General features: G+C 38.3%; 4 protein-coding genes, 1 long non-coding RNA gene and 2 pseudogenes across 42 annotated transcripts; 4 read left to right on the top strand and 3 right to left on the bottom strand.

The window, feature by feature from the left end:
• Window positions 1-14,991: 14,991 nt before the first annotated feature.
• INIP (SOSS complex subunit C) lies at window positions 14,992-32,844 on the top strand. 2 transcript variants are annotated; one of them, XR_012506517.1, is made up of 5 exons: window positions 14,992-15,148; window positions 16,199-16,281; window positions 26,386-26,488; window positions 29,290-29,380; window positions 30,542-32,844. It is a non-coding gene; the product is annotated as an SOSS complex subunit C (long non-coding RNA). The 2 variants fall into 2 exon arrangements; XR_012506516.1 differs by having other exon boundaries at window positions 14,995-15,227.
• A 9,990-nt stretch (window positions 32,845-42,834) lies between these two features.
• KIAA1958 (KIAA1958 ortholog) lies at window positions 42,835-163,394 on the bottom strand. 4 transcript variants are annotated; one of them, XM_074362009.1, is made up of 5 exons: window positions 163,257-163,394; window positions 108,196-109,384; window positions 80,641-80,724; window positions 61,787-61,959; window positions 42,835-52,753 (listed from the first exon to the last, which is right to left on the bottom strand). In XM_074362009.1, the coding sequence occupies exons 2-5, from the start codon at window positions 109,358-109,360 to the stop codon at window positions 51,947-51,949; spliced, it is 2,229 nt and encodes a 742-aa protein (XP_074218110.1). In that variant the 5' UTR covers window positions 109,361-109,384; window positions 163,257-163,394; the 3' UTR covers window positions 42,835-51,946. The 4 variants fall into 4 exon arrangements, with proteins under 4 accessions (XP_074218110.1, XP_074218109.1, XP_074218108.1 ...); XM_074362008.1 differs by lacking the exon at window positions 80,641-80,724; XM_074362007.1 differs by lacking the exon at window positions 42,835-52,753 and having other exon boundaries at window positions 61,823-61,959; window positions 79,675-80,724.
• A 4,978-nt stretch (window positions 163,395-168,372) lies between these two features.
• On the bottom strand, window positions 168,373-257,043 carry HSDL2 (hydroxysteroid dehydrogenase like 2). 3 transcript variants are annotated; one of them, XM_074362017.1, is made up of 11 exons: window positions 257,021-257,043; window positions 224,555-224,718; window positions 223,138-223,236; window positions 218,438-218,552; window positions 213,804-213,907; window positions 212,732-212,830; window positions 194,705-194,899; window positions 182,503-182,571; window positions 181,374-181,523; window positions 178,381-178,509; window positions 168,373-171,286 (listed from the first exon to the last, which is right to left on the bottom strand). In XM_074362017.1, the coding sequence occupies exons 1-11, from the start codon at window positions 257,026-257,028 to the stop codon at window positions 171,174-171,176; spliced, it is 1,245 nt and encodes a 414-aa protein (XP_074218118.1). In that variant the 5' UTR covers window positions 257,029-257,043; the 3' UTR covers window positions 168,373-171,173. The 3 variants fall into 3 exon arrangements, with proteins under 3 accessions (XP_074218118.1, XP_074218117.1, XP_074218119.1); XM_074362016.1 differs by lacking the exon at window positions 257,021-257,043 and adding an exon at window positions 233,977-234,132; XM_074362018.1 differs by lacking the exons at window positions 168,373-171,286; window positions 257,021-257,043 and adding exons at window positions 171,849-172,133; window positions 233,977-234,133.
• A 2,815-nt stretch (window positions 257,044-259,858) lies between these two features.
• PTBP3 (polypyrimidine tract binding protein 3) lies at window positions 259,859-348,920 on the top strand. Of its 6 annotated transcripts, none has more exons than XM_074362011.1 (15): window positions 259,859-260,055; window positions 262,994-263,027; window positions 288,859-288,934; window positions 302,599-302,768; window positions 305,832-305,978; window positions 313,980-314,144; window positions 322,058-322,168; window positions 323,634-323,808; window positions 334,445-334,522; window positions 336,976-337,121; window positions 337,349-337,382; window positions 339,938-340,030; window positions 340,708-340,924; window positions 343,633-343,710; window positions 343,861-348,920. In XM_074362011.1, exons 1-15 carry the CDS (start codon window positions 260,048-260,050, stop codon window positions 343,991-343,993), a joined length of 1,665 nt encoding a protein of 554 aa, XP_074218112.1. In that variant the 5' UTR covers window positions 259,859-260,047; the 3' UTR covers window positions 343,994-348,920. The 6 variants fall into 6 exon arrangements, with proteins under 6 accessions (XP_074218112.1, XP_074218111.1, XP_074218116.1 ...); XM_074362010.1 differs by having other exon boundaries at window positions 288,859-288,943; XM_074362015.1 differs by lacking the exon at window positions 262,994-263,027.
• On the bottom strand, window positions 268,476-269,628 carry LOC105080951 (hypoxanthine-guanine phosphoribosyltransferase pseudogene; annotated as a pseudogene).
• Window positions 348,921-361,451: 12,531 nt separating the features above from the next.
• LOC123612845 (large ribosomal subunit protein uL13-like) lies at window positions 361,452-363,926 on the top strand (annotated as a pseudogene).
• A 9,176-nt stretch (window positions 363,927-373,102) lies between these two features.
• SUSD1 (sushi domain containing 1) lies at window positions 373,103-515,453 on the top strand. 27 transcript variants are annotated; one of them, XR_012506503.1, is made up of 20 exons: window positions 373,106-373,348; window positions 383,709-383,816; window positions 386,429-386,584; window positions 396,499-396,651; window positions 397,280-397,459; window positions 411,453-411,632; window positions 421,351-421,448; window positions 422,072-422,258; window positions 429,823-429,932; window positions 433,807-433,996; window positions 451,019-451,110; window positions 452,042-452,228; window positions 459,496-459,592; window positions 462,760-463,018; window positions 469,029-469,068; window positions 478,871-478,964; window positions 506,705-506,789; window positions 508,600-508,740; window positions 512,300-512,491; window positions 512,666-515,453. XR_012506503.1 is itself a non-coding variant. In XM_074361995.1 (17 exons), the coding sequence occupies exons 1-16, from the start codon at window positions 373,243-373,245 to the stop codon at window positions 479,026-479,028; spliced, it is 2,301 nt and encodes a 766-aa protein (XP_074218096.1). In that variant the 5' UTR covers window positions 373,105-373,242; the 3' UTR covers window positions 479,029-479,046; window positions 479,274-479,411. The 27 variants fall into 27 exon arrangements, 13 of the variants coding, with proteins under 13 accessions (XP_074218105.1, XP_074218104.1, XP_074218102.1 ...); XR_012506502.1 differs by having other exon boundaries at window positions 508,411-508,740; XR_012506505.1 differs by lacking the exon at window positions 508,600-508,740.
• Window positions 515,454-526,574: the final 11,121 nt, after the last annotated feature.

Below are 526,574 nucleotides of genomic sequence, written 5' to 3'. Positions count from 1 at the left end.
CATCAAAACTAAAGAAAGTGAACGTCTACGGAAAATGTTTGGGGATATAGTTTCCACCATTCAAATTTAGCCCAGGACTGCCTATTCATACTCACCATTTCCTGTTGGATTTCAACGTTCCTTGTGGTGGGGAATTGTCACTGAAATAGTGCAAGTGTCCCAGACTATGTGGCTATGCTTCTAAGAGTTTTCAAAACAACATGGTGGTGAGGGGGAAACGTGAAGTTTCTGTATCAGAGTAAAAGGTTGTAGTGTTTATTGGAATTTATGGACGGAAGCTTGGGTTTCTAGGGCTTAGCTCTGAGGAAGAAAGCACTGGATGAATGTGCATGGGGTAGGGGGAGATATCAAGAACACAGAATGCCACCAATGCCACCAGAACCCAAGAAGACAGCATTGGGACACACAACCCCTGCCACCACCAGTCCAGGAATCTTAGGCACTTAGGGACCTTTCTGCAGACGGAGACCTGGGCTCCAGAATTCAGTTAGTGTGCACAGCCAGAACCCTGTAAACCTCATAGCAAGTCTACCAGAGCTTTTCATGAGCACCCAGACCCCAGAAACAGAGCAGAGTCACAACGAAGCATTCTCTCTTTCTCTCCCCTGGTACAGCATGTGCTCAGGCCTTATTCATGTTTGTGTTAGCTGCTTATCCTCTTCTGGGTTTTAGTACAATCATAGCTTTATTTTACATGGCATCCCAAACCCTGCCTCAAAATAACACCACCACTTCTGAAGTGGACGGCTGATGAGGACAAAGGAGGTTTTCAAAGAGCATTCAGAGTGACATGTAGAAAGCCACAGAGGGCTGTCTCAAACAAGAGGGGCAACTGAGAAGGCACTATCGCCAACAGAGGCAAAATTGTGTGGACAGTTTAATTCAGCCAATGATGTCCCAGGAAAAAGCAAAAGCCAGCAGGTCCACTTGAGGCCAGGATCTGAAGAGTTTCGCAAACAAGAAATTCGAACTTGCCCCAGAACTAGCAGAGAGGCTTGTGGGTAAATGATAGGATCGTTTTAGCTTTCCACATGGAAGGGTCTAGCCCAAAAGCATGGAGACCCTCTGCAGTGGGTACACAATACAGATCATGGAGTCAGTGCCTAAGAACCACCTTGAGTTTGTTACAATGCAAATTTCTAGACCCATCTAAGACATCTCAATTCAGAGATGGGGTCTGGAATATTTTTTTAAACAACACCCTAGCTAATGCTCATGCTGATTCTGGTCTACAGGCTATACTTTAAAAAAACACTGTTCTCATAGCTCTACCCATTTCTCCAAACTGTAAACTGACTTTCCAAACTTCCTTTTGTCAATAGCATCTTTAAGTTCTTACTCTGAAAACATTTCCTGTTTGCTGAAAAGTTGCTTAGAAAGGCAAAATTTATCTTATAAAATCCCATTGCTGGGTCCTTTTGTCCTAAATTTTTATGGTTATTTTTATTGAGCATTTACCAGGGGCTTAAAATTTGGGAGAAGAGCTCAGGTGAACTAAATGGTCTGTTGACAGATTCATTTCATAGCTCTGCCTGTAAAGTGCCTGACAATGGAGTTGATGTTTTCCAGAGCCCCCTAGATTTCTTTGGCTGACCCTGCTGGCCCCTAGGAGCTGGACCTCATCTGGCCACAGAAATGTAATTCACTGCCAGCACAGAGGGCTCCCTGTTACCTGGCTTTCTTCACAAGCCGGCTCTGGAGTGTGTGGGTGTGGGTGTGTGCATACTCCCTTGTGGTGGCTACCCATTTGAGAGGTTGGGCTGGAGAAGGTACTGAGCTGACAAGTACTGGAAGCTGTGGCATTGAGTCGTCTTAGTGAACCTTTGGATAGGATGGAAAACCTATTTATTGGCTGTGTGCCCCATGATAGTGTTTGGGTCCATCACTAGGAAGGATCCTTAAAAGGCATCTAGAAGATGAACATTCAGACATCAAATGACCCAACAGTTCCACTCCAAGAACACAACAGAAATGCATATGTATATTCATCAAAAGACAGATTCAAGAATCTCCACAGCAGCAGAGTTGTGTAATAACCCAAACTAGGCACAACTCACATGACTGTCAACAGCAGCAGAGTCACACAACGGAATGGTATACAGCGAAGGGAATGGAGAAACAACATGGTGAATGCATTTCACAAACATAATATTGAATGAAAGAAGACAGATACAAAAGGATGTCTACTGTCTGAGTCATTTGTGTAAAGTTCAAAAACAGGCAAAACTCATGTATAGAGCTAAAAGTCAGAATAGTGTTACCTTTGTAGGGGTTTCTGGGGTACTGATAATATTCTGTTTCTTCATCTGGAGGGTTCTTTGTAAAACTTTTTTACATTTATAACTTGTGAGCCTTTATGTGACACTTCATAAAGAAAGGCATCTAGTCTGTGTGCAACCCTCAGTTTGTAAGGAAGGAAGCTGAGACCCGGAGGTATTAACTTGCCCCTGCTGTGCTCCCTCCCACTTGGACGCACACTGATGCAATGTGGGTTCAGGGAATGCTAGTTTAGGTAAAGCCAAAAGGTAAAGGAGTGAGGAAACAAGCAAGAGGGAGAGAAAGATGTGCAAACAGCTGTTAGATGCCTTCCAGTCATTTGCCCCTTATGATTGCTTGTTGTCCCGTCTTTCTCCCTCGCCGTCCCTTCTCATGCAGCCTTGGGAGGCCCTGATGCCTGGAGCTGCCCTAGCCATCTTGTGGCCACAAGTGGAGACAGTCCCAACACCCGGAGGATAGCTGAGCACAGAAATGGGAAGCACCCGTGTCTTTGATGGCATCACTGAGCCACTGCACCTAACTCGACACTTCTTAAATAAAAAATATACATCCCTGTGGTCTCAGGCAGTTTAACTGGGACCCCTGTAACGTGCAGCTGAACTCACCTGTAGGGATTCAGAAGATGAGGACTACAAGCAGGTAGTAGAAATCTAAGAAGAGAGCGCCCCTCTGTGGGAAGCAGTGTTCACAGCAGCGGCGTCATCCTTCAATAACGGCGCGTTCTCAAAAGGGGCAGAGTGAAAGCTGGTTCTTGCAGTGGGGTGAGGGGAGCCAAAAGGTCTTAGATATTACAGTGGCTGTGGCCCTGCAAAGCTCAGCCTTACCCAACAAAATCTCATTCCTTAATATCTAACTTTTGTTATTAGGAAAAATTCAAACCAAATGAACCTTTCTCCCTTAGGGGCAGTGATAATGGGGGAAAAAAAGTGGAGAAACACGACTCTCTAAAGATGTAGGAAAAACCCTAAAACAGAAGAGGAACAGAGGTCCTGCTTTCCTGAGGCAGGGCTCCTGAGCATTCCCAAAGCCCCTGAATTTCACTGGCTCTTCCCAGATCCTTGGCACTGGGGTAGCTCCAGTCAGGCCTGCTCTGCCCAGCCCCTCCTGTGCTTTAGGACTGGGGTGTTAAATGATTATGCAGGCCCACAGACTCGTCCTCATTTAAACTTTTAAATTTAGAACACTTTTAGATGTTTAGAAAGTTTGCAAACACAGTACAGAGAATTCTCACATAGTCCCCATCCGAAGTCTCCTATTGTTAACATCTTCTATCATCATAGTGCATTCGTCACACCTAAGGAGCCAACATTGGTACATGACTTTTAACTGCATACTTTATTGGATTTCAGTAGTTTTCCCCTGATATTCTTTTTTTGTCACAGAACCCCACCCAGGATCCCCATATTACATTTATAGTCATACCTCTTGGCCTCTTCCAGTCTGTGGCAGTTTCTCAGACTTTCCTTATTTATGATGACCTTGTCAGGGTTGAAAAGTATTAATCAGGCGTTTTGTAGGATGCCCTCAATTTGGGTTTGTCTGGTGTTTTTCTTATGGTTAGACTGGGGTTGTGGGTTTAGGGGAGGAAGAGCACAGAGGTGAAGTGCCCTTCCCCTCTATTCAAACCAAGGCTACATAGTATCAACATGACTTAACACTGATGATGTTAACTTTGATCACCTGGTCCAGGTAGTGTTTGCCCAGTTTCTTCACTGTTGTTAGCTCCCAAAGGTTTACCTCCCCAGCCAAGTCTGTTGAAAGAGAAACTTCTCTCATCAGGTACAGTAATTTCTTTCTGATATCTAGTCAAGAAGAGGGGGGGGGGTGTCTACTCAATTAACAGCTAGGAAAGGATTAGAAATTAGCACATTCCAGATAACTTAAAGATATAAATGTCAGAATAAAAATATTTAAATGACCTTGTAGAAAATGGAGACCGTAAGCCACACTGGAAACTGGAAACCTAAAGCTATAAAAGAGAAGACAGAGATATTTGACTATAGGAAAATTAAAGAAATTTGATATTAAAAATATACACATCAAAAGAAAATTGTGATGGGGAGTTGGGGGTGACAGCTAAAGGGTGCAGGATTTCTTCTGGGGGTCACGAAGTATTTTAAAGTTGATTGTGAAGATGGTTGCACAACTCTGACTAGAGTAAAAACCATTAAATTATACACTTTAAGTGAGTGAATTGATGGATATGTTAATTAGTTGATTGTGATAATTATTTCACAATGTATATGAATATCAAAGCATTGCACTGTATACCTTAAATATACAATTTTTAATCTGTCAACTATACCTCAATAAAGCTGGGAAAATATCTTTTTAAGAAATAAATAAATAAATGTGTGAATTGTATAGTATGTGAATTAGATCTCAATAAAACTGTTACCAAAAGAGACAAAAGATAATCTGGAGAAAATTATTCGGAACACAAATGACACTCTCGGTGTTAATAAATTCTTAATACATCCTCCTACAAATTAACAACACAAACAATCAATCAAAAAATGGACAAAAGGATGTGGTAGTCAATTCAAAGAAGAGGAAATATAAATGGCCAATGTAATGTAAAAAAAATGTTCAGCCTCACTAGAGATCTATGAAATGTTAACAAAAGCAAAAAGAATCAATCTTTGCTCATGCTATTGGCAAGCACTGCAAAACCAATCAATTATAATTAGGTGAAGATTATATTTTAAAAGGTCTGAAATTTAAACAATTTAGGGAAGCTTTTTAAAGACAAAGAATTCAAAATTTCAAATACAAAATTTTGTACAAAGATGAATATTTATTATGAATGAGAATGTAAGTCACCACAATTGTAAGTTTTATGACGCTGATAAATATCACAAGCATCATAACCTTTTAAAAATTATTTATTAACTGCCTGACATACCTCTACAATACTATTTTCCATAGTCTTTGGATGCAAATTCTTTAAGACCTATAATATTTTGTAATATTATTTTCTATAGACAGATTAGAAAGCTAATGAAGACTTTCTTCTGGAATGATTGGTTGCAATTTGCTTTTTTATTATTGATAGTTTAGAAAAGTTTCTTCCAGCTTCACATTTGTTGTTGGTAATGCACTAAGCTCCAATCTGACATGCTGGCACACATAAAATATGTGGCTTACCACCAGGCATATTTGTTGTTTGTAGTACTGTTACAGATTTTTGGCCTATAAACATGGGAATTCTTATTCTGTTTTAGGTGAGCTCAAAAAAAAAAAAAAAAGGCTGTAATGGTGAGTTTACTGCATTATCAAGGATATTTCTGATAGGAGAGAACTTTTGGTTTTGGCCAGTCATCACTGAGCACTGAATCACTGGCTTACAATTATACAACTTGGATGATGGGTAGAATTTTCTACAGACCAGCTTCTGGTCTCATACATTTCAAAGTTTGTTTCTCCTCTAGTGCCAGGCATCAGCCAAGTTCATTTCACGACATGACCTTTGGCCCTGTGTCTTCACAGGAGTATGCCCGGAAACTACTGGGACCAAGATGTCTAGCAATAACCCCACTATGCACAGAAGTGACACTGAATCTCATAAATACATCCTGCTAAACTCAAATAGATGCACCCCAACTTAACTTTCAAATAATGCCTGCAGCCACTCCAAAGCCAGCCAACCTGAGGAGAAGTATGAATGGAGCAGAAAGACACAATTGTCTTAATTAGTTGCCAATGAAATGACATCCTTTTTCAAATATTACAAAAATACATGACCCTGTGGGAAAATTGCTAAGACGTCTCCTTGGGCCTTGGGAGGTGGAAGGCTGGGCAGAAAGGGACACATGTTCAAGCAAAGGATCCTGAAACTGAAACTTTATCAGCTTCACAGGCAATCTGTCTCTGTATCCGCTGCTATTGAGGACATAGGGAGAGGGACACTCTCAAATAGGGTGGGCAGAAACAAGTGGTGCTGTCAAAATAAAAGCTCTAGTACCTAAGGATATAGGTACAAAGATGTTTATTGCAACATTATTTTAGAGACAAGGAAAGTAGAAACAACCTACACTTTTTATATCACTAGGGAAAAGGTTGAACAAACTGTCATACATCCACACTATATTATGCAGCAAAAAAAAAAAAAAAGAATTAGAGCTTTATGTGTTGGGAGGTCTATGATACGGTAAATTTAAAAAGGTATGTGGTAAAGTAATATGTATAGAGGGGTCACTATATATGAACGTAGATGTATATACATGTATGAAAGTATCTGTGTATATATTTATAGAGAGTAGGAAAATGCATGCTAGGTTATGCACCAGCCTGTTGGGAGGTTTTCGTCTTGGGGTGAGGGGACAGCAGGGCAGGGGCAGGCCAGATTAACATTATCTTTCTACAACTTCATACTATTTTCTTTCACACATTACAACGAGCATTTATTTCTTCTGTAATTTAAAAATTGTAGTAAGGAAAAATTTTGAAGTCAAAACATACGAAACACCTGAGTTATATATTTGCAATGTCTCCTACCTCTTTTCCAAGACTAAGCAACGTTGTCTATTATCAGCCAACTTTGGCTTGCCTTTCTGCACTCCTAAAGTGAACAGTTACAAGAAGAGTTTTAAGAAATCTCCATGATACCCGCAATTAACAGTCCTTTAAAAAAAACAAAACTTTATCATGTCTCACTTTCTATTTCAAATTATGTTTATATGCTAACAACAGAAACAAAGACAATTTTCAGGCACAATCCTAGACTTCTTTCTACCTGATGGCTATGGCCCAGCCATCTCCTTTTTGTCCTACCTTCACTTTTAACAGATGTGTCTTGAAACATATGTTACAACCAAGGTTGAATTCATGTCATATAATTTGAGGCACACTACAGAAGCATTTCCAATTTTAGAAAAAAAATTCAGTTTTACTTCTTCTCTGAATTTTTTTTTTACACTTCAGAATTATGTGTCTCTTTGCTGTTAACTATATATATAATGTGTATTTTTAACTGGAGCTTATACCTTCTCAGCATTTTCATTTTGGTGATGATCTTAAAAGTTTTTTTTCAATATTCTGAATACATCCTAAATATAAAATATAACAAAGCATATTCTGAGTTGTCTGGATGACCACTATTTAACTGAGTAATGAAATAGATATTTGTTCCCCACATTTACATTTGTTTAAGATCAAGAATCTACCAAAAATTCAACTTCAGTTTCCTCCTGTTAATGACAAATGAAAGCAGCAGGCTTACCACGTGGAAACCTGTGCCCAGTCGGGCCGTCTGAGCATTGGTGGGGCCTGGGGCCAGAGTACAGATGTCAGCTCACAGGTCATATGTCTAAATACTTAAAAGTTAGGCATCAAGCTAAGAAATATGTGTACGGCTATGGCTTTGAAATGACTGAACGTTGGCTAAATATCAAAGAAAATATTATTTTTCATGTCTGGGTGGTCTGTTGACATTTGATATGAGTAATAAAATAAATACATAAACAGTTCATGAAAGTTATTTTTCTTGCCTTTATAGCAGGAAAACAATTGTTTATATTATAAGATTATGAGATTTTTTTCATGTAAATGGTGTGCCAAAGATTCAACTGAGGTGTATTAAAAATTTTAAGAGTTTATTTGAGCAAGAATCAATTTGAATCAGGCAGCGCCAAGCCGGAAGCAGTTAGAAATGCTCCATGGACAGGAGCTGGGGAGACTTCTGCAGAGAAAAGGCGGAAGCAAAGTAAAGAAATTATCGTTTATAGCTTAAAACCTACGTGGCTGTTAGGGATTGGCTGGTCAATTTCATAACCTTGAGGCATTTACAAGCTTAAATTTTGGTTTGCTGACATGGGTTACCACAGATTTACAGTCCCCTCAGTCTAATGGCCTTGTTTAATCCAACAACAGTAATGTCGAATTGGACAAAGTTTCTTAAGTGATTGTAGTTCTTACATAGTTTTTCCATTAATCTTAATATGGAGAAAACGTGTTCTCTGGTAAGTAATCAACAACTGAGATTGCCAAATTCTTAAAGTAATATTTAGAGTCAGAAATGGATCACAAATGTTACGTGTCATATTAAAACATTGAAATGAGGATGCATATGATAAATTATTATCACAGAATAATAAAATATATTTTAATTTTATCATCAGTTATCACTTATATTACAACGTTTACCACCTCTTGAAGCAATATCTAGTCATACGGTAAGAAGTCAGTATTATGCTTCACTCATGGTCCCTATAAACTGACATATATACAAACATGAGAGGAATATCTGTTGTTTAACACTGTAGAAATGTTCCCTAGCCACCAGTCCAACTGTGCTAATTCACGAGCAACTCCAGAATCACAAGTGAGAACAAGAAGAAAAGCAAGAAAATGAACATTCAGCACTAAAGAGAAATAACTGCTGATTGTGCAAGAATTTGTTGAAGTTGTCTGATCTGAGAGGAAGTATTAAGAAGTTACTCGTTTGTTTTTTCTCTTACTGAAGTACTTCTGCCGCTCAACTATTCGTTGCACTAAAAAGCAGTGTCCATGTTTGACCTTGTGAGATAATAGAAAAAAATATATATATATTGGTCTCTGCTTTCCACTCCCTACCTCCTTCCTGGCACAGAGCTCCTGAAACCCTTGTGAATTCCTAAGTGATAAGAACATAGGAGCATCTTTTGTTCTAATATTGGCCTTTGACCCTGGTTTCTGAAACAGGGTTCCTAAATCCATTGGAACTTCCTGAGTGATAAGAATATCTTTTGTTCTAGTGAGGTGATTCTGGGTGAACTCCCAGATGACTCCTGGATGGCGGCTAATCACCACCAAAACAACCGAGTCAGGATCAGAAGCTTGGAATTTTTGGCCCCATTCCCCAGTCTCCAGAGAGGGGAGAGGGGCTGGAGATGGTTAATGATCCATCATGCCTACATGATGAAGCCTCCATAAAAACCCCAAAGTATGGGGTTTGGAGAGCTTCCAGGTTGGGGAACCCCCCACATTGAGGGTGACACAACCCAATCTACAGTGACAGAAGCTCCAGCACTCAGCTCCAGCACTCAGGACCCTCCCAGACCTCGCCTTATGTATCCCCTCATCTGGCTGTTCATGTGTATCCTTTACCATGTGCTTTAGTAAACTGGTAAACATGCCACATTAGTGCAACAAGAAAGACAAGCATGTTATTAATTCAAAGCTACAGTCACGTATTTAGGTATTAGATGGTAGATTGTGAAAGAAAAAGTCAAAATGGAGTTGGTATTGCTAAGAGACCTCTCTAAAACGTAGCCAGGAGGCCACTGCATGAGGAAGTATAATTTATGCACATCTCAGCCCAGATGGAATCTGACCTTTTGACCACTTATTGTCTGCCTTAACACAGTCATCCAGAACATCTGCCCAATGTTCCAGAAATTTGAAATACTTATCAGACCATTACCCTAAAGCAACTTGTGACAGCCATCCCTTAAGGATAAGGATTTCCTTCCTTGTGTCAGAGTGGAGCCTCATGGCTTTTGCCTTTACAATCTGACACTTTCTCTTCCCCAGAATACTCTTTTGGCTTTACCCTAATCTGTATCTCCTGAATTGCAATTCTTAAGACTCCAAACAGACTCTTCTTATTTGCACCCTTCTGTGTGTGTGTGTGTTTGTGTGTGTGTGTGTGTGTGTGTGTTTTGATTGATGTTATTGAGTAGGAACCTTCCTTTAAAACAACAGGAAAATACCATAAGAGATTATATTCATAGCTCTTTTAACTGGATAATGTTGGTGCAAAATTTTCCTGTCTGATTTGTCTAGTATCAATCACATTGCCCAATATGGTACTCTGCATGTAGAAAGTACTCTAGGAAAAGCTCAGATGGTTACCAAAAAAGGCAAATTGCAAAAGGCTATATATATATATCATATATATGTATATATATCCTATATATATATCCTTAGTTTCCTGCAGCAACTGAGATATATATATATCTCATGGATAGATAGAATGAATATCAACATTTTTATAAAGTTTTAAAACAATTTAATATATTTTAGGGATACAATGTAGCAAAAGTTTAAAGGTAAATATCGGGGCAATGACAACTAAATTCAGGAAAGTAGCTTACCTCAGAGGTGGAGTGAGAGGAACATCAAGGGGAAGGGTATCTAGGAGGATACAAATATACTTGAAATGTTTTGTTTTTCAGGCCAGGTAGTAAGTTCCACAGTGTCTAATATATTATTACATATATATATATATTTAAATCTGCAGTATTTCTCTCTTTTTTTGGTGGAGGGCAGGTAATTAGGTTTCTTTCTATCTTTTTTTTTTTTTTTTTTTTTTAATGAAGGTACTGGGGATTGAACTCAAGACTTCCTGCATGCTAAGCACACACTCTACCATTGAGCCATATCCTTCCCCTCTGCAATATTTATTTAAATGCAACCCAGACAAAAAAGCCTTTCTGGCATTTGTTTCTCAAGTACTCTTAAGTGTGCTCTGAGTGGGCTGCGAAAAGTATTGTGTTAATTTCCTGCAGCAGCTGTAACAAATGACCACGGACTTGGTAACTTTACACAACAGAAATTTATCCTCTCCCAGTTTTGGAGATCAGAAGTCCAAAATCAGTTTGTACTGAAATCAAGGCATCGGCAGGGCCAGGCTCCCTCCACAGGAGGGGAGAATGTTCCCTGTTTCTTCCAGCTCCTGGGAGCTGCCTTGGTTTGTGGCTGCATCACTCCAGTCTCTGCTTCTGTGACCACATTGTCTTCTCTTCTGCCTCTGTCCAATCTCCCTCTGCCTCTCATTTGTGGCAGGACATTTGTGATTGCATTTAGGGCCCACCTGGATAATCTCCCTGCCTCAAGACCCTTAATTCAATCACATCTGCAAAGACCCTTTCCCACATAAGGTAACATTTACAGGTTCCCGGATTCAAGATCAGGTCCTGACCACAAATGCCTTTGTCTCCAGTCACAATAGGAATGCAGTCTTTTCCTAAAGTCAGGGTTGAATAAAATTGGCCCAAGAGTAGTAAATAAAAGGTACTGATTAATTTAAAAGGAACTTTAAGAATGCTAGGGGATTTGGAGCAGCATAGGGCTGGTATTTTATCATTAGTGATCTCAAATAAGAGCCTTTCAACAAATTTATTAAATTTATAGATGGTACCAAATCTGGGGAGTGGTTAACAGTGCTAGTGCAATAGTTTAAGAAGAACAAACACCTTGAACTTTGACAAAACAGTAATGCAGACGAGGAAACTGACGAACAGAGAAGCAACTTATTGAAGTGTTCGCCCCATAAGGGGCAGAGCCAGTATTTGAGCCCAGAAAGTCCGGTTCTAGAGGCTGCCCTCTTAACCAGTGGGCATTTCTGCCCCTTTTTGTAATTAAAAGTCTCCTAGACTAAGTTCACTTCATTTTCTCTTCCAGGATCTGAAGTAAGAACACATTTTGTTTGAGTAATGTTGTTGTAGCAGCTGGCTTCTAAGATGGTCCCTGCTTTGGACTAAATGTTTGCGTCTTCCCCACCCCGACCCCAGTCCTAATCCAATGTGACTGTATTTGAAGGTGGGACCTTTGGGAGGTGATCAGGTCATGAAAGCAGAGTCCTTATAACTGGGATTAGTGCCCTTATAAATGAGACCCTGGAGAGATCCCTCACTCCTACTGCCATGTGAGGTTGTTACAAAAGGACAGTTGTCCATGAGGAAGTGGGCCTTCACCAGAGCCCAACCACGCTGGCACCTTGATTTGGGACTTTCCAATCTGCAGAACTGTGAGAAATAAGTTTCTGTTGTCTATAAGCCTTCTAGTCTATGGTATTCTATTACAGTAGCCTGAATGGATAAGATAGTCCCCAGCAATCCCACCTCCTGTATTCACAGCCTTGTAGTTTCCTCCCACACTGTACCAAGGCTGGGCTGTGTGACCAGCAGTATTGGCAGAACAAATGGTCGGAAAATCCTAAGCCAGAACCACCCATCTATGCTGCCTTGATTCTAGCCCCTCAGGAACTGTCTTTGTTATTTTAAATTGCCAAGTTTTGGGACAATTTGTTACAAGCAATAGATAACTAATACAGGAATTGTCTCAAATTCCTACACATTTGATTTTAAAGGCTGCCTAGCATCATGCATTTCCCATAAATATTTAATCACAAAATAGCAGAAGAGGCTTAGGGTAGCTCCAGCTGGAATGTGGGGACTATTCTCAGCTCTCTACTCTGATCCTGAAGGTCTGTAATAATCATAATGCCTCAGGAGGAAGCACTTCTCAGACTGCTACCTGGCATTTCCTTGTCAGTTAACAGAGCCACAGGACTGTAACAGACATTTCTTTTGTCTTAGACTTTCCCCTAGTAGATATGCAGGGTCTCCATATTTATCAGCTGACTTATTGACCAAGTACCAAGATACCCAGTAAAACACAGATCTTTCTTAGTTAACCCCATCACCACCATTCATCTCCAGAACTCTTTTCATCTTATAAAACTGAGACTCTATACCCATTAAACAATAACTCTCCATTGTCCCCTTCCCCTCAAGCCCCTGGCAACCACCATTCTACCTTCTGTCTCTGTGATTTTGACTGCTCTAAATTCTTCATATAAATGGAATCACACAGCATTTGTCCTTCTGTTAACTGACTTATTTCACTTAGCATAATGTCCTCAAGGTTCATGCATACTGTAGCATATGTCAGAATTTCTTTCTTTTTAAAGGGTGAATAAAATTTCATTGTGTACATATGCTTCATTTTGCTTATCCATTCATCTGTTTGTGGATACTAGAGTTGCTTCCATGTCTTAGCTATTGTGAATAGTGTTGCTATGAACACTAGTGTTCATATATATCTTTGAAGTCCTACTTTCAGTTCTTCTGTGTATAAAACCAAAACATCCTAATTATTTTGAGTAACCATTATAGTGTTTTCTACTAGTGGGTTGTATCATTTTACATCTCCACCAACAGTGCACAAGGGTTCCAATTTCTCTGGAACACTTGTTATTTTACTTTCTGGGTTTTTTAATTTTTTTAATGGTAGTTATCTAATGGGTGTGAAGAGGTCATTCATTTATTTTTATTTCCTTTTTATAGATGATAGAATTGAAGCACCAAAAGGTTGAACAAGGGCTCACAATTATTAAGTGTCAGAGCTGGGATCTGAACCCAAGTAAATCAACCTACTCTTAACCTGTATGTTAAAATTCTTACGAGACTGAAGTCCCAAAAACTCTCAAAGAGAAGACAAAGGAGTTCAAGGACTAACATCCACTGAATAAAGGGCAAAATAATCAGCAGCAAGTTAAATTTGTCTTTCTTCTGATAATGTTCTCTGAATTCTGGGGAGGCTGAGTTTACTACAAAATTCCAAAATACTGTTCTAGGGGTAGAACTCTATTTTTTTTTCACCTTATATAAGCTTGTTCACAATGTCCATTTGGGACTTAGACTCAAGCTTTCTTATGCCCTAGTTTCAGTGTTGTCTAGTCAGGCAACCTGAATCCAAAAAATTCTCCTGAGGTTCTGTCAGCCATATACATCCCAGTCATCATTTCAGCCAGGCCAGAACTCAGAAAGTTCTTTTAACTTAAACGGGTCCGGGCCAACTACCAAAATGCTCACTTTATATTGAGATTAATGTAGTCAGCAGACGACTGAGCTTTCTGAGCTGGTCTCGGAGGAATTCCTTCCTCCGGAACAGATATAATGTGAGATTTAAGAACCTGGGCCTTTGCATCTGACAGACCTTCAGTCACTGAAATTCAGTTGAAGACATAAAGTAACTGAACATCTTTGAATCTAATATACAAATCATAAAGAAATACATAAGTAAATCACAAATAAACATATAAGTAAATATAAACCATATATGAATAAGGGAATGACAGGACCAGAGCTGATGAAGAGGAAGCAATGAGCATGTACAAGGCACTTAGTAAATGCTTCTTAGTGTTATTATTTCAGTAATGGATCTATGTGCAACAAAATTGTGTATCATAAACATATATTATTGAGCAAACACCGATTATTAAAAACATATGTTCAAATTCTAGAAAAGATGCATGACTTTCAGATGGTTAGTGACCACAGAACAGGTGACACACAACAAGGTTACTGTTCAATAAGACATATATATCTATTGTGCTAGAATCAGGCTATCAGGTGATCCCTCTAAGAGAGACTTCGTGTTCTTAGATATGGCATACCCGTTTCTTAAGTACAGATTATTGCACGATAGTAAAAATGTCTACAAGTTTAGTGCTTTTTTCCTGCATAATTATGTAAACTATAAAAGAAAAATATCTCTGGGATTTGTGTATCTAGACGCCCAACCTGCGATAGCTGTTAAGGCTCGCTCTCCGAGTCCCAGCGGCAGCTCTGCCTCAGTCCCAACCGAAGTGGATTCACAGCGTCGCAGGACTGGCCGGGTTGGTGGCTTTTCTCCTGCCAGCAGCTTGGATGAAAGGGCCTTTCGCGGTGCTAGGGACCCAGCTGGTCTCTGCCCAACCCCTGTCTCGCTGAGCCAGGAGGCTACGTCACTGCGCCCCGCCCCACTCGGGCCCCACCCCACTCGGTCCCCGCCCCACTCGGGCCCCACCCCTCTCGGTCCCCGCCCCCGATGGTGCGGCCTGCATGTTCCAGGAGCCTTTTCGGCTGCCAATCTTCGGAAGGGAAGTGGAGTCTGCATGAAGTGGCAGTTAAAGTACAAATCGCCGTGAGTAGCGGCCGCTGGGTCCCGGTGGGAGGCGGAACTTCCGCTCCCTCTGGTGTATGTCATCAAAAGGCGGAAGCTCAGCGGGGGCGGGAAGGTTGTAGAACAGCACGTTGAGCTCGATTTGCCGGTCTTTGAGTGGTCGCACCCCCGTGAAGAAAGAACCTGACGGCAAGGCGGCCTCAGGCTATCTAGCCTCCGGGTAAGTAGGGCCGCCTGGCGGCGCCGGGGGATTGATGGTCTGTGGCTCTGGAGCTGACCTGCTGCCGCCGTCCCCACAGGTCAGTGGCCTCCCCTTGCCTCCCAGCATTTCTCACTCCCCCTCCTCTCCTTGGTCTCGGCCGCAGCCCCTGCCCGGCCTTCCCCCGACGCACGCCTCAGAGACCCTTCTGAGACGCAGGTCCAGCCCTGTCACATCCCTGCTTGATGTTCCCCGTCACAAGATGGCCCTCTTGTCCCTCCGGTCCATCCCGGCTTCGTTCGCCCTGTCCTTCAGCCGCAGGAGACACCTAACTTTATTTCTTTCAAAATCGACATCTGTTTGCCAGCTCTTGCGCTTTCCTGAGCACCCCTGAAGGCATCCCTTACCACGCCAGGAGAATCAGTTCCTCTCTGCTTCAAGAACACTGTTAACGCCCTGTAAATAGCGCGTTTGTTATACTTTGTTAGTATGGTTGCTTGAATGAGATGCTATTTTCCCACCGGATTATATGTTTCTTGAGGGCAGGAGTAGGGTATTGATCATTTGTAATCTCCCCAAGGCCCAATACAAAAGCACGAAGTTTGGAAACTAACAGCTCAAAGTATTCGCACTAGCTTTGAGACCTTGGGCACGATCTCCTTAAGTGGTGATAAATAAAATAACTGTCAATCATGTTACACAGCATATGATGCAGAGTATGTACTCCATAAATATTCGGCTTGCTTTCCTTTTTAGCTTTCAGTATACACAGTAGTTTGGGGTATGTTTTTTAAATGAATCGAGAAGCACAGTAAATGAGTGCTTTTTCTTCCTAGCCCTGTGATCATATTGATGCTATCAATTAGCTGATACATTTGGTAGTATTTGGTAAACACAACCTAATGATGTAATTAAAGACAGTAATGCTAAATGGTGGTATCAACATCTCCAAGAATAAAAGTTAACCTTCATACTCTAATTAAATAACTTGAGGCCCTTGATTTGTCTGTTGTGCCTTTCAGATGTATGTTTCTGAAGAGATGAAGATATGTGTGTACTCATTTTTTACAGGTGATTGTAAAGTGCTGATCAACTGCCACTGAACAAAGTTGAAACAGAAAATAGGAAGATGGCAGCAAACCCTTCAGGACAAGGTAAATGTGTGCTGGAATTTCTTTTATTATTAGGAACTTTCCCCCAATATAGTAAAGTATTTTGATAGAAAATTTAACATAGGGCAGTTACTGTAGCCAGAATAAAAGAATAGCAAAGTAAAACCCCATATCTGAAGCAAGTCCAACATCACCTCAGATACAGAACATCCTTAATGGCTATTAATCCTGTGTTTAAGTCTGTGTTAAGATTATTCGCATTGTAAACCTTAGATCTTCTTCTGATATCTGTGTTCTCTTGCTCTTTTACTTGAGTTCAGAATCACTTTTAAGGAAGTTATATTGTCACCAGGCAATATCCATGCCTTTATCTTCCTTTGCTCTAGAAACTTTAATACACATTTCACCTGTGTTAAGAGCTCTCGAAAGCAGATCAAGTTAGATACATCCTAAATAAGGAGTTTTTATTTAAAGATAAAGTTCTTAAAAACCAAAATTTTATCTCTGAAAAGTATTAAATTCTACTTTGTAAGTCGTTTCCTGCTTAAAAACTTGAAGCAAGCTTCTATTTCCTCTCCATATCAAGTCTAAACTCCTATTTGACTCTTCATATTTTTAAATTAATCTTAGGTTTGTTTTATCATAAACTTCATATTAACGGAATCACTTGTGTGTGTCCACCTTCTTACACTCACTGTTCTGTCTCAGAGCCATCCCTGTTGAACCATGCATCAGTAGTTCATTCTTTTTTATTGCAGACTAGTATTCCATTGTATGAATTTGTTACAATTTATTTATTCATTCTCCCTTTTGGAGGCTTTGGGGTTGTATCAGTTTTGGACATTGTGAGTAAAGCTGCTTTGAATATTTACTTGTAAGTCTTTTTGCAAATATGTGGGTAAATATCTAGCAATGGGGCAGCTGGGTGTACAGTTAAGTTTATGGAAAACTGCTAAATTTCTTCCCAAGTGGCATATTTTACATTCACTCCAGCAATGTGTGAGAATTCTGGTTGCCCCATGTTAAAGCATTGTTGGTCTTTTCAATTTTGGCCATTTTAGAGGGTGTAAAATGACATCTCATTGTACTATTAACTTGTATTTACCTAATGACAAATGCTGAGCACTTTTTTACGTGCTTATTGGCCATTGCAAATCTTCCTTTGTGAAGTGTTTGTTCAAGACTTTTGTTCATTTTTTTTTTAATTGGGTTAAATTAATTGGGTTATTTTTATTGTTTTGTGTGTGAGTGTGTTGAGTCTGGATACAGGTCTTTTGTCACTGCTCATTGCATCATCCAGATCATCTTGGAGTTGGTTTCTGTTGACTGCATTTTTTTTTTTTTTTTTGAGTACGGGTCACATTTTCCTTTTTCTTACTAAGTGATCTGTTATTGAATACTTGGTGTTATGATTAATCCGTTGTAGAGAATCTGGTTTCTGTTATATGCCTCTGAAATGTGATTTTTGTTCTAGCACATGGCTTGACTCAACTTACACTCCAAACTTTTGTCTCCCTTCTGTTGGGCAGCAGCTGAAATCTCTGCTCATTCTTTTCAGCTTCCGGCTGCTGCTTTCCTGCCTGGCTCCCTGGGGTCTCCCCCACGTTATGTGTAGTTCAGCAGAAAGCGAAAACTTTGGGTGGATTCTGTAGACGTGTTTGGGGCTTTACTTCTTCCGCCTTTCCCTCTCAAGTCTCTCCCCTAATTTCCTGGTTACTCTGCCAGCCCTGAACTCTGTCCTGTGATACCTCAAGCCAGTAAGAGGAGGCTGTGCAAGCTGTAGACTGAGGAGTGCAAAAGGCCACCAGTTCCCAGATACCACCAGCTGCAGTTTCTGCCTGATTTGGGTCAGTGTCTAAGGCCTTCAAATAATGAATGTTTAAATATTTTGTCCAGAATTCATTATCATATTTATGGCAGGATTAGTCTAACCAGACTATTCTGCTAGTACTGGAAGTTGGAAGCTCACTGAATCTGTTTTGGTATATTAGCTGCATTTAGGACAAACTAAAGGTTACCGGAGTTTTATAGAAGGTATAGTATTGGAGTTTTATAGAAGGTATAGTATTGTAAAAAGCTAGCTGTGGTGATAGCTTTACTAGCTGGAACCTGCTAATACTATTCTGTTCTCTCAAATAAGCATGTGTGATTCATGTGCTCTGTGGGTTAATCACAGGTCGACATTCCCCCGTGGTCTTTGACCTCTTTTTTTCACCAAGTTACAAGGATTCGAATGAAAAGTAATTTAATTTGAGACAAAATGAAACTAAGAGAAATCCATTTTGGAAAGAAAATATGCTGCTAAAAACCACACAATGCAGTCCAAATGGAAATAAATTTTAAATTATCCCCCTGTTTTAATAGCACAAATATTTGAGATTTACAATTTGCTGGTTACTCTTTTTTTTCCTTAATAGTTGCAGTAAAGCACCATCAATTTTAGTGTTGCCTTTGATTGATCCATAGTCATATCCACTATGAAACATCCTCTAATCTAAACTGAAGTGAATTTAGATTAGCCCTTTGGCTTTTGTTGCTGTTTTTGTCAGTGTTTTGTTGGTGTCCTGGAGCTGCGGCTATCAGGCACCAGCAGAGGGAGCCCATATCATGTTCTGTACACTCCTAGACTCTCCATGAAATTTTAAAATTCTTACTTATTTGGATCTATTGCATTTTACTCCCTATATTAAATTATTTCTGTACTGTTTATGTGTATAAAAATGTAGGAGTTCACATTACTACTATCGCGTGATAGACTGCTGGATCTGAAAGAGGGCTCGGAGAACACAATGGATTCTCTCCCCTACACCGGAGACATTAATAAATTACAACGCACAGATCAAGATCTTTTTAAAGTCATTGTTCTTTCAGTTATCATTGTAAGATAATTATGGCACTTGGCATTCAGTCTCCACAATAAATAATTCCTATACACATAAACAGTACAGAAACAAGAAACCTCAAAGGACAGAAAAAGTGGCAGTAGCTTAAAAGGAATAAGACCCTGGGGTCTGAGTGAGAGAGAACTTGAACACAGGGAGATGGCCTGAGCACACATTAAGGCTTATTCCTTTCCTTGATCTGTATTTTCGGTAAATTCCAAAAGGCGGCTAAGAGTTGAATAGGAAGTGTTTGCCATTAACTAGATATCCAGACGACTAGTTACTGGTACTAATTAATTCATGTTAATAATGTTGTTACATTTTTTTATTCTGCTAAGACTTAGCCAACAGGCAGTCTCCCCTGGATATAGGAATTTGAGCTCTAACCACTGAATATATTTTATATCTCATTTTGGAGTGTGATAGGCAGAATAATATTCTCGTCACCCACCTCCAAAAAATGCCCACACTATAATCCCTGGAACCTTTGCCTGTTACCTTACATGGCAAAGATAACTTTGCACATGTGATTAAGGTTAAGGGCCTTGAGATGGGAAGATTATCCACGTGGGCCCATTTTAATCACATGATTCCTTAAAAGCAGAGAACTTTTTCCTGGCTGTGGTCAGTGAGAGAAATGACCACAGAAGGGTCAGAGAGATGGAACGTTGCTGGCTTCGAAGTTGGACAAAGGGGACCACAAGCCAGTGAACTCAGGCAGCTTCTAGAAGATGGAAAAAGCAAGGAAACAGATCCTCTCCTAGAACCTCCAGAAAGGAACGCAACCCTTGATTTTAGCCCAGTGAGACTACTGACTTATAGAACTGTAGGATAATATGTTTGTGTTGTTTTTAAGCCACTGAGTTTGTGGTACTTCGTTACAGCAGCAGTAGAAAAATGGAAATAATATACCATTTAACTATCTGAGACAGAAACCTAGGAACCATCCTTGACACCTTCCTCATTCTTTACTGCGTATTTATCCTATCACTGTCCTGCTGACTTAACTTCCTAAACGGCTCTAGGGTCTGTTCATCTCTCCATTTCTCTGGCCTCTAACAACTTCTGTCATCTCTAGCTTGCTCTACTGTCATAGTCTCGTTTTCTCTTGTCTATTCTGTTATCAGCCTTACAGCTACAGTGATCTGTCTAAAGCAGGAAGTTATTTTGTCCCCTACCCCTAATTAACCTAATTAATCTAAAATTTCAGCTCAAGCATTACTTCCTTTGGGAGACTTCTGACACCGCTCCCCCTACTTCCAGTCTAGATCAGATTGATTCAACATTGATTCCTACAATAATTGTTAAAAATGCTTATAGAATTTTATTTCTTTATTTCAGACTATATTCGTCTTAGATTTTAACTGTATATTCATGTCATTATTTGATAATCTCCATCTTCACTGGACTGTTTAAGAGCCATGAGAGCTAGAATCAAGTCAAGTTGTAGCTCATCATTATATTCTTAGAAGCTACATTAGTGCCTGGATGTCATGGATACACAATGAATATATGTTGAATCAGTAACTAACATGTTAAATTAATACTGTCAGTAGTATTTCCTCTAATACTAAACAGCTGTCTTTTAAGTATATGATAGTTTGATTTACTGTATAGTTGTGAAGAGTATGTAGCTTGAAGGATGACCACTTGAAAGGATTTGAAAATTTTAAAATGTCTTCTTAAAAATCATTATTACAGAAGTAATATAACAACTGTCATTGGAAAGTAGATTATCCATAACCCCAAAGATATTTTTTATTTTTTAGTTTTAGATTTTTCTCAATAAAAAGAATTCCAGTTAGTCCTTGTTTAAGTATGATAGAACTATTCACATAAAGTGAATGTCAGCTGTTAGGTTTTAAATGCAATTTGATGTAATGCTAGTTACGCCAGAATATTTTTAGTGACACAGAAATGTGTGGGAGTAAATGGTTCTATAAATGAATGTGGAAATGAGAATATATATGATTGTGAATGAGACACAGTTCTAAACGTGGAACTTTTAGAGTGTGCTGCTTTATTCTAAGACAATTTTATTAGGAAAAATGTTAGTTATAAAGGAATATTAAATAATTCCTATTGTATATGAGATAATATATTTGATAATATATTTTAACACCCTCATGCTTCTAAGAATGTAAAAGATACATGTAACTAAGATACATGTAAAATAATGTAAAAGTAAAATGTTAAATTATGGCAAGAGACAGTTTGTATTTAGAAAGAAAAACACAGTTCATGTAGTGATTATAATAAAACAATGAAGTTTTATATATTGATGCCCTAGAGTAAGTTTGTATAAATCCTGAAGGTGAGAGAATCTTACTCTAGAAAATTAAACTTCAGATAACCAGATAGACTACCTAGTTTGTGCCTTAAGTTTCAAATTTGAAATAAGCTATCGTTATTACCTAAGTGCTATCTGTTGACTTATATATATTTATAATATAGTATTTTGTGCAAAACTGACATGTAAATTAATACAAGGTTATTTTTGGAAGCTCAAGAAGGGAGCACATTAGACAAGATCAGAAAGTAAAAATCTAATGGACCTGACCGTACCCTTTCCCTGTAAAGTAGTTTCTGTGGCTCTCGGCTGCCTGTATGTAGACATTAAGCTCCAGAATGTTATGCAGGAGATAACCTTGCCTGGACACTCAGGCTTCCGGGTGGGAGCATGAGGCATTAAGTGAGATGCAGAGAGAGGCATCCCATCTTTACCAGGGGAGGAAGGCTGTGAGCCATCCCTGTCTAATGACTTCTTGTTTAACTATTTTAACAAGTTCTTAAATGTCTGAAGGGATTTTGTGCATGGAGAAAAATACTCATCACTGTTCATAATTAATACTCAGGTTTTTAAACCCACTTACAAACTAAGTTCTAAAATGAATTTCTTTAACATTTAGAATTGATTACAAGCTTATTTAGTTATTCTCTTTAATAACAGTTTAAATTACAATTAATATGACTTCTATAATACTTCACTTTATATAGTGATTGCAAAACTTACTACACGTAAGCCTATTTTAAAACATTAACCTATGGGTTTAATTAACTCTTACTCTGTCGGTAGTACTTTTTTTTTTTTTAACTCTTCCTGGAATTATAATAATCTTTCCAGATTCTTATTTCTGTACCTTTCCAGGATTATAGTAATTTTTCTATACCTTCTTAGGGTTATGATAGTCTTACCACTACCAAATCAAAACAAAATTTCAGATTAGTCAGGGTTTAGATTTGTTGATGGATTTGATTCCTAGGTAAAGCATAAGATTTGGTTATGCCTTTAAAGAAGATTTAAAAGCTATGTTGGTGTGCACTGGGTTACTTCTGTAAAACTTTACCTGCTAAGTTAATGGGATTTTTTTTTTTAACTTGTACCTTTCTTATAGATTTTTAGTTTCTTGCAACCCACAGTTACTCCCTGAATGAAATACTTTTTTTTTTTTTTAATGTGATTAGTGTGTTATAACCCACTGTTCTGTTGTCATTTATGAACTGTTGTTTTCTGGTAGCATTCCTGCCCGGAATTATGGACATTTCATCTCCCAAGAGATGAGGGATCAGGTCTATACCGTTAGCTCTTTAGGGTATTTCGCTGATTCACCCACTCAGAACTCAGTCTCTACTTGGCCATTGTGTGTGGCCATGGGTGCTCACCGACCACTGGGTCCCCTTTCAGATGTCGTACATGTGTCAGGACTGGCACTGATCTCACCCTCCTGTTCTTGGTACGTAGCGTGCTTTTTCTGGAATTATTTGGCTTATTCACAGTTCCCTTTCTCCTATAACTAAATAAAAAAGTACACAGCTATATTTTATAAACAGACATATACTTACTAGGACAAACAGAACACCTAAATGTTAACACTAACCTGATTATTAACATAAAAACTATACTTTCACCCTTCTTTACAATATTTTTATGTACCTTAAGTTTCTTTTTTGTATCTTATTATGAATTCATGGCTTATCACAGATTGAGTTTGTTCCATTTTGTTATAATTATTCTCTTTTTAATGTTCCAGTTGTGACAGCTTGGCTAACCTCAAGCTGCTATCTTTGTTTTTTTTAGCACTATCTTGGACCTTGAAAAACAATCTTGCTTTCTGACAAGATATTCCAAGCCCACCTTGATTTTTTTTTTTCCTGCACTAAGACATGGAACTAATACTCTCCCTAGAACTCTGATCTTTTTAGTGGAGGATAGTATCTGAGACCAAAATTGGTTCCACATGGAGTTGATAATCACAAAGGTACAGTTGCTTGTCACTGTAGTGACAGAACAGTGAAATGTGTTCTTTTAAGGGCAGATGTTAATGACAGTAGCCCAGTTTTATCTTAATATTACTGAATCTTTTAAAATCTTACCATTTTCTTCATTATAAGGTTTCACTGACCACTAACACTGTTTGTTGCATTGATGTGTATCTTCCTTTGGTGAAGCTTCCTTTGCTGGAAATGCCTCCACTCACCCCTTTTGACTATTTGGCAAACTTAGTAAAATGAGGGGAAGGAGAGGATAATTTTCATTTAAACTTCAACACAGCTCTGAAATGTTAAACAGAGCCAGAACGATTGAATAGATTTCTGTATCTTGAAACATTTTTATCAAACTCAAAGTTTTCTTCCTTTTAAAAAAAATTATATAGTGCTTAGTCCAACCACCCTAACACACACCAGCTTGGTGTTTTAGTTGCAAATCATTTGCTGAATTACAGTTACATCATATTCTTTAATGTTTATACGTTTTTATTACTTTAAAAATTACCCTTTGACAGGGAAATATACACAAAATGTTATGATAACTCACAGAGAAAAAAATGTGACAATGAGTGTGTATATGTCCATGAACGACCGAAAATTGTGCTGAACACTGGAATTTGACACAACATTGTAAAATGATTATAAATCAATAAAAAACGTTAAAAAAATTACCCTTTGAATTTAGTGTTTCAATAGTAAGTTTTTTTTAAATGCTGATTTTACTTTTTAAAAATTATAGTCAGTTACAGTGTGTCAATTTCTGGCATACAGCAGAATGTCCCTGTTTTTTATATTTTTATACACACACACACACACACACACACACACATACATATATTCCATTTTACTTGTAATGTGAACTTTTTGTATCTCTTATTTCCTCTTTCCAGTGCCACCTCACTCCCTTGTGCTTTGGAAACAATATTTTCATGAGATTATAATTTTTAATATTACCAATCAGATCATAGACATTTAAAAATAATTTGTGCAAGCTTACATACATTGAAAATGTATATAATATTAATACTGAAATATACAGTTGCATATCAAATGCTGGGGGGTTGGGTGGGGAATACTTTCTCTCTGCCCTCATTTCCCTACCCCTGCCAGATAGTTGTTGTTTCTGATTCTCTAAATCATTGGACCTGACATTTTCTATTACGTTGCTAGTGGTGTTTCTTAATAGTATTTTGTCAAAGTTTCGATTATTTTTACATATGGCACCCTTTACCATAGCATTAGCATTCACAGGCTTAAATATTGTACATTCTTGGAAATTCTGTATGAAATCCTTTCTTAGGTAGTAGACTTCTCCTGCGACACTCCTGTCTATAAGGTTGTGTGGAGCAGGTAATGCTACATGGCTTGTAAAGGCAGAGCTTCTTCCCCAGAAGGAGGTTTTAGGATTAGAATAGTTGAAGAATCACCTGGAAGGCTTGCAAAACAATCTTCTCACAAGTACCATAATGTATTCTTGTGAATTATCTGATCCAGAAAGAAGGAATCTCCTATTACTAGAATTTGATGACAGCTTGATGGCATAAGCATGAGTGTGCAGAGAAGGAAAATGGAGATGACAAATTCCTAAAATGGGTGTGGGGAGACACGTTTTGCCCAGAATCCTGGCCACAGTCAGTATACTGAGGCCAGATTTCCGAGCAGGCTTAGATGAAAATGCTCTAAGACCCACTGCTTCTAGTTGAGCCCAGTCTGAGTGTGAATACTCCTTGTTTCTTGTACATCCTGCACTGCTCCTGACCAATCTCTGCCCCTCTCCCCAGGAGAGGAGGAAATATGCATCCTACCACCCAATTCTCCCTTATAATCAATATAAAATGCTTAGAATCCCTCACATGAGTACCCTTAAGACTGCTTAGGTCTGCTCTGCTTGAAGAATGCTCCCTCCTTCCTGCTACCTTCATTATCTTCAGCACAGTGATGCTGGCCCAGTGACTAGTTCCTGGCCTTTTTTTTTTTTTTTTTTTTTTTTTGCCCCCATAGTTCTTTCCTAATCCTTTAACTTTTGCATTTGTTTTCTTCTAAATTAGGGATCAGAAACTAAAATGCCTGCAGGTATAAACAAATCTGATAAGGTTTTAACAGGCTAGAGAGTGCCCAGCTAAAGGGAACAACTGTTTCTTTGTTCTTAATTGTTGCCATGGGGACATCCAGACCCCTGTTGCCAGATCTTGAGATGTTTCAGGAGAAGCAAGTAATCTGAGAATTTTGTATACATGCTCTCAGTGTTTACATGTTGGCATTTAATTCACATTTTAAATATATAGTTGGATGCTGCTCCTGGGTCAGGACTTTGAACCTCTGCTTGAGATCTTTTTTTAAGATTGGAGCTCAAAATCAAACCTAGAATTCAGTATTTGGTAAGGGACGTATGTGTTTGTTACCTGTCTGTTATGCTCCATTTCTCTCTCAGAATTATTTTCTAGTCAGTTGCAATTCTTTGACTTGTTCCTTAAAGACGGTGTGTCATTTCTGAATGAAAGCAGTTTAAAAAAAAAAAAGGAATATTGTTTTGATCTGAGTATATTTAATGCTCCCTACCCCTCACTCCCACCACCTTCTTCCCCCATGAGAGAGGCATTCACAAAGAGGCCTAAAACGGAGAACTAAGAAACTCTCCGAGATTGCCTGGGCAGGATAGAGATTGGCCCCTGCAGCATTTGAGGCTACAGAGATTTTGTTAAAAGCCAAATGCTGTTACCCATACTTTGGTGATTAAAATTCTTTAGAACTAAGCCTTAGAAGTCCTCAGTCAGTATTATACTTTGCATTTATCTGTGTATCATGCTGTTAAAGTTGCTGGAAACTAGGCAGTAGAGAAACAGTAACAATCTAGGGAAACTACTTGCTAGTGACTTCATTATCATGTTAGAGAACAGAATTTTGCTTTCTGGGTTTCTAGGTAGCTTAGGTTTATAAAATAGCTCTAAAATGTTTTATTTCTCTATCTCATCCCCCACCCCCTCTCTTTTTTTAGGTTTTCAGAACAAAAATAGAGTTGCAATCTTGGCAGAGCTGGACAAAGAGAAAAGAAAATTACTAATGCAGAACCAATCTTCAACAAATCATCCTGGAGCTAGGTATTAAAGGATAATGTGGTTTTTATATTCAGTGATATAAAAAATATCTTGGACAAAATAACTGAAATTGGTTGGCAATGGTTTGTTTTTTTTAACATTGGAATTTACATGTTATGTTTTATTTCCTAGTTGGATTTGAAAAAATTAGATTATTTAATTGATTAGATTTTAAATATTTAAATTCTAATCAGAATATTTAATTTTCCCTACAGCCTACTTTCCAAAAAAAGAAAAGAATTATCTATGGTTTTTGTTACTGAAATTATTGTTAATGTCCTACTTTTTAAGCATTCTACAAAACAGGTAAAATTTGGGTAGCTTAAAGATCTTTGTGTTCAGTTTCTGCCATCTTAAGTCTCTTCCCTGACATCCATTATCCTGTTCAGCCACCATCCTGACTTTCCCCTCTTTTTCAGCCAGACCTCTTAATGGAGTTGTCCATATATACTCATCTCTGCTTTCTTACTCATTTACTCCTTGACCCACTATACTCTGGTTTCCAGGCCTCCCCACCACAAAGAATAGGTTCAAGCCTTGGTTACTTGCAGCCTCCTTATGGCTAAATCTGGTGGACCAACGCCCTTTTCTTAGCATTACTTGACATTACTGATTGTCCCCTCCTTTTTTTAAAAAAAAAAATATATATATATATAGAAATATAGTTGCTGCACAATATTATGTTAGTTTCAAGTGTACTACATAGTGATTTGACATGTGCATACATTATGAAATTATCTCCACAATGTCTAGAAACCATCTGTCCCCATGCAAAGTTATTACAGTATTACTGATCATATTCCTATGCTGTATATTACATTCCTGTGGCTTATTTATTTTCTAGCTGAAAGTTTGTGCCTCTTAATCCCCTTTACCTATTTCTCCCATCCTTGCCTGCTTCCCCTCTGGCATCCACCCATTTGTTCTGTCTATGAGTCTGTTTTCATTTTGTTTTGTTTGTTTTGGTTTTTAGATTCCACCTATAAGTGAGGTCATATGGTGTTTATTGTTGCAAATGGCAAGATTTCTTTTTTGATGGCTGAGTAATACTCCATTGTATACAGTCCCTCCTTAAAAGGCTTTCTTTCTTTGGCTTCCATTCACTCAACGTCAGTTTCTTTTTCCGACATTTCTCCACTGCCTGTCTCTTAAATGTTGATGTTCCTCAGAGTTCTGTTCTACACCCAGTTTCTGAGTCTGCATCTTTTCCCTGAACAGTTGCATCCACTTTCACAACCTGTTATTTATGTGCTGATAACTTTTATACGTTTGCATCTCTAGCCTAGTCCTCTCTCAGGCACTAAACTGCCTCCTAGACATCTCCATTTGGATGCCCTAAAGGCACTGTAAACTTAGTGTATCCCACACTAAACTTATCTTCCTTCTCTAACTACTTAATATTCTTGGGTTGCTTGTCCCCATGAGTGGTACAGATCTACTAGTAATCAGTCAGAAATGTGAACTTTAATTGTTTATTATTCCCTTTCACTTGCATCTCTAAGCATTTATCATTCTCTTATGTTTATATTTTGAATGTGTCTCAAACTTGTCCATTTTTTGTCGTTGCTATGATGCTGCCCTGGTCCTGGCCACTCATTTTTTTGCCTCAATTACTACTTCCTCACTGAATTTTCCTGTAGTCTCAAATTGTTTCAAATACATTTATCAGTTGCGTCAGTTAGGACGTCTTCATCTGCAACTAACAGAAAACCAGACAGTTGGCCTAAACGTTAGGATACATGTTAACCAGAGCGTGAAGATAAGGCACTTGCAGAGGGGCTTACTGCAGTGAAACAACAGTGTCAGCAGTGACCCCGCTTCCTTTTGTCTTTCCTTTCTGCCTCTCTCCAGGGCTCAGCACCTCCCTACTGGATAAAATAGGACTGCAGTAGCCTAGGCATCGCCTCTACACTGAGCCACTTGCAGAAGTAAAAGCCAAAAAGGTTCCTGTCCTATGTCCTTTTGAGGAAAATGGTCTCAAAACCTCCTAGCAGACCTGTGAAGTCTAGTTGCCCAGAATTGTGAACCCTTCTCTTGCCTAAATAGGAAACCAGCAAGGAGAATGGTATTGTCTTCTGCTAATCAACGTTCACCCCAGGGGGAGAGCCTGGCTTACCCTGAAGCCTGGGGCCATCGATAACTAAGTTTGGGTTCCGCTAGCAAGGAAGAAGGGAGAGGGACAGTTGTTAGGGAGGTGACAGCACTGGCTGCCATAGTGGCGGTCTTTCAGAACCGTGGTGTGATATTCCTGATCGTGTCCCTCTTCTGCTTGTGACACTCTTTGGAAGTCTCCCTCTACTGTTAGGATAAGGTCTGCGTTTCTTAATGTATTTCATACTTCACAAGGCTCTACATGTCCTAGTACCTGCCTTCCTCCCTCGCCTCGTTTTTTGCCAGCCCACTTCTCTCCTCCCCAACCCTGACCTCCAGTCCTCCTGAACTCTTAATTTCTTCAAACACATCAAGCTCTTCTGCCCCAGGCCTTCTCACATACTCTTCCTTCTGCTTAAAACATTCATCTCTTTAGTTTTTGTCATAAATGTAACTTGATAATAGACCAGAGTACCTCAAATCTGTTTGAAAGTAGGGGACCATAAATCATCAATAAAAAGGAGATAATTTGAAGCCTTAGTAAATAACATAGGCTATCTTCATATAAATTAATATTGACAGTGGGAAAAGGAAAAAAGACTTATTCTGGAAGGCCTTTTTTTTTTTAATCTCTATAAAGAATATATGATGAAAAATGTGATTCAGAAGAAGGGAGTCTCTAAACAGTCAAGTAACCGAGATTCCCATTTTAGCATCGCACTCTCAAGACCCTCTCTTAACAAGGACTTCCGGGACCACGCTGAGCAGCAGCATATTGCAGCCCAACAGAAGGCAGCTTTGCAGGTGAGCAAAGTGTAACTGACATTCTTGTCTCATGGGAGGTTTCCTGGGGCTTGGAAACCAGCATAGTTCTTACTTTGTATTTCAGTGGGAGCAGTATCAATAAAAATGTTCCACACATAATTGCAGTGGTTTGCTGACATTCGGTCATGCCCAAAGGATTTGAAGGACCAATACAGCAGTAATGAAAGTATCTTTTATGGTGCTGACGCAGTCATGATTGATTCTGTGCTGTACTTGGCAAGGGATTGCTTGTGTACAGAACAGTTTAGGATATTTGGATGGACAGAATGATCTTGAATGCTGAACTGGCTAGTTTAATGGTACTTCTGTATTTTTTCAAATTTATCATGCCATTATGTCTTTTGATAGTCTTACCAGTTCTTTATTGTTGTTTGGATTCTTTTTTTAATGGTCAGCATGACTGTTGTGCAGGAAGTGTTTAAAGACAACTCTTACCATAAGAATGTGATAATCCATCAGTTTAAAAAAATTGTTCTTATAGTGATAAACACTTTTAGTATTACATTGATCTTGGATATTTAACTAAGATTCCCAGAGACCTCGGACAAGACATCATTACCTATGCTTTTAAACCTCAGAATCTCAGAGTTGGAAGGCACATTAAAGATCATCTCACTTTAGACAACCTATAAATAGTCCTCCTTTGTTTAGTGACAAAGGGAAGTCACTGGTGGTTTTCTGTTATTTATATTCCAACATTCTCTACAAAATGTTGGTGTCTTAATCACCAGTAATCAGCTGCCTTTCCCCTTCTTCCAACTCCCGCCCTCTTTCTCAAGCTCCTGCTTTGTTGATCAAGAGCAGAGTACTTTGGGACCTTTGTTGCTAGCTTTCCTCCCCACTCCAGGGAACAAAGTAATTCATGTCTTTGACTCAGTTATTGACTGAAGAGAGTCACAGAGGAGAGAGTGGGGATGATAAATTAGTACCTGATACAACTTGCTAATATGGATTCTTTATTATTGTCCATCTCCTGTGTATTTCAACAAAATTAACAGCATTAAGAACTGATTTTTAAAACAAAATTTGGCCTCAAGCACTCAGAAAGTATAAGTAATGTTAATGCTTTGATTGGAGAATTGTGACTCTGAAAGCTTAATTGCCTTTTTTTTCCTTCTTTTTTTTTTAACTCTTTCCCAGCATGCACACGCACATTCATCTGGATACTTCATAACTCAAGACTCTGCGTTTGGGAATCTTATTCTTCCTGTTTTACCTCGCCTTGACCCAGAATGAAGAAAATATTTGTAACAAAAGTGACTCTGTAATTTCAGACGCCAAAGCTCCCACCGTTCAGTGCTATGCAGACTGTGACTTTCAGAATCTTAGTGGACTTTTATATGTTTTGTTTCTTGAGAAGAAAGACATGTGTAAGTGAAAGCGAAAAAGGAGGGTAACCGGGACAATGAGAGCTTTGGAAGCTGTATTATCTGAGGAACTGATCACGCTACCCATGACTGTAACTTTTGTGTAATGCAGTTTGATTTTTAACTCTGAATCAGACTCTGAATTGGACGTGGTCACATAAACTCACCCCCAGCCCCCAACTAGTTGGCCTGAGTATATCATGTCTACAGTAGACTTTCAAGAACCATTTGAAGTACTCAACTATAAAGAAATGAGGGTGCTTTTTTTAAAAATGTGAATCAATAGGCTTAAATAAGTTACATTCACATTTGCTGTTTATAGAATTGATAATCAGTGTACCTTTTTTTGTACCTTTTGAATTTATAGTCAGTGTATCATCCCGAAATATCCTTTAACTCAAAACTAGTTCCCCTATTCTCAATTTTAAAAGAAAACCCAAGATAAGACTAAATTACCAACTAGCCTTAAACATCTTTTATAAACCTATGCCACTATAAATTATGTGACTGAATGCTATTAAAAGCAGTAAGAAATATAGTTTTAAAATTTGTACACGCGCTTAGTTTTATGACATAAATGGTGTCATACTGCAGTTCTAATGCCCATTTTTACTCTAAAAACATGCAAGTTGAGCCCCCTTTTAGTTACTTGAAGGAAGGAGTTAGGTTAAGCAGGTTTCTCAACATGATACAGCTTTAACAGAATCCAGGGTGCTTGTTTAAATATGCAGTCCCCACAATTAACCCTAATCCTGTGGAATTAGTGTCTCTAATTCAAAATAAAGTCTGAAAACCATGGGTTAGAGAATTCAGTTTTCATGATATATAAATTCATAGATTTGTAGGTCCCTGAAACTTAGAGGTCAGTTAGCTAACACTGACTTTTTTTTTTTTACTTTTAATAGGATTGAAATTATGTTCTATACTATATCAGAGATGTAGTATGTTTTTTATAACTGACCTCATCCTGGCCTTGAGTCCCCATCTCTGGTGGTAGGATGAAATTTAAACTTGAAATTCCAGTTTGGGTCAATGATTAGAAAAAGTTCATCTTCCTTTCAAGAGTTTCTTCTCCCTCCTAACCTAGATATTTGTACCAACCACGAAGCCCCTAAACTACATGAAGCAGGAGTGGACAATTCCAGATATGGCTGCTCCATTTAGGTTCTTTCTGTTGAGAATTTGAACTGGCTTTCTTCATTTGGGTGAGCTGGCAGCTGTCCCCCGTTGTCAGGGTCACCATTACAGCCAAGGTGCCCTTTCTCCTCCTGCTAGGAGCACCAGGGGAGCCTTTGCCTCCGCCCTGTCTCAGGTCCATCCAGCTCTCCTTGGCCCCCCTTGTAGTGGTCCCTGTTTTCTGTAATTAATTTGATCAACTTACTGTTCTGTGAGATCCTTGAGCTACTGGCATCATTCTAAATCTGTCTACTGATGCTAGGGAGATACAATTTTTGGATTGTATCGTTTTTATACTATTGAAGCCTCTACCAAACGTATGACTTTTATAACCTCGGGAAAGAGATCTTTTTTCCAATGGTATCTTTTTCTGCTCTCTTTGTCTTTTAAATTGATGTTGCCTCAGTCCTACAGTCCCGGCTAGTAAGCACTTCCTCCACCCCTCTCCTTTGAATCACTTACAAATTCAATTCAATTCATATGTATTTATTAATATGTCCTCTGTAAAGCACTGTGCTTTGCGGCAGGGCGGGGGGTGGGGTGGGGTGGGGTGGGGGTGGTGAGTGAGACCTGCTCTTAAAGAGGTCACGGTGGAGAAGAGCCAGGAAGTAGGGACTAAGGCGTTGTGAGGACGGCAGAGGCTAGTGGAAAGCAGCAGTGGACTCAGAGCCCTGAGGTGAAGTTCCCTCGGACTGGGGGTGTGTTTGGCTAACCCACTTACACTCTTTACATGTCCCCCTGTCTTATCTGTAAAACGGGAATGGTACACACTCCGCCTACTGCGTCAGTTGTCTACACCAGTATTTTTCAAAGTGCAGGCCTCAATACGTTACCAGATTGAGAGGCCAACTGAATGGGGTGTGACCTGCTTTTTTTTTTTTTTTTTTTTTTTTAATAAAATAGAGAACATTAGAGTATATGGCATGTAGTAACAGGATGTTTTGTTTCATGAGTCTTCTTTTACTGTTTGTTTGTGTGTTTTACTTATTTTGTTTATCGCATGTTCCAACAGCAGGTAAGAACTCCGAAGGCGAAGGTTTTTCTTTCTCTTCTTCCCCACCTTCCTTCCTGTGTACTACTGTATTCTGCTTAGAATAGTATTTGGCATATAGTAGATAGTCAGTACTTCTTACTGAAGGAACGAGTGAATGAATGAATATGACTTGGATCATGATGTAAAGGGTATTTTTTGTTTCTACTATGAATCATGGCAAAAAAAGTTTTGAAAGCCACTGCTTTCAATACAGATGATAGTGCTTTGTATGACTCGAATAAAAACTGAAATGACTCAATAACTTCAAAGGCAGATTTTTTTTCCCTGAACAATCTATAAGCTGTCTCAGTGTCTTGAGTTCTTTGCTTCCCTTTGACAACAGAAGCTCAGCCTTTGTGTGCATTAAAGACCCACTGAGGCCAGGGTTTTGGCAAATATGGTTACACTTAGAAGAGAAGATGGATGGGGAAGATGTCAGTTTGTTAGCACAGTTCAGCCCCATGAATGCTGTCGGGTTCCCATCAGCCAGCACGAGTCCCATTTCAACAGCATTAAGCTCAACCAGTATTCACTGAGTGCTTTTCTTCCTCACCTCTGTGTGCACAGTGACCAGTACACAGTAGACACCCACAGCTTTTTTTAATGAGCAAACAAAGCATGAACCCGGATGGAGGAGGAGAACTTCACTGTCCTCAAGAATCTAAGAGTCTAGAGCAGGCGACACTCATAGCTAATACTGATAGCACACCAGCAGCTAGTCCTGGGTGCGACCTCGGGAGGAGGGAACAAGCACATGAGCATGGAAGGACCAGGGAAGGCTACATCAGAGAACAAGCATTTGACTTTGGCTTTCCAGATGAGAGATTTCAGCCAGGAAAGATAGGAGAGCAACATGCAGAGCAAGGGAAAAATCTGCACAAAGGCAGGGAGGAGAGCGGATGCAGGGGCCGTTGTGAAGCAGCCAAAAGTCCGATTTGGTTGGACTTGTATGGACAGATTTGGATACAATTGTATATGGCAATAATGAGAACTGAGGCCAAACATAGACTGGACTCATATTCTAGACAATCTGGAATTTCAGGATGAGGCAGATACCTTGTGCCTGATATAAAGCTGGGAACTACTGAACGTTTTTGAGCACAGTCAGGTAGGCCCTAATCAGCACTTGGGAAAGAAGAACTTGCAAGGCACCAGAAGAATTACTGCTTTTAATTTCTATTGAGAATTCAGACAGGAGTGTTCTGTTTACATCCGCACCTTGGCTCCAGCCCTGTCTTCCTCTGCCGGCTCCTCCACATAGTTCTTGGATCCTTAACCCAAATTTCTGTTTCCTCACCTCCCACCCTTAACTGCTTTTCTTCTCTCCCACAGCTTTCTTCTATATCTCTACCTCCAGGAACCTTTTAAGAAAGAAAAAGCAAAGCATCCTTGCACAGAATTCATTTAATCTTCACAACAGCTCAGTGGATTAGTGGATATTCTTAGTAACCTACTCAGCATTAATTCTTCCTTCCTCCTTCCCAACAGTACTCAGATTTTAACTGGGCATGACCGTTCCCCAGTACAGCCAATGTGCAGACTGTCTCAGCAATGGGTTAGTAATCCATTATCATTAGATCTAGTAATGCCATTTCTGAGCATATACCCAAAGGAACTGAAAGCAGGAATTTGCGAACAGGTATATGTACACCCATGTTCAGAGCAGCCTTATTCACAACAGCCAGAAGGTGGAATCAACCCAAATGTCCATCAGTGGGTGAACGGATAGACAAACTATGGTTATCTTGTCCCCACCCTTAAGCCATTCCCCAAACCTGGAATCAGATTTCCCTCTTCCTCCCAAGTTCTGCGTCCAGTTCTGCAGCCACAAACTCTGAGATTCCACATTGTCAGTTATCTCTTTTCATTCCAATCCTCCACAGAATCATGCTTTTTGCCTATAAATGTGCACCTTTTTAAAAACAGCCCAATGATCTGATATTTTGTTCAAGACTGAACTAGCTGTCCCTTCACCGCTAGACTGCATTTGTTCCTACGGCACCTCCCACTACCACGTGGAGCCACCTTCCCTGCATCTGTGACCCTATGATACACTCTGCCTTCCTGCTGTCATAGGTGAATGGTTCACATTTCTTCTGAAGGTCGGTTTCTACATTTGTCTTCCATTGATCTACATTGTATTATTTACCACCCCATTCCTCTGCTCCCTTGTATAATTCTCCCAAAGAGTTGTCTATGCCAACTGTCTTCAATTTCTCTTCCCTTATTGTCTCTGGAACTCACCCTAATCAAGTTTCTATTTCCGCACATTCACTGAAATTATTCTTGCAAAACCACTAGTCATCTCCACTTAGCCAAATCCAGTTGTCAGTCTTCATCCCTGGTCCTGAACTCTCAGCAGCATTTTCCACAACATAGGCTCCCTCTTTTTTGAAATGCTATCTGCATCTGACTTCAGCCACACTGCATGTTCCTGGTGTTCCTCCTACTTTACTGGTTGTTTCTTAGTCTCATTTGCTGGCTTTTCCTTCTAAACACAAAATGTTGGAAAACCCTAGAGGTCAGCCTTTCTATCTCTTTTCTATCTACAGTCACTCCCTGGGTAATTTTCATCCAGTACTATGGCTTTAAGTACAGCCTTCTGATTAAATCACTTAAAGCATCAGCCCTGATCTGTCTTTGTGGTAGTTAGTCTCCAAAGATGGCTGCCATCAAATCCTCCCACTTCTCTATAGGCACATGCCACTGTTCTCATCAAAAAGTGGAGTCTGTTTCCCCTCCACTCGTATATGTGCTGGCCCTGTGACATGTTTTGACAAATAAGATATGGCAGAAGTGGTTCTGTGTCAGTCTGGACCTAGCCTTTATGAAGCCTGATAGCTTCTGTGCTTGTGCTTCCTGGAGAAACCAGACACTACGTAAGAAGTCTGACTCCCCGTGACCACGTGCCGCAAGGAAGCCCAAGCTAGCCACCCGGAGGAGCCATATGCTGGAGCACTGAGGTGCCAGGCATGAGACTGAAGCCACCTTGGACCTTCCCGCCCAGCCCACGACAGAATGCAGCCAAGTGAGTGATCCCAACAGCTGCCATGCAGAGCAGAACTGCCCAGCTGATCCAGTCAACCCACAGACTTGTAAGAAATAAACTGTTGCTGTTTTAAACCCCTAAGTTTTGGGCTAGTTTATTATGCAGTGAAAGATAACCGAAATACTCTTGATCACCAAACTTCCTTACCTACTGTCAATCTGACATCTCCTCTTGGAAGTCTAAGAGGCAGCCAACCTTAACGGGTCCAAAATCGGGCTCTTCACACCTCCCCTTCCCAGCATCCTCCCGCCTGGCCATTCCCCGCTCTCACTAAATGGCCATTTACACAGCCATAAACAGAGGAGTCATCCTGCGCTCCTTCCTCATGCTCCTCTTTCAATCTTGGCAGCTCTCGCTTCAATTCCAGAATCCCATGAATTCTTACTACTTCCACTGCTGTCATCTTGTCCCAAGCCACCGTCATCAAATACCTCTTCTACTGCAATAGCCTTCTGATTGGCCTTCCTCCTTCCCGTTTGTCCCCTTCCCTTCACTTCACCCCACAGTTGAGAATTTCAACACAGCAGCCAGAGTGACAGTTTAAAAATGTAAGGCACCTGAGAAGATACTCAGCATCACTAATCACTAGAGAAATGCAAGCAAGAAACCACAATAAGACCACTTTACAACCATTAGGATGGCTGTTGTCAAAAAAAAGCCAGAAAACATGTGCCGGTGAGAATGTGGAGAAACTGGAACCCTTGTGCACTGTTGGTGGGAATGAAAATGGTACAGCTGCTGTGGAAAACAGTATGGCAGTTCCCCCCAAAATTCAACATTTTTGATCTAGTAATCCATTATCATTTGATCTAGTAATGCCATTTCTGAGCATATAGCCAAAGGAACTGAAAGCAGGAATTTGCGAACAGGTATGTGTACACCCGTGTTCAGAGCAGCATTATTCACAACAGCCAGAAGGTGGAATCAACCCAAATGCCCATCAATGGGTGAATGGATAAACAAAATATGGTATATACATATATATGGAATATAATTCAGCCTTAAAAAGGAAAGAAATTCTGACACATGCTACCACACAGATAAACATGGAAGCCATTATGCTAAGTGAAGTAAGTCAGGCACAAAAGGATAAATACTGTATGATTCCACTTACATGAGGTACCTAGAGTAATCAAATTCACGGAGACAGAAAGTGGAATGGTGGTTACCAGGGGTTAGGAAAAGAGAAATGAGTTACTGTTTAATGGGTACTGAGTTACACTGTGGGATGATGAAAAAGGTCTGGAAATGGAGAATCGTGATGGTTGCACAACAATGTGAATGTACTTAATGCCACTGAACTATAATATTTTAAAATGGTTAAAATGGTAATTTTTTGGTATATTTTACCATAATAATTTTTTATTATAAATAAGATCATGTCTTTTCTCAATGAGTTTCCATCTCACTAAGAGTAAAAGCCAAAATCTTTACAATGGATTACAAATACACCAATATGGTCAAATTACTCTATTTGCTGGAGCAAAGAATTTAGCTGAAAACAGACAATGTGAAGTTTGTTTCCCCCTTGAATCTTAATGTACCCTTTCTCTTTCCCCCTTAGAGTTATTAAGCTTTTTCTTCTGAGGGGCTGTTGATCTACTGAAAATGGGGCAGTGACCAAAATGACGACTGGAATTTGAGCCAAAGTATCTGTGCTTCCATCCTGTGCTAGAACTAACAGGTCTGAATCATGATGACTGTCAGTCCCTGGTCCAGAGTGACATTCTTATCCTTTGCAGCTTTTGTCAGGCCAACCAGCCTGGTCCATCAAACTGAGAATGGTATGACCGGAGATGCTCAGCCCTTCTGCTCTACTGGAAGGTGGTGATGTTTCCTTAGCCCCTGACGTCTGCCTTAATGTCAGGCAGCTTTGAAGAGATAGGGAACCCCCAGCCTTGGCATTGCTATCCCTCTGCCTGGGACGGTTCTCCCCTTTACAAGCAGCTTGCTCCCTCCAAGGTCTCAAGTCTTTACTTACATGTCATCTTTTCAATGATGCCTTTGACAACTCTATTCAAAATTACATCTCCCTCCCCCAGAATAACCTTGCTTAATTTTTCTCTGACACTTAGTACCTTCTAAGATATCATGTAACTTACCTTCTTATTTTGTTTACTCTGCCTCCTCCCAGTAGAATAAAAGTGCCGTTAGTGCAGATACTTCTTCCCTGTGTGTGTGTGTGTGTGTGTGTGTGTGTGTGTGTGTTTCACTGATCTTTATCCCCAGTGCTTAGCACAGTGCCTGGCACATTATAACAAGTGTTCAAACATTTTAATAAATAAATGAAGTAAGTTTGACTGTCCAAAGGGAAAACTGGCATCTCGGTCCTCAGCAGTAGACCCTCTCCTCAAGTGAAAGGTATACATAGACAAACACATGCACGAAACTACTCCTGTAAGTTTAGGGGGTTCTGAGACCCCCTGAAACACAGCCATGGGTGCCAGGTTAAAACCCTTTGATCAAAAGGAATTTAGCTGTCCCTCTCTGGATGCTTCTCCAGTGCCATCTGTTGGAAATCTTCTCCATGCCGCAGATGTTATTACTGTTGGGAGTCTCCCAGGAGATTCCGAGCCTTGCAATATTGTAGCAAATACGGTGAAGCTGGCAGCCATAATTCTGTTAAGAAAACAGGAGTGTGTGCCAGCCCCTCATTCTTCATTACTGAAGCTATTAATTCAAATTCTCTTAGGAAAACATCCAACAGTGAAAAGACAGGCTCTGAGCAGCCACAAGATAAAGCACAGCCTCCGTCCCGGGAGGCATAGACCTTCGTTAGAGAACTGGGTTCTTCTCCCGGGTTAGCCACTTCATGAGGCAAATGCTCACGAATCGGATGCAGAGCTGCTCCTTTGAATACACTTAACTTCTTGGGGATGGGAGATACCCTGCAGGGTGACAGTGACAGGCTTGTAGGTTCTATTCAACATTGCTAAGTCCAGAGGCTGCAGAATCCAAGAGGACTGGCTGCTCCTTAGAGGAGGAGCTCACGTGTCCAGCGTGCCAGATGAGAACTGAAGACTTAGTAAGACTTCCACAAAAGAAAGGTGATGGCAGAGGAGCAGGTAGAAGGAGAGGACATCCCAGGTGGGCGGGTGGGGGGAGCAGGCACAATGGCAGAGAGGAGGGAATGGGGTTACAGCACGAGCCAGCATCCATGTGGAGGAAAGGCTACAGAGAGCCACTGTCAGGGAAATGACAGAGTAAGATCTGGGCTTAGTGAGATTTTCCCAGGAAGCAGTGGAGGATAGACTAGTGGAGGCAAGAAGACCACTCAGGTTACTTTTACCTGAGGCAAATGGTACGGGCTGACCCAGCTGGTGTCAGCAAGAATGGGAAGGGAAGAGATCAAGGGTTATTAAGGCAGGTAGAGTTATCCACTGATGGAAACGTAATGGAGGATGAGAGAGGAATGGAGGGAGAGGGAGGAGGGAGGTCCTGGGATAACTGTCAGGTTTCTGGCTTGGGCAGCAGGGTGGATACAGGTGAAATTTCCTTAGGAAGATATACGGGTGGGACAGGGGTTGAGGAGCCTTTCCCGACGGGGTGTTCCACAAGAGACGGAAGCACTGCTGCCTGAAGGCCTCCACTGCCCGGAAGGAATGCGCGTCTCCGCCCTGATCTAGAATGGTACTAGTTCTCCTCGGCAGAACTGAGGGGAAAGGCACTGGAGTCATGTTCTGCATTCTGCGGTTCAGATGAAGAACCCCCGTTGAGAAAGGTTTTGCTAATGTAGATCTGCTTCTACTAATAAGGCCATGGGAGTGGACGAAATCGCCCTGAGAAAGTGGATACAATGGAGTCAGTATAAACGAGAGTCAAGGGATGAGGCACCTGAGAAAGAATCTAGAGACGAAGCGAAAAATATCAGGAGACAGTGACACCTTAAGTCCTTACGGAAACCAAGGAGAAGGTAAGTTCAGGAAGGAGAGGGTGGCCAAGCTGCTGCCCCCAGTGGTTACTGTGCCACTGGCGATGCTGGAGATGATTCTTGGGGTGAGCATGGGCAAACATTTTTAATTTCAGTAGTTATGGATTTTTATCTCTAGGCACTGCAAGTAATCCAGCGTCTGTATAGTAACGTGAATAACCGCAGCTAACAGTTATTTTTTGGCGGTTGCTATGCACCAGCTATTGTTTCAAGTGCTTTATATGTATTAATATTCTTACTTAATCCCCACCACAACCTTACAAAGTACATATTACTGTTATCTCCTTTTTAAAGATGAAGAAATTGAGGCACAGAGAGGTCGAATAACTTGCCCACAGTCATAGAACTAGTAAGGATTTGAACCTGAGGGCTTTGACTCCAGGAACCCTGCTTTTTAAAGAAGTATTTTTTCTTTTTTTTCTGCTTGAAAATAAATTCAAGTTAAGGAGGAGGGTATAGCTTAGGGGTGGAGTGTGTGCCTAGCATGCACAAGGTCCTGGGTTCAATCCCCAGTACCTCCATATAAATAAATAAAAGCCTAATTACCACCCCCCTAAACAGGAAAAAAAAAAGATAAATTCAAGTTAAAAATATGAACCAATTTAAAGAAAACAGCAAATAAATAATAGAACAAGTGGCCTCTGCTGCCACAACATTGTGAAGGAGGTACATGAACGACTGACACTTGGGAAGTGGTGCCCTGGCCGGGTACTTATACTGAGGAGAAATGTACGATTGTGAACTATGCAGAGTCCACACGTCCTGAGAATACAGGACAAAAGGAAGCATCCAGATCACACTGCTCCCTGCCTGGGGGGAGGTCAAATCGCATCCCCTCAATTCTGAGCCATTATCCTAGAACAGACCACAACAAACCACAGGAAGTACAATACTAACTGTCAGCTGTCAAAAATGTTATTTGTTGGGGTTCGATTCTTTAATAATGTCCTGGAAGATTCACTGGGTTCTTTCAATCTGACCAAACTCTTACATATTATTGCCATACTTAAGTGTATTAGAAATGTGCTAAATTACTTCCTTGATTGCATTGTGAACACTTCAACAGCTGAGTACCTTGTAAATACTCCAGCAGGAATTTTTATTTCTCATCCTTATTTCTTTGGGGTCCCCTGAGAAATACAAGAATATTGTTTATTGCTGAAATATATCTTGTTTAATGTCTTTCACGTCTGTCCCTGGTGTCCTACCGGCAAATGGTAGTGAAAATGCTCCTTAGCAGAGGAAGAAAGAAAAGAGGGAAACTGAAAGAAGCAATGGAAAAGGAAATGCACTGGAGAAGTAAGATGGTCTGCACAACTTCTGGGGCTCCGGGTCCTAATCTGGGAGAGGGCGTGAAAAAGGAGACGGAACAGACTGAAACAAGCCAAAATGTACCAGTCATGAGCGACGTCCTCAGGACCTGGGAAATAATGTCACCTGAGTGAGAGCGGGCAGGCATCTACCCTACACACCGCATCCCTTACTGGTCCTCCCCTGCAGGTTCTCTCATTCTTTCAGGGTTTCGGTAGCACGTGGTTTCCAGAGCAATGCCATGAGGAGTGTCTGTCCTCAAGGCCTAGAAAGCCACATGCCACCCTGGGCTCACGGTACTTTCAGCAGGATGGAGCGCATCTCAGCCTGTGTGTCACAACGAACACTGCTGGAATCAACAAGATTTCCACAGACCTACTCTCTGCATTAAAGGGACAGACAAAATGTGCTCCCATCCGATAGATACAAACAAGGCCATATTAATAGTTAATAATTCAAATTTCACCGGTTCTTGTGATTACTGCTACAACCCAGCATTCTCACTTGAAAATCAACTTGGCTAACCTAGAGGGTCTTTCCTGTATTTGTCAGCATCATTACTCTCATCTCTCCTCAGGTCCTTTCTTTCATCTTGAAGATCCTGTGAGTCTACAAGATTGGTGAGAAGGGTTGTGGACTCTCTAGTACAAGAGCTTTTTGTGTGTTTATTTTAAACTCTGCCTTATAGAAAATTCCAAACATTTACAAAGAAACAGAGGAGAGTCTAATGAACTGTCATGTACCCACTGAGCTGCTTTAGCAATTACCCACCCAAGGACAGTTTATATACCACCTCCACTTTCTCTACCTCTCTGGATTATTTTGAAGCAAATCCTTAGATATTTCAGCATACATCTCAAAAAGACAACTCTTAAAAAAAAAATCTAGTGAAGGAGTTTTACAACCTGGGTTCACATATGTCATGTTGCATTGCACATATGCATCTTCTTGAGACAATGACCTATACCTCTCATCAAATTTTTTAACTGTTCAGGAGCCTAAAAATTTTAAAAATCATTGCTCTGAGCAAAACAATGAGAAGAGATTAAATTTGCCTTAAGGTCAGTAATTGTGAATGAAATCTTTCATCCTTTCACCATTATCACCATTATATTCATTCTTAAATATTTTTCAGAAATTTGTTTAAGAATGATTGTAGCTGCTGTATAGTAAATTTCAACTTTAAAAGGTTTTAGGATTAAATGCACTCTCCAAAAGCCATGAGTACTGATTTAAAGCACTAATTTAAAAACATCAGAGGCGTATAGACAATGGTCAATATACAATCACCATGAGGGCTTTCCAAACAGGCTCTCAGTCTGCCCACTGAGGGAATCCAAGTCAGAGAACGAGAGGACGGGTCAGTCAGAACTATTCCACCCAGAGCACTAGCTCAGAAGCATAGAATACAGGTACAGAACTGCTCAAAATGTCCTAACGTTTTGCAAAGTAGAAAGGAAAACATTAGTTCCAGGAATGTGATACTAAAATAAAAAACATTCAGAAACCATATATACCACTGATGAAGTTAAAATAATTAAGTTATTTTAATAAAACAGACATAAAATATACATTAACATTTTCTTTATTTTCGAAAATCTGGGTTAAACAGTCAAGCTGCATGTACATAAACCAAACCAAACAACGATAACAACAACTTTAAAAAATAACCCCCAAACTTGCAAACTGTTAAGGCTCTACCAGACTATCAACCAGAGGGCTGGCCCAGATGAACAAGAAATTGACACCCTATGACAGAAAAGAGAGGCTGTATGTGCTTTCCCACTCGTGTGATCCCATGTGCACATGCATGTGTGTACACGTGCAGGCATCACTGGGAGAAGAAAGAAAAAGTTGAAAATGGTACAATAAAATAATTCAAGTTACTGACCATTTCCTATATCATTCAGAATGATGTTTCCAGTGTTAGGAAATTGTGGATATCCTCCTCTACAAAAAAAAAAAAAAAGAAAAAATCCGGAACGGTGAAAACATCAGGACACAGTTTTATCACTTGGAACATATAGCCACACAGAAAATATTAAAATTTTAAATGAAAGCACTGTGTTTCTTCTCCAAGTAGTTAAAGCGAACAGACTCTTGTTAGTCACAGCCACGCAAGAGAAGACCCTGGGAAAAGTTATCCTTGGAACTTATCCAGAAGGGACTGCCTCCATCTGGAAGAGGTTTGCTGTGCTTGAGAAGGGAGAACGAAGCAACTCATTCACTATTCTATTGCTAAATTTAAAGCAAATGTGTTGGTGTTGTTGAAAATTTAATTTCCAGCTTAAATTGCCAAGACCACTTGGGGTCCAGATAAAACCTTTACACTCCCAGGAAGGAACTGGGCAAGGCCAAGGACACGCAACATTCCTGTGTGTTTTCAAGTCTGTCCAGTGCAAGCAAATGAAAACCCAAACAAAACAACCCAGCTTTAATTCCAACACCGACACTGTAGACTCCAGAAGTAATTAAATCAGTGCTTTTTTGTTTTGTTTGTTTGTTTTTACTGCTTTTAGTCCCTTAGTATCTGAATTTAAACACAGTTCCACCAAACTTCAAGTACAGCTAAGGAAAGCACCTCACTGCTCCCAGCCAGCTTCCTGCTGTTGAAACTGAATTTTTCTTGCATGTTTAGCCTAAACAAGTTTCATTCCTCCTGATCTCTTGTTAAAGCACTGATGTATCTTCTGTAATTTTCTAATTTTGCACCTGTTGTCAATTCTGAGTTTGGGGAGGGTGGAGAAGCACGTGGGATGGCTCGACAAACTCTAGTCTGGGCCATCAGACCCCAAAACAAACGTGGGGACCCCCTACCTTTTCTCACTTTGAAGCATAGGACCCTTTCAGGATAGAATGTTTTAGGTAGTAGGGAAAACAGAGGAATTCAAATTTTACTTGTGAAAAAGGTATCTGGACTGTTTTTACTACAGTCATCATGCATTGCTTTAGTAATAAAAATGAAGAAATACAACACTGTGAGATGGCAATTGTTTTTAGGTACATTTTCTCATATAACCAATAATCAATCATTTCAAGGGACTCTGGGGTATCACATCATTTTGCACTAGAAGAAAGACAGGTATGATTTTAAAGAGATAATATGGCCAGAAGTCACATACCCGCAAACGCACAGTGACCACCTCAGTCCGTCCTCCGCCAAGCCCGCACCCTTGCCTAGACTGCGCCCTGCTTACGGTTTCATGTTCTGCTTTGGCCTAATTTCTAGGTTTGGCCTGAGAATGTTTTCTCTCCCTTCTCTGTTTTGTTTGCATTGCTGAGTGGTAGTTCCTGTCGTGACTCCGCATTTACTTAAGCGAGGACTTTGGGCATTTATGATATTAAGCAAAAAAAAAAAAAAAAAAAAAAATCAACCCAGCTTTGTAGGTTGCAGTATAATTTATAAGAATAGTATATAGATGATTTATTTCCTGAAGGCTTGTCATAACTAAATACATTTTCTGTCTCTTTACATATAAAACGTGTATCAAATCCGAAAACCACAGCTCTTCTCCTCAGAATTCCCTATTGTCTCCTGGCATTTGGTGCTGTAGCGTAGAAGTCTGGAGCCAGAATGCTCTTTTGTTTTCTGATAGGAAACTGGTTGAGGTCTGACTGGATGCTGGCGGGAGTTTTCAGCCTCTATCTTGGTAGTTTAACATTCTGCCCGGAAGTGATTCCGTGCAGGTCTCTTTCACTTTTCTTTTTCTTTTTTTGCCTGGAAGGCAGTGAGATCTTTCAATCTAATACACAGATTTTCATTCTGTTCAGGAAAGATTTCATTTTTATAATCTAATAATCCTTTTCTCAATATAGTCTTTTCATCAGGAAAGCAGATGTCTGTAATGTTAGCTAATGTTCTGTTTTCTGAATCCATCGTCTTTCCCCATTATTTTCACCTTGTTTCTTTTGAAAGAACATTAGGAAGAAAGTCCCAAGTTGGTCCTTCACATTGGGTTTTTCTTAAGCATCAGTATTGTTCTTTCTTGTTTCCAATGTGGATTTTAATCTGCTATTGTGTTTTCAACTCCCTTGAAAGCCTACCTTCTTTTTCATCTTATTCTATTGTCTTTTTTCTCCTAACCTGCTCTCATTTTAAGGTAACTTACTGTTGTTGCATAGAAGCAATTCTTCTGTTCCTTCAGTTAGGACAAAGAGAACTCTCAAATTTTCTTGTTTCTTGCAGTAGACCACTTTCATTTGCAAGTGTCCTGGAAGCTGTTTGTTTTCCCTGGTTCAGTCATACTTTATTAAATGCCCCATTTTGTTTTCTCTGTACTCATCCTTAAAACGTGGTCCTTTCTTCTCAAACCCAGTATTGGCCTTTGGCTGTGCTATCTGTCCACTGGAGTGTTTGTCGAATCTGTTTTGGATGCACAGGTTGATGGCAAGGAGACGTGCATATTTCCAAGTCCAATTTCTAGTTTAATACTTTTCTGTAAGTAGCTTCCTTTCCCTTCCCATTGCCTGGTTTTCTGAATCTCTGAACCAAAACCACACACGAAAAAACTCACAATATTTGCATGTTCTGCTACCTGGTTATTTATCATCCCTGCCCTCTCCTAAAGGATGTTTTTCTTAGAATGCACTAAGCCTCCAATAGATCCTCTCTGCTTTCTGCTCACACTGGAGCCCTAGGATTTGGAGTCAGACTGGATGGAAGAGGTGGGTGGGACAGAGAACCTGTTCACTTCATGGTGTGGCATCTAGTTAAGGGAAAGGATCGGCCAGTGATTTCTCTGGCTCCAGAGTGCTGAGGAAGGAGACAGACATGGTTAAGGAGAACAAGTATTAAGTATCTTTCTGATTTTTTATTTCACAGAAACTGTTCCATGACGTGAAGCCAGAGAAAAGAGTGAGCTACAATGTGAAAGGTTTTGCCCCGGTCCACCTCCAAATACCTCAACCACTATATCGATTCCTTCTAGATTCTAGAGTTCAGACTTGGCCTTCTGGGTTTTACGAATGCTTTTCTGAAAGGGCAGGAGCTCGCCTGGGGTTTCTGCTAGCCAGATGTTGTTCTGCCAGATGCAGCTCCATTAATTAATTTGTAAAAATCCAAATCTTCCTGTTATGGTATGGAGGAAAGATTCTGGACTAATTTTGTAGTCCTGAATCTACAAGGTCTTGCTGACCTTGGATGGGCCCTTTAGTACCTCTAGGCTTCAGTTTTCTTATTGGTGAAACAGGGGAATTTGCCTAGGTTATTTCAGAGTTTCCTATAACCTCCTATTTTTTAAGTCCCAAGACAGAAAAACATGCCCTGATGAAGGAAAGAATAGAAAGCAAATGACTAAATAAGTATATTTTGCTATGAGGGTGCATTAGTCTAAAGATTATAAAAATCGTCTGACACCAAAATTAAAAAGTGAAAGTAAAAACCCTGAGCGTGTGATCGTGACACAGGTTAGGAGTCCTTTACGTTTTAAGGAATGATAATAATGTCGAAACAGGTGCCGTTTGTAAACGACTTGACTTTTATTAGAACAGACTGGCATGGCCATCTGCCCTTTTACGTAGACAACAGATAATACAAGTTATTTATTGGCTAAACATAGAAGGTTCTCAGTAGGCAGAAAATGTTATATTCATTCATAGAAAACCATCAGGCTTTCCAGGAACTACTGAATTATATCAATATATTGAATTAATAAGACAGTGCATATAAGGTGTGACACAGTACAGCATGAAAAATAAAATATTTCCCAAACAAATAGAAACTGTGTTTAATTTTTAAAAAACTCTGTGATCAATGGATCTCTGTGGGCCTGAAGAAGGCAATTTAGTCTAATGGACTGAGGCCTGGATTTGGAATCAGAAGACCTGGGTTCAAACTTAAGTCCTCCAACTTATTAGCTCTGTGAGACTTGGGGAAATTTATTCAACGTCTCTTAGCCTTGGTTTCTCCATAAGTAAAACAGGAATAATTAGACCCACATTGCAAAGCTGTTGTGAGAATTAAATGAGACTATGAGGCAGCTGTGAGAAAGCACTTACCACAGTTAGTGTTAGTCAAATCTGAATCTTCGTGAAAGTTAAATGTAAATTAACCAAATCAGTCATACTGACCATAAAATGTTTAGGAGCCCATTCTCATCTCAGTGACGGAGAGGGTTCTATCTAATTCCTATTAATAGTAATGGAAGCAACGTGCATCTACGTATAATTCAGTGACTTTTTTCAGTCTTAATAAATATTTCCTAAAATACTAAATTCCATATGGGCTGCATCAGATAAATAATAAAGCACTATAATTGAGCATGAAAATCTGATTCTGATCAACAATTCAACATGGGATTTCCTGGGCTGTAAAGATCCATAAGTACTCAAAAATCACAATAATAATAGGCGAACTTTGCCAGAAGGATGTATAGCCTTCCTCAAAGGAGTCTGGGAAATCCTGTGATGTCAGGATACATGGATACAGAACACCTTGGACTTTCCAGAGATAAGCTAGTTTTTCACCCCAAATGGTCTCCTCTTTTCTCAGAAAGGGAGTTTGGCCTTAAGTCACCAATCTCTCCCTCCACTCATGTCTTTGCTAAGGTGATAATTTATATGGGAAACACAACAAAGATTTGGAGCTCATTAGAGAAAATGAGATAACTCTTCTCTGAGGTCTTCATTGTGAGCATTTCTTGATGCCTAAAGGTAACTTGGTTACTAGATCAAAAACCGTTAGCAATCCAGATTTCAATAAAAGTAACAAAGTGATGCACGTCTGATAAGTGTAATATTTAAACATTCTGTTTACTTTAAGTGGTAACAATGTGGTCATTGTTAACCTAATTGGAGAAAAACAATCAACATTCTTCTGTCTATAGAGATAGCAAAATAATTTAAGGAGTCATGAAACTTGAAAATTCAAGAAAACTGTTATTCCTAAAGAAAGCATTCCAACATAGCAAGAAATGCTAATTTGGGAAGTTCAGTACATGATCTTGAGGAATTAGGAATTCTGCCTCCCAGTTTTGCCACTTCCTGATTATATGGCCTTGAGGACTTGCAGAAATGTAACACTGTTCACTTTGGAGACATCCGTTCCAATGATCTCACTTTAGAGCTGAGGAAAGTGAGACAAGCATTTGCCAAGTGAGTAGCGAAGATGTTCCCAGTCTGGTAACCCTGCTTCTATAGCCAGAGGCTTCCACTTCCACAGGTGGATGATTTTGTCCAGATTCTCCCAACAGCTGTGTACGAACACGCTGAGAGGCGGGGTATGGCACTTGACACTTTTAGTAAGGTTGAATTAAAACAAAAAATCAAACTAACAGAATTCCACACTTCTACGAACACCATTTATCAGTCAGGGCAGATCACTACAGCGTATAATCCAAGGAAGGCTGGGAAATGGCATATGACCAAGGAGACCATTTCTTTCACAACTTTGGTAAGGTTTTCCCATAATACTCCCCTTTGCAAACACTCTAAACAATGGAGAAGCTTTCTCAGAAAGCCTCTTAGGGCTTCCCTCTCCTTTCATTGTTTTTGCATATATCTGAGGTATCAGGGCTTGGATATGCTGGAGGTAGAATTTATGGGTATAAATGTGACCAGATTATCAGGTTTGGTTTCCTCTTCAAGTTAACAGTTTTCAAGGAGAATCTCCATAATGGAAGAAATAGGTGGTGTAACGCAAATTCGTTGAATAATAGTATTACTTTAACCGAAGGTTATAACTGAAATAGCTAAGATTTATTGCATAATTACTATGTGCCTAGTGCTGCGCTAAACCCTTTACATTTCACTGACTCGCACCCTTCAAGCTGACACCCCTATCATCTCTGCAGGAATAAACTTCCAAGGGAGACCTGCTACTTTCTGGGGAGGAGGTACCAAGCAAGCAGGGCTCCCCTCAGAGCAGATGCAGAGGATGCTGTGGGCAGGAGCTCGCCCAAAGGACTCCCCAGGTCCTCCCGTAACCCCCGCAGCACCACCACTCCTGACTCAGAGCCCAACTTGCAAATTCCTGATATTCATTCCCACTTTCAAGTTAAAAACAAGAAAATAAAAAAAACTAAAGGTAAGTGGAAAAAACACTCTTAACCTCCCTCTTTCTCCTCTTGGGGTTCTCCTTTCTCCTGGCTTAGGCCCAGAGAAGAACATCCTGGTGTCTTCGTAGGGTGTGGTGGAGAGCCTCAGCTGATGGCCAACCAGGATGAGCTACCCTGGTCTCCATCAGATCCTCCGAGCACGGACATGGCCATGTGGAGGGACAGGAGCTTTGCCATGTTAGCAGGTTTACTAGGTGTTACCACATGTGCACTTAGAGTGTGTGTGCGTGCATCTACACCCACACACACACCTACACACAAATACGTAACAGACACAGTACCTAGGACAATGGATGGCAGAGAGCAGCACTTGATAAATGTGTTTTCTTTCTCACTCCCATTCCCCAAGGAGGCGTGTAACGAACGGCATTTAGGAGGCTGAGATACAATTCTCTCCTTCCATCAGGTATCACTGGAGATTCTACCTCCTGACTTTAAATTATCATCATTCACTTCAGAACTCTGAGGACTGAAAGTATATCAAACAGGTAATAAGCGACAAGTCTGAGGCAAAGATGGGTATTCAGCTGATGAAAAGCCACTATCAACAGAAAGCTTACAGCCTCTGGATCAGTTATTGCTACTTCTGGAAATGTTAAAATCTGAAAAGATCCCAGTCATACCTAACAGCAATTTCTTCTTGAACCTATTTAAAATAAAAATGGAGGCTGTAGTAACTAGGCTGCAGGCACTGGCAAGCAGTTCACACAGGTTCTATTTCTGTTTAAGTGCAGAAATGACCAGAAAAATGACCATTTGCTTTCGACAAACACAATCTCCTTTGGGTGTTCAGCAATCAAAAGGGAACTGTATCCAGTGTTTTGTGTCTCTTTTTAATCAAAACCCTAAAATCACTATAGGAAACCATAACAGAACAGTATGCAGTATCAAGTCATAACATTGATTATTGAACATTACCTGTTACTTATATACAGATGGAGAAACAACAAAGTTAATCTATATTCAAGAAAGATTAACTAGAAAACAATTATAAATGTGCAGTAACTAAAAAGGGAACAACATTAAACCTTAAGGCAGCATTGGTTGAGTCTTCTCTGGTAAAGGAAGTATTACATATTTCAATGACTAGTGGATAATTTTTAAAAACAATTACTTCAAATGAATACAAAAACAATGCTTTGAGAAAGAAATAGAACTGATTTTAGGACTCTGGCAAAATGAATGTCTATTGGGATTTTAATTGTGGATTAGAAGGCATACACAGGAACAAAATGGTACAAAGTTGTAACAGTCTTTCCTCAAATACAAAATAAAGATCCCTAGAAATTATTATTATTAATTAGCATTCTTTGGGCTCCTTTTTTCACTTATCGAGAGTAGTTAATAGAAGATTCTGTTAATGTGTCAATAACATGGGGTCAGGCTGACTCTCACCTGCGTGAAATGATTTCTAAACTGCATTAAGAACCTATCACCATACTCTGAGTTTTTACAACCATGTCCTTAATGCTGGGTTTGCTTACCTGGTAGGTTGCCCACATCACTGTGTCCCAAGCATTGGTGCCAACCTAAAGTGATGATATCTCTTGTGGCTGAAAAAGTCGTACTTTGACATAAACATTTCAAAACTCTTTAATAAATACATTTTGAGATGTTTGCTTTGCAGCTTGTTTTGTTGAATTTTCCTGGTGAAGCCTGAAAATTACCTTCAGTTGTTTTACAGATCCAGTGTTATATACTGATGGAATAACTGTATGACACAAAGAACAGATTTAAAAAATTCTAAAAAATGTTCAAATGAAAACAGCTTTCACGTGACACTAAGAAAGAAAACGTAGGCACTTCTGCTTCGGGAGGTTTTTACATTTTGATCACAGGCTGCTTTTCCAAGCCGCTTTCTTTCACTACTGGAAATTCCCCCATGGTACAAGCCATCCAGTTCACTGGAAACCTTTTCTCACAAACACTGTTTGGTGCATTAATCTTTTTTCATAAAACTGTCTCCACTGATGCAGAGATTAAGTTCCTCCCAGTGCTGAGAGCCGTCGGAGCAGCCCCCGCCTTCCTACCAGCATGACTGAGTGTAGCTCCAGGACCTTCCATCAGGCAAGGCTGCCTGATTTGCAGGACCAAGTTATCCATCAACAAAACAGAAAGAGGAGTGCCAAGTGCAATTTTTCTCCTGGAAACAATTAACATGTCTGCCTCTCTCATCCTAGTTTCTTACTGTAAGTGTAATTCCACAAAGCGTTTATAGTCTTCATAACATTCTAAAGCTACTAGGCTACTGGGATTTTTTTTTTAATGACTACTTTAAACAGTTTTTTTTTTCCTTTTTTTTTTTTTTTGAGAAAATCTGTGCTAAAAAGGCACTAGATAAAATGAACTTCACTCTTGTGTATGTAGCAATGTATACATTGTATTAGATTCTATAATTTAGCAAAGGTGACACACATTTGGATAGAACATCCTAAATATTCAGACTCCTCTACTTTCAGTTAAAAAACAAACCCAAAGTCAAAGGAATAGCAGGTCACACTGACAGGGGCCAGCCTGACCATGAAGTCACGGTCATCCCCGCCACCTCTGAGCTTGGGCCTTGGCTGTGGAGGGAGCTCCTCCTGTGAGGGTGAGCAGGGCAGCGGCCGGGACCCAGGGAAGACTCACTGGCAGCAGCTGTGGGAGCCAAGCCTCCTGGACACCTGAGTAAATGAGACGAAGGTGAAGTTCTCACAGTTGTCCAGCTTGACCTTCTTGGCTAAGTTGGGGACAATCCCCCGAAGGGACCGCAGTCCCATCCTCTGCTCCTCATACCACACGCTGCCCATGTCCGTGGCCTCCTTCCTGGCTGTAAGGTAGAAAGGGGACTTGGCCTCCATTTGGGTGGGTGGCCGGTGGATGTACATGTACTTGTAGAGGAGGCAGTACGGGCACTGTTTGTGTCCCCTGGAGTGCTCGTGGTAGATCTTCCCATGACACACTCTGGTGGAGCCACTCCGACTCTCCCTCTTGACATTGTCTGTCCGGGCAAAATAGGGCTGGTTTTGTGGGTCTTTGAGCAGCTCGATGTCACCATACATCAAATCTGCATGCTCCTGCAGCGTCCGCATATTCAGGTACTGGCTGTTGTACTTAACCACAGTGGACAGCAGAGTGATAGGACTGTCATCCCCCAGACACCCTGCCTGCCACATCTCCTCCTCGTCTGAAAGGGAGAAGTAGACGATATTGCGAGAACGGGCCCCTGACATCCCTGCCTTACTCAGCACCCACAGCTTCTCCTTAAGTTTCTTGGTGGAAGAGCTGAAGGTGCTGCTGGTGATGGAAAAGCCCACACCTGCATTCTTCAGGATACGGTCCAGGCCTCTGCGGATGGCGTGGAGCGATGTGGCCAGGAAGTCTGAGCCGTCACTCTTCTTAACGGTGACATAAAAGTTCTCAAGCAGCTCGTTCAACTTCACTGCCGGGATCTCAAATGAGACAAACACTGAGGTTACACATTTGAGGACACTCAAGTAGCCAGACCCCTCCTTCCTTCTCCTGATCCTCACTATGGGCTGTACAGTGGACAGCCCTCTAGAGGGCTGGCTCCTTAGCATGGTACCAAGCCAGAAGATCTAGGTTCCACACTTGGCTCCACTTAGTCTTTTTAAACCTCAGTGTTTCAAGCAACAAAATGAGACATAACGATCATATCTTCTCAAAGAATTACTGTAATGCTTAAATAAAGTAGTGAATATGAAAGGGTTTGTAAATAGTAATGAATACACACACAGCATATATATATATATATATAATTATTATTTTTATTACTGGTCTTTATAACTTTCACTATTCCTCTTTAGAAAGCCCTTTCTTCTCTTTTCTAGCAAATCATTTCCTTCTCTCCCTTTCAAAAAAATTCAACCATCCTCTCTGAAGAATTCCTGAACTAAACTTATCAAACTCTGAATCATTCCAACATTTATTTCCTTGCTCTCTGCATGTACTGTTTGGCACTGCTGGCATGAAACATGGTGCTGGAAGGGAAAGACAATTGACATATCCATTTTCCACAGCAAGTTTATGCTCCTTGATTTTTCACTTGAATTTATCTGAATAGGTCTTGAAATATCTCTGGCTTAATGATCCACAGGTTGTCCATATGAAAAGATATGAACAACTTACTGAAATACTGACAATTAAGAGAGCTCTCCTTATTTGGCTATGTTAGGAGAAGAAGAAAGTATGGCTGGTAAGAAAGCTTTATTGCAAAAGGCAGCTATGGAGATAAAATCAGACCTTGCTTATAGTCAGATTAGGCTGAATACACATTCTAGGACAAAAGAAAGTCTCAATAAAAAATGTTTTAAAAGTAGAAACTGTACAGGTAACATTCATTCTTCTAATCGCCCTTGGGTCAAAGAGAAAATAAAAACTGAACTAGAGATTAAAAATATTACACATCAAAATGTGGGAGAAGTTGCTAAATACACTCCAATAATATCATAGTCTTGAATGACTTTGATAGAAAGCTTTATTGAAAACAAGCAAAAATTATTCAACCCAAAAGGCCAGAAAAAGTAAACCAAATTCAAAAATAGTAGAGTGAATCAAAAATAAAATGTGAATGAATGAACTGGAAAATATATAAATTGGGATAGATAAAAAATGAAAATACGTAATCTTTGAAAAGACCTACAAAGTTGACAAACTCCTTGTATATCTGACAGAGAGAAAGAAAGAAGAGGAAAGGAAATATACATATAAGCAATATTAGGAATGAGAAAGACTACAACCATAGAAAATGAACAGAGAATATGAAAGAATATCATAAACTTTATGCATATTAATCAGAAAATCTAAATAACCTGAACAATTTCCTAGCAAAATATAAATTATCAAGGTTGGTTCAGTAAGAAGTAAGAGATCTGAATAGCCCCAAACAAGAAAAGAGAATGAAATGATTGTCAAAGATGTGTATCACTCATAAAGAGATGGCTTTATGGAGTCATTTCAGTTTTTCTTTTGTATTTAAACAGTTTGGGAGCATAGGAAAAAAGAAGCATTCTACAGATATTATACCGAAAAACAAAGTATATCAATATAAATGTAAATGTCCCTAAGTAGAATACCGGTAATTTTCGGTTTGCACAGCACCATGTTAAACAAAATGTGTACACATTAGAACAATGCAAGCGAGGACATGGCTCTGATATGCACAAGTAGCAGTTAACATGGTACCAGCAAAACAAGGGCTGCCTATATTAGCACATCAAATTCAGGACGGCAGGAAAGCAATGTACACCAAGACCAGTAAGGATTATTGCAGAGTGTAAGGAGATTCAATCTTAATAAAATACTTTAATATAACTGACTTATTCATATATTAAGGAGAAATAAAGTGCACTTGATAATTACTAAAAAATTATTTGAAAGAATGTGATATCTATCTTAAATTTTAAAACATTCAAATTTAACTTAGATTGGAAGAAAAAAAATCCTCTTACTGTGATGAAGAGTAATTTACAGACATGAACTATAAAAATTATACCCAAGATGAAAACATTAGAATCTTTTTTATGAAGTCAGGAATAGGATGAGAATGCTGAATATTATTGCTATTATATAATACTGCTCTGGAGATTCTGGCCAACCAAGTAAGACAAGAAAAATAAATTATACACACATACACACGTATGTATATGTGTACACAGGAAAAGAAAATGACAAAATATAATTGTTTTCTGATAATCAGATTGTTGGTGTAAGTCCAAGAGATTCAGCTGAAAAGCCATCAGGAAGAGTAGAGTAACTGCATAATAAAATATAAAAAACAATAGCTTTCGTACATACCAGTAAAAGACCAGTTAAAATAACTTCTCAATAACACCCCAGTAACACCCAAACTCAGCTGGCTTCAGATTTTTATGTTGTGAATTGCAACTCCCTACTTGCAGATCTCTTTGTATTAGTTATGGCTACAGGAGATGGACCAAACTTGAGCAAAGCAAAGGGGGATGTCAGAATTAGCAGAGTTCAAGGCCACCAGGACTCTCATCTCTGCTTCTCTATACAGAGCAGCTTTCTTTGTGTAGCTTAAAACATAGGCACCTAGCACTCCCCTAGGATTATATCTTACAGCTTCAGGTATCGGCAAGAGTCCAACTGTCATTTTCAGTAGAAAAAAATATATAAAGGAAGGATTTTGACTGGTCCACTCCTGATCCAAACAACTGACCCAAAAGTGGGCCACTGTATTAACATAATGGCTTCTGCAGTAACCATGGGGATTGTAGGAGAGGAATGGTTCCTAAATAAGTGGTGCTGAGCAGAAAATCGTATTCCCTTAGTATTTAAAAACAAAACAAAACAAAACAAAACAAAACAAAACAAAACAGCTAACTTCTGATAGCTTCCTGTTGTACTTAGGACAAATTCCAAACTGTTTATCTTGTATGCAAGTCTTCACAATCTGCCTCCCCCTTGGCAAAGACAACCACAACAATCTTTCCCTTATTCCTATATCCCTCTGCTCCGCCCCTCAAGAAGTAGAATCTATATTCCCACCCTTGGAATCTGTACTGGCCATGGATTAATTTGGCCAATAGGATGGAGTAGAAATAACAATATGTGAATTCCAAACCTAGGCTTCAAGGGATTCTGCTTTCACACTATAGGTTCTTACAGGTTCTGCTTCCGTCATCATAGTACATGATGTTGCCATGTAAGAAGGCCAGTTAGACCTCAGGAACATGTGACTCAGAGACTAGCTGCCTCCCATCTAATATACAGATGACCACACTCGCATGAGTATCCCAAGTGAGACCGGTAGAAGAACCACTCAGCTAAGAAAAATCCATATAATCATGAGCAAATAAAATGAATGTTGTATTAAGCCACTAGGTTTTTGGATGATTTGTTATGCAGCAACAGGTAACTGATACACCCTATTTCTCTATGCTAACTCTGTTCTCTTTATACTCTGCTTTCCAGCCTCACTGAAATTTGTGTCATCCATAGAAACCACAAGTCTCTTCCATGCTTCCAAGTCTTTGCATATGCTACTTCCTCTACCTGGAATGTTTTTTCTTCTGATCTTACCTATTTGGAAAACCTCTATTCATTATTTCAGATCGAGCTCCAATTCTGCTGTCTACACAGAGGCTTCTCACCTTCCCTAAGCAAATCACTCTCTCACGTGGGATCCCACAGCACTTAATTTAAATTTTATTATGGCCCTCTCCATATTGCACAGCCTTTTATCTGTCTCTCAAAGTGGACTGAAAGCTTCCTGAAGGCAAGAACTACATCTCATACATGACTGGGTCTTCATGTTGAAGACCCAACCAGAAGGCTTCAAATGTATTTTTGATATTCAATGACCTGATAAACGTGGATTAAAGCAATGAATTAACCTTGGAGTTAGGAGAACCAAGCTGTCTTAGGGTGCAGAACATTTCTCTTGATTTATAGCACAAGTTTCAAAGAAAAAAATCACAGCAAAGCAATCCCTGGAGAAATGTTAAGCACAAAATTTATACTGTTTGCACAAAAGAAACTGTTCATTCTGGCCCATGTTGGCTGCCATCTTAGTTTTCTCAGACTGAATTTTAGTTGGTGATTATTCTTCCAGGGAGGGTCTTCAATTTGTTATGAAGACATTACAAGAAACTATTTTTCCTTCATGAGCCACTGTGAATAAATTTACCACGTTAAATTCACCAGGGATTACAAGCTTGGCTTCTGTGATGTGAAAATGATCAAAGATAAGTAAGACTTTACATATGGGGTCGATGACTCCAGATGGGAAAGAAAGTATAAGAAAAAGACTAATTTTGCTTGGCAAATCCCAAAGTTCTGGATCTACTTAGTAATCTTTGAAACTTGAAAGAGTTGTAAGACAAGTAAAACCAAGAATTACTTTTGGAGAATGCCTCAAACTCCCCTTTGTGATAATCTTGTTTAGGGGATGAAGAAAGTGGAGAAAATGTTTGTGAACTACAAGTACTCTATTAGGAAAACAAACTGAATCTTGAAGTAACCATTGCTGACAATAAAAATGACTTCATTTTTGTAGTTACCAAATTTTTCTTTATTGAGAAAGATAGGTATTGAACTCCAAGATGCTCCATTTTTTGAATGAGGCTAAGAAATATATAAATCAATGAGACAGAAACCTTGAGGGAGATGCATCAGGGAGGATTAGGTCACGCTTGTGAAGAAAAAAAATACTAAGGGGAACAAATAGTAGATCACACAGAGTGATCAGAGTGTAAGACTGGCAGTGTACACTCTGCTTATTTAGATGACATTTTGAGGTCTGATTTGACTTCTTCTTTCCTCTTTGGGAAAAACTAAACTTGAGGTTTGACCTAGAGGTGGAATTGCTGGGTGATAGAGTAACTCTATGTTTAACTTTTGGGGAATGGCTAGACTTTCCAAAGCAGCTGCATCACTTTACATTCCCACCAGAGTGTATGAGGGTTTTAGTTTCTCCACATCTTCATCAACACTTGTTATTGTCTGTTTTTTTTTTTTAATTATTATTCTAGTCTTTCTACCGAATGTAAAGTAGAATCTCAGGTGGTTTTGATTTGCATTTCCCTGATGTCTAATGAAGCTGAGCATCTTTTCCCATGCTTATCTTCTTCGTAATAACTGTTTAATGTCCTTGTCTGCTAATTCTAAAACCTGTGTCAGTTCTGGGTTGGTTTTGATTGATTTGTTCTTTAAGTGATACACTTTCTTGCTTCTTTGCTTGTGTGATAATTTTTGTTTAGTTGCCAGACATTGCAAGTTTTATTCTTGGGTTCTGGATATTCTTATACTCCTAAATAATCTTAAGGTTTCTTCTGGACATAGTGCAGTTACTTGAAAACTGTTTGATCCTTTGGGTCTTGTGCTTTTTTAAAAAACTGAGATATGATTAACATATACTATTACATTAGTTAACAGGTTTGTGACATAATGATTTGATATCTGTATATATTGCAAAATGATCACCACAGTAAGTCTAGTCAACATCCATCACCACACACAATTAAAAAACTTCTTGTCTTATAATAACTTTTAAGATTTACTCTCTTAGCAGCTTTCAAATATACAGTACAGTATTATTAACTATAGTCACTAAGCTATACATTACACCCCCAGGCCTTTGACCACCTTCGCCCATTTCAACACCCTTCACCCCCAACCTCAAGCAACCATGAACCTGTTCTCTGTATCTATAAGGTTTTTTACGATTTTTTTTTTAGATTCTACATATAAGTGACTTTGTATGATATTTGTCTTTCTCTGTCTGACGTATTTCACTAAGCATGATACCCTCTAGATCCATCCATGTTGTTGTAAATGGCAAACTGTCCTTTTTTATGGCTGAATAATATTCGTGTGTGTGTGTGTACTACGCATTCTTTATCTGTTCATCCATCTATGGACACTTAGGTTGTTTCTATGTCTCAGATATTGTAAATAGTGCTGCAGTGATCAAAGGGGTATGTATATCTTTTCAACTTAGTGCTTTCATTTCTTTTACATAAAGGATATTGTACAGTATTTCTATTTTTAATTTTTTGAGGAACCTCCATACTTTTTCCATAGTGGATGCACCAATTTTCAGTCCTACCAACAGTACATAAGGGTTCCCCTTTCTGCTCATCCTCACCAACACTTGTTATCTCTTATCTTTTGATAACAGCCATTCTGACAGGTGTGAGGTGATAGCTCATTGGTTTTAATTTCCATTTCCCTGATGACTAGTGATATCCAGTACCTTTTCATGTACCTGGGTCTTGCTTTTAAGGTTTGTTGGGTGGGATTAGAGCAAAGCTCAGTCTATGGCTAATTGTTCTCCACACCTGATGCAAGACCTTTCTGAATACTCTACCCTATGAATCCTGAGGTTTTTCCAGTCTGACTGGTGGGAAGAGGTACTACTTCCAGTTCTGTGTGAGTGCCAGGTACTATTACCTCTAATTTTTTCAGGTTTTTTGGGGGCAGGGGCGTGGGGAGCAGCCTCAGATAGTTTCCTTACATGCAGATGTTGAGCAGTACTCAGCTGAATATTTCAGGGGGACTATCTTCGGTGCTCTCAGGCTCTTTCTGTGTAGCTCTTTACTTTCAAATATTCTGCTATGACAATTCTAGCCACCTGGGTCTCTCTAGACTCAGCTCCATTTCCTCAACTCAGCAAGCCTCCTGGGCTCTGCCTGCATGCTCCCCTGCTGCACTACAGCCCAGTGGACTCTCTCAAGGCAGTGAGCTGGGCATGTGTAAGGCTCACTGTGCTTCCCATCTCTCAAAGATCACTGTCCTTCTTTGCGTGTTATACAGTACCTTGCAAAACATTATTTATATCATTTGTCTGTATTTTGGTTGTTTCCAGCAGGAGGGTAAACCTGGCCCTCCAAATTGTCTAGAAATGAAAGACTTGACTGATTTTTCTCCTAGGTATGGTTTGTGTGTTCCCACTTCTTCCTATATATAGTAATATTTGATTGGATGCTGGATATTGTAAATTTTACATTATTAAATTCTGGATTTGTCATACCTTTTCAATGAATGGTGTTAAGTTCTTTCTAGTATTCTCATGTCCTCAGCCTCCCTGAGCTCTGATTTCTGTCTCCCCTCAACTCAGCAAGATTGCCAGGCTCAGTTTAGGTTCCCTACCCTTCACTGCAGTTGAGAAACTGCCTCCAGGTAGAACACCTGAGAGATGGTAGCACTCATCTTAGGGATCAAGTCCTGTGCTGCCTGTTCTGTAGAAGAGTGGTTTCATATATTGTGCCCAGTTTTCTAGTTGTTACAGCAGGAGGGTAATTCTTGGGCCCTCCTTTTTCTCATGGTCACAAATGGAAATTTCTATTTATTCTCAAATCTGCTGGGTCATTTTGATTAGTGTGCTGTTGCTTGTTCATTTTTATTCTTCTCATTCTTTCAATGAATGTTTCATACATACTTAGTCTATAATCTACTACCTAAAGTCCCTGGTGTCTAAATCTATTCCTTGTTGTTTCTATTCAGCCTCATTCATGGCGATTTATTTCCTTAAGTGGTTTGTTAATTTTTTTTTTTTTTAATGAGCACATATTTCATTGATCTTAGTCTGTGAAAAACCTGGGTACCTACATTTTGGATGTTTCCCTTCAAAGATTATTAGCACATGACTCTGCAAGGAGCCAGGGTATGCTACTGACCTAGAACTTCTTTAGATCCTTTCAGGGTACTCTCCTCAATCAAGGATTCTTCAGTTTAGCTCCCTTGTCTCTTCCCTTCCCTAATGATATTATCAACATAAGTCCTCAGGGAGAGCCCTGTCTTTCATACGTGCTTACTGCTCACATTGCTCCAGTTTCAGCGGTCATTTTTGGCCCTGTGGATGGCTCCCTTTCTTTCTGTACATACAGTAGATAGGCCCCTCACGGCATCTAGTGCACCATGTTGCCAGAAGTAGAAACCTATTTCATCTTCTGTTAGTGCCCTAGACACATCACCCAAACTTGGAGATGTCACCTGCCCTTGGTGACCATTATGACTTTTATTTGCAATAAGTTTAAATCTATACTTCCAGCTTTAACATTTCCCCTATGTTTGAAATCCCACATTCCCAAATGCTTATCCAACATATCTATCTGGTAGACATCTCTATGATGGAGACTCAATATATCCAAGTCTAAATACAGTATTTTTCTGTTCTGTCTCTACCTGTCCAAGAATTTTTTCTTCTGTTCACAAACCTCCAACATTTCAAGTTGCAAGAAATTTTAAGGGCTCACTTTACAACTGGGGAAATTAAGGACCAAGAAGAGTAAATAAATTTTTGCTCATTACCTCCAGTTAATTTCTCTAAAATACCACTTTTCTTATGTTCCTTCCTGTTCAAAAAAGCTCAGTGTTTCCCTTTCCTCCAAACCTTAAGATACTTGCAGATCTTACCGTCAGAGTGTTCTCCCTATTATGATAGTCCCTTCTCTGTGGCCCCTGCAATAATCCTTCAAATAAAGTCTCTCCTTACAAACAAAAACAAGACAAAATGAAACTTCAATGGTTTCACAATGTTCACAAGAGTTTAGCTTGGCATTGAAGGGTTATCAAGATCTAGTCCACTGTTCTCATATATGAAGCTTCTGCTGCAGGCAAATGAGTCTACTCTAAATTTTACTCTTTCTTATATGACTCAGCCTAGAAGACTCTTGGTTTCAACCAATTTTGTTGAAATTCTGCCTCAAAATAAGGTTTTAAAATCAATTCCTTCACTAGTCTCACCAAACTGAAATTAATTTATCCATTTGAATTTTTTGGCATTTCTGATCTGTAAATTTATAGAACACTTATCAAATTCTGTCTTGTACTGAAGATATTCTTTCTTTCTTTCTTTCTTTTTTATTTTTTGGTCCTTCAAAGTTTTCTCAGGCAGAAAGCACCTGTTCTGTGTTCCCCACAGTGCTTAGCACATTGCCTGGCACACGGAAGCTCAGTGAAGTTGGCTGGAAGAAAAAGTAAACTTAAGAGTTTCTTACCTTGGTGATGTCTGTGTGATCTTTGAGCCCATTGGTCATGCACCAATATCGCCACACATTCAGGGCATACCTAGTGGCTTTAGTAGTATTTGGGCTTACTGCACTGGTACACAGATCATTCAAGTCATCATTCATATTAAACACAGGAAATTTGTTGAGCTTAGTAGAATAGGCTAGAAACAAAAACAATAAAAGGCATTAAAATAACTTGCCATTCCTTTTTTAGAGAATTACATCTTTGGATCATGTTAAATAACAGGAAACTCCTAACAGACACTTTAAGAAAATGAAATTTCTATCATGTATACACATATTAGAATAAATACAGTAGGGAACAATATTTCTAGCTTGAAATCAATGCAGTAACCTTACATTTAATCCCAACAATTTTCCCATATATACCAAGTGATGTCCTAATGCAGGCATTCCAATAACATAAGGAAAAAAAAATGCAAAAAAAGAATGTTCTATCTAAAATATTCACTGGAAAAAAAGTAACATTTCTATCAAAAACAAAAACAAAAAGATAGAAAAAAAGGAAGACAAGTTATACATCCTTTCTCTTTACCCTTAGCACACGAAGAGCTGTTATTTCCCTGTAATATATAGTCTCAAGTGTCTTGTGTGTCATCCTAGGCAGCTTTGAATTAAATGGTATTAGCATATTTCTTTAATTCTTTCCACAGGTTAATAAAGAGAGAGAGATTTCAACCCTTACTCCCCAACCTATCAGCTAGCTGAGAGTCAGAATGAGAGGTCAAGTGAGATTATATCAGGGCAAAACGAGGGGATTCTCCAGAGAGGCTCACGTTGTTTCAGAGGAGAGCAAACAGATTTTAAATTGCAACTGCCAAATTACTTCAGACGAAGACTGCCCTTCTTCAATGTGTCCACCTTAAGTACTGGTTGCCAAAGAGATAACCAAGTCCACAACCATTAGCTGGCCTTTCTTCATACTCTGTGATCTACTAAAACCAGGCTTTAACTATTCAAACTGTTGTCTTTGGATAGGAAATAAAATCAAGGTAAACCACCTCAAAATAAAAACAATGCCAACCTGTACTTGATCTAATGGTTCTGACCCTCTCTGGAATGTTTCAGTATTCAAACAAGGCACAAAAAGGCTGAGAAACAGCAAAGTGGAAAGCTAACACAATTACCAAGGTGATCTGCAGATTGGTTTCATCTACCTGATTTCACCTGTCTCTGCTCCCACTGGGAAACACTAAACCCCCAGCCTCCTGCTGTTCCCCAGCATCTGCCTGTACCCAGGGCACCCATACCACACTTGCCCTGTACTTAACCGGAAAATCTCCTGTGGTCTTTGTGCCAAATACTTTTTTTTTTCAATTCCAGTTCTAATTCCATTGCAAACTCACATCTACATGATCCTTCCCCACACTAACCCAGCTCTTTTATTCTCTCTTTCAGTATGTGTCCCACATTTATTATTCCTTAGAACTAATGATCTAATTGCACCCAGAAGACCTCTCCATTGGTTTGTATGCTCCTTAAGACTGTGTCTTCACCCTTTGTCTACTTCGAACTGCTGAACACAATCTGCTTTAATAAATCCTTATAGCAAGAGAGAAATAAACAATGCTAGAAATGCTTTCTAAAGCAACAGAGTCATGTAGGCAAATATCTCTCACTAACCTCCTAAACTGAGATAAGTCGTATTATTTCTGGGACTTGCTTGATATGAATGAGAGGATTCTAGTATAAAATTTACTATTATTGCATCTGGCACTAATTGAATGCTTATTATATATGCTGAGCGTTCTATAAATTATCTGTAATCTCTAAGCAAACCTACTGTTATACCTCTTTTACAGGTAAGCAAACTGAACCTCATACATTTAGTAACTTTATACATCACTCATCCAATATTTGCCAAGGTACTCTCTCTGTACCAAGCACTGTGCTGTTGCAAGTCATGGAGCTGGCAAGTGCGAGAGCCAAGGTTTGCACCTGGGTCCTGCTGACTCTATGGGCCCTGGCCACTACAGCAAAGGAGTCAGGTACTCGAGGGATCAAGTACTTAGTAAGGAATACAACTTGTGCCTCTGAAAAATATCCTGCCCCCACCCCCAAATTTACTCAGATTAACCTTCAGTGAGAACTAAGTCTGCTTTATTTAAACAATCACTATAGTTTCACTATAGTTTTTTTTTCTCCTTGTTTGTAGGAAAATCATATAAGATCATTTGGAGGTGATGTTGTATGAGGTTGCAACTTAATTTCAAAATGGTTTAAAAAATATTCTCTGCAATGCACTTGCAATTTTTTTTGAGTCTGAGATTGTTTCAAATAATTTTAAATTATTAAAATACAATAATGAATTAAGAATTCAATAGCTAGGGTAACAAGCAAATGTAATATGCATAACATCACAGGGAAGATCTGTGAAATGAAAAAAGTCAATAGAAAGTATACAAATTGAAGCAGAAAGAGACAAGAATACAAAAAACACAGAAAAGAGCATAACAGATATATGAAACACAGTTATAAGGTCTAATATTTTTAAGTAGAACCTCAAAAAGAGAAGAGAGAATGGGGGAGAAGCAATATTTAAAGGATACTGGACAAGAATTTTCTAAAATAAAATACATCAATCTACAGATTCAAGAAGCTTTATGAACTAAGCAAAAATAAATAAAGGAAAAATGAAACCTAGGCACATCCTGGTGGGAATACTGAAAACCAAAGACAAGAAGAAAATTATTAAAAGAAACTGGAGGAAAAGGACACATTATCTTCAACAGAGCAACAATAGACTGATTTTTTTCAACCGAATTGATGGAAGACAGAAGACAGATGATATTATTGTGCTGAAAGAAAATTACTACAACTCTGAAATTTATACTAAGCAAAGCAGCCTTCAAAAATAAACATAAAGTACAGAGGTAGTCATACAAAATAATGAATGTGTTTGTTATCAGCAGTCAAATATTAAGTGATAATAGAGTTTTTCTTTATTAGGGAATGGAAATTACCTTGGGCAAAGGAAATGATCCAGGATGGAAGCATGTTAATATAGAAAAAACAAAGAATACTGGAAAGAGTGAATCTGTAGGTGAATCTAAATGAACATATAGCTGTTTAAAACAATACTAATGATGTCTTGTGGGGTTTTAAATATACGTAAAACTAACGTTCATTACATTAGCACAAAAGAGTTATGTAACTGAAGCTAGTGTTGAAAAGCCCTTGTGTTATCCAGAAAATGATGAAAATTCTAGTTTAAACTTTAACAATGCAATGATGCCTTTTTTAAACTCCATGGTAACCACTAAAAGAATAATAAAAGAATGTATAACATAAATTGATAGGAGAAAATGGAATAGAAAGACTTGCTTAATCAAAAACAAGGCACAAAGCATAGATGGGACAAAGAAAAATGTAAAATGATAGATTTAAACCTAAATGTATCAGTTATTATAGAATTAACATTCCAAAGATAAATCTGTCAAGGCAACCTACTGAATAGGAGAAAATATTTGCAAATTATATATCTAATAATGGGTTAACATCCAAAATGAAGAACTTATACAACTCAATGACAAAAAAACCAACCAATCTAATTAAAAAATGGGCAGAGGATCTGAATAGACATTTTTCCAAAGAAGACATACAGATGGCCAACAGGCACATGAAAAGATGCTCAATATCACTAATGTAAATCAAAACCACAATGAGACATCACATTATGCCTGTTAGAATGGTGACTGTCAAAAAGACAAGAAATAACAAGTGTTGGCGAGGATGTGGAGGAAAGGGAACCATTGTGCAATGTTGGTGAGAATGCAAGTTGGTACAGCCACTACGGAAGAGTCTGGAGGTTCCTCAAAAAATTAAAAATACATCTACAGTATGATCTAGCAATTCTACTGGTGGGTATCTACTCAAAGAAAACAAAATGACTAATTTGAAAAGATATATACCCCTATGTTCAGTGCAGCGTTATTTACAATAGCCAAGATATGGAAACAACGTAAGTGTCCATCGATGGATGAATGGATAAAGATGGTGTGTGTGTGTGTGTGTGTGTGTGTGTGTGTGTATAATACTAAGCCATAAAAAAGAGAAATATTGCCATTTGTGACAACATGGATGGACCTTGAGTATTATGCTAAGTGAAAAAAGTCTAAGAAAAATAAATACTGTACAATCTCACTTATATGTGGAATTTAAAAAGCAAAACAAACAAACAAAACAAAACAAAATGTAGGCTCACAGATACAGAATAGACTGGTGGTTGCCAGAAGGGAGGGAGGTGGGGGTGGTGCATGAAATGCATGAAGAGAATCAAGAAGTACAAAATTTCTGTTATAAAGTAAATAAGTCCTGGGGATGTAAATTATAGCACAGGGAATGTAGTCAATAATGTATTAACTTGGTATGAAGACAGATGATTGTGGTGATCATTTTGCAATGTATACAAATGTTGGATCACTGTATTGTACACCTGAAACTAATGTAAATATTGTATATCAACTATACCTCAATTAAAAAATGTTGTCAGTCTGGATAAAGAAACAAAACTCAGCTATATATGTTCCTTACACATAGCAATAAATAGAGTGTAAAAATTGAAAGGAAAAGGATGAAAAAAAGGTATGCCATTTGTCCAATAAAGAAAGGAAAGCTGGTATAGCTATACAATATTAGACAAGACAGATTTTAAGGCAAGAAGCATTCATTACTGGAAATACAGAGGGATGTTTTAAAATTCAACAGAAAAATACAACAATCCTAGATTTGTATGGACCTAATAACATAGCCTCAAAATATAAAAAGCAAAAATTAAAAGAATTTTAAAAAGAAACAGGCAAATCTACAACTAAGGTTTTAATACATCTTTTTCCGTAACTGACAGAACAAGCAGACAAAAAATTACATAGATTTGAACACTGCAAATACCAAACTGGACCTAACTGATATACAAAGAACAAACTTAACAACCGCAGAATACATTCTTTACAAAGGTACATGGTACTTTTTTAAAAAACTGAAATACAGTTGACATACAATATGATGTTAGTTTCAAGTGTACTACACAGTGATTTGACATTTGCATATATTATGAAATGATCACTACAATAAGTCTAATAATCATCTGTCTCCACACAAAGTAATTATTATAATGTTGACCATACTTCTTATGCTGTATATTACATCCCTGTGGCTTCTTTATTTTACAGCTGGAGGTTTGTACCTCTTAATCTCCCTCACCTATTTCACTCCACCCACCGACATCCTCCCCTCTGGAAACTACCCACTTGTTTTCTGTATCTATAAGACTGTTTTTGTTTTCTTTTGTTTGCTTTGTTTTTTAGATTCCACATATAAGTGAAATTATACTGTATTTGTCTTTTTCTGACTTATTTCACTTAGCATAGTACTCTCTAGATCCATCAATTTTGTAGTAAATGGCAATATTTCACAAGCCACTTTTACCAAAATAAAAATGCTAGGCCACAAAGCAAGTCTCAACATTTCAAAGGATTAAGTCATTCAGAATATCAGTAGAATTAAAATAGAAATCAATTACAAAAAGATAACTTTTGATAATTACACAATAGTATACTTCTCAGTGGAATAAAAAATAAATAAACCCTTGGTGGAAGAAAAAAATCAATGGGAATAAGAAAATATTTCAAACTGAGTACTAATGAGAATACCCACATGTCAACATTGTGGCATGCAGTTACTTCAGTGTCTATAGAGAAAATGATAGCATTAAATTCAGAAGAAAGGTTGAATATCAACTACACCGTGAAATTATAAAAAGAACAAGTATACCCCAAAAAATAAAAAGAAGGAAGCAGCACACATAAGAACAGAAATCAATGAAATAGGAAACACACTTACAATAAAAAAGTAACATCAAGAGATGGATTTGAAAGACTAACAAAATTAATAAACTATGAAGAAAAAAAGAAGAGAGGAGGCACAAATTATTACACCAGCAATGAAAAGGGAGTTAACACTACAGATCCTACAGACATTAAGGACAGTAAAAAGGTAACATGAACAGCTTGATGCCAATAAACCTGAAATTTTAGATAAAATGGACAAATGTCTAGAAAAGCCACAACTTACCAAAACCAAACAAGAAATACAAAATTTAAATAGTCTTACACCCATTAAAGAAATTTAATCAATAATTTAAAATATCACACATACAAAGAAAACCTTCAGGTTCAGACGGATTCACCAGGAAGTACTTTTAATATCTAAGGAGCAAATGCAGTTGGCCGTTGAACACGGAAGGAGTTAGGGGTCCTGACCCCCGTGCAGTTGAACCTGAGTATAACAATAAACAGACCTGGAGAAAATAGTTATAGCACATAAAGTGACAGAGTTCATACGAAAAGTTTCTCCAAATAAAGTGGAAAAGATAACTCACTAGAAAACAGACCCAGAATATGACAGGCAATTATTCATAAACATACAAACAGCAAAAAGCATTAACAGTAATCAGACATTATCATCAAAACAAGATGTACTTCATTTATTAGACTGGCAAAAATACAAAAAGGTCCATATCTAAAGAATGTCTAAGGGATGGGGGAACTTGTGCAAGTATAGAAAAAATTTTGGAAAAATACACATTACACTTGTTAATAATTACTTCTGTGGGATTTTTAGGTTTTACAATATTAATATATTATTCTTGCAAATTATAAAAATCACTAGGACTTTGGAAATGTAGATGGAGGAAAAATAAATTAAATGTTCTTTTTATCTGACCTAGGAATTCTCTTTTAGAAATTTATCCTAAGGATTTAATCAGAGGTATGTATGTACACAAAAATGTATGCTCAAGGCAAATTTATAAAAGTGAAAAACTGGAAACAAACCCAATCCAATAAAGCACTGTAAAATAGATTTTGGTACTACTGTGCAATGAAAATTAATGTAGCCAAATAATAATCACACTTTTAAAGGCTAAGTATCTTTTACAAATGTAAAAAATAGTAAATATAGTTTACAAGTTTTGAAGTACATTTATGAATAAAAAATCCAAAATAAAATATGAAAATATTAAAAGTTGTTACTTATGGGTAGTAGGATTCCTTTTTTTTATTATATTTATTAGTATTTGCCAAATATTCATAATGAATATTTATTGCCTTAACATTTAAAAACATAAATTTTAATAAAGAAAACGCTTTTTTAAAAACAATAGTTTGGTCTGAAAATGCCACCAAATTCAATATATTTTTTTAAACATTATCTTTCCAGATGATATATCACCAACGTTAAATATTTTATACATACTAGCCACTATTAGTCACTTAAAATCTTCTTAGGAAAGAGTATTATGAATACATAAATTAAAAATAAATACAGCTTTTTAAAAAAGAAAACATCTTCTGACTTGTACGCTAAATATTCCTCAGCTTGAATTCTAATATTCTTTCCCCTCCTCAGTGGTTAGAAACGCTTAACAAGGAATGCTTTGCTCAATATGCACTGACTATATCCTGGGGCTAATGCAGTGATCAGGACAATTTTTTCCCCCAAAAAACATGGTTAACTTGTCTTTTAAACTGTTTGTTTTAGCTACAGAAATCATCTGGCTTTGCAGAAAACCATTTATTAAATGAAGGAAGGCTGGTCATATCCAAATACAGTCAAAATACCGTGACTAAAACATGCTTTCATTATAGAGACATCACTAATGCTCATTAGTTGACTTTATTGGATTGTTTTTTTATTTCCGTTAAGTTTTAGGCTGTACCAACAAATACGGAAAACAAAAGAAAATCACACTACATTAGAGGCAAACATTGTCACGCAACAGGATAAGCCCTGGGACATAAAACTAGAATTTTATTTAGAGCACAGGTACACAGACAAATATAAAGCAAAAACAAGTGAGCTGATACAGATGAAAACATCTTGGTGTAAAAGATCAGTGGAGCAGCAAAATAAAAATGAAACCAACAGTGTATTCTTAATAACAAACATCCTATCATATTATTACAAATATCAACCGGCACAGGACTGGTTAACCAAGAATATCATAGTCACACATTTTAAATATTAACAGAAATTTCCTTCCATTTCAATTCACCTTTCTCCTCTTTCTTTCATACATTGTAACTGTCGCAGCTTAAAAAGAATTTTAAAACATGACTCGAGTGAGTAGGCACACATACTTTTTTAAATGTAAATCAGTTAAAAGGTAAGTGGCCAGAAAATGTATTTAAAATAACAACCTATCAAAGAAGGGGAAAGTAAATCCATTTTTTAACGAATAGTATTATACTGCTTCATAAAATTTCTTAAAGTATTAATTGTGTGTTTGTATTTCTAAACAGATGCCTAGTGTCAAATTATACTGACTAAACTGGTAAATCTACCTTTTTATTCCCAATTAACTTCTAAGTGGTAGAGTAAAAGCAATTTTAAAAGCATTCTTATAGAAAATATGGAAGAACTTATTTAAGTTGTACACAGCATTCATTCTACCAAATCACCAAAGTTCATCATTTTAACAGATAACTGAGTCACTATATATGATTTTGTTGAGTCCAAAATGCTTCTCACCAGTTTTCAGGCCTATGGGGTTACAGTTACATTTTCGGATTACAACGAAAAAGGTACAAACTATGGGGCTAATCTGGCAAATCTATGTCTAACTTCAGCAGTGAAAAATGTTTAAAGTCATGGTGGAAACAAACTGTAGAAATTAGAACCCTAACAAGTACATATGCATTATTTGATTAAAAAGTTGCCCTAGGCATAAAGGCGCCAGAACAGACATACAAAATGTACAGAAGGCCCAAAGAGGGTAATAAACCCAAGAACAGGATTGAAATATATGTGCCCACTGCAATCTAATAGAAACTGTTAATCACCAGGATGCAGCACGCCATAATCTTTGGTGTTCAAAATGCAAAAGGAATTCTAAGTACAAAGTCCTTGCCTGAAAATTCTCAATGCAGGAATCAAGAAATAACTTAGTGTCACTCTGGAAGACACTGGACAAGGGCAGAACTTCTTCAGAACATGTATAACTGAATTTCCTTTTATTGCTTTGTCACCTCCAAAGCCAATTCTGGAGGAAAGGCTCACGGTTAAAATATGCCTTTCTTTTCCTTTAAGCAAAGAAGTGGCAGGGGCCTTGATGAATTCATTTTAACATTCTTAGAGTCAAATCAGCAATTTCATAAGCAATGGTTCCAAATACAGCACTGGCTGTCGCCATGATCTGACAGTCACAGAGAAAGCCTCTGTGTAACTCAGGAGACTACCCCTTTACTACAAGAATCTCATAATTATAAACCCATTGAACAGACAGAATGAAACCCTGCATAGGTGAGGAGTTTTGGAATATTGGCGTGAAAAGGCTCTTAAGGAAATAGCCTTCTTTTCTCAACATTTTGACAGTTTCCCTTCCATTTTTAAGAGTACAAAGTATAATGAAATTTCCCCCATGCTGAATTTTAACAAAGTATAGTAGAATTAATCCACTGAAATAATGTTCTCTCTACTGTCAGAGTTTGTCTGGAATTGCTGGGGCAGGCTGGAAATACCAGGAAGCAAAGTAAAGACAGGTGGGCATGAAAAAATTCTGATGGTCATATGGCAACCAAATATGTTAAATAAGTCTATGCAAATACTGAATATTAAAGTTCATATCTGGGAACTCTGAGGTTTCTATGGTCCCTTATAAATAAAATGAACATAACTAAATATTCTTATTAAATGCAATTCAAACAATAAGCCATGATAACCAAAAACAGTAATGTTATGCACCTCATAGTACTGCTATTACATTGTTCAACATAAAGATACCCAGATGGAAGGGCAATTATGCTGCTACACTGTCATTCTATTGAATTTCTCAAATATCAGGGAAAAAAAAGATTTAAGGTGGGACGTACTAGAAAAGTTCAGAATTCTTGCTTTCCCTTTCAAGAGGTGGGGAAAGTACAGAAGAAAAGCTGACCTGGAATTATACATATGAAGCAAGATTTTGAGGTTGGCATCACTTGACGACTACACATTTCCTTCTGTAGAGGCCACTAAGTGCTGGCTTGAAATATTAAACAGCTAAGTACATACTTTCACAAGTCACACATACACATGGTTGACCGGCACAGCCTCCTAGCACAGTTTTTCAGTTACACTACAATAAGTGATAGCAGCAATGGTTAACAATTTCACATAAATACCACAAACACACATGTGGAAGAGCACCTACAACAACATGCATAATCTCAACAACGACAGCACTGACTATACACAATGCATAGAAATTGTAATGGTTTTTGGCAAGATTTTTTTTTTGTAACAAATACTTTATAAAACAAAAGTTCTTTTGTTATAAATGCTATTTAAAAAGTTGTAATATAATGGATTGTAGATATAAAAGTTCAGATAGATAAAGTTAATCTGAGTGGATTAATACTAAAATGGACCTGCTACTTCATCCGGTATAAATAATCAATCATAAATTAATTTCTAGTGGAAGTAATACTAAGGTATTTGATATATAAAATTTAAGAATCACAGAAAGTAAACAGGCATAAAAATCACTTAAATACAGTATGCACAATTACTGTCAGGATTCTATATTGCTGATTCTTCCTACTTCTACTTACTACAAATAAATAAATTATGCCAAAGCATTTTCAAAACTCTTTGAAATGAATGTATAATGGTAAAACTTTCTAATTCCAGTGTAATACAAAGAATATTAGAGGTCTAGTAAAATTCAACACTCCATTCAAAAGACAATACCATTGTACCTTCTTTTTTTTAACACCCTAGAATTTCATCTTTCTTCTTCAACTATGACCTGGTAAATATAATTTGTAAAATAAAAAATTTGTGAGATTTAAAAAGTATTTATGCCTGAATTCCTTTTTAGAAGATTAAGCAGGATGAAAATTTACAAATAGTTTGTATTTCTGTATCCTCCTGCTATAGGTTTCTTCATTAGTTCCCATTTTCTTTCTCCTTCCTATCTCTAAATAAATTCACTTGAGAAACATCCTAATTATGTTGATAGGAATTTAATCCTTTTGATTGAGGATATGTCCCAAATCTTCAAGATGATTTTTTAAACTTTCCACAGGCTAAATAAAGGTATTGTAGACTGCATTCAAAACTAATAATACAGATGTTTTGTAGCTGGATATTCAAAAGAATACCACATTAAACAAAAAGTTACTTTTTAGCTCATAATCTATAACTGGAATTCATCTACTTGAAAACTGTAGTTTGTCCTTCCTCTATAAATGACAGCTAAATATAAATGTACCCCATTTATACAGGGTACATGAGATGTTCATTAGAATAAAAGGTAATCACATTTTGAGATTATCCCATCAAATTTCAAAAGAAGTTGTTAAAATCAAGACATACCACTACACAATGAAAAGTGAAAATTCACATGCAAAGATAGCCTATTTGGAATCTGGTAGCTTGAATCTATTCCTTAATAGAAACCTGACTGAGAGCTTAAAAAACTATTATAATTTTGAAAACAAGAAAAGGATACATCTTCTAATTCAGTGGAAACGTAGGGTTGCTTTTTCTCCCCGAACCCTATCTATGGACTAGAAGTCAGAGTGCCTAGGTCCTAGTTCTGGCCCTTATTCTAATAAGTTGTGTACACCTGGGCATTCATCTAATCTCTCTGGGGCTGTTTTTCTCTTCTATAAAAGAGGGGTAGATTAGATGTTTCGAACTCTATTATCCAGCCCAGCACACCTGAAGGATGTGTAATAGAGGTAGTAGCTCATTCAATCTAGTGTCTTACAGCACAAAGGTAGGGACATAAGGAATATGAGAACTCCTGGGAATCTGTGTTTCCGGGTATGTTCCCTTTGCAATCTCCATCTCCTTGCCTTCCTTGTCTCCTCCCCAGAAGACACTGTGACCCCTATTCTTCACAGCACTCAGAGTCACTGGGCTAGATGATCTCTTAGGTCCTTTCCAGGTCCAGCCTCAATGATTGTAATTCATTCAACAAAGATGGTTACTTGAATAATCTGACCTAATTCATATTCTGATCAAATTAGCACTCGCACCTAATTAATTCTGAGTCTAATTCAGCAAAGTCATGGTTTACATAAAAACTCAATTTACATGTATTAAAATGCTACGTTTTAAAAAATAATGCAATCTTTAGTACCAAATTAGGTCTTTCCTTCAGCTTTGGTAGGCCCAATTAGTCAATTTACAAATAGGATGGAGCATGAGAAATTTTGATTATCCTTCTTGTCCCTACTAAGCAGAGTGAAATCAGAGTTGGTGGCAGTTTACCAACATCATCCCCTCTTTTCTGTTTATATCATTAGAAATACACCAACCACCAAAGGATGACATATGCAGTGAATTTCTTTCTTCCAGTTATGTTCTATGGCAAGGAGCTCTTAAAATCATCCTATTTTTTTAAATCACTTTGCCTTATGAAAAGCTATGCATTCATATCATATCAGCCAGACCAAACGGAGAGAAGCCATCTCTGAATATCATGCATTAATGGAAAAACAAAACCCCAAAACAATTGAGGATGCCCTTGTCAAAGATGTGTTTCTTAATAAATAACTATCTACAACATATCATATGGTTGATTCGTGGAGATACATCTTGTATAAAGGAATTCCAGTTGAGGAAAATCTTTTAAACCGATTGATAGAGAACTTGTTAATTGCTTAGTATTTCATGAATGAACCTTTAAAAAAAATATCTTAACTGCAATAAATTATACCCTCTCCCAGATTTTTCCCCCTAGGCTTAGAAATTTATTTCCTTTATCATATGGTAGAGAGTTTTTATTTACAGATGTTAAGTATTACAGCTTTATTGTGGCTAGAGAAATAAGGATCAAAATACTCCTTCTCTGTAGATAAAGAAAACCAATCAGAAGAGGGTTGATTAAAACCAGAAGTGTTTGTCTCATATATAAAACTGTGGAGACAAACTAGAAAAAATCTAAATGGTATTAGTTGACCTCTAATTCTGAGAATCATAAGGATAGCATCGCCCCCCAAAAGCCTTCTGTTAAAAATAACCTCGACTGATTAAAAAACAGAAACAAAACAACAAGATACTCCATTATGTAGTTAATTTGCCGGCATCAATTTGAGGGGAAGACCAAACGCCCTGTCAGATTGGAATGAAAATTCAGTATCTGATGGATGACAATATTGGCTGCTGGGCTTAAGAGAGGTGTTCCCTCTACCTAGTAGCTCCCCCTTGTCTGTCTGAACTATAAGGAACTCTCTTGAATAGGATTTTTGGTTTATTTGGGGTAAAAACCAATGACAATCACTTTAAAAAATATATAATTATTTGTGCACATTCACACTGACCTCCATGACAAAACTGAGTTCTTTAAAGAATGACATAAACTTCTGCTCTCTACTCATGGCTAAGGGGAAACAAACTTTGCTGAATGTTCCATGTCAAAATAACTAGATAGGGAGCCTACATACTTTTATGCTAACAAACAGGTCAGGTGATGGCACTGCTCTCAGTGGATTCAGAGTTGAATGAATCCTGTTGATGATTTTATTACACTGAGGATTTCATTTATAATCACTTCAGAGGGTCTACAGAAGCAAAGAAAGAAAAATCACTTTGTGAACAGGCAGCTACAGCAGAAAAGGCCAGTGCTTGATGGTATGTGGATCTAGTTGAAGCTCCTGACGCTCTTATGTTGTATGTTATGCCCTTATGTTAACTGTGCTGCGGGCAAGCTATCCAACTTCTCTAGATCTCACTTATAAAAGAGAAATAATGATGCTTACCCTCATAGGACTATTGCAAGAATTAAGTGAAACAACTTACAGAAGCACTTAACACTATGGTACACTGTAAGTATTTAACAAACAACATTCTGATGATAATCTGCACATTATGATGCATGCATGCATGCATCTATGTGAACACAACGGATGCTGCAGAAATGGCTTTGCCTTATCACTGACTTTAAAACAGCTCTAAGGAAGATCCTCCACAAAATACTCAAAGCAGTATTATGTATTCTACAGTAAACCAACATATTCAGTGGAAGGACAAACGATATGAGTACAAAGTTTGGGAAACTATGCAAACTAGTACTGGCAGAGTTTTTTGCTGGGCTCTCAAAAATGACAAGAAATTTATAGTACCTTTTATAAATCTTATGAAAGCAGGAACTATTTTATAGATCTTTGTACCCCTCCTAGTGTCTAGATACAAGGCGTTCAAATATTTGTTGATATGACTACATTTTCATCTCAGTGAAGTCACTTGATTTCAGGACATCTAGAAGCTAAGCCATATGACTTAGACAAATTAATTCAATGAAAGTTTCAGTTAATCCTGATCTAACTGAAAAATCAAGGAGAACTGAGCTATGCTAGAAAAATTTCAGACTATTCTTATGTAGGTCAGGAAGTGATTTAACATGGGGACAACTTAATATAGGTAAAAATAACTACAATATAAGTATTCTAAGTAGCTGATGTATTATGAATCATATTCAGACCAGCCCTACTAACCATGATTAACAAATGGACTCTTAAGAATAATCTCTGTTGGATAAACATCCTGAATATCTCTAACCTTTTCAAACGTTATGGTTTATAAAAAATTGCTACCATCTACGATGTTCAATCATTAGTCACTCACATGAATATAGAAGAAAAATTTAATTATGCAGCTACATCATCCATATACGGACAGATGGATTTGGCGTTTTTGTTGTAGACAGTGCAAAACTCCCAGAGTCATGTGAGGGGCACTAGAGAATTTCCTACACAACATACCTTAAAGTGTAAACTCTGCAAACATGGTTTTATTAATTTTGTATGAACCACAGGATTGCCTGGAAAGGCAGCACATTCACCTGTAATGAACACCTATTGGACTGCGGATTTTTTGCTAAAGCACATATACAATTTTGGCATCTACCACTGCCACAGTATGGGCGTAATTTTTAAGCTAAAATGACAAATAATAAAAATGGCATCTGGCAGTAGTATATTCTCAGTATTGTTCATACAAAAACACAAAATTTAGAGGTAGTTGCTGATAATTTTTCGTAATTTAATTAACCCAAAGAGACACTATGATTCAGCTAAAATTCTACCAAGCCATTCTTCAGAAAAGTTTTCTAAATCTAAATGTCACAATATTTCTATTTGGTTGAGTTATCAAAGCAAAATATAAATAAATAAAAGATAATTCACATTCTTAGTTTGTGTTCTTCTAAATGAAAATGCAACAGGATTAAACAGGAGAGAGATTTTCATTTTAGTACCTCAATATACACAAACAGGGATTCGATATTTCCTAGCTCTACTTTCTCAGTCCATACTGACTGTCCTTCTTCCCCAAGACAAACTTATTTTGCTGTCCAAAGCAAATGAAGACTCTTAATGTATGTCAATGCAAAAACAAAATGCACAATCACATTTTAAATGTCTTACAGAAATTCTTTTTTTTTTTTTTTTAAGAGGTAACATGTAAAAACAACCTTCTCTTTAAAAAAAAGAGCACTTTCACAGTAGGCTGTCATGTGCACTTCTGAGCCTGGCAAAGAATAAGGAGAACAGGAAAGTTTCGTAAAGAGAATTGGGAGAATGAGGCCCTGTGGTTCGAAACGAACAACAGAGGGGCGGCTAGGTGACACTGTGTGATGAAAGATTACTCTACATCCCTTTGGATCAGACAGACTCGAGAGATGGGAAGACACTTATGTCCCCATCTCTGGCTCAAATCACAGGAAACTAATTTATGAGTTGGAACTAAGTAAGAAAGGCAAATAGAAAAAACTCTGGAGTCAGGTGACAGACAGTACCATTTCCTTAGCTATAATCTGATTTGTCTTGAGCGCAACATAAGACAGAGATGACTAACCTTTTCAAAGCTGTTGAGAGGATTAAAGATCACATATACAGAAGTAACTATGTATGTACTGAAATGTCTGAAGAAATATTTACCAAAATATTAACAGTGGTTATTTTTGGCTGGCAGATTTATGAGTATTTGTTTTCTTTATGTTTATCTGGATTTTCTAACTTTCATAAATTAGTATTACTTATATAAGTGATACACGTAAGTCACTTAGCACATATAGTGCTGGCACACATACTGATTCACAAATGGTGGCTATCATCAATACAAAAAAATAAAGTGAGATATCTTCCGCTCTTTCTTCTTGTTTCTGGATGCCTCTCTATGAAAAGAAAGTCATGAAATGAAGTAGACTGCAGAATACCAAGGGCATGGCAGACTTCCCACTCCTGAGCCAAAAAGGAAAGGTCACAGCTTAGAGGAATGGGTCTTTATGTGTTTATGACTTGGTGTTGGGAAGAGCTGCCTAGACATGGGAAAGCTCAGCTAATGTGATGATTTAGCAAAGCAAATCAAAATGAAATTTGTCCTGGTCGTACAATAAATTAAAACATAAAATACCACCTGCCTTCCTAGCTAATGTGAATTATGACAATGACTTGAAGAACAAATGATTCCCCTGATCCAACAAAACAATTAAGATTTGGATTTTCTTTTTATGTGTTAATGACTATACAGACTATGAACTGAGCTCCACTTTATGTGGTCCTAGCGTCTAAATTTACTTTATTATTGATATATCTCAACAAATAATTCACCACAGGCTGGAAGATAAAGACCTTGGAAAAAATCACCCAAAGAGTTGTTCAACCAAAACTATTATTATTATAATTTGCAAGATTATTGCACATAAATGCATTTATATTTACTGTAGAATAAATTTTACACATTTTCAAGAATGCTTTGAATTCAGCTAAATTTGGTAACAAAATGTTATTACCTAAAATTAGTGTCAATATTCCTTTTATCTCAACAGAGTCAAGTAATTCCCTAGGGAAAAGAGACTGAAGTTCAAGGCTTATAAATAAATAATTCAAGGGATTTGAGTTTTGAAGAGTATGAGTTTTTTGTTTCTTGACTAGTGCTTCTAGACTCTTAGTCAGACTTTTTCATTTTTTACCTTCTCTTTAAGTTTGATATACAGTCTAATGCTTGGGAACATTTTCAAAGCTTTGGTAGTTTTAAATTTCTTGTAAATCTGATAAGCAAATTTCATTTACATTGATTTCTTAGGAAACCAAAAAAAAAAAATTCTATCCAGGTTCAAGTACAAGAGTATAAAAAGAGCTAGTAACAGTCTTTTTTGCCACAATTCTGGACTTTGCATATTATTTTAAAATTATGTATCTTACAAAGAGACTGGCACCTTTATTCCCTTCTCCTACCTCCCTTTGCCCCTAAAATGAAAGATGTTAACCAAACATCTAGACTTTCATACAGTAAAAAATGAGGCACAGGAGCTAAAATCTAATTATGCTTAAAAAAGAAAAAGTATGTAAACGGTTTGTCCAGCTTACATCAATATTTTCGTATTTTGGATCTGACAATTTTGTGAAGATAGTAAAGTTAGTGTTGTCTCCTCCTAGTTAATACAGAATTTTAAAAAATTTTTAAAAAAAGCCATTTTCTAAGTACACTAAAAACAAGAGGTGGGGTGGGACAGAAAAGCAGGAGTTGAGGACACAAGTGTCTAGGATGACTCTCAGTTTCCTTTTTGACAGTTTTTGAGAAAAACGGAATTTCTTCTCTATTTTGCGTTGCCTGAGAACCACTATGGTTTTGTAAAGTCTGTAACAGTAATTACATTTAATCACCCACGAGTACATTTGTTTTAAGCCTATAAATACTATGTTAGTAATACTAAACTATCTCCATTGGCTTATTTGTAAAAAGAAAAATATATATTTATATTTTTATAAAGTTAACATTGAGGGCAGAGGAAAGGGAACGAGAGGCAGTGTATCATCACAGTTTCTCTGGACACAATACCCAGACTGGGGTCTCGCTCAAGCCACCTGGTCAAGCAGTGTCCGAGGAAGAGTCATAGGAGGCAGAGACGATGAAATTGCCGCTGTTGGAGTGCCCGGCCACGGACTGGGCGGCCTGCTGGCTCAGATTGTTACAGATAAGCACCAGCTGGTTGCTCTGGGCCTCGGACAAGGTGCTGCAGCTCTGATACACACTGAAGTTGGTTTTCCTGCCGGGGATGTTCCCCTTCTCACACATGGTCTTCACCATCTTGGCCAGCTTGTTCTTGCCGAGGGCCTGGCAGTTGTACCAGTGCAGAGCTGCCAAGTTCACGACTGGCTTGATGGACAAGTAGAAAGGGGCATCCTCGTAGCGCATGGCGGGGGGCCGCCGCTGGGCATACTCCTTATAGTCCTGCACGGGGCAGGTCTGTGGCGCGTGCTGCGTGGCATACACACGGGAGTCTGTCCCCCCTCTCTTGGTTTTCGCATTTAGGTCACCAGTGTCTTGACCCATCCACTCCAAGTACTCCAGCCCTGTTTCTGTTACCCGGAGCCGAATATCACCCCACTTCAAGGTAGATCCGTGGAAGCCTGTGCAGTGCCCAAAAGCTTTTGTGTTGTTGAGCCAGACAAGGTTGAGCAGACCCTCGGGGTTATAGCGGCTTAGCAGCCCCCTTTTCCGCAGAATGAGCTCATCAGCAAAGGTGAGCTTCATGGATTTGTGTGGCTTATTGCCTTTTCCTTTGCAGCGGAGTTCAATTTGCTTCTGTTTCAGGGCCTCTTGGGAGCGTTTGAATTCCTTATCCCTGGTAATACTGTAGCCATACCTGTGTTCCTTTAGGTAGCGCTCAAGTCCACATTGGTAATTGGCCAAGCTGTTGGGTTCATACTCGGATCCATCCTTCTGCCTGGCATCCACAAAGAAAGAGGCCAGGTAGGCATCCAACTCCTTGCAAGGGATGACATAAATCTCTCTTGTTTCAGAAGGATACTTGGAGATGAGGAACTCCCGGAAATTGCGGAGCGCGGTCTGCGTGCTCCGGATGGTTTTCTCATTCTGCTCCCTGCTGAGCTCAGCTGCTCTTTCATCCTGGTCTGCAACAAATTGGGGAGGGGAAGGATAGAGAGGGTGTTGATGAGTTCAGACAATGCACTTTCTACTCTGAAATAAAGTTTCCTTCTATAATAAAAAGGGAAAGAAGGAATCAATTTTACAGAGATCACTAATAAATGTTATTTACATACCTGCTGCATTATAATAGCCAACTTCAGTTTCACAAATGATGTACTAGACAAGAGTATGTCCACTACAATCAAAATGAGCTTCTCATGTCATGGGCACATAGTTTAGTACACGAAGGTTTGTGGAAAGAGTGAGATTAGAGGTAGCCTTTGTTTTAGGAAAAAAGTGAGACAGAAATGTGCTATTTATCCTAATGCAGTATGCAAGAGCCCCATTAGAATGACACACTCATTTTTAACCACTTCATTTGTGAAACCAGAGATTGTACTGGTTCCATTTTATTGGATTAAATGAAAAATATTCTAATTTCTTATTTAGCACATCTCTAGAGATCTCTATTTAAAAGTTACTAAACAGATCATTTACAGCAGTTAATTTGATGCCTTCTGCAGCAATTCAGGTAAACACAGTTTATAAATATTCTTATGTAATTGCAGGGTGGTTTATAATATAAGAAGTGATAAGAATACATAGTGTTTTGAAAAATGAAGACATACTCAGATACAGAGAACAAATGGGTGGATGCCAGAAGGGAAAGGGGTGAGGGGTAGGGAAAATAAGTGAAGGGGATTAACAGGTACAATCCTCCAGTTACTAAGTCACGGATGTAATAAACAGCATAAAGGACTATGGTCAATAATATTGTGATAACTTTGTACGAGGACAAATGGTTGCTAGACTTATCATGGTGATCACTTCGTAATGTATGCAAATGTCAAATTACATAACATACCTGAAACTAACATAATACTGTATGTCAACTACATTTCAATACAAAAAATGTTGGTGTTTTGAGAAAGTAATTAGGATGATACTTCATGTCTATAAAGACAGTACAATGAAATTTGAACCCAGCTATTATTATAATCAAGGTGTGAGGACAGCAGTATGTCGCTTGGGCAGTTTCGGTTTATTAATTTATTATTTATATTCAGTCATCAAAGCCTGGAGGTGCATCTTTTTTCATTATGGGTCATCCATGATTAAGTAATGCTGCTCTGGAGTAGCGGTTCTCACACTTCAGTGAGCTTCAGAATCACTCAGGATGCTCATTCAAAATAAGATTCCTAACTGCAGGCCCAAGAATTTGCATTTTTAACTAGCCCCTCTATGCTTGGAGGAGGTTTGAAGAGAATATACTTTAAGAAACAAAGTTCTAGTGGTTATGGCTTATGAAGGTAGCCCTCTCTGTTTTACTTGATTTTTAAAAGAACAATGATTAAATTTAATGCTATCATTTAAATGGTTTCCTCTCAGTAACATGTCATTTAAATTTGGGATCTTAACATTAACAATAAAAACATTTTGTCAAGAATCACCACAATTATGTCAGACATGGTCTGGGCAGAACTCAAGAGAAAATCTAAAAATGAAATTACACAATAGAAAAAATCAGGCTATTCTGATTGCTGAGAGGCAAACATCAAGATTAATTTAAAACGACATAAAAATGTAATTTCTCATTCTAAATTATTTTGTTTATCCCAATTATCTTTTTTAGGAAAACTTTAATTTGTAAGGCTGCTTGCACAGTGGGAAGTCTTTGAAATAACCACATAGAATAAGATAAATAAAATTTCTAATAAGCTGAATCTTATCCACAAAACATACATTTTGTATTACTATACACATTTATGAATATCTATGTTATTTCAAAGTGACAGTTTTAAGGTAAAATTGCCAAAATCCTCATAATTTTGTAAAATGAAATGAACTAAAACTCACTAAACTAGCTAATCAGATATTTTTATAGGCACATTTCTGAGATCAAATTTCTAAAATTCAAATACACAACAGTATCTTCTATGCTTCATTAGACTTAACTTTTGGCTATGCCATTTTCTTCCAGTTGAAATTGTTCTTATATCAACAATAAAGATGTGTATCTTTCCATTGAAAGGTGGAGGCCACAGGTTACAGGTAACCTTTTAGCACGCTGGCTTCCCTGACTGTTTACATGTAAAGAAAGCCAAAGGGGCCAGCACGTGTTTATTTTGGCTACTTGTCCAAATATCTGTCACAGTGGTCTTCAAACTTTAAGCAAAGACTTTCTAAGAAATAAACATTCACAGGTTAACTTAAGGGAAAAAATTTCCAGTTCCTCAACTTTCACATGGAATTGTTTCTAAAACTCGTTTTTCTCAGATGAAGACTGGGTTTCTCATCCCAAAGCTACCATGTTACATATTCTGGGATATTAAAGACTTTGAGCAAACACAATTTTTAAAATTTATAAATTGATGATTAAATCTATAATCTTGTCCGTGTTCTTGTTCTTCTGTGTCTTACAAACGTTCTGATATAGGTGAAATTTCCCATTGGAAGCAGGGTATTTGGTCCTGAATTAGGGTGTTTTGAATTTAGGATTTTTGAAAGGGTTTTAGATTGGTGAAGTTGATTTCTTTTTGTTGGAACTGGAATATTCTGCAGGACTACCAAAATGTTCAAGATAAAGTAGAAGTTTAAATTTTTATTCAATTCTTTCAGATTCAGTATGCTTTGTTCATAAGATGCCTACTAACAACTATTATCAAATCACATGAAATATTGATTCTAGTTACAGTCAATCCTATCTTCATTTTATAAAATATACAGTATTTTCTACTTCCTTTTACAAAAATAAACTGACTGAAACATGCTGAAAATCTTTGGGCATCAATTTAAAAATAAGTGAGTGGTACATCCTTTTTTTTCAGTTTTTTTTTAGGGATTATGTGAGTAAATAGTTGAAGTCTGCTGGACTCAAGCAGCATTAGTCAGCATACTCTAAGTGGTGAAGAAGATTATAGAAGGGCCTGGAGTGCTGGCGTGGCTGTCATTCATCTGTGAGTTTCCTAAGTGAAGCAGCCAGCTCTCCTGCATCTCCTCAATCCGCATCATGAGCATGGTGCGAACACATGCACAGCTGACGGACACACGAGTACTGCTTTCACATCCTCAGCCCAGCCTTATTTCCAAACCTTTCTCTCCTTTCTACTTGGTCTCGATCTTAGTTAAGAATTTGTGATAATATAAGAAATATCTATTTGGTCTTTGTCTAGGTTCCTGGCACAGAGCTCCTAAAACCCTTAGAATTTCCTGTGATGAGAGTAATAAAGGTGACTTTTGTTATATGCTAATGAGGTGAATCCAGGAAAGCACCTGGGGATAGGGGCTGGTTGTCAGTGGACCCAACCTGGTGCTTACAGGGTTGAAAGTTTCAGTCCTACCTCCCTCCTCCACCTCTGGGGAGGGAAGAGTGGCTGGAAATTGATGTAATCCAGCATGTTTATATAATGGAGCCTCCATAAAAACCCAAAGGGACAGGGTTCTGAGAGCTTCCTGGCTGGTGAACATGTGGAGATTTGGGGAGAGTACTGCACTCAGAGAGGGCAATGGAAGCTCCACCACGCTCTGTCCCGTACCTTGCCCTCTGCATCTCTTCCACCTGGCTATTCTTGGGTTATATGCTTTCATAGTAAACTGGTAATCCAGTTAAGTAAAATGTTTCTCTGAGCTCTGTGAGCTGCACTAGCAAATTAATCTAAAACAAGGAGGAGTTCTTTGTAACCTTCCATCTATGATGGGTCAGTCAGAAGCAGAGGTGACAACCAGCACTTGTGATTGGCCTCTGAAGTGGCTGGAATAGGACAGTCCTGCTGGACTGAATCCTTAACCTGTGGAATCTGATGCTATCTCTAGGTAGACAGTATCAGGACTGAGTTGAATTTAGGACACCCAGCTGGTATCAGAGAATTTCTTGGTGGTATGCAACCAACCCCACCACTGCCCAACAACAGAATTGGGTGTATAACTGTAGAACCATTCCATCTGCAGGAAAATAAAATTTAAAAAGAGTGTCACATTATCATGTTCTTTTCTAATAGCCTGGAATGCACCACAAGAAGAGGCTGGAAGGGTAGAGAAATTCTCATTCATTTTGCATGAATGGGGGAAGTAAATGGATTTAAAGTCAAGTAATAGTAATACATTTTTTAGCTAATTACAAAATCAAATAAAACCAGGGAATATTGATAATAAAATATAGAACTATTATAACTTTCTTGCATTTACCTCTAGTTTTAGAAAATTTTCTGATCCATTTCCTTTTAAAAACTTTTTGTTAGGTATAACATGTGTGCAAAAGTACATCAGTCATTAAGTGCATGCAATTAATTTTCACAAACTGAATCCCATGCTCAGATCAAGACAAAGAGTATTACTGGCACCTCAGAAACCTTCCTCATGGCCCCTTCTTCTGGTTATTCCTTCCCACCAAGGATAACAGCTATTCTGACTTGAAACAGCATAGGTTTCTCTGGACTATTGTTATAACTCATATGAATGAAATCTTAAGAGGATAAACTCTTTTGTGTCTGGCTTCTTTTCCTCAACATTATGTTGGAAGTTTCATCCATATTATTATGTAGTTGTAGATAATTTATCCCCATTGCTGTGTAACATTCCATTGTGTGAATATATCACAACTTATTTTTCCATTTTTTGCACATTTACGTAGTTTTCAGGTTTGAGTTATTTCCCATAAAACTGTTACGAACATTCTAGCAGGTATCTTTCGGTGGCCATGTGGATGCATTTCTGTTGGGTGTACACTTAGAATCAGAATTGCTGGGTCATAGGAAATCACACGTTTAGCTGTAATAAAGACTAACAAGTTTCCAAAGTGGTTGTACCAATTTGCTTTCTCCATCACGACTGTGAGAGTTCAGGTTGCTCCATATCTTCAGCAACACTAAGCAACATTAGTCTTTTTTCATTTTAGCCATTCTGGTGGGTACGTAATGCTACTGCATTGGGGTGTTACATTTCATTTCTCTCATGACTAATGAAGCTCATCATGGGTTGACTGGCCATTTGGACATTCTCTTTTGTGTAGAGTCTGTTAAAGTCATTTTCTAACAGATTGTCTGCTCTTTACTATTCGTAGGAGGTTTTAACATATTCTGCATATAAGTCTTTGTCAGATAAATACACTGCAAATATCTTCTCCAAGTTCGGGGCTTGTCCTTTCACTTTCTTAATGGTTGGTGTCTTTTAATGAACAAGATAATGGATAATGTAGTCCAATTATCAACTTTTCCCTTTATGATTCATGCTTTTTGCATCCTGTTTAAGAAATTTTGCTCACTCCAAGGTCATGAAAGATCTATTTCTTCCAAAAGCTTTAGTGTTTTATTAGTCTTCACATTTCAATCTGTCACCTACTAGAACATCCATCTAGTAGGCATTAAGAGTAATTTTTTTGTATAGAGTTTGGTCCTTTTGATTTAAGTAATAAAATTTGAATAAGCAATATAGCATACATTACAGTTATCTAAAAATACAAAAAAAGTCTAGAGTAAAAGTAATTCACCCTCCCATCCCACCTCCTTGTCACCACATTTCTCTCTACATGGCAACCCATGTTACCAATTTATTGGGTATAATTCTGGGGACTTTCTATGCATACACACACATTCTTTTTCTTTCAAAAAAGGAATATACTATGCACCCTATTCTGCACTCTGCTTTTTACCATTAACAGTGTATTAGAGATAGCTCCAGATCATTACATACACAGTTGCCTCAATCTTTCTAATAGCCGTGAAGTATTTTATATGGATACATCTAATTCCCTGCTGATGGACATTAGCATTATTTCCATCCTGTTGCTACTGTAAACACTGTACTGGGTATTCTTGTATACGTGACATTTCCTACACATGAGCCAGTATATACACAGAATAAACTTGCAGAAGTGCTATACTGCTACTGCCTTGTATATATGTTGTGCCAATTTAACTTCCATGACAAGATACAAGAGAGCTGCTTTCATTGTATCTTCCCAGAATATAATGTATTATCAAGTTTATTTTGCTTATTTAATTGGTAGATTTACACTATGCTTTTATTTTCATTTTTTATGATAAACGATATTTCACATTTTTCAAATACTTACTAGTCTCCTTTATTTTTCTCATTTTCTTCCTGTGAATTCTTTTTTTCCACTGTCCATTTTTTAAAAGATTGATTTATAGGAGCTCTAGATATATTCTGCCTTATTATTAGTATATTTAACACTTTGTGACATATATAAAGATGTGTATACATGTATGTGTATGTACCTTTAGTTTTTAGTTTGCCTTTTGTATTTGTGACTCTGCTACATTTATGGGACTGAATTTATCTGTTTTTTAAAATGTTTTTTATATTTTGTGCTACACTTAGAAATGTTTTCCCCACTATGAAACCATAAAACAATTCTTTTATGTCTTCTGCTAAAGCATTCTTAATTTCATTTTTAATATTTAAATATTTAATCATTTGAATTAACTTTGGTATAAATACTAAGGTAGGCACCAACATATTTTTCTTAGACAGCCACCCAGTGGTGACTGTGGTTGTAGAGAAGTCAATGGTCAGCACAATCTTTCTCCCTCACAGGTCTCCTGATTGCATTTGAGTTGGGGGGGGGGGTCATCTGGACAGCTAAATGATTATTTCTTTATCTGTGAAGGGCTATAACTTTACCAGGCTATATTTCAGTGTTGATCACTGTGCATCCATCTTTTTTCTGGTACACAGTGTGCCCTTTCAAGCCATAAATTCCAGTGTTTCTCCAGTGCTTTGTCATGACTTCCCACAAATATGGCAAGCGTGTACGTGTTTCTTTTCTTTGGTCCTGCTTCCTCTGCTGCTCTCTAGTGTCAAACAGGATACGGGGAAGCTCTGACCACCAACCCAAGCTCCCTATCCCAGTTCTTCAAAAGTGTTCATTTCACCACTCAGCATGTCCCACCTCAGTGGAAAACTGACATCTCACAGCTCCATCTGAGATCTACAGTCGCATGTCTCTTTGTGTTGTATCTAAATCCCTGTTTCATCACTTTCTTTATATACTGTGGTTCTAGCAGAAGATCTCTAGTTTTATCTGAGAAAATGTTTGTTTCTGTTTCTTTTTTGTTTTGAAGTGACTTCGAAAAGAAGTCGGAATTCTGACCCAGCTCTTTGTATTTGAACGAGACTGCTGCAACTTCTCGTCTCTAACTTGGAGCCTTGCACTTAATAGTGACACCATAAATGTTCACTGAATGCTCTCTGATCACACAAAATCTACTCTATGAAGAAGAGGTACATTCCTAAAGATTCTGGCATTCGTCGAAAACTCAGCAGTCAAACTTCATTAAATTTTGTTTGAATACATGTGGTAAGAAATAGAACTTGCATTCTAAATAGCGACAAAAATTGTTTCCAACACAAATAAAATTAAGATGAAGATCACTTTCAATTCTCTTAAGAGAAGTATGCATATGGTTAAGCAGGCAAACCGAATAAGTCATTGTTATTAATGAAAAAAATGCACTGAAATGAGCAAAACGGTTTATTATATTAAGAAAATTGTGGTTAATAACAAATTTTAAAAATTGGATGTCGGTAAAATCCCAGAGCCCTAGAAAACTTCATGGAGACAACAAGGTGGCAGCCCAAAATACGCAAAACTTTCTCTAAGCAGATCAGGTATTTAAAAACTAGAAATGAAGTCCTACAGATGGTGAACGAGCACGCCTCAGAATCATGTTTCCTACGGTTCCCATGAACCTGATGCACCTAACAGCCTAATCAATACATGTAACTCGACTTAAAATGTAATGTAGGCCACGTCCCACAAACCAGCTCTCGTCCACCCAGTCAATGCCTCCACCGCCTACCCATCTGCCCAAGCCTGAAATCTGAGTACCGTCCTTCATACCTGCTCTCTCTGCCTTCTGCATCTGATCTGTCAAGTCCTGAGTGCCCACCTCATTCACCCATTAGAGCACACTTAGTGAGTAACTAAAACATGTTTGAAATTAAGTAAACTGAGTCTAAAGGGATGAGTACAATGTAAACAGTCCCTGCTTTTGTGGAATTTATCATAGAGCGAGGGAAACAGACAGTAACACACATAAATCTTAGACAAACTGACCCAAATGCTATGAAGAAAAATAACAGAGTACCGTGAGGAAGAATAAGTGATGGATGTTCCAGGGAGGACCCTCTAAAAAGCCCTTTTAGTTGAGACCTAAAAATGAGAAGCCAGTCATACAAACTACAGGAGGAAGAGTAGAGGGAACAGCGCATGAGAAGTTCCTACAATGGAAACTTGAGTTTGGGAATCTGAAAGACGTCAGTGGGCCTGGCTTGAAGTGATTAAAAGGGAGAGTGGTATGAAGAGAGATTTGAAAACCCACAAGTCAGACCCTGCTGGGCCTCATCTAGTAAGTGATTATTCATGACTACATACTTTATCCTAAGAAAACCAGTTGTTCTTCAGAAAACTACATGGTCAGATGTATATTGCTTTATTATGATATAAATCTATCTTCTCCCATGCTAAGAAAATCTTCAGTCAACTCTGCTTAATGTAAGTAGGGCTGAGTTCACATCTGGATGATCTGCTGGAAAACATCCCCAGACATAAAATGATCTATAATCTGAACCCCCTTGATGGAAGCAGGTCAGAGTTAGAGGGAACAAGGGACTATCCAAGTCAACCACTCTCTCACCATCTCACTTCCCAACCAACCCCCCAAAAAGAAAAAAGGTATAAAGTTTTAAAGGAGATAGTTTTTCTATACTTATTTGTATAGTCTCTATGCCCCATTTATTAAGTATTTTTCATGTATTTATCGTCTGTGAATCCTGAGTACCCAGCATATGTCCCAGCACACCACAGCTACCAAATGAAGACTGGGCATGAAATCTGCCCAAATATTTACTGTTAAAAGAATTTTAAATCCATAGATCCTCCACATATATTCTGAACGACTGAACACCTCAAGCTTTGACCCGAGTATAATAAAAAAAGTGTGAGTTTCTGGACATGCATGGCTTTCAAAACTGCACTTTAAAAAGGTCTGCTTTCCCCCCAGACCTTCAGTTTATATTATTTCTTTTCTACCCATACCATACCTTGTTGGGCTATATTTTAGGGGAGTTTGCTGCTATTGCATTACTAGTATGGTTTTGGTTCTAAGTAGGGAGGGTGGATAAACTCTGTACGGAGAAGGTATGCATGACATTGGCTCTTTGAATAATAGATGGTCACTTCTTGCCTGCACAAGCCACAAGACTCACAATATTTATTACTAAAACTTACTCTAAGTTTCTCAAAAGAAGCCATCCCATAAACCTAGTGTAGTGAAATAGATCTTAGACAAATGTAGCCAACAAGCTGAAAAGTTTTAGGTTACTGAGTTCCTGGATGGGGCCCCAGGAAGAGCCTCAGCACTGACCCAGGGACTCTTGCCAAGAGCCTGAGAGAAGTTTTTACACAGGCAGCTTTTCTGTACGTATTTACATAGTCTCCACACCCCATTAATCCAATTATTCCCTCCCTTGTTAGGAGATGGCATGGAGAAACACATAATTAGTGCAGCATCTTGTGTTCTCATTTCATCTGAGGAGATTTATGTTAGATTTAAATTCAGACCCACTTGCTTCTATTGCTCTGGCACTCAATTTAACCAAAAAATAAACTCAGCTATCACATTCCTTTTATGATTTTATTAAAGTAATACATCTGAAGCCATAAGAAACATTTCCTGGTGTTTAACTCCTTTATTATTTTCATTTAAGAAGAGTATTTTATCTTTTCTTGATGGAGAAGTGATGTTCAAATTCTCTTTGTAAACCAGTGTGAATGGTTTAAGTCCATGAGCTTATTAAGTAAGAATGTACTTTAAATTTAAAAAGTGAAAAATAAAAAGCTGGTGAGTAGATTTATATTTATGAGGTTGCAGCTAGACTGAATATTTAATCCACATTTTTTTGTGAGTACCCACTGTGCCCCCTTTGCATTTCAAGACTTGTGGGGTGTAGTCAAAGGCAAGTCCCTGATGGTTACAGAGACGACATCACAGCTAGAAGAGAAGACTAACACAGATAAAACTAATTAAGACAACCATGCACGGCTGTGTAACTAGGCAGTGGGTTTGTGGCATGGGCTCCAGGTCCTATAGGGATTCAGAAAGAAAAGAGAGAGAAAGAGAAGTCAAAAAGAGTGTGAGCTGTGTTAGAGCTCTACTCCATGGGGGATTGGGGACTTGGTTGGGTATGAAAGGAAAGGTACCATTCGGTTAAGCAGAACAGGAGGTTAGGGCATTCCAGCTCTTGAGCAACTGCGTGAGCAAAGGGAAAAGGACGGGAAGGCTCGTGCTCATAAGGACTGTGAAACACCCTCCAATTCTGGTTTGGGGAGGAAGAAGGGTTGGGGTGGGCAATAAGCCGGGCCAGAGGGATGGCCGTGTGGAGGGTCTCATGTAGGAATTATAAAGATAGACACCAGGAGAGGAGACTGAATATGCTAAGTGCAAAGAACCTCCAAATGTCAAACATTTGAAGAAGTTACTTAGGAATAAATAAATCCACACCCCATTTCTCCATCTGACATTCTTAACTCTCCTTAGCCTGTTACTTTCTTCCATACACCTATTACTATCTGACATACTATATATTTACTTGATAATTTGTCTAGCATCTGTCTCTGCCCAGGTGGGCTGTGAGCGCCATAAGGACCAGTACTTCACTGCTTTATTCCCAGGGTCTGAAAAAGCACTTGAGTAGTAGCATTCAATAAACATTTGTCGACTAAATTAACACCAAATTAACACAATCTACTTTAGACCAACCACACTCACTGCATTTAGAAAGGACTAAAAATAAAAATCAGTGACATAAAATTAAATTTTAGGACTCACAATCAGAATCTCATAGCCACCTTATCCCTAGTAAGGCTCTTCAGAGGCAGCTGTGGTCAGGGCAGGTGATGTGAATGTCTATATTAATGAAATGACTTATAAGGCCACTGGAAGTTTTTCCCAGGGCTAATCCCTTAGCAAATAAGGACCTATCAGCTGTCACACAAATTGCTATAAGACAGTATCTTTTATCTTAATATCAGGATAAGGAAAAAACAAATAATACTCTAACAGAAGTCCACACTAGAATCAATAAAACCAGAAAATCAAGCTCTCCCCAATCCTGACCTCCACGTTAAAAAGAGATTATACTGACATTATGGTGCTATTAGGTGCTTACTTCTTCCACGCATGCATTCATTTGAAATTAATTTTCTTACGACTCTTTCCATGTTCAAGGAAAATGATCTCAGTATTTATAAGAAAATACTCCCTGGTTGGTAACCTTAGGAAATAGGCCTAGTTCAATTTCATTAGTCAGGGGTTATGATACTCATTTGCCAACATGCATGTTTCATTTTTTTGAACATAGCAATAGCTTCTAAACTTTGCAAATTTATTGAAAAAAATAGTGAGGTATATTTGCTTTAAAGGTGGAAAACAAATTGAGATAACTTTGTAACTACCATGAAATGTATTAAAAAGTTCAGTGTCTTATTTCTCTTTTAAATACCCAACTCGTACATTTTAATGTTTTTGCCTAAAACTTCAAAATGCAGGCTATTTTCTAGGACTGTTAACATCACTAATTGAAGCCAGACTTGTATGCTATTATAGCTTTCTAACCAGCAAATTATTTTTATGCTCAGTTAATCTTTTCCAACAGTGGGAGTAAACACTTTCTTACATACACATTCAGGAGCACGAAAATTTAGCACAGCAGTACCAGTTAGTCCAGTATGATTTTTGATAGTATTTTTCACTGAAGCAGAAATCGCTTAAATAAATGTTAGTCATCTGCTCATTTCGCCTGGCTGTATGTCATGTGATTCTAGAACCTCTGAAGAATTCTCTCCTTGATAAAAATTTACAAATAAAAGTAGAGCACAAAAAAATGCCAGTTTTTACTAAATAAATAAAGTGCAGGCAAAAACTGTCTCTTTCTCACCCATATTCACTGTTGTCTCCATATATCAATTACATCAGGCCAAAGTGTTCGTTGTGTTTGTTGGAAGGTGGGTGAGACGTTGCATGTGTAAAGGAGACTAGGCACTGACCTTGCAGATCCTCATGACAAGGAACTAAGTAATGGCTAACAGGGTGCAGTAGTCTCTATTTTAAACACGTTCTCAGATGATTTTAAGACAAACGGTTCTAATAGTCCATACTTTGAAAAACAGAGCTCTATCTCTTTTACCTAGAAGGCCTAGAAAATGACTCTTTTTCCTTCAAATAAGCTTGAACCCAAGCCTCAGTTACAGCAGCTGCCACACTGCTGGGATGGCAGATTTTTTCATCTGAATGTTTTTATTTCCCAGGCAGAACGGTTGCTTCGTAAATAATAAATGTTTAAGTTGCTTCTGCTTTAGCAAAAAATACTATGATAAAACATACTGGACTAACCGATATTGTTATTCAACAAAATAATAAGTAAGTTAAAGAATTATTTCCCTCTGAAACGCAATGGATTGAAACCTTTGCTTTCAAGATGACTCTATTAAGTTCAAATACTGTTTCCCAAATTGCCCAAAGCATTTTTTAAATCTGATCTCGCCTGGTCCCTTTTCAGGGTACTTGACAAAGATAGTGTAGCAAACAGCTCCAGCTTTGCCAGTACGGATGCCCAGGTCCAGTTCCCATCTCTGCTGCTTAACTGTCTATGAATCTGTGTAAGTTTTTAAACTTATGCCTTGGTTTCTTCAACTGTAAAATGGGTATAATGACTGTTCCTATTTCTTAAGAGCTGTACGAGAATTGAATAAGGTAGTAAAGTAAATCACTTAGCTCATTGTTGGGCATATGAATCATCAAAATTCAACTCTTTATACATATTGCTTCTTAGAAACATGTTCCAATCCACTAAATCAAAGTCTTCCTACCTCATATGAGTCTTACTCTACTGATGTTTTAATTTGTAGCAAATATTGACTACTTCTTCCAAGCTGGACCTATAAAGGCAACCAATGTTGGGCATTTATGCAAAACTGAACATACCCTGTCATGGACATATGGACACAACTGGAGTTAATGTCTATATCTAAATAACCCTTAGGAGACCTTCCATTCCCCATGACCTAGAATCTTGTGATTTGACAAGCTTATTGTGCCACCATAGGAAGAGACATTATGTGACTCTATGAATTCAGTACAGTGCTAAACAAAGGAATAATCATGGAATTCTCTCTATATGAATGCTTTTTTTAATTAAATGAAGCTAATGAGGGTTTCTGTCAAAGCTCCTTCCACTCAAAAGGAGGTAGCATTCCTGGTGCAAGCTAGTAAGCCTTGAGGGCAGCCCTGCTAGCAAGGAACGGCTCAAGGCTAGCCACATTTGCTTAGAAGGGAGTAGATTCAAACAGGCATCACATATAGAGGAGATGCAACATTCAGCAACAAGTAAGAAGACACAAAAGGAAAAAGGGAAGCCAGAAGACAAGAATGAATAAAAAACTAGATGAAGCTTCTCAAATCTCAAACTTCATTTCAAGTAACAGAAAAGAAATTAAGCATTCCAAAGGCAAAAGAAGAGTAGAACAAGAGAATAAATACTGTACTGTATTAATCACAACAAGGAGCACTTTCGTCTTGGCCAAAATATATTCTTAAATCAACTTCAGAATGTGGCTGCATTTTCAAGCTTAGCAGCATGAAACCCACATGACTGTAATTAATGTAATAAATCATGCTGTGGAATTTTCTACAGAATCTGACAGTGCTCACTGATATACTGCTTATTAGAGACTAGAGATTTCTCCTCCAGCTTTTTATTATGCTGCCAGAGACACTGAATCAAGAGTACCTTGTGATATGTCTGAAATATCTGCTGCTGGTATAATACGTAAAATATACAGGGAGCTGCTGCTCTCAGACTTTGATACAGGACACATCATATACTATTTCCAAAAGGAACTTGTTTTTTCATTCGCACTTTTCTGGACTGAAGGCAGGAGGCGAAGATACATGGATTTATTATAGATGCGACATTTACATTTTCCACGGTTCCAGTCATGAAGTCACAGCTTTACAGAACATGGTTCCCCTTTTCAGTTTATTCCGTGATGACTCATATACAGTACACAGCGTAGAATACTGTTAAATAGGCATTATTTCATCAACCTATACATGTTCTTTCACTGCTTTCAACATCTGACTCTTAAGTAAAATTTTACTGAATACTGAATCATTTTCAAAAGTACAAATTAGTCCTTGCACAGTTCAGGAATTCAGCCATGACTATATTTCACCTCAGTGAGTTTACACACCCTTCAATATGCTCAGTATGTATGTATGTGTGTGTGTGTGTGTGTGTGTGTGTATAAAACTTCTAATTAAGAAATATCAAGTTTAAAACCAGATGGTTTAAAGGGTAACTAGTCACACGAGGAAAAGATTACTTTGTGCACACTTCCCCTAATAAAAATAATTTTATTCATTTTATCATAAAAGTAACACATTTAATATACAACCTTTCCCCAGAAAATAAAGGTATAAAGAAGAGAGCAAAACTGCCCATAAATCCATCCTCCAAAGATAGCCACTGGATACACGTTGGTATATATCTTTCCAACTTAAAATTTTAATTAAAAATATTACTCTTTAATTACCAAGAGTCCAGTCCACTTCGTCTTAACCGTACATTTCACTTTTCTTAGGTGATTTAATTTTTCTGGAAATATTGCTTTGTTTTATGTTCAAGAGGAAACCTGTTAACATAGTAATGTCTGGATAAGTTACTATTCTTGACATACTCCTTTTGATCATCTGAAATGATATATTTCAAGACTTGAATAAGAGTTTGGATTGGATTTATTATCCACTGATGACACAGAAATTCCTTTCTTAGCTATCAGGAATCCCCTATGTCCACTCTTGCCTCCTTTCAAACTGTTCTCCACACAGCACCCTAAATAAGTTTCCTTAAAAGAAAGCAAAGGAAATGAAAGTTATCTCTTATTTTTCTTTATAGAAATTTCAGTATTTGCATAATGCTTCAACCTTCAACAAAATATATGTGGTACTTTGACATGGTAGACATTGTTTTAGGCATGTCTGTATACGTCTCCTCAACTGTTAAACACTTTAATTTTCATTCCCTCCTTGTGGAGACAATTAGACAGTAAAAGCAGATGGAGACTGGGACTAGAAAAGGAAGAGTAAAAGTGGAATTTTTGGCCAAGTTTTGGAGGAATGAAAAAGCCGAGGCAAAGATGGTCCAGGTCCTAAAAGAGGCCTTTCAAGTGCTAAGAGGGCAGGTGCTGAAATGTGCAACAGAAGCATCACCATAGCAAGTGAGCCTCGTGTTTATTAACAGCATGAACTTGGGAACCAGACTGCCTAGGTCAGCATCTTAGCTCTCCTAACCTCTTACTGTGTAACCTTGGGCAAGTTGAACCTTTCTTTGACTTACTTTATTCATCTGCAAAATGGAGCTAATTACAGTCCTAACTTTACAGAGTTGTGAGAACTGTGTTACCATAACTAATTAGTGAGATAATAAGCACTCTATAAGTACTGGCTATTATAATTGCTATTTTTTATGCAGTAATAAGAGAACTAACAGCATATGACTCTGCTTACTGAAGAGGATTTTGGAAGTAAAATTATCATCCCTGCTTGTTAATAGTTCATCAGTATGTCAGTCAGAACGGAGTATTTGAAAAACACTTTTCATGAGTTTGCTAAAATTTTTTGGTTTCAATGACTGAAAACAAACTCAAGCACAATACATGAGGTAACTTGATGAATTTAAGAGATGAAATGCTATAATACAATAGAAATAGTTGTAACAAACTGCTCATTAGAAATCATTTCTTCCTTTAAATTTACATTCAAGGAGGGGAGGGTATAGCTCAGTGGTAGAGCACATGCTTAGCATGCACAAGGTCTTGGGTTCAATCCCCAGTACCTCCATTAAAAAATAATAATAAATTCACATTCAATTTATAGGACTGCATACTTTAATTAGTAAAGATCAAAATGTGAAGGCATCTTTTTCTAAAAATGCATAATACAGTAAAAAACACAAAGGAATTATTCATCAACTTGAAACAAAAGATGTATGGCACATAAAGCAAAGGAAAACAGATAACATATAAAAATGGAAATGTACAAAACTCTAATAAATTACCTCCTTCTTTCCTAAGTTAGGCTATTAATATTCATTAAATTCCATCCAAGAAGTAATAACCTAATGGAGAGAAGGATGGTAACTTCTCTAATTGGGTCAGTGGATAATAACAAAATATATTTTTGAAAAGTTCATTATAAAATAAAAATTAAAGTATTTTTCTGTATGGATTGGCTTTCTATTACATGTTTATAAGTATAGGCAAAACAGGAAAATAAAGTTTTTTTCTTAGCAATGAGATGGTTACTGTCCATTACATAAAATAATTTAGCAGCAGTTAATTTTAACAGTATGAAGGTGTTAAAAAGCTAGTGACCTGTAACATAAATCTTAATACACTCTAGAGACTAAAAATATTATATAAAATATAATTTCAGGTATTATTTTTAAGGAACATATACTTACAGTCATTAACCCAAACCCTGGAGTCAAATTAACAGAAATAGCACATTCTAGGATTACAAAGATTCTTTATTTTTCTTGCTGAATGGAGTTAGGGGTGAAAAATCAAGTAACACTTGAGTTATTTAAAAAAATTTCTCAGGGGAGTGGTATCAGCAAGGTGGCCAAGTAAGACACCCCTCACTTGCATCCCCCCCAACAATGATCCGGCACCCATTCACGTACAAAAGTGCCTTTGCAGGACCAGATCAGAGACTGTGAAACCCTGATGCAGCTGAAGACTGAGGACAGCTGTTCTGAGAAGGCAGGCCTGCACCTAGGTGGCCGACTCACTGACCATGGTGCTGGATACAGATTCAGAAACACCTCCGTTCTCTAGGGACTCAGCTACAGCCCCACCAGGCTTTGGTTCTGTCACTAGCGCTATACACCAAGGGACCCAGGAATCACGCCCACCCACGCATCAGGAAGTGGGCACACAGACTTTGGTTCAGGCTGTGGACCCGGAAGTGCCTTGGCTGTGGTGGGGAGCCCCAGAAGTAAGCCCACCAAATTCAGTCAGGCAGGAGATTCTAAAAGGCCCTGTAACTGAGCTCCAGCCTGTCCTAGCCAGTCACAAATGGGCTGACACAGGGACCTCTCAGGAGACAATCCTGTCTATACCCCTGAAAATTCAGAAAGGGCCCTATATTTGGCTCTAGCCCCCTCACACCTTGGGGGCCCAAAAACACAGCGGGATACATTCCTGTCCATATACCTGAGATCCTAAAAGGGCCCTCTACTTAGACCAAATTTTGCTAAGGAAATTGAACCCAACATGTTGGGAGAACGGAAGCCTCTAATGTGGGTGCTGGTGTCTGAGACTTGTCTCTGGGAGACTGCTCATCAGTCACCAATTCTCCACATCCTCTCTGTAAAAGGAATCTTGCTTATCAATACCTACTTCTCACTCAGGAAAAGACCTAGGGGAAGCAAACCTATTTGCAGAACTGCAAAAGAAGCCAACACCAGATTCTTGTCCTATGTTCTCAAATGTGGACAACAATTATATTAGGCATCAGAAGAAAAGCAGCAGCATAAAAGAGAAGGATGAAGAAAAAGGAACAGAAAAACTGAAGGAAAAGATAATTCAAAGACAGAAATTTTTTAAATGCTTCAAATTAAAATTCTGAAAGAAATCTGATAAGATTACTGTAACTATAATCCTTGCAGAAGGAACGAGTACTAAAGGAAAACTTCTAAAAACCATGTTAGAGGAAAGGAATTTTCAGCAATTTAAAGACTCAAAATTACTTCCCACCTATCCATTCTTGGGAATTTATTTGATGAACTCCAGGAAAATAAGAAGAAAGTAAAGGGAAAACAAGAAATCTAGGGAACCGTGGATACATCCCAGGGGAAACCTTAGAGTGGGAGGGTTTCCTGAGGCTTAGGTTAAAGCAACTAGTCCAAATTGCAACAGGAAGACTGAAGGCCTAAAACTGTACTCTTGGAGGGACCACACAGATATGATAAGAACACACTGCTCTCTTGTCAAGAAATGCTACTCAAAATTTTAGGAAAATACACACACATTCAAAACCCCCAAACTAGAATAACACCATATTTCACTGATAGTGAGATGCACTTCTTCACATTTTAACATCTCTGAAATTTATCTCACAATTCATGGGGATTATAGTTTTAACTGGTAGCATGTTTTTTCTTTCTCTGTGGGACATAAAATAATGGTATATGTTACAATCAATGATATTTCAGATGCAATGAAACACAATAATAATAATAATAATGCTGAGACATACTTATTGAGGACTTACTCTCTGTACCAGGAATTGTTCCAAACCTTTTACATGGATTAAGTCATTTATCTACACAACCCTTGGGAACCCTCTCCTTTCCTTGTCCCAGAGGTCATGAAATTCATCAGGATGGAAGGAAATTCAATCTTAGAACACTAATAGCTATGCACAATATTTTCACTGTTCAAAAATTATATATGGTGTTACTGGTTTTGAACGTTCACAGTCAATCTACAGAAAGAGCAGGAAAGGCTTAGTTATGGCCAGAGAGGAAAAGGAAAATACCGACAACCCTGTGAAGTGAAGAAGATGGTAAGAAGGGAGGGGAAAACAGTAGAAGGCAGGGTAAGGACACTACTGTCTTCACCCTGAGGTTGAGAAAGCATATTTATTTCCTCTTTCATTATCTTTAATTTTTCTGTTGGTTACTTGTATATTTTAACAGCATAACAATCAAATATTGGGAGGGTCATGAAAATAAGTTAAATCCTCATCATTCATAACAAGGAACCTGCAGATATTTTCTGAAGTTCATAAATCAAGAGAAAAACCAAGAAACAGTATAAACAGTTTGTTCAGAATTCTGGAAGGAATGAAAATAGAAAGGCTCAAAAGAAGTTTCCTTTGAAGAGTGGGATTATGAGGTGATGAGAGCTGAGGTGAAACTGTTATTGTTCAGCAAAATTGATTGCCACATACATGTATAACCTTGATAAAAATAAAAAGCAATGAAAAAGGCAGTAAAATTACTGTTTTTATCTGAGAAAGCAATCCTATAGTTTCAAGGCGGTATTGAAGAATCAGCCTGATATGTGTATCACAACTGAAGTCAATAAACCAACTAAGATGCATCAATCATTAAGTCAGATTTACAGTTCTGATCACTGTTCTCATCTAAAATACAGCTTAAAATCACCTTGCAGCCACAGAAGCATAATTCATCATTTTTCTATGTTATATAAATTCTTCTTCTGGGTCTAATACACCCTTGAGAACACAAGCCATTAGTTACATAATGAGATCTAGATTGAAATAGAAGTTACTGCCGAGCCTAAACTACAGTGCATCACCTGTACTTGACCCATCCCTGCTGTGACCCAAGATGGTCAGGCAGCTGGATGTGTGAGGAGTGGGAGTGTGCTGCTTCTCTGAGGAAGACAGAAACAGGGATGACATCTGAAGTGAGGATTGCAGTACTCTGACACTGACTTGTCTGCCCAGAGGTTGTACATTATTTCACCTCCTCAGACCAAAAGGAATGAATATATAGGCTAGAAAATCAAGGTCAATGACTCTTCAATTCTGAACTGGCTCCTGGCTTCCCATAAGTCTTTGCCAAATCCAAATTCAATGAAAGAAAATTATCATTTTCTTCTTGCTGAGGATTACAGCAACTTGTTATTCTGCTGTATTTAGATACATTTTGCATATCTGGAAGTCTCAATTATATGTAAATAAACTTTAAATACAATAAAAAAAGTTTACTTCATTGGAATAATAGGAAAATGCCTTTATTTTAAAGAAATAAAAAGTCAGCTGGGAAGATTTGCTTGTGAAATATTGAGACAAATGGTATTTAAAAGGGAAGAGCAAGCACTGGGAAAAAGCTCATAAAACTGGTAACTTCCCAGAAAATTTTGCATTTGTACAAAACGCAATTAGCTTGATTTTCTATTTTTGCCTTTCAGAATACTAATAAACAATTATTTTTAATTCTTAAAGATAGATCACTAGTTGTCTGCAAAAATAAGCAATATTACAATTTTAATTTAACTAGGCTCATGTTATTTTTAGGTATGTAGAAATTGTCTCAAATAAATTATGATGTGGAACAGGATGCCTGCAGCCTTTTCACTTTTAATTTCCAGCGAAGAAAGACCTGCCTTTCATTTATCATAGTTCATTTTACCGCTTTTAGCCATATATCATCCTAGTCTCCATAAATATGTTATCTAAAGGCAGCCAATTTAGTCTTACAAAGTCTCTCACAGTTTAATAGCATCTTAGTTCAGGAAATATTTTAAACAGTTTTTTTAAAAAACTGAGGATGTTTTGAGAGGTCAAGAGTTGAGGTGTCTCTCTCCCACTAGAGCGTAGGCAGTATGAGAACAAGAGCCATGTTTGTGCCTTGTTCATTACTGTGTCTGCAGTACCCAACCCGAACTTGGCAATTTGAAGGCTCCCACTGGATTATCTGTTGAATAAATGGTCATGGCATGCTTCAGAACTCTTAACTGCTATTTTACCCTACACACAGAGAATTATGACTTTATTGTAGATATTTGGGTCCTGAAGACCTTCTGGTGTTGCCTAACTCAGGGCTGTGCCTTTGGACAGAGAATACAAGCACGGCAATAGAGATCCTAAGAGGCCAAACACTCAGAAGTTACCAAGGTCTGTACTTGCTAATTCCCAAAACATCTTCCTCTGTCTTCTTCTCTCTAATGCCTTTATTGCTGCCTCATTTGAGCACTTACTGCCATCTCCCATCTGGATTATTGCAATTATTTTTCCTGTAAAACAGTTCCACTTCCCCACTGCTATCAGTGTGATCTTCTAAGATAATGAACTGTGGCCCTTTGCTCCCTGCATACATTTTGACATCACATGCAAAGACTTTCACTCCCCACATGGACATATTTCAGCAGAAACTCCCTTAGGGAAGGGAGAGAAGGATTAGTGTGAGGAGAAGCTGTCTCTACCCCTCACCATCGTATGGGTTGTTTATACAGTTTGCAGAGCAAGAGAGCACACACTATAGGGCATACTGTATCTATCAATGGTCACTCATCAAGGGGATATCGTTTATTTTAACTCAAAATATAAACCTAGTGACAAAAAGAAAAGTATCTTATTTTTCATGCAAGTTTGAGGCCTCTCCAATGGGGAAGTACAGATGCACAAAGGATGGAATTCTCTCACACAGGAAGAGTGTTCAAAGTCACTGGGCGGCCAGAGGGAATAACAATGTGTCCTCTAATGTGGATCCTTCATTTCCTACATCACTGCTTCTCAAGCTTCAGTGTGCAAGCAAATCACCTGGAGAGCTTGCTAAAATGAAAATGCTGATTCTGTGCATCTGGGGTGAGGTCTGAGATTCTACAATTCTAATAAGCTCCTAAGTGATACTGGTCTATGGATGACATTTTAGTAGATGAATACATGTAGCTGCATAAAATCAGAATTTACTTGACTACTCAAAGAGTACCGAGCACAATCTAATAATGGCAGCAATGATGATGATAATGAAAATATTAATAACGGTAGAAACTATTTATTGAATGTTTATCATATGTCATGTACTCTCTTGAGTGCTTCCCCTAATAATTTGCATTTGGTCCTCAAACAATCCTGTGAGACAGACATCAGTATCACTTTACAAATAAGGAAACTGAGTCTCAGAGAAATGAAGTTACTTAGCTAAGGTCACAAGGCCAGCAGGAGGCAGGACTGGGAATCAACTTCGGCACGTCTGATTCCAGACTCCCCAGTGGCCAGGCTCTACCGTCTCAATGCCCAATGCTGCCTGCCATATCAACCTTCAGATGAGCACCCATTTATGATAAGGAGGGAAACGATGGTACAAAATGAGACTAAATTTTTACTTTGCCTGTCTTATCTTTCAGAATTTACATCTCAGGTCTTCCTGCAGGAAGGTACAGGAAAGGGTGTGGCTAAAAAAACAAATTTAGTCTTGATCCATCTTGTAAGAAGAGGCATATATTTCTTGTGGAAAAGGGAAATACATAAAATAATACAGGCATATATTTGTATATATACATATGCATATATAAACACACAAGCATATGCTTGTTCATACATATTTCTATCTCTTACACTAGAACATTGTTCTTGCATATCCTGTCTTTGAATGACATATAAACAACTCTTACCTGCCCACATAAAGAAAACTAAATGCTCAAAAACCCAACAACAACAACAAACCCACTCAACACAAACAGCAGTAGGTATCTCGGGTGTGCTACCCCTTTCAAGATTAGAAGCCAGAATGTCCTTGGAAGGATACTCCCACCTGGCCCCCACACTCAGCTGCGCGGTCTGTGTAGGACTGGTCTCAATGCTGTTTGTATGGTGAGAGCTTGATGCTTCAAAGACTGATTCGGGGCTTAGTGGGAAGGCTCGGACACAGGCTCTACCTACTGCTAGACCTGAATCTCAGCAACACTTGGCAACCACCTTGGGGACCATGCAAGGATCAAGTTATCTGCAGGTGAAGTTAACACAGAGAAAGCTAAGGTGAGAAATGGCAAGAAAGAAACTATAGACATCATTTGAATCCTGGATAAAAGCTTAAATGAAGATTTGTCTTTGGACTATAAAGAAATTAATTCTCTTTTAAAATTTAACTCAGATTTCTGACAAGAAACACCACTGTTTACGTGTGCCAACACAGATCAAATAACTAGAATATATAACTTAATTTTTATAAGCTCATCAAACTCAATTTTACATGTGTAGGTTTCAAAAAAGGTATCCTATTAAATGCTTTAGACTGCATCCCTCTTTTTCTCTGAATGCATTTTATTTTGTATAAAATATAATCAATTAGTAAAAACTTAGAAGAAAAAAGATACTGAAAAAGATACAGAAACAGAACTGAAAATCCAGAAATAGACCCAGTTACACACAAAAATGTGGTACATATATCAAAGTCAATGGAGAATGAGAATCAGTCAAAAAATGATTCTGGAATACTTGACTATCTGCAAAAATAATAAAGTGAGGTTCCCCCCTCAAATATAGTCTGATTGTAGAGTTAAAGGTAAAAAAAGAAAGAAGCCAGAAGGGGAGAAGAGAAGATAACCAAAAAGGAATCAGAGGAGAATATAGATAAATATTCACCTGATTCAAGACAGAGAAAGGAATTCCTAAGCAAAATACCAAAAGCAGAAAAGATGACAACTAACTACACAGATAGACAGGCAGAGGTTGAATGAACAGCCTTCATAAAAACTAAGAAAACGCATTCCTCAAAAAATCCCATCAACAAAATTAATTATACCAAAATTATTTCAATGTCAAAGTGGGAAATGTATTCCCAATATAGGTGGATATGTATTTCCAATATACATGACAAACTATTGAGTTAATATTTCAAATATATAAACAGCACATGAGTCTATTAGAAAAAGATGTATATTTTCAAGAGAAAAATATATATTACAAAATCTGGTAAGCAAAAGTTGATTGCTTGCTACAATAAAACTTCTAGGAAGAGAGCTGATTAATAAAACAGGTCCTTGCACAAAATCATAAAGGAAGCTTGTGTGTATGTGTATATATTTAAGAAATATACACATAAAAATCCAAATCACGATGCAATAAAAATTTAAATTTATAACAAATGCCCCAGATTTACGTAAAAACCTCTAAAATTAATGGAATTGAAACCACTGGGAGATAGTCAATAATTCTTCTATTAATATATACCCTCTTAACTCATTACTGTTTGCTAAGATTTACGTTGAGCAGTATGATAGGGTTGATGTGAAAATTAATCATTTTATCCATACCTTGTTAACATTTTATAACTTTTGAGTTTAGTTCTGAACAGAAATAAGAATGATTTCCTACTAGGGAGACAGAATTTAAATCGCACCAGTAAAACTAAACAAAATGGAACAATTTCTCTTTGTTTCTGGTTGACTCAGCAGTCATTTGTCAAATTATTTATTTTAAAAATGTTATTCAAAGACATGTAGTATTTCTACAATGATTTGATAAAGACTTAAGGTTACACAACATCCATTTTAAAAGCACCCAATTTTAGGGGGAAATGTATAGCTTAAGTGGTAGAGGACATGCTCAGCACACAACAGGTCCCAGGTTCAATCCCTAGTACCTCCCCCAAGCGGAAATCAGTGAAGAAACCTAATTATCTCCCCCTCAGAAAACAAACAAGTCAAAGTACTCAATTTTGCAAATATGCTTTAAACTATTAACTGCTTAAGGTTCATCTGTACATATGCATTCCTGTACATTTGAACATGCTGGATTCTCAATTTAAAAAAAAACCTATCTTTAAAATTAAGATAATCTACTATAAATAAATAAGCACAAATAAATAAAAATAAATAAAGCCTAGTTTGGGCTTTCTGGAACAAAGTTAAATTATAAGTTAACTGTGTATCACTTACAAAAGAAAACTCTCAATCAGATTTTTATTTGTCCCACTGATGCTTCCAGTCCAAATAGTGTTTCTCTAAAGCTAATAATATCTTACAATATAATGTCCTTCCATAGAACAATGAATCAAACCATCAGGATCATTCCTTAGGAAATTCCCATAACCAGTTAGTTCTTCGTACTGTTTTTCTTGAAGTTCCAACTTCAAGCCAAACCAATCCTCCTTGAGAGAGTAAGGCCAAATCACAGTTCATGACTGTATTTGTGATATGTTATCCTCAGCCATGCTGTTTTTTACATCTATCTTACGAAGCACAATTTCACTGACAGACGACAAAATCCTTAGAGAATATAATCTACACAACAATAAATAGATAAAAGTGATTTCTTTTTCACACAGGCTAGATTTCTTTTCCAAAATAATTTTTTAGAGTAAGATTTTCATATTTGGTTTAATAAAGAGCCTCAATGCCTCATTTACTACACATATACTAGTGGATAAACATCCACTAGGCAGATGCAAGAAAATCCAAGGATAGGCAAGGAAAGATATACAATACAAAGCGCAGTCTTACTAAGCTATACACTGGACCACTTTGCAAATTACATTTCTGAATTCTACCCTCAAATATAAATTAAGTGAGAATACAACAAACTCTGTCAGGCTAAGTCTTCTACGTTACCAAAAAAGGGGGAAGTATACAAATAAATAAACTAGATTTACAACTATTTAAGTGAAAAGGTACTACGTACATCCTATATGTATCAAAAGTCAGATTTCTCAGTACAAAGACTTTCACCAGCCTAACAAAGATAACACCGTGTCTAATGATGTGAAGATTAGCCAAAGACCATGTTGTGGTTAAGTGACTGTAGTAAAACTAGAAAGGAAGGAAGGGAAAGAGAGACAGTCCAGGGAATAAGATAAAATATTTACAAATCATATATTTAATAAAAGACATACAACCAGAATATATAAAGGACTCATAACTCACCATCAAAAGACAACATAATTAGAAAATGGGCAAAGGATCTGAATGGACTTTACTCAAAAGAAGACATACAAATGGCCAATAAGCACATTTAAAAAAAAATAGTCATTAGGGTGATGAAAATCAAAACTATGACAAGATACAACTTCACACACCCAACAGGGTAATTTTTTTTTTTTTTTTTTTACAGAAAATAACAAGTGTCAGTCAGCATGTGGGGAAATAGGAATCTTCTTAAATTGCTGGTGAAGTTGTAAAATGGTAAAACTACTTTGGAAAACAGTTTGGCAGCTCCTCAGAAAGTTAAACATAGAGTTACCATATGACCCAGCACTTCCACTTCTAGGTAGTTGCCCAAGTGAAATGAAAATATACATCCATACAAAAACTTGTACACAATTGTTATTAGCAGCATTATTTACCATAGCCCAAAAATGTTAACAACCTAAACGTCCATCAACTCATGAAAGGAAAAACAAACTATGGTATATGCATACAGTGAAATAATATTTGGCAATAAAAAGGAAAAAAAATGCTGATAGATGCTACAACATAGATTAACCTTAAAAAATTATGCTAAGTTCAAGAAAGCCATCACAAAAGGCCATATTACTATGATTCAATTTACATGAAATATGCAGAATATGCAAATCCATAGAGACAGAAAGTAGATTAGTGGTTGACAGGGGCTGGGAGGAGGTAAAGAGTGATTGCTAACAGGTATGGGGTTTCTTTCTGGGGTGATGAAAATGTTTTGAAATAAGACAGTCATGATGATTACATAACTCTGTGAATATACCAAAAAACAGTGAATTGCATACTTTATATGAACTAATTTTATGGTACATGAATTATAGCTCAATAAAGCTGGCATTTCAAGAAGAAAGAAAAACAAACTGAAAAGCATAATTTTGAATCAGGATATGAGTATCTTCATTGTATAGTTTATTAATAATACCATGACTGTCAGGAAAATCATAAATTGAAGATTTCCTTTGGGAATCTTAAGGCTGACACTAAAATTGGGAAAGCATGTTTGCAAAAGCAACTTAATTTCAAGAAATTCCAGGGTAAAAGCACAGGTTCCTCAGGCTTCTAGGAAGCTTTTCCCAAAATACAAGTTTATGAGAGGGATTAAAATGAAACCAAAATGTGCCACAAATTTCTGCTTTCTGTATAATACTCTGCATGTCTGGTTAGGCCTTCCAAGTTTCTACTTCTGGCCTATTAGATGTGAATCATGAACCCAAAAGTATGACACTCAAATCTCTTTATATAATAATAGCCCAGATTAAATAAATACTGAATGTTAGAATTACAGAACATTAGAATGTTAGAATTACAAATGGGGCCTCATGTAATTATTTCCATCTCCTCTAAATCCATTACAGTTAGGTCCGTGTATTCCAGAAATGCAAGTTACCTGATTCTTTTACATTTTGAGAGAAAAGATAAAATACTTCTTTCAGATATATTTGTTGCTTTTTACAAAAAAACTTGTTTTAAACTGCCACACCAGCTAAAATGAAGTGCTAAATTGGTTCAAATAAATAATACTGAAAAAGCATGACATCTATTGTCATTATATACCTAACCCAGCATCATTTCAGCTTCAAAACGGCAACCAAATACCCTGATACTGATAGGAGAGTGTTAATTTTTTTTTCAGAAATAATTTTACTATATGAAAATTCAGCTTAAAGATCAGATACAAACCTTAAACCTAGCCATTCAATATCAACAGCACAATGCTACAGCTGTCTTAGCCCTGAGGTACATCAACTGGACAGATGGCCTTAATTCAGGTAAATTTCCTTTACAGTATCACCTAGATGTAATATATTTCATTATTTCCATCTTTCTGAGAATAATAAAGGCCAGAATTCTAGCAAATTGAGCCAACAGTTCTATGAGTGCTGACGGCGCAGAATCCTCTGATGTATGTGAATGAGGGACTCTGTCACCTCATGTGCCATACCTGGTATGCACTGTGCTGTGGCCTCAGTGGTTATGGTTGGAGCGACTGGGGGCTGCTGCTGACTGGAGCTCACTTCTGGCTCTGTGTTAACTGAGGGAGAAAGGGCTACCTCACAGGAGGAGACCTGGCTGGGCAGATGGGACAGGAACTCTTCAGAAGCAACTTGCTCATCCTGTCCAGGTAGCTGCAGGGCAGACAAAGGGATGCTGATCTGTTTGTTAGGATGGGATGTGCTCACAGGCAACTGCATGGCCACCTGCTGGCTGGTGCCATGGGCACCAGTGGGTCCTCTGTTGGGTGAAGCCAGAGATACCCTGGCAGTCTTCTGGACGACTGGTCTGGACATCACACAGGGGGACACACCATGCGGGTCCAGCTCTGTGCTGATGACAGATGTTACATGGGGAATCAGCTTAGCAGAGCCTATACAGGAGGGACCTGCATGAGTCTGAGGCTTGGGTTTTGCCATCTGTGTCAACGACAGGGCTGGTCCATCTACCCCTCCGGTCAGCTCTGCATTTGCCACAATATAATAATCTTCAGGAATCTCTTGTTTGATTTTCTTAATGATGACATCATTGCTGCATTCGTCAATCATCTGAGACTGGGAGCTTGAATGGAGAGAAGATGGGACTATTCCAGGCCTTTTTCGAGCAATGCTTTGGGGCCTCTGGGTTTGGGGCTCAAAGTCACTATCCTCATCTGTAACAGAAGATTCACAAACCATGTCAAACAGGGTATTTTCATCTTCATATTCTTCAACAGCTTCATCCAGCTCAGATGGTTCACTGCAATAAGAGAAGTCACAAGAGTCTCTGGTCCGATTACAGTCTAGCTTCGTTTTCACTGGTCTCCCAGGGTACCTTTCAACAGGGCTAGTTTGTGTCTCAGAGGGCACTCCAATTATACTGGGACTATCAGAGTTAAAACTTCTGTTATCCTGGAAACAGACCCTTTCTTGGGAGCCAGCTCTGCAAGTAGCTGTCAGTGGCCAGTGATAAGCATGGCCGGCACTGCAGCCCCACATTGCTGTCAGGTTCCCATGGGAACCTTCTGAAAGCAAATGTTTCAGGTTTGGAATGAGGCTGCAAATGGTCCCATGGCTGTGGGCCCAGCTGACCAATTTGGATAGATTCTCAGATGAGGTATGAAGGCAATCCTCCATGTTACAGGATCAGCAGTGTCTTTCCTAAAGGGAAATAATCAAAATAAGAAGCCATTATTACCCAAGATACTTCCATATCTCAATCACTTCTACTTCCTTGAACTATGATCATGTGGCATAAAAAAGAAATGTACTTAAAAACTGTATCTAGTTAATATCACTGCATATGGGCAGGGATTAGAAGAGAATACAGGAAAAAAAGTAAAGACAGTTTATATTTTATGACTATGGGATTTGAGAAAATTTTTGTTTACTTCCTTTATTGTTATAATAGTGTCTACATAAGAAAAAAAAAAAGAGGTGAGATTTCTTTATAGTACATTTTACTTCCAAAGTCACAAAGAGAGAGGTTCAGTCAGCCCCGTAACAATCAAATGTGCATATTATTTGTTTTAACCAAGAGGATGAACTTCCAACTTCACCCTCTGCCATCATAAACTTCATTACTAGAGGCTGAGCCAACAAAGGTTTAAATCCATTCTAGGATGGACATTAAAGAAAGGAAGTCAATCCATTGTTGGGCATCAGAAAACAAATGACACTCCTGGGAGTCTAAGGAGAGAATGAGGGGCTAAATTTGGGAAGTAGGGAAGAAAAGTCTTTAAAAGGAAGAACAGATCAGGAGGAGAGCCACTTAGCGGCTCCCCACACAGGCAGGCTGAAGATCAGAAGCAAGGATGGGTAGACTAGGAGCCAGTACTTTAACCAAATCGTACGAACAGGCTTCCTACCTCCTTGCTGTCTAAAATTCCCAAAATATTGCCTTTTATCTCACATTTTAGAGGTTAAACATGTATTTGGTGTATTTTACCATCTAAGGTTCCTATACATCAAAGGATAACCAACTACCAAATAGGAACGAATCATTCTTTATTGGGCAGAGGTCAAAAACAATCACTTGTTATGGGTTCTTGATTGGGACAATGTGAGGACAACATGATGGGCAGAAAAAGTGAAAAAGGATATGCAGTCCATGTATGATTAAAAAGGTCCAGTAAGGCTCTGCCAAAAGGGAGATCCTGGAAAGAACTGGGGAGGGATGAATAAGGATCCTGACATGTGATTTAGTCTTCCCTGCTCATCTGCAGCTGTGAGTGACAAAAGGTGCCTTGCTTGTCTCCATGGCACCGCGTCAGCAGAGTTAGGTAAACTCAAATCCTTTAACATGTTATGAGGCCTCTGCGATGTGGCCATGACCATAGTCAACCTCCCAAGCCTCATTTTCTACTGGTGTGGCCTCTTCCCATATTTCTTGGGGTCTCCTCCTCTGTAAACAGTTCCTTACCCCTACTAGGTCTCTAAATAAACTCACTCTTTGGCTTGATAGGGAGCCTTCCCCTTTTTTTCACCTGGAAAACCCCTTCAAGACTGACCTCAGATCACCTAATGTTGAAGACTTCCCAGATACTCTTTCAGCCTCAGAGATTTTTGATTCCCTTCCTGTACCTCCATCATCTCAAGGAACTTTGCCTTGCTGTACTGTTAACACTGACATTCTTATCTATCTCTCAGACCTCACTGAGGATTACCTGAGGATAGAGACTATAATTTTTCATCCATCAATGAGGACCTACTTGGGGATACAGAAATTAATAAGACATGGTTTTACTCTTGAGATCTTATAATCTACCACTGGTGCTGAATAAATGAATGAAGAGTGAATGAATGAATATATATATATATGTATTAGCAGCACTATCAACACTAAGGCCCTCAGATAAAAAACATGAAAATTCCTCCTATGACTTTTATTGTAATCGTTCAAGGGATTAGAGGATTTTCTCCTCAATAGTGTAACCAAAACACAGCTGTCTTGTGTATGTAGGAGAGTAATACATGAGTAACCAGATTTTATGAAGCAGCACAATAAATCAAAAGAACAGTGACTGGTGTGGGAGTCAGGAACTTCAAACTTTTGTCCTGGAACTGATGTGTGTGGCCTCAGACAAGTCACTAATCATCTTTAAGCCTAAAATGACAGAGCTATATGATCTTTATGTTTCCTGACTTCATACTCTAGAAATTCAGGGACTTATTTCATTTATATTCCTTTCATATGATTTTAAAGTAGAAATGCAGATAAAAGAGAACTTTTTTTTTTTTAATGTTTTGGTTTCTAAGCTTTCTTAACATATCTGTTTAATTGGTGTGGCATAGGCTGCTTTTTGCCTACCGACGGTCCATTCTTTCTTATTCATTACAGAGTCCCAATCTGTTGGGGCAGCAACACACTCACCCAAAACATCTCTCTTAGCTTCCTTTGAAATGGGAAATCTCATATGACACAGTTCTGGCAAATAATATGTAAATGGAAATCACTGCACAGGGCTTCTGCAAAAGCCCTTTGAAACTCAGACTTGTCAGTTTTTGCCTTTTTCCTTTTGTCCTTCTTTTCTTCCTGCCTGGAACAAGAACATGATGGCTGGACCTTCAGAGGCCATCTTGGGAGCATGAAATCAGGACATAAGGATAGCCAGAGGAGCCTGGTGACATCGTGGAGCCAGTGTATCAGCCCTGAACTGCCCAGGATTCCTTGTTACATAAGGGAAAGATAAACCCCTGATCTTGCTTAAGCCACTGTTGTTAGAGTATTTGATTTCATATAGCTGAACTCAACTACTAACTGGTACACAAAAAATAATACATTCATCTCTGGTTTTTGAACTCTTGGAGTAGAATCCTTCATTTTTTCTGCACTATACTCCAGTACAATTATTTCTCTGATTAGATTCTACAAATAAATTTTTGGGAGGTCTATAATTCTGTCATAATGCTTATAACTGTTCTCATTTTTATCATCATAAAAATGCAATTAATATAAACATATTATGAATCATCTAAATCTTATACCTAAGTATTGCCTTGTAACTTTAGTGCCCCTTTGCTTTTGTATCTATACTCACATTAGTGCCCATAATCATCTAAAGTGTTATCACTCAACTTCCAATTTGTCAGGAAACCTGTTCATGCTGTTTTCTTTTTAACAGATATGAATATAAAACTACTCTTTTGCATTGATAATATTCAAATGAAAGGCATTGTGATCTGATATCATGAAAATGGCATATGTGATGGTGTAGCAATATACCTCTTTGTCATAGCCTAATGAGAAAATTAAAAGGAGTTGAAACAAATGATATACACTCATAGAAAGGAGATCATATACGCTATGGCACAATATTTGAATGAAGACACTGTAGCAGTTCAAATTGTAAAAACATGGCAGAATTAAAAAAAAACCCACAAAACTGTGTAAGCCTGCAGAACTCAAAAGTACTTATTGTCCAGGCAAAAAAGCTACTATACAGTAGTAAAATACTACCTTTGCTGAAGACCCCAGAGCCACAAAAAATTTTTAATTAAAATAAATAAAGGACAAAATGGATAAAATTTTAAATTTTATTAAAAGCTTATCCACTTAATTCTATAATAATCACCATCCTTTAAGAATCAACAGTTAGTAATCACTTTTATTATACTCTGAAATTCACTAGCAATCTCAGGAAGAGGCTCTTAAACTTTTCCTGAATACATAAAAATGAAAACATTTTTTCCAGTGTTACTATTAATCTGTTTCAACCAGACAACCAATGTTAACTAGTAGTTATGAGAGTGTAATTAGCTGATATTTAAAGTACTTAAATGGACTGAGTCCAAGCTGATAAGGAAGAGCTATCAATATACTGCAATACATTCTAATTTTAATGCAAAACAGAATCAACGACAAGACAATCAAGGTATTTTCAAACTGGTGGAGTAAGTACAGCTAACCCTTGAATGATGCGGGTTTGAACTGCACAGGTCCACTTATATGCTGGTATTTTTCAACAGTAAATACTACAGTACTACACAGTCAGTGGTTGGTTGAATCTATGGATGCGGAGGAACCATGGATACACAGGGCCTATGATAAATCATACACAGATTAACCCCCTCGTTGTTCAAGAGTCAATGTAATTTCTAGAATTTACTGATTTCCTTCAGCAGTCTGATGATTAGCTCTATGCTAAAAAATAATGCTTCTTATGCATTTCCAAGAACAGGAAAATAACTTCAGATAGTATCTTCCCACATCTGATATGGGCAATGACTGGATTAGACAACCAGCTTTACAAAGTTACTGTGGGACGCTTCATTAAAAATTGTGAGTCATGCCCAGCAGAGTTTAGGTTAAGTATGAGATCTGATTTTCCTAAATTGGTAAACAAAGCTATAAAGTTGTTTTATAATATAACAATATAATTATTATATATTACACATAAAGCTATAATAATATACTATAACTATGTTAACTTAGTCAAGCAGACATTTTATATGTTAATATTTATACTGTTAAAAGTCAAAATCAGAAACACATTAAACACAGAATCAGACTTTCTACCATTAAATGTAACATTGATCATTAGGTTTCAGAACAAGAATATAAAACTTATTACAGCTAATATTCACTGAACAATTATTGTTTGCCAGGCACTATTGCAGAACTCGATATACCAATAATCCTAATTATATCAACAATCCTAAAAAGTTAGGTAAATTATTATCCTCATTTTACTTGGACAAAGTAATGATGGACCCAGAATTGGGACTTCAGTCTTATTTCAGAGCCTGTGCTCTTAACATCCTACAGAGCCACCAGCAGTATACTAATAGAAAGACACTGTCTCAAGTCTGGCTCCCTATCACATTAATGTTGTTAATTTGAACTTACATTAGTTTAACAGTTTTACTTTAGTTGAATCTGTACGTCTGCTTTGGTCTACAGCTATTTTAGAACTACAATCCGCACAAATTTTATGTATAAAACACACTGAAATAATATTATGATAAAAATAACTTAACCCAGCACTGGGTATAAAGAAGGTCCATTAAAATATTTTTCTTTCAGAAGTTTGAGAAAAATCTTCTTTTTAGAAAAAAAAGGGGGGGATATAAAAAATTGTTACTTTTCGAAAATCTGACAAAGCGAGCTACCAGCTGAATACCCTGAATATCTAGTTGGCTTTCACCTGACTTCAGTTCCAACAATCTGCCCCACAGTTCTTACAGTTTCTCTCTTTTTGACGTTCTGAACTTTTCAAAGGACTTGTTGTTGCTGTTGGGTTTTTTGGTGGTGGGAGGAAGCGGGGGGTAATTAGATTTATTTATTTATTTACTTTTACAGTGGTACTGGGGATTGAACCCAGGACCTCGTGCATGCTAGTGCTGCTAAGCACAGCACTCTACTACTAAGCTATACCCTCCCTCTCGTTGCTGTCATTTTAATATCACTAAATCTCAAATGCTGATGGATGACAAAATGACACAAGAAGAAATAAAATATCTGAGTAGCCAAATATCTATAAATGAATTAAACTAAAGAACACTTCCTCAAAAGAAAGGTCTCACTGGTAAATTCTATCATACATTCAAGGAAGAAATAATACTGAAATTATGCAAATATTTTCAAAAACTAGGAGGAAGCGGGAACACTACCCAACTTATTTGAGGATGTAAGCATAACCCTAATACCAAAATCTGAAAGACAGTACAAAGAAAATTACAGATCAATGTTCCTTATTTGATGCAGAAATCTTTCAGAAAACATTAGCAAAAGGAATCCAACAATACATAAAGTCGGTAATACATCATGACCAAGTAAGACTTATCCCAGGAATGCAAGGTTGGCTGTACATTCAAAAAGCTCAATCAATATAATTCAGTATATTGAGTCCATAGGGGGTAAAAATATATGATCACTTCAACAGATGCAGAAAAGTGTTTGATAAAATTTAATAACCATTAATGACAAAAACAGAACTCTTAGCAAACTAATAATAGTAGGAGCTTCTTCAAACTGGTAAAGGACATTAATAAAAAATCCACAATTAACATCATACTTAATGTAAAAGACTGAATTGTTTCCCCCCAAGATCAAATAAGGCAAAAATGCCCCCTTGCATTACTTTTATTCAACATTGTGCTAGGTGTCACAGCCAGTGAAATAATACAATAAAAGGAAAAAAAGGTAGAAAAATTAGAAGAGAAGAAGCAAAACTCTTTCTATTTGTAGATGACATCATTGTTTATGTAGAAAACTCCAGAGAATTCACAAAACAACTATGAGAACTCATAAATAAATTTAGCAAAGTAATAGGATACAAGATTCATATTTTAAAAATCATTTTCTACACACTAGCAACAAAATATTAGGGATTAAAAACTTAAAGATTATACTTACAGTAGTGCCAAATATATTAAATACCTAGGAATAAATCCAAGACTTCTATACTGAAAACTATAAAACACTGCTGAGAGAAATTAAACATGACCTAAATAAATAGAGACATATACCATATTTGTAGACTGGGAAGATTCAATATTGTTAGGTTGGTATTATTCCCAAATTGATCTATATATTCAATGCAATTCAATGCAAATCAAAATTCTAGCCGGCTTTTTTAGTAGAAATTGACAAGTTGATTCTAAAATTTATAAGGAAATAAAGAGGACCTAGAATAACTAAAGCAAAGTTTTACAATAAGAATAAAGTTGGGGGACTCACTTATCTGATTTCAAGACTTAACACACAATTTCAAGATCATGGGGTACTGACAAAATAACAGATGCATACATCAATGTGACAGAATTAATGTCCGAAAACAGACCCACAAATATTTGGTCAATTGATTTTCAACAAAAGTGTAAAGGTATTTCAATAGGAAAGAAAAATCTTACCAACAGATTGGATCAACTGGATATCCATTTAAAAAAAAAAATCAACCTTTAGTTCCACTACACATAAAAATTAACTCAAAATGGGTCATGGACTTAAATCTAAAACCTAAAACTAGAAAACTCTGAGAAGAAATCATAGGAGAATATCTGACAAAGGGGCATCTAGGTTAAGAGTGATGATCTGTTCAATTTCCTTTAAAAAGCAAAGGACTCAGGAATCACTGATTTTGATGGCATAATGAATGGTCTGTACAACTTATATATAAAAACCTCCCAACCTGTAGACAAGTGTGCCTTTCTATGAGGATATATGCCCTATCTGACTTTGCAAAACCACTTAAGATAATTTGAAAAGTGGAAATCATTTCAGTTGACTTTCAAAGTCATTTCAGTCAGGTTTCCTGGGTGAGAGTACAAAATATGTGCCTTCAGAGAGATTCACTGGTTCACTTACTCCCCTGTGTCAAATGTATAATGTCACCTGTCATTCATTCTTTCAACAAATACGTATTAAGCACTGTGAAGCATTGGGCTGAATCCTAGAGACAGAAGGGTGACAAAGACAGTCTGTGTCATCACAGAGCTTAGTCTAGGAGGAAAGAGAAACGATAAAACAAACAATTCAATCAAGCATAGTAAGTGCCATTAAGAGAGACAGAACAAGGTGCTGGAATATAAGGCATGGACATCTAACCTAGACCAAGATGGTCATTTAGTTCATTTAGGGATTTACTCAAGTCTGGTCAGGGTGGTGGGGAGAGGGGAAGGGGAAGTTTACCTTGCCAACTGATGGCTAACTTTCCTGTGTCTCAGTAGTGGCATTTATCCTCCTATGTTTCTATTTCTTTGATCATTTATATAAGAATTCAAGAAGAGAGGGAGTTAAACGTATGACCATAAACTGAGACTGCATAGGCACTGTTTTGACAAGTGTTAATGTGCAGATTACCAAGAGATAAGAGTAAATCAAAATAAGGATTATGGGAGGAGGAAGCCCAGGTCACTCAGGTGCAGCATATCAGCAATATTCTCCACTAACTGGTGTAGATTAAAGCTTCTTAGTCTCCCAAAAGGGCCTCAATGGTAGAAGTTATGGATAAGTCTGATTAGGTGAAGGTCACATCAAACTTTCTAGAAACTCAACTACCCTGCTTTAAGACCAATCTTATATACAAAAGAAAAAAAAAATGTTCTGCCCATAGACTATTGTGCATATGTGCGAGGGGCCACCTCACGTGAGCTGGGATAGTGCAGGGGTTAAGAGCAGGGACTCCATTGCCAGATGCCTGAGTTTAAATCCTAGCTCTGCCATTTGCTAACTATGAACCTTGGGCAAGTTACTTTACTTCTTTGTACCTTAGTTTCCTGATTTGTAAAATGACGATAAGAATAACACCAACCTCATACTGTTGTTTTGAGGATTAAATTTTTCATACTATAAAACACTTAGAACAATCAACTGATAATTGTTCACCTGAACTTAACGCTTCCCCCGATTTCAGCTGTCTACAGTATAACTACAGAGAGCATGCAATACAGCATGGCACACTCATGGAAGAATGAGACCCAAAGAACATACAATTCAGTATGGCATACTCAGTCAAGCATGACGTCCTCACTTAACTTTCACAGATGCCTCAGATTAACACAGACCTATCAAAGTACACTCCTAAAGTTACAGCAGCATTATAGAACAAGGCTCAGGTACCATGACATCCCTGGGAGTCATGCAAATAGACCTTTAGACTACATATAGGACCTATTCTGCAGCCACCTCAAAACTGCAGTCCTAGAGTTTCTAAGTGAAATCTCCTGGACTTCTCTTCATCCAACCAATATTGAATGACACTGAGCCACTAGGCACTAGGAATACTGTCATGAGCAAGACACCCATACTCTGTGACTACATGAAGCTCACCGTGGCAGGGTGGGAGGGGACAAGCAACTAATCACATAAGAAATACTTTTAAATTGATAAAATGATAAGAATTTTGCAAAGGTACATAGTGAGTGCAAACAGAGAATGAAACCGGAGTGATTTGTTCTATTCTAGGGGATCAGAGAAAGCTTTCCTGAGAAAGTGGTATTCAAACTAAGAGCTGAAGGATTAGTAGGAATTCATAGATGAAGGAGGGAGGGGGCAGAAGGAAAGAAGAGACTACCAGGTAGAAGCACAAACACAAGCAAAGGGCCTAGGAAAGGTTCTGAAATTCCCCCATTATACACTCACCCTTAGCAAACACCCCTGCAACATCCTAGCACCCCACACAGAGGGTCAGGATAACAGATGCAGCGACGTAGAGTATTTCTTACCCTACCCATTCCACCATAGCTCATCCACTCCCTCCTAACAAATGTTGTTTACCATCTCTCTGAGAGACTCATCTAGTTTAAGGCCTAACTTGAAATATGTATTTACGTCCTGCAAGCTAGTTACGCCTTTACTAAGAAAGCAAAGCACTGTAAAAAATAATTTTAAATAAAATTTCTAGTGTCATGGAAAATAAACACCTTAATCTTATTCAATAGTTTGATACTGGTATTATATGAAAAATGCTTTAAAAAAATAATGTATCTAAAATACTCATTAAATATCAAAAATTCTTGGTAACTCCCAATTATTCATGCTTTTAATTTCTACAGTTTACACACAGTATTGGTTTTTGTCATTTGCTATTCACAAAGGATTAAAATTAACTACAATGGCATTCCATTCACTCAAATTGTTCCCTATGTGTTGACTAGCAGTACTATTCAATCACATTTTAAAGTGATTTTCCCGTCAATGAGCATGATTTGACATGATCCATGCTTTACAGCCCACTCAAAGAAGTATAGTAAATAGGAAAACTGAAATTCTATCTCAGGATGAGTGATGTTAACATTTTTAGCTGCCTTTACGTTGACACAGCCTCATTCTCCTGATGGAATTTTCCAGGCCTTAAGGATTAGCAGTGTCTAATAACGAAGAACCTGTCCCAGATGCTGAAAATACAGCCCCACCTCAGTAAGTGAACTAGGCAGGCTGATACCAGATTTGAGACAACAATGTGAAAATACACGTGCCAGTCCACTGTCACTGGAACTGCTCTGACTAAGGTCGCTAACAACCTCCATAGAAACAACTTCGACTGGCACTCCTTGGCTCTCTTCTTCTGGCTTCTCCGCAGTTTGCAGAGCTGTTTTCTGCCGTACTTGGAACCTCTGTATCCTTGGATTCCACACTAGTGCCCTGCTATTGTCTCAGTTTCCTTTGCTGGGGTTCATCATACTTTTACTTTTTTTTTTTAAACTTTTAACTAGAGTTTATCAGCGGTCCTAGCATTCTTCTCATAGTATTACTATCTTACTAGATGTTGCTCTCATCCACCCCTATGGATCTGATTATCAGGTATAGACCCTGACAACTAATATTCAAATTAACATTTCAGTAAGTGGCATTACCATCTCCTAGCTACTGAAGTCCAAATCCTACAGTCACCTTGACTCCAATATGTCCTTCACATCTCTATGCAGAGGAACCTACAGAATTGGTTCAATTCTAAGACCTCATCTCTGGTCACTGGTTTTCAAAATCACTAGGTTTTATAAATCTTGTTTATATTATTGCTGTACTTCTAAAGCTTGTAATAAAAGATGAAACATTCAGACAAAGATGTTGTGAGCCAAGCATGTTCTTGTTCTGCAATCCTTCTCTAAGCATGAATGCAGACTGTTGGAGAGTAGAAACTTTGACCAGCACCGTGTCCTCAACACCTCTAACAAGCCTGATACACAGAAGGCATCTGATAAATATTACACAAATAACAAAATGATTACCTATGGAATGAACAAACTCAGCTGAGTTCTCATGAATTATTTAACTTGAAATATGCTACCCACCTGTTCTACCTGTCAGCTCAACCTTAGCGTTAGCGTCTCCCCTGCCCCACTACCTCCTGCCCAACCTGACAAGAACAGATGCCTCTCCTGCCCATTTGCGTCCAGGACTTCAAGAAGCAGAGCAGCAGTTTTAGAGAAGGGGGCGGTCAACAATCCACATGGAATATTCACTGGCTACAAATCCCTTGATAAGCATACATCATCTTTAACTGTAATTATACATTACTGAAAACTGACCCAGAATGCCTGCTACACTCTTTTGCCTAACTCACTAAAGTAGTTAAGTGAAGAGGGCTGAATAATATGCAACGTACAATAGAATCAGAGAGTAAAACTACAGGCCTGTGAATGAAGTAAGAGTATGTGAATACGTGAGTATGTATTAGGTGGTCAATTTTCAAAACCATCCTGCTTCACTCCAAGGAACTCAGTCAGGAGCTACTGGCTTTGAAGGTAGCAGATGTTGCCCTGGATACAAAGAATGACAGGGAGAGACCAACAGCTGGATCTTCCTTGGAAGTACAGGGGCAGAAACCGACAGGGAACTTGAGTCTACTCAAGGGAGATATGAGATGTCACAGAATATTCTGTACTTCACTAGGCTCCCAAATGATACATAGTGAAGTCAGAGACTGAACACCATGATCTCCCACTCTGTGTGGTGCAGTGCCTCAGTCTTATTTGTCCCTTAACTGTCTCACATGTCCAGCCTCTGCTCAAGGGATCTCAGGAACCTCTACGGTGACTAAAACTATAAATGAGTTCACTCACTCTTAATGAGACATTCCTCCAAAATGCTGTCTGGAGGTGATCTCCAGGGTAGATGCTCTGTGCCCAAGAGATGGTATCAGTAACCACAGCTACCACCTACAAACCAGGCCTTGCTGCTCCAACTTTTGGGAGACTCTTTCGTTCCTCTGGGGGAAATTCATCTACTAATTTTTGCAGGGGGTAGAGGGCAGGGAGAAGATTTTTCCTTGGCTTGTGTTAGGTGCTCAGCACTAATAAGCTTTCTGAATAGTTGGTCTGATCGCATCTTTCTTCCCTTCTTCTAGATTTTTGTGGGTTTTCTGCTGTTCTGCTAAAGTCCTCTTTTCTTGTTTTCCAGGGTTCCCACAGATTTTAATATAGCTGGCACTTCACCTGGCTTTAAGAGATGACTTCAGCTCAGTTGACTGCGAGTCAGTGGACAACTGGAGAGCCATTCCAACAGTGATTCCCAAATCAGGCTGTGCACTGAAGTCACCTAAGGTTCTTGTTAGAAAAAATAGGACCTACTTTTTAGCTCAGGTTTAAAGATTCTGATTCTGATTCACCAACCAAGAGGCTGGGCTTGGGCGTCTGTTTTTATCTAGTGTTTAGTGACTACTTTGTAGCCAAAAGAAGAATCTTCATTTGAGAACCATGGTTCTATACCTGATTTTAATGATGGATAAACTATAATTAACCAAGCCTTTACTTTTACTTTGATTCTAATTATTCATTAATGTAAGTACTACAATGAACATATGAACATCTTTCTATATCAACCTTTTAATAAATCTCTATGTCATTCTGATAAATGCCTAGACATAGAACCAAAAGCAGAGACTTGATTCTTTTGGTCAAATTTCCTTTAAGGTAGGGGTCTACCACAGACAATTTCCAACTGAAGTACACGATGACATCTACTTCCTTACCCCTTGGCCTATGTATGTTGTATTTTTTAAATCTTTGCTTATTTTAGAGGTAAGATGACAGTTTATTGCTGAGTTACTTTATAATTATAAAAAATATTCATCAACAAGTATTTCCTGAACACTCACCAGGCCTCATGAGCAATGTGAGCAAAACCAAACACGGGTCTTTTTCTTGCTTATGTGGAAAATACCACTAATCCAATAATCAAACAAATAAACCTAGTAAATGGTAATTATTATCATCACTGTGATAAGTGGTGCCATTAGATCTTATAAAGCAGAGATGTGACCTATTTAGAAATGTCAGAGAAAGCTCCCCTGAGAACTGAAGTTAACAATAAAGATAATGACAGTAACACACACTGACATAGCATTACTTTGAGCCAGGCTCTATTCTAAGCACATCAGATATATTAATGCATTGACCTTTATGAGGAGGTATATTATTATCTCTATTTTATAGATTAGAAAACTGAGTCAGACAGTTTAAGAAAATTGTCCAATGTCATATACCTAAGAGTCAGGACTCAAATATTCGGCCCAAGTCAGTGCTACTAACCACTGTATTATACTACCTCTTGAGAGATGTTCTGGAACCCTGTGTGCACACCAGGCTCAGTGTGTTCCCAACCCCTTGTCCCATCAGAAAGGGATGATGTGCTGCAGGGGTCCCAAGGAATAGCACGCAAGCTCTATGCTGACTTGGAGCTTCTGATGGTTGCCAAGGAATATTAAAGATGGACAGCTCCTCCCTCCTGCTTACAGAGCTGCAGCCATTGCTCCATAAACTCCAGGTGCTAGAGAAGGAAGGAGGAGGATTTTCCTTGTTTTAGAATTAGTAATCCCAAATTCACCCATGTTGATGATTTCTCGGTAATTATCTCTGCTTTATAACATATTTGAACATTAAGCACCACTTTTTCCTGAGAATGTTGGGGGGGAAATCCATTAATTTCTGATTTTTAGATTTCTCAAGCTAAGAATGGTTGCTGCTTCTTGTGATGACCTTGCCTGACACAGGCCTGGTGCCCACAGGCTGGTAATCTATTTTTATACTTGTATGTATGTTAGGCCTGTAAAGGATGGATTACTTTGAACATGGTGTAAGCAGACAACGCATTAGAAACAAGGGAATTATAAAGTTCTAAAACCAAAGATCCTTAGTCCTCTGTCAGTTTGCCAAACTTCTGAAAGTTTAAAGTCTGACAACTTAAAGAAGCACATTCCAGGGATTTCTGTGAGGAGCATTCACTCATTTTGGGCCTTGAATGGGTAAGTGAGCTAAATTCTCTAACAAAGTATTGAGCGCTCACTTACCACTCCCACAAATAAAGTACGGGAGTCCTTGTTATCCAGATGCTCATTAACCATGACCCTATGATCATGAGATTGTGGAGAGAAGCAAAAGCTGTCACATGCAAAAATATTCACCAATGAGCTAACCAGTGTCCACTCAAAATCCCCTTTTAAATACTAGAGTCTACTTCTGGGAACCTGTTTCTGTCACCCTCTCATTTTTGGAGGCTCTAAATTCCTGACCACGTAAAAGCAGGATGAATGGAAACTGAAACCAAAAGCTTTTCCAAAAATGCAGGATTAGAACAAGTTGCTGAAAAATGCAAGAGAACTGCTTTAATCATACGAAAAGCCATTTTAACAAATAAATGTCTGGCAGACCTAGACCAGTTAGCAAATGTGGGGAATTCTCAAAGATGATACAATAGATATTTCAAAAAATAATGAACTAAATCTCCAAGAACTAAGAGAGACCTTTAGGAAAACTGAGGAAACAGAAGAATATGTTTGACCTGACTCAGTGAAATGAAACTGGTGAAGGATACTGTATTATGCTCTTATATAATTTTGTCAGAAATCTATGCCCCACAAATGAGCACTCTAGCCACCTCTTGTTCATTCTAAGGATTAGCACAGAATTTCAGTTATATATATTTTATTAAATACAAGATTTAAAAAAACTATTAATAATTTTCAGTTTATTTTTTCAAGTTGAAACCTATGCAGTATCAGCATTAAAAAGGAATGATATTCTAATACATGCTACAACATGGGTGAACCTTGAAGACATACTATGCTAAGTGAAATAAGCCAGACACAAAAGGACAAATACTATATAATTCCGCTTACATGAGCTATCTGAAAAAAGCAAATTTAAAGGAAAAGAAAGTTGGATAGTAAGTGATAACCTGAGGCTGGCAGAGACTGGAATGGGGAGTAACTGTTTAACAGGCACATTAAATTTTCAAATTTTGGATGATGAGAAAATTCTGGAGATGAATAGGGGTAAAAATGTACAATGTGAAAATACTCAATACCACTGAACCATACACTTAAAAATGGTTAAAATGGTAAATTTTGTTATGTATGTTATATCACAATTTTTAAAAAATACTCATAGTAAAGCAGGAATAAAACATAATTTCCTTAACCTTAAAAAAAAAAGCACATGAAGTAAAGAGTTAATGCAGCAGGCTAGGTTGCTCAAAACATTCAATAAAAGGAGGATTTACCCTTGACCAGCTCTCGGGAGATAACCTCTAAATTCATGGAATACCTTGCCTAATAAGAGTGCTTTGTATGTGTGAAACCTTGGGCCACACAGTCTGACCCTACTGGCAGGGGCTGAAGACAAAGCAGCTAAGGTCAGTTACATGAGCATTGCATGCTTATGTGATGGACTCATTAAAAACCCTGGACACCAAGGCTTAGGGAGCTTCCCTGGTTGGCAAATGTGTGGAATGTTTTGCAGGGAGAATTAAATGTGTCTTCATGTGGCTCCACCGGAAGGGCACACCTGGAATCTTATGCATGGTTTCTCTTGGACTTCACTCACTTGCCTTTTCCCTTTGCTATACTAATATATAATCTGTATTCTTTCACTGTAACTGTGAGTATAATAGCTTTCTGAGTTCTGTGAGTCCTTCTAGCAAATCACCCCTGGGAGTGGTCTTGAGGATCTCCAATACAAAGCCCCAATCAAGTCCTCTCTCTAGCTACTATAAAATTTTTTGTCCCTACTTTAATTTAAGCAGGTTCCCATTAAATGCCCTTTCGGTGCCAGTTATCCTTAGCAAACAAGGACCTCCTTCAAATAGCTTTACCAATGATCCTCAGTACATGGGTAACCAAAAGCTCAGATTTGATAGAATGGTTGTTCTCAGTCACAGTGCTCTACCGTGGGGGTCTACTGATAAACTGAGATTTGTTACTAGTTGTAAAGCACCAGAGTGTATAAACTGTTAACCTGTCAGTGGATTTACATTAGCATATTTAAGGTTTTGCTTACAGTAAAATCACTCTCCACCAGAGGCTCCAAAGAACTAAAGAGGAGATGACCCAATTTTCTCAGCATGGCTTTTTGAGGCCTCTGGATCTGGACGTTGACAGCGAAGCTTACCAAACCTAGTTCCTTCCCATTCAAAAGCTGAGCTCCAACCATGTTAAACTCATTCCAGTTCTCCAAACTATGGTTATCTTAACTTCAAATCTTTACAAATACTGTTTTGTTTGTTTGTTTTGTCTTTTGCCTGGCTAAACACCTTCCTATTCAATCTTTGCAACTTAATTTAGAACAAAGTTTTTTCACCCCTTGGCATTACTGACATTTTGGGCAAGATAATTCTTTGCTGTGGAGACCGTCCCAGGCATAGGATATTCTGCAGCATCCCTGGCCTCCACCCGCTAGAAGCCAGTAGCACACTATCCCCCTCAAGTTGTGACAACCAAAAACATCTCTAGACATTGTCAAATGCTTCCCTCTACCCCACCTCTATTTGAGAACCACTGATTTAGAGTCATTTCTTCAACCTTCCTCCCACAAAGGCTCGTTAGGTACTACTTCATTTGCTCCACTGACTCTGTTACCCTACTTAAATGTCCACCTCTATCAGAGTGTTAACTCCATGAGCATGGTTTAATTAATCATTATACTCTCAGCTCCTAGCCCAGTGTCAGGCACATCATGAGGCCTCAACCAATACTTGCAGACTAACTAAATGAATAGGATTAGAATATGCAGAACGTGGGAATTACAGGGAGGAAACAATGTTGAGTAAAGGCAAGAAGGTGGGAAGTTCAGGGTGTACAGAGAACAGAAAACTTTCACCCTATGCTTGAGAATGGAGCAGATTAAGGAAAGTAGCAGCAAGAGTTAAGAAAAATAGATTGACCATCACTGGGACATTATGCAGTACACCACAAACTGATGCACTGTAACTGACTACACTTCAATAAATTAGAAAAAAAGAAAAATAGATTGAAATAGCATGGAAAGTTACAAAGGTCAAGCTAAACAGACTGAACCTTACTGGGAAGGAGAAGTCAGGGGACTGAAACAGATAACATTTGCTACAGTCCCTTCCATGTAAACCACTCATGAGTCTATAAAACATCAAGCGTGTGTTTATATATCACCCTAGCAAAAATGAGGTAGCACATCCTCTGGTGTTTCTTTGATTAACTGCTGTCCTATACAGCAGTCTTCTGCATGTTGAAAGCCAGTGTGTGGAAATGGATAAGCTGCAGAGTTTGGCATGGACTTAGGAAGATCAATCATTTTCACTAACTTTGACTCTCCAGCGTGGTAGATCACAAACACCCAACTTTCAGTGTGCTGAACTGGGACTCAACAGCCATGGGCTGTGGGTTTCTTCACGAATCTTGATTCACTTATTTATTTATTCAACACCAATAACTGAACATCTATTCTTTTCCAAGCACTGGGCTCAGTGCCAGAGATACAGTATTAAATAAGATAGATGTGATCCCTACTCCCACTGAGTTTAAAGTCTAACTAGAAATGCCTACAATTAAGCAATCACAAAACAGTCTAGTCTGTATAGCGAGGAAGTGATCAGAACTTCAGGTTCTTCATCAGTAAAATAAAGGAGCTGAACAGTGGTCTCTCAGATCTGACATTCACTTCAAGTCTAACAATACGGAAAAATCTAAAAACACTTCAGGTTGCTAAACATTTTCCTCCATTTTATGGTAAAGAAGGCCACAGATATGAAAAGGGTTAAGAAACTAATACACTGAGACTGTGAGAAGGAGGAATTTAGTAACAAAGACTGGGTACACAGAAGAAAAGAAGACATCTTTCATTAAGACAATGGAGATGAAGACGAGGATATACATCTGCCTCCTTTAACCAATTAATGGGCACGACAGCAACACAAACATCATAAGGAAAATATAAACGTTATAGGAAAATCTACATTTCAACGACTTGATAACTCAGCTAAAATCTCTTATAAATATGATAAATATTATGACAATCATCCATAACAAGTATTTCCATGACAGATACTTCATATATTCATTGAAATATAAAGATTAAGCCTCTTCTATATACAATAAATTGTACTAGATGCTATTATAGCATAGAAAGTATAAATCAGACATGAGTACTGACCTTAAAAAGCTCACAGCTTAGTGGTAAAGTTAATGAAAGAGTTCAGCATTTTACAGAGTTCTTTATATAAACCTCAGAAACTTCCTATCACATGCAAAACTTCATATAAACAAGGTGATCACAAAATCTGGCCCACTCAGCATCTATTTATATTTAATGGTTAATTTTTTGCTCAGATGTGTATGTGAAGTAGATGGTTATTTCTGAGTACCCACAGAATGTTAAAAGATTTATCCTATCCTGTTACCACTGTGTACGTGTATCTGTGTGTTTTTTAATGAAATGTTGACTTCACAAAAAAAAAAAAAAAAAAAGAATGTTAAGAGATTTAAATTATATTTGGGCTTGTTTTTCCAAAAGATGTGCCTATAATGTGTTTTTGTGTAAGTGGGTTGAAAATTTGGGGTTACTAGCAGGAAGCCTCTGGATGAGCAATGTTCAAGCTGTCCACAGCCTCAATCTGCTTAAGATGGACAGAAGTTGTGAAGAATGCTTGATATATAAAATCTCAGGCAAACTGTGCGAAGTCTCAGAATTCCTTTCTGAACTACCAAAATACAAACACGAAGTAAGAAACTCACAAAGCCATGTGATTTCCCAGCTTCCCTCCAAGTTGAGCTAAGGAGTTTGGTCCTTTTACCTTTACATGGTAAAATAGGAGCTGGACCAAACTCCTCAGCTCTAAAATACTACCAAGTCATCAAAATAGTAAACTTTAGAGTATCATTCGCTACAAGTTTGAAAAGATACTAAATTATCCTACAGCAAAAGAAAGAGATGTGCCTCCCAGATACACCCTAGGTTATATCTGCAGTCTAATCCAAGCAGCACCCACTTGTTAATGTTACTGTGAATGTTAAATGAGAGGTATGGTAAGCACCTAACACAATATCTGGCACTTCAATAAGAAGAAAAGACCCAGATCCCTTAGAGGTCTGAAAAACCCATTCTGAACTGAGCCTATTCCAACCTTTCCATTCCGTATCTAAACTAAGATCCATTAATAAATATTATGACAGTCCTTTTAGTTGTATTCATATTTAATTATTTTGTATATTGTTTCTAAAGCCTCCTTTTAACCAGCATATTTATCTCAAGGCAGAGCAGATGTGTTGATTAATATCTATTAGGTATTTAATACACAATAACTGATACTCCTTTCATCCAAAATGACTTCGAGAAATAAGTGCATTTGTCCACAAAAAGCACAGGAATATTAATAGGAGTAATATTTGTGCGTTTTACTACATGTAAGATATACCTCAATTTTTAAAAAGGACCAAAGGTGCAGGGGCAGTAAATGGAGTTTGTTTTCAAACACAGGAAGTCCAACCCTGAAAACCACTCTTTATTATTAAACTACACAGTCTCATGAATGTGAACCCAAGGGGAATGAACAGAACTTGAAACAACATCTGGCTGCACTCACTGCCTGACATAGTAGTCTCATTTACTTGAGTATTTTGCTCCTGGGATACCATGCAGTAGCCTGAAGCCCTCTCTCTTCTAACAGGTACCATCATTTCTTTAGTGTCATTTATCAGTCCACTCTGGTACTCAGACAGCCCAAGCTGTTTTCAATATCCCCTCTTTCTTGTTTTGGTTTTCCCAGAGTAGATGCTGTAGTAAATAATCTCATGTGGAGAAAGACACTCTAAATTAATTTGCCAAAAACTATTCACTAGGAGCCAACTCATAAAAAGATCAGTTCACTGAATGTACCTAATTTATACTTTCACTTTTTGAAGATTCCAGTGAAATTTCAGTATTTGCTTCATAGCAGCATTTTAAGAACTATTTAATTTATAAAAAACAAAGAGCTGTAGAGTGGTTTGGTTTCTTCATGAATATATTCAATAAATGTGAATATATTCTTTATACTTATTATATTCATGAATATATCTTCCTCATAAATATATTCATGAATATATTCTTCTTTGCCCTATTGGGAAAACGTTTTAATGCAGGTTAAAATTAATGAATACCAATATATTCATGAATGTTTTCATAAGTTTATATTCATATTCATGAGCTATGTTCTTGACCATATTGAGGCATTTCTGAACCCAGTTTAAAATTTAATGAATATCAATATACTCATTAAGACTATATTCATATTCATGGCCTGTACTCTTGACCATAATGGGAAATTTTGAGCTCAGTTTAAAGTTTAATGAATATCAATAGATTTGTTAAGAATATAGCCATAAGAATATAATCAACATTCACTGTGTATACTCAAAAAGAGTATATTCACAAGGCAAGCAACCTACCCGATAATTTTAACCGCTAACAAAATGAACATTCCTTAAAACAGTGCTAAGACTAACTACTACACATAAAATAGATAAACAAGTTTATACTGTATAGCAGAAGGAACTATATTCAATATCTTCTAGTAACTTATAGTTAAAAACAATATGAAAACAAATATATGTATGTTCCTATATGACTGAAGTATTGTGCTGTACATGAGAAATTGACACATTGTAAACTGACTATACTTCAATAAAAATACTTAAAAAAAAAAACAAACAGTACTAAGAAGAATATACTTGTTTTTATTGGTGAATTGGCTCCTTCTAGAAGAGTTTTTACCTCCAAGCACACATCAGCCCTAGGATTTACCCAGTGAAATCTGTTTGGCCATGCACAAGTGGTGTCCCAGTATTTCTCAGATCTCTCTCTGTTTTTCTTCTTTCACTCTAACACACTGACTTGGAATATATACATGACTAATAGGTGGTTTTGCTGTGTTTTTTTGGGTTTTTTTGCCTGAAAGTAAGAACTTCTAGCAGTCCCACCAGCTGATTATTACCCTCTATCTTCAGGTATCACTTCTGTTCTACTTTTTAGAATTGTTTTTCTTTTTCTTTTTATTAATAGACTTTATTTCTTAAGAACAGTTTCAGGTTCACAGCAGAATTAAGCAGAAAATACAGAGAGTTCGCACACAGCCCTCCCCACCCACACACATATATTCCCATACCCTCAACATCCCTCATCAGTGTGGCATATTTGGTCCAGAATTGCTTTTCATCAGATATTTCTTTTCATTTAATCTCTGATTTGATTGCTCTGTTTCACTTAACTATTTAAATATTAGAAGAAAATATCTTACTCCAATAAATATCAAAAAACATAAAACTTTAAAACTGGAACAAGATTACCATCAAAACTCAGAAAATAGCCTACTCATCATTATCATTCAAACTGTTCTAAAGTGTGCCAGCCTATGCAATGAGGCAAGGTGATAGACAAAAATATGGAGAAGAATAAAAAAACCCACCATTATTTCCAGATAAAATATCTGTCTACCTAGAAAATGAATTTTTAAAATGGAATTAGTAAACAGAAAATATGAAATTCCAAATAGCTTAGGAATTTAATTTAAATAAAAACCAAAAGGATTAGATATAACTTTTCATAATTTTGGAATGTTTAAGGCATTTTTCATTTTACTTAAGTATGATTTTGAAATTTTAACACATAATAATTTCAATAATGTTATCACAGAAACCATTCTGGTGGCAGTTTTCCTAACTTTTTATTATTATCAAACACAGATAAAAGTCGACAGACTGGTAAAATGATCACCCATATAACCCCCACACAGTACCAACTATTGTTAATATAATAAAACATTATAATATAAATTTTAAATACTTTGGCTTTTTCTAATAACTGATCATAGTAAAATATTCAGATAATACAGCAAAAGCTACAATATGGATGGACTTTAAAAACATTATCCTAAGTGAAATAATCCAGTCATAAGGAACTACATTTCCCATTTATATGAAATGGGTAGAATAAGCAAATCTATAGAGACAGAACTTAGATTACTGTTTGCTTTCAAGTGGTTGTGGGTTTAGGGGGAAATTGGAAGTAAATGCTAATGGATACCCGGTTTCTTTTAGGGTGATGAAAATGTTCTCAAATTGACTGTGGGTGAGCAGATTGCAAAATTCTGTAAATACACTAAAAATCATTGAATTATACAGCTTAAATAGGTATATTTATGATATGTGAAGTATATCTTAAAATTATAAAAAATAAGAAATTAATTAGAGATATCAGTTGACTTTTTTAAGGCATTCCCCTTTACGCTTGAGTAAGCAAGATGCAGAAAAATGCATACGATTTCATTTCTGTAAAACAATGATAAAACTGCATATATAAATACATATGTAATTATATGAGCATGGAATAAATATGGAAGGATACACAGAAGGCTGTCAATATGGGTTACCCAGATAGAGGGTACATATGTGCAGAGGGTGACAAGAAGGGAAGGGAACAGCAGCCAAGCAATATAGAGACTATTCAGACAAACTGCACTTAACAAGAAACTCATGATGTGTCACATCTGCAACTTGCTTTCAAATGGTTCAGTAAAAATGCGTGTATGTGCACACATACACAATTTCATATATGCATACATGTATACACACAAAGATGGATAAAGCAAATATTACCAAATGTTAACAATCTTTTTAAATTATATGATATATAGTTACTTCTCAATTTTGAAATAACTGTGAACAGCTAAGTTTTGTTACAATGATTTGAAGGGCTACTTTGAGGGTAATTATTAAGAAAAGAGGCATCACAGTTTTGCAGTATTTCTTTATTTTTTTAATTGAAGTACAGCTAATTCACAATGTTGTGTTAGTTTCTGGTGTATAGCATAGTGATTTGGTTATAGATATATATATCATTTTTTCATATTCTTTTTCATTATAGGTTATTACAAGTTATTGAATATAGTTCCCTATGCTATACAGTAGGATCCTGTTTATCTATTCTGTATATAGTAAGTCTGTATCTGCTAATTCCAAACTCCCAATTTATCCCTCCCTTCCCTTCCCCTTTAGTAACTGTAAGTTTGTTTTCTATGTCATAAGTCTGTTTGTTTTGTAAATAAGTTTATTTGTGTTATATTCTTAGATTCCACATATAAGTGATATCATGATATTTGTCTTCTCTGTCTAACTTACTTCACTTAGTATGATAATCTCTAGGTCCATCCATGTTGCTGCAAATGGTATTATTTCATTCTTTGCTATGGCTGAGTAGTATTCCATTGTATAAATATACCACAACTTCTTTATCCAGTCATCTGTTGATGGACATTTAGGTTGCTTCCATATCTTGACTACTGTAAGTAATGCTACTATGAACACTGGGGTGCAAGTATATTTTCAAATTGGAGTTTTCCCCTGATATATGCCCAGGAATGGGACTGCTAGATCATATGGTAAGTATATTTTTAGTTTTTTAAGGAATGTCCATACCATACTCCACAGTGGCTGCATCAAAGGACATTCCCATCAACAGTGTAGGAGGGTTCCTTTTCCTCCATACCCTCTCCAGCATTTATCGTTTGTAGACTTTTTAAAACATTTAAATTTTTTTTTCTTTTTTTTTAAGGGGAGAGAAGCAATTAGGTTTGTTTGTTTATTAACGGAGGTACTGGGGATCGAACTCAGGACGTCGTGTATACTAAGCACACACTCTACCACCGATACCCTACCCCCACCCATTTGTAGACTTTTAAATGATGGCCATTCTGACTGGTGTGAGGTGATACCGCAGTGTAGTTTTGATTACCATTTCTCTGATAATTAGCGATATTAAACATCTTTCCATGTGCCTATTGGCCATCTGAATGTCTTCATTGGATACAAGTCTGTTTAGGTCTTCTGCCCATTTTTTGATTGGGTTGTTTGTTTTTTGTTATTAAGTTGTATGAGCTGTCTGTATATTCTGGAAGTTAAGCCCTTGTCAGTTGCATCATTTGCAAATATTACAGTTCTTAATTATCATTTTAACAAACTGAGAAATCCCACTATGAAGAATTCATGTGCCTTCTAGTAAAAGGTACACTCTCCTATCAAGACACAAGGTTAAGCTTATACCACACAGTGGCACATTGGCCAACTGGAGGAACTAATCCCACTGACACCATGAGATGAGAAGACCACTAGAATGCAGACACTGATTTTGATGTTATAATCCAAATTCTAGAGCTGGGCTACCAAATGCTGTGAAAATGCCACCACTGTTTTATATACACATTGGAATCTTCTATTAAAACAGACTACCCTCCAGGATGTAACGGGGGAAATGATCACTCCAGTCCCTATTCTCTTGCATATCAAGTTATTTCCCACGGACAGACAAGGGTCATACTAGAAAAAAAGAAGTTTTCCTCTGGCTTAAGGCCAAAATAATGTTCCTTTGAATGTATCTCAAAACATTAAGTCGAAAGAAAAGTATGGTTTACTTTATTAAAAAAAAAAAAAGCTTTACAAAAAGAGAAGATTTTAAATGCATCTGCTTTTAATTGTGGCACCTCTGGAAATTTTTTAAAGACTGGAAAATACCTTTTGTAAACTACAACCTTTTATCTGTGACCCATCCTGAGGACACCCAGAGACTTCACCCTGCAAAAGCTACTCTGCAACCTCTAAGCTTCAGTTCACCTTGCCTTCACTACTAGAAGCTAAAACAATCAGAAACAGCTTAGATACCGTAGGTATTTTTAATCCAGAGAGGCTCCCCAAGGTATCTACGGAAGCCATCCATCTCCTACGAGAAGAAAGTGAGGCTGTCCTTCAAAATGTGGTCCCTCTGTTAGCAGCTATGGTGGCAGCAGCAGCAAAGCCCAGGCCTCACTTTGTGGCTCTCAGTGTCCAATTCTGCTCCAGCCGAGCAGACATTATTGGAGTTATGGTTTCAATACATCAACACCGAGTGTTAACCTTTATACTTTGATCCATTTATGCACATACCTGAAGTAAAAAATCCACCTAATAAAGATTCTTAAAAGTAAAATAGAATATATTTTAAAATTTGCAAACTGTGAAGTATTATTATTATAAAAATAAGAACTAACTCACAAGATTACCAGTGGAAAAAACCAACCTGAGTTATGGAATATTTTTTTAAAGGCCTTTTAAGTTTCAGGATCCAGAATGGAACAAATTATCACCCAGCTGAAATCCTTACAGAACATGCTTTTTCCTAAATTTAAAAAGTCCCCTTGGAGGGAGGGTATAGCTCAGTGGTAGAGTGCATGCCTAGCATGCATGAGGTTAAAAATAAATAAATACATAATAAATAAAAATATACCTAATTCCCCCAACCCCCAAGTCCCTCATTTCCTCATTAAACAAGTAATCCATGCCAATTCTTTCTTAAACTGGAAAGTAACAGAAAAGCTGTATCATACTACCTAACGTGTATTAACTGTTAACATTTTGGTATTTTCCTTCTAGTCTTTTATTTGTATTTGGGGGTCAGTTAGATTCCTTTCAAACAAAGTTGTAAGCAAACTAAATATTACTGTTTACATTTTGTTATCTTAAGCATTTCCCTTGTTGTTGTAAAATCACATGCCATTGGTTATTCCATCAGCTGTAACTCAAGAATAAGCTGAACATATAATACATAATGGAATTACTGACAGTTTCATAACATTCTCTGAAATATTTAGTTAGAGATAAACATATGAAGAATTCCAGACTTCTGAAAGCTAAACTTAATTTCTGGCAAGTATGACTGGTAATTATAACCAAAAGCCAAATATTATGGAGTCCTTTTTTTAGACTAAGCAATCTTACCACTCAGCATATATAATCACTGAAACACTTCCAGCATAATGATGTCTGCTCAGCTACTGGCAACCATAAATGTTCCTGAAAGCCAGAGAAATGCAAAAATTCTCTCATATGATTTACAGAGCAAAAGTTATATCTGAACAAACTGAAAGTATAAAATTGGTCATAAACATAATATATTCTGAGAAAATGCAGTCATATATTTTCACCTAAGAAAAGCAGCTATATAAATCATCACAAAAAATAAAACCAATCAATATTTTAAAAGTTTTATCTACCTAGTAAGTCTTGAGTTCTTGTAAGCACATCAAATTATTTTCAAACTCTATATGAAATCATTGAGGGAAAATTATTTAAATTTTCAAAAAAAGATACTTGAGTACTCTTATAGTACCAAAAAGTATGGAAGTGCTCAAAAAACAAACCAATGGGAGTATGCCAAAGGAACATAGGAACCAACTCAAAGAGCTCCAAACAGCCAAAGGTAGAACAATTTGAGCAATAAAATAAATAAACTAAAGTATAAAATAAGTATTCATGAGTCCATTTTGATATAAACAAATGGTTGCCTAAATAAATAAATGGGAACTTTCCACTTATTTATTACATATTATCCATACAGACAAGTCTACTGTATAGAATTCTAAATAGTTTATGTAAATACTGCCTCCTCAAGAAGGTGGAGAATAACATCCCACCCCTTAAATGTGGAATCCACACAGTGATTTCTTTCCAAAAAATAAAGTACGGAGGTGCAGTAGGGGGAAGTACTTTACTCTAAAAACCTGACAAACACTACCTCAGCCAAGTGACCAAGGCATCAGCAGTGATAATTCATGTTGATTGCACAAATCGTTAACACAATGTCCTAAGAATGGCACATCACCACTGCAGTCTTCCCTGCCAAGAACCCATAATCCCCATGTAATCATGGGAAAAATACCAGACAAACCCAAACTGAGGAACATTCTCCACTCTACAGAATGCGTCATTACCCCTGAGAACTGTCAAGGTCATCAAAAACAAAGAAAGTCTAAAAAAACTGCCACACGTCAGAGAAGCCTAAAAGGGCATGATGACTAAATGTAATGAGGTTATGAATGGGATCCTGGACAGAAAAAGGACATTAGGAAAAAGCTAAGGATTCTGAATAAAGAATGGACTTTAGTTAACAGTAATGCATGCATATTGGTTCATTAATTGTAACAAATGTACTCTACTTATGTAAGATGTTAGTAATAAGAGAAACTGGGTATGGGGCATATGGTAACTCCTTATATTAGCTTTACCTCTTTTCTGTAAATCAAAAACGATTCAGAATTAAAAGTGCATATTTACATAGGCAGTTGACCCCAGAACAACACGGGGGCTAATCCTCATATAATTTATAGTCAGCCCTCCATATCTGCAGTTCCTCTCATATCCACAGTTCCTCCACATCCACAGATCCAACCAACTGCATGCGGTGTAGCACTACCGTGTTCACTACTGAAAAATATCTGAGTATAAGTGGACCCGTGTAGTTCAGACATGTGTTGTTCATACAAACATGTAAGTTCCAAAACAGCAGGGACTTTTGTTTTGTTCACTACTCTATGTTCCATTGTTAGAACAACTCTAGGCACTCAGTAAACACTTCTGGAATGAATAAATGACACTAGTTTTATTTCTATCACTTCATCCATAAAAAGAATATGATATAAAGGAGAAGTATCACTTAATACTGGCCAAGAAATTAGAAAACATTAACAGATTCATTCAATAAACATTTAATACATCTTTACCATAATCTAAAAACTGTGATGGATGTTGGAGATTCAAAAACAAATAAAACATATGAAATGCACAGTCTAATTGTGAGGAAGAAAGTTAAGGACCTGGCTGATACACAGATGATAATGACAGAAAATGATCCAGTTTGAGTTCTAGCTTTGGGTACGATCGGAGCACATATTAGGAGCACCTAACTCTGCATGAGATGGTAGGTGGCAAAGGATTCGTAAGCAACAGAAGTGAAGCAGGCCAAAAACAACAGATGTGTGGAGAGACAGAGAAAAATTCTGTCTATAGGGTACAAAGCATAGCGATGGATGGTGCTTGAAAGGCAAAGAGGCACCATACTATCAAGAGGTTTAGGGAATCACTGGAGGGCTTTAAGGAGGCAGTGGCATAGTAAGATGGGTGACTTTAATAGACTGCATCTCTCTGGAGACACAGTAGGACAGGGTTTAGGCTGAATATGATCAGTATGAAGTTGTGGGAGCAGATCAGGCAAAGGGCAATTGCTACAGTGAGGAGGGAAGAGAGCTGAGAATTATTCAAGTGGTAATATAGGCTTATCTGGCAATTACTGAATATGGATGGTGATGCCTCCTAACTCATTTCTCCATTTCGCCCCTTGCCCTCTTCAATCCATTCCCCCCACAGCAGACATAATTATCTCTTCAAAACATAAAGCAGATCATCTCAGCACCACCCCCATTTAAAACCTTCCAGTGGCTTCACATTACATATTCCAAAACTAAACTCCTTAGTGTGGTCTCCAAAAGGCAACATAATTGGGTTACTGCTTTCTTCTCCAACTTCATCCTGGGCTACCCTCTTCCAGTTATAGTGCTTTTCTTTCAAACCCTTAAACATACCGAGGTCCTTCCTGTCTTAGAGCCATTATTTATGCCTGAAATGTTCTTCCTCCTATTTGTTCCATGGATCTCCACTTAAATGTTACCTCCGAAGAGGCCCTAACTAACAAGAAGGTCTCTGTCTTATCCCTATCAATTACTCTCCATCACAGCAACCTGTTTTGTTTCTTTCTTTGCACTTAAGATAATTTCCAAGTACAGGTGATTCTTGTTAGCTGCAGTAGTTATGTTCTGTAAAGTCACTGCAAACACTAAATTAGTGGAATCCTGAACTCCCAGAGGAAATACAGGGTTAGGTTCCTGTGAGCCTTACCAACTGGTCAATACATAACCTTGTTTTATTTGTGTTTCTGTTTAAAGGTATCTATTCAATACACTGCACAGTGGTGATTCATGAACACTGAAATCACGGCCGACAGGACTCTTGGCAGACAAGACTCTAACTCATGCCTGAACAAATCCTGTCTAACAAGTTATTTCCTCCATAAGACAAATAACAGCTTCTTGTGCTCAAGAACACTAGACAGCACTCTGGCACTAAGCTTGGGGGCCATTTTACATAGTGAAAGCATCAACAAAAAACACACACATGCAAAAATGTGGCACTAAACAGACTGAAAAGGATATCTGTTTACATCATGAGAACTGAAACAGAAAAGGTCAAACCTTGCCTTGCTCAAGCTCAGCCGGGAATGTGTGCATCAACTCAAAATTTTTTGCTGCTCTATGCATGTCTGTGAATGACTACAAAAGTTCTGCAGATACTGATTTCAGAGTTACAAACTTTGGAAGCAGTAACTTCAACAGGTTTAGCACTTCCCAGAAATATACAAAGGGGATTTCTTTATACTCTGTAGAACAACTTAGACAAATATGGACACCAAGACCCCGGACAGTCAATGAGTAGGATTGTACTGGGAAATTTCATCCACGGGGATATACCACACAAAAAATTCAAAGGGAGCTTCCCAACTTCTCCCACTTCCAAGGTCCTTAACAACAGCCACTGAACCCCTTCGGGCTATCCCTCTTCTGTGCTCAGCCAGATTCAGTTAAGTTGAGGGCGTATTTGTCCCTACTTTGATCGTGCAATGTAGTAAGTTTGCAAAACAGCAACAATAATCAAAGACACAATGCCGTTTCTCTAATTCAGAGGAAGTAAAGTTGTGGAATACTATGAGGACTAGAAAATTGCATAAAAAAGAAATATGTGATAAATTCCCCTTCATATAATAGGAATGAGGCAAAATTACTTTTATACATGAATAACTGCAGCAATAAACACCAATAAAGCAGGAGTAATGGCATCATTAGGAATAATCAAATAATTCAGACAACGAACAGACCACAAGTGGTCCCAAGAATCAGTCTACTTTACCATTACTGGGACCATACCATTATGAATATGTGAAAACCACAGGAAATGCTCATTTTCTCAAGACATGTATGCTTACAGGGAGGTCAACTGCTGTGGATTCCAGGAGAGGATGTATTTCTAGCATTTATGGTCCTGAGAAGATGGGCAATGAGTGAATGATGGGAAATCAGAGTAAAGGAGAAAAGGAAATGTGTCAAATGTCATCTCAGCCAGCACAGTAAAATGTTCTCCGCTTATTCAGTATACAGAACATCTACACAAATACCTTCACTGATGAAACCGTCTCTGACATATCAGTTAAAGAGTCAACATATATTGAACCTTATATACAATGTCTTGTAGTCCTGCGTAGAGGGAATTCTGGGGAAATAAAATATACAGCAAGTCTCTTCAAGGGCTGAAGTCCCAAAATGGTAAATCAAATATGGATATGAAATCAAATATGGTAAATCAAAATACAAATATGGATTTTATCATAAAAACAATGCTATAATATGGTAATTAGGTTCTCAGGCCACCCACAAAAATCTCATTTAGCCCACTCTGCTGACCAGAAATACTGAATACTTAACATTGCTACTTAACACAGTCAACTAGAATTTTATTATCATTCCTATCAGAAAAATGCCTCCTAATTTACCATAGATGGCAAGCCCTGATTCCTTTGGAGGCATCAAAGCCCTAGCTAGCAAGAACTCAAGGTGCCAGGGCAGCACCAGGGTCATTAAAGACTTACTAATTCTCTGCTACAGTAGCTATCTAAACTTAAAATATTAAATATAATAAAAATTTTAGTTGCTTACTAATCATATTCCAAGCACTTAACAGCTACATGTGGCTAATGGCTATGTGCAGAAAGAGAACATTTCCATCATCGCAGAAAGTTCTCCTGGACAACACTATCTTTATGAAGGAAGGCTTCTCACTTTTCCATAGCATCATTAAAAAAGGGACTCTCTGTGGATGGATGGTAGTGATGGCAGCACAACAGTGTGAATGTACTTAATGCCACTGAACTGCACACTTAAAAAGGGTTAAGATGGTAAATTTTGTGTTATATGTATTTTACCCTCCCTCAACACACACACCAAAGTGCAGCTCTCTCAGTTACACTCTCTCCTTATATGCCAAGGTGTGGACTCCCTTCAACTGTGGGGCCCATCAAAGCCAAGAATTTAAAAGTGGTTGTAAGCATACAAAAAAGAGCCAATTCCTGCAGTCCAGTTCTACTACCCAGGCTTTGGTTTTGAGCTTTCCCATTTCCTTGGTTGGATCTATCCACATTTTATTTCCACAGAACTGATTCTAGACCGTTCTCAAATCTCTCCATCCAGCTCCTGCCACAACTCTCTCCTTCAGAAATGTGGCAATCCCTTGGCACTAATATCAGTGCCACCGTTACATCTTGCTGGCTTTGGATACACGGAAATATGGTTGGGAAATGACTGATAAACACTGAAAAAGAGCTGAGATCTAGATAAACAGCAAAGTCCCACTGAATAGCATAGGGAACTAAATTCAATATCTTGAAATAACCTATAATGAAAAAGAATATGAACTATATATATATATAACTGAATTACTATGTGAAACTAACGCAACATTGTAAATCAAATATACTTCAACAAAAAAAAAAAAAAGAAAGAAAAAAGAAGAAAAGAGCTGAGATCAATAGGAGAGTTAAGAACGGGTAAAGGGACATGCCAAAAAAGAAAAATCCTATTCTTTAGATATTCAAATTAGAAGTGCTAAATCAGTTTGCTAACAGAGCAACAAAAGCCTTGCGTGTGCATGTGTGCGTGCGTGTGTGTGCTGGGGGGTAGAGGACAATGGCCCTAAGACAAGAATAGCTCAAAGTCTCTGTAATGCAATCCGCAATTGTCCTTAATCAACTACAAACCTCAGTGCTCCCTCAGTTGTGAAATCTTACTCTAGAGTCCTGCTTTAAACCTATGGGGGGGGGGGGAATAAATAAACCTATTAGGGATTTGCATATTGTGTACACTCCCTTCTTGGGGCATATATGATATAAGCAGTGACTTCTGGGAACACAAACAATAAACAATAAACAATGCTTATCCACCCATAGGTCTGAGAATAAAAGCAAAGCCATCTGAATCAGAGCCAATCTTATCACTGTTATCTCCGTCTTGGGTTTTGATTTAGCATTTTCTTTTCTATACAGAGAAATACTAACATCAACATACTTAGGTCATATACACTGAGTTTTCTGTGATTCTGCTAAACCCCCTGCATTTACTTTCCTAATTCCTACTAGGTTAGCAATGTCTAAACATGGAACAACTTGCCTTTGAAAGAAACCAACTCTCCTGAAATGGCATCATATGTGTGATGTGGGCTTGAGCATAACCATCTGGCAATCTACTCAGATTCACTGTTGAATAGATGCTGAATCTACTAGCTCTTGTTCCATCCTCAAATCTTAAACCTAAGAGCTACTCGCAAATTTCCATTCAGGGCAAAGCTCCTGTTAAATCTGTCCATTAAGACAAAGTATTCTAAGTGAAGTAAGCCAGAAAGAGAAAGAAAAATACCATATGAGATCACTCATATGTGGAATCTAAAATAAATACATACATACATACATACATACATACGTACGTACAAAACAGAAACAGACTCATAGACACAGAATACAAACTTGTGGTTGCCAAGGGGGCAGGGGATGGGAAGGGACAGACTGGGATTTCAAAATGCAGAATAGATAAACAAGATCATACTGTATAGCACAGGGAAATATATATGAGATCTTGTGGTAGCTCAACAGTGAAGAAAAATGTGACAATGAATATTATGTATGTTCATGTATAACTGAAAAATTGTGCTCTACACTGGAATTTGACACAGCATTGTAAAATGACTATAACTCAAAAAAATGTAAAAAAAAAAAAAGACAAAGTAGGACAAACTTAAAGGCTTTTTTTTTTTTAAAGGAGAATTCAAGAAAAGTTACAGACACACATCACCCCAGTCTTATCTGCTGTACACAGTGATTCCACACACCATGCACAAGCTTTGGCATCAGACACAGTTCAAATCTTGGCTCCAGCTTCCTAGCTGTATAACTTTGAACAATTCACATAACCTCTGAGATTCCATTTTCACATTTATAAGATGGAAATAACAGTAACAGTACCTTAGTTACATGGTTGTAGTAAGATAATATATGTGAAAGACTGACATTACATCCAGCACGAAGGCTATTTAAGAAACTTCTAGGGGAAAGGGTATAGCTCAAGTGGTAGAGCGCATGCTTAGGTTCAATGGGCTCAATCCCCAGTACCTCCTCCAAGAATAAATAAATAAACCTAATTATCTCCCCCCAACCAAAAACAAAAAAATTAAGAAACTTCTCTGCACAACTGCCACTGTCCAGTTCAGCCAACCACCTCTCCAGCTCACACAGGCTGTCCTCAGTAAGAGATAGATAGCTATTATTATTGTTCTACACTCCTCATCCAAACCAGCCCTAATCCTGACCTTATCTCACCTAGTTTGCAGATTCACTGACCACACCGACTCACTAATTACGGCATCTCAGAGCACACTCTATAGCCAGCTAGTGCCCCTTCCCCTTTCCAGCGGACACCCTGACCTCCCTATAGCTGATTCATCAGGGCCTGCTAATCCTGGGACCAATTCTACACAAGCCTAGACCAGTCTATATATATATAGACTGATATATAGACTTATAGAGTGACCTGTGCTAAGGTGACACTACAGCATATGCTCAGAGACACACCTTTCAGAAAGATTTGTGCAAGGTTCACTTTTAATCAGTTTTAGAAAAATAATTCACTAGGAAATTCTCAACTACCTTCCCTAGCACTTTCAAAAGTGTAAAACAAGGTGAGGAAATTCCAGACCAAAGACCAGATCTGATAAATGGCTTAAATTTCATGTAACCCAGGATAAAGTTTCTAAAACCACCTGGCTGGTGCCTTAAAATCAATACATTCAATTATGCATGTATCTGAAAAGTCTCAGCATCCTAATGGAACTAACTTCTACCCTTAGCATCTGACTCTGATGTCACTTCTCAAGCTGGGAGTTATGAATACCAAAAAAAAAAAAAAAAAATCAGTTTCTGATGGGTGGTTTTGATTTTGGGTGGCTATGATGGTAAATGGCTTTATTGTGGGTGAAAAAGATACTGCCCAGTTGTCATCACACAGCCCTGTATCTTGCTAATTCAGGCTGCCCACTCGTGTTCACTTGAAGGTACTCCCAACATCCACATGGCTCTAAAAGAAACCTGGGCTATGTTGATTCAAATTTCCATTCTACCTATTTTGATCAAGAGACAGATACTGAGTATTAGGTCCACACAATGAGACTGAGTCCCTGCGCTCGTGCCATGGGCAGCTATTCGAAGGACCCACTGAAGGCTGAGCCAAGTCTTTTTGAATTAGTACATTCATCTTGTCAGCTTCAGATTCAGAGCTGGGTAAGCAGGATAAGCTTTATGGCTATATCCAAGGACCACAGAAAAGTAGAAATAAGGAAGCTGATCCCAACTGAGTTCAATAAGGCTCAGGGTCTACATCAAAGCAAGCAATGAGAATGAGTGCACATTTCAAGCCGATCACATCTGTGGTATGGAATCAAGGAGGAGGGAATCATTCATGGTCCATTCAAAGGAACCAGGAGCTAAGACAGGTGTATGAAGAACAAGGACTGGATAGAAAGATATCAAATGTGATTCAGGAGAAAGGAAAGCAGGCCTAAAGCTACTCAGAGATGGCAGAGATACTAAACACCAGGACAGGTTAAGGGTATTATTGGGGAGCAATATTAGGGATAAAGCACTAAAACAGAACATGAGTTTCATGCAACATGAAACACTACAGAACAACAAAGATGGTCTACAATTTCTTAGGGAAAAGCTATTTAAAACCAGAATTCTACACCCACCAGTGATCATTCAAATGTGTGGACAAAAGTAAACACATTTCATTTAGGGCATTTAAGGGCATAAAATAATCAGCCCAATGTGCTTTTACTGGGAAAAAAATAGAGAATGTTTTCTAATGATATGAGGAACAAACAGATATTCAAAACAGACATAAGAAAATTAGAAAAATGAAATTAGACCTAAATAGTTGTATTTTTTTCAAGTAGAGAATATACATTCTTTTCCAATGCCCACAGAACCTTTCTCAAAAGTTATGTAATATGCCAAAAAGAAAATTCAAAGTTCCAAAAAACAAAGATCATATAGGTCATATTTATGACCAAAGTGCAATAAAACTGAAAATAAGTCTAATAATCAAAAAGAAGAAATCTCTTAAAAACACTGTTTTAAATAGTACTGCATAGACTCTACAGATATACAAGACACCGAGAACATCACACACTGAAACCCAAAGGGGAACAGACAGAGCAGCGGACCTAGGAAGGTGACTGTCTTATGTGCTTTTATTAGAAAAAAAAGTAAAGACTGAAAAATTAGTTAATTATTAAACTCAACAACCTTGAACATGATAAAAGAAACTAAAAGGGCTTATAAGGTAAAGAAGAAATTAATAAAACAAAACAAAGGAGGAGATGGCACTCTAGCAAGCCACATCATGAGGGAAAAAAAAAAAGATAAAATGAAAACATTATTTATTGAGCACCTCCTAACTCCAGGTACTGTATGCCAGGTACTAGGGACAGAATTGAAAAGGACCAACATATGCTGACTAGATCCAAACCACAGACGGTCTAGAAAGGCTTCCTAGAAGGAAAACTCAGGATATCAGTATTTTTAGCTTCCATTTTTAATCTTTATAGTTTGACTTTATTCTTATTGCGAACTAAAAATTAACATTTACTTACATTCAATAACACAATTTTTTGATGATCTAGATTTTTTTCCTCTTTTAGAATCACTTATAGTGAACGAGTACAGTGAAAAATCCATGTACACCTTGTTTACTTCTGTTCCTTCAGTTTTCTTTCTTATCACAGCACTTCTGCCTCCTCTGTCATTCTACATATAGTTTCAGCTTGTGGGTGTTAACTTACCAAGGGCCCCTACAACTCTTAACTGTAAAAAAGTTAACCTAAGACCAATAAACCCACTTACTTGGAGTATAGAGTATCATGTAGATGCTGGGAGAAGGCATATGCTGTTGCTTTATCAGATACACTAAATAATGCACAACTAATGAAAAATATCAATTTCATTCTGTCTCTAGTTACTCGAGACTATATACCATATGCATTATCTTATCTACAACTGAAGGCAGTACTTCTACTCAAAGCCATTGCTCAAGTCTGAATTAAATTTTCTTGCGAGTAATATACATATATCTTATCTACATGTCTTTTCTATTATCCATCTGAAGTGTCTTTAAAATGTAAAGGCAATTTAATTTACTGCTTCCTTTTATTAACCAATCTAATCAATCAAGCCAAGTGTAATATGGCAAAAACCTGTTTTCACTTTGCCATTTTTCCCAAACACACGGAACTTCAGAACTCCATGATCTTAATCAAGATGACATATCACTGAGGGGACTGAACCACCTCTCTTCTATTATACTGGTCCACTTCCTACAATATTGTATAATTAGGAACAAGAGAAGGTGATATGTTTATACCAGCACTTGCTGAAATACTAATTAAGTGCTTTAATAATCCAAAAATTACATGAACATAGTCCAAAGGGATCGAATTATTCCCATACAGTTACTGTTTTATCAGAACAACTTAGTATAAAAATGTCTTTGATAAATTATTTAAATTTTTTAAAAAGTGTGGGAAAAAAAGTCTTTGAACTCCAAAAGGTATACCAGCACTTCTTATTGTTATGACTTATAGGGATATGTATCTGCTGGAAATGCCTCAAAGAACTGCAGGACTCAGACTTTATTTTCATGATCACCCCACCTATTTTGCTTCTCTTATACTATATTTATTCATTCAATAAATAATCACTAAGCATGTATGTACCAGCATGAAGGAAGTCAAAATTGTGTATAGAAATGTTCAGAAGAGTCACAAGGATAGTTTGAAACAACAAATTCCTAAAGGTCATCTATATTTGTCTTTGATAAGGCTTTTTCTGCTGTTAAATTACATTTAAATACCAGAGCATGTGATGTCCTGGTGATAACACATAAAAACTAGATCATGAATTGCCATTTGCAACAAGGATGGACAGAGGGTATCATGCTTAGTGAAATAAGTCAGAGAAAGACAAATACCATATGGTCTCACTTATATGTGTAATCTAAAAAAGAAAATGAAACAAACAAAACAAAATGAAAACAAACTCAGATACAGAGAACAAACTGGCGGTTGCCAGAGGAAGTGAAGGGTTGGGGAAAACAGATGAAGGGGATTAAGGGGTAAAAACTTCCAGTGATAAACTAAATAAGCCAAGAGGATGTAATATACAGCAGAAGGAATATGGTCAATAATACTGTAATAACTTTATATGGGAACAGATGATTACTAAACTTATTGTAGTGGTCATTTCATAATGTATGTAAGTACCCTATCACTATGTAGTGCACCTGCAACTAACATAATATTGTGCAATAGCTTATACTAACATGGTTGAACGATCTATAAAAATGAAAAAAAAAAGTTTAATTGAATCATATAGTTTAACTAGTGGCCAGTAGGGCCAAATAATCTTATAAAAATCTTATTAGGAAAAAAAATTAGACAATCAGCTTTACAGTACAAACTAGTAAACAGAAAACCAATTTCAAAAACAATTCTTGTGAAATAAGTCAGAGAAAGACAAATACCATATGATCTCACTCATGTGTGGAATTCAAAAAACAAAACAAACAAAACAAAATGAAAACAGACTCACAGAGAGAACAAATGGGTGGATGCCAGAGGGGAGGGAATTGGAGACGAAGGGGGTTGAAATAGGTGGAGGGGATTAAGAGATACAAACCTCCAGTCATAAAATAAATAAGCCACAGGGAAGTAATATACAGCATACGGAATATGGTCAATAATACTGTAACAACTTGTACGGGGACAGATGGTTCCTAGACTATCATGGTGATCATTTCATAATGTGTGCTGATGTCAAATTATTATGTAATACACCTGAAACTGACATAATATTATATGTCAACTATATTTCAAAAAAATAGCAAAAATGGTAAGAATATGTTTAAAAGAATAATTCTCAATGTTTAATAATATGTATTTTTATGACATGACTTTTTAGCTGCTGCTGCACCTTCCGGCTAGACTGAATCAAATTTTAACCACCCTTATGGCATTGTACATATGCAGGGAACAAACAATCTATTGAAGTGAAGCAGCGTGTGTAAAAGGGCTCAATTAAATGGTGGAATGTTTCTTGTAAATTAAAGCCCTCCTGAATAATCATCTTCCATGCAAATTATCTTTCATGGGGTGTTCCAACAATGTGCCATCATCCTATGTAGCCGCTTTAATACATGCTTATTTGTAATGCCTGACATAATGAATTCTCTCTCTTTATTCTCACAGAAATGAGAATGAGAATTTAAGCTTTTTAATTTTTCCTTGCTAGACTGCCTTTGTGAGTGCACCAGTAGTGAGACGTTATTTTTTCAAAACCTACAGTGCAGAAAAATGATTTAAACAGAGGCACACTACTACTACATGTATCAGAAATAACAGTTTAAATGGATTTCTGATGACAAAATACCATGTTATCCTCTCCTCCTTCAAGAAAGTAAAATTTCCCTAGATGCCCATAAGCTCACTCTCCTACACCTTACCTCAAACCTTTAAGATTTTTATTCTTAGACAAAAAGTCATATGCTAAAATGTAAATACACAAAATAGAGATTGTTAGCATAATGCATCTGAGGTCTACGTATTTCCTAAAATTTATATAAAATTATGCTGTATGTGCAAATGTGCAGTTTCTGAGAAAAGAGTGCAAAGTTTTTATCTGACTCTCAAAGAAGTCAAAGAACACAAAAAGATTAAGAATTACCAAGCTAAAAGATACACCATCTCAGGGTCATACTTCGATTGTAAAAGTACAGAAAGTATGACTGATGTTTCAGTGGATACAAATTTAGCTCCCTTGGTACTAATGCTGCACATTTATCATACAGAACAAAAATTCCTACTCAAAAGAATCAAACTAAAATATTCAATCACAGTCATCCCTTAAAATCTTAAGAAAGATTCCACACATCCTTCTTAAGCACACCAGATTAATTATGTGCATATAGATGCATCAACCTAAGCCCTGAAAACAATAACTGACAGGGGTGTTAAGGGGGAATATGGGTCATATGCTAGTGCTTGGACCACAGCCTGGTCTACCAGCAGAGGGCCAGTAACGAAAGGCTAATACAGCATCACAACTTCATGTTTCACAAAGGTCTTTTTAAGTGTATGGCTTCCTTCTCCCTCCCCCTAAATGTTTCTAAAAGTCCTTAGCTTAACTACTAACTAAACCATAAATACTAAATTGTATTAAAAAAAAAAACTTTCTCAGAGGTCTTTCCACACACTTTAAAATAATGGACTAGGAAAATTCCCAGGGATCTTCAGGTTCAATTAAATACCACAACTGCTACAACAGTAATGTACTAGTGAGCATGTAAGTACCTGGATCCTGTTAGGAACTCACTACCAAAACCACCACACTTCTAGTTAATAGGCACAATCCCCAGGTTCTATTCAGAATTAATGTGCCCACAGAAACTCTAAGTAACAAAGCTGGATTTTGCAAGGAAGGCAAAAACCTTCTTACAAAGCTAGTGTGGCAGAAACACTGCTGACTCTATCTGCATTGATCTACTTTTTTTTTTTTTTTTAAAGCAGCTTGAGCAAGTAACACTTGTGAAGACTTAGCACTGAAGAAAAAAATCAACCCTGCAAAAAAAATTTCAGGTTTTTCTCAGTAAAAAGCAACAGACTCTTATGCAATCCTCAAATAATAAGTGGAAAGCACAAAATACATTAGGGATACACTGTATATAAAATTATCCTTAATTAAAATAAATAGCCCAAAGAAAAACACATCTAACTTTTTTTACAAAATTATTTTTTACAAAATGTCACAGTACTCGGCAAGTTAAATTGATTTTGTCCATATTTCAAATTTTACCAAGAGATTTATCATCTAGTATTTCAGAAATTGCCATCGTCTGGAAAAAATGTTTTTAAATTGTTAATTCTTAACTATATCCATTATGTGAGTTCTATAAAATAGTCTTCCGCCTCTCTGAGGTTAGAGGACACTTAAATATAAGAATTTTGGTTGCACACCTCAAAGGACTAAGTCACATCCTCACACTTCACTCTCTACTTGATCCCCTTTCCCCACTGTGTGTCTGTTTAAATAGAGCTCTTTACTGCCCTGACCTATATACTCACAAAGCAAAGTTCCTGCATGCTCCAGTAAACAAGCAGTCTTTCCTAGAGCTGGCTGGACACTACTCTTCGCCTTTTATCACTCATCCTGCCCCATGTTTCATCACATGACCCACTCAGACCTAAGTCACAGAATTTCTCCTACTGAAATAAAAATAAACATCCTTTTCTCCAAAATCTGATAACCATCTATAAGGGTTTATAGTGTAATTGCTACAATGGCACACGATTTGAAGCCACTGTGTTAATTAAGATTAGCTTTAAAATGTTCTTAAGAAATTGCTACACGTTAGCTATAAGGTCAAAGCAAAGAGACACACATAGACTTTGAACAATAGAAGTACTTGTTGAACTCAAAATTTTCTGGTATCTAGTGTTTAAATACCTCCCTTCTGGGTATTTAAACCTCAGTAATAACTTGTCCCATGTGCCTCACACTCTTCACATGAATTCATTTAATCCTCACAACAACCCTATGAGGTATATACTTAGTACTATATCTTTTTTACAAATGCGAAACTAAAGCAGAGAGGTTAAGTACTAAAAAGGGCCAGAGATTTAAACTCAGGCAGTCTGAGTGTAAAGACTATGCTCTTAACCAGGGTATTAGCCAAATACTTCATTATCAGCACCATATTTGCTACAGTAGTTTCGGCACTGAGAAGATCTGGACAAAACAGATTCCGATATTATTATTTTCAACAATTTTCTTTTTTTTTTAAATTTCCTTTTTAAGTTAAGACAGTTAGGTAAATGATTAATCACAAAAACCACTACAGTCCCTAAAAACCTCAGATTAAATGGTGATGAAGCATACAAACACCCGTGAAAAAGAACTGGCAGCCGGAGTTCCTTCACTTCTCTAGATCATCCCTTACCCATAAATAAAAGGGCTAAAATGGGGGGACAGTATAGCTCAAGTGGTAGAGCGCATGCTTAGCATGCACGAGGTCCTGGGTTCAATCCCCGGTACCTCATTCAAAAATAAATAAACCTAATTATCTTCTCCAAAATAAAAAAATTAAATAATACAATAATAAAATAAATAAATAAAACATTAAAAAAAAGAGAGCTAAAATAGATGACTCCTGTAACTCCTTCTGGTTCAAACACTGAAGAATTAATCATTAAAAACCAGCAATGCCTTATACAATTTAAGACACTGCTTGCTGCCCACCAGCAGGTTAAAATCAACGAGAATCTAAAGAACTTGATTTCTAAAGTATTCAACGACAAAGACATGCAAAATCTCTTCAGGTTTTAAATATGCTTTTTATTATAAAATATAGCTAAATTATAGAAAGTATAACAAAAAAAAAAGTGTAATTCGTAACCCCAGTACATTAAAAATGTTAGCACTTTAGGGCATTTTCTTCCAATTTTTTCCTTATGCATTGCTTTACCTGACTGTCATTACTGGAGGGAGGGAAAATGGAAGGGATAAAGCATTTTTTTTCACTTGAACAATTTATAATAGAGGTTTTTTTTCCCCAATTACCTGTCCAACCTCATTCCTTGCTACTCCCCACCTTTGCTCTGCAGCATCTCTTCATCTTTTGTTGTTTCTAGAACACATCAGGCACATTTCCAATTCTGGCGCCATATACTTTCTGTTCCCTCGGCCTCAAATGCTCTTCCTCCAGCTATCTGCATGTCAAGCCCTTTCACTTATTGGTCCTTACTCAAAAGCTATTTTCTCAGTGAGGCCTTTTTTCGAAATCTAAAGTGTCAAGCTCTCATCCTGAAATATTTCAGATCTCCCTTCCCTACTTTGTTTTTTAAAAAATATTAGCACTTATCCCTTACATGTTACTTTCCATATTTATCTTGTTTATTCTCTATCTCCTCTACTAAAAGTTCCAGGAGGGCAGAAATGTTTCTCTCTACTGATTTCCTGGCACCTAGGAAAGTACCTAAAGTAGCAAATGCCCAATAAATATTTGCTGGATGGATAATCTCTATAATCATCACTTTAAATGGCTATGTCCTAGTCCATCAAATGCTGATATCAAGATTTATCTAATAATTTCCCTTCTGATGGATAGGTTATTGCCAATCTTTCACTATTCTGTATAATGCTCTAATATGGGGGTCATCAAGATTTTTATGGAGAGGGTCAGATAGTAAACATTTTCTGCTTTCCAAGGTCTTTGTTTAACAACAACTAAACTCTGCCACTGTAGCACCAAAGTAGCCACAAAGGAATGCTTGTGGCTAGATATGGGCTGCAGCAGACCAGATGTAGCTTATAGTCCTCAGTCTCTGCTTCACTGAGTATTTTTGTCCATGCATCTTTTTCTATCTTTGCAATTAGTAGAATTACTAAACAAATGGGTATGAATATATTTATGATTCTTGACATATTCTGTCAAATTGCTTTTCAAAATGAAAAATATGAAGAAGGGGAACAACCAGAACACTGACACACTGCTGGTGGCAGTATGAATGGATGCAACTACTCTGGAAAACTGGCAGTATCTGCTAAAGCTGAACGTATATACTCTATCACTCAGCAATCAGTCCAGGTATTTTTTTTTCTTCAGGAAAGTTGTGTTAGACACTGGAAGGAGCACAAGAAGTTCCGCTGGGGTGCTGATAACATTCTGCTTATTGATCTGCATGCTAGTCACGTGTGTTCAACTTGTAGAATTTCATCAACTGTAAACATGATATGTTTATTTTTGTATATATATTATACTTTGAAGGGTTTCAGAACACACAACCCCAAAATATGCCATTTTGGCACATTGATTATTTTGAGCTGAAGGCATTTAAGAAATAGCAACAGAAAGGGCTCTCACCTTCTTCTTTCTACCTAAAATCAGGTCATAAAATTTCCTATGAGAAGTGTGCCCTTCTTATACAGGAAAAGAGGAACATTCTTATCACTAGTAACTGGGAGTCAATGCCAAAATAGATCTGAATAAACAAACCTACTAAAATAACCTTTATCTTCCATTAGTTTCCTCCATATATTTCCTAGTCACTGTCTCACAATTTACGGCTCCTCACTAGAACTCCTTTGTCTTGTAACTGCTCTACAAATTTATCATTTCTTTGTTTAAAGTATATGTAAGCTGTCAATCCTAACTGCTTCTCTGGGTCTTCATTTTCCTTATGAAGACTCCTCTGTGCATGTAAAAATATTAACCAAATTTGAATGCTTTTCTCCTGTTTATCTGTCTTATGTCGGTTTAATTCTTAGGCCCAGCCACAGAATCTAGGAGCATAGAAGGAAGTTTTTCCTCCCCTACAACTTCAAAGTTTAAAAAAAAACACTATATACTCATCAGCAATAAATTAGGATAACTTCCTCTCCTTCTCCTCATCAGCACTGGGCATTATCTTATTTTATATTTTTGCTACTTTGATAGATTTTTTAAAAAGTATCAAGATTCATATATTTCTTTACCACCGAGGTCGAACATTTCTCTTCTTTTTCATTTTATCTATTACCCACTGGAGTTTTACTAATTTTTTTTGTAAATCTTGACAGTAAAACAAAAATACAATGCCATAAAGACCTCAAATCTGTCTATCGTATTGCTGCAAGTATTTTCTCCCGACTTTCTTCTTAATTTATTTTTTTAAAGACAAAGTTAAAGTTTTCATAAAGCCAAACTGACTGACCTTTTCATCTATGTATCCCTTTCTCAAAAACATTATATAGAGCTATATTCTTTCATTTTTAACAAAAATATTGTTTCTTATTACGTAATGTGTAAGGATATCCTTATTTCTCAGGCCAACATCCTCTTAAAAAGATGATTAAATAAAATATCTATCTGGATGATTAACAGGAAGGCAACAACAAAAAAGGTATTAAGGTAAACTTATAAATTTTAACTCTCGAAATAACTTTTAATAAGAAAAGCCCTAAACTTCTGAGGAAATTATTTTATTAATGCAAAGTAAAGATTTTATACCTTATTAGTGTATAAACACATCATTAGAGAAAGTGTAAGTATACAGGAAATACACTTTGTGGTAAGACTTTTGTCTGTTAGAGAGAAGCCATTTCGCCAAAACACGATGTAATAATATGCTACTTATCAAGAATATATTCATACACCAAATATATTTATAGCAAAATATATTCATCGGCAGAGTATTATTCATAAGACCATATAGTTTTCACTGAATATATTAATATACATTAAATATATTCAAAAGGAAAATATTTGTAGGACAACTAGACCATCATGTGACCCTTACCTTTAAAAAATAGAACATTCTCTAAAATACTTCAGCTAAAACTTCATAGAAATCTTCAAAGGTTGTTTTAAACAAGGTTTTGGTAAATAAGTGAATTTGATGGATATGTTAGTTGGATAAATGAACCCTTATTTGCATTAGTTGTGGGAAACTAGTCTAAAGTTGCAAAACTAAAAAAAGACAGAAAAGAGAATTTTCTGGGGGATTGAAAAAAATCTTGAAAATGTCTCTATATCTGCTTGGATTCATCCAGATGCCAGGAAAGGATTCCTTCGGCAAATTTCCAAAAGTAACTGAATTGCCACCTTTACTTAAACTACATGTGGGGAACATTTTCACTAAAAATGATAAAAATCTTTTAAGTTTTGTCCAGGAGATAAACTTTATTAGTTATACAGAAATTTATTAATGTAGAGCTTCTTGTTTTCTCAAGATGTCAGATAAAGAAAGAATATTACTGAATCATAATAGTCATGAAAATGTTAACCACCAAAGTAACTTAAAAAAGAATTAAACTCTGTGCAACAAATACATATAAATTACTGCATACATTGCTCTTTTTTTTTTAACCTACACAGGTATTTGTCCCTTTTGATCAATAGGAAAAAAACAGTTCTCCAAGATAATAACAAAAAGTCATTCTAAGAATGAATAAGGACCTCAAAGTAAGCAGGATAGTAGCAGAAGCTTAATTTTGGACTTTCCTCAAACCTACTCACAAAAACAGATGGAGCAGACCAAGAAAACAGACCCACACGTATGTTCAACGAATCGTTTACAAAGGTACAAAAGCAATTCAAGGGAGGAAGAACAGCCTTTTCAACAAATAGTGCTGGAGTAACTGGACATCCATAGGTAAAAATGAACCTCAATCTATACCTCACACCTTAAATAAAAATTAACACAAAATGGGTCACAGACTTAACTGTAAGATATAAAACAACAAAAACAAAAACTTGTATAAAACAACACAGGAGAAAATCTCTGGAAACTGGGGCTAGGCAAAGAATTCTCAGACTTGACACCAAAAACAAGAGCCATAAAAGGAAAAACTGGTAAAATTAAAATTAAAAAATTTTGCTCTGTGAAAGCCCATGTGAAGATTAAAAGACAGACATAAGACTGAAAGAAAGTATTTGCAAACCCATGTCTTGCAAACCACATAGACAAAGGACTAGTATCTAGAATATATAAAGAACTCTCAAAACAGCCAAGCAAACAAACAAAAAAAATCCGATTAGAAAATGGACAAAAGACATGAACAGAAGAGAATATGCAGATGGCAAATAATCACATGAAAAGTTGTGTAACTATTTTACATAATAATGGCTAACCATTAGGGAAACACAAGTTAAAACCACAATATTACTATACACACATCAGAATGGCTAAAATAAAAAAATAGTGACAACACCAAACGTTGGCAAGGACACAGAGAAACTAGATCACTTACGTATTGCTGGTGGGAATATAACATGGGACAGACACTCTGGAAGAGTTTGGCGGTTACTTAAAAAACTAAAATCGTAATTACCATAAGACATAGCAATTATACTCCTGGATATGTATTCCAGAAAAATTAAAAGTTATGTCCATAACAGTTTTATTTGTAAAGGCCAAGAAGTGGAATTGACCCAGATGTCCTTTAACAGATGAATGGTTAAATAAACTATGATATACTATGGACTACTACTCAGGAATAAAAAGGAACAAACTACTGTTACATGCAACAACCTGGATCAATCTCCAGGGAATTACGTTTAGTGAAAAAAGCCAATCCCCAAAGGTTACATACTATAGGATTCCACTTATAGAACCTTTTTTTTAATGACCAAATTTCAGAAACATAGGACCTACTATTGGTTGTCAGGGGTTAGGGATGGGGTGGGGGTTAGGGATGGGGTGGCAGGATGGGAGAATGGAGGGTTGGTAGAAACAGGAAAATACACAAGTGATGAAACTGTACTGAACCTAACACACAGACATGCAAGTACCAGTAAAACGGGAAATCTGAATAAGAGTGGTGGATTTTACAGATGCCAATGTATTCATGGTCTCTCCTCTGTACATACACCCCAGAAGTCTCTTTTTGTGCTCAAAATTCCTATTACAGGGACACCTGTAAGATTGGTAGGTTCACCCTAACAGCCTTGTTTTAAGTTAATCACCTCATTCAAGATCCTAGCTCCAAATACAGTCACATTCTAAAGCACTACGAGTTTAGGGCTTCAACATATGAATCGGGGGGAGTACAATTCAGCCCATAATACTCAATATCCTGGTTGTGATATTATAAGTATAGTTTTACAAAAATGATACCATTAGGGGAAATGGCAAAGTATGCGAAGAATCTCTGTTATTTGTCACAACTGCAACTGAATCTACAATTCTCTGAGGGAAGGAACAGCTAGAACAACTAGGATAACAAAAGGTAAGATGATCAACAGAATCAGGTGATGAAGTAGCCCCATGAGTTGGCAGAGCTAAAACACTCACATAAACAGAACTCATGTGGGATCAAAAACTAGGTAAGTGAGGGGAGAAAAAAAGGAGAGTTCTCATGATTATAGAAGCTGGAATAAGAAATTACCAAAAACCACCCTCAAAAAGAAAGGACTCCATTCAAGGGAAACTGGATCTAAGAAGAGTGAGAAGACTAAAAGACCATGGGGACCTACCAAGAGGCTTTAGAAAGAAAACCACTGGGATTAAAATCCAAGCCAAACAAAGAGGCATCACTAGGGATAGAGAGGAGAGATAAAGGAGGCCAATCTCAGAAAATATCACAGAGGAGACTAAAGAGGACATACTTTTTTCCTTTATGGTGAAATGTAGTATACAATTAAAAAAGGGCAGAAATAATAAGTGAACAAATTGCTGACATTTTACAATTTCACAAACAGAAGACATTTATGTAACCAATCAAATCAAGAAACAGAATATTACCCACACGCCAGAAGCCTCCCCTTTCTTCTCTCTAGTCACTAATCCCTCAAGGGATCATGCTTGCATCACACTTGCTAATGTTCATTGGCCAAAGTAAATTACATGCCCAAAATGAGACTCGCTGTGGAAGGGACAACTCAAGGGTGCAGACATCAGGAGATGTGGGGCCAACAAAGTGACACTCTACCACATATTATACTGATGGTCATCTGGGCAGACTTTAGCGTGGGGCTATTACAAATAGTACTGTAAACATCCTAATACATTTATTTGGTAAGCTTATATCTTCAAGTGGAATTACTAAGTTATAGGAATATGCGTATGTACAGCTTCAGTAGATACTACCAAACACCTTTCCAAACTGCTTGTATCCGTTTACATTTCTATACCAACTTATACTTCCAATAGTAGTGCATGAGAATTCTAGTCACTCTACATTCTCACCAAAACTTGGTATTTTTCATTTATTTTCATTTAGCCATTCTAGTGGGTATGTAATGGTATCTCACTTTAATTTTAATTGAACGGCCATATTTTAAAATATTTCACATAAGTAACCAAGGAAAAAATTTCAAACCATAAAACTAAGAAAACTACCTGGGTCCACTCCCCCGTCCATCACAGAAACCTTCTCCTAAAGTACAGATAAATCCCTCTAATTTAAAGATGACAAGAGAAAAGAGTGTAATCTAACCCTATGAAAGGTACTGTTAGAAAAAAAGATCAAAAAGAACCAAATAATGTACCAACAGGCAATGAAGGCACATCACAAAAATATGGCCATAAAGCAGATGAGAACTGCAACACAGTATTTCAATATGAATTTAAAAGAAATTGAGAAAATAATAGAAGCAATGAAAGAAAGTATTCATCAGAAATAGAAAAGCTAAAAAACAAAAATGACAATGGCCAAATAGCAAGGGCGTTTTTTACAAAGAGAAATGACAGAGTGTAGTACAGAACAGGAAAGAAAAAAATCCAAAAGGAAGACAAAACTAGAAGGAACACTAGACTTATTAGATAAATATCATGGAAAGTACATTAAAGAGACTAAAAGATAAAAAGAAAAAATTAAGAAAATACAAAAAATAAAAGAATTAGAAGAAAGGGATAGACATAAAAAAGCAAGGAAGATTCAATATCCATGTAACAGAAAACCTCAAAGAAGAAAATAAAAACAATGAAAAAGAATAAATACTAAACTATATAACTGATAAAAATATTCATAAGAAATATTTGAGCCAACATAATAAAACATACACTGTGTATCTGAAAAAATGAACAGAAAACAGCCAACACTTAAGATATATTCTAATTCTAGTCAAGTTATTTGCCTTTAAAGATAAAGAAAAAAGTCCTTTGGGCATCTAGGCAAAAAGATAAAGACATCTAAAAAGAAAGAAAATCATATTGGTATTAGACTCCAACAACAACACTTTTTATCAGTATACAATAGAGTAGGACTCAGCAAACAATGGTTTATGGACCAAATCCAGCCCACTGTCTGGTTCTGTAAATAAAGGTTTTATTAGAACACAGTCATGCTTATTCATTTATAAATTCTCTATGGCTGCTTTCTCATTGCAATAGTACAGTTAAATAATTGTGACAGTGACCTATGGTACACAAAGTCTAAAATAATTACTATTTGTCCTTTTAAAGAAAAGGTTTGCCAAATCCTACAACATATTTAAGATACTTGAGGAAAGGAAATGCAGGCCAAGTATCTACATTCAGCCAAATTGATCTTCAAGTATAAAAGCCACCAATAAAAGGCAGGAGATACTATTCACATGAGCCAACTGTGTTTCCCCAAATTCATGCACTGAAGTCCTAACCCCCAGTATTTCAGAATGTGACTGTATTTGGAGATTGGGCCTTTAAAGAGGTAATTAAGGAAAAATGAGGTCATTTGGGTGAGTCCTAAAGATTCTGATAAAAAACTGAATCCTCTTACAAAAAGGAAATTAGGGCACAGAGAGGCACACAGGAAAGATCACGTGAAGACATCTAAGGAAAACCGCCATCTATAAGCCAAGGAGAGAGGCCTTAGAAGAACCCAATCCTGCCAACGTCTTGATCTGGGACTTCTAGTTTCCAGAACGGTAAAAAGTAAATAAATAAAATTTTGTTGTTTAAGCCACCCAGTCTATTTTCCTTTGTTATGGCAGCTCTTGCAAATGAATACAGGCTGGAGAAAGCAGCCCTAGATGGGTAAGAGTTCACAAATATTGTTAATATTCCCATAAGTATGAAGCCTTATAACAGAAAAGTAGAGCTTCTGATATGTTGTGACTATGACTTACACCCAATGATAAACATTTTTAAACAGTAAATATTTACAAGAGAAAAGAGGGAAGATATTGACAAGGGAAAAGTGAAGGCACACAACATTTGCAATTAGGAAAGGACAGAAAAGGTTAAAGAAGTGCCAGTTTTGAGGAAAACCAAGAGAAAGAATCCAACCAAGGTATGTCCTATTCCTGAAATTTGAATTAACTAAAAAGGAAAATAAAATAATTCAAGAACAATCCAGCCAAGCAAGGGAAAGTAATGGAGGCAACTTTGGATAATTCTCCAGAATTCGTTAAGATTTTTTTTTTAATTTCAGCTAATGGACTCCTTGATGATTAACAAATTAAAAAATATTTGCACGGATCAAATGAAAAGATATTTGCAAAGCATATGAATGGAATTCTTTGAAAGTTTTTTTTTTTCTTAAATAAATCAACTGCATTACTTCAAGAGTGGAGTAAAGGAGGGGAAAGTTATTCACACCAGACCTGCTCCCTAGTGCCAGGCTTCCCCACAGTCAGGCAAATCAGAGAGGAAAAAAGCTAGAAGGAAAATGCACCATTTTATGGTATGACTTTAAATGTTTTTAAAAGTTTCTTAAGTGATTTAATTTCTTAAAGTTTTTTAAAGTTGTGTTTCACATGAAGTTGGACCATTTATTTTTGAGATATGTTTTGATGCTACTTTCCTTTCAGTACAAAAGGACCAATTACTGATGTCCCAGCCCACATCACTTTGCTTTCTATATTATTTTATGTTTGACAGAGTGTTTCCGAAATACGACATCTTTGTCACTAGAGACATTGGTATTACCAATACGTAAGAGTCAAAAAGCTCTCTCCAACGGTTTAAGTGTGAGACTTTGCAAAACAAACTTGAATACTGCTGCATAATTTGCCTTTCTCTAGAAAAGGGTATTAAGCTTTGTTGACAATAGATACAATATAAAATTCAAAAATTTGCATTTTCAGTACTTTTGGTTTCTTGACCTTTATTTGAATTTGAGACTAAGCTTTACCAAACAACAGAATTTACACTGTAACTAGCCAACCACAATCCTTATTACGGAATCTGTGCAGTGCATTTGTTACCTAGGAAACAGAAGAGAGCACAGGCAGAGTGCAATTTCAGTACAGCAAAAGAATTCTCCAACCATGCTGGTAAATAAAGTCCATAAATCAACTAATCAGAAGCAAAGTCAAGAAGTATCATGTAAGAGTTTAGCTCTATAGAAACTTTTTAAAAGGAAAACAAGAAACCTGTGGGGTTTCTTCCAGCAACTATGTAGATCTCTTCAGTAAATATTACGAGCAGGTTTCTTTACAAACACAAACTGTCAGAAAATAAACTGTTCAAAATAAATGGCTTCTCTCCAATCTTCAGCTTCTCTATTTTTGACAGTATTTAAGAGAAAAAGCTTCTTTAGAGCCAGCCTCATACATCTGGTAGCAGAATATTAATCCAAGAATGAATTCTGTTTTTCTGGCGAGCAGCAAGGGTATGCGCTGCTCTTAAAGAATGATAAAGGCTGGAATGAGAGGTCACTGTCTACACCTCTCACAGTGGGACCTGCTTCCCCGCCAAACTACAAAAAACTGCATGAGAAAGAACTTGAAAGTCACAGACTTTTATAAAGAATAAAATAGTTATTTTTCAGCTTTCCCATTTGGTTATTATTTCTGTTGCTTTTTCTTAATTTAATTCAGCTTTTTGGGGGGGAGGTGATTAGGTTTATTTATTTTAACAGAGGTACCAGGGATCAAACCCAGGACCTCATGTATGCTAAGCAGGCACTCTACCACTGAGCTATATCCTTCCCCTTCCCATTTGGTTATTACTAATGATAATACTAATCTTTTGAGGGTTCCAGGTAACATAAAGTGGCCATTTTGAGTACCCTTTAATGGTGCCACGTTGATAACTAACACACAGGAAAAGACCAGAAAAGTCTATGGATTTTAAAACCTATCACATTTAACTGTGGACAGCTTAGTATTGTTTTAAAAAAAAGAAACTGGTAAGTGTCAGTTTCTATAGATCAGTTATATTTAAAATCCAACTTCACACAAATTCAAAATTTCTGGAAATAGCATTTATTTGTCATAAAACCAAAAGCAGCAGAAAGAAATGTCAACTATGAGAAGTGAAAAATAATTCATGTGCTTTCCTAAACACCAACATACCAGAAGATAAATCAGTTGCAAATTAAAAGGTCTCTGGAATACTTCTGATTACACTAAAATAGTACTATTAATAATAGAAAGACAAAAAAAAATTAATGTCTACATATCACAGTTAAAAAACAAAAACAAAATTTAAAAAATTGGTGTTATCTTTTAGCCAGCCCACATAAGCACTACATGCCAACCCCAGAAAACTGTTAGACACAGCTACAACTCTGCCAACGAATTCTCAATGCAGGCCACTCTCTCTTAATGTTTAGTTTACACAGTGACTCTTTGTCAAATCTTAATGAAACAACTGACAGCCATATAAATAAATAAATAAACATGCAATTCAGTTTGTTAGCTTATCCTTTTTCATACCACTAAGAGCTGAGGAAGAGTGTGTATCTAAGAGCTGAAATTCTGGAAGTGTTTTAGAACTCCATTCCATCATTCATGATAAAGCCTGGACAAATTTCAGTATCTATCCTCTTTCGGCCATCCTTATTAGAAAAGGAAGAGGAATCTTGCCCAAGGGCCTACCAGTGCCTGGCACTGAGCTCTGTGCAGTTTAAATTCATTTATCTAATCTAGACAAGAAGTCAAAGCAGGAACTAATCAAAGGGGCTGGCATGATCACTGTTAGGATGCAGCCTCTTCTAAGTTTTAAGTGAAGTGTACAAAAATGTGCACTTCAGGCATTTGCAAAATTAGGCATGCAATGATATTAATTTGTTAATGTAAAACTAGGACAAGAATCTAGGATAAATTTTTCTCCTAGAAAAAGACCACTATTTTAGGAATACTAAACTGTCTCCTCTTTATAAGGACAAAAATCAGTTTGCCTAATTAAAACTACCTTAAATTGTATATTGTCTTCTGACAAACTTCTACATCTTGACAAAAATTTAAATACCAAATATTTTTTCACCATGATGATTTTCCTTCAAGTCTGGATGATAATTTTTATTTTTTAAGAAAGATTGCATTTTCTACATATAGCTGTACATATAACTGTCCTTCAAACTTTTTTTTTAATCTCCTTGGTAACTATTAGATTTAAGTTTGCCAATATGGATTCTCAAACAACAAGCAAAAAAAAAGAAAAGAAAAGAAAAAAGAAAGTCTCTAGAAATGAACAGTAGATTGAGATTAATGCAAAGATGTAAATCTGTATCTGCACTAAAAATCTGAATCTGTAAAATTAATTTTCTAGGTGTTTATTCAACTTCATTTATTTTTTGAATTTCTACAAAAACATAGCAATTGTTCACAAGAAACTTAGATAAATAATATAAATCAGAAATATCACCTACAGTACTTCTCAAAACATTATACAATCCAATCGTTGGGTTATATACACAGAATACATAAATCCATGTAATAAAATAGGTAAAGCATAATCACAGTGGGAAGATACCAGTTCTAACATTCATGTTCTGATCTTATGTCGTGAAAGATCTCATAGCTTAAACCAGCAAAAATAAAGGTTTTAGCCTGAACAGCAAGCTACATAATTGTTTTCCGCACTCCCAACAGAACCTCCACTCTGGAAGCTATCACTACTTGACTTGCTTAACTGTTCACTTAATAGGTAGAAGATTCTGTCATGCTAATTCTAAGTCTGGGAAATAACAAAACTTTACCCCCAAAACATATATATATGTATGTATATGTAAAATACACACATGTATATGTAAAAATCAGTCAATCAGTCATATTTCTTGCCTTTAAGTTCCTATCAAACCTTAAAAAAGAAAGAAAGAAAGAAGGAAAACCACCAGAAAACTAAGACATTCTTTGATTTTGATTTGATTTGATTTTGGTCAGCCCAACCTCCTCCTAACCGAGGGAAATCTATTTCTCGATGTATTTGATAACAAACACAAATCACTATGCGCAGCCTCAGATGGGGGGGGGGGAGAAGAGCCCTTCGGAGAAAGCCCTCCTCCGTTAGAAACAATAAATAAGGGGCCGAAGCGATGCACGTTCCTTCACACACGCCCCAAACGCACCTCGGCGTAGCTCGCGGGAGGGAGACAAGTCGGGCAAAGACCTGAACCATCTTTCTCCCGCTCTCTCCACAACCTCCTCAAGACTTGGAAACTACGAGAGCAGATCTTTTCTTTCCCCTTCCCGCCCTCCTTCCCACCTCGAACAGACCCAAGAGCAGGAGCAGGCGAGCCAGACCCACGCAGCGCGCCCGCAGCCGCCGCTACGACAGGAGACCTGGGCGGCGAGCCGGCCCCACAGAGACAGCCCAGACCGCCGCCGCCGCCCGCTCCCGGAGCCCGCTTGGCCCGGGGGTCTCTACCCCTCACTCCCCTCAGCCCGTCGCCGGCGACGTCCGGCCGCCTCACTTTCAGCCCTGACTCTCGGCCTTCCCGCGCCCCCGTCCCGCCCCCAGAGGAACAAAAGGAGGGTTCAGCCGGGTCACTGCCTGGCCGCCGAGGGGTAGGCGGCGCAGACTCCAGCGCTGCCGCCCCCCACACAAAGGGGCTCCGGGCCCCGGGCGCAGCGTCGGCGCGCTCGTCCCCGCTCCGCGCGCGGGCTCTCACCCACCTGCAGGTGTCTGTGCGTCTGTCCATAGGAACGCGGGCAGCGAGAGGGCCTGCAGGAGCCGAGCTGGACGGGGCGGGACGGAGGGGAGGGAGGGAGTGCGGCCGCAGGGCCGGGAAGCGAAAGCAAGTGGACAGGGGAAGGCGGCGGCCCGGTGGCGGATGGAGGAGCGGGGCGGGAGACCGGGGCGCCAGCCTGGCTCCGCCGACCGGCACGCGCCGCTCCGTGCGCCCCGGGCTCCGCGCGCCCAGCTCGGAGCGCGGCGGGCGGGCGGGGGGCGGGGCGTGGGTGGGGCGGGGCCGGCGAGCGGGGCGGGGGCTTGGACCCCGGGCTCCAGCCGGCACCGGAAACGCGCCGCGGTCCGCCGGACCCACAGGAAGTGTGTAACGGCACCTCCCACGACGCGCTCCGGGATCACGGTAGTCGCTGCCCGGAGGAGGTGTGGACCGACCCTCTTGCTACACACACGGGCGCCCGAGCTCGGTCTCCGCAGCCCTTCCTGCCAGACGCCCCGGGTCCGCGGTCCCCACTTCCCCTTGGAACTCCACCCAAACGCCAGGAGTCAACCTTGCAAGACACTCCGTTCGTCAGGTGTGGGACACCTGTTTTAACGCACTGAGTGGAGTCACGTCTATACCCAAGTAGGTGCAAGAACACCGATCGACAGACGAACCCACAGTCACCGCTGCCCAGTGGAAGTTTCTAATTCAACTGCAACACAGGCACCCAGTGCCTCGGAGGGAGCCAGACCGCTTAATAGTTCTTAAAACACGCTAAGACAGGGGAAGCATACAGTAACACTTGCACGGCTCGGCCCAACGGAGGTAAGGCTGGACCTGCTACGTGCTACCAGGCGCCCTCCACTTTTATCTACCAAACACTTTGTGCTCAGGATTTACACTAAGTGCTTAGCGAATATTGTTTAATCCTAAAATCTCTATGAAGTGGGTCTTGTTAGCATTGCTCTTTTGCAGATGAGGAAACTGAGGCACAAAGACATTACTCAAGTCTGCCCAAGGTTACATAGTAGCTGGAGGAACCCAGATTCACCCCAGGCAGTCTGGCTCCATGCTTTATACTTAACAGCGCTAAGATCTCCAAAATAATAATCATGATAATAAGTAACATTTAAGGGATTTTTCATCCATTTTATTTTTCTGTTTTTTATGGGGGGTGGTAACTAGGTTTATTTATTTATTTATTTATTTTTTGATGGAGGTACCAGGGATTGAATCCAAGACATCGGCAAGCTAAGCTTCCACTCTACCACTGAGCTACACCCTCCCCTCTTAAAGCATTTCTGACTAGCCATATGTCGTGTTCACATCTTGGTCTCAATTCAGCTGTGGCAGGAAAGCTCAGTCCCTCCTACCCCTGGGATAGGTGAGGGGAGAGAAGAGTATGACTGAGCAGAGAAAGACAAACTTCAGAACAAAGGAGAAAGAATTCCTAAGATCTTTGTCTGAACACTCTTCCTGATCTAGGCTGAATTTAAAAATCTGTAAGCATTTTTGATAAAATAATGTGTCCAAAAAAAACTCCCCACAGTTAATCGCCACATGTATTTGACATGTAATCCTGTGGGGAAAACTGGAACCCTGTGCACTTGTGATGGAAATGTAAAATGCTGCACCCACTATGGAAAACACAATGGAGGTTTCTCAAAAACTAAAAATGGAGTTACTATGTGATCCAGAAATCCCACCTCTGGGTATATATCCAAAAGAATTTGAAGCAAAAGTTTGAAAAGACATTTGCATACCCATGTTCACTGCAGTGTTATTCACAATAGCCTAGAGGTGGAAGCAGCCCAAAATGTCCATGGATGGATGAATTAGATAAACAAAATGTGGCATATACATACAGTAGAATATTATTTAGCCTTAAAAAAATCCTGTCACATGCTACAACATCAGTGAACTTGAGGACATTATGCTGAGTGAGATAAACCAGTTACAAAAGGACAAGTACTGTATGAGTCCACTTATATGAGGTATCTAGAGATGTCAAAATTATAGAAACAGAAAGTATTATGGTAGTTGCCAGGGACTGAGGAGGGGAATATGGAGAACTGTTCAATGAGTATAGAGTTTCAGTTTTGCAAGATGAAAAAGTTCTTGACATCTGTTACACAATGATGTAAACACAGTTAACACCACTGAACTCTACACTTAAAATGGTTAATAGGATAAATTTTACATCATGTGTTTTTTACCACATTGGTTCAAAGGACATTTCCATTTGAGTTTTTAAAAATAATGCAGACTTCCAGCTATGATGGGATACCTGGTTGAATAACTCTCCCATTAAGAACTATCAAGGCTGCATTAAAAAAAAATAAAGTAAAATAAAAGACTGTTTAAACCTACTGTAGAGCAACTCAGGCAGCCAAGGCTTGAGAGTCCAAGAGCCCAGCAAGAATCCTCCCTTCTCAGCCACTTTTCCTTCTCAGGGCATTGTTGATTTGTGTCTAGGAGTTTGGAAGCCAATCAGAGAGGTATCCTAGAGTTTTCAACAGTCTGATTGGGTTGGAGATATAAAATTTGGAGGTCAAGTCTATCAGGGCAGCTAGGACTTAAGGGGCGAAGATTCTAGAGGAGAGGTAGTCACAGTAACGGGAGTCTATCACTCTACATACCATTTCCCCTCAAAGCATTTGCTGATTCCTAATCTGTACAAGCAAGGCGGCAAGAAGCCAGGAAATCAAGCAGAAAGCAGTAAGAGGAAAAACAATCTAAACAGAAATCTTTGTTTGTTTAATAATGTTGGAAATAATTAAATAGGAAGGCGGGGCACTGGTAAACTCCACAGATTTTCAGTGTAAAGAGTTGCTAGGAAGTGACTGCTTTGTAATTACTTGGTACTTTCTCAGCTAAATATATGGTCAGTTGCGTATACTTTTAAATTTCACTGATGTTACTTTTGTGCTTTTTGTAACTAAACTATTTTTATTAACCTTACAGTAGTGGAAACTTCAACTTCGGTTGTGGCAAAGTTCTAATGTATTATATTTTTCATTTCTAAAGTTCTGTTAGGTTGAAAATCTGCTGTTTTTCAACAAGTGATGCTGGAACAATTGGATATCCCTAGTCAGAAAAATGAAATTTGATCCATGTTACCATGTGCAAAAATTAACTTGAAATAGATAGTAGGCCTAAATGCAAAACATGAAACTGTAAAACTTCCATAAGCTTTCAGTGAGGCAAAGATTTCTTAATTATGATACCAAAAGCATGTTCCATTAAAGGAAAAAATTGACAAATTGAATATCCACAAAAACCCTACACCTAACATCACACTTAATGGTGAGAAACTAGAAGCTTTCACACTAAGATCATGAACAAGACAAGGATGTCCCCTTTCACCACTGCTTTTCAACATCATACTTGAAGACCTAGCTAATGCAATAACACAAGAAAAGGAAATAAAAAGTATACAGATTGGGAAGGAAGAAATAAAACTGTGCTCACAGGTGACATTAATTATTGATATAGAAAATCTGTAAAAATTGACACCCCCCCCAAAAAAAACCTCTGGGAACTAATAGATGATTATAGCAAGCTTGTAGGATACAAGGTTTATATACAGAAGGCAATCACTTTCCTACATACCAGCAATGAAGAAATGAAATTTGAAATTTAAAACACATTACCGTTTATATTAGCACTCAAAAAATTAAATATGCAGGTACAAATCTAATAAACTATGTATAAAATCTATATGAGAAAACCTATAAAACTGATTAAAGATATCAAAGAATAACTTAATAGATAAGATACTTCCTATTTATGGATTAGGAAGACTCAATATTTTCAAGACATCAGGTTATCTCACATTGATAATATAGATTCAACTCAATGCCGATTAAAATCCCACCAAGTTATTTTATGGATGTCAACAAACTGATTCTAAAGTTTATGTGGAGAGGCAAAAGACCTAGAATAGCCAACTGAATACTGAAGAAGAATGAAGTTAGAGGATTGACATTACCTGACTTCAAGACTAAAGTGATCAGACTAAAGTAATCATGTAGTGTGGTATTGATGAAAGAATAAATAAATAGATCAGTGGAACAGAATAGAGAGCCCAGAAATAGACCCACATGAATATAGTCAACTGATCTTTAACAAAGAAGAAGAGAAACAGTCTTTTCAACAAATGATGCTGGCATTAAGTGGACATCCACATGCAAATAATAAATAAATAAAGATTTTATACCTTTCACAAAAATTACTCAAAGTGGAATACAGATCTAAATGTAAAATGTAAAACTATAAACCTCCTAGAAAACCTAGATGGCCTTGGGTATGGCAGGGACTTTTTGGATACAACACAAAGGCATGATCCATGAAAGAAATGATTGATAAGCTGGACTTATTATCAAAATGAAAAACTTCTGCTCTGCAAAAGACAATGTCCAAAAAATAAGAAAACAAGTCATAGACTGGGAAAAAATATTTGCAAAAGAAACATCTGATAAAGGATTGTTATCCAAAATATACAAAAGGGGAAGGTACATAGCTCAGTGATAAAGTACATGCCATCCCCAGTACCTCCATTAAAAATAAATAAATAAACCTAATTACCTCCCCTCTCCTCAAAAAACAAAACAAAATTTCTTATTCAAAACATACAAAGAACTCTTAAAATGTACAATGAGAAAACAAACAACTTGATTTTCAAATGGGCCAAATTCATAGCAGCACTGTATACAATAGCCAAGAAATGGAAGCAACCTAAATGCCTCTTGATAGATGACTGGATAAAGAAGTTGTAGTATATTTATACAATGGAATACTACTCAGTGATAAAAAAGAATAAAGTAATACCATTTGCAACAACATGGATGGACCTGAAGATCGTCATTCTAAGTGAAGTAAGCCAGAAAGCGAAAGAAAAATACCATATGGTTATCACTCATATGTGTAATTTTAAAAAAGAAAAAAGGAGGACACTAATGAACTCAACTACAAAACAGAAACAAGACTTGCAGACATAGTAAACAATCTTATGGTTACTGGGGGAAAGGGAGTGGGAAGGGATAAATTTGGGAGTTTGAGAGTATATATAAAAGTAGATTAAAAATTTTCTTCTGTATAGCTCAGGGAACTATATTCAGTATCTTTTAATAACCTTTAATGAAAAAGAATGTGAAAATGAATATATGTATATATACATGACTGGGACATTATGCTGTACACCAGAAATTGACACACTGTAACATCAATTTTTTAAAAAATAGGCGAACGATCTGAACAACATCTCAGTAAATAAGATATAGAAGGAATTAAGCATATGAAGGTATGTTCAACATCATACATCATGAGGGAATTGCAAATTAAAGCAACAATGAGATACCACTACACACCAGTTACAGTGACCAAAATCCCCCAAACTGACAATACCAAGTGCTGACGAGGTTGTGGAGCAACAGGAACACTCATTCATTGCTGGTGGAAATACAAAATGGTACAGCTACTTTGGAAGACAATTTGGCAGTTCCTTACAAAACTTAATACACTCTTACTAAACAATCTATGTATTTTTCTTTCTACAATTTGCCATCCTAGAAACTCAAAGTTCTTCTTCTGTCTTGTTACTTTGCAAAAAATTTATTATTGCTACATAAGCTCAAGTTCTAACCACCCCTTTGTTACTTGTGTCTGAATGCTTACATGTTAATAAACTTCTGTTTGTTTTCCTCTTGTTAATCTATCTTTTGTTAGTCTAATTTACAGGGTCCAAACTGAGAACTTAAGATAGGTAGAGGAAAAAGACTTTTTTTTTCTTTTATTTGAGGATTATTTAAGAAGCAATATTTTAAGAGGATTTGTTGAAATACAGGATTACTACAACAAACCATCTTAAAAAATGTCTGAATAACTTCACTCAAACACTAAAGGGCACAATAGCATGACTTCCCTCCATACAATTTCATTTCAGAAACAGGGCTCAGCTGGATACTGAACAACACACAAAAGGGCACTTCAGAACTTCTGGGAGACTCCACAACCTCAGTGCAGTTAACGGGTAAGATCTAAGAAAAGGGAACACATGTGAATTAGTTAAGACAACTGGGGGATGTGGCCAGAAAGAAAGCTTTAGAAATGTCTGCTAGAATAGTGCAGATTGCTCAGTACTTCTTAGTGATAATGAGCACAAAGAGGCTGCAGATGACCTCATCCAACTCTGTCGATTACTGATGTGAAAACCAGGGCCCTGTGGAAAGATTTTTTTTCTGTTATCCTAAAGCCTTTTTTAAATTAGCAAGTTCATGTTTTAGTGACAAAAACCCAGAACTCCTGCCTCACAATATTTTCCCAAAGCTTTGAAACCGTGTGGAAAAAGCAGAGAAAGGAGAGAAATCTTTAGAAAACTTCAGTAGAAAAGGAGTCTGCTGTCAAAATCTGACCAGGATCCTAACATGGCTGGAAAGAACTGGGAGATGCCAAGGGAGTTGTGAGGATGCCACCCCAAGGTCAATCCATCTGGGCTTCATGGAGGGGAAGGTGGGGTCTTCAAGTTCTACGCAAGGCCAGTGTACTGGGAGGGGTTTTTGGAATGGGCTTGTTAGTTTTGGCCTTGGGCTACTCCTTTCCCATCTCTGATCTTCTGTTTCCTCATTTACAAAGTACGGATTAAGTGCTCCTAACATTATGGTTATACAAAGTTTCAGAATTAGCTAGTTGCTTAACTGTACAATATTGGAGAGTGGAAGATGAGAAGTAAAAGAACTTGACCGAGCAAGTATTTCTAACTGATTAAAATGAAAGGTAGTGGTTTTTCAAAAATAACTCTAGCTTTTTTTTTTTTTTTTAAAGAAATACAAACAAATTATTGCATTACTTTGCTAGGACTGCCATAACAAAATACCACAGACTGGGTGGCTAGAGCAAGAGAAATTTCTTACAGTTCTGGAGAAGAGTCTAAGATGAAGGTGTCAGTAGATCTGGTTTCTTCTGAGGCCTCTTTCCTTGGCTAGCAGATGACTGCCTTCTTGAGCTGGTACTCACGTGGTCATTCCTGTGTGTGTGCACCCTTGGTCTCTCTTTTGTATCCAGATTTCCTCTTCTTATAAGGATGTCAGCCATACTGGATTAAGGTCCACCCTAAAAGCCTGGTTTAAGTTAATGGCCTCTTTAAAGGCCTGATCTCCAAATACAGTCACATTCTGAGATTTTGGGGGTTAGGTCTTCAACATATGAAGGAGGCATACAATTCAGCCCATAACAACCATCTGTTTTAAAATTTTCATTTCAAAACACTGTGACCAATTGCATACTTTTGGGGAGAAATTATTTTAGGACATTTTCACATACTTTAAAATAGGATACATACTGCAATTAGTTGAATTAAATTAATAATATTTTCCTGTAAGTAACTTATACCTGGAAAGATAGTTAAATGAAAAACTCTGTTTTTATTTAATTAGTCTTCACAAACAGTTGTTTATTAAGCAGTTTATTATGTGCTTTCTGTGAAAATGCATCATTGAAGATCTTCTTTAAAACAAATATATAAAAATTTAAAGTATCATAAAGATTTCACTAGCGTACAATCCAACACTGAAAATTTTAATACAGGCTAGCCTCATTTTACATGGGAAGATTTGAAAAGTTAATGTTACTGTTTGACCCTGATTGACTGACAATACTTTTCCTAGAAGATGATGCCGAATGAGATACAGGACAAAACTCACAAAATTTAAAAACAGAATGTCTTAGAATCCACTTAATGACACTTATGCTTGACTGGCTAGCTGTTTTAATTACAATTTCAAGTCTTATAGATACAGAAATTCTATTTTTTCCAGGACAAACATTCATATCCTTATAATAGGGAAGAAAACAAACATTCGATTTTATCTGTTGAACCCTTTTACTTTTTGAGCTTAGTGGTCAACTTTTTTTTTCTCTTTCTTCACAGCTTGGCATTCATCTGATTCATTAGCTTCTCCAATTTGATTGCTAGGGCCATGTTTCCTTTTACCTTCAATTTTCCTGACATGAATGCCATTGTTGGTTTTAGTTTCCCTAAAATGATACAATGAGAGAGGAAAAAGCAGCCATTAGTGCCCTCAGGGATACAGTGCTTCAAGAACATGAATTGTAGAAAGAATCCCTTTGAGTTCTATAGACCTCTGAAGCACAGGAATTTCTTTTACAGCATATTTTTATCAGTATCTTGGGAATCCCAATTCCTAGACTTAGATGTTAACAATATTTTATTATATAAGAGATAATGTAAAAATAACAATCAACAAAAGATTATACCAAAAAGCTGAAGATGCAACATTTATATACTAGTTAAAGTACAATAAAGAATAGATGGCCCTCAAATGAATTGTGGTAAACATATACTATCCTTTTTAGTTAATTTTGCACTCTATTATGGTTCATTAAACTCTTAACATTCCAAGTTTAGATTCAAAAAGTCATAATGGTGTAAAGGAAATGATCATCAAAAGTATAATGTATGAACACAAAGGTATGTGTTAGCATTATTTTAACCACAGGAATGCCCAGATATAATACAGTGAACATTAAAATAGAATTGTAGCTAATAACAGCATATAATAAAAAGAAGCTCCATGGAGAGAGGAAACTTTCTTTTTATTTGCTACTCTCATTCCAGTGCTGGTACAGGGTCTGGCACACAGTGGAATTAATGAGGAAAATGAGGCTCAGAGAGGATTTTTACATTTATAAGATCACACAGCTTATATGTAACAGTGCTGCAATCCAAAGCCAGGTGTGTCTGATTCTCATTTATAGTTTTCTGATCTATATTATGCCAAATTTATATATAGGGCATGTCTCCAAAAGGCACAATATGTGTCTGCTGTATTAGTAAACCTTCACTAGGACACACACAAGCTCTCTGTAAAAAAAAGAAAAAAAAGTGTGTGGGTTAATATATTGTGTGTATATACTGAGATACTAAACATCTTTAAATTATTCTATATAGAGGTTATATAGCAAAGCATTATAGATTAAATGGAAACCAAAACAACAACAACCCAAAAAACAGAAACAGTTAAAAGCAATTTAGAGGAAACAGAGAGTGCAGGCACAGAAGAAAGCTGAAGCAAAGTAAATGAACAAATTAAAAATTGTGCAATTCATTTCACATTGATAAGAGAAGCTCTAACAACAATGTATTAAGAACAGGGTGCTGGAGGAAAAAGGGGGAGGCAGAGAAGCAGAGGAAAGAGAGAGGAAAAGAAGAGATAAAAAGAGGTAGGGGAAAGAGAAAGAATAAGAATAGCATCAAATTCTCCATGTTAACCTTAGAAGACAGAGCAATGACTCCAAAATTCTGAGCGAAAATGAATTTCAACCCAGAAATCTCTACCCAAATAATCAATATGCTGGGAGAATACAAGCAGTTTTAGATACTCAGGAAAATTACTGTTTGTGTATCCTTTCTAATGAAGCTCCTGGAGATTGTGTGCCACCAAAATGAGGCTGTAAACCACAAAAGATGAAAGGGATACAGGAAACAGGAGACTCAATGCAGGAGAGAGTTAAAGATATTTCTAGGATCAGAGCTGTGTAGCAGACTTGTATCAGGAGGTTATGGGAAGAGTATAGGAAGATATTGTGTAGTTTCCTTTTATGTATTCTAGTGGGGAGGAAACATTATTTATGTCCAGAGTTCTCTCTGAGAGGAAACATATTAATAGAGTACTACTTGACTCAGCAGCAAATTACACCATAATTATAATTACTTAAACATAAGAGTATTGATTTAAGCAAAAATGGTGCGATAACTATATTGGGAGGATGGGAAAGGGGGAGGTGAAGCAGAGTCAAGGTGCTGTAAGAGAACTTAAATCTCATCTATCAGTCTAGTGAATCTAAAGAAAACAATATATGTATAAATATAACATTGAGAAATGTCATGACTGAAAAACATGGAGTAAAATATTGAAAGAAATACCAAAAAGACCTGAAGGAGATTACCTCTGGGGAATGGAAGGGGAAAGGGTCAAAGAACACTTTTTAAAAATAGATACTTTTAAAAATTGATGTAAAATTCACATGACATAAAATTAACCATTTTAAAGTGAATAATTCAGTAGCATTTAAGTGCAGCCACAATGTTGTGCTACCACCACCTCTGTCTAGTCCCAAAACATTTTCATCACCCGAAAAGGAAACCCTACACTCATTAAACACGAGCAGTTCTCACTTCCTCCAAACCCTGGCAACTACCAATCTGCCTTCTGTCTCTATGGATTTACCTATTCTAGTTTTTCATATAAATAGGTTCATACAATATGTGTCTAATATAATATATGTGGTCTTTTGTGTCTACCTTCTTTCACTCAGCATGTTTTCAAGGCTCACCCATTTTGTACCATGAATCAGTACTTCATTTCTTTCCATGCCTAAATAATACTTCACTGTGTATGGGTACACCATCATTTTTTTATCCATTCATCTGCTGATGGACATTTGGGTTGTGTCCAGCTTTTTGGATATTGTGAATAAGTGCTACTATTAACATACGTATAAGTGCATTTGTTTGAGTATCTGTTTCAGTTCTTTCGAGTATATATTTAGGAGTGGAAATGCTGGATCATATAGCAATTCAACGTTTAACTAAACCCTATCCCTATGGTCTGCTGCATTCAATGGGAGAATAGTTTATTCAATTAATGGTGCAAGGACAACTGGATATCAACATGCAAACAAATGAAGGTGGACCTGTACCTTACACCATATACAAATATTAACTTAAAATGGGTCAAGGCCTAAATGTAAGAGCTAAAACTAAAAACTCTTATAAGAAAATACAGGGGTAAGTCTTCAAAACTCAGGTTTGGCAAAGGATTCTTAGATATGGCACCAAAAGCACAAGCAACTAAATAAAAAAACAGATAAACTGGACTTCACCAAAATTAAAAGTGTATCATCAAAAAGGTGAAAATACAGCCCACAAAAAAAACGGGAGAACATATTTGCAAAACATATATCTGATAAGCAATATCTTCTTTATATCTGGGGTATATAAAGAATTCTTAAAACTCAAAAAAAAAAACCACCTTAAAAATTAAAAGAATATCCAATTAAAATGGGCAAAGGACCTCCAATAGTCATGTCTACAAGGAAGATATGCATGTGACCAATAAGTACATGAAAAAATGCGGAAGAGCATTAGTCATTATGGAAATGCAAATCAAAACCACAACGAGGATTACTTCACACCCACAAGGGTTGCTTTTCTTTAAAAAAATGAAAGTAACAAATATTGGTGAGGGCAAGGATATGGATAAATAGAAACCCTCACACACTGCTAGTAGGAATGTAAATGTTCAGTTGCTGTGGAAAACAGTTTGGCAGTTCTTCAGGGTTAAACATAGAATTACCATATGATCCAGCAATACAAGAGAAATGGTGCAAGGACAACTGGATATCTACACAGAAACTTGGACACAAATGTTTATAGCTGCCTTATTTTTAACAGCCAAACAAAATATCTTTCAACAGGTGAACAGATAAATTATATCTGTGTGATGAATTACCAGTCATAAGAAGAAATGAAGTATGGATATATGCTAGATATGAACCTTGGATACATTATACTAAGTGAAAGGAGCCACATAAAAAGGTCACATACTGTATGATTCCATTTATATGAACTATCCGGAACAGGCAAATCCATAGAGAAAAAAAAGCATATTAGAATTGCCATGGGATGGGGGAGGCTGGAATGGGTGTTGCTTAAATGGTATAGTGTGTTCTTCTGGGGTGATAAAAAAATTGTGAAACTAAAGAGAAGTGGTGGTTGCATAACACTGTGAATGCACTAAATTAAATGCTACTGAATTACGTACTTTAAATGGTTAGTTGTATGTTATGTGAATTTCATGTCCATTTTTAAAGATGGGAATTAAATACTGATACATGCCATATCAAGAATGAAACCTGAAAACAAACTAAAAGAAGAAACATGCTGTAAAAAGCCAGTCACACAAAAAATCGCATATTATATGATTCTGTTCATAGCAAATCTGGAATAGGGAAATCTAGAGACACAGGAAGTAGATTAGTGGTTGCTTAGGGCTATGGACGGGAAGTTGGGGGATATGGGATAAATAGCTAATGGGTAGGGGGTTTCTCTTTTTGGGGTGATGAAAATGTTCTGAAAGCAACTATGGTGATGACTGCAAATACCTATGAATATGCTAAAAAAAAAACTTGTGAACTGTATACTTTAAATGACATATACCAATAAATTGAACTAGTAATTTAAAATTTTCCCACAAAAAAATCCCAGGCCCAAATGGTTTCTTTCACTGGTTAATTTGTAGGATACAAAATCAATACATAAAAATCAAATGTATTTATCTATACCAGCAACAAATAATTAAAAAAATAAAATTAAGACAATAATTCCATTCACAATAGCATAAAAAAGAATGAAATACAAATACTTAGGGGAAAAAGCATGAACCATAAAAGAAAAAAAATGACAAGATTAGGCTATCAAACCTAAAAACTTCTGTAACTCAAAAGATACCAGTAAGAAAATGAAAAGATAAATCACAGACTAAGAGAAAATATTTGCAAGTCACATGCATCTAGAATTTATAAAGAAGTCTAACAACTTAGTAATAAAAAGACAAACAAGTCAATTTAAAAAAGAGGAAAACATCTTAAAAGACAGTTCATCAAATACAAATAGCTATTGAGCACATGGAAAGATGCTCAACATCAATAATTTAGAAAATGCAAATTAAAACCACAATGAGATACCACCACACACCCACTAGAAGGGCTGTGACGACAAAGGCACTGCCATTTGCGAGAACATGGATGAACCTGGAGGACGTTATGCTACATGAAATGAGCAAGACATGGAAAGGCAAACTGTATGATCTCACTTACATGTAGAATCTAAAATAGTCAAACTCACAAAGGCAGAGTGGAATGTTGTTTGCCAGGGGTTGGGGAGTTGGAGAAATGGGGATATGCTGGGTCACAGGGTATACACTTTCAGTTATAAGATGAATAAATTCTAGAGATCTAATGTTCAGCAAGCATGGTAAGTATAGTTAATTATGTTGTACTGTATATTTGAAACTTGCTGAGAGTAAATCTTAAGTGTTCTTACAACAACAACAGAAAGGTAACCATATGAGGTGATGGTTGTGTTAATTAGCTTGACCATAGTAATTTCCCAGTGTATACAAATACCAAGTCATCATGTTATATATCTTAAATATACACAATTTTTATTTATCAATTATCTTAAATATGTAAAATTTTAATTTATCAATCAATAATTATTATTATTAGTGCTATTTAAAAAAGACACCGTTAAGTATTGGAGAGGACTTGGAGAAACTTGAACCTTTATACAATGCTGATGAGAATAGAAAATTAGTGCAAACACCTCAGCAAAGTTTGATGGTTTATTAAAAAGTTATATATCAACTTACCACATGACCCAGCAATTCCACTCTTAGGCATCTACCCAAGAGAAATGAAAATATACATCCACCCAAATATATGAATGAAAACATTCATAGCAGCAATATTCATAATAGCCCCAAACTTGAAATAACCCAAATGTCCACCAGCTGGTGAGTGGATAAGTATGTGATATATCCATATAATGGAATACTATTCCATGATAAAAAGGAACTGAACTATTGATACATGCTACAACACAGATGGCTAAATCTCAAAAGCCTTTTGCTAAGTGAAAGAAGCCAGATACAAAAGACTAAATACTGTTCAATTCCATTTATATGAAATGTCCAGAAATAGAAAATCTATAGAGACAGAAAGCAAATTAGTGTTTGGCTGGCTGGGCAGTAAAATGGGAGACTCAGTGCAAAGAGACACCCTTTTGGGAAGGTGATAAAAATGTTCTTAAACTAGATTATAAGTGATGATTGTACAACCCTATAAATTCAGTAAAAAATCATATATTTCTAATGGGCAGATTTTATGGTATATAAATATTTCAACAAAACTGCTTTTAAAAATAACTAAAGAAACTGCTAATAAGTATAACATCATATATCTATATCTATCTCCCTCCTCCTAGTATATTAATCAGGTAATCTTGTACAGTTTATTTTCTGTTATAATGCTTTGCCATACAGTGGCCTCTGCTGGCCAAAAGGAGAGATTTTTTGATTAGGTGGTTATTACTTGTTTTAAGTTTTTATATTTATAATGTATCCACTATATAGATTAGGTCATAGAAATGGCTATGGTTTCTTAAAAGCTTAAAGTGCTGCCTCTAATAAAACCATGTGTTAATTAACTTACCATTTGGAGTAGTGTTCAAAGAGTAAAAAATAGAAAAAAATTACCCTTGGAATTTTTTCTGGCACAGTTAGAGGGATATGAGCAGAACAGAAAATTATGCAAAAGCTTCTCTTGTTCATGGATTCCACAGAAAGCAGGGTCACTGGGCCACAGGAGAGGGCTGCTGTTTCCTATTATAATAACTGGCAAGACTGAAGTATGACCAAACTCTCAGTGAATGAGGGGCAGCTGAGTTCAGAACCTCTGGTGACCAAGGTATTTTTGGAAATGAGATCTTAGTCCAACTAGTAGAAATGAAGTCTACCTAGGAGTTCTTTTGAATTATCTCTCTGTTCCCAATATTATCTTTTTAGCTTCTCAGTCATGCAAAAAGGAAATTCTGACACCTACTCCCCACTCGGCTGAAGTAGAAGGGGCAGTGGAGGTACCAGTAAAAACTACGTGCTCGTCAGCATCAAGAGCTGCTAAGATTACACTGCCACAAACACTTAGGAGTCTTGATCGTTTGGAAAGAAAAAAGGCAAACTGTTGGAACAAAACTTTCCTTGAACAATCAATAAACTAAGAAAATTGGGGGTGGAGGGTGGGAAGGGACAGACAGGATTTCAAAATTGTAGAATAGATAAACAAGATTATACTGTATAGCACAGGGAAATATACACAAGATCTTACGGTAGCTCACAGAGAAAAAAATGTGACAATGAATATACATATGTTCATGTATAACTGAAAAATTGTGCTCTACACTGGAATTTGACACAACATTGTAAAATGATTAAAAATTAATAAAAAATGTTTAAAAAAAATAAAATAAACTAAGAAAATTGAAAACTCACCTGAAAACATTTTTACAAAATCGTCAGTAGACATACTCATCACCACATCTGCCCGATCAGAGGGCTCTCCATATCCGACGTTCCCACCCTTGCTTTTAAGATCAAGAAACCATGTTCCACCATCTTCACCTACACAGAAGATAAAGATATAGAAATAAATGCCAAAGAAGCTCTATTCTTCTTAAACTTAATTAGAATACAGTTAGAATCTTGTATAATGCTGTTTCCCTGGTTAAGATCCCCAGGCCTTCATGAACTGCAGCCAATATTCATTAACTACTTGTTAAGGCATTAGACTGGGTTCTGAAGACTCTGCAACAACATGGTTCTTACAGAAGAGGAGGTGGAGGGTGATGTGGAATCAGGAAAGCCCAGCTGAAGCTGAGATTTAAAAGTTAACTAAAAATTAAATAGATGAGGAATTGAAAAAAGTACAGTAGGACTGGAAGGTAGAAAGAGAGTGGACAGTGGGCTCAGGTGAGCTCGTAAGGCGGTCCAGACACAGAGCGCAGTGAGCCGGTAAAGGATTCCCTGACTTCATCCTAAGGGATATGCTGTGGAAGGAGAATAACAATAGGTTTGTGTTTTAAACAGACCACCCTAAAAGCAGTATAAAGAATATATTGGAGAGGGATGAAGAGGATGCAGAGGACAGTTTAGGATGGTTCTGTGGGTGTTCAGGAGTTTGGCTTTGTATGCCTGGATTAGGACTGTGGCAGTGGGAATGGAGAAAAGCAGACTTATTTGAGAGATAACTTCAAAGGATTACTACAAAACTACTAGGTAACTGATTGGATATGAAGATGAAAAGGTAGGGAGGGTGCATAAGAATGATTTGCTTTGCTAGTTTTTAGCTTGGGAAGCTGGTAAATACTGGTGTGTTTTTTACTAAGAAAGGACTATTGAAGAAGAGCAGATTTAACAAGTAGTGCCAAAGACAGGTATTGGGAATGGTGAGTTATTATGGACATTTTCAGATTGAGGCATCTTTGTGACAGACAAAGGGAAAATGTCAAATGAAGTCTGACTAGTCTAGGAAGATGGATACAAAAGCAAGCAGCTTGGATGGTCACTGAAGCCATGTGAGTGGCTGGGTTTCCTGGAGAAAGTCTGTAGAGTAACCTACAGTAAAAGAGTGCTAAGACAGTGGCCTGAAGAATACCAACATTTAAGGAAAGAACAGAAAAGCATCTGGCACAGCAGGCTCACAAGCCATGATTACAGACAGAGAAGAAAAGCAAAGAGGCATTTCCAGAAGGAAAAAGTGGTCAACAGCATCAAATGTTGCAGAGAGATGACAAGGTAAGAATGACAAACACACAGAAGTCACCAAGGACCTTGGTGAGGGCAAATTCAGTTGAATGGAGAAAAATGACAGCAAAGTGCACTGTAGATGAAAATGAGTTTGGCTCTGAAAAAGAAAGATGGGGGTGGGAGGTATGATTGAGAAGGTTGCTATTGTTGTTGTCATGTTTTGTTTTAAAGATAGAACAGACTTTGAGAATGTTAAAATACTCCTGGGAAGGAGGCTTCAGGAGGAACGGGTGGAAGAGAGGGCATAATTAATACCAAGTCCTGGAGGAGGTCAGAGGAAATGGGATCTAGAACTTTGCTACTCAGAGTGGGACTCATGAACTGCAGTACTGTCATCACTGTCGGAAATGCAGACTTCAGACCCTACCCCACATCTACTGAATCAGATTCTACATTTTGGCATGACCCCCGGTGATCAGTGTGGACATTAAAGCTTAGGACACATGGATCTGGAGTTGAGCTCTCTGTCTGCTGGGAGGGGAGGAAGAGAGGTCAATGACTACAACAGTTTGATATTAGATGACAGAAAGTTGAAGTAATTTCTGTCTGTAGACTTCCCTTATCTCTGGGCAAGAGGAGGTGGGATTACCTGCAGAAACTGGCAGGGAAGTGGTGGAGGGAGAGATGGGGGATTTGAGGAACACTGAGAGATTTAAAATAGTCACTGTGGAAAATGAGACTATGAGCTGTCCACAGAAACAGAATTCTGATGTGCTGCTTAGACCCCAGTTGGAAAAGGGCAATGATGAATTTTTACTGGTACAGATTCACTGGGTGGTGTGATTCCCCCCCCCATTTCTCTACCAAGACGTAGCAGCCTGGATGCAAGTATGGGGCAACCAAATAGTTTGATTTATCCAGGACTAGGATTTTGATGGTGACATAAGCACAAGGTCAAGTTCAGGGTACAGGTAAGAGAGTGATTGAAGCAGTGGACCATGGATTCTAAGGGAAGGAAGTAAAAACAGGAAGGTGCAGATAGATTAAGATAAAGGAGAGGAGACAACAGATTAAAAAACTGATTAATATCAAAGTTTTTGTACAATGGGACTGTGGTAGCTAATTCTTGAAACTATCATTACCATGTATTAATACTATATTGAGAGAACAATATTAAGAGGTTTTAAAAGCTGACCACATTCAGACTGACCTGAATAATCTCAAAGATAAAAATGGCAAGTACCCATGGTTGATGCTAATTTACTGTCATGATCCATATACCCTTCTAAATGGGATTGTCTCTCAGTTACATTTGCCAAGGAGTTATTTAACACTGGAAATATCTGTAGTGAAATTTTATTTTATGTATCTGTCCGTATGCGCTGATATTAACTTTAAAATATAAATCAGTAGAAGAGAGAACTACAAAAACAACTAGAAATCAAGTATATCATTAAATGTGGAATGACCAGTTTAAAATAAGTAGATATAATTATGGGTCAACATATATGAACCCCATGGTAACCACAAATCAAAAACCTATAATAGATACACAAAAACCAAAAAGGAATGAACCCCAAAATACAAACGGGTAGTTATTTGTTCTTCTTGAATGTCTACATTCTAGGGTAAGGGTTCTGGATATAGCCAACTATCCAGGTGATTACTACTGGAGGCTGATGTTCTTCTAAGGGAAAGATCCGACTTTGTTTCGTAAAAGCTCCAGAAGTCATCCTTACCTGAGAGTTCAAACTGATAGACTGCTTGTGTGGCTTTAACGACGTCATCGCTGAGAGAGTCCTTAACAATTCTGAACGTTTCTTCCACAGCTCCAGAACGTGGTTTTGGTGGTGGCTGCAGCGTCTCTTCTTTCAATTCTGGAATAGCACCTATAAAATATTATTGATAGTGGCTTTAAAACCTAGGCAATGTATGGTCACACACAGAATTAATTAACTAGCAGAACAGACTTGCTACCAATTAGACCCATTTGATCAAACTGACCTTAAATACATTTAGTGGCATCTAAAAGCATAATCAAACTGATGGAATAACAGCCAAACACATTAGTTATCATTGTAAATGTAAATGGTTTATACTCTTCAAGTAAAAGACTAACTCAGATTAGGTTAAAAAAAAACTGCTAAACTATACAGTGTTTATAATAAACAGATCCAGATAATTAGAGTTTCAAGTGGTAACAATTAATCACTCCTTTATCATCACCTCTGAAAAAAGAAAATAAGAAAAGAAGACCCTGGAGTCAGAAAGATGATCAGAATATCAACTGTGTAAATTAGTGAAGATGAATCAGAGATTGTAGTTTGAATCAACAGCCAAGTGAACTTCCTAATAACTTTACCTCTAAATTAAACTTATCTACCTTGTCACAAAGATTAAAATTAAAATGGACCAATAATTCAAGGGGGCTATCGTTTCTAAATTACAAAAACAAAACAAAGTAAAACCAAGACCTCCTTTGAAGTTAATGTCTCCCATAAAGTAGTCACATAGCATAATCACTGAGAATAGTGTTAGACGTACTTTGATGAGACACGTTTTTCCTCAAAATAAAGTATTAATACAAAACACGTAAAAATGGTGCCAAGGAAAAGAAATAAAACCTCTACAAAGATTTTTCTTTTAAAAAACAACTTAAAAAAAAATCAAATGAAAAGAATATACCAAGAACTTGGGTAGACAGAAAAGGAAACTTTCTTTGCTAGAATTAACTAAGACACTACTTGTCTAGTTTAAATTACAGAATAGCTTAAAAGCAGAAGGCAGAAATGTCCAATTCTATATTTTAGAAAAAATACACGAGCTAGTAGCTTTATTTTCCTACGTAAAATATGGTCTACATCTTACCATGTGATTCCATTTTCTTAGTAGTATCTGGCTGTTCATCCAAGAAGAAATCTGGTATCAAAGGATGGCCTGAAAAATTGACCCCCAAAATAATCAGGTTAATGTAACAACTTCAATATAGTAAGATTTTAACAACTGTTTAATAAACATTACATCTGCTTTTACTTTATTGATCATTCTGATGCTGTGGAAAAGACCCTCATGAGAACTGTCAAACTATCTGATCTTCATTTGTGAAGGAAAAGCCCAGCTGGGCTAACGAGCTAAGTCACAAATCTAAGTGTGATAAGTGTCGGTTTACTGATCTAAGTTCTGCTGGGCTAACTCATAAATCTGACGTTTAGTGTCAGTTTACTGGGCTAACAAGCTAACTCGTAAATCCAAGCTCAACAAGTGTCAGTAACGTGATCTGTTCCAAATTGATAAGCTCCAGTGTACTGATTCCTTGCTTTTTGTTGTTTGAACCTTATTGGCTAATAGCCCCACACTTGTAATTAACCCTATAAAACCTCATGTGCACGTCTTGGAGGTGCTCAGAGCTTCGGAGCAGAAGCCCCTCTGAGCCCGCCGGCGTAATAAATCTGAGTACTCCAACCCTCCGAGTGGTGCTTGTTTCTTGGCTGGCCTGTCATTTCTGTAACACATTAAGCTAAAATACTTTTCCTGTAACCCAGTTATCCTCCTTTACTATGGCAAATTTCATCTTTAAGATCCAACCAAAGAGACCACTGTGACATCAAGGCCTTAACTGCTCTCCCAAGAGCCCTGGCCCCTTCTCACCTTCTGTCCTACAGCTCAGGACCTATTTCTTACCTGGCCCCCCTGAGAAATGGGGGTTCCTCAAAAAGAAGAACTTGTTTCCCATCTCTGTCAATGTGTGTCTGTCTTTCCCTCTTAGAAGATTAAAAAAACTGGAGGGCAGGAATGCTGGTCTTTTTTATATCCTAACACTTAATCATACTACCTAACACTTGATAAGAATTTTACTTTAAATTAAAAATAAGGCAGGCCCACTGAGCCCCACTGAGCTTCTTGGTACTCCTTACATGTTCTAGTGAGTTCTCCTGATGTTGGGATCTCAGGATCTCACTGTGCGGGTGATGATCCTCAAGATTTTATTTGAGCTGGTTTTCACTTAAAACCTGGAGTCTTAAGGGGCACACCAGTGCACTTCCTAGGCCTGGACCCAGGGGGGTCTGGGCAAGAGGGAAACATAAGTGGCTGGGTGTTTGTTAAATTTGGCTTCAATTGAAAGAAAATGAGTTGATATATGGTCTGAACAAAACTTTTGCTAGTGAAATGAGACTTAACTATTGAGCTCTGAAGAATAAAGGGGTATTTTGCTCCTCCTGGCCACATGGCATCCTCAAGTGTCTTAGGATCAATCCTTGAGACATGCAGTGGTCCCATATGGGAACCTCACCACGACCATGAAGTAAATACTGTGTCTGAGGGTGTGACAAAGGCCAATCGCCTAGCTTTCTGAGCACCCATGATGGTTTTAGGCTGTCTTGGGGAGAAAACAAGCCACATAAAAGAAGTCAAACCAACCCAAGGCTCAGAAGCAGCACACATGATCCACCACACCGTTGTCAAAGTTGTTCAGATCATATCTCATATTGAAACGGAGCAGGACCCTGTGTGGCCCTCCCCAGTACAAATCCTCTCCGTGTCCCTCATTTCTTGTTTGTAGGAAATAGGCTTCATTCAGCCTCCCTGACCTTCCCTGAGTGTCAAAGAGCAGATTTAAATATTAATAATCAGGGGTGGGAGGGAATACAGAGAAAAGGGAGGGATAGTCCAGAAACAACAGTGCAACCTTGAGGCAGGGGCCTGGTTCCTCCTCAAGGATTATACTTAGCAAAATCTTTGAGTTCTGCAGGGACTAGGGCTCCCACCCGGGTGAAGGATAGTAACTTCAGACTGAGCCTAAGATTCCTGGAGCACTGCCCTGTGACCTCACCACCAGCCAATCAGAAGAAAGTTGTACACTCTGCAGCCCTCACCCCAAATTTTGCCCTTTAAAACTTCTCCCTAAAAACTACTGGGGATTTCAAGGTTTTTGAGCATGAGCCACATGCTCTCCTTGCTTGGCCCTGCAATAAACCTTGTTTTGCTCCAAACTCTGATATTTTCGTTTGTTTGGCCTCACTGTGCATCAGGCACACAAACTTTTATAATAATATCTCAATTAGGCTACAAAATTAATACTGGGAAATGGTGCCTCAAAGGCCAAACAGCTCCCATGCAAACTGCCACCTATGGGAATACTGGCTGGGTTTACATATGCTTGCAAATACTTAATTGGGAACTAAAGGAAATTGGGACCTGAAATGGCCAAGTTGGGGTTCTTCTGACACTCCAAAACTGAATTTTGAGTGCGCAGTTGAAACAGTTTTCTATGCCTGCAGGGTCTACTGAAAATAACAGTGGTATTGTTCTCTTTCCTAAAATTAGATTAGCAGGGAAAAATATTTGTAGGGCTAGCCCTATGGATCCTTTTAATTGGAGAAACATCTAAATTGTTAATATTCTACACAGCTTTCATCTTAAACTATTGTACCTATTTTAATTGGTATGCAGAAGCCCCAAAAGACTTAAAAATTCCAAAATATCCTCATTGAAATATTTGTTGCAGAAGGATAATGAAAGTAGTGACATAAAAAGTACCTAAAATTTTAACTACTGCTCCCCTCTAGCATTTATTTGAGTACTCATTCTAGTAATCTCCTGAATTGCCTTTCCACTCAGAAGGCACTACTGAGACAGGAGGGAAGGGGGCAGGGCACAGCCATTCAAGGAATATACAGCAATTAACACTAAAATGGTGGAAGATTCAACTCCCAGTAGGCCTTGAGGATCAACATGGCAGGAGATTTGACTTCCAGAAGACCTTGAGCTTCATTATATACTCATTGTAATATATTAACAAGATAAATAACATGCCCACAGGTGCCATGACAGTTCCAAGGCTAAACATAAAAGGTCAAGCCAATTCCCAGGAATCCCAGCACCTTTCCCAGCATAGTTCCTCCTACTTGTTAGCATATAAAGCTAGCGAGCCCATAAAAACTGGCAACACCACGTCTCCTGGCTGCCTCTCTCGCTCATCCCCGCACTCTGTCTATCTATGGAGTGTGTATCTACTTTTACTTTAACCTGAGCACCCAACTCCCACACCTTGTGGGCTTTCTCTTGCCTTCTGAAACAGCCTACAATCTATGTAGTATGTATCTCTCTAAATAAATCTACCTTTACTCAACTGTGGCTCACTCTTGAATTCTTCCCTGTGTGAAGCCAAGGACCCACACTTGGCATGTCCCAGGGGCTCCACTGAGACCTGAAACATGGCCCTCCTCTCGCTCCACATTCGTTTTTCCTGTATCACTATATCCTGTATTTAATAATGGGACCACATGAGGCTGTAGGCAAACTTCTTTGGGTCAAAGGCCTGAAACTGAGGATCATAGTTAGAAAACTTCTTCAACCCTGGGAGGATCCCCAAAAGTGTTTGTAAATAGATTGCCAAAATGGGAGGTCTTTCTAAATTGGCCATAGCTAGTATTTGGGGCCTGCGAGGAATTTCGTGGGGAGGACTTATCCCCTCAGATAAATTAAAGTAAAACAATCCAACACAGGTGAATGGGTGTGTCAGCCGTTTAATATCACTGAGGTGGCCACCCAATTCTTTGAGGAAAAAAAATCTTAGTCTTAGAAATCTAGTCTTTATACGATCAGAGTTGCGGCTCCAGAAATAATGCAAAACCCACCAATCCTTTTACCATGCCCTAAATGCCCCTGTTTATCTTAAGAGGCCTGTAAGTATTGAGGGAAGAAAAATGTTTTTCTTAGCCTTAAGGAACAAAGTCATCCTAGGAGGAATTTGCCTTTCTTCTTCCATGCCTTTGAGATGCAAATATGTTACCTGGTCTTCTCCAGGAACCTCTTTCTCTGCCATCTTTTTAAAATGCAAATTTTGGGAAACGGGGTAGGTAACCTGGAGCTTGACTTGTCAGAACAAATAGAAATCTTAAATGTCTTCCACAGACATTAGTAAAAATGTTTAACCATCTAGCCAGGTGACCTTGATTTGTTCTATCCGCTGGAAACCCAATTTGAATCCAATGTCTTTTGTAATTGATGGGTTTTACATTGTTGTACCTGATTTATGGCTGAAATTTTGGAATGGGAACTGAAAGAGCAGGAAACCAACAAGATGGGTATGGAGTTGTTCAGGCCTGTACTTCCAGCTAAACTGATCTTATGACTAACATGCACCCCACCCTATGCATTCTTTTCTTAGCATAACTTATCCTTTTACCCTAGAGGTCTTGAAAGGTCATGGACTGAACCTCAGGGAAATGGGCAGACCCTCTTAAATTCCTCCACAACAGCAGTAAGTGCCTATCAAGATGAAAAGAATGTAGCCCCTGTTAAACTCCCTGACTGTTATCATTTTTTTTCCCATTATCCATTTTTTCCCATAAAACCTCAAGACCCTAACCCCAAGATGGGGTCCCAGTCTTTAAGGCATTAGCCTACTGTGACTCTGTTTGCCTGGCAAAGCAATAAAGCTGTTCTTTTCTATCCTCCCAAAACTTTGCCTCGAACTCTCAATTCAGTTATTGAAGGAATAGAAAGAGAACTAACAAACTGACTTCCCTGATGCAAAATCCATTTGCCGATTCATTATTTTTTTGCAAATAACTTTAACCCAGAGGCTATGCTCCGGGGAGGAGATAACAGGCTGATAATCTCAGACGAATGGACAGACCCTCCGGAGTTCCTCCTGAAGATTCATTGAGGTTAAGAGGAATCTAGCAACCTGCAAAATGCCCTGACTGTTACCACCTTTTCTATAAAATCTCAAGGCCCCAACCCCCTGACTGGCTCATAGTCTTTAAGGCATTAGTTTGCTGTGACTCCCTTTGCGGGCAAAGCAATTAAGCCGTTCTTTTCTATCGTCCCCAAACTGCCTCCGACTCAACTCAGCTATCAGGGTACTGAGGTTTTTCCGGCAACAGAACTATGAGGTCTCTGTGTTTGTATCTATATGTGTATCATAAATGTATGGTATTGCCAAAATTAATTTGTAAAAGAGCTCTATTTAATTGACTTAAAGGAAATTAATTCTTAAATAAATAGAAATATAAAAGAAACTGGCCAGAATGAAAATCGGGTTCACGTGACCTAGAAAATATTCAGTCCTGAATTGATACCTGGTATTGAAGCTAGCTTAAACTTAATACTTTGATTAATACAGATATGTCTTTAGAGCCACCAATATTAGGTATACTACTTTCATTGCACCTAGTTTATTAGAAATCAAATAAGACATTATTTCTGTTACAAAGTTTGCCACCAAGAAAAATAATGATATGACAAAACTTTTAAGTAAATAAAATAGAGGTAAATGAGAAGAGCTTTTAGGTAAACTCTTTAGAAATAATTGGGTTTTGGGAATGTCTGCTTTAAGGACAGTATCTCTAGATTTTGGTAACTTGAAACTAAACCAAGTTAAACAAGAATTCATTCACTATCCAGGTCACTTCAAATAGAATAAAATACTAGGGCATTAACTGCTGGGCAGGTCTAACTTTACCCACCTTTGCCTTCTTAGGAGAGGAAGACTAAAGACTAAAGCTTGTCAATCAGGAAATGCTGGTATGACAAACAGTTTACTATTATTTGCTTCTTGGTTTTCACCAGAGATTAACGTTTTAAGGTTAAGAATAAGGGAACATTTCAGTACACAAGGAAAGTAGGATGTGTCTTTTCAGCAAAGAAGGTATGAGGAATGAAAATGCACTTTGTTAAAGGAAAAAGGTGGTTTTATTGTAGAGCTGGTTTCTGTTTCTGAATGGAAAAGAAAGTGAGGGACAGATTATTATGGATACAGAAAGTTGTAGAAGGTTTATGGAGGAAGAACAGAGATTTTTGTGCATAGTATGGCTCTCCTGGCCTTTTAAAGTTTAATCTGAGATTCTTCATGAAAAGTTCCAGCACAGCCAATTTTAAAAAGTCTATATGGTAAATTAACCAGGTATTTGGTAGAAATGAGGGTAATTTTAGAGAGAAAAAGATTATGTTTCAGTGAATACTAAATTCTACTTTAGTTAACTGAGATCTGTATTTAGTGGCTAAGAGACCTCCCAGATAGTTCCTTGCAAAGCTGAGTTATTAAAAGGACACTCTTAAGTTTGTTCCTGAAGTTTATCGCACTAATCTAATTTTGGATTAAGATTGGACTTGCCAGGATCTGCAACCAGAAGATTATTCATACTGGAAAAGACATCAGATAAAGGACTCTGCCATGTTGGATAAAAGAAGGAATGCTCAGCACCATGCAAGCTAATGTTACCACCATTATCACTAAATGAGATTCCTTCTCCTTGGCCAATTAATGATGACTGTTCTGGCCATAGGTAGTTCTTTACATTAGATGTTGAATACTGGGTAGTTCCTAACAGGACCCGCTGGATTTATGGAACAAGTTTATGACTGTGGCTCTCCCCAGGTTGGTCAGGGAGATGCACAAATGGTTTCTCTTGGGTTCAAGGTCACTTACAGGCAGCCTTGGAAACAGCCCCTGCCAATCTGTCAATCTGCCTTTAGTGCAGTCACACTGGTTTCTACCCGTTTTCCAATGGTATGACACTTTGGCTATGACATTTGTTAACTCATGACCCATGAAGAGTCAAATTTCTGCTCTGAAAAATCCATTTCCCAGTTTAGGGGAAACACTAAGAAAATAGTTTGGTTCAGGAGGATTCTGGCTTAAATCTTTGCTAATGACATTGTCCCTACTACCAATTTAAATTACAGTTTGTGGAACTTATAAGGTCATAGTTTCTTGCCTTTCACACTGTGTGTCATCTGTTTACACAAGATTAATGATGTCTAAACGACTTGAAACTATAGATCACCTCTATAGTGCTCCACAAAATAATGGGGATATGCAATGCACATGTGGAAAACTGGCTTAAGTCCCTTATTAAACAACCTAGAATTGGCTGTCAATCCTGGCAGAACATTCTGCTAGTATAACCCCCAAAAGGAGAGAACTAGGCTATTAGGACCTGGCATCAAGGAACATGATGGACACTGGCAGGCAAGCAGCCACCCAAGCTTAAGGGACCAAATATTTGATCACCTAATGCTTTCTACTGAAATATTAATGATCAATAGAGGGAAACTGTAAAACAAAGTTCATATTTTATAGTAAGACAAGAAATTTTTAAACAAAAAAATTCTTCTCCGTCCTTTGGCCTCCTCCCTCTCGCACTGTGGATTCTGTGTCTGCATTATGCATCTACCAAAGTTCTCCCATTAGCAGGAAAACCTGCTCAACCATAAAGAGTAACATTCTCCTAGCATCAACAAGGCAACACCTTAAAAGATAACATTCCTTCTCGATCTTGTAAGGGGGCGCATGACCCAACAGAATGACGCTTAGATCTGGACTATGTAAACTTCAATAATACATGTGTCTCAAAAAACTTACATAACTGTACCTTGATTTCTAATAGGTGGAACAGTTCTCAGAGCTTTCTGAGATGCTCTTCTCAGGCTATAATCCTCAAATTTGGGTTGAGTAAAATTTTCCATTTCTTTCTTAGATCAACTGATCAATTTTTCATTGATGCTACCAAAAAAAGATCTTTGAGATGGTAGGAGAGGGTTAGTCGTTTTTAACAGAGAGTTAGAAAATATAAAGAAAAACAAAACAGAGTTGAAGAGTACAATAAGTGAAATGAAAAATACATTACGAGGAATTAATAGTAGAATAAATGAGGCAGAAGAATGAATCAATGAGCTGGAAGACAGAGTAGTGGAAATCATTACTGCAGAACAGAATGAAGGAAAAAGAATGAAATACATGAAGACAGTTTAAGAGACCTCTGGGACAACATCAAGTGCACTAACATTCATATTATAGGGGTCCTAGAAGGAGGAGAGAGAGAAAGGGTCTGAGAAAATATTTGGAAAGATAACAGCTGAAAAATTCCCCGACCTGGGAAAGGAAATGGTCACCTAAGTCCAGGAAGTGCAGAATCCCATACAAGATTAACCCAAAGAGAAACATACCATAAAGACTGTTACAAGAGAAAAAAGACACTATATAAAGATCAAGGGATCAATCCAAGAAGAAGATATAACAAATTATAAATATATATACACCCAACATAGGAACACCTCAATATATAAGATAAATGTTAACAGACATAAAAAGAGAAATTGACAGGAACAACAACAACAGCTGGGGACTTTAACACTCCACTTACATCAAAAGATAGATGATCTAGACAGAAAATCAATACAGAAACACAGGCCTTAAATGACACATCAGACCAGATGGACTTAATTGATAATTATAGCGCTTCCCATCCAAAAGTAGCAGAATACACTTTCATTTCAAGCGCAAATGGAACATTCTCCAGGATAGATCACATGTGGGCCACAAAGCAAGCTGCTATAAATTGAAGAAAGTTGAAATTATATCAAGCATCTCTTCCAACCACACACACACACACAAAAATAAAAGAGAAGATCAATGAACCTAAGAGCTGGTTCTTGGAAAAGATAAATACACTGATAAACCTTTAACCGGACTCATCAAGAAAAAAAGGGAGAGGGCTCAAATCAATAAAATCAGAAATAAAAAAGAAGTTACAACTGACACCACAGAAACGCAAAGGACCATAAGAGACTACTACAAGCAACTATGTGATAATCAAATGTACAACCTAGAAGATAGGACAAATTCTTAGAAAGGTATAATCCTCAAGAAAATATGAACACACCAATTACCAGTACTGATAGTGAATCAGTAATTTAAAAACTCTCAACAAACAAAAGTCCAGGACAAGACAGCTTCACAAGTGCATTCTACCAAACATTCAGAGAAGACTTAACACCTATCCTTCTGAAACTATTCAAAAAAATTGCAAAGGAAGGAACACTTCTGAACTTAGTCTATGAGGCCATCATCACCCTGATAGCAAAATCAGACAAAGATACCACAAAAAAAAAAAAAAAAAGGAAGAAAGAAAGAAAATTACAGGCCAGTATCACTGATGAACAAGGATGCAAAAATCCTCAACAAAATACTAGCAAATCAAATCCAACAATACATTAAAAGGTATAAAAGATTATACCATGATCAAGTGGGATTTATCCCAGGGATGCAAGGATTTTTCAATATCTGCAAATCAATGTGACACACCACATTAACAAACTGAAGAAAAAAGACCATATGATCATCTTAATGGATGCAGAAAAAGCTTGTGATAAAACTCAATATCCATTTGATAAAAACTCTCCAAAAAGTGGGCAGAGAGGGAACATACCTCAACATAATAACCATATATGACAAACCCACAGCTAATGTCATACTCAACGGTAAAAAGCTGAAAGCATTTCCTCTAAGATCAGGAAGAATACGAGGATGCCCACTATTGCCACTTTTATTCAACATAGTCTTAGATGTCTTAGCCACAGCAATCAGAGAAGAAAAAGAAAATAAATGAAATCCAAATTGGAAAAGAAGTAGTAAAACTTTCACCGTTTGCAGATGACATGATACTATACATAGAAATCCTAAAGCAACTACCAGAAAACTACTAGAGCTCATCAATGAATTTGGTAAAGTTGCAGGATACAAAACTAATACACAGAAATCTGTTGGATTTCTATATACCAACAACAAAATATCAGAATGAGAAATTAAGAAAACAATCCCATTTACCATCACATCAAAAGGAATGAAATACCCAGGAATAAACCTTCCTATGGAGGCAAAAGACGTGTACTCCAAAAACTATAAGACACTGATGAAAAATAAAAGATGACACAAACATATGGAGAGAAATAACTTTTTCTTGGATTGTAAGAATCAATATTGTTAAAATGATCACACTACCCAAGACAACATACAGATTCAATGCAATTTGTATTAAACTACCAATGGCATTTTTTACAGAACTAGAACAAAAAAATTTAAGATTTGTATGGAAACACAAAGACCACAAATATCCAAAGCAATCTTAAGAAAGACCAGAACCGAAGGAATCAGGCTCCCTGACTTCAGGCTATACTACAAAGCTACAGTAATCAGAGCAGTATGGTACCAGCACAAAAACAGACATACATATCAATGAAACAGAATAGACGGTCCAGAAATAAATCCTCACACCTATGGTCGATTTATCTGTGACAAAGGAGGCAAGAATATACAATGGAGAAAAGTCAGTCTCTTCTATAAGTGGTGCTGGGAAAACTGTGGACAGCTATGTGTAAAAGAATGAAATTAAAACATTCTCTAACACCATATACAAAAATAAACTCAAAATGGATTGAAGACCTAAATGTAAGACCAGGTACTCTAAAATTAAAGGAAAACATATGCAGAACACTCTTTGACATAAATCACCTGGAAGACATGGAAGCAACCTAAATTTCCATCGACATATGAACAGATAAAGAAGATGTGGTGTGTGTGTGTAATGGAATATTACTCAGCCATAAAAATGAATGAAATAATGCCATTTCCAGCAATATGGATGGACCTAGAGATTATCATACTAAGTGAAGTTAAGTCAGAGAAAGACAATTATCATATGATATTTCTTTTATGTGGAATCTAAAAAGTGACACAAATGAACTTATTTACAAAACAAAAATAGACTTACAGACATAGAAAACAAATATGGCTATCAAAGGGGAAAAGAGGGTGAGGGATAAATTAGGAGTTTGGGATTAACATATACACAGGACTATATATAAAATAGATAACCAAGAAGGACCTACTGTATAGCACAGAGAACTACTCAAAATCTTGTAATAACCTATAATGGAAAAGAATCTGAAAATGAATGAAAAAATATATATATACACTCACATGCATATCTGAATCACTTTGCTGTACACCTGAAACTAACACAACATTGTAAATCAACTATACTTCAATTAAAAGAAAAAAGGAAGTTAAATGTAAAGTGATAACTACATTGTACCCGGAGCCAGAAGACATGACCTAGGTCTGGTTCAAGTTCTGTCACTTATTACCTGACAGCTCTTAGGCAAAGCTTAATCTCTTTGAGCCTGTTTTTCTACTATAAATATTAACTACTAAATACTATGATTGTATTACATGCCAAGCACTGTGACAAGAACAGTGTATACATTATTGCATTTAGTTCTTTGAAAAATCCTGTGTAAAAGGTATCATTCCCTTATTTTTACCAATAAGGAAAGTGAGGCTCAGAGACAGCAGGTGACATACCCAAGGTTGTCCAGCTAATGAGCAGCTGAACCAGAATCTGAACTGGGTTATCTTCTCCCAAACTCCATGTTCCTAATCAGTGTACAATATTGCTTCCTTCACAGGATTGCTATGAAGGATAAACAGATACTGTATATAAAAGTGTCCTGTAAAGAGCTATATTTAATTCAATTCAGTTCAAACTGAGGAGGCAGGGATGATAAAAATACAAATGTGGTTTCTGTCACCTAGAAGTTCAACCTAATTAATAATATTTAAAATATACTTTTGCACAAATAAACATAACTTTCATTTTGGCTACACTGTCTTGTTATATAGTATATATTATAGTTGATACATTAAGTAAAAATGCAGTTTCATCACCATCATCTGCAATTACAACAGGAAGAATTATTTTTGAACAAGGGGCCTTCTGAGAACTTGAATCACACCCTTGTATGTGGGACAGATTGTGCTCATTCAGCTTCACCATCTATCAGGAAGTTACTCTCAGAGACTGCACTTAAAAGATAAACATTTGGAAAGAGCCCGTAATCTTACAAAGTTTTTTGTGAAAAACTCACCACTGTATCATCTTTTACCATATCCTTGAATAAAATCTTTACTGGGTGATTTTAAGATCAACTTAAAAAATTAATTTTCCTTTTTGGCTTCAAGATTTGGAAATGGCTAAAAGCTGATGTGAACTTCTGAATCTGCATATCACTTAAAAAGCCTTCAACTCATTTCAGCTTTTAAAATAATACATTCATTTTATAATTATATAAACACACGCACACACACAAAATGTATATCCATTGCAGAAAAATAGTACATTCATTTTATAATTATATAAACACACACACACACACAAAATGTATATCCATTGCAGAAAATACGGAAAAACACATCATTACTTTTGAAAACTGTAAGCAGTACCTGGTGCAATGGCGTAGACATCAAAATTTTTTATTCCTTCTTCTTTTAAGATATTTTCATCAATAATAAAGTTGCCAGTAAAACTTTTTGGCTTTTTGAAAATGCAGTATGCGGCATCTGCAATGATATCAACTTTTCTGCATTGTCTTTTGATACCAGATCCTCCCAGCATATCCATAGCAGCAGTGTGTATGGCTGTAGAAAAAAACCGAACACATATATATGTAACTCCAAATCAAATAACAGGACTATGGAAGTAACAAGCAAGACAGCTAATCTCTCTCTAGTTCAGCTGATGAGTGTAAAGGATTTGCTGAACGTTTTGTTGACGTAATTGGGGAGAAAACACATACATGTTCCTTACCCAACATAACACTGCCTCATAAAGAACTCCTTCATGAGACTCATAGCAAAATTCCATTAGACTTCTGATTTAGAATGCTCAAGAATTTGCATACCACTCTCCAGAGTCAATAAAGCCAGTAAGGTATAATAGCAAGAGCTCCGAGCTGTAAATCAGGTAAGTGACATTTTTATGCCAACTTGCCAACTATGCCGTGACTTTGGCAAGTCCCTTGAACATCCTTTAGCCTCAGTTCCCTGTCTATAAAATACGAATCTCCTTTCCCAAGCTTATTTTCTTCTTCCCCTCTACCAGAATATAGAGACTTGTTTTTCTTGTTCATCACTGTAGCCCCAGTACCTAAGACAATGACAGATAAACCATAAACACTCAATAAATACTGCCTGAATTTGAGAGTCCCTTATAATTTCAGATATGACTATCATTTATGAAATGCTAGAAAATAAAGAGAAGCAAAAGGAAGAATTTTTATATTATCTATAATCCTACCTGCAGATAATTACTGTTAATATTTGCATATAATTTTCATTGTTTTAGGGGCACATAATTTTTAAATTCTGTTTTTTTACGAAGTAACTTGAAACTTCTTAATTAAACACTGTCAAAGTTGTGAACAGGAACTTATCTCAATTTACATATATATCTTAGCTTACATCTAAAGCAATGAAAGTCAGTTTGTTTAATTGTACTTTACGTTTCAGAGTTTCTAGTAACTTAGATAAACTCCTCTCCATAAAACTGCTAAACCGTCATTTAAAATCACTACATAGTGGAGTCACTCACATAATTCAGTCCATGAGATGAAAAGTTTGTAGCTTTTAAGAGTCACTGACCCTTTTTCACTCATTCAACAAATAGTTATTGAGCCTTAGTAAAAAGTCAGGCACTACCGGAGGTATTATAATAGATGAGAAGACAAAGCAGACAAAAAGTAATTTCCTGCTTTCATGGCAATTACATCTTAGCACACATTTCTCTTTCAAAGAGTCCATATTAACCTGGGGGACATCTTAAAAGCAATGAATTAGAAGATACTTCTCCATACTATACCTCAAAATCATTTACTAGGAAGAAATATTTTTACTTAACCAATAATTCAAGGGCTCTGGTCTCACTCATGAAGTGGTAACTTACTAATAAAAAAGAGTAGCTAACATTTATTAAGTGTGCCCTGTGCTGGGTATGGTGCAACATACTTTACATATATTATCTGAATTACTTCTACGAGGAAGGTCCTGTTAGTATCCCCATTACACAGATGACAGCCCTCAGGCACAGGATGGTTAAGTAACTTGTCCAAGGTTGCAGAAGCTAGAATTCAAACACCTTGCAGCTTGACTCCAGAGCCAGGCTCTTAGTCACCATGTGACTAATGGGTCATACTTTGTTAACTAACTTTTTAAGAATTCAGTTATCATCTTACTCTTATAAACTGCAGAATTTTTCTGTAAACATGTCAATATAGTCTACACCAAGACTACACACACACATATACACACTCCAGTCTCACTGCAGACTGTAGTCTACATTGAATGGCATGCAAATTCTTAAAAATTCTTAATTAAGAATGTGTCATGTAAGTACATATATGTGTATACAAAAGGACAAGGAATGGTTTTCCCAAACAACCGATTGTTAAAAATGACCTTTCTATAGAAGATATAAAGAAAGCACATATAGACCACCCCGCCCCAAATCAGGAAGTGAGCCATGGAGTTATTCTCAACAAAGATTTTGCAATTTTAACGGGTAAACCTAAGAGGTTATAAAACTAACATAGAAACAGGTTAACAACAAGGTCAATCAAGTGAAACTCACTGATGATTTCTGGGAAAGAAAATAAGTAAGGTTTGCAATGAAAGTTAATATGCCCTGGATCACAAGAATCCTAAAGGTGACCCTAAAGCTTAAGTCTTACCAAAGAATAATTGGAAAAGTATCTAATAGCTTCTGAGTGCTTCTCCTGATTATAGCTTGCTAAACAAAACGGTAAGTCTTAAAATCAATCACAGATTTCCTTTCACATAAACAAACAGTGCATATCAGGCTTCAAACATCAGCACTGCCTTTGACTCCTTCTTCTCTGGGGAGAGAGCTTATCTCTTTAACACCTGCCAGCCCTCACCAAGCACACACATATATTCCTTTTTTTTTTTTTTTTGACTCCATCTTCTTTATTAGAAACTTGGAAATGTCCATGTATATTTCTTTACATTTTCTAAGCACAAGAATTCTAGCTTTTCTTTTTAAAAATATTTTATTACATATAATATACATATATATTATATATATATATAAAACAAAATTTACCATTTTAACCATTTGTAAGTGTATAGTTCTTTGGCATTAATTACACTCACAATGTTGTGCAACCATTACCACCATCCATTTCCAGAACCTTAAAAAAAATGTTTTTAATTTGTTGAGGTAACATTGGTTTTATAATACTATATGTTTCATGACTTCTGTGTACACTACAGCATGCTCACCCCCAAAAGTTTCATTTCCATCCATCACCATTTAGTTGATCCCTTTTAGCTATTTCACCCTCCCCCTCCTCTTTGCCTCTGGTAACCACTACTTTGTTCTCTGTATCTATGCACCCACATTTATTCTTGTATGAACTCACTGAACCGAAGATACCATTGATTATAAAGTGTACCACTAAGAAAACAAAAAACCTGCCAATCAAACTATAATACATCATCAACTGTAAGAGCATCCTCATATTAAAGATAAAAACATGTGAAAACATGGGCAGCTCAGAATCAATGAAAAATGGTATAAACCGCTGTTTAACCTAGTTGATAAGTAGGTCCTTTGAAAAACAGGGAAACTAGTTTTGGTTTCTAGCATGAGAAAGGCCAGCTGCCGCCTTGTCACCTTGACATCCCTGGTTAGCTGAGTTCTCATGTCTATTTGTAATGTGTTCCAGGTAACAGGGGACTGTAGCTGTTCTGTGATACTTCTGCTATCTTCCTCTCTGCTGCCATTACCAAGATCAGCAGCCGACATTTCCAGACTCCTCATCCCAGCTCACATGAAATCTATCCAAAAGTGGACTTGCCTCTTCTACCACACTTTTTCTGACCAGTCCAGAGGCAAGAGGCAGCAGGCACTTTCAACAGCAGCCATCATCCCCCCTCCCCTCCCCAACCTCCACTCAGCAGAAACTATGAAATGGGTCTTGTAAAAAGAAAAAAATTATACTTCTGAAGGTGACTAGTTGCAGGCCTGAGATCCTCAAGTCGGGAAACTACTAAAGGCTTGCTCTCTGATCGCTTCTCTGGATGTACTGAATTCAGTGGGATGAAAGTTCTAGACCCAGGATGGGTAATGTAGCCAGTGTAGAGAAGGAACACTGAGCCAGAGAGGACAAACAGTAGACCAGGACACTGTTTTGATTGTAGATAACATATGTCACACAGTACTCATTCTGTTAAGTGCAATAAATCTCCTCTTCCTGGAAGGGCAATAATGTTGGGAGATTACTCCTGGTTCCAGCAAGCATAAAGAGAGAGCCTCTCTAAACGATCTGGAAAGAGATGTGTGTTTTTTTTTTTTTTTTAATAGGGGCCTAACAAACAGCCAGGAGCCTGGACACCCTCTTAAATCCATTTTCATTGCACTCATTATGAATAATGCAATATTCTAGTGAGCTTCCTTGCTTCTTCTTGCCAGTCTTACAAGTCATCCTATACTCAGATGCCAAATTAAAATTCCTAAACCTCATCAACAACCCGCTGTTCCTCTTTCCCTTTGCTTATTATCGCTCTCCTGTTTCTAAAATTCTAAAGTGGCTCTCTACTGAATACAGTTGAAATTCAAGCTCCGAAACGTGGCAGTAAAGACCTCAGGATCAGTTCATCCATCTCCCCCACAACCTCACACCCACCCAACATTCAGGTCAATCTCAACCACTTCAGCTGCTCAAATTCAGAGGGAAATAAAAAGCCCACACCTCATCACACACACAGCATGTCAAATTCCTTGTAGTTCCACCAAATACATGGTATTTCCTCATAATTACTCAGCCTTTATTGTTCCCTCTGCCAGGAATGCCTTGCTCAGATCTCCTTCTTGCTAAATCCAACAACCTCTTGAGGTCTCAATTCAATTGTTCCATTAGAAAACCTCCTTTCCTGACCTTTCCTGATCTTTAACCTGAGCGATATGTTTCAAAAGTATCCCGTACATAATTCATCATTCCATGTATCCCAAGGAGGTGACTGTAAATTCAACTCACTGTGCCATACAAGTCTAGGACTCAAATGATACCAATCGTTCCGCTACATCCAGAAAATCTTCTAAAAGGAACACCTCCAAGCTAAAGCAAAGATTTTGGCAGTGAGCTGATTTCTCCTGCCAATCCTGATAATGTCCTCCACATTCCTTGTCATACAATGTTCCCTCTCTTTCTTATAAAACCTTTGTTCAGAATGTTTATTTTGGACCTATGCAGAAAGTAATCATACTGCACATTCATTTATTCAGCAAATATTTACTGAATGTCTATGATGACTGTTAATAAAATGAACAAAACAGATACTGTCTCTACCTTCAAGAAGCTTTTATGTAGCAAGAAAGACATTAAACAACTATAGTTATAAAATCAGTAACTTAATTTCAAATGTTATAAGTGATAAGAAGGAGATGTACAGATTACTAAATCCAGTGATCAGTCCCCACCTTATAAGAACTATGAGAAATCTAAAAAAGAATAGGTATACATGGAGGGGTGGGTATAGCTCAGAGGTAGAGTGTGTGCCTAGCATTCACGAGGTCCTAGGTTCAATCCCCAGTACTTCCATTTAAAAAATAAATAAACCTAAACCTAATTAACCCTCCCAAAAGAATTTTTTTTAAAAAGATATATATGTATAATTGAATCACTTCACTGTACACCTAAAACATTGTAAATTAACTATATTTCAATTAAAAAAAAAGAACTATGAACAGCATTTGACACAAATGATCACTCCCTTTCTTCCTTGAAACATTTTCTTCAATTGGCTTTCAGGACATCATGCTCTTTGGTTTTCTTCCTACCTTACCCTCTTATGTGGATTTTTCCTCTTCTTCCCAACTTCTTAACAATGCAATGGCCAATGGTCCTTTCTCATCTTCTATTCACTCCCTAGATGACATCATTGACCCTTGTGGCTTTATACATCATCTATATGCTGATAACCCACAAATTTCTCTCTGCAGCCTGGACCTCTCTCCTCACCCCCAGACTTCCAAATCCAGTTACCTATTGACCATCTCCACTTGGCTGCTCAAACACAATGCCCCAAACTGAACTCCTAACCCTGTTCCCCACACCTGCCCCATCTGTAGCTTTTCCTATCTTAGCTGATGGCAACGCCATTATTCCAGTTACTAAAGCCAAAAACCTTGGGAGTCATCTGTGACTCCTCTTTTCTCCTCATAGCCTACATCTAATCCATCAGCAGATCTTGTTGGTTCTACCCTCAAAATATATCAGAATCTGACCACTCTCTGCCACTGATATCACCTTGGTCACAGCTACTAACACCTATGCCTCAGTTATACCAGTAGCTTCCAAACTTCCCCCTGTATCTCCCTTTTCCCCCTGAGATTCTATTCTCAACAGAGCAGTCAGAGAGATCACTTTACAAATTTAAGGTTGATCAGGTCCATCCTCTCTGCTCAAAACCCTGCAAACATTTCTCACTTTATTCAGAGTAAAAACCCAAGTCTTGGCAAGAACCTACAACATCTGACTGCCATTACCTCATGGGCATCATCTCATGTCCTACTACCCGCCCTCCCTCACTCCGGCCACGCCGGCCTTCTCCCTGCTTTCACCATGCCCAGCATCCTCACCTCAGAGGACCTTTACGTAGACTATTTCTTCTGCCTTCAACGCTTTTCCCTCAAATATCCCATGACTGACACATTCCAAGGCAAACTCCATTACCTCCTTCAAGTCTGTGCTCAAGTGTCACCTAAAAAAGGCCAAAGCTTTCTACCCTATTTAAAAGCGTAACTTATGTTCCCCAACACCTGAGACTCCTAATATCCCTCACTTTGTTCTATTTTTCCAGAGCATTATCACCTTCTAGCATACGATATAATTTATTATTCATTATGGTAACCGTCTATTGTGTCTCTCCCAATTAGAATGCAAGTTCCATGAGGGCAGAGATTCTTGTCTGTTTTGTTTTCTAATGTATCTTAAGCAACTAGAACAGAGTTTGGCACATGATAGATGTCCAATAAGTATTTGTTGTATGAATAAAATCTAAAATTTTTAGAGTCGGACTAGGCTCTTTCTCACTTTGTCACCCCAGGATCCTAAAGCCCTAAAGGTTAGGTGACTGGAGGTGAGGAAAGAAGGACAAAGTGAAAATGTTGGTAACCAACTCTTTCATCTCTCACACTAAATGGTAAACTCTTTGAAGGTAAGGACTGCATCAACATTCATCTTAATACCCCAAGTGCCTTGTACACAGTAGATAAGTTTATAGAATAATACTGATTCTGCTATATGCGGAGCTCTCTAATATTTTTCTATTTTATTCCATTAGAAATAAAACAAAATTCTGGCTGCTATCTACTAAATCAATTTCACAAATCAATCCACTAAACTGATTTCATGCCTCACTAAATTGGTTTCATGACTCACCAATGAGTCTTGACATGTAGTTTGCAAAATATTATAGAAGCACTTTTTTCATTCTCATCTCTTGCCCCACTGCAAAGAATATCACTCCCAGAAAATCTTAAAAGAACTATGTCTGCTACAGTAATAGAAGGGAAATGAAGCAATAGATCATGGTTCTGATCCCACAGTGGGTCAGGGAATAAAGGAATCTTAGTCAAATTGCAGACAAAAGGAATTTTTAAAAATTGACTCCTACTCAAAAAATAGAAAAGAGAACTGCCATATGATCCAGCAATTTCACTTGTGGGTATTTACCCAAAGAAAACAAAAACACTAATTCAAAAATATATATGCACACATTGCAGCATTATTTACAATAACCAAGATATGGAAGCAACTTAAGTGCCCATCAATAGATAAATAGATAAAGAGGATGTGAGATATATAGATAGACAGATAGACAGACAGACACAGATACACACAACAGAATACTACTCAGCCATTAAAAAAATGAAATATTGCCATATATGACAACATGGATGGATCTAGAGAGTATTATGCTAAGTAAGTTAGACAAAGAAAGACAAATACCATATGGTCTCACTTACACGTGGAATCTGAAAAACAAAACAGAAACAGACTAATAGATACAGAGAACAAACAGATGGTTGCTGGGGGGTAGTTGGGTGGAGGGGGGAGGAAAATAGGAGAAAGGGATAAAGAGGTACAAACCTCCAGTTACAAAATAAATAAGCCACAGGGATATAATATGCAGCATATGCAATACGGTCACTAATATTGTAATAACTTTGTGTGGAGACAGATTGTTACTAGCCTTATCCAGCTGTAATGATCAGTTCATAATGTATGCAACTGTCAAATCACTATGTAGTATGCCTGCAACTAATGTAACATTGTACATCAACTATATTTCAATTAAAAAAACTGACTCCTGGAGCCTTGTTAGAAAAGAAAGATGGTGACTAGAGAGCTGGCTGCAACAGCTAAATTTTCGTAAGAGTTACATGAGCAGCATATCCCAGGGCTCCATAAATTCTCACCATGGCCCCTTGTTCTCCCAGCTTCAGTACCATAGGCCATTAGGCCTTTCACTACTGCCTGGAGCTGAGGAAATACCCTCACCTAGTACACAGCAGATGGGAAACAAAAGAAATCCCTCACTTGTTCCAACGCTACATCTCTGGGTACATTTCACACTGCTATGTGGCAGTTCAAGAGTACCCCTAGAACTATAATAATCTGCAAAAATACTGGATTAAATGTTCTTTTAACAGACAACTCTTACCAGCCTAGTCATCTACCAGGTGAAAAGGCCAAAGAATTATCTCCAGTACCCTGCACAGCGTCTGTCACATGATAACTGTCCAATAAATATTTGTTGAGTGATGAACGAATAAGTAAAATAATGTCAGAAGGAAGAATAGGAATAAACAACATAAGGGTCCTTAGAGGAAACAGAAATATGTTAAATGACCCAATGGGGAGAATGAGGAAAATCCAGAATATTGGAAATTCTATACAATGAATTTCAAAATGTAAGTGGCAAGGGGAAAATAAAAGAGAGTAACTACTATAGATTAAAAACACTTAAGAGACATTTCACAGAGATGTAATGTGTGGAACTTAATTTAGATCCTGTTTTCAATAAACCAACTGCATGGAAAACACTTGAGAAAATTGGAGCACAGACTAGATACATTTGATGATATCAAGGTATTAACATTAATGATTTTATGTTTTTTTAAAAGAATCTTGTATTTTAAAGACACATATTGAAATACATACAGATGAAATGATAATATGACTTGAATTTGCTTTAAAGTAATCCAGTGGGGGTACAGGTGGGGATGAAGGGGCCAGAGGCATGTGGGCTGGTGAAATAAGACTGGCCATGTGTTGAAAATGGCTGAAGGGGAATAGCACATGGTGTACTAGTTTCTCTACTTTTCTCATAACTCAATGTTTGAAAAATAGGTAATAAAGAGCCACAGAGATTATCTATTATAATTCCTAATTTTATACAAGGGGACACTAGGCAGAGAGAGTTACTGTAGCTCACACAACTAAGAATGATAAAGGCAATACAGAAGCTGGGTAATTTCAAATAGTAACAGTGTTTGAAGATTTAATAAAAATCTGTTCTATCATTTCTTTACCCTGACTAGATTGTATGGTTACTTGAGAAGCTGGTAGACAAATTAAATTAATAAAAAATGAAAACAAAGCGTGATTCTGAGCATACAAAAGCCCAAAGCCTCTCACAGGGAAGAAAAGATGCAGACTGAGTTAATCAGGGGACTCAAACTTCATAATTAAGAGTGCACCTATTTGCAGAGTATCTCGGTAGACTACTTCTCTGACTGCATTGTATCTATGTGATTTATTTGGCCAGACAAAATCTTTAAACCACTAAGGGCAAAAGCAATGTATTGATTTCTTTTTTTTAATTCTCCAACAGTTCCAAGTTTGAGATATGATAAAAAAGTAATGTTTCAACTTTAATAAGCATAACAGAGCTTACACTTAGATTTTACGGTAGTTCAGGATGATAGTTACCAACTTGCCAAATCCACTTAGTGGACAGAAACATTTCCAGTAAATCAAGCAAAATCTCAGTGCTTTGACTACTACATTTAATACTAGTGCAAAATGAAAACGAATATATGTATGTAAATGCATGACTGGGACATTGTGCTGTACACCAGAAATTGACACATTATAACTGACGGTACTTCAATAAAAAAAAAAATACTAATGCAGCATCACATAGCAGAAAGGATGCAAGAACTGAAGTTAAAAAAAAAAAAAAAGGAATAACATGGGCTTACTGTATAACATGGGACTATATGCAGTATCTTGTAGTAACCTATAATGAAAAATAAAATATATATCTGTATGTATATAACTGAATCACTATGCTATACACCAGAGACTAACACAACATTGTAAATAAACTATACTTCAATAAAAAAGGCTAAAAAAGGGGAAGAAACTGCATATACTTAATGATAAAAGCATTGCTATTATTGCCAAGAAATATGCCTCTTTATTACTGTTACTCTTTAATATTGTTCTAAAAGCATTAGCTAACTTAATAAGAAATAGTTGGACAAGGAATTTAGCATATACCAAAAGAACAGATATAATTACCACTTACTGTGTTTTAATAATTTTATTGAGATATAGTTCACATACCATAAAATTCACCCATTTAAAGTGTTCAAATCAATGACTTTTGTTATATTCAGACTTGAATAATCATCACCACAACCAATTTAAGAATATTTTCATCAACCCCCAAATAAACCCCGTATCCATTAGTAATCACCCCCAGTCCCCTACCTTCATTCCCCCTAGCCCTAGACAATCACTAATTTACTTTGAATTTCTATAGATCTACCTTTCTGAACATTTCATATGAGAGGAATTATATAGTATGTGGTCCCTATGAAATTTTAATGAGACAGCTATACCATATATATGTACTGCACATATATCTGTGCTTTATGCGTAAAGAGGGTAACAATTTTTTTACACTTCCCAAGATCCAGTTTTCTTTGGGCCCATTGAGAATGCATGCATGATCCAACATAACACTTAGTTTTTCCACTGAATGTTTCTAACCAGCTGCAGATATCAAAACTATGAGTCATTTGTTGACAATACATGATTATCAAAATGAGGTCTTTGTGTAATTGGTTTTTTTTTTAACATTTTTTATTGAATTATAATCATTTTACAATGTTGTGTCAAATTCCAGTGTTCAGCACAACTTTTCAGTTATACATGAACATATATATATTCATTGTCATGTTTTATTCTCTGTGAGCTACCATAAGATCTTGTATATATTTCCCTGTGCTATACATTATAATCTTGTTTATCTATTCTGCATTTTGAAATCCCAATCTGTCCCTTTCCACCCCCTACCCTCTTGGCAACCACAAGTTTGTATTCAATGTCCATGAGTCTGTTTCTGATCTGTATTTATGTTTTGTTTTGTTTTGTTTTGTTTTAGACCCCATATATGAGCGATCTCATATGGCATTTTTCTTTCTCTTTCTGGCTTACTTCACTTAGAATGACATTCTCCAGGAGCATCCATGTTGCTGCAAATGGCGTTATGTTGTCAGCTTTTATGGCTGAATAGTATTCCATTGTATAAACACACCACATCTTCTTTACCCAGTCATCTGTTGATGGACATTTAGGCTGTTTCCATGTCTTGGCTATTGTAAATAGTGCTGCTATGAACATTGGGGTGCAGCTGTCATCCTGAAGTAGATTTCCTTCTGGATACAAGCCCAGGAGTGGGATTCCTGGGTCATATGGTAAGTCTATTCCTAGTCTTTTGAGGAATCTCTGTGCTGTTTTCCATAGTGGCTGTACCAAACTGCATTCCCACCAGCAGTGTAGGAGGGTTCCCTTTTCTTCACAGCCTCTCCAGCATTTGTCATTTGTGGATTTTTGAATGATGGCCATTCTGACTGGTGTGAGGTGACACCTCATTGTAGTTTTGATTTGCATTTCTCTGATAATTCGTGATATTGAGCATTTTTTCATGTGCCTATTGATCATTTGTATTTCTTCCTTGGAGAATTGCTTGTTTAGGTCTTTTGCCCATTTGTGGATTGGTTTGTTTTTTTATTAAGTCATATGAGCTGCTTACATATTTTGGAGATCAAGCCTTTGTCGGTTTCATTTGCAAAAATTTTCTCTCATTCTGTATGTTGTTGTTTTGTTTTACTTATGGTTTCCTTTGCTGTGCATAAGCTTGTAAGTTTCATTAGGTCCCATTTGTTTATTGCTTTTATTTCTATTGCTTGGGTAGACTGCCCTAGGAGAACATTTTTAAGATGTATGTCAGATAATGTTTTGCCTATATTTTCTTCCAGGAGGTTTATTGTTATCTTGTCTTATGTTTTAAGTCTTTGATCCATTTTGAGTTGATTTTTGTGTATGGTGTAAGGGAGTGCTCTAGCTTCATTGCTTTACATGCTGCTGTCCAGTTTTCCCAACACCATTTGCTGAAGAGACTGTCTTTATTCCATTGTATATTCTTGCCTCCTTTGTTGAAAATTAGTTGACCAAAAGTTTGTGGGTTCATTTCTGGGCTCTCTATTCTGTTCCATTGGTCTATATGTCTGTTTTTGTACCAATACCATGCTGTCTTGATGACTGTAGCTCTATAGTATTGTCTGAAGTCTGGGAGAGTTATTCCTCCAGCTTCTTTCTTTTTCTTCAGTAATGCTTTGGCGATTCTAGGTCTTTTATGGTTCCATATAAACTTCATTATGATTTGTTCTAGTTCTGTGAAATGTCCTCGGTAATTGGATAGGGATTGCATTGAATCTGATGGCCTTGGGCAGTGTGACCATTTTAACAATATTGATTTTTTCAATCCAAGAGCATGGGATATCTTTCCATTTCTTAAAGTCTTCTTTAATTTCCTTCATCAGTGGTTTATAGTTTTCTGTGTATAATTCTTTTGCCTCCTTGGTTAGATTTATTCCTAGGTATTTTATTACTTTGGGTGCTATTTTAAAGGGGATTGTTTCTTTACTTTCTTTTTCTGTTGATTCATCATTAGTGTAAAGAAATGCAACTGATTTTTGAATGTTAATCTTGTAACCTGCTACCTTGCTGAATTCTTCGATCAGCTCCAGTAGTTTTTGTGTGGACCTTTTAGGGTTTTCTATATATAGTAACATGTCATCAGCATATAGTGATTTTACCTCTTCTTTTCCAATTTGGACCCCTTTTATTTCTCTCTCTTGACTGATTGCTGTGGCTAGGGCTTCCAAGACTATGTTGAATAGGAGTGGTGATAGTGGGCAGTCTTGTCTTGTCCCAGATTTTAGTGGGAAGCTTTTGAGTTTTTCACCGTTGAGTACTATGCGGGCTATAGGTTTGTCATATATAGCTTTTATTATGTTGAGATATGTTCCCTCTATACCCACTTTGGTGAGAGTTTTTATCATAAATGGGTGTTGAATTTTATGAAATGCTTTTTCTGCATCGATTGAGATGATCATGTGGTTTTTGTCCTTTCTCTTATTGATGTGATGTATTACACTGATTGATTTGTGTATGTTGAACCATCCTTGTGTCCCTGGGATGAACCCCACTTGGTCATGATGTATAATATTTTTTATATGCTATTGGATTCTATTTGCTAATATTTTGGTGAGGATTTTTGCATAAATGTTCATCAGTGATATTGGTCTATAATTCTTTTTTAGTAGTGTCTTTGCCTGGTTTTGGTATCAGGGTGATGGTGGCTTCACAGAATGAGTTTGGGAGTATTCCCTCCTTTTCAATCTTCTGGAAGAGTTTGAGAAGGACTGGTATGAGTTCTTCTTTGTATGTTTGATAGAATTCCCCAGTGAAGTCGTCCGGTCCTGGACTTTTATTTGTAAGGAGTTTTTTTTTTATTGCTAATTCAATTTCATTTCTAGTGACTGGTTTGTTCAAGTGGTCAGTTTCTTCTTGGTTCAGTCTTGGTGGACTGTATGTTTCCAGAAATTTGTCCATCTCCTCTAGGTTATCCATTTTGGTTCCATATAGTTTTTCATAATATTCTCATATGATATTCTGTATTTCTAAGTTATTTGTTGTTAATTTCTCCATTTTCCTTTCTTATTTTGCTTATTTGTGCTCTGTTTTTTCTTCTTTGTGAGTTTGGCCAGCGGTTTGTCGATTTTATTTACTTTTTCAAAAAACCAGCTTTTGGTTTGATTGAGTTTTTTCTATTTTTTTTTTAATCTCCGCTGCTCTGTGCCACTGCCCACTCTGCCTTGGATCCGTGCTCTACAGGCAGGCTTGCGGAAGATCACGGAACAGCCCCACCCCTGCTCAGTGCCCAAACTCAGCTCCTTGTTTGTCTTGGCAGCGTGAGTTTTCTGAGGCACTAGGGTGGAAGGATTCTATCTGCCTCAGGCTGTAAACAAGTCTCCGTCTGGCCTTTGAGGCTGCTAAGCCCTTAGGTACGGATTGAGGTTTTGCGCCCCCCGTCCCTCGCCCCAGCCTGGGTGCTAAGTCCCAGAGGATATGACAGCTGTGCCTGAGCCCCGCCTTTCTTCGCTGGAAAACCTTCCGCGGGTTTTCAGAGATGGGGGTATGCACCCTTCCCCTCAGGGCACATCAGCCATGTTGTTTTATGGAGGGCCCAGGTTGTTCTGCCCTGTGTACCCACTCATCCACAGTGTGCAGCACCCTGCAGTCCCTGGGGGCTGCCTCAGTGCAGCCACCCCCGTTGTTTTATGGAGGGCCCAGGTTGTTCTGCCCTGTGTAGCCACTCATCCACAGAGTGCAGCACCCTGCAGTCCCCGGGGGCTGCCTCAGTGCAGCCACTCCCCGTCCTCCACCCGGCTCGGGCAGCCTGTCCAGTCCCCCAGCTGTCGGCTTGCATCTCCGGCTGGGTGTCGCAGGGACCCTTTCTGCCCGTTTAACTTAGTTCTGTCAGTCAAGGGGTGCTCCGTACAGATCGGAGCCTCAGAAGCTCCTTCTCTGTCCCTCTGGCCTCTTTGTTGGAGAGGAGAGACCCAGCAAACAAGCACTAGTCCTCCTTTGCTGCTCCCTCCCCACAGGACCAGTGGATTTGAGTCTTGGTGTATTTGTGGGAGAGGGTGAGCTACGAGCGTCCTTCTACTCTGCCATCTTGGCCTCCTCTCTAATTAATTTTGTGATAAGACTTTCAATCTGAAAAATCTAATAGAATACACTGAAAACTTTTTAGTATTAATAAGAGTTCAATTTGCTAGTACACTTATAAAGAATAAAGATTATAGTCTTTATATACACTTTGTTAACAAATTAGAAACTATAATGGAAAATATATTGAGAACAAGAATAAAAATACAAAATGTCTAGTAATATATTTAATAAAAAGTGGATAGGACTAGTCTGTTTCTGGAAATATGATGAATCAGATACTCTAAAGGAGTGCCTAATTACAATAAAAATGTAAATAAACAATATATTTTTTAAAGCCTTGGAGAGGGTGAGCCCAGTAAAGCAAGAAAAAAAGAAGCCAAAGGCAAAATAATTGGAAAGGAAGAAATAAATATCATTACTTACATGATTGCCTATAAAGAAAACTTAAAACTCTACCGATAAATTATTAGAATAAGAAAGTTCAGGAAGTTATCTATAATTTTAATATCAAAAGCATTTCTACACCCTAGAACCAAACAGAAAATATAATTTTTAAAAAACATACTATCCAGAATTATGGATGACCAAGATAAAACTGTTAGAATTCATTCCCCAGCCTTCCCATGTTCACATGAGCCCTTTAGAATTCAATTACTTCCTAATTTCTCTCTTCCTCAACTTCTAGATTTTGAAAACAGAGCTTAGTGCTTTTGTGGTTAGAGATTAATCTAAAAGTTTACTCTTACAGCATCTCTTCTATATCAAGAGTTCTTATTTGGTACTTGAATTTCATATTCTCAGTCATTCTATCGTAAGCTATTTACATTTAACCATATATGCTACGCAGTTATTTGTTTGCCATTATTCCCTCTCTTTATTTCCCTCTATCTTGGAAAAGACTCTGCTCTGATTGGTTTGCAGTTTGGTTAAGAGCCCTCCTAGAAGGTTTTTCTCAAATGTGATATCCTTGCACATCCCCATATCTTCATCTTGTGTCAACCAATGTTAATCCTGACTGGGTCCCTTCCTATCTGTAATCTACAGATGTTACTCCACTGCTTTGTAGTTTCTGGTGTTGACAATAAAAAGTCTGCAATCTGGTTCCTTCTCCTTTATAAGTAAGTATATATTCTGTCTGAAAGCTTACAAGATTTTCCTTTTATCTTTGAAATCCTGAGATTCTCTCGGGTTGTTCTTTTTCCTCCTTCTGGAACTCCTGATACTTGCATGGGAAGTCCCTTAAGTCTCTTTACTTTTTCTTCAGGATGTTTTTTGTTCTGCATTTTGAGCTCTCTTAAACTTCCAAGCTGCTTGTTCGGGTGTTAACAGTGACAAGCCAATCCTTCAATTCAACTACTATTTTTTTTCAATTCAAAACACAATCTCTAGTTCTAGAAAGTATTTTTCGTACAATAATTCAATCTTGTAATTGTTGCACGTATTTAATCAAGGTATTTTCTCTTTTCTTTAGCAGTGTTATTTCAATGGAAACTGCTATCCTGGGTGTTTTGTTTATTCTTTCTATGTCTGGATATTGGATCTCCTTAGCTGCACTGCACTTTTTGTCTCCTCATTTCTCTATTCACCCTTAGATGATTTAAACAATGGAAACCTTGCCAGCAGGGGCAAGTGCAGCAGTCTCTACCCCATGGGTAGGTAACATTAGATGCACCAGTTACTGAATCCGTTTGGAAGCCTAAAGAATTCTCCCTGGTCTCCTCACTGTCCCAGCCTCAAGGGTAGGAAATACTCATCTGACCTACAGAATCACCCTGTTGAGGTCCTCCGATCTCTGTGGGTCAAGCTCTGTTCAGGAACTTCTCTCGCCAGTGCTCTCTACTGACCCTATTCTGTCCTCTGGCCCAGAGGGGAACAATTTTCTTCACAACCTTCTCAATTACTTTTCTTACAAAACCAATGCCTTGCTCATTCCTTCTAAGTCCTGACACCCCAAAAGCTCCACTGAGGGGAGTCTGCTGGTAGATTAAGAGGGTGGACAGCAAGGACATAAGTTTCAATAGTCACCTTTTCAAAAATACCTCTACCCTCAAATAAGTGAAAATATTCCAATCTGCTGCCTGTATGTTTCAAGCAATGTAGTGAGGAATATGAAGATACTTTCAAAAGGAAGCCAAAATTATCATTCATTCAATAAATACCTAAGTGACCACCAAATGGGGGCCACTGTTCAGGAGCAGACACACCAGTATTGATCCTTAATGAGTTTCCCTGGAAAGAGGCCACACTAATTTACCTGTTTGAATTCTGATGCTAGTGTAACAAAGGTTCTGTTAACTTTTTTTTTTTTTTTTGAAGTATAGTCAGTTCACAATCTTGTGTCAATTTCTGGTGTACAGCATAATGTTTCAGTCATACATATACATACGTATAATCCTTTTCATATCCTTTTTCATTATAGGTTACTACAAGATGTTGAATACAGTTCCCTCCATTATACAGTGTAAACTTGTTGTTTATCTATTTTATATATAGTAATTAGTATCTGCAAATCTCAAACTCCCAATTTATCCCATCCAACCTTCTTTACCTCCTGGTAACCATGTTTGTTTTCTACATCTGAGTCTGTTTCTGTTTTGTAAATAAGTTCATCTGTGTCTTTTGTTTGTTTGTTTTAGATTTCACATATAAGTCATATCATATGGTATTTTTCTTCTTCTTTCTGGCTTACTTCACTTAGTATGACAATCTCCAGGTCCATCTATTTTGCTGCAAATTGCATTATTTTATTCTCTTTTCATGGCTGAGTAGTAGTTCTGTCAAATTTTTAAAAAGTGAAGTGAAAAAGGACTCCCAGTATGTTTTCTCCTTATCATATTTTTCTGGGGTAGAACTGTCATCACCTAAAGGGGACTGAGGCACTCTGTGAACTCAGAACTCATGTGAAAGTATAGAAAAGTCAGCTTTTCATAAAGGAAAAAGACAAAATAGTAAGAATACAAGAAAGTAAAGAAGCATTTGCTGGGATATGTGAGGAGAAAACAAAAGTATGAGAATTTTGCAGAACTCTGTCAGGTACCAAAGACAAAGATGGAAGAAAGGTAAGGGAAACGCAGCTGGCTTCCTGTTGGCTTTAATGAGACTCTTTACGTGTTCCTGTGTTCAGTGTTTCTCGTATAGCAATCACATAGTCATGCAGATCAAGTCAAAGCCAGAAAACGATTGAAAAGGGCCCTTTACGAACAATAAAAGGTTGAACTTATTTCCCAGACAGACTGAGGTTACTTTTGACAGTCTACTCATTTGTACCCCACCCTACCCACCCAAGATTCATGCATCTCAAGAGTGTTAAAGACAATAAATAGAAATCCAATAAAGGGACTTTATAAGTACATACTTGTTTTAGGCCACAGTGCATTGACTGCAATTTCACCTTTAAATTCTTCTGCCATTCCAAGCACACACATAGACATACCATACTTAGCAATGGTATAAGCTGAAAGAAACCACAAAGAATTTAATTAAGAAAGAAGTTAATTTGTGAGTATAAATAACCAATTTCTTACTGTTACTATGTCCTCCTTGATACATTTTTTCAGAATTCTTTAATAATATAATGTATACAAAATATTTTTAAGATACTGTTTTTAAAAGAGCAGTTTTTACAGAAGTAACTGTAGTTTTGTGGAAACATTTTATATATACCATGAATGAACTAGGTGTATATATTTCTACCTTAATATTTGATTAAAAGAGTAATAAACTTCCATTTTTCTTAATGTTATGGGGACAAGTTTCATTGTTGTTTCTTAATCTGTTTTTTTTCTTTTTTTATTGAAAATGATCATTTAAAGGAAAACTACTGCTAGTAAAACAACAACAAAAGGTTTCAAATTTGTTTAATCCAGTCAATTAAAACAGAAGTTCTTTTAGTTTTGTTCTATGGGTTCCTATTCCAACTGTCTTCCTTTCCAAATTTCACTGAATTATATTGAAGCAAAGACTAAGTATCTGATACAACTATTTCAAAGGAGGCACCTATACATAAATCTTGTTATTCAACACACTCATCTTAAATCATCAGTTTGCTATGAAAGGTAAAGTATTTCATGGATAGTTTTAACCAACTTTATTGAAGAATAAGTAACATACAATCAAACACACTGAGACTTAAGGGAGCTTTCTAGGATAGTGGATATCCGTATCTTGATTTGGGTAGTGGCTATACGGGTGTATACATTTGTCAGAACTCATCAAACTGAGCCACTAACATTCGTGCATTTTATTTAATGTAAGTTGTATCTCGATTTTAAAATTACAGAGAAAAGATTACTCTCTAAAATGCTACTGATTCTGTACAGAAAATTTAATGTTGAATGCGATATACAAATCATGATCACATCATAGAAACACTGATTTAATACAAAACAAACTGACCATACAAGCCAGCCCCTCATCCTACCACCTACCACAGTGCTGTTTGAACCACAGTGGATTTAGGTTCAGGGGTGGGCTGAGGTTGAGGATATGTGCAATTTTACTGTTTTTCAAATAAGGAATACATGCTTTGGATCTGAAAGCAAAAGAAAACACAAGTCAAGTTAATAGCTTTCTAACAGCTTCATTACCTTTTACAGCTATATTTTACTACCTGAGCAGAGCACCTGAACTTGCTCAGTAACCTGTAGGGTACTTCTGTTTGTTTGTTTGTTTGTTTGTTTGACTTTTCTAGAATGAAGATAGGAAAAGCAACTATAATTAATCCTTTGAAGCTTTGCTTAATGGCCTGACAATATAATCTGCTTGATGAAAATAATCAAATCTTTGGCACATCAGCCTAAAACCCAGCTAAGGTTATCCTCAACTCATCCTTCCAAATTCTCCCTCCTACACACACACACACACACACACACACACACACACACACCTTTCAGTCTTAGTTAACATACTTGTCACCCAGCACAGTCACCATTGTGGTAAAGACCATGGGTGTTCAAGTCAGACAGACTTGGATTCAAAACCTCCTTCTGCCCTTCATTGTGTGATGCTGGGCAAAATATATACATTCTAATTCTTGGTTTTTTCATTTGTCAATGTTGGTAATATCTGCTACAATCTAGGATGGACTAAGGGATTAAAACGAGATGATACATATGAGATACTTAGAACAGTGCATATATTAAATGTGAAATAAATAACTGCTATTATCAGTATTACACAGGCTGATTTCTTTCATCTTAGTAGGTGTGGTATTCCTAGCACACTGGAACTGTAATCTAATAACATAACTCAATATATTACCAAACTTAATTTGTACCAACATGCAATGCAATATGTCTTTGGGAGCAATATTTAGATTTTTTTTAAATTTTTACTTTCATTTTTAAAAAACATTAAAAAAAAGTAGGTAATTAAAGATTCAGGTCCAATATTCTAAATTTTTAATTACTAACTTATAACATATAGCTTAATAACATATTGTACCTTAATAATTTTATACCTTTTAATTTCCCATTCAGTAACTTCTAGGACTTTGAACTAATCCATTCTTCTTTCAAGTCAGTTTATTACCAATGTACAACACTCTTGTTACCATCTGCAATGCCTTTTTAAGTTCACAAACCAAATACAATCAGTATCACTAAAGGGTTTTTGTACATATTGTTTTTCCATTCCAAAGCTGCTTCACTTTTATAGGGGTGAGGAGGGGAGAAGGAACAATGTCACAGCTGATATTCATTCAAACAGTGATGCTGCATCTTAAAGCGTCAGTAGTAAAAAGTCAGTAGATTACTTTAAGTAGTCATCTTAAAACAATCTAGTCCCAGCAATAAGACCATATTTTATACCCAAATCAAAGAGTTCATTTCATTTACAATTTAAACATGAGTTTTACCTTTGATTTATTAGACAGAACCTTTCCATCTGCTCTTTGACTGCCTGGCCCTCAGCATATTAATCCTAATCTCGTTCATTTTTCACAGCAACATGCCCTTATACATTATACTGAAAACCCTTAGCACCAAGTTTAGATACTAATACTTTGAGCTTAATAAGGTAGTTAAGTTTATTGGAAACTTACTGTATGCTAGGCAATGCACTTATTAGCTATTACTTGCACGTGAATTGTTTTAACCAGGGTTGTAAGCTCAAAGGCCTATAGGGTATTTGAGTAAATGAAAAAAGTGAGCTGAGTATAAGAAAGATCAACTGTTCAGATGTACATCTGAACCTCATTACTGAATTTCTATAAGCATCTAACATGATAAAAACACATATAATATTGGAGATTATATATTTAACTAAAATTAGAAATACATATTAAGCATCCGCTTTCTACTCCTCTCTGGCTTCCAACTCTGTCTCCCTGAACCGTTAAAACACAGGTCAGAGGCTACAGGGCCCTGGGCACCAGGGATCAGGAAACAGTTCCAGATCCTTGCTGAAACCTCCGAAGACGTCAGTTCTTTGGGCCTTTCCCTACTCCCTCCCTGAAGATGCTTCTCAGGCTTCCCTGAGAAAACAATTCATACTTTTTGTCTATGAATCAATGAGTGTCACTAAATTCAAAAAAAATTTAAGTGAGAATGTTTCATTATGAATTTCTCTTCTATATAACTTATGCTTTCACAGAGGGCCAAAAACCTGACACACTTTTTTTGGTCCAAAGGTCAATGTCAGGTCTTTCATTTGCCATTGCAGTCTGCCTTGTACTGGGAACAATACTTAATTTTTTTTTAAAAACAGCTGCTATTAAATGTAGAAACTTTCAACAGTGCACTAAATCCTTGCTTTAAAAAAGTTTTATTTTAGAGTATCTAATCCTGAGAGATCTGCAGATCTCCTATTCTAACATACTCATACTTAGTTTTTAGTACCTTAGTGCACTACAGTTTATATATTCCATCTGTAGTTCCTCAACTACACAAATTAATTGATAAAGGTAACTGAAAAGGTTAGTTCATTATCTTAAGAGTTTGAAACCAGGATTTTGTTTTGTTTTGAACTGAACCTTCGAGTCTACAAATGTAGGAGTGTAGTTTAGGTCGCCACTTTCATTTTTGGAAAACAACCTCAGAATAGGAAAGGGGCCAGACTGTTCTTGCTGAATTGGTTTTCCAAACATAAATTTCACAAGGAATGAACAATGAGAATCACACATTTGTCTTTACATAAGTAATAATGTCAGCTAACAAAGCCAAGTCTTTGATCCAATCTTTGTTTAGGAACTGAGTTGGGAAATTTCTTTTGGATGGCAAAAAGAATTGACACCATAAATACATACAACTAGGGGGTGGAATATTTATATCTGTGGCTTCATCACCTACAGTAGAATCTGCCACAAATGATTCCCCTTTTTCACACGTTGTGCCCTTCTAAGCCTTCATTCAACATGCTGAGCAATGGTATTTCTGGTTGGGTTTATATTTTTAAACACTTGTTTAAGTGAGTATTTACATTCGATCAAAATTCTTTCACAAAGTTGCTGGCTGCAAAAGATTTTGATGCCCAGATAATTCCTTCATGTAACACATAACCACATCACACAGCAGCACTGCTCATTTTGTTTGAAAATAAACACAGACCCTATTGAACCGTTAGTCCTTTGTCTAGTTCATTAAGTTTTCCATCACAATCTTTTCAATATGCTTCTCATGGATCTTTGTGTGGTTTCATTCTCTGTGGTTTCCATTCAACAGAAATACACTTTACACATTGAATTCATAGAATTATTCCCCACATCTACAAAGAAGTAAGCTCTCAGTCATTTTCTCGGCCATATGGCCTTCTTGGCATAGGTTTCATTTTTCCACTTCAGATAGAAACATGGGTATGAGAAATATTTTACTTTCTTCTTTAATATAAGAACAACAGAGCAAGCACAATGACACATGGCAACTCCTTAGCCCATCCTCAGCATCCAGAGACAATGGTGTTCATGCGCCATCTAATGAGGCAGCAGATACTCTGCCACCAGCTATAGCAGCTAACTGTTGCCATGTGGGAATGCTGTCTCTACGTGGCCAATGTTTCCAGTGTTTCAAGAAAAGTTAGGAATCTGGATTTCTGTGTAAATCTCCTGATTTTTTTTCATGTAGGCAACTAATGAAATTCTCAATGTAGGTAACTAATAAAAACAAATTTTATTTAATTTTTTTTTTATGATATCACTCACATGCGGAATCTAAAAAAAAAAAAACAAATTTTTTTTAACACTGTCAGGGCCAAGTTTTACAGACCCAACAAAACACATCGGAGGGCAAAGTTCAGAATTAATGGCAGATTTTACATTGAACTTTCATGACCAATCTATGACATACTTTATTATCCCCCTTTTACAAATGAGGAAATGGACTCTATAAGAGATTAAGTTACTTGCACAAGGTCATGAAGAGAACAAGCCATGAAGGGCAGGGGTTCAGATCTGAATCCTACTCAAAGGAGTCTGACTCCACAGCCTGAGGTCCTAACCACCTGCTCTATGCAGATATATAAGATACACATAAGGTGGACAAGAGAAGTTGCGTGCTGATCTGTCCTTATATTCATATGATAAATGGCAGAATCTGAGGGTAAACAGATAAACAAAGGGACAAATAAAACACATTGGTCTGGTCAACCCACAGCACATCAGGACTACACTTACTTTCATTCTGTACTTGATGTTTCCGCCTAATATTGCTCAATATAGAATGAGCCTTTTGTCAGTTACGTTAAAATGGGATTCAAAATGAGTTTATTATTATTTATAATACTAAAACCCCAGTGTTTTTCAGAGGAAGAAGAGGCTACTGCTGGTGTACCAGAAGACTTGGTATGCATATATGTATTTATTCATGCAAATGTTTGAAAATGCTTGAGCTATTCTTTAGCCTTTATCAGATTCACAGAGAAAAAGGAGCTCTGAATAAAATTATTCAAAATACTATTGACTGACATGAAGCACCTTCAGGTTTTTGTAAGATTGACGGGGTTTTTTTGTTTTTTTTTTAAGATTGACTGATTTTTAAACCATATTGCCAACCTGGTTCAAATCTGTTTACCAGTAGTTCTCTCACAAAACACTGCAACATTCTCTCCCACAACTCTTTTTTTAACTTACGTAAGGTAGGTGCCTCTGGTGTTGACATTCATCATCAAGTCCACTCTCTTCGTAGGTGTTTCCAACGTGTTGGTCAAGCTAATAGCACTGGCATTATTCACCAAAATATCAATTCCTGTTTTCAAATAATCAACTTCCTATTAATGTGATTTAGATATAATAATAAAAATAAGTAAAAAGAAAAAAAAATTATATCATTGAATTCTAAGTTCTCAAATACTTTTTAGATAATCCGACTGACCAATACATCAATGCAAGACTCAATACCCAGGTGATTTTCACTGGCACCATAGTGACTGGTGATCACCAGGGCTCCACAAAAAACTACAAGGCAGCTTAGTCCTCGGTGGTTTACAGTTTCCATCCTTATCTCTCTCCTTGTCTCCCAGACCTTAGGTCAGCTTCCTTATAGTTTTCCTTCCTCTTTATCATCTTTCCAAGGCTTTCCCTCCTTCCATGCACATCTGAATCCCTCCCCTCTAAGGCCCTTATGTAAATGAAAGCTCCTTTCTGGTCCTGGGAACTGGGAAAAGAGAAATGACCTAGACTTTCAATTCCAAACAAGTCATCAAAGTAGATCAAGTTTGTTTTGGTAACTCATATACAAAATAAATCTACTTTAACAATTATTTCTGCATATTTTAAGCAGTTCCTACCCACACGTTTTATTTATAGTTATAAGCTTCGTTAAATAATGCTAAGCAAAAATGCTAAAATAAAAAAGCATCTCAAACACATCTCTGTGTTTCTACATGGTCCTCATAATTCTTTTTAAAGGGCATTTAATATTCCATCAAATAAAAAATATCACAATTTCTGCTGCTGGGGTTTGACTGTTGCCATAAACATCTTTTGTTATCCTCTCAACTTTGCTATGCCCCTCCCTCACAATATGTGGGAAATGGCTTAAATAAGGTTATTATACTCACTAAAACATTTTAGGAATATGCACCCTTTCTTCATATTTAGTAACATTATCAAATTTTGATCATATCATCATTTTTCAATTCCCATATTCTTTGGTACAGAGTTTGTGCTACTAAGGTTTTCTTTAAATGTGTCCTTAGAATAACTTTGGATTCAACTACATTACATTTATAGCTTCCTTATAACAAAACTCAAACTCAAGTAAGTCATCTGTGTATCTGAGACAATTTCCAGGTCCTGTGATTACCAGTTTTCCTGAATGAACATAATGATGGTTGCCTTTACAAGCGGCAAAGATCTGTGAGAATTTTTAAATCCAGGACATGCTTCTCAATTCACAAAGCTAGGAATTGCTTAACCACATCACTAAGAGACAACGACTGAGTGGCTACTCTATATAAGGCACTCTGCTAGGGCCAAAGAGACAAGGGAAATAATAAACACCAAAGGAGAAGCCAGGTGGGAGCAAAGCAAATCTACTGTGGGTCTGGGTGAGATGCTGGACCAATGGGTATGTACACCACCTGCGTAGAATTACCCCACTCAGGGAGATGAAGCAAATGAGTGTTGATCCAACCAACAGATTCCTTGGGCAAATCCAGACTTGACTGACCTCCTCTCTCTCACTATGGGATAGTAAGTGACAAGTATGGTGGCAGAGCAAACATCTGGGCCCAAAAGCAAAGGAAGTAGATGAGGAATAAAGATATACTGATTGGGCAAACTGTACTTGACTTGCCAATGATAAAGGAAAAAAAGGTCCAATTAAGAAGTTAAAATTTCTAAACTCAGATGGATTAAATTAAAATGGATCAGGGAACAATAGTGGGAAATGATACCAAAAAAAAAAAAAATATATATATATATATATATCTGCTGCAAAAATAAAAAAGGGTGGCAGGAAAGAATGTTTCTGTGGCTTATGAAACTGCATAATTTACTCAAGGCCTGAAAAACTCTGAAGATGAGGGGAAGGCAAGGTGATAGGAGTACCACGGGGCACAGACCTGCTCCCTGAGGGCACAGGTCTGAAAGCACCATCAGAACTTACGACTTTGTTAAGGACAATTCTCCAGCAGAGAGAACTATCAGGACAAAGGCAGTCTTCCCCAAAAGGCAAAATGCAAAGGCCTGCAGAACTCCAAACCGGAAAACTGCATCAGTAACAACCACAGTATGGGACTAAAACCAAAAAACAAAAAAACAAAAAAAACAAAAGCTTAGGATCTCTGTGGAAAAAGAACACAAAGGGGGGAAAAAAAAAAGCAGGCTATGAAGCATCTCATAAATGTGGCATTCCTCCTGATTAGAAGAGCAGCAGCTGAGTTGCTGAACAGAGCTCACTTATAATTCTGCATTGTTATGCCAGAAAAGCAGAAGTTAATGGGCAAATGGAAAGCAAAACATTTTAAATACATTAAAGCGGGTCCTGAGGAGGAGGAAAGGAAATCTTAGGAAAGAGTCCAAAATAGAAGTAACTCCACTGCCTATCTGTACCTTTAAGTAAGAAGACAGAAGTGTTTCAGAGGCTCATCCCAACAACAGCAAAATGTACTAGATCTTTTTTTTCCCCACAGAGATAAGGAAAGTATATCCTCTTGATTGATGATTTCTACCAATTGAGCTTTAAGTTCCAGGATATGAATGCCAAATTAATAATACAAATCAATTGGCTTCAAAAGAAACAAAAACCACAATTTCCTTTTGTCCCTTCCATTTTCTGTGTCCTCCTGGGAAAAGCAGGTCACAAGACAAAGCTGGATTCATCCAACACTGAAGATGCTGAAGAAACAATACCAGGTTCAGTGGAAGACAACCTAAACTACAGTGGCTAAAAAAATCTAGACCATCCACGTATCTCAGTGAAACCTCCTTGGCTGGAACAAAATGGAGTAAGAAAATTGGAGAGGAGAGATTTCTAGGCTTTAATTCTTCCAAGAAGGAGATTTCAATTTGGGTCTTTAAGTTCCCTGCGGCAAACAAAAGGAGAAGAAATCCATTTGTGAGATTTCGATCACTCTATAGGAACCCAATACTGGAAAGTGGAGGTGTTTCACATTGTGACACTCAGGCACACTGTCATTAGCACATAGTGTGTAACTCTGGTGAACCAGACTAGAAACACACCTAGAACTCAAGATGGGAAAAAAGAAAGGATGAATTCTGGGCCTGTACAGTATAGCCATGAACATCTTTAACATCCTCTCGATCCATTTCAGAGGTTTCCTAGGACAATACCAGACAAGAACTGAGGTTTTGTTGATGTTTTCCAGTAGAATTATATGACAGAAACAAAGATTGAGAAAGGGCTCAGACAATGCAGCCCTCCCCAATATTCTGATGACCTCAGTCTCTGAGAAGGATCAACTCACCCTCAGTTGATAGATTCAATGGATCAACAGAAAGAAATGAAACTGGACGAATACAGAGGAAGGAAAAGCTTCAGTCTTCCACCCTCATCCACCTTCCCTCTTAATTCCTCCCTAAAAAAACAAATGGCTATACTAATTAGGTCAAATCCTAATTGGCACTAATTGGCCACTTTTACTAGTAGGTGAAGCCATTTTAGATAAAAGGTCCTACACATGAATGTGGCTTCCTCTCCTTCCTCTTTCATACCTGCAGCCTTATCAGTAAGGAAAAAAAAAAAAAACACTCAGTAATTTTGCATTCTCTCTCCTCTTCTCTCATGGGCATTCACATTATTTTTGGAAATGTTGTGAGCCATGGGTAAGATTTTTGAATTTAAAGGAGCAGGCCCCATTTAAGCCAAAGCTTTTTGTTCCAGTCCAGTATAACACAGCACTCTGCATTGGGACTTATGCGCATAAGCCTTGCTAACAATAAAGCATTACCTTGTTTCCCACTGGCCAATATCCTTTGCGTGTACATATAGTCTCTGGAACATTATTGGGAGAGAATGGTAATGTCTGGGGCAGGATGTGGACATGGCTAAGTGCTTTACTATAATACCATCAAAGCCTTAGCTCGACACCCAACGCCTGCCTTCAAGGAGCTTATGAACCAATTGAGGAGAAAACTAAGATTCAAAGTTGTGTAAGACAAGGATCAAAGGAATGTTTTAGGAATTCAGAGAAAAAAAATGTACACTTCTGATTAGTTGGTGTGGTCAGAAAATTGGGCTTCATAAAGGAGATGAGGTTTAAGCACAAAAAGGTGGGATTTCAAAAGACAAAGAAGGGAGCGTTTCAGGAAGGATCAGAAGTAGAGGAGTGGGCGCTGGAGGGGCCTCAGGAATGGGGAAAGAAAAAATTGAGACAAAAAATTAAAGGTAAGGAAATGAATGGAAACTATTTTGGCTGGTATAGAGAGTTTACATAGAGGTATGGAAGAAAGACAGAATCAAAAAGTCTGTTAAGATCAGAATGTGAAATATCTCAAATGCCAATAATTTATCTGTACTTTATCCAATAAATATAAAAAAGTCATTAAAAGATGGTTACATGAGTTGGGGAAAGACAAGTGGATGGGACCTGGGGAACTACTTGGTTAGATGTATGTTATTGTCAAGGTCCTAACTTTATTTTGGATGGTAAATTTGTAATACTATTCAAAATAATTTTTAAACAATTATTCAAATAGTCATCAGATGGTTTTAAGCTGTGTTTGTGTATGAACAAATACTCATTTCTGGTCATACAGCAAAGACTCAGAAAGTAAAATAATAATCAAAAGAAAGTTAAAAATTAAAATGATAGTTACAACCTGTATTTTACCAAGAATCAATAATTATTTCAGAATTAAAGCACTACCTCCAAATTTCTCAACTGCTTTCTCCACTGCATTGTTGATTTGCTGTTCATCTCTCACGTCAACAACACATGGCAAGGCCTTTCCTCCAGCTGCTTTGACTACAAAGGATAAACAAAGACGCATTAAAGCGTTCAAATATTAAACCTTTCATCAGTATCAAACTTCTGACACAGGAGTCAAAAGAAAAAAGTATCCTATTTTCGGAACATCAATATAAATTACTATGTCTTATAACTGCTAGTGATTCTGCCCTACAGTAGGACAGACTGACAAACCCATATCCAGCTGCAGACTAGCTTGGCCAACTCTATAAAAAAAAAGGACGGTAATTTTTTTTAATGTTATTAAAAATAGGGAAAAAAAGAGAAGGAAATTTAACAGAACTTCATTACGGAAAATTCCTAAAAATTTACAAAAATATTAAAAAAATACTACAATGAATTACCATGAATCCATCAGTTACCTTTAATGATTAATGTTTTGCCAGTTGTTTGTTTAATTTATGTACCCCCAATCCTGTTTTGTTTTTTGCTGGTGGTTTTTTTTTTTAAATATATTTTTATCAAAGTATAGTCAGTTTACAATGTTGTGTCAATGTCTGGTGTATAGTACAATACTTCAGTCACACAATTCATTTTTGTATTCTTTTTCACCACAGGTTACTACAAGATATTGAATATGGTTCCCTGTGCTCGACAGTATAAACCTGTTGTTTTGCTGGTGTATTTTAAAGCAAATCCCAGGAATCATTCCACTCACAATTACTTCATATATATCCCTCTAACATAAACAACATGGAACTAATGTAACTAGCCAAATTAGCAATATGAACTGAAGTTGAATATTTAAGCCCTTCCTCCTGGCAATGCATTGAATATAAGCACTGAATAACTATTTGTGAACTGAAAGTATTAAAATAATGATTTGTGAATTGTGCAGAGAATAACTAACATGGAGAGCGTTTTCAAAGGGTTCACATTGCCCACCTCTCAAATTCTTTCTCTACTTCCACTCTTCTACTTGGTGCTCCCATCCCAGAACCACTGCCCTCATGAGACATGATTTTTTTTTTTTAATTTTGTTTTTTGCGGGGGAGGTAATTAGGTTTACTTATTTGTTTTATTTTTAGAGGAAGTGCTGGGGATTGAAACCAGGACCTTGTGTATGCTAAGCATGTGCGAGCTATACCCTCCCACTTAAGACATGATTTTTAATGTGAGTCTCTCATATCGTTCAAAAGTGCTAGGGAGAAAAATGGTTCCCAATCACTGCTCTAAGGTGATAAAACAATTCCTTAACCAGACAAAATTATTTTTAGGGTAGACTTCAAACAGATATAATTAAATTCTCCAGCAAATTCTCTACATATTGAAATCAGAGACAGGACATTTCACAAAATGTCATTGTCACACTCACTTTCTTCAGCAGCAGTATAGATTGTGCCTGGAAGTTTGGGGTGTGCCTGGGTTGTCTTTGCGGCAATGACAACATTTGCTCCATCCTTTGCTGCTTTCAATGCAATAGCTTTGCCAATGCCACGGCTGGCACCTGTTATAAAAATTGTACATCCTGATAGCTTCCTGCAATAGAAAAAATGTGACCTTATTAGAAATCTCAGTGTTTTTATTTACTTACCAGTATCAGGAATTCATACACATTTTCACAACGTATATGTTTCCTCCTCTGTCAAACTTTCTCTAAACCCTTCTCCCTCCCCATCTAATAGCTAATAACTCTACTCCCATTTTACAACGATTTACAAATTATTTATCACAACAGCAGTGGCCAGTCTTGCTGATATGGCAAGTAAATCTGCTCAAATGAGAAATAAATCTTAAAGAAAAATGAGGAATGAATAAACTATACATAAACAAGTTTTTTCCCACAGTAAAAATGTTAAAGCTTATTTTTGAGTACTTGCATTATGAATAAATATCATCCTCTTCAAAATTTTTCAAATTTTCTACAGTGAATACATACCACTTAAAAATATCTAAAAGCAAATAACTGCTTAATGGATGCTCATCATTGTTTATAATAGCTGAGTGGAAACAACAAAAATGTCCATCAAATAAAATGTATACACATGCAACAGGGTACATTCAGCAATAAAAAGGAATGACGTACCAATTTGCACTACATGCATGAAGCTTGAAAACATTATGCTAAGTGAAAGAAGCCAGTCAGAAAGGACCACATATTGTGTGCTTCCATTTATATGAAATGTCCAGAACAGGTAAATCTATAAAGACACAAGGATTTGTGGTTGCCGAGGGCAGGGGGGTGGGGAGGTTGGGGGTTGACAGCTGAGGGGTGTTCCTTTCAGGACGATGAAAACTTTTAAAATTGATTGTAGTGACAGTTGCACAACTCGGTGAACATACTAGAAGCCACTGAATTTTAAATGAGTAAATTGTGTGGTGTGTGGCATATGATTTATATCTCAATAAAGCTGTTAAACAAACAAACCTAGAAAGCTAGTAAAGAACTCAGGGTATGGATCGAAAGATCCTCTGATCCAAATGTACTGAGGAAAGCTGTGCTCGCTCATTTTTCACGTCCATCCATCTTTAAACTTTCTACTTATTCACTTGCTAGATGAGAAGAAAAGATCTGAAATAAAGTCAGATAACAAAGAAGGAAATCCACTTTCTTGTTTACTTCTTGAAGCAAATAAAAAAGCTTGTCTAAGGAGAATGATGAGAGGACAGCAAAAGTGACAACGACAAAGAGAAAGAGGGACAGTAACCAGAGACCAGGGTAACAGATAAGCAGGCTTGTTAGCAAAAAAAAAAAAAAAAAGAAAAAGAAAAGAAAAGAAAAGAAAACTAAGGTCCTTGCCAAGATCAGAGAATTACCCTCCAGAAGCAAGTTCGGAGGTAAAAGTGGGAAAAGGGCTTTAAAATAAGGAACTGGTTTCTCTAAAACAAAAGGAAGTGGAAAAGTAAGAAAGAGACAGAGGTGGTGATTATTTTTAGTGAAAAATGGCAAATATACAGAAAGGATATAAACTAATATGTACAGTTTAAAGGAAATAAAATGTCAAGAAATAGAAATAGAGTATTACCCCCACCCCAGAAGTCACCTGTCTAGTCCTCAGTCCTGCCTCTTCCTCCCTTACCCTACAAACTAACAACTACTTCAAATATTATTACTCATTCCCTTGTTTTGTTTTTTTTTTAACTATTCCTAATAGCTATATATCTATGCCCAAGGAGGGGCCAAATCCAATCCTCCATCTATTTGTATATAGAACTAGAGCCAAGAATGGTTTTCACAGATTAACATTTATGATTAATTTGATGATAAAGAACACTGATTTTTAATCCCAATTAAGTGAAACATTATCTCTATAATCCCTATTATGGACCGAACTGTATCTACCAAAATGTTAGGACATGTTGATGTCCTAACGTCCAGTACCTCAGAATGTGACCTTATTCGGAAATGGTTGTTGCACATGTAATTAGCTATGATGGGTCATAATGGAGTGAGGTGGACCCATAATCCAACGTGGCTGGTATCTTTATAAGAGGAGGGAAGACTATGTGAAGACAGACACACAGGGAGAAGACCATGTGACGACAGAGGCGGAGACTGGAGTGATGCGCTACCAGCTAAGAATGCCAAGCACTGCCAGCTATCACCAGAAGTTCGGGAGAAGCAAGGAAGGATTCGACTCAATTTCAGAGGAAGCATGTCCCTGCTGACACCTTGACTTCACAGTTCTAACCTCCAGAACTATAAGAAAATAAGTTTCTGTTTGAAGCCACTCAATTGCTGGTACTTTGTTGCAGCAGCCCTAGGAAACAAATACACCTCTCCTTGTCCCCAAAAGTTTAATTTTTCTCATGAGTACATCTTTATTACCACAAAATGTAGTTATTTTGAATTGCACCAATAAAAATACTGTGGATATTAGTTTTCTCTCTTGTTATACATACATCTCATATAGGTGATGTTATATATACATCTCTTACATCTACAAATGCTCTCCAATTTTGCCTCTTGCCTGAAATCTAAAATATTTACTATCTGGCCCTTTACAGAAAAAGTTTGCCTAACCATGATCTAAACAATACACTGTGTAATTTTTGCCTAATGCTGAACTTTATATATATAACAGATTCATACAGTATATGTTATTATATGATTTGCTTCCTTCACAAAGATTGTTTGGAGATTGATTCACATTGGTGCAAATAGTTACACTTATTTTAATTAATATACAATATTTCACATGAACATACTATAAACTACTTATTCATTCTACTGTTTATGGACTTTGGGGATGGTCTCCAGGTTGTTTTTTTCCTATTATGAACAATGGTGCTAAAAATAATCTTGCATACATCTTCCAATCACATGTGCAAAAGTTTCTCTAGGGCATACCTATGGGTAAAACTGCTGGATTACAGGACATTGCTGGAGATTAAACACGGCCACAAACCCTTTGGCATTCCTTCCATTAAGAGGAGGAGTGTCCCTTCTCCTTCCCTTTGAGTCTGGGTTAACCTTATGACTGCTTTGAACAATAGAATGTGATGAAAGTGATATTCTGGGATTTCCAAGCCCATGCTATAAAATGGCCGGCAGCTTCCACTTTCTCCTGGAAGACAGGTGGCATGCTGCAAAGAAGATAGACAGATTATCCAAATGATGAGAGGCCATGGGAGAGAGGCCCAGGAGGGTGAGAGGTCACTTAGGACATTTTAGCCGCAGCCAAGGACCCAGCTAAAAGCAGCCACATGAAAGACTTCAATTTATAATATGTAGAGTGGAAGAACCCAGTCAACCCAAAGAACTGTGGATAATAATAAACCACTGTTGTTTCAAATCATTAAGTTTTCGAGCAACTTGTTACAGCAATAGAGAACTGAAACACACACCAAAGTTCTTTCCCAAATAATGCCAAACCTCTTTCAAAAGTGGTTAATATTCCTACCAGCAGCAATATCTGATTATGAGAGTCCCACTGCTCCACACTTCCCCAACACTTGATGTCAGACATTTAAAAATTCTGCCAATCTGGTAAATATGATATGGTATATCAGTGTGGTTTTATTTTGCATTTCCCTGATTACTAGAAAGGCTGAATATATTTTCATACATTAATAGTCCCTATGTTCTTCTGTGTAATTCCTATTAATTTGTTTTCCTCATCTTTCTACATGGTTAACTTTTTCCCTAATGACTCATAAAAGTCTACAAACTCTATATATTTAAAATATTTTTTCATTTATGGCTTGCCTTTTCACAATTATTATAGTATATTTTGATGAGCAGAAATTATTTTCATGTAGCAGAATTTATGAATCTTTTCCTTTACAGCCAATGTTTTTGGGGTTAAGAAATTCTTCCCTAATCACAATTACATTAGTTTTATCTTTCAAAAATGTTATGGTTTATCCTTTAAGTTTTAGTCTTTAATCTACCTAGAATTAATTTTTGTGTATGAATTGAGGTAGGGATCCAATTACATTTTCCCCATATGTATAACCAACAGTTCTTGAATGCCAGCTTTGTCATAGACTGACTCTCCATAACTACATAGATCTGTTTCCCTGCTCTCTACTCTTCCATTCAGCTACACGAATCGTACTGTCCTAATTATAAAGCTTTATCAGTCTTAATAACTGATAAAGCAAATATTTCCAATCTGTTCTTCCTCAAGAGTTTCTTGGCTATACCTGGCCCTTTGCTTTTCCACATTTTAGAATCACCTTATTTAACAGCACAAGCAAAACCAGTCGGGATTTTGGTAAAAATTGTAATAAATCCACAATTCAGCATGGGAAGAAATGACATCTTTATGACACTGAGTGCTATGATCCATGAACATGGTATCACTATTTATTTCACACCAGGAAGCACACAATGTCTCTCTGTTATCAAAAGCTAATGTTAATTTTAACCATCCAATGATGGTGCTAATCAGATTTTTCCACTGTGTAATTACTATTCTTTCCCTTGCAACTAACAAACAATCAGTGCAAATGTAGTTAAAGTTCATTTTTAAATTTTTATTATACAATATTCAAATATATTCAAAAATAGAGAAAATATTTAAATTAAAATAAGCTCTTATGCTTAACAATTCAATATTTCAAAATTTTGAAAATGATTTTCAGAAAGCCAATCTCAGAAGTCATATAATTTCACCTATAAATGCTTCAAGATGCATGTCTAACTTTTTACATAACAATGTTATCATTACAACTAAGAAAAGTAACAATGATTCCTCAATATCAACTAGTACCTAACCATATGCAAAGTTTCATAACTATCTCAAAAATGTCTTTTTACAGTTGATGTGATCAAATCAGGTTCTTTATAAGGACCTCATGTTGCATTCAGTTGTTACAGATATACCTCAGGGATATTGTAGATTCGATTACAGACTACTACACTAAAGTAAATATCGAAATAAAGCAAGTCACGCAAAGTTTTCGGTTTCTCAATGCATATAAAACTTATATTTACACTACACTGTAGTCTATTAATTGTGTAATAGCACTATCTTAAAAAAATGTACTTACCTTAATTAAAAGATACCCTATTGCTAAAAAATGCTAACCATCATCTGACAAAGCAGGATTGCCACAAATCTTCAGTTTGTAAAACACACTATCTGCCAAGTGCACTAAAGGTGTCGGACAATAAAGTGAGGTATGTCTGTATATCTCATAAGTTTCTTTTAATCTATAACAGCTCCCCTTCCACCTTCTTTATGCCATTTATTTGCTGAAGAATATAGATCATTTGTCCTGTAATACATCCCATACTCATTCTGAACTTCTCATTTTTATTGCCATTGAATTGTATCTCCTACTGATTTTTGCTTGGGTGTAGAAATCAAATTTTCCTCATTGACTTTTATTTCCTGAAAATTTGTCAAACTCTTATTAAATCTAATAATTTAGTAATACATTATTCTGGCTTTCTACACAGATAATCATATCTTCTGCAAACACAACAGCACTGTTTCATTTCCATCCAAGTATTTTTTCTCTCTTTCTCATGCCTTATTTACTAAAGAAAGAAGAAAAGAGTTCCCAGATAGGGAAGATCTGAGGTGCAAGGAGAAATAAAAATGAAAGATATTGGTAAATTAAGTACAGAAATCTAAAAAATAAATATTTATAATGATAATTAGTAATAATATAAATAATATAACAAATAATAATTTTGCAGATTAAAAAAGAATTAAAATATATTGCTATAATAATAAGTTAAAAATTGAGTGACTGAAGTTTAACTTTTGTAGGTCCTTGTATTGTTTGGGAAAATGATAAAATTTTATTTACTTTAGACATTGGTAATTTATATACATGTTAAAATTTCTAGGTTAAACACAATAAACAGAAATCCCAGACCTTAACACTTTTTGGGACAAGAATGGGATTTGGATCAAGACATGGCTTTCTGGAAGAAAAAGGGCCCCATGAGCCAGGTAAGGGTATAGAAAAAAGACTCCAGCAACACACTCTTGCCCATGGCGAAGGGGAGAGTAAGGATCCTCGTCTGTTCTGCTAAAGAAGCAAATCAACAAGAGGTAGGTATACACTATAACATATAATAGTATTCGAATTACTACACTAACACCACTACCAATAATCAATCTACTAAGTAAAGTTCAAGATTTCTTTGTATTCTTTTTTGTCTTTGGGATAAATCCCTCTAAAAGCGTATAAACCACCATGCTAAAAATTAACTCTCTGTATGTTTATGCAATAAATTTGACATAACAGTTAAGTTCCTTTGTTTATGTTGGCATCCATTTTATTTTACCTCCTTCTCCTCATCTTTGATGAGGGATGATGTGAAACACATACATAGTTTAAATGTCAAAATCTTATAAACGTGTACACTCAAAGAATTTTAATCCCTTGCCTGTAGGTAACAAGATATCTTAATCTCCAGCTTATCTTTCTTATATTTCTCTTCTCAAAAATATGCACACACATACATATAAATACATCGTGTGTGTGTAATTTCCCCCTCTTTCTTATACAAAAGGTAGTATACACAGAGTATTTATTAAAGTGATTTTTTAAATGTTAAGTATTTAGATGAAAATGTCCCAATTACTGCTCTAAAAAGCCCTATCCCTTTACCTTTGGTCTAGTTGGATTGATTCCCAGTAGGATAAAGGACATTTTCCTGTTCAAAGTCTCAGGCATTGGCAGAAAGAAAGGTGAAGTCAATTTCTCCTCTTAACCTGAAGACCGGGTCTGTACTACTAAAGAACTCCACCATCTCTAAAGCATTAGAACCAGAGTACAGAAGGTGAGAAAGAAAAAAGGTTGCAAATTGCTCCATACCACTGGTAGATGGCTGAAACTCGCTAACGCAGAGCTAACCTACACTACAATTTACCAAAATTCTCTGGTACCTCAAAATCATGGTAAATGTGATGAAACTTTTAAAAAAGAAAAACAATCACTTAAAAAAAAACTATACAAGCTAAAATTTATTTAGAAAAGTAAACATCAAAAAATAACCAGGAAAATTCTGAAAAAGAAAAAAAAAAAAGCCAAATGAGGCAGGAACTAGCCATTCAAGATACTACAATATTTTATAAAACTAGAGCAATTAAAATAGTTTGGTACTGGTACATGATCAAAGTAATAGAATAAAAAAATCAAGAAACAGATTCCTACACATACAAGAATTTAGCGTATGATAGAAGTCAAACTTCTAACAGAAAGAAAAAAATAACTAGTCAGTCAGTGGTGCTGGGACAACTGCACAGCCAGCCATCTGAACCAAAACAAAGTGGGTTCTCCAAACTCGTATGGAAAATAGTACTTCATCTCAGGCAGATAAAAATCTGAGTGGAAAAAAAACCCCCACAAAAATACTAGAAGAATATTTACCAATTAAAACAAAATCTTAGTTTAACATGGCCTCATCCTTTTAGCTCTGTCACAAAAACACAAAAACCTTAAAAGAACAGATTGATAACTGTGACTCAATAAAAGCACGTTTCTACATGATAAACAAATAGTGTAATCAAAGTCAAGATGCAATGAGAAAAACATTTGTAATATACATGCCACAGAACAAGTGTTTTTACGCTAGAGATCTCAGAGATCAATCAAAAACCTAATTGTGTAAGACAGGCAAAGAAAAAGATACACAGAGGGCTTTAAACCAGGATTTCTCAATCTCTACTCTATTGACATTTTGGACAAGGTGATTCTTTTTTGTAGGGGGCTATTCTGTGCATTATAGGATGTTTATCAGAATCCCTAAACTCCACCTGTTAGAGGTCAGTAGCATCCCCCACCCCAATTGTGACAATCAAAATTGTTCCCAGGTATTTCCAAATGTCCTATGGGCATCAAAATTGCTCCTTGATGAGGACTACTGCTTTAAACATTTAAAAAGATCCTCATCCTCACTCTTTGATGCAAATTTTAACTATAACCATAAATTTTTCTCTCTAGTCAGATTTTTATTATCAAAATAAGCATTTTTAATATCACACATTTTGCTGTTTGCCAAAATGCTGGATTAGGAAATCTCATTCATCCTTTTGGGTGGGCAACCTCTCTGGAGGGCTGTTGGTATTAGCTATCAAAATCAAAAGTGCTTATACTCTGAACCAGCAAGGTCCACTTTCAAGAATTTCCCATATAGATACACTCAAATATTTGCAAACAAGTGAATACAAAGATAATCATTACAGCAAAGATGGAATAACAAAAAACTAGAAATGATCTGGTATCCAATGATAGGGGCTAGTGAAATAAATTATGGTACGGTGACAGAATATTATGTAACTATTAAAAGGGAGGAAGATCTACATGTGCTGAAAATGTGTCCCCCAAGACATATTAGGTAAAAACAGCAAGGCCCAGAAGGTACTTTGCTACTATTTTTTGAAGTGAGGTGTTTGTGTGTGTTTAGGGTGGTGTACCATACAAGTTTATAAATGTGTAGAATATCTTTGGAGACCAGAGATATTCCATGCATATCAGAGAGTAAGTGGGGGACTGAAAGTTAAGGAAGAGGAAACTCACTTTTTACCGTACACTCTTTCCAGCTGTTTAAGTCTTTTGCCCATGTGCCTATATGTTTGGACATGTCACTGAGATCAAAACACCCCTATACTGCATAGGAACAGAAAGTAGAACGGGACGGGGAAAAGGGAGTCGTTTAACAAGTATAGTTTGCTGCTCAAGTTGAAAAAGTTCCAGAGATTGGCTTCACAACAATCCAGACATACTTTTTTTTTTTAATCCAGACATACTTAACACTAATTATCTGTACACATAAAAAGGATTAAGATGGCAAATTTTATGTTACCTGTATTTTACAACTAAAGGTCTTTTTAAAGTGAAAAAATGCCCCCCAAAGATACCCATACTTGTTTGTTAGTAATTTTAAATCACTTTTTAAACACCCCATTATTTTATTCTTCCAGATTTGAGAGTTTCGAAAAGGTGGAGACTTATTAGGTGCCCGAGTGCTCCAGTGACCTTTCACCTAGAACTCGTAGGCCTTCGGCAAGACACGCAGCTACAGCTAAACTCAGGGTGGAACGCGCCCTGGAGGCGGCGGGGTAACCCACTCTGTGGATCCTTTCCCCGTGGAAGAGATTTTAACTTTGCTGTCACCCCGAATCACACACTTTGCGTTACTTTTCACGAGTTACCGCAGACTCTAGGAACACTGCGTCCAGTGTGGACCAACGTTCCAGATCACGAAGGGCAAATTTATTAATCCTCCCACCGCGGGGGGCAGGCCATGGGGGCCATCCACTCCGGCCCCACCTAGCCCCGCACTCCGCCCAGTTGAGTCACTTCCCCGCGGCGCCCGCACCCCCTTACCCGGTGTTGGGCAACATGACCTCGGTGGACCACAGTCGGTGGGGAACAACAGCCGCAACTGGCGGAAACTGAGGGGCTGACGTCTCCCCTGCATTTATCCCGCCCCAGACCCCGCCTCCCGGGCCCCGCCCCGAGGCCTGAGGGGGAGTTGGGCGCTCGAAGAAGCCGGTGGCTGAGTGCGCCTGCGCACGCAGTGATCCTCCCTGGCGCTCGGTTTCTGCCTCCTTCCTGCCTGGCCCCTGGAAACCGGCTCCGTGCGCAAGCGCCGTGAGAGACAACTGCGCCCCTCCCCTCTTGCGGGGCTATGCGGTGACAATCGGTCTCCTGCCAGCGTCTAGAGGACTGGGCTCGTCAGCCGCTGTGTACGCCTTCCCCAGGCCTGTGAAGAGTTCCTCGCCGTAGCTGATGTGTCCCTTTGCCAGGGGCATGGCCATTTGAGTCGTGCACTAGAAACCTTGAGGGCTTCGCAGCCGACTCTGGCCAGGAGTGCTTTGGTTCTCTGTCTACTCTCCCTCACGGTGGCACCTGGGCGCCTGCCCCGCTGCACGAGCGCCCTTGGAGGCTCCCCTTAGGAATGCTTTTCCTTGGCAGATACGCACTTTCTCCCAGAAGTCGTCAAGGGTCGCAATTCGACTCTCCCACCGAATCTGGACTACAGATAGCCCTGTGGTAGGAGCAGCTTGTGGATCAGAGCGCTGCAACAGTCGCGCCAGAGAACTCAAGAGTGAACGCTGAATTTTCAACTCTTAGCCAGTTTCTCAGCGAGGAAATTCCCAAACTCAGTGCTGGAATAAGGTGAATTGATTTTGATAGTATACCTTGGACCTAATTCAGCTACCCTAATGAACTAAATAAAGACTGGCGTATTTTTAGGGAGACATGAAGAAACTGTATTTTGAGGAGGTAGAGCAGGATGATGAGGTGGCTATGTGAGGACTAGTTAATGAAACTAGCCTGAAAATGGGGTACATACTCTCCCTTTTATTTCAAGCCCTATGTCTCCATTTACTCATTTTTATTACTTGCCAGTCTCAGGCATCTGAATTTGCAATCTGTGATACGGTCTTTAGAGACTCCAGAGGAATTCACTTACTCAAGAAATATTAACACCAACTGTGTGCTCGTCACACAGAAGAACCAAAAAAAAAAAAAAAAAAAAAAAAGGCATGGTCTCTACCTACGTAGGGGGGATGAGGAGTAACCACCATTTTTTAGACTGTTAAAAATATTAGGTGTTACAGATAGAGTGTTGATAGGGACTATTAGATGAAAAAAATCTCCACTCAAGAAAGTGAAGACAACCTACAAAATGAGAGAAAATATTTGCAAATCATATATCTGATAAGGTCTAATATCCGGAATATATAAAGAACTCTCACAATTCAGCAACAAAAAGATGAACAACCCCCAATTTAAAAACGAGCAAAGGACCTCAATAGACATTTTCCCCAAGAAGGGGTACAAACAGCTAACAAGCACATGAAGAGATGCCCAACAGCATTCCTTATTAGGGAAATGCAAATCAAAAACCACTTTACACCCACTAGAGTGGCTGGAATAGAAAGGGTGGAAAAAACTAAGTATTGACCAAGGTATAGAGAGACTGGAACCTTCATACATTGCTGGTAGTCATGTAAAATGGCACAGTCACTTTGCAAAACAGTTTTGCAGTTCCCCAAGAAGTTAAGCATGGTTACCAGCTACTGAATTATCTACATACAAAAGAGCAATTCCACTGTTGGATATATACCCAAGAGAAATGAAAATATGTTGAGAATAACCACTAGATGGCACTGGTATGTTAAAATTCAAAATTATATAATACTGCAAAATAATTTATGAACAATATTGTGATATACATTATAATCTGACTTGGATTAAGGCAAAAATATCGCGAAGTTCTTTGTAGGACCCACACAAAGGGGAAATAGGAGGAATAAATTTTAAAATCCTCAAAGAAAATAATACTTTGTATCATTAAACAGAATGTGATAAGTCAATTCATTTTATATTTTTTAAATTTTCATAAAATAGTCACTTATTTGTGACTTCTAAAGTCTATCAAGTTTAATTCCCCAGTGTTAAAAAGTGGTTTTCAAATACATAGGAGATTGAAAATGCCAACTTAAGTTGAAATATCGAGATAGTGACATTTAAAGCAACTTTAATTTTAAATTATCAAATAAAGATTCTTCTAACTCTGACCTTGCATAAGACTATATTAAAATGTATGATGCAGACACATTCAACTTTGTTGACTACAACCTACATAAATAAATTATTCATCCAAACCTAGGACACACAGTTTTAGCCATTCTATTATGTTTGACTATATTGTATACTATCCTTTAAAAAAAAGTTGATCATAACCTACAAAATTATTTTGATGACTCATTAATGGATCATAACCTACTGCTTGGAAAACACTGCTTTAGTGTTGTAATTTGCCACTGTGATTTTTGAACTTGTCTTTTAAGATATTCTAGGCTTCTTCAGTCAGATATAAAATTACTAATTCAAGGTCAGAGGCCAACAATATGATGTGACTAAGAGCAGATGATTTCAAGGGTGTTAGAAGAGTCAGTGAGCCTTTGAAACTTTCCATTTCTTTTACCCACAAGACAGCTCACCCTGGTTCAGAAGTTCAAATGGGAAAATCCTTGGAGTTTTGAGAATATAGCAATTGTTTCTGACAATGTACCAAATCTTCCCAATAGGATCCCTAGCTGTACCTTTTGTTACTCAGTGAATTCTTGCCAGTCATTTAATTAGTTAACTTTTGGATATTAACCTCATTGCTGTCCATATTTTTCTGATAATACATTATTCCAACAAACTAGAGAAAATGAAAATTTCCCTCTAATTATCACCCTTCAGAGATAATCATTGTTAAAAGTTTGGTATGTATCCTTTACGACTTGGAAATTTTTATATAGATTTTGATTGTTTTTAAAGCATAGGGGAGATCTTATAACTATATTGTTTGGGAAACTGTTTTTGTTTTACTTAATGCATCATAAATATCTTTCCAAGTTTACACCCAAAAGTTTGCCTCAACTTTTTTTAAATAGGTGCATAGTCTTCTTTTATATGAATGTATTCCGAATTAATTTTACCATCAGTGATGGCAACTGAAGGTGTTTCAAAATTGTCTCTATTATAAACAATTGCAATAAAAGCCTTTGTGTGTACATCATTGTTCACTAGTCAATGCCTTGTTTAGAAGCGGGTGTGTCTTCTAGTTCTGGCAAATGTGAGGTCAGCTGGGAAAGGTTTTCTTAATTTAAGAGACCACAGAAGAACAGATTGCCTCTTTTCTTCTAGATGTTATTCCTGGATGTGATGCTTGGCTCAGCTGCGTCTATCTTGCAACCACGAGGGGAACGAGACTTTCCTTTTGGTAGGCAGTTGTCTCAGAACCCTCCTGAGTTTCCCACCTAGTTTTATGATACTCCCACTGCTCCAAGATACACTGTGGGTTTTTCTCACTTTGTGCTGGACATCTCTTAGAATTCCATGGGAACAGTTCCCTCAGCAAACAACTGCTCCCTTGCAGGAGTGGACATAGTGGAGTGTTTGTGTGTGTGGATCACGCCATATTTCACTTTTTTGCTCTGTTGGTTTGTTCACTACACCATCCCCACACAACTCTTTGCTAAAGAGTTGAGGCTTACATGAGGGAATTACTCTCTATACATACTTTTAAAATTAACTTTATATAACAACTGCTACATCAGAAACTATTTGCCTACCCGTTACATATTCTCCACTTCTTACCAACGGTGGCAATATGTCCATTAAAAACGCTCCATCTCTCAAGGCACCCTTACTATTAGGGGTGACCAAGCCACCAAATTATGGCTAACGAGGTAAGTGGAAGATGTTGGAAAGGACTTCTGGGAAAACGTCTTTAAAAGGCTTCCAGCCATTTTGTGACCTTAAGAATGAAAGTCATATGCACCCATAATGGAACAAAAAGGAGAGAGTTTTAGATGAACATGAAGTGTCATAATAGCCCTGAAACAACAACTACTAGGCTTCTTTTGCATGATAAATGAATTTTTATCTAGTTTAAGGCACTATTATTTTTGGTTTTCTGTCATATGCATCTGGACCTAACTCTGAAATTATACTGTCTCAAGGCAAAAGTATACATATATGTATTTAAAACACACATAAAAATACATATCAAATACATACAAAAATACATACATACATACATATATATACACACACACACACACACACACACACACACACACACACACACACACACACACACACATATACATAAACCACTGCAGGGGTTCCCTCTTGAGCACACCCAAATGCCTAGCTTTGCTCCTTGTCTTCATATCTGCTTTTCTGCCTGAGACCATCAATTTTGTTCAAATTTTTCTTTAAAATTGCCTTTAATATTTCCATCCCCTCTCACAAGACCCCATGCCCTGCTCACAGGAGTTGGTCTCATACTAAGATCCTCCTTTCCCACGACAAACATTTTCCCAAGCCTGAATTATTCATTTTATTTAGAATATGACTTTAGCAAGAGAATCCAGGGTGGGTGTAGATATTCCAAATCCAATTCCCTAGGAGATATTTCCACCTAGTTCTTCCTGGTGTCCACTAAGTAACTATTATGTCAAACACACCCACATCTCCAAAAGTCAGACATTGATTCTGAGATGCAGCACTCTACTGTGAGTGTATGTACTCTTTCCATGCTGAGAAACATCGACTTCCTGTAATTAACATAGCATCGCCCCTGGTCTCTTTATATAAAGATAGTATTTTATCATTTTATATTGCAGAACAGTGCCAGTTATCTTTCATCTTCTAGCTTTCAAACTGTGCCTGGTAGGTTCCAGGCATTAAAAAAAAAAAAGACATTCGAAGTTAGCTTAAGAATCAGGCCCATAATTGAGCCATCTATCTCTTAATGGACACTACTTTGCTACAAAACTCAAGCTTTGGAATTACCGCATGTCTTCATGCCAAATTAAATTCTTCTATGTGTCATCCTCCTACTACCCTCTACTAAATTAAATTCTTGATTAAAGGCTCATACTCCCACTGGTCCTGCAGAAGAGAGGTTATATGATGACTTACTATCCTCTGATAAAAGTAATCCTCTACCTCCAAGTGGGGTGTGGAGGTGGGGTGTCCGCTAGGGAGATTTGCTTTTCCAGTTACATAAATAACATATTCTCATAGAGAAGTGCTCCGGATTTTTCTTTTGTTTTGTTTTTCAGCTACTGACCTTTTACTTAATTGCCTGTTCAAGGCTGAACATTTGCCTGGTGCCCTGCAGGATCACATGCAGTTAAAAAATTTTTAGAACCATGTTAGGGAGGGAGAGCAATAGCTCCATCCAGTCATCTGGCGTCCCAGGAACCTTTCCACTGACCTTGAAGTCTGTGATCAACTTTTTGCACAAGACTATTTCAACAAAGGGCAAACAAGGAAAAAGAAAACAGATATACTTAACCAATCTATTTGATTTCTTGTTAAACAGTTTAATCAAAAATTTTAGGGGAAGGTTTGAATTAATGGCCAGAATGAAGGCCTTGTTCTAGTCAAAAATAAAATTTATATTGCCTATTCGTGATATCGTCTCGGATTCCTAAGAAGGGACTGTTTAGTCCCAAATAAGAACATTTCAATATTATAGGCATCTATAATATGTATCAACTTCATGTAACTGTAGACAAATGGAATACCAAGGCAGGGAAGGCAAATCAACTCATTATAGTTACCTAACTTCAGTTCAGGGAGGAAGAGTTATAAGCAACAGGTTAATTGGGAAAAAGGGGGGAAAAAGGAGTTGATCTTTTTCTTCTGCTACTCAGAGTTATTCCTCTACCTCCCCTTCTTTGAAAAGATTGGGGTGAATCATATGTTAGTTAACTGGTTAAGGATAGATAGATTAAGGGAGAATCCTGATAAGGGCTGGTGAAAGGACAGTATCCAAGGTTTCTTCTGAAGACTGAATATATTTTATGAAAGTCATTAATTGTTATGTAACTTCCAGGGAAGATGGAAGTCTAGGAAAATGAACAAAAATGAACCAAAACCAGAGAAGAAATTTCAAGTATAATGAAACTAGGGAACTGACATAACCTTGCCACAAACTAGGGAGAATATCTTCCAATTTATTTACAAATTAAGGAAAGCAATGAGATTCGACAGGCATTTCTTTTATTTTTTAATTAAAATATAGTCAGTTACAATGTGTCTGTCAATTTCTGGTATACAGCACAATGTTTCAGTCATACATACATATACATACACATTTTTTTTCATATTTTTTCATTATAGGTTACTATAAGATGTTGAACATAGTTCCCTGTGCTATACAGAAGAAATTTGTTCTCTATTTTATATATAGTAGTTAATATTTGTAAATCTTGAACTCCCAATTTATCCCTTCCCAACCCCTTTCCCCCCGGTAACCCTAAGTTTATTTACTATGTCTGTGAGTCTGTTTCTGTTGTGTAGATAAGTTCATTAGTGTCTTCTTCTTCTTTCTTTTTTTAGATTCCACATATGAGTGATATCATATGATTTTTTTTTCTCTTTCTGGCTTACTTCACTTAGAATGACGATCTCCAGGTCCATCTATATTGCTGTAAATGGTATTATTTTATTCTTTTTATGGCTGAGTAGTATTCCACTGTGTGTGTATATAGATACGCACTCAAACATACATACACCACAGCTTCTTTATCCAGTCCACTGTTGATAGACATTTAGGTTGTTTCCATGTCTTGGCTATTGTATATGGCGCTGCTATGAACATTGGGGTGCATGTATCTCTTTGAATTAGAGTTCCCTCCAGATATATGCCCAGGAGTGGGACTGCTAGATCATATAGTAAGTCTATTTTTAGTGTTTTGAGGAATCTCCAAACTGTTTCTATAATGGCTGCACCAAACTACATTCCCACCAACAGTGTAGGAGTGTTCCGTTTTCTCCACGAACCTCTCCAGCATTTATCATTTGTGGACTTTGAATGATGGTCATTCTGACTGGTGTGAGGCGATATCTCACTGTAGTTTTGATGTGCATTTCTCGGATAATTAGCAATGTTGAGCATTTTTTTCATGTGCCTATTGGCCATCTGTACGTCTTCATTAGAGAAATGCTTGTTTAGGTCTTCTGTCCATTTTTGGATTGGGTTGTTTGTTCATCTGTTACTAAGTTGTATTGGCTGTTTGTATATTCTGGAAATTAAACCTTTGTCAGTTCCATCATTTGCAAATATTCTCTCCCAATCCATAGATTGTCATTTTGTTTCACTTAGGGTTTACTTTGCTGTGCAAAAGCTTGTAAGTTTAATTAGGTCCCATTTATTTTTGCTTTTATTTCTATGACAGGCATTTCTTTTAAATAATAACCTAGTGCTATTTTTTTAGAAAGTAAATGAGACAGTACTGAAAGTCCAGCAGTAATCTGAAATTTGAATAAGGACTATTGACCTGGGTGGACCATGGGAAAGTAAAGAAGGCCATCCTTCAGGGGATCTATTTCCAGATGGTGAGGAAGGTAGAATTGAAGAAGAGACAATGTGACACACATTTTGATTTTCTAGGACTCAGTTTCCTGGCCCATAACTGAAACTTGGCAGTGAGGGGCTGCTGAAGGGTTTACAATGACCTGCAACACAGGTCAGCAACTATTGACCAAAGTAAAGTGAACAGAGTAAACAAACATTGTTTATAAGATTAAAATCCTATCAAGTGCAAATAATGGCAATTTGCTTTCTCCTTTCCAATATTCACATCTTTTATTTCTGTTTCTTGTCTTACTGTATAGGAACTATAGTATGATACTGAACAGAAACATTTAAATGAAAGGCCCAAAACATAAACAAAAAAGATTAATCATCTTACTTTGTTAAAATTGAGTTTTTGTTCATCAGAAGACACCATAAAGAAAATGAAGGAAGAGAAACCGCATTCTGAAAGAAAATATCTGCCATAGATATTACCAGGGACACCTGCAAACCAATATGTAAACAACAACAGTCAAATAGAAGAAAGTTGGTAAAATACATTAATAGAAATTATACTGAAGAAGATTCATGACTGGCTAATAAAATATGAAATGATATTCAACTGTATTAATAATCAAAAATGAAAATTAAGGGCACATAAAATATTTTTAAACTCACTGGCAAAATTTTAACATTGTATAATACCAATTGAGGAGATGAGCAATGGGGCTGTCAGACACTTCATAGTGGTAGTGAAAACTGATAAAATCACTTTGGAAACATAGTAAAGATGAAGATTAGTAAATTCCATGACTCTGCAATTCCACTTCTGGACATATAACCTAGACTGTAAAGTCCACAGAAATCTCTATGAGTGCCTCAGGGGATAGGTACAAGAATATTCACAGAAAAGTTATTTATAATAGCATGACAAGAAGAAGAAGCAGAAACTAGAAACCACTCAAATGTCAAACAAGAGGAAATGGATAAATTGTGGCATATTCTCATAAAGAAATACTGCACAGCATTGAAAATTCAGGAACTACATGAAATTAATCACAGAACCAAAATATTGAGTGAAAAAAATCAAATGGCAGAAGAATATTAAAAACATTATACCATTTATATAAAGTTCCTATGGTTGAGGAATTTGCACAAATGTTTTAAAACTATAAAGAAAGCAAGGAAATGATTAACCAAAAGTCAGGATTACCACTCCTTACACGGGATAGGAAAAATTAGAAATGGCATTAGAAAAAGACATAAAAGGACCTTCAACTATACCTTTAATATCAATTTCCTAAGTTCTCTTTGGTGGTCATTTTATGTATGCTTAATTTATGTAAGTGGCATATATGTTTACTTCTTATTTTGAAAAAAAAATTTAGACATTCAGAAACACTGCAAAATTTCTACAAAGCATTCCTGAATACCCTCTGTCCAGTTTCCTCTAATGTTAATCTCTTGCATAACCAGAGTACAGTTATCAAAACTGAGAAAGTAATAATTGTACAATACTATTAAATAAAATACAGACTTTACATGTGTGGTAGGCAGAATTCTAGAGGTTTTTCTCACCTTCCCTCCAACAATATTCCAATGCCCTGCTTATTTAAATGCTAAGTGTAGGTACTGTTGTAAAGGGATTTTGCAGATGTAATTAAAGTTCTAGTTAGCTGACTTTAGGAACAGAGATTACCTGACTCAGATGAGAGCCCTTAAAAGCAGAAGCTGTCTCTGGCTGATGGCACAAGAGGAAGGCAGGAGAAATCAGAGATTCAAGGTATTAGAAGGACTAGCTTTGAAAATGGGGGGGGGGGGGCACATAAGAAGGAACACAGGTAGCCTCAAGGAACTAAGGGTGATCACTGGCTGACAGCCAGCAAAGAAACAGAGATCTTGGATCTACAGTTAGAGGGACTTGATTCTTACAACATTAAAGCGCATGGGAGCTGACTCCTTAGATACTCCAGAGAAAACCCTAGGCTGGCCAATATCTTCATGTCAGCACTGTGAGACTGAAGAGAGACTCAGTCAAGTCCACGAGGGTTTCTCATCTGTAGAACTTTGAGATAACAAATATGTGTTGTTTTCTATTTCCCGTATTCTATGCCTGTTAATTAGAACTATTCTATAAGGAAGGGCTTTTCCCTCATTTATTTATTAAATTATTCATTTATATTAGGATTGGCTCATGGTTATTTATTTTATGGGCTATACAATATGATTGTTATTTATTTTGTTGCTCAAATTAGTTCCCTTTTGGTCACTGGGAGATCTTTCAGGTAGACTCCTGTGCCCTTTTGGCATGTCCCTATCATTTTATAAGTACCTCTTTACTTTTCAGCACAAGATACTCTAGGCTCATCTAGTATTTTTGCCTTTACAGCCCCAGAATCAATGACTTCTCTAAATAGTCCTGGTTTCTTTTATTGGGGAATGGTATTTAGAAACTAAAATGTGGGCATAAGTTAATGGCGAGTCATCGTTTAGCCCTGTCAGCAGATAAAGCTTCGGAATACAAGAATATACACCAATGCATGCCTATACATCTCTGTATTTAATTCTATTCTATTGTATGTTACAGAGTTGATCCAGTCCTCTGTGAGGACCTTCTCAACTTAATCAGAGTGGAGGGAAATGTGCCCAAATAAAACGTGGGTACTTAGCAGAATATCCAAAGGATTTTGTGAAAGCATATCTTACTTGCCAGTTGTCTACTGTTCTGAACCTTTTCAGAGTTGTTCCCCACGCTGCCATCCCCACCAAGTAGTTGAAAGGTGAAACAAGAATAAAAACCATTGATATCTAGCTAAATCAAAAGCAAAAACAAAAAACAAAATTCAAGAATTCACACGCAAGTAGAGAGATTTATGAACCCTCAACTCACACTATTCTTTAGTAAATTTCAGGTCAAAATAGAACTGCCATCATTTAAAAATGAGCACCCTTCCCTGCCCCACAGAGACCAAGGGAAAAAAATTCTAGCAGAAATTCATGCCAGAGACGGAGAAGATGGCGGAGTAGAAGGACGCTCGCAGGTCACCCTCTCCCACAAATACACCAAGACCCACGTCTACAGACCCACTCAGCCAATCAGAGCACCTGTGGAACTCCGACAGAACATCGCCCTCTTCAAAAGATAAAGACGCCAAAAATCTGGTAGGAGAAAAGGAAAAAAGAAAGAACAAAAGGCAAAGCAGCGCGGGACGGGTCCAGCGGGGAGGGAGCAGCAAAGGAGGACTGGCGCTTGCTCGCTGGGTCTCCCCTCTCCAACTGAGAGGCCAGCGGGAAGGAGGGGGAGCCTCCGAGGCTCGGATCTGTACAGAGCAGCCCTTGACTAACAGAACTAAGTTAAATGGGCACAGAGCGTCCCCCTGACACCCAGCCTGAGACGCGGGCCGGCAGCCGCGGGCAGGGCCAGGCTGCACAAGCCGGGCGGAGGACGGAAGTGGCTGCACGGAGGCAGCCCCGGAGGAACGCAAGGGGCTGCGCGCCGTGGCTGTGGGTGCACAGGGCAGAACCACCTGGGCCCTCCATAAAACAGCAAGGTTGATGTGCTCTCGGGGGAAGGGTGCACACCCCCATCTCTGAAAACCCGCGGAAAGTTTTCGGGGGAAGAGAGGCGGGTCTCAGGCACAGCCGCCATATCCTCCACGCTGAGCACTCAGACGGGGGCGGGGGCGAAACCTGCATCCGCACCGAAGGGCTTAGCAGCCTCAAAGGCCAGACTGAGACTGGCCTGCAGCCCGGGGCAGATAGGATCCTTCCATCCTGGTCCCTCAGAGAACTTGCTCCACAAAGACAAACAAGGAGCTGGGTTTTGGCTCGGAGCAGGGACAGGACTGTACCTCGGTCTTCCCCGAGCCCACCCGCGGAGCGCGAAGGGCGGAGCGCCGAAGGGCGGAGCGCCGACCAGGGCGGAGCGCCGACCAGGGCGGAGCGCGCAGCCGCACAGAGCAGCGGAGCTACCGGCGGCGGCGCAGGTAGAGCGAGAGCGGCCCCCCGCCTTTGGGGCAGGAACACAGCCCCTGACCGAGGTGCTGGGAGGGGGCACGACCCGCCCTGCTACCTGGCCAGTCTGCAACATCTGACTGCGGCATCCCGAGGGGCAGCAACCAGCCCGCCCACAGCAGAGAGCTGCACCTGACCCAGTGTTAGGAGGAGGCGCGATCTGCTTGCCGACAGGTGCTGGGAGCAGCACAGAAGAGGGCGCCAACGGAGGGCCTCTGAAAACAGCAAGCTGAGCTTCCAAAACAGGACGAAGACAGAAAAACTTCACATTAAAAGCACACAGACTCCAGGAGAACACCGACAACACCCCCCCTTTTTTTTTTAAATCTGTTTTTACCTGTTCTATTTTCTATTACTCTCTTAATCTTTCCTTCTTAATTCATTTCTATTTCTCTTGGGTTTTGATGTCCTGCTATTGATTAGACACAGGTTTCAAATACATCTATTCATCCCCCCCCCCTTTTTTTGTAAAGGTTTCAAAAGGACGTCTCAACCCGATTAATACTCTGCTTCAACTCACTCTTCTATTATTCATTATACACTGTTTTCAAACCCTCTTTCTCCCTTCTTTTAAAATTCTTTCTCTCTCTCTTATTTTTTTTTCTTTTTTTCCTAAGTTCTATTCCTAAATAGGCATCAGATAGATAAAATCCTTAAGGACCAAAATAAACAACTGATACTCCATAAACCACAGTGCCAAAGAGGTATGAGCAAGATGAAAAAGCAGAAAAACCTTTCCCAATTAAAAGAACAAGAGAAATCCCCTGAAAGAAAGATCAACAAAATAGACATCGATAGCCTACTAGATCAAGATTTCAAAAAAGGAGTGATCGAATTGCTGAAGGAATTAAAAGAGATAGTGTTTAGAGATATAAAATATGTCAAAAATGAAATTGAAGCTATAAAGAAGAGCCAAGTAGAATGGGTAAACTCATTGACAGAGATGAGGAATGATCTAATAGGTGTGCAAAGCCGACTAGATAATGCAGAGGAACGAATTAGTGATCTAGAAGACAGGGCAATAGAAAGCACCCATTCAGAAGAACTACAAGAGAAGCAAATAAAAAATAATGAAAATAGCATAAGGGACCTATGGGATAATATAAAGCATCCCAATCTTCACATAATAGGGGTCCCAGAAGGAGAAGAAAGATCAAAGGAGATTGAAAAGGTTTTTGAAGAAATCATGACTGAAAACTTCCCAAACTTAAAGAAGGAATCAGATATCCAAGTACAGGAAGCTCATAGGGTCCCAAACAGGAAGAACCCAAATAGACCCACACCAAGACATATCATAATCAAGATGGCCAGAGTCAAGGATAAAGAAATGATTCTAAAGGCAGCAAGAGAAAAGCAAAGAGTAAGTTACAAGGAAACCCCCATAAGGCTCTCAGCTGATTTCTCTACACAAACACTACAGGCCAGAAGGGAGTGGCAAGATATATTCAAAGCCCTGAATGAAAAAAAGATGCAGCCTAGGATCCTTTATCCAGCAAGGCTATCCTTGAGGATAGAAGGAGAAATAAAGAGTTTCACAGACAAAAAAAAAGCTGCAGGAGTTTAGCAACACTAAGCCCATGCTAAAAGAAATATTGAAAGGGCTATTCTAAATAGAAAAGCAGCAGGATGCTACAGAAATAAGAAACACACAACTGGAAAGGTGATAACTCATGAATTACAAATAAAGCAAACATGAAATTATAAAAGAAGACATACAAATCACTGAGAGTGGGAGAGGGAGGCAGGGAAATATAGAATATTTTTTTCTTTTTTAAATTTTTTTAACAGTAGGATGGGTTTGAGATCATGTTACTATCAGTTTAATAAAAACAGTTATAGTAATGGGTTGATAGATTTACAAAAAAGGGTAACCACAAGCCAAAAATTTACAAAGCAGTCACAAAAAGTAAATAAAGTCCATGATAATACAAAGGAAAACTACCAAACCACAAAAGGAAGAAGAAAGGAACAAAGAGGATATACCAATTCAACTGCAAAGATAAGTTCAAAATGGCAATAAACACATATCTATCATTAATTACTGTAAATGTTAATGGACTAAATGCTCCAGTCAAAAGACACAGAGTGGCAGACTGGATAATAAAGCAAGAACCTTCAATATGCTGCATACAAGAGACCCACTTTAGGGACAAGGACACATATAGATTGAGAGTGAAAGGATGTAAAAGGATATTCCATGCAAATGGAAAAGCCAAAAAAGCAGGTGTTGCAGTACTGATTTCAGACAAAATAGACTTTAAAACAAAGGCCATAAAGAAAGACAGAGAAGGACATTTTATAATGATTAAAGGAGTGATACAAGATGAGGATATTACACTCGTTAATATATATGCACCCAATATAGGAGCACCTAAGTACATACAAGAATTACTAACAGAGATAAAGGAGGATATTGATGGGAATACAATCATAGTTGGAGATTTTAACACTGCATTAACATCACTAGACAGATCTTCCAGACAGAAAATAAACAAGGCAACAGAGAAATTAAATACTACAATAGAAAAACTAGATTTGGTGGATATTTTCAGAGCATTACACTCCCCAAAAATAGGATATACATTCTTTTCAAGTGCACATGGAACATTTTCCAGGATCGATCATGTACTTGGGCACAAAAGAAACCTCAACAATTTTAAGAAGATAGAAATTATCTCAAGCATCTTTACTGACCACAATGCCATGAAACTGGAAATCAACAACAGAGAAACAAAGGAGAAAAAAAGGAAAGCATGGAGATTAAACAATATGTTATTGAAAAAACAATGGATCAATGAGGAAATCAAAGCTGAAATTAAAAAATACCTTGAGACAAATGATAATGAAAGCACAACCACTCAAAACCTATGGGACACAGCAAAGGCAGTGCTAAGAGGGAAGTTTATAGCGATACAGGCCTTCCTCAAAAAAGAAGAACAATCTCAAATAAACAATTTAACCCACCACCTGAATGAATTAGAAAAAGAAGAACAAAAAGCCCCAAAAAGCAGCAGAAGGAAGGAAATAATAAAGATCAGAGGGGAATTAAATACAATAGAGATTAACAAGACCATAGAAAAAAATCAACCAAACCAAAAGCTGGTTTTTTGAAAAAGTAAATAAAATCGACAAACCTCTGGCCAAACTCACAAAGAAGAAAAAATAGAGAGCACAAATTAGCAAAATAAGAAAGGAAAATGGAGAAATTACAACAAACAAAATAGAAATACAGAATATCATACGAGAATATTATGAAAAACTATATGGAACCAAACTGGATAACCTAGAGGAGATGGACAAGTTTCTGGAAACATACTGTCCACCAAAACTGAATCAAGAAGAATCTGAACACTTGAACAATCCGATCACTAGAAAGGAAATAGAAATAGCAATTAAAAACCTCCCTACAAATAAAAGTCCAGGACCGGACGGCTTCACCGGGGAATTCTACCAAACATACAAAGAAGAACTCATACCAGTCCTTCTCAAACTCTTCCAGACGACTGAAAAGGAGGGAATACTCCCAAACTCATTCTATGAAGCCACCATCACCCTGATACCAAAACCAGGCAAAGACACTACAAAAAAAGAGAATTATAGGCCAATATCACTGATGAACATAGACGCCAAAATCCTCACCAAAATTTTAGCAAGTAGAATCCAACAACACATAAAAAAGATTATACATCATGACCAAGTGGGGTTCATCCCAGGGACACAAGGCTGGTTCAACATACGCAAATCAATCAGTGTAATACATCACATCAACAAGAGAAAGGACAAAAACCACATGATCATCTCAATCGATGCAGAAAAAGCATTTGATAAAATTCAACACCCATTTATGATAAAAACTCTCGCCAAAGTGGGTATAGAGGGAGCATATCTCAACATAATAAAAGCTATATATGACAAACCTACAGCCAGCATAGTACTCAACGGTGAAAAACTCAAAAGTTTCCCACTAAAATCTGGGACAAGACAAGGATGCCCACTATCACCACTCCTATTCAACATAGTCCTGGAAGTCCTAGCCACAGCAGTCAGGCAAGAGAAAGAAATAAAAGGGATCCAAATTGGAAAAGAAGAGGTAAAAGTGTCATTATATGCTGATGACATGTTACTATATATAGAAAACCCTAAAAGGTCCACACAAAAGCTACTAGAGCTGATTGAAGAATTCAGCAAGGTAGCAGGTTACAAAATTAACGTTCAAAAATCAGTTGCATTTCTTTACACTAACGATAAATCAACAGAAGAAGAAAGTAAAGAAACAATCCCCTTTAAAATAGCACCCAAAGTAATAAAATATCTGGGAATAAATCTAACCAAGGAGGTGAAAGAATTATACACAGAAAACTGTAAACCACTGATGAAGGAAATTAAAGAAGACTTTAAGAAATGGAAAGATATTCCATGCTCTTGGATTGGAAGAATCAATATTGTTAAAATGGCCACACTGCCCAAGGCAATCTACAGATTTAATGCAATCCCTATCCAATTACCCAGGACATATTTCACAGAACTAGAAAAAAATCATAATAAAATTCATATGGAACCATCAAAGACCTAGAATTGCCAAAGCATTACTGAAGAGAAAGAAAGAGGCTGGAGGAATAACTCTCCCAGACTTCAGACAATACTACAGAGCTACAGTCATCAAGACAGCATGGTATTGGTACCAAAACAGACATATAGACCAATGGAACAGAATAGAGAGCCCAGAAATGAACCCACAAACTTTTGGTCAACTCATCTTTGACAAAGGAGGCAAGAACATACATTGGAATAAAGACAGTCTCTTCAGCAAATGGTGTTGGGAAAACTGGACAGCAGCATGTAAAACAATGAAGCTAGAACACTCCCTTACACCATATACAAAAATCAACTCAAAATGGATCAAAGACTTAAACATAAGACAAGATACAATAAACCTCCTAGAGGAAAACATAGGCAAAACATTATCTGACATACATTTCAAAAATTTTCTCCTAGAAGAAATAAAAGCAAGAATAAACAAATGGGACCTAATGAAACTTACAAGCTTCTGCACAGCAAAGGAAACCAGAAATAAAACAAGAAGAAAACCTACGGAATGGGAGAAAATTTTTGCAAGTGAAACCGACAAAGGCTTGATCTCCAGAATATATAAGCAGCTCATACGACTCAATAAGAAAAAAATAAACAACCCAATCCAAAAATGGGCAGAAGATCTAAACAAGCAATTCTCCAAGGAAGACATACAAATGACCAAAAAGCACATGAAAAAATGCTCAATATCACTAATTATCAGAGAAATGCAAATCAAAACTACAATGAGGTATCACCTCACACCAGTCAGAATGGCCGTCATTCAAAAATCCACAAATGACAAATGCTGGAGAGGCTGTGGAGAAAGGGGAACCCTCCTACACTGCTGGTGGGAATGCAGTTTGGTGCAGCCACTATGGAAAACAGCGTGGAGATTCCTCAAAAGACTAGGAATAGACTTACCATATGACCCAGGAATCCCACTCCTGGGCTTGTATCCAGAAGGAAATCTACTTCAGGATGACACCTGCACCCCAATGTTCACAGCAGCACTATTTACAATAGCCAAAACATGGAAACAGCCTAAATGTCCATCAACAGGTGACTGGATAAAGAAGAAGTGGTATATTTATACAATGGAATACTACTCAGCCATAAAAACCGACAACATAATGCCATTTGCAGCAACATGGATGCTCCTGGAGAATGTCACTCTAAGTGAAGTAAGCCAGAAAGAGAAAGAAAAATACCATATGAGATCGCTCATATGTGGAATCTAAAAAACAAAAACAAAAACAAACAAACAAACAAACAAAAACAAAGTGCAAATAAAGGACAGAAATAGACTCACAGACAGAGAATACAGACTTGTGGTTACCAGGGGGGTGGAGGGTGGGAAGGGATAGACTGGGATTTCAAAATTGTAGAATAGACTACACTGTATAGCACAGGGAAATATACACAAAATGTTATGATAACTCACAGAGAAAAAAATGTGACAATGAGTGTGTATATGTCCATGAATAACTGAAAAATTGTGCTGAACACTGGAATTTGACACAACATTGTAAAATGATTATAAATCAATAAAAAATGTTAAAAAAAAAAAAAAGAAATCCATGCCAAAAACAACAACAGCAAATGAAGTAGAACAATATAATAGGTAAAAACATAAATTGTACTCTTAAAGAAAAACAAATATGGGTAAGAGGAAGACTTTAGGCAAAGTACTTCTCTGCCCTATTTAGGCAATTTAAAAAGGATTCCATGAAATATGAGATTTTAAAATATACATAAGATAATAATATTTTTAAAAATTTTTTAAAAAGCTAGAAGAGCTAATGAAAGAGAATAAGGAGAAAACAAAATGATTGTTGAATTTTAAAACACATAAAGAATAACAAGGAATCAATCTAGTACTGCAGAAATCTGAGTTAGGGTTGGAGAGAATAGGCTTGAAGAAATCACACAAAATATTAAGGAAAAAGAAAAACATAGGACATTAAAGAAAAAATATGGAAAGGATCAAACAGAGGCATAATGAATAACTGGTTAGTAATGCTAAAGAAGACAGCAAAAGTTTAATAGAAATTAATACAATAAATAATTTCCAAAATAAAAGAAAGATTGTCTCTGTAAGGTACAATCAGTATTCATGTATTCATTTAATACAATACTGACTATTATGTGCTAAGTATAGTTCTAGTTGCTAAAAATACAGTAGCAAAACTATTTACAGTGGCCAAGACATGGAAACTACCTAAATGTCCACTGACAGATGACTGGATAAAGAAGTTGTGGTATATATATATTATATATACACATACACAATGGAATTCTACTCAGTCATAAAAAAGAATAAAATAACACCATTTGCAGCAACATGGATGGACCTGGAGATTGTCATTCTAAGTGAAGTAAGCCAGAAAGAGAAAGAAAATACCATATGATATCACTTACATGTGGAATCTCAAAAAAAAAAAAAAATGAACTTATTTACAAAACAGAAACAGACTCACAGACGTAGAGAACAAACTTATGGTTACCAGGGGTAAAAAGGGTGGGAAGGGATAAATTGGGAGTTCAAAATTTGCAGATACTAACTACTATATAAAAAATAGATAAACAACAAATTTCTTCTGTACAGCACAGGGAACTATATTCAATATTTTGTAGTAACCTATAATGAAAAAGAATATGAAAATGAATATACGTATGTATATGTATGACTAAAGCATTATGCTGTATAGCAGAAATTGACACAACAGTGTAAACCAACTATACTTCAATAAAAAAGAATGAAAAAAAGGAGAGGAAAAAAGAATACATCAGCAAACAAACCCACACAAATATCCCTGCTTTAATCAATTTCACATTTTAGTGGAAGGAGATGAACAATGAATAAAATAAATGAGTAAGTTATGTATGTTAGAATACGGAGAAAAATAAAGCAGGGAGGAGGATAGATTTAGGAGGGAGAATGCACGAGTTCCAATTTGAAATAAGATGGTCAGGAAAGGTCTTACTGGGAAAGTTACATGTGAGGAAGGATACAAAGGATTCTAGAAATGAAGGAGCAAACAATGTAGGGAAGAGCATCCCAGTCAGAGAGAACAGCAAGCACAAAGGCTCCTAGATGGGAACCTGCCTGGTCCCATCCAGGAATAACCAAATCTGATGTTCAAGGAAAAGTTCTAGGCTAGAGAAAAAATGTTGGTAATCATCAGGCTATAGATGATATTTAAAACTCTGATACTGTGTCAAGAGAGTGACTATAGTAAGAGAAGAAGGTCAAATACCCGCTTTGCTACTCTCTTATATAAGTCACACCCATCTCCTTCTCTTTCCATACCCTCCCACCCAGTTCCTAACCCCTGGCAACTACTAATCTATCTGTTCTCCATCTCTGTAATTTTGTCATTTTGAGAATGTTATATAAATGGAATTACATGGTTTGTGGCCTTTTGAGTTTAGGTTTCTTCATTAAGTATAATTTCAGATGTTTCTATTTTAGGGTATATGTATTAGTGATTATGATTTTGTATTTTTCAGGGGATAAAATGGTATTAAAATGCCCATCTCCCAGGTTCATCTAATGGCTCATCTCTCTTTCTCTCTCTTTCTTTTTCTCTCTTCCTTTCTTTTTCTTCCTTCCTTCCTTCCTTTTGATGATGTGGTTTTATCTTTATTGATAGGGCAAGATGTCATGACATAGTGTTTATTTTTTTAATTTAAAATTTTATTTATTTATTTATTTATTCTTAATTGAAGTATAGTCGATTTACAATGTTGTGTTAGTCTCGGGTATACAGTGATTCAGTTACACACATATATATTCTTTTTCATTTAAGGTTACTACAAGACACTGGCTATAGTTCCCTGTGCTATACAGTAGGACCTTGTTGTTTATTTTATACTAGTAATCATAGAGGCTCAAACACATTCTAAAAAAAAAAGAAAATAAATCTACATTTTCTTACTCCTCTCCCCCCACATTTTATGATTTTTTTTTAATTGAAATATAGTCAGTTCACAATATTGTTAATTTCTGGTGTACATCATAGTGATTCAGTTATAGATACATATATACATATATATTCCTTTTCACATTTTTTCATTATAGACTATTACAAGGTATTGAATATACTGCCCTGTGCTATACAGTAGGACCTTGTTGTTTTATGATTTTGATGTCCTCTTTTATATCTTCATGCTTATTCTTTTACTGTTCATTATAGTTATTGTCACATTTCCAATTGTGATTTTTTTCTAGATTCTTGTTTCTCTTCTATTTAAAGACCTTTCAATGTTTCTTTTAGGATAGTTTTAGCATTGCTGTAGTCTCTTAGTTTTGCTTGTCTGAGAACTTCTTTATCTCTCCTTCTATTCTTTAAAAAAAATTTTTTTTTTTAATTTTTAATGGAGGTGCTGGGAATTGAACCCAGGGTCTGGTGTATGCTAAGCATGCGTTCTCCCACTATGTTTTAGCCACCCCCATCTCTCCTTCTATTCTAAATTATACTCTTGCTGGGCAGAATATCCTAGGTTGCAGGGTTTTCTCTTTCAGGAGTTGGAATGTATCATGCCACTCCCTTCTGGCCTGTAAAGTTTCTGCAGAGAAATCAGCCGATAACCTCACAGGGGTTCCCTTATAACTGACTTTTTTCCTCTTGCTGCTTATCAAATCCTCTCTGTATCTTTAACTTTTATCATTTTAATTATGATATATCTTGGTGTGGATCTGTTTGGGTTCATATTGTTTGGGACCCTCTGCTTCCTGTACCTGGATGTCTGTTTCCTTCTCTAGGTTTGGGAAGTTTTCAGTGATAATTTCTTCAAAAACATTTTCAATCCCTTTTTTTCTTTGTTCTCTTTCTGGGGCCCCTATTATGCATAGATTGGCATGCTTTATATTATCCCATAGGTCTCTGATATTGCTTTCATTTTCTTTTTTCCTCCATTTGTCTTTGTATGTGCTGTTCTGATTGGGTGATTTCCATTAGTCTATCTTCCAGATCACTTATTCATTCTTATGCACTACTTGGTCTGCTATTTACTGCCTTTAGCTCTGCTTTTATTTTGGCAATTGAGTTTTCTGATTTTAATTGGCTCCTCTTTATAGTTTCTTGTTCCTTTTTAAAGTCATCTGCATTTCTGTCGATAGCCTTTCTTAATTCCTTCAGTATTTTTATTATCTCCTTATTTAACTCAAGCTCTGGTAAACTAGAAAGGTCTATTTCATTGTTCTTTCATGGGATTTCTATTGTTCTTTTAATTGACAGTGGTTCCTCTGCTTCTTCATTTTACTTATATTAGGAGTAACAGTTTTCTACTGTGATCTTGAAGAGCTGTTTTTTTATGTGGGAGCATCCCTGTATAGTCTCTGCGTGTCTAATATTTATGTGGTAAGGGCTGTTTTTAGTATGGTTGGTTGCCAGGTCTTTCCTCTATGTGTGTTGGCTGTTATCCTTTTAATAGTGGGTGTGAAAAAAAAATGTGACAATGAATATATGTATGTTCATGTATAACTGAAAAATTGTGCTCTACACTGGAATTTGACACAACATTGTAAAATGACTATAACTCAATAAAAAAAAAGTTATAAATAGATAGATAGATAAATAAATAAATAGAACCAATCTGAGAAACTGTCATTTTAGCAGAGATAAAAAAAACCAAATTCTAATTTTGCATCAGTCCAATATTGGGCTCTAAAAAAAATTAGTGGGTGTGATTGGTGTGGTGACCAGAGCCTGCACTGGATATTAAACAGGCCCTCTTCTTTGCTCTGTGCTGTCACAGCCCTGTTGGGGGCTGGGTCTGCTCCCCAGTTGTTGGAGTAGAATCCCCCAGGTCCATTTCTGAGCTGTTGTGTGAGGTAGGTGGGACTGGATTACTTCCGCTGGGAGAAGAGCTGCTGAGTATTCTTCCACAGGAGACGTCCACTGAGAAGTTCATTCTGTGGTGTGGAGTCACCTGTCACCCACCGTGCATGCTCACAGAGTACACTGTTGTTGGCACTGCCCTCAGCCCTGCTTCAGCTGTAGGAATCCAGGTGGTCTGCCCTGGTGCCTTCAAGTGCTGTGCTCACAAAGCCACCAAGGCAGATTCTTTGAAGTCAGGCACCAAGACTTGCCATACTTACACACCTCAATCCACCATGGCCACAGAGTCAGCCCAAACCCTAGCCCCATCTCAGTGTGCACGTGCCTACTATTAATGTTAGACTAGCCCCAGCCATGCACCAGCTCTCCACTCAAGACTCCCACATGTGCCAAGCTCACAAAGGCATCAAGAGCACAGATCTGCCAAAGGTCCTCCCTTCGCCTGCACTAACAATAGGGGTTTTTATGGCACACCTGTGCTCTCTGCACACACTCCCAATTTCAGCCTATACCCCACTCCAGCCCCTTCAGTCTGCTTCCATGCAGCCAACTCCAGTCCTCCTCCAGATCTGTCTTTTGTAGCCCGAAACTCAGCACCCGACCCCTGCACATATCAGCAGGCTCACGTCTTGGGTTGGGGGGTACAGTCAGGTGGCCCAGATCCTCTGCACCAGTTTCTTTCTGTTCTGCCTGTTGCGAAGTGGCTTCTGTGTTCTCCTCTGAGTTTCTGCAGCTCCCTTTCTGTCCTGGCTGATCTCCCTGCTAGTGAAGGGGCTTTCTAGGGTGAGGGAACTTTCCCTCTTTTACTGCTCTCTCCTCAGGGTACAGGTCCTGTCCTGGGTATTTTTCTTTTTTTCTGTCCTACCCAATTAAATGGAGATTCCTCTTGTAGCTTTACTAGTATAAGATCTTCTGCCAGAGTTCAGTAGAAAGTCTGTGAAAAATTGTTCCACATGTACATGTATTTTTGATGTATTTGTGGGAGGAGGTGAGCTCCACGTCCTTCTAGTCTTCCATCTTGAAGCCCCTTGGCTCATCTTATTTCTGACTTATACTGGCATCTTTGCATTATTTTTAGTCTTACCTAATAGGGTAATAAAGTTGGTCAAATGATACCTACCACTGCATACTGCAATGCTTCAAGGCAAATGTCCAAAGATTACATTTTGTCCAAACATAATAATGGAGGGGGGGTGCTCTTATCAGATGAAGGTGTTTCAAGGGAATTTCTTAAATTAGAACGAAAACAAAAGGAAGGCAGAGTGTTAGAAAACTTATAAACTAAATTATTGTAACTGTCTTACTTTTCAAAAGTATGGAGCCATTAGCAAATAAAGAATGTGTTATTCTCTTTACCACCAAAAAGCGAGTATACAGAACATAAAGTTCTCATGCTAAGCCAGGTCATGTGAGTGATATCTGATCATTCCAGAAACTCAGTAACTTCTGATGACATTATAGGCCACGGTTTTCCCATACCATATGGACTATGGGAATAGCTAGAATTCTAAAAGTGGGCCTAGAAGAAATAAATTGCATTCTATCTACTGCTTTTAAATCATAAACCTATGGAGCTCAATCTATGAGAATTCTTTTAAACTTATGATCAAGAAGCACGAGAAAGGGCAAAGTTTCTCCTTGTTTTCTATTGTGAGTTGTTTTTTATTATCTAGGCTTCTCTTGTAAAACTGGATGTTAAGTGTTTAGGAAATGCCATACAGTTTTGTTCATTTTAGTCAGGTACACTTTACATTGGAGACTTTGCAAACTTTTCAATATGGACAGAGTTTGAGACAGACTTCACATTTATTTTTTAATACTGAAACTTGTTAGCTATCTTAAGGCACGGGCTAAGAGAAAGGTAACTTTTCTCTTTTAAATACAGTGTAAATGGGTATAGCCTTTTGGGAATCATTTTGGCAATATTTATCAAATCTGAAGATGCTTATGCCCTTTATTCTGCAATTCTGCTTCTAGGAATCTATTCCTCAGATATGATTATATGCATGCAAAGATGTTCATACAAACACGATGTTCTTTGCACTATTGTTAGTTATCTTGAATAATTAGAAACAATGTATATATTTCCACTATTTTGGAAAAGGTTAAATAAAATTACGGCACATAAAATTATGAAATATTATGCAGTATTAGGAAGAATTAAGTAGATGAAAAGTACTGACATAAAAAAAAATCTCCAGAATTTTTTTAGTGAAAAAAGCAAAAATTGGCAAGGGTCTAAAAAGATGCACACAAAACTGTTAATGCTGGTTATCATGGGCAGGGGGCATGAAGAAAAATAAGTTGTTAAGAAAAATAATTATAACTTTTTAATACTTAATATTGTTTGAATTTTCCAAAATGAGCATATATACATATATTACTTGTTTAGCTAAAAAGAAGAATTAAGGAAAGTTCATCAAGAGAATATATCCGCAAACAATAGCAGCAAGACTGCATCAGCTATTTATCTTGCTGATATTTTTAATATCCATTTGGCAATGTAGGTTGGCAATGCTTACAAGGGCAACTTAGTATTTCCATTTAACATACAAAACAGAATATATTTGACCTTTTGGAAAGTGGGGTTTAAGTTAGCTACAGTACTCCTAAAGGATGGTCTCCCCTAATACGATACCTGAGCTATTTGAATATTGTTTTTTGAGAGTAAATACATAACAGACTGAGGAATCCATGCAACCGTGAATCCTGGACCTGATTTTCTTGGGTAGCTCCTCAGTGCTTGGCACATAGTAAACAATAAATATTGACTGAATGACGAATGAATCAACAGTTTAAATCTTTTTGGTGGCACTCGCTTATTGAAAAGCAGGATAGTAGCAAGGATATCTAGCCGACTGAGCTTCTTGTCACTTGCTTTTCAAATGAGGCTCAGAGGGAGCAGTTGCCTCCACTCAGGGAGGTTAAGCATTTGGTGGAGGGCAGCCTTAAAGTGGCTCACGTTTTGGTGATATGCGAACTGAAAAATCATTCAATTTCAAAACCAAACAGACCACAAAAGGGGGGAAAAAGCGAGTTGCCACTAGTTATATGCTTATAATTTTGCACAAACTAAGAGGAAAGGGATCTAGTGGCGGGCAAATCATTCTATTCACGTGTACATTTTCATCTGGAAAAAAAAAAGAGAATAATCACACCCTCATTGTTGTTTGTTGTTGTTTTACAGGGAGGAACGTGGAAACTTTTATAAAATGCTAGCAATATAGTGGCCATTCCATATTGTGCAACGACTGTTTCCTATAAATTCAATCCCAAAACTATCGGGGTCGAAAAGCACTCAGAGATTAAAACTGCATAAAAACGCAAATATTCTCAAGTTTGGGGCAGTCTCTTTCACCTCATTCATCTTCATCCCCACAACACCTATCCGGCCGATGCGGGTCGCCGGGTAGGCGACGGGCGGGTCCCGCACTGGCTGGAGGTCGCCGCTGCCCGGGGCCCAAGCCCGGGCTTCCCTGGGCTGCAGGGCCGGCGGGTTGGAAGACCACAGCCCGCCCCTGGCCTCAGTGCTTGGGGCCGAGTCCTCGACACCCGTGCCCACTCGGGGCAGTTCCGCCGCGGTTCTGGAGTCCTCGCGGGACACTCCTACCTACTCTCCCGAGTCCGGTCCCCAACGCTTTTCCCGCCGGTAGAGGGAAGTGTCCAAGCTAGGCCGCCCTGGGCGGAGAAGCCGGAAGGCCGGCCGAGCCCGCGGGAGCGCGGGCGGGGCAGAGAAGCGGGAAGCACAAGGCGCGCGCCCCCGTGAGCGCAGGAGGGAGGTGGGGGGGGCGCGCGCGCCGGGGCGGGGGGCCGGAAGGCGGGGTCTTAGGGCTACCGCAGGAAGAGGGCGCCCTGGAGCCGAGCCGGAGGGCGGCTGAGGGCGGGGCCCAGGGAGGGCGTCGACGCTGAGGGGCGGGGTGAGGCGAGGCGGGGACGCGCTCGGGGGGTGGGGAAGGCGGGGGTGCGGCGGTGGCGGGAGCGTCCCTGGTCTCCGCCCCTGTTTCCCACTCTCCTTCCACCTCCGACCGGCCGGGGCTCCGGAGAGGCGCCGCTGGCCGGTCCCCGGAGCCGCTCTGCTTCGCCGCCTCCTCCCTCTGCTCGCGGTGAGCCCGTCAGTCCCCGCACTGTGCGCTTCTCCGTCTGGGCCATGGATGGGTAAGTGCTCGGCGGTGCGGCCGCCACCGGACTGCGCTCGCCCGCTTCCTTTCGGCTCTCGGCCGGTCGCGCCGAAGCTGGGGAGTCGGGCGCGGCGCCGGCGGCCCGAGGAGTGGACGCGGCCGAGCCCGACGGCGGGTCTTCCGGGCGCCTCCTCGGGGAGCCCCGAATCGCGGAGGGGCGATCCGCCGCAGCCTCTCCTTCCCCCACAGGGCGCCTGGTAATGTCCGCCCGTTCACACCGTCGCCCCGGGAAGCGGAGGAAAGCCCGGTGCAGCCCCCGGGTGTCGAGGTCCGCCCTCCGCCCGAGAGTCCGGGGAGCCCGGCCCGGCCTCCCGACACTTCCTCTCAGAAAATGGTGCGCGGCGCTGGGGGAGGCGGAGGCGGCGCTCGGGGCGGGCGTCCTCCCGCTCGGGGAGTTGCTGTTTACCGGTGAGGTGGGGCGAGCGCCGGAGCTTCCCCTGGCGGGGAGGCGAGTGGCCGCGGAGTGGCCGACGGCGAGGGCACGCGTCGGTACACGTCTGGGCGGCGACCGGGTACCGGAGCCCGGGCCCCACGCGGGGTCTCGGTACTGACGGGGCTCCCGCCGCGGGCTTGTGCTGTGAGCTCTTTTAACGATTACCGTACCGGGCGTCTGGACTTGGTGACCATGGACGTGCCTCCCCCCCCCACCTCCCCACTAAAGAAACTTCGTGAATTCCCTGCGCTGTATGCAAAATACTGTATACGTGCAATTTTCCGGGAGCTTTAAACGCTCTAAAAGTTAATGAGGTCTGTGACCAAAATAAAAAGATTTAGAATCACCGATGTAAATATTTCTCCGGGGACCGGGGATATGGGATGGGACCAGACAGAATTTTGAATGATTAAGGAAACATCTAGATTAGGATCTTGGTGAATTAATTGAAGATCGTAGTACATCTGCATCAAGATTTAAAAAAAAAAAAACCAAACCTCTAGCTCTATTAGAGCCTGCAAATCCATTTATTTTCATTATGCACTTGAGAGTTTGGCCCTTTGCTTGATTTTGATGACTGGATTTCTGCAAACCTCTTGGTGGTGGGATATATGGAACTTGCTTGAACAGAAAAGCTGCGTAGATGTTACCATATGATTGTTGTCATGCTGTGTAAAGACGATGGAATCTTCAAACAATTTTTGCCTTCATTAGATTTTATTTATCCTAGTTCGTAATAGTAATTCTATACGATACATTGGGTTAACTCATTTGAATGCAGATTGCACACGGCTACAGACGTTAGACAAAGTGCAGTTTTAGATTTCATTTATGGTTGCGATGTTCTTTCAAGTATTTTTAAAAATTTAACTGAAGCTACTTTTATTGTTTAATTGAAGCTTCGCTGAGATCATTGTTAGACTCATTTCAAACCACCTTTTTCAATTACACTTTAAACGTGTGCAAGATTTTGCTATTTTAATTATTTGTGTAACTATGCCCTGCTTCAGTTGAGAAAGGCTGTGAAATTAGTATTTCATTGTGTGTAGTGAATTGTCGTTAGACGGTTTGACTTGGGATGTGGAACCAGGCTAGCTTTTTGTATTGGAAATTTTATAGTGATAATAAAAAGTACTGTTGGATTATGAGTCTTGGCTGTTAAACTCTTAGACACCTGTGATGTGCAAACTTACTCTTTTGGATAGTGTTTAAGAAGTTAACTTTCTCTTCTCCCTAAATGTGGTTTGAAAGCTGAGAATGAGTTTATTGGTTTAGATATGTGGGTCAATAAGGCATAGTGGAAGGTAAGTTCATTTGGGAGTTCAGGTAGGAGCATGATTTGCTCTCTTCATCAGGACCAATACCATAGTATATTACACAATCTTATTTTTTATGCACAAATGTTAGAGTTATTTATCACACTTAAATTTCAGACAAATGAAATTTAAGTTTCAAAAGTCTAAGGAAAAATTTTATATCTACATGTTATTGCTTGAAACAATTAAATTTTACATCATTAAACAATCAGTCATAAATTTGTTTACTTTTATTAAGTAATGATGATTTAATAATACATAGAATTTTGTTATAGCTTTCTTTTAGGAGATATGGAGATAAACTTAATTGAGGACAGTTTCTTTGGGGTTAGAAGAGAGAGATTTACATCTTGGTATTGAGGTATTATGGTTTTGAACACAGTTAATTGATGGTTTCAGAAGACTAATTAAATTTTTACATTTTCCCACAGCCTGAAAAAGGTCCTTTTTCATTATTTTGGGTAGTTAACAAATAACAAACCGCCAGTCAACATACCTTTCTAGTTCTTCCTCAAATCCCAACTGTCTTGTGTGTTTGTGTGTGTGTGTGTGTGTATGTGTTCATTTTCTTCTGAGGTAATTTATACTTAGACATAGTTTTGATGTGGTAGAATTTTTTTAAGCAGATCTTCAAAATTTTTGATATCTGAAGTTTGATATTTGTAATTTAATTCTGAGAGATGCCTTAGCTGTATTTTGATGAGCCATTTGGGTGGTAGATACAAATTTGCAAGATATCTTCTATTTTCTGTAAAATCCACTCCCTGGTCTTGTTTCATTTAAAACTTTAGATATGATAATCATACCAGTGATTTAGAGGAATGAACTTTAGTGATTGTAAGTTTTGGTTTGAATTTGTTAAATAGAGGTAAATGGATAAACACATACTCATTTTATTGAAGCACAGTCATATTTTTCTAAATACTAAAAGAGAATTTGATTTATTTTTTGCTTCTTACATTGCTATTAAAACTTTGCTTTTATACTCTGCTGTTGCTAGACTGTCCCATTCACTTTTCTTTGTATTAACGTTTCATAACTCATCACATTCTTATTTTTATTATTTGTTATTATAATGCGTTTTCTTTTTTCTTTAATCTTATCTGTCTTTTAAAAACTTGTTCTCTAACTTTGTTTTCCATTTTCTCTTTACTTTTTCCATACAGTGTTGTTACAGATCTTATAGCAGTCGGTTTAAAGGTAGGAATCTTTTAATATCCTTTCATAAGCATTTTTAAATCTTAGTTTTGTCATTTTTCTCCAGTGGTGAAATCATCTCACCTATTCATAAAATTACCTGTTTTACTGTATGATAAAAAATCTTTCATTTTTATTTAGCTCCAAACTAAGTAGACCTGTAATTCTGGATTTTATATGTGTATAAAGAGTGGTTACAATATTATCTTTTTTATCTAAAGTGTGAACAAAAAGTTTAGCCCAGAGTTTCACTTGAACTGTCAGGGTGTGTGTTTTTATTTTGTTTTAGCGCTTAAACTTAACCCGGGCGCTAACTTATTTTGTCATGTTCTTTCTTACATCTTCTCTTGGATGAGCTTATGAGTAATAAAATAATAACAGCTAAAGTTTCTTCAGTTCCTATTAAATGTAAGCTGCTTTACATCTATTTTCACTAATAATTATAACACTCCTTTAAGGTAGGGATTAATATTCCCACCATAGAGATGAAAAAATAGGTTCAGAAAATTTGTGTTCGGGGTGTGGTACACCAGAGTTCAAACCCATGTCTTCCAGGTTCCAAAGCCTGATCTTTTTTTTCCATTGTATCTAGCTGCCAGTAATGAGGGTTCTGTCTAAAAGGTGAACAGCAGGAGAGTTGGATAGATAATATTTTACAATAATGATTCTTCTAAGTTACAGGTAATTTCAATTTTATCGAAGTCTTCTCATTTATTGAATTCTAAAATATAAATCAAGTTTATCGATATGGGGCTTTTAAAATATAAATGGATGCATTAAGGTTTCCTTTAGCAATTTAGTATTTGATATAACTTAGTTGAGAATCTAGTTCTAGAGGCACTTACAGTCAGATTACTGTAGAAAATAGAAAAATAATTCCTGTGTATCTTATATGTATTTTATGTTAAAAGTCATTCTTCTGTTTTCTGTTCCATCATCTCTTATCGCTAACAATTTCAACACTTCTGTATTTGGGCTTATTAGATCTGAGGGTGGTGCTCATATCCTTAAAACACCATAAAAATAAACACAAATACAGTAAACGACATTTTAGACTAACAATCAGATATTCAAGATTAGCATAATTGAGGACTGCTGCTTATACTGTCTTTTGAGGTTGGATGGAGTTAGCTTGCTTTGGCAAACTTCAAACATACTTTGTAAGTTGAAAATAAGCGAAAGAGTCTCTTTTAGTGGGATATCTTTTTTTTTTTTTTTTTTTTTTAGATACTTAAGTCAGTTTCTCATCTGGGAATGATACTCAGAGATTAGAAGCTGCAACCTCATATCCAGGATCCCTTTTGGTGTCTCTATAGGTGCCCGTGAGGGAATAGATATTTAAAGTGAGTGTTGTTTCAGTCTTACCGGAAATGTAATTTGTGATTCTAGAGTTTATCTGGGAAAAATGAATACATGAGACATTTTAAAAACTTACCATTTGGGAGTTGAGAAGTTATGCTTGAGAACTGTCAGGCCAATTTTATTGTGGGGAAAAATACATTTTAATGATAAATAAAAATTTTAATATTAGTCTCAGGAACCAGATTTGAATGCACAATGTGGATTTCTGACTACCTGTATTGCAGCAAGCACTTTAGGAAAAGATAAGCTGATTAATTGAATAACTAGGCAGTCTTATATTTTTATAGACTTGAATAATGGAAGTATCTATAAAATCATTGTATGGAGAAATTTCTCATAAGATTGTTTTGCTTCTTTCTTGGATCTCATCCAAGGAAGTTTAGTTACCAAGTAATAGGCCAATAAGGCTCATATTTCCTCTAGATTGTATAAACCAGAATTAGCGAATTTAAGTAAGTCTGTCAATAGTGTCAATTGCTTATTTTCTTCAGTTTGCTGTTTGAATATGATGACACAACAAAAACTGTTAGCCAATGGCAAGAGTGGATTTCATATTATGCCCCTTGCTTTCCTAGATGCAGAAATGTAATATGGATTTCATTTTTAAAGCTTTGAAGATACCCTTAAATATGAAATCCATTGTCTTAGGGGAAAAAACTGAAATATTTTTTGAGATTAAGTGAGTCACTAGAATGTGTCATGAGGGCAGGGATTTTTGCTGTTTCCTTCACTGCTGTGTCCAGTGTCTGGCACATAATAAGCTCTCAGAAATACCTGATGCATGAATGGATGCCAGATTGTCACACACCCAGTTAGGTGGCAAATTTATTCTGGACCCCAAGCCTTCTAATTTGCTAGTGTTTCTTCTAATATGTATATACCATGGGGAGAGAGAATTAAATTCATTTTTTAGATTGGAATTCTCTTGAAAATAGATATTTTCAGGCAGCTTAGGGCCATGTCATGTTTGAGATTTTTAATACCTAGTTGTATACCCTCGATGTTCTTTGCAGGGTATCAATTCTTGAGCCTTGCCTAAATTAGGCAAAAAAATTGGCTTTTGATACTTCTCAGAAAACATTTATTTTATTTCCACATGTTATTTCCTATTCTGAAATGCTTTTAAGTGAGAAGTAATTGCTATCCTTAATTTTCAGTTTTTTTAAATGAAAAACGAACCAGGTAATTATTAATGAGTATATTGGGCATGTTTCAAGAACTTTATTATACCAGATAAATCAAAGTGAATTGTGGATAACATAGCTTTTTATGTATGTACCTAAGTGTGCTTTAAATTTCCAGCTTATACATTAATTATTACCAGTTAGTTTATCTTAAACTGAAAAATTTCTCGCATTCCTGGATTTTTTTTTAGAATATTACAGTAGCTGTTAAGTGATTTTTTTAAATGATGATCTTCCATATTAAATATGTTTTTGGCATTTTCTCGTTTATCTTCCTATTTTAAATGAGCAGGTGAGTAAAGAAAAATTCACAAATTTAGGAAGGACTATAATTGGCTTCTGGTCACTAGAAAGAACAATGCAGCGTGTTTAAATTAATTTTGAAGTTTGATTTTCTATTTGCTCCTTTAGAAGTTAGCAAACTACAGTCTGTGGACCAAATCCAGCTTGCCACCTGTTTTTTTGTAAATAGTATTATTGAAACACAGTCATGCTCATTTGTTTCCATATTGTCTGGCTGCTTTGACAATACAATGACAGAGGGGTTATAGCAGGGACCATATGACTGCAAAGTCTAAAATACTTACTTTCTGACCATTTGCGGAAGAAGTTTGTCCACTGCTTGCTGTGCTTGAACTACAGAAAATATAGAAGGCCTTTGCCAGAAATCTTTTTTCTTTTCAACTGAGCTGTAATTTACATAGAGTGAAAAGCCCAGGTTTTAAGAGTACAATGCAGTAAATTTTGACAAACCTATTTCCCTCTGTTTCCTTACTCCCAAATCAAGACAATAGAACATCATTCCGAAAAGTTTCCTGTTGCCCTTTTCCAAACCCAGTCTAGGCAACTCTTTTGATTTCTGTCATCATAGATTAATTTTGTGTGTTTCTGAGCTTCATATAAATGGAATAAAATATTCACCCTTCAAATATACAGCATAAGCTCTTTGACATCTGGCTTTTACTCAGCAAAATGAATATTTAGATTTATCCATGTTGCCAGTATCAGTAGTTTGTTCTTATTTTCTGAAAGTACTCCATTGTGTGAATTTATCACAATATTTAAAAATCCATTCTCATGTTGATGGACACTTGGGTTCTTTTCAGAGTTGAGCTATTATGAATAAAGCTACTATAAACATTTGTGTATATCTTTAAGTAGATGTGTGTTTCATTGTACACCATGCCTAGGAGTAAAATTGGATGTTTATGTGTATGTTTAACTTGATTATTTCACAAAATGTTACACCACTTTACACTCTGACCAACTTTGTATTAGAGTTCATGTTGCCCCACTTCCTCGCCAACACTTTTATTTAGTGGGTGTAACTAGAATGGCTAGTAGTTTCTCATTGTAGTTTTAATTTGTCTTGACCTAAGGACTGGTGATGTGTACCCTTTCATGTGCTTATTAGCTATTCACTTAGCTTCTTTCTTTTCTGAATATTAAATATTTTGCCTATTCTTTTGAAGTGGGTTTCTTGTAGACAACACACAATTAGGTCTTATTTTTTTTAATCCACTCAATCTGTCTTCTAATCAGTATACGTAGACCATTACCACATTTACACTTGAAAGGATGATTAATTTAGTTGGGTTAATAATTACCTTGTTCATGACTATTTTTTATTCATTGGCTTATTCTTTATTTTTATTTTCTTTCTCTCTTATTTGCCTTTTGATTTTAACTGAGCATTTTATATGATTCCATTTATCTCCTCTGGTAGCATATTACACTTCTTTAAAAAATGTTTTTACTGGTTGCCCTATACATTTTAGTGGTTGCAGTATACATTTAAAACTCATTTAAATCCACCTTCAGGTAACACTATACTGCTCCATGCATAATGCAGGTACCTTATAACAGAGCATTCCTAATTTCTCCTTCCTGTCCTGTGTGACACTGTTATCCTTCATTTCACTTAACTACATGAAATTTACTGTTATTACTTTAAATACACAGTTATCTTTTAGATCAGTTAAGCAGTATAAAATATTTTACCTTCATTTATTCCTTCTCCTTTTCCTTATGTAGATCTCAGTTTCTGATCTATTTTCTTCTCCCCAAAGTACTTCTTTTAACATTCTTTCTTTTAATAAATGATGCTAGCAGGAAGAAAGTAGAGTGGAGTATTTAAAGTGTTAATGGAGAGGGGAAAACCCAACAACCTAGAATTTCACATGAAAAATATCTAAAGTAAAGGAAAAATAAATACTTCCTCAAACAAAAACCGAGGGAATGTATTGTCAGTAGACCTGCCCTGCAAGGCATGGTCTTAGATGTGTGGTTTGGTGTCTGTCAATGATTATGGAAAACTCTTGGTCATTCATTGCTTTCAAATGTTTCTTCTGCTTTATTCTCTTTTTTTCTTTTCTTTCTTTCCAATTCTTTTTTCTCTTTGCATTTCAGTTTGGGAAGTTTCTATTGAAGTGTCTTTTCTCAGCCATATCAAGTCTGGTGATGAGAGTTTGTATAAGATTAGTGTTACTGCTTCCTTAAATGTTTGATAGCATTCATCAGTGTAGCTATTTGGGGGTGCATTTTCTTTATGGGAAAGTTTTTAATTATTAATTCAGTTTAAAAAATAGATATTGTGCTATTTAGATTTTTTTTTCTTACCTGCATCCCACAAATTTTGATATGTTGGGTTTTAATTTTCACTCAATTCTAACGGTTTTCACTTTTCCTGTGATTTCTCCTTTATCCATGATTATTTATAAGTGATTATTTAATTTCTAAGTATTTCGGGGTTTTCTTTTTTTTTCTTTTAAAGAGATAGCCTTTATTTTAAGGATTTTTACATTAAAGAATTGAAAAATTGGTAGTATTTTTGGAATTTACTGATCTGCATTTCAAAGGAACTGCTGACAAAGATATATCAGAAATAATCCGAACAAGTGGAAAAATACATTAATATTACTGACAGCTACTAAACTAATTCCAGGCCATTTGGTTTATCCAACATAAATGTACCTCTAAGTGCTGTCACTGGTATGAAACTGGCCTCTTCTTTTCTAAACACTCAGTGGTATAATTAACAATACTCAAACATTTCTATTCTTTTCTGAATATATAAAATTTAAGTACCAGTTAAAAAACTAATATATTCTTCTCTTTAAATGTTTCTTACAGATACAATTTCAATATTTTCATTCAGTAGTGGTGTGGTTTAAGAGATTTTTCATTCATGCGTCAAACAACAATCCACCCAAAGGGAACTGATAGTCTATAGGCTCATAGTGCAAATAAAGAGTTCGAGAATGCAGCAACTGACATTTCTAAAATACAAAACAGATAAAATTCTTAGGAGATGCATGCAAGAAGTTCTCCTAAGCAGCTGGCCACAGAAGTAGAATATCTGATCACTTTACTGGTGATTTCAGTGGGACTCCAGATGTTTATAAACTTGAACTCTCATCTTAGGCTTTGTATTTGGCTTTTCCAGTTTCACTAATGACACAAACATGATTCACATCCCTGAAGTATTCATTATAGTGAAGGACATACCCTACGACAAACTTGTCTGAAATTTCAAATCCAACAAAGTCTGGTCTGTATCCAACATTTTGAGGGGTCCTTTTCACTAGCAAACTTGACCATCTTTGTATTTTACTGCTGACCAAGGACAGCAAGGTTTGCATTGTTTTGCCAGTGTCAATTATATCTTCAAAAATCAAGACATTCTTTCCAGTTAAAGTTGAGAGATTGTCTCCACCAATTACTCTTACATCACCTGTTGACTGGTCATTGCAGTTGCTCTTCAGTCTGATAAAATCTACAGCATAGGAACGGATCTCTCACTGTTTCTTTTCAGTGCTTTAATGTAATCCAACAGGTCAGCAAAGAATTTGTAGCTCTCCTTGAGGACAGAGAGGGCCACTGCGTGATAGCCTCCCATGTCCTTCATCACATCTCGAGCAAGCCATTGTCCATAATTAGTCCATGAGGAATAAACACCTTTTCCAGATCCTCAGCATAATGATTACATACACAAAATAAATCTAGATCATAACTGCTTCGTCATCACTAATCATGATGCTGGGTCTGCTGGTCGCCATAATGGAGCCAGCTAGCGCGGGCTGAGTGCAGTCTGGGGAGAAGGAAGCCTGTGGCGGGCTGAGCAGAAGGCAGAGGTGCAGCGTATCTTGGGGTTTTCAAACGCAAATCTTGGGATGTCTTTCTGTTACTTTTTTTTTTTTTTTTTAATACTACTGTGATCAGAGAACATGCTTTATACCATTTCAGTTCTTTTACATTTCCTGAGATTTGTTTTAATGTCAAACTTATAGTCTGTCTTTACACTTGAAAAAAATGTATAGTTTACTTTTGTTGGATGTGGTGCTTTAAAAATGTCAATAGGACAAACTTGTTGAAGTTTCAGGTCTTCACTAACCTTTTTATTCCGTTAATTACCGAAAGAGGAGAGGAGTATTAGAATTTCCATCTGCAATTGCAGATGTTATTTCTTTTTGTAGTTGTCAGTTTTTGCTTTATGTGTTTTAAAGCTGAACTATTAGATGCATTCATATTTTGGAATATTATATTTTCTTGATGAATTTCCGTTTTAAAAAAGAAATTTGTAATATACATCTTTATGTAGTTATAGTGTCTGTTCCGATATCTGCTTTTAATGCAATCATCCTAGTCATTCCAGTTTTCTTATGATTAGTGTTTGTGTATATCTTTTTCCTGTTCCTTTTCTTTTAAAGCTGTCTGTGTTTTAGATAAAGGATGGATGAGACAAAGAGATAACAGATAGCAAGATGGTAGATTTAAATCTACTTGAAGAATTAGGTTCCAAAACACTGGCTTCAAGTGGAACCTCCATTTCCTCTATTGAACCTTGAGATGATTCCAACCTGTGAGAGACTTTGAGCCAGAAGACCTAATTTAAGCCATGCCCAGATTCCTGACTGTCAGAAATTGAATTAAAAAGTACTTTTTTTTTTTTTTAGCTGCTAGATTTTGGGATAATTTGTTATGCTTTTATACATAACTAATACAATTCCCTAAATCAAAGTAGTGAATAAATATTGAAAAAATGAATAATTAAATAGCTTACTGATGTCCAAGTAGGATTATGTAGTTGCAGATACTTTTTGGTTATAGATCGTTATGCATATATGACTTTTTTATATTACCACATTCTCTCTCTAATAGCTTACCATAGTTTGTATATGCTGTGATTTTCCTTTTTAAAGGTTTTATTTTTTCTTAGTATACTAACATGAATTTCATTGATTTTTTTAACTTTATTTTACTACAAACTTACAGAAAGGTTAAAGAATACTACAAAAAATTCATACAATCATTACTCAGGTGGTTCACATTTGCCCCATTTGTTTTATCATTCATTTATATTCTTTCTTTCTCTCCCTTGATTACATATATGTATGTTACTTTCTGTAGATATACATATATCTCTCTACATTTTTTTTTCTCCTTCTGAACCATCAGTTGGTTACCATGACTGTCAGCCAGGCTTCTCCATTATATTAAGTTACTGATTTTCCCTTTGTATCCAATAATTTCTCAAGGGGATTCTTTGAAACTTCATTGATACATTATTTTACTTTATTCTTTAATTCCTAAATACTTCAGAGTGTATTGCCTAAAAACAAAGACATTTCACATTAAGTTAGCATAATTATCAAAATCTGGAAGTCAATCTGAAGTATTTCCTCAGTCTTTTTGATTCATGACATTGACATTTTTAAAGAAAACAAACATATTATTGTGAAGGGTGTCCCTTTGAATGTATCCGATCCTTTATAACTAGATTTAGGTTATGTATTTTTGCAGGAATATCACAGAAGTTTTGTTATATTCTCTGTGTTTTGTATCAGAAGACAAACGATGTTGATTTGTCCTATTATAATGTTAACTTTGATCACTTGGTTAAGGCTGTGTTTGCCAGGTTTTCTACTGTAAATTTACTGTTTTTCTCTTTGTAACTAATAAGTATTTTGTGGAATGATACTTTGAAGCCATGCTAATATTATTTTAACTCCCAAACTTCACCTACTAGTTTTAGCATCCGTTTGATGGTTCTTGCCTGAATTGGTTATTATAATGATAGTTGCAAAGTGGTGATTTTCTGATTCTATTTTTGGAGTCAAGATTTCACTAGCCTCTTAAAATGAAATGAGTAACTCTCATTCTTTGGCTGTTCTGTAGAACAACTTTTTTCTTAAAAGTTTGTTTGATCTCACCTGTAAAGTCATCTGGGCCTGGGTTGGAGTGGAGCATAGGGATATCTTTGTCTATTATTTTACTATCTTTAATTCTATGGTCAATTCAGGTTCTCTGTTTTCTCTCACACTAATTTCGGGTTTGGGGCTTGTTCTGTTGCTCTTTTTCTAATTTTTTTGGATTAGATGATTAACTCACTTATTTTTAAATGTGCTGTTTCCTGATAAATGTATTTACAACTGTAAGTGTATCTTGAGTACTAAAGCTGGGTCCCACAAATTTGAACTTGTGTTTTCATTTTCATCATATCTAAGTATTTTTACATATTCTTTATGATTTTTTAAAAATTTCCTTTTTAACTCCAGGATTATTTAGTGGTTTTAAAAACTTAGTTTCTGAGTGCACACTTAGCATACACAAGGTCCTGGGTTCAATCCCCAGTCTCCTCTGAAAATAAAACAAACAAACAAACCAATAAATAAGTAAAACCTAATCAACCCCCCCCAAAAAATAAAAATAAAAATTTAGTTTCCAGACATTAGCTACTCTTTTTTATTGTTTCTAATTTTATTGTAGAGAGTATAGTATGTTCAGTATATTCCTTTGGATAGTACTGAGACTTCTTTTATGAACTAGTAAGGAAGTTGTCAGAGTGGCTCAAGGGGTAAACAGGGCTCACTGCCGTCTGTTTTTATACATCCTGAAAACTAAAATGGTTTTTATACTTCTAAATGGTTGGGAAAAACCCAAAGATTAATATTTTGTAACAAATGGAAAATAGATGAGATTCAAATCTTAGTGTCCATAGATAAAGTTTTATTTATTGGAACATAGCCATGCTTATTCATTTTCACATTGTCTGTGATGGCTTTTGTGAGTTGTGACAGAGACTGTATTGCCCACAAACCCAAAAGTGCTTTACTGTTTGGCCCTTTATATATAAAGTTTGCCAACCTGATACAGTGTCTGTATCTGTTCTTGTGTTTATTCTTAGCTGAATGTCTGGTTCTGCATTCATTAGTGTGATTAGCTTAAGTTATTGATTGTATTGTTTGTTTTTTCTGATCATATTTTGTAAGTTTAGTCTGTCAGTTTCTAAGAAAAATGTATTAAAATTTCTATTCAACTATGGATTTATCTTTTTCCTTACATTTCATCACAGTGATCATGGTTCAGAATTTTAGTTTTGGATTTAAAAAGATATACTTTCTCATTTTCTCTAGACTTCAGCATTTTTTTTTTGACAATAAACTTCACAAGATACTTGATCATTTTTATTTTTTGTATCTCTTGCATCATGTCTTAACTTTGTTTTTCAATTGATTTGAGTTCTTTTTTTCCAAAAAGTTTATAATATGTATCTTTCTGTGGCAAATCTCAGGAGGCTTTGTATTTCTGAGAATATCTGTAGGCAGGAACAGAATTTTAAAATCTTTCTTCCAACTTGTTCCTTCACTGAGACTTCTGGGTCCTCTCAACTACAGCCTGTAGCCACTCATCTCCAGTCTGTAGCCACTCATCTCCATCCTCCACCCCTCATCCCCCCCACCATATACCAGTTCAGATAGGCTTTCAATTTTCTCAAGGTTTTTCTCGTTATTTTGGTTCCTGAAATCCACACTTCCCTCCAGCTTCTACAGTTTCTCCATTGTTGATTTTGGAGATGAGAGTTAACAATTCATGCCAGTTTCAAGGCTTTAAACCAAACTATTTATTACTTAGTACAGGAAGTACAAAGGGTAATGGTAGTTTCAGGGTTCAGACCAATTCATGCTAGTTTCAGGCTTTAGACCCGCCTATTTATTGCCTGGTATGATGAGTACAAAGGACCATCGCCTAGATAGGTTATTGTGAAATTTTAGAATTCCATGGATGAAGAGATGATTCAGAAAACTTCTAGGGCGGGAAAAAAACAAATCAACTTCAAAGAAATGACTTCAGACTGCCATCTTACCAGTCATACTGTGTGCTAGATGAAAATAGGACAGTGTTTTTAAATTTCTTAGGAAACGTAATTTTTAACCCAGATTGTCAAATAATTAATAATGAGGGTAGAGTTCTGAGGATAGAATTTTCAGACATGCATGTACCCAGAAAGTTTACGTTGGTGTTTACCATCATTTAGGTAGTTAATTAAGGATGTACTCCAGCAAATGATAATGTAAACTAAGGACAAGGAAAACAGAAGTTTAAGAAAAAGTTGAGCCAACCAAGAAGAAAGTAAAAGGAAGACTTAGGTTAATAGCTTTTCAGAAGTCCTAGAAAACAGTCATTCTAGACTGAAGCAGGAGAAAGAAGGGTTTTAGGAGGGTCTTGGGAAGAAAAATGGGGACTAGATAGAATGAATGGTATCATGAAGAGTCCGGGAAAAATGTGAGGTATAATAACGGATGATAGTGTGAAGAAAATTGAGATAGTTAAAAATGTCATGGAAAGGAAGAATGAATGAATGAATGAATGGGTAAATGTATAACTGAACAAAATTAGAATGTGACATGATATTAAGGATTTGATAGAATATGAAAGAATCCATTTGATTTTGATTCTAGAAACAGTCTTTTCAAGCGGTTCTAAGGTTGTGATGTTAGACACAGTAAGAAGTGAAGTGTGCCAGGATTATGTTTCCATGAACAGTATTTACATAGTAATAAAAATGTAAATGATGTTTATTGATTTTCAATTTTGAGTCAACCTTTGGACCAAACACAGATACACAAAGCCCAGAATGCTGTTGTTGCAGAGCAGACAGTAACAACTATAGGAATAAAAAAGCAGAAATGAAGCTGGCAGAGGAAGGGAGAGAAGGGGAGAACAGGTTATTAACCCCAAAAGCTTTCCTTCAAAATGGAGAAACAAGAGATAATGTCAAATTTACAAAATAAGCAATAAACATACAAGTACAGTATTTAAAGTTCAAGGATATGTATATAAGAATTAAAATTAATATCATATATTTCAAACATTGAAAGGATAGGAAAAGGAGGAATTACAAGAGATAAATTCTTAAGTTTTCATCTTAGAGGTGGGTCAGTTTATTTTTAAAGTTGATAACCCCAAAATAGTAGTATAAGCATATTATCTAGGGTTATGGCCACAACTGTTAGGAAATAACTGTTTAATGATTGGGTTTGGGGTCAGGAGATTTGTTTTTATCATACAATCTCCTTTGTAATATTTGTTACAGCACATGTATTTGATAAAAATAAAAACTACATTCATAAATAAAATTTAACTGAAGTAATTCAACAAAAAATAAATTTTTTGACTATGTGTAGAGAACTCTCATTTACAGTGTTACCTCCCTTGTTTTCTCCCCAGAAGTGACAATTTTATTAGTTTTTTTACCCACTTAGTATGTTTTTAATGCAAATATAGGCAACTATACATATATTTCTCTTTTTCTTATACAAAAGACAGCATATTTATATGTACTGTTCTACACTTTGATTTTTTTCACCAAAACATAGGGAATCTTCCCAACGTTACCCCATTCTAATTTTTTAACAGCTTTAAAATATTTTATTTTGTGTTTATAGAAGTTATTTATTGGGTCCTTTGTTGCTGGACTTTTATATTATTCCAGTATTGTGCTCTAATAAACAGTCCTCGTGAATACTCTTGCACATATGTCATTTCATGTGTATGCAGGTATATCTGTGAATTAAGTTCAGGCATGGGATTGGCATATCAGAGGTTAAGTGTGTCTTTAGGAAATAGTACCAGATTTACCTCCATTGGGGTAGTACTATTTTGTACAACTCAGTTCTTGCCAAGATTGTGTTGTTGAACTTTTGGATTTTTGCCAGTCTTATTGGTGAGAAATGTTGTCTAAATTTAGTTGCATTTCTTTTATAAGTGAAGTAGAATATATTTTTATATCTTTTTATTCCCTTTGGGATGTTGGTTCTTGTCCTTTATTTGTCTATTGGCTTAACCTTTTTCTTCTCAACTTCTAGAAGCTCTTTATAAATTAGGGGAGTAAATTCTTTGTCTATAAAGAGCTATAACTATTTTCCCCAGTGTGTCATTCGACTTGCTTATGAGACTTTCTGCCATGTGGAGGCTTTTGATTGTTGGATAATTAAATTTATTTCTAGTAGTAGTTGTTGTCATTGTCCTCATAGTAATATAACTCAGGATTTTAAGTCACAGACAGGCTCTCCCCATTCAAGGGTTATAAAGGCGTTCGCTTGTGTTTTCTTATAATACTTGTATGATTATTTTTCACATTTAGGTCTTGATTCATTTGTACTTTACCTTTGTGTGTGATGTGAAGTATAGAGTCAACTTTATCTTTTTCCTGATGACTGCCTAGGTGTCCAAATACTGCTTAATATAAAGTCCGTTTTCTCTACTGTAAGTTGATGATACACTTTGGTACTGTAGCTGTTGCTGCTGTATCATGACCGTGGGTATAAGGCCCTGGTTATTCTAATTGTCAGTTAACCTGAGATAGAATGATAGGCAGAGGGGGAGGAAAACTTCCTTTTAAAAAATAATAAGTACTAAGTCCTTCATGCGTATTTTTGCATTAATCCTCATAACATTATGAGGAAGATGTTTATATTCTCCCCATTTCAGTTTTGGAAACTGAGGTGCAAAGAGACAAAATAGCTAATCCATCACACAGTAAGTAGTGGAGCCAGGATTTAAATCCCGGAGGGTGACCCCATAGCCTGTACAGTTGAACACATTTAACCCTATGATGCTGTATCCTGCCCCTGATCCCATGGAGGCTGCACAGAGCCCCTTCAGATCGATTGCTAATGTAGCAAAAGCAGTGGTTGTGGATAGAACCTTAACAAAAGAAGTATGTCTGGATTTTAGCTGTAACAGCTGAAAGAAAAATTAAGACTTGCTTGGCCAATTGGGCTTGGCAAGTGGGCAGAAAGTAGTTAATGTAGCAGGCTGCAGACTGCTATCCTTGGAAAGGCTGCTTGGAAGGTTGGCCCTTAGCTGGTAAACAGTTCCCTATATTGGTATTACCTGTCCTTAAATGATAGGAGTGGCTCATTGTACCTACACTGTTAATGTAAATGATAAGGTTTATCCTTCTTTCTGGGAGTTTGAAATTTTGGTACCCACTAGGCAGAGGATGTCTGTATGACCAGCCTCCAGTAAAAATCCTGGGCAATGAGTCTCTAATGACCTTCTCTGGGAGACAACATTCTGTATATGTTGTTGCAATTCATTGCTGGAAGAATTGTGTCCATTGTGGCTTCACTTTGAAGAGAACTTTTGGAAGTTTGCACCTGGTTTCCTGCAGATTTTGGCCCCATACACCTCAATCTTTTGCTGATTTTGCTTTGTATCCTTCCACTGTAATGCATCTTAGATGTGAACACAAGTATATGCCAAGTCATGTAAGTCCTTCTAGAGAATTATTGAACCTGGGAGTGGTCTTGATATTAATTCTAGACACCGACAGTTTCAGTGTTAAGCACTAATATTCCATTAGTTATAATCTTGAGGGAAAAAGACTTGAAAGAGGCTCGTAACTTAAAATGTAGAAAGGAAAAAGATAGAACTAGTATTTTTTATGAATGAGATACAAGTAATTTTTGAACCAACACTGGTAACCATAATATTGCTCAGTCCTTAGAATTTTGTGAGGATTTGATATTTCATTGATTCGAAGGCACACATTTTTTATATTAGCATTTCCAACATCAGGGTGCATCTTAATGTTGATAGTGTATTATAATTTAATTGACAGCACTTTTTCTTTCTAGATGTTAGATGAAATGATGGGGTCTTACAACTGAAGACTTCTTAGATTACAGGAAATATATATGATAAAGTGCATTAGAATAGAACTGGCACATGAGCGGTCAGTATTAGCTATCCTTGTACTTTATTTTGTTCTTGTAAAGGATTGCACATACATATCTTCACATACAGTTCTAATATAAAATAATGTCTAGATGTGGATCAAAGGATTGGCATAATATATTGAGAGGAGGTTATTCATTAGGCTGAAGAGCAACTGGTATGAGGGGTGAAAAATAAATCAGGGCTGGATTTTAATTGTACCACCTACCACCTCTTAACCTCTGTCAGTTAGTGTAATCTCTCCAATTCTTTGAGGGATAGTCATACCTACTTTGTGGATTGTGAGAATTGAGAGAGTATGTATAGTATAAACTTTAAAATGTCTATGAACTGACAATAAGACAGTATTTTACATTTAGGCCTATTTGGGATAACCAGGGCATCTTTGACTTCATTCTTTTCTCCCACTCCATGTTGAATTTATTAGCAAATCTTTTTAAGTATATTCAAAATTCAGCCCCTCTGCCCCATACCACACTCCTCTGGCTCCTTTGCTGGATTATCACTGTGGCATCCTGCAGTCTCTGCTTCCTCCCCTGACTTATTTCAGACTGTCCTCAACACTCCTTTAAAGAGTGGATCAGATCACGTCGCTCCTCTGTTCACAACTCTTTGCCCTTCATTTTACTCAGTAAAATTTTTTAGAATGTCCTTCAAGGCCCCACATGCTAACACACTGTCCTAGTCTCTTCAGTTTTCTTCTCTCCTTGCTCGCTCTCCTTCAGTCACAGTTGTCCTTCTCACTGTTTTCTAGAACATGCAAGGCATTCTATCTCAGTTTCCATGGCCTACAACATTCTTCCCTCAGGTATATACATATCTTACTCCGTACCTCCGTAAGACTTTGCTTAAACATCACTTTCTCTTAAATCTTCAAGGAAAGATTTAAAATCACAGTTCTCTTCACCCCTAGCTGCTCTTTATCCTACTTTTTAAAAACTACTATGATTTTAAGACATACTACACAATTTTCTTTCTTTGATTATTATGTATTTCCTTCTGCACGATTGTAAACTCCATAAGGGCAGGGATTTTTGTTCACTGGAATTTTCCTTAGTGCTTAAAGAGCTAGCACGTTGTTTGGTGCTCAGTAAATATTTGTTAGATTTATTGAATGAATGAATATTATTGCCAAGACACTTACATCTATTGAATTCAGTATGTATGATCTATGCCTATAAGGTAGGAACTAAATAAATATTCAGATGAATGGCATTTTAACCAGATGCCATGAATTAGAAGGCATTTGGAGGAATAATTTGCTAGTCGTTAAAGAAGTGTTAGTATTTTATTGTTAAGATGTCATGGAAAATGAAGACAATCAAAAACTGTGTCATAACAGGGAATTTTAAACATTGCCACCACTGTATATTTGAAGAATTTACCCCATCTTTACCACTTTTTTATTCTTACCCTGAAATCTCAACAATGGCAGCCTTGGAAAGGAAAATGTCACAAATGAACAATTTGCCAGCTATTCTTTTTTGGGGTAACTGTTCTTTAGGAAATATTTTTAGGCATAATCACACTCATTTAGTAGATGAGAATATTGATGGGGCCACAGTGTTGATGGGGATATGATCTCCAAGTCATTTGTAAGGCTTTGGGGTTTAGATGTGTTAAGAGCAACAGGAGCTATGAAATTGTAGATGTTAATAAAAAGCTAAACGTTAAAAAAAACTTCAAGTTATCTTGTACTGCCTTACAATTAATCTAAAACCCTCACTGAATATTCAGTTTATTTCCTTGCCTTTATAGTTATTACTCATTTTTTAAGCAAAAAAACTTGAACACAGATTCCATTCCATTATATTAGGTTCTTTGGAAGAGGATATAAAGGTGAGTAATAAGCAAGTGTGTCTAATATGATGAGACTATGTAATATCACTTTTATTTCTGTTTATGGAAAAACATAGTAACAGAGCAGGATTAATATGAATTTTCTGTTCTGAAAAATGTTTACAAAGGGTCACAAGACCATTTCCTAGAAATTTTATAGAAAGGACTACCTTAGCTTCAAGGTAGGACTTGAATATTAATTTCAGTATTTAAGATTCTTTATTTAAAAAAATAGTTCTAGTATTATGAAAGATTGTGAAGTTTTTTTTTTTTAATTTTTTGATAGTTTCTTTTTTATGGTCAGAGTATCTTAATAGTCTAAAACAAATGATATCTTACTCTTGAATTTCATGTGCATTTTAGGTATGATCTGAAGTTTAACCATGAGTTAATGGTTTATTTTCAGAATCTTCCTTATCTGTTACTTTATTGGCTATTTCTCAGTTCTGTGGATTGCCTTTTATCATATTGTAATCTCACTTTAATTCTAAGTAAAACCACTTCCCATCAAATTTGATAATAAAACACTTTATTTGTGCTGCTTAATTACAGTATTCCTTTGCTTTGTTGGCCCTGTATATTTAATTATTCTTCATCAGGAGAGAGCTTCAGTAATTGATACTCAAGGCAATGAAGCTGATTGGTGTGTGGGCTTAGAGAGCTAACAAGCCCATAGGACAGATGCTGCACTTATGTAAATTTACTGTGTGTTTCTTAGGAGACTGTTGATTGAGTGCTGTTGGTGCCACTACCTGCCTCCCACTCCCGTGATGTCTTCATTATTTGGGTTGTTAAAGTCTTTTTGTGTAATGTTAATATGTTTACCTGTGGTACAGTCTTTTTCCTTTCCCTTTTAAGCAATTTCTTCCTGTTGATCATCTGCAGTCACTCACCCAAATAAGCTTTCCATCATTTATTAAAATATCTTCATTCTGCTTATCTTCCATCTGTCTCTTAAACTATAATCTCTTATCAAAGCAGTCAGACCTTACGAGAGTGAGAAGGAGTAAAATGTGCCACCCCAAAGTATGTCACTTTGGCATGTTGATTGTTTTGAATTAAAGTTACTTAAAAACAGCTAGGGCAAGGACACTCTGACCCTCCTTTGTCCCCCTGAAAGCAGGAAATAAATCTCCCTCTGAAAGTATCCTTATACCAGGAAGGTAGAAGGCATCTTTATCGCCAGAGATAGGGAATTTAAGGCAGAGAAGGCTGATTAAACAAACTTTGTTACTTGTTTATTAATTTGCTACCCCAAATCCTAGCCCCCTTGTTTTGTCAAATCTTCACGAATAATTGTTTCTTTGTCTAAAAGATATAAAAGTTGTATGCTTTGGTCACTTCTTGGAGCCTCATATTTTTATGAGTTCCTGTACATATGAAATTAAATATGTTTTTCTCCTATTAATCTGTCTCATGTCAGTTTATTAGACCAGCCAAAGAACCTAGAAGGGAAGAAGGGAAAAGTTTTCCTCCCATACAAGACATATACTCAGTTTTACCTAGGTCTGCATTCCTCTTACTTAACTATAATGGAAAATTGCTTTTCAGACATTTAAGATGTAAATATTAAACATGATTTTCAATACTTTTTGTTTTTCGCTCTAGTAATCTGTAATTATAGGCAGCAATGTATTTTTAGGAGAAAGAATTTATGTCTAGGAAAGAAAAGTTTTGTTTTCTTAAAAGAAGGGAATCTTTAAAGTAATACAGAACTAATTGTGCTTTTCTCACCTTTTACAAGCTTACCAAAAAATATGACTTTTGGGATTTGAGCTTTATAACATTAAAAAACCTTTTTTTCTGTAATTTGAAAATGAATTCCTGGGGGAGAAAGCTTGGCCAGTTAATTTTGATAATCAGAATTTTTTTTTAATGACTGTGTTTTCAAATATAAGCTCCTTTTGCTCTTTGTTTTTTGTTTATCTAATCCGAAAATTATTAGGGTCAAGAAGTTACTAGTTTTTTAAAGTATCATAATTATTTGAGATATGTGTTGTTCTATATAACGAATGGTAAATCCCATTTCAGATGTAAAACAGAATTTTCAGATACGAAACTTCAGGATCAAATATTTTAATTTTTTTATTGTATGTATTAAGTTAATAAAACTAAAAATAGCCACTCTAGCATTTCGCTTGATACTATAGGACTCACTTTATTTATGCATGATTTTAGGCATGTTCTTTTTGAAAGCTCTTCCTGTTACTTTTGAAAGATCTAGTAGAATTATCAAACTTAAATGGTTTTATTTTGAAGACTGTAATTTCACCATTTCCTTATTATGATAGTTTATACTTTGTGTCTATACATTGACTGACAGTTAAGATGTTGCATTAATTTTTTTAATATGCCACATAAATTTAATTTTCCCAGTTTTTCAGTACATGAATTTTGATCACATTTTTGGACTAAATTTTTCTTTTACAGTTAAAAGTCCAAATGGTAATTTGGAGATGAAGCATAAAGTTTCAAAAAGTGTTAAATGAATATTTCCTTTTTTTTTTTAAGTTATATTTGCTCTGTTGATTCATCGTTTATCCATGAGAGGAGTTAGGTCCCCATAATTTGTTAGAATAACTTAGAGAACTCACTGAAAGCTTTTGTACTCATGATTACTGGTTATTATAGGGAAAGGATATAGATTTAAATCAGGCAAGTGGAAGAAACATAGGTCAGAAGTCTGGAGAAGTATCAAACACAGAGCTTCCTTGTCCTCTCCCCATGGTGTCAGGACACATTAGTTTCCCAACATCGATGTATAACAGTACTCATGAAATACTGTCAGACAGGGAAGCTCCCTGTGCTTTGGTGATTACATTTTATTGAGGGGCTCCTTAATCCTTTAGGTAAGCGCAATTGGTTGCTCTTGAGGCTGATCTTAGAATGTAGTCTACAGCCCCTCTAGATTGACCAGGAGTCCCTACCCTGACACATTGTTGATTTTTTTTGGTGGTACCAACCCTGACTGTAAAGCTATGTGGTGACTCAAAGCCACTGGGTTAAAAAGAAGACTCTTCTTTCAGGCATGACGTTCCAGGGGTTTACAGATTACTTCCCAGAAGAAGGCAAAAGCCAGACCTCTCTTTGAACAAGGTTAAATTCCTTACTACACAAATGGTGAGCCATACTCTGAGTAATATTAAAATGGGGCAACCATAGATTGATTCTAACAATATTTGAAAGACCTCTATAAAGTAAAAATACTTCTTAGTAGTCACTTGTAGTGTAGTAGTAACTTGAAGTTACTCTACATTGTTAAGTAGAAACTTGAGATTTCTGGCTGTTTTACTTTCATTCAAAAAGAAAAAATTGTCTGTTTTACTTCTGAATATTTATTCTGTGAATAGAATACAAATACAGAAAATGCTATATTTTAAATTAATGCAGCATAATTTTTGATATCGGTAAATTGCAAGTAATCCAATATTTAATAGTAGGGGAATATTAAGTATGCCATTATAGAATTTTTAAAATTCATTAAAAATAATTATGATGGAGACTATGTAACAATGTGGCAAAAGCTTATCAGTTAGAAGGATTACAGAGAAAAGCATAGATTCATATTATAACTTTGTACAGTGCATATTAAGGTAAAATTGAAATATCAAAATGAAAAGTGATAATAGCTATTTAACATCTACATATTTTTTCTGAGATAATTGGATAAGTATTCAAAGATGTTTAAATAAGGATGATTATAGTGAAAAATTTGACCTCCTTTCTCTCTAAACAAATATCATCAGTGTACTGCAAGAAAAATCCTAATGCCCAGACAAATACATGCTTTATTTCTCATTCTCAAAGGTTAATCATAAATGAGACTTTATTAAATCTCCTGTCTGTTCCTCTACATTTTGATTTTATCACATTCCAGTCTTGTATCAATTCATCTGAAAGAAAGAACTTTTCTTTTTGTTAGTATTAGGAGTTTGAATTTCTTTTTAAAACTTTAGGAAGTTTCCTTTATTGAAAGAATATCTTTCACCTTTGGGAGATTGCTGTTCAATACTAATTACACTGCATACATTTAACTATTGGCATATATAGCTTTTGAAAAAGATTGAGTGATAAATCATTAGTGTGTGTTTGTCACTGTTTAATGAGACCTGTGTATTAGAAATATTAATCCTCAGAACAACCCATGAGGATGGGTACCATTATGACCCTCATTTTGCAGATTAACAAACTGAGCCTTAGAGAAGTTAAATAATACGTAGTATCACACAAAGGTAGGTTTGTGAAGCCTTTTCAAACCTAGATCTGGTCTACTCTAGAAGACTACATTTTAAACCACTTTACTATTATGCTTCTGTGTCCACCTGTTTATAATAGCTCTCAATTAGCTACACATTAAAGCTTTGGAAATACACAGGTGCCTAAGCCTCAGTCTAGACCTACTGGTTAAGAACCTCTGGAATGGGACATGGTATATAGTATTTATTTTAAACTTGGATATGTGATTTTAATGCATAGCCAGGGCAAAGAGCCATTGTTTTGTACCTGGCACAATGCTGTAGGGCATGTAATCAAGTGTCAGGCACAATAATAGACCTCAAAACAGCTGAGAAAAAACTTTGTGTATATATATATATATATATATGACAAAATGGGTGATATTGATAGTTATACGTATAGGAAGAATATATTATGTGAGGTGTACTAAAATCCTAGAGTCTTGTACATTTTAATGTTGAATGACAATCAAAATTAAGTTCAACCTCTTCACTTTGGGGTTGAAAAATTTTCCAGGTTGTGGTACTGTTTACCTGTGACCATTAGGTAGTACTGGATATGTCATGAAGGGACAGTGTTTGAGGTGGGAGAGTAACATAAAAAGAGGCAGGAATAAAGATTACTTATTTGAGGAGAATTCCAAGACAGGAGTGTTATTGTGACTAAGAGGTCCAGATTAGAAAGAGCTTTTAATCACCATCACAATACATTTAGACTCAATTCAGTAAGTACAAGGAATAATTTCACTTTAATGGTTGATTGGAGATTTATTTGTTAGGAAACTAGGTAACAGAGTTTATCATGAATAAATCATTTCTCTCCCCAAATTGAAACTGAAATGGCATGTGTGCATTTTTGGACTCTTAGCTGGCAAGCCTTGTCTGGGGCAGACCTTCTCTAGATGTCTTTTAGGTAATCTCATGTATCTCAAAGTAAGTTCTTTCCTGAAAATTGATTCTTTGTAGCTTTTTGATATTGAAATTTTAGAGTAAGAATTGATTCCTCTCAGCACGCAACTTCTTTGGAAGATAGAAAGATGTTTTGCACTTCTGGCCTTCTTATGCTTCTCTTTGAAATGTTTGACTTGTGGCGCTGTTTCTTGTTTTTTCACCAGTCTGTCTTTTAACTCCCGTGGTAGAATTCTGATTTGCCTCTCCCTTGAGCTGTTGTATCCCTTTGTCTTTTATTTAGGAGAGACTATTACATTTTCTTAAATTTATTTTTCATTTTACACAGAACCATTTGCTCATAATGTAAAGTTGTATAATTGTTCTGTCGTACGCTGTCTTTTGATTCTTTCCTTTTTCCTTGTATATAGATTCCCATAAGGAACTCATGTTCTTTGAATGTTGCTTGTTTTTGAAGGACGCCTTCTGGACCACCATTGTGTAGAAGGATAGTGTGAGGGATGAGCTCTGAGAATGGTAGTTGGCAGCTTGACCAATTTTTTCTTATCCATGCGTGAGGTACACATGTGATGGGAATGACTGTTCTAGGTTAGCAAGAAATCTCTCAAGTCAGTAGGAAGCCTCTGGCTCAGAATGTTGTTATTTCATTGCAGTTTGTTTTTGTTTTACTTTCGAAAAAATTGGAGATTCTCAGAAAGTTGTAAAGGTACTCAGAGAGCTGTGTACCCTTCAGTTACCCCCAGTGGTTACCGCTTACATACTTATAGTACGCTTTCAAAACAAGAATATTGACATTGATACAGTGCCTGTGTGTAGTTCTATTTTATCTTATTTATTGCATGTGTAGATTCATGTAACTTTCACCACAGTCAAGATACAGAACTAATCCATCACCACAAAGAGCTCCCTTATGTTACCTTTTACAGTCATACTCACTACCTTCCCCCAACATCTCTGCCTTCTGGCAATGACTAGTCTGTTTTCTATCTCTGTAATTTTGTCATTTTAAGAAAGTTATGTAAATGAAATCATAGAACATGTGAGTTTTTGTTTTGGACATCTGATCTTTTAAGATTGCTGTGTATGTTTAGTTGTGTAAGAAACCACCAAACTTTTCAGAGTGGCTATACCATTTTCCTTTCCTATCAGCAATGTATGAGAAGTCCAGTTTTTGTCACATCTGCACCTTCATTTGATATTGTCACCATTTTAAATTTTAACTGTTTTGATAATGACTGTGGTGATATCATTGTCTTGATTTTTATTTGAAGTAATCTCTTTGTGGTTTTGATTTGCATTTCCTTAATGACTAATGCTGTGCTTCTTTTCATGTGCTTATTGACTGTATATTTTCTTGGAGAAATGTCTGTTTAAGTCTTTTGCATATTTTTAATTGGTTGTCTTTTTGTTATTGAGTTATGAGAGATTATGCTATTTATTCTTTTTTCTTTTGCCACTTGTGCTTTTGGTGTCAAGAAACCACTTCCTAACCCAGAGCCATGAAGATTAACTCCTGTATTTCCTTTTAAGAGTTTCATAGTTTTACACTTAGGTATACACCCTTCTTGAGTCAAATTTTGCGTATGATATAAGGAAGGGGTCCAACATTCATCTTCTGTATGTAGATATATAGTTTAGATTTATGATTTAATTTTGACTACTTTTTGAACTCTAAATAAATGCAATAATATAGTAAGTGTTCTTCTGTGATTGGTTATGTTTGTGAGATTTTTATATATTGTGTGGAGCAGTAGTTCATTCTCATTGCTATAAAACGTTGACTGCATTTACAGAAGTTCTTCCCCCATTCTATAGTTGATGATATTTGCTTGTTTCTAGTTTGGTTAGTAGAAATAGTGCCGTTGAGAACATTCTCACATGTATAGGTGCACATAACAAGCAATCTCTTGAGTGTACGCATAGGAGTAGAATAAAAGTATATTTATATATTCAGCTTTAGTTTATTGGGTCAGTTGCACCCATTTACATTCCCACTAGCAACATGTGAGGTCTGTCACTTCACATTCTTATCAACACTTGATATTGTCAGTCTTTTTATATTAATATTTTAGTATTCCATTGTGGTTTTAACTTGCATATCCCTGATGACCATTGAGGTTAAGCATCTTTTCGTGTTTATTGGATATGGTATTAGTCATTTAGATATGGCTTGGAAAAACATTTCTTTTACACTTACAAAGTTGGTGGCTGTTGTGGAGCTATATGTGTTCTTACTCTGAGAATCAGGCTGAAAGTAACAGCCCCTATTTTTCTGCTTGGATTTTGTGTATGTCATGTCCATATGTATTACATAGGCCAAAGCATATCACAAAACTGTGCTCAAAGTCAGTGGGTCAAGGAAGTGTCCTCTCTCAGAGGCACTGAAAGTCACATGGCCATAGTTGGGAATGAGTAGTTCTTTCACAGGAAAAGGAGAGGGCACAAATACTCTGGAACAGTAATAAAGTATACCACTTTACTTGTGAGGTGTCTGTTCAACTCTCTTGTCCTTTCCTGTTATCTTGACTTAGAGATTCCCAGTGCAGCCCCTGCCTCACCAGCCTAGTTTTTTTTTTTTCTTAGTAAGTTCTGGATATAGTCTTTCTTGGTTGTATGTATTACAGATATTTTCTCCCACTCTATGACTTGCCATTTTAATTTCCTGTTGATGTCTTTTGATAATAAAAATTTTTAATTACTTTTTTTTGTTATCTTCTACAGTCTTTATTGTTTTTCCTTTTACATTTCATTCTGCAGTCCACCTACAATTAATGTTTAGTTGACATTTTAAACTACTCCTGAAAGTCTGAAATAGAGCTAAAGTGATTTCTAAGTGGTTTCCAGGATTAGGTTAATTCAGTTTACATAATAGAAGCATATTGATACTAAACTCACATATGTATAGAATATATATCTATTAGTAATGCATACTTGAAACCAAATTCCTCATATATAAAAACACATTGAGCACATTTAAAGTTTTACTATGTTTAAAACTGCAGTAACTTACCTTTCCATATCCGCTAGTGGTCAGCTGCAAAGTCTGTCTTTGGCTGCCAATATCTTTATTTCAAATATTATCAATATTTCAGTTATTATCAAAATCTTTGCTTTTAGTGAAGTCATAATGTTGGTCTTCCTGGAATTTGAGATTTTCAGTTTTATTTCATCTTATATGCTCACTTAATTCCTTCCTCTTGTTCCAAGCTGTCTCTATAACCTTATAGTGAAAAAACCAAAGGGAATAATTTCAAGATGGCTAATAAAGGAATTGTTTAAATAATTATTCTTACTATTCAAACACGTAGTTGGTTTGACTTTCTTCAGCAGAGGCTGAAGTTGTTCCCTACAGAAGTGGTTCTTAGACTTAAACATTAAATATCTGTCAAAGCACTATTGCTATTATAACATTTACAGGATAGTTTGGGGATTAGGTTTTATCCTTTAATTAGACTGAAATATTTGTTCTTAAAGATGGATCAAGCTAAACAAACTATCATTTGAAATAGGTTGGTTTTAAATTTATACTTGGTGTTTATTGTCCTTCCTAGATGTAAACTTTTTAATCTTGGTAATAGACCTTATGGTTACAATGAAAAGACTTGTCTGATTTGTCTTCTAGCATTGACAATTCAGCTTTGGAATTGATCAAAACTCTTACCTGAAAAAAAGAGTAAATTACTTAGATAGTAGTTGTTAAGAAAAAGTACACATTAAAAATCATTTTGAAGATTAATGGGTGAAAAATCACTTAAAAGGATTTGGCCAACGTAGAAATACTGCATCTTTGTGTTAAAAAAAAATACGTATGTATGGAAAAGTTGGGGAGTGCCGCACAAATTATTTGCATGCAAATACTTTAAAAAATATTACAAAAACTTAACATACTTAATATACCAAATATACTTAATATATACTTAAAAATATACTATGAAAACAATGTCAGGATGTAAACCTAAGTATGGTTTTTGGTACTTCAAACATAACATCTCAGAGGATTGGGTATGGAATATTAAAAAGGATTGTGGGATTATGCCCCCAATTATGGAATGACAGTTCTGTTTGGTTTTTTTTTTATAACAATCATGTGGATATGCAATAATTTTTCTTTACTGTTAAGTTGACTTCCAACCTTTAGATTTTGTGATTCTTGAGGACTTCCCCATAAATGGCTTGATATTCAGATGAAGTAATACTATTAGCTTTTAATAGTTTCAGAAGTAAATATGGACCATTATCCAAGACTTGTCTTATTAACAGAATATTGCTCTTGCTTTTCAGCGGGGATCTGATGAGCTTCTTTCTTCTGGCATCATTAACGGACCCTTTACCATGAACAATTCCACTTCTTCTACAGGTGTGTATGGTGAGTTTTCATTTTTTCGAAATATAAAATGTTTTCTTTCCCTGGGTTTCAAAACAATTCTTTCACAATGTTTTAATTTTGCTTATCTTATAAACATATGTTGAAGTGTTACTGTTTGTAACAAGACATAAAATTTGTTGCAGTGAAGTTTATGTAGATGAAATTACTAGTTACAGCTCTCTTAAATTTTAAGGATTAATTTGAATCTAATTCTGTAATTCTTTTTTTGATTAACATTCTTTGCTACATAGTTATGATAAAATTATCAATAAATTGGTGATTTGGAACTATTGGTTAAAAGAGCTAGGTTAAAAAACTTGTGATGAATGCTGATGGATTTAGAATAAAAGTATTAGAACTGTAAGATCACATTTTAAAAAACTGAAACATAATTCACATCCCTTAAGGTAGCACATGATTTTAAAATTAAATGTTCTTGAAGTTTGAGGACTGTAAAATGAAAAGGAGGAGTGCAGTACTAGAGTAGATAGCTACCAGTTAAGAGGTTATTGTTGTACAGAAAACCCTAGAAAGGGAGGGTAATTTATACTAGAGCAGTAGCAGTTGTGATGGAGAGAACTAGAGAACTTACAGATGGTGACATTAATAGTAATTGGTGATTAACTGAATGTTTGAATAAGGGGATCCATTGACGATTTACAAGTTTTAGACTTGGATAATTGGATAGCTGAATGGTGGTGCCTTCCTTTATATTGGTAAATACAGGAAGAATATAACTGGACAACATGGCAAGTTCAGATTTTTATGTATTGAGTTTGAGGTTCCTCTAGAACATCCAAATGGAATTGTCAGGTAGGCAGTAGGTTCTTCTGGTCTCAACATTGTAAGAGAAATTTGGAAGACAGTTGACAACTAAAGCCATGAGAGCCGGGAGTCTCAGAAAAGGTGAGATGTTTTTGGAGTTGTAGGGAGTTAGGGAAAGATTGGATCTCATTTTCCAGACCCTGAGTTACATGGTGTTTGGGAGAGTGAACAACCTTTATGTGAGGACCTTATAAGAGAAGTGGAGTAGGTTCAGTTAAGACAAAAGATGAAAAGAAAATTCAGTGAAGAGATTAAGAATTACGGGAATTGGTCAACCATGGTATATTGCTCTAGAAGACTAAATGGAAGGATTTTGTGGGCAGGGCGTCAGTAGGGGGTTTGTTCGTATGGAAGTTTGAACAGAGTGATACAGGCATGAGACTAAGGGGCTTTCTCATACTTGAGCTGACATTAGTGTCACCCGGAGGGCTTGTTAAAACACAGTTGCTGAGTCCATCCTCAAAATTTCTAATTTGGTAGATTTGGGTGGGCCCTGGGAATTCGCATTTCCACAAGTTCCCAGGTAACAGTGATGCTGCCGTTTGAGGAACCACACTCAAAGAGAACTACTGGATGAAGGAAATGCTAGAATCTGAAGTTCCTGAACCTGATTAACCTCTTAATCTGGTAGGCTTTTAATAACATTTCTGCCCTTACTTAACCCTAGAGTTATAGTACATCTAGGGTGAGGCCCGTGTATGCCTGTTCTTATTTTAAAACCTGAGGTCAGTTTGTTTGGTCATGTTTACAAACTACTGGGATGGATGATCAGAAACACTGACATTCTAGCTGACTGATTACTTAGGAAAAGAGAGTATGAGTTGTGAGCTTAGCTGGCAGCAGCAGTCTGTTGTATTTTGTTATGTTCTGGATTTCTTTTTGTATCTCACTCCATTGTAAATTCAGCATTTCTTTTCCTGAAGTACATCCTCTTTAGTAACTATTTCAGCAAAGCTCTATAAATGATAGCCTCTCAAACTGACTAAAAATATCTATTTTGATATTGCTATTGAATGGTAGTTAGCTGTTTAAAATTCTAGGTTGACAGTTATTTTCTCATAACTCTATGGAGATACTATTTTATTATTCTTTTGGCATCTTTTGTTGAGAAGTCTTGTCAGTCTAGGTAATTATTTTGTAGATAAGTATTAGTTCTCTGTAGTTGTTTTAACGTTTTTCTCTTTAATTTTGTTCTGCGGTTTCACTAGCTCTGTCTAGGTATGAATCACTGGTTCTCAACCCTGGATGCTCACTAAAATAGTGTGGGAAGCATTGAAGAAAATACAGATACATTGACTTACTCCACACCAATTCCAAAATTTCTGGTGGGGGAGCGCAGTTTAAGGTCTATTTTTAATTTGTTTTTAAAGCTTTTTAGGTAATAACATGTAACGTGCAGCCAAGGTTGAGGACCATTGCTGGAGCTTACTTTCATTTATCCTGTTTGGGAGTGACCCAACTCTCTGCAGAATTACCTCCTTCTGGAACTTCAGTTAGATGTGTATAGGACCACCTCATTTAGTTCTGCATTTGTTTTAACCTCTTACGTTTATTGTCATCTCCTCCTTAAGGTCCTATCTTTTCAGTAATTTCCATGAAGTGACTTTCTGTTCCACTTATTATCTATTCAGCTTTGTCTAATGTGCTGTTTAATTCTTCTATGGGTATTTGATTTCAGGATATATATTTTTCTTTTTTTTATGTTCTATTTGATTTATTTTTAAAGACTATCTGGTTTGTTATTTTCAAAAAAAACAGTATGCTGTTCTGTTCTTATGGTTTCTATTGCTTTTTCCCCCTAATTTTTAAAATTATTTAAAACAAAATTTTTACAGTCTCAGATTTTACAATTATGGATTTCTTGGGAGTGCTAATATTTCTGTTTTTTCTATCTACTGATATTTGCTGATAGTATATTATTTTTCCTTGATTCATAATTTTTGGTTGTGAGATAATATATTGCTTAATTATTTTTTCTTCTGTGAGAATCTTCAGGGTAGTTTTGTGTTTACTTTGCTAGTGTATCACCAGCCCCTAACATGTTCTAATATATATGTTAATTTATTGCTTTGGGGATTCCTACCAGAAAGGAGAAAATTTAAAAATCCAGACGTTTATATTTCCCTATTCAAATCCCTGAACAGTTAGACTTTCTTCCTTTCTTTTTTTTTAATTGGGTTATAGTCAGTTTACAATGTTGTGTCCATTTCTGGTGTACAGCACAATTTTTCAGTCATACATGAATATACATATATTCATTTTCATATTCTTTTTCACTATGAGCTATTATAAGATCTTGAATATATTTCCTTGTGCTATACAGTATAAACTTGTTTAAGATAGACTTTCTTGTTAAATACTTCTGGTAGATGAAAAAATCCTAAATTTAGTTTGATCCTGCTGAGGGACTTGCCTGTTGATACCTGGAAATTTCACTGTTTTTTTTTAGGTCATTTATACATTAAAAATACTTCTGTAATGTTTGATTCAAAATTTGCAATTCTCTAAAAGCTTCAAAAATGGAAGAATTTGGTACTCCATTCCTTGACTGCTTTGAATGAAGACTTCTAACTGATTTTGAACAATTAAAGAAAGTTTTCAGGACTCATTTACAAAGGAGTTTAATCCCTTTGTAAGATACTTAAGTAATTCTTCAAAGACACAAGCAATTTTAAAAATCACATTGATAGTGGGTAGCTAAAAAAAAGCCATGGATAGTCTTGTACTGAAGGATCTTTTTTGTATTCAGTACAATCTTCACAAAATTTTCATAGTTCAATTAATCTAAATGTAGATTTTAAAATATTTGTAAAATTTGACAACTATACTTTCTAATTTTATCCATAAACTATTACTTCTTTGGTAATAGGAGTTATATGTGCACCAAACCAATTGCAAATACGTCTACTCCATAGGACTATCAGAACAGTGTTTTTACCTTGACATTTTGCCGCACCAAAATTTATATTTGTATTATTACCCCCCAAAAGTTTTATCAGGCAAACTGAGGCATGTGGTCATTTTGCTTCGGTATTCTTAAGTATTAGTTATTAATATTCCTTTAAAAATGTCTTTTAGCTTATCATGGATGTATCTTCTTCCATGTGAACTTTAAATTATTTTCTCTAGTTCTAAAACAAAGAGTTCTTCATTCTCCATTCTTTCCCCACAAAATCTTAGGGGTTCTAATTAGAATTATATTAAATTTATATGTTAATATGAAATGCTGATCTTTTTGTGGTGGTGTTTTTCCATCTGGGAACATGACATGTGAGTCAATGTTTTTAGGTCTTATTTTATGTCCTTTGGTAATTATGAAAATATTTCATACTTTTCTAAATAAGTTACATACTTTCCTCCTAAATTTAATCTTAAAAATCATGGCAGAAACTGTTTATTGTATACCCCATTACTTTCTATTTTCTTCAGCAACAGAGCCCTAGTTTTTATCTAGACATGTTGCCCCTAGATTAAATAACTGCTTTTCCAGTCTTCCTTATAGCTAGATGTAGCCATGTGATTAAGTGCTGTCTAATGACATATAAGTGGAAGTGTTACTTCTGGGACATCTCTACATGTGTACACTGTTTTTCCTCTTATTATGCTGCCTGTAGAAATTCTAGTTTTCATCTGTGAGAAAAGTGCTCCATAAATCTGCCCTTAAATTGCTGAATATTAAGCCGCATGTGCCTTACAGAGGTTGTGTACCAGCTCTAGCATAAAGGCTATTCTAAACCCACCCTAACTTTTTTCCAGAAAGAAGTCTGGCACTTTAAAGGGATAAAATAAATCCTAGTGCTCACAGTGTTAAACATTCAGTCAGAAATTTTCAGACATGGAAAGAACCAGAAAATTGTGGACTCATAACCAGGAGAAAAATCAACCAGCAGAAACAGACCTAGAAAATGATAGATGATGAAACTAGCAGATTTGGACTTTGGAACTGTTATTAAAAGTATGTGAAAGGATTTAAAGGAAAATATCAGCATAACAAGGGGAAAATGAGGAATTAAAAAAATCAAATGGAACTTCTAGAGATAAAAATAATATCTAAAAAACATGGTATGACTGTAACAGCATTAGTATTCTACAGAAGAAATGATCAGTGAATTTAAAGACAGCAATAGAAACTAAAGCACATAGACCCTGTCCCCCACCCCAAAAAATGAAAAAGAAATGAACAGAGTCTTAGTAACCTGTAGAATAAAATCAGGTGGTCTAAACATATGTGTAATTGAAGTCCCAGAAGAAAAAGATAGGGTGGAGAGACAAATATATCTGAGGAAATAATGACTGAAAATATTCCAAATATAGTGGAAACTGTAAACCCACATATCCAGGAGCTTCACTGAACCACAGGCAGGGTAAACACAATGAAAACCACACCAAGACTCATTGTAATCAAATTGCTGGAAACCAAGAATGCAGACAAATCTTAAAAGTAGCCAGAGGAAAAAAGTCACATTTTATTCAGAGAAACAAAGATAAGAGTAATGAGAGATTTCTTGCGTAAAACGGTGCAAACCAGGAGACGGTGGAGCAATGTCTTAAAAGTACCAAAAATAAATACAATCAAACTGGAATTCTATATCCAGTTTAAATATTTTTCAAAAATAAAGCCACCTTTGAGGCACACAAGAGCTGAGTACATTTGTTAGTAACAGACTTAGATTTTACGAAATGGGAAAGAAAATTCCTCAGACTTGAGGAAAATGATAGGGTGGAAACTGGATCTACACAAAGTGGTAAATGTGTGGATATGTGACTTTTCTTCCTTATTTTTTTGGCTAATTTAAAGGATAATTGGGGGATTCTGGGAACATGGTAGAGTAAGGAGCACCAGGAGTCTGTCTTTCTACCTAGACAACAATTGCACAGGCAGAATCTGTCTATAGGTAATCTGAAATTCTGGAGTCTATTGAAGGCTTGGAAGTTCCAGGGGAAGACTTGGAAAGTAAATTGTGGGTAATTTTGTTCAATTTCAGCTCCTAGTACAGTAGTAGCTCTCCACTCCTCACCCTCAGCACATAGCAGGCAGCTGTGTAGTTCCAGAACAGCTTACAAACAGGAGCCAGGGTGGGCGTAAAGGACCTTGTCCTTCAACTTTTAGGGATCTGTAGTCTGATTGCTGATTGTTTCTTCTGATCGCACAGTTGCAGACAAAGAGACAGGCAGCCATTGTCCTTGCATCTACCCCTATTGTTGCAGGCCAGCACCCCTCTCCCACACAAACATGATTTCCAGGCAATTTAAAGGGCTGGTGCTTTCCATCACCCTTCTTCCCCTTCATTTTTCCTCTTTTTCCCCTTTTGGGAGCCACACATTGAAGACTAGGACATTAAAAAGACAACTGCATCAACAGGGAAAATTAGGAAGTGATTGTGCATGCCCAGGAAAAGGCTCAGAAGGAACCTGAGAAGAACTTAAGTTTACACCTCAGCCTGATCCTTGCCATAGAGACAGTCTAAATAAAACAATCGGGAAAACAGTAAACAAAAACAGCACAAACTAGAAAACCCTAAGAAAGGGGAAGAATCTGATTTCCAGAGTTACCAAATCCCATTTGATGAAAAACATGAATATAAAGATCCAAGAAGCTTAATGAACTCCAAGTAAGGTGAATTCAGCGAGACCCATACTGAGACACGTTTATAATCAAACCTCAAAAGTCAGAGACAGAGAATCCTGAAGGCAGAAAGAGACAATCAACTCATTATGTACAAGGGATCTTCAATAATAATATGAGCAGATTTCTCTTCAGGAACTTTGGGCAGAAGTCAGGGGCCAGTATATTCAAAATGCTAAAGGAGTAAAACTATCAACCAAGTATCCTATTTGGTAAATCCGTCCTTCACAAACAGGAAAGGAATTCAGACATTCCCAGTTGAGCAAAAACTGAATGTGTCTGTTACCACTCGACCAACCCTGCAAGAAATATTCAAAAGAGTCCTTTAGGGTGAAATAAAAGGACACTAGACAGTAACACAAAGCCCTATGAAGAGAGAAATATCTCAATGAAAGCAATTGTAAAAGCCAATATTACTCTAACAGTGGTTTGTAATCCACTTTTTGTTTTCTGCAAATTAAAGAGATGAATATATTTTTTAAAAATTATTGATCTAAAAGCTACCAAAGTCAGAATGACCATCATTAAAAAGTCCACAAATGTGAAAGCTGGAGAAGGTGTGAAGAAAAGGGAATGCTCCTACACTATTGGTGGGAATGTTGTTTGGTGCAGCCATTATGAAAAACAGAATGGAGATTCCTCAAAAAACTAAAAATAGACTATATGATCCAACAATCCCACCCTGGGCATATATCCAGAGGGAGCTTTAATTGAAAAGATACATGTACCCCAATGTTCGAAGCAGCACCATATACAATAGCCAAGACGTGGAAACAACCTAAATGTCCATCAACAGATGATTGGATAAAATACACACACACACACACGTATACACACACAGTGGAATACTACTCAGCCATAAAAAGAATAAAATGCCATTTACAGCAACATGGATGGCCCTGGAGATCATTATTCTAAGTGAAGTAAGCCAGAAAGAGAAAGAAAGATACCATATGATATCACTTATATGTGGAATCTTAAAAAAAAAAAAAAAGACACATGAACTTATTTACAAACCTATAGTGAAAAAGAATATGAAAAGGAATATATGTATGGATATGTATGACTGAAACATTATGCTGTGCACCAGAAATTAATATAACATTGTAAACCTACTACTACAATAAAAAAAAGGAAACAAAACCATAAAAGCTACCAAGTGACTTGGTTTGCATTTCACATTTTGTTTTCTACATCATTCAGAAAACTAATGCATTTAAAAGAATTGTGGTTTCTGTTTCTGGGTACACATTGTACAAAGATGTAATTTTGTGATATCAGCTGAAAGGGGTGGGGACAGAGCTGTAAAGGAATAGGGTTTTTGTATGTTATTGAAGTTAAGCTGGTTTGAATTCAAATTAGAGTGTTATAACTTTAGGATGTTAAACGTAATCCCTATGGTAACCACAAAGAAAATAGCTATAGACTATGCACAAAAGGAAATGAGAACACTTTGAGTAGTGAAAATCTTAGAGACAGAGTAGAATGGTGGTTGCTATGGGTGGGAAGAAGGGGGACATATGGAGTTACTGTTTAATGGGTATAGAGTTTCAGTTTTACAAGGTGAAAAGCATTATGGAAATGGATGGTGGTGATAGTTGCACATTATGAATGTACTTAACAATGCTGAATTCTACGTTTAAAAATGGTTAAGATAGTGAGTGAATTCTATGTGTATTACATCACAGTGAAAAAAAGTGTAGAGCACACTGTGGAAAGGTCTGTAAGACACAATAAGTGAATAAAACAAGATACAAAAAGCCAAAAAGTATTTGACTATTTAAAGCAAGATAATAATAATATATTTGGGGGTTATAGCTTATATGAAAAATAAAATATATGACAGTCACACAAAGGATATGATAAGGAAAACAGACATACACTTTGAAAAATGTATAATATTATTGTTATTACATGTTATAGTATTTTTAAAGGTAGACTCTGGTAAGTTAAAGATGCTTATTGTTCATTTAACCCCAAAACAATCACTTAAAAAAAGTAAACAAAAAAAGTACAGATTATAATTAAAAAGCAGAGATTATCTAGATTATCTACCTTTTATGTGTACAGTATTTGTGCCTTTTACTTGTGACATATTATGTTTTCTGGGTAAACTGATCCCTTTATCATTATGAATTATCTCTCTTTATCCCTGGCAATACTACTTTTTCTGAAGTCTACTTTGTCTGATATTAGTACAGCCACTCCAGCTTTCTTACAATTAGTATTTACATATTTATCATTCTTCATCCTTTTACTTTTAACCTGAGGTTTTATATTTAAAATGGATTTCTTATTCACACTGTATAATTGAGTCTTGCTTTTACCCAGACTGATCATCTCTGCCTTTCAATTGAAATTTTTGTGTCATTTTCACTTAGTGTAATTTTTCCTGTGGTTAGGTTTAAGTCTGTCATCTTGCTATTTGTTTTCTGTTTGTGCCGTATATTCTATGTTCTGTTTTTCCTTAGTTTCCTGGCTTTCTTTAGATTATTTTTTATATTCCTTTTATTCATCATTTATTTATTATTACTTTGTATTCCATTTTATTTATTTATATTTCTTGATAAATATATATATTAAATATATATTCACCTAATTACAGAGCTTCAGAATACATGAAGTAAAACTAATAGAACTGAACAGAGAAATAAACAAATTATAGCTGGAGATTTCAATATTCCTCTTTGAGTAATTGATAGCATAATAGATAGAAAATCAGTAAGGATACGAAACAGGGGTTAGCAAACCCTGGCATCTGAGATCCATACCATTGCCCATTTTTGTATTGCCCGTGAGCTAAGACTGATTTTTACCTTTTAAGTGGTGAAAAACTTTACAGAGAACATTTTGTGATATGTGAAACTTATGAAATTCAATTTTCAGTGTCCACACATAAAATTTTGTTTGAACACAGTCATGCTTATTCATATACATGTTACCTATGGCTGCTTTCATGTTACAACTGCAGAGATGAATAGTTGGTGACAACCTGTATGGCCCACAAAGTCTGAAATATTTATGTGAACCTTGAGAAGAAGTTTGCAGATCCCCTAATATAGAAGTTTTCAACACTGTCAACCAGCTTGACATAACTGACATATGGAATAGTCTCCCCAGCACCATCAGAATACATATTCTTTTCAAGTTCACGTGAAATAATCACCAAGGTAGGCTATATACTGAGTCTTTAAACAAGTCTCAGTAAATATGAATGCATTAAAATTATATAGAAATGGAATATATGAGAAAAAATATGGAATTACATTAGAAATTTTTAAAAACCATGATCTTTAAATAGTTGGGAAAAAATCTCCAGTAGTTTAGAAGAAAAAAGTGACACTTAATCCAAGGGTCAAATAAGAAGTCACAAGGGAAAAAAAAAAAGAAGTCACAAGGGAAATTAGAAAATATTTTGAAGTGAACACTGCTCTGTTTATGTTTTGAGATATATTTATAATTTTAATACACAATTGAATGATGAACACTGTTCAAAATATTAAAAAAAATTAAAGTCCAGGTTCTATGTTTTTTGTGGTCATAGGTATATACACTTGCTAAAAGTTGTCAAACTCAATGAATATATGTATGTTCATGTATAACTGAAAAATTGTGCTCTACACTGGAATTTGACGCAACATTGTAAAATGACTATAACTTTTAAAAAAAAGTCAAGAAAAAAGTTGTCAAACTCTGCATTTAAAATATAGGAGGATTTTATTATATCTAAAATATACCCTGATAAAGTTAAAATTTTAAAAAGGTTATATTTCTAGGATAGTTTTCCTGGTAGATCCCTTTAGTTTTGAGATGAAAATATATGAATTTTTTAAAAAGCCTCTTCTACTTATATGTTTGGAACTTGATTAATATGTGGTAGGCATTCAGGAGTTTTCACTTTATTCAAAAAATACAAGATTTATGCAAGCTAAGTATTCTGAATGCTTATTTTCATGATAAAAATTTTGGAAAGTCTGTATCTTTTGTACAGAGAATACTTTGTCAGAGTTATGTATTCAGTGCATTAGAATTTCCTTGTTTCCTCTTTTATTAAATTATGGTTCCATATGATTGCTTATATACATTTTCCATTTTCAGACGATTATATTTGTCAAGTCTTTAGATGTAGCCTTATTTCGGTCATCTAGATGAGTAGGTCTTAGACTTTTAGATTTCCTAGATTAATACAATTTCCAATTAATTTTGAGCAATGTCTTAATTTTGCAAAATAAGGACATCAAGAGAGAAAAACCACTATTGTCTACAATCATCATTTTAACACCAGAGAAGTCAAAAGAACATAATTTCCAGGTAAAACAGGCCCTCTTAAGAAAATGTAGACATGCATAATAGATCACTGTGTACTAGGTAATGCACCTAGCATTTGAATATGTTATCTGATTTAATTTTCCAAATATTCATTTTACATTTTCCAAATACTGTTATCCTCATTTTATAGGAGAAGAATCTGAGGCTCAGTTATGTCAGGTAACTCGCCCAGAACAAGATGTCTGATTTCATGCCCATGCTCTTAACATAGCACAGGCACTTTTATAATGCAGAACAATTAACAACATTAAATGGTGATTTATAATTGCATATTTCTTGATTAAAATTTGTCACCATAGGTCTTTATTTGATAGTGCGGCGCAGGCTCAAATAGCTTGTGTAGGTATTCATTTTTTCTCACACGTAGTTTCACACAGATTATGAATATTGCAGTTAAAGAAGCAACCTTCTTAATGTTCATTCATTTATTTTGGAATATTCTGGATAAACTGGTAAGAAAGAGCCTTTTGCCTTGAGGATGTTTTTGTGGTCTTTAACACCTTGTCCTGGTTAAGAATGCACAACAAGGTGGTGGTATTGTCTAGCCATCTAGGCTTATGGGGAGGGTGCACAAAGCACTTCGTGCTTGGCTTTCACTCCTGTCCAGGAGGTAGGATTTGGTGTTTAATCTAGGGACAGTAATTACCATAATCCTTATAAACCTGCACATACTCTTATTGTTACTGTCAAGTTGCTTACTTTTTCCTAGGAATGGTAAGACACTGAGATTTTTGTGGTTAAAAAATAATACCTTTAATCTTTAGCTTGAATAATGCTTTTTTCACTTGCTAGCTATATACAAAAATTATTTAATCTCAAACTGTGTCTCTTCATCTGTTAAAATCAATAAGATTTAATGTAGTATGTTTTTATGTATCAACTCGAATGAGGCAATGTGAGAGAAAACTATGAAAACTGGAAACTGATGGATACTTTATGTAACTGGAAGCCCGTCAGGGTTTTTTAGACGAGAATAATGGCATGATGCGATGTTGGATCTGAGTGGAAGTGGAGGGTGAGTGAGACTAGAGGAAGGCAGAATAGAAGGGGAGAAGAAGATTGGCGACATTGGGAGTGGAGAGGAAATGTAATCAGTCATTTTGGAGGGGGAAAAAATCAATATTTCATGATTGATAAGAAAGAGGAGAAGGAACCTCTTACCTCCCAGATTAATTCCCAATAAATATTTGTCTATTATTTTCCCCATCCCCAGTCTGTCCTATATATTTGTAGTATACAGACACAGACCTGTAAGGACCTTTAGGAATTGATAGTCTTTGGGTCAGTATAGGGTGCTGCCTGCATTCATGTACTTGGAGAATTTGTGAGCAAGTGCTACTTTTGATATTAAGTCAACCTGTTTACTTGAAAACAAGTTAGATTTTCTGTCATGGATATGGGTACAAAATATTGCCAGATAATTTTTATGTGGTCTTCAGGAAATTTGTTTATCAGATCACAGACATCTGATTGTACAGTTCCATCAGTGTTTAGAAAAATGACAATTTTAGGCATTTGGAAAGATTATATTTTCCTCCTACTAGTGTTAAGTATTGTGTTGAAACTTTTGGTTTTCAGATAATTTGCATTCAGCACTTACCTAGTGCTGTTTCTGGGAAAAAGTTTTCTGAATTTTTTCTTAATTTTGCTTTTTATTGAAATGTAGTAGATTTACAATGTTAGTTTCAGGTGTACAGCAAAGCGATTCGGTTATACATATACATATATATTTTTTCAGATTCTTTTCCATTGTATGTTACTGCAAGAAATTGAATATAGCTCCCTGTGCTATACAGTGGGTAAAAAAAATTTCTGAATCTTATGTACATAAATTTGAGTATTCATTACAGGCTTGTCAGTTCTAGTTATTGTCATTGTTTAAATATAGACTTTAAATAAAATTGGCTATAAACTGGGATAATGGATTTCTTTGTTTTATAGCAGTGGTTCTCAAACTTTAGGTTGCTTCAGAATCATCTGGAGAGCTTATTAAAACACAGGTTTCTGGATTGTTTCGGATTCAGTGGGTCTGAGTGGGGCTAAAGATGTTCATTTCCAGCAAGATGATGATGTCTGTGGTAAGAACTACCTATTATATCATAAGGAATAAGATTATCCTAGGAAACCACAGTTTAGCTTTTAAAAATACTTCTAAAAATAGATTGGTAAAAATTACACGGCATCTAGGAAATAAACTTAATTTTCATAAACATACAGCTCAAATCCAAATCCTCTTAGGGTGTAATAAATACAAAATTTTATTATAGTCTTTCATAAAAGTTATTATTCTTATTTATTTAGTAATAGGATAAATTAGAAAAATATGTTTAAAATATATTTAAGATATTATAAATACTTTTCTCTATGCACAACAAATAGTTAAATATTTAGAGGTTTTAGAAAACTCTTAAGTATGTAGTTCATTTACCCAGCACTTTTAATTGAAGTTAAAAATTGGACTTCAGTGCGGAGGGGTAGCCCAGTGGTAGAAGCACACACTTGGCATGCACGAGGTCCTGTGTTCAGTCCCCAGTACCTTCATGTGCGTGTATTTGTATGTATGTGTTTGTGTGTGCATGTGTGTGTGTGTGTGTGTGTGTGTGTGTCTCAAATCAATTAACCATGGATGTATGTTTTTTAAAAAATCGGACTTCAATTTTTAAAAAAGAAAATACAATGAAAAACGAAAAACCCATTCATTGGAAGGTGGATGGATTTGTTTCCCACTGTCTTGTACTCTCCCCCCTGTCAGACCCATAATTCCTTGAATTTCAAAACCTGAAACTCTTGGAAGATCAAATGTGATAATATGGTTAATATAGTATGTCAACCCAAATTGGTTTCAATAATTGTTTTAAAATCTTGTATTTTTTAGCTAATGGGAATGACAACAAGAAGTTTAAAGGAGATAGACCTCCCTGTTCACCTTCCCGTGTTCTCCATCTTCGCAAAATTCCAAGTGATGTCACTGAAGCAGAGGTCATATCATTAGGTCTACCATTTGGCAAAGTAACTAATCTTTTGATGTTGAAAGGAAAAAGCCAGGTACGTAATTTTTAAAGATTAATCCACAGTGATTATCTCTGGGTGTTAGTGTTAAAAGTGATTTTTATTTCCTTGAACTTTTCTATATTTTCTAAATTTCATTCTATTTATATAAAGTGGTTTTTAAAATAGAATTTTTTTAATGACAAAAAACAACAAATTTTAATACAGGATTATCTCGTATTCATTGACTTGTTAACAAACATATTTTATATTGTTAGTTACAAAATGGTTAATGAAAATATCTTATGATTATAAAAAGACCCTGACAGAGAAGGGGAGGATATAAGCCTTACCTCATTTGGCAAATTAAAGAACTTTTATGCTTTCTAAAATCTATTTTTAAATGTTTAGTATATTATAGTTGTAGAATTAATATGTAGCTTCTTTAATAATTTGGAAGAGTTTGTAAGAGGTTCTTCATTTCAGAATTTAATCAGTTTTTCTTAAGATGAGTAAGGAAACTTGTGTTTGTGGTGACCATGACAAAAAAATAATACTTGTCATATTGGTTTGAATAATGGTGTCCTTTCTTGTTTCAATTCTGACCTCAGTGGGATGAATTCTTCAGTTCTTTCCTTGTTTTCGGTTGTCCTGAAAATTTTTACACTCAGCATTGCTGAAAAAAAGAGGACCACAAATCTAGGCCTTAGACTTTCTTCAGTACATTGTGTTGAGTCACTATGTTTCTTGTACTTTTCATAAATAGGTTTAAGAAACATTATAAATATATCGTGAAAGAGACTGGATGATGATGTCTGATTCAGACTCCTGTTTTTAGTAAACTACTTAACACCCCGATTTAGTGCAGATGCGGTTATTAAGAACTGGAGAAGTTAAATAACATGTCCTAGTTATGTTTACACATTTATCTTAACATCTTTTGCAGATAGTACATGCACTTAGATCTTTATTTTGTCATAGTTGCCACTACTGAAAAGAGTATTGTTTGCACAGTTTGAAAAGAGTCAGCATGGCCATGTCTAATGGCTGTGAAGTGTCTTAACAGTTACGTGTTATATACATTATCATGTTTCATATAGTATATCCTATAAATTATGTGAGATAGCTCTGAGAGGCAGCAGAATGTCATAACTTTCCTTTGTCTCTTCTATTGGCTGTAGTTTATATTTATCTGTACTGTTAATTGCTTACCTTGATCATAAATCCTGTTTAGAAAACACCTTGTTAGTAATATACTTCAGCAAGAGATTCTGATGTGAGTCACTAGCAGTGCTTGTAGGCGTAATCTTTCCCATGGTTCTTGGAGGTGGTGTTGAAGGCAGAGTAGGGGTTATTTTCATCAGCCTTTCTGTGGGTAGTGACTTGGTTTTCTCTCCACCTTACATTATAAAACTTGATCCATTTGACTAGATACTTTGGCAAAACATAATTCTTTTAATGGACTCCATGTGAAAAAATATATTTTTCCATATGAATTTTTAGGTCATATATGTATTTAAGAAAAATTTCCTCTGACAAGGATCACGTATTCCAAAGACATTGTTTAACCTTTCCTCTGTGTGACTGATGTTAGACGTGGGAATTCTTAACACCTAGTAAAGAGTTTGTAGAAAGAGACTCTCCCCATATAGTGAATATTGTTAGAAGAGTTTGCAGTTTTTTTGTTGAAAAGATGATTAAAAGCCAGATAGATAGGAAGTATTGCCACAGCTATTTTTATTAACCATGATCATTTTTATCTACTTCTCAGAAAACTTAAGAAAAGTATACTACTGATACAATTGGATACCGGCTTTAAAGTGTGTCGTGGACAGTTACAACTTTTAGATACTGTAAATGTCTTGAAGTCTGTTTTATTCGTCAAAGACGGTGGAATTTCATTTATTGTGGATCAGTTAATGATATGTGACCCACTGTATTGTGGCTAATATGACTACTTCATAGAAAATTGTTAGTTAAAGCATTTAATGGATTCAGTTGTGACATTTTATTGTTACAGTTAAGCATCATATTTAACATTTGTCAAGTTAATATTCCTTTACTGGAATATTTGCCAAATGGAAACACTTGACAAGTAAGGTAACTATAAATGAAGAAATAGTTTGATTTATAGCTATTTGCCATTTCCTCTGTTTAATAAATTTTGTTAGTAATAAATATATTTCATAAATAAATTTTAAATGTTTTATACATAATGTGAAGTGGTTACTACACGCTTACTAGTTAAATGCTCTTTTGTGGTAAAAAGAATTGAATTGTCTTCACTAGAAATTTGCATTGATTTGGATCTGGGGTTCTTTCTGCATTTTAAATTTGAGATATTCTTACAGATAGTTCTGAGTGCTCAGAACAGTTAGTATATGTTTGTACTTTATCTTCTTAACCATTAAGATAGGGTGGTAAAACCTGCCACCTTAAAGCTCTGTAAGTATCCAATTCCAGTCTCAGAAGTTACAGGAGTCCTGACAGAATATAAAGAAGAAGACATAAATACCAAGGAGCTTCTTCCATCTCAGTTCTTCTTGGGTTATTCTTCAGGTAGCTAAGATTAGTACAATGATTACAGGTATCCAAGAATGGTTACTTGAATTACTCAAATCAATATTGACTTAACGTAGGAAGTTCTTCCAGAGGCTTTACACATGATTGCTCTAATTATATTCACAAATAGCTGTTTCATAAAAAGGTAAAGGAGAGCAAATCAATATGCCTCATGTCTGAGAATTTTTTAGGAAGAAACTATTAAATCTCAACACCTGAAAGCATCCATTTACAGTAGTGATGTGTACATTTATTTTTGCCTTTTTAATTACTTACAGGTTTTAGGAGAAACAGAAATAAGAAAACCAAAAACCACATAAAACCATTTAATCAACGGGCAATTTCCCAACCCAAAATCCTTTATTGAACCCAACTTTTTTCAAAAATATTTTCAATTAATATCAAAGATATACTTTGAAACTAAAGTCTTTTCATCCCTATGGGGGCGATATAATTTCTGTTGCGAATGCATGAGTTTAGAGCAAGCTAGAATGACAGAATAGTTTGCTGCCTTTCAAAAACAGGTGCTTTCACTTTACTTTCTTGTGTTTATTGCAGGCTTTCTTAGAAATGGCTTCTGAGGAAGCTGCTGTTACTATGGTGAATTATTACACTCCTGTTACTCCTCACCTTCGAAGTCAGCCTGTTTTTATTCAGTATTCCAATCACAGAGAACTTAAGACTGACAATCTACCTAATCAAGCTGTAAGTATTAAAGGTATTTTTGGAAACAGTTATGAGAACACATGGTATAATAAATTTAATTTTCTGTTTTTCTGAAGGGGGAAATCATACGTTTTTCTTCATCTTAGGATACTCTATTAATAAAGATTGTGTATGTAAATTCTTACCCAAAGACTTAAGAATAAGAAAGCCGTGCCATTTAGAAATATGTTTGAAAGTAATAGTGTTAGAAATGGCAGGTATTTAGTATTCTATTCAAACTGTTTTCACAAGACTTACATTGTTAAATGTCTCCCTTCAAAATCTCAGATCTTAAAGGAATTATAGAAGTCAGTTTTTTCTTTTTACAGAATATATAACAAAAGCATTAAGAAGTTGAGTGATGTTTCTATTGTGATGTTAAGTAACTGAACTTAAGATGTTAATAAGAATATGTTTAGATATGTTCATTAAATGATTTTTGACTCTCCAAGATGAATGTGGAACGTAAAATTTGAACGTTTCTTACCTTATTTTCCAGTTTTTATTTTGATACAGCTCATATTAAAACTTTTGTGTCTCTCCAGGTTGATTTTTAAAACAGTCATTTGAAATTACTATAGGGTAGGAAAAATTTGTCCACAAAGCAAGTATATTTTAAGAAAGAGGTTTTTATTATGTTAAAGAGCATTTTTTGGCCCCTGTACTCTTGCTCTAGGCAAAAGAACTCCTTCAGCTCTTTGATTCAATGTTGAGAGTCATTATAATGCAATCTGCTAAATTTAAATTATAGTTTTCCACATTTTTAAAAACAGTGACATTTCCTGCAAATAATCTTTAACTTGTTTTAAGAGATTTTTATGGCATATAATAAAGTATGTAAACCTAAGAGTAAATAAAATATTAGATACTTTAAAATAGAATAAAACTTTCTAAGTGAAAAATTGCTTCCTGAATTATAAATAGGATACATGCTAATGGTAAAACATTTAAACATTCCAGAAAAAAAAGTCCGGTTACCCAGATATAACTAATTAACTAACATTTTGCTAACATTTTAGTGTGTACCCCTTTCCATTCAGGTGTTATTATTGTCTATGTATATAATTTTATACCGATGGAATCCTGTTTTGAAAGCTGTTATCTTTTATCTACAGTATGTCATGGATGTTTCATGACAGCAAATTTAGAATTACTTTATAATTTTTTAATGATTAAGTAATACTCCCTTCAGAAGGTCAGCCATAATTGTCATGGGATCCAGTGGGCTGGTGCATGGGTGGTAAAAGAATTTACCAGAGATCAAGGAGTTTAATAGGTAAGCCCCCATAGACAACAGTGGGCCACAGAGGTGCCTATGTGAGCCCTGAGGGTTGGTTGCTGAGGTCTTTTATTAGGGAGGGTTACATCAGGTACCGAGAGGTCACAAGGTGTATGATTGCCTTGTGCACAAGTTTTGTTTTGTTTTTGTGCACGTTTTTGATTGGTTGGAGGTGAAGTAAGAAGTGTAGGACAGTGGGATTTATGACTCTGTCAAGGTGAAGACGTGGGCTGAAACAAACCAGCCTGAGCTATTGTGAGATTAGGCATTACCTAAGGGGTATTAGTTTGTTAGGGCAAACACTCCCAGTAAAGAATGTACTTTATCTTTTGAGGGATTGCAGGCAGACATCTGAGAGCCCAGAAGTGGGGGTCATTGGACTTTGAAGGACACCAGTTGGCCCCACAATAATTTATCCAGTTTCTTGTTAATAGATATGCAGATGGTTTGCAATTTTATGCTTTTACAGACAGTACTATAGAAGCATTCTTATATATCTCGGCACACTTGCAGCATTGTCTTATTAATTTATGTTTATGACAACAAAATTACTAGGACTAAGAACATAAATGTTTTGTGTTTTGATATATGTTGCATGATTGCTTTCTGTAAAGATTATTTGCTGATTCAAGGTGCCACTGGTAACATGAGCAAGCAGTTTTCCTGTTCATTTTTGTTAATATAATAGATGACAGATTATATCTTATTGTTTACTTACTTTTATTTAATAACTTGTGAAGTATTTATACTAATTTCTGTTAATACAGTTTTTCCCCCATTTTTAAAGTTGTGGTAAATATGTATATATAACATAAAACTTACCATTTTAACTGTTTTTTTAACACCTTTATTATGGTGTGGTTCCTGTACAATAAGCTATGCATATTTCAAATATACAATTTGATGAATTTTGGTAGCTATATGCACCAGTGAAACCACCAGCACAATCAAGATAGCTAACATTTCCATCACTCCCCAGGAGGTGCCGTTTTCAAATGCCAAGTTTATTTTTTCCTACTCCCTTTACCCCCTGGTAACCATAAGTTTGTTCTCTATGTCTGTGAGTCTGTTTTGTAGATAAGTCCATTTGTGTCCTTTTTTTTAGATTCTACATATAAGCAATATCATATGGCATTTTTCTTTCTCTTTCTGGCTTATTTCGCTTAGAATGATGATCTCCAAGTCCATCCATGTTGCTCCAAATGGCATTAGTTTATTCTTTTTTAATGGCTGAGTAGTATTCCTCTGCGTGTGTGTGTACGTCTTCTTTACCCAGTCATCTGTTGATGGACATTTGGGTTGTTTCCATGTCTTGGCTATTGTAAATAGTGCTGCTCATCTTAACTATTTGTAAGTGTACAGTTCAGTGGCATTAAGTACATTCACATTGTGCAACCAATCACTACCATCCATCTCCAGAACTTTGCATTTTCCCAGACTGAAACTTCATACCCATTAAACATTAACTCCCCATTTCCCTTACCTCCACCCTAGCACCCACCATTCTACTTTCTTTGTCTCTGAGTTTTGCCTACTAATGCAGTTTTTAAAATACTTTTATTTTAGTAATCAAATCTCTTAAGTTGTATTATGGTTTCTGACTTGGGTACCATACTCCTAGAAGCCTAACAAGATTTAAATAAAAATTTTTTTCCTATGTTTTCTTACCATACATTCATGTGTTGGTTGTCTTTAATATTTAAATCTTTGTTTTTTTAAGAATATTTTCAGGATGATGAGTGAGAATAGGGCTTTGGTCTTTTTTTTAATCCCAGTGACCAATTTCTCTTGTTTTTTGAATAACCCATTTATTATCCACTCATGTGAAACTTGTTCTTTGTCATGTTCTAGTTTTCCAAACACATGCTATGCCTACTTACAACATGCATATATTCACTTGTTAGACATGACTACACATTCTGCTTACATGATCCCCGTCTACCCATATGTGTGTGTTGCTCACATGATATGAATTTCATGTCTAGTCTGGACTACCTTTTGGATTCCATTCTGTTCCATTCCTGTTTCAGTGTCTCTGTGCCTAATATATTGAAGGGCAAAGCCCTATTCTTTACTCTGTCTTTTTAGAAAAATGGTTACTATATTTTGTTTATTTTTCCAGATACATTAGAATTATTTTGGTAACTCCTAACCCCAAAAAACACAATTGGAATTGTGTTGATTTTATAGATTAATTTGAAGATAATTAATATATTTTCTGTCTTTCAGTAGAGCGTTTAATTTCCTTTATGTAAGTCATGCAGTTTCCTCATTAGTGTGATTCCTAAATATGTTAGTGTAATTCTTGAAGAAGAAATAAACAATTTAATAAAACTCTTAAAACACTGGATTATTCTAAAAGGAAACTGTAAGAAATCCCAGTTGCTTGGCAACCAAAGCCAGCCCAAATGACCTAGTTTATTCTTAGATAGCCTTGATTTCTTCCCAGTACCCTTTCCATTTTATTACTTTTGTCCAATTTTTTGCATTGATGTTTGAGAAAGTCATCATTTTTAAAAATTCAAAGTCCTAAATATATATATATCTGTATATGTAAACTGTACCAGATGTCTTCTTATTCAGGCAGCCCCAGGAAGCTGATAAATTACTGTTTTATTCTCTTTTCCTCTCTGAATAACTGAATGTCCGAAAACATGCACATAACTTATTTTCCAGCTTATGGACATACTTTCCAGAGAGTCGGGTGAATATCAAGTATTTCTGTCCCTTGATTTAAACTAAAATTATAGCTAAATAATTTAGATCATATTTTGAGATACAGCGTTTGAGAAATGGTTGTATTAAAAGTAGTCATTTTTGTATGGGCACTTTTTCTTGACCTTGTAGATGGAAGTTTATAAATCTGCAAAGAGGTGACTATGGAAGAACTTTTCTTTAAGATTTCCCTAAAGATCGTCAAACTGAACACTTAAAATCTGTGCATTTTATTGTATATTCATTTCCATCTCAATTTTAGAAATGGCTTCTCCACATTATCCAGGCATGTTTAAATTTTACATGGAGTGTGTTTACCTCCCCCATGTCGAAAAAATATTGTTGGTTTTCTGAACATACTACTGCTAGTCCCTCTACTAATAGTTAATGTAAACGTTTCAGATTTGAAATGTTGCTGAAACATTTAAAAATTACCTCCCATAATAAGAATTCTCTGTGTCATAATTTTAGCATTAGATACACAGAAAATGTCTTCTATGTATCTGAAATCTCTTCATATTAAGAAGATATTGTTTTTCCTCAGACTTTTCGATGTTACTTATTAAATAAATCAATCTTTTTCTGAGATTTTTATTGTCAAAAGCCTTTCTTGTATGCCTGCTACACAGAGATCCTTGTACTTGATGCTCCATGAAGTACTAGAGAATATTGACAAGTCTGGAATAATTGGGACAATATATACCATGGCTTCTCATGTTTCTCCACTGTGGTATCCCTTGTACCAAAGAGGAAGGAGTGAAGGGAGAGGAACAGCAACGACAACAGTAGTAACAGCGACAGCAGCAGCAGTGAGCATATGTGCAGAGTTGTTTAATAAGAAGGATTGATAGAATGATTGATGGGGGTAGTGAAGTAAAGTCAGTGAGGTTAAGTTTACTTTTGAATGTGCAGGCTTGGTTTTGATAAGACTTAATCATCCTAATCTAAAAAGGAAAGGAACCATCATTCCATTGAGAGCCTCACTATGATGACGTTTTTCCCTAGACAGTCTAGGCTTGTGATGTCTAATATAGTAGCTGCTGGCTACATGTGGCTAAATTTAAATAAGTTAAAAAATTCAGTTTCTCAGTTGCATTTGGTACATTTTGAGTGCCCACTAGCCACTTGTGGCTAGTGGCTATCATACTGAATACTGTAGATACTGAATATTTCCATTATCACAGGAAATTCTGTTGGACAGCACTGTTTATCTTCCATGTCTCTACTTAACCTTTCCTCTGTGTGTATGTGTATGTGTGTGTGCCATACAATTATAATAACTAATGTTCTTATCTGCTAATTCTAACACCTGTGTCAATTCTGGGTCTTTTTTGAATGACCTCCCAGCCTCACCCTTGCCTAATGAAAGGCTCAAAGTGGAAGTGTGAACCAGTCTTCAAACTTGAAAGCAGTACAACCCTTTTTGTCCAAATAAAATCTTAACTGGGGAGCCCAGTGTAAAGTAAATAAACCGCCATGTTTGAAGCAGGACTGAGTTGCTCAGTATTCCACACACCTGGCTTTATGAGAGCATAGTTTTAAAAGCTAATGACATAAACAAATAATTCATATATTGTTCTCAAAGATAATGATGATGATTTGGAAACGGATTATTTGGCAGTTTATGCATTACCTGATACATAAAAATCTGTGTATAGCATAAAAATGCTATTAAAAGGTATAAAAAAAGATTTGTATGTAAATATAAAAGTGGAAGTTGTTCAACTGTTAAGCATACAGAAAGTAAAAGATTGCTAGTTTTCAGAAAGATATTTATTTTAATGTTATTTATCATGCAAAAATATTGGAAAGCTACTCATCTAATACTGGAGAGGTGGTATAATAAATAGTAGACTAAAAAGTAAAATTACAGAAACAAAACAAGAAATTTTAATATAAAATAGCACACAAAGTACTGTGATCTTTAGAACTACAAGTGAATACAATATTTAAAAATGAAAGAAGCTGCATTAAAGTGATAGGATTTTTTCATTTTGTGGCATAAATGTTTTACTAATTATCACTGTTCTTAAGAATTATAAGTATGAAACAAATGACTAATGAAAAGTTGCATTTCATTTTAATAGTCATTAATCATGCTTTTTCCCCCTTCAGTTTTCCCTTCTTTCACCTACTTAATTTTTTAAGTATTTTAAATTTTGAGACAGTCACAAAATTTTTAAAGAGTGGTAGATACAATATAAAGAATTCTTAATTTTTTTTTGAGGCATTTGGGAATAAATTGTTAATGTAGTCTTACTTCATTGACCAAAATCTTAGTGTGCATGTCCTTTGAGCAAGGACATTCTCCTACACAACCAGAGTACAGTGATCAAAATCAGGAAATTAACATTGATACATTACTTCCCTCCAATCTTCAGTCCCCATTCAAGTTTTGCCAGTTGTCCCAATGATGTTTGCTTTAGCAAAACAAACATTATTCATGATCACATGTTCCATTTAGAAGTCACATTTTCTAGTCTTTAATCTGAAACAGTTACTCAGTTTTTCTTTGACTTTTGTAACCTTGACACTTTTGAAAATTATAGGCAACTTATCTTTTAGGATATCTCTCAGTTTGAGTTTTTCTGATGTTTCCTTGTGATTAGATTCAGTGTATGTAGCTTTGACAGGAACATCACAGAAGTAATGCTGGTTTTTTCTCATTGCATCATATCATGTGGCACATAATTTCAATTTTTGCATTAGTAATGGTGGGCTCTTCGATCACTTGATATGATGGTGTTTGCCTAGCTTCTCCACTGTAAGAGTTATGACTTACAAAGGGGAGAAGAAAAGTATTTGGGAGAAAGTTACTATAAGACAGTGTAAATATACTGTTCCTTATCAGCGGTTAATTTATATCAACATATGGACTTAAGGTTTCCCATTTTACCTGATGGGTTTTTATTCATTACAGTCATTATTTTGGTTCTCAAATTGTCTTATATTTGGCCAGTGGGAGCCCCTTCAAGCTGTCTTCTGTGTCCTTTTGGCATGTTCCCATCATTCTCTGAACACTTCTTTGCATTCTGGTACAAAACAACAACAACATAACCCCAAAAGAACAAAAAAAAGTTATACATTCATCTATGCTTTTCTTGCTCTAGCTATAGAACTAGACAGTTTTTAGAGCATATCCTGATTCCTTTCAGTGGAGCATGATATTTGGGAACTTGTCTGCCTGACCTTGCTTGGGCTCTAACATCTCATGCCAGGCTGCCCCTCATGGACTGATCTCCTTTTCACCCTACTCAGACTGTCTTTACTGCGTTGGCTTCCTACACCACGTGGACCCCTTCTTGACTCTTTCTGGGCTTTGACACTCTGGCTAGGCTGCTCTCCTCTGGATGACTTTCTTACCCTTCTCATGCTCCCCAGGTCTGACAGCCAGCAGTGAGCCACCCACACACAGTTAACTTCCTCACCTTGTTTGGGCTCAGGTTACACTTGCCAGGCAGACCTACCACAGGGATGTGCTCCTCACATTGCTCAGGTTCTGATGCTCCATGCCAGGATGCCTTCGTCTCAAAATGTCCCCTTTGCCCCACTCTGAACTACTGCAGCTCCTCTCTTCCTCCGTATTTACACCTATCATAGGCCACTTATAGGCTCTAGAACTCAATTGTCCAGGGAAGAAGAAAGAAGAGGGACTTGAGTGATTTTTAAAGTGATCTTTAGTATTTTACACTGAATTTTTTTGCTATTGTCATTTAAAAATAAATAAAAATCATATTCAAGCTTCTTTTTTGGCCATGTGGGGGTTCTTTTTCCCTATTTGTTGAAGCAAATTTAAGCACCTTTCTTAAATATTGTGTCATTATGATAAGAAAGCAAGTCTCTTGATTCTTGACTGATTACAAATTTGGGATATATGCATCCAGAGAGAGTAGATATGTATATTTTTATTTAACTATATTACTTCATATTACTTTGCCTCAGCTAATTTTAAGGATTATATCATGTGTCTATGTAATGGAGAGTTCTCATTTTGGATTGTTATGTAGAGAGCCCAAGCCGCACTGCAGGCTGTCAGTGCTGTCCAGTCAGGAAATCTGGCGCTTCCTGGAGCTCCCACCAATGAAGGCACAGTCCTACCTGGGCAGAGTCCTGTGCTCCGAATAATTATTGAAAACCTCTTTTATCCTGTTACTCTGGAAGTTCTTCATCAGGTAAGGAGAAACAGTCTTGTGAAAGCAGAGTCAAATGCAACCTCTATAACTTTTGATGTTTTATATCTTTAATTTTTCAGGTTGTTGATTTGGGTTAATGTATTTATTTAAATAATTTTTAGAAATCTTCAGTTTCATGCAGGAAATAGTATCAGTTAGAGACAATTTTTTGGCAGCCTCCTTTTTCTAACTTAAATACTTGATTTGAAAAGATGTATAAGAAATTCTTTTTTTTTAATACATAAGCATGAAGATGAATAAAGCATATACTCCTGTAAAAAGCACTGGTAGTATTTATTCCTGAGAAAGTAACATCAGTATAGGAAACAACTAATTTATTTCTATTGACTCCTTCCTACATTTGAGTGTTTTTATTTTAAAAACTCTAAAAGGAAGCTATGAGTAACTCTTCACATGTAACATGGAAATACCAAGTTAAATACTGACTGATGCTCAGCATACCTTTCGTAGACTGCCCATTTCTATATCTAAACTGTCTTGATAAGAGTCAGAGTACCAAATCATAGCTGTCTGTGAGTATATAGAATTTTAAAACTGGGACATCGATCACCTAGTTATATAATTGTATAGTGAATAAAACCAAGATAATTGATGAGTTCAGTATTGTAAAGAGTAATTGAAGAGCAAGTTAGAACTCAGGCATCCTGTGTGAACTCCAGTATTCCGTTTCATTATACTTGTCAACCCATGTATTAAAATATTAAAACACTAAAACATTATCTGCTTATTTTCATATTAATACCTCTATATATAGAATGGCATGAATCATTAACTGTGTACACATGTGTTTAAGAATTGAAATGCATCCTGTCCTCACCTTTTACAAATAAGGGAATGGGGGAACCTTGGAAGTTGTTACTTTCCCACAGTCACTGTACTGATTGGTGATAGAGCTCAGATATATTTCCTAATATAGTTCATATGCCATGCATGTAAATATCAAAATGTACCATTTATTTTGCCTACTATGTTCCCTTTTATAGTTTCCTGAATACCATTTTCTAACCATGTGCATTTGTGAAGCATGTCCTAGGGAGGGCTTTAGCAGTGATACCCGTAGCCACTGTTGATCCCCAAAAAGGTTCAGCAGTTACTTAAGTGATTGGCTTCTTTGTTTTGGTGGATTTTGTTCGCTTCTGTTTGTCCCACAAAGTGGCGTTGAACACCCAGTGATCAATCAGCAGTGTTTTTTACTTTTGCTGCTGCGGCACTGTAGCTGCTGCTAACTTCTACTGCTTTAGGAAAATTGATCTTGAACCTGTGGCTCAGCATTGCCCTCAGTCAGCAGTGAGGTTAGCCAGGTCATGTGGTCCCGTCTTGTCATTCCACTTCTCTCCTGAGACCAGTAACAAACCTTGTTTCTCTGCCAAAAGATGATGGGTCCTTCAGGTGAAGAGGAGTCATTCTGAGAGTCTTCAACAGTAACCATTGGGGTAGGACTCTCAGCCTTGTTTAATCCTCCTTCCCACTGCTGCTGAAAGAAACAAAACTCCTTACCAAGGCCCTTACAGCCCCCGTATTCAGACTTCTCCCCATCTCTTTAGCCTCATTTCCTAACTCTTCTGCTATTTAGTACCATGGCTTTTCTGGCCCTTTGACCCTCTCCCCCTTCCCACAACTTATTCCTGTCTCAGTCCATTTCTGTCTTCTATTTCCTAGATCTAGAACACTCTTTACTGAGATGGTCGCTTAGCTGAATCTACATCATTCTATTTTCAGCTCAAATTCACCTCCTCAGAGAATCTTTAATTATGTTAACTAAGTCCCCTCCGCCTGGCACTCTATCCCGTTAGCCAGCTAAAGTGTAGTATAGCATAATGATTAAGGGTACAGGGTCTGGAGCTGGGTTGAATCCTGGCTCTACAGCGCTTACTACCTCTATAACCTTGCAAGTAACTTACTCCCTCTATGTCTTTTTCTTATTTATATAATGGAGATGAAGATGGTATCTATTTTATACCTTCAAGAAATGTCAGTTGTACATATCAGATGCTAGTAAACTGATTCTTGCTTTTGTGGTCTTGTGGATAAGATAATTTCATAAGTAATAGCATAAAATGTGACAAACATTGTGATTGGGAAATATGTGAAGTGTGGAGTTGGTTGCACATGTTTTAATTAGCAGATTACTTTATATGCTTTGCTGAAGAGACATTAGCTAAACTGCTCTCTAAATATCTATCCTTTAGTTCATAATGAGGGGATTAAGAGTGACTGAGATGGAAGTGGTGCTCTTTCAGATAAGGGAAGCTAGGGGAAATATTTCCAAAATGATGACATTTGAGCAGAGGCTTGAAGGATGTGAGGGTGTAAGTTCTGTGTAAATGTGGTAGAATAATTATCCAGTCAGAAAGAACAGCAGGTGCAAAGTCCCCAAAATGGAAGTGTACTTAATGTGTTCAAATATCATAAATAAGACTGTTATTGGGGTTTAAAAAATAGGAAAGCCATGAATGATAGGCTTAGAGAAAGGGTTAGGAGCTAAATGATGCAAAGCTTTTATAATATTTACACTGAGTAAAATGGGAAGCCATGGAGGGTTTTGAGTAGAGTGATAGATTTATGTTTTAACAGAATCACTCTTGTTATGTTAAGAATAAACTGTAGGCATAAACGAAGGCTTTTATCATAGTCCAGATGAGAGATGGTGATGACCCAGGTGGGTATGTGGGCACTGGAAGTGGTGATTATGGATATATCTGGAATGATTTGCTGATGAGTTGAGTAGATGTGGGTTATGAGGAGAAAGAGAGTAATCAAGAATGTCTTCCAGACTGTGAATGTGACCCTCTGGTAAAATAGAGCTGTCTTATACTAAAATAGTACAGACTGAGGGGAAGAAGGATTTGGGGCAGGGGTGGGAGTGAGGGCAGGAATGAGGCGTTGGGACATGTTGAATGTGAAATAACTGTTAGACCTCCAAGTGGGAGATGTTGGGGAGGCAGCTGGGAAGTAAATCTGGATTGGGCATAAGAAATTTGGGGCTGGAGAATTGATGATCATCGGCATACGGTTGGTAATTAAGGCCATTGGATTGGATGATATCACTTAGTGTTTGTAGATAAAGAAAGCATTCATTGACTGATCCATTATATAAAGTCAACACTGCATTCTAAAAAATTTCTTTCTGTGCTGAAGGAGTAATTTAAAACAGGTTTCTCGTGGAATCCATTACTTCTAAGTTCTGTTATATATGGGGGTTATTTTATGAATGTCCAGTAGCTGAATCTCTTCAGGACAAAGGACTGATCTTTCTGAACTGCAGAATAAAGATAAATAGCTTGCAAAAACCAGTTATTATGGTATTAAGTAAAAGACTCAAAACTAATAATATTGTTTCTTAAGTCACTGTTTTGTTGGCTACAAAAACTATTATAAACAAATTGTGGCCAGTGTGCTTGCTATTTTAAAAAGTTCTAATATAAGTATGCTTTTTACAAGTGAATGCTAGTGAACATTTTCAGTTTCTAGCAGGTTCTGCCTTTGTAAACATCACCAAGAAGATTAATTTTACTAGTATTTGATCTTCAGTATTTTATTAGTCCCATTTTAAAGTCTGAAAAGATTAAAATGCCCAGGAGATAACAAGAATGAAGTCTATGTGCTTGTTTATATTTACGACAGCAAAATGAATATATTAGGAAAATAGTCAAAGACCTTGTAATCAATACAGATATATGTTAAATTTTACATACTAAGCTTGCCTAAACAATCTTTTGAGACCAAACCTGTTTAAAAATTAGTATTATGAAAAGATGTTAAAAACCACAATTCAGGCATTCCTAAATTCCCTGATGTTGGTGCTCACTTACTTGATTCAAAAGTATCAGATTGACCTTCATAGCTATTCTCTTAGTAAATACAATCCAAGGGGCTCTAGAGAGCTATCCATGTTAGCAGTTGAGTAAATGTATATTCTCTTAGCATAGTCAGATGGAAATCACACAGCTCAACACATCTGTCAGTGAGACTATGCTTTCAATTTTTGTTTGAGTTAAATGAAAGTCTAAAATTAACAAAATCTGAAGGTTAAGTGGAAATTAACTAGGTTCTATAGCATAATATAGTATAAAATCCCAAAGTTTAGAGCAAATTGTATGTTCTTATTACTTCATTAATGAGATATTTTACATTAAAATGTTTATCATTTTAAAAATTGCATATTGCCATAATTCTTCAATCAGGTCTCAGAGTGTATTTGTTGTCAATTAATAGTAAGTATTTACTTTGTGCCTTTTATATGCCAGGAATTTACTCAATGATATAGAAATGATTGAGACAAGGTATATACCTTCAAGGAGCTTTCAGTCTAGTTAAAGGAGACAGATATGTAAACGAATGTATAGTACAGTATAAGTAAAACAACAAGATAAATATTTGTATGCAGCCAAGAAGGGGATAATAGTATTTGGGAAAGAGAATTAACTCTACTGAGATTTGGGGGAGGTTGAGAATTTTCTGGTGGCATTACTCCCTGAGCTGAGTTTTGAAAAACATTGACAAACATTTACTAGAAATTATGCACAAAGTTACAGGAAAAGGGAAAAGACACATATATAGGCATAGAAGTCTGAAACCACTTGGTGTATTTGGAAAAATACTGTAGACAGCTCCATATTGTTGATATAAATAGTGTGATACAAAAAGTGTCAGGAAATGAGGTTGGAGAGGTACACCAGGAAGAGATTGTATATGGTATACCAAAGAGGTTGGATTGTACTGTGTAGATAATAGGGAGATAGTAAGGAGTTTTAAGCAGGGAAAAATATAATCTGACTTGTATTTTAGAACACTACCTGTGGCTGCAGTATAAAGGAGGGAGGTTAGGCAGTTATTTTATCTCCTTTTATATATTTCCTTAAAAAGTCTATTACTACTCCTTTATCAAGTGAAAACAAACTGCTCAGTTGATGCACTTATAATATATAGATTGATCTGTGTCTGTGCACAACACCACAATATCACCAAGGATAGAAATTAAGAAAATATATGACCTTTTCCCAAGAATGCTTATACCTATATCTTAAAGAAAGATACAACATAAAGTCCATATTCTTAGACACCTGAGAAGAAAGTAAATTTGGTATTCTTTTATAAACTTTAAGAATATTATCTAGGACATGAGGGTGTACTGAGGAAATAACCTGTTACAAGACTGAATTTTTCGTTAGAAGAAAAAAACAAAAATTTTCCCTAGTGTTTTTCAGAATACAGTTAAATGAGAGGTTAAGGTCTCAAAGTTCTAAGCCCTGGAATATGACCATAATGAAATTAACCACACTTAGAAAAAATTTTTAATTTCAATAAAGAACTCTCAGACTATCTGATTTTAAGGAATGGCATTTTCTGGTAGGCCCTTCTGAGACAGATTGGCTCCACAAATCTTGATGATGATCTTATCTCTTATAAGAAGTATCTGACTCTAATTACATATGTTAAAGAGTATCTTGCTAAAAATGAGTATTTAGACTTTAGTATAGTTATTTTGTTTTATTTTGTGTGGTGGTAAAATATACATAAATATATTTTAGCTTTTTAAAATTGTACAGTTTCAGTGGCATTAAGTAGATTCACATTATTTGCAATCATCACCAAACATTATGTATCTCCAGAAATGTTTTCATCTTCCCATTGAAACTCCTGTACCCATTAACTAGTGACTCCCTCATATGTCCTTTCCTCATCTCCTGGCAGCCACCATTCTACTTCCTGTCTCTATGAATTTGTCTACTCTAGCTTCCTCATAGAAGCAGGCATGTATCATTTTCCTTTTGTGACTGGCTTAACATAATATCTTCATTATGTTCATTAGTCACTTAACGTAATGTCTTCAGAGTTCATCCATGTTATAGCACGTGCCAGAATTTCCTTTTTAAGGCTAAATAATATTCCATTCTATGTACATAATACATTTTGTTTATCCATTTATCTGTGGATGGAAAATTTGGTTGCTTCCATTTTTTTGGCTATTGCAAATAGTACTGCTATGAACATGAGTATACACATACTTCCTGAATTTCTGCTTTCAGTTTTTGTGGGTATACACCCAGAAGTGAAATTGTTGGATCATATGATAATTCTATTTTTAATTTTTTTTAAGAACCACCATATTGTTTTCCATAGCAGCTCCTCAATTTTACATTCCAACAAACAGTACACAAGGGGTCCATTTCCTCCACATCGTCCCAACACTTAATCTTTTCTGTTTTTTTGTTGGTCGGTTGGTTGGTTTGGTTTGTTTTTTTTTTAAAATAGTAGCTATCCTAATGGGTGTGAAATGGTATCTTGTAGTTTTCATTTGGATTTCCCTAATGATTAGTGATGTTGAGCATCTTTTCATGTGCTTATTGCTATTTGATTATCTTCATTGGAGAAAGGTCTATTCACATCTTTAGCCTGTCTTTTAAATTGGGTTTTTGTTGTTGACTTGTAGGAGTGTTTTTTGTATTCTGTATATTAACCTCTTATCAGATAAATGATTTGCAGACATTGTCTCCTATTTTGTTGGTTGCCTTTTCAAGTCTGTTGATAGTCATTTTGTTTCTTTTTTGGGGGTAATTTAATTAGGTTTACTTATTTATTATTATTATTTTTATTTTTTATTTGATGGAGGTACTGGGAATTGAACCCAGGACCTTGTGCATGTTAGGCATGTGCTCTATCACTGAACTGTATACCACCCCACCCCACCCACTGTTGATAGTCTTTTGATGAATGTTAAGTTTTTAATTTTGATGTAGTTGAATTTATCTATTTTTTCTTTTGTTGCCTATGCTCTGGGATAGTTATTCTTGATTATTCTTTCTGATAATTAAAAAGCAGGACCATTTGCCTATTAAGGACATAAATACATAGTATTTGATAATAGCAAATTCTTACCAGCATATGGAGTACTTATGTTTTTATTCTTAGAAGCAGAAGGACAAATTTCTGACTCATTAAGATCCAGATTAAAAATGGGATGTCAGAGGAAAGCAAAATGCATTGTAGTAACCCTGGCCATGAACCTTTGTGGGGTGTCTACTTCCCCACCACAGGTATTGTATTGTAAGAGCATTTGGTAACCAGGGATCTGTCAGGAAACCTTCTCCCACTCTTGTTTATTCCTCTTCTCCAAAAACAATTCAGAAAGACTGAATTGAGTACTCTTGAGCACTCTTGCACATTCCCAACTTGCATTCCAATTCACTTTCCCCCTTTCCCTTTAATTTTTTTTAAACTTTTTTTAATTGAGTTATAGTCATTTTACAATGTTGTGTCAAATTTCCAGGGTAGAGCACAATTTTTTGGTTATACCCTTTTCCTTTAATTTTTAAAGTGTAACACTTTTTTTCTACCAAACATTGTTATTTATTTGCTTATTTATCGTCTGTCTTCCCTCAACAACAGAGACTGTTGTCTTTGTTTCCTTCACTGCTGATTTATCAAGGCTTAGAACAGTACTCTGTAAATATTTGATGAACTAATAGAGCATTGAACATTTTATTGAATATTTTGTATTTTTTTCTGTCTATGAAAATTTCAAGAAGTAGATGCTGATTCTCAGGGTGAAATGACTCTTCCACTTCCATTTATATGCTTTGTGACACAGTTATCTCATAGGATTAGTTAATTCCTGATGTAGCCTCCTATTTTAGTGCTGTGCCATTTATAATATGCTATAAAATAAGTTAAATATTTAGTGCCTGTTGTGTGACAAGACTCTGTCTTAAGCCATGCAGGGGGGTTAACATGAACATCTTCAGCTTGATTTAAGTAATTTTGGTACCAAAAGCTTTAATAGAGGAAATTATTTTCATTTAAAAATGGGATTCATGAATCAAATTGTATTTATAAAGGTATGTTAGCTAAATTTTTCCCTTAGATTTAACCTCATGTGAACTTTTTTCCAGATATTTTCTAAATTTGGCACAGTCTTAAAGATTATCACCTTTACAAAGAATAATCAATTTCAAGCCTTGCTTCAGTATGCTGACCCATTGAATGCATATTATGCCAAAATGGTAATTATGATCTTTTTTTCATTTTTCAGTTATTAATCAGTCACTTCAGTGATACCAAAGAAAGCCATCATGTCTTCTCTGCCCCAGATCACCATGTGTTTTTTTAAATTACAATAAAATATGTATAATATAAAATTTACTATTTTTAAATGTACTATTCCATATGCTCTTTTTATAGTCTAAAAATTACTTCTTCATATGAAATGGTTTCAAATCACCTATCATTTCTCAGTTTTCTGGGACTCATTTCTGTTTGTCATATTTAAGGTCTAGAGTTGAGCACAGTACCTTGATGTAATCTGACTAATAAAGTAGAAATATCTTTGCCCTAATGCCTTCATTTACTTCTGTTAAATGAGCCAAAGATTGATTGATTTCAGTATTTTTGTAACCACATTCACTGTTTAATCTCATTGAGCTCTAAATTGGTGAACACATTAATTCTTAGGAAATATGCTGTTGTCAATTTTGTCTTTTAGTATATGAGTGCTTGACTTTTGACAAGATATATAAAACGTCGCATTCAGTTTGGTTACATTTGACCCTTCTCCTGTTGAGATCTGTCCCTAACTCTGATTCTATCCTGTATCAGTATCCAAATTATTTCTGATTTTTTTTTTCAAAGATAGGGACTAAGTTTTATAGTACTTCTGTGTATTACACAGTGTCTGGCTCTTGATTAAGAATAGCCTTTATATTTGCTGTACCCTCTACCTGCATATGTTATTTTGTAGCTTTATAATGATGTACTCATCAATAACTTATTATGTCAGGGTTTTTTGTATATTTGTATATTTTTTGTTTTATTTTTTATGATTTGGTTTCTGGTATCTATTTTTAAAAATTTGAGTATTTGTACAAGTCCTAAGTGGCTGTAAGTATCCATTTGGTAAATCTTATCTTTGCTGATCTTTGGTCTTATATCTAATCTGACTCAAATTTTCCTCAAGCTTAATATTCAAACAAAATTAATTTACAGGAGAAAGAACGTGGTAGATAATATTTCACATTTTGTGGTTCTGACAAATACCATTTACAAAGGCTTTATTTAATCTTAACCTGTATAAACTACACTAAAATGAATTAAGATGAAATGTAAAATTTAAATATCTTTAAATATTTGTTGTGGACAAAATAATCATAGTAATAGCTAGTACAGTGTATAATAATGTGTAATAGTTTTCCAAGCTTATACATTTCTCCTCTTTCATTTGATCTTACCACAGACAAGGTAGGGATCATTATCCTTACTTTACAGAAGAAAAAATAGAAATAGAGGTTTTCTTTTTCTCTCTTAGGCTCATACAGTCAGTGACAGAAGTTAATTAAAGTAAACATAGGTCTTTGGCTTTTAGTTTAGTCCTCTCTGCTTTTATGCCTGATAGCCACTCTTTGTGAAAGTGAAGGCTATTTGATTTATCATTGTTGTCTTGCAAAACATCAGTCCCTTTCTTACATGCTTTAGGCTCTGGATGGCCAGAATATCTATAATGCATGCTGCACTCTGCGTATTGACTTCTCCAAGCTCACCAGCCTTAATGTGAAATATAATAACGACAAAAGCAGAGACTTCACTCGCTTAGACCTTCCTACTGGTGATGGCCAGCCATCCCTTGAACCCCCTATGGCTGCTGCTTTTGGTGAGTAGTTCCATTTTGGATCACAGAGCAAGTTTTCTGAAGTTAAAAGTTTCATTTACTAATCTGTGTATGTCAGCTAGTTTCTTCTTGGATTCTCTCAGGATTTCTAAAGGAAAGCAAGAATCATAGAACAAATGTGTCCATTAATTAAATTTTCCTATTAGTAGATTCTATTAGTTGGCAAAAACAAGTGGATATTTGAACTTGAATTTATTTTCTAACATTGATACTACTCATTCTTTATAATCCTTACAACCATCGCATCAAATTAATACTCTTACATATTAACATTGGTTTAAATAAGTTGATTTATAGTGAACAGAATATTGATATAAGTGCTCTTGATAGAAATATGTTTCCATTTTTAAGTAGTGATTTTTTTTTTAATTGAAGTACAGTCAGTTACAGTGTGTCAGTTTCTGGTGTACAGCATAATGTCCCAGTCATGCATATATATGCATATATTTGTTTTCATATTCTTTTTCATTTAAGGTTATTACAAGATATTGAATATAGTTCCCTGTGCTATAAGGAAGAAATTTGTTTTTTAATCTGTTTTTATAAATAGTGGTTTATCTTTGCAAATCTCAAACTCCCAAATTTACCCCTACCCACCCTCCTTCCTCCAATAACCATAAAATTGTTTACTATGTCTGCAAGTCTGTTTCTGTTTGATACATGAGTTCATTAGTGTCCTCTTTTTTCTTTTTTCTTTCTCTTTCTGGCTTACTTCACTTAGAATGATTATCTCCAGGTCCATCCATGTGCTGCAAATGGCATTTTATTCTTTTTCATCGCTGAGTAGTATTCCATTGTGTAAATATACCACATAAGTAGTGATATTTCAAAACAAGGGCCTAAATGAGTGTGGTATCTTCTTCTTTTATTCAAAGAAGAGGGTTTGGGTTTTTTTTTTCGGTTTTGTTTTTTAAACATCTGAACTCTTCATCTATACCTTAAGTTTAATGTGAAGTTGCATTTTTGCACAAATAAAAGTAGTCTTCTGCATTGCTCATGCAAATGTTGCTTTGAAGAGCTTCCTTTTTCATTTAAAATTAGCTCTAAATATATTTATACTTTTAAAATAAACCTTTATGTAAAAGGAGAAGTAGTGCATGGCCTAGTTGGATATATCATTAGGCTAGTGTACTTTTTGGTTTTGCAGCTCTCAAAAGTGTGGTTTATTATTTAGATAGAGTATTAAATTTTATTGCCCTTTGTGATTGCTTTTTCTTTCCCAAATGACGCCATAAAATATTGAGACCTTAAGTGGTATTTAGTCTATCTTAATTTTACAGGTGAGAAGAAAAATCTTTAGCCAAACAGTTGTCTAAAATTTTCTAGAAAATAGTTTATGACTTTAAAAGCTTATTGTTATTTGTAACTGAAAAAATCAAGTGGGTTCAGTTCCTAAATTGTTAAAGTTTCTGTTTGGTCTGACCCAATTTTTGTGTTTTGTAAGGTTGGCTCTCCATATCTACTGGTCTGGCATCTGCACTGCACATTCAACCAATTGTGGATCAAAAATAATTGGGGGAAAAATTTCCAGAAAGTTCCAAAAAGCAAAACTTTAATTTGCCTTGCACCAGCAACTATTTACATAGCATTATACTGCATTTACAAGTACTTACATTGTATTAGATATAAGCCATCTAGAGATGATTTAATGTATACAGGAAGATATGTAGAGATTGTATACAAATCCTATGCCATTTTATATGAGACTTGAGCATCCTTGGATTTTTGGCGTCTATGAGATGAGGGGCTAGGGAGTGTCCTGGAGCAAATACTTTGTGGATACTGAGGGACAGCTGTATTTGTTATCAGCAGCAGTCCAGTTTGGCTGAGCCAAAGGTCTTTTTAATTACCATTTTAATCACAAAAGATAGAAATTGGGGCTGTCATTCAAGTTTGCCAACACTTGCTATCAAATGCAGAACTGCACCCATTATACTAATTTTTGGAATTAATGTTCTGCATTGTGGGAAGAAGACGTTTTAAAAATATGGCTAAAATTTTTGGTTTCTGAATATAAAATATCAGACTGTTACCATCCTTTTGTATTGTATTAGTAAATCCTTAGTCACTACAAGATAAGGTCTACATTCCGAGATAAGTGATTCAGCAGAGAAGGATACTTTTTTATTGTGTATTGCGTGAAAGTTTACTCTGCCTCTTACAAATACTTGACATAATTCACTATTCCCTCCTTTTTTTCTCTTGGATTCTGAAACACCACTCTCCCCTCTTTTCCTTACCTCACTGGCTGTCCTTTCTTTCTTTTACAACTGCCCTTTAAAGTTCTTAGGGCTAAGTTGTGAGCACTCTGTCCCTGTTTTTAGAGACATACATTATACCTATAGAAAAGCTTATAAAACATGTGAAAATATTTTTAAATACTCATGTGATTACCACCCAGGTTAAGAAATAAAATGTTTGCACATAATGGAGACGCACTCTTCGTACTCCTCGTTTGTTGTGTTCCCACCCTCCCTGCTCCAGGATAACCATAGTCTCAACTTTGTTATTCTTTTGCTTCTGCTTTCCCTGTAGTTTGTTTTTGTCTTTTTACTACTCATTATGCAGACCTCAGTGCTAATTAAAAATTTTTTCTCCTATGTTTAGAACTTTATGTAAATAGGATAATGCTGTGTATTTTCTTTTGTGATTCCTCCATACTCATATATGTGACTATTGCTTATTCATTCTCAATACTGTTAAGTGTATAGATTCCTATTGTATGAATATACCACAGTTTGTCTTTTCTACTGTTAATAGACATTTGGGTTATTTTAGTTTGAGGCTATTATGAACAGTGCTGCTATGAAATTTTCTTCATTACTAGTGAAGTTGAACATATTTTTATTCGTTTATTTGCCATTCTCTTTTATGAATTTTTTGTTAATTCCTTTGCCTGTTTTTATGTTTGGTTTCTTATATTTTCTTCTTTATTTGTAGGAATTCTTTCTGTATCTTAGACACTAGTCCTTTGCTGGTTATGTCTTGCAAATAGTTTCAGTTTTGACTTACTGGTTCTTTCTCTTCATGGTATTTTTATGTAGTCAAATTTATTTGCCATTTCCTTTATATTTGTTTTTCTGTCGTATTTAAGAAATTCTATTTTAGTTTGATGTTATAAAGATATATACTTATATTCTAAAGTTTATAGTGTTTTAGTAACTTTTTATTGGAATAATTTAAGTTGCAAATATAGTGCAAAGAATTTACTTATATTCTTCAGATTCCCCAATTATTAACATCATGCCACATTTACTTTATCATTTCTCTGCTTATATATGTGTGTGTGTTGTTTTTTCTTCCTCTGGATCATCGGAGAGTAAGTTGCAAGCATGATGCCCCTTCTGAATACTCATTGTGTGTTCTCTAAGAGCAGGGACATTCTTATCTAAATACTGTTATCAAAATCAGGAAATTAACATTCATGCAATACTATTATCTAATCCATAGACCTTCAAAAATTTTTGTCAGTTGTGCAAATAATGTTCTTTCTAAGAAAATTTTTTCTAGTAAGGATCCAAACCAGTATCAGGCTAATTTATTTGTCATATTTCTTTGGAGTCCTTTAATTTGGAACATTTTCTCATTCTTTGTCGATCATGACCTTTAAATTTCTGAAGAGTTAAGGGTTGGATATTTAATAGAATGTTTCTCAATATATGAGTGTCTGGTTTTAGAGCTGAAATAGTATGTTTTTCTCAGTTTATTATATCAGGAGACACATGATGCCAGTTTATCCTGTTCCTGGTGATACCAGCTTTGGTCACTTAAGGTGGTTTCTGCAGCGTTTCTTCCCTAAAAGTTACTGGTTTTCTCTTTGTAATTTGTAGGGAGATTATGTTGAGATTATATAAATAGCCTGTTTCTTATGACTTTTCACCCTATGGTTTTAACATCCATTACTTAGATTCGTTGTTACAGGGATGATGTTGCCGTATTGGTGACTTGCTAATTCCATCGTTCCTTCTAATTTATTAGCTGGGATTTTATTATAAAGGACTTTCTTCTTACCACTATTTCACTCATTCATTCATTTATTTTTATTATGTAAATTTGTATGAATTTCAGGTATATAATATGCTACTTCAATGTATTTATATATTGTAAATAATTGCTGATGTAGTGATATTTACCAGTTCACACAATTTTAGTGTAATGTTGTTGTCTGCATTCATTGTACTGTGTATTAGCTCTCTATGGCTTAGTTACTACTCATTATATTTATTTTTTTCATGTCAATATGGACTCGTATATTCTTATTATTCTGTGGTTAATAATTTTATACTATCATTTTTCATTTTATGCTCAAATTTTCTCAGATTTGGTCAGAGGGAGCCCTTTCACACTAGGTTCTGTTGCCTTTAGACATGTCTTCATTGTTGGAGCTCATCATTACTTTCTTGCGGAAGATATTTCAGATCTTCTTTGCCTTCCCTGCCTTAGCTTTGCAATCAGCCATTTCTCCAGCGAGCCCTGGTTCCTTTTAATGGGAAATAGTATTTGGAAATCAGTATCAAGGTGTTAGATGTGTTCATTGTTAATAAGGTGTCATTGCTCTAAGGCACTTTAAATGGACGTGACTAAGATATGTGTGTATGTGTGCTTCAAAAATTTATTTCTTTTTATGTGTTTGTGTGTATATGTTTTTAAAAACCACAAGTTTTAACTGATACCTCCAATTCCATTTTGGTACCCTTTTCATTGGTAATTCCCTTCTTCAGGAATGGAAATCTAGTTTCCATTGGCCACAGTGTATTAACTTATTTGCTGAATTCTATAATACACAAAAAATAGTTGCAGCATTTTTAACACATACCATTAACTTGAGGTTAATACTTGCATAAGTAGTTCTCTGGGCATTGTTCCATTGGTCTATTTGTCTTTTTATTTTTATTTTTGTCATTACCACAAGTCTCAGTATCTGATAAATTTAAGTCTCCTCTTAGTATCTGATAGATTTAAGTCTCTTTACCTTCTTCAAGAGTATCTTGCAATACTTGATCATTTACATTTAGGAATTTTAAGATCAGCTTTTCAAGTCCTCAAAAAAAAAAGCTATTAAGGTTTTGATTGGATTACATTGACTTTATACATCACTTACAAGATAACTGACATCTTTACAATAGAGCCTTCCAGTCTTTGACCATTGTACATCTCTTCATTCATTTGGATGTTCTTTAATGTCTTTGAGTTAACTTAGGTGACTTTTCCTGTTTTGTTAGAATTATTCCTGAGAACTATACTTTTTTAGATCCTAATTCTAGGCCAGTCATTTGTGATCTGTGTAACTTTGGGCAAATTGCTTAACTGCTCTGCATTTTCGTTTCTTCATGTGTGAAATGAACATAATAATAGTATTTAACTGGTAAGAATTGTGATGAATGTTAAATGTAGTAATGTACACAAAGAGCTTGGAATGGTACAGTGTGAGTTTCAACTCTTGTGTTTTAACTGTTGCTAATATACCAGTTCAGTGTTGTTTCTTGATTTCATATTCAACCTTGATAAACTCTTATTAATTTCTTTTTCTAAACTCTTATTGATTTCTTTTTCTTACTTTAGTGAGATGCACTGAACTAAAATTTATATAGAAATGATAAAGTATCTAAAATAGTCAAAGGAAATAAATGCAGAACTTAATATAAAGCTGCAGTAATCAAACAAGTTTGATAGTGTTGAAAGGAGAGATATATAGATTAATGGAGCAGCAGAGAGTGTAGAATTAGACCCACACGTATGTAGTCAGTTGATTTTGAATGAAATTGCCAATGTAAAATTCAATAGTGAAAGAAAAATCTTTCAACAAGTAATTTTTGGACAGGTGGATGTCCATATTGGAAAAAAAAAATTGACCCGTATATCACACCATACTGACAGACTGACTTAAAATGGATCTTAGATTTATATATAAATCTTAAACCTATAAAACTAGAAGAAAACATAGGAGAAAATTTTTGCAACCTTGGGATATGGAAAAGTTTCTTAGAACACAAAAAGCACAAGCCATAAAAGGAAATAATTTATATATTGTACATCAACATTTCAAAGTTTCGCTTCTTGAAAGATATCATCAAGAAAACAAAAGACAAGCTGTAGACTTGAAGAAAATACTTGGAGCACATATATCAGACAAATTAGTTATATCAAGTTATGAAGAACTTTTATAGCTCAGTAAGAAAATAAACCATTAAAAATGGGCAAAAGATTTGAAGAGGTGTTTTAGATTTCAGTAATTGTGCTTTTCATTTCTAGAAATTTTTTTTTAAGTATCTGCCCTACAGATATTTTTCAGCATGTGCTTTATTTGTTCAAACATACTGTTTAAAATCTTCATCTGATAATTCCAATGTCTGATATCTTTGCAGTTATTCTACAATTAGATTTTTTTTTCCGAGTTATTCATTTTACTTAGAGAATTAATTGTGAGAGTTCTTTGAGGCTTAGTATCAAGCTGGTGAGTTCCTCCAGAAGGAATTTGCTTGTCTAGGGGTTGCATTGGGTCTGTAGATTGCTTTGGGTAGTATGGCCATTTTGATAATGTTGATTCTTCCAATCCAAGAGCACAAGGTATCTTTCCATTTCTTTATATTATCTTTAATTTCCTTCATCAATGTTTTTGTTTTCAGAGTATAGGTAATCTCCTTGGTTAAGTTTATTTCTAGATATTTTGTTGTTTTTGATGCAATGGAAATGTTTATGCCAGTTATAAAATTCTGGTTTTTGAAGTGAAAAAAAAAAAAAGAGTGAATGAAGGGCCGCAAATGGCTAAATATCCTTTTTTATTCGTGAGTTGTATTCTATTACATATATATGCTGCATCTTCTTTATCCACTCATCTATTGATGTGCACTTAGGATGCTTCTACTTGGCCATTATAAATAATGTTGCTAATAATAGCAGGGGGTATGTATCTTTTTCAGTTAATTCTTATTTTGTGGTTGGCTTTATTCCTTTGATAACTACGTAAGTTTAAAAAGCTAAAGCTCTAAACATTCTCAGAAACAATAGATAGTACATATATGTAAATATTTAAAAATATGTGCAGTATATTGTGTATATGTATTTACATGCAATATATTATATATGTGCAGTCAAATTATAAGAGTTCTACTTAATAAAACTGAAAAATGAAAAAGAATAAAAATAAAAAAACTAACAAAAAAATGTGAGGGGAAAATTTTAATCATACATCTGTTAAAGAATGTATGTATGGTATCTAAAATACATACAGAATTCTTACAATTAAATAATTTAAAAAATAACAAAATATTTTTTTAAAAAAGAATTTGCTTGTCTGCAACATTAAAGGATCTGTATTTGGGACCATTTCAATCTAAATCCATGATTTCATTAATTTTCCTTTGAACTCCTAAAAAATGTGAGTTTGGACTGCAGATTTGCATTAGAGCTTGCTTTTGGATAGAACTTCTCAGGAACTTTTTTGTCTCTTTTCTGTTAAACACGAAGGCAACTTTCCTTGCAGTCTTCTGAGGATAGGAGGAGCAGGAATATGGAATGGGTTATTTTAGGCTACAAGATTAATGCCATGGAGGTCTCTTGTTTAATTCCTTCCTTGGGCTAACCCTGGAATTTGCATCTTGTCTGTTACCTGTGAGGCTAATAAAACCAAATTGTTTCACCGGGTTGTTAGGCCTAGTTATGCTGACTGTCTTATTAGCTATTAGATTTTTTAAAGATCTTTTCTTTTCCTCTTTCATTGGGCATTTTCTGCAGTAAAGTTGGTTTGTATTATTTAGTCTGCTACTGTACTCGCATTTTAAAAATATGTAATAATTGTGCTTTTTTCAAATAAAAATTGTGGTTTTTTCATAGTATGTACTGTCTAATATTTTAAATGTCTGTGTTGTGTCTAATGACTCATCATAATTTAATCATTCTCTAATTTAGACATTAAGCTTGTTTTTTTAGGGTTTTGCTATTGTAAATAACACTGATAAACTGATTTCATAGGTAAAAATGTTATCTATTAATTTGTATTGCCTTAATTGCTATTGTGGTACATTTTCTAAATGTAAAATAGCTATTCTTAGTTATTCAAGTCTTAAGCCTTTTTCTTAAAAGTTTAAACTTTTCATGAAAATACGAAGTTTAACAGGTTATTTTGCAAAAATATTTCTGTTTCTGCTTATTTGAGGAATGTAGATTTATGGAAACTTTACAAACGATTCTTTTGTCAAATTTTAACAAATGTTCTTGTTAATCATATTTTACTTGGAAATAGTTACATAAAATTTGGCTGTAGTAATTGTTTGCCACTTCTTTCATTTGTTGCTGTTTAATGTTCAATGATAGTTATCTCAAAAATTTTCCTCATTTCTCTGAAACCTACTGCTAGTCTTCTGCCTCACCCTCCCCCCATAGCCATTTGTATTAGTCTCTTTGTTGTGTTTAGAGAGTACTTCCCTTTCCCTCCCCACAAATCTTAGTGGTTCACGGCAATTAACATTTATTTCTTTCACACAACTGACACTTGGACAGCTTTGAATCAGCTTTTGCAGTCTTCCTTCATGTGTCTTTTTGATCAAGGGACCAGGCTGAAAGTGTTACTACATTTGAGGCATGGCATTTTGTGGCAGAGAGTAAAAATAAGAGAGCTGGTGTAAACATATAATGCCTCTTAAAGCTTCTTTACTGAGGCAGTATATATGTCATGTCTGTGTTTGTGTTCCTATCACATGATCCAGTGCAGTTGGTCACTCCTCCCACAGAAGGCACTACAAGTCACATGACTGGACAGAGTCACATGGAAGGGTCAAGTAAATACTTGGGAACAATAATACAATCTACCATATCTCTTCTTATGTTTAACTTTCTAGTGTAAATTCATGATTTCTCATATTCATATTCAAGCGTCTTTGTCAAGTCTTCCTTAATGTCTTAAATACACTTATTTCTGTTTTGAAAGTGGATCATTTTACTTCTGATCTTGAGCCTACTTGAATGTAAGTTTAACAGGAGCATAGATTGTTATCTGCTTTGTTCAGTGTTTCCTCAGTCCTAGAAGAATGCTTGACTCATAATGTGCTTTCAATAAATGCTTCCATTCTTATTTCATCAGTCATTATCAATTATTCTGATTTTTTGTATCTTCATTTATTGTCAACTCTCTGCTAGCTCTGTCGCTGAAGTCTGTTAATGCCTGTATTTTCTTGAATTATTTTAATAAAGCACAGCTAGATATTTGACAGATTCTGTTAATTGCCTTTAATGAAGGAAATAAACTTACATGATCTTTTAAATCCCCTGGAAAATATATGTACTTCTTCCTATAAATATGCATATCACTCTTTCATTTAAAAAAAAAAAAAAAAACCCTCTCTTTGACTTCTGAAATCTAGCTTCTCACTATTGCTCTAAAACTATTCTTTACCTTTTACGTTTTTCATTCTCTTTTTTGAACCCTCTGTCCTCCAGAGCTCTGCATCTCTAGATCTTGAGGGACTTTGATTCACTGTTTGGTTTTTTGGGGTTTTTTTTTTTTTTTTTAATTTTATTTCTATGGCTGTTCTCTTTTTCTCAGAATGATCTCTTTCTTCCTCTATACTGAAGTACTCCCAGGTTCTGTTTTTAGCTTTCTTCATTTCTTGTCCTGTTTCGTTTTTAATGGAGCTCTCACTTGTATGGCTTTCACATTTACTTATTTATATTTTTTGTTTTTTTATTGAAATATTATCAGTTTAAAATGTTGTGTCAATTTTCTGGTATACAACATAATAGTTCAGTCATACATATACATACATAGATTGATTTTCATATTCTTCTTCATCATAGGTTACTATAAGATATTGAATATAATTCCCTGTGCTATACAGTATAAACTTGTTTATCTATTATATATATAGTAGTTAGTATCTGCAAATCTTGAACTTCTGATTTATCCCTTCCCACCCCCTTCCCCTCTGGTAACCATAAGTTTGTTTTTTTATGTCTGTGAATCTGTTTCTGCTTTGTAAATAAGTTCATTTGTCTTTTTTTAAGATTCTACATGTAAGTGATATCATATGGTATTTTTCTTTTTCTTTCTGGCTTACTTCACTTAGAATAACGATCTCCAGGTCCATCCATGTTGCTGCTGATGGCATTAGTTTATTCTTTTTTATGGCTGAATAGTATTCCATTGTATAAATATACCACAACTTCTTTATCCAGCATCCATTGATAGACGTTTAGGTTGTTTCCATGTCTTGGCTATTGTAATAATGCTGCTGTGAACACTGGGGTGCATGTATCTTTTCAATTTAAAGTTCAGTACAATTTAATAAGTGTTTGATTATTAAATAATCAGAAACAATGCTCTAAATAAGGGCAAGAATCTCAACCTAAATAAAAAAGCTAAATAAAGTAAAACCAAGTAGTAAACTAATAACTCAAACAGCTTAACCATACTCTTGAACCTTGAACCCAGTTGAAAGGGGTTGGCCTTTGAAAATGGCAGAGGCTCTTTACGTATTCATTAAGGATCACCCGTTTAATGAAACTTTACTTCGTAACAGAATCTCTTTATCAATAATATACCCTCACATAGCCATTTGGTATTGCTTTGATAACCATATTTATAGAAGATGGTTTTTTTATTTTAGCTTCTCTTTCCTGTTAGGTGCACCAGGTATAATTTCCTCACCATATGCTGGGGCTGCTGGATTTGCCCCAGCCATTGGATTTCCTCAAGCTACAGGTGACTGACTCTTTTAAAGTTCAATTTGAAATGATTTTTTTAATGATGGTCTATATTTTCTAGGAACTTATCAGGATGAAAAATAACCATATTTGAAGGACTTGCAGTAAAAGCGTTATGTGTATCAATCATGGAAGTGGCTCATGTATCATGTATGATGCACAGCTTCCTTGTGTTTATAAATAATTCTCTCTGGTTTTATTCTCAATGCCAAAATTCTGTTGTATTTTCTTCATCATTTATACTTTGTCACAATATACGTTGGCACAGACAACTATAGGTTGACTATATTAGATAACCTAAGATTTGCCTTTTCGGTTATTATATAAAATGTAAGTTCATCAATTGCATGTTAAACAGATTTGTGTCTTACTTACCTCTGTGCCTTTAATGCCTTTGATGGCATTCAGTACATATTATGCAGTCAGTAAATATTTGAACTAATAAATACTTACAGTATTAAACTTATTTGTAAATTCTTTTTTTGTTTGTTTGGTTTTTTGTCATTAATGGATTCTGAAGATTTCCGTAGAGGATATGCATGCTGTTTTATTCTAGGGAATTTTTTTTTTCTTTAGCTAATGGAGATAATTAAGAGATAGCAATTGGTTAATATTTTGATAATCACTCTCTTTTCCAAATAGTAAACAAAATGAATTAGATCATAACTTAAGGAGAAGAAGAAATTACTTTGATTTTATCTCTGGAGCGTAGCAAAAACACTTGAGGTTGGTGATTAGAAGAGTGGCATAGTGTTAAGCCTAGTCTGCCTATTATATTTCCAGTTTCCAGCTGATCTATGAATATAACTATTTTAAATTGCAACATAGCTGCTTTCTGGCAATAATCTTTATATCCTACCTTTCTAATTCTGGAAATTTTAACTATTCTTTTCAGTGGAAAGGATGAAGTTAACTAAAGAGTGACTACAGAGGTTGAGGTTTATTTAAATGTGAGGTTTTTGGTGGTTTTAAGACATCTTAACATATGCTTAATTAAGTGAATATTCTGTCTGTCCCATTAAAATGAAGGCATTACTACATTGTTTTATTTAGGGAGTTGAAGCTTCCAAAGTTTCATTGATACACATTTGGAAGTAGTGATACACGGTTTCCCTCATTTTAGGTATTTCTTTTTGACACAGTGTGTATATAAAAGCACTGTAGTAGATGTTAAGAAAGAGAAAAGATTTTTAAAGAGGGCTCCTGAGTTGATGAGACTTTTAAGGTCTAGTAGGGGGATATACATATACACACACACAGGTATATATGCTACAGTGCAGCTAGGGTGTACTTTTGGCAGTATATAACAGACTTTAAAAAGCTGTTCAGAAGTTGCAGGGTTGGATTGGAGGGGTATAGGAAGAGGTCATGTGACAGACTGTTGAGTATTAGATTTTATGGAAGAGCATCCAGCCTGAGAAGGTGTTCTCCACAGTTTTAAAACTCAGCAAGGTGATGGTAGTAATATTACTTCCTTAGATTTTCAAGCAGAATAATTTCATTGTAAATTATATTGCAATTTAATTTTATGATTTGTGGTCAAGTGGCCAGACTCTGTCTGCTGTAAGGAATTTTGAACTTAAAAGAATCAATAAATTAAAGAACTGATTCATTTTATGTAAACTGGAGATTTTATCTTAGATAATTTTTAAGCTGAGAACACGAATAGTGGGACCTGCTAGGGAAATGTGCTGTTTTAGATATAAGTATATAGTGTCAATATTCCAGTATTATAGAACTTTCAGTAGTTCTGCAATATTTAGGGGGAACAGAGAGTTCTGAAAATTCTTGCTACGAAAGAGTATTGAATTCTATAAATCTGTTGTTGATGGTAATGTTTTTATAGCACTTTACAAGATTACAAAAAGCTCTTCCCTGTACAGAATGTCATATATTCTGCATGTGTACAATTCATCTGTTTTAGGTATACAATTTAGTGATTTTTAGAAAATTTCCAGAATTGCACAGCCATTACCACAGTCTAGTTTTAGAAATGCAGTACTACCTAGCATGCATATTTGTGACGACTGCTGAAGGACTCTTTTTTTAAAAAAAAAAAAACATACCTGATTATATAATAGAAGTTAATATGAAAATTACATCTACTTTATAGAAATGTGCTAGAATATATCTAGTTCAAGAAACAGATGGAGTGCTTGAACTTACAAGCCCTTTGGAAAGCCTAATGGCTTTTAAGACCAGTGAATTTGGTTGCTCTGCAAAGTGCTGTGTAAATAATCGAGTACTAAGTATGATAATGTCGAAGAATAAGGGACTTTCCTTTAGATTCACTCTGCAGGGCAGAAAACTGACCTTTGATATCCTTACAGTAGCTTTGACACATTTTCTTCTGTATTTTTGCTTTTGTCCTCATTTATTTATTTAAGTTATATCAAGTGTTACAACTTTCCAGATAACTAGAATATGAAATGCTTTCGATGTTTTGAAAAGGTCTGTCAGTCCCGGCTGGACTAGGTCCTGGAGCTCTTGGTCCTCTCACAATCACCTCCTCTGCTGTCACTGGAAGGATGGCCATCCCTGGAACTAGTGGAATTCCGGGAAATTCCGTTCTGCTTGTCACCAACCTTAATCCTGATGTGAGTTGAAAAGTAACATATGTAAAAAGTCTTCCAGGAGGAGGTGGTGTAGCTTCTGATCTAGGGTTGAATTCAAATGAAAATAAAATTCATCACTAGTATACATAGAAGAAGCATATAAAATAAATGCTTTAACAAAAGTCAACTGTCATTTCTACAAGTAAACTTATTTTAAAATTTTACTTAAATTAGTTGGACACTTACATTTTGTTATCCTTTTCAAACAGCTTATCACACCACATGGACTTTTTATCCTATTTGGTAAGTTGTTTTTTGGGGTTGGGGGGGAGGTTTGCTGTTTTTTATAATACCTGTGATATAAATTGAGCACATTTCATCATTCAGTAATATTTATTACCACTTTGTGCCACTTAGTGTGTTTGACACTGAGGGTAGAATAGCAAGGAAAATTTAGTGAGTGATTACAGTTAAGACAAAGTTTTATAAAAAGCGAGATAGAGAGATTATAACGGGAGCATATAGCTTGGAGACCTAACTTAGCTGAGGGAAGCAAAGACAATGTACCAATAAAAATGAAAGTTAAACTGACTTGGAAAAATGAGTAAGTGTTAGCCAGGCAGAAAGGGAGGACTCCTGTCCTTTCACAGATACTAGCAGTGAGAGGCAGAAGTCCTGGAACACAGGAATGAAGGAAGCCCGATGGAGGATGTAAGGGAGAGACATGTTGAAGCTGGACAGGCTGATTGCGGCAAGGTCATTCAGAGCTTTGTAAGCTATATTAAGGAGCTTGGGAATGATGGGAATCCATTGAATAGTTTTAAGCAGGAGAGAGGCATAAAGAGATTCAGGTTTTAAAAGTAATCTTCGAACTTTATAGTAGCGTACCTCTATCAGTTAAAAAAATATTTAGCATGTACTCCTAATCTGTATATGATTAATTATTCATAACTTAATACATCTTTTACTATATTCTTTATGTATAGTATAATAAATATAAACAGAAATGTAAGAGCAATGAAATAAGCAATATTTAATATTCTGAAGATTATTAATGATTTTTAAAATTAAAAAATTATTAGCATTTAGTGAGAAATGTGATTTAAGATGCGTCATTATTTTCAGAAATCTTTTTTATTTTGATTCAATATTCCAAGTTCTGATTCTGAATTCATTTTATTTTAGTACTTGATCTTAATGGTTGTCATAACTGAAAAAGACACCTTGTAACAGTATGTGATAGAATCGAAGTGTTTCATTGTCACTGCACCTAATTAATTATGATGCTAATTTTTCAGCCCAGTCTACTAAGTTTTGTTGTACTTTACCTAGAAAAGTTTCATTTTTCCGCTTATAAAATTAACTGATCTTGAAAACTGTTGCATCAGAATAATGAGGTTAAAACTCACCAGTACTCTTCATTTGGAAGAATTTCTACTAGGGTAGAAAACTATTTCAAGTTTTTTGAGTTGGTAGTAGGTTTTTTTAACAGCATTTTTGGGGTATATTTTACAGCCATACAATTCACTGGCCTTAAGTATAAAACTCAATGAATGATTTTTAGTAAATTTACAGACTTGTACAGCCATTACCGTAGTCCAATTTTAAAACATCACCTGAGAGATACTTCATACCCATTTGCAGTTACTATAAAAATTTTTATTCATGACACATTTATGTAATTTTTAGTAATAAAATTGTGTATTAATGATAAATTTTAATGTCTCTTTAATAGCCAGAGCACATTTATTTCCAAAAGTAGTTAATTTCTCACTCATTTAGAAAAGTATCAGCCACAGCTTAAAGAACAAATTTTATGTTATTTTTTAAAGAATGTCTATTTTAGCAACTTGTCATTTCTGAGAAGTACAGCAAATTTGGACTATTTGTCTTTTTGTTTTAAATTTTAAAAGTACCATTCATGTCTAAGTTCAGTTGCTCTTAGGTGCTTGCCCACAAGATAACCAGCACTCCTTTGTGTGCCTTGAAGATTGACATAGTCATTCTCTCATCCTATTACAAAGTATGATAATGATGCTGCTATTTTAAGGGTCTTATTTTTGCAATATTGGTGATTCCCTCTTCCACATAAACTGCAATATATTTTAATACACTAAATGAAAAAAAGAGAGAATGCCCTTCATATTGTAGAAACTTCTGCCTAAAATTTCATCTATATATTAAATATTAGTAAAATATAGTTTTACATAGTGGTTTATATAAACAAATCAGTATAAATTACAGCTTATTTTCCTCCCTTACTCCAATGAATCATTTTGTATTCCCTTTGGGACATAGGACCCATTTTCAGGAACACTAGTATAGAAAAATGGGATGTAATAAGATCAATTAAGAGGCTATTCTGATAGTCGAGATATGAAATGGTGATAATAGATTTGACGGTAGTGAAAATGAAAAGAAGTGGACAAATTTGAGAGATATTTAGGCCATAGAATCGATGAGTAGTAAGTACTCGTTGGTGATTAGATCTAAGTGTTTAAGGAAAGGAGTAAGTCAAAAGATGACTCCCAGGTGTCTGACTGAAACAAATACATGCGTGATGGTACTGTTCATCAACAGAGTAAGTGGACATTGGAGGGGACAGGAAAGGGGAGATGTATCAGTTTGGGACATATTAACTTAGAAGTGTTTATGATAGGTACATCCAGGTGAAATGGGGCACTAGATTAGTAAATCTGGAACCTAAAAGAGATACAAATTTGGGGGCATATGTATGAAATTGCCCAGAGAAAGTATATAGTATGAGGAAAGAAGCTTTCTTTAAATATATTAGTAAAATTAATTGAACGTTGCACAGTCAATCTGAAAAACTGTTTTGTTTTGTCTTTTTTAATTAGGAGTATATGGTGATGTACATCGAGTGAAGATAATGTTTAATAAGAAAGAAAATGCCTTGGTTCAGATGGCAGATGCAAATCAAGCTCAGCTAGGTACTAGTGGTTAATGATGATGATGATGACTTACCGCCTTTGTATGTGAATTTTCCTATAAAACAAACTGATAGCTAGTAGGAAGTGTACCTCCTTCTGTTAATATAATTTCTTCATTATTATTTGGATCTGCCTATATTTCAGGATTTAAAGATATTTATTACTCTTTGAAGTTCATTTATCTATTTGAACATATTATTGATGTTTAGAGTTTTGACTCTTGGATTTTCCACTGAGTTTAAACTAATAAACATGACTTGTTTTCTTTCATTTTATTTGTTTGTTTTTCTTTCAAATTAAGTTTTCTTGAACTGTTGCATGGCTTAAAAGTTTGGGCAAACTTCCTAATAATGGTAGAAGGAAGTGTCATTCCATGGTCTCACCATTCATTATTATAGTGGCTACTGAAATATTACTACTCAGATTTTTTATAAAAAGTGCTTTGCTTAAAGATTAAACTGATTTATTCAATAACTATTTCCTGAGCATTTGTTATATTCCAGACACAATTATTTTTTGTTATGTGGCTTTTCTTTTGTTGTAGTGAAACAAAGTCATTTAATGCATTTCCATATGTTGGAGTTTTTATGACTAAATAAAAAGAATTTATGATAGACAGTTTTATAGAGACTCTATCTTAATACTCACACTTTCCTTATTTTCTTTCTGCGCACCAGCAATGAACCATCTGAGCGGACAGAGACTGTATGGGAAAGTGCTTCGTGCTACTCTGTCCAAACATCAAGCAGTTCAGCTTCCTCGAGAGGGACAAGAAGACCAAGGTCTGACTAAGGATTTTAGCAATAGTCCTTTGCATCGTTTTAAAAAGCCTGGATCTAAAAACTTTCAGAATATTTTTCCACCATCAGCTACTCTGCATCTTTCCAACATCCCGTATGTATCTAATTAGTTACTGTTCATTTAGATGATTAATAATCTACAGTATATGATTTGGGGAGGTAAAAACTCTAAAATGATTCTAATGTAGCAGCTGTCCTATTCACTAGTTTCTTGTTAAGATGATTATTTGCCATTATGTCTTAAGAAGGTTGTATCTCTAACCATACACTCCAGAAGTGAAAGATAGCAATATTTTAAAATTTTCTTTCCAAATAGAGAATTAGAAACTAGTTACCTTTCAGTTATAAAAGGACAAAAATACATTTATGCATTAATATTCCATTGATACATACTTGTTTATCCCTTTGTAGAAGTAAAGACTCTTTAGTAATCAGCATAGCAAAATCAAATAATTTATGTATCTAAGAATTTGGTAAAACTGAATTCTCTTTTTACCCACAAGTTGTAAAGCCATATCTGTAACTAAAAGCAAAAAATTATTTTCTTGTGACACTCTGTATTAACCAGTGTTCCAACAGAATTGTTCTTTAGTCATCATCTAACTTGGAGATCGACCAACTTCAGCCCATGGGCCAAATCCATCAGTGTTTGTATGGCCTGTGAGCTATAGGAATCTCCAGGTGGCTTAGCTGAGTTGTTTTGGCCAAGTCCCTCAAGATTACATCTTTACATTTTCAAATGGTTCAGGGAAAATATTTTTGTGATTTGAGGAAATTATATAAAATTAAAATTTCAGCTTCCATAAATAGGGTTTCACAGAACACAACCACATTCATTGATTTACGTATTCTTTATGGCTGGTTTTGAGCTATGACCACAAAGCTGAGTAGTTACCACAGAGCCTGTGAGGCCATCAAAGCCTAAGAAATTTACTTTATGACCCTTTAAAGAAAGCACCTGGCAACCCCTGTTTTAATTCTTGAAATCCTTGACCTGCAAAGATGGCAGTTTGGTATAGCTTAATCTGATGCATGAAGTGGGCAAGCTTTGGCAAGGAATGGGGAAAAGCTGTGGGGTATGGTTATGTCTGAGCATGCTGTGTGAAAATTTGAAGACTGAGGGAATGGAGAAAGGTACAGTTCTGGAACATTTTTGAGAAAGAGAATGGAAGATGAATAGGTTTAGAATAATTATTGAAAATCGTGTTGAGTACCCAGGCTCCTAGCTAGTCTCCAGTTAGATATGCTGCATGGAGAAACCTTGAATTTGAATTGGGCAATGGCTCAAACCTCATAACAGCCAGGAAACTAGAGGAGTCTAGATTACATGCATCTAGGAATTTAGCAGTTCATCAATATAGTCAGGGAGAGAAGGAACATGTTAAGATACTAAAGCAGGCTCCTTCTTAAATACATTTGCCAGGAGCTGGTCTCAGGTTGCATCCTACTTTGGACATGTAGGTAGAAGAGAAAAGGGACATTATTATTTTTTTAATCATCTACAAAGTTCTGGCCACTATGCTGGTGTTTCACATGTGTTACCTCATTTAATCTCCATAATAATCTTTTTGAAATTGTGGTAAAATGCATAACCTAAAACTTACCATTTTAACCATTTTTGAGTGTGCATTTCAGTGTACACTCACGTTAAGTACATTCGTATTGTGTAACCCTTACTTATATCCATCTGCAGGTCCTTGTCATCATCTCAGACTAAAGCTCTGTACTCATTAATCAGTATTTCCCCACTATCTTACTTTCTATCTCAAGCAGTTTATCCATAAAGTCTACTTTATCCGAGTCTACTGCCTTGCCGGCAGATGAGGAAGAGTCTACTGTTAGTCTGTTGATTCTAATGTGATAGACCAGTGTATTAGTTATCTACTACTGCATAACAGATCACCCCAAAACTTAGCAGCTAAACAAAGTAGTAAATATTCATTATGTCATTGTGCTACTGTGAGTCAGGAATCTCCAAGTGGCTTAGCTGAGTTGTTTTGGCCAAGTCCCTCAAGATTACATCTGAAGGCTTAAGTGGAGCTAAAGTGTCTCACTCATGTGCTTGGTTGTTGACAGGAGGCCTCAGTTCCTTGCCACAAGGACCTCTTCATATGGCTGCTTGAGTGTCCTCATGACACAGCAACTGGTTTCTTCCAAAGTTAATGATTTAAGAGAGGGACAGGTGGAGTCCTAGTGTCTCTCAGCCTCAGAAGTCACATGTGTTATTTCTACAATACCCTGAGCATTACAGAGGACATCCTTATTCAGTATGGGGGGATGAATTCACACAAGGGTGTTAATACTAGGAGGCAGGAGTAATTAGGGACCATCTCAGAACCTGGCTACCACATACAATTATTCATAATTACCTTGAAAGTAATTGAAAATGTCTTGGACTAGTAATGTACTAAAAATCTACTGGACTAGTAGTGGAAAATGCCAGACTGTAGAAGACAAGTCAGAGCTAGGGAAGTAGCTTTGATAGTATACTAGAGTTAATTACTGAAGCCAGTGGTATGGGTAATAACCCTTTTGAAACAATAAATATAGAAAGATTTTCTTGCTTTTTATATACTGCCCATGTCTTTACAAAAGACTTGAGACTAAATTTCATTGTTTGAGAGCATGTATTTGTCAACCTTGAACATCTTTCAGGGTACTTGCAAATCATGTCTTCATTGCATGGCTTTATTCTCTTTGACATGTTGAGATATTCTGGAGACTTGATGATTTCAAAAGTTAATCTGCTTTATTTGAAAATTGGGGCTAAGATAGTTGACTCTCTCTGTGATGTTTTCACAGCCCCTCTGTTACAGTGGATGATCTGAAGAACCTTTTCACAGAAGCTGGATGTTCAGTGAAGGCTTTTAAATTTTTTCAGTAAGTCCATGCTTTCAAGAAATATATTAACATTATTTAATATGATATGTAAATGTTTAAGGTAGCTTAATGAAGTCTTCTAGGGTTGAGAAAAGTTTGCAGGCAAAATTAATTCTATTATACTTCTAATATTTCTCCTACTGTTTTCAGGAAAGATCGCAAAATGGCACTCATTCAGTTGGGATCTGTGGAAGAAGCAATCCAGGCCCTCATTGAGCTTCATAACCATGACCTTGGAGAAAATCACCACCTCAGAGTTTCCTTCTCAAAATCTACAATCTGACTTTTCTGTGAATTTTTCTCCTAAGACTGGACCATAATTTCAGTAAAACCTTCAGACATAGACTGAAGCACTCAAGACCAATTCTGCCTCTTTCACAAAAATAACTTTCTGAATTTGATATTCAAGTATGTTTAAAAAATCACAGGATGTCTCTTTTCCCATTTTTTTCCCCTGCGAATTTGTGATCAAAGGTGTGTTTTTCTTTTGTACCATAGTTTCTATGAAAATAACCTTCAGGAAAAAAAATTTTTTTTGAATAATTTAATTCCCTATATTAAATTGAATTTCAAGAGGACAGACTTTCTTTTAGTTTGGGTCCAGATCAGCCTTATACAACATTTCTAACCTTCTTTGTACTTTGAAAAATTCAAACGTACAGACTTTTTAAATTACTTGATGCAAGTAATTTAAATTACTTACAACCAAGTTTTTAACTTTATGATTCAGAAGTTTGACTCCTATAGCAAATTATGTTCATTTATAAGTTACATCAATTATTTGGCATATATTGATACTTACAATACATAAACAAATTGGGTTGTATTGGAAGCAAGTTTATAAACATGAATGTTTTCTTTCCATTTTTTTTTTTTTTCACTCTAAGACACTCCTTTGCATATCTTTGACTTTCTAAGACTATTTGGAAAATGAAGTGTCTCAACTGTCTCTTGGAAAATTAAGTGGAATCCAATCAGGATCTGTTAAGATGTCAGAATAATTAATAATTTTATTAGGAAAAATTATGTTTTAAATTTCAAAATGACACTTACTTGCCTAGTAATATAATATGATCTTGGAAAATTTAAAAAGAAAAATAATCCTACTTATAAACTACTTTTTTATAATTGTTTTCAGAAAAAAGTTTACAGTCTTAAGGAAAATATTCAGGTCTATCATATGGTTTGACAGATTTTTAAAAGTTATTTTTGGTAAGGTCTTCTTTTAGAAAAAAATTAATCTCAAGGGTTTTTTGTACCACTATAATCTCTAATACTTATTCAGAATTACTGTGTATTTACTTAATTTCTTATTATGTGCCTTATTATGTGCTTATGATACAATAGGTTAGAGTTTTATCTAAGTATCTTGAAAGCTATATTGTGGGCTTGGTGAGCATTTGTTTTTTCTTTCCCTGTTTTGGTAAGGATTTTGAAGTTTTTTTTTTTAATTGCAGTTTTAAGTGGTTTTCAATAAGTAATAGTTTCTATTCAAATTTTTGGTGCTTTGGTGTAGAGATGGGGTGGGGAAGGGTGAATGGTTTTGGGACTAACTCAGTGCACACCTGTAGGCCTCTTCACATGGTGACCAGCAGTGGTCATTGCCAGTAATAGCATACCAGTTTGGGGCTATAAAATGCAAGCTCAGTTTCTGGATCTTGTCTGATCTTTATCACCCATTAGAATTTGTCTCAGGATTACTTGATTTTTGTCATAGATTCAAGTGAGAACTTGCTTTTCTTTGTTAGTGTAACTCCATTCCTGAGTGCCCACATATATGGAGTCTGAGAAGGTGGGTTCTTTCTCATACTCTGTCTCTGTTTTTGGTTGAATGTAATAGTACATTTTAATGTTGCTTCAGTGATTGTATAATGTAAAATTGTTTCTTTTTAATTAGATAATTTGCTTTTGTTAATTATTCCTTCAGTGCTTGATCAAATTTTTTTAAAGCAGAATTTGTTAAAAGGGTCATTTTGTCCACCCCTTTTACACTTTTCAGATTCTCAGAGTGGCTCATCTCACCTTTTAAAAGAATATCTCAATCTCTTTGCTACATCCAAGCCTTTAATTTGAACACAGGAAGGTTTTTACAAAAGAAATTTTATAGAAAATTAGAGACTACAAGAGATTTAGGTTGTTAAAAAGCATAGTTGGTGGAACACAAAAGGACACTACATTGAGACCTTTCAAATTGGCCCATTTTAGTACTGGCTGAATAAATAGGTGTAATCATTTATCTAGTTTTTATTTTTTCACCTATGAAAAATATTTTCACCAAAACAAAGAATAAGAAGGGAGGGGGGAAAAGTTTTTTTTCTGTTAAGAAATCTCCCAAAATTGGCTTCATTTTTTTCCTTCCATACAGGCACTATTGTAATTTTCAATGGCATATTAAATTGGATTATTTCTTCTTCTTCTTTTTTTTTTTTTTTTTTTTTTGAGTTAACTGTGTAGTTTTAAATCTTGATACTCATGACATTCAGTGCAAGTGTAGCAAAACTGTAGCAGAATGGAGATCATAATGGTGTTGAATGTAATTTTGAAGTAGGGAATGGCCTTTATATCTGAGAACATTTGAATCCTTTTCAGGGATTTGTGTGTGTATATACATACATACACTGTTCTTATATTGTACATACATATGCATATGACATACATTATAATTTATTGACAAAATAAATCAAATTAAGATTTGGAAGATGAGATATTCTTGTTTAAAATCGTTGTGTTTGGAAACCAATTTGTGTCTAAAATTAGCTGTAGCACATGGATGTTGTCCATATGGGGCTACTTGCTCTTGGAATTATAGAGGTCTACAGTATTTGTGTTGGTATAGTTTTGTAAAAAGATTTTAAAATATCAGGGTAGTGGAAAAATTAGATCTTTGTATTTTTGTTTGGCATGCATTTATTTGATATCTTCTAATAAGCAATGTTTATTTTCACTGTTGAGCTGTCATAGTATCCTATTTTTAAGTTTATTTACTTTATTTTAAGGAGTATTGTCTTACCACTTTTGGAGGTGTCTTGACTTTGACACAACATATATATATATTCAGGACTTTAAAAAATAGCAGTACACATTTAACAGTAGCAATTTATGCCAAAAAGTTTTACTTTGAGATTTAAATCACTTACATAACAGTAAATTGTGTTTTGTGTGAGATACAAATAGAAAAATGACCCAGTATCTTAATTTGATAACTTACTGGAGAGTATCAGAATTACCCAGTAGCTCCTACAAAATGCCATAAATTCATTCTATAATGCCATTTGTAGTGGTGTTTCTGATTTTGTTGTTGAAAGTTGCAGATCTCACTGTTTTTAGAGACACAGTTTCTGCCTGCCTAATTCCTTATGGAATTATAAAGTAATGCCTCCTTTGGCTCCACCTAGGATGGTGGCCATAGGTTCTGTTTCGTCTGATTGGAAGAACTCTCATGAATGTCTCTGTTCAGTTTTATATAAACTTTTCAAAGCTCCCATGTCATTGGACAGCAGAGTTTATACACTGAGTATATTATCATGTAATTCCTCTTCTGTTCCCACTAAATATTTCTGCACAAAAGATGACAAGCTCAAAAGTACGTGTTTTTCTCTCCAATGAGTCACTTAAAAACCCTAAGTCTGCCAAACTGTCAGCCCATCTCTTAGAGAAAACCTAATGTGTACTGCTATTTTTAAAACCAAAAAGACAGCATGACTATGTGTAAAAAGCATTTTTCTTAGCCTTTCTTTTGTCTTGATCTGTTAAAAAGAATAAAACTGCCGGACTTAAAATATTCTACTATTGTGCTAGAAGAAATACAGTTTAGACTGCACGAAACTTTTCCTTTAAAGAAAATATAACTCAGCTGTCTTTTAAGAGCTGGTTATCTACAAGACTATTTGCAGTCTTTTTTCAGAGCAAATTTTAACAGCTAGTTGTGAATGGTTTAAAAAATAGAAAATTACTAAAATAATAGTTTGGGGGGTTTTATAGAGGGAGAAAAACAACACAGGACCAAAGTTTATGTGCCTTCTTCAGTAGTCTTAATTGATCTTTTCTTCCTATTTGAGACTAAGGTAGTATCAGTATTCTGGTTTTCAGGAAATGTATACTATATAGTTTTAAAAGAATGTTATCCCACAGACTATCCATTCAAGCAAACAATTGTAACTGTAAAGTGGAGTCTCAGTTACACTTTTTGCCTTTATCACATAATAGTCATTGTATAGCATCGTGCAGGTCCGAGAACAGAGCTGCTCTAAATCTATGTGGTAGTCATCTTAGTTTCTGTAACCTGAGGCATATGTTCCAGAGAGCAGGGATACTTGTCTGGTCCAGTGACCTTGGTGTTAATAGTCATGATTGAAAGCTGCTTATGGCAAGCTTAAATCAGCACTGCAAACAGATTTTTGTTGTTGTCTTGTTATTTTTAGTTCTTGAATCTATGTAGTCGTTATAACAACAAATATTTAAATAGCTATTTTTGGTGTCATTTAAAAAAAATCATACTCTGGCCTTTTTTCTCCTTACCATTGTTTACCCAGATCTTTAAAAAAATTCATCCCACATTCAGAAAGTACCAATTATAAAGATTGCTGACCAAGCAAAGTTTTGCATCAAAATGTCACCTCATTGCTCTGACCAAAGACTGACTGTTCTGGTTTAACTCTTCTCTGTTAAACATTGTTTTCCCAAGCTCCTTTCTGAAAGAAGACCCAGTGCAAAGCGGCCTTTATTTTCTATTTCCTATCGGTGAATAGACTACTTAGAGAAAATGGGAGTTTAAATGTGAACAGAATGGATTAGGATGACAAGAGTTTGATGGGCTTTTTCAGTACTGTATTTAAGAAAAAAAAAAAAATAGCACAGCTAGGAGCCTCTGACGTCTAGTGTTTTACGTGGTCTGTTCATAAAATCCCCTTTTTTCAGTTTATAAGAGTGTTCATCTAACAGAAGAAAATGCTGTAAATATTTGTAACAACATTTTTTTTAACCAGGCCAAAAAAGGAAAAAAAAAAAAACGGTTTTTGGGAACAAGTTAACATATAAAGTGATTTTATATAAAACATCAGTTGTCTTGTATATTTTGATAAGCAACAGAACCAGCTTTTATTTGTAACACAGTTTGTGGAATTGGAAGAAAAAGACTCTGTGATTGTTGAAGTGAATTATGTTATAAATGCAAAGAGAAGATAAAATATTAAAAAAAACATATTTTCTAAGTGCGTAGTGCATGGTTAATTCAAGCTTCTGTACACTACAGTATATTCCATTTTCATTCGGTTTGTATATTTGCTGACTATTACTTGATATCTCTAAGCTCTTTTCCTAACAAGTATAGCATTGTAGCATGCCTTTTAATAAATGTCATGACATCTGTACTCTCTTAAGATTTTTTTCTGTGTTCTTGTCTGTACTTTGGGTTTCCCCTTGTCTTACCTGTAATTCTAATGACGTCATATTTTCTTTTCTTTTTCATAGCCATCATCCAGACTTGTCATAGTTAGGGAATAGCAAGCACTGCTATATTCATACAACTTTAAAAACTGAAAAACCTTAAGTCAACTAATCACCTCTCTTTTAATTAAGGAACAGTTCTCATTTTGAGGAACGAAGTGCTTTTCTAATCGTCCTGTAATGCAGCTTCTTCAGTGTCACCCCCCCCTTAGTACAAGTACCTGTTGGCACATTTTCGTGAGTGCTGTCTTTCGCTCTCTTTAGGTGTATCTATCTGTCTCTCTCTCTCTCTGTCACTCACACTCTCATACACACACACACACACACACACGACATATGTGCAGTGCCAAGCAGGAGTTGGAACACCTTCCAGTTCAATGTTTGGCTTCCCTATGGAGTTGGTATACATAAATTTTGAGACATGCGGTGTGATCTCAAACCAAGTTTGTGTTCTTTTTAATTAAAAGGTAACATAGTTACGAGCTGCCTATATCTTGCTTTTCCTTAGACAAATGTTTTATTTCGAGGTTCTTCAGGGTGGTATTGGATTGTAGGAGTCTAAGCAGTCGTTTAATTTTTTACTCTAGGATCTTTTGGAAGTGGGAATTTATTTCTAATGGAATAGAAAACTAGGTGACTACTACTGATCTTTGCTGGCTCATATAAAATATGTTCTTCATAAAGTATAAAGGTAACTAGATCAGTTTTTTTGAGCATGAGGCATTTTTATCAGGAAAAGAGAAAATAACCCTGTGGCCAAATAGGTTTTTATAAACTTGCTTGACCTTGAAATGCTTATTTACACAGTGGAGGGCTTAGAACCATCAGTGAGTCACACAGTTTTGAGTATAAATAGATCTAAGAGACCACCAAGTTCAGTTTCCACTTTTTAAAGATAAGCAACACCGAGAAGGAAGTCACTTGCCCAAGGCCACATGCTGGTTGATGGCAGGGTCTGGACTAGAACGCAGGTCTCCTTGACATTACCCAGCACTTTCCATTGCACCCAGGGGTTGCAGTTCTGTCCTGCCAAGTGCTGTGAGGGTTATGATCCAGAAGGTTTATACACGGATTTGGGGTGCTTATATCCTCTTCTGAGAATTGCCAGAACCAATTGAAAAGCATTTGCCTACGTGGTGGAGGTGTTTCTGTCTGCTGAAGGGTAAAAATGCCTACCTACTTATGAAAATTTTAAACTAAAAGTGTACTTTCAAGTTGTAAATTTGAGAAAACTCTTTAAAAAATGTAGTCACTATTTGTGTTACTTTGCTAGGGCTGACAACAAAGTACCACAGACTTGGTAGCTTAAACAACAGACATGTATTTTCTTACAGTTTTCTTAGAGGTTAGAAGTCCAAGGTCAAGGTGTCAGCAGGGTTGATGTCTTCTGAGACCTCTTTCCTTGACTTGTAGATGGGCATCTTCTCCTGGTGCCTTCACGTGGTCTTCCCTCTGTGTGTGTAGGTGTTCTAATCTTTTTTTATAAGGACACCATTCATTTTGGATTAGAGCCTGCCCATCTGACCTCATTTTACCTTAATCACCTCTCTAAAGGCCCCACCTCCAAATACAGTCACATTCTGAGATACTGGGGCTTAGGACTTCAACGTAAGAATTTTGAGGGGACACAATTCAGCCTAGATCACTTTAATAAAAATCACTCCTCCATCTCCGTTAGTACTAATTGTACCAGAATTGAGCTAGGTGCTGGGGAAATAACCAAGAGATAGGGACATGGAGATTAACCTTTTAGAACTGTGTGATCTAGTGGAAATATCAGCCGGAATCTTTAAATCAAATAGTCTTGAACTCTTGCACTCAATGGGAAGCCCTCAAAATGGATCATGAGGACTCTCTCTAGGCCATTCTAGTCAGAATTCATACGGCTGAAGATGCTGTACAGCTGATTATGAACACGCAGGAACATACGCCCTGCAATAATTATCTATCCTTTACTCTCAAAAATAAGCCATTTCAGAGCAATGGTCATTTCTAAGACGTATGCTGTTACTTGAACAGTGCAGAAATAATAAAGAGAACACCATTCAGCAAGCTGTGCCCGATTTTTGTTGCCCAACATTTGCAGATCACTGAGCTGGGACCCTGTGTTAGGAATGGTTAGGAGTATTAGACCCACTTCGTGTGCTATTTGATCCTACATCGACAGATTTCTTTCCTATTTCAACTTCTAATAGAAACTCTTCACTGTTCTTATCAAAGCAATTTATACTGAACTGATAAAATTCTAATAACACTTTTCTTGGAATTAGTGCATTTGAAATCATTGGGTTTGGATGCAGAACGCCTGCCTCTGCTGATGTGAAAAATATAATTAAGCAGGAAACATGATTCTATGTTCCATAAAGATCCCTGTATCTGTTTTCTTTCATTCCTATGTTTGTTCTAAGGATATAGCCAGGAACAGGAAAAAATCAATGGTTTTGTTGGAATAAATTGCCTACAGTTAGTAAGCACCTATATCCTATGCCTAAAGTTACAGATTTAACTGCTACACCCTTGATCCTGCAGAAAGCAAGTGGCAAATGCTAACCTCCAAAGAGACTGTCTTTAACTAAATGACAGCCGGTGTTACTTATATTAATGTTAGACAAAGTACATGTTAGGGCAACAGGTACTATTAGAGATAAATTTCATGATGATACATTTGTATAATGGAATATGTTATACAAATGAACACAATAAAGCTGCATAAAAGCTTTGGAGAAGAATCTCACGTGATGTTGAACAAAGGAAGCCATACACAAAAGAATATATAATGTATAATTTATTTAGATCAATTTCAGAAACAGGATAGTGGTTACCTTTGGGAAGGTATCTGAGGGTGTGAGGAGAGATTTCTGGTCTGTGGTTAATGTTTTATTTCTTAACCTTTGTACTAATTACCCAGGTGTGTTTACTTTCTGATGATTCATTGAGCCTGTACATTTAGGATTTGTACATTTACCTGTGGAGTATACTTCAATTAAAAGGATTTTGAAAAATGATTGTAATTGAGCAAGAGCTAAACCATTCTCCTTGCTGCTTAGATCAGCTGACTATTCCACCCAGTAAGAAAGACTGTATTACAAAGTATTCAAGATACCACATCCTGAGTTTTCACCATGAGAGTCTCTCGCATACGTATATATTGTATTTCTCTGACAAAACAAAAAACACAAACTGTGTTTTTGAGCAAATTTTACATTTTTGAAAGGTTTTACATCCCACTGGATTAAAAAAAGATTTCCTTAGTACACTTTAGTTTTGTTTTTGCAAATATAACTTGATCTGGTAAGCTATTTGATGTCAAACCCTTACATATTTCCATTAAGAAAAGACAAAAAGATCTACCTAGCTCTCTGGCATCCTAAAAAGAGACTTTTATACATAAGGTTTAGCAAAACTTCTTGTCATTAAGATTCTTAAACATACACCAATTAGTATAGTATGATGAAGCCCCACGTACCCAGCACCCAACCGCGACTAGTGGGCAATCTCTCACCTGTTCTTCATCCCACTTCCTGGATTATTTTGAAACAAATCCCAGTCATATAATTTCACCTCTAAACATTTCAGTATGTATTTCACTATGTACACATTGCGATGTTTGATATGGTCTTTTAATAGCTTCCCTTTTCATCTTTTTTTCTTTTTCCTCTTGCAACTTCCTTGTTGAAGGAACTGAGCTCTTTGTTCCATGAAAATTCTAACAATCTGGATTTCACTGATTATGTCCCCATGGTGTTATTGAATATATCTCCCCACCTCAAATTTTGTTAATTGGGAGCTGGTTCTTTCCTTACTACCTGCTCGCCCCCCCCCCAACCCCTCTCTCTTCCCCAGGAATGCTGTATAGATGGCACTGGGCACTTATGTAATATGTCTTTTTTTGTGATGGTAGTAACCATTGACCATCACGTAGATCCACTACCATTTAGCGATTGCAAAACGGCAAAGCTCTACCGTTCCTTTTGCATGCTTTGTTTAGTTTACTTTTATATAATAAAAAAAAACTTCCCCAAATCTACTATTTGGTTACTCTGAGATACAGTTTCTATGGGAAAGACAAGATAAATGGTTGATTCTTTCACTTGACTGTTTTTGAAATGATTGTGTTAACTGTCATGCTCCAAAAAGTGTTTACCTTGATTTTTTTAAGTCTGTGTCTTTATGGAAAATTTCAAACATTTGTAAACCATAGACTAGTATAATGATACTCATGTTCCTGTCACCTAAATTACACAATTCATATTCAGTGTTTTATCTCCTATAGCCCTATTCATTCTCCCCTTCTACTTGGAAGATTATTATCTGTTATTTCATTTTATATAGTAGTTTTCAAACTGGTAAAAAAAAAAAAAGTTTATAACATTTAAAAATCTCTGTCTAACTGGTAATAATAGCTATTTTTTAATTGCTATTTTTTTTCAGCTGTGCCTTTTCTCTTTGTTTAGCCATCTTGCCAGAAGAATTTTCAAAGGACCTGTTTTTTCACTTGTTTTGATCCTTCAAAGAAGTTTATTTTTTAGTTCATTAATGACTTTTTTTTTTAATGCTATCTTTGGTTTTATTTTCTGGTTCTTCCGCTAAAGATTTTTGATGTGTTAATCATAGCTGTCTGCTTTGATTGCCTTCTTTATCCTAAGGATTTCCACTGCATCTCTATCCTTTATGACAAAAACAATAAATATGGGCTTGAGAATGAAATAAAACTACGTAGGATAAAAACTTACTTCAGAAAAAAAAAGGTTTAGGATTGTCTGAATGATTCTCTCACCCCCATACCTCTTATTCCTGTGCGACTAGAGTAGGCTGATTTGATAAACAAATATATTTGCCAGAGGGTTCAAAGTGGTAAATTTTACTCTAGCTATGCCGTCAAGGAAGTGTATAAAGCTCTGGTATGTCCTTTCTTTCAGCATGATACTAGCTTATGAACTAATTCTAAGGAATTTACCAGACTCACTGACATCTAGTGTTTTTAAACATCTCCCTATATGGTTTAAGAACAGTGGCTATCAGCCCCAGATTTGCCAGAACAGGCATAAGATCTGTATTTTCAGTTCATGCTTCCAGTTTTGTTTTGTTTTTCAAAAATATAGTTCTTAGAGCTACAGAATTAACTGTTAGCCCGTGTGGTTGGCATATGACAAGTTAGCTCACTTCTAGACTAGTTTAAATTCTCACAAAGAAAGTCATAAAGACTTGAGACATCACTGGCTTCTAGCGGTAACCCGTATTCCCTAAGCAAGCAGAGTCTCCTTAAACAAAGCCCTCATGCAGAGACCAGTGTACAGTAGATTAATAAATACAGTGAATAAATAAAGATTTGCCAATTCCTTACAGCTGGTAGGAGCATCTGGTGGAGCCAGCTCCCAATTTTTTTCCCTTGACAGTCCCTATCCTTCACCCTTGAAATAAAACTACTGAGACCATGACAGATAGAACCCTGGTACTTCTGGTGACTTTGTAGGCAGCAAACTGGTCTGTTGATAGACCAACACCTTGTCTAAGCCAAGCTGCCAGCTGATCACTGAAATAAACAGGTTGCTGAGTCAAAACAGAAGGAAATGGGGGCCCTGCCTCAACCTACCAAAACCCCTACCCTCTGCTCCGCTTCAGGGCTTTGGGAGTTCGGTGACAAACTCCAATTGCACATCTATCTTTCAGAGGTGTATGTATTCACAGGTCCCTACCCTTACTGAAACTATTGCCTCTGAACTATACATTTTTGGGGGTATCCATAACTTCTTCCATGATGACCCCCAAAAGCATAGATTTCCCAGATATGATCAACCCCAAGGAAGCCAAAATATCCCCTTGCACAATGTATTCGTTTGCTAGAGCTGCCACAGCAAAGGACCACAAATGGGGTAGCTTAAAAAGCAGAAATTTATTTCCTCAAACTTCTCGAAGTTAGCTGTCTGAGAACAAGGGTGTCAGCAGGTTTGGTTTCTTCTCTGTGTGTGTCCTAATCTCCCATATGGACAACCAGTCATACTGGATTAGGACCCACCTATCTGACTTCATTTTACCTCAATCACCTCTTTAAAGGCTTTATCTCCAAATATAGTCATATTCTGAGGTACTGGGGTGTTAGGGCTTCAACATGAGAATTTTGAGGGCACACAATCCATAGCACACATTTTTTCCTTAGGAGCTCATGACCCTGCTAAGAAACATGAGGACCTTAGGAGCCAGACTCCCAGAAAAGCTGTCTATTCTTTCATCTTATTGACTGAGGCCTGTGCTGTTTGTGCAGGAAAAAGAGAATTGAGGTTTGAGTGCAAAATTCTTAAATTGTTAAAAACAATTCTCATTTGTAGTGGACATGAGTTTAAGTTTTACTTAACTCATTAATGAAGGAGCTGGCAGAATGACAGCTGGAAAAAACAGAATTAGAAGGACTAGGTTTCATATAATTAGTGGGGATATTCTGAAATGAGGTTTCTAATTTAAAAATAAAACCATTAATCTCTGCAGGCGATTAAACCATAACATTTGCGTTCTCTTCTCTACTGGATACTTGAAGAAAAAAAAAATCACACCCTTAACAGTTGTTTACACGTTAACCTCCCACGTTACAGGATTGTTAGTCACATAATCATCATTTTGTATTATTTCAAAGTTTTACTTTTCTTGAGTGAATAAAATCACCGCTTAGAATCTAATACACATTGTCCTTTATCCTGAGCCTTCTTGAACGACTTTGCCAGCCCTGGGCCTTGAAAGAAACAGTTCTAAGACTGGCTTCTGGCATGACAGCATGAGGGGCTCCACTGAAGGGAAGGGCTTCCCAGCAAAACGTGAAAACCATTTTTAAAACAACCATTTAAGAACTCTGAAAATGGTCCTATGGATAAAAAATGCACCAAGAAACATGTATTCAAGGACATCTGTAAAAACTTGGTAAGAAAGTTCAGAGTGTTTGATGCTTGAACCGAGGTGGGTCCCTCTGTCCAGTCCCAGCTCAGACACAGCAGGATGCAGCCAGGAACACCCCCCCAGAGGGTTTTCTTCCTGGGAGGAGAAGAACAACAGCTTTTCTCACCCTGCCCGCAGCCGGCTGTTGCTGAGGCAAAATCCCGAGTGTAGTCAAGAGGTGGGAGCTCCATTCTTCCCCCCAACCCCTATTCATGGAGCAGAGGCTCGTCCTCAGATGTGGCGTGTTGGGAATACTGGGCCCTATCACCTGTGCCCGGGCTTGTGAAAGGGTCGTTCCACGCCGGGAATGGCAAGCCAGGGGGACCCCGGGCTGCTCCCCACTGACAAAGACTCTGATCGACCAGACTGTAGTCAGTCTCCACTAGGAGACTCTCTTCTTGACTAGGCCTCATCCTTGGGCCTGACCTCAAGAGCCTAGTAGTAGCAAGAATCCTGCCAAATCGGTTTAGAGAGAATTTCCCTCTCCTTGACGTCTGATCACTCTGGCCTACCCTCATCAACTGGTCCGTCTAGCAAGAACTCCCCCACCCTTGATGTCCCCTTTTAGTAATTTTTCATCCACCATCCTATGTCCACACCAACCTGCTCCTTGGCTCTATAAATCCCCACTTGTTCCTACTGTATTTGGAACTTAGTGACACATGACACCTATTGTGATAATCCTGATTAAAGTCTTCCTTACTGTTTTAACAAATGCCAGAATAATTTTTCTTAGCTCCCCCCTCCCTCTTCGACCCCCCACAACAGCTGAGAGCTCAGCCCCTGCAGTGGGGGTGTCACTCAGCAAAAAGCTTACGATTGTCCCCTGTCCCCAGCTCCAGTGCCCTGGCTCAGGGATTGTGCACAGAGGGAGAAGCAGGCCATAAAGCAGGTAACTACACAATCTCCAAGTAGAAGCAGTGTGTCAGATGGAAGTACTTTCAGCTGCAGGTCACCAATAACCCAAAAACAGTGGCTTAAGCAAGAAAGATACTTTTATTCACATAAAAAGTCTGGTGTTAGCAAGGCCAGAGACGGTGCAGTAGTTCCACAGTATTGACAAAGAACTAGGCTTCTCTCACCAAAAAAAAAAATAAAGTATATGAAGTGGTGTGTTAACGGAGTGACTCTTTTCCCAGGATATGTATGTATGTGTGTGTGTATATATATATATATATATAATCATCACACTGTACACTCTCCTCCTCTTATAAGGATGCCATATTGGAGTGGTGCCCCATTCTTATGACCTCATATAAGCTTCATTACCTCCAAATACAGTCCCATTGGGGATTATGGCTTCAACCTATGAATTTGGGGGATCGACACAATTCAGGCCATTACACTTGGTGTATTGGTTGCGTCTCTATAAAATGGGAATGATAATAATACGTTTTTAATAGAGTTGTTGTGAGGAATACATAAGTTACTATACATAAAGTACTTACAATAGTGCCCACATGTGGTAAATGTTACCCAAACGCTATCCATTGTTGACCAGTTGTCTGTTCATCCAGGTCCTCAAATGATATGTTTGACTTTCATCTCCCCAGAAGGAAATGCTCCATACCCTCCAACTAAGTCGGGAATTTGAATTGAATAGGGTGCTGTCAGCATGGCAGAGCCTCTGCAGACAGCTCCTCCTTACCCCTCCACCAGAGTCTTTTCAGCACCATTTTTTTTCATTTTCAGCAGTCTTTCTCACCTCTTCTCTATTCTCCTTTGATAAACATACACATCTCATGCTTCCTCTAGGGCCATTAGAGGGTTTATCCTAATATAAACATCGTGGCTGAAAACAAATGAAACACTGGCAATTTGTTGAGAACAAATGTATTTTGTTCTTTAAAAAAAATCCATGTTTTTTTTAACCTTATTCAGGTGGTTATCAATATAAGCACGGAGTACACAGCTTGCCATGAAGGCCTTTCATCTTATGCAGCCGGGAAGGCACAGCATTTTCAAAGTTAAGTCCACCACTGCTTGGTTTACACAGCCAGAGGTGCAGACAAATCACCTTGGCAAATGTACATTGATGGAAATCCTATGATGGCATACAGCTAGGTGCTCCTCTTTGTGATAAACTGGGAACTACTTTACCCCTAAATTCTCCAATGTGCTTTTCTAAATATCTTCTCATGTAACTGATTCAAACTTGTGTTCACTTAAACCCTTCTTGAGATTTTTTTCCTGGCAAAGACTGGATATCAGGAAGGAAGAGATTTCCCCCGGCGTTTCCCAAAGGAAATTTGGGTGTACCCCTGACACGAGGAAAAGTTAGCCTGAATTTATCCCGCAGCTGGACTGGATGGGGCTGGAATTTGTTTCTCTTGGAAGCCAATCTCAAAACCCTTGTCCTTTAGAGCATCATCAAAATGAGAAAATGAAATCCATTTCAATATCAACGGGAAGAATCTAGAAGTGAGTCTTGTTATAAACGCTTAAAGGAACAAACAAGCTTGATATCTTGAGCCTGTATATTTCAGATTCAATGTCTTCAGGGCTTCGATTCTATATTCCTAACAAAACAAGCTCAATTGCCAGTTAGGCTTTTTCTTTTTTTTAATTTTTGCAAAAGTTAGCCTCACCCCAGAGCAGGGTAATAGTTTCTAAATTTGACCAAGGGAATATTTCTTGGGCCACCCACGAACTTCAGTATGGAACTGAAGAAGTTTGTAGAAATATGGCACTGGCATGCAGAGAGTCACAAAAATAGGCAAATAATGTAGTTGTTTTCTTCTCTCCCACCTCCCACCCCCCCATCACCTTGATGGCCGGTAGTCCAGGTTCCCATCCCCTCCTACCTGCCCAGAGATCTCCCTCTATCCACGATCCATCATCTCTATCCATTGGCCCTTCTCTCCTGTTTCTCCCACCTCAACTGCTCAACTGGATTTTCCTATCAGCCTTGTAAATATGCTCAAGTCTCTCCCATTTTAAAACAAAGAAATAAAACCCCCAGTGCTCCTTTGCCTTCCATTCTCCAGCTCATCTTCCCCTTCACAGCCAAACTTCCAAATAGGATTGTCTTGCTCAGCCTCCTCCTCTTCCTTCACTCATCAAAGCCCCCTCTTTCTGGAATTGGAAGAACTCTAAAATAAAAACCTATACTCGCCTTAAAACAGAGAGCACTTACTCTGTGTTTGCAATAGGAATGGTAGCACAGTTGGTACCAAATGTGCATACAAATGTGTGCCAAGCACCGTCTTGGTCCCTCAGCTTCTTCTGAATGCTTCCTCCTTCCATGTTCCCCATATGCCTGTCAGCCTAGTGTCCCACTTGAATCTCTGCATTTTGTATTAGGAAATGAGTTTTTTAAAATAAAATAAAAATATTTTCTACGTTCCACCCATTCTGAGATTCTGATATGCACCCTTCCCACCCCCTGGTGAGAATCACTGATCTAGAGAGAGAAAATGTTTAGGGAAATAATCATTTCTTTTTTCCTCTAAATGGACTATGGACCCAGACTTTCTGCATCAGTGGCAATGACATCGCGAGGAAGTACAGACAGTTAGGATGCAAACACAGCCTTGCAATTAGGGCTTCTGAATGCCAGTGACCTTCTCTTTCACAGTGGAAATGTCATTGTCATGTTTCTCTTTTAATTTGTGACTAAGAATGAATGTCGTCACCCACAATCTCGTGCTCAGAAGAGGTTACCAGTCACTATATAGATAACACAGCTACGTGTAATTGAATTTCCCAAGATTACAGACCTGTAAAGGGAGGTGGTCCTTTATTTACAAAATAGCAGAGATAAAAGCTGGAGAGGTAACGTCCTTGGCGAGACCAAGGAGAATATGAAGATAACTCCTGGCTCTGAACTCGGGAAATTCTTGGCCATTTATTCATTCAACACACGCTGAAGTACTTACTGTGTGAGGTCCTGTGGTCACAAGTCAAATAAAACATGGCTCTTTGCCCTGGTTAGAGGGAGAGAAATAACTAGGCAGGCTTTTATTAAGCATTGTAAGAGACGGGTTTCTACAACACCAGAGGAGCACAGTGGAAGGGGAAGGAGCCAGAGTGGGGTCTGGGCAGGGTCTTCAATGATGTAAGTGTCAAGGGAGTCTAGGTGATGAGGTGATAATGGATAAAACCTCAAAATTCACAGGTTCCAACAATAAATCAAAGTTCATCTCTCTGGGCCAGGCCACCAACCTCCACCTTGTCTGTGTCTCTAGCATCTAAAACACCCGGCCTCCAAATTCTCCTCAGCAGGGAAAGAGCAATGATTCTTTTTTTCTTTTCTTTTCTTTTTCTTTTTCTTGCATTCCTTTACATTGAAGTATAGTCAGTTTACAATTTTGTGTCAAAATTTTCTGGTGTACAGCATAATGTTTCATTCATCCATGTACATACATATATTGGTTTTCATATTCTTTTTCATTATAGGTCACTACCAGATATCGAAAAAGTTCCCTGTGCTCTACAGAAGAAATTTGCTGTTTATTTTATACATAGTAGTTAGTATTAGTAAATCTTGAACTCCCAACTCATTCCCACAGCAAAGATTCTTAAAGACCTCAGTTCTTAAATGCCCCACTTCTTGTTTTTGTTTGTCTTTTGGGGGAGTAACTAGGTTTACTTATTTATTTATTTGTTTATTTAGTGGGGGTACTGGGGATTGAACCCAGGACCTTGTGCACACTAGGCACGTGCTCTACTACTGAGCCATACCCTCCCCCTTAAATGCCCCACTTCTTGTCTGAGCAGGGACACACAGGGCACCCTCATATCATATGCAATATTATTGCACAAGATATTTATATCACATTATGCATTATTATTGCACGGGTCATATTTATACAGAAACAGGATTTGTTGTTTATCTGAAATTCCAATTTAACTGGGCATCCTGGATTTTTATTTGCTTAAATCTGGCAAGGAAGTGAAGGAAAGGTTTGCCGACATTTTGTGAACGGTTGCCACTCCCAGCAGCAGAGAAGGATGGGTCCTAAGCTCTGGCCTGACATTCAGAGCTGCAGCCACCACAAGCAGCACTGGCTCTCGCTGGCACGGAGGTCCTGCTGGAGCAGGCAGAGCAGAGTCCGGACAGTGGCCAGAGACCACAGGTGTTGGAGGGAACGCAGATCTGCCGCTGTGGGCGGGAGAGCCGTCTCTGTGCTGACGATCCCTCGGGAGTTCCTCCAGAGGCCAAACCTCCCACACACCTGGCCTGGAAGCTCACATGGGCTTCTAGGGTCAAAGCTGGTCCCATTCAATCTGTTGCAGAAGGGAGAGGAGACCCAGAAGGCACTGTGTATGTCCAAACGTCCTAGTGGCCACCCATCCCGAAGCAGGGCTGGGACTGTGCCCTCCATTAAAACTCCCTTCAGAGGCACAGGGTCCATCTCCCAAGCCCCAGCATGCAGACCCAGCCCTCAGTGCAGCAGCACCTGGACACAGTTCACAGCAGATGCTGGCAGGCCTGCCCAAGGCTCTGCAGGGCCTGGGGCAAGAGTAAACATACCTCATATCGAATAATACATCTTCCTACAAAATTGAAAAGTAAGGGAAAACCTCGGCAACTTTTATACGACTAGAAGTTGGCAGACTGTTAAGATGACTAAATCTAATTATTATTGCACACGTCTGGGTGTTCTGTTGAGTAGCCTGGGATGTTTGGATGAGTAATAAAATAAAGGCATACACAATGTATAAGATTTATATATGTTTACCATAAAAAATTTTTGCTATTCATTTCAGCAAGATTATGTTGACATATTAAAGATGTTCACATAATTTGTGCTGGTGTGAGAGTGAATGTTCAAAGTAGAAGCTGGAAAACTTTTTCTATGGAGAATTAGACAGCAAAAATTTCAGGTTTTGTGTGTCATTTGGTTTCTGTGAAAATTACTCAACCCTGCCACTCTAACATGAAAGCAGCTGTAGACAACATGTGAATGATGCGTGATGTTCCAATAAACCTTTATTTACAAACCAAAAACAGGTGGTAGGCCTGGTGTAACTCTGCCACATTAAAAATAAAATGTGATTGTGTTCACAGGGTACAAAACTTGAATACATTTGATCAAAAACAGTAAATCAAGATCAAATTTTAAATTCTTTTAATATAATTGAGTAAGTTGTTTTCTAAAGTATTCAAAATCCTCTTAAAATGGAGAGTAAGATACAAATTGGTTAATATCAATATTTTTAGTCAAAATCATTTAAATAAAGCTGATTTGTAATTTAATGTTGTAAAGGTTTGACTAAATGTATAAAATCAGAAAAGAAATCTATAAAACTAAAACTATTCACAGGTCTAGCCTTTAATACTTATTTAGTTGCCAACAATAAAGAACTGGTATCATGCATCATGCACATTAGATGTAGAGGGATATGTTTACAAATTCAAGTCATATGAATTGTTAATATTGCAAAAATGTTTCTTAGCTGTCAAGGGCAATTCTTGCAAAAGCTGTACAAATCTGTGAGTACCTCTAGAGGCATGAATTAGATACAATGTGAAGAAAAACAGATAGTGGACCCTCAACACTACCTGAAAATGGTATTTCATCACGCAGGAATCTGTTATGTTCATACTATCGCAGAGAAGGGATTTCTTAAATTAATCTGTCTTCTCTCTTTTTTTAAGTACTTCAGTTCTCAATCCTCCTCACCTTTTGAAGCCTCTGCCTCTGATGTCAGCAGTGATACAATGAGAAACTTTCTGGGCATTTGGAAACTGCCACCTCTTGTTTCAAGAATGTGGGGCAAGAGATGTGGAGAAACATTTCCTGAGGCTGGGTGGGGTTGACCATGGGGAAGTGGACATTTAGAGTTACAGGCTGCTTATGCCAAAGCTGTGACTAGAAGACTGGGTGATTTTTAATAAATTCATCTTCATGTTTTTGCCAAGCCTTTCTTTTCTTCTTTATAATTTTTCTGTATTAAAATGCTTTACTTTCCCAGGTGGTAGCAGAGGGTCAGGTCCTGGTGCTGGATGGCCCCGGCCATCTCCCTGGGCAGCTGGACACCCATCATGGTCAACCAGGTACTGCTGGGCTGGGAAGTGGTGGTCATGCGCTGTGAGGGCGTCAACATTTCCGGTGATTTCTACAGAAACAAGTTAAAGTACCTTGCAAACTCTCCTCTGCAGGAGGATGAACGCCAACCCATCCTGCAGCCATAACCACTTCCGGAGCCCCAGCTGCATCTTTTGGATGGTGCATGGCAGTCTGTCCCCAGGACCAAGTGATACCAGGCCACCCTGAGCACCTCAAGGTGTTTGATGGGACCCTCTAGCCCTATGACAAGAAAAAGCAAAGGGTGGCTCCTGCTGCCCTCCGGGCTTGCGTGTGAAGCCCGAGTGAACGTTTGCCCCCCGGGGTGCCTGGCTCACAGGGTTGGCACTGACAGCCCCCTGGAAGAGAAGAGGAAGGAGAAGGGCAAGATCGGTTACAGGAAGGAAGAACGGCTCATGAGGCTACAGAAACAGGCTGAAAAGAAGGGGGAGAAGAGAACTGACACAAACACAGACGTCCTCAGGACCCTCCGCTTCGTGTCTGAGCCTGATAAAGACTGGTCGTTTATTCCTCAAAGGATAAAAAAGTTCCGTAATTCACTGCATTACTTTCATAATCAGACGATGAAGTAGAAAGTGCTATTTTGTGCATAAATACATTAAAGGCTTAAGAATACGTTTGTAAAGGTGGGGCCCTCTGAGAAGCAGGGTTCGGGGGGTGCTCCTCTTGCTTCAATTCAAGAGCATCCGGGTTTGGAGACATTTCCTGGGGAAGCTCTTTGAGAGCACAGAGGCTTAGGGCCGGGCACGAGCAGGATTTTCCTTTTAAGTTCTGACTTTATTCTCTGAGTATCTGTGGCAACTCAGATGTGTCCATCCCTTAGCAAACTTCTTTGCAGTTTTTTGTTTTTGTTTTTTTTTCTTCCGAGAAAAGTCCTTTTCTGTCTATCTTGTGTTCCCTTTTCAGTCCCCGTTTTCACCTGTTGAAAACCTTCCCATCTTTTAGGGTCTGGCTTGAAGGCTTCCTCCTTAATGATACCTTTCTTGAGCGGGCCAGCTGGAAGGCCCCTTATCCGAGGCCCAACAGGCCTCTGTTTAAGCCAGACCGAAATGCTTCTTCAAAACTATGTTGATCTAGAAGCCAGAGTCCTTCCTACATCTTTGCAAAGGCTACAAAGGTCGTGTGTAGTTTAAGAAAGCCCTGGAATCTCCTTGTCTCATACCTCCCTTTTTGGACCACCATGAAGAGGTTCTGGGAGCTAGCCTGAGGTGACTTCAGGCTCATTATTCCCAGGTGAGATGGAGAGTTGGTCTCCAGAAAGTCATTTCTAGTGTTTTCTGGAGTCATTATGTTCTAAAAGACCAGAGGGTAGGTGCAATGGGCTGCATCCAACAACGTAAACAGTGATGGGCGTGTGTTTAAGGTCCTACCCTTGATTTATACAAACTTCGTGTCTACTGTCAGGACCTGTGGGAAAAGATTTGATTCTGCACTGATCAGACTAATCTCTAAGCACTGCATTCAGTTTGGGGTGTAAATAACTCTTTAGGTAGATGTAGTTTAAAACAGCAACAACACCAATGAAATAAAAAAGTAGTTTACCCAGAATGATCAGAAACTCAAGGTCACGTCCTAGAATGCCACGTAGACAGGAGTCTAGCTGGAATAAGTTTTGATTTGTGAAAATGCATGTTAGTTCAGTCGAAAAGGGAGGAATTCTGAAGAGCCAGTGTGCTCACAGGTTACAGTCACACCTGCTGTTTTGGCTGCCTGGCACCCTTTGCTCTTCTGATAAAACATTACCTTACATTTCCTTCGAGAACCACTCCTTCCCAGCTCAGTTTCCACGGTTTGGATCATATTAAGTCACTTGAACCAAAAGTCTCCTAAGTTGTACACAGCAGGGCAATGAAGCAGGACCCAGGACAGAGGAATTCTGACAGCAGCTGGTGAGTGGGTAGTAGGGGAAGCTAGTCTGTCTGGGCAGGTGCTGGTGGCCTGACTTAAATGATGTGTGACCACCTGTGTTTTGTGTGCGCATCTAACGTTTGCTGGCCTGTCAGCCTGATATTGGCAAGTTGTATTTACGAGGTAGCTACCATGATGAGAAAGAATAATTTGATTTAAAAATTGCCCATGAGTGCTTCAGGTTTATTTCACAAAACTGCCAGAGAAAATCAAAACATATGAAATCTTTTCAACTGGCTAATACATGCTTCTTTTCTCCATTACCCACTTTGGCACAGATTGAAAGTTTCTCACCCATATCCATTTTAAAACAACTGTGTGAGCAAGTCAGTACAATGTGGGTGTCATCAGAGTCCTGGAGACAGCGTGGGAGACAGTCACCTGGGGATAGATCATCTAGGAACCACCGAGCCCTTGAATGAACAGGAAATGAGACATGTAGGGGGATGACTAATCTGAAATTTTTCTACATTGGCTTCCTCCAAGGATGCACAGCTGAGCTGAATAGTAACATTCACTGGTAACCTAGGACAGACAGTGACTGACTCCAATCTTTCCTTCCTTCCTCAAATATGTAGAATACTTACTAGGTGTCATGAGTTTTGCCAGATACCAGGATAGCTGGTTAATACGGCACTCACCATAGCCTTGAGCAAGACAACTAAATGCAAAAAAGTGACTTACAGGGGGACTTTGGGAGGGGAAATCTACACTTACTATTAATGCATTTCACTGTGTGTAAATAACGCCTCACTTTAAAAAAACAGGAAGAACAACAACCAAAAAAGAATCACTTAAAAGCAGTACTGGAAATCCAGGCAGGGTACTATCAGAGCACCAAAATAGAGATGCTTTGTGGAAGATATAAAGCAGATGTGATCAGATTCACACAAACACGGAAGAGCCAATGCACCCACAACCCCATGAAAGCAGAAAGAGCAGCTCTCCAAAACAATGAACTTTCTGGTTAGAACACCAGAATAACTTCAAGTGCAGAGGCAGTGGGAAAGGGAGAAGGAACTGATATGATGGTGAGCTGGTAATTAATTCACAGACAGCAAACATCTGCATCTGTTTTCTGCCTTAGAAGTGTTGAGTCCTGAACATTTTCCCCAAGTGAAAAAAAATTTTTTTTTTCCAAGTGAAAATTTTAAGTAAAGCTCACTGCTTACCAAACAAGATGAGAGTTACGATACACGAGAAAAGTAGCCATTTTGCCCATTTTCCCCTTCCCGCCCTCAAAACCATGGGACCGCTGTACCCAAATCTCCCTTTACTCCTGAGAAAGCAGGGATTCTCTCCTGGGCTGAGGAAACATATCCAAACTACTAATTCTACACAAATGTGATTCTCATGTAAATAATGACAGGCAATCAAAAGTCATGAAACAACTGGCAGAAGACTCATCAGCTCTACAAATAAATGAACAACCTCCAGATGAAGCAGCTAATCGGGAAAGAAAAGAACTTTCAAATACTACAGTGATATACTCAGAGGAATTAAAAAAGCTCTCACATTCACAGAAATAAAAGCGTCCTAGCAAAGGAAAAGGTTCTTGGAAATTAAAAGCTTAGTTGCTGAAATAAATATTTCAACAGATGAACTGAAGAGCAGAATGGGTGTGGATGAAGATCAAATTAGTGAACAGGAGGACTGTGTCTCCCACATTCAGTAAACAATGGCAAAGAAGATGAAGAGAATAAGATAAATTCTGTGCCAGGGAGGTCAGAGGCAAGCTTTTAGAAACTGCCTACCATACACCCCAGAAGGGACACACAGAAAGAACTGAGAGAATGAAATAATCAAAGAGTTCAAAAGAAAAAAATGTCTCTGCTCAAATGTACAAATTGAAAGGGCCCAATGAGTGCTGGGTAAGAATGATGAAAAACTACATCCTCGTGAAATTTCTGACTTCCAAGGATAAGCAGAAAGTCCCAAAGCTTGGGACGAGGGTCGTGGGAGATACATCACCTGGAAAGAATTGGTAATCAAATTAGCCTGGGGTTCTCGTCTGCAACATAAATGCTAGAAGACAAAATTCTGAGGGAAAATTATTTTGAACCCAGAATTCTAGATGCCATTACCCTATCATTGAATTATTTTGAATTCAGAATTTGAAACTCAGTTAATCTGTAAGTAAATTATGAGAGCAAAATCAAGATATATTTGAAAATGGAAAGATTCTGAACATTTACCATCCAAGAATACTTTCTGAAAGAGATGCTCAAAGATGTACCAGAAGATGAAGGAGGAGGAGGGTGAAATAGGGAGAAACAGGGCACAAAGAACAGCAGTTAGCAAAGAAACCAGTAAAACCTGTAGCTAAGTCCACTCCAAAATAATTGAATAAGGTTTGAATCATTGAATAAATATTTTGAAGACTGCACTGTTTCCCAGGGTCAGTGACAGGGGTCTTTGCTGTCAGCTGGTTTTTATCAAGCGATGTCCAGCTCCATCAGCCTTCACAGCTGTTGTGGGCTTCCTCAGCAAATGTGTCAGTCTCTGCTGGCTGTGCCCCACTTCTCCCCAGGGGTGTGGGTGGTTGCAAGGGTCCACAGGCTGATTCTAGGTCCGGAAGTGGGCTGTCAGCAGGCTTCCTTTCAGGGTTTGCGGAACAAACAGACCAAAAGCTGAGGCTTCCTGAAGTGAGGCAGGTGACTCAGTGTGTGTGTGTGTGTGTGTGTGTGTGTGTGTGTGTGTGTGTGTGTGTGTGTGTGTGTGTGTGTGTGTGATTGGGTGACAGAGCCCCAGTCTCACTTGGTGTTGCCCCTACCTCTTGAGGTCAGGGGGAGGTTGGGTGAATACTCTGCCGGCTGCTCCCTGAACTTCAGTTGGAGTTTCTGAGGTTTTGCTTCCAAATCCAAATCTTCCACTCCTCCAGCTCCTGCTGGTGGGATCACAGGGTGTCTGAGATCCATCAGAGTGCACTTGCCAGTGTAAAGAGAGGAGGGAGGGCATGACTGTCCTGGGGGACCTCCCTGCTCCACGAAGTCATCCCTTTACCACCCACGTTGGGTTTGCTTTTCTGAGCACCCTGGTCTTCTGGGCGGGCTACACGTCAGACAGCATGGTTTCTAGCACAGCCCCGTCTGGCAGCCGATAGTCTATTTGCTACCCAAGCTCCACAGACGAACTCCCAGTAGTGTTGTCTGAGTGTGTGTTTGGGAGGAGGGAGAGGCATGTTGAGGAAGGCAGGCTAATCCTGCTGTTTTCCACGTGGCAACAAAATGTCTGAGAGTCACTGAGCTTTTAAGAATGACAAGTCTAGAAAACATATGTATGTATATATATGACTGAGACATTAAGCTGTACAACAGAAATTGATGAAACAATGTAATTGACTATACCTCAATTTAAAAAAAAAAATGACAAGTCTACCTGTACTTGACTTAGAGACAGTCATCAGCAGGGCATTTCTCCATAGAGACAGGTCCCCGTTATCAGTCTTGACAAATCTCCCTGAGATGATGATTCCATTCTGGGACTGTCAATGTGGCTTCTTTCAAGTGGACTCGTTGTGTTCTCAGATGTCGTGTCGGCCAGGGACAGACATGTGGGAGAGACCTGTGTGAGCATGGAGTGGGGGGTTCCAGAGGGATTAACTTCCATCTGTTTCAAAAAGTTTGTCAACCAACATAACTCACAGGCTTCAAACATTTAAATCACTCCTGTTAATGCAAACTTCCAGCAACAAGTTCAACACCAGAGTAGGTCAAACTCATTACAATTAGATATTACAGCTAATCTAATATTTGGTAAACCAAATACCCACAGGTAAGCAATTTATTTATAATTTGCAAGCCTGCTAGTGGTATTCCCAGGCCAGCCCCTGGGGAAGCAGTACGACATTTCTGGTCAGGAGCGTGATGACCAGGCAAGGGATTTTTCCAGGAAAGCTGCAGGATATTTGGGATCCAGACTCCCTGTCCCTGTCTTCTTCTGGTTTTATATTGCATCCAGATGAGAACCCACCAGGCAAAGCTCAAATTTCACATTGTAAGCAGACACACTGAAAGGCAGCCTGGGGGAAAACTCTAGAGACACTGGACCAATGTTCACCTTCTGTCTGCCGGCCCTCTCCCTCCTCACATCCCTGGTTGCCTCATAACCCTCCAGGCTCTCTTGGAAACCCATCCACTTATGTCTCAGGGACTGGGGGATGGGGCTTTCCAAGGAAGCTTTCCTATAATTCTGATCTGCCAGGATCCAAAATTGATTTGGGGAATCCTATATGTTAGAGCCTACCTGGTAAAATAATAATTGGTACCTAATTTTTTTGTCATTGATTTCTAAAAAATCATTTAAACCACTTTTAAGAGTACAGTTCAGCAGTATGAAGTATATTCACATTGTTTTGCAACCATCACCACTATCCAACCACAGAACTTTTTTCATCTGGCAAAACTGACTCTCTACCCATTAAACAGCAACTCTCCATTCCCCTCTCCCCCAGGCCCCTGGCAACCACCCTTCTACTTTCTACCTCTATGAATTTGACTACTCTAAGTACCTCACAGAAGTGGAAACTTACAGTATTGGTCCTTTTTTAACTGGCTTATTTTACTTAGCATAATGCCCTCAAAGTTCCTCTACAGTGTAGCATGTGTCAGAATTTATTTCCTTTTTAAGGCTGAATGATTTTCCATTGTATGGCTATAACATATTTTGTTTATCCATTCATCCCTTGATGGATATTTGGGTTGTTTCCACCCTCTGGCTGTTGTGAATAATGCTGCCATGAACATGGGTGTTCTCTGTTGTCACAGAGTGTTTTGATTGTGTCACAAGATGCATTAGGATAGACTTCAATATTTCTTAATCTTCAAGGATGGACAACAGGAACAAATCGGGAAGCTGTCTTGATTGTGTGTCCCTTCCACTATATTGGTCAGTAATCTCAATAGTTTAGGTGGGATTTAAATATTTTGTCTAACCACATGAAGACCCACTGATGAGTAAATTATTATAAAAAATTTTTTAAAAAAAGTTAAAAATTGTTTTTTTTTAAAGTGTGGAAATGGATAGTTTTTCTAAAGGGCCAGGAAACTGGCTTTTGGTGGCCTGAAGCCTGAAGAACGAGCAGATTACAGTGAACACTATGTACACAGATGAGGAAAATAAAATGCTTTTAACTGGTAAGAAATGTACTTTCCATTTTTTTTCAACAATTCCTACATAGCAGTTCTGGAGTAAATTTAAAAATATAAAATCTGCACATGATATTAATTTGTGAAAATAATAACTTACAGTGTGCACATAATTTTAAAAATCTTTAAATTACATGTCTTTTTTTTTTTTTTTTAAACTCTACCTGCCATGACTTTTAGTGGACTTTTTTTGTGGAGAGCATGAGGTAAATCTAGTTCAATGCAGTTCTCAAAGCTATCTGGTTTACTGATGTCATTCTTTCCTGTTTGAAAGCACTGTTGCCATTACTTAGCTGGTGTGTGTGTGTGTGTGCGCGCGCGCGTGAGAGAATCTCTGGCCGTTTTGCTGCGGTTTGGGAAGCAGGGGAGAAAGATCTTTCAGGGTTTATGATGCCATCTTGAAGCCAGAAGTCAATTTTTTCTTTGAAGAGTCATTACAATGTTGATATCACGGAAAAAAAGAGCTCTCTTTAAATTGGCTTTTAGAAGATGTTGGTGTATTGGCCGTGCTTTCTTAAAAGAACATTTTTCTTAAGCTAAATATTTTCTCGGTGGGCAATAATCCTACTGCTCCAAAATTAACACTGGTTCAATATTGTCTTTTAGTTCTAGTGACAAATACTGATGAGGAGATAATATTTCATTTTGCGATTCCATGAACTCACCATTGGGTAGGGTGTGGTTTTTTTTTTTTAAAACAAAAAAAATTTGTGTGAAAGCCAAAAATGAGCCAATAAAAAGACCTGCTGAAGGCCACACAATCTAATGTAGAATATAAGGGTATCATGGATTGTACTAGTGTAAAATTTACAAACTATTAAAAACATGGTTCATGAAAACGTAAAATGAAAACAAGTTTTTATTTCAACTAATTCATTCATGAGGGACTCGGCAAGATATTGACTTCAAAGGAGAACTAGTAAGATAATAAGGTGCAAAGGGAAATTTGAAGAACATATATATATATATATAATACAATATGTATGTATATTATGTATATATTTCAGTTAGGAATGATGATGTGAATTTGCTAACAGATGCAAAACTGGTTAACTGGTTACTATTATGTAAGACAAAATCTAATTAGGTTTATCTTATTTTTACCTGGCAGAAATCACCTGTATCTGTACTGGAAAAAATAATTTGCATTGATTGCTATGGACAAGAATCTTTTGCATTATCATCAACTTTCTGCAAGTTAACTTTACCCCTATTGAGAAAGTCCATCAGAGGTACAAGATTCTACAGAATCAGATAATCTCCAGAAGGGCTCCTACATGACACATGAACCCGACTGAAAAAACCTACGGAATCTCTTTTGCCTATTTCCAAGTTTTGGGTATTTTCCCCTGACATCACTAATTAAATACATATATATGTAATTTATGTGCACATATTTATACACATATATACACAAACGTATTTAAATTTATTTATTCATTCTGCAGGGGGGCATGGCAGAGAAGGAGAGATATAGGTTGGCTTAAAAATGTCTTGAATGCATTTTTGTCGAGACAGTTACATGATTTCAAAGTCCATGGAGAGCCGAGCTTAACAAAAAACCTCCCTAAATAATATGAGATAGACTGCTATCCCTGCACTGTTCACCTCCTACTACTCTAATCTTTGCTGAGCAAAAAATAATTAGCGAGAGAGCCTGCTCCAAAAGGGCCTAGGAAGTTTATTTTTAACTCCTTCTTTTTAAGGCTGCGCAATAAGTTTAGCCCTTATATGGGTGTGTTCATGGGTGGTTAAGGTTAGAGCCAGCGCATGGCACAGAGAGAAAGCAAATGAGAAAAGGGGTGAAGTGGTGGGCGTGGGGCGCTCTGTCTTGGGGAGCACCACAGGCACCCCAAGCTGAAAGCCTTCAACCTGGAACTTATTTTTTCTCCCCCTGCAGCCTCTCCCTAGCTCAGTGACTCCCACCACCATCAACCCCGTTGCCCAAACCAAAAGTTTAGGCGGCATCTGTAATTTTTCTTTCCTTGTCTATCACATTCTACTGGTCATAAAATCCAGTGGATTCCACCCAGTACCACTCTCATTTGCCACTTCTCTCCATACTCACTGCCAATGCCCTGCTCGTAGACCTGTCCTCTCTTGCCTGGATCCCTGCAGCTGCTCTAGGCCGGTTCCCTGCTTCCCAGCCCCAAACCCAATCGCACAGAGCAGACCCTGGGGGCTTTTCCTGATGCGGTCACTCCGCTTAAAACCCTGTGACTGCTTCTGAGCAACCTCCTTTACTTGATTTACGAAGTTTTCTTTCTGCAGCTCACTGCCTCTCTCCAGCCGGCCGTTCCCACTCTGAGGAGGTCCTGCTCCCGTTTCTAGAATGCGACTTGTCTGTGTCTGCCTCTCTGACCGCTTAGATCCCTCTCCCGCGTCCTTCTCACCCTCAGGTCTCCACACTTTCTTCTTCCTGAAGCCCTCCCCGACGCCCCAAGCTGAGTGTCCTCGGAGCAGCAGAACTCCCGCCAGCTCTGTTGCCCCCGACGGTCTTGTCGCCCGGTCAAGTCTGTCGCCCCTGGGTGGCCTGGACCGGCGGCTTGTCGTCCTCTCACCTTGCCCTTGGAGCTCCAGCCCCCTCACCCAGCTCTTTTTCAGCTCCCGGAAGATTCCCGCTCCTTCTGCCCTTACTTCACCTCTCTTCCTTTGCCACTCCGGGGGTGCCTCCCCGCGCGCCCCCTCGGCTTGGATGCCGCGCTCGTACCACACGCTTAGAGCGCGGGAGACCTTCACCCCGGCCCAGTTAGGGACTCTACGTTCAGCTGTGTCACTAGGGCGGCCCCGCCGGGTGTCCCCGGGAGCCCCCGCGCGCCGAGCGCGCAGCAGGTGCACGAGCGGGTGAAGGAGCGAGCGGCGGCGTGAGCGTCCCCCGGGCGCGCAGGCCTGGGGTGGGGGGAAGGGCCCGCCACCCCGCCCCCGAGACCCCGCGGCGCCCTCCGCTCCTCCGCCCGGCGCCGGAAGCGGCCGGCCCGGCCCCCTCCTCGGGGCGCCCGCCGCCTTATCTCGGCGCCTCAGGGCCTCCAGAGGAGTCGCGGTAGCGCCAGGAGGGAGGCGGCGGCGGCGGCGGCATGGCCCGGGGGCCCCGGGGCTCGGGCTTCCCGCCCGGCCGCCTGCTGCCGCTCCTGCTGCTTCTCGGCCTGGCCGGCGGCGCGCCCCGAAAGCCGCGCGCGGACGGTGAGTGCGGGCGGGGAGCAGGAGGGTGGCCCGGGCAACGTCGGGCGCGCCCGGGCCGCTCCCGTGCTCCTGGGCCGGCCGGGCGGGGAGCCCGGGCGTGGGGCGCAAGGGGGGTCGGCTCCCGCCGTTGGGGAGCGGAGGGCGGGGCTCGGAGAAGCGGGAGGACCTCCGGGCCCCGCTTCCCCGCCTCCGCCCTGGGGCCACAGGGAGAGTGTGCCGCGCGGCCGGCCCACGCCCCCGGGGGACCTAGCGCGCTTGGGGGCTGGGCCGAGCGGCCGGGGGCCCGGGGAGAGCGGCGCCCCGCGCTCGAGGGCGTGGCAGGGCGTTCCGCCGGCACTGTCACGCTTCCGGCTCGGCTGCGGCTTTTGCACGACAAATTCTTGGCCCGAAGCAGTTTTCTTTCTACCTTTTAATTTTTGCCTCTTGATGAAAAACCAGATGCTAAGATAGTGAGAAAGAAGTGTAAGGAAATTTACGGGAATAAAGCGTTCATTAATCAATTCATTCATTCAATAGATGGATGGTCCTTGAATGGTTTCCCTGTGAAGGATGTAAGGTCTCGGTGCTGCACATCATTGAGCTCATATTCTGGAGAAGACAGACAAGCAAATAGTCCATTTCCAGACAATTAGAATAGTTTTTATCCCCCGTGCAGGACGCAGTGTTGAATGTGGTAGGAGTTATATGGAGGATTCAGACACGTAGGAAAGGTGGCATTTACTCAAATATAACTGTAATAATAAAGGCAGAGCACCATGAAAGCTCTGAAAAGGTGGGTGGTCAGAGGAGGGAAAGACTACATCTAACTTAATTAGGCATCTGGTGGCTTCATGGATGAAGTGACCCTTGAACTGGGCCAACAAGGATGGGTGATATCTGGGTATGGGAAGATGAGGAAAGACGTCCCAGCTCATAGCACAGGGCACAAGTATGTGTAGAATGAGCGAATTCCAGATAGAGGGGACGAAGTGAGGAAGCACATGCAGGTGCAGAAGCATGGGGCCTGTGGGTGCGGTTCAGTTTGACTGGTATGTGGGAGATGGGTGGGAAATGGGGGTGGAAAAGCAGATTGGATTTAACCACAAGGAAGGGTGTTATGACTGGCAGACCAAGATGTTTAAACTTAGCTATTCCTGGGCAGTGAGAAGCCGTTGGAAGGCTGTGGAGTGAGTTTTGGGAAAGGGAAGCTGGTGTTGCTGGGTTGAGCCTCCTCTCCCTGTGTTGGTATTCTCCCATTGTTCACAATCTGGTTTGATTAAGGGTGAGATTCCTAACAGTGGACAATGTGGGGATGTAGGGGCCATTGAGGGAGTTGTAATAGCTGTTCGAGAAGTACTGAGGCCTGGCCCCACAGTCACGACAGCAGGAGATGAGGACTGCATGTGGATGATAAGGTGGAAATGGAACTGGAGGGACTTAATGACAGATGTTAAGGTGCAAGGGAACAGTAGGAGGGAGAGGGAACACTAAGGTGTGGGGACTGGGTGGTTTGGGTATGTGGTTCCATAGGAGGAGAAAAAAGATTTGGGAAGGAAGATGACTGGTTGTTTTGGATATCCTGAATTTGATATGATGTTAGGACTTTTGGAGAGATGAAATCAATGGAGCGTTGAGACTGTGTGTGCAAATGATGGAGACTCAATGGCCGCTTGAAGCCTTGAGGTTGATGAGAGTAAGAGGGCCAAGGATGGATTCTTGGGAAAGACCAAGTTTCCAAGGTAGATGCAAGTGCAGGAGAAAAAGCCTCAGCCACATAGGTTGGAGGAAGCCTGGGCTAGTAGAGCATCAAGGAAACCAGGGGAGGGGAAGCTGAGGGAGTGGAGATTGAGAACAAGGCTTTGGACCTTGTGACTCTGGTCAGTGGGGGCCAGAGCTGGCAGAGCATGGAGGGTGAGAGCCAGATGCAGGGGGTTCCAGGGAGTGCAGGACCATGGCTGCAGAGTAGATAACTCTGTAAAGAAGGTAGAAGGAAAGAGAAGATAGCATTCAGTAGGGCTGGCCCGATCAGAGCAAGATTTTTTTTTTTGTTGGGGGTGGTGGTAAAACATTCTCCAGCACATTTTAGAATGAAGGCCATTAGTCAGTAGAGAGGGAGAAACTGAAATACAAAAATAAAAGATATTTAATGGAGCAGGTCAAAAAGCAAAGTTGCTCTACAAGTGGGAAAGCTTGGTAGGGAGAGGGGAGGAAGGGAGAATGGAGAACTGCTCTTTCTTCCCCCCAACAGCGAGCTACCTAGTGAGTGCTGTTCATTTTTCAAAACCAGCCCAGTTGTCCTCCCTCCTGGAGGCCCCTTGGAGTCACCCAGTTCCTTCTGCAGCGCCAGCGACACCACGCCCTCGCCTCACCTGGTCCCATATTGTATGAGACACTACACGCTTACTTATATATGTACATATTTATATATGGTACTCTTACTCTATACACTTCGGCCGTATTGCAGTGATACTGTTACTAGACTAAGAAGTCCTTTTGAGTAGGGTATTAGGGATCTGATAGGGAAATAAAATCTGGAGACCATCCATATAAGAACAGGCAAAGGCTGTTTATTCAGAGCTTGCAGGAGAGTCTAGCAAGACTTAACATTTGTCAGAGACTCACAGGCAGGCTGTGGAGTGTAAAGCTTTATAGTGGAACGAAGGGGAAGGCGTCAGGAGTGCCCGGGTTGCTGCGTGTTGGCATGGGGAAGCTGGAGATAGCTTCCCTCTAACGGCAGGCGTCCTGTGATTGGTTGGAGGAGCGTATTTGGCTTTCTCTGATTGGTCCTAAGGCAAAAATTAGGGAAGCTGGTTGATATTGATTAAATCTTGACAATTTGGGTTTTATTGCTACAGAGGTTGTGGTTTGACTTCCCAGATCCATGGCTGCAGACTGTGGGTCAGAGTTCTGTTTTTATGTATGGTCTGGCCATTGTCCATTTGTATATTCAGTCTCTCACTGGGAACATGTGCTGAATTACATTTAATTGTTATCAAAGATGTTTCAGGGAGGAGAGAGTGAAGGAACCTAAGTCAAATGGCCTGAGTGCGAGGAACCTGTGAGACCAGAGTTGGTAGAGCAGGAGGGTGTCGGTGGGTGGGTGGGGTGCCAAGCCCTGAGGGTGTAGAGAGGTTAGGAATGGGTGAGGAGGTGTGGAACCAGTCAGTCCTGTTTCTTAACCTTTCTCTGGCTTTGCTCTGACTCTGGGAGTGGCTGGGGAACTTGCTGGCTCAGGCCTGGCTGGGGTTTGGGAAGGCCAGGGGATGGGCAGAGGCCTTGAGACTCTTGGAAGAGCGATGCTGGAGAAGGCTGGGGAAGTTGTTCTTGCTGTATGAAGTACACCTGAGTTCACGAATCATGAATCGCAGCAGCATATTCACTGTTCAGAGTGAGGACGAGGAGGAAAGAGGGGAAATGGAGGGAGTACATTGTTTCAGAGTGACTTACAGCTGGTTAAAGTAACAGGGCAGGATTAGAACTGATGAAGACGATCCCCACTGTGGCCTGTCTTCCCTCGCCAGGGACTTGGCACACATCCTCAGCTTCTGGTCAAATCCTACAATGGGTTCCCAGCTCTCTGCAGCCCGAGATAGCAAGTGGCCTATTGGCCTTAGCTCTGCAGAGGAGACTGGGGCGGGGTGGTGGTGGGGAGGCACGGATTGCATGGATTAAAAAAAAAATGTGCAGCTTGCTCGACGGTGTGAGACAGCCTGTTAGTGGGTGACATGCAGGATATGAACCTAGGGTGTGGCTGCTTCACCCAGAGCTCGAAAGCATTGAGATTGGGCCCCTCAGCGTGGGTTGGTTCCTGGTCTGGAGGCCAGGTGTAGGGGCCCCACTGCAAGTTGGTCTTGTTCAAATAGGAAAGTGGACAGAAGAGGGCAAAAGGGCAAAAAGCGGCTGAGGGCCCGACAACCATTTTTCACAAGGAGAGGTTATGGGTTCTTGATAGGGAATGGCAGTCCCGGGCTTGGGCGGGGAAGGGGAGTGGATGAGGGTTCCCACTCCCCTGCAATGATTGATTGTACTGCTTGAAAGAGGAGAGTTCTCTGTCTTGGAGGCTGTGTTTTGTTTTGTTGTGTTGTGTTTTTTCTGTTAGGGATGTTGGAGAGGAGAGACTATGAGGTCTCTCTTGTTCCTTCTGTCTCTGGAATTTGATGCGGTCTCTGAAGAGCAGCACAGTTTTCCATCCTGTTGTAGAAGGCTTGCGAATGCTTCCTCTTCCTGAGTTTTGGGCCCCTTTTGCTTATCTCCTCAGGTCACTTGATCTGTTTCCACGTGCCTCCACGAGACAGGACCTCAGGAAGTCTGTGCAGTGGGTTTGGTCTGACCATGGATGGCTCGGATTAGATTAAGGTTTAAATTCAGGCTCTCCATTTGTGCTTTTAAACGTCCTTCTTCCCCTGACAGGGGACGAAATCTCTTCATTCTTTTGTCAAAGCCTATCTGCTGTTATTTCAAGAGTGCATGTAAGTTGTTGCTTGAGAACTGAAATAAAGCGCGAGAGTAGCTTGCTCAGGCTGGCAGCCTCCACTCCGTCCCCAGCTCTAGGTTTGCTTGGTGCATGGCGGAGAGGAGGGAGGGTGAGCAGGGCTGAAAGGGTGAGGAAGCTGAACTTCCTCCTTCCCAGTCAGTTATTACTCAGAAGGCTGGGAGGATTGTGGAAATAAAGGTTATTATGGTTCCTGGACTGTGAGTCCCAGAATCAGGTGAGCATCTGTCCACACAAAGATACTACTCTGGTTTTTTGCATCAGTGCAATTGTCCATCACTCTCTTCATTAGTATAATTGGGAGCTGGCCAGCTGTCAGTACCTTCATTTATTCATTATCAAAGAGTTGCTGAGTGGTTGTTATAATAATGTCTAACATTTTCTAATTGCTTTACGTGTATTACTCAGTTGCTCTTTAATCCTCACAACAACCATATGAGGTAGGTTGATTATCGTGCTTGTATTATAGATTTACATGAAACTGAGGCACAGAGGTTATCAGGATTACACAGCTAGCAAGTGGCTGAGCTGGGATTGTAGCCTCAGTGATCTCTCTCTTAACCCTGCTCTGAACCAGTGTGTCGAACACCGGGCACTGCATCATGCATGACTCATTTCTAACAACAGTAACAATATCTATGGAAAGAGACATAAATATTCATGTAAATTAGCTCTTTGTCTAGTGCTTTAGAGTGCCTACAGCATTTCTATTTCTCATTTAATCCTTGCAACACGATCTCCATCTTACAGATTAAAACCAGAGCTCTGACAGTTTAACTTGCCATCTAACATGTAGTCAGCGAGCATGAGAGAAGACTCCAACGCAGGTCGAGACACTGGCACCTGTCTGATCCTCTCATTGTTGCATGTGATTTTAGCCGGCTTAGTCATTGCAGAGAAGGGAAGTGAACCTAGGGGGGCAGCCCTCAGCCGGGGGACACAATCATAGGAACAAAGGGTACTTGTCAGGCTTTTCCTCCGAGATTTTTGGGGTCCCCACTCTCCTGCTTTTCTGCCAGTACTTCTAGGCATCCCTAGGGTGGAGGGACAAGGTGGGGCCCTGACCTCTGCAGACGGTCCCTCAGTTACTACAGGGCAGCCACCTCTCTGCTCTCTCCAGCAGAATCTGCTGAAGACAGGAGTAAGTCATCCTTAATGTGGATGCAAAGCTGTCCCTGACACAGTTCCCCCTGAGGTTCTAGCGAAGGCACAGTGATCCTTCCATTGGCCTGGAGGGTCTCCTCCCTTGGGTTATTCTCTGTCCCGTTGGTTCTATAGGTAGGCTGTGCATCAGGGTTATTCTCTGTCCCGTTGGTTGTATAACTAGGCTGTGCATCAGTCTAGACTTGGTGAAAGACGTCTTCAGTATTGCCTTTTTCTTTCCCCAGGATTCTGACCCAAGTCCTTGAGATTGAACTAGACTTTCAGAGCTACTGGTAGTGTGGTCATCTGGGAGCTTCTTAGAGATGGAGATTCTCAGACCCACCCCGCACCTCCTGAATCGGATTCTCTGGGGATTCTATACTAACACGCTCTCCGGGTATATTGACCAACTGCCTTGGTTTGCACCGAACTGAGGGGTTTCCTGGGACATAGGACTTTTAGTATTGAAACTGAGTTGAATTGGTTACCCTATTTCCAGGTGATTCTTAGCTGAGCTAGGAGCTGTTGACCAATGGACACTGTTGTGTGGTCAGAAACAGGCCTCCCCCATCCCTCCATCTTTCCTTGGTTTGGAGTTGTGCTTTCTGTTCCTTTCTTTAGGATAAGTTGTGGGTTTTTTTTTTTGTTTTGTTTTGTTTTTTTTTTTTTTACCCCTAGAAGGCAATTTGGTCCCTCAAGCAATAAGAATTCAGAGGGCCTCCCTGCCAGACCGAGCAGACTCGGCTAATCATGGCTGAACAGGAAGCTTCAGCTGAGGTCCCTCTTCCTCTGGAAACCACTTTGCCTTCTGCAGGTGGTCTGGGAAGCCTTTGGTAGCCTGGCACACGTCTTGTCTGTTTTGGCAATATGGGGAACAAACATTTAATGACCCAAACATGCCAGGTACTGTTCTTGGGACTACACTTATGCTAACTTATTCTTAGTGGGTCTTTAAAACAGGTACCCAAAGAATGAAGCGTCAGAATATTAGAAGGTAAGGACTTTAGGGGCCCTTGAACCCTCTGCTGCTCAAAACATGGTCCACTTGGCAGCTTGGTAGAATTGCAAAATAGAGGGCTCCACCCCAGACCAGCTGAATCAGAGCCTGTGGTTTAACAAGCTCTGCAAGTAATTTGGATGTACTTAAAACTCTGAGAAGCACAGATCAAAAACTGAAAACCAGGGAGGCCAGGTGATTTGCTAAAAACCACACGATGACTTAGACTCAGCTAGATTTAGGATCAAATTCTGTCTCTCCAGTTGAGTGCTTTCCTATATCTGACTGACTTCCTGCAAGGCCATATTTTGAGGGTCTGGTTCTATTTATTGAGTGAACTTGAACTTAATTCTATTTATTTAAAAACCCTTTAACTTCTGTCCTTCACTAATTCGGATTGGATTTCCTTTAATTTATGAGTGGGTGGTGCTCCTTTGCTTCTTAATATTTTGTGTTTATTAGATTCACTCAACAGTTTCATGATATATTTTCTATCTAATGTAAGTTTCTGTAACTGGATGGATATAGAAATGCTGCCATGTTTATAAAGACAAGTATTCCAGATAGGAAAAAGATCAAACATTTTACCGTGTTATTGTTTATTTCATTAGTACAGTGTTTATATATATCTGCTGCACTACACACACATGCTGGGGTGAGTGTTCATCTCTATATGGTTGATCACAGCTAGGTTTGTGGACGTGACCCAGGATCCATTATTTAAAAGGCATTTCCAGGATTTTGGTTGCATGTGATTATGAATTGACAGTGACCTTATGGTACTGTTTTAAAATGCACTAATGTCAAAATGGTTAAATCGATTTACCCACTATTGATGGGCGCTTAGTATGGGCACGCATTCCCACCTCAGCTCCGACTGTTGCCTCTATAATTGGGAGCCTTCCTGGCCCACTTTCTCCAGGCTATAAAACTCCATCTTATAGGGTTAGAGAGGGGATCTGGGCATCTAACGACTCCTCCATATTTTTAACTAGTTCCTTGAATTCTCAGCCCCTACCCTTTATGCCTGCCTCCTGGGGTACTCAGTGACCCCAATTCCTGAGCTTTTCAGGTTGCTGTTTATTTATTCTTATTTTATTTTAATTGATTAATTATTTTCTCTCTCTCTTTTTTTTTTTTTCAGGTTGGCTTTTAGTTTTTCCTCTCAGGCAATTCCCATATGTCCATCTCTTCTGTCTTCTGAAATATTATCCACATCCTTGCCTTCCATCATCTTCTCTCCCAGGGCTTACACCTTTCTGGAACTTGATATCATTTTCAAATTTTGTTGTGGTTGAGAGTGTATTAAATCTGCTGTGTTTAATTGGAAGTCTTTCATTTGTAATTTAAAAGGAATCTTATAGTGGGGAGGGCTCAGTGATAGCGTGCATGCCTAACATACATAAGATGCTGGGTTCAATCCCCAGTATCCCCGTCAAAGATAAATAAAAAACCTAATTACCTCCCCCCCAAAAACCAAAAATTAAAAAAAATAAAAGGAATATTTTATGTATTTTTTGTTATAGCTCTTTTTTATTCCTAATGTAGTGTTTTTGTCTATGCTCTTTTTTCCCCTCACTGGTCTTGAGTTTTGACTCCTGGTCTTTATGACACATTGACTTTGACAAAATTTTTTTTTTTCCAGTGAATTTGAATGTATTTTCTAATTCTTTAACATCTTTTTAATCTTTACTAAGTACTAACCCCCTCCCCTCCATAAACCCCTATTTTGTTTTTTCCTTTTTTTGAAACTTCTTACATTAAAATTCTAGTTTTTCCCCCCACTGGCTGCCTGCTTTTCTTTTTCTCTTTTCAAGTATAGAAACATGTCAAACTCAAATTTTCTGGAGTAGATAAGCTTTTATGTCTGGTTTTAAACATATCAATGTTGATATCCTCTTTGCCCCAAGGATTATTTAGTAAAGTGTTCTGTAGTTTACAAGTAGGCTTTCTTTTGGGGGTGCAAACCTTATGTTTTATTTTGTAGTTTTATTATATTATTACATCGTAGTAAGTATGACCTCTACAATTTCTACTTTTTTGAAATTTTTTGCACTTTTCTTTATAGTCTGGGATATAATAAATTTTATAAATATCCTATGGTTAATTTAGTACTAGTCATAAGCATGGCTTGTCTCATTTTTGTGTTATAGTTTGTTTAAAGAAAAATAAAAAGCAAGCCTGGTTAAGCGTGTATCTCTCTCCTCAGTTGGTTTCATGCAGCCTGAGGGCTAGGTCTTTATTACCTAGGTAGTAATGGGGCCAAGACTAAGATGAAATTCCATGCTGAAATATTCTCCTTACTGGGTCGCTCCTGATATTACAGACACTGAGAGTGCAAAACACTATTGCACATAGCCTCGGGTAGAAATTCTTGTTTGATCTTGGGCCATATATAACCATCTGGTAGATTTGGATGTTTTGGGAGTTTTAGCTCCAAACATTTTTTTACTGTTTATCTAAAAATCTGGGATCTGGTCATCCTGCTGGGACCTGGCTGTTCTCTCACTGACATTTTAAACACATTCGCTTTTTCCCTAAAAGGAAAATGGGTAAGGCGATAGATGAATTCTTTCTCCTTCCATTTGCTTTTTAAGTTGTAGCAAGTAGGATTTCAGACTCCTTATCCAGTTGGTCAATAAAAAAATCTATTGAATGTTTATACTGTGCCTTCATGATCTATGGGCCAATGACATAATCCCATAATCCTTGAAAAACTCATTCATCCTACCAAGCTGGGAAGACAGAGGTGCAATAGAACATAATGACAAATTAACATGGTTGATATGGGAATGTACAAGGGTTAAGGGAGCACAGAGGAAGATACATTTAATTTTCCTCAAGAATGGAGGAATGGGGAAGACCTCAGGGAGACTGATGTTTAAACTGGGTCTTGAAATAGGAATAGGTGCTGGTTGGACAGAGAAGGAAGGATAGGCATTGTGGATGAAGGGAACCTCGTTAGCATGGCATGAATAAGACAATGGATAACATGTATGGGAAAGAGTAGTCGGCATCTTGCCTGTGTGTATTTGGGTTTGGGAGCCATGAGGCTGCAGAAGTTAGTCTAGAAGCAGACTCTTAAGAGCACTGATTGCCAGGTAGAGAATTTGGGCTTTGCTCCATGGGCAGTGAGTAGCCACCGCAGGTTTCTTTTTTCTTTTCACATTTAAAAATAATACATTTATAGACAGATACCTTGGGAAAGCTTCCAGGATTTATTTTATGATGAGTATGTCCTGAGTTCATGATACAATTTTTAAACATGCAGAGTGACTACAACATGAATATCTGTTAAGTGACTGCATGCAAGTATCTGTCTGTCTTTCTTCGGTTCATATCTCCTATTTATAATTAAACAAAGTACATGCAGTTTCAAATGGGAAAAAGGAAGCACTTATACTTTGAAAAAATTAATGTGACTTGTTATAGATACCATTATAAAGACAGTTGTTGAATTCTTCTTTTTGGGAAAGTAAAGTATTTTGAAATGCATGTTATAATTTAACCCACAGAGTAGTGAACATTTTTCTGTTTTTTTTTTAAGGAACACTGTCCATTGGCCTGGGGAAATATACACTTGTTTGATTACAGGTTTCTAAGGATGGGATAAGGTCTACCCTTTATAATTTTAGTATTCAAATTTTGGTTCTCCATTGTGAATGTCTACAATCCCAAATGTGACTCATCTTGAGTAGGTGATCGAAATATTCTTTTCCTGATATATGTGATTTATAATTCAAATTCAGATGTATGTGTCACTTGCCATGAATATGCCACCTGCCATGAAAGAGGAGGGAAGAAGATGTGTATTTGCAACTACGGATTTGTGGGCAATGGGAGGACTCATTGTATTGGTAAGTCCTGGATACTGGGTTAAGTTGAAACATTGAATCAAGAAACAAGATTCTCTAGTGTTAAAGAGTTGATGTCCTTGAGAGGAGGAAAGCATGGTTATTCTGTTCACATGTTTTTATTACAAGAAGTTTTGTCAACTGTAATAAGTCTTTGTTGTAGTGTTTGGTTATATCCTTTCTCTAGCGTTTGCTATCATGTTCGAGGCCATTGAACTTGCATCTCTGGAAACTGACCTAATACAGATTTGAAATCTGTTTCAAGTCTTGAGTTTAACTTAACAACTCGAGTATTTCATTTTTTAATTTCTCTGGTTGTTTTGATATAAAACTATGTTAGTACCATGAGGAAAAATAAAAACATAATTGCCTATTGAACTTTGGGGCTAATTGGTGAAATACTGTTCCTCTGACTCTTATGTCTACCAGAATCCATCCTCAAAATTTTTTTGTAGTTGTGACCCTTTAGGGTCTTGGGTGACTTAAGGAAATACAAAGAACTTTAGGCTAGAAGCATTATTTTTTGCCTCATGGCATCCACTGTGCCGTGAGAGTCAGACAATATCCAGGTTCAAGCCCAATTCAGAGAAAGAGAGAGTTTCATAGCAACTTTATAATAGTGAATGTTAGGATAACCACAGTTTCTTCTCAGCAGCCTGTTCCCTGCTGTAAAAATATGGATCATTTTGCCCTGAAGCTGTGGATCAACAGTATTTACTATACTTGTTGTGGTATCTTTGATTTTTTTTCTCCCTAAGGAAAAATAGCAATTAAGTCCTGAGTTCGAAAAGTCACATTCTACTTCACAGATACAGGTTTTCACAATCACATGCCGTTGCCTGTTCCTGCAGGCAGGAGTTGTGCCTTTCTGACCCTCTGTCTTGAGGATTCTGCCCATCAGATTCTCCCCCCACTGCCTGCTAGCAGGGCCTTGGAAATGAAGTTGGAACTGGGGAACACGGACAAGCCTTTTCTGCTCCCTCGCCTAAAGAAGTCCTCCCATGAAAGCTTGCTGCAGTCTTGATTGTTCTTTGACTCCTGAGCAATAGAAACTTCTCTTAATGGCTGGAGAGGGCTTTATTAATTCGGGTGGTACTTGCTCTCAAGCGCTAGACACCCTAGTAGGTGGCCTGCTGAGACCAGAGGTTACAGATGAGGTCATACCTGTGCCAGGGGTGCTATCATGGTATTAAGTCAAGGGACCTAAGGATTCTAGAATCCCCTACAAACCCAGATGTCCCTTCTGATGAAGACGGCAGGGGAGACATGCCTCAGGAACAATGGCAAAGGACAGGAATATCCTATCATATGGGCGGGTGGACTCGTGTCTGAGACCCCCATGCCTTTCCCAGGAAGCTGGACTGAATACTTGGCCTGGCTGTGGCTGTTCTGCCTCTGTAAGCTCTCACACAAATCCTACTCAGATGGTTTCAATGATAAATTGTGTTCCAAGTTTAATTAAAATTTCAGAAAGACAATTAAAAAAATTTTTTTTAAAGAAGCACTAGATTTGGGGGTGGGGGAGCACTTTTGAGTTAGCAGGAATTGAGTGCAGTTGTGGGAGGCAGGTGAACTGCTTTGAGGGAACCAGTTGTATCACAGAAACACTACATAACAGACGGGAAAACTCTGGTTCATAAGCTGACGAGTCCGTCCACCAAAAAACGAGCTGGATCGATCAGCTCTCAAAGGATGTGTAAGAAACCAGTCACATTGGAGTTTCCTCCGATGGTAGAGGCTGGGCACACTCAGCAAACTCTAGCCTGGGGGCCAAACTTCAGACTGCCTGTTTTTATAAATGGAGTCTTATTAGAACACAGCATCGCTCATTTGTTTACCTATTGTCTGGCTGCCTTCGTGCTGGGAAAATTCGAGTGATCAGTTGCATCCAGAGTCTGTGACTGGCCTTTGATAGGAAAGGTCTGCTGACCTCGGGCTAGAGGACAGAGACAGGAGGGAGATTTACTTTTGCTTTACATCGATGTCAAGTTATTGAATTAAAAATACTCCGGGCAAGGTCTGTGGACTCATCAAGCATCCCATGTTCCAGCTCCTCCTCACCGGGTGACTAATGTTATTCGTGTGCATCGCTGACGAGCAGCAGGAGCTGTTCCTGCCAACATTAGCCCTGCCCCCGGATGAAGCTTGAGCACTAATTCCATTGTGTTTCCCGGTAACTCAGAAGTAACAAAATTTTCCAGTTAATCATTGAATGTAAAAATCATCCTACTCTGGTTTTCGTAAAAATGCAAGAGAATGGCTGGGCTGGAAAAGTGGGATTCAGGTGGATTTGTTTCCCCAGGCCTATGACACGGTCTGTTTCAGTGTGGAGAAGTTCAGAAAGCGTCCCCTTCTCCCAGTCTTCAAATAAGATGGACTGTCAGATTGAGACATCGGGTTTCTCTTGTGGTTTCGTACACACCTGGCCCATGACTATGAGGGGCCCGCGTCCTGTCATCTGAGAGGCATGGAGGGAGGGGAAGGGGCTGGGGAAACAGATCTTTCAGCACTTGTCTGAGAATATTGATTCCCAAGTCCACGGCACAGAAGTCTGGGTGGTTGATAGTGGTGAGGATTGACAGCTCTTTCTGTGCGTTGTCTCAATGTATCAACAGATAAAAATGAGTGCCAGATGGGAGCCACTGTGGTCTGCGGGAACCACACGTCTTGCCACAACACTCTGGGAGGCTTTTATTGCAGTTGCCTGGAAGGATATCGAGCCACAAACAACAACAAGACATTCATCCCCAACGATGGTACCTTCTGCACAGGTACTCAGGAAGGGGCTGCTGTGATGGCAACATGGTGATGGTGGGACAGTCCCTGGGATGTGGAGGAGGGAGGGGGAGGGCCAGGGCAGGGTGTGATTTAAGGGAGGGACTCTCCTTGATCTCCGAGGATTTGGACAGGGACTGAGGATCAGTTAATATTAGGGAATTGTTGAGGGGAGGGTATAGCTCAGTGGTAGAGTGTGTGCTTAGCATGCACGAGGTCCTGGGTTCAATCCCCAGTACCTCCATTAAAATAAATATTTAAATAAATAAACCTAATTACCTACCCCGCAAACAAAAACAAACAAAAAATAAATAAAATGTTTTAAAAAATCAGGGAATTGTTCATTTTGTTAGATGGAATAACTGTATTGTGGTATTTAAGATAATATTCTTCTGGGAAGATACATTCTGACATATCTAGGGGTGTTATTATTATATGTATCCAGTGTTATTTTATCTGTTAAGGCATTTTAATTAATTTATTTTTTGGCAGGAGGAGGTAATTAGGTTTATTTAATTTTGGAGGAGGTACCGGGGATTGAACCTAGGACCTCGTGTATGCTAAGCATGCGCTCTACCACTTGAGCTATACCCTCCCCCCTTGTTAAGGCATTTTAAACAGCAAGATATGAACAGTTATTGAATCTTGGGGGTGAGGGTGGGACTAAAAGAGACGAGTATTCTTTTCCTTGTTCTGTGTGTTTGAAAATTTTTACCACAAACGACTAGGAGGGGCTCACAGAGACAATGTGCCATCTGCAGTTTCCTTGGAGGGACTCTGGTACCCGCCAGCTCCGTGCACACTGCCAGGGGCGGAGGGGGTGGGTCTCACGATGATGCAGCAGCTGCACCTGTTAGAGATGTGGGCTTGTCTCCCAGAGGAGGAAGCCGAGTGAGGAGGGCAACTTTTAGGACCTCAGGAGCTTCGCAGGTCAGATTTTGGGCATATGTTGGTCAAACACAAGGAGAGGGCAAAAGCCTCCTCATTTTCAGTGGCTCCTGTATTATCTGAACTCTACAGCATGTCATGATGATATAGCTCTTGGGTTTTCTAAGAAAATCTTTGAACAGTAATGAAGAGGAAAGGCTGGAAAAGACTCCTGGTTCTAAGATGGCTTTGCATAGACTTAATGGCTCTCCTTCAATACTTTGTGATATTTAAAGGTTTGGGTGGGGGGGGGGACGGGAAGAGAGGGGGGAGCATGTTTTATCTTCTTATTCACCACAGGTTCTGCTGCTGTGATTCATTCTCCCTCTTGACCTGTGCCAAGGTAAAAATCCCTCAGAGAGTACATTTCATTTATTCTTGGCATGAACACCTTCCCTCAGAGAAGACATTTTATAATATCTTGTTGTTTCAGGTAGCAAATTACTTGCTACATGATTGCAGAAGTGCAATGTTGCAGAATTAAATTAGGTGCCTTAAAAAAAGATATCAGTTAAAAAAAACCTTACAAGACGGTGATCTAGTGTTTAGTTCATTGAATACATATTTTTCATGCACTTCCTACGTATCAAGTCTGTGCTAGTGGGAGGTGATGGTGAACAGCTAATTTCAGTATAAACTGTTAGTCATAGGTAAGCAAAGGGCACTTACCGGAATCCAGAATCTGTGGGGGCACTTACCTTGGAAGTGGCTAAGGGATCAGGAACTTTCTGGAGGATGCGATACCTGAAATTGTGTTTTTAAGGCTGTGGGAGTTGGACAGGAAAAACTTCTGAAAGTGTAGATATCAGTATGCCTTCTAAGGATGCATTCTGTTATTAAAAAGGTAGAAAGAAGAAGAAGAAAGAAAGATTTTATGCAAGGGCCAAATAGATGTCAGCCCAAGAAGAACCAATCTTCCTGGAACAAAATCCTGATCTAGGCTCTGCTTCTATTTTCCCCAGTTTCTGTAATTATTTAGTGACCTTTCCCTTTAAAAAAATTGAGATATAATTCATATGCAGTAACATTCACCCTTTTGAAGGGTACAGTTCAGTGGTTTTTAGTATAATTCACAAAGTTGTACAATAGTCACCACTATCTGATTTTAGAACATCTCCATCACCCCAAAAAGAAGCCCCATTTCCATTGACATTCATTCCCCTGGCCTTTTTTTTTTTTCCTGAGGTCCTCATTTATCACTTTGTAAAAGCTGATTGAGGACTTTTCTTGATGACACGGAGTATCTTTCAGAATCACAGCTGCCACAGAAACTTCAGTGGACTTTCTCTCTGGGAGAAGCTTAGCAGGTTTTGGGGTATCAGCAGTTATCCAGTGTTTGCCTGGAACCAGAAGATTGTGAATCCTAGCTCTTGAATTCTGAGAAATCCTGAAACCTGGTGTTGACTGTACTTTTTGCAGATTAAGTCAGTTCAGGAGCTGTTTGTAGGTAGGCCTCTTCGGATGTCACTGTGTATAGATGAGGGATGAGTTGCAGGGCTTCTTGTGCTGGAGAACTGGCAGATGTTCTGGCCCCAAGATGCCCCCAGAATGACTCCTGGAGATCATGGACACTGTCATGAGCCACAACCGAGAGGAAGAAGCTCTGTGGCACTTTCGGTGTGAGGGCATTCCAAAATACCGGAGGCCTTGACAAAGGTGTCCCTCTTTGGGAGTGATGGGGCCGTGCCTGAGTTCCCCCTGCAGTTTAACATCTCCCACACTTTACTCTTGCCTCATACCTGCCTTTTGGTTTGAGTGGGTCAGGAGTAAGCGGAGAGATATGAGACTGATGTGGAAATAGGCCTGGGGCTGTCATCTCCCTCCCACCATGAATCCAGACAGGCATGGACCTAGTAGGATCTGCTGAAAATTGCAAAATGCTTCTCCCGTGCCTTTGAATTCCACAGCTTTCGCGAATCTATTTTGAGTCTATTGACAGCAACAGCCTTCTTTTTCGTAAACTCATTTCCTGCAGTATCAGGACCTGATGCCATTTCTTCTAACAGCCGTTCAGCTTTGGCTCAGAAATGGGGAAAATGGGGGAAAAAATAAAAAGAACCCAGAGGGAGTAAATGCTTTGCTGTTCAGTTCCTGGAACCTGCTGCCCCAAACCTGTATCTCATAGATCTGCCTGTGGTGAAGTAAACATCTTTATTCTGAGATGTAAATCTCTACCAGTCCAGACCAGTGTAGTCTGTCGGTCTCTCTCCCGGGTCAGGAGGCTTGTTCTTCGGCTGAGCCTTTGTGCACAAGCTCCTGCCCTGCTGTCTTGGGTCCTGGAGCAGCCGGCTGTGGCCTGGGACACAAACACGCAGTCCCGCTGAGATTCTGCTCGCTCTCCGTGGGCTTCAGAAGGCTTGCAGCTGTCCGGAGGTTTTTCCCAGTGCTCTCTCCAAACATAACTTTGCTGCCCAAATCCCAACCCTTTATTTTAGCTGGATTTATTCCCCAAGTCATGCTTTACCACTCTGGAAGAAGGGAGAAGCAAGGGGAATCACACTGCGGGGACATTGCCTCTACTGCCCAGAGCAGTGCTCGTGACCCCTGGCTCCTTGCCTACTTTTCCCGTGGAATCCCCGACGCCTGCTTAGGCCTCCAGCTATGGTGGGTGACAGCTTCACCGGCGGGTGCCTAGGAAGGAGAGGCCAAAGATTATGGATCAAAAGATGGTTAAGCCGAACTCCATCCCCCCAAATGCCAGAGGCCTCGACAGAGACACCATTGTCCCTCTTTGGGAGTGATGGGGCCATGCCTGGGTTCCCCCTGCAGTTAACACCTCCCACACTTTACTCTTGCCTCTTACATGCTCAAGCCCCAGATTATGGGTATCCCAGCTTCTTCCCAAAGGCCCTGTTGAGTGCAGTAAACTATACGCACAGGGTTCTTTTTCATTCCATTAATATAAAGTTTTGGGAGGAGTCACAGGGACAGGAGCTGGGCTTACATTGATTTTGGAACCATCTGTAAAGTAGGCTTTCCTAAGCAAACTCTGAATATTTGCAAGATTGAGAAGGAAATGTTTAGCCCTTTGAGTTCAAGCTCTTTGCTCATGACCAATGCATCTCTGAGCATAAAAGTGGTTTGAAATGGTTCTCCATTTATTCAGCTGCTGCTTTAGCAAAAGTTACGTGTCAGAAAGGATGGAGCTGTTACCCGAGGATGAAGCTCTGGAAGAGAGTAGGGTAAATGGGTCATTTACCTCTGATTGTAATGATCCATGATTGCTCTTTCCAAAAGGAGACAGAAGAAATAAGTCAATATTTTTCCCCCATAGGAAGGACTATTGCTCTGTTTTTCCCATTTACTAAAAAAAAATACTACTGTAGAAAAGTCAAGCAATTATGAAACATATAGAGGAGAAAGAAAAAAAAATCATCTAATATTAACTCAGAGGCAACAACTCAATATTATGGGAAATTGCTTTTAAGATGCCTCTGTGCATCTCTCCTGCAACCAATATTTTAAATTAATAATATGTATATGTTGTTCCATAATCTGCTGTTTCATTCCTATAACATACGATGTTCTTTTCTCCATGTCTGACTCCATGAAATAAGAGAAGACAAAATTTATTTCACTCACAACACATGATCTTTTCATTTCAATAAAAATAAATATATAACTCAAGAGAAATGAAAATGTATGTTTACAAAAGACTTGTATACAAATGTTCATAATAGCCCAACTGGAAACAGCCCAAAATGTCATCAGCAGGAGGATGGATAAATAAATTGTGATACATTCTCACAGTGGAATACTGATTAGCAGTGAAAAGGAACTGTCTATTGATACATGCACAGCTCAGAGGAATCTTGAAAACGTTATGTTGAATAAAAGATGCGACACACAAACACGTGTTTTATAAGAGAGTCCATTTATATAAAGCATGGACAAAACTAATTTCAAATGATAGAAATAAAAAAAATGGTTTGCTTAGTGGGGATTGACTAGAAAGAAAAAGAGGGGACTTCCTAGGGTGATGGAAATGTTCTGTATCTTGCTGGCTACACGGTTGTGTGAGATTGTCACAACTCATTACTGAGCACTTAAGATCAGTATGTTTTATTATTTGTATATTATAACTCATCTGTAAATTAATATAGAGATAGATATATAATACCTTTTAAATTAACTATATGGAATTCATTGAATGGCTGTACTCTGTTACTTAACAGATTATTTTTTTCCTCCTTTTTGTGATTATTTTTCTGTTTTTGGCCCTTGTAAGAAATGCTATAATGAACATCCTGGTACTTACATCCTTACAAGGAATTATCCCCCTGTTATTAATTCGGGAAAGTAACTTATGTGTCAAAGGGCTACCTACACATTTTACATTTTGTTACATAGTGCCAGACTGTCTTCCAGAAAGTTCATGCCAATATTCTCTCACTAATCATTTCATGAATGTCTTCATTTCTTCATACCCTTGCCAACGCTGCATAATATCAGTAGATGATATGAATTTAACAGTCCTGATTTTAAATGGGTATTTGTGTTCCTTTAATGTGGCTTCTTAAGATGTAGGCTTCTTAGCTGAATCTGGCAATTGAGGAGGGAAGGTGGCAGGAAAAAAATAATTTTACTTTCCAAGATGTGAAGAAGTAATTTTTGCCTCTTCTTACTTCATTGAATTGGAAAGAACTAGTTCTTAGAGCGATGTGGAGAAAGTAGGCTGTGAGAACATTGTCATGAATTTGAAAGTTCTTCAGTGCCTTTTTCCCACGGAGTCCATTCTGAGTCTTCACATCTTAAAGGTGTCTTAGGACAAGGGCTTGTGTTTAATGGGGTTATTCCCAGACTAGCTTCTTTTTGAACTCTTACCTCTTTGATACGCCTGTTCTTTGATATTCCTGTTCTAGCTAAGGGCCTTCCAGATGGATTTTTCGCTTCTGTCTTAGAGCATTCGAATCAAGTGGAACAAGCCGTGTGGCCACTCCCGGGACTCCAGCCAGGAACTTGGAAGAGTGTGTTGAATGCGTGTACATGCTCATTGCTCACGGTCAGGGCCAGGCTCAGGCGTGGGTCATGCAGGAGTGGCTTGTGCTTCGGGGAGAACTGAGTCAATAGAGAGGCAAGACCCATTCACGTGTTAGCTAGCACGTATCGAGGACCAAAGGTCAGCCAAGCACCATGCTGAGTGCTTTCCACATGTTTTATTGAATCTCCACAAAAAGCCTAGTATAATTAACTTCATTTTACAGAAGTGATTTGGAAAGGTTAAGGAACAGACATTGGTACAACTAATAAGTAGCAGAATCAGTTCTCAAACCTGCGTCTGTTTGACTTTCAAATCCACACTATTGAAAGGATTAAATATAGAACATCAGGACCCGGGGACCAGGTCTGAGTGTCCTGCTCGGTCCTGCTACTTTCTAGCAAGGAATTGTTCTGGCTACGGATAAAGTTCCATGATCCTATATATAGAATGGGACATAGGACATTTCCCCCTTGATTAGTTGTATGTTAGTAAGTTTGCTCAGAACATTTTTCTTCACCAGCAAACATGTTATAACCTTGAAGACCCCATGGAATCAACTGCTACTTGGAGAAGTTGTTCTGGTGAGCTTCTCATGTTTTGTCCAGCCAAGATCCTAAAAGGGATTAAAAAAGAGATGGTTTGTGAGCATCAGGAGGGATTAAAAGTCAAAATCAGGTCGTACTAATTAATCTCAGTGATACGTGGTAGACATGTGTAGACTTCGTTAAGGCAGTTGACATCTTTGACAATCTCTCAGGATGAGATAGAGAACTGTTGATTGGGTGACGGTAGGCATAGATTGCAAAGGGAGAAACAGTGCAGCCTAGTGGTTAAGAATATGGTCTCGGAAGCGAGATTCCTGGCTTCACATCCTGGCTTTCCCACTGCTTAACCTGTGTGACTTCAGCCCAGTTCCTTAACCACTCTATGCTTCAGTTACGTCATCTGTAAAATGGGGATAATAGTAGCGTCAACCTCGCAGGGCCACTGTGAGGATGAAATAAGGTGCAAATAACAGTAATAAATAATGAAGTGTTTAGAGCAGAGTTTGGCATGTGCAGGATGACATGCAGGAGTGGTTGTTTTTAACAGTCATTATAACAATTATTGTCATTACGTTGTTGAGTGAGTGTACACAAAGCAAACTGATTGATGACTACGGTGACCCATAAAGAGCTAGTCAGCACCTAGAAACTCCACTTCTTTTCCATAGCACTGCATGTTTGCCCTGTAATACTTGTACCACTTATTTTGAACAGTCTACTGAAAAATCCATTTACTCCCACTCACTCTCCTTTGAGGAGTCTGGGGCAGGTGATCAGGCTGGAAAATGATTTCTGCGTCAAAGGTATATCCATAAACACCTTTTACAAATTCCTCCTTGGAGTAAGAAAATCTTGATAAGCCAAAATGATGAGTCCAGTCTAGGAACACATGCATTTAGAAATGATTTTACCATTTCTTAAAGTTTGTACTAGATGGAGATTGATTTTATTTTGTATTATTTTTATTTTAAGAAGCCTTTTCTTCCCAGTTACCAAAGCCTCTGTGATTCTGTTATCAACAATTGTTTAAGTTTTACTGGTTTCACTTCTCACCACTCTTTGTTGTGTTTTATGAGGCCTTCCCCTTTCTGGGCATTATTTATTCTGATGTTTCTCACTGGCTCAAGTAGAAACACAAGTGTCTGAAACACAAGAAGTCCTAGGTCAGATTGGTTCTCTTTTCCTCCTAAATTACCATTCCTTTCTCTCAGGAGGTATATAGATTTTCCTTTTATTCCATGAAGTTCAGAATGACTTTCACTTTTCCACATTCATGCCTGTCACCTCAGAAAGCTACCTGAATTTGAATATGTAAGCTGAGTGATTTTTTTTTTCTTCTGATATTGATTCTTATACACTTATTCCACTCTTCTGTAATTCCTCTCAGATAGATAGTGAATATTTTGGATCTGTTCTCATATCATTTTTCTGTCCCATAGTTTCTGTCATATATAATTTATTTTTCTATGTGTTTTGGAAAATTCCTCAGGTTGGAATTTGTGAGTTTATTTTCTAGCAGTGACTAACCTATTATTCAGTGCCTCTATTGAGTTTTTATTTTTGGCATTCATATTTTGTTTATAATTTCCAAGACTTCATTGTTTTCTCAGAAACTTCCCCCTCTTTTTCATTGATACAGTATCCTCGTAACTTTGGTCTCCAACGTCTCTTCACAGGTCAAAAGTGTCTTGGTAATTTCTTACTGCATAACTCTACTCCTCCCACCCTCTCCCACTCCCCCCAATTTAATGACTTAAAACAGCAATTTACTGTTCCTCACAATTCCATGGCTGGGTGGTTTTGCCACTTGTGTGGATATATTCAGCAGGTGGCTGGGCGAGGCTGGGTTGGGCTGGGCTGGCAGATAAAAGGCCTCTCTCACACTGGGGCCTTGAAGTGACCAGGGCACCTTAATTCTCCCCAGTGTGGCCTCTGTCTTCAGGTGTCATCTCATCTTTAGGGCCTCTCTCCCAAGCACAAGAGTCTGGATTTCCTCAGAGAGTGGACACTGGGTTCCAGCAGAGGCAGAAGGAAGCTGCCAGGCATCTTCTAGGCTCGGTCTAGAGCAGGCACCGTGTTACTTCTGCTGAGTTCTTTTGGCCAAAGCGAGTCTCAAGACCAGCCCAAGAGGAGGGGAAGTGGACTCCACTCTTGATGGGAGGAGACGCCTGCAAGAAAGGAAGGGGCAGAATTGTCCACTGCCATCTTTGGAACCGATCTCCCACAGAGTTCCCCAAAGTGTGCTGCACTAAAGATGGACATTGATCAGAATTGATAACGTGTGTCGGCTCCTCCAGCAATTGAATGAATTACTGGTTCCCAGACAGCAATCAGTGAGAGAAGAGGGGCTCACCGGTCCAAGACCAACCAACCAACAAACAAACATAAAGAATATAGTGAATTTTAATACAATTACACCAAACAAAAATTTAGAAGGATTCTGAGATTATTTTCTTCCTTCTTTGCAGAGTTCTGAGGTTAACATGTTCTTTCTTTTATGAAATGATAGTAGTTTTTTTTTGCGGGGTGGGGAGTCTTTACCTGGCAAAATACAATATTGGCCACCATATTTCAGTCCTTCCAAATTGCTGGTCTTTGAAATCCCAGAGTCTGGGAGCAACCAGACTTTCTTCAGTCATGCTGCTCCCTGTCCTCTGTCCCCCTGATGGTCCTTGCCGATGTCCTGGGAAAAAATCCCATTTCATTTAAGGTCCTTTTTTTCTCTGAGTGAAATTGGTGTGTGTGTGTGTGTGTGTGTGTGTGTGACTCTGATGAAATTCTTAAAATTTTATGTTTTGTGCTCTAAGCCAGTTCTGGGGTAAAAAACCGCTAACTGGCAGAGAGATTTCTTCTTCAGCCTCTGAATCATTATGTGATGTTTACTCCTGGACCTGCTATCTCTGACCATCTTCAGTCAAGGGGGAAAGTCTGCTAAGGAGCATGTCTTGTCCTTCTTGAAGGCTGGTTTAAGCCCCTCTAATCTTGCTAAAATGAGTGAGACCCTTCTGAGTTATCTTCTTCACTTCCTGCCTCATTGTCCTGCGCTTAGAAGGTGGAAAGCATTTTTCGCTCTCGTCTGAATAATTTTTTATTAGGAGTTCTACTTCAGATCTTTTAGTATGAGGGTGAGACCACCCTTATTTTAGAGTAATTGATTTTTTTAGCATAGTTCTTTGAGTTCACTTTGCTGGGTGTTTGAGAGTTGGTGATGGTTGTTGGTCTCTAAATATTTTCATAACACATTGTCAAATATTTATCGAGCACCTGTTAGTGCCCATGATGTGAGGGATCTATGAGGAGAACTCTTAAGGAGTAAAATAAAATGATACAATTGCAAACAGATGCATCCACTTGTATACGTGCAGACTGAGAACATGAGAAATGGCTGTCACAATGTCCCACCATTTTTTTCCCTTTTTCTGTTTTTCTCTCCCTTGCATTTGGGATGGGTCTCAAGACATAGATGAGTGTGAGGTTTCCGACCTGTGCAGGCATGGAGGACGGTGCGTGAACACTCACGGGAGCTTTGAGTGCTACTGTATGGAGGGATACTTGCCAAGGAGCGGGCCTGAGCCTTTCCACCCGACCAGAGATGCCACGTCATGCACAGGTGGGTTTCTGCCAAAGAATGCAGCATCTGAAGGTGAGATTCTCCTGCTCTGAACCTAAGCCTGTGGGTCTGTGTTGGCCGTGTGGGCGGGAGCTGTTCCTTTCCACATGTGTAACCTATGAAATAAAGCAACAGTCATGATTTTAGAAGGGAATACTAAAAAAGCTAAAACTAGTAACTTCAGGGATTTTTTTAGTAGTCAGTTGGTATTCAGATACTAACCATTATGTTAGGTAGTAAACACAGCTGATCTGGAAAGGTGCAGCGTCTCAAAAGTGACCCTGAAACTTACAAAGGTGTATACATCTTAAGATAATGGGCGGTTTAAATTTTTTACTTCATTGGGCCAGGCTTCCCTTTAGTTAGTGTGAATTAGTGAGGGCTGATGGCCAGATTCTTCCAGTTTTGTGCATGTTTAGGTGCTATTACCTGTGGAAGGAGAAGATTAAGTAGAGACAGTCACTGGAAACATGCCCAGAAGTCATGTGGAAACGAACCAGCCTATTTAAAATTTGGCTCAGGTGTGTATGTGTGTGGGGAGAGGGGATGAGGTAGAGGAGGAGAGAGGTTACGAATTTTGAAAATTCACATTCACATAGTAATGAACTTGCCATTAATTTATTTTCAGAAATAGACTGTGGCACCCCTCCTGAGGTCCCAGATGGCTATATCATAGGAAATTATACCTCTAGGCTTGGTGGCCAGGTTCATTATGCTTGCAAAGAAGGATTTTTCAGTGGCTCAGAAGATACAGTTTCAAGATGCACAGCCTTGGGCACATGGGAGTCCCCAAAATTAAACTGCCAAGGTGAGTTTCCAAAGGTCCAGGTTCCCAGCTTACACCATCTTGAGAGTGGTTTCATACTTCTCTCTGAATCTCTTTTTGGGGGTAGTGAATGAATTAAATAAATCCAATACGTTCTTATTGTTTCTAATAGGTTTTCAGTAGCTGCTCTTGGTATTTACAGGAATAATATTTTATCATCCTCCAACGGTAATAATTCATCTTTCATTTTTCTGTATTTGTAGAAGTATTTTTCTTTTGACTGACCACTTAGTGTTTTCAGAACAAAAGTTTAAATAGTAGTATTGACTTTGAATATTCTCTTAGTCCTGACTTTCATGGGAATGGTTTTAGAGTTTCATTATTCATTCACGATCTTGGCTTTTTGATGTTACGCACGTCTGCTTATAGTCTTATGTATACTAGTATAGTACTATGTGCCAAGTGCTGTTCTAAGCATTTATATATATTGACTCATTCAGTCTTTACAATATCCCTATGAGTGTGTACTATTATAACCCCATTTTACAGATTGAGAAAACTGAGGCATGGAGAAATTAAGTAATTTGTTTGAGGTTATACAACTGGTGATCATGCCGAAATTTAGATTTAGAGTTCTAATTTCCGAGATTGTATGCTTAATCACCCTGGTACACTCTGGTATGCTTCTGTTTTTGTGATGATGTTGGATTTTGGTGTGTTTTCTACTTTTGGCTTTCTCTCTCTTCATCATTTTACTAGTTTTTTACTACGTGTACATAATCTTAAGGAAGCATTCATTTATTCCCATTTTACTGGGATTTTCTTAAAAATCAGAAATGGTTTATTTTTATCACACCTTTTAGCCATGTATTAAGGTGATCACATATATTTTTTCCCCTTTAACCAGTTATATGATTAGATTTCCTGATAATGATCAGTACTAATTGCTAGAATGGATTCTTCTGGGTCTTTGGTGTTTTATTCTTTTAATCTGGGTTATATTTGCTGGACTTTACTTGGAATTCTTGCATTGATATTCACAAGTGAGATTGGTCTCGTTTCTTCTTCTATACCATCTTTGTTGGTTTTAGTATCACTGGTATTCTAAATTTTGAGAAAAAAATGTGAAAGCCTTTCCTTCTTTCTCTATTCTCTGGAATACTATAAATAGCATTTTAGAAGATTTCACCTAGAAAACCATCTGGATATGGCACTTTTGGAGAGGCAGACCTCTTGGGATATTTATTTATTTATTTATTATTTGAATGGGGGGGGGAGGTAATTAGGGTTATTTATTTATTTATTTATTTATATTTGGAGGAGGTACTGAGGATTGAACCCAGGACCTCCTGCATGCTAAGCACGTGCTCTAACACTTGAGCTATACCGTCCCCCTCACCCCTAGGATATTTTAAAAAAGTTTGGTACTGGTCTGTTTAAGTTTCTTATCCTTCTTGGTATCCATTTTGGTAATTTACATACTCCTAGAAAAATCATGTATTTCAAATTTATTTTTAATTTTTTTATAGAGAGAACTGTAAGGCACTCACCTTTTTTTATTGGCTGGAAAACTTTATTTTATTTTATTTTTTAAATTGAAATGTAATTGATTTACAGTGCTGTGTCAGTTTCTGGTGTAGGCACTCACATTTTTTATTTTCTGAGTTACATTTGTTTATAGTTGTTTGTAATAGTGAAATATCGGAAACAATTTCAAATGTCTAACAATAAGGAAATTGCTTAAATAAATCATAGCATATACATAAAATGGAATATTTTGTAGCCAATAAAATTATGTCAGAAAGAATATTTATTGACATAGATAAGTATTAACAGTATGTTACTAAGTTACAAACTGTATAACATGCTGTTAACTTTAAAAAAGTCCATATGTACATGTAATATTTATGAAAAAGTTTAAAAAGCTATACATCAAAATGTTAACGGTGGTAATTTCCACTGGGAGAGATCCTGGCTGATTTTTGTATTTTAAATACTTTCTGTATTGAAGGAATTTTTTAAAAACATATTAGACAAAATAATGAAGTTGTTTCCATTTCAGAAAAAAGAAAAAAAAACCAGTTTTCATTGAATTTGTTGTGTAACTGAGAAACCTCAGTGATGGCCTTGGCTAAGTTAATTGGCTAGGTATTCTAATTTGCAATTCAGGCTCTAAACATATTTTGATAATTGTCATTCTAGGGGTTAAGAAATTCTTAAAGTACATTTTAATCCTAACATTATCTTTCAATGGATCAATTAAAATGCAGAACTTAGATTAAAATGTGCCATAATGCAGATCAAAGAACTCCCTAGAGATTTATATAGGAAACCCCATGTAAGACGATTTGTATTAACTTTGAAAATCAGTAGTTGTCCGGATTATTGGACTGAGAATATAGACGGTTAATTTAGTGGGGAGTGCTTGTTATATTCTCCAAAGAACCGTTACTGAGCAGGTCTTCACTTCTTTCTTCCCTCCTGTAATAACTGTTCCCTTCGCCTGCTGACACCCTCCCCCCGTGCCTCCCCCAAGTCACCACATGGCCACCAGCATCTCAGGGCTGTGCACGCTCCTTATTTATCCTTCAGTCTTCTTTTGGGCTCCAGAATCTGGGCCGTGTGCCAGCCGGCTCTGTATTTTTAGCTCAGAGTTATAAAGCCACAGGAATTGGGAATTCCACTGAAAACACTAGCCAACTGTGAACTTGGAGGCTGAGGAGCTGGTACTCGAGAAAGGAGCAGCTGTGCATTACAGATGGTGGCGTTAGTGTCGGGTAACAGACTTCCCCATCAGAGGAGGTACTGTTGGCGGATCCTGTTTGTCTTCTCCCAATTCCCGTGTCCCTGGAGGCTCTGCTGCCTTGGCAGGGGAGCTGTGACACGAGTTCCCCATGCGAACAGGCCTCGGAAGTTGATGCTCGGAGTGAGGGTGAAATCGTCCAAAATAGGTAGGAATTTATGGAAATGTCCATCCCACGTTTCCATCAACTCTGAAAAAGATAGAAACTCTAGCTTGCATTTCCTATGACTTTGTTATTATTATTTTAATTTTCAGAAAATGTGCAAGTTGTAAGGGATAGCTTAAAGAACTTGAGTTTTAAAAAATTCAGCCAAGCCAGGAGCAAGGTGAAGGCATCACTTTAACTTTATCATCAATTTATCATGAGAGTCCCGGTCTGATGTTGTACTTAATAATAGATCCTGTGACTAGGAAAGTCTGGAGTCTGCAAGGGGAGAAAAGACAGGCACACCACGAACTGTTACATAAGGGTGAGCTCCTAAGTGTCATGTGAGGTGATGGGGAAAGACTAAGAGGGTTCAGGTGGAAAGATGGGGTGGTTCTTGAAAGAGGTGGCATTTGTACACTTCCCTTTGAATACTTTGCCTCTCGTGAAAGAGTCCAATGACCAGCAGGTTGTACTGTAGGCGGTTGGAGGGTTCTGGGAATGTCTGTCTTCCAGATATGTTCCCATCCTTTCTGGGGCTTAATCTTCTTTTCGGGCTGGGAATTCTCACGGGCAGTGTGTCTGGTACTGAATAGTCCCTTCTAATAATAATCCACTTCTACACTTGCCTCCCCTTGCTTAAAACCCTTCTGAAAGCATTGAAATGGCCACTGCATTTAGAATAAAATCCAAACTCCTAACCATGGCTTCTGAGGCCAACAGGAGTTTGGCCTTTTGGCTTCCCTGCAGGTTACGTCTCCCATCATTCTCTCCCAACCAGCATGGCAATCTCTTAGCTTCAGACCCTTTTCCTTCTGCTTGAAATAATTGCCAACCTGCTTTAACATTTTTATTGTAGTAAAATGCACATAATATAAATTTACCACTTTAACCCTTTGTAAGTGTACAATTCAGTGGCATTGTATGTTCACAATGTTGTGCAACCATCACTGCTGCCCATTTCCAGAACATTTTCATCGTCCCAAACAGAAACTCTGTATCCATTAAACAGTAACTCCCCATTCCTCCCTCCCTCTAGCCCCTGGTAACCTCTATTCTGCTTTCTGTGTCTGTGAATTTATATTCTAGATACCTCATATGTGTGGACTCATGCAACACATGTCTTTTAATGTCTGGCTTATTTGACTTAGCATAATCTTATCAAGGTTCATCCATGTTACAGCATGTATCAGAACTTCATTCCTTTTTTTTCTTTCAGTTTTATTGAAATATTAATTGACATACAGCACTGTATAAGTTTAAGGTGTACAGCATAATGATTCCATTTACCTACAGCATGAAATGGTTATCACAGTGAGTTTAGTGAATGTTCATCACCTCATGTAGATAGCAAATTAAAGAACTAGAAAAAGAATGTTTTTTCCTTGTGATGAGAACTCAGGATTTACTCTCTTAACAATTTCCATATATAATGTACAACAGTGTTAATTATATTTATCATGTCGTATATTACTTCCTTAGGATTTAATTTATTTTACAACTGGAAGTTTGTACCTTTTGAAGAACTTCATTCCTTTTTAAGGCTGAATAATTTTCTTTTTTTGTTGTTGTTGTTATTGTTGTTCTTAAACATTTGAAAAAATTTATTTACGAAATTGTCCCAACCCCAATATCCTTTTTAAAAATTTTTTTTTATTGAAATATAGTTGATTTACAATGTTGTGTCAGTTTCTGGTGTACAGCATCATGACTCAGTTATACATACATATATGTATAGTATATATGTATTCTTTTTTATTTTAGGTTCCTGCAAGCCATTGAATATAGCTCCCCCTGCTATACAGTACGGGCTTGTTTATCTATGAGTAATTTTCTATTGTATGGATTTGCTGCATTTTGTTTATTCATTCATCTGTTGAGGGAGTCTCCCTGCTTTTTGCACAGCAAGCTCCTTCTCATTTTTCAAGTTTCAGTTTAAACCTCGTTTCTGACGTTCTCTTTCTTAGTGCGCAACATGTGAGTATATTATTTGTGAGTATTTATGATTTTCATCAGTCTGCCCTGCTGGGCTGTGAGTCTTCCTCAGCGTCAGCCTCCAGCACCTGGCCCGGTGCCCGGCACCCCTGGGGCCTGGGGAGGCGCCCTGCATCCCCGAGCAAGGCGGTGCAGAAGACGGCAGAGGTGGTGTATTTGGCTCCCGGACCACGTCCCAGTGTGCCCTGTGGCTGAGCCTTGCCAAAACCGTGGCCTCCTCGTTTGTTTCACCCCTCAAGCTTCATGTCCTTTCCTGATTCCACACCTTCTTACCCTGTCTTCTGGGCCTTCATGCTTCCTTCTCACTTGGCATGATATTTCTATGCTTTGGTAAACCAGCCTTGGGGCTGACTCTTGGCTTCCCCACATCCAGGAATGTGGCCCTCGGAGGATGGATGGCCCACCCCTCCATCCTTGGGCCGATTGCAGAGGCCGACTTTCTTCTTCGAGTTGGTTAACGGGGTGGGACCTGGTTTCTGAAGTCTGCTCACAGCTGAGCCCAGTTCTCTAGAGGTGACCAGCACTTTGAGGCTTACAAGGTTTTCCATAAACACTGTCCCCTTTGCTCTTTAGAAATGCCTTCTGAGGTGGTTAGTAGGTTGGTGTTACTTCCCGTTTCACAGATACTCTGTTTACAACTAGTGATGGGTATTAGTCCCCATTAGGAACCAGAGCAAGTCACTCCAGTTCTTAGTTCATAGTTCCCTTAGGTCACTGGCTTATATATCAAATTGAGGACCCAGAGCACTTTTCTAGAAGGCAAATTCCATATCGAAGCAGCCTCAGTGAGCCCTGGAGGTGGGAGGCAGTGATGAAAAGCTGGAGGGCTAGGAGGAGAGGCACGCTGGGGCAGATGTATCTTCCTGTCCAGTGTGGTCTTGGACCCACCCAGAAGGACGCTTATCATTGCTGAGTCAAACTCTTCATCTTTTGAGATTTTCATAGTGGAGCCCAATCTCACCTCTGCATGGTTGGGGAGAGTTTGAAAAAGTTTTGACATAAATTGGAATACAAATGAATGCATTCAGGTGAGGTCATTGAACTGCCATCTCTGAATTTTTAGTCGTGTGCGAGGGTTCTGAGTTCTTAGCCAGGCTTAGCAGGGAAGAGTGCTGTGGTCGACTCACGATGTCCACCTGGGTGAGAGAGGCTGGAGTGGCAGCACCCTTACCTTGTGTTCAGCATCTGTGTTCCAGGCGATGGGAGTTTGGCTTCATTTGAAATAGATGTTCTGGCATCTCACTACGTCCTGATCTTTTAAAGCTTCATTGACTTACTCGCTGCCTGCAACAAATCTCTCACGTTACCCCTTTGCCAAGTAAATGCCATTGGAATATGTCACTTACAAATGGTTAGAGCCACTTGAGTGCGCAAAGTAAGTAATGACATTGGTTAGAAGACTCAGGGTGATGAAACATGAGCCTTGGAATCAGAAAGACTTGTGTGAGTTCTGGCTGAGCCACTCATGGGTTCCATAACCACCTCTCAATTTTTCCAAACTCCAGTTTCCTTCTGAAGAAGGGGATAAAACTGATCCTCCCCTGTTAGAGTTATTACAAAGATTTAATGAGGTGATGATATAAAGCACTTGGCATTGTGCTTGATGCAGAGTGGCTGCTGGGTAAGTGTTTGTCATCATAATAAGAGACTCATAATCTAGCAGGGAGTGGCAGGTATTGCTTCTAACAAAAAATTAAGGTCTTTCTGAAACTTCCTACCTTAAAGTGGGAAGGTCTGAAATTCTTCAGCTTTCACTTTACCTTATTTATTGATTTTTAAAATTCAGATATTCTATATACAACTAGACCATTTAAATGAAGAATTTTAATGTTATTTTTTGAAAAAAGAAAGATCCCGGGGCCTTTCAAAGCATCTCACCTTTACAAATGAAAGATCCTTTCAAGAGGTATATTGATAAACTCTTTTTCCCCCTACCAGCACTCCTGTTTTAACCTACCCTGTCACCTCCTCTGCGATTTCCGAAGTGTTCAGATTCTAGCTGTTTCCATATTAGACACCGTTGACAGTAAGCGTTTTTATGTGAAGTGGAAAATTTTGTTTTTCCTCCAAACGATCTGTGAATATCATCTGAAGGAAATGTATTGTTAGTTGAGGTTAAAGTTCATGGGAGACTTTGGAATACAAAATCCATCAAAAAGGAATTCTTTTTTCTTTCTGCTGCCTTAAGGGCAAGTGGACTTTTTATTACTAATGAGCTTGTTAGCTTAGTTCCAGCGGTTTATAAGCACCTCTTGAGAATGTGCTTCATGGAATATAACCCTCCCATTTCCCTTTGATGATTGTGATAACATTTTCTAAGTTCACGTTGCCACATATTGAGATGTTAGATTCCATCAGTGATATATGTGATTTAATGCCCAAGGGATCCTGGATTGAGGGTCTAACCATATTTTGCCAAAATTAGAACATGCCATAAAGTGCTTGAAACTTTGTTAGAAGGTTACACTTTTCAACCCCATTCCTTGAGTCATATTTCCTACATATAAACGTCACAAAATTTAACGCTCATGGTAATATTAATAACCCACATGACTGCAGGGGGAGGTTTTAAAAATACAGGATATAGACACAGCCCACAGAGAACTTACCGTTCGGAAGGGGAGAGGATATTCTTACAAATGAAAGCAGTGAAGAAGGTGCAGGTCTAAGTGCTGAATTATCTGACCTAGACCGCGAGGACAGCGTCCGCTCTGGTGTTCATCGGCCGAGACTGTTCAGGCCCTTACAACCTCCCATGTTTCACTGATTTCCAGGTAGTATGTAAACCTTCTGATTTGATCCCAAGGCACAAGGGAGGCGTATTCCTGTTACTGTTGTGTAAAGATGAAAAATGACTTTGATGTGATTTTCTGCAGTTTTCGTACTTGTGTCTGCCCTTTTGTCAGAGCCTTCCATCTAGTAGTTTATTTTTCTGGGAAGATTTTTTTTTTTTTTGGTCAATATCAATAAGTGGAAAAGGCCTATCATTCATTCCCCTGGCATTTGGCAAAATGTCTGCCTCAATTTATAGACATTATTGGTCATTTTTTTTTTCTTTTTCAGCCTGGTATTTATCGGTCTGTAAAACAGTCTTAGATTAAGCCTCATATTACTCTGTTTTTTTTTTTTCCCTATCATCAATCACATAATTGTGCTGATGTGGATAATAAACAGCCATCAGTGTGGCTGACATTAGTGACGGAGCCAGCTGTGGATTAGAGGCCATAAATTGCCTTTTCCTTTCATCGAGCAAATGTCCTTCTGGAATATTTTCTTGGGTAGAATATTAAAGCTAGCAGTGTGGATAAACATTTTTACCTTAAAGATACGAATCAGAGTTACAGTGTAAATGTGGTCCTTGAAACTGGCCCCATACATTTCCCCCAAGGGAGACCTATTTTGAAGGTGATTATTTGAATAAAATCACAAGTAATAGAATAGATAGGAAGGAAAAATTCCCAGCCATGGTCATAATTAGTCGACTCTATTCCTGATGCAGATCCAAACGTTGTTAATTACATAATTTGCCAGAGAAACATACCCTTTAATGAAGACCCCTATGCATATGCAATACAAAATTTGTGCTGCTTAATTTTTCTTTCCTTTGGATATTAACTTAAATTTTTTTTTTTTTTTTTTTTTTTTTGTGGGAGAAGGTAATTGGATTTGTTTATTTATTTTAGTGGAGGTACTGGGGATTGAACCCAGGACCTCGCGCATGCTAAGCATGCACTCTACGACTGAACTATACCCTCTCCCTGCCCTTAACTGTTTTTAAATGGCTTATTTCCCTGTGATGGTAAGAGCTTTGGGATTTTCATGTCAAACTATATTTCCATTACTTATTTCAGCCTCTATTGAATATTTTGAATACTTCTTAATAGGGGCCACCTGCTTTCTTGGGTACCATTAAGTCTGAGTAGAAGTGGCAGTGGCTGCCATCTCTGGGAATATCTGTGATTCGCTTATGTTCCAGGCGAGACCCCCTGCCAGACCCTCATATCACGGAGTTAAACGTCGGTACTGGGAAGGCTTCAGGGCATCACACAGCGGCAAGGGATGTTCATTTCCAGCAGCTCTGTTGCCCTGGGACAGTTCTTGGAGACAAGACTGGGCAGAGGGAGTTGTTACAGAACCCTTCCTGACTGATTTGAATGTCTTTTCATGCAACCTTTTCTTCTGAGATTTTAGCTCACCTGTAAGGTCAGTCTCTGTCAAGGCTTAGAGTGGACCTCTTCATCGTGAGGCTGCCCAAATTTAATGGGCCTGGACTTTGGGGTCACACAAACCATGGTTTGAACACTGGTGCTGTTTTTAATAGTGTTGTAACTCTTGAATGAGACTTAAACTCCAAGGACCTCCATTTTTATGTCTATAAACTACATGAGAAAAAACTACCTTGCAGGGTTTTCTGTGTGCATCAAATAGACTACCTTGTGTTTAGTAGGATTTTGATGAATGCTATTATGATTAAATTTATTGGGGTTTAAGCAGCTTTCCCAGAATTCACTAGTACGAGACTGATACTAGTTTTTGTGGGTCTTTCATTTACTTGGTGTTTGGTAGGTGTGAGTTACTTCTGTTGGATAACAAATAATAGAGGTAGTGTGTTCCTGTCTTGTTTATACTTAGAATTTACTCAGAGGCTGTTAGCGTATCAAAGTAACATTTATTGCATCTTGAACAATGATAAAGTAGCAGCAAGCTACTAATGAGCAAATACTTATTGATTATTTCCTGTGCAACACACACTTTTTTAAGTAGGGATTATGGGGATGCAAGAGATCATAAGATAAAGATTCTGTCCTTAGGAACTGTCCATGTCTGGGGTAACATTCATTAAAAAACACTAAATCCTCAAGTAGGAAATAAAGGTCAAATGAATAAGACAGATAATTGTTCTTTTTTCTTTTCTTTCTTTCCTTCTTTATTTATATTTATTTATTATTATTTTTTCTTTTTTTAATTGAAATATAGTCAGTTGACAATGTTGTGTCAATTTCTGGTGTACAGCACAATAACTCAGACACATAGGAACATCCATATATTCTTTTGACAGATAATTGTTCTTGATCCTACCTGTTCTCTCGCCTTCACGTTCAATCTATCACCAAGAACCTTACTCTGCTTCCAGAATACGTCTCATACCCACCCACTTCTTTCCGTTTCCACTGTTGTTTCTCAAGGGCCTCCAAGACTTCGGCTCTCTCGGCTGGCCTGCCGCTCTGGACCCTAACCTGACCTCTCCTTTTACTCCTGTTCCTCCCATCCATTCTCCAAGCAACAGTCAAAATGGTCTTTGAAAAATGTAAGTCAGATGGTTTCATTTCCTCTGCTTAAACCCTCCAAGGTCATTCAACTGCTTTTACATAAAATCCAGGCTCTTTCCTGAGGCTAACAAGGCCCTCTGTGGCCTGGCTCCTCTCTTCTGCCCACCTTCACCTCATGCCACTCTCCCTCTTGCTAGCTGTGCTCCAACCAACAGGTCGTATTTTTTTTTTTCTGGAACACGCCTAGAACTTTCTCACCTCAGGGTCTTCACATTAGTTATTCTGTTCCATCGAAATGTTCTTCCTCTGGTCCTGAATGTGACTGGCTCATTCTCAGCCTTCAGGTCCTAACTCAGATGTTACCTCCTCAGAGAGATCAAACAGTTCCCAACCACTCTATTTAAAAAGTCTTTCCCATCATATTATTTTACCTCCTACATAATAGTTACCACAGTCAGCATTTATCTTGTTGATTTATTATTATTATTATTATTTTTGTCTAATTATTCTCTCCCTAAGTTTTGTAGGGCAGTGATCTTACCCATTTTGTTGACTGCTGTAGTGACTGACATAGTGTCTGGCATGTACTATGTGCTCATTAAATACAGGAATAAATGAACAAGTGAATTTAGGCCACAAAAGTTCAGAGGAAGAAGGGATCCTTCTGTTAGTCATGGGGCAGATCTGTCATTGGGAAGGAGTAGGCTAGGTATGAGGGAGAAAGTATGTACCTGGAGGAGAGAGAGTGTAAGGTGGAAGAGGGTGGAGAGGGGCAGATATTACAGATTTTCAAAAGTGGAACTTACCTTGAGAGGTAGTGGGTGTAGGAGAAGGAATCTGATGGATGTAGGTTCAGCTCCTAGCCATCACGTAACTATATGACTTTGGATATTTCATTTAACCATGTTGAGCCATTTTACCTATAAAATGGGGGGGAAATCATCTCTATCCAGGATGGTTACTGTGCACAGTAATGATACATACTTGGGGCCCTAGGGCGATGCATGTGATTGTAAATGGTAGCCATTCATACCAATATTTAATTTAGATTCTCAGCTGTGAGTGTGCACACAAATCAAATTGGGAGCTTTGCAGAAATGTCGATGCTGAGAACCCAGCTCAGTACTACTAATTCAGAAGAGTTATGGGTCTGGGTGAGGGTAGGGGTGTGTGTGTGTGAAACTCCAGCATGTGTCTGTTTTCAAAAGCTGTCCAGGTGATTCAGATGTATAGCTGTTGTTGAGAACCATGTATTTAATCCAGGTCATGCTGGAATCCTCTCTAAATATCTCTTGCCCAGGTACTGTCCAACTTGAATAGCTCTGTGATGGGAACTCACAGAATAAGGTCCAAGTTGCCTGTCACTGGATATCTAACTGACCCTTCAAACCTTAATCCCTAGAGAACAGGCTAATGCTTTCTCACCCCCTAAATTAGTATTTTTGGTGTTAATTAAAAAAATCTTATAGTCCCAACTAAAGCCACCGTGCCTTCTGTTATTCATGGTCATGTCCAAGGTGGAAGCCAATTTGGTTATCTTCTGAACTCTTATCCCTTTAGTATCTATGCTTTTCCCTTAATTCAGCTGTGTTTCACTGAGTTCTCTGCCGAAGCTCTCCTATGTGCTATTTAGAACTCCAGCGTCAAGGTCCATAAACCTACATAAATCTATACCCTCAGTCTATTCACTGGTGATCCCTCTATTTCCTGCTGTAACTGAACCCTGGCTTTAGCTAGAAGATGTTTTACATGTCAACAATGACCGGGCAGTCTTAAGAAACATTAACCACCTGTTCGGTTGGTTGCTCGTGTACACACAAATATACTCATGTCTTGGAATGTTTGGGGCCAGTAAACATGTCTAAAGGTTTGGTGCTGGGAAAACATGCTGAAGGCCAAGGGGTCTTGTGTCCGGTAAACGTGTATGAAATGGGAACAAATCCCTGTGAACAAACACTGGGCTTGAGAGGTAGACAAGTTTAGAGGATACATTTAATGACCACCTCATTCTGGTCCCATAACTGCTCATGATTTGAATTGGCACTGACCAGAGACTAGCTCTTTTTAAAAAAATCTCAGAATCAAGGGACTGATAAGGTGGATTGAACTATTGTATTGAGGATCTTATGATAACCCCAGTGACAACTCTGCTCTGAGAGGCCTCCCTCCAGGAAGTAACTCGGGGATTCTGCAACAGACCAAGCATCCATAATGGGATGGAGAAGAGTACAATTCCATTAAATCCACCAATTCTGTATCAGTAGCTCATCTCAGAGAAGCCACCTGTTTCAAAGGCCAAGAATGGTTGATGGGGAATAGGGAACAGATCATGCCATTTTCTCTATTTTGAATGCTTTGTCTCCATAAATGGACTTTTCTGTTTTAAAAGCTTGGATGTCAGGAGTGCTTAACTTTCTTGACTTTCTTCAGACTGGGGAGAAAACTAAAAATCAGAATAAATGCTAAAAGTTATTTATTTTTTCTTTCTGGATTTAGGTGTAATTGGACTAGTGATTACATTTGGAACTATTATGGCTACCTTATTTTATTTATTTTTGGTTGGCGGGTAGGTAATTAGGTTTGTTTGTTTGTTTGTTTATTTATTTATTTATTTATTTAAATGGAGGCACTGGGGATTGAACCCAGGACCTTCTGCATGCTAAGCATGTGCTCTACCACTTGAGCTATATCCTCTCCCCATGACTAGCTTATTTTATAATTATATATTTATTATGTTTTCTTGAATAAAATTGTATCTGTGAGCTCCCCACAACTATATGGGAAATTTAGCATATTTTGTTTCTTCTCTTCATCTCACTACTCAGATTTCATTGAAATAATTTGAAATTTAATTTGCAAATTATTACCTTTTTCACACTGTTCAGCTTTCAGTGCTAGAATCCTTTACTGTTAGTTTTCTCAAGCTCTATAGTCACCTTTAAATGACTATGATTACCTGCACATCACGCTGATTTCATGGCCCACTAGTGTTTCTTCTAAAACCCTGTCCTTCTCCTTTCTTAGGATGCTTATTCTCATTCAGTTTTTTTGTTGGACTGGAGTTATTTTTGAATTTTTATTCAGAAAAGATACACATATAGATTTTTTTTTTAATTGTAAACTATCTGAAAATGACTCTTTTATTCATATGTGGAGTAGAGTTTGGCTGGGTCTAAAATGGTAATGTCATAATCCTTTTCCCTCAGTTTGTTCTCTGTTAATATTCCTGTGTCTTCTAGTAGTCAGAGTTGCAGAGAAGAAATTTCATATCAATCTTATAATTTCATTTTTGTCTCCTTCTATGCAAGTAATTTTTTTCTTTGAAATGTGTACATAAATTAAATGCTTAGACTATAAATACTTTCCCCATCACTTTGTTTTAAAAAGTTCAGAGATTTTATATATATTTCATTTAATATTCAATTGGTAACAAAACTACAGTTGCATTATCATCTACTCAGGAGTTAATGATCTGAAGATACATAGTAAAAAAGATACTAGAAAAATCTCAATATTTAAAAGAATTCTGAGATGGATCATTTCACTGACCAAGGAATTCTTTGTGATATAAATAACCTTATAATTGGAATACTTTCTCTATATACTTGTTTGTAAATTTCATTAAACTCAGAGATACCTGTTTTTCTTACTTCTGAACAATCTTATTTTATATACCTCACAATTGGATTATTTGATAGGGTTAGTGTTTTCTCTTTTCCCAGATGACTGGACTCTATCATCACTGAGTATTTCTTTCTAAAATATGAATGATGGGGTGGAAGTCATGGGGCATAACTAGCGCTGTGCTGTTTCCCATTGCAGAGATCAACTGTGGCCGCCCTCCGGAAGTGCAGCACGCGGTCCTGGTGGGGAACCACAGCTCCAGCCTGGGCGGTGTGGCTCACTATGTCTGTCTGGAGGGCTTTGAGAGCCCTGGAGGAAAGATCACTTCCGTCTGCACAGAGAAAGGCACCTGGAGAGCAAGTACTCTGTCATGCACAGGTACAGACTCCAATGTGGGGGGCTCTTGTTAGAAGCGAACGGCCAGCAAGAGCCTGGAACTTAATGCCTTCATTTGATTGCTCATTCTGCGTACTGTGCTTGGCTGTGCCGTTTACCTGCGTGGGCACCTGGCTTTAGGTTTGTCAGCTAAATCCTAAAGATTTAGGGGATGGATTGGGAAAAAAAGTAGGATAGAGAATCTTACGCATCCATCTTTTGAACCTCACCTTAAATCATAGCAATTCCTGTTTCCTCTGCTTGGCTGGCTGAGAAATTTTTCTCCATGAACCATTTTCTCAGCGGGGCGTACTTGAAAGTCCTAATTTAGCACATGTTGACAGCTTTTCAGAGAGAGGGTGGTATAATGTATAATGAGGTTTTTAATGTTTATTTTTAATCATAGTAAAATATACACAACATAAACTCTATCATCTTAATGATTTTTCAGTGTCAAGTATATTCACATTGTGCAGCCAATCTCCAGAATTTTTTCATCTTGAGAAACTGAAACTCTACACTTGTTAAACAATAGCTTCCTACTTACCCCTCCTCACGGCTTCTGGTACCACCATTCTACTTTCTGTTTCTATGAGTTTGACTAATTGACCTCATGTAAGCGGAATCATGTAGTATTTGTCCTTCTCTGACTGGCTGATTTCACTTAATGTACTCCAGGTTAATCTATGTTGTCAAAAATGGTGAGATTTCCTTCTTTTTTCTGGCTGAATAATATTCTGTTGTGTGTGTGTGTATATATATATATATACACCACATTTTGCATGTCCATTCATCCATTGATGGACATGTGTTGCTTCTACCTTTTGGTTATTGTGAATAATGCTATGAGCACGGACATACAAACACCTCTTTGAGACCTTGCTTTCAATTCTTTTGGATGTATAGCCCCAAATGGAATTACTGGGGAAAAGGAATTTTGAGACTTCAGTTCAAATTCTTGCAGCGCCATATGTTAGCTGGGTGTAATCAACTAAGGCATTATTCTCTCAGAGCCTCAGTTTCCTCGTCTATAAAAAGGGGAAAATAAAGTCTGCCTTTCCTGCTTCAAACAGTTATTGAGAGAGAAGCAAATGAGATAGTCAATGCAGGGAGCATTTGGAAAAGTTTAAAGCACTGTGCGCGTGTTCGGTCTGCTGCTGGGATTGTGAGCCTTGCTTGAAGAGGGTCTTCTCACGTGTCCGAAGCGTGCACGTCCACATGCTTTATTTCACGCTTCTGCCTCCAAGAAACAAGGTGAGAAAAGGCAATGATTATTATGTTTATAGTGGTTGACCAGGGCTGTGACAAAGGTTTGTCACACAGTCTTGAATAGCTCTGGGAATTTATTTCTAGATGTTGACTTGCTTGGCTCTGAAGAGTGAAATCTCGAGGCAGCTTTGATCTGGGTCTCTGGTTTGCCTTGCAGCAGAATTTTGGTAGAATGTCTCAGGTCTTATCAATCAAAGTTTTCCATGGGAAAGTCTAGCCAGAGCAGTTTCAACATGCAGCTTGCTGGTGATTATTTTCCACAGAGTAATGTTTGACCATTTAGGGGAGAGGAATTTGATGAAATCTGTCAATTTATTCAATAGATATTTATTTAGCATATGCTATGTGTGAACTACTTTGCTGGACACTACCTTCTTGGAATTTATAGGGCAATAGGATAAATAGACTTTTCTCCAAAGAAATGCACATACACATATACACAAAATGTTTTACAAATTCAAGGTGTTCAGGGACCTCTGAAGTCCTCTGGCAAAGCATCCTCGAAGTGGATGAAGAACTCAGTTCTGCAGCCGAGATCCTGTCTGTGCCATGTAGTTCCCACGTTCAGTTATCTCCACTGCAAATGCAGCAGGAACAGGCTAGAGATGGCAATCATGGAAACAGAGAAGGGTAGACATGGGTGAGAACCCAGAGATCTAGTTTGGCCTTCTCTTTGGTCCCCTTGACTAGCCCCACTTGCACAGAGAAGCAAGGGAAGACCTGTAATTACCTCCAAGGACTCCAGTCTTTGTAACTGGGGAAATTGAGAAGATTTGGCCATTTCCAGCCAGACTGATGGTCATTCCAGACTAGTACTGCATCCCCAACTAGTCCTTCGAAGAGTTCTTTGGAGGAAGTGAGGCAGCTGCCTCATAGGTTGCTGAATTCAACCTTTGGGGAGGTGGTCTTGGCCCAGAGCGACCTATAGAGTCACTTGGCCAGAGAGCTGGGCAGAGCATGTGGACCCTCAACCATTTGCTTCCTTGCTCCAGCTCCTGTGCTTCCACCACTCGGAATTCAGTGGGGGCATGGGGATTAGTCACTACATGAAAAACCAGTGGATCTTCCCGGGGCTTAGTAAGCTATTAATTAGCTGATGCTTGTAGAGCACTTTGAAGAACAAACATGTTATGTAACTGCTAATTATAATTACCGACTTCAGCCTGCCACCTTCCACCAAGTCTGTGGCTCCGGCCGCAGCTGTTTCCACGGGTTGATGCAAGTGTTGGTTTAAGGAGAGAAAAGGCATACTCCCTGAGAGCTGTGATCTTTCTGTGAGGAGGCCTCGAGGCCCTCAATGAAGATTGGCAGCTAAATTCAATTTCCGCTGATAAAGGGGAAATTTACATGCTGATTAATTCCTGGCACAGCGCACACAGCTGCTGGGTGGTCAGGTAGGAGAGGCTTCTGGAACTGCAGTGAGAGATGCTCATTACCATGGCTCTGGCTCAGCTGCCCCCCCCCCCCTTCTTTTTCCTTCATTTCTTCATACGTCCTTGCCTGTCCCAACTCTCTTTGTGTATTTTATATTTACCTTCCTCAGTGTCGACTTCTGGGTTCCCCCCCCCCATCTTCTACTTTTCTTCCTAACCTCTGAATGTCTTCTACCGCTGTCCTCTGTTTTCATTCCGTTTGCCCCTCTTTTTACATTTGATTGTTTAGTTCCAAGTTGCGTGGAATAATTTATCTTCCAAACTTTACTTGGATTGTTTTTAGTTAAAAATGTTTTTGGAGTCCCTATTTCTTCCGATTAGTGGCACGGATCTGTATATGTTTTTAATGGAGTGTGAACTCCGGCAAGATAGGGAGTTTTTTTTGTTTGTTTCAAGGCCGGTTTAGACTGGAAACTCCAGACAGCTGAGAATTAGGCAATTACTTTAGTGTCTGGAAAAACCCCAGGTGGAAGCTTGATGTTCAGTGAGTCGGTTTACCTCAAGATCAAAGAGCCTGATTCATTCTTGATAAGACTGTCCCTGGCTTTCATTCTGCACTGGTCATTTGGCTTTTTATGTTTAGAATCTGAGTTAATAATTATGCAGTTGACGCTCACGCACTCCAGGCTCTTCAGGGAGTTAACATCTCTGTTGATACCCAGGCTGTGTGATTGCTGGGATCCTTTCTGAGCCCCTGACCCAACTTGGGCCCTGAGTCCGCATGCCTCCAGGCCTCCTGTTAGCCTCTGCCCCTTCTGTTTTGTTGTTGATCCTTTTCTCCAGCCCAGTGAATGCTCACTTGCAGCTCACCGTATTTCAGATAGCAGGGAAAGGTCAGCCGGAATAAATGGACACATTTACGTCAACAGCCACATGGCTGGGATTTGTCTGAATACGTGTGCGATGTTTAGACCGTCAAGCATGGGCGCTACCTCGGATGGGGCACCGACCTCAACGCCCAGGGTTCTGCCAGGAGCCCGGATGCTTGATTTCATTTTGTCCTCAAAAAAAAAAACAAAAACAAAACAAAACCCCTGTGAAGTCAATTTTCGTTTCATAGATGAGTCATCCGAGACTCACAAAAGTTACGCAACTTTCACAAGGTCATTCAGTGACCAGTAAGTGGCAGAGACAATTCGAACTCAGGTCCTGAATCCTGGAAAGTCTGCGCTCTCTCTCCTACCAGAGTTCCCAAGCTTGAATTATTTGCAGACCACCCTGATCATGTTTTCCATGACAAAAATATTATTTACTCACTAAGTTTCTTAAAATAACTTACATTTAAAACTTAAATTTGTAACTTAAATGTACTGATCAAAGACACTTTGTCATATATATAGCATCATGAGTTTGTTGAACAGTTAGTTTTTGTTTCAAATGTACACAAAAATTGACACAAAGCGAACACGTGGAAGTTTATTCATGTGCCACCAAAAATGATCCTAAAGTGTGCAGTGCATTTTAGGAAAGCACTACTCTAAGCCACATTACTTCGACCTGTTTTATGTGACCCTAAAGACTTAAAAACAAGAAAGAAACCTGGCAGAAGTCTTATAGCCAAACATACATTTATTCAAGGTTGTCACCTTGGGAAGGCATACCCTCTTTTCAGTGACGCTGCTTTATCACAATGTGTCTGTTTTGTAATCTCTGTTTGAGAATTGCCTTTGGAGGTAGTTTATTGAGTCATATTAGAAGATTAGTCATATTACTTTTGAAATCTGTTTTTGACTAGAAATGACATTGAGCTTGACCATCTGTTAGGGCCTCCTGAATTTACTCTGTTTTCAAAAATAAAGAGAATGGATATAAAATTGGAATCCAAGAGAGTGTGCAAGACCAGTCCTTGCCCACAATGGCACTTCTGAGAGCGTAGTCTGTGCTCTCTGTCCCCTCCCACTCCATTCTCTTCTCAGCCTCCTGATGGCGAAGAATCAGGCATCCGACCCCCCCATTCACTGTAGCCCTCTCACCACGGTCACTAATGACCGTGTAACTCTCAAATTCATGTTCTAGTTTCAGTCTTGATTTCTCTTAACCTCTCCACAACATCTGGCAAGGGTGATTATCTATCCATACATTCATCATCTATTCAATCAATCAACCAAACAGTGAATATTTAAAAAGCACCTGTGTCAGGGAACTGAATTAGGTTCTGGGGATGGAGAGAGAAACCTGGTTTTTGCTGTCATAGAGTTTACATTCAGGAGAGATAGACATTAACTAACTAATTATGAAATTATTTATTTGCAAATGTGATGAGTAGCCCAGAAAAATGCTGGATGCTAATATAATGCTAAAATACATAACTTTATATATATATGTACGTTTAGACACACACACACACATGCACCCATGCACCACATACAGAATCTAAAACAAAGCAAAGGTACTTTATTACCCATGGAGGCTTTGGTTCCCAAAGCCCAGTGCAGAGTTCAGTTGGATGCTGTGGGGGCCTCCTTTGGTTAAAACCAGAGAGGCCTAAGTGTCCTACAGCTGGACGAGCAAAAGACCAGCTCTGCCTGCCTCTAGCCAGAGTCCAACCTCAGATCTAATCATGACACTGTGTGCACTGCACTTGGGGAGAAAGAGCCATACGAGAGAAGAGAGAGAGAGAGACTGAGCCCCCAGTGCCTTATGTTCTACTTCAGGCCTTTCCTGGGTGAGGGTGAGGAGGTTGGGGGGCTGGTGGGAAGGAAAGGAGATAGCTTTTGAGGAAGCTGACACTCCGTCAGATCTTCTCCATCCTTGACTCCCTAAGCATCACAGTCTCACAGCCTGTATCCTGCCTCTCTTCTGCCGGGCTTCTTCCTCTGGTTTGCCCTTGGGCTTTGGGGTGTCCCAGTGCTCTGCCATCGTGCTGCTCGCTCTCCATGTCCCACCTGGGTGTCCCGCCTGCACCCAGGGCTTCAACTAGCATGCACGCGTTGATGACCTTAAGACTGTTTTTTCACCTGGTGGTCTAGTCTGTAGATAACTCAGATTTAGCATGCTCTAAGCACAATTCATCAGTCTCCTCCTCAGACCTGGTCTGCTTCCTCTTATATTTTTCATGAGAACAGCAAAAGGCAGTCTGTTCAGACTCTCAGGCTCAAGTCTCTTACCTCCCATTGCCTCTCCTTCAGAATTGTCTCCTGGTTTTAAATACAGTGCCCTGATTTCCTCTTTTCACCTTTTTGCTGAATAACTGCTCCAGTGCAAAGGCTCTGGGCTTTGGAGTCTGACAGGTCCAGCTTTGGATCCTGACTTGACTGCTTACTCGCGCGTGACCTCTGACAGGCTGCTTAACTTCTCTAAGCCTCAGGTCTATAAAATCGACCCGACAATGTCAGACTCATGGGGTTATTATGAAGATTAGGTAAACGATACATCTAAAGTACTGTGCGTACTCTCTGGTTCATGGTAATCACTCAATAAATGTTCACCCATTTTTGATTTTATTCTTGCTGCCTGTGACTGCTGTGAAGATGTGATCACGTCTATGAAGATCTCTCTTTCAGTGTTTGATGTAATGTAATCACTGAGCAAAGGGGATCAGTTCTTTCCTTGTGACCTCCAGTGTCTCCTTCAAAATACACCCGAGTTATCTTTTTATTTAAAAAAGGAAAAAAGCTTCCCATCATTTTCCAGCTTTTAGCTCTCCGTCGTTCATAGGAGGAAGTCTGCACTGTCTGACGGTACGGTTCTCTCCCCACTCCGAATCTGCCACACCCTTTACACTTCCAGGCATCAGACCTGCTGTTCTGTCTGCTTAGATGTCTTTCCCACTGTTCAGCCATTCATCCCGGAAGGTCATGCCCTCCATGAAGCCGACATCCCCAGGTCTTCCAGGGAGAGCTGGTGGCTTCTTTCTCTATCCTCCGTGGTACTTGAGCATCACTGTGTCCTGATATTCATCGAGTTATGCTTATGTGTTTGCTCCGTCCATCAGACAACATGTTGCTGTGGGAGAGGCTTATGTTGATCATCGTCCCAGCCCAGTGCCTGTCATGGGAGAACGCTTGGCATTTGATAATTGTTCCGTTAAGGGTGAATGGCGAATAAAGAGCCTTGGCGTCAGTTTCAAAGAGAACTTCCAGAAATGTTTTCAGTTTTCAGTACTATTGGAATTAGGGCATAGTCTCCCAAGTCATCTCTCTTAAAGGGGCAGCATTAATTTGGATGTTTAGTATCTGATACATTTATGAAGAAGTCTTCCCAGCTGATTTGTAGACACCCTGGAGGGAAAACCAACCGAATTTTATTAAACTGCTCCTTGGGATGAAATATCTGACATCCCTATAATCAGATCTGGGCCCCATCTGTGCAGAGAGCACGGCACAGGCTGGAGGCAGATGGCGTTTTTGAGATGTCATTTGCGGTTGCCATAGTGAAAGCAAAAAGGAAGAACAAGAAGGGAAACTTTCATGTCTCCTTTCTAGTCTCTGCTTGGGTGGCAGAGGGGTCCCGAGCGGGAAGGAAATTTGCTTTACTGGCAACTCAGAAAGAAGGTGAGGGGTGGGATGTTTCCTTTTCCTTTTGGACCAGGTGGTGTGTGAGTATCAGAGGGACGTGGGCATGAGCAGAGGAGTCCAGAGCTCTAGAGCTTAGAAGGGCTCTCAAGAAGGAAGGTGTTGGAATATTTGGGGCTTGTTCAAGCTTATGAGACTGGTGCCAGCATCATCTTTGTACCCAAGGAGGTGAACAAACAGGGTCTTTGCATCTCTCAGGGAACTAATGTCCAGGAGTGGAGAATTTCTTTGATTTCAAACGATCTGTGCTTGGGGAGAAGCGTTGATGGAGAGACCGAGGAGTGCTTTGGACAGGCATCGTGATCCTCTGGTACCGCTCCAGAAGCTTGCCTGTTTTCCTCTCTCTCCTTTATTTATGCTCACATACAGGCAGCTGACCTGAGCCTACCCAAGACCAGGTGTAATGTGCCACTGAGAATCTTGGTAATGCTGCTGATGGTATGACTTAGTAAAGACATAAAATCTTCCATGGGCAAAGAGATCAGTAGACCAGCATCTATCTAAAGGTCGTATTCCTTCTGAGCACAGGAGAAGTGAGTCTGCCCTACAGGTGCCTAAGGTGCAGAATCCCTTTCCCACTTGGAGGCTGAGAAGAGATGTACTAGAAGGAAGGACAGGAGCCAAGATGAAGGAAGGCATCTCCTGGGGTGGAGGCATATCTTTCTCACCCTTCATGATGGGAGCCTTACCTTGGGTTTCCCAGAAAACAGGGCCTGAGGCAGAGGGCTCATGTTTCTTACACAACAGGGAATGAAATCTCAGGAGGCAGGGGTGAGGGTGGAGGTGAGGGTAGCAGGGCAGGAAGGAGAGCCAGTTTAAGGACGCCGTGTTGCATGGATCTTCACTAAGTGCAGGTGATTCTCTGTCACTGCAGTGACGCCCAGTCTTTGTAGGACTGGCCTTCATGGGGAAGGAAGATCAGGGGCAGGATCCCCTGCCTCCTGTCCCTGTGAGGTGTTCATTCCCCTGAACCTCTAGGTTACACGTGCTTGGTGTGCAGCAGGGAAGCCCCAGAACAGGGGACAAGACGTGGTCCTGTTGTCAAAGCCCACATGGGGCTGGAATAAGGGAGAGGAGAGGCTGAGAGGCTCTAAAGCGTCCACGAGGGATGTCTGATTCAATGGGGAAGCCTGAATGTGGGCTGAGGAGTATTCCTGTTTGGTGAGGTGATGATTCCCTCCCCCAGAGCTGGTAATATGGTAACCTCTATCTGCAGGGAGTTTTATTTCTTTGTGTGTGTGTGTGTGTGTGCATATATATTTTGATTGAAGTATAGTCAGTTTACAATGTTGTGTCAATTTCTGGTGTACAGCATAATGCTTCATTCATACATGAACATACATATATTCATTTTCATAAGGTGCTACAAGATATTGAATATAGTTCCCTGTGCTATACAGTATGAACTTGTTGTTTATCTATTTTGTATATATTAGTTAGTATCTGCAAGTCTTGAACCCCCCCATTTATCCCTTTTTTTCTTTTTGGTGCTGTTATAAGTGAATTTTTTAAAAACTTCATTTTTGGATTGTTCCTTGCTAGTGTACAGAAATACAATTGATTTTTGTACATTAGCCTTGTACCCTGCAACCTGGCTGAATGCCTTTCTTATCTTTAATAGTTTATGTGTATGTGTGTGTGTGTGTGTGTGAATTTCTTAGGATTTTTTTATAGACAAGATTATGTCAACTGCAAATGAAAATAGTTTTATTTATCTGCAGGGAATTTGTTAAGTAGATAAAAAGCTAGATCCTTGCTCCCTTCTCATCAGAACAACTTCCTAGGTGGTTTACTGGGTCCACTGGAAACTGTGTTACCTCAGGAACCAAAGCCCTAATACAGTTTCCCACGTTGCCAAATTTATTACATGCAATACACATAGAATATTTAAAGGAAGCAGAACAACTTGAAATCAGTGACTTCCTGATAAATCAGGATTCAGTAGTGTCAGTTAAAGGAGTCCCAGAAGTATGCAGGGAGGATTTATTCGGTTCACCCCAATGGGTAGCTCCTGAGGAATGGCCCCCCGTGGTAATGCATGTCATTTCCCTCTGGGGCACAGCAGTCACCTGGAAATGAGCGCTCCATCAGCCAGGTGGGGTGAGGAAGGCGGAAGCTGGTCTTACCTGTGCAGCTGCAGGGAAGATTCGGGGCTCAGCTCTGGGCCTCTTTCCACCCCACCTGAGTGGAAAACCAGGGGCATCCAGTGGCCTGTCAGACCAACCACAGGTTGGAATTCTCACCTACACTTAGGTGAGACTCTTTCCTTTTCCTCCAAGTCAGGTAATGGGCCAAGCTCCTTCATGATGACATTACGTCGAGTGACTGGCCCCAGATAGCTTGAATTGCTGATTCAGTTTCTGTATCAGAGCATGAATGGTGATCTGCCGAGACACCAGCGGGGCAGAGAAACTACATCGTGCCCTCTCCCATGGTGGCCATCGGGATTTTTCCAAAGCCCACTGATGCATTTTTGTGAGTGGGCTCTCTCCTTTTCCATTTTAGAAATAACTATAGAAATTAATGATGTATCCGTGTTTAACAACACCTGTGTGAGGTGGCGAATAAACCCAGGAAGAATAAACTCCAAGACTGCGTACATGGTAAGTAAAGTGATCTCCTTTCTCCTGCTAGGGCGGGAATGGTAACCCTCAGGAAGGTGAGTTGGCGGGACTTGCTTCCAGAATTGCTCCTCAATCTCATTGCTTCCTGATCCCATAGTTCTTTTAAAAAGTGGACAGGATTCTTAAGATGTCTGGATGATTTTATTTTAGGTTTTATGGTTAGTATATTTGTCATTCTCCAGGGTGTGTGTGTGGGGGGGGGATGTATTTTTATTTGGCATCATTATCGCTTGTTTCCAAGCTCTTGTATTTCACTCCCCCAGAGCAAGCCTCAAAGCATCTGCCGCCTTGGTGACAGGATGCAGCGAGTGAGTCTCCGGTAGTGACTGCCTCCCCTGATCGCCGGTCACTGGAGTGTAGGCTAGCACTCCCTAGAGAGACTCCTCAGCTTCTGTCCCGGCTCAGGGTTTATGGGTTACTGGGCGGGTCAGATTTCCTCATCAGATACCTGATAGCAGAGGTCTGCCTTACTTCTCTCCCCCGGGATGAGCAGTGCAACATGAAAGGGAGTAGTAGGCGTGTAGGTCCCAGCACCACAGCGTCTCTCTCGGTTGTTTTAACTGGAGCCATGCTGGGTTCGCTTGTCTTCCCCCCTCCCAAAGGTGCACATAAAAGGACACCGGTTGGACTCAATGGAATCAGTTCATGAGGAGACGGTCAATTTGACCACAGAGAGCAGGACCCCAGAAATGTGCCTAGATCTGCACCAGGGCACCAACTACACCGTCAGCATTTCTGCCGCCCCTCCCAGACGCTCTGTGCCAGCCATCATTGGGTTCCAGACAGCTGGTAGGTGGAGGTGAAGTCTCATTTCCTCCTAGAAGGTGCTAAGCACAGGATGTGGGGAAATGTGTTTCAGAATCCACTGGTCGGGAGAGTTCACAGTTGCTTTCTGAGATTTGTAGCCAGGGGACCGATTACTCCAGGGGGTCAGAACCAGAGCGGGTCTAGTAAGACAGATGCCCATCCTGTTGATGCCAGGTTGTATGGGCACTGATGTATTGCTTCTCAGCTGGGTCCTCTGGTTGACGTGGAAGGTAATAAGAAGGCATTTAAAAGAAGAGAGCGGTAGGTCATGGTGCAGTTTCAATTATCCAAGACAGTAGAGGGCAGCCACGTGGCTCGTCTTTGGTAGAAAACTCAAAAGTCATTCCTTACTCTTGCCCATGAGAAACAAGGAGTCAGGGAAAGCTTTACATCTAGGATGGGAACTGACCCTAGGACTGATGAGGGTGGAGAATTGAGCTGAGAGGAGGCAAGTGGATAAAGGGTGGCAGCCTTAGAATGCAGGAGAGCATATGTTGGGTGAAAAGAGCAGTGGACAGGAAGGAGCTTCAAGAAGTCATAAAAAACCCCAATGCACATAGTTATTATTAAGTGGGTTTTTATAACATTGTGACAATTACAATAGGTTTTTTTTTTTAATAATGCTGCTTATGGAGTGTGAGGACTAATTAAATACCTTATAAGCAAACCTTGAGAAGCCATTGGTGTCATTTATTATTTTGGGTGAGTTGAGGTTGTTCTCAACTAGCTATCTGATGTCCCACTTAAGAAAACCTAACCTTCAGGTATTGCTGCCCCTAGAAACTGGGAAGTAACACGGATTTGGCAGAAATAATTGAAAAGTCTGCCAATCTTAACAATATAAAGCCAGCTATGAAATTATACAAAATAGGCCCCAGGGTACTTAAATAAAATAAAACGACTTCTTTCTAAGTAAATACTATGTAGGGAAAGATATTGTCAAATTAATACAGTAACTAATTCGAGAAAGTTGTTCAAAATTGACAATAAACTACTATGGGTTTATAAGGAACATGTCTTCTTTGAAAGATCATCCCAGGACTTCAGACTCATCTGTCACTGTTCAATCAGAATGACAGCTTGCTGTTCAGCGTCAGCTGTTTTTAACTGATATCCAGTTACCTTTTCAAGTTAATTTCCACTGGGAGAAGCATGGTCTTTGGAGGTCAGGCAAACCTGGTTTTGGCTCTTAACTCTGCCGTTTAAGAGTTGGGGGACCATGGCTGAGTTTTCTAATGTCTCCAGACCTCCTTCCTCTGCCTGAAATTGTAAGTGGAATTGGATTAAATTTGCAAGTTAATCTAGTGAGAATTGGGATTTATATTGAATCATCCCAACTGGGAACAAGGTACGTTTCTACATTTACTCAATGTCTGTTCAGGTTTTGTCTTTCCTGTTTACTTCTGCACTCTCATGAAGATTTGTCATTCTCCCCGTCTAGATCCTCTGATTTCATTATTAGCATTATGCTAGTTCTCTTAAAATGAACTGGGAAGTTTTCCATATTTTTTATGCTCCGGAAAAGTTTATATCACTTTAGAATTATTCCCTTCCTTTAAAATTGGACACATTTTCTCATAAGATCATTTAAGTTTCACCCCCTTTGGAGAAAATCCTTTGATAACTTTGTCAATTTCTTTTATGATTTTTTTTTGGGGGAGGGTCTGCTTAAGTGTCTTACATTTTGTTGAGTCAATTTTTCTAATTTATATTTTCCAAAAAATACCCATTTATTTGTAATTTTGAACATATGGGCAGAATGTCATATGGAATATTTGTTTACAACTCCTCTGGGGTTACAGGTTATTTATAAACCCAGGTTATTTTGATTCCTAATGCTTTTTCTCTCTTTTTAAAGTTGAGTAGCTTAGTTTGGGTTGTCTGTTTTATGACTGTTCTTTTCCCCACAAATAATCTCTGGGGTTTTTTAGTTGTTTTTCTTTCTCTGCCTCGTTAATTTCTCTCCTTATTTTATTTATTTTTTTATTTCCTTCTCTCTGATTCTCTTAAGTTGGTTATGCTGTTCTATTACTAAATTCTTGAGCTGAGTGCATAATTCAGCTTATTTCCATTATTTTCTGTTTGATAAGAAAAGTCTTCAATGCTTTCTCCCTTCTGTTTTGAGGGGTGGGTAATTAGGTTTATTCATGTATTTATTTTTTTAAATAGAGGTACTGGGGATTCAACCCAGGACCTCATGCATGCTAGGCAGGCACTCTGCCACTGAACTATACCCTCCCCTCTTTCTCCCTTCTGGATCTGAGCTTTGGCAGAATTCCTTAGGCATTGATATGTTTTTTCTTTATCTTTACTTTCAAGACATAATTCCTATTCTGATTTTCCCCTTGATTGAAGACTTATTTAGAAAGATGTTAATATATGTTCTGTTTACCTTTACTATCGAAGCATTATATAATTGCTATTTTGACTTCCCCATTAATTGGAGGATTAATTATAAGTATTATCAAGTGGTAGGTTTAAAATTTTTTTAAACATTCACACTTTGTTGTTAATTTCTAGTTTTCTTATATTTGGTATTCTTTGGGGGGATTTATTGACATTCTTGAGGATTACTACTTGGCAAAGTTTTGTGATAATAGATAGAGTGCTTGAAAGTAAGGTGAGATCTAATCTTAAATCAACTCTGCTAGTAAGGTTTTTCAGGATTTCTGGGGTTCTTTGTTGTTACTGTTTTTTGCTTGCTTGGATTGCTGTTTTTCTCAGTTTCTCTTAGAAATTCTAATTGTTTTGTTTCACACATTTTGATGTTATGATATTTATGTTTGTGATTGATATCTTAATTGTATATTCTAACTTTCACTATTAACAAATGGCTTGCTTTACCCTGTTCAATATTTTTGTCTTGAATTATACTTTGATAGTAATATTGGTTTTCTTGCTTTGTTTGTGCTTCTATTTGCATGCTATGCCTTTGACTACTCTTGTTCTTTAGGTGGATAACACTGCTATAAATGTACTCTGGGAGACAGCATATGTTGCAAACCTTTTTGAGAAAAGCAGTAGTTAAGTTAGTTTACATTAGTATTGTTTGTGGTATGATTTTCCTCTCTTCTGTCATCTTAATTTTTTCTCTTTTTATGCTGCATTACTATGTTTATTGTTTTCTCTTTTTGATGCACAGATTTGCTTTTTTTAGTAAGCCAGACAGTATAGGTTTTGCTTTTATTCTACATTACTCATTAAAGAACAAAAACGAAAAAGTTCGATTCGAATGTGTATTTCTCTGATTACCAGTGTTAAGACTGAACTATGCAGATACTAACTACTATATATAAAATAGATAAACAACAACTTTCTGCTGTATAGCCCAGGAAACTATATTTAATATCTTGTAGTGATCTATAATGAAAAAGAATATGGAAAGGAATATATGTATGTATATGTATGACTGAAACAGTGTGGTATACACCAGAAACTGACACAACATTGTAAACTGACTGTATTTTCAATTAAAAAAAAAAAAGACTGAACTGGTGTTAACTTCTCCCCCAGTAATATAAGGAAGTTAGCATTCTTTACTTTCTTTTATTCTTCCCCCTCCCTCTTGCTTCCCCATATGTAATTGGTTTAATATGGCATTTTATTGCCAGCTTCTTATTTTTAATTATTTTAAACATGTATTAATCGTTAAAGAATTCATTTTTATATTGATTTATAGCAGTGTTTATAATAATTATTTAAACAAGTATATGTTTCTATAGTTTCAGTACTGTCAGTCTTTTGGTACCAGTTTATCTGTTTTTTCTCTATTCTTATTTTTCTCTGTATAGTGACTTTTGTCTATTTACTGAAGAATGGGATACTTTCTGAGCCCAGGATTTTCTGAGAATGTCCTTTTATTGTCCTCACAAGTGAATGGGAGCTTGACTGAAAATAAAATTCTTGGGCCGTAACCTTTGTTATCAGAATTCTAGGGGCATTTCACTTTGGTTTCGGGAATTTAAAGTTTTGAAAGAGGAATTTGAAGGTGTGGTTTTAAATAATTCCTGTGTAGGCAATCTGATTTTTCAGCCTGGATATCACAGAGGCTTTCTTTATGTGTGAGGGTCGAGACTTTAGTCATTTACTCATACACACGGTCAGTGTTTATTGACCACCTACTATGTGTTTGACATTGTTTTAGGCATTGGGATTTCCATAGTGAATGAGACGGAAATCCCTTCTCTCATGAAACTTCAGTCACGGGTTATATACATGTTAATGTTTTTCACTAAGTTTTCCTAGTGCCCCTGTGACTTTCTGGATCTTCCGATTTCAGTTTATCGACCCATTAGGAACATTTTCTTTCATTAAATCTCTGATTGTTATTATTACTTGGGTTCTTCAGATACTCCCGTGTGGAATTTCTTGTCTGTCTGGATTGGTCTTCTATTTTTTTCTTTTTTTTTTTTTCCAGATCCATGCCTTTTTTTTCTCTGCCTTTTATGAATAGGCAACACTTCTTCTTCTTTTTTCTTTTTAATTGAAGTATAATCAGTTGACAATGTTGTGTCAATTTCGAGTGCACAGCATAATGTTTCAGTCATACATATACGTACATATATTCATTTTCGTATCCTTTTTCATTAGAAGCTCCTACAAGGTATCGAGTATAGTTCCCTGTGCGATACGGAAGGAACCTGTTGTTTGTCAACAGGCAACATTTCTGATGCACTTTAAATTCTGTTGTTGCACTTTCATTTCCTGGTTTTTTGTCTTACCTAGTTCCCTTTTTATTTCTGCCTCTCTCAGCCAGTTTCCTCTCTGCTGTCACATTCTCTTACCATGTCATCCTTTATCTGTTTGAATCCATCTTTAAAACTTTTTTCCGAAAGTACAAAACAGATGTTGCTGAATTTTACCATTCTTTTGCTCAATTTTTTCCCTAAAGTGTTCATTCTTCGCCTCCTGAGCACGACCTCCCTGTTCTTCTTTGTAGGATCATTTCATAGGCTCCTCCCCTCCCCCCAGATTACTTATCCTTGGAAGATAAAAGTTTTATCTAGGTTTGATGTTTCCTTCATAATAAAATGAATGTCAGTCCCTTTGATCTTACATTTTACTGGGTAATGTTAGCGTGCTTCTCTCAGATCTCATCCTGAAGGATTCCCTGCTGGTTGGGTGAGTCAGTGTCCTCTGCGGAGCAGCTGTGGGAAAGCCTACTGCCTGGAACTTTACTTCTGAGCACTTTGCCATCTTGATTGCTGAAGCTGTGTAGCTCTTGGGCCAGCTCAGCGTCGCCTGGCTTCATTATGGGGCTGTAGCCTACGGAGGCAGGGAAGAAGCAAGTCCTTCCTTCTGCCAACCCTGGCTCTCTGTCAGGTGGGGCCTCCAGGTCCCTAGGCGTCCCCTTAGAAGTCCCTTCCTGGTGCTGATCTCCATTGTGCTAAGGAAAGGCTATTACTATCATGAGAAGTAGGAATAGTAATCTTACTAGCAGTGTATATACCCTGGGTGCCTATCAGAATTGCCTGGTGAATTAAAAAAAAAAAACAAAAACCACAGATGCCCAGGCTTTACTTCAGCTCTGCTATGTCTAGGTGATTCTGATATGCATTTAGGATTGGAAACCACCAAGCTAAATGGCTCCAGATGGACCAGGGCTCTGGCCTGTCCTTGCTCCCAGCCCCACCTCTGTGGGCACCAGTCCTCCCCCAGTTGGTGCCTCTAAGGCTTTGGGACCCTGCCCCTTTGCTCAGAAGGCATGGTGCACAGTCGCTCTCAGCAAGCATCCTTCTTTGCCTGATCTCTTCTACACTGTGCTGGGCAGAACCATCTTCGTGTTGCTGCCTTGTGGATGGCAATCAACCCTTCTTTCCAACCCAGATGCAAATTTTGACCCATTTTCATGATTCTCAGTCGCTTCTGTCAAGATTGGGGGTGGGAACTGGGAGCCAGGTGCCTTTGTTTTCCCACTATAATGGCTGTAAGTGGGAAAATCATACTGAGATGGAAACTGTGCAGATAGTACCTCTGCTGTATGTTGTGTGTGTGTGTGCAGACAGATACCGTATGTGGAATTTCTCCCATACACATATTTGGTGTGCCTCAAAATCATATGTGTGCGTGTGGCAATTTTTGTTTCTGGCGTCCTTATGAAATCTTTAAAATAAAAGTTGGGAAGATAAAGCAAAGCACATGTAATAGGTCTTCAAATATTCTCTCATAACCATACTTTTAAATTTTCCAATTATAGCCAAGACTGTTTACTCTCAGCTAACTGCTGGGTGCTGTATATGTCGGTGATATTTGAAATGCTGTGGACAATTCCCATTTTGAATAGAATAATTTATTATCATTACTTCTTAGGTAGCAGAGACTCCCACGGGAGAAAGAAATACACCCAAAAGGTAGTTATAAAAAGCTTCTCTCTGCTAGACATTGAAGCTTTTTCTCACTCGTAGAAAATGTATGGATTTGTTTGTTAGGAAATCTGCTTTTCCTTGAAAATGAGCCATGGTACTACTGGACTCTCTGTGAGTTTTTTATTCATTGGTAACAAAATTCTTCTTCGTCTTTTTTTTTATACATTAAGAAAATAGAACATCGACGGAATGAATTAGACTGGAGGAGACATGAAATGACTTTCTTTTTCTGTACAGTGTTGGAAATACAGCTGTTCTCTGATTATTTTACTGCCTTAGTACTCATCTGAGTGGCTCTTGAAATACTGTCTCCTATGAGAACCAACATCTTGCCCGATCATCTACTTTCTGGTTATCTTCTAGGTTGGAAACACCTGCTCTGAGAGGTCTAAGAGGTCTAATCCATGACCTTTGGCTTTTTAAAGTAATTCTTATGTTTTATTGATGTGCAGTTGATTTACAATGTTAGTTTCAGGTGTATAGCAAAGCAGTTCAGTTATACATGTACATATTTTCAAATTCTTTTCCATTACAGCGCATTACAAGAAACTGAATATAGTTCCCTGTGCTATACAGTAGGTCCTTGTTGTTTATCTGATGTATATATAGTAATGTGTACCTGTTAATCCCCAACTCCTAGTCTGTCCTTCCCCTCTCCTTCCCTCTCTGGTAACCACAGTTTGTTTTCTATGTCTGTGAGTCTATTTCTGGTTTGTAAATAAAATTTTTTTTTTTTTTTTTTAAGATTCTACATCATGACCTTTAACTGTATTCAGCTTTTTCCTTAGTCTCAGACTTTCTGGCTATTGATATACTTAATTTCATGACATTTTACTTGTGGACTATCCAAGTGATAGAATTAGCTTTTTAAAAATCTCACAGCTTTATTGGTTTACAGCAGTTTAAGTATATGTGTTACTTCATTTGATTCAACAGCCTGTGATGTAAGAAAAGGAAACCAGACTACTTGATGTCACAAATAAAGAAACTGAGGTTCAGAGGGGTTAAGTGACTTAGCTAAGGTCATGCAACTAAGAAGTTATAGAGCCAGGACTGGAAGCCAGATTTAATGTTCTTGCTGTCAGACACTCTGTTGGCTCTCAGAGCTTCGGCTGTACTTGGCCGTGGTATGTTTTGCTAAGATGATGCAACCTTCCCCTGTGTTCTCTCTTATCTTTTAGAGGATGATCTCTTAGAAGATGATGGGATTTTCAATATTTCAATATTTAATGAAGCTTGTTTAAAATTGAACAGGCATTCTAGGAAAGTTGGATCAGAACGCATGTACCAAGTAAGACGATTTCTTGTGCTATTTGTTAAAGAATTGTATTGCTTAAAAATTTGAGTGCTCTCCAAGTGAAGATCCAGAGTATTTAAAAACACTAACAGAATGAACTTCTAGACTGATTTTTTTGTTTCTAGAGATGGATGTGAGATGGATGCAGGTGAGGGACTAAATTGAAGGAAGGCACTGTTACTTGGCGATTTGTTACCATTTTCTCTGTCTGGTATTTCACATATATTTTAGTACATTTATAGTTGCAGCTTATTTTGTCATCAAATTCACACTTGCATATGGGTTTTTAAGAACGTTATTGCAGGGTTCTTGGTCCTCATTTCACTTGAATTTATAAATACCACAAATCTCAAGTGAAGTTATAAGTGTATTCCGGCAGGAACTGAGGTTTGTTATTTTGGTATCATTTTTAGTGCCTAGCAAATCATCTGGCAGAGAGTGGACTAAATATTAAATTAAAATTAATTCATTAACCATTTGCCAAAAGAATATCATGTATGAAGACCTGGATGTTCTAATTCAAATTAATACAGATATATACACATAAACAGACAACTACAATGTGGTATAATGAGGGCTTTGGTAAAAAGTAAATAAATGGAATAGGAGATTGTATGTTTGTGTGTAGATGTCCAGGTGCAATTTTTTTTTTTTAACAAGAAGCAAAAACAATGCTGTCTGCTTTTTTTTTTTTTTTTTTTCGGTGGCGAGGAGGTACTTAGGTTTATTTATTGATCTGTTTTTAGTGGAGGTACTGGGGATTGAACCCAGGATCCTGTGCATGCTAGGCATGCACTCTACCACTGAACTATACCCTCCCCTGCTGCTGTCTGCTTTTTAACCAGATAAAAGAGGTCAAATGAGGTGAAGAAGGGCATCGTGGGCAAAGAGAGTAGTTTGTTGGGTGACAGAGAACATGGCTTTCTTGGGGAAGAGAGAAAAAGCAAGTAGGGGTGAAAAACGGTGAGTCAGAAATCTGAGCAGTGACCTGATTGTCCCTGTATCCTGTGCTTGAACTTGGATCTTATTTTGATGTTTGTGTGGAGTCACTGAAGGATTTTAAGCAGGTGAGTGAGATATAAGAACACTGGACCTAGAAATATATTCAGGTATCCTAATAATTTAATATTAAATAAAGATGATTTTTCAAATGAGCACAGAAATAAATGGTTCTGGGACAGTTGGTTAAGACAACTCTTAATTCTCACTCTTAAGATGATTAAAGAGTTCACTTGAAAAAATTGCTATTTTTAATATGTTAGACAAAGATTGATTTGAGTAACATGTGAAACATTCTTAACAAATCCTGTGTGGGAAAAAGTGAGCATTCAAAGGCAGTTTGCAAAAGACACTATCCACACTGCCAAAACACACATGAACACATTATGCCTCAAAAAAAAAATTTAAACCATGAGATACCATGATTTTTCTATAAACTTGGAGAGAATATAGTTACACAGCTGTGGGCACTTAAATTAGCATGGCTTTTCTGGAATCGTTATGTGCTAGCATCTATCAGTAAACTTTCAAAAGTGCACTGTAATTATTCAGACACATACAGAAAGATTTTGTTCTCTGAAGCTTTATTTATAATAGGGGAAATTGGCAACAATTTAAATGTCCATCAGTAGGGATTTGGTTCAATAAATAATCATACATTCACCGGATAGAACACTATGCAGACATAAAATATGCTGTGCTCCACACCGGCCAACATTTGCTGCCGTGGGCCAATACTCCTATTGATAGTCTCTTTTTTCGCCTGTTGGTTTGACCCCTCTCAGTCTCCCTTCCCCTGCCTAACCCTTAAATTTGATTACTATCAAAGTTGCGCCTTGCCTGTTCTCTTGTCATTGTAGACCCCTCTTTGGGTGTCTTACCCATTCTCTTGACTTCCTTGACTATCTCCATGCGGAAGACCCCTAAATCGACTTCTTCGGGCCTAATCTACTGTATAACTCTGGGCCGTGTTCTTCCCAACAGACTTCCTGCGCGCCCTTCAGCCCTGTGTCTCCACATATGTGACCCCCCCACCGGCAGTGCCCTCCCCTCCCTTACGGTAGCTGGCTAACTCCTGCTGGTCCTTCAGTGCTCAGCTCAGTCATCGTCAGGCCTTCACTGACCTCCTCCTCCAATCGCTGTTGCTGCTATCTGAACTGTTTTCCGTACCCTGACTTTTCACATCCCCGGCTCACCTGGTTCGTGCTAGTTTTCTCCTTCAGTCCGCAATTAAGACGGGGAGGCCTCCCCTGATCCCCGAAGAGGAGGCTCCGGTGTCTCTCCTGGGTGCTCCTACAGCCTCATGTTTTATGACACTTATCCCTGGGTGTCCTATTTGCCTGAATACTTATCTGTGAGTTCCCTGAAGTCAGGGCCTGTATCTTCTTTTCCATTGTGTTCCCTGGCTGGCAAACCATAGGCACTCAATCTATTCATAGAATGAATTCACGATAGAGAAAAACCTTTATGTCATTGAAGAAAAGGACATTATGAAATTGCATATACAGTGTGATTCAAAGCTTGTGGCTAGAAAGTAATTTTTTTCTTTAAAGAATGAACTGCATGTAGTTTAGGATGAGACCGACTTTGTAGAAGCAGCCTGCGAAGTTGTGAGGTTTTCTTCAGCAGATGGCAGCAGTCTGAATGCAGACGGGGTGAAGTCAAGCATCTGGATGGACCCAGTGCTTTGGGTTTTCTAGAATGGGTGGAATTGAGAACAAAGGGGCAAGAGTATAAGGGTATGAGGCAAAGAGACTGGTGGAAGTGACAGACAATGGTTTCTGAGAGAGATGGGGAAGACTAGGATGGGGGTGGTAGAATACTGGTAGACAGTCTTGAGTGAGGAAATCTTGGGGGCAGAAATCTTGAGAGAGACCAGGCATGGTGAGAGTGAGTGGTCCAAAAGAGTAGGGGACTGTGAGATCTTGGTGGAGCAGTTCAGAGGACGGTGCCGCCTAGGATGTGGCCATGGATATGGGCAGCTAAAGTGGAGTGGAGAAACTTCATAGCACTGAACTCATGGAACCTGGGAGGTCAGGTTTTTGTGGCGTATCTATATGTTACCCAAGGGCATACTAGGAATTGGGGGAGAGAGGAATCTCCCAGTGAGCCAGGTGTCAGGGTCTTGGATGCCTGTGGAAGAATGACAATGATGAGGAAGGATAGAGTGTGGAATAGCCAATGACATGAGCATCAAAGGAAACACAAAATACATGGATATCCAGCTAAAGCACATTGATTGATCAAGGGCTGATCATGTTACTCCTGGGACCTTCACATATTTTTTTCCCTTGTAAGTCCCTATATTATACATATATCTTGAGTTGGCGATGGTTAGAGTTGTTATTGGGTGAGCAGTGTGTATGGTGACTCAGTGGACCAAAAACTCTTTACCAGAGCTCTAACAGGAAGGATCGAGCTAAGGACAATTGCTCAGTTGCTTTAAATGCATAATTTGGGGGTAGTCCTCATGAAGTTTAAAAAGTCTGTTCCATGAGGCTTATCTGTGGATTCCCTTATGAATAAAAAGAAATTAAAAGAATTTTACCCAGTAATTCCAGTATAGTTTCCTTTTCCTGGGGAGGCTCAAGGGATTACTTTAGAAGAGACTGGCACTTCGTCCATCTGAAACATAGCTATGCATTCTAAGCTTGGTCTTGTAGCTGGTTGAGGGGGAGGTTGACTAGGGTAGGTGGGTTAGCTTTGTGAAGTCCTTCCCTAGTTCAGCTTGCTACTGTATTAGAAATAATTCTCTGTTGGTGCAGACAAGGAGAAGGAACCTTTTTGCTTTATTTCCATTTTGCTTATAGCCTAGGTATCTGCAAGCCAAACAAATTTAACACGTTACTTTCTTTCAATCTCATGACAGTTTCAAGTTCTGGGTCGAAAGTGGTATCTGAGTCATTTTTATCACGCAACATCATTGAACTTCACAACGAGGGAACAAGCTGCCGTGGTGTGTTTAGATCTCTATCCAGCAACTAATTACACCGTGAACGTCACCCTCCTGGGATCTCCCGAGCAGCACTCGGTGCAAACAACAGTAACCACACCAGGAGGTAAGTGTAGGTGTCTTCGGTTTGGTATCTCAGGTCAACTGTACCATATGGAGGAGCGTAAAGGATGCTAGTCTCGGAGTCAAGAGACCTGGGTTCTCGTTCTGACAAACTACCAACTTGGTCTGGGGTTCAGGGTGCCTGAATCTTACCACCTGTCCCCTTCCTCATGGGGGTTCCGGTCAGAGAGGGTACAGACCAGGAAGGACTGCCTTACTCAGGGCTCCCCAGGAGTGATGGGTGGAGAATACTGTAAGGCTTCCTATCTGTCACCCCAAACCTAAGACAGCTGGACCCTAAGAGGAGTCATTGTGGACTAGAACCAAGGAGATCAGAAACGGGAGCTGCACTGTGTGCACTACTGGGAGGACAAAGAAGCCTCCTGACTGAGCCTTGTAGGAGCTTGTTAGACACAGAGGACAGTGGCCTAAGCAGGTCAGGCTCCTCCCCCCGTGGCTGGTGAGGAAGTCACATAGAGGCCGGCTGTGCCAACTCCACAGCTCCCCCTAGTGGGGAGGGATGCCGACGTCCCTACAATGTCTTTTGTTCCTTAGTTAGGTTTAACACACACATTTCTGGGCAACCCCACAGAGAGGCTGCCCGCTTCAAGTGAAAGACAGTAGAATAGGATGGGTCTTGCGGCTGCCTTCCTGCGGCCTTTCTCTGTTCACCACTGTTCTTTGTGGGCCAGGAGTGGGCACTTTGGTCTTTGGACTTGGAAGACTCTGAAATGTAATAGACACTACTGAGGGCCATGCAGCCCTGGAGGCTGGAAATTCACTTTTATTCTATTTTTTCATCTCAGATTATACCTTGTATCAGAAGAGGCTGCATGAATACCTCAGGACAGCATAAACCTAGTCCCCAGATACATTTCCAGATCATAATTTGAATATGCATTCCCTCCAATTATTAAATCCTCAGAGAAATTAAAGTTTAAAAATAAAATCCACTTCCCTTTGTAAACTCAAGTGTAAAGGCTCTAAAGTCCCAGATTTTCTTCTTCTGCAGCATCTTCTCTGCCAAGCCTCCGCCAGAGCGGTCTCGCTGAGGCTGAGCGTGTGTTGCAGCCTGGAAATCTTGTTCTGTAGTGGACGTTACTCCTCTGCTGCCTCCAACGTTGAATTCATCTTATTCCAAGTTTCATTTTCCCCATTTCTCAGTCTAAGTCCCAGAGATACAAAAGTTAGAAAACCAAAATTATGTGACAGTTCCACAAAACCATGAATGTACTAAAATGTCACTGAGTTGTACAAAGTGGTTAACTTTATGTTGTGTGGATTTCACCTCCCATTTTTTCAAAAAGGTATGTTCCCTTTTTTTTTTTTTTTTTTTACAGGGGGCGTTAATTAGATTTATTTATTTATTTATTTTTTTAGTGGAGGTGCTGGAGATTGAACCCAGGACCTTGTGCGTGCTAGACATGTGCTCTACCACTTGAGCTACACCCTCCACCTGGATTAGATGTTCTTCTTGCACTTGGGTCTCAGTTACCTTGTGAGTGATACAAGTGAAATATTTAGAACAGTTCCTAGCATGTAATAATGATGATGGCAATAATGACCATGTTGACTGAGTCCTGAAGATGTCCAGGTAGTGTTCACAGTGCTATCCCTGAGTCAACTCAAACCTACCCAACCTTTTGAGGAAGGCATTACTTTTATTCCCATTTTACAGATAAAGATCATGAGGCACAGAGATGTTAAACAACTTGCCCAAGATCACACATCTAGTGAGATGTACAGCTGGGATGTGAACACAGGCCGTCTGGCCCCAAGGCCCTCTTTTTAATACACACACCTACTGGTTTTTACTAAATATTTAGTTCTTAAAAAAAAAAAAAAAAGAAAAATTGTGTTCCAAGAACCTAGTGCATAGTCAGTCCAGACCCAGCTTGCTCTTGTCAGCCTTGGACCATGAGCAAAACCTTCAAATGCCATGGGGGCGTGAATGCATTCATTTAATAAATGTTCATTTCCTATCTACTGTCAGGCAGGTTCTGATAGCTGACCAATGCAGCAGCTATAAAGCAGGCTGGAGTCAGGACGTTGGAGAGGAGACAGATAAGGAAGGAAGGAAATATATCATGTGGTAGGTAGGGCTAAGTGGTCACATGAAGGATAAGGCTTGGCGAAGGGAGTGACAATTGGTGGTCAGGGAAGCCCTCAATTATAAGGAGACATTTCAGCACAGACCTGAAGGAAGGGAGGGACTAACGTGGGCAGAGGGGGGACACCAAGTGACAGGTGGGTCTTTGGCATGTTCTGGGAACATCAGGGGAGCCAGCATGGCCGGAGCAGAGTGAGCTGGAGAAAATGGTAGGAGATGAGATCTAAATTTCAGCTTGTGTATAAGCAGGGAGCCATGGTGTCCAGTTCTGAAAGTAAGACCAGTGTCACCTCCTCCTTTGCAGAGTGGACCCCAGATTATCAGCAGTGAGTATAATCTAGCATGTGTTGTTGCAGCCTCTCTAGGTTACTAAGCAGTCTGAAGCCCACCCCCTGTGAATTGAAACTTAACTGGGGAAATCTCTTTTTCTGAGGTTACTTGGATTCAGTCTGACACTAGGCTTCCCATCTGCTGTGGGGGAAGGGAATCTGCTCTCCTTGAAAATTTTAGAACTTGACTGGGGTGGCTCCGGGTCTTTCTTGGTGCCCATCCCATGTATTTAGAAACTTTTCTTTTCATTTCTCCTTTCATTCTCCTGTTTCTACCCACCCTCCACCATCGCTGAAGATCTTAGTCTGTTCAGTGAAAGAGCCTTCTTTCCTGATGGGCAGGAGACCCCACATTTACAGTAAGAAACGCTCCAAGTGAAATGCGTTGTCTTGCAGCCCCAATTTCCTGCTCTTTTCTCTGAATTTCTCTCCCTAGAGAGATCCCAAGAGTTGTTTTAATTCTGAGCAGCATGCCTTCCTACTATTGAATGCCTTGCTTCTGAGTCCTGCTTCCTCGTTAGGAGGGTCCCCTTGTCTTCCCTGGAGAATTACCCTCAGTTGATCCTTGAGCTGCTGTTGAATTTCTGGAACTCATGCTTTCACTGGCCTGACGAGGTCCAGGAAGTTCCCTAGGTCAGTGATTTTCCACCCAAGCCCCACCTTTCCTTAGAACTGAAGTTCATATGACTTCAAGTTTTCTCTTCCTCCCTGATGTGATTTCCTTTGCTTCATTTCATTCTCTCCTAGTCTGTCCTATTGGCAAGACCAAAGCCTGTTCTGTAAACTGATTTCATTCCTTGTTCAGAGACTGGGCAAATCTCATCTGTAGAAATGGAGGGTTCTAGGCATATACTTTTGTGACTCCTTCTCAGCACTCGAGTTTGTAATCATCCCACTGGGTTTTGTCCACTTCCACCCACAAAGAATCTGTGCTGCAGAACCTCCAGTCAGGAGCTCTGTGAAACAGTCCAGGGCAGTACGAGAGCCTGTGGTGCTGGGGTGACCCCGAGCCTGTAGACAAACCATGGGTTCTATCTTCTCTCAATCTCTTTCTTCCGAACAAGATAAAAGAGGAACAGAATTTGGGGCAGCTAATCTACTGTTGTCTGCTAATGTCTGGCTCCCTCAAATGCTCTCTAAAATCTCCCACTAAGGCTCTTTGTGCTTCTCAAACTTTAGCACACATAAGAATCACCTGGAGAGCTCACTAAAACACTGGTTTCTGGGCTCCATCCAAGAGGCTCTGATTCAGCAGCCAGGAGTGGGGACCCCAAATTTTCATTTCTAGGAAGTTCCCAGGCCTGGTGGATGCCGGCGGTCCACATTTTGAGCAGCACTGCTCTACCACATAGACCTCCCTTACCTCTGGGCAATTAAAAGCCTTCACTTGAAAGAAAAGACATGGTAAAAAGAAATACCAAAAAAAAAAAAAAAAAGAAAAAAGAAAAAAGTGGTTCCCAAAATAATTCAATCCCAAAAATAATTCTTAAGCTCACGCTTAAGAAACCTTTGTGTTGAAATTTTGCCTGATTTGTGAAGAAGTTTTCCTGGTAATCGAAACGTCATCCATTCTTCCTGTTCCAGCTGTGGGAACTGACAGCCTCCATCTTCCCCAGTCGTGCTTTGCTGCTGGGTGGCAGCCCTTGTCTTTGTATAAACTCACAGTCCCTCCCAGTTAGTGTACTCACGTGTCGCAGGCCGGAAAGACTGCATCTTAGCCCTGCTTCCCACAGACTAACAAATGAGAAGTTAAGTATCCATTTATTGCCCAAGCAAGTTCCCAGGAACTGGCCCCAACCCCCACCCCCACCCTCCCCGGACTGCACCACACAGTTTTTAGTAAAAGCTACGTTGGAGCATGAGGCTTAGACATGTGGGCAAATGAGGTTTCCTGCTGCCTTTCCCGCGGAAGTATGAGCCATTAGATCTGCCCACGAACCTTGCCCGGCCGTCCCACGCAGGCTCAGGCTGAAAAGCCGAGGAGAGGGAGGGGGCGGAGACTGGCTACTTACCTCTTGGAGGCTGGGGATGCACATGCCCCTTGTGCCTGAGCACAGGCAGGTCCCGGAGAGCAAAAACCTGCATCTTGTTTGGGCAGTGACCTGTAATATATCAATTCCACCCACTAGGAAATGTGACCCAAGGAGTTGCCTTCTTACCTGAAAGATTGTGTATTTACTGTTTCTCCCTTGAGGATTAATCAGTAGAATGTGGAGAGAGGCCAAAACTGTCTTTTCCTTTATAAAATTGAGAAGACAGGAAAATGGTAACCTTTCACACACGTGAACAAGATAACTGACCTCTAACGTCAGGGTGTTGATCAGGAAAGGTCCATTCTAGTTCTAGGAGTCTGTGTTAGGAAAGCAGTTTTAAATTCCTTCAGTTCATTTATTTCAACCTCCAAATTTCTTGGCTGATTTATTTACCATGATTATTTCACTTTTCTATTCAATTTTGTGTTCTTATTGACATATGCAACGTATTTATATAGTAATAGTTTATTATTTGTGTCAGATTATTTGTGTCGATATTTCTACTGTTTCATTGTTTCTTTTAATTTTGCTTATGGTGTTTTGACATATGAAAGTCCTAGATTTCTATGCAGTCAAATCTATTGATCTTTTTTCTTTGTGATTTGTTACACTTATGTTAAATACAGAATTTTTTTAAACAGAAGTTTTTACTTTTATCCCATCTTTTTTTTTGTAGGAAAGACTCTGTGACCTGCATAGGTATATAAGATAAAAGGAAGTAAGTTAAATAGTTAACTTACACAAGACTGAAAGCAAAGTCAGGGACATAAAAAAAGATGTAGGAATGAAGTTAAGAATAATTTATATTCTTAATAATCTATTCACTCGTTCATTAGCAGCTCATACAGTTAGGTTTACGTTTTCGACCCATCCAGTCAGAAAGGGAGTGATTACATTGCCCTAAGGTTACAACAAAGCAGTGTTTTTGGAGAGAAGTACAGTTATTTTCAGCACCACAATCAGACAGGAATTTGATTCCGGGAGGTTTCATAAATAGTACAATAGAAGAGCAGCATTTTATGAGGATTTTATGAGGCTGTTTCTTGTGTTGCCTCTCAACACGGCACATTGCATTTCAGGAGAGCCCAGCTCAGTGCGGGGTGGACAAGGAATGTTGCCTCAGAAATGCATGTGTTCTGCTGATCTGGCTTGATTCAGGGGTCGGATTAGATTATTTCAGATTATTTGGAGTCATGACTGGTGTCCGTGTGTTTTCAGGTAGTGTTTGCTAAATACTGTTTCTCTTAACTCAGATTTGATAAACTGCGGGGCAATTAAGCTTGACTGTTCTCTCTCATCAGTGCCCAGGGAGCAGTCTGTGTCTGTTGCCAGTTGAAATAATAAGGATCTGTGCCTGAAAAGAAGGCTGTTGGCCTCTCTTAGAAGGCTGAGCCGAGTTTAGGGAGCTGAGCTAAGGGAGTTGTTTGAATCTGCTTCTCCATGGATGAATCCCAGTTCCTCTCCATATAATCTGATCACATACCTTTGGCCTGGAAATCTTATGGTAGTTGTAACCAGATACCAAATTTGTCTTAAGAAAAATTTCAACAAAATAGCAGTAAAAAAAAAAAATCTTTGCACAATGTTATATCCTTCTAAGATAAACTGTGAAATGTGCATCAGAGGAAACTAAAGGATAATAAAATGATTACCACCATTTATAGAGCTGTAGAGGGGTTATGGAAACAGTAGCGTTGCTTTCAAGCAAGTCGATTTGTAGCCATTCTCTCTGACAATATTTACCTTGCAAAGCCAACTGTCTATTTAGGCTGCTCCTAATTAAGGGCTTTAAAACCATATCATTTATGACTAAGAGAATGCTAATTTTCCTGTTCTCTTTAGCAGAGGATTGCAGGCATTTAGTTACTTCTAAAATAGTGTTGGTAAATTAAAAAAAGAAAAACAAACCTAAAGAAGGGAGAATAGAATAGCTTTTATCTAGTCCCTGGTAGAATGCCTAACTGTTAAGGTGGCTGATGTTGGCAGGCTTTCTAACAGTGTGCACAGTTTGAGATCTGCGGTGTCCTTGTAAAACTTACGCCACACTGATTCCTGTTCACAAAAGCAAAGTCCGAACTAAAGATAATAAAGGCCATAGGTAAATTAACATTGTTTGTGATATCTTCCCCACAAAATGATAAATATTGTAACAGTATTCTGTAGTGGAAGAATTATGTCTGAAGTCTGCCTGCTTCTCTTACAAAGCATCGGTCTAAGAAACTCATACTCGCAGCTGGGCCAGGCCAGAAGTTGGCCTGTATTTTGCATGGAATAGCCAGTCACCTGTAATATGCCCAAAATGGGGAGAGTTAATGGCTGTTCTTTTTAAGATAATGACATTGTAGATCCAGCCTGGTAGGACCATACCTATGGGGTACATAAAATGAGTAAGTTGTTTGGAACTGGAGCCCATCACTAAATGGGTTTCAAATGGCTCTGGAGGCAATGGGTTCATCTCATTCTTTCCAGGACCGCCATGTTCTAAGCATGTGTACGGACAAAGGGGCTCCAAGACTGTTCCCCACCTGAAATCGGAGAAGACTGCTTACTTCTTACCATTCCATTACCGTTAATACAATGCAAAGGAAAGCTAACTACAAGATGTTCGTTTTTGTTTTATTTCCTTATAACTTTGAAATTTGGTATGATTTCAGATTTCTCTTTCTCTTGTTTTCTCTCAGTCTCTCTCTCCCTTCCTGAAATAAATTTCACGTGGTCATGGTACATTAGTTCTTATATGGTGTTGGATTCTGTTTCCTAATATTTTCTTTAGTATTTTTGTACCAATATTCATAAATGATGTAGGTTTATAGTTTTCTCTCTCTTTTTTTTTTTACACTATCCTTATCAAGTTTAGGCATTAGTATTTACCTTGTTTCATAAAAAGAATTTGGAAGGTTTCCTTCATTATTACAATTCATGGAGCATTTGGACTATCTGGTCTCAGCTGGTTTGGTAGAATTCCTCTGTGTAACAGTTGGGAATGAGGGGACTTTCTGTGGTAGTTCCTTGATAACTTTCTCAATTTTTTTTTATGGAAATTAGTCTGTTTGAACTTTTTATGCCTAATGGGGTCAATTTTGGTCTACTGTATCAGGAATTGTCCATTTTATCTCTGTTTTCAATATGTATTTGCATAGAGGTCTGCATAGTGGTTTCATGTAACTTTTTGAATTTTCTTTTATTTCAATGATTACTTCTCCCTTTATTTGATTTTATGTCTTTTTTCTTGATTGCTAGCTAGCAGGTTGTCTATTTTATTGGTATTTTTAAAAAGCCAAGACTTTGTTTTATTAATTAGATCTACTATTTTTTCCCCCTTTACATCAGGGATTAGCAAACTACGGCCTGTGGGCCAAATCTGGCCTGTCTCTTATTTTTATAATAAAGTTTTATTGGAACACAGCCAAGCCACTCATTTGCATATTGTCTGCGGCAGAACCAGCTGTCCCAGAAAACCCAAGATATTTACTGCCTGACCCTCGATAGAAAGCATTTTCTGACTTCTGCTCTACATTCTTAGTGTCTGCTCTCATATTTATTGTACCCTTTCTTATGCTTTACAAAGGTAGTTGCAGTTTATCTTCATTGTGAGTTGTAGCTTTTTGCATTAAAAAGTGTCCTTCGTCATAGTGCTTTTTGATTTGAAATCTGTTATATCAGTATTACCAGTGGTTTCCATTTGTCTGCTATACTATGGTCCATTGCTTTATTTTAGGCTTTTTGAATCACTTTGTTTTAGGTTCCTGGAATGTTTAGTGTGTAGTTGGATCTTGCATTGTGAGACAAATCGAAAATCTTTTAAATTTTTTATTAGGTAAGTTAAATCCATTTGCAGTTATTGATAAGACTGGTATGTTTGGACTCAGCTCTGTCCTGTTATTTTCTGTTATCACAACCATATGTATTATGTTGTAGTTTTTGTATTTTTTCTCTGTGATGTATTTTCTTTGCTATTTTACATATGTATGTAAATATATATATGTGTATGTGTATATATATATTTTTCTAATGATTAACTTTGAACCTTTTTTAAATGCCCTGTCTTCTATTTTCTTATTTAACTTTTCACCATCTGGTTTGTTGGCTTTTAATGGCATACTTTAACTTCCATGTATTGCCTGTGTTCAAACTAGTTTCCTGTTTCCCTGTTCCTTTTCCTCTCAATTTTTCAGTTGCCTTTATTTCTATTTTATCAGAACTGTTTACATTTTATTCTTCCGTATGTCCCCACCTTTATTTTAGTCTTAGATCTACAATTTAATGTATGAGATGCTGACCATCAGTCTTTTTGCTAAAGTTGCCCCAGTTACCTCTTGGTTGAAGCCCATGTAGAGGGCTCCCCAAGAGAACAGTATTCCCTGAGTTCTTGCACGTTTAAAACTGTTTCTCTATGGTCCTGATACTTGAAAGATAGTGTGGCTGGATATAAAAATCTTGATTTACACTTTCTTGATTTTATTTTCTTTAAATTCATTTCTTTTTTTGCCTTTTTATGTAGCTTTTGAGACGTCTGATGCAACCTGATTCTTTTACCTTTGGATCTTAGTTGTTTATTTGAATGGAGATACTGAGGATGTTTCTCTATATCTTTGAAGTCGAACCTTTTACTTAGATAAGTCTTAGGGTAATTGTTCTGGGTAGGCTTTCTCAGGTATCTGGTGGGTCCTTTCAGTATTTACATTCAGGTCTTTTTATTTTTGTAAGGCTATCTTGGATTATAGTTTTAAATATTGTTTCCATGTTTTTCTTCTTTAGAGACTTTAATTATACATGTGTTGGATCTTTGCCTATATTCATTCCATGTCAAGCACTTTGTTTTTTATTCTTTTTACTTCTTTTAATCTCATTTTTATTCTTTTTGGTTGTTTTCCTGTATTTATTCAATGCCCTGTAATAAATTTTTATTCTAATCTATCCTTTGGGCATCATGAAATTTAGTCTTTATTTCTGATGTGATTTTGTCCTTTCCTTTTGCTTTTCTCCTGAATTCAGTCACTTGTGTTTCATTTCCTCCCCACTTTTTGTTCATGCTGTTTCTAGCTTTTGAATTTCTAACTCAAGGTGTTTTTTAATACTCCATAATGCTTGTCTGAGGACATTTGTTTATTGTGTTATGGGTTTTTTCCCCTCTATTTTGTGCTTTTTTTTTTTTTTAAAAAGTGGAGTTTTTCACAAGCTAAAATGTTGTAATTATAATTTTCTGTTTTTGTTTTAAAATTAACATTCCTTTCATTTATTAATTCCATGGACAGAATTGGTCATTTAGGATGGGTTAATAAGATTTCTAGGTTAAGAGTGCCCTCTTCTGTCATGAGGTGCAGTTTCCTTTAAAGGATTTTTTTTTTTTTTTTTTTTTTTGATGAGGGTGGAGATGAATTGTGTATTCTTTTAGTTTGGGTTCTCTTTTGACTTGTAGGATCTTACCTTTCCCCCATACTTCTTTTTCCCATCACCACTTAGTTTCCAAAGGACATCTATTCTTTCCTTTTTATCCTCTTCTTTCCCAGAAGCAATGCCTTTCTCATGTCACTACCTGAAATCTCATAAACTTTTCTTTCTTTGCTTGTAGTCAGTACTCCGACATACCACGTCTCTTTTTCAGTGTTTTCATGCTTAAGGTGGAATTTCTCTTTCCGGGAGTGAATCTCTTTCCGAAACGTGAATCTAACTCATGTTTGAGCCCTTTGTTTCCCTTTTCTCTTTCACACGGCTCTTCTTGTGGAAGAGAAAGTCCTGTGGGAAACTGAGAGATAACTTTGCTGGAATGTGGTTTATTTTTCTATTAAATGGTACTTTAAAGTTTGTAGTATTCTCTGTCTTCCAGTTGTGATGACAGCATTGGTTTTATGTTGTTTTATTTGCCTTTCCAGTTGATCTGAAAAACATTTTGGAGAATGTGTAGGGAGATTTGAATTTAAGGGGCCACCATTATCCTTGAACTAATCAGAACTGTAATCTGAAACAAATTCTTAAGTGCTAAGTTTCCACCTCCATATCTCTGCTCATGTCACTTCTTCTACCTGGAACACCCTGCTTCTTTTCTTCAGTTTCTATATTCCCTTCTTTCATAATCTCCCCAACTGAAGGTAAGTTTTCTTCTTTCTGAATTTCCATAAAGGGAAGTATAAGTAGGCGTTTGGCACAGTTACCCTGGCGTCAGGCTATCTAAATTCAGATCTCAGATCTGCGATTTACTATCTCTGTGCCTTTGGGCAAGTTACTTAACCTCTATGTGCCTAAATTGCCTTAACTGTAAAAATGACACTAATAATGTGGATTTGTCGTGAGACTAAACATGTTAGTGCGTATGCAGAACCAGCACAATACCTGACACGCCATAGACATCTATGAAATGTTAACTGTTCCTTAAATTTACCTTATGACAGTGGTTACATACTCCCTTATATTTTTGTTATACAGTGTAACCCCTCTTCTAGATTAAATACATATTAAGGGCAGAAACCATGTCTTATTCAGAGCACCTGTCTTCCATTTGGTTACTATGATATCGGTGCTTCACTTTCCCCTTACTGCTGATTGCTTACATTTAAACAGCCAGGAATGCCGTGCTCGCCACTGTCCCGGACATGAGGAGTCCAAAGACAAACAAGACGTAGTCTCTCATCATGCACACACACATAATAACGCAGTGGTTAAAGTGTGGTTTGAGGTATTTTCAGGGGACTATGCGAGCACAGAAGAAGTAATGACTCGTTTTGCCCAGAGTTGCTCACCCACATTAATGAAGCAGAAACAAAAGTTTCAAGGAATCTGATAAACTAAGAGCCACATTTTCCTTCTCTGAGGGACTTCCACAGGTCTGGTTTTTCAACTTTAAGCTTCTAGATTAGACTGGCTCTGCAGGTTGGGAAAGGAGAGAGGGAAGACAGAGTGATCGTTGAAAATGGTGGAGAGAAGGGATATTTATGTGAGAAACAGAGCATGTGCTTTCCATAGCAAAGGATCAGAGATCAGAGTAGGAAGGGACTCAGGATGTGCCATTAGGATCCCCAAACCCAACCCCCAGTGAATTCAGCACGAGTTTACCCTGTCTGTGGTCCAAGCTGTGAGCCTCTTGACTGGAGAGAAGAGGACCTAGCATGAGAGTCACTCTCTGACCATGGTGGAACTGAACTGAACCAGTGAGTTTCCTCTGAGCAGAAAGAATTGCAGACCCACCACCACTGTAACATTACATGTGCATTCGTGTGTGTGTGTGTGTGTGTGTGTGTGTGTGTGTGTGTGAATCCTTTAAAATAAAACCAGGATCATATGTGTACCATTTGTCATCTTGCTTTTTTGTTTTATTTTTTTACTTTTGGCTTTGCAATATTCTATGGACATACTTCCATATAGGTTCATATAATGTCATTTCATTCTCTTTGATGGAAGCATAGCATTCCACTGTGTGAAAGTTCAGTAATTTATTAATTTAGCTACTGTGGAAGGATATTTAGGGTTTCCCTTTCAAATTTTTCTTATTATAGACAAAGCTGCTATTGGTATACTTGCATATATTACGTTTTGTTGATTCTCAGATGCACATTTTTTCACATTTTAATATCTGTGAATTCTTAGCAGTTGTTATACAGTCAGGTGGCTGCCGTGAGCATAATCGCCATCATCACCCTTGTATACATCAAGTTGGTCATAGCTGCTTGCAGTGTTGCTACTTTTAGTTAGTTATGGACATAATGGTATATTAACATTTTGTTTACTAGAAGTTTTCCAGAATTCTTCCAGTGATTTGACATTGAAACAAAAAGTTATTGTGTATGTAGAAAACTATGGAAATAAATCAGCAACATATAAAAGCAAGTGTCAGCATCAGAATGGCTTGCAGGAAAGAGAAAATAGAACATTTAAAAGAAATACTGCCTTATCAAACTCTGAATAGTGCAGAGGATGTGGAAAGATACAGACACAGATAACTCTTTTAAAAAAATGTTTTAAATTGAAGTATAGTCAGTTTACAGTGTTCTGTCAATTTCTGGTGTAACACACCTAATTAAAAAGTGATTGAGCAGTGTTACCTACTGAATATGAGAAAATTTTAGGAGTGTCTCAATCAGTTTTGCTTCAATTTTTCTTTTATGATATACTATAAAATTTTAATGTCTCTATGGGTCTGAAAATAACTCTTTCAACCAGTATAAAATAATTCTAAGAGACAAGAAAATAACCATGACAGTTTACTTGGAAGGATTTTTTTCTTTCTTATTAGTAAGACAAATAATAATAGGGTGTCTTACAAGAATGAAATCTTCGGTTTGATGAGATGGGCTGTATCTTTGCATCCTTGGGCAGGGTATTTCTGTAGAATTGAGTCTTGAGTGAGATTACCAAGATAAAGAGCCCCATAAATTCTTCTCCACAGAGACTGTATCAATTTACACACATACCTGTTTTCCAGCACCTTCACCAATGCTGGATATTCCAATTTTTTTTAATGTTTGAGAGCCTAATAAGTGAAAAGCTTATTTGATTTTGTTTCAGTTTGTATTTTTTTGCTTATTGAATGTCCTCTTACAGTTTTCCTATGAATCACCTTTTCTATTTTTGCTTCTTTTGTATATGTTGATGGTGATATTTTTCTTCCTGGTAGGTTCTTTCGACAGCAAGGCCATCAACTTTTTCAAACATGTTACAGTTTTTTTTTTCCCACACTTTGTTGTTTGTCTTTCAAACTTAGGTTGTTGTATCTTTTCCTTAAAGAAAATTAAAGATTTAGTCAAATAAATAGATACGTATTTTCTAGTTTTCTTATTATTTCTTTCTTTCCTAACCAAGATTATAGAACTATTTTTCTATATTCTTTTCTACTATATTTTTTGACTAAAAATTTTAATATAGTTGGAATCATTTTTGCCTGATATGTCAAGGCAGGAATCTAGTATTAGTTTATCTCTATGGATAACTATTTCCCAACTTAATTTATCTCCTACTGATTTGAAATTCCCCCTTTTATCTTACATAAATTTTCCTGCATAGATTGGTTTCTGGGTTCGTCTCTGTTCCGTCGATCTCTTTACTTATTCCTTTGCTATCAGCAAACCAGCAATTTACTTTAGCATTCTCAATGGGGGTGGTGTCATCCCAGGAGGACACAGAACCACCCCGCCATGGGCAAAAATTGGTTCTTGAGGAGTGAAAATGTATTATTCTTTTTATATATGAAGCATAGCTAAACATATAGTAAATAAGTAAATAAGAAACATACATATCTGTGGTATTAAAATTTTATAAAGAGGGAGAGATTAGGAGAAAAAATGTTTAAAAAGGCTCTGGGTAGGGCTATAATGAAAACAGGTCGACAAATACTGTTAAAGCTTTATCATAGGTACTGATACCTAGTTATGTCCTCTTTAAATATTTTTATTTCAATTTTTTTTTTTGCTATTCTCATTAATCTTCCCCCACAAATGTTAGCAGTAATTGCTCTCAGTTTGTTGAATGTCCCAAGCTGAGTCCTACCTGTGGCACTCTGACCTTGGAGCCCCCCTCTCCTCCATCCTCCCTGTCCACCCTTTCTACCCTCACACGATGATTTTCTTTGTATCTTTACCCATGCACAAGACTGTATTTTTAAATTTTAGCTTTTCACTTGTTTATTTTCTGCCTTTGTCACTAGAATGAATTCCGTTAAGTGTAGGGACTTTGCTTTCTCACCACGTTATCCTCAGGCATGCCTGGCATATGGTGAGAACTTTCTAAATGTTCACTGGGTGAGTGTGTAAGTTTATCCCGTTCTAAGATGGTCCATTGGAATCACTATTGGAAGTATATTCCATTTATAGATTAATTGGTGGAGAATTGATATCTTTTCACTTTTCAACCTTTCCCTCCAAGGATGTAGCATTTCTCTCTCTATTGTTTTCTTTTATGTCCTCAGGGGGGAAAAAAGTCTTCATGCAAGTCTTGGACATTTCTACTTAGATTATTTCTAGGTATTTCAAGTTCGTTCATGATTTCTTCTCTTGTGAGTAGAGATCTTTTAATTTTTCTATTATATTTTATTTGTTTTAGTTTCCTATTGCTGGTATGATGAATTACTGCAAATTTAGTGGCTTAAAACAACACCAATTTACTTACAGTTCTGGAGTTCAGAAGTCTCATTTAGTTCCACTGGGTTAATATTAAGGTGTCAGCAAGCCTGCATTCATTCTAGGGGCTCAAGGGGAGAATCCCCTTCCTTGCTCTTTCCAGTTTCTAGAGCCTGCCTACATTCCTTGGCTCATGGCCCCATCCTCCATCTTTAAAGCTCATCAGTTTAACCTCTGATTTTGTCCTTAAAGCCCTCTAGCCCTGATCTTCTTATTTCTCTCTTTTAAGAACCCTTGGATAACCCAGGGTAATTGGACCTATTTGGATAATCCGGGATAATTTCCCTGTCATAGTCACATTTGCAAAATCTATATGCCATGTAAGGTAACATGGTTACAGAATCCAGGGACCAGGATGTGGGTGTCTTTGGGGGACCATTGTTCAGCCTACCATACTTGTTGTTGCAGATATGTAGACAGTTATTCATTTTTCTATGTTCTTGTGTTTGGGTGCACTTTGCCAAGTTCCTATTATTTGTATTTGTTTTCTATTTTCAAACAATTTCCTATTTGTTTTTCTGTTGATTGTCTTAGATTGACTGGAAGTTGCATCATTTGTTCCCTTTCTTTCTGGTATTTATAGCTCATTTTTTTTCCTTGCCTTTTTCTGCATTTTCAAGAATTTTCTGACTAATGCCAAATAATAGCTTTGAAATCATGTACCCTTGTATATTTCTTAACTTTACTAGAAATTGCTTCATTATTTTGCCACTAAGTATGGTGGTTTCCAACAGACACTCTTTATTTTTAGGTTTATTTATTTATTCATTTTTGATGGAGGTGCTGGGGATTGAACCCAGGACCTCCTGCATGCTAGGAATGTGCTCTGCCACTTGAACTATACCCTCCCCCTTAAACACTCTATTAAATCAAGGAGTTTCTATCAAATTAAATACCAAGATTTTTAGTCAGAAATGTACATTAAATGTATTAACCGTCATGATTATTAAAGTGACCATATGGTTATCTCTTTTAATCTATTGATAATTTTCCCAGTAGTGATCATCTCTGTTTTCCCGGAATGAATCTCCCCTGTGTATAGTGTATTGTTCTTTGAATGTACTGCTGACTTCTAATTGTTAATACTTTACTTTGGATTTTTGTATTCATGTTAATAAGTGAGTTTGACACAATGTGTTCAGTGATAGGTTGTGCTGTCCTTCTGCAGCTTGGGCATGTGAATTACCCAGCTATACTGAATGAATTGGGACACTTTCTACCTTTTTGTACAGCTTGGAACTACTCATGTACTACTGAACTTATATAATTTTTGAAAGTTTCACGAATGTGAGTTTCCCTGGACCACCACTACTTATCTCTAAAGCCATCTTCCATACCTAGTAGTGAGGTTGGATCATCTATACTTTCTTCCCTCCTCCGTCTTTTAATATTTGAGGTATAGCTTGTGACCAGGTTTTCCCTGGGCAAAGCTGCCCAATCCATAAAAAGGGGCGATGCCTATCAACTGGGCTTCATTCACAGGGACCTGTTGGGCCAGGGACTTACACAATAAAGATCTGGCTCCCATAAGACTTTCTTTTTTCAGGTGCTTTGGTAATGGTCTTTATCACGTATTAATCATCACAGTGTTTCTTTGAAACTTCTTAACAAGTCTGCTATGTTATTTTCAGTTTAAGGACAGGGGTCATCGCTGAAGGAAGTAACTTCTGGTACTAGAGTTTTGAATAACTAGTTTGTTTTTAAAAGCTTCTTGGGGGGAGTATAGCTCAGTGGTAGGGTGCGTGCTTAGCATGCATGAAGTCCTGGGTTCAATCCCCAGTACCTCCGTTAACAAATAAATAAGTAAAAACCTAATCACCACACCCCCAAACAAAATTTAAAAAAAAAGAAAAAAAAGCTTGGGGTATGTGCCTCTACATTACATGGTACCAGATCTGAAATATGTTTTGGATTGATTACCGTGAAATTGAGCAGAGGCCAACAGGTGCTTCTTTGGTCATAAGAGTTGAAGAAGCCCAAACCAAGAGTTACCCCTCCCCACCTTTCATCATGAAAAGCTCGACTGCTTGAGGTAGCCTTTTTCATTTCCTCAAGGAGCAATTCTCAATTCTCTGCTGAAATGTTCCTCTCAGCTCAGAATTTCAAACCGATGCTAATTTGTCTAAATGAGGTTGTCCACGGCCAGGACGATGAGTTGCAGTTTTAGCTTAGTAAACCAAGGGAATTTGCAGTGAATGGACTTAAATAATTTTTAAGAAGGAGCCTCAGAGTGGGTATCTTTTGATCTTAAATCTTTCATCAGGGCTGAGTTTACATAAATATAAAAGTGGTATTCCTTGGGCTGCTACCATTAATTTCTAAATTAAAATAGTGCTATTTTAATTCAAGTCATCCTATGTAAATGCTTATCCTTGGAAGATTGTTCAGTTAAAAGGCAGCATTTTTGTATAAGGTGTAAGTTGACTTCTCATTCTTTTCCCCCTGCAGTAAAACAGACCATCAGTAACATTTCAATATTTAATGAAACCTGCTTGAGATGGAGAAGTTTGAAGACAGCTGATGTAGAGGAGATGTACTTAGTAAGTTACTGAAAGTTACTGCATTTATAGGTGTTTGTTTTTGGGGTGTGGGGCTTTCAAAAAATATCAACAAACCAAAAAAAACATATAGCTGCCATTATCAATGGAAGATTTATAGTGACAATTGCAATAAGAAGCAAGAAAATGTGCACTTCTGCTGCATAGTTGAAGACAGAGACCTAAGGAATTGATGAGAAAGCCACGAGAGTTTCTTTGTGCAACATAGCCTGATGCAAAGCCGATGTTCAGGGTATCTGTGGGAGGAATCTAATAGCTTTTGCATGTCTGTCTCTCTACACCAGTGTCTCTGATTAGGGCTTGAATGTGTAGCCTAGAGAGTCCAGAGGAACGTGTGAAGCACGATGTGGTTGTGAGTAGGTAAGGTAAAGACCATGGGATGAGCTGCTGCTGGAAGAAATTAAGTCGGAAGAAAAACGTGTCTATTGATCCAGAGGCTGGGATGTTACAGGAAAGTGTAGGGAATGTCAGAAGGGGGCGGGCAGAGGAGAAAAACCTTTCCCAGATTTTACCAGACCTGTTAGAAGTATCCTAGTGCACATCCTGATCTCAAGAAGCCTTAGTTCAGATTCTTAATTTTTTTCTAGGAAAATGTTCTTCGGCTTTGCTCCTGCACTTTTGCCCACGGACTTTCTTATTGGTCATGTGCCATTATGTGTGTGAGAAGGAGAAGGAGACAGTTGGGGGCTCAACCTTCTGTGCATTTTCATTTTAAAATATATTTGTTATATTGATAATGTTTCCATTACAATATTTATGGTATTACAACTCTAATATTTGCTTGCTGCCATATTTCACTTTTTGAAGGAAGCTTTGAATCAAGAGCAAGAGAGCTCGTGAGAAAGGGTAAGTATCCAGGCATTCAGAGCCTTTCAAGAAAGCAATTCACCTAGTGAACTTTTCTATGTTTCAGTTCCACATTCGGGGCCAGAGATGGTATCAGAAGGAATTTGCCCAGGAAATGATCTTTAATATCACTGCCAGCAGCCAGGCTCCTGAGACCTGTTTGGACCTGCATCCTGGTACCAACTACAGTGTCACTGTCCAGGCTTTGTCTTCTCAGAGTCCTGTGGTCATCTCCCTGACAACCCAGATAACAGGTAAATCTTGAATAACAGCATTTGGACTAATGAAGTCACCACAGAGCTGTTACTTTATTTACACCACATTATTACTTTCTTTCAGTATATAATGAACTTTAAGAGAAAGAGAAAGAAAGACATGGAGTTGGAGAGGGGTACTAAGGGGACTGCAATGGGAGCTGTCATGTTTTATTTCTTAAAAAGATATCTGAAAAAAAATGGCAACATTGATTAAATCTGAGTAGGGTGTACATGATGTTGGTTAAATTCCTTCTGGATATTTGAAATATTTTAAATAGTTCATACTTGAAAAGAGTTTTTCTTATTACTGTTCCTTTTTCAGTAACTCATTTGGTTGTTATTCTGTTACCGGTACCTGAAGAGAAGGTAACTCTTAGGGAAAAATGACTGCAGTCCCACTCTGGTCCCCTAGAAAATTCACTTTCTGCTCATTTCCTCATCTTTCTTCAAATCTGTGATGCTCCCCTCACCCCTCAACACACACACTCTGAGCTAAAACTCAGAGTACTAGCTTCTTATTTCTTATTTCACTGAGCAATTAGGAGTAATCTGGTGAGGTCTTTCCACTCCCAAACCTCCCATTGCTACCTGCTTGCAGAACCGTATATTTTGTCTTGTCTCTTGTCCCCACTCCTAAGGCGACCCCCTCCCCAGCTGATGTACTGGATCCCACCCCTTGGTGCCTAATCATCAGTTCCCCCCAAACAGAATTAGTCCCGACACTGCATAGGCATCTTGTAATTTCTCCTCTTTAAATGAAAACAAAGAAAAGATAAACACACTTCTTTCCATCTCATATTTCCCTCCAGCCACTCTGCCTTCTCTCATCCCCTCTTTACAATAAAACTCCTTGAAAGAGTGTTGTGTAGGGCTCCACATCCTTACCTCCTCTTCTCTCTTTCGCTGGTTCCAGTCCAGAAGTATCTGTCCTCAATGCTTTACTGGAAGTGTCTCCATCTTGCAAAATCCACTGGCCAGTTTTGTTCTTACCTGATTTTCTCTACAGCATTTGGCTTTCCCTCCTTGAAACACCTTTCCTTTTGGCTTTTGACTCCTTCTCCCTTGCTGGCTGCTCCTTCCCAGTCTTTTTCACTTAATTCCATCTACTTTTCTGATGCCCCACTCCCTGCCCTCTTTCTTCTCTTTTTCTTCATTCTCTACCCTTTCTGGGTGATCTCTACCAGTCTCATGGCTCTGAAAATTACCTATATGCTGAGCATCCCCAAATTTGTATCCTAGTCCCGGTCTCGCCTCTGAGCTCCAGACTCACGTATTCACCTGTCTCCTAAACATATCCTATTGAACATCTAATAGGCAAACCCAACAGAACTTTTTATTTCTCCCCTCTTCTCTCACCCCCAAATCTATTTTCCATCCAGGTTTCCCTATCTCAGTTACTGGCATTCCTGTTCACCAACCGCTCAGGCCAGAAAGGAATTATTATTAATTCTGCCCCTCCCATCAGTTTCTAATCTTGTCAACAACTCCCACTGGCTTGTTTTGGAAATATATTCTGATTCCAACCACTTCTCCCCACCTTTGCCTTTACCATTAGCAACCTAATCCAGCCAGCAACCTTTTGCTTGAACTCCTGCAATAGCTTTCTTTTTTTTTTCTTTCTTTTCCTTTTTTTTTCTAAATTGAAGTATTGTTGATTTACAGTGTTGTGTTAGTTTCCAGTGTACAGCATAGTGATTCAGTTGTACACACACACACACATATATATATTTATGTTCTTTTTCATTATAGGTTATTACAAGCTATTGAATATAGTTTCCTGTGCTATACAGTAGGACCTTGTTGTTTATCTCTTTCATACAGAGTAGTTTGTATCTGCTAGTCCCAAAGTCCTAATTTACCCCTCCTCCCCTCCCCACCCTTCCCCCTTTGGTAAGCATAAATTTGTCTTCTATGTCTGTGAGTCTGTTTCGGTTTTGTAAATAAGTTCATTTGTATCATTTGTTTAGATTCCACATATAAGTGATATCATTTGGTATTTGTCTTTGTCTGACTGGCTTCACTTAGGTAATAATCTCTAAGTCCATCCATGTTGCTGCAAATGGCATTATTCCATTCTTTTTTATGGCTGAGTCTACAGTAGCTTTCTGACTCTCCTACCTGCTTTCACAGTTGCCTGTCACCTCCTGTCCTAAGTCTTAATCTTCACCATAACTTTAAAAAGATAATCAAAGTACTCTTTTTAAAATGCATATTAGAACATGTCATCCTCAGCTCAAAACAGTCTGATGAGTTTGCAATAATGTTCAAAAAGAATCCAAGTTCCTGACCGTGGAACATGTGGTTTTTCCCCCTGCCTACCTCGATGACTTCATCACTCTCTGCTCTCTCCCTTTCTCACTAAGCATCAGTTGCCTCCCTGCCCTTGCTGTTTCTCAATCAAGTCAAACTTGTTCTTGCATCCAAGTCTTTCCATCTGCTGTTGACTCTTCCTGGGACACTCTCTTCACATGGCTTCTTTGTAATCACTCAGCTTTCTGCCCAAACAGACCAGAAAGAATTCACCAACTTTTGGGCTGGAAAGAGAAGTAATGTTCAATTTGGGCATTCTTTCCCATGGTGACTTATTAAAATGAATAGCTATTCAGTCTTCTACTCCTTGGTCCTTCTCATGTTTGGATGGTTTGCATTGCTGAATCACATTAGCATTTCATAGTTTTTGAGTTGGGGAGAGGGAGTTTGATCTTGAGACACATTTCTACCTTGTTTTGTAGTCTAAGTACAGCCCAGTAGCGCAAACATCCTGTGTCTGTGTTTATGGCCACCAGGGGACGCTGTTGAGCTGTTTTAAGTTCCTTGCGACCATGCCTGCATATTTTCCAAAATCTACCCTACTTTAAAGAATTTGCGGTTTTATGAAAGTGTGAAAATTCAAGTTGTTAAGATCTTATGAAGGGCTAAACAAACAAACACAACAAGAACAAACCCCAAGCCCTCTCTTTACTAAAAGAATCTTACATGTTGATGTGAAGAGGTATGCCTAGTCGCCCAAGATGTGGCTTTGTTTCAGTAAAATTGTGAACTTTTGAATTTTATGAGAAATACGAGGCAAGGGGTTTGGACCTGGAATACGCAGCAGCTGAGTTCCCAGAAGAAAAGTGAATGGAATTTCCCTTCTGAGTGTCTTACATTAAACTAATTCCTATTGATGGGAACAGGATGAAACCACGCGCTTTAAATACATTGCTGACCTCAGAGGAGAGTGAGAGTTTGGGGCATGTTGAAGGACAGAGGCAAGTGCTGTGGTGAAAACAGAAGAGGGTGCTGGTGAGAAGGGTGGTGAGATGGAGTGTTTCTGACTCACGGCCGGCAGCCCATTGGTGGGAGTTCTTCAGAGCAGCCCCGCCATTGACAGTCCCCTGAGGACACGGGGGAGAACAAACTCTTATCCTCGATGGAGACCCAGAGGGTCAGAAAACCTGTCATACATTGGTTATGCTGTTTTCTAGCCAAGTCAAAAAAGCTTGTAGAAAAAAATTTACTCCCTCATAGAGAGAGGGAGAGAACCGGGGAGGGACGGGAAAGAGAGAGAGAAAGAGCGAGAGAAAGTGCCTGCGTGAATGTCAAGATGAAGCACTTGTTTGGCACAACATCGTGATCATTTGAGGCTGAATGTTTATTATGGCACCAAGAATGCTGGAGGAGAAAAGGGAAACAAATGTGTAAAGGAAGTCGTTCCTTCCCGTCTTTAGTACCAAGCCTGGCACGTGTATGGGAACTTTTCCATCTCTGCCTGCATTTGTCATAAGAAATGGACTTTCTCAGATGTTCAGGAAAGCCACTGAAAACACAGGCATGTCCCACGTGTTATCTGACTCTCCCTTTAACGGAGAGGTCCGGTCAGGATAGCTCTGATTCCCCGCGCAGGACCAGGGACCACTGCCCCCGCCTCCAACACCTCCTCTCTCACCGTTGAGCATCCTCAGGGAGGGCCGTGCAGGACCAGGTTTCCTGAGTTTTTCTGCTGTGGGCTTCTCTTCCACAAACCACCCAAGGACAGTGCGCTCCTGTGTCCTCAGTGAGAACCCTGTCTCCCCAGGCTGGTTCCAGGGTACCACACTTATTCCTGCTGGTTCCCTTGGCTCCCAGCAGGCAGAAGCTGCACCAGAGGTCAAAAGGTCAAAAGAGGTCAAAAGAGGGACTGTCCTCCATCCCAGCGGTCTCCCTCTTTGTCCAGCCTCTTTCAGAGTCTTTCATGGACACAGGTGCTTTGATATTTGATGACCTAATGTTAGGTCAGGCCAGAAGAGGGGTACACATGTCCTTCCATACCTCCATGGGCCACCTGTTCCTCTCGTCCCCAGAAAGTTCCCAACTGCATTCTAGTTTCAAATCAAACCCTCACCCCTCAAGGAAATGGCCACATGGGGATGCATGTCTCCCCCTCCTCCCACTGACAGCATCCGCATCCTGGCTTCAGCCCCACTATGACCGGGTGGTACCACAGAGAAGAATGACTGGATGTATTATTTTCCTACATTCACGTTAGCTTTTTACAAAGTATGAACGGGAAAGGTTCTTTGTATCAGAAGCCTAAAACCCAGGGTTTTTAATGTGTTAGGAGTGGGAGAAGGGTATGCTATGACTTAACAATTTAATTCAGCAGGTATCTGTTGATTGGTTATGTGGAAAGACTGGTGCTGAGTGCTGGAGGGGAATAAAGATAAAAAGAAGATTGTTCCTCCTCCCTGGGAGGCCAGGTCGCATAGCCTCACTGACAGGGGAGGTGGAGCTAGCCTTGTGGTACCTGACGATTTGTGGTGGAAGCTCCGTTTTCTCTAGTGCCATCAATGTCAATTCATCATACCTCGCGTAGGGGGAGTGGTCTATCGGGGGAGGTGCCCAGGATTCAGAAAGAATTTTTGGGGTGTTTTATTTATATGTGTTTATTTGTGTGTGTTAGTTCCTTGCCTTTACCTGAAGTTTATAGCATAAGATTGGGACCTTTGTTTTATTTTGGTGCAGATCAAAATTTCTTCTACTTTTGGTTCTTTTAGTTCATTTTAGTGGATTTTAGAGAAACTTTAACACATTTGCACTAATGTTACTGCCTTCCTGTCATTGATTTTAATAGTTTGCTTACATTCATGATACTAGTCTTTTGTTATATATACATATTTTACTCTCCCCGTCCCCCCCGGTTATTTACTCTTTAATTTTATTTCCCATATTCTTTTCAACATTTAGACATTTTAAGTTTTCCTGTGATCAATTCTATTGATTCTTTTATAGTTTCTGCCTCTGATCATGCCAAGAAAAGCCTTCCCCACCCTGAAGTCAGATCGGTTCTGATTCTCTACTATTTTCTAATGCTTCCTAAGGGTTCTGCTTTTCACATTTAAGCCGAGACCCATTTGGAATTTGTTTAGATATAGGCTCTAAGGCTAAATTTACATGGTAATTTTTTCCCCAAATGATAAGCCAGTTTCCCATCACCTCTGGAATGACAGTCCACGTCACACACACCAGATTCTCATTTATTTATGTGAGTCTCTTTCTCGACCATCTAGCTTCTTCCATAGCTTTGCCCATCCTGTGCTGGTACCTCACCACTTCAGTTGCTGTAAATTTGTGACATGTTTAACATTTGATAGGACAAGTTCTGCTTCATTGCTCTTCTCCTTACTCTTCAAAGTTTTCTCAGGAGGTAACCTCTGTGATTTCCCTGTTCGCTCGCTGCTAGTGGAGAATGGATGTTGTTGGTACCTCAGGATGGTGATGAGGCTCTCCCTGCTAGGTCTTCCCCCGTGTCACACACTACATCCTCCAGCCCAGAAATGACCCATTTCTTGCTTTGGGTCTGCTTTGCAATGAGTAATGAGGCCACTGGAGAGAGGAGCAGGTCTGCCGAGGACAGCCGTTTGGGGGATGGGGAACAGCACCTTGGACAATATGGCTAGAAGGTAAGGTTATTTAACCTCAAAAACGTGGTGGAGAACCAGCCTGATGAAGTTCAAGCTTTGGCATTAGAGAGAAAAGGCAGACTGTTTAAAATATAAGATGGGGAAGGCCTTCCGCAGGGAGCAGAAAGCAGCCTAGAAGTCACGTGTTGATGGGCTCAGCCGCGCAGTAGTGCCCACGTGGAACTGAACGAATGACCCTCGGCTGGAAAAGGGCGACGTGGCGCAGGACAGGCAGGAAGGGCCTCCTGTCTCTGCTGTGGGTCCACTTCTCCAAGCTGGGGAGCACTTTGTTCTGCTCTTACTGGAGTGGGTGAGAGACCGGGTGGTGTTGAAAGGTTAGCCAAGAGATTAGAGCAGCTCGAATTACTAATCTTGGAGAAGAACAAACAGAGGAAAAAGTTAAAAGAGCTGAAGGAGGGTTCTCATACAGTACAGAGTAAACAGTTAATCTGGGCTGAAAACAGGAAACGTGTGATAAAAACCACTTATTTTACTGTGACAACAAAACGTCACGAATGGAAAGGGCATATCTATGATAGCATGAAGGGCTGAGCGCAGAAATACTCAGATACTGGCACATTTGGTTAGTGGCCGGCACATCTAAGCTGTGTGACCCGCAGGGCAGAGTGGCAGCTGATGCATTTGTGCTGTGAATGTAACTCCCAGTTCGATGCTGGAACCCTGGTGTCAGCCAGTCAGTATATTCTCCTCCTGGTGGAACATCTATTTGGGAAATCTGGTTGCTGGGAAGAGCAAGATAATGACAGAGAGCTGTGTGATGATGAAGGAGCTAGAAGTCTGATGTGGTTCCCCCCCAAGTAGGAACCTATCGCCAAGTTAACCACAATGCCCACAGCATCTGCCCTCCATCAGTGCTGAGGCATGAGTTTCTTTTTAATTGTGGTAAAATAATACATAACATAAAATGTACCGTGTTAATCCTTTTTCAGTGCACAATTTATTGGCAGTCACTCACCATGTTGTAAACCATCACCATGATCTATTTCTTAAATGTCTCCGTCACCCCAAAAGGATACTCTGTTGACCATTAAGCAATAACTCCCCATTCCTTACCTACCCCTCCTCAACCCTTGGCAACTCTGATCTACTTCTGTCTGTCTGGATTTGCCTGGTCTAGGTATTTCATTTAAGCGGAATCATGCAATATTTATCCTTCTGTGTCTGGCTTATTTCCCTGAGCCTAATGTTTCTGGGATTCATCCACGTGGGAGCATGTGTCGGAATGCACTCATCCCTTCTTAGTTTAAAACTTTCCTCTTGTTGAGGACCACTGTCTGCTTCGTCTGATCATACTCCTTTTCTTCTTTTCGACATGTTTTCAGAGCCTCCTCTTCCGGAAGTAGACTTCTTCGCCGTGTGGGGTAGGGCTCTGCCACGCCTGAGGCTGCGGAGAGCCGAGGAGAAAAATGGACCTGTCAGGTCAGTAGTGGCTCCTTTTCCGTGGCTGCTGCTGAGCCCCCGGGGGCGTTTGGGACACTTTGGTTTGAGTGAGGAGGCACCTTCTCTTCTTGGCTTTACTTGGAGCAATGCAATCAGGGCCCCCTTTTTTGTTTCCTTGGGTACAGCCCTGGCCTTTGATTCCCACCAGCATCCTCCCTAATGAATAGAGAGACTTCTCAGGGGCCAGAGACAAGCATTTGGGCAGCTGAGGTCGGGAAATGAAATCCATTCCTTTGGTCACTGGGCAAGCGCTGGTTGAGTGTCTGTGATGTGTTAGGCACTGCCCCTTTCACTCACGTGTCCACATCCATCCGTCAGTGATGGTGGGTCAGGGACATGGTTTACCAAAGGCAGAACAGAGTTTCCTTTATTTCAGGATGATCTGGGCGTGTGTGTAGTGGTTCCTACACATGAAAGGGTCCTTTGGATAATTCTCTTAATTCATTCACGTGTTGAGATGTGGGCAAGATGCTGCATCGTTAATGACTGCTTCTGGGAGTCCAGATAGTATTCGGATGGAATGAATTACCTCAGTCGGTGGGCTGTGTTGTGTTTAATTACGCTTTTATTCACAAAGTTCAAGATAGGATGAGAAAAGCAGAATTTTCCCTTTTTGGAGAGGAAGATGGAGGTTCTCCTGGGAGATGAGCATCTTACTGACAGGAGTAAGTCGAGGAGGTGGCAGTGACCCGCTTCCTTGACCTAACCCCCACTGCCTTATGTCACCCCTGGTCCTCTGGCCTCATGACCCTACAGTGCAGTCAAGGTGAAACGTGAGATGTCACACAATTGTGAAAAACAGGGTCTAAGATACTATCTGTGTGTCCATTTGGGATGGAACTGAGGCTTTGCCTGCCTTTCTGTTAGTTTGAGTTCAGTAAATGCACAAAGATCTTTCCAGGCGTGGCTGTGGCCTCGGTTGTTCTGTTTCTTGATTCCTGACAAGTCACTGGAAGGCATCGCACTTCTGTTGCTGTCAGGAGAACAGAAGTTGTGATACCACTGCCTGACAGAATTTGCAAGACAAACGTGCTGTTTAAGCCAGATGACTATGTAAGGCGGAGAGAAAAGGCAAATGACAGTCTGCGCTTGTGGCTCTGTGCCTGCCAGTGCCTCCAAAACAGGAAGTGGAGACCCGTGAGTCATTCGAGGGAGGGTGGTGATTAGAAAGAGGGGAGAAGTCCTTCCAGAACAGTCCTGTTCTAAACTGCCACAACTGCTTCCTCAGCGTCATCAGGGCTGATCACCAGCAGGTGATTGGGGCGGTTTCCTTGGCTGACTGCGTGGTTGGCGCCGGGGGTAGCAGCTTTGCTGGCGTGTGACAGGCCTGCTTTGGCCTTGTGTGTTGCAGGTGCGGGGTGCGGGGCGAGCAGTGGTTTGGGGCACGTGGCGGAGGAGGGGCACTGGGACCAAGTCCCCCCCCTTAGCTTGGGGATCTGGGGTGGATGATGCAGCCTGTGGCTGGGCTCTCCTATGCTAGTGTCTCCACACTTGCCAGATCACAGGAATCACCTGGATGCTTTATCAGCAACATTCATTCTCAGACTCTACTGGAGATTTTGATTCAGTAGATCTGGGGTGGGGCCTGGGAACTTGTAAATTTATCAGGCAACTCGGGTGATTATGATCCTACTAACTGGGGAGACCGCTCTATGCCTCACGAACGGAGCCTCTAACAGGCAACGAACAGAACCAAGTGAGTGCAGGTGAGCCGCGACCTTGCACTTGAAGCCACCACCTCCATGGAAAGACAGGAGGGACCTGAAGACGTGCTTGTGGACAGCAGGCAGCTACTGTGCGTTTACCTTCTTTCCGGCGGCCCTGATTCATAGGGATCTTCAAGTCCCCAGGAAAGTTCTTGTAGGTGTTCCCTTGGAGGCTTAGCAAACGTTTGCCACTGGTGGCAGTGACAACTCAATGCCCTTAACTTTGTCCCTTTTGTAGAAAGCCCTTTGCTGAAAGTGAACCCCGAAACTCTGTGGAAATCAGGGGCCTGAGAGCACTTAGGAATTTTGGGAAACGGGTGGGTGGATACTTCCCAAATATGACACCTGCTATCAGGGAAGGCTAGTAACTTATGTGCCCTTAGGAAGCAGGAGGTGGGGCATGAGGAGTGTGGAGCAGGAAGTGTACATTTATTGGTAAAACAGAATTATGTGAGCTAATGAGTTTTGGACATTACACTAATCATATTTAGTGCTGATACAATTTCAACTCAAGAAACATTACTGGGGAGTCAGTCATAGCCAAAGAACTGTGCAGGGATTTGTAAGGATGTAAGAGTAAACCAGTCAAATCCCTGTTACCAAGCCTGACAGAGAAAGCAGACATCCGAGCACTTACTCCGCTAGGGGCAGGAGGTAAGTCCCGAATAGCTGGGAATAAATAGGAAGGCACGATTCATTCTCAGAGTGTTTTAATCCTTACACTTCCTTTCACTGACAGATTTTCTATTTGGTGGGATAAGTAATACTAAAACACAGGACAGAGTGACACCTGATTGCTAGTGTGTTTCTTTGTCCACGTCTAGGGAGCGTGTGAGATTTTCCCTTTCTGGCTGTGGCAGGATGTTGTCAGACTAGATGAACTCATGGTGACTCTGCACTCCGTGCTTCTCATTCATTTCACAGGAACTTTGGGATCAGTGCGTGAACTGTAGGGAATGTAAATCACATGAGTTCCATTTTAGGTCCCCCCATGTGATTGTGTGGAGCCTTTTTGCAGACTTAGTGCATTAACTCTTGTAGGCAGTTGGCCTCCATGTGACTGTTAAATCCTTTCCCCAGCTGGGTTTTATTTGCCCACGTGAAAAATCACTGATTAGATCAACTTTATGACACATACACTCAGGGCAGTGATACGTGCAACAGCGTCTCCCAGCTAAGGGGGACTGCCTGGGCATCCATCCGCAGCCAGAACTTAGGAGATCCCTCACCCGGTGTCATCTGGCATTAACCGGAGTTCCATGACTGTTGGAGCTGTCAGACCGTCAATCCCACGTGGGCAAAGACTTCGTCTTACCCAGCGCTGTATCTCCAGTGCCTCAAAAAGTGTTGATCTCACAGCAGGTGCTCAATACGTATGAATAAATGAATGAATGAATCCCCCCAGCAAAGGTCTGATAGACATTTTCTTTTTTCTTCCAGTTCATATCAGGTGTTGGTGCTCCCCCTGGCCCTCCACAGCACATTTGTGTGTGATTCTGAAGATGCTACCTCATTCTTTAGCAATACTTCTGATGTTAATGGATATGTGGCTGCAGAACTACTGGCCAAAGATGTTCCCAATGATGCCATGGAGATATCTATCGGAGACAGGCTGTACTATGGGAAATATTATAACGCACCCTTGAAAACAGGGAATGATTACTGCATTGTATTACGAATCACAAGTGAATGGGATAAGGTATATTTCTTTAACAACACTGGTGAATTCTGTATTTTCCTCTTCTTGTGAAATTTAAATATTTGAACATCCGTTCCCCTGATATTTGAGATGAACACTGCATGTAAGAACCCTAAAAATGTGTTGAATACTTTCACTTTTTAAAGGATGACAGGTGACATCTTTATAGAGGTTGATATTGTTAACTTCCTGGGGGACCTGTTTGGATCTGTGTTTGGACTGGACTAGGTTTGGTTCTTCTTCTTAAGCTTCACAAACACCCTCCTCCTATTGCAGTGCTGAAGCCTGAGTTGGAGAGGAAGGACTTGATCTTTCTGCGGCTTCCCTGTACTCCGTCCTAGGCAGCTGCCTCCCCTCATTTTCCCAGAAGCAAGAGGGAGGGGCAGATTAAGCTCAGCACTATTTTCTGGCCCCATTTTCTGCTTCCATTACTTCCTTGGCTATCATCTAAGTCCCAGTCTCCTCTCCTTGCCCGTAGAAAGACAATGTTCTTGCAGCGGTGGTTCTTTCTTGAGACGTAGAATTCTATTCATTACATAATGAGCAAATGTAATGAGCTGGACAGGCAGAAGAGGAAGGGCTGGATCAGTCGACCAGGGATGGAAGATATTCTGAAGAACCATTTTGATCGTTGCCCTGGGAGAACTCAAAGCTTGTTGTAAGTTCATACTGGTTGGTAATGGAAAGAAGAAAGATTGTATTAATATTAAGAGAAACATCTCTTGGTGGATTTGAGCCATCTTACATGTAAGATTCATCACATACTTAAAACCGAAACAAGCTATTAAATTCTGTACAGGGCACAAGTCTAATGTGGGATTATCACACTTGATATGAAACCAAGAATAGGTCCGAGCAGCAAAAAGGTCTGGTGGTGTTTTGTGACAATAATGTGAGAATTAAAAACTGAAAGACCAAAGTCCAGAAGATACTGCCCTGAACTTGTTCCAAAGGTGTTTATTCCTTAGACAAGGCCTCCTTGCTAGAAAATTAGGTGGAGATCCTGACTTGGTATTCCCAGCACTGGCGGTACAACGTGAGTACCATTAGAGGTTGTGCAGAGAGCAGCTCTCTCAGACTGGGACTTTGATCTGGGAGGGTGTGTTGGTCAGCTTGGGCTGCCATTTCACAATGCTATAGACTCGGTGGCTTAAACAACAGACATTGATTTCTCACAGTTCTGGAGACTGGGAAGTCCGGGATTAAGGTGCAGGCTGGTTTGATTCCCCGGTGAGGGCCTGATTCCTGGCTTGCAGACAGCTGCCTTCTTGCTGTGTCCTCTAGTGGTGGGGAGTGAGTGAGCTCTGATCAATCTTCCTCATCTTATGTGGACCCTGATGCATGGGGGCCCTACCCTCATGACCTCATCTAAACCTAATTACCTTCCCAAGGCCCTCCCTCCAGATACCATCACACAGGAGTAGGGCTTCTGTGTACACATGAGTCCATAACACAGGGAATGAGGCAGGAGGTTATAAGAATTCTAGTTTGTAGTGTTGCAGAAAAACGTGTTACAGCCCAGTGTTACAGCTTGGTGTTACAGCTCAGTTGTGACAGCAACCTGGATCCAGGCGAGAGACCAGGCAGCACTTGGAGAGTTTTGAGAACTCAGGTTTATTATGTCATTGGGCCCAGAGGAGTTAATACTCCAAGCTCTGGACCCTGTCTGCAGGTTTACACAGACTTTTATAGGCTGCCAGTTTACACTTTGCAACATCATATGCAAATAAGGTATAACAAAAGTTGACTAAGAACAAGCTTTGTAGAAATGGACCAATCAGGAGTGAGAGAAATAACCAATCAGGAGTGAGGGAAATGGACCAATCAGGAGTAAAGGAAATAACCAATCAGGAGTGAGCTCAGGGAACCAATAGAATTTTAGGGGTAAGTTCCACTTTCTGTTTTAGAGGCAAAAAGTGAGATAGAGCCACTGGGCCAGGGAACCGTATGGTGCTGGCAGGAGAGCAGTGGCCCTGCTTGGAGGTCCTGCTGGTCTTTTTTTACCGGGCTTCCCACCTCAGTAGGAAACTTTCCCATGATGTCACTATACCTCTTTTTCATACAGTGAAGCAGAACATAGTTTCTGGTGTACAGCATAGTGATTCAGTTATACATATATGTATTCTTTTTCATATTTTTCATTATAGATTATTACAAGATATTGAATATAGTTCCTTGTGCTATACAGTAGGACCTTGTTGTTTCTCTGTTTTATGTATAGTAGTTTGCATCTGCTAATGCCAAACTCCTAATTTATCCCTCCCTCCACCTTTCCCCTTCAATAACCATAAATTTGTTAAGCTTGTTCTTTGAAAAAATTTATATTTGGGCTCACCTGTTTGAATTGCTGTTACTTCCCCTGTGGGTTTCAAATACGTTAGTGTTGCAGTCATACTAAAATCAGTTGTGATTTATATATTTATGTATTTTCTTTTGTAAACAGCTTCATCAAGATACAGTTCACCTACTGTATAATTCTAAAACGTACAAGTCAATGGTTTTTAGTATATTCACGAGATGATGGTAATGCAACCGTCTAATTCTTCAATATTTAGTAGTGATTATTTTTTATATTTATTTTTAGTTGTGGTAAAATACATGTAACATAAAATTTACCATCTTAGCAACTGTATAACACTTTAGTAGGGTTGAGTACATTTACGTTGTTATGAAACCAATCTGCAGAATTTTTCATCTTGCAAGACTGAAACTGTACCTGTTAAAAAACTCCCCATTCCTCCTTCCCCTCCCCAGATCCTGGCAACTGCCCCTTTACTTTCTGTCTCTATGAACTTGACTACTTTAGATACCTCATATAAGTTGGATCATACAGTATTTATCTTTTTGTGATAGTCTTACTGCATTAAGCATAATGTCCTCAAGATTCCTTCATGTTGTAGCAGGTGTCAGGATTTCCCTTCTTTTTAAGGCTGAATAATATTCCATTGTGTGTGTGTGTGTATACACATGGCATTTTGTTTATCCATTCATCTGTGGATGGACACTTGGGTTGCCTCCATATTTGGCTATTGCAAATAATGCTGCTATGAACATGGGTATTCAAATATCTCTTTTAATCTCTGCTTTCAATTTTTGGGGGTATATACACCCAGTAGTGGAATTTTTAGATTGTTTGGTAATTTTATTTCTAATTTTTTTAAAGAATCCTCATACTATTTTCCATAGCAACTGCACCATTTTACACTCCTACCAGCAGTGCACAAGTGTTCCAATTTCTCCACATCCTCCCCAGCACTTGCTGTTTTCTGTTTTGATGACGGCCATCCTAGTGGACATCAGGTGGTTCCTCACTGTGGCTTTGGTTTGCATTTCCCTAATGGTTTATGATGTTGAGCATGTTTTCAGGTGCTTTTAATACTTTGTCTATCTTCTTTGGCGAAATGGTTATCCAAGTCCTTTGCCCATTTTTAAACTGATTTATTTCTTTGTTGATGAGTTTTAAGAGTTCTTTACGTATTCTGGATATTAATCCCTTATGAAATATGTGATTTACAGATATTTTTCCCATTACATGAGTTGCCTTTTTATTCTGTTGAGAGTGTCCATGGATACAGAAAAGTTCTTAATTTTTTTTGAATCACATTTCTTTCTTTTTTTATTGAAGTGTAGTTGATTTACAATGTTGTGTTAAGTGTCAGATGTATAGCAAAGTGATTCAGATTGTATATATAATTTTTCAGGTTCTTTTCCATTATAGATTTTTATAAGATATTGAATATAATTCCCTGTGTTATGCAGCAGGTCCTTGTTGTTTATTTTTTTCTTCTCCCCCTGTCCCTGCACCCATTTGTCTATTTTATATATAGTAGTGTGTATATGTTAATCCCAGACTTCTAGTTTATCCCATCCCCTTACCCCCCTGGTAACCATAAGTTTGTTTTCTATGCTTGTGAGTCTATTTCTGTTTTGTATGTGACTTCATTTGTGTCATTTTTTGGGATTCCACATATAAGTGATATTATATGATGTTTGTCTTTGTCTCACTTCACTTAATATGATCATCTCTAGGTCCATCCATGTTGCTGCAAATGGCATTATTTCATTCTTTTTTGTGGCTGAGTAATATTCTAATATATATGTATGTATATCACATCTTCTTTATCCATTCATCTGTCAATGGACTTTAGGTTGTTTCCATGTTTTGGCTATTGTAAACAGTGCTGCTATGAAAAGTTTTTAACTTTAATGAAATCCAGTTTGTCTATTTTTTCTTTCATTGCCTGTGCTTTTTGTGTCATATCTAAGAAGTCATTGCCAAATGGAATTTCCTGAAGCCTTTCCTTTATGTTTTCTTCTGAGAGTTTTAGGTCTTATATTTAGATTTGATCCATTATGAGTTAATTTTTGTATATGGTGTTAGGTAAGGGCCCCATGTGATTCTTTTGCTTATAGTTATCCAGTTTTCCCAGCACAATTTGTTGAAAAGATTTCCTTTCCCCATTGAATGGTTTAGGCACTCTTGTCAAAAGTCATTTTTAAGCAATCATCTGATAAATATGCCAGAGTTTATTTCTGGGCTCTCTGTTCTGTTCCATGGGTATATGTGTCTGTCTTTATGCCAGGACTACCCTGTTTTGATTACTGGAGCTTTGTGGTAAAATTTGAAATCAGGAAATACGTTTTCCAATTCCCGCTTCTTGTTTTTCCTTCTGAGTATCTGTCCCAGTAAACAGCATTACCATCTTCCCAGTTGCCAAGACAGAAATCTAGGAATAATTTTTGTCTCCTCCCTTCTTCTTCTTGTGTAGTTTGTCATCAAATTGTGTCAATCCTATCACTTTCATGCTGTTTAAAAATCATCCTTTTCTCTCCTTCATCAGCACTGTTTTTAGCCTTTGACATCTCTTATCTGAACATCCGTTTTCTGACTCATCTTCTTGTCTCTGTTCTACCTGTCTCCTTCCTATCTCTGGCCTCCATCCTACTGCCCGAATGAGTTTTATAGAATGCACATCTGATCAAGGCACTCCATTTGAATGAGCGCCCTTCTTCGTCTGGCCCTGCCAATTTCTCCCGTTTAGTACACTCAGTTCCTAAGTAACTTGCTGTTTGAGGTGCTTTTCCTCCCCCAGTGTCTTGAAATACACCCCTCACTGGTTCTTCTTGCATGTTATCTCCCACTGGATGCTCTTGATAACACTAAGCATCAAGGCGAAATTCAGTCGCATTCAGGACCTTATGGCCATTTTAAGCCTTTCCCAGAATTTCCAGTAAGAATATAGTTTTTCAGTTTTTAATAAAATAAACCCATAATGCCCAAGGCTGTCACTTGAAGGAGAGTCTCCTAATGAAGTTGGAGGGGTCTTTCTCTAACCCTTGCTGTTTACTTTCCTCTGGGGAATGCTTTGCTGAGTTTTACCATAGATTAACAGTGATCCCAGCATCCCTAAACTAATACACATGTAATAACAGCAGGGGAGAGAAAGAGAAGATGTGTAATTCCAGTGGGTTTGTGGGTTGCTTCTGTCATGAGTGAGCTTTCATATATATTCTTTTTGCTTTCTTCCTGGTTCTTGGCTACATTTGGGTAAATATCATCTAGGTAAGTGAAGTATTCGTATATGCCAGACCTTCTCGTAGCCTTGCCCGTAACGTGCGTCACTGCTTCTTGCTGAACCTGGATGTGACCTCAGAATCCTTCCCGACATAGTTCTCCAGGCAGTCAGTGCCAGTTGCTGAGAGCTGGCAAGGGGAGTGGAACGTATCGCCATTCCTGTGCTCTCCCCGCCGTGAGTGCATCCTGAGATCTATTGGAAAGCTTTAGAAGTGATCCTAGGGTCACTTCTGTCCCTGCTACCCGTGCCAGTCCCCTGAACACGTGGTGATCATATGGCCAAACTGTAAGATGTTAGAGCTAGAAGAGACTTTTAAGGAACTTGTGGTCCAAAATAAAAGATAAAAGCCCTGCGACTTGGGGGGCTAACGTGTGTTATTTGAACTGACACCACATGCCACCTACTTATACGTGTTGCTGTGGCTTCCTTTACAGGTGAAAAGAAGCTCCTGTGCACTCTGGGCCCAGGTAAAAGGTAAAACCGTTTTCTGCCTAAGGCTGCTTTCCTTGTTTCTCCTCTGCAGCGTCAAGTGTATGTTAATGAGATTTCTTTTTAAATTGTCGCAGGTGACAGAAATGAATCTCATACTAGCCTAGAGAAAGCCATAGCTGAAAAGGATGAGGGGTGGGGTGGTGGGGGCAGCTCATGGAATCAGAACCAGAGTGGTGCCACCAGGATGCCAGGAACTGGGACTTGGGACTCGACACCATGAGGAGGACTCTCCTTTTGTGGCTCTTGTCTCTTGTCTCTGTTTCTTGGTGTGAGTTGGCCTCCTTTTCTCCAACTGTAAGCTGTGTGGTGGGGAGGGATGGGCGTGAGCTGCCCCAGCGTAGCAGCTTCGGTGGGAACAGACAATTTTTCAATTTGGGAAAAGAGTCTCTTGTTTTAAGTGACCATGGGATGAATCACTGTGTACAGGAGACGGAGCAGTATGATCGCCTACCTTGGGTTTGGGGCTTATTGGTATGGCTTGGGCGGGGGTGGGGTGCAGGTCAATATAACCAACAAACCCCACCAGGGTTGCTTGGAGAGGGCTTCACAGTCCCCGTCAGGAAAAGAGGCTCAGAAGAACACACTGACAGACCCAAACAAAGAGCTACAGAAGTCCACTCCTTTCCACTGTTTGGCTGCTTAGCCTGTGCACACACATACGCGTCCAATAGTAAGAAAAACACCCTCCTTGATGAAAGTGGAATTATCCTCCAGAGAGCCAAAAATGGCACCCGAGTGGAAGACAGCCCAAATGTGGGTCTGTTACCGAATCCAGCTCCGAGACCAGGCTTTTGGAGGCCGATCCATTCCTCTTGGTGGAATCTAGACGTGTTTCTCATGATCTCTTTAGCCATCTATGGCTAAATGGAAAATTCAGCCGTTCTCAAAGCCACAGCATGTAATATGAAGTGGGAAAGTGGACGATCACAGTAAGTCCATTGATTTGGAAAGGAAGAAAAGATAAAGGACTGTGCAGTGGTCAGGGGCCCCATAACAAGGACCACATGCAGGAAGAGCAGGCATCTCCTGCCCCGGCAGCAGAACGGGTCACTTGGTCAGTCGGTTTGGCTGCCCGGGGCTCTGCCTGCTGGGGTACCCTTGTCCATTTCCTCCAGAACCTCCCCTAAGAGATGAGGTGAGGACGAACCCTGCTGAGTGCCTCACAGCTTAAACCTTCTGCCTCCCCTGCACGGGGCGGTTATCCGGGAAGGGGAGCGGGGTTAGGGACTGAGCAATCGCAGGTCCTTGTTTGCCAGGCTGGGATTTCCCTGGCAGAACGTTTCTTTAAACCAGCAGCCAGCCTACTGGATTTGATTTGTAGGAATTCCATTAGTTTGTAGCTAATACCAGAAATCTTGTCAAGTGTATGACCTTTTGGATCTGGATCTTTTCCTTGTGGTTCCTGCGTCCTAGCAACAGCCTGAGGAATTCTGCTCTTAGCCCGGAGGCTCAGGTTAACTCCTCACATCCTGTCCCTTACCTCAGAACGGCGCATAACAGTGGGCTGGGGTGGTTAGGAAAAGCTCCCATAACCCTGCTTCCAGGTGGATTCCAGGGCACGGCAGCTTGCAATTGATTTGTTACCCTGTCAGGAGAGGGTACCTAGCAGGAAATGTTTGGAGGGACCTGGAGAACTGGGCTTCCTTCATCTGTCTGCTTATCCCCTAAACTCATTTCCCATCTTTTTATCTCTACTCACACTAAGTTCAGCATTGTAGGGGGTGTGGCTTTTCCCCTGGGCAAGTTGTAGTACCTGACCGTCCGCCGTCTTGCAGTGCAGATTGCCAGGCAGTGAGCGCCTCTTCTTTCTTTTTCAGTTTTCTTGAGAAAATAATTTACATATCATGTTCAACGTGTACAGTATGATGATTTGATGAGTGTATATATTGCAAAATGATTACCACAATAGGGTTAGTTAATATCTCCATCACCTCACATAATTATCATGTATTTTATGTATCTATATGTATATAAAATTTGTGTATGTGTGAGTGTGTAAGATCTACTCTCCTTGCAGCTTTCAAGTATACAATACAGTATTGTTAACCAGAGTCACCATGCCGTACATTAGACCCCCGGCATGTATTTATCTTGTATCCAGAAGTTTGTCCCCTTTGACCAGCATCTCCTCGCTTCCCCCACCCCCCAGCCCCTGGCAACCACCATTCTACTCTCGATTTCTATGGGTTTAGCTTTTTCAAATTCCACACGTAAGTGAGATCACACATACTTGTCTGACTCTGTCTGACTTATTTGACTTCGCATAATATGTAAGAGCCTCTCTTAACAAAGATGTGTGCTGTTACATTTCTGTGTGCAGACGGGCTGAGCGCCCTTCCCTGGAATTTAATGATGGCCACAAGGAACAATCACACATTCCGCCATTTGGACATTTTCCTGCCAGTTCAGATCCTAAAGCTCTCAGGGTGGGAACGGAGTTTCCACAAACAAAAAAAAGGTGCTTTTACCAGAAGAATGGAGGTGTACAAGCATCCTGGACCGGCATAGGAACAATAGTTTCCAGAATAATCCACTGCTTTCCGCAGCTGTTCGGTGTGATTAATAAACTCACACTGAGTTGAAGAAATGGCCAAAGAGCTGGCTGCAGTCATTCTATTGTGATTAAGTTAACAGGAAGGATTTTGCTTTGGGAATATCCAAGTGGCTTTTTGCAGTGCCTTTTCCCCCTCATATGGTAAGAGAATTTGAACCTTTGAGCTCAAGCTACTGGAAAGCTCTGAGATCATAGAAAACCTACTGTTTTGTTGAAATTCTGGAGCCAGTTCCAGCATATACACATCTGTGTACCAAATTTACCTGGGCTGTGCACTCACCTGGCAGTCTCCTTTGCAAAAATTTTGGAGATTGCCATTTCAGAAAGTAATTTAGACAGAACTAGAATCCAAATTCATCCTGAAATTGTATCTGTTCATTCGTGCCAAACAACAGCCCCCTTCTTGCCATTGCCCGCTGATGAATTATGCTATTTACCTTTGCAGATTGCCCCTAAAAGAGCTTCGTGGTGATTACCAGGGAACCAGCAGTCGGTTTGATGAGAAATGCAAAGGCCTGGACTTCCCTGCCCCAGTCCTGCTTGTAGTCAGCCGAATGTCTTTGAAATTATATTTAACTTGGCTGATTCTCTATTGTCTCCCTCCGGGATCTCTGAGAGCCCTTCCAGCCACAAAGTAGTAGGAGTCTCTGCTTTCTTGAGTCACAGGGCAAGGTCATTTGATACATGTGAGATGATGATTAAACTGTAATCAGGGAACATTCTTTAGTCATAGGCATGAAACCTCTGAGTCATTAGTGACTACTCCTCTTTCTCTTAGCCCACATTTTGCACTTCTCTAATTTTCATTTCTGTATTCACTCCCTGAGCAGGGGCCGTTGTGTGTGCAGCATGGAAGACGGGCCCAGCCTCCTTTCTCATCTCGCACCGTAGGGTTCAGATTCAGCGTCCCCCTTCACCCCAGCCTGCACTACTGCCCGGCGTTTTTCTAAAGTGCAGCGCTGATTTTGTGACTTCCCCTGACGGCGCCTGCATAGTTCTCCATCAGTTCTCAGTCTGGTTTCCAAGACCTCAGGTGGCCACCAATGTCCTCTTCTCCATTCAAACTGACGCGCCAGCTCTGTTCTGGATACAGCCCTTGCTTTCCCTCCTTAATGTCTCTGCTCATATGATTACTTGCTCACTTCTGCCCTGGATTGCCCTGTAACCTTCCTGTAATTTCTGTTTATTACAGTCCCTCCCATTCTTCAAGATTAAAATCAAATGCCATCTCCTCTTTGACACTTTTTACAACTTCCTCAACTGGACAGGATCTCTCCCCCTCTCTCTTTAGCCATCCTGCTGTAATTTCAAGCAGCTGGTGCACTTGTCTTTTCTTACTTGATTTCGTCCCCTTGAGGGAGGGCATTTGAAGAGCTGCATGGTGCCTGGCACACATGAGACACCTAATGAGAATTTATTGAATCGGGTTGAATGATTCCCGGGGAACCAGCAGGACAGTCTGATTGTAAAAGGAAGCATAGTAGGAGCAATACTTATCAAATTAAAAAGCCAGAGAAGACTGACATCAAGATTTAAGCCTGGTGTGTATGTATACATGTGAATACGCTGCACCTGTGTGTGTATACACACATACACATGCACCCATTTTAAACCTTCGTCATTGTGGTAGGTAGAATTCTCATACGACCTCACAAATTCCTGGTCCCTGGGGTACACCCACCTTCTCTCAGTTACTCATTCAAAAGCTCTTCTAAGTGTTGCTGTGAAAGGATTTGAAGATGTAATTAAGGTCCCAAATAGAGAGATTATCCAGATAGACCTGACCTAATGATTACATGAACCCTTTAAATCTGTGTCTAGAGGTCACAGACCGGGGAAACTGGAGACTGAAAGGGAGAGATGGATTTGGCATAAGGGTTTCTCCTGCTGGCTTTGAAGATGCAGGGGACCACACGGCAGGAATGCGGGCAGCCCGTAGGAGCTGAGTGGCCAGTAAGAATATGGGACCCTCAGTCTTCCGACGACAAGGAGCTGAATTTAGCCCATAACCTGCATGAGCTTGGAAGCAGATTCTTCCCCGGGGCCCCTAGAGGGAAATGCAGCCCACCTGCCTTGACCGCAGCCTTGTAAGACCCTGAGCAGAGGACTCAGTCACAATGTGCCTGAACTTCTAACCCATGAAACTGTGAGCTAATAAATGGGTGGTAGCTGCCAAGTGTATGGTAGTTTGTTCAGCTGCCACTGAAGATGAATTCAGTAATGTTGCTGGTTCATCAGGCTTTACTTACCTCCAAATTAGCTATCTACTTCAGTCTCCTTTGCCATCTCCTACTTGCAGGGGATTCAAGTGAGGGGACCCCAGAATAGCAGAGATGAATTTCACACACTAAACAGAAGTCACAGTGCTAATTATTATCATATATTTGTGCCTTTCCAACAACCGAATTGTTGCTTTCAGGAAATGACCCTGCTGGTGTAAATCCATGAAAAACTGTCCACAGCCCTATAGGAAGTCCTCAAGCTGTCACAAAGTCTGAGAGTAGGAACAGGGCCTTTCTAACCGGCTCTTCAACACCTGTGATGTTTACGGTAGTAGAAGGGTTAGAGATAAGCCCATGGAAGCCCTGTCACTCCTCCTGAGCCACCCTGAGGAGGTTGGTGGAGTTTGAGTCTAATGGATTTCCTTGCTTTCAGAATGAGTCATTGAGAATCTGGGATGTAACTCGTGATTCACTCATTTGGGCTTTTAAAAGAACATTCTGCAAGTGATTTAGAAGGAAAATAAGTTTGGTTTCATGGCAGGAGACCTTGGAAGGGAGGGTAACCAGAGGATGACAAAGCTCTAAAAAATGTAATTCACGTTGGCCAGTTGTAAGTTTCCTCGGTAAAGAATTAACATGGGAAGTCCCTAAAGAAGCCTGGGGCTACACCGTGAACGCTCAGGATTAGGTTGACTCAGATGTTCAAGAGAGTTCATATACAAAGCAGAAAAAAGACGTATAACCAGGAACTGTTCAACCAGCAAGAATCATGCCTGGAGCTGCAGCCCGAGTCATGTTATGCAGAGTGAATAAGGGTGATTTCCCAGTACTTCCCTTTAGAGTAGAACATAGGTGGGCTCCCTGCTAAGGGTGAAGGTCGTCCTGCTGCTGGATGGTCAGGAGAACGTCAGGTTCCTCAGCTCCTACTTTGCTGCTTTCCTGTGGTTTGTGAGGAGGGGGTACTTGAAAGCAAAAGAAGAGCTAACTGCTCTCCGTAAGTTAAAGTCTTCTGACCTGGATGAAGCACCTTCTAGCAGGTTGGAGAAACCACTGCAAGTGATCTTTGAGAAATCTTAATGAAGAAGGGAAAAATAGGTAGACTGGGAGTGAACAAAGAACACAGAGCTCTGTATAAGGGAGACAGATTTTGCAAAGTATGGCTGAGGAAAACTTGAAGTCAAAGCCAGGCAAGATCTTCAAGAGACGGTTCTGTGTCTACCTGGGAGAAGAAGCCACGGTTCCGAGCAGTCAGCCTGGGAGCTATGAGCAGATTAGGTGAGACTGCTCTTCTCTTGTTTTCACAGAGTCACTAATTGGATGGGGAAATGTGGCAGGTACAATGTATTTTGATTTCAGCCAACACTTGACAATGCCCTGTTGACAGTGTGGGGACGTGAGGGCTGTGTGTGAGCTTAGAAATGGCAGAATGACTATGCAAATGTTGCTTATTAATGAGTTGATGTCGAATCCAGGAATATGCAGAATATGGGTCGGTGTCTACAGTCATCCTCAGCCCACCATCATCATCAATCAGTGATTCAAAATATAGAGAGGACGAAACTATAGAGAAAACATGATGACCAGCATTGGGAGGAACACGGGTAGATTGGATGAAATGAGCAGTATAGGAAAGTACCAGCTTCTTGCCACCATTTCCAATGCTCTGTTTTCTCTTCAAAAAAAAAAAACCTGGGGAATTTAGTACATAAAAAGGTCTTCTCAGTGTTTTAATTTGCATTTTTGCTTGTGAGAGGGAGAGCTGATCAAAGATTTGTCAGTCATCTGTATTCAGGTTTCATATGTGGTTTACCTTTTGATAGAATTTGCTCCTTTTGCTGTTGAGGTATTTGTCTTTTCCTTATTAATTTGTAACACTCTCTATATGTTAACCCCTTGCTTATTAATTATTCTCATTATTTTACCCAGTTTTCCACTTGCCCTTTAAACTTACTTATGGTGGTTTTTGGTTTACAGAAGTGTATGTTTTTTAATGTGGTCAGATCTCTCATTCTCTTATTTTAAGGTTTCCATATTAATAAATGTGCTTAGAAAAATTTAACCTGCTTTAATATTAAATATATAGTCATTTACATTTTGTCCCAATTCTCTAAGTCTTCAGCTTAAGTCTTAAATCCATCCAGATTTTATTTTGGTAGAGAGTATAAGCTCTAGTGGTCAAAATTACTTTATCGTAAATGGTTAGCCAGTTTTCTCAACGTTAGTTAAGAATAATGTATCATTTCCCCAGTGATTGGGGAATGACAATGACAAACAAAATGACAGCAATAATAATTAACAATAGCTAACATTTGCCAATTGCTTACTGTGTGCTAGGCCCAGGTCTGACATGCCTTAACTCATCTGTTTCTCCCAGTAACCTAATAAGGTGGATACTATCATTATGATTCCCGTGCTGTTACATCATCCCTTTTGTGAGGAAACCGAGGCACAGAATGGCAGAGTAACTTGCGCAAAGTCACACAGCTGGGGAGTGGTGGTGTTCACATGCAAACCTGGACAACCTGACTCCAGTATTCAAGCTTGGAAGTTATTTTATGTGCTTGGGTTTGTTTCTGGGCTTTCTACGTTGTTCCAGTGCTGATACTGCACTATTTTAATATCTGGTAATTCAAGTCACTAAAATCAGTCCTCTGATTTATTTATTTATTTACTAATTTCTAATTTAACCACAGCTCCTCCTCCCATTTTCCAATATGGCTTCTTAAAATATCAGGGCTTTTTTCTTCTGAATATCAAAAGTAGCCAAAATATAAGCCACATTTTTCGAGAAAATCTCTCTTTTTTTTTTTTTTTTTTTTGGAGAAAGTCTCTTGACAGCACTTTCTAAGGTGATGGTTTGTTGGGCTCTTGACCAAGCGGTATGTTCCAGTAGAAGGAGTCCACTCTTAGCCTGGTTGTCGAGATCCGAGTGATGCCAGTCAGCAGAACTGTCTGCAGTGGTACAAAGACGTTAAAGCTGTGTTGTCCAGTGTGGTGGCCACTCACCGTGTGTGGCTACTGGGCACTTGAAATTTACATGTGAAATTGAGCACTTATAATAGTATGACTGAGAAACTGAATCTTAAATTTAATTTAAATTAATTTAGGTTTAGATAGCCACATTGTGGTGTGGCTGCTGTGTTTGACAGCACAGAATTAATGATGAAGAAAGAAAGCAGCTTGAACTGTTCTCAAATGTGCCTCATTCACTGCCAGGGAAGTAAGTCACCTATGTTTTGAGGGTCTCAAGTCCAGAGGCTACTGTTTTTCCCTCTCAAATCCCCCTCCCCTTCTTACAGTAACAAATCATTGCTTTTGGTGTAATCAGCTCTTCCAAGGCAGACTAAGTATATACCTGGGGCACTGGTAAACGGAGCATAGAGAAAAATGAAATAGTCAACCCTCTGTATCTGTGGGTTCCACATTCATGGATTCAACCAACCGTGGATTCAAAATATTTGGGAAAAAATCATTAAAAAAATCCAAAAAGCAAAACTTGAATTTACTATACACTGGCAACTGTTTACCTAGCACTTACATTGTATTTACAGCTGTTTACATAGTTGTATTAGGAATTAAAAGTAATTAGTGATGACAAAGTATACAGTAAGTTATATGCAGCTACCACACTACTTTATCTATGGGACTTGTGCATCTGAGGATTTTGGTATCTGAGTGGGGGTGGTGGTGCCTGGAACCAATACCCCATGGATACTAGAGGCCTGATGATAATTTGATATTCCAACAATGACAACTGCAACAAATCGTCTGGAAAAATTTGGAATTGATTGCACTTCCTTAAATTTATTCCATGGCTTGGTGGTTTTTTAATTTTTAATTCTATACATGGAGAGTCAGCCCCCTGGAATCTTTTCAGTGTCTGTTGGCAGCATTGTACACAGACTTTTGTTCTTCCAAAGGGGATCATGAATCACCACAGCCTGAGGCCCTATCATCAGCCTGTGCAGGAAAGATCTGGGTCTGTACCCCTCACTATTGTGGGGGAGAACATGGCCCACACACTGCTGCAGACAGAGCTGGATTCAGATCTGCTCTGGGAAAGCATGTGCTGTGGTCAAAAGCAAAGACCCTGGAGTCAGACAGCTTGGGTTTGAATCCTGGCTCTCACATTTACTAGCTGGCTCAACTTGGGCAGGTTTCTTAACCACTCCATGCCTCGATTCCTCATCTGTAAAATGGGAATAATAATAGTACCCAGTGTAATAACAGTACACGGGGTACTATTATTATAATACTTGTTGCTATTATTGTACCCACTGAGGGATGAGAAGAGGTAATTAGATAGTAAGTGTGAAGTAAGTGTGTGTAAATTAAAATGAAACCTTTAGTTTAGAACAGGATGCTCTGATGCTCTGATTTAGTTGGCCCCAATGTGCAGCTCAAATGTAGGTGTTTTTCAGTTAATAACCAGGAATCTCCCTGACGTCGGCATGTGATGCACCCCAAAATAGAACACATGTATGTCTTTCAAAGAGCTTTTCCATCAGTTTTCTTATTTTATCCTCACAGCAACCTGCTGAGCAGAGCAGGGAGGTACCATTCTTGCTGATGTCTAGGGAAAATGACAGGTGACTCTACCCAACAGAGAGGATTTGTGTGCTATATCTGACCACTGGAGCTAACTGTAATTTTTGGAGCAAAAGTCCAAATGATGTCAGGACGATGTCTTCCTCCATGCAAAGGAAAACTGCTCATAAAATTCTATCAGGGTTATGGACTAGGGAGAGGACAGGATGCTGTATTTGTGTGCTCAACAGGATCAGATTCATCCCTTGTAATTTGAACGTGTCCTGGTTTATGCTTCCTTTTCAGAAATACCATGGAACTATGTTTTCCTGAGGCCCAGTTCTCAGGGCCAACTCAGGGGGCACAGAGGCACTCTGGGCATTCTTGGGATGGTTTGTCAGATGGGGCCAAGCTCTGGTTAAAACGGAGTGAGCACAGCGGGGTGTGCGCCGTGGGTTCAGTGTGTGGTTTCGTCCCGCAGGTTCATCTCTCGTGCTGCCGCAGATGGTGGGTGTTGCGCTGTGCTCCATGGCTGCTGTGATTGTCCTCGCATTCCTCTCCTTCTCAGCGGCCTGGTATGTGAGACTGTCACTTTGGAGAAATGAGTGGAATGGAGAGAGGATGGAGCTGAAGTCATGAAGAACAGCTGGGTTGGAGGCAGGTCAAAGGGGGGACGTGGGGAGATGTTGTCCCTGGGCGCAGCGGATACTCAGCCGGGGAGAGGCAGGAGTAACTGCACCTCAGCAGGGGGAGGGGGGTGCCCTCCAGCTCCAGGAAAAGCAGGGTCAGTGGTGGCTGGTTCCGTAAGCGTGCATGAGCTGCACACAGGTGCACCACGGAAAATCAATGTGTCAGTGAACCCTCTTTTCCTCCTCCATGTCTAGACTGCAGGTGGGTGCTACGTGAAGGGGACGCGCTGCTGCTGGGGCAGATGTTATGACAGCTTCTCAGGTGCTTTCACCGAGGCCTCTGAGTGTGGGCCTGCAACTTTCTCCATTCCCAGGTTGGCCCCCTTACTGGACTCAAGACAGTGACTGCCTATTTGGAATCCCCCCAAAGGAGGACCCTTGGGAATAGCTGATGTCTTCCCTGCTCACAACTGGTTCTGTGTCTCTGAACTTGAGATCCTTGATATACAAAGTAGCATTGCCCACAGGCTGCAGGTCCCATGGGTGGGCCCATGTTCCCCTCTGAGTGATGCCTGAGAGTCAGCCCCCCAAGACACGGAATGCAAGAGAGTCTCTGCGTCTTCCTTTATAGCGTCTCTCTTACTAATTCAGAATCCATTCTTTCACAGTAATTAATGAGATAGACTTAAGTGTAGGCTAGAATGTAACTTTGTGAAGGAGGTCATTGGAAAGGACAGAGATCAGTGACATGGGCCAACGTGTCAGACCCTTTAGAAGCCCCTTTCCTACAATTACGTTAATTGGAAAGCATACTAGCTGGGCCCCTCTGGCAAGTTCCCCGCAGCGTCTGTTAGGCAGCATTGCTTTGACCCAGTCCCGTTTGTCTTAAATGTATTCAAAAGCCGTAAGTCTTCATTCCAGTAAAAATATTCTGTTCATCTAAGACAGCTCTTCTCTTCCACATGAATGTTTATAGCAGCCTTGGTTAATTTTTTTTTTAACTGAGTGTTTTCTAAAAATGCTCTCTATCCCTCCTTTTAGGTTTGGTGGTCATGCGGTAACAATGGGTTGAAACAATATCAAGCCCATGGCCAGAGTCCATGTGTTTACAGGGGAGGGGAGCTATGTGGGTGACATTATCATCCCTTTTTGTCTACAACGTCAGTAACTGTGAATGCCGCTTTATCATGAACCATGACACTTTGGGTGTAAGCAGTCCCGAGTGCACTGGCAATGTGCGGAATTTACAGCTGGAGTGTATTAGATTTGACTTTTAAGCCCGAATCAGTGTTCTTGAACTGTCCTCCCTAACCAACAGTGTAACTCCAAGGCTCAGCAAGGAATGAAGGGAGAAGGATGGTGGCTCGTGGCTTCTCTGAGTGACAGTGGTGTCCTCCTCCACTTTCTCCCTCCCTCTCCAAGCCTAGAGAACAGATAGCATGGGATGGAGAGGGGGGGACAGTTAGATTGCACAACTCAGGGTGCAGCATGTAAGAATGCAGTCCTGGAATTGGGCAGCTTTGTGATCCTGAGGAGAAGGGACAGTCTTTCTGACGCGGTGGACTGGCATGATGGGTGGGCTTGGGCTTCGGTGAGGCACAGATCGGAGCCTGGGCTTGTGAGCAGCTGAGAAGACACGAGCAACAGTAGGAATAGGTGGAAGCTCTATGAAGCTACTCCCCCTGCCAGGGATCTGGCCCAAAGCATAACCTCTCAGCAAGGAGGAGTCAGAGTATTCAAGGCTAACTGTCAGCCCTGCCCTTCCACCAGTGTTAGGCAGTATTAGGAGTAATTGTCCCTTGTCCTCTGAGGTACCACCCAGACACAACTTAGCATCAACGTGTAGAGTGTAGAACCCTTCCTGCTCTCATCTCAGGTGAATTACAGAGTAAAGCTCTCACTAGGCTAGTACAGATAGCTTCCTACTTTTAATTTTTATGTGCAACAGTTGAACTCATACTGTTTTCACAGCTCTTGAATTAACTTTGAAATCATTACAAATGATTGTAGTTAATATTGGGTAGGGTCTCTGATGAGGAAGAATTTTCCTAACAAAGCCTCCTTCATCCAAAGAGAGAAGCTAAGCCTCTCTTCTTCATTATTTTTTAACTGGCTCCGTAACACCATGCTTCTGTAGTCCCGCTAATTTCTAGTTCTAGCATTAGCTGCCAAAGAAGCTGCAATTGTCCGCATGGAAACTTGGCATAATTGTCCTTGAAAGGAAGAAATCCCACTTGCTTGGTATCAACAAGTCTCTGGTTAAAATAAGTGACTAAATATTAAGTAAAATGTACTTCTGGGGACAGTGCAGAAATGTACAAGCAGTTCATGAAAGAAATGAGAATCGCCAAAACATAGACTTTGTCCCTCCCTCTGAATGTTCCAAATTGTTAACACAGAGTTGCTCGGTGTTAATACTTAACCGAAGCAGATGCTGAGCATTTGCAAGAAGGAGGCAGCATTTTCCTGCAGTTCTTCTCTGACCGTTTTCTCATACACATGAAGGCAGCTTTAAGGTCTCTGAATTTGCCAGGTAGCTTTTTACTACAAAAAGCTCTTTTTTCTCCCAAGTGGATTCCTGGTAAAGGCGGAGAGAGCGTCTGAGGAGACCGATAGTGAATCTTCCTAGGATCATGCAGGGTCCTTCTGTCCGAGGATTGATCGGGTAGCGCTTGGAGTTGGGTTGTGAGTGCCACTGAGTGAAGCTGGATCCCCAGGTGGGGATGGGGGAAGGAGCTTTTCCTTAACCGTCTTGGGGAGGCGAGCACTATGATCCAGTCTACTACTAGGACTCAAAATCGGGGGGTTGCCCAGATATGGGGCAGATTGCTTGGCCCCTCTAGTTTGGTGTTTTTTTTTTTTTAACATTTTTTATTGATTTATAATCATTTTGCAATGTTGTGTCAAATTCCAGTGTTCAGCACAATTTTTCAGTCATTCATGGACATATACACACTCATTGTCACATTTTTTCTCTGTGAGTTATCATAACATTTTGTGTATATTTCCCTGTGCTATGCAGTGTAATCTTGTTTATCTATTCTACAATTTTGAAATCCCAGTCTATCCCTTCCCACCCTCCACCCCCCTGGCAACCACAAGTCTGTATTCTCTGTCTATGAGTCTATTTCTGTCCTGTATTTACACTTTGTTTTTGTTTGTTTGTTTGTTTTTGTTTTTGTTTTTGTTTTTTAGATTCCACATATGAGCGATCTCATATGGTATTTTTCTTTCTCTTTCTGGCTTACTTCACTTAGAATGACATTTTCCAGGAGCATCCATGTTGCTGCAAATGGCGTTATGTTGTCGGCTTTTATGGCTGAGTAGTATTCCATTGTATAAATATACCACATCTTCTTTATCCAGTCACCTGTTGATGGACATTTAGGCTGTTTCCATGTTTTGGCTATTGTAAATAGTGCTGCTGTGAACATTGGGGTGCAGGTGCCCTCTAGTTTTTATTTATGTCCACCATAGTTTTTGTGTATACCCGTTCTTTTGTTCCATCCGCACAGCGGTTCTCTGTGGTGGGAAGGTTAGGGGTTATCGCTTCCCCATCTTAGGATGGAGAGAGACGGCTCTGGGGCCGAGTATGGTGCCTGCAAGCCTAGTTCTCATTCCTGGGCTTTGACAGGACCCTTCTGGTTCTTGGGAGAGTCAGGCCTTTACACTTTCAAACATACATAAATACATATATAACGGTGTCTGTATTAAAGCATTGCCTTTACTATTACATCACCGTGTCCTTTTATGCTTGTCTTTTCACTGTAGGTGCCTCCCTCTATCACCTCTAGAAGGAACCACAACCAACCAAAGAGATGGAGATTGACTAGGGGAAGTAGGTAATAGTCCATCCATGACTCAGGACCTAAAATTGCAACTGGGCCTTAAGAGTGAGACCAGAGCAGAAGTGGTTATCTTGAAATTCCACAGTAGCTGGGCATAAAGTTAATATTTAAGTTGATTTTAAAGGAAGTAAACAAGGATTCTCAATGCTCCCTTTTTATTGCTAATCTCATACTCTGATTTTCTACACCTTTTTTTCCCCAATCCATTCACTGAAGAGAAAGCCAGTGGTAGTAGTCAATCAAACAGTGTTTTAAGGACCTTTTGCCTATCCCAGCTGTTGTTGGGTAAACTCAGGTGCCTGATCTTGGAGAGGAGAGAGAGTGTGGCTTTTTCTGTGCCCATTTGTGGGCAGGTGATGCAGCGAGGCAAATTGATTAAAAAAAAAATAGGGTATGCCCCTTGTTTCAGAGAGAGAAAGAGTATGAACTAGCCATGTTGGTGATGTGTGTGTGTTGTGTTTCCATATCCGTATTTTTTGGGCACATCTCAGGGTTACCAAAACGGGGTCAGACTAGGCATGTAGTCTGTAATATGCTGCTTTCATTTATCAACACATCTTGGACACATTTTTCACATCAGTAGGGACAGCATTGGAAGTTTATACCACAATTTATTTCCCCAACACTCTACTGTGCGTTGTGCATTTAGAGTGTTTCCAGATGTTTACTGCTTTTATACATGTCTGTATAATTGTAAGCAAGTATCACTTAGACTAAATTCCTAGATTTGAAGTTACTGGAGTGAAAACTATATACATTTGAGGTTTACTCCATGTTGTCAGAGGAATGTCATAGAATGTTCATACCAGCTTACACTCTCGTTGGCAGGAAGCCTCAGCACTGCTGGGTCTCATGGATATCTCTAATCTTGATTAATCTGGTCGGTGAAAAGTGACCTTTCAGTGTTCTGTTTGCATTTCTCTAACTATTTTGCACGTTGATTGGTCACGTGTGGTTTTGTTTCGGTGAACTGCCTTTTTTTCCCCTCAGTACTTGGCTTGCCTTATATTGGTTCGAAAAAGCTCTTTGTATTATAGTCATTTTCATTCTTAGCTGTCACATATTTTGTAAACAAAGTTCCTGCTTTGTCATTTCCGTTTTGACTTTGTGCCATACATCGCCACACAGAAGCTTTCAATTTGTGTAGTCAAATGTATCAGTCTTTTTCCTTACGTATTTTGCCTTTGGTGCTATGCTGAGAAGGACCTTCCAGTCTCAAGGTAATAACTATAATTCAGCAGTTAAAAAAACCCAACATTTAAAGCTTTAATCCATCTGAAATTTACTTTAGTATAAGGAGCGAGGTGGGGGTGTCTTTTTATTGTTACTAAATGGTTTAGCCAGTTCTGTTGATAGCCCTTAACTGGAATTTTCCCCCGTAGAGGTTTGAGTAGTATACTGAATCACAGACTACAGTCTGTGTCTGAACTTTCTCTTTTGCTCTGTTGATCTATTTCTGTGCCAGAACCACCTGCTGTAAGTTTACGATAGTTTTTTTTTTTTTAATATCAAGTAAAAGTCAGTTACTACTCTTTTTCTGTTAATTCTGAGTATTCTCAGGTTTTATGATATATTTATTCATGTATACATGTTTATGACACATAAACTAAAGAATTATTTGGTCATGTTCCCTGCCCCCCACCCCAAATCTTCATACTTTTTCCTTGGGAATGAGGAATAAGGGCTCCTCTCGCAGAATGTAATGTGTGTTTCCCTCTCGCTTTTGTGTGTGTCCCTCTCTAGAGTGTTATAATACTCAACTTACAAGTTAATTCATGCTTATTTTTTGTTGGGTATGGCCAGATACTTTATGCCTTGTCATCCAGAACCCCCGAGTCAGTATTTCAGCTCCTGCCTCTGAGAGTGCACCCCACGCCCACTTACTGCTGGCACTGTCAGCGTCCCCTTGCTCGGGCGAGCTGCCTTTTGGGGAGAAGTCACATCACGATGGCTCCTCCAACTCAGTTACTTTTCTGGGTATCTCCTTGACCCAGGGAAACTCTCAGATCTTTGCCATGCCAAATGAGGGACTGCCCCACCATCACAGAGAGCTCCAGCCACAGACTTTAGTTTCCTTACCCGTTAGACCCTGTGTCCTCCATGGTGGAAGTGTAGCTTCCAGTACTTTCCAATGTGGTTTCCACTTTTTTATCAAGCTGCTGGCCTGACAGCCTCAGCTTCTTGACCTTCGGGTTTCTTATCCTTGAAATCAGATACCAGGCCACTGTGTCCTCTGAAGCTTTAGGGGACACGAATTCAAGGGAGTGGAGGTCCCCTTGAAGCTCCTCTTTCCAGGCACGGACTGAGGAATGTCCCTTTACCCCCTACCATCATGGTGGGGGATGTAAAATAAACAGCTTGCCATCAGCTTTCCCAAAGGACTACTTTCTTTTGACTTTTTCAATTTTAAACCAGTTTCTTGGGTATTGGGCTAAGGGTCACAAGGCCATTTGGAAATCCTTATTTTAGAATATGGGAGTACTTGCAACCTATTATTTTCAGCTTTTTGGAACTTTGGTCAAAACAGAAAGTGTTCAATTTGGAGCCAAAGGATGAGAAAATATAGTTCACAGAAAAAGAAATGCAAGTGGCTCTGAAACACAAGAAAATATGCTTGACTTGACTTTTAAGAAAAAAGCAAATTACTGAGAGGTCATTTGTCACCTATCAAGTTGGGGGAAATCCAGAGACTTAACAACACACTGTCTTTGGAGGCTGTGGAGGAGCAGGCAGTCACACGTTGTTAGTGAGAGCACAGAACCGTGCGACCTTTGTGGCGGGAAATCTGGTGATATTTACATTGCCTTTGTCCCTTAACCCAGCACTCCCGCTTCTGGGAGCTGCCTTACGGGTTCGCCGGTACGTGTTCAAAATGACACATGACGGGGTTGTTCATTGTGACTTTGTTTATAATAGCAAAGGCTTAGCAACAACCCCAGTGCCTCTCAGGAGGAAGCTGGTTAAATGAACTCTGATACTTCTTTGCACACAGTGGGATAGGCTGAGTTGTAAAAAAGGAATGAGGAAGGACTCTGTGCACAGATATGGAGAGGTCTTTGAGCTGTATTGTTTTAATGAGAAAAACAAGGTGGGGTATAGTGTGTATAGTCTGCTGTCTTTTATGTAAGAAAGAGTGGGGAATGAGAATATTCAATTTTCCATAAAGAAACACTGGAATAATAGTGATGAATTAATGAAAATGGTTACGAATGGAGCAAGGAGAGTCTGTTAAGTGTTTATCTTCTTATTTTGTTTTGATTTTAAACATGTAAGCATATCACTATTCAAAGACAAAAAAAAATAAAATTTTATAAGAAAGAGAAAGTGTTCCATTTAATATCCTGTTGCACATGTCAAATCAAAAGCTGATGGGTACTGCTTGGCTTCCTTCTCAATGTAAATCCAAGACACCTAAGATTTGGATAAGATTGGTTTAATTCTCTATTCCAAACCTGTGGGAGCATTCACTGCTGTCTTTTGAGATTTCTGAAAGTTCCATGAGATGGTAGAGGTGGGTGCATTACACTCCCATGATCAACTCTAGGGCCTAGTTTCTGCTTCCTATGGATTGGTTTAGGCAATAGATCATCTCACCTTCCCACATGGAGTCCCTGTTCCACCCGCACTGACCTGCCTGTGGAACTCCGCTCCTTTCCATAATTCCCACCCAGAGCCTCGTTAAGGACTTGGCGCATTTAGATAATGTGAATGGAGAGTGTATTCGTTTCCTATTGATGCTGTAACAAATAGCCACAAACTTGGTGGCTTCAACCACACAGATTTACTGTTTTACAGTCCTGGAAGTCAGAAGTCTGTCCTGAGCCTCACTGGGCTACGGTCAGGGTATTGGCTGAGCTGTGTTCCTTCTCGAGGCTCTCAGGGGAATCCATTTCTTTGCCTTTTCCAGATTTGAGAGGCTGCCTATATTCTTTGCCTGTGGTATTTCTTCCATCTTCAAAGCCAGCAGTGCGGCATCTTCACATTTCTCTCTGACTCTGACTCTTCTGTCCTCCCTGCCCCCCCCCCACCACTTCAGTTAATAGGATCCTTGTGAGTACTTTGGGCCTCCTTGGAAAACACAGGCTAATCTCCCATCTCAGGATCCTTAACTTAATCACATCCACAAAGCTGCTTTTGCCGTGGAAGCTGACATATTCACACACTTTGGGGTTAGTATGTGGACATCTTTGGTGGCCATTACTCTGCCTACAACAGAGAACATTATATTTCAGATATACAAATAGTTAAAAGTGGGTATTGTTTATCCTTCTTCAAAGTTCTCATCCTTCCCATCTTCATTATCAAATCCCTGAAATGCTGAATAATTTAGCTTTTTTTTTGGCTAATCTATGACCTAAGCATCCACCCTTACCCAAATATTTACCAAAGTAATTTTTTAAACAAGAATAGTTTCCTCCTTAAGAATTATGTTGTCAGCTGTTAACGTGTTATATTTTTGACCTTCTGAAAATTCTCTGAAATTTCTGATTGTTGAATATCTTCTTCCTTGTTGCACAGTGTGCTGATTCAGATTTCTTAAAAACTTTTTGTGTGAATCTTTGGTAATGTGATTTTGGGGCACAACTAGAAACAGGAAGGTGGAATATTTGTGAGAAGATTATAGCAAAGGCTAAATATGCTGTTTTATTTTTTATTGCTGTGTAACAAAGTACCTCAAACCTAATGGTTTCAAACAGTACACGTTTATTATCCCCCAGTTTCTGTGGGTCTCAGGATTCCAGGTTTAGTGCAGTTGGATTCTCTGCTCAGGACGTCACAAGTCTGCAGTCAAGGTATTGGCTCAGTTGCATCTTCATCTGGAGGCTTGACTGGGGAAGACCCCTCTTCCATGCTCATTCATATTGTTGGCAGAATTCATTTTCTTGCAGTTGTATGGCCGAAGTCCCCAACTTTTTGCTGGCTGTCAGCTGGAAGCTGTCCTCAGGTCCTAGATGCCAGCCATTGTTCCTAGAGGCCATCTGTAGTTGTTGGCCACGGGGGCTTCCTGAACAGGCTGCCTAACTTGTCAAGTTAGCAAGGAGAATCTCTCAATGCAGGGAGGGCCCAGCCCCTCTTTTAAAAAAGGGCCTTTGTCTGACTAAGTCAGGCCCACCTTGGATAATCTCCCTTTAACTAACCAAAAAATCAACTAATTTGGAACCTTAATTACATTTGCAAAAGCCCTTCATCTTTGCCATATTCTATTGGTTAAAAGTAAGTCATACTCAAAAGGAAAACATTATACAGGCTTTGGACACAAGTGGCAGGGGATGATGAGGGCTATCTTAGAATTTTGCCTACCATAAGTTACTAAGAAAAAAATCAATTAGAAACTTTAAACCCTACCACAGGATTTCCTGGATTCTTCGGACATGGCTCCTTGATTTTACAGCAAAAGCCTAGGACTGCTTCTGTTTTCTCTAAGGAGAGGTGCCAAGGCTGCCAAGGTTGGACGTAGCCCATGGCCCACAGGTTTCAAGAAGGTAACTGGATCTGTAAGACTGCTTTCCCACCCTGGACTGGTTGTACTCACTTGAGCGAGGCACAGAGATTTGGGGCAGAGAAACGTCACCATTTCTCTGGGTCCACGGGCATGCGTCCCATCTCTTAGCCTTTGGCTTAGCAGGATTCAGAAATTGTGAGCTTGGCCTGCAAAAGTCTATCTCTGCCAAACTCGAGAGAGCCTAGTGTGTGGCCTGAAGGGCTCGATCCTGTGGTCCCTGGAAGTGGCTGTCCTGAGTCTTGGTGGGCTGGACAGGATAAGGCAACCTTGACCAGATTCAGCGTTTCCAAATGGTGGTGAGAGCTCCAGGGACCAGCTCTGGAGAGCACATAGGTCTTCCCCAGCCCCAAGACCCTCTGTAACCAAGGACTTGGCAGTAGCTGTGTGCAGCCAAGAATGGCTGAGCTGGAGATTACAACTCTTGGCCACAAGCCATGATTCCCTCTGTCCAAGGTGCCTCCCAGTGAACAGTGGATCTTAGAACCTGAAAGAGGGCTCAGCTCCAAGAGCCAGGAGGAACTTGGGTTGTCTTTGGATAATCACTGTTTATTGAGATCTCACGGAGACGAACACCAGGTGACGCTGACACTGATGGTTTGCGTGGTCCTTGCTATGCTGGGATGGCCAGGGACAGCTGTGAGGCTGTCCACCATGCTGCCTTCTGGCCAAAGAAGGGGCAGTGCCCAGGAGAGGGGAATTGTTATCACAGAACCTAGGAGGGGGCAGCGGCTGGGCTGTGTAACTTCTGCACCAGACAAAGAAGACAGTGTCTTGATCTTGGCTAGAGAATGTAAATGTCCACACTGCATGTGACCCTATAAGGGAGAAGGGGCACAGGGCTGCCAGACTTGAAGACTCCAGCCTGTCTCCAGCTTGCTGCCAAGGGCACAAAACAGCTGAGTCTGACTTGGCTGCCTGTGATCTGCATTCATTTCCTTTTTTTTTTCTGTGTGAAATAATTAAAAAAAATTTTTTTATACCATTTTAAAGGTTACAGTCCATTTACAGTCATTAGAAAATATTGGCTACAGCCCCTGTGTTGTACAATACATCTTTGTAGCCTATCTCACACCCAGCAGTTTGTAACTCTCCCTCCCCAACCTCTATATTGCACCCCGCCTCGCTGGTAGCCACTAGTTTGTTCCCTACATCTGTGAGCCCACTTTTTTTTTTTTTTTTGTTATATTCACCAGTTTGTTGTATTTTTTGGATTTCACATACAAGTGGTATCATACAGCGTTTGTCTTTACTCTGCTTCCTGGATTTCTTGTAGCAAATTAATACATAGCTAACAGGTCTGGGTGTCAGGCTGAGTTTGTTGCATGTTGGATAGTTTGCTGCATTAGACGGAGGCTGAAGGAACTCCACAAAGGCCAAAGGACCGCTCCCACATTGCCCTCGCAAGACGGTGTCTCTTAGTCTCCAGCTGTAACGCACCTCTGGTGTCAGCCACTTTCCTCCACTGCCCCTCATCTCAGCGGCCACTCCTCTGGCTTTCCCTCCTCCTCCCTGCCGGCTGCTGCTGCAGACCCTGGAGGCTTCTCTAGAGAGACCCCTCAGATGGGGTTTGGAGCTTCATGAAGAGCTGGAACCCACACCGGAGATGCGTCTGGGAGAGCACGTAAGTTTTCCTGAGAGCCAGGCATGGAAAGACCAAGGCTTGTCCCTGGATGAGATGGAAGAAGCAGAGACCTATTTCTGGAGGGCAGGGGGCCTGGAGGGACACACAGCGCTGGGGAGTTGACTGTGTGCCTCGGGAGGCTGCCTGTGCATGTTGGGATAAAAGTGTTTCTTTCACACTTGGCCTGGGATTGTGGTCTGATTGACTGCATCGCACACTTAGCTTTCTAAGGTTAACCAGCCAGGTCATCGCCCTCAGCCTCTGCCTGCAAGCAGGTTGCCAGCTGGCCCTTTATTGCCCACCTAGCTCTCGTCAGCTTTGTCATCCAGGTCGTTGCCCTTAATTCCTGGGACCTCCCTTCAGTTTCCCAAGAACAAACGGCATGTGCTACGTCCGCTCTGCTGCTGCGCACTAGCCTGTACTTTTGGAAACTCTCATAAAGTTTCCAAATTGACGTACCTTTCTTTTGCTCTGTGTCTTCTGCTTTGCATAACTGCTTGCATGGTCAGCCACCGTGCTGCGTGCTGGTAAACGGAGAGAAAAAGAAATGGCTTGAATGGAGCAACAAGAAAACGAAATTATTTTGAGCAAATACTCTCTGAGTGGGAGGAGAGCCTGAAACTTAAGTCCAAAGGAGAGGATGACCAGTTCTATTGAACTTTCAAGCATTTCAACTGAGAAGCTCTGACAGTCTCTGATCTCAGTAAATTCACATCTAGTTTCAAGGAGTGCCTTGCAAACCCCATTCTGAGGGTGGTGACAGGTCAGTAGAATCACGTCCATCTATTTTTGTAAGATTTATAATGAATACTTACAGTGAAAGTAAAGCACTTTTTTTTAAACTCTCTATAGCACAAAGGGATGGGATCTGACACCCAGTGAAAGAAATCGTCACTTAAGTTAGTCTGAGTTACACTGTGTTTTGGAAATTCTCCAAACTTAATACTTAGGCCATGTACTCCAAGACCAAAGCATGTGGGTTTTTAAAAAGTTATTATTTTCAGGAGTAAGCTTGCTGAATCACCACAGATTTTTTTTTTTTTAACTACAAGTTTGCTGACTGTCATCTTCCAGCTGGCTTGGCGTTGCTCTGGCTCCCCGTTGAGCCCACCGGTAGAGCCGGTCTGTCTTTAGGAGAAGAACTTTACTGGTGGTCCTCCCTGCTAAGTATAAAGCCCTGGTGGCAATTTCAAATGGGTGAGGAATGATAGATTGTTAGGGGATTGAGCGGCCAACCATTTGGGGAAAACTTGTGATAAAAAAGGATGTTCACACATGGAGATACAGGGCAGTCATTCTGGCTTACACATGAGTTCACTTGAATTTTATGCTAACTAAAACAACCTGTTTGTGGCCTATCAAACATACACTGTACACCTGCTTTCATTATTAAAGAAAAGAGCACATTGACCAGAAGGAAAGAATGTCCATATTAAAAATAAAGATTAAATGTCCCTCTTCCTGAGACGCTGATGCTGGTCCTCCTTTGATGGTAAGGCTCCCTTCCCAGGTGCCAAGACCATACTGACTCCCTGTGTACATGCTGGTCTGCTGTTTGTTATTTTGTTTGAAACCTTGAAGAAATGTAACCCTGACTTGTTTAATGTTCTTTGTTCTGACAAGATTTAAAACTGTGCTGAAAATCCTGCTTCTCTGGAACAGTTTCTCAGAATCATCTGGGAAGCGGGTTTCTGGGCTAGTCCTCAGTTTGGCTCAAATAAAACTCTTTTCTAGTCTTATTATTCACTGCTTGTTGATTATTTTCATCAACACTTGTTTGCAATAAGTATGGTTAATAAAGAGTTAATAGGCTTACTACATAAAAGTCTTCCACATCACTAACAAGACCTGTCAGACAATTCACAAGTTCTGCTGATGTTTTTTTCTGGAGGTCACAGCTGGATTTTAATTTTTCTCACACCAGCAAAAATGGGGCCACAAATGAAAACGTGAGAACATGGGGGTAGGAAGCCAGGTGGACATTAGACCTCTGACCTAAATGTCCACTGTCCAAAGGCTAGGTGTGATGTCCATCCTAACTCACACAGCCTGTGTCTTCAATCTTTCTATTCTCAGGTAGCATTTTTTCTTCTCTTGCTTAACACTCCTCTAATTGATGGCTTCCAACTGATCGTCTCTGTCTGAGTCGTGTTTTTTAAACCCAAAGAAGGACTTGCTGTGTGTCCTCTGTCTGAAGTGTAGCCAGGAAGCTTACCAGTACACCTTCCAAGGAATGAGACTGGAAGTGTAAAATCCAGCCCTGTCTGACTTTTGTTTAGCATCCGTTACGAGCAGATTGGACCCTTGCCCCACTGAAACGAACTGATGTCATTTGCTTTCATTTGCCCCTGCATTCCCCCTTGCGATTGAGAAATCAGTCCAAACTTCATTTCACAACACCGCCGGCCTCCAGTGACAGAGTTTCTCCATGACAGAGCAGTTCAGAGTGACAAGCAAAGTGACAGAGGGAGGGGGTGCAGGAAAAAGAAGTGGGAAGGGGCAGCGAAGGCTGCTCTGGTGGGGTCTGAGCTGGCCCTTGAAAGATTAATTAGTAGGGTTTTGTCAGGCGGAGAAGACTAGGAGGGAAATTTCAGTAATGGAAGAAGGGAGGTGCTATAGGACATAAACAAAGGCAGAAAATTTCTTAAGAGACATTAAGATCACAACAGAGGGGCATCCTAACGTAGGGCAGGCATTACCAAGGTGAAAATGAAGGCGTCGATGATGGGTTGGATTGGCTGGGTGGTGGAGGGGTGCAGGGACGTAGATACAGAAGGAGAAGACTTGCTTATTAAGCCTTTGAAAATAACATTTAGAAAGATGAGAACACCTGCTGAGCAAATTGTGACTCTACTGAGACTTTCTTTCCCCCAAACATAATAGACAGTTATCTAAATAATTCTTCTCCTTCTAAGTGGTTACTGTGAAAGACTAAACAAACACGTATTCCAGTGACGCTGTTAGTGTTTTTTAAAGTCTTTAGAAACCGCCTTTGGGAACCGCCTTCAGAGTGTGTTTATGAGCTACAGTCGAACACCAAGTCATTTTATTCCCTCACAGCTTTCTCTGTCTCTGTTTCTCTACAAAAGGTGAAACCATCATATATGCATATAAAATACACATCATTAAAACCTAGCCAGTTGGACGTTTCTTTTCTAAACTAGAACATGTGGCAAATGGCTTTTACCTATTTCGCCAAATCGAATACAATCTGAAAAGGATTTCACTTGGGGACTCAGAATATTATAAAAAAACCAAAAATGTGCTGCAGGCTCTGATGACAATCTTCAAAGGATTCCAACAATATTTTGGACAACCGCAGCGTTGGAGTCGGTGTGGACTTCCACAGCTGTCCCCCACAGGTGACCGTACGTAGCCCAGGGACCCTGTTCCATGACGATATACATACTGGGGAATTTTTCTCCTCGTGATTGCGCAAATTGTCATATGACCGTGTCTGGTCCACACTGGGCCCCCCTGCAGTCAGATTAGAACGCCTGCCTGAATCCCCCAGGGACACCTTGCTGAAACTGGGGAGGGACGAGGATTTCTTAAAACCATCAAAGACTAAGACAGACGACCTAAAGGCAGACTCTGCGGAGGACTGGGCTTCAGCTCACCACATACACTGGCTTTGCTTCACAGAAACAGAGCCCTTTTGCAAAGGGAGGAGAGGCCTTTCCCACGACTGGAATCGGGAATTAGGCCACCTGCTTCCCTAGGCCCTGATTCCACTCCAGAGGGCACATGCCCCTCCTCAGCCACATCTGAGGGCAATATACTGGATCCAGAAAGCACGTGGCTTTGAAACAGCTGAACAGTGTCCCTGGAAGGTACACACTGCAAGGACGCAGGTGTGATTTCTCAATAAATTGCCCAAGGGGCATGCGTGTGTGTATGTATGCGCATGTGTGTGTATGGTGTGTGTGTGTATATGGTGTGCGTATGGTACATGCCTGCACACGCGTGTTGTCTATTGTGTGTGCATACATGTGTGTACTGTATGGGGTATATTCATATGGGGGGTGTGCATGTCTGTGTGTGTGTGTGTGTGCCTGTGTGTGGGTGTGTGAAGGGCTCTGGGACGATCCTGGCAGGATGGGTGATAGGAGATGCCATTGGTCATCCTTCTCCCTTGACCTTCAGAGCAGGTGGGAATGGTCAGTAAAGAGGGGAGAAAAAATTCAATCCACTGAAGAACTAACACCTCTTTACTGGGGAGGAGGAACGATGTATTCTCAACCACTACACAACTCTCTACAGACTAGAGTGGCAGCCGGTTGTCTGTCATTTGTACTGCACATATTTTCCCACATTTGTCCTTTGTCTTTCAACTTGACTTTTAGGGCTTTTGTTTGGTCTTGCCATTGGAAAGTCTCCACTGTTTGTTACATAGTTGAGGCGATCAATCTTTTGTTAGGGTCATGCTGTGCTCAGAAAGACCTTCCACCCGCAATTATAAAAATATTTGTCCAGTCTTCTTATGTAATTTTGGTTTTTACTTTAAAGCTTTTGTTGTACTTGGGATTTACTTTGTGTCGGGAATGAAACGAGAACCCACGTTTTATTTAAAGCATTTCACAGTAGCCTGTATTTTTCTTTCACACTATTCATCACAGTTATAACAGGACAATTATTTACATGATTATCTTTTTCCAATTGCCATTGATTCCAAATACCACTTTCATCATCTACATGAATACTTTTTAAAATGCTTCCTCCCACAAATATCATGTTGGGATTTTGACCAGAAATAGTCTGATTTTTCAGGAAGAACTTACATTTTTACACCATACTAAATACTTCCGTCCATTCACAGGGTGTGCCTTTTCACTTAATCACATATTATTTCTATTTCTTGGTAATCTTCTGGTTTTTTTCCCACATAATGCAAAATTAGTTCTATAATTTTATGTTTTCACACCTTTCAATGAATTAATTTTAGATTATTTTTAATACATTATTAGAGTTCGGATTTTTGAATGTTAATATTATATCATGAAAACTTTCTGAACTCTCTTTTATTCTTTTACTTTTCAATAATTTCCTGCTGAATCCTAGGCTTTCTATTATCTGCAAATAATGCTAATTTTGTCTTCTTCATTCTGATATTTAAACCTCTTATTTTGTCTTTCGTCTAATTGCAGTGTCTATCACATAAAAAGCAATGTCATATTATACGTGCTTGATTACTAAGCAAGATACTGGCTTTGCTGTAAGATATGTTTCAATATTAAGGAAATTATTCACCTAATCCGATTTTACAAACAGCATTTATCAAGAATGGACATTGAATTTTATGAACATTTTCTTGAAATCTACCATCGGGTCATAAGCTTCCCCCTCTTTGATCAACATTAATATAAATTTTCTAACATTGAGCCATCTCTGCACTGGAATACACAGTTGTAGTCATGGTGTATCGCTATTTAAATCTGCTCCTAGATTCTATCTATTAATACTTTGTTTTAGCACTTAAAAATCAATTTTGATATTCCGAGCTCTCTCTTGTGCATCGTCTATTTAAAACAGCAGTACATTGGCATTTGTTAATTGGCAAGAATTCCTTCTTCCTCTGACCTAGGACATTTAAAATATGCTTTTTAGCTGTTTAGATAGACAGAAATGATCTCTTTCCATCTAGTTTTCCAAATATGTCAGCATACGATTATTCAGCGTTCTCTGTGATTGGGAAGTAGTCTTTGCCTCTAGACTTTTACTACCCCAATCTGATGGGAAACACTGACAGAGAAGGAAAGGTGAGCTCGGCAGGGCGGTATCCCTTACAGGACCGTGCCCCATAGCAGTCAATGGTGGGCCCCAAGGGGGAGTGTTTCTTGCTCTTCCGGCAGCTTGTCCATGCCCCAAGGACTCACACTGGTGGGAAACTCCAGAATTGCCTCCACTTACAACCTGCAACACAGCACTGTGGTCATGAGCTAGAAACTGGTGCAAGTCATGAGACACTCGGTTTGTTCCAAATGGCATTACGAAGGCTGCATTCTTCAGAGCGTAAGGCACAGTGCTGAGGCCTTTGCCAGCCACAGCATACCTACAGTACCTCTCCTTGCTTTTGGTTCTTCTTCATTCCTGCTTGTGTTGGCATAGGGTTTGGGGGCTCACGGCACGTCTGCCATCATTTTCTTCCTAAGTCCTCACAGATTGCTTCACTTTGGAAAAGTCCATGAGCAAATCATTTAAGAGATCATTGGGGAAAATAAATGAATGTAGAAAGCTTAGACAATTTTGAAAAAGAAAAGGTTTTCCCTACCAGCTAGTAAACTGTACTTTAAAGCTGTTATAAATAAAGTGGTACTGACATTGAAAGAGATAAGATCAATTACATGAAAGTCCAAACACTGGTGTCGATGTTTCTATGTAGGCCTAAATTCTGGCCCCGACTTGTAGGGCAGGGGAGACTAAATGAGCAACTCAGATTAAATGGAAGACCATGGAATGATGCTGAAGTTACCGAGGTCAGGGACACCCCCTGCCCCTAGTTTCTGGCAAAAACCAATGCAAATCCCTTCCGGAGGAAAGCATCTTCAATTTAGATCCTCCAGTTCCCCGTTAATTATTATGAGCTATATCTCAAAGATCACTAAACATTCATGGAAACAAATCACTATGACTGAAAGTTAGCTGAATGTCTAAGTAGTGTGTGGAGATTCCAAGGACTTGCGATACTGGAATTATTAGACAATGAATATAAAATAACTATGCATGGAATATATATAGAAATAAAGAAGGAATCTTAAAAATGAGTAAGTAACTGGAGATTATTCTCTGTGACTGGGAAGATTTCAAAATAACCAAATTGCAACATCTCCCAAATATGCTTTTAAGTGAAAAAAATTAAATTGATAATAGCATCTTTGGTATGCTAAATTTCGTGTAAAAAAAGAAAAATAAGAATGTATAGCTGTGGGGAGGCATAGCTCAGTGGTAGAGTGTGTGCCTAGCATGCATAAAAAATTTTTTTAAATGATAAACCTAATAACCTCCCCCTCCACAAAAAAAAAAAAAAAAGAAGCTGCATAAAGAAATACTGGAAGCAGAAGCAGACACAAAAAACTAGTAGAAGTGACTACCCTTAGTGGGTGGATAGGGATGGAGTAGAAATAAAACTTCTAATTTATTCCTTTGAATATCATTTAGATTTTTGAATCATGTGGCTTTTTTATCTGTTCAAAAAATAAAATTTAAAAAGAATCAGATAGAAGTTTTAGCAATGAAACATACAGTTAAAAAAAAAAAACAACTTTTCTCGGGAGATGGGTTAAACAGACCATTAAAAACAGCTGCAGAGAAAATTAGCCAACCAGGAAGACTAATCTAAAAAAAATTACCCAGAATAAAGCACAGACAGAAAAGGGTGTGTAAGATACAGAGAGGGATGGAGACTGGGAAGATGGAATGCGTAGGTCTGAAATACATATAAGCAGAATTTCAGAAGAGGGAATAGGGAGCATGCAGGAGAGGCAGTATCTGAAAATTCTGAGATTTAGGTATTTGTAAAGTCCCAGGTATGTCTCTACTAGTGTGAGAGTGAGTGATTAAAACACAGTAATGATGGCTGTCCCTGTATCTGGGACTATGAAAAACTATTTGAAAGGCCATGCATTCAGGGAGGAGTAGGGGGCAGAAAGAAAGACTGTGAAAATGGCACTGAAATAATGAATGTCCCAGAGGGCAGTACCTGGTGGCGTTGAAGTTGGGCTTATGGGAGGTTCAAAGGCATGTGGATTTTGGAAATGGTGGATGCAGCAGAGACTAAGAAGAAAGCAAGCATGAGCTTCTGTGCTGCTGATGGGAGATGGGGATGTCTAAGAGAATCTGGAAACTTTAAACATAAACCGTAGTTTGTACTCTGTTTACTCGTGTAGTTTCAGTTTTTCATGGAGATAGGGCACTAGGGTAACCGAGAGACAGGAGCAGTACTTCAGAAGAAGAGTTGTCCCAACTGAGGGCTTAGAATCAAGAAGAAAGATTCAGAATAGTGCGTGTCTAAATGAAACCATGTGTCTTTTATTAGCGCCAAAGCATTTCAGTTATTTCTATAGGATCTTTACATACCAGATAACGATAAATTAAGGACATTTCTCTGGGTCTCTTAGTTTATAAATAGAATATGGCTAGAGGGATAATCACCATCTATTAAGTGCTTATCTTGTGCTAGGCACAGAGGTACGCACTTTGTAGCTAAGTATCATTATCATCATAATTATCACCATCCCTATTTTAAAGATGATAAAACTGAGGCTTAGAGCAATTAAATCATTATCCGAGGTCACCGACCAGTACCTAGCAGAGCTGGAATTCTAACCCAGATCTTCATACTCTAAATCTTAAGCTTGGCAATTTTTTGTGTATACAAAGTTATGTAAATGCAATCATTCATCTCATTATTAGAGGATTCTCAATTTTCTGTGTTCTCGTTAAGAGAGCACAAAAAGACTAACCCCTAGGAATAAAAATCAAATACCAGCAAATATTTCTTTTTGCTTCTCAGCTGTCGGGGTGACACCTTAGAGTTTTACTTTTTCAGATTTCAATACAGTTCATTTCGTTTCCCAATAAATACAATTTTAGTTTTGCAACCTTAGATTTTAAGGTGGGTGTGAATATATGTTTGTTCTAGTTCCTTGTATGTCAAAACAATTTGCAGTACAGTTAATTTTTAAATGCTTCTTGGCAGTTGTTTTAAACAGCATTCCAGCCACTAGGAGAGTTGAAAAATAAATGTTTGCTTCCTAGGAAACTACTGAATAAATGACTCCTTTCTTGTTCTTGGTAATTAAATTCTCACATTCAACTCCATATCAGCAATGGCTTCTCTTTCAATTCCTGGGATACTTAAGCCTTTTTTTTTTTTTTCCTGCACAGTGGCCAAAGCACCCAATTATGCAAAAAGTCTGATTCCTGCCCATGTTAGACTCTTTGGAACATACTCTCATTCAAGATTATCAATAGCATCTTACTGGAAGGACATTTTAAGAAAACTGGCTTGCAGAGAATGTATTCTGTCCCATGATGGAGCTTGGTCATCTGTTTCTACTATTTCTTCACACTAGAACTTGCCAAAGCTCACATGTCCCAACTTCAGAAAACAGCACTGTCAGCTGATTCAGAAGCCCCGGACGAGTGGTTCACAAGCTTTACTGCGTATTGGAATCATCTGAGAAGCTTTTAAAACTATCTACCCTGAAGTCTCATGTGACTTTGATTTTAATTGATCTGGAGGGCCACTTGGGTATTCAGATTTTTTTAAAAAAATGCTTCTTGGGTAACTATAGCCAAGTTTGGAAACCACTGCCCCAGAGCCTCAGGGTGCAGGTTGAGCCACCCTTCTGTTTGGAACAGAATTACAGGGAACAGGCAAATGTTAGGTAGAATCATTGCTACTAACTTTGTTATCAGGAAGCAGAGCATCTGTGATGCTTCAGAATCCTTCCATTAGCCTCTGCCCCCAGTGTCTGTCCTCAGAATTGTACTTGACACAGGAAAAAAAGAAAAAATTTATCATTGTTTTCACCAGTGGAGAAGATATAGCTGATTTTATTGTGGTTAATCAATTTGTTTATTCTCATAATATTTCAATATTTTGATGTTGAATTGAGACCATGGGAAGCCTTAGTGGCAATATACATTACACAAAGCCTGAAACTAAGGAACAGCACTTTCTGATACTCCCATGACTTTAGTTCTTTTGGGAAGACATTTTTGGATGTTTATAACTCTTTGGTAGGTCTGAATCTTCAGTTGTCAGTTGGTCTCTTCCCACAAACTCCTTCCTTTTTGGCCACAAACATGCAAATCTTCCCTGGGCTTTAAAACATTTTCCTTTTCCCTGCTTCCCACTCAATAAACCAGACCACCTCCTTCCATCCTCTCACTGCCAGATTCTCCAGGAGCACAATCATACTTTCTACTCTTTCCTGAACGTCACCATGTCCAACATCCATCTCCATATCTCCATGGAAACTGTACTCAGAGCTGATCGATGGTTTGGGGACCCAAATCCACATCCAATAACTTCTCACTCTTTATTTTGCTCGACTTGTTATTTAACACTATTTAAAATTCTATGAAGCAATGGTAATAAAAACAATATATACTTGACATAAGAATCTATGCATAAATCAGAGAAACACAACTGAGTTCAGAAGTAACCTTGTGTGACTTTGAGTAATTAATATAGGACAAAGGTGGACTTTAAGTGGGAAAAGAATCCATCTATTTATCGACTGGTGCTGGTTATGCATCAGGAGGAAAGTGAAGTTGGACCTCTTCCTCATACAACACATACAAAAAGTATATCTCTGATGGATTAAAGTTTTAATGTGGAAAAAGAAGAAATTTTAAAAGACTACTTGAATAAACTGAGTAAGGGGAGAATTCTTAAGCAAATTAGAAAGCCCAGAATTTATAAAGGAAAACATACATATAGTTGGCTACATTAACTTTTTGTTTTGTATATTGAAAACCACCAAAACAAAGTCAGAGTCAAAAGTTTAAACCAAACCCAAAAAGTCAAAATCAAAGTCATAAATGATAGTTTGGGAAAATATTAGTAATGCAATAACAGAGATTTAATGCTCTCCTACACAAAGAGGTCCTATAAATTGATAGGAAAAAGACCAAGAAGCCAAATTTTATTTTTGGATTTTTTTTTTTTTATTTAATGAAGTATAGTCAGTTACAATGGGTCAATTTCTGGTGTACAGCATAAAGCCCCAGTCATACATACATATACATATATTCATTTTCATATTCTTTTTTATTAAAGGTTATTACAAGATATTGAATATAGTTTCCTGTGCTATACAAAAGAAATTTTTAAAAATCTATTTTTATATATAGAAGTTAATATTTGTAAATCTCAAACTCAAGAAGCCAAATTTTAAGTCGGTAAGGACATGAACAGGCAATTTATAGGAAAAGAAATGCAAATGGCCAATAAATGTGGAAGACAGAGTAATAGAAATTAAGGCAGTTATAAGATACTGGCAAAATATGAAAGCACCGACTGTGTGGCAGGAACGTAAATTGCTGCAGTCCTTAGGAATGCAATCCAGGGATATCCATTACAACTGGAAACATATTTATCTTTGGCGTTGAAATCTCACATTTGGTAATCTACCTTCAAGAATAAGGACATGGTATGTTGTTATCTTCACTGGAGCTTCATTTGTCTTAAAATGTCAAATGGGAGAGGCGTGGGGTCTGTTAGTTGGACTTGGGGCACCGGGCCCCGAAACAAATCTTGCAGACCACATACTCTTCTGAATTGATCCTCATCTCGTTAGTTATTTCTCACTCCCTTTTTCCCTTGCTTCTTTTTCTTTTCTGTGGGTTTGATTTGTCACATGATAGAAATACTTAAAAATCATTTTTATTATATTTTTGTCATATTTTCCTTAAGTTTCTGGCAATTTTTTACATTATACATGTTGATGTCATGTTATTTGATACATAAAAGATAACGGCTACTAAATATCAATTATAAATTATACGCCTTTTTCTAATTTAATTCTTTTTTCTCGAATTCTACTTTATCTAAAATAATAACCATGGTTTCTACCTGCATTTAGTTTGCATTTGCCTTAGATTTCGTTGTCCATCTTTTTTTTTAACATTTTTTATTGATTTATAATCATTTTACAATGTTGTGTCAAATTCCAGTGTTCAGCACAATTTTTCAGTTATTCATGGACATATACACACTCATTGTCACATTTTTTTCTCTGTGAGTTATCATAACATTTTGTGTATATTTCCCTGTGCTATACAGTGTAGTCTATTCTACAATTTTGAAATCCCAGTCTATCCCTTCCCACCCTCCACCCCCCTGGTAACCACAAGTCTGTATTCTCTGTCTGTGAGTCTATTTCTGTCCTTTATTTACGCTTTGTTTTTGTTTGTTTGTTTGTTTTTGTTTTTGTTTTTTAGATTCCACATATGAGCGATCTCATATGGTATTTTTCTTTCTCTTTCTGGCTTACTTCACTTAGAATGACATTCTCCAGGAGCATCCATGTTGCTGCAAATGGCATTATGTTGTCGGTTTTTATGGCTGAGTAGTTGTCCATCTTTTTACTGTTCCGCATCACTTATGTTTTTCAAGGTTTTGAGTGTCACAGATTGCATTTTAAATTCTACTTATGATTTCCTCTACGATTTTTAGAAGCATTCTTTAAGCTGTAATTCTCTCTTTGACAATGATGGGATTTAAGTAGGGAAATTTTCTCTTCTTATTGACAATGAGGAATTTAAAAAAACATTTGCTCCTTCCTGTTCCTTTTTTTTTTTTTAATTTAAGTGTAGTTATTTACAATATTGTGTTAGTTTTTGGTGTACAGCAGTGATTCAGTTATATATATACATGTATATTTCAGATTCTTTTCCATTATAGGTTATTACAAGATATTAAATATAGTTCCCTGTGCTATATAATACATTCTTGTTGCTTATCTATTTAGTGTATAATAGGCTGTATCTGTTAATTCCAAACTCTAATTTATCCCTCTCCTGCCCCTTCCCCTTTGGTAACTGTAAGTTTGTTTTCTATGTCTGAGTCTGTTTCTGTTATGCATACCGATTCATCTGTATTATTTTTTAGATACTACATAGAAGTGATATCATATATTTGTCTTTCTCTGTCTGACTTACTTCATATGATATTCTCCAGATCCATCAATGTTGCTGCAGATGGCATTATTTCATTCTTTATGGCTAAGTAGTATTCCCGTGTGTGTGTGTGTGTGTGTGTGTGTGTGTGTGTGTGTGTGTGTATACCACATCTTCTTTATCCAATTACCTGTTGATGGACACTTAGGTTGCTTCCATGTCTTGGCTGTTGTAAATAGTACTGCTATGACATTGGGGTGCATGTATCTTTTCAAATTAGAGTTTTCTTTGGCTATAAAGCAGGTGTGAGATTGCTGGATCATATGAGAACCCTACTTTTAGTTTTTCGAGGAACCTCCATACTGTTTTCCATGGTGGCTGCACTGTGCTTGATGGAGCTCTGGATACTCTATAATTCTGGGTGGATCCTGAATGTAGCCATGGTCCTCATTCTCACACTAGCAGATGTTTCTTATTAACCTATGAGCTGGAAGGAGGCAGGAAGTTAGGATATTTAGCATCATGGTCTCTCATTCCAGGGAGAGCTGTCAGTCTCATGTCTCTCACTGCCAGCTCCGGTTCTGCCAAAGAAAGTGGGACACAATAAGGGACAAGAACATGAAGTCTGGGGTCTCTTTGCCAACGTTTGCACCCTGATTTCACCACTAACTAGCTGAGAGGCCTTGGGTGATTAACTTAACATATTCAGCTTTCTCATCTAAAAAAAAAAAAAAAAAAAAAGATGACAACAGCAGAATTCCACATGCCAAAGGGTAGTTTAGTTTTGAGAATTAAATTACATAGTCCATTTTCCTGGCACATACTAAGTGCTCATGAAATTTAGCTGCTATTATTATCTTTATCATCAGCAGCATTATCCGTGAAAGGGGACGGTGAACTTTACGGATCATTTCTACCGAAGCTCCACAAAGTGGCAAAATAATGGTTGCTCTCTCCTTCCCTTAGAATTTTCTGCTCACAGTTTTTCCGCAGACCAAACATGCTGGCCCATAAATGGAATAATCATAGATCTATTAATGAAGGGTGGATTCACTATTACGGAGCAGTAACAGAGATTTTCTTCGGTTGATTCATTCCTCTTTTATAACATAAGGGGCAAGTTCTAACCACCTCCGGAAAGAAGGTATTTTGCAGAGCCCTCTTCTTTAAACTCTGTAGCTCTTCTCTCTACTTCTTCTGCAGCCCTCTCTGAAGTCCCCACCTTTCCTAATTCCCATTTCATTTTTCTTGGAAAACTCCACCTTGTTCCAAGGGAGACAGAAGCCGTCGCCTCCAGGATCTTCAAACATCACCTGGATGCTAGTGGGCCTCCTCTGCTCACACTTGGCCAGTTTCAAAGGGAGGAGGGGGCCTGGCCTATCGGTGCAGAAGGTGGTGAGTTCTCCTCTTCTGGGTTATTTCCCCTCCAAAAATAGCTATGGCTGATTCAGTCTCATGAGTTCGCTAAGCAGAGGCATATTTCATCATCTAGCTCAGGGGGCAGCCAATTTTTTAATTAAAAAAATAATCATATATTGAGTTGTTATATCTACTAGGATCTGGGCTAATTCTTCTTTTCTATGCACTTCTGTCAAATCTTGGGTGTACCACTCTGATTTTATTCCCATCGGTTGTTTTTTTAATTGAAGTGTAGTTGATTTACAATGTTATGCTAGTTTGTGGTGTACAGCCTAGTGATTCAGTCATGCATATATATTCTTTTTGTATTCTTTTTCATTGTAGGTTATTGCAAGCTATTGAATATTGTTCCCTGTGCTCCACAGTAGGATCTTCTTATTTATCTATTCTGTATATAGTTGCTTGTATCCAATAATCCCAAACTCCTAATTGATCCCTCCCCTGTCCTGGGGTTTTATAATATATTTTAGAAGATAACAGAGCTAGTTTCTCCTTCAGTGCTTTTCTCAAAATTGTTTAGCTATTTGTGGCAGAATTTCAGGTCGATTCCTGCCATACCCACCCAAATCCCCCTTCTCTGGGTCTTTAGAGGCTGGAGAAGCTGAACACTCAAGCTCCCAACCTCCTTTGTTGCCCCAGGTGGACAGAGGATATAGTTCTAGCCAACTAGGCTGAAGTGAGGTCTACTGAGGGAATTTCTGGGAAAGCTTTTATTTTATTGATAAATGATTCAGTTAGGGCTGTGTCTCCTTTCTCCCTCTTCCTATCTTGAAAGCAGGTATGTGGCAGCCATCTTGAACTTGAGAATCATTTTGTCAAGTTAAAAAAAAAAAAGTCAAGTCAATTAAGCTAGGAGGCTTTATACAGCTCTGTGGAAAGAAAGGGCTGTGTTATAAAATGTCCTTTCTCTAGGGCTGTGGGGAGAATTAGGCAAATCTTGGCCCACGTCCTGAGAGTGAGTTTCATTAATTCATCCATTTAATAAGGCTTGGCTGAGTCTTTCCTGTATAATGTGTGTGGGCATAAAAAATGGCCTTGTCATCAAAGGTTGATGGGTGCACAGAAAGGGAGCAAGAAATCAACCTGAATGACAGTTTGCACTTGAGCGAAGGACCTTCAAGCAGAAGCCTCCCTTCTGACAGTTCAGAAGAGCAATTTCCCAACAAACTGCTTGCATTTCCTGGGCTTGGGTTTCCCCTGGTCTCTACCCTCCGAGGATGACTTCTCCTATCTCAAGTTGCCTTGGGTAGAGACCATTCTTTTCCAGTAAGCCTGGTCATCTTCCTGGGGAGCAAGTGGCTGCAGGAACCATGATTGAAGCCAGTTCTGCTCCCACAGGGCCCAGAGATAGGCCACGGGTACAACCATGACACGAACGGCAGGCACTGCTGAGTGCGCAATCTGAGATGAGGAGGGAAAGCGGCCTCTTCAGACTAGGGGATTGGAGACGATTTCAGGACCAGAAGAGGCATTTGACCTCTCATTCTTGGAATTACAGCTGAAGTTCCACAGACCTTAAGCAATTCACCCAAGGTAGAAACAAAAACTTGTGGGGAAAGTGGAGACTGGCTCGTGGTTGTTCTTTATACCACAGATATGCTAGGACTTCCTGGAGTGGGCAGCTGGTGAGACCAGTGGTTGGCCAAAGCGATTGCTAAGTCGTTTCCAAACCAAGACCTTGAGTCATCTTCAGTGGAGCCTGGTGCCCTGAGAAAGGCCAAATCACATACTTCTCCTCTTTGTCACTAGAACCCTGACCTCCCTTCAGTTTTCTGAGGGAACTCAAGACCAGTACCTACTGAGGTGTGGAAGGGCAGCCTGATTGCTTAAGCCTGGAATGTTGAGACCTAAACTTGCTCCTGGGCTGGAAAGCTCTGGTCCTAGGCAGGATATTTAATTAAGGTATTTGTCTTTGTTTTCTTTGTACACAACTCGGCATTCCAGCAGGTAGCCAAGTCTTTGTGCTTCCTTGCCAGGAGGCCTAAAGAAGAATAAGTCTGCAGGCTACCTCCCTTCCTGACTTTCTCCCTTTAGCTGAGGGATTTGAGCATTCTGCACCAGGAAGGGAGCTGTAGAGTGGCTTTGAGGGGAAGAGTTCTGAGCAGTAAAAGAGCAAATGTTTTTCCCCAAGAAAAGGAATGGATGTCTGCATTGTTTTTAAGTAATTGGGTTCTGTGGCCCATCCTCCACAGAACCTCAAGAAGATGACAATTCCATGTTAAGTCTAGGAAGGTCTTCCTGGACTCAGGGTACCAAGGCTCTCAGCCTTGGCAAAGATTTCCATGGGGCAACAGGGTCACCCAACTTTAAGGATCTATGTAAGCTTGGCCTTCAGGAATCTTGGAAACCATGTAGAGAAGGGGTTGGCCCATAGGTCAAAGCTGGCCTGCCATCTATTTTTGTATAACCTGTGAGCTAGGAATAATTTTTGTATTTTTAAATATTTGAAAACTATCAAAAGAAAAATAATATTTTATGGCGTATAAAAATGACGTGAAATTCAAATTTGTGTCCATAAATGAAGTCTTACTGGAACACAACCAACCTCATGCATTTACCTAATGTCTATGGCTATTTTCAGGCAACAATGGCAGAGTTGAGTAGTTGTGACAGAGTCCTCTCTGGCCTGTGAAGTCTGAAATATTTACTCTCTGGTCCTTTACAGAAAAACTTTGCTGATCCCTGATGCCCACCAATGGCCAGAGATGCTCCTGGATGTTTTGCTTCACATCATGACTCCTGATCATGAGGTGTGGAAGTGGGGATGGGGGTGGGAGGGGAGGGAAGAGACCTCTCTCAGTCTCTGAAATTAAATTTCCTGCCAGCTGAATGCAGTGGGGCCGTGTCATCCCTACTGTGACTAAATGTAAAGTAGGTAAACACTGTGCTTTTTCTTGCACATTCAGATTTGTGTTAACAAACATCTCCTAGGCCTTTCTGGCTTTTGTTTCACTGCTTCTGTTTTGGAAATAACACTCATAGGTCTCTTCCCTCTCTGCATATCCAAATCCTACCATCAGAGCTCAACTTAAATGTTTACCTTCCTCTCAGTCCCTGGAAGTCCAACTTTGTTTTTTCAACTGGCGGGTCCACCTAGCAAGATTTTTCAGAATAAATATGCTTTCAGTTATCCTGCTTGCTTTTCCTCAGACAGCCGGACCGTTTCTCCCAAATTAAAGTTTTGATGTGATTTCTCCATCCTGTAAATCCCCACTGGACTCTAATACACACGATCACATTGTGGTGATTTGTGTAAGTTTCTTATGAGTTTCCTGAGTGCGGGGACTGAGTGTAAGGCAGCTAAGCCCTACCGGACAAGAATTGGCTCCACCAGGTCCAAATTCTGGCGTCTCCACTAGCCACATGACCACGGACATATCATTAACATCAATGGGCCTCAGTTGCATCATCCAAAAAATTCCAGTAATACTCCGTGCCCCCTGAGATGTGAGGATTAAATGAGATAGTGCCTTGAAGGTGCTTTTTAGGAATCAGTCATTCCAGTGCCCTTTGCAGCCCAGTCCAGAGCTTGGAGCCCCCAAAATTCCTGAAACCCTCTCTGTGGCAGTCACACTAGAGGTGAGATAAGACCCTGGCTTTGGAAATAAGCACTTCACCCCAGCAGTTCCTCCTTCTCCTGAGGGTTGTGACTAGTCCTGAGAACTAGTTGCAGTCCCCGGACCCCCCCCCCCCCCCGTCTTGGTCCTCACAATCATATCACCGCCACGTGACCATAACTGTGGTGGGACCACCCAGGAGGTTAGGAGGGGAAAGTCTGAATCGCATCCGGCAGCGCTGTAAACGCCAGGGTGAGGTGGAGCCTGGAGAGGCTCCAAGCCGAGGCAGATGAGCAGAGCTGACAGATGCTTCAGCTGGTGCTGCCTCCCCTCAGCCCTTCCTGAACGCCCCAGCCTCCGGCGTCCAGTCCCCAGTGCCGCGGCTGATAAGGTGACTTTACGAGAGGAGATGTGACAATTCCCTCTCTGCTCCTGCTTGGCCCTGGCTTTCGTGTAATCTCATTAGAAATGGTGCCAACTCTCCTGGAGAGGCTGAACACATCTCAGGATGTACGTCTTGCTGAGACAGGATAATTTAGGATTTAAAATCCTCCAGATTTATTTATTTTAAATAACTGAGATACTGTTTGTACTTCCCGCCTGTGAAATATGCTCTGTGCACTTAAAAATCGAGTCCCTCTGCCAAGTTTATGATCGGCCTCTCTCTCCATAACGTTATTCCCTTTCTGGTCCAACACCTGTTCCTCTCAAAATTGAGGTGTAGCAAAGAAAAGGGGAGACTGAAATCGAGCAGGACCTTGCGGGCCCCCTCCGGTACAAAAGCCTTTCCATGTCCTCCGTTTCTTGTTTCTAGGAGAAAGGATTTCAGCCTTCTAGACCATTCCTGAGTTCCAAAGGGCAGAATCAAACAGTTACTGATTAGAGGAGAGAATGCAGAAACCGAGGAAAGGCAGTCAAACAACAGTGCAGCGACAGGTCAGGGTGCTGGTTCCTCCTCAAGGGATGTGCATAATCTGGTGCATATCTCTGAGTTCTTCTGCAGGAACTAAGGTCCCGCCCAGGTGGAGAATGGTAGCTTCAGGCTGAGCACAAGCATGCGGACCCCAGACTGGTTGGAACCAGAAGACTGATGATTGAGATTCCTGGGACACCACCCTGTTACCACCCCACCAACGAATCAGAGGCAGGTCACACACCCTGCAGCCCCCCTTCCCCTGCCCCCCAGTTTTGCCTATAAAGACTCTTTTCCTGAAAACCATCAGGGAGTTCAGGCTTTTCTGAGCTCGAGCCATCCTTTCTCCTTGCTCGGCGCCTGCAGTAAAGCTTGCTCTGCTGCAAAATTTGACATTTCAGTTTGTTTGGCCTCACTGTGCATCAGGCCCACGAACTTGGGTTCGACAAGACACTTGCTTTGAGCACTTCCTTTGTTGGCTTAGTTGGTCCAGCTCTGTGAGCCCGCTCCACCTGAGGGCTGTTCCCTCCAGCAGATGGGGTGGGAATCCGAGTTTGTGAGTCAGGAATCCGGTTTTCTGGCTCTTGCTTTAATCCATCTTTTCCACTCATTACTGTCCCTTTACACAAAGCGAGGCTCTCACAGAGAGGCTTTGTCTGCCTGCAGGACAGCTGTGAGGGAGCCCCCGGGGGTGGGCTGGCGGGGGTGCGTTGACAGGAGCCAGGCTGGCTCTGCACCAGTTGCTTGTCTAAGGCCACTATGGGAAGTCTTTTCGATGTGAGGACAGGCCAATCCTGGGAGGAGCCTTCCACCTGCCATTTTCTGCTCCCCCATAGTCCCAGTCAGGGGTCTTCCTGCTTCCAGAGATATTTGGCAGACTGTGTGCCTGGTCTTCGCCCCAGACTCTCATGGCGGGGGCAGATCCACCCTTGGAGGCTCTGTGTCCTGGCTCCATCCTCTGCCTTCGGAGGGACCACAGTGCATGGTTATCCTATCTCCTGCACCTTAAATCTCTCCTCTCTGGGAGACTCCCATCAACATGAAAACATGCTATTCTCTTCCATGCCCTCAAACAAAGACAAAACCCCTAAAACAACCCTCCTTAGACCCCACGCTCCTCTTTAGATGCAGTTTGCTGTCTCTTCTCTCCTTTACAGCCAAAGTTTTTTTTTTTTTAACATTTTTTATTATTTATAATCATTTTACAATGTTGTGTCAAATTCCAGTGTTCAGCACAATTTTTCAATTATACATGAACATATATATATTCATTGTCACATTCCTTTCTCTGTGAGCTACCATAAGATCTTGTATATATTTCCCTGTGCTATACAGTATAATCTTGTTTATCTATTCTACAATTTTGAAATCCCAGTCTATCTCTTCCCACCCCCCACACCCTTGGCAACCACAAGTCTGTATTCTCTGTCTATGAGTCTATTTCTGTTCTGTATTTATGCTTGTTTGTGTTTTGTTTTGTTTTGTTTTGTTTTTTAGATTCCACATATGAGCAATCTCCTGTGGTACTTTTCTTTCTCTTTCTGGCTTACTTCACTTAGAATGACATTCTCCAGGAGCATCCATGTTGCTGCAAATGGCGTTATGTTGTCAGTTTTTATGGCTGAGTAGTATTCCATTGTATAAATATACCACATCTTCTTTATCCAGTCACCTGTTGATGGACATTTAGGCTGTTTCCATGTCTTGGCTATTGTAAATAGTGCTGCTATGAACATTGGGGTGCAGGTGTCATCCTGAAGTAGGGTTCCTTCTGGATATAAGCCCAGGAGCAGGATTCCTGGGTCATACAGTAAGTCTATTCCTAGTCTTTTGAGGAATCTCCATACTGTTTTCCACAGTACAGCCAAACTTCTTGAGAATATTGCTGACCCTTGCTCTCCACCTCCCCCACCTCTGTTCTGCTTGAGGTCTGATTTCTAGCCGAGGTATCTACCAGAACTGTTCTTGTGAAGCTTGCTTATTCAGTTCTCAGTTTATTTGATCTCTGTTGACTCCTCTCTACTCCTTGACACATGCTTTCCTTTGGCCTCATTGACATCTCACTGTCCTGGATTTTTCTCTTACTATCCTGACCACTTTTTCTCCTTCATCAACAACTCCTTCCAGTTGCTTTGGTTGGAGGGTTGGAGTTCCTCAGAGTTCTGTCCTAGAACCATTTCTCACCCTATACTCATTCCTCAAGAAATGGCATCAACTTCTTTGGCTTTAAACACCGTGAGAGGAGGGGAAGGTATAGCCCAAGTGTAGAGCACATGCATTAGCATGCAGGAGGTCCTGGGTTCAATCCCCAGTGCCTCCATTTAAAAAAAAGTAATTAAATGAATCTAATTAACCCCCTTAAAAAATGTCATTGAAGAGCGCACATCTTATTGCAGAACGGCCCTGCTGCATTATTGATGTTGGCTTTGGTATGTAAGTTCAGTTGGGTCAGGAGGGGCCCAGAGAAGAGAGAAACTGGGGTGTCAGCCTATAGAATCACCAAAGATGCAGCCCAGTTAAATATTTTCCCTCATTTGGGAAAGTCACTCACGGGGGCAGTCAAGGTGGGCTAGACTGCGATGGGGCCAGTGAGCCTGGGGACTCCGACTGGTCTGGGACCTCCCAGGCCAGGACCTCTCAGTCCGATGGGTTAACCTTAGCTCATCACGATACATTATCTATATGATTCCATTTATATGAAATATCCCAGAATGGGTAAATCCATAGAGACAGAAAGCAAATTAGTGGCTGCCAGGGTCTAGGGGGAAGGGAGACAGGCAGTGACTGCATAATGGGTGTGAGGTTTCCTCTTGGGGTGATAAAAAGGTTCTGCAACTAGACGGTGCTGACCATTGCACAACTGTGTGCATGTACTGAGTGTCACTCATGGTAGGAAAAAATATATCTAGGATTTACCCCAGGAGAAGAACCACTGCAGCCGAACCAAACCACCTAGACCAGGGATGCATTCAAGGGCAGCTGTGACAAGCAAATAAGGAACTGTAAAGTGGAAAAAACCCAACAAAATGATTAAAAACCACCCTTTCCCCTAAGATAGCGTCCAGAAGGCGCTATTCCGCAAGACAACCAGGGGATTTCTAACTGTATTAATGAACAGGAAACCACATGTGTGTAGTGTGACTGTAGAATACGGGTTTAAAGATGGAAGTACACTCTTTTTTTTTTTTTTAAAGTCTATATTCCCATGACTATGATGATGATGATAGTTCAGGGGAGCAATTCGGGTAGCCTGATCTGAGGTTGGAAAAAGAAGTTGATTTGAACTATTTAAGGCCTTGGGCTGGCAGGACTCTGTAAGCGTTTGGAGAAGTTGAGAATTACACCCCTTGAGAAGTGAAGTGAGTAAACACTGCCCTGTGCTGGTCCTTTACTGATGCTGTCATATTGTATTCCCCACAGCCCCACACTGCGTGGGGACACAGTGGGACCCAGGATTTGAGCCAAGTGTGTCTGCCTCCAGAATCTACTAAATTCTGCTGCACCTGTGGGCCCCCAGGAGCCCCTGAATCAGGAAAGGAGGGATTGGATGCCTGAAACTAACATTGAAAAAATCAACTACACTTCAATAAAAAATGATAATTAAACTTAAACAAACAAACTGGTGACTGTAAAATAAATAAATAAATAACCACAAAAACAGAAGCAAACAAAGAAAAAAAAAGAAAGAAAGAAAGAAGAGAAAGGAAGGGATTGACTGGAGGAGGGCGCTGCTGGTGCCCCAGGGGTTCTGCCTAAGGTTGCTGTCTCATTTCTCTCACTGTGCCTGCAGGCTGAGTAGACTGGGAGACGTGGCCTGCACACTCTTCTTGGCTGGACATTTTCTCTACCCTGCTGATAACCGAACGTGAGAGAACCATGACGGCTGAGTGGAACGTGTGGAGTTCGCTTGCTTGTCAGCTTCCCCCCATGCTCGCCATCGCCACTTCACTTCCTGACTTGTAAACAGGCAAAGTGAGAGCAGGTGACCAAAGGGTGTGATAACCAGGGAACTCTGCTGCGCTCAGCACATCCTGTTATTGTGAATCTCAAGTCCTGCTTTGGCATCTGCTGTGTTAGTTCTCTCTCCTTTTTCTGACCTGCAGTGAGGGGAGTGATTGGATTTGCGGAGACTGACATTTTTATTTTTCACTGGCAGGGAGTCAGCGTGCTGTACGCGGAAGATCAGGAGCCTGGGGACCAGCATTGGATTCAAACTCCAGTTCTAAGACTAAACCTCAGTTTCCCATTTTAACTGGAAATAAATAAAAATATTGAACTCAGAATCATTCTTGAGGGCTGCACGGGATAATGGAAGAGGACCCAGTTCTTTTCCTGACTTGTAGCAGGCACTCAAGGAATGATATTTCTTCCCCTTCCTTGATCCCCCTCCCAAGAGTTTCAGTTTTAGCGCCAAATCCAGACTAAGCATTTTCCCTTGACACCGTCTCCATGTGCTATGGTGCGCAGAGTGATTGGGGCGGGGTAAGCATGGCGAGTCATTGAGGATGTGGGATTCAGTGGGAAGCAGGAAGGAGAAAGCCCTGGCCCCTCCATCACTGAATGGAGCAGGGAGGTTGCGGGACTCTGGAGGGCATTCTGCCTTTTCCCTCTTCTCTTCCAAAGCTCACTCCTGGCCCAGCATCCTCAGCCTGGGTTCCCACCAGCACAGGTTACCCTACGGGCCTTGCCCTTCTTGAACCAAGACTGAGGGTAGGTGGGGCCCAGACTTGGGAGAAACGATCAAATACGTGGTTTGTCTCTGGTGCAGCTACTGTCCTGACTTTGGTCCTTCCTCTCCTTAGGGTTAGCTTTCCTCACAGTGCTTTCAACTCTCCTCTCCATCTTCCCCTCCTCCTTATCTACTCTCAAACCTCAGCTTCCGGAAGGTATGTGGGTCAGGCCGCGTCCCTCCAGGGGCAGCCTCAGTCCTGCCACAGCATATTAGGATGTGGTTGCCCGAGAAATGCCCGGCAAAGCAGACAGCAGAGTGAGTCAACAGACGAGTCCTTGTCTTCATTTATGAATCTGAATAAAGAAAGTCAGCTTAGTACTTGCCTATTGGTATGATATTTCTCTATTTCTTCCTTTCTTTCTTTCTACATCAGCCACTTAAATAAGAACACTCAGAATAATAATATAAGGAACCTGGAAAAGAATATATATATGTGTATGTGTGTATATATATATATATGTATCTGAATCACCATGCTGTACACCAGAAACTAATACATTGTAAATCAACTGTACATCAATTAAAAATTTAAAAATAAAATATTATCAAGTACCGTATATTAAGAATATGACATATTTTCAGAACTATTCCAAATTATTTATTTACATGTATTAACTCATTAGTGATAAATCTATGAATTAAGAACTATCATTAGCCCCATTTTACATCAAAGAAATGGAGGCACAGAAGGGGTAAGTTCCTTGTCCAAGGTCATACAATTAGTTACTGGTAAACCAAGAATCAAACCCTGGAAATATAACTCTACATCCTGGGCTTTTAACATCATGATTTTGCAGAATAGGGTATAATATGATTTTAAGTGTGAAGGTCTGAATTTGGAGTCATGACTTAAAGGTCAATACTTCCTGGGATGCAGTCAGTATCTTTTGACTGTAACTTGCTATTTGCACATTTCTATAATCAGAACATGTGGGTTGGGATATATTTTGGTGCCCCAACATCTTTGAGGATATTATAAAATATTATAAAAATTAGGACCTTTATATAAGCTATTAAAGTTTATTCTACTAATAAAAAGTAAAACTTACCCACAAAATTTCTTTCTCGTACTGGATTCCACTTACACCTTCAAAGCATCACCCGTCTAGCAGGTGGGGATGTCCCCAAAGCCATGGTCTCTATATACAGAGACGTTAAGAAGACTACATAAAAAACTCCTGCTTTCACACTTACATGTTCTTCCAGGGGAAGGATGTATGGCCTGAAAAAGTTCTGTGTTTCAGAACTTAATGAGATTTTCTTGCTGGGCTCTTTCTCTGTGCAAATGTTTCTTTGACATTTGAAAAGAAACAATTTTATACATGTTGAGTACATCTACTAATTCAAGCTTATTACAGGTATTAGTCAATACATTAATAAATATATTTATTGTCCATTTGGTGATAGACCAATAGGAATAGTCACAAACGTATTGCTACAATTGTGTATTTAGAAAATTAGAAAGTGACAAGCTTTATTATTTCTTCATTCTTTTACCTCATTCATATAAAATGACTCTCTTTGTCTCAGTGAAGGCTTAAGCTTTGAATTCCACTCTTCTGCTTTGAGTGTTGCCAGGCCTTTTTTTTAAAAAATGGAAGTAAAATTGACTTACAGTATAATATTAGTTTTAGGTGTACAACATAGTGATTCAATATTTTTATACATTACAAAAGGATCAGCATGATGTCTATTTACCACCTGTTACTGTACAAAGATATTACAGTATTATTGACTATTTCCCCATGGTGTTCATTACTTGCCAAGCCTTTTCGTGTTTGCTTGATGTATCTTTGTGCACATTTGAGACTTTTCTAAGTATTTTGCATTAACTTTGTCTTAATCTTTAACTTTTGTGTTGTGTCTGTCACATTGTTTTATATTTATTTGCTTTAAAAAATATTTCTCTGTGTTTCCAGTCTTTTCTTTTCTCCCTCCTTCCCTCTCCCTTCCCTTTCTTTTATCTCCTCTCCCTTTCCTTTTCCTTCCTCCCTTTCTCCATTCCTCCCTCCTCCCCACCTCCACCTACCTTTCACTTATTGTAAACATACACTTCACTAATTTTTAGTAAATTCACAGAGCTATGTAGCCATGGCCACAATCCAGTTTTAGACCCTTCTCATCATTTCTAGGTAACCAACAATATATTTTCTGTCTCTGTAAATTTGCCTTTTCTGTAAAATACAGTCAAGTAAAATCATACTATATGCAATCTTCTGTGTCTGGATTTTTTTTATTTCGCATAATATTTTTGAAGCATTTTTTGGTATCATTATTTCACTCCTTTAGTTACTATTATTCCACAATATGAATAAACTACATTTTGTCTCCTACTCACCAGTTAGTGGACTAGTTTTTGGCTACTACATATAATACTGTTATGAATGCAGTTCCTATGCAATTATTTCTGTGAACATGTTTTCATTTCCCTTGGGTAGGTTCTCAGGAGTGAAGTCTATGATAAGATTTATGGTAAGCTTCTGTTTGACTTTATTTTTTGTTTGCAAAAATACAAGTAGAACATTTTGCCTTTCTGTTCCTCTGGCCTTTCTATTCCTAGTTGACTGGCCTTTCCATTCCTCTCCATTCCCTTCCCCCCCACCCCCCAAATCGAGAAAAGTATCCTTTATGTAATTAAATGTATCTGTACAGAGTTGTTGCTTTAATTTAGACTCTTTGGGATGTGGGACCCAGTGCTTTTAGTTTTAATTGAAATAATTCTTATAACATAAAATTCACCATTTTAAAGTGTACAGGTTCATGGTTTTTAGAATATTGACTATGTTGTGCAACCATCCCACTACCTAATTCCAGAATATTTCCATCCCCTGCAAAAGGGGCTCCCCTGCTTATTAGCAGTCAGTCCCAATTTCTTCCTCATCCCAGCCCTTGAAAACTGCTAATCCACTTCCGTATATCTGGATTTGCCTATTCTAGAAATTTCATAAATACGAAATCATACACTATGTGGCTTTGTGTCTCTGGCTTCTTTCACTTGGCCTAATATGTTTGGCTTTTTAAAAAACACCCTATACCACTTTGCATTCCCATCAGTAGTACATGAGGGTTCCAGTTTCTTTGGATAGTGTTTTTGTGATGACCATTCTTGTTATTATCATGAAACTGATATAGAAGAGATGTGCCTGACTCAGCAGCAAACACTTCCCTCTGAACTGTATCCATGTGGCAGGGAGCATGAACAAAGAGCTGGGGGGAGACACCCTAAGTCGATGGTGACTTGGTTTGGGGCTTTCTAGAGAGGCAGGAACACTGCGATCTCATTTCTTCCAGAAAGTCCTTCCAGCTCTTCTCACATTCTGGACTGAAATGGGGAAAGAAATGGGACACTGGCTAATTTGCACATTTAAAAAGGCAATGTGAAATAACATCAAACACTCTTCAGGGTGCCTTTTTCTTTTGTTTTTTGGAAAAAAAATTGACTAAGTTTGCAAAAGTGATGTTTGTGATTCTGTTGATTATAGGGGCTCATCTGCAGAGAGAAAACTTGCAATTCTGAGAAGCACAGCTCATCTCTGCCGTGGCTGTGGTGGCGCCAGTCCTGCCATGCACATCTCAGGAGAACTAAGGCAGCCCAGTGTGGCAGGAAGAATTCTGAGTGAGCAGCCAGGTTTGGTTTGGGGGCTGGTTTCATCAGGCACCTTGGGAAGTGACTTCACTCAACGTGATTGTTGCGAAAGTAAATTATGAAAAGTGTTTGAAGAACAAATATAACACAGCAGAGAGTGGAAGGGTATTAAAACTGTGGTTTGTTAAAGAAAATCAGAAAAAAGAACAAACAAAAAAAATATTATGCCAGAATTTTTTTCTTTTTAATTCTTTTTTTGGGGGGGGAGGGAGGTAATTAGGTTTATTTATTTGTTTATTTAATGGAGGTACTAAGGATGGACTCAGGACCTCGTGCATGCTAAGCCTGCACTCTACCACTGAGCTATACCCTCCCCCAAATTTTATTTCCTAAGTCTTCTGTTTGGGGATCGAGAACACAGACAAATCGGATGCGTGCCCTTACAGGATGAATGAATGAATATATGATGCAAAAATGCAATGACAGTGTCACTTCTCCCAGTGACAATGCTCACATCCGCTTCTCAGCTCTTGGCTGTCGCCTATTAGCTATTGAGGGTGTCTTTCTGGGGACTGGTCCAGGGTTGGTCCTTCTTACATCACTGTTTCTGTCTCTTATAGATTCTGTAGGCTTGGGCAGAAAAAACAGCTTGAAAATATGCTCAGTAACCCAATGCAAATAACAACACATGGGGTAAAAATAATCATTCAGAAGGCTGCTTTCTCAGTGAAGGAAACAGAGTTTAGAAGAAGGTTTGACCTTCTCTAATAACTATTTTAAGCTCAAATCAATTCCCATGTGTTTGGGTAAATTTATATACGCGTTTTGAAAATTTGTATCTCTCCAGGAATTTTATGGGATCTTTCCCCCTAATCATTATACACCATGATTTGCAGAAACATTTACATATGTATAAGGGAAAAAAGTCAGTTTTAAAGCTGTAAGTCAGGCAATTTTTAATTGTGTTCTGATAGCTTGCTGTCTTGAGCTTCAATCCTTCAGCATTTTCCAAGTGATCTCTTTCAGGGATTCATATCACTAGAGGTGGCTAATTGCATCTGGTTCAATTTCTATTTCTCTATTCAATATTCTACCCTGCAATACAGAACATTTGAGAGCTTTTAGGAGCACGTGGAGTGAACATGCCCAGTACTTAGTGGAAATCAGATTGAATTCTCTGGTGACTGAATTGTCTGAAGGGCTTATTACTTGGTTAAACTGCTGTTATAATTTATCACCTGTATTATTTGATTTATCCTCACAATTGATTGCTGATTAAAGACAAAGCATAGGAAACCCTGATATTGAAATATATGCCACAAATGAATGAAGGATATATAATAAGAATTCTGTAAATTGGCCTCAAACTGATCTTCATTTTGTCATGGTACATTCATCCAATCCAGATTCTCATCTAGCATAACACAGAATTCCTGGTACTTGAAAAATTAGTATCTAAAAAAAAAAAGAAGTGACATTTGTATCTCTTTTTCATTTATTGAGAATAAAGAGTACACCTAAGATAGTTTTATATGCAGAGAAAGACTCCAGTTAGCTGCCTGGAAATTTCTTTCTCATTTTGTTATCCAGAAATAAAACACAAAAGTTAAAACAGTAAACCAAATGGTTTTTGGTGTCCAAAATTTTTAAAAATTTCAAACAGTTTTGAAAATGGGTTTTGTCTATTTTTGATGGTCTAAGTAATCCTGATTTAGTTCTTCATTGTAGTACCTGCTTGATCCCTAAACCAACCCCAACAGAATATGTCATTTAAAATTTTTGTCTAAAATTACAATTTTTTTCACATAATTTAAAGAAAATTAGATTGTGTCATTTGCTAAATAAGAAAAAGTAGACTTTTGCCTTTATATATTATGAAAATCATCAGTGTGTATTAAAATGAATTTACAGTATACTGATAAGGTATTGGCCTAAAATAAAATATTTTAAAATTACAATTATTTCTTTATATACCATGCAAGAAATGATGACTTTTTTAATTACTAAGAAATGGGACAAATATATGAGTAATTAATAAAATGTATTAAATTATAACTTTATAACCATATATCTAAAGCTATAAATATATATGAAACTACATATATGTGTAGATAGAAATATACATATCTATAGGAAATACTTTTTTTTAACATTTTTTATTGATTTATAATCATTTTATAATGTTGTGTCAAATTCCAGTGTAGAGCACAATTTTTCAGTTATACATAAAGGAAATACTTTTGACTGAAAATCACTTGTGAATGCAGTTTATGTTTGATTTGGGAAAATGGAAGAGAAGGATAGAGGAGTGAAACATTGGCAGAAAAAGTCCTTAGTCATATCCCCAAATCATTAGTCTACATGTCTCCTTTCAGAAAATTTACCTTCCAGGTGTCTCCACCCACTTCCCCAAGATGGGATGTGCGCCTCTGTCCCAAATCCCTCACTCTCTTTTTCCCCAAGACTAACTCTGATTTGAGAAGTTAAGAGTTTGGTGGTGGGTGATAACTTCTCCACACCTTTCAGGGACAAATATACCTGAATATTGATTGAATTTCCCTCTGTCTCACACTAACTTACTCTTTCTTCCATCACCTTCTGGAGGCTGAACCACAAGGGCAAGCAAGCAAAAGGTTTCCAGAGTCAGATAAGCCACCAGGATAATTGCGTAAGCAGAAAGTAAACAGCTATCCTTGACACACAGGCTAGGGTGTCCAATGCTGGCACAGAACTTGGGCTGGCTTTCTGACATGAATCTCTTCGACATACTCCTTGACTCTCAGATTAATTTTTCTTTCCCCAGTCTCTGGGTTCTACAGTTTGAGAGTTGGCTTCCTGCTTGCATTTGCCCAGAATAAATAGCCGTTCACAGAGCAGTCATTAGGCAAGTATTTAGTTCATCCTCTAATCCACTGTCCCGTGTCAGTCCCCAGACGGCTGGTATGAAAGAGGAAACAGATGCCATCTCAATCTAGCTCCTGTAAGATCAGAGGCCATCATTTCAGTTCCCCTCTGGTTTCCTGAGACAGCCTTCTCCATGCTTCTACTACCACGCACGCCTCAACTTTTGCATGGCTCGCTCTAAGATCTCTTTATGGATACAGTGAACCCTTAGCTGTTAATTGTTCCTATAAGCAATACAGAAAGAAGAATTGTTCCTAAAAGCAACTTAAGCTCCAAAGGTCTTAGAAACATGCCTCTTTCAAAACTGAGCAGTGCTTTCTGAAACTTTGTTAGGAAATTTCGTCTTTTCTAAGCCACAGCCTTGCTGTGTGTATCATGGTCCCCTGCTGGTGAAAAATCATGACTGTGTCAATTTTGTGTGGCACTGAGGTCCCTTTGCCTTGCTAGCTGGCTCTTGGAAGGGCCCATGAAAGAACACCTGTACCCAGCTACTTGGAAGATGTATTACAGCCAAGGAGAGAAATAAAGGAGGACTCAAGAATGGGTACACCATAGCAGCACTGAAAATCACTTAGTATATATAAAAGGGTACACGTAGCTCAAAAGTGACTGTAAAAGCCAAAGATTATTCTCGAAATTGATTGTACGGTTAAACATGTACGCCAATAACCTGAGTATAGAACCTGTACTTGCCTAGTTTACTTTTTTAAATATTATAATCCTCTTTGCTAAACTGTAAGCTCTGTGAGAGAAGAGATTTTTATTTCTTTAACATTGTATTATCTGTGCCCTACACATGCTAGGTTCTCAGTGACTTACATTGGCCAGTGAGGGGGAAAAAAGGTGGACTAGGTTAAATTTTAAAACCCTTTTCATCATGCAGATAAATAAATATAAATACTAATAGAATTAGAAACATTGATTTATTTTCCAAAACACTATCAAAGATCTGTCGGAAAACTCTAAGCTAAATATCCAAAGATAGAAAACAAAGGGGGAAAAAGGAACATAAGGGAGAGAAATGCAAAACATGAAATTTGAGATGAGGAACCAAATTTATCAGTCATGAAAATAAATGTAAATGGGTAAAATCATCCTATTAAAAGACAAAGATTTTCACATTAATTTTAATCGGGTTTCTGTAGTGTAATGGTTATCACATTCACCTCACACACATTAATTTTAAAGGTCTGCCTTTTATTTATGTTTACTGTCTCATACATAAATTTTATTTGCATAAAACAAGCCATTCAAAAATAGCCACCTTTATAACATCAGAAGCCATGAACATAGCCCAGGAGTGTTGGAAGTGTTGAAATTTAAAAATCTCTATGAATAACACAATCACAACTTACATCCCAAGAAGATTAAAAGTATGAGGATAGAAAGATGTCACAGTCATGTACCTTTAGAAATACTACCTTCACCTCTAAGCATTTTTCAAGTGATAGCAGAAATTCACAATAAACATTAAATTACCCCAAAGACACAGATGAAACATTAACATAAGTATAGAAGTAATTTTATGTAGGGTTAAAAATCTATTTTTAAATGCTTCCGACTATGTAGAGCTCTACATGACTGCATTATGCTCTCTGAGTTGAGGGTGGAAAACAAGTAGAGGTAGAGTCATGAAAGAACTTGTAAGTTATGTTAGATTTTTCCTAAAGGCAATAGGAGCTACATAAAAGGTTTAAGTATAGGGAGAAGGGTAATTATTTTTGCCATATAAAAGGATCATTCTATCAGTCACTCCAAGAATGAAGGAGATCTACAAGTATCATAGAAGCCAGTTAGGATGCTAAGTCAAGAGTCCAGGTGAGAAAAGATGATGGCCTGATGGCTATGGAGTAGGTGAGAGTTAAATGCATTTGAGAGATATCTAGGAGGCAGAATGGCTATTGTGTGGGTGAACATGGCAAAGGGTATTTTCAGAGATGGCTACATCAATATTTCCCATCCATATCAAGAGATGGAGCATTTCTGCGCCCTCTTAACTCTGGGTGAGCCCTGAGGCTACTCTCTCTAACCAAGAGAATATGGAAGACGTAACACTGTGTCAGTTCTAAGTGTAGTGCCCAACTAGTCTGGCATCTCCCACTCCCTGTCTCTTAGAACCTCCAGGTAAGAAATGCGACTATCCAGAGAGCAAGCTTTGAGAAGCCCAAGGCCTTGGAGAGGCCCTGAGGATGAGGTGGCATGTGAAGAGAAAGAGATGGAGGAGTACTGGGGTGTCACACACTGTGACTAAAGAAGACATCTTGGAAGTAGGTCCCCTACCCAGATGTCCCAGCTGATACCACATAGATCAGAGATGAACTGCCTAGCCAAGGCCTTCATGAATTCTTGACCCACAAAGTCATGAGTCAGATAAATTGCTGTTTTCAGCCATTATGCTTTGAGGGTAATTTTTTATGCAGCGGTGGATCACCAGAACAGTGAGGGAGAGGGAAAAGTGTAACAGGAATGCCAGGTTGATGGTTTTTGTGGGGATGCCTTTCTCAGAGAGAGAAGATGTTCGGGAAGATGATCAGTTCAGCTGAGTTTAATTCATCAGTGAGAACACCTGGTGGGGTTCCCGGCGGGTAATAGCTGGTACAGTGGGCAGAGTGAGACAAGAACAATGCAGAATCTCTGGGAAACCAACCTTTAAGGGAGAGGAAAAGGAAGAGCTTGTTCAGAGGGTCATGAAGGAGAAGCCAGACCCCAGAAGAGTGTGGAGATTCAGGAACCAAGGGCAGAAAAGGGTCTCAGGAAACAAAGAAAAGTGAACAATGTCACAGGCTGAAGAGAGCGCTAGTCTTACATGGACCCAAGGTGCCCAATGGATTAGCAAGAGGAGCTCTAGGGAAGTGATGGGAGAGAAGGGCAGACTACAGCTCCTTCGGGAATGGGAAGGGGTGAGAGCATGGGGACAGGGAATCAGATGACACTTGGGATCAGTTTGACTAGAGAAGAGCGGAAAAATGGGGATGTATCTTGAAGATGACAGAGATTGATTGAGCGATGCTTTTTTTTTCCTCTCAAAATGAGGGAGACGAACTTTATTTTTTTCTTTTTAAAAAAATGATACTGATGGCAGTTTTGTCTGCTGTTGTTTAATTGTCCTCAGGGTTCCTATATTTCCGTGAGAGGTACTAGTGTCTCCAGCCCGAAGCCTTTCTTGGACGGAAGTCATTTTGCTTCCCTTGGCTTCCCCGGCAGCCTCCCCACCTTTCTCCTGTCTCCTATGTTTTCTGTCTGCTTTTCCATGAAAAAAAGAGAGAAAATGCTGCCTCTGAATCTACCATTATTTCCTCTGCAATCCTCTTAGTCTTTGCTGGTTTATGCTTTTTGAAGAACTCACCTTTTACTGTCATTTTAGTGGGTTTTTAATGAAGAGAGAGAAGTATGTGTGCCATTTGCCTTGTTTCATTGGAATCCCTTGCCTTTGGAATATTAGTAACTAACACCTCTTATTTGGCCAGAAGGAAAATGGTCATACACTCCCTAAAGCAAAAATCTTACAGGTCAGTGTCGTCCAACAACAATGGAAAAGGAGAGATGGAAATAGGGATACGAAATATGGTGGGCTTTGCCATCAGGCTGACCAGGACTCAGCTGTGACGTGGAAGTGAGGTGCGTTGGTTTTGGTGTCAACCAAGGGCTTCTTTTCCTCACCGTTTGATACTGGCAGCTGCCAAATGGCAACTGTCACATGTGGGGACAGTTGGTGACAATGAGGAAGTGGGCCTGTGCCAGATGGCCCTTCCTTCATGGTTCTGTCGGTCCCCTCCCAGAACTGGACAGCCTAGCCAACCTCAGGCTGGGATGGCATCCTTCCTGCTGAAACTGAGATCCTCAGGGCTTCCTAAAAAGCCTTAGGGAGACGGAGGTCCAACCCAAATAGAGGTAGGGACAAGGGGCACAGTGTAGGAGGAGGATGGAGGTGAGAAATGAGGCAGGAGACGGTGGTGGAGTTTGTCTCTCTTGCGCTTGAAGCCTGAGAGGTGTGATTAGAAATGACATCTCAAGCATCCTAAGAGGTGGCAGAAGTCACACCGGGGCCAGAACTGCCTGAATATTCTGAGGGTTTCTGGCCTCCACCCCAAAAGGTGGAAAGGCTGCAATAATGTTTGTGAGGGGACAGGCAGGACATGCTGAGCAGGGCCTTTTTCACATGCTGTGTGGGTGAGGGCTTCTGCTGGGCCTTCCCTTGTGAAGGGACTCGTGTTTTTATAGGTATGGGATTCATCTCTGCTGGACAGAGAAGCCTCCAGCCTTGTAGCTTGTAGAGGCTCCGAGAGGTGAGGACAGTTTTCAGGCTGTCTCACCACTCCACCCCAGGGGATCACATTCAGAGAATTGTCATCAAACTGTAGTCAAGTTCTCAACATTTCCAGACTGGGAACCTGGGAGAGGGCTTGGCTGGGCAGGAGCGGGCCCATTTATGAGTCACAGGGCATAATACTGAGGGTGGCAGTCTTGCCCCTCTGAACCCAGGGTTCAACGGGCTCTGCCCCATGCCTGGCTTACAGACATCACTGAATTATGCCAGGGGCTACAGGAGAGGGGTGAGGAGGGTGAAAGGGAGCATGGTGAGAAAGGTTAGAGATGTATTTTATCTCCCAAGTTCCCCCAGACCCCGACAGAAACAAGCCAAATAGGTACAAATGATCCCAAGTGCATGGAAAAATCCTCAGTTTCTTTAGTCATCAGGGAAATGCAAATCAAAGTCACGTAAGAGTGGAGGGTATAGCTCAAGTGGTAGAGGGCGTGCATGCACAAGGTCCTGGGTTCAATCCCCACTGCCTCCTCTAAAAATTAATAAACAAACCTAATTACTCGCCCAAACAAAAGGTTTTAAAAAAAAACCCACAATGAGAGAACACTTTATTCCCACTAGGATAGCTATAATACTATTTTTTTTAAAACACAGACAATAACAAATGTTGGTGAGGATGTAGAGAAACTGGGACGCTCCTATATTGCTGGAAGGAATGTAAAATGGTGCAGCCATTTTGGAATATGGTTTGCCAGTTTCTTAAAAATGTTTGTACCGTAGACTGACCATATAACACAATACAGTAGGCGGGATCATGTCCCTCAAAGGAGTCTAGGTCCTGATCCCCAGAATCTGTGAATCCATGACCTTACAAGACAAAGGAGACTTTGCAGGTGTGATTACATTAAAGAGTTTGAGATGAGATTATCCTGGATTATCTGGGTAAACCCAGTGGATTCACAAGAGTCCTTATAAGGGAAACGTGGAGGCAGGAGCGGAGAGTCAGAGCAGGAGATGTGACAATGGATGCAGAAGTCTGCGTGATACATCTCTGAGCTAAAGAAAGTGGGTAGCTGGGAAAGGCAAGGAGTGTGTTCTCCTTTAGAGCTCCCAGAAGGACCCGAGCTCTCTCCTGACACCGTGATTTTAGCCCATGAGACCCATTTTGACTTCTGACTTTCAGAATTGTAAGATAACTTTGCGATGTTTTAAGCCACTGGGTGGTAATCTGTTACAGAAGCAAGAGGAAACCAACACACTCCAGCAATTTCACTCCTAGGTATCTACCTAGGAGAAATAACAACATGCCTACACAAAAATGGGTATATGAGTATTCACAGCAGCATTATACATAAAGTTGAAAAGAGTTTGGGGATGGGGAGTCGCTGTAAAGGAGCACAAACTTTCTTTTTGGGGTGATGGAAGTATTCTAAAGTTAGATCGTGGTGATGGCTACACAACTCTGTAAATACATTAAAGGTATTTTGATCTTAAATGGGTAAATTTTGTAGTATGTAAATTATACCTCAACAAGTTTGAATTTAAAAAGGATTCAACAGACAGTATTCTTTTGATCCTTAAAGATAATGCCTGCTTCCACTCTTCGGTATTTTTTCAAGTGATCTAAAGGGAGACGTCCTGACTTTTGCCTCATAGAAGCCACACATGGCTCTCTTTCTAAGTAAGTCTTTCTCCAAACAATCTGGATCTGATCTCCACCTTAGAGATCTTACTGTGGAGAGCAGGAGTTCATTAATGCTCGCTGAACACCTAGTATGTCAAGAAAGAAGGTGCTAAGGAGAGAAAGAGGGTAAAGCTAAAACATAAAGAGAATTTGGGGTAGAATGATGGATCTTCTGCTGCTTAGGCAAAATATGATGATGATACCCTGTCTTTTACTTAAAGAAATAAATTTTGGCCAACCAGTAGTCTTATTTTTTAAAAAATTACTAAATCACTATAGTAGATTTATGTCTTTTGTTAAAACTGCCTCAGAGAAATCAACAAAATCAGAGTACAATCTATGTACATATGCATGACCATGCCTGCCCACTTGTCTGGCTGAAAAGGCAATGAACAACCATGCTTGGCCTTGGCTGAAACAGTATATTTGTTTTGTTTATTTTGTTCTGTTTTTGAAACATATTTTTGATCAAGCCTCTCTCTGATGTTCACTGACTATCTTCTAGAAAGCATCTACTAATTGGAGGATTAGCTAGAAGCCTCAAGAAGTGGGAAGTTACTTTTTTACAGCCTTTATATTCAAAGGTGATCCTAGGCTTGAAAATCATGAATCCCAAGTTCAAGATGTGAAAAAAAATTATTTGTGCAGAAGAGGAAGTAAACACTCTGATATTTCCCAAGATTGGTTTGAATCATGTTACTCTGTCTTGAAATGATTTGCTTGAGTAATTTGTTTACTCGCTATATTCTAAAATAGATTTAACCCAAGTCAACTATGGAAACCACAGGCTCTATATAAAAGTCATGATTTCCCATTAGCTGATCCTCCTTTCAACTTTTCTGTGCCTCTCCACAGGGGAGAGGACTGTGTCTACAACGCTGTGCTCTAAGTTAGC

Source organism: Camelus bactrianus, chromosome 4, assembly GCF_048773025.1.
Source record: "Camelus bactrianus isolate YW-2024 breed Bactrian camel chromosome 4, ASM4877302v1, whole genome shotgun sequence".
Classification (NCBI taxonomy): Eukaryota; Metazoa; Chordata; class Mammalia; order Artiodactyla; family Camelidae; genus Camelus; species Camelus bactrianus.
Note: the sequence above shows the minus strand (reverse complement) of the source record. Positions and strands in the feature narration are given on the sequence as shown.

Excerpts from the sequence above, each read along its gene's own strand:
- KIAA1958 (XM_074362009.1), bottom strand. The coding sequence starts at position 109,360 with ATGGAGGATTGCCTTCATACCTCATCTGAGAATCTATCCAAATTGGTC. Across the intron at positions 80,725-108,195 it reads CACAGCACAGTGCATACCAG|ACCAGGATGAAAGAGCAGCT; the intron begins GTATGGCACATG and ends AATTTGTTGCAG. Across the intron at positions 52,754-61,786 it reads ATCACACAGACATCACCAAG|ATCCCGGCAGTGAAGTTGAA; the intron begins GTAAGAAACTCT and ends GTCTCATTTGAG.
- HSDL2 (XM_074362016.1), bottom strand. Across the intron at positions 181,524-182,502 it reads TAAGAAAATGGAATCACATG|GTGCTATTCCAGAATTGAAA; the intron begins GTAAGATGTAGA and ends AATATTTTATAG. Across the intron at positions 178,510-181,373 it reads CTATCAGTTTGAACTCTCAG|GTGAAGATGGTGGAACATGG; the intron begins GTAAGGATGACT and ends TCTTCTGTGTAG.
- PTBP3 (XM_074362010.1), top strand. Across the intron at positions 323,809-334,444 it reads CCCTATGGCTGCTGCTTTTG|GTGCACCAGGTATAATTTCC; the intron begins GTGAGTAGTTCC and ends CTTTCCTGTTAG. Across the intron at positions 340,925-343,632 it reads CTGCATCTTTCCAACATCCC|CCCCTCTGTTACAGTGGATG; the intron begins GTATGTATCTAA and ends ATGTTTTCACAG.
- SUSD1 (XM_074361993.1), top strand. The coding sequence starts at position 373,243 with ATGGCCCGGGGGCCCCGGGGCTCGGGCTTCCCGCCCGGCCGCCTGCTG. Across the intron at positions 373,349-383,708 it reads CCGAAAGCCGCGCGCGGACG|ATGTATGTGTCACTTGCCAT; the intron begins GTGAGTGCGGGC and ends ATTCAAATTCAG. Across the intron at positions 422,259-429,822 it reads CATTGGGTTCCAGACAGCTG|AGGATGATCTCTTAGAAGAT; the intron begins GTAGGTGGAGGT and ends CTTATCTTTTAG.